The sequence below is a fragment of the Aphis gossypii genome, chromosome 3 (assembly GCF_020184175.1).
Source record: "Aphis gossypii isolate Hap1 chromosome 3, ASM2018417v2, whole genome shotgun sequence".
NCBI classification, from domain to species: Eukaryota; Metazoa; Arthropoda; class Insecta; order Hemiptera; family Aphididae; genus Aphis; species Aphis gossypii.
Window position 1 is genome coordinate 9,465,552 of NC_065532.1, and position 540,610 is coordinate 10,006,161.

Sequence of the window (540,610 nt, forward strand, 5' to 3'; positions counted from 1 at the left end):
TTATTTATGTTATTTTTTGTAAACAAATCGATAACGTCGTTGATGGTGTGTAATAATATTATTATATTGTTGATTTCGTATCCGGCGCAGTTATATGCGTTTACGTAAACTTTACTGTGTACAATTTCCAAGACCGTTCCAGTCCCACGTTTGGGTCACGCGTAAGTATATAATTAATTCTAAATTATTGAGATTTCATTGATTCCGCCAGAATTTTTTACTAGGGTCAAAGATACCACATAGGACAGGAATTAATTAATAACCATTCTTACCCGAAAATGTCAAACTATATAATTTTATAAAATTAAATTGAGCTGGTGTTTTTTACAAACATGGAAAAAATCACCAAGTAACAAGAAAAATATTACAAATTGAAATTTTATTTATATTATCACGATCATACAACTGGACATTAATATTTAATACTGTTCTTCATTTACACACTTTGTATTATTGGCACGTGGTGATGAATGAATCTATTTTTTTAAGCAATAAAAACATGAGAATATATAATGTGCGATCGAAGTTTTCGCAAATATACGTTTTAATTAATATCCATCTTTTTCGCGCGAACAATGTTGATTTTACTTTATTTGGCTACACTAATGCTAATTAAATATACTGAATATTTATAACCTCTTGGCCTTCGTTCATAAAACTCAAAATAAAACGGAGCGTCTCAGATCTCCGAACCAACGGAATAATGTAGTTCAATGCGTCGTATAGTTGCAATTGGAAATCAGAATAATGATAATCATCATACTTAACTTTGTTTGTTATTTGTTTAAAATACAAATTATAACTTACCATGCAAAACGGTCTGTATTCAAATATTTAGACGCTCGTTAATTTTCTGTTGATTCAAATTTAATTCAAACAGTCAAACACAATGATGATAAGTCAATCCAAAAGACGAATACATTACTATATACTGGACTAGGAATATTATAAAAAGTAATAACTATACTGAATCAATGAATCGTCCGCCAAGTATACTGTATTATTCTACACCGGTACATCCTAGTACATTGTAATGATATTTTTGAACAAACCTATTTTTTTATCATGTAGAGCAACACATTCTTGAGTAAATAATTTAGTATCAGTCTAACTAATAATATATTAGTTAAACGTCAAAAATTATGGAATAATAATAAAACCAGATGTCGACTAAAAAAAAAAAAAAAAATAGCAGGGCAGTAAAATTGTTACGCACCGCAGTCACAAAAATCGACTTAATTTATTGTCATATTTGAATCCGAAAACAGTTATTATTCACTAAGGATGATTACTAAAATGTCGAAAATGAATAAATCATGATAACCGAGAAAGCAAAAAAAAAAAATATTAAATAATCTATAAGTTTACACTCAAGTTGAGAGGTCTATATATTTTACCTGTATATATTAAGTAGATATTACGTATTTTTAAAATATATTATATCGAATGCAAAATATATCTATTACAGAGTAAATGATGCGTTCGGTATTTTATTACGATCCGAAACGAAAACTTCGGGTTAACTGTAAGAGAAATGTGACAGGACCAGAGTCATCGATATCAGTCGTATATTTATATAATAAAATATTGTTACGAGTTGCGTAAAAACGAAAAAATATATTTCTGATTTATGTATTAATTTCCTGTCAACACGCATACGATACGAGATCTATTCGTGAAACGTATCTTCAGTCATTACGCCAACATCGATAAATCTACAGTGGAAAAAAAAAGTTTGCTTAATAATTTTTTTGGAGTATCCGAGCTGACGTCAGATGGCATTGATTTTGACTCCAACATCGATCATAATATACTTTCTGGTGAGCAAAATATCGTTAAAAAAAAATTGATACGTAGTATGATTAATAACTGTATTAACTGTTAATAATAAATATTTATAATATTGTAATTGTAATTAGAATTTATTAAAAATTAGGCTGGGTAACAAACGACATCGAAAACATTTACGATTGAAAGTTTTTAAAAAGTCGTAATATATTTAAAAATATGAAATTTTAAATTAATATTAAAATATTCAATCGCAATATTATACAGTAAAACTTCTACGTTGGGAAGTATCGTAATATAAAAAATCGTTAAATAGAACGCATTTTTTTCAATGGCATCAATGGCATTGGTGATTGGTGATTGGTAGGTAGGTATATACAAAATTTACATATTATAAATGTGTATACTATCGCTATCGTATTTTATGTTTTTAATTTAAATATCAAAATAGCCGGTGACTATAGCGCTAATAAGTAGTGTTATTTATTATAGTGAACAATAGTTTCTTCGCGTTAATTCTCGAAGTATAATCTTTTAAAATTAAGTCACACGGTACGTTTGCCGTCGTTCGCGTCGAATACATTTTTGAAACCGGCAGTCGAGATTTCGACGGAGAGTGTCTATCACACGTAAATGTGACCGTGATTATCAAACAAAATAATTATCGAGCAGAAATGTCGATCGAGTGGTAGCAGGCGCCTGCGGGTGTATTTGGTTTTTGGTTACGGAATCGGCACCACTCGCGAGCTTAAGTCGATTGCGAACGGGTAGAAAAAAAAATGCCACACCGGTTGTTCGATCCTACACACACACGACGTAGACCACTCCTTTATATCGGCCTGCAGTTCGTCGAAAGTACAATAGTAATGGAACGCGAAACCCGAAGAATGAAAAGCGTATCGAGGCCAGCCAATCCGCGCAAATTGCCGCAGTATATTATTATATTGTGTCGTGTGCACGGTCGCGCACGTGCAATTTATACGAGTGCGCCTCGCAATAAAGTCACCGCGATCGCGCCGATATATTTTCAAAACGAAACACTCGCCGAATGTAAACCACGCAGTGTAGCGCCGTCTAGGTTTTAAAAATGCATTCGCCGCTCTGTCCCGTGCCCGGTCCGCACGCGTACACCCCTCCCGCGACTCGGAAAAAGGCCATCACTCGGCCGTTGCAGTGTTGTTTTCGGCTGCCTTGTGTATACGCTTTCCGCGCACAACACAATGGTCAATATAATAATATAGTATGTGCGTTTGTTGTTTCCGAGAAATCGAGCACTGCGGCCGACCGGGTCTTTTTTTCTTTTTGCAAATCAAAACTTGGCCGGTCCCCGAGTGACTTATGGAGAGCCCGCTGCGACCCCTTTGCGGTCATTTGAATTATTGTCCTAAAAGGTCTTCGTGTATAATATATACGTATATACCACTTACGGGCAGCGGCAGCAGTCGTCGGAGGCGAGAACGCACGTTCGATATAATACTATACACGGTGACCGATAAAACACGGTCGAGCACTTACAACCGTTTATTGGGGCTCCGGCTTACGGCAAAACCCAAAATAACGACAGAACTGTGCGTGTTGTTGTGTGTGTGTGGTTGGGGGGGGGGGGAAGGGAAGAATCGTTACGATAAAACGGGTACCGCAGTAGTTTCGGGATTTCGCGAAATCGTGAAGTCGTTTGTGTAATAATTTAAATCGCGGAATTGTGTAGATTGTAATAACCGCGGCCGTTCGCAGTATACGTTCATCATACGCGATTCCACGTATTTTATTTTTATATAAATGATTACCCGAATGTTTTTAAATGCAGTTGGAAATCCGTATAACAGTAATGTCTTTGTTTATACCTATCTGAGGTTTGAAAATTAACACGATGTGATCTATATGTTTTTCGACTTGACATAAAAAAAAAAACAATTTCTACCGGAGTCAAATCAATTTTTATGATCGTTCAAATTTTTACGACATTGGACAACTACCTAGAAGTATCCACCAATAATTCTTCTCGAACGGTTTTTGATGTTTTGTTGTAATTCAAACGCGAAATACCGTAGATACTTGAAATGTTCAACAAATGTTTAATTTATCGTTATCAAAGTATTATAAAGTATTCAAAACATTTTGACGCTCTTTGAGCTATTTATAAGAATAAGTAAATTTTCGATTATTTTTCAATTATTGTTCGTAAAAAAAATGTTCACTAGGTCAAAAAGGTTGAAAATTTAACACGATGTTCCCTATGAATTGGTATTGTAGTTATAATTTAATAATATCAAAAATACGTGGACATAATTCTTTATAAACATTTGAACTTCAGATTTGGAAAAAGAATAATAATTTTAATTATTATTTTGTGACTCAATAATGTAATTTGTAGAAGGCTTGAAACTTTTTTTTCGTATGTTATTATATGTTATATACACAATGACCTTAAACCATAAGCTTAATTTTATTGCTTATATTTAGACTAACTATGATAAATTATATAAATATTATGTGCTAGTATATAGTAGTGTATAATAATTAAATATTAATGGCATATAATAAATGCAACGTTTTTGGCTTAAATTAAATCGACTTTTCGCCATGCCATAATTATAAAATAAATGACTTTAATAGCATCATTAAAATAACATATTATTATGAAATATACTTAGTAATATTATAAGCTGAAATATCGTATTTGCTCAGAATAGTTTTTCGTATGCAACGATAAATCATTGAGTTCGAATTTAACACGTAGGAATTGCAATGAGTTATTCAATGACAAGATGCACTCGACATAATATACTGTACAGAAGAGCAGTTACTCACCATTTTTATTTTAAGGATATGATTTGGCACGTGTACGCTTTAATGGAAAATACGGAATTGGTTTCTGAGTCAAAATAAAATGTACCAATCGGTTCCCCGTAAAAATTGCTCGTCTTCGTATTACAACTGCTCAAATTTGTTATCATACCCATACGTAGAAATTGGTTTAATAGTAAAGATACGATGACTAGTTTTCTATCGAGAACTTGAAATTGGACAGTACTTTTATCTAATTTAAAACGAACTAAAAATTATTGCGAATCATTTCAGGGAGATTCTAATTCTAATGTCGTTACGCTCACCTGAATATATTTTAATTAATTGAAAAAGAAATCCAAAGTGAAATGTATCTAAAACAAAGGAGTACACTTAAATTAAAGTCGAGAAAACCGCTGAAAAGGAAATGTTGATATGGCGAACAAATAAAAGAATTGAACGAATGCCAAATTTCGAGTTTACAATTCGTAATCGTAAAAAATACCTCGTAATAATTGTTACATAAAATTATTTTTTTATCACTCTATATTGTATTAACTTGAAATTAATTTATATTGTCCAAGATAATTTTTATTGTTATATACCTATTAAGTATTTTATTATTTTTTTGGATAAAAACGATTATATGCAGCTTGTTGCTCTTATACCTGTTATATTATTGTATAAAGACTGTAATTAGAAACACATGATAAATAGAATAGATATTATAGAATTCTAGATACACCTGATTGTGTGGTGTAAAATATTAAAATGCGAAAGAACTGATATCGGTTGAATACTAATTATACAATAATTTTTCATTTAAGTTAAAAAAGTTGATTTTAACATAGTTTTTTTTCTGATGCTATCTTAAATCGATGATAAAAAAAACTCAAGTTAACTCACAGTTTTATACGAATTCGCAACTGTAGTTAAGTCTGTAAGGCATGTCATTGAAATTAAAAAAAAAAAAAAATCACATGTTATAATAATATATCATTGCTGACGAAGCATAATGATAACAAACCGTACGGATTTTGGTTCGAGTTTCAATGGCTGTTTTTAGTTTTAAATGGTTTCTCTATGACTATTGAATTCACAGCCAAACGTTTGGTTCACAAAACTTTATCCATAAACTTTCAACGTATATGGGTAGTTATTTTTAAAAACGAACGTCACCCGACTGAGCCGTTTTCGAATATCCTTTTTAATGTCATTATTCGGTGGGGTTCCCGCGCGACATCTGTGCTGTGCTGCAACAAAAAATCGTGCGGAATAGTGTACATTAAAAGGGGAAAACCACATTTTGTTTTCAGTTCAACGTTAAGTCCCAAACCATTCTTCCGCGAGCTTTTACCCCGCATGGTATCTTTATTTTTTTTTTTAAACGTTCCAAGTATTTCAAAAAAATATGAAAAGTTTTTTTGTCGAAACAGAGAGGGATTTCACGGACAGAGCTAATGGAAAGTTTGGCGATAAACGTTCCGGCCGTTTAACACTTAAAACGTCCAAAGGTTTAAAGAGTGTATTTTTTTATACTATAAAGATGGTAAACCAGACAACTAATGCAAAGAATGTATGTATACTAAACATACTTTTTTTACTAGTCAGGTAGAAAGTAGGTAACTAAAGTTACTTACCAGTTTTAATGTTTGGCGGAAATTATGACGAGGTAAAACACGAGGAATTTAATATTTGGATGATACGTCCCTGACGTTTTTCGATTTAATACACTTCTCGGTAATTTACTTTTAGCCGAATTCTAATATATTTAAACTTTTGATCCTTGTCATTTTAAACAGCTATTTAAAACTTTTTTCCTTCCAATAATTTATTTTCTGATCGTCTTCTTAAAACGTCGTTGTAACGACTAAATTATCCATAATATTAGCGCAACCATTAAAAATATATACTATTGCAACTTTATAATGTTTATTATATATGTTGAGCAATTTTACAACTGCGAACTGGTGGACATACATAAAGTTTATAATTGTATTATTTATTCATCGTTTATTTTAATGAATAATGTTGTTTTAAATAATTTCCCAGAAGTGCAGTTGACGAGCACAGCGGTCCCGTGAATATCGTTCGGTATACATATTTTATTCGTTTACATTAAACATTTCGAATAAAAAATTATGTTCTTGTGTATATATAGTGTCTTATCTCAATACACAAACTTTAAAACATGGCTATTTTTTATCAATGAAATAAAATATTAAACAAGTACATGATTTTATACCATGTTCCTGTCTCGAAAACCGTTAAAACCTTATATTGAAAACTCGTGTTCCGATATTTGTTTCAATTTCGTACCTAACCTAACCCATGTCTTTCGCCCACTGATTTCATGTCATATCTCAAGTAAATTTATTAGCCCGCGCCAAGTCACGAATGAAGGGATAAAAATTAAAGTGCGTTAACGCTTGTTAGATGAATTAAAACCGCGAAACATTTGCTAACGAACAGTCGAGCATTTTTGCAGTTGTGCGTTAAAATATAGTATTATGTATAACGTGTAAAACACGGTTCAAGGGTTATGAATTCATTTTTATTCGTTCAACGGCTTAAGAGCGTGTAGGCCTCGTGCGCATTAATATATAGCCCTCTCAAAAGTTGTTTAACGCGCGGGCATGCGAGTTTTTTCAGGGGGAGGGGGGAGACGACAATTACGGTGTTAATAAATTAATAAAAACAGAAGAGAAAAAAAGAAACACCGTCTTTTGTGCCTGTTATATCTAGGTAAGCATAATTATATAGTAATAATAATGTTTAAGCATGTCTGACGTATCGAAAAATGAATACGACTTCTACGATGATGATGACGACATCTCCTATCTTGCTCGTTGACTTGAGAAAAAACAAGTGGGAAACAAAAAAATTAAAAAAAAAAAAACCGTATCAAGGATAAAGAAAAAAAGCTCGTGAACGTCATCGCTTTTGGGGTTGAAAGCAAAAGGGGTACGGGCGCGCGTCCTCGAAGAAATCTTTAAAAATAAGCACAAGACGACAATGGCTCATTTTTTACTGTAATATATTATGAGAACTCGGTTCGTCAACCTTAAGTTGCGCTCATATTATATTTTTTCTTGTCAAAGTTCCACTAGAGACCCTTCCGGTCGAGCCTAACATTTTCAAGTATACAAAAAACACGTATATAATTTCGTTGAACTAACTGCGCGTCAAGCCACGGCGATGAACTTTTAAAGAGAGTCACCTGGTACCCGACCTGCCACTAGGGATTTCCTTAAAATGTAAAATCTTCAAAACGTCGAACTTGTACTAGAATTAATGTCTCAAGGGCGAAAAATTAAAAAAATTGTGTGTATTTTTACACACATTATTTTAAAGGCGTATTGTATATTGTCTTCATATTATAAGTAATATTATAGAAATCAATTTTCAATTAAAGTATATCGATCGCGTCAAAAAAAAAAAAAAAAATTGAAAATTAAATACTAGACAACTGAGATATATTTAAAAAATATTATATTTTCTCTTAAAATTAATACATTGCTAATATATTTAAATACTTAATACTCAGACGTCGTTAACATCGACTTTAAACAATCTCCGGCCGGAACGCTGCCATTTCAATTTACATTGAAGTCAAGCCGGATATACGATATCTATGGTGGATCAATTTTTTCTTCATTACCCACTTCAAAAACGTTTTACTTTACTGTGAAATACGACTCAGTAGTACAAAATAAGTATCATCAACTTAATGTATAGTAGGTATTTAAAACGTAATAAAATAATAAAAAAGATAATCGAATCGGAAGTTAACCATTTAAATCAGCTATAAATAAAATATTATATGAATGTTATATTATAATAATCGAAGATAACACACATACAATTAAATTATTATTTATTTAGACTTATTATTAATCTCATGTTTACATATAGAAAATAACAACCCTAACTTATTTTTAAGATTTTGTAAAATTGAGTTCCAGAAATTATTATGAATATATATATTTTTTATTTAAGAAATAAAGCCATGGTAACGACTGCCGCAGTAGGTATTATAGTTAGGGTTCTGAATTTAAAATATTTCAAATTACATTTAATAAAAATATATATTATATTATTATATACCATTAAAAATAAAACAAAATTAAATAGATGTTATATATTTTGCTTCATTATAATATTCTCATAGCGTATATTTTTACCTGCGTATGTACCAGGAAAAAGGTAAACCTAGTTTAAGGTTGACCACAAAAAGGTCTATTAAAAAAAAAAAAATTGTCACAGGTAGGCAGGAAACTTAAGAAGGCATAGTTCAAAAGAGATATTGTTCCGTAGATCTAATACGTTTTTTTCTTTATTTCTTTGTAATTTTTCTGTGCATTAAAATATTAAAAAAATTACATAATATTCACATCGATTGTTTACAAAAAAAATGAAATAAATCGTTTTCTTACTATGTTTACACTTTATAACAATAGTATATTACATTTTTTTAAATAATTTTTGAAACTCATTAGTAAATAAAAAAAACTTTAAGTAATCCCGTGGGAGGCACTAACATTAGAGCCCAGGGTATTTACTCTTGATTCCCTTGCGTGAGTTTATTGTTATCTGCAATACATAAGTCAGATGAGTGGGTATATACTGCAGTATACGATATGTGATTAATGTGATAAAATTGAGGATCAATATAAGAACTTTAGTGAACGTTTCCGTTGTGTTCTTACATTACAAAATTAAGTCGTCAAATACAGTAAACGTCTAAACTCTATATTTTGAATTATTAAAATTATAGGTACTATTCACTTTCAAATGAAATTAAATAAGAATATATTACTTAAAATCTTTTAAAGTTATTTGTAAAATATAATACTGCGCACGAAGTACCTATCTGGGCCTATATTGATACGTATAAAATAATAGTTGGCGAACAATATTTATTGTACTGACCGAGTAATAATAAATTTTATAAATAATTATAGTAAATAATACAAATTAGAGGTGTTTAGAGTCTGAAATAAAAGTTTTTATTCACTGTTTTATAAACAATAATCGGTATAATAATACAGTCATATTATATTGCATGGAAATAGAGAATCTCACTTAAAACTTTAAAATTGTAGTTTTTAAAATGTAATAATGTGCTTGGTTGCAACTGTTACAAGCTAAAAAAGTTAATACATAGAACAAAAAATATAATCATTAAAAACTGTAATTTGGTATAACGTTACGATGTTATTATGTAACAATATGTACTTTGTTCATCACATATGTGTTCGTTTTAAATTGCATATAATATTGAAACAGAAAAAAAAAATCATTTATTTAAATGCAAAAAAAAAATAATACGTTATAAGATTTTAAGACAGCATAAAAAAAAAAAAAATATTAATATTATCGTGATCTGTAGTCGTTTTCTTATTTTATATTTGAGTTAGAGTGCTATTATTTTTGATTTGGTTATCGAACACTTTTTTCAAATCTAAATCGAAATATCAATAAGTTTTATTTTATTATTTGTAGACATATCAAAATTTTTCATCGTATGATACTATATCTGTATTGTTGGATTTGATTTAACAAATACGATAAAAAGTAACCAGTCAAAACAAAAATTTTGCCCAAGGTTTGAGAAGGATACCATTGAGAATAAATTCCAAAATAAGAATCAATGCCTCATGTTTTAACATATAATAATATATAATATAGTTGTATTTGCATAGATTACAGATATTCCTGTAGTATAAAACCATTGAGATTCCTCCTTTTGTGACGCAATCAGAATACGTTTTTAAATCAATCTAATAATCTCTTAGTGAGAATTATACAATAACAGTGAAAATATTAAGTTCAATTTCGTCGTAATTTCACAAATAGAACGTATCTTTGATCAATGGGTTCTGGCTTGAGACTTTCTAAAAAAAAAAAATAACAAAAAATTAAGTTCATTGCAGACAATTTATTCAAATAAAAACGAAGTCAACATATATTACGCATTAATATTATACAGCATACATTTATTTATTATAGCATTCTACAATTCTACAAATTATTCTTTTTGAAATTTCGTATAACAACATCACGAGTTTAATTTAATTGTACACTTTTCTATCTTATAATTAAGAAAACGGCACATACTGTCAACGTTATTTTCCGACGAAAAATTGTTTTGCCCGGAACACAAACCAAAAGGTCTCAGACATACTAAAGACATCACGTTTTGAAACGAGATAGATGACAAGGTTAATTTGTACAATATAATATTGTAGTCAGCAGAGCAGAGAACAATTTTTTATGCCTTAAAATGTTCAAATGTCATCAATTTTTGGTATTGTATACATTCTTTTTTCTTAATGACAACGATATAACATGTAACAATTAAATTGAGTATAAAAATTAAAAAAAATCGGCACTAGGTTTTTTATATAATTTTATAGTAATGTTTTTTTTATCAACCAATAATAGCACCCACTTTACTATACACAGTGATTTATATTATGCAAGCTCACTGTATTTGTATTTATTTATTTTTTTAATGAACCTTTCAAATTTTAATTTTTGTACTCCTATCTACCTACTTATAGATCATATTTTCAATTATTTAGATTTTTTATGCCATTTAAGAGTGGTGAAGTTAAGTTGTATTTATAATGATAATAGTCCTCTTTTCCTATATATTATTAAGTAAACGGATTTTTTGTAAGTATACAAATCGAAATTCAAACGAGTATTTTCTAAGTTTTTGAAAATTGTGTGATGGTGGTCCATCACTTAATGATAATAGATTTCAAAGGTACGGGTACTATGACGATATGAAAATGATATAAATTATTAATCGATATTAATGTACTAACATAATATATTTCTTAAAAATTTCCTGAGTATAATAAGTACTAGATTGATTATTACGGCTATTTTATTTTATAGTCACAGGGAATTATACTTAGGTAATAGTATAATAAAAATTAAACAATAAATATGTCACATCAGGATGAAAAGCGTTAGTATAAACAACTTTGTATACTTTTTATATTAATAATGTCAATGTATTCTATTTTTTTTTAAATTTAGAAAACTGAATTATCTAAAAAAAAAAAAAATAGTGTTATAAGCATAATGGATGGTTTTTAATTATAATGTGGTGGCTTGAGTAACTTGATGGAAGAACCAACCAGTGAAGGTACTCCGGCATATATTCTAATTACTTGGTATTAATCGTTCTAATTATTTTGTAGAAATTATCTATATAAACCCTTCTAGAAAGCATGTCAGAAAGTGGCTTTGTCTTAACCGTAATCTCGTAAGTATAATTATAACGTTAGTATAATCAAAATAAATTAAAAGGCAAAACCCACTTAGCGTGGACAGACTCGTCATCATCTTTCTTCTACCCTGAGACCTGAAAACTTCAAACTATGCGTAAAGGTTCTTTATTAGGCTTCTTCTACAAGAAATGGTACAGTATTTTGTCAAGTGGAAAATCGCACGATACAGGTCATGAAATGTATATTTATTTTATTATGCGTTGCTGCATGCAGAATCTAGCGTTTTATGGACGGTGGAAACTGGAAAGTGATGTGGTCCACAACAGTGCAATTTATTAGAAACAACTAAAATGTTAAGAGGACGCCATACCGCATGACGAGTGTTGTCTTCGTCTTACATATTCACAACATAGCACAATGTCCATTGTTTAATGACTTTAAACTCTATAAAAAAAAAAAATGTTTCAAAACACGTTAATATTATTTTGTGAACATAAGTGTTTACCTTTAAAATAATCACCATATTATTATTTAATAATAATATACTATATAAATACTCGAAACGTCAATTTATTTACACTTTTATTTATATTTGGGGATGACATTTTTATTTTCTATACGATAAGTAATATTTATTTTACTCGTGACGGTCGACCGAGACGGCGTTATTATTTAGTTAAACGAGTGGATAAGTATCAAACGTTTATAATTTTTTTTAATTACAGTCACATTCCGTGCCCCAAGCAGCTATAATATAATATTATTATGAGTATAACCGTAATCTAATTGAAGCACAACATTTCAACGGTATCCCATGACATAGCCTTGCTATGGTTTGTTAGTCGCATTACCATAAAAGCTTTTGGTTCTTTTTTTTATTAACAGCCGTTTCGTGATTTTATTATGTCGCAACGACACTACAGCTGAATGCGTGTCGGCGATCAAAATATTTTTCTCGTTATTATACGAATAAACTCTGGTTTCCAAGACTTGGGAATTTAAAAAAAAATTCCGATTATCATAATTATTCTTCTTCAATAATTTGTTTTCATTGCTTTAAACAACACTATCCATATTATTCATAAATTAATAGGTGTAAACATAATGCTATTATGTTTCAGAGGATTTTAGATCTGCCGCTTTCATATTGTTACGACGGATTTACGGAATATTATAGGTACTCTGAAACATATATCGTCACAGAATTTCGTTATAATTATTTTGTTTTAATGTACTGTATTCATATTATAACCCAAAAAATATTATCTTTGGAGTAAGTGATATAAATAGTTATTGCGCATATAATTATATACAAACTGATAACATTTTTGAGTCACAAAATTTGTAAGCGGTATTGCACATTCTTTTTAACAGTCTTTGAAGTAATTATAAAACAAAGTCGTTGAAAAAAATATATATTTCTTACCATGTTTTCATTGCTATAATTTTTTTCTTTTCTTTTCTTTTTTTTTTTTTTAACGACAACATATTATTATATTTATCTCACAGAAGTATACATATTTATTTATGTATTTTGATGAATGAAAATTGAATTTTAAATGAGCAGTTTATTATAGTTTATAATTAACTGCTTATATAAACTTTAAATACTCATAATTTATAAGTATACATAAAGTTTAGACGAACAGAGTAGTAAATCAACGTTTAGAGGTATTCCTGTAATATGCACTATACCGCTCTTCAAAACTCTAAAATACTTATAAATAATAATTACTAAATTGAAATTTGATTTGTAATTTAGGGTTTTAATTTTTAAATATTTTATGTAAATAAAAAAAATGTTTGAAGAAATCGAAAATATATTATTTTCTTTAAGTAAATACAGCTAAATACTTCATCAATAATTATAACATAATATTTCATTTTCAGTTGACAAAATTACACACATTTCAAAATTCAATACTTTCATAGTTATTTTACTAAAGACTAGATTATAATAAGTATTAAAAAATGTCATGTTTTAAATAATTTGAACTCAAAATCACCATCTAGTTACAAGTTATCACTCCATGAAACATGCTATTACAAAATATATTTCAATATTTCAGTAAGTGTAAAACCAATATAAATTTTTTTGAAATTTGTGAGCATTAAATATTAATATTAAGCATTAATATTTATATTCATAAAAACATCTTCATCGTATATATTTCGCTTTGGAGTATGAAATTAAAAGTGTATGTTGTCTTTTAAATAAACTATGCGTTTAAAACTTTTATCGGTAATAAAGATAATGAGTATTGATCCGTTTAATGATTAATTGGCTACACAATTTTTTTTTTAAATGTGTAGGTACCAATTTTTATTTCTGATTTTGAATTAAAATATAGCATGTTGTGAAAAAAAGGTAAAAATAACAAACATAAAAAATATTACAAACTTTTTTTTTAACTTTTAATGTAAGTAGTGTTATAAGATAATTGTATAATTAACTATTTAAAGCAATAAGATAAGAATATCAATTTTATTTTCAATAATACAAAAATTGACTATGACAACCAGCGAGGAGCAGTGTAAATGTATCACTTCCTGTACCTTGTGCGCAATTTTGTTCAGTATTTGATCTTAAGCTGACTGTAATAAGTTGGTGTTGCAAATAGTTTTGCGTTGTTCCCATTGATAGAAACCTGTGTTGTATTCTACAATCTAGCTTCGGAGAAAAATGTTACGATTACCTCTACTTCCGTCGGAATGCGCTTTCTACGTTACGCGAACGTTTGATGTTTACGCGATACTTTTTAATCAGATTGATGTTCGTAGTTATTACTTATTTTCCACCAATGTTAAATTAAAACACATGGCGAAATTAATACTTAATATGAAAGAGATACCAATTAAAATATTATTATTATTATTTGTAAGTTAATTAAAGCAGCAGAAATTCATTATTAATGTTATCTGATCATTTTGGTATTAATTTTTGTGTGACACGTATTACAGTAAAAATTTGCTTATAAACTTTATTGAGATGGAAAAATGCATTCGTTATACAAAGTTTAACTTAAATTAAATTATTAAACACCATATTACATATTATATTGTGTTAAGTGTAATTATTGAATATAATATTCAACTAATAATATTCACTGGTTATCTGACACACAGGTTACTTAATTACTATGTCTCCAATTTTAAAACAACAGAAACTGCAGTAATAAATATCTAAATAATCATAAATTGTAAAATATTTCAAGTATTGTTTATAAATTTCATTTTTAAAATTTTTTTTTAACATTATTCAAAAACTTAACAGTTTTATTCCATAATTAGTTATTAATATCTAACTAAAATGAAGTAGGTTACATACTTGCGGTTTTCTAGTTAACCACAATGGTTACGAGTGGTGTTATAATCGTATGATATAATATTCACTTTAAAAAAGGTTACTAACAATACGATTTGATACATTTTTTAAATTATAAAAAATAGTAAATACCCTTAAAATTACAAAAAAGCTCTAAAATTGAAAAAATGTAAATAAAAGTTTCATTTTTAAGTTCTTCAATGTATAAAAATAAAATGTATGTGTTTTTGTTTATGATACAGGGAAATAAAAATGTCTTTGTCACTAACACATTGTGTGTTTTATAATATTATATCTACTATTTAACCGCCATCATTATTTCAAGATGCGGTTTCGCTATAAGGCTATAGGGTATTTCATAAATTATTATTAAAAGGCTGTTGCTTTGTAACTTAAGTGGACGATACCAATAGCCTTCTACTGCAACTGTAGACAAAGTGGGTGCGGTGACCTCAGGCGAGATATCTAGGGTTGTTATTATTTTTGATATTAGAAATATTATACTATGATTGTTGAAACATATTATTCTGAAACACTTACTCATCGACTATGACGATTTTAAACTAAAATAAAATGTGAATAATCAACAAATTTGTAATTTATTAATATTTAATAAATTGTAATGTTAATCATTCAATAAAAATTATATTATAACTTCTTCGCTGTAGATATATTTTAATTTAAATGTAAAAATAATATAATCAATATTGAGATAATACATAGATTAGAAATATTTTAATTATTTAATTTCATGAATGTAATATTTATTTATATTGTATTTAAAATAATTATTATATAGATACAAATTTTAGTTATTTCTTTGTGCTTCTAGCCAAAATATCTAAGCAATAAGCATATATTCTGTAAAGTACGACTATCCAGTCGTTTATTGTAAATTAATAAAAATCAAATCTCTTTGAACTATATTACCGAGATATAAAAGAGGAGCATAAAAAACTAGCTATTTATAGATTTGTTTTTTCTGATGTATTTTATGAAAAGATTTTTATTTCATATATTCTCCATTGACCGTCATCCATTTAATACTCTCGACCTTTAATTTGTTGTTGTTTTTTTTTGTGTCGGTTGACCTACTTCTATTTAAGATCTTAAGATGCATTTTCTCGATTAGAAACGAAAACCGAAGGGATGAGATAGTAATAGCTTATACCTATTTGGAAAAACGGTTATTTTAATCCTCGGTTTGGCTTCTCGCGCGATACTCGTAATTCATTCAATATAATGATTGCAAAATTACTCACCGAATACGGTCGCCATGTGTTCGATGTATTACAATTATACAGTCGTCCGCTGAAAAACACGATAATATTAAACAAGACACATAATATAAAATAATAATAATATTATTGTCAAATTAAGGTATTAGGTATTATACAGTTGCATTATATATTATTATTAGTCTGTGTATTTTTCGACACACGATGTGTTGAATGAATATTTATTATCTTTCTTTATCATTTTTTTTTTTTTTTTACCAAATTTCTAGCTTTCTTTGAATATCACCATAAAAATATTTCGTATATCCAAGATTACCGACGACAAACACAAACTCACTTAACAGCAAGTATTGTCGATTTCTCATTTTGACTTTTTGAGGGGAGTTTGAGGGTGATGAATTTCTCGTGGGTTAGTGTACAAAAGACTCCAAGACGTTTGTATGTACATCGTGTATAATATTTGTGCAGCAATATAATTTTTATTTGACTGACGATCCGAAAGCATTCGCACGACGACACCGCAGTTTGTCATCGTTTGTTATTATTAATAATATATTATTACGTACACGACAAGCCGTTTTATTTATTATCAAAGTTCGTAAATACTTTTGGAGTCTGTCGGACATAGATACGCCGTCCAGTGAAGCTATAAATTATAAACGACGAATGTATTTATTATATATTTTATAATAATAACTTTATATACACGTATCTTACGATCTATAAAATATTACGAGTATATCGTACAGCGCTAAAATAGTATTATACTTAAGTAGTTGTATAAATTTAAGTGAAGTGAAAAACACTATTTATCGCGTTGAAACCGTGAATGCTTTACTGCTTTAGAGTTTCAGACGTTACAAAACGCACATATATATGTGCTCAAGTATTGCAACTTGAACCAGTCGGTCTGCTGCAATTCTGTCGCGAACGGGGTTTTTGAAATTTTACGCATTTTGCTGTTGATATTTTTTATTCCTATGTTATACAACGAAACAAACAATCGCAATAAAAATGTATATTGTGACACGTATTACATATTATATTCGCGAGAGTCAATATACAGCGGTATTTACGTACATTTCGTCAGCCCCTTTCCCTTCACCCGCAACAAATGATGTACATTTTTGATTTTTTAAATTTATATTTAATTGGTGTGAGCTTATACTATGTTGGTTTAAAATGAATTTAAAAAAAAAACACTTGAAAATTAAAATTTGAAATTTAACCTAACTTATAGTTTAATATCTTTTAGATTACTAATATACACTATACTATATTAATTTTTTTTTCTGTGACGTGAAATCGTATAATAATTACAGTAAAATATTAATAATATGTCTTGTTCAAGACTTTTTATATTTCACGAGATGCGATGATTTTTTATTAATATGATATTTAGAATCACGTCTCAATCGTGGTCGTCGACAATAGCGGCTTAAATTACAATGGCTGTTATTAGTTTTACAAGAAAACTCGCCATTTTAAAACAATATGACAGTGTAATGCGTTTGAACCATTTTTATTTTGTACATAAAAAGTATGTATCTATGAAAATTAATTATACTTTTTTTAAAAAAAAAATGCTTGTGCAAATTTTTATCTTAGGTACTTGTGATATTCATACATATATGTAGTTTCAGTTCAATTCAAACACGAGGGAAAAATAATGCATTATTAACATTTCATCAAAACGTAGTACTATACTCATATTATAAAAATAAATCGCCTAAACGCATTATAGATTTCTTAAACTCAGCCTATTACGCAAAACATGGATCACGGCAGACGTACAACCGAGCAGCAAACGAATACTGACAGAAATAAAATACATAATACACATACTTTTACACGTCTTGTCGTGCACGCCTCAAAAATCATCGTTAAAAAACGTCGTAATCGCATCGAACGAAACTGTTATATTTTATATTATATTCGCTTTAAATATGAAGGGGGAAATAAGCCTCACTTTAGTCGAGATTGTGACGAATAACAATAAAAACTTAAAACATAGTAATCATTATTGTAAAGACATTGCAAAACTACCAACTAGAAAACGCTAAACTATTGCAATGAATAAGTTCACTCTTTAAAATAATTACTAGCTAAGTCAATAAGAAAATTAACCTTTCAACTTAGTTTTGAATTTTTAATAAGTTAATACATATTATCTTTGGATAATTCTGAAATGTTACAGCGCCACTTGACGTGAAAATCTAGACGTGCCCAAAGATACCATTTTTTTTTCTTTTAGATTTATAGAAAAATATATTTTATAACACAGTACACCTAATGGAAAAAGGAAGCGTCCGTTGAAATAATTTAAAACATAATTTAATTATAATTCACCTTTTTTTAATGAACAACTATGCAAACGCACATTAATGAAACAATTTTAAGTACTATATACGAACCGGACGTTGCAGAATAGTAAAGGAAAAATCTGAAAAGCAACCACACTGAAATTGCACTCTTATATTGGTAGGTAGGTACACTCAAGATTTTCTATGATTATTATTATATTTGCAAAGAGAAACGTTCCTGCCACTATAATACATTATATTATATATATAGCTTTGCAGTAGTCGTTAAATACAATGATGATAATAATAATAATATTCTACTTTGGTACTCAATTGACCGAATGAGGTCAAGTGTGGTGAATTCCGTATAGATATTTTGATAAATATTATTTAATTGTGTTAGTAAATATAATGAAACGGATTTATTTGGAAATTTAACAAGCCAAATATGGTGTTTATACTTTATTTTGAAACATTATAAAATTGAATTTTTAGAAAATCTAAACTCACATAATAACAGCATATTGTTATTGTTTAAGACCGAAAAAATACGAAATTATTTTATAATTGAAATCAATTTATATTACTTAAAATAAAATTCAAGAAATATTATTTTAAGATTCTGAATAGAGTGATGAATGTATTGATTCTACCATGATGTGTTTTTTTTGTGTCTGTGTACAGCATAACTAGTCGAAATAATGCTTCAACTTTAAATTTCGAGGGTGGTTTCGGATGGCAAAGTGAATAATAATTATGCTTGGTGCATAAAGTCAAAAGCAAACATTTTCTAATAAAAATCAAGAAAAACAAAATAAAAAGTGACGAAGAACAGGAATTCTTACGCAAAACCAGTTTTCGATCAAATAGGTTTTTTTTTATATGGTTGTAACTCAAAAACTAATCACTGTAAATACTTGAAATTTTCACCATATGTTTATATTACCGTTATTAATACATGGCTAATTTTGACTATTTTTGAGCTATTTATAGACAACTGAAATTTTCGATTTTTTAGTGCATTTTTTTTGTGAATAGTCGATAAAAAAGTTTTGTCTGCCCAAAAAAACTTTAAAATTTTTATATAATTGATAATTTTAACACAAAAATGCATTTATACATTTATAATAAAGAAAAATAAAAAAATACATCCATCGTCTTATTAAATGGTACATTAATATATAAAAATTATTTTCCCAATATTATTACTATTAAAAAAAAAAGCTTTTGATTTCAAATCCGAAACCTATTAATTAGTAATTATTTTAGGAGCCTTGGATCTTCAAATTATAACTATTGGTCACCATCATTTGTCAAAGATTTCTACAAAATTTAAAAATTATTTTATTTAATTATTTTCCAGTTGTATATTGTCAAGAAGTATAATATGTAAGATCTTGTCATATTGTAATTTGTAATTACTAATTAGTAATCACAATAATATCAGAAATTAATTTAAATATATGTTATATTGTGTTATGTATTAATATATAGAAAGTGAAATAGGCATGAAAAAAATAGTAGGTATTTGTATCAAAATGATGAGTTTGATTTGAAGAATTCACTTTTTCTTAATTTTTTTTATTACATGTCAAAATATTATTAGTATGAAAAATTAGTATTCTGATCCTTCATATAAAATCTAGTTTATTATTTTTGTTTTTATTTATATGTATATAATATATGATACTATAATGTATACCTATTTAGTGATAATTTTTGAAAATTTGATGTTGCAGGTAATACATTTTACACGTCAACCTTTTGTCCCGAGTCTTCATCATTTTCGGACGACTTCCCACAACTTAATGAGTGGACCAATCACCAATAAGATAAATTGATTTTGTTATTTTTTCCTACCGGAATTTTAAAACTATATTATTATGTACTTTGTATATAGGTTTTAACTTCAATTTAATACTTAAAAATAAAATGTATGGTTCTCCGATTAATATTTTTGCTTTTAATATTGACAATTTTAATACTTCGATCGTTTTTCAGAAGGGATGTGATGGTCAGAGGAGGAAATGCCATGGATGCTACAATTGCATCAATATTATGTGATGGTGTTTTTGAATGGATCTCAATAAGCATTTACAATGCAAAAATCAAAAAAAATTATGACAATAAACGCACGAGAAACTTCACCGGCTGCAGAAACTGCTGAAATATTTATAAATGATCTAAAAAAATCAATATTTGGTGTGTACAGTAAATAGAAAAGAATTCTTATCTGAGCTATCAACATATAATTAATTATTTATAATTTAATAATATTATTATTTATAAGTTATTATAATATACTATAATAGTCTTACACGTTTATAATAGCTTCATGAAAAACTAATAGTATCGTCCAACAATTTTGAATTTATACTTATTTGAAGTATTCATCAGGTGGCTTGGTGGTCGCTGTTCCTGGAGAACTCAAAGTTTCACGGAAATCTTTATTTGAACCACCTATTATGTTATGTGAAAATGGAATAAAGATCAGTGACCGTTTACAGAAAAACATGAAAAATCACGAAGAATCAATAAAGAATGATCCATTTCTCACTACATTACTTTTTCTTCTAAGCATATTGGTAAATCAAATATTATAATCTGAAAAACAATAGCAATAAATGGAAATTATGTCGAAGCTCTAACAAAAAAAATTGGGTCTAAACCCAGTATAAATTACCTACAATAAATTTCAATAATATCAAACGCTTCATTTCATGGTAGAAGTTGAAGAATCGTTTTATGTACATTTAAAAAGTGGAAATACAATACACCTGGGGACGTCACCTAGTTCTGGTGTAATATTAGCCTACATACTTCGAGTATTGGACAGAATATTATCAGCACCAAATCTTGGATTAGATGCACATCGATTTGTAAAGGCTTTCAAGTTTAGATTCGGCTAAAAAACGCGTTTAGGTGATCATAAGTTTGTAAATATGTCCAAAGTATGTTTTTTGCTGCAAACACTATTTTAGGTAGGTTATATATTAATTGTCTCGGATAAATTCTATTATTTACAGATCATATCATTATAACATCAGACAAATATGTTGATAGTATTTGAAATAAAATATTCGATACATTCACTTCGATGGACTCTAAGTACTATGGAGCTGACTTTGATAAGTCAGAGAATCATGGGACTGCTAACATTGTTGTAACCGATTCGTTGGGAAACACTGTCGTGGGAACCAGTACTTTAAATACATAGTGAGTAAAACATAATATCATATACATTTTTTTTTCTAAGAGTTCCGCATAAATAAAATAATAAATATCTATAAACATAATACTTACCACTGAATTTTAATTTTAGCTTTGGTAGTGGTTTTGTGTCTCCAAGCACTGGTATAAATTTAAACAACGAAATGGACGATTTTTCTACTCCCAAAGTCATTAACTATTATGGTATTCCATCCTCGCCTGCAAATTTCATTGCACCGGGCAAACGACCAATGTTATCGATGTTCCCAACAATAATCACCGATAAGGATGGAGATTTTGTTCTCGGGGCTGAAGTAGCAGGAGTAGAGTATTGTACTAGTTCAATGGAATGATTTATAATAATAAGATTGACATTTCCAAAATGATAACTAAACGTTAACTTAATATTTTTTTAGAACAAACCAATTGAAACTTAATCAAAGAAGGCTACTGGCTAGGTAGGTATAATATCGTGTTAGTATCCGGACGAATTTCCTGGCCGCCTCCAATCTGGCATTGTTTCGATCATTCCTGAGGAGGATTTTGCAATTGCTGTTGCTGCTGAACCTATGGTATTCTTCAATCTACTTACTGGATGTCCAATATCCTCAAGTGTTTGTACGACGGACTAAAAATCGAAACACGGTTAGTTAAATTGTGAAAAATGTTTTATTAAATATAATAATAATAATATTTATTGATACCAAATTATAAATTAAATTTACAAACATATTATAAAGCATACTAATTAATTAATCTTTGGTTATATTTTCAAAAACAAAGCTTGTGCAAAAAAGAGAGATTTATGACACAGAATCGTATACAATTAAGAAAATGAAAATATAACAAAAAAGAAAATTATAGAATTATATAAATAAAGATATTAAACATATTATAAGCGCAAGCACAGATAGAAGGTTATATTATTTAATATTACAATATAGAAAAGAAAATATTACGGTAAGAGTAAATAATAAATTAATAAGAAAATTTAATAATTTAGTATAATACAATATAATACACATTAGGTTACATAGACATTATTGTAATAAAACATTATTCATACCTATATTTTTTTTATACATTTTTAAACTGTTAAAATCATGAATATTAAAATTATATTTAATATAAAATGTTATGAACTTATATTTAGGGCTCTGTTGCCTAATTACTGTATTCATTTTAGGGGCGATAACATTAGTATTAACCTTAAAGCTCGTATTATAGATGACAAGGAACATCAATACATAATTTAATATTATAAAAAAATAGGCAAATGTTTTTTTGTGTATAATGTTTTTAAATTTAATATCTCTAAATCTTTATATAAATTAATTGTAGGAAATATGGTAGGTTTATTGAAAATACACTTGAGTAATGAGTTTAAAATGATTTTGAGATTCCGAAAGTGAGTATAATATGTTCCTCTCCCAATAAAATCCCTTAAAAAATAATAGATTGAATTTGTGCAAGGTATGTCAATTTTATTAATTTGAATTTTAAAATAGATCTAAGAGATTTATATAAATAGATATTTCTTGTTATATTTCTATAATAACCTTTGGCGTTCCGTATTCATATTGAACAACCATAGGCATAAGTTGGTGGTAAATTCTAGGTTTGTCTATCACTTCTTTCAATGTCATATTGTACCATAGTTTAAGGGCAATCACCTGAAAATGAATAAAAACGTATATTTAAATTACATTATATATTAGGTACACATTTATGCAAGCAGTTATAAAATAATTTAAAAATATAGTTTATTAATTACTTAAATTATATTATAATTAACTAGGTAGTCACTACATTCTCAGTTGAACTATAAGATAAATACAGTTATAATTATTACAAAACCGCGGAATACTGATTCTCACATACTTTTAAATATTAATATGATTAATTTTTAATCCTACAGACAAATATATTTTCATGAAATTTTAGGTTGCTAAATAGAATAATCAATATCAATAGCGTATAATTATAACATAATACAATAATATTAATCATAGTTAATTTAAATAAATCATACGTAGGCAGTTGCAAGCGTGATCTTTGATCCACCTGCTGCTCCAGCCCCGAGGACAAAATCTCCATCCTTATCGGTGATTATTGTTGGGCACATCGATGACATTGGTCGTTTGCCCGGTGCAATGAAATTTGCAGGCGAGGATGGAATACCATAATAGTTAATGACTTTGGGAGTAGAAAAATCGTCCATTTCGTTGTTTAAATTTATACCAGTGCTTGGAGACACAAAACCACTACCAAAGCTAAAATTAAAATTCAGTGGTAAGTATTATGTTTATAGATATTTATTATTTTATTTATGCGGAACTCTTAGAAAAAAAAATGTAAATAATATTATGTTTTACTCACTATGTATTTAAAGTGCTGGTTCCCACGACAGTGTTTCCCAACGAATCGGTTACAACAATGTTAGCAGTCCCATGATTCTCTGACATATCAAAGTCAGCTCCATAGTACTTAGAGTCCATCGAAGTGAATGTATCGAATATTTTATTCCGAATACTATCAATATAACTGTCTGATGTTATTTTATCATAAATCTATAAATAATAGAGTTTGTCCTAGAAAATTAATATATAACCTATCTAATATAGCGTTTGCAGCAGAAAACATACTTTGGACACATTTACGAACTTATGATCACCTAAACGCGTTCTTTCGCCGAATCCAAATTTGAAAGCCTCTATAAATCGATGTGCATCTAATCCAGGATTGGGGGCTGGTAATATTCCGTCTAAAATTCGAAGTATGTAGGCTAATATTACACCAGAACTAGGTGGTGGCCCCAGGTGTATTGTATTTCCACTTTTTAAATGTACGGAAAAAGATTCTTCAACTTCTACCCTGAAACGAAACGTTTGATATTATTGAAATTTACTGTGGGTAATTTATACATAATTAACACTTAAAAACATATGATTAAGGATTAATAAACTTTTGATTTTTCTCATCAATCTAATATAAATTATTTATTATCAATTTATAATAATTGTTTGACCTCATGTATTTGTAGCTTAACTGTCTTTAAACATAATCAAACTTAGAAATACTTTATGAACATATTAGGTAAGTTATACAATATACATATAGTAGTGACTAACTCATAATTGGCCAGGTCTTCTACGGTTATAATACCGTTGACTTTTTTTATATCTTCCACTAATTGAAATGTTAACGACCCGTTGTATATGGCTTTGGCACCTTCAACTGATATGATTTTCATCGTCTCTGCTAATTTTGGTAATCTGTATTTTTCTCCAGCTTTTTTAACATGTCCAGTATTTTTATCCAAAAATGCTTGTCTAAAAAAAATCATTCCCAATACATAGTAAAAACCATATTTTTTATGTTAATATAAATACAGTAAAATTTACTTAACTAGAACACATTAGAACACCGCATAAAGGGGATAATTACTTAATTATAGGGACAAATTGGCATAGTCCCGAACGAATGTATTCTCAGTTAAGCGCATTCTAAAGTATAAAATATTTTAAGTATAATAAAATAACATGTTTTTCCGTTGTACCTGAGAAATGGATCATTCTTTATTAATTCTTCGTGATTTTTCAAGTTTGTCTCTAGACGATCACTGATCTTTATTCCATTTTCACATAACATAATAGTTGGCTGAAACAAAGATTTCCACGAAACTTTGCCACTACCATACAAGCTAAAAATCTTCGAATAGCCTTTGAGTTCTCCAGGAACAGCGACTGCCAAGCCACCTGATGAGTATATTTCAAATAGGTATAAATTTAAAATTGTTGGGCGATATTATTAGTTTTTCATGAAGCTATTATAAACATGTAAGACTATAAATAATAACATTATAAAATGATAAATAATTAATTACATTTTGATAGCTCATATGAGCCACTCTAGTACTTAATTTGTATGTAATATATATATTATATATGTAGTACGTATCTATATATATATTATATAAACACATCAAAAAAATTTAAGTAAAATACATATATTAGTGAACTATGATATATATTAAGGTAAAATTAGGAATTGCGATTAAATCTAAGTTTGTCTGTAATATGTACTAATACCAAAAATTGTCCTATCATTCGCTACCGGTAAATGTCAGAAACCTGATTTTTTTTAATTAAAAATTTAAATAAATTTATATATTTTTATAATTGATATATATTAATTCAATCTAAACTGAATATTGTATAGCGTAGTTCTGGCTTTTACAAATGAGAAATAGTAAATTTAAGTATAAAAATAAACTATAAAATCTTTAAGAGTCCAATATACCTATATACAGTGGAATCTCGATAATTCGAATCGGTTGGGGGTGAAAAAAAAATTCGAGTTATCGAAAATTCGACTTATGGAGGTTTGAGTTATCGAGGTTCCACTGTATTATGAGTATATGTAAAACAAGTAGAATCATTTTATACTAATTTAAATTTTATTTTGTTGTTGAAAAAAGTATCTTTCTTTTATTTTTTGGACTTATAAATTTATCATAGCAAATTGCGAATCCTAAAAATTACCTATTCTTGTTTATAAAAGCTAAAAATACAAGAACCATTCGATATTTGACAAAATAAATTTGTGTACTAACATGTAAAATTGACCAAAATCAATTGATAAAAGGCCGGAATTCTAAGTTTTATTGAATAAACATAGTAATTTGTATTGAATAACTTAAAATCTATATTTTTTTTAATTAACCAAATAAAGTATAATTGTAATACATAATTTATTTTGAATGGCAATAAAATATTTATTACCTAAGAATTCTTTTAAAAATTTCTATTTATTATAGGTACACACCAAATATTGATTTTTTTGGATCATTTACAAACATTTCAGCAGTTGCTGCAGCCGGTGCAGTTTCTCGTGCATTGATTGTCATAACTTTTTTGGTTTTTGCGTTGTAAATGCTCATTAAAAATCCTCCACCAATACCCATGTACTCAGGACATACAACACCATCACATAACATTGTTGCTATTGCAGCATCCACGACATTTCCACCTCTGGCAATCACATCCCTTTGGAAAAATGATCGAAGTATTAAAATTGTCAATATTAATAGCATTTTTATAGATTATTTAAATATATCATAAAAACGAAATATTATATTTATCCATAATATTATGTGATACTTTTTGTTTGATTTTTCTTTTATCTATACGTTTTAAGTCTTCAATAGGTATACTTTGTATAGGTATTTATTTATATGTTATTATCAATATAAATAATTAATATTGAAATCAATAAATAGTTTATGTGTGCGCCAATTATTAATTATGTTAAAATTTTTTAAATAAGTTACATATTTTAGATTAAATCTATTATATTTTAATCTTGGTTTTTTATTGAGAGCTTTTTTTGTTTTTTTTACTAGGTATGTATACTTAACAAGTACCCAATGTTAGTTAAAATATATACTGTGCAATTGCAATAATAAATTAATTTAATAGGTAACAAGAATAAAAAGTGATTTATATTAGGTATAATATGTTGTGTAAATAATTTAACTTAACGTCCTAAACTGGTGTGGCATTTAAATATCAAAATTATAGTTTTTGTGATTTTTATTATTTACCTACAGCTTCAACTCAAAGCTAGTTATAAAATATAAAATAGGGTATATATTTAAGATATACATAATATTAATATAACTACTATATAATATTCTTTTGATAAATTTCACGCAATATTTATCTACTTAAAGTTTTAATATTAAAATATAGTTTATTGTTGTTGAATAATTTATTTGAAATTATCGTCAATTAACAACGTTTTAACCAAATAGGTACGATATTTTTTAATTAATGTCTTTGAATTTTTATTTTTAATATTATTTTTCTTGTATTAAATGTATGTAATAATAAATTACACTCCGATCTGTGCACATGGTCCACCGTTAGATACAACGCCAACGTTGCTGTAAGACCCCATTGGCATACTCGACAGTGGCAACGCAAAGTCTGGGTCTGGAATTTCGCTGACGGGTGCATTTTGTGTGTATACAATTAGTATTGAAACCACAGCAATTAATATCATGATTCCTATAAGAACAAAGTAACTTTTTGATTGAAATCTTAAAAAATAATATCGTTTTTACGTGGCTACGTAAATCTTAAATTTCTGTTCAAATTATAAGTACTACTTACGTAGCCTATGTCATTTGTACTATATTTTAAATATAAGTATAAATATAAGTACCTTCCTATTACTAATATTGCAATAATTATTTTAAAATTATCATAATATTATTAGCAGTTCTCTATTTGCCAATATGACAGTATAAAAAAGAAGATAACATTTAAAAAATAGAACGGTAGTGCATTTATTTATTTTTTAGTTTCAAATTTATTAAATTCCGATTGATAATAGAATAATTTCATGTGCACAAACCACAAATAGTACATTAAGCTTATAATATATACCATACCTACTGAAAGAATTAATACAAAGAACGTACCCGAAAAACAAGTCTCTTCTTCGTAAGTTGGCATTTTAAAAATATTTATGCGCTTTGATATATAAATTCTTGACTTTATTTAATTAACTCCGCAGATAGTTTGACAAAAGAAAATAAAAGTTTAGTCAACTTTTAAAAATGGTTAAAAAATAAAATAAAATATGTTTATTTTTTACCTAGGTAAAAGCTAATCATCGTTACCGCATATATAAAATATTAAGCATATGACCAAAAAACAACATTACACGACGCGTTTGAACTAAAAAAAACATTAAATATTATTTGATTAAACAATGCCTAAAATTAACTTTATACTATGGTTTTAAAATGCATTATATATTTCTATTCATTCGTTCGACCTTATTTCGACGTTCACAACGACAACAAAAACAACATAGTGGGAGCAAAGATTTTAATTTATACTTACGACTTACCGCTAGTATGGTCAGCGTAAAATCTATCTTCTTTAATTTATATTATACCATTATTATACGAATAATTACTACGTATATATTATAATATACATACACCAAAGTTATCCTTATTTTAAACGTAGATTATACGTACTATGTTTAACTGGCAATGTATCTTTATTAAAATCATGTTAACAATATCCTTATGGGTTGAATCTAAAATATTAGTTTTACGAACGGAATTCTCGATTATACCCAAACAATAAACATATTCGTATTAAAATAATATATACGAAACGTTACTATTTTTTTACATTTAGTTAAAAGAGTTCTAGGCGATTGGTTTCTTTGTCCATTAGAGTTTAGACCAACATTCAGGTGAAAAATAAACAAACTTGTAACAGTCAAATTTTAATTTTTGAAAATTAATTTGAATTCATTGGCCTCTGTAATACGTTTTGTTTAGGAAAACCTTTTTAATTTTTTTTTTTTTTTTTTGTCTCATTAGCTGTTTAGAGTACATGTTTATTTTGTGAAATTTAGTTCGGAATCGTATTGACGAATAAACTATTCAAATTCTTAAGTGTCGTAATCGAAAACCTATTTAACTATACAAAACGCAGAAAAGAGGCTAACGAATTAAAATTATAAACGTTTTTAGGTTCCCGTTTAAGAATAGGTACAAGCCATGTAATTAATTATATATACTACTGAATTGGCTATTGAAGTATTATCTATAAATAATAATATAATTATGATATCAATATTTATTTTTATCTTACCAAGTTCGTTTGATGTGTTGGTATTACAATAATAAAAATTATCTTCCCCGTTGATCAGCTGATGAGACCAAATAATTAATATTAGGCTCGAGCAATTAATATGACGTTAAATATTATAAACAATACTATTAATATATTGAATAACCGACACGAACACAATATTTATAAAAATATAAATTATACATACCGTTTATATGGGCGGTAGTCAAACCGACGAATAACAATTCGAACTTTAAGCCAAGGTCAACCATGGAATAGTAGTGTCTCTCTCAGCACCTCCGAATTTCGAATACGAACATCACCGATCCCTGCACAGTTTAAAATTTCTTTTTAAAAGCGTTTATAGTTCAAATTTTTACGAAATATGTCAAAATTATGACAATTTGCAAGTAATTTTGTAGTTGAAAAATCATTAAGTTTTTTGTGTTTATAGCTAAGGTTAAAAAATTCAACACTAAGTTTTTCATACATTTCCCTTCAAATAGGTTTAGAGAAAACTCGAAACATCATTTTAGGAAAAATTTTGAGTGTGCGTGAATTCTAAATTTTTACGATATAGCATAACAATAACGATTTATCTTCAAACGAAATTAAATATTTATTATAATTCAAAAAGTATAAGTCGTAGATACTTGAAAATTTCACCAATTATATAGATTGGCATTTTCTTTACATGATTTAATTTTCAAAATATTTCGCTTATTTTTAATGCTATTTATAGGCATTTGAATTATTTCTTTTTGTTTATTTCTTTTTTTATAAATATCGATAAAATTTTTTTAGCCAAGTTAAAATATTTGAAAATTTAAAAAAAAATGCTTATAAGTTATTCTTATGGTAATTAAAAAATTATAAGAATACATAGGCACAATTTTTTTTTATTAGCATTTGAAGTTCAAATGTTGACAAAAATTCGTCGAAACGATGAATATTTTCAAATTATTTTGTAGGTATAATTCATAATTTTATTTGTATAAATAACTAAGAGTTAAAAATTTAATACAAGATTTTCCCTAAGTTTGGCTTACAATAATCATAAAAGAATTTAAATTTTGATGTATTCAGGACATTAAGCATAAACCACCTTTTTCACCAACCACTGGAAATCATATATCCTAGGCTGACAAGTCATCTCCGTTTAAAATCGTTTTTCGTATACAATGATACCTATCATTGGATTCAAATTTAACACTCCTAAAATATATAATAGTGATCCATATGGCACCTAATGTACAGCAGAGCGGTACCCACTTATCCGCTTTTTATTTTATTTTTAATTATTAATCATTCATTAATCATTATTAAAAATTATGTAGATCAATTGTAATGTTTTATAATTAATTTTTAATATTGTTTTATTAATATTTTGTAATATAAAAAAAAATTATGTTTTGCTGTTATTAGTGTTATTCATATTTTATATAAATAAACAATATTATATAATATTATATAATTAATAATATACAATATTAAATAAATTTAATATTGATATAATATATTATATAATTTACATGGGAATCGGTTCTACAGTAAAAATTCCATAGAAATATTTATACAATTAGAATATTATAAATATATATTACAAAAAAAAAATGTCTGAATAAAATGAAAAAAAAATACTTCAATAAAAATAACTATATACACATTATATTATAGTGTGACAATGAGTATAAAAAAATATGCTATTTTCATATTGTATTAATATTTAAAAACTTGTTGAAGCAAGGGAAAAATTATTTAATTTATTAAAATTCAGTTGAAAATATGGTTCGATTATTATTTTTTTTTGTACGGATACTTAATATTTTATAGAATTTATCATTTATCGTTGTGGATTAATTGGTGAGAATGACCCAGAAAAATATCATAAAAAACTTATATTGTGCAGCAAGATTTTATTGTCACATCTGTCATAATTTAATTAAATCCAAAAACTCTAGAAATTATAAAACGTCATAAAATATTAGTGGAGAAACATCCAATTTGCAAATTTTAAGTTTTTCAGATTTTATAATCCTCATACGGGGAAAAAAACTTATACTCATGTGATGTGTGTGACAAGTCATTCGCTGTTGGCTGCGATGCGATGAAACACATTGATGAGCGTAAGCAGGAAAAAACTTTACCTGTGTGAAGAGTACGACACATTTTTTGCTAGCCGTGAACATTTAACAAGGCACTGTCGAACGCACACGTGAGCTTATTTTTTTCGTAAGCTTGTCGAAAATGCTCAATTTGTTGTCCAATGAGTGATTACGACCAACATTATATAGTCAGCGTTTTAATAATATAAATAATATTCTTCTTTTTTTTTTGTTGAATTCTTTGTTTAGTGGTCTATTTTTTAATGTTGCATTCGTATATATTCGTCGAAAAAAAAAGGTGTAATTCTTTGATGAACAATTAGTCTCATTATGTCTAACCCTAGATTTTCAGTTATCAATCTAACAACATTTTTAGATATGATTTTAAAAATGTATCAACAACAGTTTTTGTTAATAATATTGTATCTTGGCGTACGCTCTTTTAAAATCAAATTACGATTCAAACACTATCGGTAAGATCTATAGAGACAGCAAAAATACAATTAAAAATACGTGTAGTAATTTTAACCAAAATGTATGTTTTTTCTAATACAATCGTTTAATTAATTTAAACATAGGTATATATATTGTCATTTTAATTATTATCTATATAATTTAGTATACTGTTATATGTACTACATTCAAACCACTGATCCCTCATTCTATTATCTTCCTTGACCTTGTTACAAAAAAATTCAAATTCATAACAGAATAAGATTTATGCTGAATTGCCAAAAGATGCTGTCACACATATCTGAAATGTTCCTCAAAGGTTAGAAAGAACAAAATCTACTTTTTAAAATCCAACTAATAGAAACTTGTTTTCAACTATAAGTGATATACCTAAAACAACAAATTTATAACTACCAACTTGAGATTATACAAAATTTTAACCATACGATTTGGTTTAAGGAACGGTCTTCCGATGAATTATCAATAAATACAATTCTAAACGATCTCGATTTTAGTGAAATATACTTTGACAATAATACTGATCAAATGTATAAAAGAACCTTTAAATCTTTAAAATTTAATAAATTATGTACGCACCTCCAAGTCTTTTGGATTACAAGCAGAAGAAATAAATAATTACCAACGTTAGTGTGCTATCCATTATCTTAATTTGATTGAAGTACATTCAGTAGTATTTTATTATTAAAGACAATATTAGATTTTTTTATTTTTATCAACGTATAATATGTAATTCAATTGTTTTACTATACTTCAACTCATAGGTAAAAATAGTTATAGTGTCAAATGTAAATGTTAGTTTAAAATATGTTGTTTTTCAGAAATAAAAAACGAAAAATAAAGCCCCACGGACTTTGTAAAAAATGTAGCCACTAGAAACAAATTTAATGGGAATTTTCTAAAATTTCTTACTTGCCTGATTAAATTTTTTTTGTAAACTCTCCGCACATTTTATTTTGGTTTATGTTCTATATTATGAAATTTAACGATTCTTTAAGAAGGTTTGTGAAAATTCAGTGTGATCATTAAAAGAATTTATAGAAGAATCTGGTTTTAATTTAGATTATGGAAACTATTAAATATATATCCATCTGAAATAATTTTAGGATAAGCACTTTATACCTGTAGTTATAGTATATTAGCCTATGAATCGCAAACATCATACTTAGGTATGATTTATTCTTTACGTTTTTAAATAATATATAATATAGATAAGTACGTTAAATAAAATGTACATTATATTTTAAATTTATACATTTAACATTAAGGGTTGTTTCATAAATTAATCATTTCAATGAATAATTTATTAAAATATTAAGTCTATGACTTATGGCTATTTTCTAGCATTTTTCATGTATCTGAGATTTGGTACAATCGATTAGTAGATATTACGAACATTAGAATTCGGCGGAATAAATAGCCGACGGAGTTGATATAATAACTAATCATTTATCAAAATACGAGGTTCGGGTGGAAATATGGAATCGATAAATTCTTCCATCTACTAACTACAATATGCGGCGCATCACCGAGCCTAAAGAAAATATATGAGTTTTAAAAAGACAAAATTAAAACGACGTTATTGACGAAGGAAAATATAATAACCATCACAGGAGTATGAAAATCATAATTAAAAGTTATTACAACGGTTCTAATTGAATGGAAACTAGGTAGATGGATAGGAGGGTAAGTGTAAACATATTTACAGGGTGATGTTATAATCGGAAATAATGGTACTTAAAGTATGTCACAGCAGTTAGCAGAAAGTACGTTATATAAGTCGTGGTAGACAATTTCGCTGATGAAAAATATATACGTTTGAACTTGAAACTTTTAGAAATATTATTTTTATATTCGTGTAGACGTTATAATTTATTAGAGTATTGTTATTAAAAATCGTAGTGACTGTGCGACTCAAAATATTTGGGAGCCCATCGAGTGCTAATAAAATTATTTAAACACAATTATATTAATATTATTTGATATGAGTATGGTTATGATTGCTAATTATAAGATTAATTATATTTACAACATTACCCTAATTATAACGATAATAATATTAATAATAATGTTCATCCTCTGAAATTGTCGGTGCCCTGGATGTCCTGCGGAAGTCTGACATGTGATTAGACATCCACAGACATCTATTATGCATCTTGTCTTCTTGGTAAAATGTATGTTTTTTTTTTTAAATAACCGTAATAACCGTTTTTTAGGTAATTTAAAGTCATCGTAATATGTAATATTCGAAAAATTATGCTTTACTATTTTTTACTACCTATAGATAACAACTACCTTACAATTTTTTTAATGTCTCACTTAATTTACAACAAATAATACTTTATTTTAAAACTCTAAAATACTAAAATACTCTGAAAAAAACTCTGTTTCGGGGAATGATGTTAGAGATTTTATAGTATCAAAAGAGAGTAATAAAAATATTTTTTATGTATGATAGTTGTGATAACTTAAAATCATGTCTGGAAATATATTTAAAAAAACAAATGTTTAACAAAGAAATCACTATTAAGTGATCCAGAATTATATAATCAATGTAGCACGTTTAATAAGTTAAGACAACATTAATGTATTTATATTATTTACTGTGCAATTTTGTGCTTGGGTTTGGGACTGATTAAATTAATGCTTCTTCGTAATGTAATCCGTTTTATTATTTATCGCAGTGATTGGATAGTTTGAGTATATCAGATCCTGCTGAAAATATAAACAAAACTCGTAGATTCCGATGGAATATTACTATTTAGAAAAATTAAAAAATAATAAAGAAAAGTTTCAAGTAAATTATCTTTCTTCGGTTTCATAGAGCTGGTTTCTAAAGAATGTATTACTATATGCAATTCCAGCGAGTGCCATAAAAATAGCTTTTAAACGTCGATTTTACCTCGAAATATATATATATATTTTGAATATATTTTTTCGCATATATAAACATGGTTCGAATTTCGTAATTTCTGAAAAACATATAGAATAATATTTATAGTGGATAGGTACTTATTTGAGTTGTTTGAAAAAAAATTCCATATGAAATTGATTTTCAGTGAGCGAATAATGTTTCTTTTTGTTATTATTATTATTTTTAATAGCTTTCAATTCAAGACTATAAAATATTATAGTTATAGACAATTAAAGAATAATTTATTTATAGTGTTTTGTTGTTTATATTAAACTATAATGGATACGATGGTATTTAAAGTATTTTGTCGTAATTAAAAATGTTCGTGTTTAGCGCTAGGTATAAACGAACTGTGCGTTATCTCGAATATTTTGTCTTTATAGACATGTTTAATCATACTACGATAAAATTCTCATAACTTATCTGTAAACAATAGTTTTTCCACGAATATCAATCAATAAGTTAACGAAATAGCCAATATTAATTAAGGTGTATGTATGACAAATAATTAACGATTTATTTCTTAATAATAATATACTCGCAATATTTTAAATCTATTAATATATAGTAATTCATTACCGAACATTTTTCTTTTGCTTTTGTGGCGTTCTGATCTCGGTACAGTATTTAATAATTTCCGGATTTTATTTATATAATATATATAACACTAAACAAGGATTCAGTCGATACCGGAAGCAGAACTAAAAAGTCAGCGTTAGAATCTTTCGATCAAGACACAATGGGCGGAAGTTTGACTTTACCTGTGATTGATAGGCATTGGATGTTTGTTAGTTTGTTTTGCAACTATAGAGACTATATACCTAACGAAAAGTAAAATAATTTAATGGTTACCTTTTTTTTCTTGTTTAGGGTATATATTATTTTTAATAAATTGTTTTAATTTAATTCCCTGTTTGCCATGCATAATTGACACATTTTACGTTGTTTTTTTTTAAAAGTTTGAATTGTTGAAATTAATTATAATAACTTTTTATATGCCAAGGCAATCTAAATGTGAAATAATTATATGAAAATATTATAAATTGATACTAATATTGTAATTTATCATTTAAACATTTTAAACTTTTCATGAGTAAAGCCAAAAAGTATTTTTATATAGTTGAACGACTATCACCTTTTTTTACTTTTTCACTTGGTTTATTCTTGTACACTTTAAATGACTAGAAAATTATTGGCTAAATAAAATATAGCTTTATATATTATACAGCTAAGAATTTAAATAAACCAACAACACAAATATTATAATATACCATTATTATATTTTTTTATTTTAATAAAATGCCAAATGTATTTTATTTAACTTTATAACTGTTATTAGTCATGATATAAGGGTATAAATTATAATGAGAAATCAGTTAATTATTGCCACTTGTCTTTTCAATCATACAACCACGATTCCGTGAATTCTATTCCATCAAACAGACTTTTTCAATATTTTATAAACTAAATAGTATCTACTGTTAATTTAAAAACTGAAATTCAAATAACTCACGCAAAATAAAACTAAGATTTAATAAACATTTCAACATTTATTACCCAAGACGATCATAATATAGTATTGAACTTTATTGAAGCGCATTTGTTCATATTCAATATTAATATAGAAAATATGATTTATATACATAGATTTTAATGAATATATTTTTATTTTATAATGTAAGTTGTAAGTGTTTTGACTAACAAACATCATTTTTATTAAAAATATTTTCAAAAAATTTGCTGGTACAATTTATACTTGTGTATAATATTCACTATGTATATAAAACATAATTTAAACGCCTTACTTACTACTGGAAAACTGCAATAATATATTATATGCCTATTTAGTATCATATTATGATATTAAATAATTTTCAATTATTGTACCTATTTGTAATTTCGTAAATAATATCTTATGACAGTATTTAATTTACAATTTAAACCATGTTAGAGCCATATTAATTAGTTTAATAGGTACGTCAAGTGTTTTAGTGCTGTGATTAAAACTAAAAAATATTCGGTTACATTTGTTCTCTTACATCAATGATTTTTATAAATTTTAATATTTATATATAATAATTGTTATTCTCTAAAACGTTAAATGGAGTTTTACATGCAAGAAAAAAATCGTACTTCTTGTAAAATGTGGGTGTTGAGAATTTCATCATCATTACAATAATAGGTTTAATTTATTGACATTTTAATATTTTATTATTAAACCAGCGTACCTATGTCGTTAATATGTGACATATAATATTGTTTATATTTACTTAAACTCCATCTATTTAAAACACATTTTGTAAGCAGTCATACCAGAATAATGGAATTAAAAATAATATCAAATTACGATGACTGAAAAATGTTTTCACAAAAAAGCACTTTAGTTAAAAATTAGGATGACTTGATTGTTGTTTTCCGTTATCGAAACCTGATACATCATCAGCTAATACGAATATTAATGAGGAAAAATGCGTTTTAATTGATGTTATAGTAAGACATTTATCTCAATTATAAATAAATTCATGAAATATGTTGTTTTATAAAATATAATTGTTGATAATTTTAAACTTTAAATATCATATTTTTTAAGAAAAATTAATAAGATTTGTTATGATGACTATAAAAAATATTAATTTCTCGTGTCTTCAAACTCGAAAATTTATCATAATATATTATTAATTACAACTTGTACCCACTCGTCGCTCTTTATTATTCATTAAGACATTCTAACGACGCCATTTACATTTTATTAAGTCTTAAGTGGCAATCATTAAAAATGCAATTTAGACTTTCGTCTCGATTTTACATACACACAACACATAATAACCATTCGTATTCAATTTGATTACATATACGTCATACTGAGTGCTAACAGTAATTGGGTATCATTGTATCATATTATATTATTATACCTGCTACATTTTTCTTTACTTTTATTTAGTAATAGTAATCATAAACGTATTGTGTTTTATTAATTTCGTTCAATTGTTCATCGTCTCGTGTTTACATTTCTGTAGGTCTGTTCAATGGTTTATACATATTTTTTTTTTCGTATAAATTAATGTCTTCGAGTAATAATAAATCTACTAACGCAAAACGACAACAATAATATATTATAACGACTACATAGTGTGTGCGTTGGAAAAAAAATGAATTAAAATCACATTTGAGAGTTCGTTCGATAAAATATATATTATAATATATTATGTATACACCTATTATACGTATATATTATTCTTATTCTGAGAGGTTTAATTGCATTATTCGTCCGGTTGCATCCATTAAATAGTTCATCGCGTGCCGCAAAAATATTTGTTTCTAGAACAATGTGGACATATACCTCTTACCGTTACCTAGCTAGCTACACTGTATACCTACACACTAGCTATATATTATATGTATATACTATACATGTATATTGCACGGTGATTGCGAAAACAAATCACTTTTTCGGCGTACATTTATTATTTTTCCGCCGCGTATACAGAATTCATTTGTTTTTATTAAAACATTTACAAATCGCATTACATATAGGTATATATATATATACACACGGAAATGATAATAATAATAATAATTGGTCGTTCGCGTGTGTATATAGATATATCTGCTAGAAAAATAATTGCTGTCGACTTTCGTATAAAATAATAATATGTTCTCTAGTGACCGATATTATAGCGTCGGCACGTGTACTTACCCCACTGCGGTCACGGTGTATCCGAAGAATCTCAACCAAGTTGACGAGGGGGTATGACAGATTAAAATAGTTTAATGCTACTCTTGATACGAAGAACTCTTTCCCTCGACGTGCCGATCTCGTTATTGAATGTTATTTTTTTAACACGAGTATGTACATTTTTTATTTTTTCGAATTCACATTATTAGACAATTTCACCATGTTCAAAACTATAAAATATACACAGATACAATTAGAATATAATAACGTAAAAAAAAAAATTAGAACGAATTCCCTAAGGATTTGGGTAGTCGGTTAGGTGGAGGCGGGGAGTCTTGCTTCTGTCAAATATGCCAACTCCACGCTTGTTTATCCCGTTTGTCGTATTATATTGTATTATACAAAGGTATATAATAATATATTGATAATTATTGTATATAAATTGTGGTGTAATTATCATTGCTTTGAATTTTGTTGGCCAAAGCAGTGCAGCAGTCGGCCAATAAAAATTCGTGTTTGCATAAAACGAAAAACACAATAATATCAAATAATAGCCTTCGTCGTACCTAAGGTAATAAAATGTACAATAAAACTAACATAAAAACACACTCGTTATATCGTCCCGTTTACATTTTATGTATAGTACATATTATACACATTTCCATCCGATCTATAGTCGCGCATAATATACAAAACAACATAAAGACTTAATTTGACTACATAATACACAATATAGTATATGGTACCTAACAATATTATATATATATACTATAGAGTTAATAGCGTTGTTCATATAGTCAGTAACCGTATAAATTAAACGAATGCTTTACGATAATATTATTGTTCAAGTTGCTGCGTTTCTTTGTTTTTCGTAGCAATGGTAACAATAATAATTATAATATTAACGGACGCGATTATTTGATGTCATTTTCGTAACGTTGATGATTTACATTACGTGGCCAGTATTCATCAACATATTTAAAAAAACTATAATATTGTCAAATTCGTTTGAAAGTTTAACAATAACTTAAACATACATATAGGTAGGTACTCGTTGCACCAACTACAATAACGATAAACATAATATTATGTATTATAATATGTTTATGATTTATTGCAATCCATCGTGCATTATATTATTAAAATTCAATTGTAGGGGAGAGCTGTATACTTTTAATATTTAAGTCCTTTAAACATTTTTCGCATTCATCATAATCGAAAATCAATCTATACATAAAAATGTATTTTCGTCTTATTTTAAATGACACAATTTTTGGGGGGTAAAAAAACTATATTTTTTACTATAGTTGTGTTAGCTATCTAACAGCTATCGTAATTTAAAATTAAAATAAAATCATCGTTTAGATATCAAACTTTGTTTATATGATTTTACGATTCCCATTTTGACGTCCAAAACACCAACGATCCGTAATATATTTTATGGTTTTGTCATTCGAATAGAGCTGCAGTTTGCCTTTATATTCTGCATTACATGCACGCTTTGTCGGCCAGTTCACATCTTAAATGACCGTTATGCTGTGCTGTTCACGTAGACTTTATGTTTCGGAAAGTATGCATTGTCGCTTTAACGTTTATATATAAATTTTATATTGGTAGCACTATAGTTTACACTCGGTGGGATCGTTTTGTATATTATAATCGTCATATAACCTTGGGTGGTTGATGTTGTTCAGCGAATAGTATGGTAAGGACCGCTGTCAATCTGGTCAGGAGTATTATTGTTTTATAATATAAATATTTATATAAATTACAAAAATCTATTTTTTGCTATTTCTATTTTTAAATATTAATTATTATCATTATAATATAATATTGATTGTGTCTTAAAGTGGTCGATCCATTACATTTTGTTTTATAATTAAATGCATTTAACTAATTTATTTGTTATGTTTTATTAAATTGATTAATATTAATTATAATTGATTCTATTGCTTTATTATCTAGACGTATACCTATATAATATACATTCTAAGTCTTTACCTTCTGAAAATTAACTAGTATTGGGAATTTATCAGTAATAAGCTATATTTAATTTTATATTCATTAACTATTTTATTTGAGGAATGATGGCGTGGATTACTAAAGATTGATTAAAAAAAAGGACCAACACAGTCTCTCTAATTATAATTATTGGCATATAAATACAAATTACATTCATACATAATTTACATTCAATATCTATTTTATACCTCTCTGTTAGCAAACAGTAAAATACACGTCTGACATGCAAACATAATATATTTTTGCTATTATAAAAATCACAATAGCAATATTAACATTTATTGGAATAAATTAAAAAATAATACAAAAAATATTTACTCAGTAATTACACGTTTAAGACACTAATTTGAGTGGATATGGAAGAGTGTTTGAGGAATCTACCTTTAAGCCAGAAGACTGAAGAGGTATGATTGCGATAACATTATAAAATATAATATAATAATACTCTCGTTCTATCTCAAAAGTAACCTTCAGTGTGCTTAGAATATTATTCTGAACGAAATAAGCGCCGAAACACGCGTGTCTTATCCGCAATCGTACCAGATAACTATTGTACTTGCAAACAAAATAACTATAATTTATCATTTACATTAACGCTGCACTCGTCTTTGGTCTTTCATCCACCGAATCATAATAATACACACACACACACACACATATATATATATATATATAGTTCTGAAGTTTTTCGTGTTTTTGTGAGTATTCCGGATTAAAATCGACGTTTTTATCCCGCGGTGCGAAACACTATCGACATTGAAATATGGACTATACCAACCTAACGCGTTTTATTGATACCGGGATTTGCACATCAAACCCCGGGGTAGGATTTACCGACTTTCTAGCTGTACCTATACATACTATATATAATATACATAGTACGAGTACTATAATATACCTACGCTAGAACTTCACGGTATAAAATGCATACTCGCGGTTAACAGATATACGGTGTATCTAAAAGATATCACAATTTTATACCTAAATTAATTTTGGACATGCGACTTCGTCGCCAACCGATCAACAGAGACTTAACTTGTTTCTGATTAGTGATTACATTCATATTTATACTGTGATAGTTTAATATGTTAATGAATTTTATTATAATTAATTATATATTTTAGTTTTAATTATTTATCAGTTATCACTAACATTAGCCTACGTTTAGAACAGAAGAAGAAATTCATATTTTAATATTGTAATTTTTAAAATTTACTAAATTTTAAAACACAATAAACTTGTTTCTAAATTAAAATACTATCTACTATCTATTAGTTAATTCTTATTATAATAGTATAAATAATTAATAAAATATTGTTATCCGTTAGTCAGACAGTGTCATGGAGATCACATACGTCATGTTTACAATTTATACGTACAGGATACAACGTCCTCTTACAATATACAAAAATAAATATTATAAATTAATATGTATTTTATTATAGCCAACTTTACGTAAAGCAAATACCAAAGTTACAAAGTTATATCTATTACTTGTAAGTTATCTTCGTCCCTCAATAATTAATTCTAGGGACGTACCGTGAGTGTACCATATTTTTTATTCACCATAGAAGGCCCACACACGACGACAGCGGAAGCGGTTTCGTCTCCACAGCGGTCTTACGCTAGCTTATAATTATTATACTCTATATAAGGTGTGCGCAATCAACTGAATCGTAATATTATTGCGGTTATGTTTCACGCACATTTTTATTTAATCTATTTATACGTAAACCCTTTGAAGTCGTGTTTTCTGTTGTACCTACATCACATTGTGATGGTATATATTATATTGTTAAAGGCATATACAGTTATAAATATTATAGTATTATATCTATAATACTATCCTCTGTCGTTTAACGAAATACGTTATTGTCTACAGTCATCTGATCACACCGTGGACAGGAGTTTAGTAATAATTCATAGTACATTGAATTTAAATGTGAAATTTTATTTTGAATAATTTTTAAAAAAACATTTTCAAAATAAATTAACTATTACATTTTTGATCATTTAATATATAAAAAATAACAGTAAATAATAAGTACTTATAGTTAAGAGAATAAATATAATCATCTGTTAAAAAAAAAAAAAAAAAACACTTAAAAACCAGATCCTCTCAAGCCCTCGTCACTCTCAATTTCTGTCAGTACTAGTGACGTATATGGTAATGTAATGTCAGACATTTCGTAGTTTTATCGAAATTTTCGTAATATAAATGGTAGGTATTAGGATTTAGGTTGTATCGTAAAATGTACATTTTACTATATTATTCAATATATTTTGTTATTTATACACCAAAGGAGTCTCGTTCCTATCCCTGATTCACATTCAGCATATAGCTCACGTTATCAACTATATTATATTATACTACGAATAGTCACGCAGCGAAATGTATACAATTTCCAATCTAAAATATTAACTATCGAGATATGTACCTCACTAAATTTTTAGAAATTTCACAGAATTAAAAATGTATGAATAGGTACGAATTTTGTGAATGCGCTAGCCAAATCACATTTAGATAACAAAAATATTTTTTTTTTATAATGATGTTAAAGACTTCATGTTGTGTGAAGTATTGTGAAAATAGTCCCTAATAAACTCAGAAACAATCGAAGTCTGTCGAATTGAGACTTATAGGATTACATCCGTCACGTAGATGGGACGAAAACATTCGTACAGACGGATTAAAATATATTTTATATTTGAAACTGCTGTTGCTACCAAATCCAAAGAAGACAAAATAGGTAATATTGTTCGAAAAAAGCCTATTTTTTCATGCGGTCTTACCTATATATGGCATGCCACAGTAAAATGAAGTTAAAAACCAATAATATAGAATCTACTTTGCGTGTCGTGAATCTCATAAATTTCGTAATTTCAAGTATCACGTGATCTGCATAATGTAATAGTAAAGATGATTTAATAAAAAAAAATAGTAAAGGTTAACCTATTATGATTAAAAGCATTTACAAAACAAAAATGCATAAAAACTAAAAACTAATAATTCGTAGTTATAATTATTATTTTTTTAAATCTTGTTGTTTTCTACATGGTTTCAGTCGTCAGAAATTTATAACGAATTATTATAAATGGCACTATGCGATTAGTTTAAACCATATCAGATAATATGTTATGTGAATTACAAGTGCATTCACGATTACAGAAGAATAACAATATAAAATACTAAAAATTTACTTTGAAAAATCTAATCCTATTTTTTTTTTTATGTTTTTCTTTAAAACCATTATACTAACTTTTTAAGTACCTACCTACATATAAATCTAAATTGTATATTTATTTGATACTTGTATTTTTAAGTCCTAATATGCATTTATTTTGTTCGTGAAAATATGCTGCGGTCAATATCTGCGTTTGATTTTTAATGGCCCAAATATTATTTAATTTTATAATCAGTTAGAACAGAATAGGCACTATACCAAATAAAAGTACTTTTGTTTAGTTGTAAACTACATGACGTGGTAAATTTAATACTGTGGATTACACAAATGGTTTTAAGTACGTTTGTTGAAGTTTTGTATATAGTTTTGTAAAATTAAAAATATTAGGCACACAAAAACATAATAAAAGTGAATAATTTTCGAAACGAATGATCCAAGAATAATCGTTAGTCATTAAAAATAATATATCCCCATAAAACGTATATGACAGTCAAACGATTTTCTCGCGATACCATAGTATTTTTGTTTGAAGAGATCCAACTACGAAGGGAACGATGTTATAAGCAGACTGTGGCGTATATATGTAAAAGTACCTGTATTATGTAGATCCGATTTGGGACAAACGTTTCATTTTTTGAAAATAATAATAATAATAATATGTGCTGTGTGTGAAAAAAAAGTATAATACAATGTTCACAAACGAGATTTTATTTTTCTCTCCTTTACGTCGTTTTTTTTTTGTTTTTTTTTTTATTATTATTTTTTTTTGTCTAGTGTATAGTTATGTATATGATACTAAAATGAGATTTTTTCTTGTAACGACATACTCACTCTGGTTCTCTTCGCGCCTATCGTTTTGAAGTTGAAAAACTTCTATTTAAATGTCGTTTCCACGTGTGGTCTGTTTGTCCGCGTATATATATATATATATATAATATGTGTGTGTATATAATATGACTATAATATAGGTGTCTAGCAGCGAGTGTTAGAACTTATTTTTCATATTTTCGTATTATAAAACGGGTTAGGAAATACAACTTTTATTATTAGACTAAGCAGCGTGTAGATAAATTTAAATAATACGTATTTATATTCAGCTGTGTTATATGTTGTACACAAAAATATACGAATTGCGCGCACGTTTTATAATTGAAGTGAAACAAAACGACTGTTATAGTAATATGTTATAATCAGTAATGCTGCCTTGACAATTTTCATTCGTAAAATAAAATATTTTGTAAGTATATGTGATATGTAATATTATGTATGTGTGTGTGTGCGAGCGTTCCTGTCGTAAATTGTACGTACCTATATATTAGGTATATAAAGGAAAAAATAATGTTGGTTATATTTTTATCCTTTAGGAGTTCTAAACTATGAATCAGGAGGGTTGCCACCGATAGAATGTCTGATAATTTACAGATAAAATGTTATAAAATGTTTACTGTTTAAATTTAACTGAATGATGACTTCTAGCTAAATTTAAGTAGGTACATTATTATGATTTCGAAGAATATTGTATTACTTTAACATTCAGTACTACACAATACGTATTGTACTTTTCAAGACGTAAAATTACTATTTTTCTTTACAAGATGTTCAACAAGAAATATATATGTATTAAATACATTGTAAACATAGGTAAAAAATAAAAATTGTAGTAGAACTATACGAATTACGTTTTAGACGGACGTATTTGTACATAAATTCGCATGAATTAGGTACTTAATTCACAGAAAACATACAATATTAACAATATACATGCAAAGGGTAGAAGAATAGAAGATAAATAACAAATATAAATAATTACAACTATAGTCACTTTTAAATATATAAAATAATATAAAAATGGTAATATTAAGCATGTATAATACGTTTATACATAGTATATTATAACTAAAACATATACGTATGACTATACTATCAGAATATTTATTTCGTTAGAAATGTTTAAAGTGATTAGCAAATCTTCCACTTGATTTATTATCGATTTCAAAGGAAAGAATAACCCTCGTGAGTTATTATTATAAATATATAGATATAAATGTTGGAGTAAAGTAGATTCTAACAATTGATCATACATAAGCGCCAATTTCGTTGAACTTTTTCATACGATATTTTTTCACAGTCATCTTATAATAAGATCCTAAACGCAAGATTCTGTTATGACATTTAGACGTTTTGAAAATGAAATACGACCAACACTCAGATAACATGGTATTTTCTCTCATTTGGTATTATTTTTTTCACGCTCAAAGGAAGAGTCTTGTAAGAAAAAGTGGAAAAGTATAAATTATATAGTTCAACGGGTTTCATACTCGTTTAAATGGGGTTGCTTCTTCGGATTTTATAATATTATATATATATATATATAATATATATGTATAAAAAAAGTACATTTACTTTGAACACACAAATTGTACATATTGTTCAATACATACGTGTAGGTAGATATACGTAATACATATGTGCACGGTGCAGTATGTACATATATTATATAAGTATGCTAGTTGTCAACTTCATAGGATATAGGAATCGGACGATAAAAATATGACGTGAGTTAAAGAACGTTTTATTCAAGCATAAAATGGTCAAATAATATTATACTTTTGGAGTCGTAAATTCGATTAAATTAAACATGTTAGTCTATATGTTGTACTGACTCGTCTATTACGCATAGGCATGACCATGTCCAAATATTAAAGTAAAACACTATATTGACCGTTAAGTCATTACATTATTCTCTTCTCAGAGTTTCATAAACTGTAAATGTAATATCATGGAAAAACCTGAAGATTATAATACATGAGTATTATACATTAGATTATTAATTAAATGGACGTGTCATATTAATAATTTAAACTAAAATTTACGTAAATTTTTCTTTAAAAAAAAAAAAAAAAAATGTAAAGCGATATTTTAATATAAATAAAGAGGACATCGCTTTGCTTTAGTAAATGTATAAATGTATTTTTAGCCGTGTAATTATATTTTCTGGGGTTGTGCTTATAACTTATAAGTTATATACGCACCTTGAAAAATTAAAAGTCATATGATAAACGGAATAATCCAATTTTTGTTGAGTAAATCCAAGTCTCATGGTACAAAGCATATTTTTGATGAACTTAATGTGCAATATTTTGATAAGACATTTATTTTATAGGTACTAATATATTATTACTACCATATAAACAAAAATGTATATTGAACAATATGAATCATAATTACAAAATTAGATATAAATGCAATATAAAATATAAATATTGTTTCAGGTGTAGTATAATACAACTTTTGGATCTCAATGTAGATTAATAATTGTAGGCTCAAACTTGAACATAAACTTATACAACTTCAAAAGTTTTAAGGGATTAAAATTTTTTCTGTATAATATTGATTTGACAATATTGAAAAAAAAATATTTATATTAATTGTTTAAATTATTTTAATTTTGTTATATTTTTTCAGATATGCTTTTGACATAGTAACATGTATACCTATCTAACTTTAAAAATTGAACTCAACTCTCCCAATACAAACTATGCTTATTGTTTGAGTGTTGCATAATATTATTTTTTCTTATTTTTACTGTGTATACACCTACCTACATTTGCATATATATATTCTGTTGGAAACCCGAATCACATTAAATGTAAAAAACGATTTAAAAAAAATATCAATTTTTTGATATTTTTTCATCGTATTATTAGCGAATAAAATTATATTTATAATGTTATAATATATGTGTCAACTATTATTGCGAGCATATACATAAATGTATAGGTATTATTATGATTCCCGAAAGGTATATGCTATTATGATGGTTGAATTGTTTTAGTTAGGTATATATTTGATTGCACAACCAATAGACAATAATGATGCTTTTTAACTAGGAACCAATTGATAAATTCTTAGAACAGATATCACGCCAATTTATAAAGTTCAAATTATTAATATTTTATTATTATTATTATTTTTTTTTTTTAATGTACGTTTATATTTATTTGGTATTTACGTTATAATTATATAAATATACATGATATATTATTATATATAATTAAATTTTGTATCTATTTCGCTCGTTCTGATTTGTAATAACTGTTTCTATAATAATTCACCTCGTTAAAGCAAATAATTAATTGAATGTCATGAATTGGCAATATTATTATTTATTATTTTAATTATATCTTTTTCATTATTAATAATTATTTACTGTGTAAAATTACTTAGTATAGTTTACTAAATGTGTGATATTGTTATATCATTTAAATATTTTCTTTGATATACTTGTTTATGTTTCATAAAATTTGTTTCGATATGTCGATATAAGGACAGATTACGGAGTAAGTTCTGTATTACTAAATACATATAATATATTATCCGTTTCTTGAAAGTTATCTATATTTACACAGTTTATTTTAACACGATTTGGAAACAAACACATAGTTCCATTTCGTGAATTGGATTATGAAATTACTATCCATTTTACGAAATGGATTAGAACGCAAATTGTATTGGACATATATAATAATATAATATAATATATTTATGTTATATTAACATTAATAAGAAAATATTCTCTTTATTTTAAAGTTTAAGGTTTTAAACATTGAGTCATAATTAAAATCCATGTTTCAAAAGTAAGGCTTGTAATAATTTATTAATACTTAGGTTTTACATTTTTGATAATAAATAATAACTTTACTTAGGTTCAGTGGCGAATTCAAGATATTTTAAAAGGGGTGGAGTAAGTGTAATTATAAGAAATAATTATATTAATAATATTATAAAGTTGTTGTATACTGGTGTTATAATATAATCAACAATAATATTGTTATATTAATATTATATTCTTATAAGTGTAACATAATATATTGTATTTTGATTTTAATTAAATTGTATTCGATAAAACACTACGCTATTGTAAATTTCCATTTATTTGAAATGAACATTCCATTTTTATTAAAAATTGTAATAAATTGGAGCTACAGATTACCCACATCTGTTAAATAGATCAGCAATTTAAATTACTATTTATTTTGTATAATATTTTGGAATGATAGTGTAAGCACAATTTAATTTCACTGTAATATAATATTGACTACAATTTTTGTATATTTAATGGATAGTCTCTTTTTTTAATCTTATATCTTAGAAAGTTATAGAAATATTATGATATTTTATAAGTATTATAACTTATAATAAATTGAATTGTAACAATACATTTGAGATACATGTACAGACAAAAAGACAGGTAAGATTCTAGTTCAGTGATATGTCGAATACACGTTACCAGTTACCTGTCATTACATTTGAAATTCTTATCTCAATTCAATGAAATTCGTATAACCTACAAAGATAAGTGATAGTGCTATTGACACACACATATTACCTATCTATATAATATATTTCAATGTTATATAATATGAAATTGTTAACTTTAAATAGCCACAATATTTGGAAAAATATAAAGACTGAATAATAATTAAAATAGCTAAATAATACTAAATTTGGAAAGTTGGAAAAATATATCAGCGTTGGCACAGAAATCAAAATAACGATTTGATAATATTATATAATTAATAATTAATAATCTAGGTACCTATAGTTTTCAATAGGAATTGTGATTTGATTTGAATTTTTTATATCATATAATAATATAATAATTGTCTTATTTATCTATTTAATTATCTCGTTTATTTTTCAAATATTTTTTTTCTTAATTCCTTACAAATTCAAGAAGACATTAATTGCTTTTTTTATTTTTTCAATGAAGTTTTATATTCTGAGCGAAGAGATGAATGTATTGATTTTGCAACGATGTGTGTGTGTGTTTTTTTTTTTTATTTCGATTGTCTGTCATCGCTCATCGCTTTTTGGAGCAAAAACATGCTTTGATCTTTAATATTGAGGGAGGTTTCTAGTAGAAAATTGGATCTAATTTATGTTTGGGAAAAGCAAAAGGATCAAAAGTAAAAATTTCACAGTACTTTAAAATAAAAATCGGGGGAAAAAAATTATGAGTAAACGTAAGTATTTCCTTAAAACCAGTTTTTGATAAAACCAATTTTGTTTTTATTTTTTTTATTTTGTGATTCGATGATTAATAACCGTATCTACTTCAAACAAGTATTTAAATTGGCATTTTTTAGATATGATATAATTTTTAAAATATTTTAGACATTATTGTGGTATTTATAGATATTTGATTTTTTGATTTAAATAGCTTGTACAAAGAATTGTAGAAAAAAAATATTTATATTAAATTAATATAGCTAGCTTCACAACTAAGCCCCTTCTGGTTATGCCTATCATAAAATATGGCTATTATGGTATTGGTTATAACTTATAATATATTATATTGATTACACATACAACAACATATAACAATTATTATAACATGTTGTAGCATACGTTTTAATATAATTAAATACGATTTCGTTTAATATACATATATATATATATATATATATATATATAATAGAATGTACGGTTTAATGAAGCGGAAACACGAAAACTACTCAAATCAAGGGTTAGGTAAGACTATATATAGTATTATATCCAATAGAGACCGAAGTTACGAAATGACTTAAGAATACTTAAAATATAATAAATATAGGTACAATTATTACATAATAAGCACGGTATAGTGTATTAATTATGAAAGATAAATAAAATGGGGGAAAACCGACCATAAAATTGAATATAATATATATATATATATACTACAGACAAACACGAAACGCTCGCAGTAGCAGTGAACAGTGTAATAAAAAAAATAAATACACAAAAACGTGTAGTACTATATTATATTATTTACTGTACATTCGAAAACCTTATTATATAGTATGGTGAACGTACACAAAGCGCGCCCAATACGCGAGCGGTTTGCTAACGAGAAGTCACCGTTTGCCCTCGTGGAATACGCGTCTTGGATTACTGTCAGACGTTTTGAATTTTTGTCTATAGAATTTAGAAATAACGCGGTGGCCCAATCGATATCGCAGTTGGCATACGCTAAGGCGTCTCCGCCGGCAACGACGTAAAAAATAAAACGATTAAATATTATATTAAATAAAATAGACAAAAACGAATAAAAGCTTCGCAACCAGATATAAAATACACGTATAAAAATAAATGGACATGACTTGAAACAGTTGAAACAATGTTTGAGAATACTAAGAACCTTGAAAGCTACAGATCCATAAACCGCGAAGTTCATAGATTAGTACAGGACACCTCGGAAGTTTTCGGGAACAATTATAAGAATGAAAGTTCTCAGGCATACCAAAATATGTGAAAAATTATATTTTTTCAGTTCCTATTTTTTATTATTATAGACATCTCCCGATTAATATTTTTTTCATAAATATAATAGCTATATTTTAATAATTTCAAAATGTATTTAAAAGTCCTATATTAAATAATACAGTTTATAATATACATCATAATAATTGATTATTAAATACAATTAATAATTTTATGTAAAAAAATAAAAATATCATAATTATATGTAAATACGAGTGAAATATCTACTCAAATATTGAGGACATTTTTTAAATAATATTTAGGTTATTTAAAAGACTAAAAAACTATAGAAAAAATAATAAAAAGTCAAACAAATGTTTTGTTAGTTATTCATTGTTATTGTAACACATGAATATTAAAAATATACTCATATGACATATTATATTTCTTGTATAGAGTAGAGTTGTCATATTTTATTTGACTTGAACTGGAACTACAATTATTGAAAAATGTTCATCGAAAAAAATCGTACCACTCCTCCACAGTTTACTATCTACAGTTTTTTCCTATTTATTTTTTCATAGAATACCTACCACAAACATTTGTCAGCATTCTGTGATATTATAATATGATATTATACTATGCTTATAAGTAAAAAAAAAATCATATCTACTCAGCATAAAAAATTGGAATAAGTGATCAATTTGTGATAAATGATAACAATGAAAATATTCGTCAATAATAATTATCGTCAACAAGTCGGGAGGATAATTTAAAAATAGATTTCAATATTCAATCAAGTAATCAACTTGATTATATTATTATTAATTAATATAATTGTTATTAAAAATGTTTAGTTAAACGCCAAATTTTAATATAAATTATTGAAGTTTGATTTCAAGATAATTATTGGCTTAGCTTCGTTACAAAACATTTTATCAGGATAAACTTCTGTTACTAAATAGTTATACACCGTGACATTAATTTATTTAGTGGCCAATACACCGTTAATTTTATCTATTTGCTAGTTTCGATTAATACTGAAGGTCGACGGCGTGACGCACGACGTGTAGTTATATACATTGTACCACAAGTTTTGTTTATTTTAGGCTTAACAAGAACATGGTCTCTAGGGTAGTAGGGTACCGATTTAGGAATTCGCCGTAGTGTCAAGAAAATCTTTATTGGGATATAAACATAACCAAGAATATAATATTCATTATTATAAAGTTGTACCTATTGCATCATTTGATAATTAATCATATCATTTTCTGTGGTATTTCCCGTTGGTCGGGCTTGGTTTAGCCGAACTTATTTCCTATCAAAAATATCGTATACTTCAAGTATAAAAAAAATGTTGATTTATTTTATACATTTTTATTTTATTAACTTCTATTAAATAGTTGTGGGTTTAAAATGTTTAAATTATATTATTTAGTACCTAGTACTTATATCTTCAAATTACAATGCTCATTATTTGTTTATTTATTGGTTTGTATAAATGTAATGAAAATCAGAGAATTGTACAAACTAATAAGGCTTATAAATATCTAAATTAAAACCACAACTTGATTTATTTTTTATTTTTAAGTAACGAAATTGCTATTAAATTGAAATTTAGCAAAACAAAATTTGAATAATGAAATTAAACACATCACTAAATGGCCATAAATAATATGATGCGCCTAAACCAAAGTTCATTTCATTGATTGTTTTATGATTCCAAAAATTCCTCGGAATACATGCGAATTCATTCTCGGAGATTTTAACATTTAGTGTTCTAGGACATTTTTTATTATTTATTTATTTATTACAAAATATACGGGTTTTTCCTTTTTTATACAAAGCAAAGAGTAAACAGTACAGACAACAATGCAGATTATAATATTTTAATAGATTCATGATAACAATTAAACATTCATACCTAATTATAAATACAATAGAATAATAATAAAATATAATTTATAATATTATTATATTATTATTTCTATAGATATAACTGTATAAGTATATATTAAGCATATATTTATTATTTTAATAATTAATAAAAAATGTATGGTTGGTACTGATTTTTTCGTTTCATACTTTTACTTTAAAAATCCCAATTCCATAATTCAAATATACTACCGGTATTTTCACCGAAACTCTATTGAAACAGAATAATTTTGTTCTACGATTTTAAGAATTGAAATTGAAATCAGTAACCAAAAAATTAAGTTTTATAATATAAATCCTATATAAGCCGAAACCGGAACCGAAAAAACTATAAAGGCTCTTCATCCCAGCCTTAGGACGACTTACACTCACGCACACGAGGTATTTCCGGATTTTTCGGTATACCAATTCGTTGAGAAAGGAAAAAATATGTATACATATATATAGAGAGTGATAGAGAGAGATAGAGAGGCGCAGTCATAGGTATATAATGTGTAATGTGTATATATATATATATGTGCGTACATATATATGTGGAGTGCGAAGAGATTGAGAGACGATCGACGAATAATTCGACGTACGCCGCGAGGGTTAAAACCACCGAAAAGAGGGTGGAGAACGGGGATGGACTCGATATCTTATTATTCGATCTAGTGGAAGAACACATTTATATATATATATATATATGAAATACGCGTATATATAATATATGTATAGATATTTTTGGCGGAAGTCACGAAATCAAAACTGAAAGGGACGGTAAACACGTACACATGCGTATAATATACATATACGTGCATATTGTACGACGATAAAAAACAGACGTTAGCGGGAGCGACGTGTTGTGGAGGGACTAATGGGTCCAAGTTGGTCGGTCAGGGTCGTAGAGTCTGAAATTCATTTGGTGAATGATTTTTCGGAAATTATAAACGCAGTGATTCGCAGAGCCTTCGTCGTCACAACAACGCGTCCGAGTTGAGTTTTAGGTATTCCGTGACCGTGGTTAACAATCGCAATTTTGTCCATATACCAAAAATATTCACAGAAATTCACCAAGAATACTCACTTCATTTTTTAATTTTACAATGAATTTAATCAAATTCTGATTTTGGAAATTTTTAGTTATAATATATTTAATGATCATCATTTGAACAAATAATTTTGTATTACCATAGTACACTCCATAAAAATAGTATGCAAATAAAAGCATTTCAAGGTTTTATGGCTCTTGAGACCTACATATGTATGGTTAAAAATTACAGAAATCATAATTGGAATAAATATATTATAAAAAGGAAATATAGTGACCAATGAGCATGCTTGGTTAATCACCTTGTATAATAATTCTATTACTACCTCAGATAATATATCCCCTTTTATTGTGACACAGACTATAATAAAGTAAACAATAATAATATAAATGTAGCCATATAGGTACATAATTGTCGCTAGAGACCACGTATGTTGTTGGTACATTTTACTTTTTTTCGTTTAATCAATAACAACTGAAGCTGTATCAACTTTTGAGTTATGATTTCAATACTGGCGCAGGGTATACAGAAATTTTTTTTTTTTTTTTTTTTTTTTTAATATATTTTATTCAAAATATGTAAAAAAAAATAATATACCTATTATATTATTATACTATTGTAATTTTTTTTTACTTATCATTGATATATTATTCTTTTCCAAAACCGAGTGTATAAGATCAAAAATATTATTATTATTCAAAATTAACAATTGTATTATAGTGAAAAGATAACGTAAAATTATGGAATTATTATATAGGTTTTTCAAAATATTACTATGAAGTACATTTTGCATTTCGGTATTGTTTTTTTAATGATTTCTTAAATACTGTTAAGACATCCAAACTTTGATTATTATAAGAATAGGACAGCGTGGGACGTCGTGCGTGCGCGTGAAAGAAGATTCGTCGTTGGCGGCGGCGGCGGTTAGGACTGCAGATCGTCGGCGGGCGGAGGAGCGTTGTCGGTCGTCCGACTATTGTGCGCGGGCAAGACTGCTGCTGCCGCCGCCTCCGCTGTCGTTTGTGGTGACGGCGGCACGGTGGTGGCGCTAGAAGCAGGGCGGCAGAGGGTGCCAAGCGGCTTGGCTCCCTTCGACGCTATCAGTATTCAGTTGTTCCGGTCGAGCTTTACGCGTCGCACGCGTACAGACGGTGTGTACCATCGTCGTTGTCGTCATCTATCGCGGTCGTGGTCGATACCGCTCAGTTTCGGTTAAGTTTCCTCTCGTTAATCTTTCGCGTTTTGTTTTTTCCTACCGTTTATTGACCACCAGTACTATATCGTTCCCTCTCTTACCCCACTGACGTAAACAGTACTATAATACTAATAATTATTATTATGATCCACGTTATTAATTTTCTGTGACCCGTTAAATATTTGACAACGACTCTCCGAGGACCCGATGTGATGATGGTAGCCGGCTAGTTTCGTTTTTTCTACAGGTACGGTATTCTAAGTAAAAATTACTAAAAAAAAAAAATGTGTATTTTCACTACGTTTACGGTTTAAAGAAAAATAAACCATCGTAACTAACCTAATAACCTACTAGAGAGATAAATACAACAATAATTATAATGATCAATGGTATAGTATGTATCACTAGATTTTATAATATCAAAAGTAGCACTAATTAAAACTATAGGTTTAGGATAAATAGATTATATATTATTTATGTAATATATCTAGACTCCGAAAACACTGTTTTATGATTATCTTAATAGAATCGCTGCACCGTCCAAACTACTGCATTGGATAGTATCCAACAATCGTTTTCAAATTTGCCATGTCATTAATCGTTAAAATATTTAACCACCGGCACTACCGTCACTGTGGTTGTTTGACTACAGTGGTTTTTGCATACTGTAATAATATATTGTATGCCGTTCACATTTAACCGTTTCTTATACATTATTTAATAGCATCACAAATATTTGATCAACCCAAAATTCCTTACATACACTGTCCATATTAATTTACATCAATCGTGTTTGGTTGAATGTAATTTATTTTCCAAATTATTTTTGAATATTAAATAATAATAATAGTAATATTATTATCATTATACGAATAATGAATGAATAAATAAAAAGTTAACGGATTATACGATCATTTTATTTAATACAATATTCTATTAGTATACCTATAGTGTATCTAAATCATTATATTACAATTTACTTGTACGTTATTCAGAAGATATTTCAAGCAACTTTTGCATTATTAACATTTGTTTTTATAACATTAATATTATAGTTCAAAAATTACTCTTAAAAAACAATTAGCAAATGGCGAATTATAGCCATTTCAGAAATCAAGGGTTCTCCCCCACATGTGACATAGGAGCCAATTTGTAGATTACCACCTGGGCTATTCCCTAAAGATAAATTACTTCAAGTACTTAAGTATTTTAATATTTCAACATAGGTACTCTCTTTTTATACTCAACAAAGTCTTTATAAAATAAAATAACTTTGGTTAAATTGTTTGTGTAACTAAAATAAATAACTTAAGTAATTTTGTAGATATTCAAATTAAATATTTCTATTTTATGTAATAATATTATAAATTTGATATTTTTTCAAAATGGTTTTGTTTTTTTTTTAAGTATTTATAAAAAATTTTAGGGTTGGTTAAAATGCTAAAAAATATCATACAAAATTATATATACAATATACATTGCTCAACAGTTCAAAAATATTAAGCCACAATTTTTTTAAACGTTTAGAGTTCATATTTTAACATTTTTTAAAATCACGAAAATTAGAAATTTATTTTGTAGTTAAAAATGCATAAAATGTTTAATTTTTATAACTTGGAATTGAAAATGTATTACAAGGTTTCTCATAAATACCTCTTATTAAAATTGATAAATCAAACACATAAAGGTAATCGTAATTTTTTATAGACATTTGAAGTTTAAATGTAAATAAAATTTAATTTTTAAAAAAAGCATAATGATTTTATAGTTAGTTTGTTGTAATTCATAAATAATCGCGAGGACTTTTTTTTTAGGTACCTATATTATTAATGATTCATTATATTTTGATGTACTTACGCAATGCCATTTTCAAAATCTTTAGATTAATTTTAAATTTTTGACTATTTATAGTGTTTAATATACATATACTTATTTTAATAATAAAATATACTTTATAATACAGAAGAACGAATCGTCTCCTCTGAAAATTGTTTTCATTTATGTAATGATTTATCATTGAATCCAAATTTAACACATCCATTACAGTGACTTATTCAATTACGAGGTACATTCGAATCCTATACTGCAGTACAACAAAATGATTACCTCTTAACCAAGTACTGAGTACTCGCCCACGTTTTGAATTTAATATCGTATTACGCCAAATATTTTAATATCTATGATTAAATCGTATTATTTTAAAATGTGTTCTTATAGAATAATTTTCTAGAATTCAGAGGATCTTTAAATAATAAATAAAAATAATTAACTATTAGTCTTAATGGTTTAGGAATAAATGATTATATGTATATCTATATTTATTAATCGTTTATTTATTGCTTTAGTTGGATGGATTTATATAAAAGCGACATTTTTATTTTAGTTGATAATAATTATACTAATAGTTTTAAATTTACCTACAAAAAAAAATATAACTAAATATTTATCGAGTTTAAGACTAATTGTCTCTTGCGTTTCACTATTAATAAATGATAATAATAATCACATTGTTATTAAAAAAAAAAAATTGAAAAATTATTTTAAATAATTATTATACTTGGAAAATAAATGATTTTGACAAGTATGAATGATTTGTTTGGATTATTTTTCTTTGCTTCTAGTTTTAATTGTATATTAAAACATTAGAATTACTTCATAGATTTTATAATATAAACCACATATAGAATAACAGAGCGTTGGCATTATTAATGCAATAATAGCAATAAGTTCATAAACTTCAAAAGTTTAAGACTTTAATATTAATTACACGGCAGATTACATTAGCATAAAATTGAATAACAGCTAAAATCGATGTTGTTAAATAAACGACAATAATAATATTATGCGCGTTGCATATGAGTAGGAAAATGTTTGCATTTATTTTGTTTTACGGGATTTGGATTAATGTGAATCACTTAGCGCATGTATATTTATTTATTTAAAAACACTTATATTTAATATAATAACTCGTTTTCTCACACAACATAAACTAATAACATGATATCGGAAATTTATATTTCCATTATTTTACCGTCAACAATAAGTTAGACTGCAAGAGTGTTTGAGGTACAAATGGCGTTTGTAAACATATTATTCGGTATAATTACAAACTGCAATTCAAGAGTTATGCTGTCAACATAACAATCTTTGGCTAACTGATAAATAATAAAATCGCACTACTTGGCGGTGGCAAATCGTATAAATAGATCTGTTAACCCTTCTAATATTAAGTAGTATAAAGTAAGTTGTGTAATGTACGTCGTTATATACACACTTATAGTTTATACCACTGCATAGCCATAGATAAGTTTCTGCAAAAATCACGTTTTTTGATTCAATAGTGGTCATAAGTTTTGTCATCATTGCATTACTTCCTGTCATCAAATTTCATAAAGTGTACCAAAATACCACGGTATTATATTAATCACGAAACTTATGAAACTCGATTAGTCTTATAATTTTCTGGAATTAGTACGAATTATATAAACCTTTAGAATTTGTATTGTAATAATATATTGTTTTTCAAATAGGTACCTGGAAATATGTTATCACTTATAGTGAACGGTATGGAGGGAGGCATCGTCTTGAAAATTTCTAAGAACTCAAATTCTATAAGCGTCACTGTAGTGATTTAATATTATTGGAATATAATAATAATATATATCAATTATAATATTGCGTCACACGAATACACGATGCCTTGTATGAATCATTATGTCATTTTGCTAAATTTCTCCTATACTACGCGGTCACAGGGGATAATTGACGAGAATAAGATATATCTTAAAATTATATAAATTATTATAATCATTTTGTCGCGACTGCGTGTGTATGTGTATACCTATAATACGAACTTTGCTTCATCGTCACCGCCACATTGTCTCCCCGCTGACAGCCAGCGTCGGCTTTTTAATGGAGAAATATGCGAATAATCCCTCAGGAGCCCGGCGGGGTTTATCAAAATCATTGTTGCCAAAGCTTTATATACACCACGTTCAATCGTAACACGGGTGTATACACTATATAACATTATATATTGTATGTGAGACCTGGGGTCGCCAAATTGTTGCTCCGACCTGGCTCCGAAATATTATTGCACTTAAATCACGGCGGCGAAGAAGACGATGATAATGACGACGACGATGATGATGATGATGATGATTACAATGATTATCACAATAATGTATACATACACAACACACACACACATAAATATACAAATGTGTGTGTGTGTGCAGCGGGGTGCAGCGGCGCCATTGCCGGAGGTACTTTCTACCCTTCCCCTCTTCACTCTCTACCTAGTCTTAACTGAAAAACGGGTCCCGGTTCTCGCTCGTTTTCGGTTGGATGGACGGTTAGTAGTTTTACTGGAAGGACACGGGGTGTTTACTGTTTCACATTATCGTCGGAATCATAAAATTTGCTGTTTGGGTGCAAAAGAAAACGGACTTGGTTAAAGAACAAAATATGCCACGTGAGGGTCGAACACGGTGGCAGCCTTCTTCACGGACCGGCTGTTATGCGCTTAATTCTTCGTAGCCGGTGATAAAATTAAAAGTGTAAGAGTATAATGTATTATACGCGTAACTTGTACGTCGAGGGTGAACGTTTACGTTAAGGGAATAAACGAAACACTCGCTACTCGTGACCCACAGATGCAGTGCTTATTCGAAGTGAGAGCGATTCGCCTAGCTATAAGCCGGAAAACAATATTTTTTTTTAGACTCTTTCAGACATTAGGTTTTTGTTTTTTATTATTATTATTATTGGGGCTCGTACGAGGATCTTGCGAGTAACCTTCTTTTGAACCGCAATAACAATTCACTCGTTACATATTATATATATATATATATTATAAACTATCGTTGTGTACTTTGTTCCATAACAAATAGGGTAGTAACTAGTAAGTCTATACATGAGGAGATTACCATGATAAGGTCCACCACAGGATTCAGTGTTATGAATTATGATTTACATAAAACAGGTGATGTTTAAAATAATATTGAAATTGTACGAAATTCATAATTATTTTGTTGTCATAATATAACTATAAATAATTATTATTACAAATGGTCTTTTTCTTCGTCTGATTTGTAAACTATTAATTTATTCAATCAGAATCGTTGAATCTTAATTTTTATTTATCTTATAACCCAATTCTAATGGTTATGTTGTGTCTATAATAATTACAATGTAAATTAAGCATTTAGAAATTCAAACATAATTCAGATACAAGGATTGTAAAATATTATTATAAAAATTATTAGAATAATAAAGACTAGGTTAAAAAACAGATATTCATATAATATAATGACAATACCTATTAAGAATTTAAGACCTTAGTTACTTTTTCAAAAAACAATACTAAGCTAAGAATAGTTTTTATTTAGCATAAATAACTTGGTTAGGCATCGTATATAAGAAATAAAAAAAATTAAGGTGTTTTGCGATATCATGAGATTTAAATATTTATAACGTCTCTAGAGAAGTGTTTTTATAATTTTTAATAAAGTACTTAATATTTTATTTTATGTTTTGGTTTTATGCATATGTGTCTAAATTCTGAGTATTCAACGTATCGACAGCTGGTTATTAATTATTATAACACAAAGCACTTAACTTTATAAAATTATTTCCAATTTTCTCAGCCGTTAATATTAAACTTTTTCTTTTAAAAATTTAGTAAACAGCCCTATATCTAATGACTAATAATAATAATAATAATAATAAAAGTACTCCATTATCGTATTATTGAAAAGTAATTGAGAAGAATCTGGTCGTTTTTAATGCACACTTCATTTTCAACAACTAATTATGAATTATGATTTATTATGTATATAATAATAATCGTACTATTATTATTATTATTATTGAAAACCGCAGTGTAGTGTATCTGACATCGCGTGTCTATAAATCTTTCAAACTTCCGTTCGAGTAATCCAATCGGATAGTTATAGCCCATAGGTCTCATAAACACGGTAAAGTTTCAATTGATGCGCCAAACGATTGAATTTATTCAAAATTAAAAAACATAGTTACCGTAATATCGTTTCATTAAAATATGTTTTGAAATGTATCAAAATACCATATTGAACTTTCTATATTTTTTAATTAAAACTAAGTGCAGCGTATAGGTATAGCAACTAAAATGAAAACAAAGACTCTCGTACTAAATGCGAGCATATAAAAACCTCATTTTAACACGGCGTACGCACAGGCGTAGAAGTAATATATTTAATCAAGAAGGTATGTATACTTATTCAGCGAGTTACCCAATTAAAAATAATACAAGCTACGAATTGTTAACACTTTTAAAAATTAAAAACCATCAAGTGTTTATGTTGGTATAATATAATCTAAAGCAGTGGTGTATCTTTAATGCAGATAAACAAATATAATAAACGTTGATAGACACCTGTCTGAGTATACACATAATATTACGACAGCGATTTTCATATTATTAACTTTTGTGCTTATCGTAGATAATTTTTATTTTCTCAATAATGATAATAATATTTTATGAAGTTCATTTTTTTAATATCAGATATCCATGACATGAAATTTTGATGTGCGTTTTATATGCACAAAATTATAAAATTGTTATAACGTTGAATTGTGTTATATTGTGTTAATACTGTTTTGATTAGGTATACCTAATACCCTGAATCCGCTGCTACAGAAGAATTATTTTTACAGAATAATTTACTTAGGAAATATTTTAAAATTTAATTAATAATTAAGTTTTTCAATATTGAAGATGTAATAATGGACTAGAATGAAAAATACACAAACGAATTTAATGCTAAATAAAATTCATAAATACGTCTTAAAGATAGATATTAATTTCATTAGCTCTACGAAAAAGACTGTTTACATATTATATTAAACAATATAGTAAATTTTAGCTTAAATATCTACTGGGATTATATAAGGAAAGAATACTTTTTTCTTATAAAGTAAATAAAAAAAAAATTAAAGTAATTAATAATTTTGTTGATTACGATAATTATCGAATAACGTGGTTATACTAAACCATTACAAATTTAATACAATTGGTTACTAACATTATAATTAAAAGATTACACCCCTTATTATTTATTCATATTAATACTTAAAAAAAAAAAATATATATATATATATATTATATATGTTTTAAATTTACACAATTAAATGTTGATCCTTAAATAGTTTTCAGCTTTTCGTTTAATTTTCTATACGACAGTGTATACATTGATAACTACATGGTTCGTTAGTAGATTACTGAAAGATATGTAAGATTAACAAAAATGATCTATTTTAAATTTTATCTCTATATGCAGAATTATAATTAATTATAAAAACATTATCAGGCGTGTGTGTGTTTGATGCAGGCGCTATAATAATTTATTTTTATATAATTTATAAGGTATCTGTTTTTTTTTTTTATTATTATTAAAAACTAAATTTATTTATTTTTGGAACTGTATTTTTCTCAGATAAAAGTTACTTACGTAAAGTATAGCATTTATTTTAAAGGGATAATAAATGTTCATCCAAGTAAAATAAATTAAATTCTAAACAGACTTATATTTTGATGGTATTAATCTCCCCCGAACTCGGCTTTTACTTCAGTGCCGGTTGCGTCTGTATGGGTACCTTGTGCTATGTGGGGTAAATCCCTACCCTTCGGACTTTTTCTCGTGTTTCGGAACCCCTTGGATTTACGTCGGTTACAGACAGCAAAAGTCTAAATCGAATTACCACTAGCACACTATACACTCGGAAATTTTGATAAATTAGTCACCCGCCAAACAAGAACAAAAGACCGTGTACGGTCGATTTTCGTACACTGACCACGTTGCAATTTGTCAGACTTTCATTTAAAACCATCCTGGAAGTTTCCCCCAAGTTTTCATGTGTGTGCTCTACCCGCTGTTTTCACACATTCCCATCCATATTATTTATAATATATAGTTCATTCATTCGTCAGTGACGGTCGAGAGCACGGCAATTGATGTCAAACTTTTTACACTCATCTCCGTACGTTTCTTCCAGTGTTGGCGCATAGAAAAACATTTCCAAAACGGCGTGGTTCCGAAGTATTTGCTAGATTATAATGATTAATGGCCCGGATGGGATAATCTGATTACGGGAAACGAGTTTTTAAAACTTCCAATCATCCGTAAGGTCTCGTCCTCCAGAGGCTTTGTAGGTTAATTTTAATTTTTTTTACCTCTTGTTTTTAAACAAATACGGGCAGGCTTTTAATGATATTATAGCTAGGGCTACCTACTTCGAATAAAAATAACCAACAGTTTTTTAAAAAAAAAATTTGGGGATTTCGTAAAGTAATTAGGAATAAATATCAGACGGTTTTTAAAAGACAGAAAGATTCATTTTTTGTCATTACTCGCTTATCAATATATAAAAAATTCTAACGTTATAAAAATTTAATTATTACGATATATCTATGTGACTGCAAAAACAACTGCTATCGGTTATTATAATATAAATTGACAAACTAAATTTTTTTTAAGTTAAATATTTAATAACAGTCCAATTATAAACTTTCAGATGTAAGGATTTTTATTATTATTATTATAACAAATGATAGTGTATCACAATAACTGATTAAAGTTTAAATGAGATTGCTGCTGGAAGCTACGCGATGACTATACCAACTATGGTAGATAAATTACTTTTTTGCTTCGATAACTTTCTAACTCTGTATCCGACCTAAGAACAGTAATACGTCACTTAAATCGTTCCTAGTAAATAACATTGTACTGCCATTGCCCTTATGTTCCTATTATGTATACTTATTACCAAATTTAATAACAATACAAACATGAAAATTTAGTTTTTTTTTTTTAGTAATTTATCTGAAAATGAGCATTTTTTGTTATAATAAACAATAATTGTTAGCACTAGCTAATGTGAACAAATTAATAAAACCTATTATTTATTTAATACAAAATTGTTTTGTATCAACATTTGTCTAAAATAATTCTTTTAATAATAATAATAATAAGTGACAATCGCGTTAGAAAAATCCATACGTGAAATTTGTTTTTATTTTACAGTATTTTAGATTGTTGAATTTATCCGACTATAACTAGATTAAATATTTATCGACCATCAAAGCTATGGGATAACAATTGGAAAAGATTTCAAAATATAATGTGTATTGACAACAACAACAATGACAAGAAACTAGGGCTTAAATAAATAATATTCAAGTATGAAAAATTGAAAAACCAAAAAAAAAAAAAAACCATAAGTATACATAGTACATACATTTCAACTAAATTTAAATAATCCTTCTTCTCGAATAAAGAGAGTTTTCAATTTTTTTGTTGCATTATTATTGTACGATAAAAATCGTTTGCGTATTATAATTCGAGTACCTACAAGCAATATCAGAATCGCCACTTACTCGACGTCAGTAGGATATCGGTACATAGTATACGCGGAGAAGTGTAACCTATAACACACATAATAATAAAAATCGTGTTTGAAAATTAATAATACTGTTTTCCATCGTATTTGTTTTAGTAGACGTGCATGTATACACAAATATATAGGTCAACTTCTATTGCGTTTTTCGCATTTCCTGACTATAGATACTGTACTCATATAGTACCCATACACAACAACGTCGTATTATTGGAGCGCGCGCATTTGAACGCCGTGAGCGATAAAATGCAATAATATAATAATGGGCTTAGGTGTGTTGAAGTGTGAATTGGGAAAAAAAAAAAATTGCGTTAGTAAGATTGGTTGCCGGTTTTTAAGTAGTTTTTGAACTCGCCCTGTCTGCCCGTGGTGCGCCCTCCTGTGGTGGAGAGGGAAAACCCCAATAAACCACACGCACGCTCATGTGCGTACTCAACAACAATGCGTTTTATAATAAGTTTATCCTGCAGTAATCTCTGTGCACGTACAGAAAAAACACCATGTGTGTGCAGCGCGAATTGAAAAAATGGGCGTCAAAAGGGGTCGTGATGTGTAGTTTCGATGCCCATGTGTGCAGTGTTTTTTTACCTCTCCCGAAATGGCCACAGCCGGTTATTGTCTTCAAAGGAACGGCTAAAATAAAATCCTTCGTCTGTAGCGTAATCAATAGTCATATTGCAAATGTGTATAGTAGCGTATGATATTATTTACATTGTATTATAAAAATATAGGAAGTTTATTGTTATAGCAGCTGAGGTCTTTACTCGGTAGGATATATCAACTATTTATTTAAAAAAAGTTAAATCTTGAAATATATGATGACATGACAATTTTGCTTTAATGTATTTCAATATATTCCCATGGTTAAATGTTTTAAAATTATTTTCAATAGTTCATTTATGCAAATTATTATTGTGTACTTCAATAAAATACATATAGCGTCAAAGTATTTAATTTAAGTATTGATTTTATTGCTCTTTGAGATTCATTTTAACTCGATCATAAGTCCAATATTTGATCATAGAGAAATTTCAATCACTAAAATGAATCGTGAGTCAATGAAGAACAAAGACCACCGATAAATGTGATGTAATATACATTATTATGAACCGAATCATACACTGGCACCCGTCATCGTATTGTGTCTGACATATACATTATTATTTCGTTGCTCCCACGGTCCCTTATTAAACGAGACGTCACGAGGAGTTTGATTTTTTTTATAATTCAGTGAGGTTTTAACAAGGGTAAAGGAGAAGGACATCTATAGCAAGTGCATGTTCGTATTTCCAGTAGATATGTAGTCAACGTAATAGAGCCATATAATGTTTGTGTATGTATTTAAATAGGTATACTCACGATTGTAACACGACATTTTGTTTTGTGCAGTTTTGCATATTTTAGACTTTGATACTTATTTATTGGTATATTATACTAATGATTTTTTTCATATTTATCCGTACATTTAATCAAGGATAGTTTTAAAAAATCAGGTATTTTAAATTTGCATATATAGATGAATTGAAAATAAGATTATATACCTATTACCTAACAGCCCACAAATATGAAGTTTTACTCAACCATAACAAGAATGTGTTACGAAGCTTGAATAAATATTTTATTCAAAATAAATTAGATTATAATCTTTATTTTTAGAACATTAAAACATATTATGTGGCAAATAGCTTCTAAAAAAATGGAAATAATTTGCTATTAATTTTTATTAATTAAACAATAGAACACTTTTTAAGAGGCTCTTTTATTGTTAGTCTTATGAAACATTAAAATGTATACCTACTTATTAATTATTTAGTAAGTTTAAGAATACTTAACCTAGTTTTAAACTTTAATCGAGTTGGACGAAAATCAAGTGTTTAGTGTAAATAGAATAATTTTCTTATCAAATTCAAATAAATGAAATATACATTTAAATAATACGTCTCTTACTCAGAAATATTGAGAGATTTAAATATTCCATAAATAACGCTGATGACTGATTGTCCGAGATTATATTTCAACCCCTTTTCTAGTGTTTAAAAAAACCAAATGGCTTATTAACCGATTAGCGACCGCCCGCGCGTTTTTATTACATGGATTGAATCTGCAGGTTTGACGCGTGCGGCACGTGCACATGCTTGAATAAAATAACATATAGGTGTGTAATACGAATGTAAGAGACCATCGTTCGAAATTTAGTGGCGATCGAGCGTGTTGTCTCGATTACTATCGTTACTAAAGTATACATAATAATATATTGGACGTACGATAATAGAACAGCATGAAACGTGGTGGTGTACGCGATGACTGGCTATATTGACGGCCAAATTTTCCGACCGTCTGCGAAGACAAGACGGCGTAACCGACAATGACCGACTACAATAAGGGCATTTCGTCCTATTATAATATATATATGTATATATGTATACACGTGTATATTGCTATACCTCTACGCCCGGAACCCGTTATTCCTTTTCGCCGCCCGCCGAAAGCATTTCCGGTCGGAATTCAGTACGATATATACAGGCGCGCGAATGATATTTACGATTGTGGCCTTTTGTTCCGACCGACGACGGACGCCACCACCGCCACTGCCGCCCGCAGTAAATCGCCTTACCCTTTATATGTATATATTGTTGTATGTATGTATGTATGTACATACATATAATATATATATACATTATGTAGGTACGTCTGTTGTGTATATTATATCGACGACGGTAGTACATGGCGCATAAAGTTACACGTCGTAAACCCCCGAAATTATTAGGTCCCTGTATAGCATTGGGATTCCGGTAATGCGCGTATGTATATGTGTGTATTTCTTTTCTTTTTTTACGCCCTCGTTACTTTTTCCGCGTGTTATTATACCCTGGGTATATTATATTTATGCGTTTCACACACCCAGCGAATCTAAAATATTTAAGTTTTTGTTCGAAATTGTTCTCTTTAAAAAAATTCATCTTGGTTGTATTATTATACAATATTCGTTTCGTCTGTCGACATAATACGATATATAAGATTAAAATGTAATGCATGTAGACATACGATGTACTCCCTAATAGATAGGTACTCTATTATTCTCTATTATTATTTTTTTTTTTTTTTAAATATAGTGAATTATAAAATAATAAAGGGGGCGGAGAGGGAATGCGATTGTAACGAATTATTATCTGCGTTCACCTTATATTTATTGGCATGACGGAAACTTATTTATTTTTTCTTTCTTTTGGCAGGGGGACATATCATGTTGAAATAAGAGTTTAAAGTGAGTCATTTTAAGCCCCAGGAAAAACATAAAAATAATCACCCCAGTGGTTGGAGCGGACCGTCCTCATCGTGGTGCCCTAAGCCGACAAATAAATATCGTTTTTTTCCTCTCTTCAGAATATTTTAGATAATCATTACATGTGGAGGGAAAATAATTCAATTATGTTTCAATCTTCCGCCCCAATTTTTGCTACTATCATTTGTCCTCCCCCTTATCGAAAGGCTTGTGTGCGACGACACAGTCATTAAAAACCACTTATCGGGTAGTAATGGATATTTTTTAAACCGACTAGTAACATTATATAACTGCTCTATATCCGATCGCGTTTGACTAGTTTTCAGACCAACTGGTATATAAAATATACCTACTATACGTGTATTTTATAGATGGTTGACGAATCGGATTAATTTTTATCGATAATATCGCACACACCGGGAACCACGCGATGGTAATTTTTTTTGACGTTTTCAAAAATACATAGTTGAGTTAAACATTATAATCTTTACGGCACGGTGATCGTGGTTAATCGTTTGTGAAATGAGTTTTCCAGTGGTTTATTTTTAAAAATATGATATCATAAAAATCTGATGAATTTAAAAACAGCAGCACACCAGGATCAAAATAAAAAAGTCTGTGAAAATATTTTATATAATATGCTCAGTCGCTGGGATGGAATTCTGTTTAGTAACTATATATAAATACCCACACACCTACACCTAGTTATAAGTATATAAGTATACACTCCTGCTATATACTTAAGTATTATGTACAATATTGTGCATATGTATCGTGGTGGGAGAAACGAGTGACATTTTGTTTTTCACGTTTGTTTGATGAAAAGGTAGGTATTAAAGTTATAATATGTTATGTACATATAGGCTATAATAAGCACACCCAGTCTACTGGGTTTTCATAAGCGATCATAGACCATAAGTGGAATAAAAATAAAAAGTTTTTTGAACTTTTACACTGAGAATTCGAGGAACAGGTTTGATCCGTTCAAACGATAGAAAATAAAAATTGTATTCAACACTTTCGGTCACGTTGAACGAACTTTGGCATTGAAAAAAACATGAGTTGGATTAAATCACAAAGTCGGGCAAAGCTATTGAAAGTTTCTCTGTCTAGAAAAGTATATATATTTATATATATTATATGTACTACTATATATATATTATATATATATATAATATACCATATGCACACTCTAAAAAATCATCGGGAAATGAATACACACGCTAGCTTTGTCATGAACTCGCATGAAGTTCTCTTTATATATATATATATCATATAAATCTGTTATTATAATTCCTTTTAGTTCACTTTTTAGAAGACTAAGAATTTTTAAAGTAATTGATATCATTCAATATTTTTTTCTAATGATTGTGCGATAGAATCTTCAATTTATTAATCTAAATGAATAAAGCAGCAATTATCATAAAACTATTTTAATATCGCAAAAATAAAAATATTGATGATTAAATATAACTTTGAAAAACTTAAAACAAATACACAATTTAATAAGATTTATAAAATATTTATATGAAAATAAAAATTATCATAACTAATAAAAAAAAAAAAAAATGTATTGATTCCATAATTTTTTGATAATAATACCAAATGGTAAGTTAAAATAGACAGTCAGACAGATATTATATCCGAAACATTTCATATTGTTTATTGAGGTACTTCAATGCAATCATTTTAATTTGTTATAGTCATTTTTTCTAAATAATTTCCAAGTTCGAAATTTGTTAATAACTGAACTTTTAAGATAATAGAAATTATTGGTGCAAAGCTAATAATTACATAGACATTTTATCAGATAGACATATTATATTATTATATTATGCAGGAATTCAGAATTAATCTGCTAATTGATTGTAACAATTATTAAATCGAGTGTATACACACTATAAACAATAAAGTATTGTTCATTTATAACTTTACTACCTAATCATACTTATTATTATTATTACGAGTATATTGTTGATAAATTAAATTTATTGTTAATATAAAATTAAAATTATTATGGACTATAACATTATAATATACACTACTACTCTATAGCCTACGTAACTGTACATAAATAGTTATAATACATAGATTCTACCACGAAAAATCAATGAATGACTCATGGCTCGTGAACAAATTGAGACCAACCTATAGTTAAGTGATGCTGAAAATTAAATGAAAGAAAAAAATCAAAAATAAATGTACGATAAAATTAAAGTATATACATGCTGGCGCAGCGTACCCACCTATCCTGACGCCTAAACTACCACAAGCATCGACGGCCGTGACTCCATCAATAATGTAAACACGTGCGAAAGCATACCGCTGTCCGTCAATGAGTATCAGATCGTATATTATTAGATACGGAGTAATTCGTTTAACTACGTTAATTTTTCAATTAAATTGTTTGTGTTAAAATAACCTTTTAATATAGTTTTAAGTTTTGAACTTTGAAGTATTATCGTAAAATTCATAACACTAAATTATGGATGAAAAAATCAATTTCTTTAAATATCAGTAAGGCTTTTACAAGAATATTATTGTTATAATGTTTTAATGATTTTACCTACCTATTTTTCAAACTCCATAAATCGATGTAGAATACGTTTAATTAAAATAATAATTGATAAGTAATATATCGGTTTTTGAATAATCATAATTAATGTTATTAAACGATATTTTATTAAGTTGAGATTAATCTCTAATATCGTAAACCACAAATTTTGTGCTAAAACCCCATATAGTATCTTTATTGTCATTATGCTCTCCCCGTCTAAAATTTAAATGATTATTAATAAAACAAGGCATTTAGCCAATAAAATATAATAGATCACCTTGTATATTTTATGTACTTAATATTATTATAATTATATAACTATACATATAATTGGAACTGTTTCGTTATTTTTCTATGCACAAATGCACAATAATACATTTATTATAAATAATACTGATACAGGGTTTTATATTTGGTTCTTACCACATCGTTATGTCTCAATGTAGCTGCAGCTTCCACGGAGTATTAATTTATTACTACGTCGAGCCGTGTATCTGCCTGACGGCTATTACACTTTATGACAGTTATATGCATTATACCCAACCTACATGTATAGTAGCCTCACGGCCAATTTTTAAGAAGTGAACCATAACATAAAAAGTACAATAATTTCTAAAATATTTAAATTTCCTTTTTTTCTATTGTTGGTATCATACACGAATTAATTTTTTAATATTAAGGCCTACTAAAAATAAAGATAGACATCACTGTTGTATGACTAATGATTTTAACACCGACCGATATTTTTTCGTACGAAAATATCACTTGAGATGTTAATCCAGACGTCGAAATATTGTTTCGTGGAGATGAAAACAAAACGCGACGAACGGGTTTATCAACTCGTATAATAATTTGACGTGTACTTATATTTTATATACTTTGCCAAAAGTCTTAAGAGCTCGCGTGTGTGTATTGTCAATGCCCCCCTTCCAAAATTCAAACACTCGGTATACGTATATATATCAGCTGCAGATTCGTGTGGTGCATACATCTTGATTATTATTCGGGTGGTTCGTCTCGGGCGTAAGATGAGTTATATATAGTTATAATAGTAATGATAATAATAAATAGCGCTCCGGAATTATTGTGAACGAGCGATACATACATACATACATATATATATATATAAATATATATATTATATTATCACGTTTATGGCAGTGGCAACGACGTGGGGTATATATTATACGTTTTACATAAACAGCAGTGCGAGTGTACGAAAATTAGTACATTTGAACAGTCTAATGATCACGGAGATAAACAAACTTGTTGAGAAACTTAGAGCCGTAATAATTCTCTTCACTATCCATTTGTAATATTATTTTGTCTTCATCACCGATGTATACGTGTTGTATATAAATAATATACGCGAATATCGCACTTGAATCGTTTTTCCACTTCTCGATATTACTAATATCGCGTTCACTTTGGTTTCATATTTCAAATTGATAGAGAGAGATAGAGACAAAGAGGATAGAAGAACAAGAAACATAGAGAAACAGACTGAAAGAGACACAAACGAAGTACACAAACCTCCACTATCATAATATAATATAGACCAAGTATCATTTTGTTTATCACCTAAGAATCCATACTCCATAATATTATTATCTATAAACAGATAAAATAGGCATGATTTTTAATTGTAAAAAGAGAGAAATGGGAGAGATATCAAACAAAGAAAAAAGCAAGACGATTAGGAATGTGAACAAATTGTAAAAGAAGCGCAAATAAGTACAAACATATTTTTAAGCATATTATCAACATAAACTTCTACTTTATTGTTGCAAATAGAGTATTTAACAATTGCTTAAAATATTCTTAAACCTAATGAATAAGAATCTGTTTTAAAAATAATCCAATTTTATCATAAAAATCGATCACCAATAGAAAACTTTGTATAATTCTAATTCTAAGGATATTCATTAATCTTAACCTTAGTGTACACCTTTCTTAACATTAATTTCTACCAAAACCATAATATTAAATATTTGTTCAGGAACATCCATCTTAGTTTAGTATGCCAGTTTTAATAACCTAACCTATATTTAGTATGCCAATCACCAGTACATTAAAAACTAATGATATTGAAATTTGAGACTCCTACCTTTAATTTGATTAACTACATGAAACAGATAATACGTGTCTAAAAAAACTCATACACTTAATGAAATATAAAAATTTTAATTTTAATAGCAACATACACCTTATTTACAATATTAACCTTAAAGATGATGACAGTTACGAATACTATATTTAAATTTATGAATATTGAGTAATAGTATTTTTTTATACAACCCAAAACTATAATCGATCTGTTATTGGTGAGCTGCTGTTGTTGCAGTCTAATGACTAATTATCCATGTTTAGAAGGAATAAACTATGATTAAGATCAAAAAAAAATATATACTGAAAATTAAATTAAATTTAATACAAATAATACGTAAAGCTATAACATACAGTATCCAAGGAAAACGTCTCAAACCAATATAACTTTTAATAACTTAATTCACTACAGTCTGTATTATTTCAAGCTCTTTTTGAAAAGTTTATGGTCATTGCAGGAATACGTGTTATGATTATGATAATCTGGCCGGCACTATTCCACGCGGTATCGACTATTCTGAGCACGATCGCTCGTCCAGATTACTTGATATATACATTTTCAAAATAATAACCAAATAAACTTCAGTATAAAAAAATTTATTTCGACTGTTTTTGTTAAATTTTATGTAAAAAAACACAATTGCCTTAATATTTATATTGTGTATTATATTTTTGTTTATAAAAAACCGTAGACTATTTTGAGTAAATTATTATAATATTATATAATAACTAAAAAATTAATTAAAGTTAATAATTTGTCAACTAAATAAAATTATTTTATTTCAGTGTAGAATAATATATTCGTATACTAGACAACATATTATATTGATAGATATATTTTCTTTAAAGAAAAAAATCACAATCAAAATGTCCGTATAAAAACATATGTACATAGTTTGAAGTATACAGTAATAAAAATAATATTTCTCGGTAGTCTGTTTAAAATAACATTTATTTGAATTGATTAACTATTAATGTATATAATACATATACACTTATACATAAATAATAATATATACTTTGGTCTTTATTCGTCTTTTTCCAGTTCCGGGGAATATTTCAACTGACTAAATATTGTTAAGGGAAATAATAATATGTGATTTATAACAATCTTGAATCCAAACATTTTTATTTACTATTCGATATATAATTTCACTAACCTATTTTTTGATTTGTTTTATTTATTTTTCTCGTTGTATTAGTTTAGGATATTATTATATTTTAGGTATTTAAAATAAGAAACTATTTATTGCCTATGCAACAATCATACTATGGTTTTCATATTTGTACAATAATGTTCTATTACGATAAATTAAAAATCATATAGATACTAATTAAACGCATCGTGAAAGAATAATAGAAACAATAAAATAATAACGTATATGACTGGAGTCTGTCAAAACAAGCTGTTGATTTTTACACACACACACACACACACACACACACACACACACACACACACACACACACACACACACACACACACACACACACACACACACACACACACACACACACACACACACACACACACACACACACACACACACACACACACACACACACACACACACACACACATTATATGTATATTAATATATTATACAGGCATATAGTGCTTATAATATTATATAAAACACAATACATCGACCGCTGATAATTTGTAATAACATTGATTTTCAATTATCTAAACACACTTTAGGTAGGTAATTGATTATCAGAAAATAATTAAAATACATTTTTAAATTTTAACATTATATTATTTTTTAATGAGTTCCTATGAAAAAATTTTCTTATTATACATTGAATTGGTTTTGGCAAATATAATAAGTATATATAAATACATATAATATATATACAAGTTATAACACATATTATAAACATAAACATTCCCATAAAAATTATAAATTTTTAAATCAAATCAAATTAAGGACACATTATTACCTAACTATATTTTTAACAATTAATTTATTCTAGTATGTATTAATTTGCTCATTTGTTTTGTTTAATATTTAATAGTGACTTTTAGAAGGGGCTTATTAAGCTTTAATCTTGCTTATATTTAATTTAAGTCTCGCTACTTTTTCGACACATTGTCAGCAGCTTTGATAAATATGTCGAAGACTTCGGTTGGTAATGAATGACAGCAGTTCATTACATAACGTTTTCGTTCATAATATAATAATAATACAATTAACGACTATGATGACATCATGCTCGCTGACATGGTAATAACATAGTTCGATCATTTTTGAACGTTCTTATGTACACCAAGAGATACCGCCCTACTTCAATATAGGTTTAAGTTACATATAACGCACAGTACCCTATATTATACGTTATAGTCGTAAAATCAACTGCAAAATTTGTATATGACTCGTTGTTCGTAAACTCAGCATTTTCTGTCTCACTCTCTCACATTCGCCGTTTTTCTGTAAGATTATATTAAACTCTTGGGGTCGATAAAGTGTATAGTTATAAAAGTCGTGGGGTGCAACACCATTGGCACACGCAGTAGAGCGGTGTGCAGAGCAGTAGCTGGTATATTGGTATATATAATAACGACGCGACGGTCTCGAGTTTTTCGGTGAATTTACCCGGGTAATTAATGCCAACGGTTTCTGGCGCGGAAAGACGCCTGCGGGACTTTTCGGGCGGCAAGAGAAAATAAACGAGAGCGATAGCCCCGAGAGAAAAAAAAAATGAAAATAAAAAAGAATAAAAATATGATGTATACACATATAGAGAAGGAATAAGAGATGGACGATCATGGAGGGGGGTCAAAAGGGGGTGGCGGAAAAGAAACTACTCTCCGACACTAGGCGTTATAGACACGCGGTATTATATTTTATTCAGATGCAGCTCACGTCTTTGCATTTTTTTTTCCTTGGGGTACCTACCTACTCACTTCTCTCCCTTACCTCAACTACTACCTACCAACGTTCACCCCTGCACACGTTGCCGGCGGCCGCGCGTGTTTACAATAATGTGTGTAGCGAGCGTGTGTATAGTATACACGGTATACGGTCCTGCCGCTATCGCATACTATTATACCGGTCGGTAATACATACATACGTGTATATATTATAGTGTGTACGCGTATTATACGGTCGCCACTTAAGAGATTTCTCGATTGCTTTTTCGCGCAACATAAATTCCGTCCGAAAACGAAACGGCAAACTGCACACACGGATGCGCGGAAAACAAACAAGAAAATATAATCATGACCGGTCCCACCCGCTCGCTTACCCATGCCGTCATTCCGAATGCTGATACCCCGTTTTTGGGTCTTGTAACGACTTGCGATGCGCTTACATAATATGTGCATTGCACCACCTCTGCCATCGGTATCGACATGAAAATATATTTTAATTTACAACGCATATTCCCGACAGACCAGAGCAGATCCCGCGCACAGACGTACCGATTTATTAGGGTAGTTTTTTAATATTATATAATTATACTAAAACGAACATACATATTATCTATTCGTATAACTTGTGGTATATAATGGGTACGATCAAGATACAACAAACTGGGTATAATATGTCAACAACTTATCAGCCGCTAAACTTCCGCTAATGCAGGTCACCGGATTATTCCATTTCTAAGAAAAACAATTTTATCAATACATCTAAAGGGCTAAAACTGTTTTATACTTCTATTATATGATAGGTAACTAAAACATTAAACAACTGTAACCAATAAACGGAAACTAAAACTAAAATTGAATATTTAAGGTAATTTTCCAACATGCCTATTGACTATTCACTGTAGTATAGTCAATCATATAATTACTAATGAATCGGTTGAATACGTTAGCATTGATAAAGTATTGTTGTTTGTATTATGCATAGTTGCCCGTAAGTTGAGTACTTGGCGTAGCCGTAATAATAATGTTATAAAATAATCGTGCCATGTTCAGATTTCTCAGTAATCCAGCATTTTTTTTGTATTCAATGGTAAAATAAAAATACAAGTATGGATTTTCGCCGCAGATGATAATTCGGAGAAAATCGAGACATTTTAAAATAAACTTGTTATGTATATAAAAAAAAAACAACAACAACAATAATAATAATATGCACTATTTTAAGTACCTATTTTAAAACATTTCGCATCTGGCTTTTCTAATCTATTATGTTTTATTAAATCTATATAGGTAGCTTTTACATTTTAACTAATATTTCTTATAATTCAACGGATTTTTTGAAATATTCCAGCTAAAGAAATATTGTATTTTATTATATTATTGCATCTCATATAAACGGATTAATTGAGTAGAGGTCAAACTTTTTTGCACATTCGAGTCGCTTCAGTATTACGATAAAGTGACATAATGATTGTAAATGATCTTGAGAAAATACATTGAACTCATGAAATTTCGAATTACCGTTCGGGTTAATGAATCGCAGGTTAGATCGTTTTCTGATAACTTCAGAAAACGATTTCTATACAAAAACTGAGCCAAATTAACTTTATTTATGTTTACTTCTCCCGGTATAACTGGATCACACAAGTTTAAAACTGCGTATAGGACGCTGTTTCTTATTGTTGGTGAAAAAATATAATTGTAAACTTCTACCAAAACAAACTTTGAAACGATAGTATATTTTCTAATCAGAAATTACAAAAATCATGGGTAGGTACCTTATTAATTATTATCCTATACCTACTCTTATAGAAAATTAAAATACTATATTATCAAATTGGAATAATAGGCAACATCGGTCTGTAAGTACTTATTGTGAAATCAATTCATTTTTAATTCTTCCATTTTAATTCTAGTTTTTATTAAATTTTATTTCAGTTTTATTCAAATCATCAAAATATTAATACTACGCAAAAGTAATAATAAATTCTAATAGAAACTTGTTTTAAAGTTTGGTAAATAAATACACAAATTATAAGTACCTAGTAGATGGCTGTATATTATAAATATGTGATAAATTGTAAAATTAGTATATTTAATAATAATAACAAATATTTTTTAATGTTAATTGATTAATCATCTTTTCAATACAGTTGGTAGTTGGGTTATTTAGAGTGCGTGCCTCTATGGTAGATACCTATACTTACGAAACACATACTCGATCAAACATCCTTTGATGTTAGTCAGAATGCCAACAACATTTATTGGATCGGCTGTGCCACGAACCGAACGACGACTCATAAACATCGAACACGCGTTCGCATTATAATAAAATTACATTACACGTTAGAGCAAAATATTCAAAATGTGTATCATCGGTTCGTTTACGAACTAAATTACTTAGGTACTATTTGATATTTATGTATTATGGGTTTTGCAAAAATTATCATACAGCGTATTATACGATTTTTACGAAGGTTTCTATCGGATTTTCCAAACCCTTCAATACAGTGTATTATTATAATAATAGTATATAGATAAATTCAATCAATTATAATTTCTAATGAACAGTCATAATATGAAGCTGTATAGTGTATATTATACTCAAGTACAACAAATATTTTTTAAAGGTATATAGCCATACATGGGCGACTTTGTTACCTACCTTGTACATCCTCTGGAAACTGGTGACATGCCTTGTCATAGCTGTAGGTGATCATGACTTGTTGTTATACCATTGCGAAACACTGTAATATGTACACACAAACTGCGGCGAAAAACGGTTTAGTAGTAGAAATACAAAGTATTACGACCGAAATATTGTAGCACACTGTACAGCACCCACCATAAGGATTATACGCACTAAAGTAGAAAAAAGGGTATTGAAAAATACGCGATTGCAAATCGAACGGTAGATACGGTTGTCGGTCACGGAGAAGACTGCCGAATTTCACGTAAAAACAAATCCTATGAAAATGTATAATAATTATTAATTTATAAGAATTGTCGATGGGAAATACCGAGTTTTTTCACTAACCGAGTATATAGTATTACCTATACTATGGATAATAATATGGTCACCTCACTAGAATATTGAACACGGCAGTCTGCGAATTTCGCATAGGTAATTATCTATGGAATTTCGCATTATATTAAACCACGGTAAACTCAACTGAGGCAACCACTACTGCGGTATATATTATCATTGTTTACTGTTTATAGCATTGAGTAATAATATTACTGTACATAGTTTATACTCGCGGCTACAGGTGATCAGTTTATTTTCGGTCTGGTCATTAATCTATGTTTATTTAGACGCCATTGTTTTATGTTTTCTTGGCGTCCGATTTTCGATCAAACTATTTTCGGAATCGCCGTTCGCGAGAATGTAGATATGAATTATAATAGTGTTGTTCAGTGTGATGAAATATCGGCCGTGAATCTTGACAAACCGTTTTCGTGTCACCGTCTGAATAATGTTATTAACAGTTAAGTAAGTATTTATAATATTATAATATTGCGTAGGGCAACATAATTTTGGTAAAATGATTAAATTTCGATAAAGGATCCTATTATCCTAATATCAAATCTGAAACATCGTACCCGTTTACCAAGAATAACGAGCAGAGTGACTTGTAAATATAGCATGAATATTGTATATCATGCATCGGTGATTTATTATTTAAAATTAAGAATGTATATTTAAGTATAATTTGGTGTATAGGTTTTGAAAAACCAAATAAAACCTTGATAAAATATATATAGGTACTTCGTGACAAATAAAAATTAAGTATTAGTTTTCATATTAATTGTCACTTACTTAGTATTATCAATGACGTTATAATAAAAAGATAAATAATAGTCATATTTCTTAAGTACCTACCTATTTTAATAAGCTAGTATGGTGCTTAATTATATTATGTTGTTATATTTAAAAATATAAAATATTCTAAAAAAAACTCCTTGTTATAATAATTCAATTAAAAATAATTATAAAAAAATTAACGTTGGCTATATCACTGGATGGCCTTCCGCCCTTCCGCCCTTCCGCCTTACGTATATCATTATTGTGTATTCTTTTCATTTTCTAATCATACCTTGTAGCATAGATTGTAAATATTTAATAATAATAATAAAAAGTATATGTCTTTTGTGTCTGTTGATTTAGTTTTCGTTTAATTTAAAAATATTTTGTCGTTACCAAAAAAAATAAATATATATATAAAGTACATATTTATACAAATTCCGGATCTAAACAGTAAACTAAAAATTGATGGTAAAGATTAACTAAAAATAAAAATAATAACATAAATACGATAATTTCTTTGTAAAAATTGATGTAAATGTTTTTTAATATTTTATTTAATCGAGTCAAACACACATAATCCTTATAAAATATATGCATTCATTATATTATTATAGTCATAGTTCAGAATCAATTCGCGTGCACTAGATTAACCATAGACCGTACTGTACCGTATATTGCATAATATTAAACTATTATTTTTTTTCTCTTCTAAAGACGCAACAAAAACGTCCCCGCAGTGAACTTGGTTTCGTCCAATAACTGCCAGAAGTCTAACGGTATATATACAATATGTATAAGTTATTGAAATATATGAGTATACACATATATATATATATATATATTATATACACGTACGTACTATACATACAATATGTATATATATACTATACCATACAATATACATATATGTAGCGTCTAGTAGAATTGCACTACACCAGTACGTAAGCAAATAACCCATTAATCATCTGCCAGAGCGCTCATTAGAGTCACAAAGTTATATACGCACGCGCCGTCGCCTCGAGTGGAGGATTTTACGAGGTAAACCGTCATCATCGTCGTCGTCTTCGTCGACACACTCGCGTTTGCCGCTATGCATATTATTATTTTACGTCCGGCGATCGTCTTAGCGACGGTCGTAACATCACGTCTCTCGTCCAAAATTAAATTTCTCTCAACATATAATAATATATTATAATATTACAATTAATACATAGTTATCGTGTTAAACAAAAATACAATTATCACATTCATACACATAGGTGATATTAATTAAAGGATCATTAAACCGTTTTAAGATTTTTAGGATTTGTTAAATTTCGTCCAAATATCATTAGATTCGATAAATCTTTTACAAAGTATATTACATAGGTCCAATTTATATTTTAAATAATTCAACTTAGATTTCCATCATAACCAAAATAACACAATTAATTTAAAATGATTTGAACATTCAAAATCTATTATCATCTATGAATTTATCTTAAAGCTCTATCCTGTCAACTTTAAATACACAATTATCTATAATGATGAATGACAAACATTAAGAATAAAAATGTTATTGTATTTAATATTTATATTATCACAAAAAAATCTTCAACAACTCTGTCAAAAAACATCGTAAAATTGAATTTAAAATGTTAGCTACCTGCAGCTCACTCGTTTCTCCTGATGTACGGTTATTTCATTGATAGATAAATGGAGTACTTGGGTAATATTGGACAAAATTCAATATAGGACTAAATAATTAATGTTTGAAATTTTTAATTGGACTTAATTTATTAGATCTAACATCTGTCTATCGAATATCATAATATATTGTTTATTCATATTTTTACAAATATTTTTGGAAGCGACAATAAATAAAATACTTGCATGATTGGAATAAACATAATAATATATGGTATTAAATGTTATTTAATAGAAATGTTAAAATATAAACACGATAAAAAAATATTGGCATTTTAAGATTTCCATACCATCATAGTTACAAATTTACAATGCAAGCGTGTATATGTTGTGTCATCGTCTATCGTCATTGGACCCAAAGGTACTGTATACATAAATACGCGGTTTGAGATCGTAACTTGACGTAGGATTCCCCATACAGTACTCTGTAGAAGTGTGGACTGTCGCTTCGGCAATCGCTGTCTACGCGACGAAAAACGGTGCCGGCGTATTATAGTATCATAATATTGTATAACATAATAATATCGATATCACACGACATTGGGACAAACCCAGTTGCATGTGTACCTAACCTACGCATTCACGTTTATTATATATGAACATTGAACACCGTATACTCGGTCACAGGGCTTTTCTTCTCGCCTGGAGGCGAAAATCCTGATAGAGGAACACGTGAGACAGATCGAAAACGGCGATACTAGCGTGAATTACGATTGCGGTACGACAGCATTATCGGACTCCCGGGGAATTGTATCATGATATTATCGACGATACGACATCTTTGTTACTATACGTTTCGTACCAACTTCGTGAAAACTTACCCTTGCGTGCTGCGGTTTTACTCGAGTTTTGGCGCTCGTCGAAATGTAATAAAATAAAATCTGCACCATATTAGAGGTTAGGTTTTATTTCAACATAACACGCGTGTCAGATTACCCGTTGGTAAAGAACAATAATAACGTATATTTTAATATGTAACAATATTATTGTATCGTAAATATGCGAGTACATTATGCGCGTCATTCGTCGACCCTCGTATACGAGGAGGTTTCGGGTTTTTGAAACATGTTATTCTCTTTGAAGTTATACATGTTTGGAGAACCACATACGATAGTCGGATATTGTACATCGTAATATGAGTCTGCCAATACACACCCTATATGAGAGTAGCGTACACATTATCTAAATTGAATATTTTATATAAAAGCGGGGACGAGACATGTAAGTAAATCTAATCAACGTGAAGGTTTAATGCTATTTATTGGATTTATTTGAAGTCGTGGTATCATTTTGAATTACACGATGAACAAATGATATATTTCGATGTAGGTATACCCATGGTGTATGCCGTATTGCTTCCAATACATTATTAGTAGTAATATACAATTTTTTTTTCATAACTGATTCAAAATAAATGCATCTGTATTTTTTATATACCTACATATTTACAATATATTATACTTTTTTGTGTAAGTGAATTAATTATTTACATCTATTGAATAAACATATAATTTATAAAGGCTATTATTTGTGCCCTTATGATAAATAAGTGATACATTTTAAATGAATAATTTACTCATCAACCTTTGAATTTTTCAAATAACTAACTGACTATATCACAATCTCAACGAGATATTTTAACGTTATTAGGTATTTAAAAAGTACTAATTTATTTTTTATGTATTAAGAAAAATATTCTGGTTTATTTTATTGTGATCAAATGAAATTGTAAAGAATTCTAATAAACAAATTCATAAATTGGCCCAAAAAAACGAAGAGATTTTGACATTTTTTCAGTTTAAATATTATACAGTAAATCTTATATAAAAAAATCTAGGTTGCATCTTATGAAAAATTTTTTCAAGAAAACTGTAAATAAGTCGTCGCCTCGATGACGTTTGTTAGCGAAGAAATTCATAGTTTATTTTATCTGCAGAAGTTTTTCGTTTAAAACAAGTTTTAGAATAAATGATTGCGCAAACTCGACGTATTCAGTCATAAAAGTTTTTTTTCGCACGCGACACAAAAATAAAATAATAATACCGTGAGGTTACTTTTCTCTTCTTAAAAATAAAATAATGTAGAACAAAACAAAACAATACTGCTTTTGCAAAGACGACTATACTCACTCATCTCATAATCACGTTCCGCAATGACTGTGAGTTACAACTCACAAGTGTACGTCATTTCTTTTTATAATATAAATGAGTTCTGGAACTTGATTTTTATCTCACTAGATCTTGAAGTTTTAGCACATCCTTGTCAAAAAGTGTTGCATAAAATAGTGAACTCAGTAATTGCTATATTTAATTTGATTTGTTATTCAATTTTTTCGTATCCTTATTGAAATCCATTTATAGGACCGTGCATTTTTTTCAGTTTTATAGCAAGTTTGTGTATAGTTTTAAGTTTACGTTCGTCCACATGAAAATTTTATTACCAGTGAATCGAATGCGCGATACAGAATAATACTATAATAATTTCAAACTAAAACTTATCTCCAAACATTACGTTTCTACTTAATGTAATTTTTTTATAAATACAAAAAAAAAAATTAAAAATAGACATTCCTAACACTGATCAATCATGTGTTTTAAAATTATATTAATTTTGTTTATTAAAACAGTTTAAAGTTTAAACGTTGAATGTGTCATGTACTGTACTCATTTTATATTATATTATTATGCAAGTGCGACATAATTATATAAATAATATTAATCATATAATAATTAAACAAGGAATACTATTTATACGTACTAATTTTACTAATAACTTATTAGTACCTAATTAAGCATAAACTGCACTGCCTAATGTATAAGTTGTTTATTAAACGTTCGATTTAATCTGTCTATCGCACATTATGTATTATGTTTGTACCTTCGGGCTTCGGCTTACAATGATATAATATTTACATTTCGGTGTTGAAATCGGTATTAAAACTTTACTACGTTTACTACGACGGTAATGAATGCATATAATACACTCTGTTCTTTCTATGTGTTCAAAAACATTCGTAAATCGACTGTTGTGCGGTATACTAAGCAAATGCACATTATATACACCTACAACAATTCGTTCATATATGTTATTACTGTTATTATCATTATATTATTATTATTATTATTATTATTATTATTATATTATTATATATGGCGTAAACGTTATAAGGGATAACGATTCAAAGAGCGGCTCTAGCTTTGCGGACCTCAACACAAAGAATGCTAATTGTCTACCAATAAACGCTTGGAACACGAAATATAGTGCTAATCCCTTAATCCCTGAAACGTGCTGAAGTTCTGCAGATAGCGTTTCATCCTCCCTCCGACTAACTCCCAAATCCCATACCGCTAAAGGTGTGCCCGACACTACACTACCTATATACATAACATACTCATGTGTTGGTATTGTTGTGTATAATAATTCAAGTACCTATGAAACATAGTATGATATTATGTTTATATATTTCGGTAACTACTACCGCCACTGTCTTGGCCACAGTTGACCATGGATTCGAACCCATATCCCACCACCCTACCCCCTGGGATTCTACCCCATCATTACGATCGGGGGTGTCTGAACTGCGTTTATGGCGCTGACATTACGTGCCTATTATCTTCTGCTAATGGTTGTTGTTTATTTTTCAAATAAATATTTATATTATTGTATAAAGCGTGAAACAATATTTGCGGTTAAATGGGATTAACACTGTAAAAACAAATTGTTTGATACTGCAGTAGTACTGTTATGGTTATTGTAAAATCGATGAGTTCATGTGAATACGTTTCATAAATACCTACCGGAAAATCGTTTCAGGTGATTTAGTTTGACTAAAATTGGCTTTGAAAAATTATAGCATTCAATTACGAAACAAAATTGTAAATAATTAACGCACCGGTTTGATAATATTTTTTTATTTTATTCACATTTAAAATGTTATTATGATCATTAAATTCGCGTGGATAGTATTTAAGGTATAAAGTGATCTTTATTACTTAAGTGATATTTTTTATTAGATATTATACAATTTATTGTTCTCTATTGGCACTAGATTATGTTTTTTTTATCTTACGTTAAATTAGATTAGGTTAGAATAGTCAATAGATCCATACGTTATTTAAAAAGGTTTATTGTATTTATTGTACAGTATTTTCTCCGGTGTTCAAAGCTTACTCCTATACAAATCAAATCAAATGTATTGGTTTAAGCAGCCTGTTTGCCAATTATTTATCAACCCATGTATAATGTATTGATACGGTTTTATCATAAACAGTACCCTTTGATAAGGATATTTTAGCTTTTGGTATAATATTATTTATTTATATGTCTCGCGATCATATTCATGTTGGCCATCACTATTATAGTATAGTTAGGTTATGCTAAATATTCAATTAAAAAATATTATAATTGTTTATGCAGATTTATGTTACCACCGAAATACACAATTCATACTTATAAATAATAACACATACATAATAATTATATCTAAATGTATTAATAGGATATTGATGTACATCTCATATAGCACAAAGAAATTTTTTATACATTTTAATAACTCTAGATCTTTATAATTTTGTTATAAATAATATATGATAATTTTCAAAAATCGTATTTAAAAAATATTAGATTGGGAAAACTTATATTGTACCTAATACCGATGTACCTACTACATTACGTATTTACTTTAAAATATATTGTTATTTTTGATAATTCAACAGTAATTTGCAGTATAATAATTTATTTAATAAGGTATATCATACACATCATAGTATTATACGCATTGATGTACATTCAATCAAATGTTGTGACTTAAGTGCAAACTTCATACTCATAATACTTCATTGAGAAGAAATAGTATTCCTTAACTATTGAATTAATTAAGCCACAATAATTTTTATAAATTATATTAGTTATTTATTACAATTCTACTCATATTTATTTCAAATTTCAGTTATGAGAAAAAAACATTTAATTTGTTTTTCAGTATAATTTTTATAACATTTAAAATATAATAAGTATTATAATATTTTATTGAATTAAAAATAGATGTTAAAATAGAGTAACATAAATTATAATGACAAAAAAAAAACAATTTCTTTTCAAAATTTAAAATACTTCGAAGTTTATATAATCACTGAAAATTACTAGTATTATTGTTAATTAATTGCTAAACTATTGAATTGAAAATTATGTTTACAAGATTACTTACTGATTGGTAGCTTAATTTCCGATGGTAAAATAATAATATCGGTAAGTTAAAATTGGTTAAACACCAAAAATGGCTGCGATAGCGTTTATGTATACTTATAATACTTGTATTTTAAATGTTTATTCGAGTGCATATTAAGCAAAATATGTAACTCCCATTCACCCAATCCTTATATTTTTTTTTTTTTTTAAAGCAACCAACTACTTCAGGTATTATTCAATGAAGTTTTTGTTTTTTTTTTTTTTTTTTTAACTTATTCGTCCGAACCCCTTTTAATTTTCACTTGGCTACACTATTTTATTTATTTTGTGGCCAGCTTTTATTTTAAATAGAAATTGTTGTAGAATTATTGATAAAAAATTTCAATTTAATTTTTTTTTAACTTATAAAGTAATAGGCAATATTAAATTAAACTTCATTATCAATAGTAGAATTCTTATCGTAGACGAATTAATAGTCATTAAAATATACTCATATTCTAAGCTCGTATTTAAGAAAATTTAATATCGAGAATAGGTTTATGCAGTTTGTACTGCACTTTTAATATTTTAATTTTTCACTTATATTTTCACTTTTTTGATTTACCAAGAATAAAATATAATTGTTGAATTAAACATAGAGTTTTGAAAATTAATGGTACGGGAGTTTATGTTTGAGATCATTACATGCATAAATGTCACACAATGTAATAGTTTATCAATATATTACTATCATATCATAGCGTACTTATATGTAAACATGAATGATTTATAATATTGTATCTTTATAATATATATTAATAGCCAATATTTTATCTGAAACATTCGAATACCTATTTATTAACTGTAATATGACATATTATTCTTACAATGATTTCACAAAATAAATAAATCAAAAAATTCTGGTATTTATGTTTTTAAAAATGAAATCTAACTTACAAACGAAATCTATTTATCGGAAACATAAAAAAATACATAATTTAATATATTATTAAGTATTTAAAAAAATACATTAAGGTATTGAAGTTAAAAGGATTTATATCATGTTTAAAAATAATAATAGAACATTATATTAGTTTAGCTAACATAATTATTATAGATTTTTGATTTAATTGTTATTTTTTTGCATTTTCACCCATGTATATTTTAATAATTAAATAGTTTTGTTTAGAAAAACATTTTATTCAAATATACTTATTAAATATAAAACTTCAGGAAAATATTTACTATTAATATAATATTTATTATCAGTCTTTTATAATACAGTTTATATAGGAAGTGAAACATGAAACAATGCACAATATTTTGGGCAGGGTTTTAGTTAAAATTATTCTTTTCTTCTTCTATTTATCATCAATTTTATCGTATAATAAGGCAAAACTGAAATAACAAGAAACCGCTCTATAAATGACATTGACATGGGGTCAATATAATATATTGTCATGTTCAATATAATAGTATTATGCTCCTGGCGTTACATTACGAATATAAATTAATATCAAACTTTTGGAGCTACTTATACATATATAGTTTTGTCATTTCTGTTCACTTCTGCTATTGTTCAATTATTATCAATGAAAATTAATTTTGTAGGTATATACTACTAAAAAAAACTATGTGTAGCATATCTTTTTTAAGTTATTGAATCATAAACTCTAATTTGAAAATATTCTTGTGGTAGAATAATTATAATTTAAATAGAAATTAACGTTTGTGCTTCACAAAAATATAAAGATTGAACAACGGATTTTATTTTTATTTATAATTTTTATTTGTAGGTTGGTTCAAATTCAACCAAAAACCATTGACTTTGTTTTTTTTGTTCACATATTATTTTATTTCTTGTAAAGAATAAATTATAAAACGTTTATTCGTATGTTGAATATTATGTAATACACTAATATGTATACTATTTTTTGTTGAATGTGAGTTCTTATGAGAAATATATTATAGTACATAATATTATTCTATTCATACTTAAGTGTAAATATTTAATACTATCGTTGTTTATGGTTGATCATACATTCGTATACACAGTAATTAGGTAATGAACTGTGGTAGAACCATATTATTCTGAATTCGGATAGTACCTATTCCATAGTTTTGGGTTTATAATAAAAAACCTTATAGTAACAGTATATTATATTGTATACCATCATAATATAATAATATATCACTACATAATATTATTATATCACAGTCGTAGTGCTTATTAATTTGTTTTTTGTTTTATACTTTATATATTATATTTATATTGTTATTATAGACCATATTATAATTTTATCGAATCAGTATACATAATTATTAAAATTTAAACTAAGATAATATAGCAGTTTTAATATATATTAAAATATAATGTAATCAAGAGAAAAGATATAAATAAGAAGAACTTTCATTTCCGTTTTTGGCAGCACGTATATTGCTACATTGTCTATACATATAACTAAAACATTAAGATAATTTTATTTTCAAAAAAATAAATTTAAAAGTTTATTTGCACATAGATTAAAATGCTGCGTGATTCCATTAAATGTGCTGTAAACACACCGCAGCATACCACTACGTAGGTAGTTCTTGTATACTCAGACTGCACTCCAACAATTGTAGACCATAATACACATGAATTAAGTACAATAAACATTTTATTTTAATGAAAATTTGTATCTTATAAACTTTTTCAATTGAGAAATTCGTTTTAAATTGTATTGAGAAAGTGAAAATTTATTGTAGGAAAAAAACTCGTATGAGTAAAATATACTATGTTCGTTAGCCATAAGAAAATAAACAGAAGTATTTTGTATATTTAACACTCATAAATTATAATAAATGTAATAAAAATTATTAATAATGATTCTAAATAATATAAATTATTATAATTGTTCTAATAAATATCCATTACACAATTTATTATCTATTTATATATAATATATATATATCATATTATATTATAATATACTGTATTATAGTATTACAAATGCATGATGAGAAATTGAAAAACGAAAATTTTTCTGACATATTGTATTTTATGAAATTAATTTCATGAATCATAGATGGATAATCAAGGGGAATTGGGAATCGTATATGTTATGTGATGTTTAAAGATTGAGATATCTATTTTTAAAGTCTACGGGAAAGAGGTTTAAAGAGTAATTTTGGTAACCACAGTGCAAGTATTTGATATAATTTTTAAAAATTACTAAAACAATAACCTTCATCAATCACGTATCTGTTACCTACTTACTTAGTCACTAAACAAGAGCTTGCTCTTTTATTTTTTATTTTGAAGGATCATAAATTTAAAATTTAGTTTATGTAAATATCGTGTTATTATATTTTTCTTTCAGATTCTTATAAAAATAATTATAATGTATAATAAATGGTTAATGATTTTAGGAAAAATAAGATTATGAAATAATTCAAATTGTATTAATTAACGTATAACAACTTGTAAACATTTAGTAATTATTACAAATTTATAAAAAAACCATGCGTATGAGTCATTATTTTTTCTATTATTTATATATTTATTATTTGTATTCTATACCTTTGGGTACACTTTATATAATACATAGTTATAAATTATTTGTTACTCAGGCGGAGATATTTCTATATACTCGTAATAATACTATATATATGTGTACAATTGTGATCAATGCGAGAGACTCTTTATACATGTATTATAATAATTATTCACCCCCGAGAAATATGCAAACGACAACTACGATATTATTGTTAATAATACATTTTACTTTACAGCTTTCGGGCTGTGATATGTATAATTAGTTGTATCGAATTATCTGCATACAAATCCACGCTCTCTGTATTAATATATTTCTCGATTAGGTAGGTACATCAAAACAATCGTATAATACTATACATTCCATTTACAAAAATCACTTGGAAATCGACTATTATATCCAAAAAACGCGAATAATGGCATCAGATGCGTGGAGATGGCCGATTAGTAAATGTAATTTTTCATACCTAGTACTTCATTCTTGTTCAATCTCCCATCATCACGGTTTATGGCCAGGTTTCAATGAAACTTCTTCGGAAAACTTTGGTGGTATAGGTAACAGTGTTTTTTTTTATCATTATCGTAATAATTGATCGTCATTATTACTCTCAAAAATGTAGATTAACAATTTATTATAATAGGATAATATTTATTATAAAAATAAGTGACCGCATATTATTACTATTATTTAAGGGGTGTATTTATGAATGATATAAAAAGGAGCTATACATAGATACTATGCACCTTTAAGTCATATCATAATACCTAGCAATCATTTATAATAATATTAGTATAACTACTGTCGATTATGGAGTCACTGACAGTGCACGAGATTAGTTGATGTTGAGCTATAGCGTAGTGTTTGTATACATGGCATGGATAATATATATACATTCATGTGTATTATTTAGGTATACAGTTTATTTTTAGCGCATCAATCATAATGTTGATACAAAATTGTATTTTTATTTGCATTGTTTATTGTTGTAGTCGAATGTAATTGCTGTCACGAACGTTCAGATTAAATGTGAAACACTGAAACATATAATGTAAGGTATGTACATTTTATTTCTAATTAATAAAGTATGTTGATTATCATTTATCTAAATAATAAATATACATACACTGAGATAGATAAGATATACTGGAGCTCGGACTCACCATTCTCACAATGACATAAAAAACGAGCCCTCCCGAATCCTGCTTCCTCCACCATCGAAGGGCAAAACATTTCATTTTTACATACGATGGATGTGTAGTTTTGATTATTTTCGTTCATAGTCCTTAATTTATTTAAATTATTTTTTTAATTCTTTAACAAATTAAATTTAGTAGTAATTAGTCATTACCTTGTTGTATTATCATGATTCGTGATTATATTTAATAATATAATGATGTGGAAAGAAATCAAATTTAACAATAAATTAAAATAACATAAAAAACCTATAGATAAATTTATTGTAATTTAAAAAGAAAAAAATAACACATATTATTTTATAATAATATATTTTATTATTTATTATACAAAAGTACAAAATAATTGTATTTAAATATTATGTATGTCTTCTGTGCGTGTATACATCATTAAACTCCTCAGGAGAGCTGCTCAAGCAGGGATTTTGAAATTTACAATTTACAATGGACATTTTTGCAATCAACATTTTAATGTAATATAAAATTACATATTATTTAATAATGTTTGTCGGGTCAACTAGTTAATATAAATATACAAAAACAAAATCAATTAAAAAAATGTACGAGCAAAGAGCTCAAAAATTAAAAGTGGTGTTGAAAAACGGCGATTAAAAGAAATATAATTACTCAAAAAAGCAGGAAATAATCTAAAGGGAAAAAAATATGTTATGGTAACATCTAATATTTTCCAATATTTTTTATATTTATTTAAATCTAATTAAATACTGCTGGCTTGTTCTAAACAATTTTACATATTATTACACAATTTATAAAATTGTTTTATACTGCAAGAAGTGCAAGGTTAGAATTAGTATTAACTATTAGTTTATAAAATGTTATAACATTATTTTTAGTTTATTTGTATGAATTATTAATTAGATACCTATATAGTAATATTAACTAATAATTATCATTAAGACTGCTTAATACATTTAATCGACAAGGTTTAGTGTTTTATTATTTTATCAAAAAATTTAAATTAATGAATAAATTAAAACCATAATTATTATTATAATACAAAATTCTAAGTATAATCTTCACAAAATTATCATTTCAAATGGCAGGGGGCTGAATTAATAAATAAATACCACCAATAATTATATTCTTGTTGGCCATAATATTTTTAATTTTGTTATAGTATGGCAGCTGATGGTTTATTGTCTTTTTACTTTTTAGTAGTATGAGATAGATAATTTACTTTTATAGACATTTGAGCAAATATCTCAGCGATTATGAATGAAAATAAATCATTACTTACAATTCTTTCGTATTTTGTTGTGTAAAAATGAAATGTTTTGCCCTTCGATGGTGAGGGTAACATCAAACGCGACGGCATGTTTTTAGGGCCAGGTCCGCGCTTCAGTATAATATCTTATCTATCTCAGTGTATACACTATACATATTATGTTACTGATAGTAGAATCATATGAGACCTCCCATTATATTAATATAAGATATTATATTGTATTGCTTTAAAAAAAGTGATGAATAGAGTTCATACGTTAGATTTTTTTTTTTTTTATTATTATTCTGTTGATCAAATTTATAACAAGCAATAAAATTAATTTGTACTACGACACTATATAAGACATAAGATGAATTATATGTTTCTTTAATTATTTTAAGTTAATTGATTAATTTATTTTTAATACACCGGTATAAAACCATAAATTACGTAGGTGTAATACTTAGAACTGAAATTGTTATCATTCTATAAGCATGCATTATAGTTGCTAAAGTAAAATTCTAATAAAATAAATTTTAATAATTTTTTTTAAACATACAATCTATACAATATTAATGTAAAATAATCATGAGCATTAATAGAATAATTCAACAATCCCGCTACAGCATTTCGAAAATATAATATATTAAACTAAAATAATAAAATGTAAAATAATGCGTTTTAAAAATCATTTTAAAGTCAATCATATTATTTGAGTTTATTATATATTATACAATATCCAAGTAGTAAAACATATGATAAACCATGAAAATACTATTAATTCCTAACCCTAGGTAGGTACTGTAAGTAGTATAAGCTAGCAACTGAAGTATTACGCACATATTTGTATACATTTTATTTTTCCTATAAAGTAGTACTGAGTATCTTTGAAATTGTATATTTAAGGCTTCGACCGACCATAACCCACTCCAAATTGTACTGATTATTATTTTCACCGGTAATTTACTATTGTTTTACAATTCGTTCACAACAACACCCCAGTCGACGTCGATAATGTTACCTCGACTGTATTATGTCCTCTATACTTAACGATAACCGTTTGTACAGTATGATGTTGTATCTATTATATATTTATTATTTATGTATATATTATACATATTTATATCGTAGAATCGCACTAAATCGATTTATTCTTTATTTGTCGTTAAAAGTGCCATCACCTATACATTGCCACAGCTCGTCGACACGGTAAAACCGATGGGAAATTAAAATTTAACCACAACAATTATATCGCGTTTACCATCATCGCCGATAACGTCGAAACGCATCATAATATCGTGCGTTTGGTTATGTATTATTATTATTATTATTATAATGCAAATATTTACCCGCGTTGAAACACTCGTTACGCACATTAGTTTTTACGCACGTTCAAATCGTGTTCTCAGAATTTTAATTCATTATGATGAATTAATGCTTGATTGAGTATCGACGGTTGGTATTAACTATTGTTTATCCACAAAAATTATTATTATCAACCGATAGATATTATATTTTTAACAGTTTTTCGAAATTGAAAATCTATGTATTTTATCCATTATTTATAGTCATATTTTTTTTTCTTTTTGCGTAGAAAATATAATTTTTTTCTCACCGTAGGATGTATAAAAGTTTTATATTATGCAGCACCTATATGTAGTATAATATATATTTTAAAATATCGAACGCAGATTGTACTTTAATACGTACAGGTATTTTTTCCTTTGAATCGCTGAGTAGTTTTTGAGAAAACGGCGAACTGTTGAATAAATCGTAAGCAAGTAAAAGTCTTGACCACGAAAGCATTTTTCGATTACTTTTTTTTCAAAGCTTTCAAATAAGTATAAATAGACACCAACGACTATAAACTAATCATAAATTATATATTTGTTTTTATTATTTTTTTTTTACATATTATTATATATTTTATCTGTGTATGCGTTGTTAAAAATAATGTATTAAAATATTTTATGGCTTTTGTTATTTTAATTTTAATACATTGTACTATTGTAGTGTGAGATATTTTAAAAATTCGTACCACAGAGCATACGTGTGTGTGTATAAACTTGAAAATAATTTATGACAAACTAATAATAATATTATGTATTATTACGATTTGTTTTGTTTGTCTATTTTTAGAATATACTGAAATGAAAAAAAAAAATTAAAACTCATCACAAATATTCATTATAACAGAATATTTTTTTTAACGTTTGAAAAACAAAATTAAATTAAAATAGGTTTCTATAATATTTAGTTAATTTATTTTACTATCAACCATTTCTGTCGTGACAAAAAATATTATATTATAGTATTATAAGCAAGCCTACAGCAACAATATATAGCTGCAGTTTGCAGTATACGTATAGTTTTATAGTCAGTGCAAATAATTTATCTGTTTTGACAAAATATACACTGTGTATCCCTTGGCACAATTAACTTTTGTACTACTGTTGTAGTGTTATATGTGTTCCAAAGGTTTGTGACCTTTTTTGAAGGGTGAACGATAAAAATATAATTTAAAAGAATAACCATGTTCACAATAATATATAGAATAGTATAAGAGAGATGAATGTATATATTATAATATATATACTTGTATGTATATATTATTTATTGATATCAGCCATATTGGTTTTTATATGAAAACCGCTGGAGGTAAATAAAAAAAAATTATATGATATTGGACCTTTGAAAGTTTTTCCAGTCGTGCTGGTCGGTCGGCCGCAATTGCCGCGTTGTATACTATCATCAGACATTGTTCGGGTTATGGTGCACAATAAAAATCAGTTCCTATGTATACGTTCGCATTAGTCACACCACGTGAATGCTTATAGATTATGATTTTCAAAACAAAAATTACATATTATAATTTATAATATCAGATTATTGTTTGTTGTTATATTATTATTTTCTAAAAATGAAAAATTCAATTTTTTTTTTTATTATTCCAACGTATACACATTAGATGAAAATATTGTTAATAAAAACCACGATTCCTTTTGTTGTGTTGTTTAAACTGTAACATAGCAAATGCGCACACTCTAGATAGGTCCCACTGATTTTCCGACCACTGGTGTAAATTAAATTTATTTTTTGTGTTCAATTTCCATCTCGGATTTATAACATTTACCGGTTTTTGTCTACCTGTATTTCATTATACCACCATTTCTGATAACAGATTATGATTCTTTAAAATTTTTTACCGTATAGTGTAATTGATTTTTGATCCACAATAATATAATCAATAATCATTTTTGATCCGGAACTAGTGACATTTTAAGCTAAGTACACACAGCACAGTGGTTATAGCAGACTCATATGTTGCAAGTTTGTCCCCACCGTATGGTCACGACTGAAACCTAAAGTTAGATGAATTTTCTATTCATCTACATAAATAGACACAACCCAACACAATATTAACATAAATATTGTCAGTACATTGATATTGTATCTATAAAGTACGTACTTTTATATTAAACTAAACAATTGAGTTAAAGACAAAACATACTATAAATTATAATTACTATTTATAATAAGTTATACAGAATTAATGGTAAATGACAAATAGGGCTTTATACTTAATGTTTTTATTATGTCCTCAGTTATCGCAACGAGACAATGAGTATATAATGTTTAAACTGACAAATATAACCAAAATACAAATTGAATTTTTCAAAATGATGGTATAAAAACCTTAATCTATAAGCTATAATTTTTAATTATGCGATAATTAACTACCTACAGAATTTAGAAAAAGTATGTTATTACTAAAAATTGATTTATATTTATGTGTTATTTAGTTTTCATTATTAAATATTGTTATGGTTTATAGTCATCATAATTTAACCATTATAAAAACAATATTATATCCTGATGAAATATTAATAATTTTTCTTATGATAAAATAGAATATGATGCGCATATAACTTCATATAGTTTTTGAACTTTTGACTTAAATTTAATGATCAGTAAATTGACTTGAAACAGTCGAAATCATTGAAAAATTAAAGTACCTACTTACGAATAAAACCAAATATCGTATAGTTGTACGTGGGCAGGCTATGCTGCCCGCACTAATATACTAAAGTGAACTTAGAGATTGTATAGATACTAGTATCTCTGATTACGATATTATCAGAGGAAAAAAACCGTTTTATTCAAAATGAACGCCGGTTAAGTGAAAGCCATAGACTCGTATAAATGAGGGTTAAATAATTTCAAACTATGGGTATTCGGAAAGCTACGTGACAGCCGACGCCATCCAACAAATAATAGCTTTATCACGCCTGAAAAGTCAGACAACGCGCGTCCAGCCTATCACCCATCGCTGTTTAAATGAGGTAGTAATTTTGTGGCTGTAGTAGTAGTATAGCTAAAATACAGTGAAAGTTTTAAATCGGTAGATCTCTGTCACTGCGGTCTGAGCTTATGGTTATTATCCGAAATGGTCATTAAATCGACTGCCAAACTCGAACGAGATTTGTAGAGATGGTGCCAATTTAAGGGTCAGAGTTTCTTTAAAGGGGAAAATAACCGGTCATTCCGGTGAATTGTCTCTTACAGTCTTAACTTTGACCTCTTTACTCTTTACTATGCACAATATCAAAATTTAACAGCGATAATAGCACACATAAAATTATGGCTGAAATATTTGTTTAATAATTTGCACCAATTATATTTATATTATTATACAATTTATGAGTTGGCATTTCGGTCAGTTATAATGATTAATAATTTTTCAAGCTCAATCGTATCACATAGTTATACAATTTATTACTTTTTATTTGCTTTTTTTTTAAGCTTTATATCTGTAACATATACCTATATTTCACGTTATAAACAAATTTAAATTGTATAATATATACATACTAAATATACATTATAAGTTTATTGAAGCTCACCACAAATCACATGTTTTTTTTTAGAACAGTGAAAGCTATCATATGCTATCCTGAGGGGATCTTAAACGGCTTTCATAGTTTTATTATATTCAATTTTCATAATTAAAGTTTTTCACTTGAAATAGCTATAATGAGCACTTTCGCTACGTCCAAAAATAATACTATGTTTTGTACCTCCTCTGAAATTTTGGGCTCTATATTTTACATTTTTTACTGCATGTAATCTTTAATAATTTTCAATTTTTCTCTTTCATCTCAATTTACATCTACCAGTTGTAGGTACCTATTTATTCTGCATAATATATTTTGTACCACGTAAAATTTTAGTCCCTTTTAAATCAGTGAATTTAATGTTACGCGCAAATCACGATCCACCCCATCTTAATGAAATTCGGTCCGTTTCATATATATAATGGCTTCGTACTTTCAATTATTCTTCTATTTTATTGTACCAACATAAAATCGTATAGGTATCTATTTTTAAACCAAGGTACTCAAGAAGTTTTCTTTTAATCACAATTTATAAATCGAGAAACAAAAATTGTTATTATCAAAATCTGTATAACTTTACATTACATATTATAATATTATATCGGTCGTTATTTTTTGTAAAACTGCATGCGAGTTAGTTTAATATTCGGATCCTTATATAAATTCAAAGGCATATATATATTATTTACCTACACTATAAAATGTATAACTAAAGTATTTCATAATGTTAATATCAATAAAATACGTTTTTAATAATTGTTATTATTGTACACTTAAATTTGAAATTGGTGTATTTTTTAGATCGTGAATATTATACAGTTTTTATACATGAAGTTAATTTTATTTCTAAATTTTTTTTCGGGTAAAATAAATTGCACATAATATAACATATTATTATAGTATAGTTATTAAGACAATAGATATACTTTAACTTCACGTTGCATATTTTATTAAAAATTTTGATTCAGAATCAGTACTCAAATTTGAATATTGTTATTATTTTTGAATTTAGTACAAATTAGGTACTTGGTAATAATTTTAAGTATAAATATAAATGTCACTACGAGGGGAGTGAAGCGAAATAAATATATAAACACCAAATATCCAGTTTCTATATTTTATTTATTTATTTTTTTTTTTTTTGTGACAATTAGATATAAAAAAATGTCATTACTATTGTAGTTGGTACATTTAACAAATACGTTGGTAGCACTGGCCCGGATGCAGAGGAAAAAGCAAAAAAAAAAAAGGCGTAAAAAAGTTTCTTGTTTTTATCAACTTTTTTTTATATACATCGTATTCTTTTCTCCAAAGCGTAACTACGTAGGTATACATACTTCTCCACACACTTATACAAATGAGACTATAATAAGTTCATGAGATTAATGTTTATTTATATTTCTAACGGCATGTCTGTTGCTCAAATCATTTAAAGTCGAGAATAAGTACGTACTTAGACATTGATATTGTATAATAACGTCTATCATTAACTTGAATCAATTAACTACATTTGTTATAGTTCTAACGCAATTATTATTTAAATAATTTTAGGGAAGAAAAGTAAATCGTTCGTCGTATTCGTAAATTATTATAGTAGGTACCTATGACAGCGGCTGGCACTTTGTCACGACTGTTTGGTATATACGGTTACTTTTATTATTTTAATCGTTATACTCGTAATGATTTATGAACAGCGATAACAACAATGGTTGGGTTACTAATAAACTTCAAGTTCAATCACGTTCCAACACAATTTGTGTGTAACCATACAACACTTATGATTGACGGTGTGTATTTCTATTCGATTATCACGACTGCAAGTGAAATGAAAACGTAATAATATTGTATAATAATATTTTAAGCAATGGTTTTTCACTACGGTGAAACGCATTGTAATGCTATTATGATTAATGGTGTAAAGACATCTAATATTTACCACTATCGTATTGTAGTCATACGATATTAATTTTTTTTATTAAATTCGTAAACTGAAGTGTCCGCCTTTATATTGTACCTCCGTAAAGCATAACAAGCCCTTAAACGAGGAAGGAGTGGTGTACAAATTATGAATAAAGTTGCGTTCATACATAAGTAGTATTAATAACACACACATACAATATATGCGTGTACGTATTAATTTATTGTATAATAAAACTTTTAATTCCTTAAAAACTATCTTGGGTATAATATCAAAGCACGCTTTAGAGTCTCGACACGAAGTTTTAGTACTATCGTAGTGTTATCGGTCCATTTTCTGAATTCATTAATATTTTTTTTTTAGTAATAATATTTTTATCACACAGAATTTAATTTTATATAAACAAAATAACTATAATATTAGTGTGGTAAATTATTCTGGCATTTTACAATAATAATATGGTCTCTTTATTTTTCCTTCGAAAAAAGGACATTTGAATTTTTTTTTTTGGTTAATATATTATTATAATATTGTACAACCCAAGGCTCGAGGTATACTCATGCCTTCTTTATACCACATATAGTTGCGCCACTGTTATACCTTAAATTAAAATAAAAGAACTATTAATAATGTCAATATAACATTTTGTAAATAGTCAAATTTAAATTTTCAATCAGTTTTGTAAGTATAAAATAACCACATGAGCAATGCAATTTTGTTCAAAAAGTCATGTTATAATATATACAATTGTTTAAAAATATCTCTTTGGAATTAGAATTTTAACAATATACAATATTGTGTTATGATCTGTTTAATAATATTAAATAGACAGGTACATGGATATTATATTATTCTCGAAAAACTTCCTCAGTAAAATTCAAAATTTCAAAATATCAAATTGTATTTTAAGTGATATATGTAGGTATATTGAGATCGTTTATAATTATGTTTTATTAAATGTCCAATACTTTCGTATTATAGTACAATTTTCAGATTATTTTATGAACTTTTTACAACATCGGTTCTGATTATTTGTAATTTTAATATTCTCTGTACATTATGGCTCTAGCAGCCGCACAGTGGCTGTTAACTTAACTAAAGTGAAATGTAATAAATTGGACTGTGCGCTTATTACGTAGGCTCTTGTATATAATTTGGTCGACGTGAGTAGTACTTTTTTCGTGTTTGATACAAATCTACACGACCGCTGGGCGCTGCGGCCATAAGAAGCAGCGGCTTCCTTCCCGTAGAAAATTATAGGGGTGGTGCGTGGGCAGACCAACCCATAGATTTTCGTGCAGCGATCAAATGCCGTGGTAAATCATATATTATTCTAAAATATATTTTATTTCCCACTGTACATGTATCATGTATGAAATTTACATTGTTACAATTATTACAACAAAATTAAATTAAAGGAAAATATTGTTCGTTTTTATTTTTATATACATTTTTTTAATTTCACGTGTACCAATAAATTTTTTAAATGCATTAAAGAAAATATCATTTCTCGTACACATAAAAATTATTCAGAAAGTATGGCATACGCATTGCCAAATGCCAATACATCTTATAAATTAAAATACTTCTTAATACCTTCATAATCGTTTCGATGTTGCAATATTTTCCCCGTTGCGGAAAATTTTTTTTTCATTTACTTAAAACTTATGAAATTTAACCCAATAATGCGTAAATATATGCAATTTTCACGATTACTTTATCATAATATTTCTATATAATCTACAGAAATGCTATATTGTCTCGTTAAATATTCACTATTCTCGGATATTTCATAATAATAATATGCATTTCGTTAGAAACGAAGGTATAATAATTTGGTTTCCAAGAAAAAATATTATTTTTAGTTTTTAGACAGTTTTCATCTTATTACTTGACAATATGGAATGTGTTCAAAAAAATTTAAAAACAAAAACGAAATATCGTGGCTAAGAAAAAAGTGTTCACAAAATAATATTAGTTACTGATTTCTTTAAATTGATGTGATGCAAAAATGTTATATTTTTTCAGCTGGCAGTTACCTAAAGTGTTATCGATGAATATATATTTTGTTTTTCCGTTGTTTTTACAATCATACAACCGTTTCGTTTAATGTTTACTTTGTAATTTATGGATATTATCATTAGCAAAGAATTCGATGAATTATTAATGTTAACCTAGATTTGAATTTTTACCATCACGATATTAAAACAGTGTGCGCAATTATAAAGGACGACGCAATATGCGGATGTATTGTTTTTCGTCTTACAACAAACGTACAACAAAGAAAATTTTGGTTCAATAGAATTAGTTTTGTGTTGTTAGCTGAGAAATTAAGGTCAATTAATCTGTTATTGAAGTTAAAAGTATAAGAAAATTATCCAGGTTATGTCTTTTATTGATATTTTGATTATAATTATGTTATAGTTATTTAAAATATCACAATAATTTTCACGAATCATATTAAAATTGTAATATAAATTAAATCCTGCTAATTGCTTAAATAATATTCTTACTTTCAAATTCGGTATCAGGTCAATTGTTTGTTATAATGTTTATGCTAAAAATACAAGATTGGTTTTGCTGAACACAAATTTGCTATGTTGACAGTGGAAACAATACACAATGCAAGTTCGTCGTCATGAAATGCTCTTGTTTTTGTGTGTAAAATATAATCCTTTATCATACAACTTCATTTTGTCTTACGGGTGTTTGGATATCTATTGTGAAAATATACGTAAGGTGTTTAATCTAATCATCGACTATGCTGTATTACCTTTACATAAAAAAAATCAAATTTTATGCAAATAAATTATTTGTTAGTCGTTTAATCATAAAGAGCAGCCGAAATCGTCGGTCAGCATGGTAATACTTAAAATATTAATTAAAAATAACGGGTTAGCATTATATTATTATTTTACAGCTCGCTCGGTATCCGTTTACCACCGTCATCGAATCTAACATAAAAGCTCGAAATTCAGTGTCACCCCTCTTCGCGTACTTCAATTTACGTTCGGTGGTGGTGGTGGTGGTGGTAGTGGTGCCCATGAGCTTGTAACCGGGATTTCGTTACTTCCGGATGATATCGATTCCCGGCCGGTTTATGCGAGATGATGTTATCGTCATTGCTATCCCATCGCGAAAACAAAACACGCGATTAAATAATAATATACATCGTGAATATTTTCGACGTGTACCTAACCGCGGTAGTGGTAGGTGCTACGATAACGAGACGTTGAACAATTTATCCACGAGTAAGATGAAAAAAATTCCCAGCCGTAAACGCTCAGTTCTTCTCACTCTTCATTCTCGATATCGTTGTAATAATTCAAATGGCGAACGAACGATTTGTAAGGGCGTGGCGTGGTGGAATAACAATACGACAGTACGACAACGGCCCGTGCGAACTTAATGAATCCTTCGGGGAGTTTTCGATGGGATCCCGCTGCGGCAGCGGTGCCGACGACCGTGGCGAAATCCTATACACATTATATATTATAATATGATATTATGTACGCTCCTTTCGTGTTGTTGTTTTTGTTGTTGTTGTTATCATTACTATTATGATTAGTATTATTGTAAGTAGTATACGAGCTATATTATGCGGTATAGGTATATAATAATAATAATAACAATATGTGCGAGTGGGATTGGGTTCTGGTTTTATTTTAGTTTACCGTTTTCATTCGCCACCCTAGGTTCTCATAAAATATTACTATCACCCGCGTCCCACCGTTTTTCGTGCGTATATATAATATATATGTTTATGAAAAACCGGAAAATTTTCCAAAAAAAAAAACAAAAAAACAAAACTAGCGCGCGCGTAGTATTCCGGCTGCCGCCGCCGCCGCACGCACACCAAGCCACCTCCGTCACTACCACGCACCACCACACTATAATATGATCGCGGTCTGCGGTGGTGTATAGTGAAACGGGACATGATAAATCGCACGCCTCCGGTCACGCTATATTCTGTACATACATTATAATATATATATATATATATATATATATGTACATAATAACGCTTTCCTCCCGTCACCTCCAACCACGACTTCCACGCCCCTCGGTCCGTGTTCGAGGGTCGTACCTCCGGCGTGAGACCATATACCTGTACACATGCATCGTCATCGTCGTCGTAATAGGTGTGCGGAAATTTAAATATACCTATACCGAGTGCTCGTACACACACATAAACATTACATTGTATTGTAATATATTATTATTATACGGTGAGTGACCGCGTATATTCATCATCGTATATAGTCCGCCGCACACTCCTTCGCCTCGGCCGATCTGATTGCGTGTGACCGACATAACGCACAACGCAACGGCGGCGGCGCGTCGGCGTCGCACCTATACCATAATAATAATATATTATAATCCAATACATGCATATTATTATTATTATTATTATTATTATTTAATATCATGTAAGTATATACCGTTGGCGGCTGACCGCGCGTGCAAATACGTGTTTATTTGGCATGGTGACTTTTTAACGATTAAGACATTATGCGGGCGTGTCCGGACTTGGACACACACACGCACACGTAGGTACATATAAATATACAAAAGTTTATATATATATATATTAGGTATATAATAATAATAATAATAATATAATATATTATGACTGCTTGCCGTGAGCAATCCATCTTGCTTGATTACCGTTTAATTTAACGGCGCGCACACGGATAAAAACCAACCCCGTAGCACGCTCGAGTCTAGGTTTATAGTGCCCCAAACACCTACCCCAAGGCCGACCCGGAATCATCGAGAAAAGGTTAAGTATAACAACAACACGGTGAGATAAGGTCTCTCTCTCTCACTCATTCACTCGCTCACTCTGTGTACATAGTGATTATCGTATAAATTGAGCCCGAATCGCGTTTCACGATTATTGCGTAAAAGTCGCCCATATTATAATGAGTATTAGAGGTGGATGGGTTAGTGGGTGGGCAAGTACGAGCTGGGACCAATCTACATAATATTATACGACACGCGTTAATATTGTTGTATATTATTATTCCAAGTTGTGTATGGTATTATATTGTACAATTATTACGGTATTATATTATAATATAGTTGTATAAAAATTAAGTGAGAAAAAATTCACGCCTGTTAGCGGACATGGCAAAATTATCGGTTGAAAACGGCGCGTTTTAGTGTGGAAAAATAAGAATGAAAATAAAATAGTTTTGCCGTTTAAATTGAGTATCTTATCATTGTAAAATTATAATAATACGTGGTGGATGGCCTAGAGTGTGCACGGTGTAATCGACAACTATATATTATGAGTACAACTGTCGAAATAAAACCGAAGGGACTGTTTAGGATTCGACCGGGCTTGTTGTACACTATAGCTGCAGATCAGACTTCAAGTAATTTTCCTTTTTGATTACATTTGCCACTTCGGCCCTCTTACTGCGGCACCTGCCGTTTCTTATTTCTCGAATGAATTGATTTTTTCAACTTATATATACTTCGGTCCAATCTTCATGTCACGACTCACGGACCGTTTCGATAAATTCGATCTGTTGAAAAGTTTTCTGGTACGAATGAAAAATAATATGCACGCAGATAAAAGTGTGCAAACCCTCTCATTAGTATAAATAATTCAATTGAATAGACATATTTTATCCATATACTAATGTTATTTCTTTAATTATCATCATATTAAAAAAGTGTTGATGGCTAAAAAGTTAATTATGAATTTTTTTTAAATGTTTTTTTAAACCTTTTTATTAATTAAAGAATACAATATAAATACGTGAAAAATAAAAAATAAAAATTGTTTTAAAAAATTTTATTTATGGTAAATGTTTCTTATACCTTATGATAATCTTTTTTCTTGGATAGTAATCAAACTTTCATAAAAAATGTCAATTATTCATTTACCTTATTGGGTAATCAGTTAAAATACTAATTAATATTTTTAATTCCGTGTTTGTGGTGGTTTATTTGTAAATTATTGATGATTGATGAAAACGTATTTAGTTAGTATTTTTATATAACTAATTATTACTAACACTAACTGAGTAAAATACATAAAAAATACGATTATTTAATGGTTCGCTAAAATGTAATGGACCTCTAAAAATGATTCTTAATTCAACCAAGCATAAGAAAAGTACATCAATATTGCAATTAAAATGTAATTTAGTAAAAGATAATACAGTTACTACTTCTTAATAATAAATAATAATAATAGTCTAATGTTTATAACCTTCTAATGTTAATTAGAACATTAATTTTTAATCGTCTTAATAACAATTATGACATATGAACACATATGTTTATTGCGCCTATTTTCAACAAAAGATTTTTAAGACCTAATAATGAATAATCATTAACTAATTAAATCATATTAATTTAAAGAAATCTCATTTTCTTAGTAACTATAAAAAAATATATACTAAAATATAACGTCTGAATGTTTTATACACATTTATTGTTAAAAGGCATTTTAAGTACAAAACAGTCTCATAGGAATTGCAATACTTATTGTTTAGGTATAATAGCTTCTATAATATACAAGTTGAAAAACTTCATCGTCTTGACAAAACAAATTTTATCTGAAAATCCAGTTTTAGTTCATCGAAAATATATTGTATTTTAATATTATTTGTCATTTTGTACTGTTTTCAATAATAACTGTAAGAGAAAAGAAAAAAAAACTATTGTTTTTATATATGTTACCATATTTTTTTACCAGTATCAAATTCAAATAAGGTTCTAAAAAAAAACATTTTTTACTCATGTATATATACTATGTTTTATGTATACATGATCGATTTCAAATCGACCCGACCTTATATTCAAAAACTCAACTCCCAGTCGGTTGTAGATGAGGAAATCATTTTACTAAATGACAATAGGACATCCCATTTACCATGTTATGTTATTATTATTTATTTTATCTATCAAAATACGGCGCAAGAGAAGTAATAACCGTATAAAAATTCCAATTCGCAATTTAATAAGCCAGTATTAAACAAAAATGTTTTTGGATATCTGACCTAAATACGTATTTCATATTATTGTATTAAATTATTTTTAATTTTTTAACAATACAGTTTTAGTCCAATTACACAGATATATTACTGTATTACTATTTAATATTTTAATTCTCTATTACAATAGTACATATCTATTCGTTATAATCATCGTCGTTGTCTGATTAAAGTGTAAATGTTATGGATATACATATATAATTTTATAATATAAGCCATAAGGTTATAACGCCTATAACAGTGATTTACTAAGTATGCTAACCGTCATTTATTCGATGTTATTAACAATGAATAAAAATATTAAATTCAAATAAACTTTAATTTTTGTAATTTTTTTAGTTAATCTAAGGATAATTTCAAGTTCTTAAATTTTTATTCAATTAAAGGAGCTTTCTGTAGCGAAACATACTTCTTTTTTCAAATGAAAACCATATTTTTATCTTAGATATATAAATTATTAATGATGATTGTGTTGATAACTTTGATGTTTATTAAATATAAATTAAAGGACAGACAAGTATTTTATTATATTATGTTAATATTAATGATACTATTTCATAATAATAGTTTTAAAAGCTAATATGGGTGCTTTGATAATTTGAAAATTATAGTAATTTTTGTAATTAGCTATGAAGATTTTATAAGGTATTAGAAATTGTATTATTATTCTAGTATATATATATATTTATTAAGTTCTAGATTATAATAAATTATATGTTTTTTTTTATATTTTATACATAATAGGTATATATCCAATATTAATATTACCTATTATACTTTACACATTAAGTTTAACAACTCAGAAATTACTCGATTACTCATTTAAATTTTTATTTAGATGCGTTAACATGTGTTATATATTGTTAACAGCTAAGAGACATTTTAAAATAAGAATTGTATTAAATGCATTTGAAAAAACTTTGTTCATCATTTTTGAATCACTTACTACTATAATATATATGACTATATGAGTGTTTCATGTATTATTATGAAATATCATCATACAATAACTATAGAGTTTCAAATTTAGCATAAAAAGATTCTGTTTTATTTTTCGATAGCAGATGATGTGGCGTTCGAAACTAATACGTATGTTTTATTTTTATTTTTAGAACATTTTCAAAAACTACGGAAAGGACTATTTGTGAGGTGAGTTTTACAATACTAAACTATGTTATTAAGTGATTATTCGTAAAGACAAAATATTTTATTACTAAATAATTTCAAATTTTAATTACTAAAGAGATTGAAATGGGCAATAGGCGTGATTACATTTTTAGAACATAATAATATGATGATATTAAACATCGAATTCTGCTACAATTAAAATATCCATTGTGCAATATGTATGGTATTATGTTTATTTACGTATACAGTATAATATTGTTAAGTATGCGTGTATTGTAGTTATATTTTTATTTTTTAAAAATAAGTATAAGTACCTACAACGGATAGTTTCCCATGACTTCTTTAATTTTTACATTTTATTAAAATATAATAACGAGTACTACATAAAAAGTACATTACATGCAAACAATAGGTACCTATATACGTTTGGTTTCTATCAAAACATAGCCTCCCAGTTGAATTTATTTAAAATTTAAATATCTACTCAAATCGTATGCATAATAACAAAACTTACTATTTTATATATTTTTATACTATTTTTCAATGTAAACAAGCTGCAATGCATATTCAACAACCACATGGATGCATGTTTTGTTTGTCTCACAAACTATATTGTAACATACATGCAAAATTGTTTTATTTGGCATCCCCAACTTTTTTACGAAATAGGTGCCTACTTACACTTACACTATTGGATTTACTTGCTCGCTGATTTTACATACGCGTATTCGTTTCAATAATACACAGAAATTCGCAATAAAACGTTGATTTTTGGCAATTTGTATATTTACTTTAGTGATTTTTACCGCTTGTGCACATATGGTACATGGGACGAAGATGAAAATACACCAGAACGTACAACGGTAACGGGTGATGGTGGATATGGATTTTTGGTTCGGTGGTTATAATATGGTGGCATAGGTGGCGGCGATGACGCCGACCCAGATTGCGCTTTGCCAAAGGATATTTTATTGCTCTCGTCCCCGGATCTGGCAAGGCGACAGATTCACAAATCATTTTTTTCTTTTTCGTTCTCAATGCCTACAGAGGTTTAGATAAAAATAATATAATAAGTTATATATCAATATTGCGTTTGGTCAATTGTATTTTATATCATATATACCTACCTAAAGTTATACGTAGGTAATTATTTGATTCTATCAACTGATCTCATTCATAAATCATTTGTGGTCACCCCAAATTATTTATAATAATAATATTATTGTGTGTTAACGAAATCATGACTTTGTACGGCAAATTTCTAATAAAAATATCGTTTCCCATATTCTTTTTTTCTAAAACCGACTACCTATATGCTATTGTGTAAACATGTTATTATGAATAACAGATTTCAAGTTGACTATGCATATTAAGTGACGACAGTAAACGATAAGGATTTAAAGTTAAAACGTACTTAAATATAGAACAGTACCATAGAATTTATTTATGATCCTGTCCAAGTTCAGAAAAATTATACGGAAATCTGATTCGATAAAGTCACTCATTGGAAGATTGTATTTAGTCATTTCGACGAAAATATTACGAAACGTATTTACTTTTTACAATCACAATCACTAAATATCCACGTTTTTTCATAAATAAATTAAGTGTACATAAATAATTTACAATCAGACATTTCCAAGTGATGTTTTCATTGGGTTACCGATAACACTGTAAACGAATGTATACATGTATACCTACTTATTTTTGTCCAAGCATGTCGAGATACAATTTAATTATATGATGAATAAAACTCTTAGCTTTAAATTAACCTTACCATTAAGTTTGGTAAACATAAATAATATTTCGATTTTTAAGCATTAAAAAAAATCTAAAACTCATTTGAAACGTAACGTTGAATTTATTTATTAAAAATGACAAACTTATTTTTTTCAATTCAATATTACTTAATAAATATAATATTATCTATTTTTGAATATTAAAAAATATTACATATCTTTTTATTCTCCATATTAAATATAAAAGTTGTTTTAACTTTCAAATTATAGTTTAAAATTATATAATTATTGTGAAATCGCAAAATAAATATTTATTACTTATTATTTTAAAGTTTAAATGACAAGCTTGTTTTGAATTATTAACAAGGATTATTTTAAAAATTGAAAGAGTTTTTTAAAAAAAAATCTTTTCTGAAACTATGTGAAAGTATACTTTTTTGCTATTCAACGTTTATGGGAGTTCCCACAGTATTCTAAAAACTGTTTTTAATTCGATATTCGTTTAAAAACGCACTCTATTTTTACGGGATCTTATTGAATTATTATTATTTAACAAAAATAATAGTTGTACAAATAATTTAAAGTTTTCATTTGAAAATATTATAATATATAGTAGGTATATACAATAATATAACGAATATTGTAGTTATCTGATATAGTATGTCAAATTGATATTCGTATAATTACCTATATAAATATGAACTCAAAGTTAAGAGTTTGATGTTTAATCCCATATGTTGTGTATACGGCTTTTTATGGCTGGTATTGCAAATGTATATATATATATAAATTATTACGTATTACTATCTACTAAAGTAGATATCTGGTCTAACCAGGAACAGCATTAAGTATCCGTAACGAAATAGAAATGGGACCTATTTGGTAAAATAAGTTCTGGCAGGCACTACAACATAGGGAACTTAAGCGTGATCTCCCAAACATATATTCTCCAACTGAATTATACTCAAGGGTTTTCTTTTCCATCAGGATCTTCTTTTTTTCTCCTTCCAAATTTTTTATACAACAAAAAACGATTCGTTTAGACAATATACGCATGACCTGTATACTAAACTCATGTTTTCATTTATTTAAGTAAAATGTCCGACTGACGTTATACCGACTAATAATAAAATATTGACATTACAATAATACAATAAAACAAGACGTATAAGGTACATGTAGGTACAATAAAATATATAAAACCAAGATATTGTCTTATTGTTTATTTTTCGTTAAATTTAAATGTTTTTATTAAATAAGATTATTATTATATTTTATAGTCAACTTATTAAAATCAAATTTCATTTAATTATTGTTATCGTCAACTTATATAACATTATATTTTACATATTATATAATGCTGAAATTAATAACTTAATAATATGTTATGTTTTAATATGAGTGAAATGTAATTAGAATGATCACAATATGCCTTTATCCGTGAAACAATAAATTATGGAAATCTAATGTTCTTAAAGTTTTCAGAGAATATAATACAAAACAAAGGACGAATGATTAGTTAAAATTAATAAAATAATTACATTACGGATGTATACTAATAAATTACGTTTGATTGTGCTAATTTCGCTCAGTAAACGATAATAGAAAATATAATAATACAGTATTCTGGCTTTATACGCATACGATACTATTAATAAGTTTCAATCATTTTATGTATTAATAGATATACTTCCTGATTGAGTCTAAATGATTAAATACGCTCTCGTTTCTTAGTAGCCGTCGGGAAAAATAACTCTGAACTCACCCTATATGTTCAATCGTAAATTAACAAGTTTATTATGAATTGAATTGCTTTATATCAGCCAACTAAAAATCTATTGATTTGTTAAAAAAAAATCTGAACTATATCATAATAGGTATTATTACTATTATAAACTTGGTATTTCTAGATTAAAAATAAGAATTTAGCAATATAAACGAAAAACAACAAATGATGTGAACGAATTTATTCCCAGAGATCGTCTTGCCCGATCATAATCTGGTGTTTCTCTGTTTTTTCTGGTCTACACACGTTCTGTAAACGATGGCCATTAACGTCTTTCGAAAATATAGAATGGTCGTAGGGTGGAAGAGAAGGGTGATTGTATGTGTAAGTGCAATTGTGTGTCGAAAGTAATCGTGTATGGAAGTATAAAGCTGTATCCATCGGAGAGAAGATTGCGAAGGGTAAGGTTGGGGGGGTATAGTGGTGAAACGGCGGAGTGTGGTGCAAAACGACACACAGAGAGCGTGGAATCGATAAAGTCATAAAATAAGTTCAACACCACGGATGGCTAGAAGTGAGTAAGGGAGTAAGGGAAAAGAGGTAGTGAACTTCAAGGAGACTAGTGGCAGGATGAAGTTATCTGGGATGGGGGATAGTACCCTCGGGGGCGGTGGGGCCAGGGATAAAATCTGACCGTTACGTTCTTATCGATGGCAGAAGGGAGTGTCGGGTAGTGGTTAGTTAAAGGGGTGAGTGAGAGGAGAAAGATGGTGCATGAAACAAATTCGTGCGAAATCCGGCTTTTGCTACTTATTCTACTGCGCTCTCTTCTTTCTGTCTCACTCGTATTTTCTCACTTTGTTGAATCTGTATAATGTGTGTATATGTGTGTGTGTGTGTGTGTGGGTGGGTGTATAGAGAGTATGTTTTTTTGTATGTAGTAGGTCTTGTGCGCTACGGTGTCCCGATGAATTATTTGCCCCGAGAGAGTTTTCATAACAATAACAAAAACACAAAAGATCTTCTTATTTTGTGCACAGTCATTGGAGTACGGATATCCTCATATCTTTAGTTTCAAGAATGAAAATGTTGATTAAAACCCATAACTTTACAGATATAGGTGACGTGAAATCGAGAAATAAGAATATTGCAAACATTATAATAACACTTTTATAGTTATAAAGACAAATAAAGTAAGAACATTGGTGTTTATTTCTCCGGATGTGATCAAAGATTTAGGATAATAATATTATAGCAGCTAATAATAATGTAAACACACAACTTATGGTACTATATTTATTTATTTAAAAAAATATATATTAATCAACACATCATATAACTACCACAAGTCTGCTTTCTTTCCACTTCATCAAACAACCAGTAAAAATATAAAACACAATAATAATTTAAAAAATAAATCATTGAAAATTATTATTAGTACATTAAGGACGAACTATAAATTTATTTAGGTAATTTACGAAAAATAATTAATGTTGTCTTACGTTTGGGTATAACTGATTTCGGTTTGAACACAGAAATTACAAATAAAAATTAATTTTGAATCTCGGCCAAAACGAATAAACCAAATCCTTAGACTCTGCTCTATGTATTTTTCCCAAAGAATGTGCTATTAAATATTGTATAATGCAGCGAATATAAAAATTATGTTTATGAATTGTTTAGCAGAATAATTAAATTGTATGAAACTATGAATAATATACAGTATTAATTCGCGTAGAACGAATTGAGATACCATGATGAGACAAAACACTTTCGAATACATATTTTTTTCCACAATTTTGAGTTTTACTTAACCCCATGCATATGAACTATGCAATGGTCATATTATTTAGTTTTAAACTCAATAGATTTTTGATCAAAAATACAAACAAGCTTGTATCCAACATAATATTATTATATTGCTTTCAAATACGTAAAAATAAAAATACATAAGAATTTAAAAGCCATATAGTGATCGATATGTGTGTATAATAATATATTCCATTTTGTTATTCAATATTTATGTTATTTACAATATTTCGGTAAACCACCATATATATATATATTGCGTTTACAATCAGGCAAGATTCGAATCGGAGCGGATAATATTTTCCATTAGACATCAAAACCAGAATAATAATTGTTAAAATTACATTTTTTCTTTCGGTACCTACTATATATGTTAGTTTAAAAAATAATGAAAAAAAGAAAATCAAACATGCATATATATTCAAAAACTGAATACGAATATTTTTATTCCATTGTATAGGATTCATCTATTGAACATTAAAAGTTAATCAGTGCATTATAAGTTATTAGAAAAATAAATAAGCAAAACGCTATTGTGATAATATTTATTAATCATCGAAAACGTAATGCTCATACATTATTATTATTGTCCGTAAGTCCGTTACGTATTGGCATTACAATAGTGTATTATTCATCACATTTCGTAGCGGAAAATGTACTCCAATATTAAATATTTATGAGTAGTTTTTACTTTGGATGGTCAACAATTTTAAATTCCAAGAAAAACACTGGAAAAAACGGTCATACTAGAACTATAAAACTTTTCTATAGAACTGATGGCTCCTTGTATATTTTACTTATATCAATTTTAAAAATATTCAAAAGACTATTCACATTCATAGTTTAATTTCTTATAAACATTCAAAGTTTGAATTTTTAGAACACCAAGTATTCAAAAATATATCAACACATATCGCGCTTATTTAAAATATAATATCATATTATAAGCGTCAACCGCGATGAGATTAAAATCGTAAAAAATCTATAAAAACAGACTATCCAACATTTGAAGTGTCCCACTATCCGTTTTTGTTATGAACATACGTATAGTATAATATTGTTCTCGATTCTTATAAATTATATTATAATAATAATATTATTAACGCATTCGCCGTGTTCGTAATAGATGTCTCAAAAAACGCCTACGAGGATTTGAAAAATAATATTATGTTGATTGAATTCTTTCTTGTTCTTATTATGTCAGTGTGGCTTATTTTTTCATGTGAATCATGCGAAGTTAAAACTCCTCTGGCACATAATGATAATGTGATTATAATATTATGGATGGTATACTTTCGAATGCTATATTCAATTTTTGTCTTCAATCGACGCTGAAAGCGTGAATTCGTATACTCACAATAATCCGAGTCAAAATAACTGAAGTACTTAAGTCTACAAGAGTGGAGAATTTCGTGGACGTGGTGCTTAATTCCAGAAATGGCAGGAATAAATAAATTCGTCTTGTACGAGTACATGATTTAAATTGATCAAAAAGTGTAGTCGATTTTCGTTCAACCATCATAATACGTATAAAGCGTATGTTTTACTTAGGTAACGTATTGAATAATGCGGCGTAATATATAGGCAAAACAGGTACATAGAAGGTCTTATTTTGATTGTTATATTTTACATGCCTAAGTTTAAATATAATAATATTATGCTTTAAACGAAATCTATAGTTAAGTGTTGTAAACTACCGATTTTTTGCATATTCGTTGTAACCTCATTATGACTTCTTCTTCTCTTTCTTATTACTATTAATTTAAATTTTCCCAGAGTTGTTCAACTAAACTTAATTATAGAATATAGTAATACATTTTCCTATATCAGGAATAATTCGTTTAATATACCAATTTATTTAATAATAATAAATAGTAATTTCATTATGAGTTAAATATTACTATAACTACTACTACTATTACTATTACTACTACTAATAATAATAATAATATAATAAAAGTTATCTTACAGTAATAACATTAATTTACACTAATTGGTTTTTTCTTATTTATTTTGTATACATACCTATACATATATTTTTTTTTCTTTTAACCCATAAGAGAACATCATGGATATATTTGAGTTAATGAAAAGTAAATATATTATTTATATGATTTATATTCATATAACTATTACATGTTTCATTTGGTGAAATAAGTTGTTAAAAGTATCTTAATATAGTGTTTAACTGTAGGTAGCTTAAAGTTGGTGGTGCATTCTATACGTTCTGAACTCACAAGATAGTATTGGAAATTTTTCTTAATATTTTTAATTCTTTTCATAATATTATGTGTCTTAGCTCAATTATCTCAAATCGACACTGCTATATAGCAATATATATATTTATTATACTCAGGTATACGAGTAAAACGAATTTATAGTTTTAAGAGAGTTATTCATTTATTGTGGGATACATAATTTTAAGTCGTTGATAATGTTACTGCTATTTTGATGAAATGTACGCGTTTAAGTTAATGTTTTAATCAAAATAACTTCCAAGATATATTGCACTCGATGATCAAATTATGGTCTATTAAATATTTTCATGCACTAACTTTTAAGTATATTACTTTTATATATTTTTATAAATTCGTACACAATATTATGTAGTATATATTTGAGTATTAAATATTATGTACTTATTCTAATACAGTATCGGCAGTAGTTAGACCTGAAGAATTTAATAATTTCTGGGCCACGGCGTGTCGTTTAAGAATGTTTAAGCAGCATATTGCGACCTCTGAGATATTATATTTGATTCGATTGTTGTTTGATAATCCCCGTTTTCTGGCAAAACATGCCAATGCAGCAGTACGGGGGCAAAAGGGCAAGATCGTTTAACAGAATCGGCTTAAGTATTTACCATTGCTTTTGTACGATGTCTGTGTATGCATCACTTAGCGCGATTGAGCCCTGACCAGCATTTGATTTGTTTTCAACGTCGCTTACAACAATCACTCGGAACATCTTCCGTTTTTATAAATCGTTATACCCTAAAAACTGCTGTGAAATTAATGTCGGTGTGCACCACATACATTAATAATAATATAATAACTTTGAACTGTTAAGAATTAGAAAATAAGAACCTCGGATTGAATTTCACAAGAATATAGACGGCAAAAAAAGTTTTACAGCTTAACCGGATAAATTGCGCGCATTTAGGACATGACAACTTTAAGGATTCTGTTTATATCATCGCCTGCGCGCATTTATTGCACCACAACGAATGAACACTATTAAAGCGAAAAACTTAAGAACGTCCGCCGTTTGCGTTCGTCTCTTGCCCCGTGAAAAAACATGTGCGCTCCAACTTTCATAATGCATATAACGTGATACATTATCATTATGTATTGCGGTAATCGAAAAACGAAAAAAAAACATTAAAAACAAATAGTCCGAATAATGGTTTTAATTCTTGGTGGACTTTGTCATGTTTACTTATTGTCGCATTTTTGATTTAACAGTTATTTTTCATTTAAACCACCGCCATCATCCGTGCAATTAAACATTATTATGCAGTAGTTTTCTGAAGCGAAAAGTTGAAATGCATCTTATGTATAAAGTATAAATCGTTTTTACGTTATTGATTAATACGTCACTTTAGTCGATACGCACAACATCTTTTTAAGCTGATTTCCTGAGTTTATTTGTAAAAACAACTTAAGTAGTAGACTCCGTATAGACATTTTTATCTATTAATGCAGTCAGTTTTAAAGATTACACTATTTCATGATATAATTTAAGTTGTATTGAAACTTTTATTAAGTATGGATATTGGATATGTTATTGTCTTATTATTTTTTATTTGTAAAAAAAGTAGTTATTAAACTTGCTGATTTTAAAATAAATGTATAACTAAAACATAATTGCTTAGGTATCAATTTTTAAGCACTAATACATCATAATATTAGATATTTTTAATATTTTTGTACTTTTATAAATATTAATTAATTATGTATAGATAGGGTGTGTTAACACTATCATCATTTTATTCTATAATTATATAATATTATATACATATGTTTTATGTATATGTTAAATTAATTTTAAACAATTTTTTTTTGTGTGTATGGTTTTGTACAATCTATTTGTCGATGTGACTAAATTACGCGGTCCTTTTGATGTCAATACAATAAAATTATAATTATAAATTGTCGGTTTAAAAGGGTCTACCTATGTACAATGTCCCTGACACGTGTTCGACTTAATTTTAACTCGACACAAATCGTGTGTTTCATACCGTAACAAGCTGAAGGGATGTTTTATGAAAAAAAAACAATCGTCAGCCGTTAGTTTTTAAATGATGTTCGCACAATATGTATGACGTGGAAACAAAAACCCAAGTGCTCTTTGAAACCGAAACTAACGATTTGACATTTCGAATACTTTACAAAACCCAGCAGTCATGTATTATTATATCATTGCCGTCAGAAAAGGTCAGATTTTCCACTTTCGTATAATTTATTTGATTTAGCCTGTCCACAGTTCTGAAACAAGTCTCTGAACGACAAGAGGAGAGAGGGTTATTATTGTTATTGGTCATTGTTTAAACTCGTCGACGAGAGCGAACACCCTACGGTGACGTCGGAATGCGCTTCGAATGAAAGGGTGAAAAATAGCGTCAGAATTTTGAATTATTAAAACTCATTAGGAATTTGCCCGAAGCCGTCAGAGACGAACAGAGAAAATTTGTTCAACACGCGCAGTGCATAAAGTCATTGAAAGTGTGACTGTCACACTCGGTGCTGTAGTATCTCGAAAAAGGTTTAAAAAACCATCAGTCGTGTTATTATAGAATTAATCCAGTTAAATAAATATTTTATTACTCTGAGTTTATTTTTGCCTCAGTCCAATCCAACTTCAACAGCTTTTAGTAAGCAATATTTTTATTTTTTTAGTGTTTGTTTCAAAAATATTTTTCAAAATAATTAAATCAAACGATATATTGGCACTTTTATTGGTTTATTTCGATGTAATTTTAAGGACCTTATTATGGATTGTTATAGTTTTCTTATAATTTCACTTTCTGAGTATACGTTTATGGAAAAAACAAATTTTATAGGACATAGAACTGAAAGTTTTAGCTAAAGAAAAAAACTTTGTCGACAATTCGAGCATAACAAACATGTTTCCGAAAATATATAAAAAACGAACTTGTTGTTAATATTTCTCAATAAAATGTATGGGAAAAGTCGAGATGCTTGATGTGTAAAAAAAAATGTCTTCATAAAAACTAAAGCTAAATTTAAAAGTAAAAACAATAAATAGTGTTTTTTGTGGACACCATGTCTACATAGTACATACCCTATATTCGTAGATATTATACTGTATTATATTCTCGTATTTATCATATTTTTTTGTTATTTTTTGAGTGAACGCCTTTGTTGTCTTGAATATTTCAAGTTTATATGGCTTGTCTGAACGTTCTAAATCACTTTTTTAAATGTTACATAAATAACATCAGAGACTATTATAAATCAAAACATTACAATTTGTAATATAATATTATGATCGTATCGTAATAATATAATTATTACGGAACCTCTACATATTATATACTTGTAGTCTACAACAGTCATACACTATTAAATTACTAAATCTACATGCTGAATTTCTGAAAAAAAAAACAGTTGCTGTTTTTATCCTATTATTTTTTTTTTTTATGGTGAGTTATTATAGTAGGATTACAATAATTAAATAATATCTCAATTTAAAAATACTATCATATGATTTGCTAAAAAATAAACTAAAATTTGAAAAAAAACAAACCATAGGTTAATTTTGTACGGTAACATAATTATCATGATTGCAGTGAGACATGGGCATAAGGGAATGTTTAGTGTCCTTGAACACGGTTATTATTTCGATAGGTATTTTTTTCTAGATTCTTTCACCTTCTATCATTATTATTTATTAATAAAATAGCGTTCATCGTAATATAGTATTTAATTAAACAATAAAACAATATTATAATATTTATTTTATAAGAACTATTGTTGTGGCAGTTTAATAATGTATAAATATGTTAGAAGTGAAAATAAAAATAGTTTATTTTATTTAATCAAAATGAGTTAAAAAATAAACTATTAAGTTTGATATCATTACATGTATAAGCTGCATCGCCTATCTTGCGTTTCATATAATATCAGTATTTAATTTCGGGTGGCAATATTTTGCTTGTAAATTTAACCATAAGATGTTTTTTTTTTTTTTTGAGTGTCACTTGGATCAGCATTTGGCCATTCTCCAGATCCAAAATGTTACGACTTTTACGTGTCTCTCTAACAAGACGTTCTTTGATAGCAGAAACGGTGTACAAACGTGCCTATAGCTAGTATATAATATCTAACATTTAATCCCCACTACCTAGGGGGACGACTTCTATACATTTTCTGTCGAGAAAAGTTTGAACAACAAACGTGTAGATTTAGAAAAACGTACTTCCGGTAAGAAACTCCAACCAGAGCGATTAACAATTCAGTCACGAGGTTTTCTGTATAAGTACTTACTCAAACCGTTAGTTTCACTGAACTGCCGTTGCGGTTTTGCAGCAGAGAACATTCATACAATAATAGAATAATATCCTATATTAATTCAAAGTTTGTATCGTAATAAACTATTTTATTTTTATTTTTACAACTCGCAATTTTTTATTGTTTTATTGCTGATATACTATCATGTCAAAATATTTTTAAGCGTTTGAAATAATTACTGACTTGAAGATTTACCTAGAATGAATTTTTTTTTTTTAATATGCATAAAAACACTGAATTATGTATAAGCGTACTTAAACTTAATACTTTTATTTTTACTATTCAATAAGATTGTTCTTAACACAATTTTTACAATGTTTCTGACAGCAAGTTTTTTTTTTTTTTTTTGAGAAATTACACAGCCTTTACAAGACCTTCTTTGTTTCACGCACTGGATATTATGCCAACCACTTGTATACGTATATATTTTTAACCAATGACGTTGAAATGTGATATTCCTACCATTATTTTTTATTAACTCGAAGAAACATTTAAGTATATCTCATGTAGCCCATATATTTTTTTAAGATCCGAAAGTTTATGTGTATAAATACCAAACATGCTAATTGTTAAAAAAAAAAAAAAAACAATCGAAAATAAATAATAAAACAATAGGTCAGCACTAAAAATCAACTCGCGATTGAAAAAAAAACGAGAAATACAAAAAAAAAAAATACGTAGTTACTCACGTTATATTATTATAGATTATTATTAATCGTTCTACACTGATATAATATTATTATTATATAAAGGACGTAAACGGATCGCGAAAGCTTAGGCATAATACACCGACGTGTACGCCGCAGCAGCCGGTCCGAATTAAAAGCTCGTACAGTACGACGTAATAAACATCGCGCGCGCGCGCTCGTGTGTGTGTGTTATTTTCTACCCCAAAATCGTATTTTAGGCTTGTGTCACATACGCGAATGTATATCAAATATATATATAAATACTCATAATACAATACACACACGTTATAGTTGGCCGGGGACGGACCCTTTTTATTTCCCGCGCGCTTTTAATACCGCTAATTGAATACGGTTTACGGTTCAAGACTCGGGACCCGCGACGACTACGACGACGGCGACACGGCGAACCGTTTGGCGACCAACGTCCCGTGGAAAACGGTTATGCGACCTTTTTTTTTTTGATACTTTTTTTTTTTTTTTTACCCGCATAACATAATATGTGTATATATTGTGAATGTGTGTGAGCTGTTATATGGATATTATATTATTATTATTATTATTATTATACAGTACCTATAAAGTATATATATATATACTATATAGGTTTGTGTGTATGGGAGTTTGGTACTTATGTGCAATTAATAAACGACCGAAAAACAAAACGTGAACGAAAAGGGAACGAACAACAACAACACAAAAAAAAAAATAATAATAATAACGCACGACGTATATGTGTGCGTGTGTGTGTGTGTGTTTTATATTATAAAAATAATATATCGCATAATGGTATCCGACACTCTGCGCATAATGTATATGTATAGGTATACCTATAATACTCGCGTATATTATGTATTATGTTATAATAATATTGTTATTATATTTTTCGAATCGGAACGGACGCGACTCGATGACAATAGGTTTTTTTTTTTCGTTTTAGATTTACGCGTTTCCCGTGGGGCGACATATTATTATTATTTTTACTATTATATTATAATATAACGTGAGATCGTATTATATGATGATATATACGCGCGGGATTCGTTTGTCAAATTTTTACGAATTTCTGGTATACCGCTGTATACTAAAACACGTCACGACATCATCGCGGTCGCGATGCCTATATATTATTATATGATATAGCAGCAGCACACACGATAATACAATAATATTATAGTATTATTGTATGTATGCTCTCGAAGGGGCACGTATTAATTATTTAAACTTGTTTATTTCGACTACCGGCAGCGCGTGCGCGCGAGAAATACACGTTAATTTATGGGAAATGTTTAAGCGCCCGCGAGGTAGACGGCGTATATTACGTATACTGTTGTACGTGCATCTATACGCATATTGTTCACTGCGGTATATTATTATTATTATTACTGTTGTTGTAATATCTACGATAATTTATACCGACGATCGTAAGCGAGCGCATATTTGGGGGTAGTTAGTAGATATAGGTAGGTACTATAGGTACACGTTTCGACGTTCCTTGGTCTGCTGCACGGGAACGAGCGTTCTATCGATGGCATCGTGGTTTGCAATCGAATTAAAATGTTGTCAGGTATAATATATTACTTATTATTATTATACTAAGCACGTGACCGCGTATACCTGCGACTTGTCCGTACACGGTAGTCGGTAATCGAAGTGGCATGGTGGGGGGAGAGGAGGAGGAGTCTGGGAATTTAGTTCGGCCAAAAGTTTTAGAAAGTGTTGGTAATCCCGCACTCCTCTGCAGAAATATTCGGCGATTATTCATCCCCCATTCTAACTAATTATTTGCAAATATCATGTGTCTTTCAATTGTGTTGAATGAAATTTCGTGTTTGAACTTCTCTGCAATCGTTTTAAGTCCTAAATTCTGTGTACCTTACAGGTCACCAATTATTATTATTATTTTTCTACACTTCATATGTCACGATAGCGTACTAATTATTAAGTGATTATATTATTATACTTTTGCATGAAGATAAAAGAAAAAATTATTATTTTTCGTGTCGGAAAAAAAGTAAAATGTCTAATTGGTGGTCTAAAATCTTATTCTTTTATAAATAGTATACCTAATATATTACATCAATTACTAATGTCGCATATTACATATTGTGTAATATGTAAAAAAAAAATTAATAAATATTATGAAAGTCAACTCTCCTTTTTCGTCAACAACTCTCTAGACAATAATAATTGCAAAGTTATTATCCGACTACAAATATTAATATATTACGATAGTTTAAGATTTCATCGAAAAATGATTTATCAAATTAATCGCTTGAGTTCTGCTACCTCGACGAAAACGGTACTATATTATTATGTATAGATACTGCATGGGTATTGTGTATCTATGTATAGAAATTATGGAATTTATGATGTTTTTTTTAAAAAGCTATAAACGTTTATTAATAATACTTCGCACATATTTTCAAAGCAATAAATCAAAATAAATTCATTTTAGTAGCAAAATACTTGGTACTAATCTCCTGGGACTTATATAATCCTTACCAAGTGGGCTGTAATAAATACCAGATTTTTATATTAAAAAAAAAAAACCACAATAAATAACTTTTTGACGTTATGGTAGTTGTGGTACAATTACCACGTTCCGTAAAAAATAACACGCCGCAAGTCGAGTGAAAAAAGTTGCAAGAGTGTAAAAATCGATATTTTAAGGCTTATTTCACGTTATAATTTCATTAATAGTTTCTCGTCGCGTAGTACCCGCTACCGTATCTATTAAATCTCACAGTATAAACATAACGTAGCTTTAGAACTGAAAAAAGGCAAATCGGTATTTAAATCCACATTTTATACATAATAGGTTTAGTTATCAATGCTCTTTAATCCAAGCTCACAAACAAGTAGTAATAACTAAGTAAGCCAATTATTTAACTTGGTAGTTGTCCAGAACTAAGGCGTCCTAAATCAATACAATTTACAAACTTGTTATTTTGTAGTAGTTAAGTAGCACCTTTTAGTTCTAACTAGATGATTAGACAAGAAAAACCAGACAAGTTTTATTTAAAAAACAAAATTAAATGTTAATACTCAACGCAAAATACTTGTGTTGATTTTTCATATTTGTTTTTCATATCATTATAAATCATTCGTTAAGAAAAAATGTATAATATTACTGTTTGAAATTTAAACTGTACTCCTATCCCAAACCATTTGATATAGGTATTTTATAAATAACTTTTGTTTCAGAGACCATAATATTTGAGCATAAATGAGTAGATTTCACGCAGATAAGTTACATTGTTGAATTATTATAGACGTGCTTAGAAAAATCTTTTTAATACTCACGAACAATTCAAACCTTACAATTAAAAGACACTCTTAACTTTTTTCTTTACTCTAAGTACTATTATGTGTTTTTCTGTCAAAATTATTACTTTAACCCGTTTATTGTTATAGTGCAATACTCTGTATATATTATAAAATAAACTATAAAATGGTAGAATAAAGTGACTAATCCGCCGCTTTAAACCACAGTAAATCTTCATGGGACACACTGTGTAATTTAATTAAATTTATGATTTTCAACTACAAAATATAATACGAGTACTTATTATAAATTGTTAGTTTCTAATTTAAGCATAGAAATAGTATGCCATGTTTAAAATATATCTATACATTTGTGAATTGATTTATTCAATTAAAAATGGATCAACAAAGAACGATTTTATTAATAAATAAATTAATAATTATTAACAACATCTTAAGATGTATTCTAATAAGACCTTAATATAAACTATACATTTGAAGTGTAATGCATTTCAAACATTAAAAAAAAAATACCATATTGTGAATACCTCGAATACCTAAGCAATATAATAATATTAATTTTGCTAAGTGCGTTATAATTTAATTGTCTTAATTGATTGGTTGACGATTGAAGTTTATTTATAAAACTCTAGAAATTTATTTCGATATTTGTGCGACAGGAGATTGAAATATAATACTATAGTGATCAGACTATCAAAGCGTTGGAATTTTATTTTATTCCTGGTGTATTTACTCACAAGCTTTATAAATAATGCTGGAAATGTAATAAAGTTGTCATAAAAAAAAAAAAAATGCGTTTTATCTTCCCTGCAAGAATAGTGAACACGCAATAGCAATTTAACGCAAACCATTGGAAAATTGTTCTACGAGATATCAAATGCCATAAACTGCATATATACTATGTATAAGTACCCAGGATTTTAATACAAGAAATAAAACTTGAAATATGCCGATGTTGAAAACCGTTTGAACTTAAAACAAAGAATATGATTGCGAAGTATATAATATATATATAATTTTTTTTAATTTGAATAAATAATTTAGTAATTTATCGGTCTTATAAAAATACAGAAACGTAATGGTCAAAGTTTTAATTATATAAAACTCATCGATCAAAGAGGTAATATACATATATTATAGTAGCATCGAGATTGATATTATTTTTATATTGTTTTAAATACATGATGTAGATATAGTAGAGGTATAATATATAATTTTATAAATAACAAAAGATTTGTTATCGAATTTTAGTTCCCGTTGATATTGTTGTTTATTAACGTAACGATAAATTTTAAACTTTTCTCATTAGACTATAAAGTTTAATTACTAATCATTATAAGTAAATCTGAATAATGTCCATTGGTAAGTCTACCAAAACACTTAGGTATATGTAGTTACGATTAACTCGTTATTAAGAGTTTTTAACGAAGGGAACAAAAAATATAAAAACTATACAGTTGATTGAGTTTATTTATTTAAAAAATCTTATAAATAACGTTGTCAATGTATCTTAATTGCGGTTAATTTTATTAGTAAATATGTATACATAATATCATACTATTGAAAAGTTAACTTCCTGATATCTTAAGTTCATATATTATTTAAATACGTTATATTTGATATTATTATACATCATTATCTTACCAGCAATAATTACTATATTTTAGAAATAAGTATATTTACTGGAAAATGTAAAATAGCTTAATTAGCTTAAATAGCTTAGCCAACTAGTAAATTATATAATTTTACATATTTTATAACAATACATTGTTGCAGAATCGTTATAATACCTATTAAAACGTTTTCTAGGAATTATGTAAATTATTCAAGATTTTACTATTATCATTACATTTTATGGACGTTTCTATGTTATTTCTTAACAATTTTCAATGGCTATATTTACATGTGTTAAAATTACTATTTACGTAAAAAATAGGATAACTCTTCAGGAAACAACGGGTTTAAATAGTATCAATAAAGGACCATAAGATTTTAAAAAGTCATAGCAAATTATATGTAATTTGATGAATGCTATACTAAATATAGCATGTTTACTATACTAAATATAGTATGCCTAAAATATATACTTAAGTATAGTTTATTATGTGAAAATTGATTTTAATGACAATAAGTTTACCTATATGAATTTATTTTGTACTTATAAAAAAAATTTGCACATTTATTATAATGCATTGCTTAAAGAATATAACCTTTATTCGATCATAATGGCTAGTGAATATCCATATTTTAAGTACAATTTCCTAAATAATTTATTTATTAGAAATTATCAAAGATAAAAATAATTCTAGATAAAACGAAATTTAATTGCTGTCTGTCACATAATATATTACTTTAAACGGATTGTTTTCCACTTGATATCCTTGGAACGGATCAGTCAAATATCAAAAACAACATAGCCTTTTAACGTTTTAATGGTGGCAATTTAGTCGGACGTCAGGTTGAATCATTCGTATGAAATGACTAGGTGAATGGAATATTATTTATAAAAAAATATATATATATCATATAATAATCCAGTTATTATATTTTGTACGGTCCATCAAAATTCCATTGTCCGCGTGCAATATTCGTTGCCGAACGAATGGTTATGATTATATTCACCGCTTCGTTCTTATTAAAAGTCCAGATAAACTATGGATCGGTATTGCTAACAATAAGAAAATAATCATACGAAATAAATGAAAAATCAATCTCCGGAAATGGATGTATAAAAACTTAAAAGATTAATACAAAACCATTATGTTATGTGTCTTGCAAAAAACCGTGTATAATATATATTATTTCTCATCATTAATTCGAAATATACAATATTGTGTTATTAATAAATTATTCAAGTCTCCGTTTTCTCGAATTATCGCAAGTACGTATGCATATTATTATTATAGTACGACAAAATAATAAATATCAGTATAAACAGTGAAATTGCAATTAGGCATCATCAAAAATTCAAAACTTACACGTTATTACGCTAGTCTTCTAAATTAAATATGAATTCAAAGGCGAACATAAACTTTTTTTTTTAAACTTTTTATCTTAATTAGTGAGTTCTAGTTAATTTTATATGTCCAACTTAATTACCGAACTAAATTAATTGACTGTCGTAAGGGTTTAACTTTAATTTTTCAGTTAATAAAATAACTACAATACTAAATCAATATTACAAGATACAAACTAATCATTATATTATCTAAAATATAATATGAACCTAGATTTTGGATACTGCCTTTCTCTGGCCATATAGTTATAGTATTTATAACAGTAGTCTTATAAAATGATAAGTTTTTTATTCCCATATCAGTCGTATGTTATGAATAATATAATATAATGATTTGTATAATAAGATAATTCATTCCGATGCGAAACGATTCGTATGAATTTCATAAATTGTATTCTTTATGGTAAAAAAAAGGCGGCAGCGGCAATCGAAAACCAATAACCCAAAAGCAAACTTCTGAGTGTTGTCATTAACCACATTAGGGCAAAGACTTTCATGCCCTAAAAACCTACTAAATATGCAGTAAATATACTATTAAATATGTATTAAATATATATCCTACAGAATAAAATTGATTATAGAATTAACTACGACAGTTATTAGATTATAGTATGATATACAATCTATAGTGGCCATGTATTATCCACATTAAACTACTTATCTGTAATAAAAATAAATACTTGAACCTTATATTCGTTTGTATTATGATTTGTGTTACATTATATATACAGTTTGACGAAGTATGAATCAAGTCAACGGTTACTTCTTTTTTTATTAACTATATAAAAAAAGATGATTTTGTCAAAAATTAATGATGTAAAAATATTCGTTTAAAGTTATACTCTTTTTATTTTGCTGAAACTTTTTACAAACTACTTGACATTTTTTTATTTTTACTTTTAAAGTTTGACTCTAGACGAAAAATTAATTATTGCTCTAAGAATTTCAACAAATTGCTTATAATTAAATACATAATTATTATATCATATCCTTAGAAATTGATGATGACTTAGCTCAAAATTAGTTTTTGCACTCAATTAGTTGTCAATTATCACAGAATTCAAATTTAACCTAATATAAAATGTGCATTACAGAGACCTAACCATTTTTATTTTTAAGAAGGTATAAAGATTATTTTAAAAATCAAAATCATTATTGTGCAAATACTTTATTATTAAATTAGGGTTTGCGGTATTAAATTTTAACAGAGCACTTACTACGTTTTGATAAGTTATATTTTTAAATTAACAAAAACATTTAAAATATCGGGTATTATGTGGCCTAAAATAATATATTTATAGAATAGCATGAAGTTTTTAGTTTTCATTTTAAGAATGTTAAGTAGAAAAATATACCCTCAATATATTGAACAAATCCTTGCAAAATTTCGTGAAATCGCATGATATATGCAGCTCATTGGACCACTACTATTTATAGATGACTCTATTATATAGGCATTATATAATTATAATCGTATACAAACTATAGCAATTATTATGATCATTACGAACCGATTAAATTCAATTTCGTATAGCTGCGCATGTTATGATGCTGATTGTATCAGGGTTCTGACGTGTGGTTTTTGCGTTTAATTAATTAATAACGAATGGCGATGCACCCTCTGCGTTGTATACCGACCTATTAACAGGATATACGCGCGGTATCAATAGGAATGTAATATGCATTAGACAGTTATATATTATAATATGTTATAATATAATGTACCTACGTTTAACCGCTTTGGGAAACCATTAGTCGAGCACATAACGGCTTTATTCGCAGAGAAAATATTTACCCTGTAAACCGCGAAAAACCATAATATTATGCATGATATACTGCTGTGTAAGGATGTGCGTAGTAGGTATACCTACATCGTGCCACCACGCAGTAAAACTATTCAGACGACAGTGTTTAATTTGAACCGAACACCGTGACGATGTCGCAGTTTTATTCCGTATCAAAAAATCGACGACACGGCAGTTCGTACGGCGAACATTTTAAATTTATAAAAAAAACCGTGTAACGCCGTAAACATTAAAATTCCTATACATATACGTTATTGATTTATTTATATAATTAAACGTTTGCACGACGTTTAAACCGACGTTATATTTTTAATATTGCGCTATTATTTTCATTATAGTTGTTTATGTTATTTACGTATTTATAATATTATATGGATTTTACGTCACTGTTTTTGTTCGGTTATTTTTTTCGTGCTACTCAAATGTAATATAATTTACTATACATACCTGCCCCACATAAATACATTATAATATTATAAATATGAAATTTTGTGTTTAATCAACATATTTACCTATTATAATAATAATATGATAATAATAAATAACAAACAAGTATTTTTTGTCCGTGTTGTTTATAACAATATAATATCCATTGTATTTATGTGTATCCGATGTTTATAAATTATATATATAAATATATAATATATATCATTACACTTGTTTGTTATGCTATGGACATTTTAAAACATTCAACAAACATTAAAATTCAGGTACCTAATATTGATGAAAATATTATTAATATCATAAAATTAGTACAACGTGGAAAAGGTATTGTATAAAATCGATTTAAACATCCACTTCGCACTTTATATAATATATATAATAGTCGAACCGTGTACGTTTTTGTTTTGTTGGCAATTAAAATCCGCGTAAAATCGTTTCAAACTTTTAAATGACTTGTTTAATGCTTATAATACAGTAATAGTGTTGTATGTTTACCTTTGTTTTTTCATTTGTTTATTTGTTACGTTTTCCTGTATTGAAATGCGTTTGTTGAAAATGGACGTGACTACATATAATACATATTATTATATAATATTCGGACGGATATAAGCCAACGAAAAATGCGAACGAATTTAAATAAATCAAAAACGGCAATAGAAATATCCGACCTCTCCTCGTCCCCCTCACTTGACGGCCCGCAGACGAGGCAGAGTTGGAAACGAACAACCACGACGTGGAAATGAAGTTTGAATAACCAAGTACTGCACAATAGAGGTATACGGGTTTTAGCAAAGGGCTATCTCGCAATATTAAATTTTGGATTTAAATTTTAAACCTGGTATCTCGTACTTTGAACACGTAGCATATTTTATCGTAAAACTTATTATTTTTTTTTTGTTAAACTAAACAAAGAATGTTTTTCAGAGGTAATAACTGCTGTGTGGTCGAAATAATTGTTTAAAACAATTTTGACAAAAATGACTTTTGATAAACAGGAAGAACATCATTATAATATATGCGTTTAATTTCACTCAGTGGAAATTTAATTTAATCATTTTAGATTGCATTACTTATATGAAATTACTTGGATTTTATTATTTTCTTCGTTGATATTATACTCTCGTTGAAAAACTTTTATCCTATTGTAGTATTGTGTGGAGTTTGTAAAGGGACATATTTTTAAAACCTTTTCCATAGAAAATGTATCCATACACATTATACACACAAACTCCAGGTATAAGAGTATATAAAAAAAAAACTTCATAAATACATAATGTTTAGTTTTTCAAGTATGTGCGATAAAATGTTTTAGAAAAAGTTTAAATATATATATATATAGAAACTCCTTTTGTATAATTATAATAAACAAAAATGTTTGAACGTTTAATGCTTTTTCAATATTCTTACAAGCAAACTTTCCGTTCACTTATGGATAAAAAATAATAATCTATGATGCCAAAAATTTAAATAATGGCTTAACTGTATTCTATGTGGTTATTCTGCATATTTTGAAAATACGTATCTCAAATAATTCATTAGATTAATGTCAGTTACAATTATATTATTAAATTTTTTCTTATTCATTTGATATATAATTGTGTTATGATGTGTAATTTAAAATTTTATACTATTGTACCATTAAGTTGATGTGAAATAAAAAATAATATAATTACAATTAAAATCACATACGACACGTTATGAATATAAAATTATATACCTATTTATAAATAAACTACTAGAACTGACTTTCATTACAATTTTCATAAAGGTAAAAAATATTAATTTAGCCTTAATTTAACATATTATACTTTTTTAAATTAAAATTATAACATAAATAAAACACTTGTTCTCACTCTCAAATAAAATTTAATATATTATTAAATAATACCATATTTTTATATTTTTAAACTCAATTCAACATATTGTAGGTATTAATATTTTCAGAGACAAATTATTTTCAATCCGTGAAAAATAAATGTATTATTTATTTTATAAAGTCAGCTATGACGCTATATTTTATAATTCGCATGAAATGTATAAGAAAGTTGTCATACTATATTGAATATGGCATCTATATCTATATCTTAAACTCAATCATTAAATGTAATTTAGTGACAAGTATAAAAGTTATGTTATTATTCACTTTATAAGTATACCGTTTTATACTTAGTAATTTAGTAATAAAAACTTTGTACCTATTATTATAATACAACGGTTATTTTCTAACATTATACATGTATTATATACCTATATTGTGTTTCTAAGCTGAATCGTCTTGTTAGTGATTACTAGGATTTCCTGTTGTTTCAAATTCCTCGCCAGAAACCATGTTTTAACATAAAACAATTTTAATTTTAAAACATTTTTATTTTCAACTATTTTCGCCTTAATGCGAAACGAATTGATATCAAAAACTCTAAAATATAATCAATATCTCCTGAAGGGAAGAAAATTGTTTTGACAAAAAAAAAAAATATTAATAATAATAAAAATAAACTTTCACAGGCTTTTAATCGCCGTCGAGGAATAATCTTAATGTTCAGTGGTATCATCTATAATCCTTGTCGTAAAAACAGAATGAATTATTTAAAAAATATTATTTTTTTCACCGTCTAAAAATAATAACACTATATCCAAACTTAAAGCTTCTTCTCCCTCTCAGCGATACAATAAAGACGTGGCTTTAAACTGCTCGAACAGTGGGGGGAAAACGATGTAAAATGATAATAAATATATTTTTAGTTATCAACTATAATATATATCGAAATGATTTATGATATCATATTACGGTTGGGTTTTTCGTTTTATTTTGAATACGACGTCCCAACTTGTTCAGCCGGAAAGACAATATAGTTTTTTTTCGACCAAAGTTTTCTAGAAATATTTCCTTCCGTTTTTTTTTACGCTACGTCATAGTTTAATAATCGTATAGGAAATGACTTGTCTTATCACTCATCGTCGCTGATTACTAATTGACTTATAATTACGCCAAAAATGATAGAGATTGCTGCTCAGGATCGATATTTATTATGTCTTAACAATATCGGGTGTGTGTAATCACTGTGTAATGATTGTGATGGATCATTTGAGCCTTTTCAACGTTAAGTCAATGTTGAGCCAACTCAACATAATTCCAATGAGCATCATTTTAATAATACTATATGTATTGTGTTCATTTGACACGTGTACTAATACAATTTTAATAACATTTAAGGTAAATTAATTATGTTTTATAAATGTAAACAACTATAATTATTTATTTGTTTATTTGTTCCTACAAACAAAATTCATGTTTCACTTATGAATTGTTTAGCATTTGTTGAACAAATTGATTAGTAATAATTAATAAATATTGTTTCATATTATTTCTATATTGTTTTTAATGTTGTTTTTCCATTAAGGCAAAGGCCATTATTGAATATCAACAATACGTTTAGTCCTTAAATGATTATTTAAAACTTAAATGTACATAACACCAGCTCTAAAAATCTCATAGAGAAACCACTGGATGCTTCTTACTTTTGACCTCTATGATGTATCAAGGATATTCAATTTATCATTGTAAACCACCCCTGAAGTTTTAAATTGAAGCGTTATTTCGAAAAGTTATGGTATACAGACACACAAAAATAAACAAACACACACACATCATTGTAAAATCAATTTATTCCTCACTTCGTTCAGAATCTAAAAATTAAATAATTAAATAATGGTTAAAGCTTAAAACTGAAAAGTCCAATATCAGAACGAGTTTATTATTATAAATATCAGTGATAAGTGATATGATGAGCTATAAACCGTGGTCGTGAATTCTGGAGTGAAATTATTTTCTGTGTGATTATCCGTTTACGATTCGAGTGATTATCTATTTATTATCAATAATATTCGATGAATTTAAATAAATAACAATAAATACATTTTACTTACGGTACTATTTTATTTGAAACAAAATCGTGGCCGGTTAGGTTTAAAATTTGATATCCATAAGTAGTACTTAATCAAAGAAATCTTAAAAAGTTACTATTACCAGCATTGTATCTCACGGTCAACTTAACGTCTCAACAATGGCGACATTCAGTTCAGATTTTTTTCGTCTTGTGATTATATCATAATACTATATTACTAACACAGGAATCAAATACAGAAATCACAGATCTCAGTTAAAGATATTTGGAAATTCCGCACTAATTTTGTATTTTAGAAATCGAAATTCCAAGTGTATATAAAGGAATTTTCCACGTTGATGGTTTTGAATGTTTCTATATTGTTCATTTTTTTTTTTTAACGGAAACATGTCTTTTGCAGGCTAAGTGTGTCCATCTGAAATAATGCAATATTCGTGAAACGCTTATTTTTTTAAAGCCGAGGATACATCAAGATTTCCAAAGAGAACAATTCAATGAGTATCGATATGAAGTATATAATATATAGTTACGTACCGACGACTCGTACTAAGCTTGAGTAAGATACGAGGTACGTACGTTTCACTGGTATATCTCACGCACACGATGTAACTTATTGAAAGCTCAATATTATATTGAAACACTACGTATTGATACACTCTGTTTTTTTCCTCGTATATCTTGATAATTTTATCGGGAACGGTCGGTATACTCCGATCAAAACAAATTTTAATTATTTCGAATCAAAAAAATGTAAGGTTTCAAGTCGTCCAACTAACGCGCTGTCTCGATAACAACACGTACATAACGTTATCATGTACATCGGTCAGTAACATCGTCAATGTTTCTTCGTAACAACACAGCAGTTTTGTTGTTTCCAGACGTTTCCAACCGTTTTGTATAGCGACGACGAGGGAGACCGTGTCCCTCAACAATCCACATTTACTCTCTCACACAAACACCCACACACCCACACACATTCACACTCTTTCTCACACATAGACTTATATATAGACGATAATCAGTGTGTGTGCCAACAACCCGTGCGAGACGGATTACTTTGCTCATTTACGGTTGACACGGCGGCGGCAGCGGTAGTGACGACGATGACAGCCGCCGCTGCCAAACTGCGGAGGGTAATCGACGGAAATAGCGTCTCCGCCACCGCAAAACGCATTAGAGAGGTAAGGGGGAAAATAAATAATAATAATAATATGTATGTATGCTCGTACGCCCCCCAACCATCTATCCGTGTAACACACATGCGCGCGATATAACGTCATTTTTCACCGGGCCACACGGAGGGTACCGTTTTATCCTGCTCACCTCCGCCGACCCTGGGCCAGACCTAGTATTTGGCGACTCGTTCGGAAAGCACAAAAAAAAAAAAAATGAAACGATCGTATATGTAATATTTATATAATATATTATTATATCATTTATAATACGGAGGTGCATACGCGTTTGACTTTCTTTCTTTCTTTCGCCGTTCGTTTTTTTTTTTCATTTTTGGACTTTTTTTCCTTTTTTAATATAGGTATACCCACATAGCAATATTGCATTATACTTTTCACATATTATTATTATTATTATACACTCGCATATATATATATATATATATATATATACATATATCATTATAATACAAGTCATATTTCCCTTCCCGCAGAGAAACCCGTGTCAAACGACGCGGGCTTGATGTCTTTTCCCTCCAAACCACCCCTACTCTTGAGTCGCACCCGCTGCCATTCTGATATAATATTATTATATGTATATTATATACAACGTCCAAAAACGATATTATTAGTCAAACGAATTATTGCAGACCGGCGAGCGCGCGCGAGTGTGTGTGTTTGTAATATCATATTATTTTATGTGACAACTTACGTTTAGTCGATATTTTTCCAAAATACGACACAGTCCTTTGAGTCGTCTATATTTGTTTTTAATAGATTGTACATTACTCCGTGAATACGTCATATGAAATACGGAATCGTGTGTTTTTCGTTCCTGGTTAAACTCATTTCAATTGGCCGCAATTTTTTTTTAATTCAATGCATTACATGAATACATATATTTGAACAAAATATAATGTATCAGAATAATAAAGTCGTGCCGAGCTAATTTATATTATATTGCAACTGGTTGTTCTAGATTTAAACATAATATCTAAATTAATGTTATCGTTTCAAAGGGGCTTAATATAGGCAATTTAAAAATGTTTTTGTTAAAATTTCTTAATATTATAAAATATATATTTGCCTATATTATTATGCAAATAAGGCTATTTCAAAGTAGTTTATGAGTTTCCGTTTCTGTACGGTTATCGGTATATTGTTGGCATTGTTGCGTGATAAATAAATTATATTAAAGAAAAAAGAATGGTAAAAATAAGCTTACTCTTGTTATTATTATTGGTGAAATATCTGTTCAAAATGATTTTTGAGCAAAAATAAAATATATTACAAACGTATTGTAGATAACAATGCTATCTAGAGTTTGACATATCTATTTTCAGTTTTAAGTTCCTGAAAAACAAGAGTATATATCCCCTGGGAATTTTTTATTTTCCAATACATTTTCAAGAACTTTATGGTGCAAAAAATACTTAAATATTAATGAATAATGATAATTTTTTTTTTTTGAAGAAGAAGAATATTTAATATCGCGAGGTAGATAAAGTATATTAAACTAATTAAAAGTTATGAAGTAGGTAATGATATAAATAAAATAGTTTTAGAATGTGTTTTTTTTGCAACATAATTTTCAATATCTTTGCTATAGGCGGTATACGGGTATAGTTTTACTCGAGAATTGTGTGATCAACTGCAGAGTATTTATGTTCATGATTAACATTAATTAATTTTTTAGCGTAGATTTAATAATATTGTGAGGGCTTTTAACATTATAACTCATAATTCCGCCCCCTCCTCCTTAAACGGATTTTTTTTCTCGTAAAATCACTACCTACTGTGTATTATTATATTATTATGTTTGCTAGGGATGACATGTCTATATAACATCACTGTAATACATAATATTATTTTCTATTAGAGCAAACACAAATTATATTTAAATTTAATATCGTAATGTGTGGTCGGATAATATATTAAGTGAATCGTCGTCGTTTCGCGGTTTAATCGTATTCTTCTTCCGGTCTTACTAAATTATTATGTCTTGCTGCGACTAATGGATTATAAATCTCACCAAAGGTATAATCACGGTAGATAACCGTTATAAACAATATTATAATAATACGATTCATAATATTATAATGAGCAGAATGGTCGATTTTTTCATTGTGCGTTTTGACGTTTATATAAATACGAATATCTGTTTATTTTACGATACGCGGAAAATAATGCACGGAAAAGTGAACGTATATAGCAATAATTGGTTGTTTGCGTGTTTATCTCTTTTACACGGAAACAAGAAGAAAAAAACCTATTATACCTATGTTGACTTTTCAAACTTCCCATTCGAAACCTTATCCCCGTGCGGTATTTATACAAATACACACCCATTTTCGGATTTTCCACCGTTCGTTATGATAATCCTACTGGCTGCACCGCCGTCATTATAGGTACCTACTCCTTCCAATAATACGTTTTTTACTTTTTAACGTGGAATTTTAATCGATATAATATATTATTTTTTATAGTGGACCAATATTTAATCTACAAAATATATAGTCATTACAATGATCTACCAACTTAGTGTATTTTACTTTTGAACTCGTCGTGAATAGTATAGACATTTTTTATATTGTATATCATTATATAAAATACAAGGCCTTAAGGATAATCTTGTATTATAATTTTTTCGATTACCCTGGTTAATAGGACGCAACCATTTTTCCTTAGAGTTGTATAGATAATAAGTATTTTAATTCATCTACGTTTTGTTTATTATTTGCCAAAATTATTCAAAGTTCTGCAATGTATTGATCTACGAAATTAGATTAATTTTTAATTCATGATTTTTTAAACAGCTCTATACTTATACCATTTGATACTAATATATGAATTATGTTACCTATCTAAAGCTTTGCTTTAAAAATAAAATTTACCTAGTGTTTTTTGCCATATTTATCGACTATAAATTAATTGCGATATGCACACATTCATTGTATACGTTTTTCTCCATAATTTTTCATTGATATGTGTTCATTTTTTCGTCATTATCTGAAATTAAAGCTAAAATGAATGATCAGATGGAATCAAAGCATATTAAACACGTTGCATTTCATACATTGCGATAAAGTCAAACTAAACCAAACTGCTCGTAAATCATATATTATACAAAATACATTATAGCTTATTGTCATTATTATTATTATCATTATTTTGATTTTGTCATTTATGCGAATTTTGCGCTTTTAAAATAACAAAATATAATTGTATAAAAATAAAAATACATTAAAGACGTAGGTAGATATGATATAATAATATTATATAGTCTGTTCGATTGCCGAAATCGCAGACAACTATTATTTACTGCGCACATAAAGTCGTTTTAAGTCAAAACCAAACACTCCGAACGAATCCATTCCGTGTCATTAATCATGTACGTAATATATTACTCCATAGCCGTCTACGCTGTATAATATATATTATATATTATACGTACATAAATTTGCACTTGATGAATAATCGTTATTTCAATATAGTAAATGCAATGTGTACAGGGTGATTCGCTTAAAAACTATTCGTCGAATTTCGATTTAGATAGATCACAACATTTTCAAAAAAAAAGTAGTAAGTCAGCAACACGACATGTCACTCCTAAATAAATGGTGAAAAAAAAAATCAAAACATCAAATACTATGTTTATTGCGTAGATATACTTAGCAGTTAGGAATTCCAAAAAACGGACTTCTAATAAATTTGTTATCAGAGAGAAAAATTGGGGTTGAAGTGGTCGAACAAGCACAGTGAATCACTCTGTACGCGAATTTGAATTTTATAACATGTCCTATTGACAACGCAATTGATATTAAATGGTGCCGAAATTAAATGTATACAATATAATATGTGACGCGGTTACGATGGCCAATGACAATGCACATATTATTTTATCTAAATATGTACCTTATGACTAACAATACTTGAAACCACATCGCTCCGGAACCCTATGCTGGAATCCGTTTAGTATGATGTGCGAGCGTGTGTGTAGACTATTATTAAAGCATGTTTATTCAACTGATTGCTTTATCGAAAATGTTCGGTTGTATGATTATTAATTATTTAAATACTGCGTTTCGATATTATGAAGCTAAAAAAAAAAAATAAATAATAAACAATAAATGCCGATGCGTTAGTGATTATAATAAACATTGATTTGCTGATATTAAAACGTATATCACACCTATGTATTTTAACGTGTTATTTATTCTTTAAATAGTATAAGCATTTGCTATCTCATAAAAAAGGAATGTTATTGTATAAAATTTTTATTTTTTTTTTGTATGTAATTTATAAATGTATTACAAAACAAAATATAATTATTTTTACTATATTTTTTTTCATTTTTATATTTTTCAATGACCACAGTCATTTTTAATTGCATATTTCTAAACAGATTATTTTTTTGAAAATGTCGATTAAAAAAATATATATTTTATATTTAAATGAATTGGCAAATTATTAATACTTTTCGAGAAAACTAATGTTTACTTTTAAAATAATTACTTTTTATAATTAACCATAACATAATATCATTATATTCGGTATTTATTTTTGAATTTTGTGTAAATGAAATATGTTTTAATCAATATAACATAATATTACATAACATTACAATAAAATAAGAGAAATGTTGCTAATAATATTTATTTTAACGCTTATAATATACAGCTTTTAATATTTTATAGATTATACATAATTTCATATATTGGATGCCTGTTATCTTCCGTCGTTTCAGTCACTCAACAGTAATACTTATTTAAAAAAAATGTGAAATATTGTCTTAATAGCGCGCTGATACTACAGACGAAGGGAAACATATGAAAACGTATGGGAGATATGTGATAGGCCATGAAAATGTACAGTGTAAAAGTATAGGAAGAATAAGTCACGCGATTGGTCCCCCTAGTCTTAAGTCAATTTTTCCACGTCGATTTTTACATCGAGGATTAGTTGCTTATAAGACGATAAATGCGGTGATCAATTGCGTTTGCGGAAAACAACTACAAAACGTCAAACGTGATACCAAAAGCTTTCACGACGATTTTCCGCCATCAAAAACGAGATATAACAGAAACAACATACTTAACAGATACATTGCTAGTCTCTTGATGTACGTTTTAGCAATCGCAATTGTTTTTTACCAAACCATCGTCAAGGATTGTCTAGCCGTATCTTTTAGGTATCGACCAACATTTACCAAAACATGGTCGAAACGCGGTTTCATAATTGGCGTAATTTTTATGAGTGCAATAAATTGTTTTTATTATTGTGTGTGCCAATATACCTCTTTAGTCTTTATGGCAGATCATGATATAATTTATTGTTGTGTTCCATTTATATATACTTTAAAATAATGATCGCGTATACTAATATGATTAATTATTAAGAAATGTTATGGATGTATGATTATTTTTAAATCATATATAAATCAACCTTTCACGAATAATTGATTATTTTCAGTAAGTTCACGCATACACTAACTGACAATATAAGATCTCGAGAAATAAAGAATATATAATGAATGTAGTTGTAATTTATACTGTCTGGTTTACAAAACTGTTTACGAGTATAAAAGACTAACAATATTTTAAAATAATCGTGTTGGTATGTAGTTCATTGTGGCCAACAGTTTTATATCGAAATATTAATATGTATTCCTACAGCAGATATTTTTATATATATCATATATGTATCTGTATATAATACATACGACATACGAACAACGTTTAAGATACCACCGGCTCAATCGTTTCAGGATTTCCGAGTCACAAGTCGTTTTATATTTATTGAATAACATTCATATAATATTGTATATAGTATTAAGTATTATAATCAAATAAAATATAATTTGAGAATTTTAGTCCACTTTTACGGAGAGATGAAAAAAGTTTTACCCGTAGTTAAGTTCCGCTTATAGGTCCATCGATTACCTTGTACGCTTCCGGGAAAACATTCCGCAACTCCTGACCAAATATAATTTGTCACTCAGACAAAAAAAACTTTAGATCGCAAAATTGTTGTAAACCTTTTTTGCACAAAGATTAAATCATTTTTCAAGTTAAAATATAACGGAATTAGGCAATATCATAATTAGATAATAATAATAATAATAATAATAATAAAATATATCAAGTATAAAATATAGCTGTGGAAAAATGTTTGATATTTTTGTAAGATATTGTGTACATTTTTTAATAGAGAAGAAACGACAATTTTTTACGTTTTAATAGATAAAAAAAAATAACAATAATTTAACAACCATATTTTTAAGTTGTTTTTATTTCAAAAAATCATATTCTATAATATGGCTTAAAGAATCGTTTTATTCTATTTACAAAAAAAGTTTACCAACATGTTTGTTTACGTGTTAATTAATATTATAATGTACGGAGCAAATTGTTGATCGGATATCGTTTAATTTACTTTTAAGTGTACGTAATAATCATTAGACCTAGTACAGAGGGACTTCAAATAGATTTTATTTCCATGTTAATAATCCATCTAAGTGGATACAGAAGCCTCAAATACATATTAATATATAATTAAGTAGTAGTTATGTGTAAGTGTCTATATAGGTACCTACTTCTTAATACATACATTGTGAATGATCGCGTCGTCTTACTTGCGAACTTTCAATTTATGTGGAACGTTTTGAACTAAACTACAGTTTAGTTAACACAACATTAATCAGTATCATAACGTTAATAACTTCAGTTATGTACTCGTAAAATGTTTATTTTTCATGATTGTGTATGTTCTTCTTAAAACAACTATTTTAATGTATATTATATGAGCTTTGAAATTATATACTCGATCATTTAAAATGTTAACTCATACATTTTTTAATCTCTGTGAACAATTTGTTTTAAAAACTAGGTTATGGATGGAAATAGGATAACATTTTTTTTAGGAGCGAAGGATTACATATAATATTATACAGTTTTTATACAAAAGCATACTAATGTATGTTGAACTATATTAAATATGTATAATTACCTTGATTATTCTTCATTATCAATAATGATTACTATGATAAATAAAATGAACCAGTTTTTCTATTCAATTTTTAGATACTGAACGGAGCGATAAATGAATTGATTTTATGATGTCTGATTTTTTCGTCTGGCAGTTCCACGTTAGTTACGATTTTAAAATTTTTGAAATAAAATTGAACTAGTTAGTACTACGGACGGTCGAAAATTAAAAATATGTAGAACTTATACTAATAATCAAGAAAAAACATTTTCAATGCATAATAAAATTTTTAAAATATTTGAATACATTATGTTTTTGAGTTATTTACATTCAAAGTCTTTAATTTGTATAACCTAGATTTGAAAATTGTATACAATATTCCTCATTAGGTACTTAAATAAACATAAATATTTTTTTATAGACATTTGAAGTTCAAATATGAACGAAATTGCATATTAAAATGATGAATAACAATGTTCAATATTTTTTTTTTTAGTTTAAAAACATTATTTTCAGAAACCCAAAATTATTATGTATATTATGAATTTCTTCACTCAAAGACAATTTAAAAATATGTAGATGTGTATTTTTTTAGAAATTATCTGTTTGAATCTATTTATAATCTGTCTACACTGTTTTACATTAAAATGGTATCGAGTCAATAATTATTAACACTAATATAATATATATTATAAATTATGTTTATTAATATAATTATAATAATTAAACAAATAAAACATTTTCAGAAAAAATCAAATCAACATACTGTAATAATAATACTATAAATTACTTTAATAATAATAACAAACAGAAATATTATGAAATTTTCTAAGTAATATACTATAAAGGCTAATCGTCAAGAATCATTTTCCATGCATTTTTTTTTTTTTGATATATTACTGAATTAAAATTAAACACATCCAATGTGATCCAACAGTGATCCTACTTGAATTTATTGTACGGTAGAAAAGGATCCTTAATAATACTAAGTCATTAATTGTAAGTATTTTTAAGCACAAAAATTGGTAATTTGTGTATATCACAGCAAACTACTTTGATAGTAGGTAGTTACTAAATTTGAAATTAATAATTTACCTTTGTTTCAATTATCTCTAGAAAAAAGTTAGAAATGCTTCATGAAGCTTTATAAACTTAATCGAACAACATATATGGCTTAAAAAATGTTCTAGTTAACGATGGCATCGTGAACTTTGTAGTGCAAAAGTTCAAATTAGCCCACTGGCGAAAATAAAGTTTAACAAATTTTTATAGTTGTTCAACAATGTTTAACAATCTACCAACACATTTATTGGATGAGTAGGATCAATGTCTGCTAATGTTGCGCTGTCAAAATTACAATAGGTTTTCGATGAATATGCATACATATTATTTTAGTATTATATAGAAGTAAGTATGCATTGCATACATTTATTTTCTACTTAAAATAGCTAAAGTAGCTAAGAATTACCCTTATTCTGATATGATAAAAAATATTTATTATAAATTAACACATTTTAAATTAGTTAAATATTATGTAGACGATATTGTAGGTATACAAAATTGATTAACGAAAACCTTGTTGGATTAATTTAATGTTAAATAAAGGCTTAAATTAACTAACTATTATTTAAAATTTGATGCGTGATCAAATTTTAAATGCTTTTTAACGAGTAAATTATTTTTGTTGGAAGATATTTTTAATGCGAACTGCTGAAACACATTATTATATTGTCAATCTATTGATTTTATAATACCAAACATTATTGATCAGCCATCAATCTCATTTTGAACAACTTTTGCGATCGTCGCATTACTTAAAAAAAATATTTCACACATCGATGAATGATGTAAGTAACGTTACATTTCTATACCTAAAATAATTTATCGTTGATGTATACATTAAGTTTTTATTTGTCAACTATGCACTAATGACGTTTATTTGTGTTCTATATTCACTAAAAAGTTGTGTAAACGTACACGTCATCATCGCAAATTAATCAAAATCTTTGTCCACTACCATCGATATTTTACTAGCACGAAATGTTGGATAAGCTCTAACTGACCTCACTCCCCTATTGTATGGTGCTTTTAACAATATGTGCTGCAATAATAGCTGTAAAATAACTATCATGCATTTTAGGAATTATGGGAGAAGGGATGCTTATTCATCCATACTTCAAAACTTTTATGGTGACCAAATATTTATCTTTGAGTGCCTGAAAACGATGTTTTTTACTATTTTTCCCATTATCGCTTTCGCTGCACATAGTATAATATAAATTATAAAATACGTACTGTATGTTAGTTTTTTTTCACTCATTCTCGCCAAACCTGTGCCAATACTAAGTTATGCGAACACTGTCTCGGGTTTTGTTTTCTCTCCCGTCGCACAGGAAATTGCCCGAGAACCCTGAGATACCATCTCCTTCGATTTATACTTGCACTTCCCACATTTCACACGATTTCGCACATCAGTTGACTTCAGCGTGTGGCAATAAGCGGTTGGTCCGGACTGAGACGTCTGCGTCGGTCCGTAGTAGACGCTATCGCGACCAGATATAGTTTCGTACGTCGTCAGCAACTACGGATTCTCTCTGTCTGTAAAAGAAAAGTTAGAGTAATATATTATATATAATAAATACGAAAAAAACGTCCACTTTACAGTGATTTATGGTCTCACACACACGCACACACACATATATATTATCGGCGCGGAAACTTTTTTCCTCCTCCTACTAGCTTTTCGCAATATTTATATGTATATAAACATTCCATATAATTTATTCAGATGGTCAAGAAGTTTTATTTATGTGAAAATTCCGGTCGGGAACTCGGCGGAAAGACGAGTATTTCCAAACTCGTGTCCAGGTCTCGTCCACGTGATTATACAGAAAGGGTACTTTTACTTTATTTCTATGATATATATATATATACACTCCCCATCCATTCCACACACTTTTCAAAACAAGTTGAATCATTAATTTATGGAGACAAATGCTCTTCTAAACCTCCCTCTCCGCCACCGTTGCAACAGTAGCTATACTGCAGTTGCAAACAATAATAATGGATACTCGCTCTTTGTCGTCCGTTGCCGCGCCACTGGCTTTGTTTCGAATCGCAGTCAATACTTTCCGACTCACGAACGTCCGTTCGGAATTAAGAGATGAAAATATATACCCTATCGGCCGTATATAATTTATCGATTTTCGGTTGATATTTATTATTATTATTGTTCATTTTCGTTTTGTTTTTTTATATAAATATATAGGTATAGTATACAATATATACGGCATACGGCAGTTGTGACCTATAATAACACTCTTTTTTCCTCCCTTTCGCGTTCCGGTCGAACACATTTTTCGCAACCGAGTGTCGCTGAAATGTTGAAAACAATATTTTTTTTAAGTATCGCGGAATAACAGTCTTTGCGTAAAGTTCATGGCATTTGAACATTCATTTCGGTTCACACTACCCTATGCATCAAGTTAAAATCGTTTACCACAGTATAAGTACAGAGAAACCTCTATTAATGGACACCACAAAAAAGTAGAAACATTCTTAAAGTTAAACATTTTTAAATTGCACTTTAAAATACACAGACAGTACATGTAGCTATTATAATCTCTTAATAATGGAAACTGTAGTGAACTGGTCCTAATTTTATAAATAAACTTTCATCAATGGGAGTATTATTAGAAGTAGATAAAAATAAAATAATTTATATTTAATGTTTCTATACAATTTATGAATGGTGTGTATTCAATTACTACATAATACAAATTAACTTATATTGATATTACGTAGTATAATCACATTGTATCAATAGAAATAAGTAAATATGAAATTTTTAAAATATTAGACTTATTACAACCAATACTAGGTATATATAATATGTTAAATGAGTTATAAGGCTTAATAAAATACAATATTTTAACATACGAAAAATAGATTTAAGTATATAATATGATAAAGGTTAATGAAATATAAGTTTACGCCTTCCAAATTACATGAAAGATTTTGTAAAAGTAAATTGATTTAAATTAATTTTATAATTGCCAATATCGATATGATAATAGTTTTGTCAACATAATCAAACATTTTTGTTGAAAAAAGAGAAGCATTAAGTAATGTAAGGTTTTTAAGACAATTTTTAAATTCACGTTGCAAACTAAATGCGTTACGAAAACTTATGTATGAAATGAAAATAATAACAGATTTTTAAAAAATTATCGAAAATGGAAGTGCTCAAGTGCCTACTATAGTATTATAGAATTTACATAATATATTAACAACATTTCCATAATATTTATAAATATATACATATCTATTACATAAATAGCAGAATAATCTAAAATATTGTGTTACAAAAAAATTAACAAATAACCAAAATTGTAGATATTTCGTTTTAATTTTTTTTCTATATTTCTAATTTTAAAGAAGATTTAAAATTTAAAATAAGCCCCATAAAATTTCACCATAGTACATAATTTATAAAATTACATATTTTAACTAACATAAAACTTCTATTAAAAAGTAACTCGATTTTTTAAGTTCTTCAAATCTACACAAAGAAGAAAATAATGGAGTAGATATTTTTATTTAAAAAAAACATAATACAATTTTAAAGTATCTATTCTATAGTACTTACATAAATATATATTTTTAAATATTATTCATTAAGACCTTAAATTCGATAATATATTATAATATTAAAATGTAAATAAATTTAATACGGAGTGCTTGATAAAATTGACACTATAAATTATAATATGAGTAATGAGTAATGACTATTCTTGTGATTATATATATTAAAAAAAATATATATCTGTAGGTAGTTTAATACTAAGCATTAAATTGTATATATTTTAAACTTGGCTTTATTGATTATACAAATAATTAGGTTAAATGCAAATTAATTAATATGTTTTCGTGTAAAATAATTATGTAATAATAATTAATTCCTTATTTATTAAAATTCAGCATACTTCATGCATTATTTATTTTTTTTTATCTTATACTCCAAAATATTATTTTTAAAGGTTTATCATAATAATAATTAATAATTATTGTATAAATATCTTTTTATAATTTTACTAATAGTATTAACTCTTTAATATTATAATTTTGTAATTAAAACAACCATTGTTGTAGATTTACCATTAAACTAATAATAAAAATAAAAAAGGCTTATTTTTTAATTATTAAATTAATGTAAAAAAAAATAATAATCCGTTATAACGAAATATAACATTTTCATTTTTGACACAAACCAATATATATATGTATATTAAATAAAAATTTAAAAAGTTATTTTTATGCTATTTTTATGATATTTGACCGCATCTGGATAGTTATGCAAAGTGGAGCAATGATTATATTGATGGTTTAATAATGATGTTTGTTTTGTTTTGGTGTGTACTTATGTATGACAATATTTTTCAAATTTTTGGACTAAAAAACTGCTTCAACCTTGAAATGTAAGAGTAGTCACTGGTAAAAAATGTATTTGAATACAATATGGGTGTAGTGTGGTTAAAAATGGAAAACTCCCATTATATTTTAAATAAATCAGGAAGATAGTGAGAAAATGAGAATATTTTACGCAATATTTGTATTTACTAAACGTTTTTTGTTTGTTGCAAAAATGAATAATAGTTAGTAAAGACATCAAAATATATTTACTTTAGAATATTTTCTAAAAATGAATTAATTTAAAAAATATTTAAATATTTTTCTAAACTATTTATAGATATTGGACATTTCAGAATTTTATGTTGTTACAATTTTCGTGATTTAAGACAAAATAATTTTTAATCTCATAATAGTTTATTCATTATTAGTTATTTTAACAATTACAAAATAGGTATAAAAAATCCATAGACAATTTATTTTTCATCAAAAAATTTTATTATTTAGTTTGATTTAATGAAATATTATTAACCGTAGCAATTTAAAATACTCCATTATTACTTAAATCGTAATTTTATGAACATAAAGTCATTTTTTAAATATTATGATTATATAAAGTTATTTTTACTGTGTGATGTTGGTATATTAAATTGTGAGTAATATGACTAATAATAATAATATATATATATAATAAATTGGTTAAACTTATATTGTGTTTTCCATTGTAAAATAAAATACTGATTTATTATACTACGTATAAAATATCTTTAGAAAGAGGTGAATAAATTTAGAAATAGTTAAAAACTCAGTTAGGAACTAATGATTACGATGTCCCTGATGAAATAAATCGTATATCCTATTATTATTGAGTTTGATTATTACAGTAAAATAAAATCCGGTCACGATGTAGACAAGATACCTTCTCCACACAGTGTCCCGTATATTGTTCTTATTACGAATGTTTTTCAGATATATACGTAAATATACAAGTACACTGTTCTACTATTGTGTATCTACAGGTCGTTATATTTTATACAAGTCGCGTATATAGTACCTTAATATAAAGTTAATTGCAATGAATTTTTTTATGTGAAATAATAAAATAAATGTAGCATCTTTTATATGAAATTTACCGAAAAATATCTTTGGATACATATTTTTTTTTTATATAAAAAAAGTTAATTAAAAAGTTGTGTATTTGCTTTGATCATCTACTATTTAATATTGATAAAATAATATAATATTAGATGATAAATCAAAAATCTCTGCATTTCATATTCATAAATCATAAGTACATTATTTTTACATATTTATATATTATAAATGTACATTTAAAATTTAAAATGTTAAATACATTATTTAGAAAAAAAAATAATTGTCATTATAATAATATAATTTCTGTACTTTTTAGTATATCAATAATAATATTTGATTAAACTTTATTTTAATAAAGACATGCTATTATGTAGATTCTAGGCATTGATTAAGTAAACTTACCTAATAATTGATGTAGAAACTTGATTTTCTTGATTCTTTACCATCCATTTTATCAAACTTTAAACGAAAAATTATTTTTGTGAATAGCTCTTTGAGTAAAATAAGTATTGCTATTTACCTATTGAAGCAGAAAACATTACAATTAATTCACTATGTGCATTTTCTCATAGTACACGAAATTCTTCATTGATGAAATTAATATAATATTATTTCAAAGCCATAACGTCCTTTATTTCTTAAAAATTTACTAATTATCAGTTTTATTTCAAAATAAAATCGATAAGTAATAAACACATTTTTATTAATAATAAATTATTTAACGGACATGACTGTATATTTTATATTATTATAATACTATATAATTGTATTGTTTAACTTCCGTATATTTTCATCTAGATAGTTAAATAAAATACATATCATATATATAATTGGCCAAAAAGTCACACTAGCATTATCCTCTGTATATTGCACTTTCAATATTTACATTTCCTATATTACGTGCATAATATTAAGTATGCGGCGACGCATAATAAATAATAATTACATTATTTGTTCAGTATCGATAAATATTTAAACTCTTATGTTTAAACATTTCAAAAGCTCGATTACTATTATGTATTTTGGTACAGTCTACAGACTAATCAATTTGACGAACGTCAATCATTTTAAAGGGGAAATGTTATCTATTATTAAGCTTATTGAAATCGGTCTCAATAAATTTGACAGTTCAATCGTGTCTACACGTCTTATTTTATTGACGGTATTTGGTACATCACTGTTTTTATTTCTTAGAAATCTTAATCCGATTTATTTCACCATACATTTTAAGAGTCTGGTTGCAGCCTTATACTTCATTTCAACTTACATGTGTAAGTGATTTTATACCAGTCAATTGTTAAAAAAAAAAACTGAATCGTATATAAATAATACATTAATAATTATTAATGCAAAAATATAGCATGTTTACGATTTTTAAAGTTAAAGAAAATACATAAAATTAAAAACTATAGTTAGTAATAACATGTACGGCACATTAATATTGTAACACTAGTTAATAATTATTATTGTTGGTACCTACACGAGACGTTGTCAATAGTATATTTAAAAGAGATTCAGTTTCATTTGATATTTTTGGTAAATGATATTACAAGCAAGTATATTATTAAAAAATAATAATGATAATAATAATTGGGTTTTATGTTTGTAATAAAAGCAGCAAATAATATTATGGCATGTCATACGCCTTATCCATTAACCAGTATTAATGTTTTTCGTTTTCAAAAACAATTTTAACGCATTCTAAAAGCATGATATAATGTTCTGAAAACGGTGATGTATAAACATAAACACATTTGAATGAATGAAACAAATCATACTATGCTATTTATGTAATATATTTATTCATTTAAAATATATATAGTATTATATATTAGTAGCTAATTCAATATTTCAACAATACGAGTGATTATATATATATATATATATATATATGTATTTAGAAATTAGCCTTTGATAAATTCCTATTAAGTAGGTAGTTCTTATATAATATAATATGTAATACGTGTTTCATTGTAAAATATAATTATTATTATAGGGAGGGGGAGGATCAAACGGTAATCGTTTTGCGGAGGCGTTGTTGTACTTACTAATAATAAACATAAACGACGCAAATGTTTTACGTTGTTGCTGTGTAGTACGATGATGTGAACCACAAATAATAATATTTTTTTAATCATGGTAATATAAATGGTTCAAATATAATATAAATTGTGATATTTTTAGTTATTTTATATTCTTTGGTGAGTTTGGTTTTAAATATTAAATGCTATAAAAAAAAATTATATATTATACATATATAAAAAAAAAATTATATATATATTATGGTTAAGTATAAATTTATTTCACGTCATTAGCCACGGGTCGTTATCAATTAAAAAAAAAAAAAAAAAAAAAAATGTTTGTAGATTGTCAATTGATTTACCAAGTCCGTAATCTCAACACTGATCACCACGTCGACCGGATCAAGTAGCGTTGTTAATATACACGAGTAGGTATATATGGATATAGTACTAACTCATACTAACTCTTGAGGCTATCATCTCTACTCAGCAGTGACTATGAATTATTTATCGCGCCTTTAGCCTTCCATCTACTCCACCTTAAGACCACTACCACTGTGGTGTGGGACGATGCAGGGATTGGTCTCGCCGGAGGAAGGTACGCTGCTACTATATTTATGTATAATAATATACAATGACGGTTATCACGACCAACACGAAAACCCTCGGTGGAGTAATTATTATTATGCGGCCCTATCTGCCAGTTCTATACAATATCTATATTGTATTATATATTACTTATATATATATATATATACAGAATGATTATTTTATTTTCGAAAATAATTAACACTTACGAAAGTATTTATATTATATATATTATTGACAGCAATCAATTATTTTAAATAATATAATGTTAAAATTATTTTACAATCAATTCATCAATAGCATACTTGTATATTATATTTTGACTAATCCATTTTTTCGAAGGTAATTCGTACGTCATGTTAAAATATAATATACTCAATACCTGAACCTTAAACATTTTATTTTTTTTTAATTCAAAAAAATTAAATAATCTGTTTTAAGTTGAATAGTATTTTTTATTAAAAATTAACTTTAATAAAATACTATATATGGAATTTTAGTGGTTTACAACCTTTTTAACAATGCGACGCGTTTCATCTCCTACAAAACTTTCGCGGCACACCAATCCATATACTCGTAGCACTGAATATCAATAATAATATGGGTAAATACTAAATATATACTTTAAAACTAGATTTTTCACGAAACATAGGTTAAAAACCACCGTATGGAATATAAAACTGATGAGTATATTTTATGTCACATGTAAAATGTTTATTTTAGAAACGGTGACTGTACATCATATCTTTTATATCATACATCACTTTATTCGGCACTATGATCTTTTAAACATTTTTAACTTGAAGATATTATTAAATTGCACAATATACAAAGTGTATATTAAATAGCTTTAGTGTTGTCATCTCAGTTATTGAAAAACATTTGTAATTAAATTATGTTAATAAACAAGAACAGTGATAGTCTAACTTAACTTTTGTTTATCCGGCTCTTCATACATAACTTTGTTGCGTCTGCTGATGTGTCACTATTTTCGTGCCTTTTCGAATAAAAGACTTGTTGCGTACATTTCACAAGTCGGTTTCTCGCTAGTGTGAATCTGTTGATCGCTGATGTACCACATCATCGGACATATTTGAGTGAACGAAGGTATCGCACACATCACATAACAACGGGTTGTTTTCCCCGCATATCCACGGTTACAGGAGTCCAAATAGAGTAAGGAATCTGGAGAATTAATAAGATAATGAATTCGTGACTGAATTATCTGGGTAACTGTCAATAAAAATTACACATGTGTAATGGTAGGTAATTTATCGTTATTTACTATTGTATAAAAATGATAAACACATAACGACATTATACTGTATTTTAGTTAAAATGAAGTATAAAATTAATTTTTACTCGTGTTCAAATATATAGTATAAGTAGATAAGCTTTCTTAATTTATTACTAAGTTGATTATTTAGTGATGATTTTTTATTATAACATATAATATAATTATTTTATTTTAATGCCTGATAGTAATTCTAATTTTATTTTCTTCCAAATATTTAAGCAACGAACAAACAATTGAAATGTTTTCTATCATTAAGGTCTATTAAAAGAATATAACATTACTTGATTTATATGTATTTATTGCAAAAAAAATTTATTCTCGTTTGATTTTTATTTATTTTGATTATCTTATATATATATATTTCTTATTCCATCACACCACCCCAAACACCTATTTATAACAGCCATAACACTACCATGCATGCGTCATTTACATGCTACATCCCACCATCAAGCGGCCATTTCAGCAAATTTTCATTCGAATTATTTCTTATTATTACCGTCATCGTCATCGTTCTTTTTAAATTTTTTTTTCTTGTTGTGCTCTATAATATGATTAATTTGATCGGGGTTTTTTATTATTTTTTTTTTCAAAAATGCTACTTCAATATACAATTCGTCAGCTGTGCAATAATTCCATTTACAATAAGATGCGCTATAACGCGTATCGTCAACTGTATAATACCTATATAATAATACAATTGGGAAATGAACTAATTTTAATTTTTCAAAATACGTCATCAATCCTACTGTTAATATACACATAATATATATAATAATTTCGTCCCGGCATTACAAACAAAAAAATATGGTAGATATAATTGATATTTATATATAACTGTATAAGACCTGTAGTTGACAGTCTAGAAAAAAAACTAACCGTTACGATTGATTATATTATAATATATACCGCCTATATCGTTCTGAATCGTAAACGAATTTCATATATTAACCGCGATTGTCTCGTTTCCGATAATAATTATCGTTCTACTGCGACGTACCGACCTATAATTGACGAGTCTATTATGCATCCTATAATACAAGTGGCACACAAGACTAATTTCCGTACGATGTGCGTAAGTGCGTTATTATATTTCATCGAGTTTTGCTACAATGATTTAACCATCACGGGTGCAAATAGAGTAAATTAATATGGGTGTAAGAACCCCATACATTTCGACGTGACATTAGGGTAGATTCCCCTTCTATTTTATTAATCAAATCAATCAGTTCAATACAGCGAATTATCTAACTTTATTTGACTGTCAAAGATATCTCATCGTGCTTAAGCACATATGACAGATCTGTAAATCCGTTTTGTCACGTTATTTTGTTGTTAACAAACTTTTAGCACGGCCAAAAATATCGTTTACACTATTTTACACGGAATAGATCCTGTTGTAACTTGAGTTTAATTAACTCGTTCTCGATTATAGATCGAAATAATAATATTATGGATTGTGATCAAACACAATTTATTTTATTTTAAAATGTCGATGTTTATTGTACATAATATATCTATACTCGTATAACTATAAAAATATAGTCAATAGGAAAAAAATATTTGCTTATTAATACACATTCTGAACTATACTTGGAAACATATTTTTCAAAAACTTAAATGATTCGTAAAGACCATTTTAGAATAGTCAAAATAAACGTTTCGCCATTCACACTTTTGACCCACTAAATAGCGTAAGTATATAGACCATAATATGATTATTCTTTATCGTTGCACATGACAGTCGCGAATACTCATATATTATACATATACACATAGTGTCGGTAGATACGGCGCGTGCACTTCCGGCCGAGCTCGTCAGTCAATGCACGGCGGGATTGTCTTTCATTGAATTTATGCCAGCGGAGAGGGTAAATTCGTCGGGTGTGCGCGCCTGTAGTGCGTGACCCGTCAGCCGAGCGGTCTACCACGTTTAATTCGGCTTAATTGACATTCCGTAGGATTCCCGATGCGTGTTGGCGGCGTTTATACCGACGGCGGCGGTAGGGTAAAGGAAAAGGCAACGACTATAATACGCGAATACTCTCGAACACACACACACACACACACACACACACACGAGCACGAACATTTGCCAAAAACGGCGGCCGATGATTATTCTTTATGCGGCTGTCGGCGAGTAATGCGTTGTGCGCGTATATAAATTATACGTTATATATGGCTTTATGTAAGCTCGTGTAACTCAATTAACGCGAACTCGGAGAATATTATTTTGTAAAATGAATTTCGATTCGGTTGGTCGGACTATTGGTCAGAAAACCCAAAGGGGTAAAAGTTGAAGATAAAAAGCAAAAAAATATATTAAAATTAATTTCACAACAGCCCCGATGGTAGTGGTAGTGGTAGTGGTTGTCCTTATACTAAGTATATCGGCTTAATTAAGTCGGATTCGACCGATTCGCTAAAAGTTGTTCCAGCTGTAGCGGCTATAACGACAATAATATATTATATCGAAGAAAATAATTTTTTAAATCGGGTTTCTATCAAAAGATCGCGAGTTCTTGCATAAAATATTATTTTAATTGTCTCGATCCCGTGGCGCGAAGTTTTCACAGTTGCTGGCAGCTGCAGCAGACTGCGCGCTACTATATAGTTAGTTCAGATGATGATGTCTGTTGTTCATTAATTGCATTGTTTCAAGACAGAAACGGCATAACTCGATAGTATAATTTTTTTAATATAAAACAAATGCAAAATTACTTACTATATTTACCGACAATAACTGGACCGTGCACCGACCAGTTCATCGAAGTATATGAAAATGTATATTCGTTTGATGGAAAAAAAATTAAGTTTGAAATTATTGTTTACGCTTATGGAAAACTAGATGACACGGAAGACGAATGCTCATCGAATCATCGCATCCATAATAATATATAATATCTAATACAAATAATTTTCAATTAAAAAAATATATATATAATTTTATTTTTAAAGTATCTATATTTTTTATTTTTCCAGGAAAAGCATTATGATAATGATACCGAAACAGACGGCTGACGAACGACATTAAATATCAAAATAAGCATGACGTATTGGCTGATATTCATGCTGTCCATCTGGCCGGTTGCAGTCTCTTCAGGTAATGATGATGATTATTATCACTTCTATTATCTATTTAATAGTTAAAACATTTTAAGGGTAAAAATTGGATGCACGGGGTCAGCTATAGTAATTAATATAGGAATGAACCTTCATTTTTGTATTAAAGAAAAATAACTACTCTTTAAATCACTATTATATAGATGACTGAGGTTTATTTCTAGTACAGCATTAGATAATTATTTACTGATCAAATTTTTTATTCCGCGTCTTACATTTTTTATTTTTTTTTTTTTCGCAATGTGTTACTTAAACCGATGTATAGTAATAAAAGCGCTAATGATTTTAAATTTAAATTGATATTCATATTTTAATGTAATACATAATTGCAAAAAAAATACTATATCATTTACTTGTAAAATATTTTGTACTATAAATTTAAGCTGATTCTATTCAAAATTTTAATTTGCTCATGTTATATTATTTTTACTAAAAGCTATAATCAAAAAAAAAAAAAAACATGAAGAAAAGATAATCTTGGGTATAAACATATTATTTTCTTGAATTAGAGAGTCTGTAAATTTCAAAACGCTAAAATATATCTTTTAAAAAATATGTACAAAATTTATTAAATTAACATTATGAACGCATTTAAAATGTAAAAATGTCACCGTTTTAATGGTAGCATTAACGACAGTGTTAATAAATAAATTTTCGATGAAACACTTTCATGCGAATATACATGAACTGCTTACTGAACTAAATAATGTACAGTTGAGCTTCAGTATATACTTAACGATAACGTTTATAACTATAAAAATAATGTATTATAAACGAAAAACTTATATTATACCAGATGCGTTTAAGTTACAAAGGTAAAATTAAAAAATATATAATTTGTATTCTGTAAAATCATTTGATTATTTTTGCCAAGTCTGCGAACATTATTTTTTTAAATATTTAATAATAATAATACAAAAATAAAAAGTAATATAAATAAAATACATAGATATATAATATGTTTATTAATATTAATATAATATGTTTTCAATAATATTCTGATCCTTACAGTGTTAAAGCAAATTGTAGAGTTGAAGAGTTGGCACACGTACTGATTGTATTTTGTAAACATTTTTTCATTAAATTTAACATTCGTTTTTTGATTAATAGTCTTTTTTTTAATTAATTAATTGCAATGAAATTAAATTTAAATGCCAGTAATTGTTTAATTTAGTGATTGAATAAAATAAAATATTTCCGTATTATTTTTCAAAGAATCAATAATACTTATATTTAGCTGGTGAAATATATTTAATGTGTTAAATTTAAGTTTGATTATATTCAAAATATTTTATCCCAGTGTAGTACTTATTTCTGCAGTTACCAAAATAATAATTTTAATCTTCAATGACTATTAATTTTAATATTATAATATAAGTTATAACTAGGGCTCGGATTTCAAAGCATATTTTATATAGATAGAAATCTAATTTTAATACATAAATTCGTTTCATGTCATTCTTATTTCAAATTAACCAATTTTTTTTTTTGCTTTTTTATTGTTTTTTATTTTTAAATTATTCCAGCTGTGAATTTTATATATTGGATTATTATTGTTTTTGTTATTGGTTTGTTTATTAAGTATACCTTTTAAAAACGTATAGAATCTATACTATAGATTATCGATTTACATGTAGCTTGCAGTACCTATACGGTCAGTCTGCCTATAACATCGATATCGATCATTTCCAAATTTAAGATTTAGTGTTGTTATTTGAATTTTGAAACCTCTGGTATGAAGTATGCACCGATCACTTCAGTGACGTACAGAGTTTGTTGTCTATGTATAAAATTATTCTGACGGACAATAGAGTAAATTTCACTACTGCAAATCTAGGGAAATACCTACATGGTAAATAATTCTTTTTTTTAATTTAAATTAATTTAATTCTCCTACAAGTTACATTATTTCCTAAACGTAATAAATATAACAGAAAAGTTACGAATTTATTAGTACGGAGACATAAATGATGTTAGGTGATATTTTATAAGATTATGAAATTGAATTTATCTTAGAATTTCTTTTAAGTTTCATTATATTATAATGCTTAGATGTTAAGTTATTAAATTTTACGTTTCACAGATATCGCACCCACTTAAAATACCTCTTTTCGCTTCATTTTTATACTATAGTGGATAGTGTAAAATAATTTTCAAGTAAACAAACAAACATGTATATCTTTTTAGTTAAATATAAACTGAAATGGAATTACCAGCTGTACCATGAACATTGAAGACATAATGACACGACTAAACTAGGACATCTGGTTCAGTGGTGTAACAAAAAAATTTGCCCCCCCCCCCCCGGCAAAAATAAAAAATAGGCCTCTAAAATATTGTTTATGTAGGTATATTAGTTTAAAAACATTAATCTGATATAAGTATACTTATTTTAATTAAAAATGTTGTTATGATATGATAAAAAATAACAAAATGTATTTAATTTAAGTTGTACTGAATTATTTTATTTAAATTTCTGCGATCGTCTAGCATTTTTTTGGGCAAACTTGTCAACTAACATGTATTATAATACTTTATAAAAAATTTAAAGTATATACTTTTTGAATTAAGTAATTTGTAAAATATTTAAATATATACATAATATACACAATCTATAATCAATTGTAAAGATATACTCATTACGATCTATATACAGTATACATATTACACATGTCACGTGTACATCAAACTACATAACTCTGTAGACTGGAGACATGGAGTAATATAACGTTTTATCGTTAATATTGTTATTATTCATTATTATAAGTCACGATTTAAAATACTTATTTTAATATTCATTTGGATTATTTACTTCTGATGATCATTTGATTTTGGTTTCTAAATCTATCCATAGTCGGTTCATTTTGATAGAATTTTATTTGTTCACTTTATATTTACTATACAATTCGAATTCAAAAAAATTTGGTATTTTATTGACCACATAAGAATCCATATAAATTGTCAATTAATTTTAAATCAGGGATTCGGGAGCTTTGGGTTGTCCATAGTTAACTTGGTCAACACCTGGCAGTAACATCTGCAGAATTTGCTCTTCTGTATGGTGCATTTATAGTAACAATAGTTTATAACGATACTTAGGGAACTTGGGTGAATAACCATTTTTACTGACTTAAAACCCTCTGTATTTATTTATCATATAATAAAATGTTCGTCGTTATTTAAGGTTTCAAGCAATAATATATTTCAGTTCCACACATTACATAATAACTATGTAGATAAAAACATTTTAAAATATAGTAATAGTAATTATTGGGACCTTGAATTTATCAATTGTCAATTTTTCTTTGTTATCGTAATTCGATAATTAAAGTTATGTTCACCCAATAGCATTTTTAATTCATTACAACATCTTTTAGTTTTGATAAATTATATTCTCCATTAATTCAAAATTAATAAACACGATTTATTAATTAATTATAATTCGTGTAATTATTGATAACATTTTTATTTAAGAAAAATAATTTGTTAAATTACATACTCATAAATTTTAAAATAAAATCTGAGGTTTTAGCATATTTTTTTTAGTTGTAATATAAAAACCTAAATGTATTATGTATGTTTTTATTCCGAGTACGTGACATCCATGCTTACTATTTAGTATCACCACACGTCTTATATTATATTCACGAATAATACTATACTGGATTAATGTTGAGAATAATTGATAAACATTTTTGTTATTTTTAATGTTAGAGTATAATTTAATTTATTAATATAACCAACTAACTAAAAGGAAACATATTCTCATTATTTTATAATAACTTTTAATTATTTTAATATGCTTATACTTTTTCACAGTATTGATTTTGCTGTATAAACCTATTGAAGAACATTAAACATATCCCTGTAGTAAATCTTAATAACAGAAAAAATTATAAAAATTCTATCGATTAATTTAAGTTTAATATTAATTTATCGTATTAAGAAGACAACAAATGCGGGTGCATCACGTTATCATGTCCCCTGAATGTAATCTAACAATATTATTTTTATGCATTAAAATATTCTATTTTAACGATATTCGTTAATAATTATAAAGTATTTTATTATTTTAAACACAAGTTGATAAATGATTACTAATGTATAACTTTTATTTTTAGTCAAAAGTTATTATTTCTAACTGCTGAATATTTAAATATATTATTGATATTTTGCTATAGGAATTGAATTAAAAATAAGTAGTCTGTAATATAATGCTGCTTAATGTTTGGGAAAAGAGAACGTTAACATGAAAATGAACAATGAGATAAGAGACGATTTTACTACCTTTCCCACCCTATTCACTAAAAAGTTGATATCGCAGTTACACCACTACTGAGATTGTAACAAATATTTCATTATATTAAAATTCATTCATCTGGACATCCCAAAATAAAAATAAAAATATATATTTAAACTTTTAAACATAACAACAGTATACACAACTTATACGTATACATTTAAAACTTTAATTAAATTAAAATGAAATATTAAAAATGTTATCTGGTGTTCTATTATATAAGGTTTGTTGCAAGTAATAAAACTATCTCAAAATCAGAATAAATAAACAGATATATTCTTTTATTCTAAAAACGGTCAAATTTTTTTTTACATTTATCTGCTACTCGCTGTACTAGTTTTTTTTTATTTTAACGGATTTTTAAAAATACACATTAATCAAAATTGTTACTATTATTTTACTAACACAAAATAACCTAAGCATACATTCTTATTTTGTTTTAATCAGAATATATTAAAATAAAAATACTTACAAAGTAAATAAATAAATACTTATTTTTATATAATATGTCTAACTGAGTATCAATAAAATGAATAAAACTAACTATTATACAAATGTTAATATATTTTTTTTTTTACATTTATGTATAACTCCAATATTTATATACTTTACAGATGACAACTAATTCTTTGTACGGAATATACGTACTTAATTACAATAAAAATCCATATTATTTCAATATTAAATTTAATATAATGTAATCTGAGAAACTTTAATATTTTAGTTAATCAAATAATACACTGCATTTTTTTATTTGTTTATGTATAAATCTGACCCATATCATTTCAAACGCAAAGTAATGCTTTATAATTTTATTTTTTATTCTCATTCTATTATAACCGTTGGCTAACAGGCATTATAAATATAGTGATTAAACTAACTAGTAACTTTACTGTATAATATATAGCAATTTTTCTTGAACTCTAAACATTCTCAAAGAAATATTCACATAATTCAATGAAATTTATTACATGCTACCAAATTCATAATTTTAATTTTAATGTTTGTAATTATATCTAGTTAAGTTCATTAGAGGTGACTAAAAGGTTTTTCTAATAGAATAGAATATGCCAACCATTTTCTCTACAACAGTCACGTTGATTATAAAAGTTTCAATCTTTTTCATAAATTACTAAATAATAGTAATTATTAATTTTTTTTGAAAATCTAAAAATTGATATAAGTACATTATTATTTATTATTTATTATATTTTTTTTTTGATACTATTTAGTTTACAAATTTAGTTTGTCAGTTTGAATTATAATTATAAATATCTTTGACAAAAAACTCGTTTTTACAGTATCTACTAAAAATTAGATAATTTTCATTATTTAATCATTAATAGATAATATTGGTAATTTACTTCAAATCAACATATTATTCAATTAAAGCTTTTATTTTTTAGCAATATATTATGCTATACTTTGTATCATGTTAAATATTTTTATTAACAACAAAAATACAAAATGATTATTTATTTATATCCCAATTTCAATTTTAAAACCAATTATAGAATAAATAATACATTTTTTTTCTTTTTTATTTATAAAGATACAATACCTAACTACGGATGTCTAAGTTTAAATGATAATAAACATTGTATTTAAAATGTTTAAATGTATATTGTTTGATTAAATATCAATAATGTGTAATAAAAATTGTTAACCTTATAAGATAACTTGTGCTATGATTTTAGTTTTATAAGAATACGGGGAAGGCATATAAATAGTAAGTTTGATAGTCTTATTATAGTTCATGATAAAGTTGTACTCTTGTTGTCTTTGCAAGTTTTCATGCCAATTAATTTCATTGGAGCGTAGCTCTTAATTTATTTAAATGACAGGGACTTTGGTGGCATTACCTTTTTAACGGTTTTCAGTTTTTTATACGAACTTGTACTATCTATACAAGTTTATATTGCTTCCCTATCTATAACGCAGTACTTAATTATGGTATATACTTGTATACTAATATACTTTACCATTTTGTGTTTATATCCAATGCCCTCTCGGGACGATGCCAAAAGTCGTATTTTATGCAAATAATAATAATATTCGTATAAGTTATATTCCTTTGCATCGTATAAACTGATTCATATTCTTGTTATTTTGTATTCCGCTAATAGACAGCGTAGTACGGAGTTTAATGGCCTTACACGATGCTCTTTTTATCTACTTGAAATTCATTCGACAAATTTGAACGCATTTATATCACCGCGTATACCTAGACGCCGCTTCAATAAGAAAATAAGTAAATAAAAGACTTCATTTCACTCGTTTATTTATTATTCGATTTTTATATGAGCCATTAAAATCTTCTCTTTAATGGAATTTAATTTTCCATAAAATGAAAGCAGGTAGGTAGGTAATACTAGATATTTTCGAACATTCATTATGCCAGACGGAATATTCAGATGAGTTAATTCGACTTAAGTGTAGTTATATTATAGAAAAGCTTATTCTCACTAAATATACCAACAACTCTAAAAGCACACGGTGTAATGGTTCAAGAAATTTGTTTTTAAATATAAAAAATTTAGTTTGAAATAGATCTTCATTTCAACTGTTATTTAGATACAATATTTTGAGGTCAAAATAAACAAAAAAAATTAATAGAAATGCTAAAAATAAAGCTATAACAATAGTACTACAGTATTAAGTTTTTACGAGCACAGGACAATAAATATAGGTCAAATTCTCATTTTAACAAATATAAACATTAATCACTAACAAAGATAAAGTGTAATATTTATTAACGTTACTCTTGGAGTAAATATATATTGTACGAAAGTAATATACCAGGGGTGTCCAAATTTTATGGAAATATGATCGACCTCTGAGTTTTTTTAGGTCGTTATAATCGATAATAAATAAATAAATAAAATATACCGTTAATAATCAAAAATATTTAATTATTTATGTATGTATATTATTATAAACATTTCTTTTGTTTAGAATAACATAAGGGAGTTATGATCGACTTGTTGGTGCCCTTGATATATATTATATTTTTATAATGGATAACAGTCCTGTTATGTAAAAAAGAAATATATATATTATATATTCGAATCTAAAAAAATATATATCCATATAAAAATTCACATCATACACTTATGTTTTAGTTTAACTATTTTCAATAACATTCTTTAGCTACAATATATTATAAAATGAATCTCAAAGTTGATCTAATTAATTCAGCTACAAACTCAAAGATACGTTTACATGTCCGCCTTTGACGTTTCACTTGAAGAAATGAGAAAGTGTAGAGCAACAATTTTCTAATTAATATGTTTAATTGTTCTCTACTGTGAAGTTTAGTAAATTTACCAAATAAGACATTTCATACAAAAAATAAAATATAAAATAAATTTATAATTGAACATTTTTTGATTGTGTGATATTACTGATATTATAATATTATAATGATAATATTTTATCGAATACTACTTCAAGCGTACTCTGAAAGTGTTAATTTTGCTTACTTATAGCTTAAAATATATTTTAGAATTAAATCATTATTACTCTAAAATTTGAATTATAACAGAGTTTTAATCAATACCTATACATTTTTTTTGTAGTACAAAGTTTTCATGCTAATAATATATATCCATGAGTGTTTTTATTGCAAAATAGTTGTTGTTTACCCGATAAATTATGTTTATAGTGGGCGTTTTTCAATCTTATCTCATTCTATATATAAAGCCCTATGTAATGCGTACTGCCATTTTTCGCTTTTCAGGGATTGTATAGGGTGGTTTCGTAGGCTAAATGAAAAATTGACTATGAACATAGTAGTCAACATAGTATTAAAACCGTAACAGGGTAAAAATGATAAACATTAATATTATGGTAGATTAGGTGGATGTAGTTCAGTGGTGATTGAAGGTGGATGAGTGAAGGGAAATAGGTGAAACCGTTAGGGTGACCTCCGTACCCACCCATCACGTCCGAGAAAATAACTACTTTAAAAAAATTCAACAGATCGGTGTTTAAAGACGTCGGGTAATTCTCGGGACAATGACCGAAGACGATAGCGATATTAACAAAAATTACTATTATACATAAGTATATAATATAAGACCAGTTATAATAACTCAAAGTGTTGTACATTATATTTTACACCTAATACGGGGTTATAGTTGTACGTACAGTGCGTGAGTCGTCATCGCCGGGGTCGGCAGGGGCTTGTCGCGAAGGGTGACCGAACTACGTGATTACGACCGGAAGTCGTGGCTAGGAAAATCGCGATCGGTCCGCTCTCTACAGCTCGCCGAAAATCTGAACGTCCTTCCGCTCACGCTTTGTACAGCCTCCGCCAACGTACGCTCTATCGGTGGACCCCACGCGGTGGCGGCGGCGGTGGCGATGGGGCGAGAAAAACCCGGCGCACCACCGCCGCCGTTAATCGGCTTAAATGAAACGTATTAATCGTTTTAGCGTGGCCGCTCGAGCGTTCTAACCGAATTAATATTTAATTTCCGCCCCCCCCCCCAAATAAAAGGTTTTCGAGCTGGAAAGGGATGCACGTATATATTATATATGCATACGAATGTATTATAATGTATAAGAATTAAAGGCGAACTTAAGGGTAGCGGACTAGCGGTGTGCGAGAGACGTATGATGCGGTGGCGGAGCAGTGGCGATGGTTGTCTACGTGTACACGGGGCGCGAGGCGACTACAGCAGCGGCGGCGGCAGCGATGACGACGACGACGACCCGCGCGCGCGCGCGTATCGATCACCTCTCTCTGTCTATCGCGCGGTCGCGCAAACACCCACACACGCGCTGACGGGCGGTCGGTCGCTCACGCCGACTAACCGCTAAAAACGTAAACTCAGCGGCGTCGGCGACGGCGTTGTCGGTAACGTTGAAAAACGACGGTCGGCCACTAAATCGCATAAGATGATGTGTTATTAAATTACACCAGTCATCCGCCTTCGTGCGTCAGGAGATTTGTGAATGGGTAGATGGTAGGTAATCATAAAAAATTACGCATTGAAAATACCAAATGTAGTAGCTAAACAAAACGAAAGTCCGTTTTTATAATGTTTTTTATCCCAGCAATCATTCGATTAAGAGTACCGATTGAAATGCGAACTGTTTATCGTTTTTGTCATTTTTTGCGGATTACCTATTATAGACCATAATAATATGATTGAGTTACTTAATGTGAAATGTAATCTTTTATTAAAGGTATGAAAGTTTATAATTTGTATAAAAGATATTATACTAAGTTACTTCAAAATACACAAAAATATCATTATGTTATGATGGTCGTGTAATAATTCAGATCTACCTACTCTTTTGTTAAAATAATATAGACAATAAGTGAAACTTGTGAAGATAAAAATTATTAAGTTAATCCATTATACATATTTCTGTGAATTATGGCTTTGTTTTATAAAAATCATTACACGGACACCGAGGTAGAAAAATTCTGAATACGCTTCTACAGCACTGGTAATTACTAATTATTATGGGTTTTTTTCCGGGCGACTATAGTTGTTATTTTCAGGGTACTGCAGAGTGCAGGCATGTCTTTTTCATTTGTACTCTAACAAGATTAAAAAAATAATACTTTTCATAAATATGAATAAAATAATTATTTAAACACGCTCACTCTCTTTTATGCTTACATCGTATTATCAACTAACATTTATTAAATACTATTTTATGAAGTCATTAAAAATCGTCATAATATATATTATGGTGCATATCGCAACTATTTCCCATAGAACCTTACATAGTTACAAACCTATGTAATATACACGTTTAAATATGTAAATACAATTAATGAAACAACGATAATCTACAAAAAAACTTACTATATTAGTACATACCAATTATAATTATATTATTATATTATAATTATTTTATATTTTTCTATTATATTTATATTAACAGATAAGATTTAACTTTTATTTTACGAACTTATCTAAGTATACTGCGTAGATGAGTTTAAATAAATATTAAACTATAAATAATTTATAATGCGCAATTAACAGTCGTAGAAGATTATAAATAATAAACTCAAGAAACCTGTATATAGGTAATACTATTATATAGCTGATATTATGAGAAAGTCTTACCTTAAAGCACTAACTTCGATTTGACATTCCCAGAAAATGAATGATGTAGTTTTCCGGACCATAAATTATAAAGCTCGTAAGTACACAAACAAGAGTCGTTCCCTTGGAATTTCATTGATGTACAATGTACATACCACACCATAATTAAAACGCACTCGCGGATAATAATAGTATAAAAATGGATTAATCGAAAATTAAACAGCACGAATGCACGATAGATGTAGAGGAAAAGAACAGCGACGATCGCGTTTTTTCCATGATTAACTTACTTGCGGTAGAAAATATCGTAGTTACCGGCTCATAACTATTTTACCATACATATGCAAATGGTCAACGGTTAATGTAATAAATAGTATTATACCACAGTCAAGGGGATCACGCTGTCTATAGGCGGGTTTCCACTACATAGTGTACGTGTACGTGCTTAAAAATACTTTTCTGTGATTGGTTGGAACGTATAAATTTTCTGGTATACCAAAAGCTTATCATGTATACCAACCAATCAGAAAAAAAAAATTCTATGTTCGTACACGTATACGTATGTAGTGGAACCCACCTTATGTGGTTTAAGTTACTTGGTATTGGGTAACTGTTATACCGTGTTTAATGTTTATAGAAAACGGCGGACAATGACAATCGTTATTTCTATACGTTCGTTTCTTCAATCGTTTTCGCGTCGCTGTTAGTGAATGTATAAAATTTCGAAGGATTGTGCGATTAAATTCCGGTGAAATAAATGTACAGTTTCGTTTAGTTTCGCCTTTGTTACCTGTACCTCGATGATAACAGCTTATTGGAAGCGTAAGTAAGTCATATATTGGTCATATAATATTGTATTGTGTTATTCTATACTAATTACAGATTCGTCGTATTATAGCTCAGTATAGCTTATAACGATGTTTATATAGAATGTATAAATGTATTGTAGTTGCACATAAATACACAATAAACTTAATTAAATTAAGTGTAAACTTCTATAGGTTTGTAAAATTAAGAATTTAAAAATATGGTTTGCGTGATCGCTAATTCTCAAATGCCATAAAAAAAGTTTTTAGTTTTTTAATTGACTGCATAATATAGCAAGCACTTAAAAATGTTAAAAAGTAGATCTTGAATCTACGCAATATGAAAGCATAACAATTGGTTGAGCGTGCTTTAGTAATTACTTTTAATCTGTATACATATTACGAAGGCCATAAATGTATTTACGAGGAGCAAGGAGGTGATAAGGGGGTGAGTTCAGTAGGAAATTGTGCTGGACGACACTTTTTATATACTCATATTTGCATTTATAATTGTTCGTAACAAACATTATAATCTTGCTAGAATACTTAATATTTATTTTCCCGTTATTATTATGCACCGATCATATTGTAACGACAAATTAAAAAACAACGTGCCTCGATTTCATGAATGCTGTGCTATAAACACATTACTAAAAAAATAATATGTTTATTTTATTATTACCTTTTTTTTTTTTTGTATTGGTTTTCATATTTAATTAAATGATAAATGATAATATATTTGTATTCTTGAAATGTACATTTATACCATACTTGATGAAGGCAAAATAAAATTAATACCAGTAGATGAAAAATCTAAAATTTGTCTACTCTATTTCTCGCGTTAGAAACGAAAAATTCTAATATAATATTTTCATCTCAGCCGTGATTACGGAAATCGGTGATAAAAATAACGTTATCCGCAGATAGCTCGTCAGTGGTCGTCGATTATCGTGCGAGAGAAAAAACAGCGTACTCGGCAATATATTTCGTGTGCGTAAATATGACGGATTTTTAAATGTATCACAAGCTCATGATACGGAAATTTTTTTATATAGTATAACGATGACTCATCATCGTCTAATAATTCCCGCTTTACACCACCGCTAGTTCATCATTAGAGCTCATCCATCTCTCTCTCTCAAGGGCCGTCGTCCGGGGCACCGCTTGTCCATACTTTTTTGCTCTTTTACGCAGCTCTCTCGACCCTCTCCTAAATCAACCCCAACCCTCTCCATCATCACTCATCGCTATAGCAAACGACCGTTTACTATACATACTCACACACATAGACTTTTCTCACAGGAAAAAAAAGAAAAAAGGGGAAAAGTTGCCATCCATAAAAGCCAAAAACAATAGCCCTGTCACGACGCGTGGACGCACCGCCGTTCGATTTGTATGGACGATTTGTCGACAACGAGAGGAAGGGCACGTTTACACATACGCACAACCCTCAGTATGCACAACAAAAATACCGGCCAAAAAGCTGGTACCTATCAGACCATTATACGGTTAATGTTACGCACCGGTATATTATTATTACCTATGTTATATACGTATAGGTATGTACACATCCCCCTACGGGTCTAATGAGATTACCTGGGCGCAACAAACTTTGAAATAATTTCCCGTATAATGTATCAAATATATATACACACGCGCACATGCACACAGGTATATAGAATATAAACCTAATTAAACGATATATGCTCGCACGTGCCCATATATGGTATACGCTTGCGAATATCATCGACGAAGACGAATTAGACGGGCATTTTCGTTCGTTAAAACGTCTTGCCGTGGTTAATTGAATTTCCTTGTATAGACGTAGCACGGCGCTATCCGATTCCCAGCATCCTCCGCCACCGTCTAAAGTCCCGGCGCACTTATTCCCCGAGGGATTATACTATTATTATTATTATTATTATTATTCGTTAACAACGGTTTCCAGTTACACCATCGCGTATTCCACGAGTATAAATTATACTATTATTATTATATTATATTATAAATGCGTATACAAGTTGTGATGTATATATATATATAACTATATAAGTATTATTGTGGTGTGCACTCACCACATATGACATGTATTCATTATAGTTGTAACATTCCTATCGTGTCTTGTAAACGCGATTCTTTCGAACCCACGCCCAGCTTCATCATGATAATATGCGCGGTATACAAACGACACCGCGGTAAGTACTTAACGTATATATAATATAAAATAAGGATAGGTGGGATGCCGCACTCGCCTCGTCCCTTCTCAGATTGTCTGGCACTCGTGAATACAAGATTATTAAAGTCGTCGTCGGAACAATATAACGTGTATGTACATATTCTTGTGTCGTATATAGTTTTCTCGTATCTAGGTGTACGTTTATATGACGTGACCGCCAGACGAGGGACTCAAATATAACACATGACTCGATGATATAAATTTCACAAAATATTAATATGTACGAGGGTGTTCGATGTCATCGCATGGCCGAGTGTTATCCGTCTTCGGTACACTATCCGTCGCCGTTCAGTAGGTATGCGTGCGAGTGTGTGTTATTCGTTTTCGTGTGCGATTTCACGTGCGTGATATTATACTGATATATGGTCCAAAATTAAGAGCCCAATCTAAACGACACTTGAACGCGTGACGTGTAAGCTGTTACATTTATGTATCATTTCTTATAAATAATACATTATTGGAAGTGCGTTTCCTTTGGGGCCGACAATAATATAATAATTTAATATTATAGCGTATTATTGATCGAAATTTTATCTTACAGTAATAAATTTGTTATTACCTACCTACTTAATACTTATATTATTTTGGCACTATAAATGTACAAAATTGATAGACATTTACTAATGGAAAAATTAAAATACATTTAAACATTTTTTTAGTCCGCTACTCAAACTATCTAAACTTAAAAAGCTAAAAATAAATCAATTTGTAAAATATTAATAATATGATATCAATTATTAGTGCAAAAATAGTTTTAGATCTCAGTTTGCTCCGTTTTAAAAAATACAAAATATGTTAATGACAAATTTAAACTAAAATCACAAAGGATACAAAATGATAAGAAGTTAGATTTTTGTAAAAAAATTTATAACTTTACTCGTATATTTATGATTTAGACTAACCTTTATTTTTTAAACCCAAAAATCGAATAATTTATACTATTGTTTTACATTAAATTATGTTTTTTGATTGATAAGATTATTTAATTAAATTAACCTATAAGGTCGTTAGGTTAGGTTAAAAATATATACAGTAAATAATTTTCATTTATTAGTTTTTACAATGTTTAAAGATTACATATTTTTCTTTATTTTTCATATTTTTAAAGTAAAATCGCTCTACAATATTACAGTATAAAATGTTGATCATCTGGTACACGTTGTTGTGTTGGTATACTAAATATTACATAAGTTAATGATGTGTTCGTATCGTATATTATGCTATGAGAAGAGGAACGCGTATTGGGAAAAACCAACCACATGAAACATAATTTAAAATAATATTGTTATGTGTTTTGGTTAAGTAATGTTTTTTTTAATCAATCTACTGCTTGCTCAAAATTTCTCCAAATAAGTAGTTTACGATATTGTTATTATTTTGCTTTATCAAGAATTTATTTAGTCTAAAACAAGAAAAATGTTTTTTTTTTCATTCATATTTAGGTATATTTTTTTTTACCTATCTCAGTTGTTCAATGTTCAATATCATATTTTATTATTATACACCTAAAATTAATCCTACATCAATTATCATAAACATTTAGTATAATGTGTAGTAATATTATAATATGTAAGAATACTTATTCTTAAGTTTATATTATACACGGAGTGAGGATCAAGACCTTGGAAAGATAACGCAAACAAAAGACGAACTTTTTATTTCTTTTGCTTATTTAAACTTACACGTACAATTTTTTTACAATACGTTTATCAATTATAATTACTCATCAAAGTATATATTTTTATTTTGCTTTATAGGATTTTATCATGTCTGTGAGCAACATATAAATGTTTAATATATTAGTTTTACAAATTTCATTCAACCCATAGAAAATTCTATTTAATTATTATAAAATAAAAAATGTATGTTATTTACGCTATATAATTTTTTGTATACTGTGTTTACTTTAAAGTTAAAATAAATATTTATCTAATATTTACCTTAAATTCTATGTAAAAATGACATAATAATTTAAATTTAAATTACGGTGAAAGTATGTATTTTTATCTCCATTTCTCATATGATATATATATGATTTATCATAAATTATATTCGCATAGAAATATAAAAAAAAATTATTGAAGCTCACTTACAAATGTAATTCGGTCATTTCCTAGTAAACATTGATTAAAGTCCGTTTTGTATACGTTGTATAACATTATATAACGTGGGTTTTATTCAGAATTAACAATGACGGACTGCAGTATATAGTAACAACTTGTACAGTTGTACAAACACTATTATTTTTTTTGTTAATGTTTTTATGCGAATAGAGACCTAATATACACATTTATTCCAAACCTAGGTTTCGAATTTAGTTTGTATGATACCTATAATATACCTTTTGTAAGGCAGCTGTAAGTTATCTTTATATTATAAAATGTACCTACATAATATTTTTTACTTTCAATTTACAATTTTAAAATGTAATATTATCACAGTAAATATTATATAACATTTTATCCTCTTAAATATTAGTTGGTGTTTAATACAATTTACTGTTAAAGTTTAAAGACATTAAATATTTGTATTTATAGTGCGATTCACCATGCATTTGTTTCATCTTTTAATTTGATAATGATTTTTTCCATGTATTCTAATATTTGAAAATTTTAAATATACTCGAAATTCTTCAAATTCCTAAGATATTTTTGTAATGCTTGGAGAGTTTCCTGTAACGATTTAACTTCTCTTTTTAAGATGAATATCTTTCTTTACTACTGAATATGAATGTATAATATAAAGATTATTTTTTTTTTAAATTTTTTGGGGTATGAAAATCAAAACTCAAAAGAACAGTAAAATTTCAAGAATTTGAAAATATGGTCTTTAATTATACCTAAAAATTAAAAAAAAAATCAAAATTTTAAGGATTTCATTATGAAACAAAAATAGGTATAAGCATATTTGGCAAATCACACTGTATAATACACAACAATTTGTTAGAAAAAAAAATAATATTATAATTTTTGCAATTAAAATTATAATAATTAACAAATTCTTTAAAAAATAATATTTAGCAACTTATTATTTATTCATTTTTTGTAACGTCATTAATTTTTGGATTTCATTAATGGTGCTTTGAAGTTAGAAGATTTTATTTTATTTTTAATTGATTAAATTAATGAAAGATGAAATAAATAATAAATACATAAATAAACTGTTAAATCATATTATATTATTGTTTATCTTGACTATAGTTTGCAACTAACCTAACATGGGTGTTATTCCAAAATTGAAAACATTAATTAATTTGAAAATAATACATTTAAATATACCTATATTATCAATAAAAATGTTGTTTTATAATTTTTCGCTACTAAATCTTACCAATTCATTTCTTAACTTTACCTATTACTTTTAAACATTCGATAATTTTAAATTTCCCATGAAATTCTTTAATCATACCATATTATAGAAATGTATCTTAAAACTTTTTTTTACTTGATAGTAATTTAATATGAATATGATTTACATCATACAAATAAAATTATCTAGTTATAAACAATATTTTGTTATGATCTTTACTTCAGTAAATGGCTTAAATCATACTATAATACCTATATGTTGAAAATACGTACTTTTTAAAAATAAATCATACAATCCTAATAATAAGTTAATTCAACATTAAAAACAAGATATACAGCAATAAAAATATATTTTAAATTTCGCGTGCATATTATTATAAATTAAAAATTAAAAATAGTGTTTTAATAAATTATTACAATTAGTATAAGTGTAAAATCAATAAATGTTCCCCAAATTTCTTGAATATATAATTTGAATAATTAACAACGATGTGTATTGTTGTATTTTTTGTGAATAATAAGTATACGTGGAGAATACAAAATCATAGCTTGAAGAGGTTAGTGGGTACTTTAATTATTTATGAGAATAAAATTATTTCAACAACCCAGAATACATTATAAAAAGAGAATCGTACGAGTATGTCAGCTAAAGAATACTTAAAGAATGACATAAAAAAAACAAATAAGTGAAAACAATATAATAATATAGAATAGTAAGTGCTTTTATGATTTAAGTTCAAAATGTAATTAGGAATAAAATTTGGTAGTCGTTTGGATCTGTGTCACAAACGTGATACGTACCCTATTTTTAAATTGTGTGATATCAATTTATATTAGTATAGTATTAATATAAAATATAAATAATGTGTGAAAAAAGTTTAAAAAAATATTAAACCTCCAATAAACGTTTTAAATATATTTTTTAATAAAAATATTTGAAAATCAATTTTAAGAATACTTAAAATCATGTGATGAGATTTTGGCTATACATTTAATAATATAACTTAAAGTAAATAAAACATATTTAAGATATTTGGTACAGTACAATATTGATTTTCAGCCACATAATAAATACAGAACACTGATATATATGTTTTAAGCTTACCTCTTACCTTGTAGTTTAAAGTTTATACTTGGTGAATTGAGAAGAGGTATAAATTTCAATACTATTCTCACATTACTCTTCTCTACTTCTCTAATATAAACTATTAAACAGCTCTAATTATTAATAAACGATTGAATTGCGTTTAACTATTGATCCGATATTAGTTTAACGTACATACAATTTTCATTATAAAGTTTCCTTTGAGAATTTGAAAATTAGAGAAAGTATGTAGCTTAAAGTATCAAATATATATTTTTCTAATGGAAAAATCTCTCTCTCTAAAAATATATATATATATTGTGCGTTATAAATGTGTTAAAAAATATGATAAATATCCCATCGGTGTAGGTTGTTTATTTATTTTTTGAAAGCGATGTTTAGAAATCAGTGATAAACTGCCCACTTTTAGAAGTAGTCAAACCATATATAAAAGGTTTATGCTCTTTCCCATGGAGCTTATGATCAATCAGGTTGACGAGGGAATATACAACCCTCTTTAATGAAATTCGGCTGAGATACCGATTTATCCAACAAGAACCCCACGTCTACATTCGTACAGACAAAATCAACCCTCTACGTCGAATAATGAGATATATAATATAGCCCAACTCGCACCCTTTTCTAGATTGCTCTTCTTTAGATGCAAAAAATATCTTCGAAGCCTAAAATGTACTAAACTTAATCCAAATATTGTGGTATACCCGATTGTATACAACTCAAACGAGTATATTTAGTATTTATAACTTGGTCGTATTTTATTAAATTAATTTCAATTTTTACTGAAACGGTCGTTATTGTAACAAGCGCGGAATGCCAATTGGTTTTAGCGGTACTTTTTTTTAACCTAACACAGACTTTCTTCTGGTAAGACTATTTAGGACGTGACCCGTTCACGAAAAGGGCTTGTCGGACTGTCAGTCAAAAGGAGAATACGATCGAGGGGAGTTTTTCCATTAGTTATATTGAATTGAATTACTTATCTGATACAGTCATGAACAAGAATGAGGTATGCCCAAAATCTCCAGAAAACCAACACCAAAATAATATTTATATATAGCATTATATAAAAGTATATAATATGATACAGATTAAGTTTCAATTTATTGTGTACTATATATTACACATGTACATATATATATACTGTAGTGACGATAGCAATAGTTGTGACTTTGTGAGTATGTTTTCAATGCTACTGGACAACTCATGTGCTCCTGACAGTTTGTTTTAGATAAGACTATTCAATGATATTAGTGACTATATTTAGAACTGAGATAGGGTGTTTCCTATTATTTTTTTTAACTATTTCGTACGTCTTTTTAATATTTCTCACGTACTCGCTAATGTGAAAACTTTCAATAGATCATCGTCATTGATGCAACCTGCATTTATATCCTTTCTCCCTATCCTGACTCAAAATTGCATACCAAAAACGGATCTGGAAATAATGTACTTGAAAAAATGAGAGCAGGCGAAATACATTTATGGGGGATTTTATGATTATGACTATGGAAAACGGGTTGTGTATGTGTCGCGATACCGATCCATTGTGTGATCAACTTACAGCTTACATTATATTAATTAAATAAAAAAAAATAACAAAACAGAAAACTTTTTTACATAATATTATTATAATTATACAACTATCTATAATTGAAATTTTGTGTGCGTTTCGTAGAGGGTTGCAAGTTTCCGACCAGATGGGAGGGCGTGTGGTTCCAGTCCGGTATCCGGCAGTCAATCGTCGTGCAGGCCAACCGGTTCAGTATCAAAGGCAAATGCGTGGACTCAGACGGCGACAAGTTTCTACTTTCGGACGAGTAAGTCAAGAAACTTAACGCTCACATTACATAATGTTATGTATACTATACATACATTGCTGTAGCTGTGGTTTTTATTATTATTGTTTTATTTTACGACAACGATGATGTAACTTTTACTATTTATTACTATTAAACCATAATAATGTTTGTGCTGTTACTCGTGTTAATACACTCACAGGAAAACCGTTGTACTCTGCCAGATATAAATCATCATTTGAGTATATTATATAATTTAGGTCACGGGTTCTATAAATGAAGAAATTATCAATCATATATTGTATTATTTCGTTACAGTGTGATAAAAATTCTTACTTGGTACGTATTGTACACATTTTCTCTACTAGTTACGTGTATCTACAATATTCATAAATTCAAATTAAAGATCTAGTAATTCGTTAATTAAAAAAAAATATGAATCGTTAAAGAAAAATATTTATAAAGAAAAATTAAATTCAAAGCTTTCTATAATATTTTATAGTATAATTTAGTACGTCTATATTATGTTCATCAGTAATTATCAATAATACAGTGAAATCGCTATGGATAGATTGCTCTCAAAAGTAAATATTTTTAAATTATCCAGAAAATCTCTAAATAACGGACAATTCTTACATAAGACATAAGGAGATACTAAACATAAATTAAATTATTTTATAACGTATAAAAAATCGACCACGCCGATGAAAAATATGATAGAAAATCAAAACAATATATTTTAATAATATAAAGGATTCAGTTACATGGTCAATATATATTTACATCGATGAATAGAAAATAACTGATTTATTTGAATATTTATAATAATAATCATAGCATAATATAATTAATATAATTTGACCTAATATACGAGACATACCTTTTAATTTTGCTCACCTTTCAAATAGTGGTATTTTTAATGACCCTCAAATATCTACTACACAGGTTAGGAAAATGTATTAATGTTTTTTAAAATATTAATCATTTTTTTAATAACCCCCAATAGAAATATGTATAATAACATAAAAAAAATAAAAAATTTTTTAGTATTTCTTATCGTTTTAATTTTATAAGTTTTTTTACTTTTTAGAATGACATATTCATATTCCGAAACATAATATTTATTGGAACATTACAATACATAAAAATCGAAATTCAAACTAGTAGCTAATGAGTTATAAATATTTAAACTTTAGGTAAATGGCATGAGGTTCGGAGATACCCCGCAAAATGCTGGTCAACTATTTCGCTCACATAACTTTAAATACTTATAACTCATAAACTACTCATCCAAATTTATGTATCGAACTACTTCAAAAAATATTCCGTTTTAGAATGATATAAAAATTTAATTTTATGATAAAAATTGATTTAGTTCAATATAACGTGAGCGTAATCACAAATCAGATTACATTTTTTTATGAAAATGTTAAAATGTTAGAAGGTTAGATTAGATTAAAGTTAAGACTAAAAACAAGATAAAAATACAATACATATATTATAGGGTTATCAAAATATCATACTCATACCCAGTTTTATTAATTTTTTTATGTAAGTACTTTCATATACATATATAATATATATATATTATTATTATAATATTCGAGTTAAAATCTGTTCAGTGAATCATGTCATCATTTAATCTTTCTAAACGAAGTTTCTGTGAAAACTGTAGTTGATTAATGTTCTCTATATATAACGTAAAATTCTTCTAGTCATAATATTACCTATCGTAATACATTACAATCGTAATAATCTGTTCACGACTGTAATTTTTCGATCAATCATCTTGTGACTATTTAGGAAATAAAAATCTCAACTTCAAATTATAAAAATAATGAACATATTGTATAAATATACAATAAGTGATGAACAATATTTTGTTCCAAAATATATTCTTGCACTAATTATATGTAAGTTAAAATAAAACTATCATCGTTCTGGCCAATTTAAATGCATATTATTTGTATATATTGTATATATTGTACGGTATAACAATACAAATATATACAGATGTTAATGGTGGTGCCATGATTTTTATCTACATCCTAGTTATATATTCCGATTATAACTTCGCAAAAAGTACAGAAAACTAAAATTTGAATGTAAATTACAAGCAATTCTCATTATAATTTATCAGTATTTAAATCGCAAGTAAAATCTGAAGTTTATTATTTATTATTATTAGACATACTTAGTATTAATTTTCTCTTTTAGATTTAAAATGTATTTAAATTGTGAAACATAATTATGACTAGAAGTAGTTTATTATTTTTAAGACCTTTAATACATTGTTAGTATTATCTAACCTAATCATTATATGTTCCTCCAATATATTTGTTTTATTTATATATATATATACGTATAAGCGTGTATTAAGAGCATATTTATTTTATTTTAGTAAATTTTGTAAGGTTTTTAAAGCATTTTAATTTACTAATTCTTAAATTTGTTTTAACAAATTAATAGTTAAAATAATCAATAACGATTTTTATTCAAATTTAAACATGAACATACAATGAAAATTCTTTATAAGCACCAAGGCTATAAATAAAACGCTATTACAAACTCAAATATTACATTAAATTAAAAATCTATTATACTTAACATATAATTTTATATCACAACTATTTCCTTGCTTAAAATTTAACTACAATAATAATATACTTAAATATGCATATAACTTGGTAGGTAAATATTTTATAGTACGATTTAATTAAATAAGGTTCATAATGTTTATATAATCTAATATATTATTATATTATCTATTATCTTAATAAATATAATGTATAATAAATGCTAGCTTTTAATACAAAACAATATTAAATTTAGCCATATTAATAATAATAGCTATGATTTTTTTAAATAAAATAATATATTATTTAGATTTTAATAACAAGAATGATTTTCTCTAAATCGATGAATTTGTAGAATAGCACCAATACATTAAGGATTTAGTGTGAAACTCTCATCAAATATTTGTACAAAGTATTTTGAATCACCATTCTTGAAAACCTCCAAGTCCCATATTAATATAATGTGTTCATTATATACTCAGTAAATGTCATCGAAGGCGATAAAGTTTTCTTTATCTATTGACTTGTAAGGAATTCAAAGAACACAGTTTCCTTTGTACCAGGCGAGATATTATGTACTTATGTGCCACAGGCGTACTGCTGAACGTGGTATTAAGTATTAACTTTTTTGAACTCAGTGTTGTTGTCATAACGAAATTCAAACCCAGTAACCAAAAACTTGTTCATTGAATATGGTCCGGTGAGACATCGATAATTTCCCTGCAGCTATTATTTTTCGTAATTTATCGTATTGACGGTATTAGTTCACACGTTTTGCAATATTAAAATGATATAGGTATTGGATAACAATTTTGTTCACAAATTATAAGTATAAAGGATATATCCACGGAGATTCAAAGATTCGGTTTATTTAAATACTGATTTAAATTTATCACAACTTGAGACTTTTAGCAAACATTCGTATTTAAGGGTTTAAGATTAATACACATACTAATTACGAACAAACATTACAAAGTTATATTATTTCTATACTATATAGTCACGCGAATATTGTAATGCGAAATAATAATAAACGAATACATCGTCATAAAATGTAACTTGAGTACTAAAAATAATAACATATATTATTAACCCAATTTTTACTATTTTTAAAGCTAAATCGACGGAGAGTTAAGGCCCTTGAAATATAATATTATACTAAGCTTGGTTTTATTGAAAAAAAAATAATAATAATATACTTAGGTGGATTGACGCCAAAAGGATTTTATGTTCATCGGAGCATTACGTTATTTATGGAGAAGTCAATAGTGTTATAAGATGAATCGGGTTGCGCATAGTACATGGCGTGTCGAGTATGGAAAACGATAATCGTAAAACGGAACGTCTCCCGTCCCATCGCTACTTTTCAGCCCTTAAATACTTACACCAACACGTATCTACGTAATATATATCTGTTTATGTTTACCTCGTCTAACCTTACAATAATAATAATAAAAAATGTATTTATAACCATATAGATATAGCTCAGATTTATACGCGTAATTAAAAGTCAAAAATATGTAAATAAATTATGTATAATAAAAATTTTAAAATGTTTAAGTAAATTGAATAAAAAATCTTAACTTAGACGCATTCAAAATTTCAAAATATGAATAGTATTCTTTTATTATTAAAAATATATCAACCGTGTATTAAATAAAATCTCAAATTGTAACCTACTTAACAATTTATCAGCCAAGTGTAAAAACAATATTAAAGTAAATATGGATTTACGATCTTTTAAAATGCACTCGTTTAGTCATATAATATTATATGAAGGCAAGTTAAAATCACCACAAATAATAATTTGAAATATAAAAGTCGAGTTTATATCAATGTACTCACATAAAAAATATAATTTCATTTGATATTTTTTATACACATGGAGAAATAGCAAAATATGGAAAAACATATATATTGTATTAATAACAAAATATTATGTAAAAGTACTTTGTATATTATAATTTATTCAGAATCTTTTGAAACGTATTATAACTAAATGTGATAAATCTTTCTTAATGTAAAAAATTTACATTCATATAATATAAATCTAAATGTAATAAATAATTATTATCATAAATTATAACTAATATTTCGATTTTTGTTTAAATTCTGAGCAGAGTGATGAATTTGTTATTGATTTTATAACCAGGATAAACAAAAAAAAAAATAATAATAATAAGGAAAAATGAAATTTTTAAGTAAATCTAATTTTAAACAAAATCAATTTAGTTTTTTATTTTGTTTTCAATCAAAAATGAATCACCGTATATACTTTATTTACAATAACATTTTCAAAACATTTCTACTATTTTGGCCTCATCTATAAGTATGAAAAATTTTCGATTTTTTTTTTATAAATTACAATAAAAACTTATTCATGATCAAAATTTTTGAAAATTTAATACGAGATAAAACTTATTCTTACATCTATATAAAAATATAAAACATATTTTGGTACAAATTTATTTTTATGTACATTTAAATTACGATTTTGAAGAATTTTGAAATAAAGGCTAACTAATTTATAGTTATAAGCCCATAAGAACTTTTATCATTAAATCTACATTTTTAAAATTAAATACAAGATTCATAAGTACTTCATAAGTATTGAAATCATAAAATCTAATGAATGAATAAAGGTAATTACTTTTATAGAATTTTAAGTTATTTAAACGATAAATAACGATATTAGTTATTTTTTTTAATTTAAAAACTGTATTCGTAAAAATCTAACTTTTTTACATGTATTATGTTATTATTATAAATTTTACTATACGTAATATTTTTGATTTCTTTTAAAATAGTATTATATACTTATTCTATAAATCTATTTTTATTGTATTACGGTATTTATAGGATGATTTTATTATATTTTTTTTTTATAAATTATTATTAAATTCATATTAAGTTAATATACTATAGTATACCTAAATATATATTATTATAGTGATTAAATACTGAAAAAGGTAGATAATTTGGTACCACTTTGCTATACGTTAAGTGTCGAGTGTTTACTATTATGGGTGCGTTAATTTGAATTCAATAATATTATATAATATTATTGTATACAAAAAATTATTTTGAGCAGAAACTAAGGGTAATTCATGATATCTTTTTCTGATGTAGCTAAAATAAGAAATATAAATATTTATATTATTTTTATTAACTTTTTAATCAATAGCACTTCACTGACTGGTGTCAAACCGTGTGAATAAGTTAATTGTATATATAGTCAGATAATATCTTAAAATTAATTAAGATATTTTTGAAATTTCATTCCGTATAATTAATAATTTAAGTAAAAAATTACTTTAATAATAATATTGGATTTGCGTAAGAATACTGATTTTTAGATTCTGAACGGAGTGATGAATGTATTGATTTTACAATGATGTATGTTTTTTTTTTTTTTTGTCTGGGTACAGCATAACTAGTCGAAATAATGCTTCAATTTCAAACTTCGAGGGTGGTTTCCGATGAAAAAGTGAATATCCTTGGTGCATTATAGAGGTAAAAAGTAAACATTTTCCAACAGTTTTCAAAAAATCGAGAAAAACAAAAAAAAAAAATGACGAAAAAACGGGAATTTTTACGCAAAACCAGTTTTCAACCGAATCGTTTTTTTATATGGTTGTAATTCAAAAACTAATCACTGTAAATACTTGAAATTTTCACCAAATGTTTATTTTGACTTTTTTTGAGTTATTTATAGACCACTGAAATTTTGGATTTTATGCGAATTTTTTTTTTTGAAGTGTCGGTAAAAAAATTTTACAAAATACTTGAAAATTTAAAATACAAGGTTTCTTATGAGTTGTTCTTATTGTAGCTAAAAAAAAATTAAAAATCGTTAGTCACAATTTTTTTTATAAGCGTTTATAGTTCAAATTTTTACGAAATCTGTCGAAAACGCGAAAATTTGCAAGTAATTTTGAAGTTGAAAAATCATAAAATTTTTTGTGTTAATAACTAAGAATTTAAAATACAACACTAAGTTTTCCATAAGTTTTCCTTCAAGTATCTATGGAGAAAACTCGAAGCATCATTATAAGAAAAATTTTAAGTGCGTTTGAATTTTAAATTTTTACGAAATCGCATAACGATAACGATTTATTCTCAAACGATTTTAAATATTTGTTATTATTCAAAAAGTATAAGTCGTAGATAGGTACTTGAAAATTTTACCAATTATTTAGATTGTCATTTTCTTCACGTAATAAAATTTTCAAAACATTTTGAGTTTTTTTGAGCTATTTATAGACTACTGAAATATTCAATTTTTCTGAAAATTTTTTTTTGAAGTGTCGATAAAAATTGTTTGGCCCAATCAAAATACTTGAAAATTGTATACAAAGTTCCTCATATGTTATTCTTATAGTGATTAAAAAATTATAAGAATACATTTACACAATTTTTTTTTATTAGCATTTGAAGTTCAAATTTTGACAAAAATTCGTCAAAATTATGAATATTTGCAAATTATTTTATAGGTATAAGTCATAAAAATGTTTATATAGGTAGCTAAGAGTTGAAAATTTAATACAAGATTTTTCATAAGTTTAGTTTACAATAGTTATAAAAGAACTTAAATTTTGGTGTATTCAGGCTATTAAAACATAAACCACCTTTTTCACCAACCACTGGAAATTATATCCTAGGCTGACAAATCATCTTCGTTCAGAATCGTTTTTCGTATACAATGATACCTATCATTGCATTCAAATATAACCTACCCTAGTCCGAGGTCCACCCCACCCCCTAATGTACAGCAGAACGGTACCCACTTGCCCGCTTTTTTTATTATTATTTTTGTTTTTTTAAAAAAATACTGGGAATTTTATATTTTAAATTTCTTGATTTTAAATTTTAAATCAAATTTATTATCCAAAACCACTCTCAAAGATAAAAGTCTAAGTATGTTATCGACTACTCATCATGTTTTCAGAAAACAAATTTAAATACACTTAACATTGTAAGTTTTATATAACCATTGCTCCGCTTAGGAACTAAAATACTAAAAATAAAATAAATAACTGCAACAGCCAACAGCTATATCAGAAAAACATGTCATAAAATACAATTACACTAATTAGTGATATAGGCTGACAGAATATCATCTTCGTTCAGAATCGTTATTCGTATTCAACGATTTATAATTAAATTCAAATTTAACACATCCACAATAATGGCCCATTCGATCACCACTGCGCAATAAAAATGTTGCCATTAGCCTACTTTTTTAGTTTAAGTAGGTATTAATTATCATAAATATGAGGAAAATATTTTGTTCTTCAAAATATACAAAAAATAGTATTAGTTATTTCTGTTACAATTTATATGTATATATATATATATATATGTTATATATTATATAATAATTAATAATATTGTGTATACATAAACACTATGTGTTTTTATAATATGATATTATGCATATACGAGTATCGAACGACCATCATTAGACACGCGAGGAGAAGTTTCTGATATAAGTTTCTTACGTTACTTTTTCACTCAATAAAAAATTCAATTCGCTACAAAAATCCCATTTATTGATTCCAATACATTTGCTCGGGGTACACGTGCGTTAATGATTTTAAAATAAAATACATGCCGCTTTGGTCGTTTGATTGAAACTGATTTGAAAATACTATAAGTGCATTTTTATAAATACTTATAAAGCCGATCGAAATCGAATTTTGTATAAGCTTTTTGGCGAATGTTTCTCATTTTATAAACATGTTTATTATCAATGAAATGCGTTGAAGAAAATATCATACTATTTCGATGATAATAATATTATAATAAACAATAGTATTTCATGATTCCGTGCGGTGAGAAAACCGGATAATACTGCCGTAAACGACAAAAACAAACTACACTGTTGCTTATGCTTTTTCAATTGAACGTTATCGCGATCCCTGCAGAAAATGCACCTATATACATATATATGTTGCTGTGATTTACGCGATACGAATTGCATCATTGAATGACGGACGACTATAATACATAGTACACAGTCATCCTATTATTATTGTGCGTGATTATATTGTGCGATATGGTACGACGAAAAATATGGCCCACGACAACAATAATACATTTAATAATATATAATACATATTGAAGCTATTCGTTTATTGTGTTTTTCACAGGAAAAAGCAGTGTTACCGGTGCGTGGTCATTCACGAGAAACATCACAACGTTCTCCAGTACAAAGAGAGTAAGTCACCGAGATATTATATTGACATATGTATTGTTTGAGGCTGGGAGACGGGTTTAGGTGGTCCCGGGGAAACATCGTTGCCAAGAAAAATCTGGCCGTTCACAGTCCCTTAGGTATATCTATAATCTATATATTATGTTTATAATATATATTATATATGTTTTGGTGTACTAGCCTCTGTGTTTATTATATACGCGAAACAATCAATGAAGACAATGTTTATTGGACCGTTAAACCGGACAAGCGATTCAATTTGTATTTGTGCGTACGCGATCGCTGTGGTTATAGGCGATGCGGGGTCTTGGTTGGAAGAAAAGGAATAAAGAAAGGGCTGGCTAAATGTACCTATATAATATTTGGTGGGCGTTTGTGCGGTAATCGGTAAAAATGTTTGAAATCGTATTATAGAGAACTAAATGATAAAGCGCAGAACGTATTACCGTTGTAATTATAAAACGTTATAGATCGTTTTCTAAAATTGGAGTTAATAAATTATTAGTTATTATTCGTATATATGATATATATAGAGAAAGAGGCAGAGAGAAATCGTTTACCATAACTGATTTTGTATGTTAAACTTTAAATTTTTTTAAGTAATGATTAGTTATATAAATAATTAATAGATAAAAAATTTACATTTTTAATTTGAAAATTTAAATAATTCATTGCAGTGCGATTAAAAAAAAAATGTAATTTCTAATTACTAATTGTATTCACGGGCGGTTATAACAATGGGCATTTTAACAGTTATAAGGAATGGAGTTGTTAATTAATCAACTATTTACTTTATAAGATGTCAAAAGGAAAAAAAACATTAATTATAGATTGAAGGGGGGAGGTCCTTTAAACTGTCAATGTTTTCCGCTTATATTAAACTTATGGTTCGGGGGTAGTTAACATAACAGTTATTACGACTATTTACAGCCTTTTGCAACGAAATGGGCACAATAAAGACAATCTGTCAACTTATTACCGGCGACGCGCTCCTGTACTCCATGTTCCGGGAGTCCGGAAATCCAATGCAGTGCCCGTTCAAGCCACCATACACGTTCACGTACAACCGTGGTCATGGCGACTGCAAGAATCCAGTTTCCACAGTTGAAGCTTGTACCCAGGACTCGAGGCTGTTGTTCCGGTATCAGGCGTGTCCGGATGTCGAAGGGTCGGAGAGTGCGCGTTAGTATTTATAATAACATTTTATATTATATAGCGTTTTCCAATGTGGTCTATAATCGAAGCAAGTTACAGTAGTTGGTCAGTATTACTGAATGAAAATTATTTGCTCGATAAATATTATCAATAGTAGCTTTAGGATCATTATTCGACAGAAACATATCTCTTGCTGAATATTTATTTTATTTTATTGATCCTTAGCTAAATAATATGAACAAGGTATTTAAAACTTGGAAATAAACATATATGAGTACACAACCAAAAAATGATTAAACATTATAATTATATAAGTATACAATAGTGTGTTCACTAATTTATGAAACACTGAATTTCTCGACCGGATTATATTGGAATAAATCTAGGCCTATTTTTTAAAGTAATTCTTATGAATCAATTATGGTTTTTAATTCAAAATTGACTGAATCAGAGCCACTTAGATTTTAATAAATAATACATTGTCTTACTATTATTAAAAATGCATAAAACAACTTATACAGCAAATTATTATTGGTTAGTTTTTGGATATTTTTTCTGCTATATACCTACTATCAAATTTCAGGTGAACATTTTTTTTGACAAACACACATCCTTGATAATATTTTTCATTTAAAAGTAAACATATTATTAATATTAAATTAAGAATATTATTTAATTTCTAATTTAAATTAAATTACTTGGTTTTCGAATTGTACAATAATATCCGTATTTTCGAATTTGTTCGTAACATACTCATAGTCTTGAAGGTAGTAAAGACTATATAATATAACTAGGTATTTTACATTTTGGTCATACGAGTATTTATACTATATTACAATATATTTTATTGTTATTATTTTCTCTCTTTCATTGTATCTTTTGAATTCTGAGACTGTTCGCATATTTTAACTTATCGCCGTATCTACCGCGTTTTGTGGTTAGGTTCTGAAACCACACTCGAAAAACACGACATGAGAAGCGTTTTAACCCTGCTATTCTAGGACCCACGTGTTTGCAAACTTTCATTTCCTTAAGCATTATTATATAATTATTATTGTTTCTGTGGAAATTGCATGAAACCACGCATTATTGACTATACAAAAAACCTCAAAAATGTTAATATCCATCAAATGACCACTATACTTAATTCCGAATATGTAGACTTCCCCGCAAATGCCGTGATAGGTAGCAATCTACTTTTAGTATCGACTTCCTATATTTCTAACTACATTCTACTATAATAATGCAAACTAAATTTAAGTACATGATTACTATATTAAGGTCTTTAATAAAGAGACTCGAATGGCCAAATTATTACTCGTATAATTTAAATATACCCTATACCCTTAGACTATTATTATTATGTAAAGGAATATTTGAAAAGTCAAACAATATATTTTACCACTAACGTGATTTTTATTAATAATTCTTTACATTTTTTAATGCGTTTATATCAAATTAAAAAGAGTATCTTAACTAAAATAATATAAAAGAAATACAATTCACACTAGTTTTAATAATTTATTAAAAAAAAAAATCGTTATGTTAAATGAAAAGTTAATTGATTTATAATAATAGCATACACAAGTAATGTTTTTTATGAATTACTAAATGAAAACTTTTTTTTGAAAAAAAAATCCAAAATATATTAAATTACACAATAACTAAAAATATAAAAATTACCTTGGATTATCGATAGCAATTTTAATAATAATGTTTTTCAAATATATGAAAGCTCAATATATATTATATAATACAAAAAAAAATGTTTAGTTGAAGAAGTCGAATGCATTGCCGGTTGGAAAGAGGGTTCATACCGGTTCCTCGTTGGTAGAGTTCATCATAGCAACGGTATACCAATGTCAACTGAAGACCGGTTCAAGTGTTTTATATATGAGCGGACGACATCACAGAGACAACTGAAAGGTTCCAGTACTTCTGGAGACGTTGAGTATAGAGTGGCACAGTCCGGCGATGCTACATGCAGTGGACTTTTTAGTCCCCTTGAAGGGTCCAGGACTATGATATTGAAAAAGGGTACGTCATTATCTATACTTGTAATGCTAATAAGCACGAATTATTTAATAGTCGATAATCATATTTACTACTAAAATTCAACTAATTTCGTAAAATGTTTTTACTATTCTATTGATAAATGTGGAAATAAAAATTCCTGATGTCAAAATATCTAATTTATGGTATACCTACTATACTTTGTACCATTACTTTTTTTAAATTTTTGAAAAATTTTCAATATCATTTAATTTTCAACATCAGATCATAACAAACAAATTTAATTTTCTAAATTTAAAACAAAAAAGTAAATATTTTTATAGTAAATAAAACAACAACAAACTGTTGGTGTTTAATATTACTTTTTCTAATTTCCTATTATGAGCTTTAAAGCCAAATTTACACCCAAATTAAATTCCAAGTTTATTCAAAATATGAAAAAAAGAAATAAGTAGATTCGTATAAAAATATGAACTCAATCAATTATTTTTCTTTAATTTATTTTCAAATTTGAATGAATGTATATATGATTTTGATTAATCAAGTGAAAGTATTGTAACAATAATGATGGATTGAATAACACGTTGATGAAATTGTATGTACTTATAATCGATTTATTTTTGAACTTTTACACAGAAATATTTGAGACAAAATGCAGCTTTCCATTATGGCTAACTGAAAATCAAAAGTGGCGGACGTTGGATCATGGTAAAACATTCACATTTCCTCATCATCACAATAACAACACGTTGAAGCTAGTATCCAGCTCATTGGATCACGTGTTCGCTGCACAAACCATACAGGCTTCACATCAGTTTTTCTACAATCAGCCGTTAGTAGCGCCTCTACCCGGACATGAGATGAAATTCTCTTGTCAGCAAGAAATGGAAGAGTTACCACACCGTTTTAGGGTTATGGCGCACTACGTAACTGGATGGTAAACAACTACCTATATAATAATATTAGAGATGAGAAATAGTTACAGGATAATTTGCATATTTTTTCTGTCTTCCGTCTACAGCTAAATTAGCTAAACATCCATTTTATTACTCATCATTTAAGTTAATGTATATATTTTATATTTCTTTGTTTATTTTAGTAAATTAAAAAAATATATCATATTAATAGAAATACTGTTTTCCATTTCTTAACAGCATTCGTCGCTTAAAAAATAAAATTAATTTTTTATAACGTTTATAGAAATATCTTATTATATTCTTGGTTATTTAGCGTTTTTTTACGAATGAATGAGATTAAACACACAATTTTTTCGTTAACTTCTCATCACTAATTATATTAATTTATATGTCTTTTAATTCTTACATTTTACATTTCTCACGTTTAACCGGTAAATTGTGTTTTTTTTTTTTTGTTTTATTTGGTTTCTTCTTAATATGTGCAGCCAAAGCGGATATATTTGTTTAGACTTCCACCGGAGGGCACACGACTTGGCAGAACTTCAAATGGGTAAGTTGCCGCCACCCTAACGGACATGGTTACGTGTGGATCGGCACAATAACAGTATAATAATAATACAGTATTTATTTTTATTTTTTCGTCCAAAATCAGGCCAGCCAAGCAGGAGACCCGAAGACGCGTGTAACTCTGCGAACTTTGATGCGCACGCTACGGATTCAATTACGCTAGTGGGTAAGTCGTTGATTGCAAAAATATTTCAAGTGTTTGTCGAGAGACCGAGTGCAATTTCACGTTAACCTTCTAAAACAAATACTGATAGACTGCAGGGAATGCGCTGTTTACAAATACAGTACGCACAATGAATATCAATTGTCGTAGTTCAAAATCTAGTTAACCGACTGTTTTTTTTTTTGCTATTATTATTTCACTTAGTATTAACATTTTTGAAAAAATTGTTCCAACTATCGTTTTAAACATTTGTTTATGTATAATGTATATTATTATACATATTATATATAATATCAAATCATCTGTGTTCGACTTAAATTGCACCATTATCTATACATATACTGTTGTTATTCTATTGTGATGACGTAAATAAAATAAATAAATATTTTTATTATGTTCTCTAAAGTAGTAATTTTTACACAAACAACTGTTTGTTTTCTACCAAGATTTCTCTGATTTGACGTGTTAGAACGATATTTATTTAGCAGCTTCCGATGAAATTAATTTTTTAAAAATTGAAAAGGATATACTATTTTGGTATGAAAAAAATATTGTCAAAATTGATTTTATATGTACCTATTATATAAGGCCGAGTTCTGTTTATCCAACTAAGATATACCTATGTATTATATATATTATATATATATACTATTACTATTTTATAAATTATAATAATTAATTATTTTTGCTAGAATATTAAATATATTTACAATATATACAATCAATGTTTGTGAAAATCTCAAATTTCCAAACTCACTATAAACTATAATTTTGCCATGCCTATGTAATATTAGTTATTTTTAACGATTTAAAAAAAAAAAAGAAAAACTTCCAAGTTTATTTGAGAATGTACTTTTTTTATTACATTTTATTCTTGTATTAAAACTGAGTAACTGTATATTACATTTTGTTTATAGCTTACAAGTCGGACTTTCGAAATTGCCCTTATAAAGGAATTTACACGATAAAAAAAATCAGTAAAAGTATGTTGTGGAACGATGCATCTTCAACTTTACCGAGTAAAACAAATCTAAATGTAAGTACAATATAAACAGCTGATAAATTTAATAGGTATTAATAGGTATTATAACCTAACCTCCCCCCCCAATAAAAAATGAAGACATTTTTGAACTTCCCAGAGAAAATTAAGACATTTTGTTTAACGTATAAATTTCCCCCCAAAAAATAGTACCGTCAATAATATCAATTTAACAATTAAAAATAAATACACACAAAAATACATAATGAAAATATTTTTAAAACCATTGTCCATATTGATAATACCATTGAATACGGTATTTTACTGAGAAGAACCGAAAATAGTAGGTACATGGTATAAACAGTATATATTAATATATTTATATTTTCTTCTCTTATTCTGGAGATCTTTTTTTGGTGTGGTTTCTTTTCCTAGCTTGAGTATTTTTTATGCTTAAAAAACGTTAGTGTAATAATAATTCAACGCTTGGCTTTAATTTTAAAGCTAAAGCAATCTCAAGTTAGTATGTAGGTCATATTTAGCTTAATTTATTACTAAAAATTGTTTTAATTTAAAATAACGTTTTGTTTCTGTTTATTTTTTTAGCTGTGACTTTTTATACTTTTAAATTATTTTGAGCATAAATGAGTTACTTTAATATCTGAAAGTCTCTTATTAAATTTTCTAAGAACCGAGGTTTTCCAAAATTTTATAATTTTTAATAAATTCTCTAATTTTCTCATATTTTTTTTTTATTAAAACAATTGTTATTTCCCTAAATTGTCAAACATTTTATTCTTAAATTAATAATTAAACATTTGACTTTAGTTACCAGTGGACTTGTTAACTTCCGACAATCATCCGTCTATTGTGTTAACTACGACTTCACCGCCTTCACCCAAACGTCACTCCTCTGAACACTACGAGAAATCGTCGGACGATTGGAGTGTGACGTACAAAAAGTTACAACCCGACTTACCAAGTCTTGTGAGGTCTAGAAAGAACATAAGCAAGGAATTCGAACGGTTATCAGAATATGACGATGATGATGAGTCAATATTGCGGAGAGTCAAACGGAAAGGTCGACGAATATTGAGTAGTAAAACAATCACTGACGAAGAATGTAAATTGAACTTGACTTCGATTGTGTTCTCCTGTGGATCTACTGACTCAATAGAACTAGTGGCAGAATGTCCTCGATCGACACACATACGATCAGGTATGAATAAGATTAATTAAATTAGCATCTAAACAGCCATTCTCTTGTAGCGATTTAATACAATATAATCGTAGGAATTTGATATTTCGTTATTTGTGGTTCATGGTAATTGTTTTTATATAATTATGTAACTTGCATATACACTGACCATGATTTATTGATACATATCATAAAAAATTGTGATATATTACTATATGAGCACATGTTTGTGTTATTTGTTGTAATATTTTACAAAATATTCAACTATGGATTTATAGATTCATAATATTATTTGCATGGTTATCAACGAAACACTATCCAATTTTTCAAATAATACTATAATGAACCTAAATTTACATCATACTTAGAGAAATTTAAAATAGATTAATTATAAATTTATTACGATTCAGTGTGAATAAAAACATAAACAACTCTGTGGTCCATGTGAAATTATGTAATATTAATTAATATATCAAATTATAATACTGCAATGAATTATATATTATAAGGTTATATTTTACCAAAATGTATTGTTGTTGTATCTTTTGTGAACTAAGAATAACAACAATATCATTTGATACCATAATTTTCTTTCGTCTATTAAAAAATTCTTTAAAAGCTATTCACTGCAATTTCTGCTATAAAATTATTATGTTTAATATGTAATAGTTGGATTCAGCGTAATGAAGTTATGACAAAAAAATATTTTATATTTAAATGTTTTAAATGTAAGAATTACAGCATTCAAAACAAATATTTTTAGCTGATTAAAATGACACTCGATAATGACCGAGATTAAAATAGTTTATTATAAAATAGATTTTCTTCATTGTTTTTTATTTCACTAGTTACTCAAAAATTTTGGAAATGTAGAAAAAAACAATAAAAAATCTATGATAATTTTACAATTTATAAAGATGCTTTACTACGGTACTACCAGGTCAACTTTTTTTTTTACTGGCAAATATAGTTCTATAGTACTTACAATCATATTAAGACCGCGCATTGACTAAATTTAATATAGTCTTTATAAAACCGAGATACTCTTAATACTGAAATAAGTAAAAGTATGAGTATTTGTACATATGTATTTATATTTATTCCAATACACTATGTTACATCAAAATTTTAGCAAATAAATAACGAAACGTTTATAACGTAAATAGTTTCTAAAACTTATTATTTTCGATTTATCATTTTTTAATTTACTCTTAATATTGTGGTTAAATAATTTGTTATTTTTTTCCATCAAAAACATTTCATGTTTGATTAAAGTTTTTTAATATCTAAAAATTGTTACATTTTATGAACGATCTGGTAAATCTATTTTCTTGAAACATAAACATAATTTCTATAAATTTGTTTTATTTTGTATACACATAAAGTTCTGTTATAGATAAACCAATTTTATTAAATTATATTTGGGTGCATTAATAGTGATTATATCAACATGTTATTTGACAGCAATACAATAATTCTTTGAAAGAAATTCGGCTTAGTTATAACTTCTTCATGTCATTTATTGATTATATATTACTAAACTTCAACCATACTTCGCAAAACTAAAGAAACAGCTTTTTAAATTCGCAAAACGTCGATTTTAATCAATATAACTTTTCAAGACATGGCTTAATACGTTGTCTTTAAAATATTTAAAACTCAAAATAGAAAATCAATATTTCAATAATATAATATATTTCTATCATCCTTATATCATCATAAAACATTATTAAATTTATTTGAACGAATTGATAGTTGGAGCTAACGTCTTTATAACTAATAAACATTTTGTTATTTTTAATATTGTTTTGTCCATTATTTATTTATATTATGTAGACGACTATAGCATTTTATAGTTTCCATGTTGTTAATTTTATTTTCAACGAGGTCAAGAGTGAAATTTTATTATCGCTTTCATCTTATAGTTCTTGTAATTATTATTACCACTAAAATACGCTTGATTAAACACATTTATTATTATTAGCTTTCAATAACAACATATTTAAATGTATAATTTAAATTTTTTTTTAATTTTTAAATTAAAATCATAAAAATAAAAATAATTTTATCTGCATTACTGTTTAAAGGTTAAATTTTCAATACTTATACCTAAATAGTATGTCTTCTTGTCTGTTTGAATTATAAAAAAAAATATGAAACATTTATTTATTTAAAAAAAATTTAATTTAATATAATTTATTAGGCAAGTATCAATAAACGTTAATTAAATTATGACTTTATAAATTAATTTAATAAAATGTAATACTAGTTTTAAAGCATATAGTAAATTTATCAACAATTAAATTACCAAATGTTTATCATAATGAAAAATAATAAAAATATAAAGGGTTTTAAACCTTTGCAATGTTTAATATTAATTAAAACTATAATTAATTATGTAATTATTTATATAATTATGTGTATTCATTATATTAAATGAAGTTAATTTAATTGATTATTAGGTATTCATTTCAAAATTTGTACATAAAATAGAATGATGCAAACATTGCTGATACTCTTTGCCCATTATATCTAAAATAAATGTAATATTAAATATATTTTTTTAAACCCTTGTTTAAAGCAGTATTTACATTAACAAAACACATTACGACATAACTTTTAGAATCAAACAAAAGACAATACGACTTAAAACAATAAACACGCTAACATTTTTTTTTAAATTGTTTTTAACCGGATACTTTATCTATATACTATATAATAATATAAGTGCATAATTTTGTTACAAAAACAAGCCCGAACCGTATTGTTCACCAATAATTTTGCTTTTATTTGTCATGTCAAGATGGTTTTTTTTTGTAACTCCCCAAACGGAGTTTATGAGTTTTGATAGTTTTAATTGCTGGATGAAAATCGTATACAAGTTTTTCATGTTAACACCAGTCCATAGAAATCGTATACATGAAATCGTAAATAAATATTATGATATAGATATAATACATTTGGCAAAGCTACTCATTTTAGTAGGATTAATTCAGACTCTGAGGCTTATCCCCAATGTAAAATGTATACAATTTTAAATTTTTCTTCTACTTTTAATTTAAAAAAATTTACGTAAAAACATTTTTTATCTGTCGTATTTCATGATCGCATTGCATGTTCATAAATATAAATTACGAATATTAATTAATTTTAATATACTGGAAACTTTTGTATGTAATAAATTATGACATTTTGAAAAACAATTTTTTCAACAATTATATTTTTTTTAACGTGGTTTATGTTAAGCGTTATTTTTCAGTTTTTTTATTGTTTAGAGTAATAAAAATTAAAATCAATACCAATATTTTTATTGTTTTCTTGTATTTTTAATTGCCACGTTTGATGATTTTTACCAAATCCCAAACGAATTGAACTAGATAATATTCTACTCGTTATTTTAAATATTCTATCATTAATTTTAAATACTAAATAAATAAAGTAATACATTATAATATAATTTAATAAAATATGTTATTTGCCGAAGTGTTTCATTACACAACTTATTTTGTACATTAACGTTCATTAACATCCAAAATTTGCATTATAATATTTTGGTGTAATAGCCATCTACAAAAAATACATCCTTAGTATCCTAGTTGAATTATCTTAACTATTAAACAAAATATATTTACTAAACAAATATTCGTTATCACTATGTCTTATACTCGTATTTTAAATTTAACAAAATGGGTTTTTATTACATAATATAAATAATATATTATTTTGAAAGTATTCAAAAATAATTAATTGGAAGGTATTATTTTTATTAAATACCTAATAATATTTTAAACATTAAGACCCATAAGAACTTATTTGACTATTAACTATCATAATCATTGCTAACAGTAATTATAAATTATTATCGATGATCATAGTTTTCTATAATAGTATTGAAATTTGTTACGTCTTCTCTTCTACCCAGTGTTTGTCACAATTTTTGATATCTAATTACGATTATGGAGTTATATTGATATTGTCGAAATACGACATTGTTAAAGACGATGATTTTGAAATCTTCAAGTTTTTAAATTATCAACGACTTAATTATTTAATATGTAATAAATTATTATTTCTGTTATACGCTATGGTGTATCAAATTTGCCTATACTGTACCCCGTGTTACTTTCATATAAAATAAAATCCAACATGATTATTATTTATTATACTACATGAATACAGAACATAATGCCAGTTGCTTTCAAATTAATTTTCAGAAAAATAATTAGGTATTATTTTATTAGGTATATTTTATTATAATACGCTAATTTATTTATTTTTTTATAGTCTACAGAAAATAAAAACAATTATTTTGCATAGTAACTAACATTTCAATTGTTAATGAGATATTAAAAAGTGTTATGTAACATTCATTTTCAGATTTTACTTAAATAATAAAAAATAATTGTTTTTAATTTGATTTGGATTAATTGTGTTCTTTTCAAACAACATTAACAAGATAATTGTTTTCATACTATTGTATGCCAATTCATAATTCGTTAAAAATATCAAACGCTTTCAAATTAATTGTTATCAATAAATATTTTTCCTACTTTTCCAGTAAATTCGCTCCGATGTATAAGCTCTTATGCGAATATCAAGTTTAAAATATAATGAATTAAATGGTGAGTTTTCATCGGGTAGGTGTGTAGATACTTTTAGTTAAAAAATATTAACGTCATTGTTTGGCACAAAATACTGAAACTTTTCTTCCTAACCATGTCACATACATACTTTCCAACGGAGAAAAAATTGTATAAACAACATGAATTTCCGTACGTTGAACACGCTATGTTTCATAACAATACACTGCATTACGGGTGGTTTGGAAAAGTAAAAGCAACGAGAGCCGTTTATCCCAATTTTAGGAAGTTTTTAATTCTGTTAAGTTCATACAAACCAATTGAACGGTTTATTTTCCGCAAAATATTTTCCAGTATAACTATTATTATTATTATCATCATCCTAAAGCGGTGGCCGGTTTCGGGGATAATTGTTGTGAAACTGTAGTTTCTGGCTGCAACAAAGGCGCGTCAGCTGACGTAGGCAGCGATTGGGCTAATAGTGAGTGAGCGGGCAGCTACCCCTCCGGTGAGACGCATACCGGAAGTCCGTTTGAAATTTCCGGTAAGTGACCCCATGGTTTGCGAGAACAGCGAAGGAAGGGCCTACTGGGTTAAACGGAGAAATATATAACGGAAAACTTGGTCATGACGTCGAAATTGCGTACGAACCGTGTGACACGAGTTGATCCGGGTCTGGGGACTATTACTAAGTGTAAGTGAGTGTATTTGTGTGTGTATGTCCTTTCTCGCACACGCTCTGTGAACGATCAATTCGACCGAAAAACCGCCAAAATAATAACACAGCTCGTTTTGTATTCAAATTATGTATATTTCGTTCGCCTATCGATTTAACGCTCAGATTGTTTGGCGATTGAACTACGACAAAGATGTGAGGGTTCGTCTGTTCATGTCTGTAAAAAAATGTCAACAAATTCACTTATTTTCATTTTGTTATATATTTTTTATTCTCGTAATCTACTTGAAACTTGTGTGAAACGAGCGTAAAGTTTTCAGCAAGAAGATGGATTAAATTTGTATGCAAATACTGTTAAAGTTATTCTTTTTTTGAAATAATAATCTTACAAACATATTAAATAAATGTGAGTGAAGGTCGTTAGTTATCAGCTGACATTTCTTAGTATAAAAATAATATAAAAATCTAAAACCGCAATGATTGTATATATGAGAATAATTACCAATATTAAACGTAGTTTTTTTTTTTTTTGATCAGAAAATAATATAAATAAATCGAAAATTGTTTAAATATACTTATAATAAATAAATATAATAAAAGTAATAAGTATAACATAAAAATATGCATGTAATATAATATACAATATGTATTATAAAATCAAATCATATATTGTATTTACAACTCAACTATCGATATAATCTATTTTCATGTGATATAATAAAAAGTTATTGGTTTAAACTAGATATTACCATCTGAATTTAACTCTAATAATTATTTATTGTTTTATTAACGTTAATTTTTATATATGAGAAAGTTAAGTATTTTCTGTTTTCTGGTGATTTATTAATGTGATGAAATAAAAATTTTCTCATAAAAACGAAATTAAATCAATTTTTTATACTGTATACGGATTACTTATCGACTATCATGATAATAAATATGATATGCTTTAGAAGCATGATAGTACATTAGCTAGTAAACAATAATGGTTGCTAGCTATAAACCATGATAATGATTTTTTAATTGTATCAATAATATACTTTTCTTATTTAAAATAAAATCTCACTCTCATCATTATAAAATTAACTTGAACTATATGCGTGTTAAATACAAATGCATTAAACATGTTTATATAATATGAACTTGAGCAACTGAATATTAATAATAAAAAATATATATTTCATAATGTATAAATATATAAATATATACATACACTATTATGATTATTTCTTAAATAAAATACTCAATCAAACAATTATGAACAGTTAAATGTGTTTAGAGAAAAAAACCATTAATAATAATAATTCATTAATATTTTATTCCTTTTTTTTTTTAGCTTAACCCATTTCAAATAACTATTTACTAAGATATCTATAATTATAGTATTCCCAATATTGATATATTATATTTTTATGATTACCATATTTTCCGCTATATCGGATTTGCATTGATAAGTGTATCAATGCAAATAATTGTAGTAAATCGTGCAATAATAATTGTATCCAGTGAAAATAATTTTAACACTAATTTTAACTTTTAATAAATTATACATATTAATATATTATATTTTACAATTTAATAACACTTTTCCATAATTATTGTAAATGTATAAGAATTAGTAATATGTAACACTATAATTATTTTTAATAACCTAACCAAACATATAATTAACTGTTATTGTCAATACAATATAGATTAAATGTGACTATTTAATATACATATTACACTTATTTTTAAAATATTCTACACCACATGTGTAACTATTTATTTTTTTATATAAACCTATACAAAATAACACGTGTATCTAAAAGCTAAATATATTTTGATCCAATCTCCGTTCATATATTTAGTTTACTATGTGTTTTGAAATTTATTCAGTAATTGTATTATTCGACATTTTGGAATTACCGCAAAACGTGTACTAGTTCTCATTGATTTCCTGAAGATTTTACTCGTAACTCAATAAATGTAATTAGGAAAGTGTATTATTATGTATAAATGGATTTCTTCTTATTTATACTATGAGCACACACACGTATATATATATATATTATATGTGTGTGTGCGCGTAAAAAGTAACATAGTTTATGCAACAATTAAAACTATTGTGGTGTCATATAATATACAAACCCAGAGAATTTAATAGCCGACATTGGAAGTTTTAAATTAAAAACTATAACAATTTAATACGTCCGAAAAATAGTAATTGCTCTTTCGACAATAACTACTAATAAAAGTGTTGTATTTTATGTGTTCAATGATATTAATGGCCACGGTAAAACATTAAAACAACTGCAGTATTTTGTTGTTTTCCATCAAAAATAAAAAAAAAAAACCATTGCACTTTTATAGTTAAGCCGACCTTGGTATTTTATTTTTTTAACTCAACGTAAAACGAAATTTTACTATGCTATATAAAAAAAAGAAATTGTTTTGAATAACAATGTTTTGTTTTGTTTTTTTTTATGGAATGAGGAAATGTAAATTACATTTACAAATGTATTGCTAACTCTGTACCTGTTATCATCCTTGGACGGAATTAAGGGCAGCAATACTTATATTCATATTTTATTTACACTGCAGTTATTTGGTATATTTTATACTGTTTTTTTTTAACCTTAAAAATATTTGATACTTTTATTATATCGTTCTTGAAAATATCCACAGAAACGCTTTCTCTTCCGTCTCTAGGTTGAGAGTCGAGAATATATTATTATTTCACAAATGATTTATAATTGTGTATTTCGTATGTCCTTGAAATCAAATAGTTTTAGTTACGATAAATAATACTTTACACCGCATTAACATTTCATATTCATTAAATTTTAATCGTTTAACTTTAAACGATAATTATGTATTATTATACTGTGACAATTTTAGGAAGAAAAATAACTTGATTTTGTTTATTTATCTTTTATTATTTACTGTAATAAACCTATATTTAATTCATTCGATAACAAAATTAAGTTTTATATTTTATGTTTCAATTTGAAATATAACAAGAAAAAAATGTATTGATTTCTAACAAACACGATATTAATCTGTAAACAACAGACAATTTTCGTTTATTTTCCATAATTATTCTGCTTTATAGACTTCTATGTCGTGTAAATGAAATTTCTATAACAATTTTTGGAACGCCTACAACCGCATGTTAACGAAAAATACTTGTAGATTATTTTAGATTGTTGCTAGCGAATACTAAAAGTTTGCCGGCTGACAGTCATGGATTAGCAAAACAATGTGGTAATAAGTCTAAAGATAAAAATTTTAGGTTATAGATTATCGATATTATTTTATAAAAAATTTAAATTTAATATAATAATCTATATTTTTAGACTAATCAGAACATCTACATCTCTAAGTATGTTGATTATGTTTTGAAATAAAATTCTTTAATTATAACGTATTGGTAATAACATTGCCTGCCTTCTTACAATTATAATTTATCATTTCCAATTTAATAAAATAAAAAATATATAATAAATAAAAAATAACCACTCAATGACTATAATAATAAAGAAATAACGGTTCATTTTGAATAGGTATATTATAGTATTACAGGTGTGTCCCACTGTTAATTGACGTTTATAATAATTATAGTTTCAACTAATTATCCGATGGATTAATTACTATTAACATTTCGCTTGGCATAATGTCGCTAGTTCTCTACAACTTATATATAACGGGAGAAAAATAAAAACAGTTTTAAAACCAGTCATTGACGTATGCGTAATTATTTCGTGTAAATACCAATTTTAAAAATGAATGTATTAAAATAAATCACATCGGTGGCGGGTTTCGAGTCTATTGCGTAAACATCGACGGTTTTCATAATTATTGAATAATAAGAATAAAATATATATTGTGATAATCATCAAAATTGTTATCTTGCCAAAAAAAAAATGCATACAACGACTACAGAACCGCCAAGAACGGAATCAAAAACGTCGTCACGGTGACACCCGGAGCGTGAACAAAAAACGAGAAATCACACACAGGATGTCATCAGGTATTTATGACGCCTGTCTCGGCTATGTGAATAAAAACAATCATAGCTGACAGTTATGTCACATTTTACCAGACTACGTTCGATTGAAAAATATTTTCGACAGATACATAAATACATTATCCTTATTATTATATTACGCGTAAGTCATGTACACAGTTAGTAGGAAGATTTTTTTTTCATTTTTCTACACCATCTGACAGATTCATTTTTCCGGTTGACTTTGAGGTTATCAAAAAATATTTTATTTGTGCAAGTTTATTACTTATTTGAAGTTTTTTCAATCTTTAAATATACTTGAACTCTACGGGTTTTCAAAAAATATTTGAATTTTATACCGTGGTGATTATGTGGGTCTATACGTTTTTCGTAAACGTCGACCAGTATTATTTTTAAAACATTCATGTATACCTAAATATTGAACCTATAATAATTAAATATTCATAAGACATTTATATTTTTAAAAGAATATTAGAGCACTATGGTAAAGCGTAGAAAAAATGTGTATGATATCCCCGGCTATAAATATATGATATTGTAATGTAATTTTACTCATCTTATCCAATCTTTGAATCCTTATAAATAATTGACTACTATAGCTCTTTCAATATTTCTTAAATTGTATTTTAAAAATAAATACATTTAGTGAAATATTTTGTTACAAAAATAAAATTGATCGCTGTTAGTTTCTCTTTTTTTAAGAAAAATTAAAAAATCACTATGGCGGTGAAAACTCGTTGAGAACATATTTGTTATTATAAATGTGTAGAATTATAAAATGTTTTTCAAATAATAATATATATAAAAAAATATATGTATAATATATTTATTGAAAAAAAAAACTCAAATTGATTAAAGAAATGAGTGGCTTAAATTATAAATGTGTGACTTTGTATATGTAAAATATTGTATAAATTGTTGTTATTATTGATAAATGAGTAAATTATTACTATTATTATTATGGTCTTCTAATATTATATCTATTTAAAATTTCTAAAAGTCCTTATTTCTTGTTCAATCACTACCCTATTAAATGTATTATAATATGAAAACGTAACAACAGCTTTAATAATTATAAAATAATATGGATGAATGTATAGTTTCATTACACTCGATGTGTTTTTAGAAAAAAAATACGATTATATTATTATAATACTACATTGTTGTGCGTGATTTAGTGAGTTGCGTAAGTCGTTAGAATTTCATAACGCTTTGAATAATTTATCGACACTTTTGGCGCACAAACTCATTTTGTTTAACGAGCTTTATCTTTTCGCTCGCGAGTACAATTTATAATACAATACCTAAAAGTAGGAATACCCGTTCGCCGTGTGTACGTAATATGTATAATGTATATGTATATATTATCATATACAAGTATACCACGAGCACACATATATATTCGATATATTTTAAAAACCCTAATAGAGGTAGTTTAGTGTGATATAATAACCATACCATAATTTCATACATATTTCTATATACAAACCTCTAGTTATAAAAATGTTCAAAACATAATATGTCACCAGTTATATATACATACTCCCTTCCCCCCGTGAAGTGGTGTGGTAAGCGGTTACCATCGCCGTTTGAACTGACCTATTAATGCAAACATTACCGTTGCGCAGATTTGTGTTTTGCAACGTATCGAAACGGCCTTAACGATATAGGTTTTCGTTAAAATTTTAATCGGACGTTGGGATATTAAAATAATAATAATTAATTAATTATTATTACAAATACGTGTACAAAATTTAAAATTTGAACCAGTCAAACAAATGCTAATATTTTGTAAATGTGTATGCAATGTATAGTATTAAATTTAATTAAAATCCGATTTTAACCGATTTCGTGTTTGATAAACATAACTCATACGGTTAACATGACGGTATTTGCAAAAATCTATGTAGGTAGGTTTTATTATTATGCAAATATTATAATATACGATATACCTACCTACCATATGAACAACACAACCAAAACGATCGGAATTGGATAATACAATGTTCTGTTAATAATAATAATAATAAAACAATTTATAACAATACTGATTCGGGTTTAATGTGCTTTGATCTTTCGATGACAGATTTTATTCCTTATGACTCGTCGTTTGTTAAACGGATTTTTGTACAGAATAAACCAAAAAAATGTACCCAATATGCATAATCTCACGAATATGAACAACGATCGATATCGCGTTATTATATTACATTATTTTTTTTATCTTACAAATCGTTATAATTAAATATTAAAATGTAACTTATATCGAGGTCGCTTCATGAAACTCAATTTCAAACTGAATAATATTGAAGTTAAGCCATTTCAGATTTTTTTAAGCGTGATGTGGACATAAGGAGATTGTGAAAAATTACTAAAGAAATATCGTATATAGATTCTCATTTCCGACGAAAATTCGTGAAACTCCAGAATTGGTATTATTGAGGTATTTGGAGCTTTTCTACGAAATTTTTCGACGTTGTTTATTTAAGATGGTCGTATAAAGACGATTTATTGATATTTGCAATCGTATACTTGTATCGCTCTGCCCGGCCAATGAATTCGATGTTTTAACTCAAACTATATTATACCTACTACTTACCAGATCTATGTGTATAGATATAATATAATAATATTCATGCAAATAGACACCTGTGTCTGCCACGTGTCTTAGAGTCTTAGACGGTTAAATGTATTTAACGCTGCCGACCTATTAATGAATCTTAAGTGATTTTAACCAACTCATTATGACGGTCATAATATTATTATTTATCTTCATTGTGCTACTCTACCACCAAACCAGAAGTGTAGATATTTATTTCCTGTTCATTGTATGTTCATGAAATATTATAATATTAAAATTAGGTATGCTGTGTGTTATAAATGCAGAAATTGTAAGCTTTCACCATGTTTATCATGGGTTTATCAAAAAGCTGTACCAGTAATTGTGAAAGAAAAAAAAACGAATTATATTGATCATTTAATTAAGTTTGAATATTATGTAGTCATAATAATACAACAATTTTTAGATAGATTGAAACTGAGATAAATTTTTTGATTTGTATTATAATGTCAAGCTATATCTATTGAATACTTACCTATGTGATCTTATTATTTTTATCCTTTGAAACGTGATTATCATCCTCGGCTGGTTACGTTCAGTTAAGTTTTAATTATAGACAATATAAGAATGCATAGGACATGTTCGTATTAATCTCATTTGAGGCAATTTCTCCAGAATAGCGAGGCCAACTAGCTAAGACGAATTATCAATCCAGTATAATAGTTATCAGTTATCCATGCTAAAATCGCTTTAGTTTTAGCTTATCGTTAAAATCAAAAATATGAGTACAAGTCCCATACATTTTTATATTATTATAACTAACTGATTTATTATGTTTATTATGGTTATAATAGAACTGACCTCAGAATTATAGTTCCAAAAGTTAAACGGTTATGGATATGACCGATTCATTATGTATACGTCCTGATTAAACTTCTCTCTATCCTATTTTATAGTCTGAAGTTCTAAGTAACCTGGCCCGGTTCTTGGCGATACGAATAAATAAAAAAAACCGTAATATTGATTGATATTGAATGTTTTTGTTATAAATTATTAAGGAAATTATTTTTTTTTCAAATATTTATGAATATAAATCGAAATTTAAACGAGTACTTTTCTAAATTAATCAACTTTGAGTAGGTACTATAAGGATAAGATAATATAGTACATAATAATAGGGTATTCTTTAAAGGTATAAAAATATATAAGTATTTGAAAATATAGTCTTTAAATATGTATTTAAAATTTCCAAAGATCAAAATGTCAATAAATGCGTTATTAAAGGATAAATGGGGATGAGCATGCTTGATAAATCACCATGTTTAATAATATATAATATGTTAACCATCATTTTCTTGTTAGTTGTTTGAGTTGTCTCATTGATCTAATGAATTTTACCTAATCGCATTTATTAACAAGTAAAAATGTGGAAAAACACTAAAAACTAATAAAAAATTTAAGATCTAAATTCAGTTCAACTTTATGCATCAATAATGACCGACAAAATTATCTACTTATATATAAATAATTGTGGTTTTTTTTTTTTTTTTGTACAGTCTAATACAGCATCATTAAGAACTTCACGATTTATTATAACTTAAAATCGGTCTTAATTGAATATTTCATTTATAATTTTATGATACATATAATTTTATATTAGTCGTACATATTAAACAACAATCATAATTTATTTCTAATGCAGTAATAAACTAATATAACATACTAAAAAAATATGTAATCATCGTTAAATTGCTTACAATCATACCTATGTACGTACTATACGTATTCATTTTAAATAGCTAATCATCTGATGTGAACACAGTAATTAATTAAATTACTTTTATCATGTAAGTTATTGTAGTGAAATAGTCGAACGTATTTTCTTTACAAAACACAACATTATATAACTGGTCTGTCGTCGTAGCGATAAGACAAAAAAGAAAGAGAAATGTTAAGGGTGGAAGAGAGGATACTTTTGTTCTAATTTGCTCGAATTTCCCCGGTGTTGTCAGTTATACAATTTCAGCGTGCTATATAATAGTGCCGAAGTTTGTTAACTACAACCCGTGGCCTGTAGACCACATCTGGCCAAATGGCAAGTTTTTACTGGCCCGCTTATTGCAGTGAAGCAAAAATACAAAAATGAACGAACGTAACCCATTCGGTTCCCGTTTTATAAAAAGGTCAATTTCCAAACGGCTCCTGTCAAAAATGGTTTTACGAACAGGTACATTTCCAAACGGCTCCGGATTTTTACAACACAAATCCATTTTCATTTTATAATTTATACAGACTTAAAGCTGTCTCAAAAGAGGTGTGGTCAAACATGTGTTGATGTAAACTAAGTAAATTACAAACATTTTATTGAAAAATCATATTATATTATTGTGAATTTCTTAATAAAATAAAATAAAATTTTAACATTAAAAAAAATGAAAAAAAAATCATGTATAAATAGAAATATAATAAAAATCACAAATTGGTAATTTTTTTATATAATCCATAGGTGTTATTTCATGCGATGAAAATTTGTCAATGATATTCCTATAATGAATTTCTGTTTTTTTTTTAAATTTATGTGTTTTCAGTATTGGCATGACTTTGAGCTTTAATTTAATTTTATTTTTTTTCTACAGAAGCCCTTTAGGAATTTATCTGTTAGTTAGACCTTTTTTTTTAACGAGAGCTGTTTGGAAATAAACAAACAATAGACGGAAACCATTTGGGATCCTCCAAAATGAACTGTTCATATTCAATATTAACAAAACGACAGTACATTTTATGAGTTTATGGAAAAAACACTACAACAAATTTAAATTATTACTCTTTACACCTCTCTAAACAATAGCGTTCCGTATCCGTTAAAAACATGTAATGATCTATTATCTTTATTTTATTTATATTTTCTACAAGACTCAACATTATACATGTGATTATATGTTAGTTATTAATTTGCTTATGATCCTCGATTAAAAAAGTTTTTAGACCCTCCGTAATAGTGAAACGAGATACGTTTCACGTCGTCCAAAATTATTGTCTGTTCTAATAGCATTTTATGCCTTACTTTACAGCCTACAAGTGTCACGGGAGTTGGAAAGATAACGGCACGATGTACCAGATAATCAGCAGCAATTTGCTGTCGGCAGCAGGCTGGAAGAAGCTGTACTGCCTTGCGTACGTCAAATGGCCTCCAGACCGCCTGCAAGTGTTCGTATACGCAGATAACTGCAATCCAAACAACAACCGTACCGCGGCAACTGGGTCCGACGAAGGGCTCGTTTTGTCATTTAACATTTCGCTATCACCATCTGGTAAGTCCTGTTTGTGCATAATATTGAACTATTACATCATAATTGTATAATGTTCTAAAGAATATTTTAGAAAAAGTTCTAATACATAATGATAATTTAATAAAATGTCACATTCCTGTATTCCAAATGAATAATGATATTGGCTGTATGAGGTTTCATTCACTACTAAGTGTTTGTTTTTATTGTCAATAGCTATTTCTTGCATTATTGTTTAAAGTGCAGCATGACTGCGCTTTTTTAACTGAAAAACTTAATATTGGGTCGCAAACCAAAAATAAATAAATGTACAATAATTGTTCTTCCCATTAATCTGAATTCGGAAAGAGAAATGAATAATATATTATTTTGACTCTACCTCAGTATTCGGTCAATATATGTGTGGTTATACGTTAATATTAAAAAGGTGTGATTTTGCATATTATCGACGAATTTCATTATGAATTCAAAAAAGTGAGGTACAAATTTTATTCAAAACATTACCATAAATTCTAAATATGAAATTTTATTTTGCATATTTTAGACGTTAGTATAAATGCATATAATGTTATTATTTTATTTTTTTTATTGCATACCTATACTCTGCAGAGAAAAATTATGAATTTTGCGTTTTATACTAAAACATATTATTTAATTATAAAAATTGTATAAACACATTTTAAGTATCAAATATTTTATTACAATTACGTTTAATTTTATTATTAAGGTTATATCTATGGTTTCCTGTAATATATAAATAAGTCTTAAGCATATATTTTTAATAGTTTATACAATACACATATTTTGAATTTATTTAATTTATAATTTTTTAAAAATTTAAAAAAAAATGTTAATCAAGTTTTTAATGCAAATTTCAGCATTTTTATGCATATTTATAGGTTTTTCAAGTGCATTTATTATATAGATACTTACTACCTATATAATATTATATACTGTGTTATACCATAACATGCTGTCCAAATAATCTCGTGCTGTTCGTTGGCGCTCGTTTCGTTACCGCACGTATCTCCGGGAAGAAGAACGGACAAAAAAAGAATCCATTACCGTTTTAGTGCAGTAGATACTTCCTAACTATGTGTCGAGTATAATATACCATACTGAAATAGACCGCATGTACGAATGGTGAATTCCTTCTGGACCCGCCGACCCATATTATCCGTTTTAAACCCCAAAGCCGATTATTCTTATTCCTCGTTCTCATCGTATATATAATATATTTGCCACACTGAGTATAATAACCTGCGTGAGACGTTCTTTTTTCGTTTTTTTCTAGTCAAAACTCTTTTCTATCTTTCTTTTTTTTTATTTTTTTTATTACTGTTATTATCACCTTTTATACTGGACGCTGCCCTGTATCTAAAACATAATATTTTGATATCATTGCGACTGGTGATGATTTTTCATGTATTCGTTTACCCGAAAATATGATGAAAAATAATTTTTATTCGTTTTACTCAGGTCATAAATTGTTGGTTCTATTTAAGTTAACCGGACGAAAAAAAAATGTCTTATTGGTAAATCCGTGTTTTTGTAAAAAAAAAAAAAAAAATACGTGTACCGTCGTTATAATAATAAACTCTCAATAACTTCTATGACACGAATTATTAACCACAAAAATTCAATATATTATTATTAGGTATTATGTTTACTATGTATTTATAATTATAGGATGCATAAAGCACAAACCATCGTATTCGGTAACCAATAAAATGTTGAGATTGCAATGACCAAAAATGATAATATGTGCGTTATTGTAATATATTATGCGTGATGGCCAATGATTACGATATTGACATAAATATCCCATTTATTAATATCATCTTATAAGTTATAATAGGTAGATTAAATTATAATAATTCAATACTATTTTGTAGATTCCATAGGTTTCAGCATGGACTTTAATACGTTTATCTGATAAATACTATTTGCCCTGTTTGTAGGTATATTAATTAGTTGTTCACAAATAATTTAATTGTTATTTGAGTTTGTCCCATACATATACATATATAGTATATTATATATATATATATATATATATATATATATGTATATATACATATTAATGGTTAATTAGGTCAATATTTTTTCATATTAATATCGATATTTAAAACTATGTCGTTTTATGGGCCATCACTATAATTATCATAAATTGTGCTATGACCTTAAATCAAACAAATAAAAACAAGTATAGATATAATCATAATTTTGCAAATAATTACAAAGGACTACAGTAAATAAAGTGTGTATTCTTAATGATAATATATAGCCACATTATGTAATGTCTTAAAATTAGTAATAATTTTTCATTATTGTAGTATTATTATTTTATTAAAATATATATTGTTTCATTATTGCAGGCGAAAAACCGTGTAATGAGGTCAACAAGTCGACGGTCGTCGAGGCCACCTTGACCGTGATAGTGGTCGCCATTGGTCTGCTCTTCCTGCGGCAGCAATCGATCGACAGATGATTTTCGTATTAAATTGCGCAAAATCTCAAAACCATAATGTCGCCGCCGAAAATATTGTGTGTATACGTCATTGTTTCGTTGTTTCCTTATAGCAAATGCATTTTGACAAAACTTTATTTTTTTTCTAAATAGTGTAAATAATATTATACTAACACACATGCAAGCGCTCGAGCGATTATCTCTATAATAGTTTGTGACATGTAGAGACGGACGAAAATTAAACATATTTTGTGATGCTATTTGAGATTATATTTTAAAGAAAAAATTTACGTAACGATGTAATCAACTGCTTTTTTCGTTTCATAATAATAATAATAATATGTACGTATAATAATGACGGTGAATAGTGTATACGTATATAAGACTGATCGCCGTTTCCATACCTTTCCGTAGACGCATTTTGTTCGGTTCGAATTTGTAAGTTCGGGGGGTCGGGTGCAAAAGAAGGACGCGGCATAATATTTCTGTACGTGGCCGTTTCGACGGGATGAATAATTCACTCGACGGTCGAGTATCGCGTTCTAGTAAAAATAATAATAAAAATTCTGCAATCGTGCATATAGTATACTATTATAATATAATATTATCCGCGCTACTATGTCGTATGTAGATAGGAACAACTTTATATATATTTATTATACATATATTATATAGATACTGTACCTCTCTTCGTTATCGGGACGACGGTGTTATGATATGGTCCACGAAAGGGGTGTAAAAGGGTCGATGACGTGAGGAGGACGCACTCGAACGCGGCACGCATTATATAACATTATATTATAATAATATACAGTAGTGATTGGTGAGGGACGCAGCGCAGAAAAAAACAGAGTTTTCGAGTGTGGAGCCGTTTTGTCCCGCGCAGTTATAAAAATATTACCTATATATATATATATAGATCGTTGTCGATGAAAATTATTTCGAAAACTCGCATTCGTCGGCGGAAACGGATACGGAGCGCGCGTGACGTACTACACAGTCTATGGCGATCGTTTCCAACCGGGAAACTCTGTAAGAGAAAAAGATTGCATTCGATGCGCGTTGGGTTTAAGACACTATTTTATTTTGTATAACTATATAGGCAATTATTAAAATATGTAATAGTGTTATGCGAGCAACGCGCAAATTAATGGGTTTTTTTTTATGTGTTTTGTTTTCCATTCGTCTCGAAAAAAATGTGTAATGGAAACGCGGGCAATAATATTTTTGTAGATATAATATTATAATACAATTTAATATATTATGATGTACAAGTGTAACAATCATAACAGTATGTTACGTGTTAAAACCTAGTGATAATTTATTGAACTCGTGTATACGTATTATTATGTTATATTATTATTATTATTTAAACACGGCGCTATATACCTAATACGTACGTTTTGCGATGACTTAATCTGTCTCGTCTCTCTCCTACGCGCATAACGTGTAATATGTCATATTTCATGTATTGTACTTATGATATATAACATGTCCACAACGTGTTATAATCGTAATAATAATAATAATATAATATCGTATTCACTAATATATAGCAATAATGTTGTAATTCATCGTGATTCTGTTAATTTTCGTATCGTTATAAAACGAAATTAAAATATAATAATATTATATATAAAATATATAAATGTATAACATTGTAATATCCCAGCGCGTTATTTTTTTTCATTTTTTATTACTATTAATTATGTTTCAGTGTACTCATATAATATACTCGGGAGAGCTCATCCTGGGTCGGCGAGGTTATCGTATATTTTCTTTTTTGGAGCAAAAGAGTGTTAGAATGTTCAGTCGCATACAGCAGCCGGTTATTACATATTAATACATTTTTAGATTATTTATTTTATGTTTGTTCAACATTTACGACTTGATAACGCATACTCGGAATCCATACATTAATATCATAATAATCTCTACTCGAAAAACATTCGCAGCGTACATTCAAGTATCTTCAATACCGTATTAACTATTTTGTTTCGTTCATGTTATATTTTTTTCTTCTCATTCTCATATCATGGTAATTATTCGTTGCCATGTTTCGTATTAATCAATGATTACTACACATTATTAACATTGTACGTACTAATCGAACGGGTAAACTCTGTCATAGTAGATAATAATAATATAATATTTTCAAAACGTTTTAGTATAGTAATATTATTATATATTTATATTTATTTATAATATATTAGACGAATACTAAAAATATAGGTAGGTGTTATTTCGAAATAAAAGCGATATTATTTTCTAAACCGTAATAATTGTAATTTTCCGGAAATGTTCGGCGTTGCGCTATTTTTTTTTCGTCTCGTTTACTCAATTCATTATTCTAGCTTCTTCAAATCGTTGTTATAATAATTAAATATTTTTTATTGATTTTATAATACGCGTGATTTGATCACTTGCGAGATCGCGTACACTGTAGAGTACGCCTAGACAGTATAGACAATGCCCGTACCCACTGCACGGGAATTAACAATAAATATAATTAATTATAATATTATGATGTTTATTTTTCAAATATTATGAGGGGCAAATCGACTGATTGTGATAATAGTTTTACGTTTATATGAAAAAAAAATTGTAATAAATAAATGAATACTTAATGATAATGATTTTGATTTGTATTAATTTAAAATGAATTTATAAGCTAGTTGACGGCTGAGAGTAATTGAATTGTACAAATTTCGCAATGAACTTGTGATGTTCTTTTTTTCGATAAATTTTTTGTTTTTTTTTTTTACAAAAATATGTTATGTTAGACCTAATCATGTTTAGATTACGTAATTAGACGATAAGGAAAATGACGTACAACATAGATTTAGTATATTTGTTATTGTAATATTATTTAATTTTCTTTTTTAATTTGTATAATTTTATGAATAGTAATAATTGGAATTTAGGTGCCTTGATTAGCTCGTTGTTAGAATCTTCTTATCTATTTGAGAGTACAAAATACTGATTTGGAAAACGCACAGTTTCCGCTGAACACGCACACAATGGTTATGTATTTAAATATGCGTGTGTACGTGTGAACGAGTGTGCTTCTATATTATATATTATATATTATGTTTGTTTGTCTGATTGCTTTATATAAAACAATATGTACACAAAACGAAAATGTTATGAATTCTAAACAAAAAGATAAATACCTTACGTTAATATGTATATTATTAATTAAATTGTGGTCTGGCGACGATGGGCTCGACTAAACATTGTCGAAGTTATAGAAACTATTCTTCTCATACGCGATTCTTTTCTATTTCTTCAAAAATACACTACGACAGAATATTATTGTAATATGGCAATAATCGTTATAAAATACCTATATAGAACAAATAATTTTGAAGCTCGATAATCCTAACGGTAATGATATAATTTACTTTTGAGAGTCGAATTAATTTTAAATTTTTACAATACTAAATAGTAAATACGCATACAACAAAATAAACATAATACCTCACTCTAAAATAAAACGGCTCGGGGCCAACTCAACCCATTAAATTATTTTCAGCATAGGTATCGGAAACGTAATATTATATAATATGGATTTTTTCTTGGTTACCGTATTTTTTATTCCAAGCACAAAGATAATTAAAAAATCATTAGCAACGTTACGACACACTCGAGTACACCGCATGTTACATGCATTATTATATATAAATCTAGTTAAATAATATATATTTAAGTCACAGTTAATACTTAATAACAATTTGTTACCGATGTTTTTATTTATTTATTTGGTTTTTTTTTTTTTTGTCATTGTTGAACTATTTTAGAATTCAAATCTGTATTGTTTAAACGATTACCGGATATTATATACAACTGAAAAGTAGATTAAATTATTATTATTATTATTATTATTGTATAACACGTTTTTTAATTTTCTTGTAGCTAAATGAATAAAGTCTTTAGTTCAATATTAAACATATTTATGTGGGTAACTACATAATATTATATTTATTTATTCATTCATTCATTTAAAGAGGCTAATATACCTAAATATTAAATATTATAATAACAAGTTGCATTTAAAACAGAAAAATATCAAAAAAAAAAAAATTTTGCATATACTAAAAAATAACACATGCAAAAAATCGAATAATTCAATTTTAAAAAGACTCAATAGAGTTAAAATTAAATAAATCAATTTGAACATTATTAACTTATTTTATATTTCTATTTACAGGAGCATTCGGAACATAATTAGTGTTGAGTATATTTTGTATAGAAAAATTATTAGAGAATCTAGTTTAAAATTGAAGAACAGGAAAATTAAAAATATTTTATAATATTATATTATATTATATTATGTTATTTTAGTTTGTCGTCTAACAAATGCTGACCTAAATAAAGTAAGCCACCGCTATGTCTCGTTTTCCCTGCACTGACCTTCCATGAAGGTTACACAATTTTTAATACCTCTGTGTTTTAGAATTCACAAGGTATACTATGTACGAGTACCTACAAACAAAAGTCTCGGCGTATAAAAATTGATTTGTACCGAAAAATAAATACAATAGTACCAATTACCAGATAAATGAAACGAGTTTGATGAGTATGTGATATATTTATATAGTTATTAATAGTGCTTACCTATAATACCTGCCATATAAAAAATAAACAAATTATGCATGTTACGTAGGTACAACATATTCAATTGCGTGATTCTTTTAAATAGTAAACACTCATTATACCGAATAACGAATACCGAACTCTATTAACATTTTTAAACATATTTTTTTTTAATAATAATTTAAACTTATTCTATATGAAATAACATTTTTACTATTTTTTTTAAATTTTTATCATATTTTTTGTTAATCAAGTGGTACTTTAAGTTTCAAAGAAACAATAATTTTTCAAAAATTGTATTTTATATTAAATTCGAATAATGTGCATAAATAAATTATTAACGTTAAGACTTTATATCCTTTACAAACATTAAGACTTGAGAAAATGAGTGTTTACTGTTAAAATAATCACACTAGGCAGTATTTCCGTATTATGTTCCTACACTAGAAACCGTTTTTAATTAAAAATATCATTAAAACACAAACGAGTACTTATTTTAAATAATCAAATGCTGCTACAGAATCGAATAGATATTCAATTATAATAATATTAAACAGACGTAAAATTTAAATTATATGTACTATAATTTATTAATATGTTTTATAATTATAATTAGGACACAGATGTTGTAATACTAAAAAACTAGTAAAATTGATTACAGTATTGCACTAAAAAATACCAAAACTTGCACTTGAAATATCAAAAATTACACCAAAAAATAACAATGTTTAGTTATAAATGTTTTAAATGTACAGTTGTAATCCAAAATTATACTAAAATAAATATATATATATATATAATATGTATATTTTACAATTGTATTATAATCATACATACATATTATTATGTAGTATTATACATCATCGCATTACACTATAAATGTTTGTTTTAAATTTTCGAAATTTAACACTTCGATTTGAAGCTAATAAATTCATGTACCTCAAAAATTTCGTTCCACTTCGATTGATGTAAGCAAAACGTATTTAAAATAAGCTAAATCGCTTACTATCAAGTCTTCCGTCTTCAAGTCTAACATTATTATATGTTATGGTTGACGATATTTAAGTATAATCTTATCTATAATACGACGGGTCAAGGGTAGGATGTAACTAAAGTAGTAAGTATAAATGAGTAAATTCAACAAAATTGTAATAAAAATCCAAAAATTCCAAAAAATTCCAAAAAATTGCTCTTAAAACTCTTATTTTGTTTCGTGCTTACATGTGACTCATTTAAAACGTACTTAGCAATAAATAAAAAAGTTACAAAATTCAACAACATCCGTGACCTAATTATAATCACCCAATGTTGTAGGTGTGGTTTCTTTTAAATTCGTTAAATTATGTCTGTAAAACATTTTTATATTATATGATAGCTCATAGTTTACATCGAGATAAAATTGCGGTAGGTATAGTGCGTGATATTTTATCTGAAATTTATATTACCTACATGCAATTCAATGGACGGATCGTACACTAAACTCAAAATTCCACTTAATCGTTAACACGTTTTAGTATTTTACTGATTTAAAAAGAAATCACTATATACTTATATTATTTGCATGCATATCATATCATTATTATACACAATGACTACAATGTTTATCTCAAAGAGTAAAAATAATGATTTTCTGTTTCATCGTTTGTATCGTTTTTATTGTTTTGATTCTGCGCATCATAGTTTGTTTATTTTAATGAATATACTTGTATATTATACAGTAAACTGTGAAGGTATGTGCACATTATTTGTAGTAAATTATAAAATAATTGACCAATCCATAAATAGCATATTATAATATAATATAAAATATAATTTTGTGTACCAATTATTAATGTATTAAGGTACTTAATATAAATGACATCGTTGTCGATAGTTGTTAACACCAGTCTTAATTTTTTAGTCTACAACATAACTATGTTTTAATTAGGTATATAAATATTACGTTTAACGACATTATAATTTATATAATGTCTGCAAGTTAGGTAAATGAAATAGCATGATAACGTACAGGTAGTTACGGTGGCCGAAGTAAAACGTTGTTGAAGCAGTGGTAGCAGGAAGACAATATATTACGCACAGTATTAAATTTATTTCAAATATTTATTTACATATACTTTTCTAACAATTACTTAAATACATTTATAAACATATTTAGAAAAGGTCCATCTGCAGTCAGCATACAAGAGCTCTTTATAATACAGGAATTTGTTTAGGTGTGTATACATACATACAAATATTTTTTGAATAGAGTAACTGAGTAAAGACAAAGTCAACAGATGAATTTCTTTAATAACATTTAACATGAATGTATACTTATTCTCTTTAGTGCTTTTTTATTTTAAATATGAATTCCAAAATATCAAATTTTCAGATATTAAAATACTCATATCTAAATACTTAATTAAATACTTAATTATGAGTATGACCATTTTTAAAGGAGAGCATTCCTTTTTTTTTTAGTTATGCAGATATTAACAATAATTGTCTCGTAAAGAAATACATTTTTATTTTAAAAATGATAATCCTTATTTCAACGAATAATTTTTCAACAAATTCTGACTATCAAAATCAAAATTTGAACGAGTATTTTTTGTATCATTTAATTTTGTTACAATATATTTTGTACTTTATTATTAAGTTATCATAGTTTATTTAAATAGCCTTAAAAATAAAACTTTGTATACCAAGGATAATATTATATCCATAATATCGGGTTTGACATGAATGATATGGTAAAGATAGGTAATGCTAAAATATGAAACATTTTAATAATTATTATATTAATTCAGCAACATTTATAATAAATTTATAAAAATCGTCCAATTATAATAAATATTATATCCAATATTACATCTGTTTTATATTTTTGTAAAATTATTTTAAAGAATATTATCCTAAGTGTAAATATTTTAATAACACGGACACTACTCATTAAAATTTTGAACTAGTGTACTCCAACGTTTTAAAAAAAAAATATTTACTAAAATATTTAAATTAATAAAAAGGGAATATTTCTCATTTGAAAAATAAGTTTTCTACTACAAAATATCCTTTAAGTAGTATCTTTAAGTATGTTTAAAAATTCCAAATACCAGAATTTAAATAAATTCATCTTAAAAGAAAAAAATTAGGGTGTGGATGTTAAGTTAATTGGCTTGTATACGTACATAATACTCATAATAGTATAGTGTATGAATGAGGAAAGCCTAGAAAATTAATATAATGAAAATGTGATTAATAAATTGTTTTATCGCATTATCGTATTGCACTATAATATATTAACGTTTCAGCCACTATTTAGTATAATATATATAGTACTATAAACGCATACCATCTGTATTGCGTGTTGTACTGTTGTGTAAACAGTAACAACAGTAATGATGATGATAAGCGTCGGTAAGTTTACATTACTATATACAATATTATAATTCATTACACGTCATATAATTTACTAATGAAGTTTTTTTTTGTGATTTTCCCACTTTGGCCTCTTTTTCTCGTTTCCTCCAGTAGCCGATAGTTAAGGTACCTATAGGTTAATAGGTTCCTAAGTCCGCTGTTATCGCGCCCGTCGACTAAGAATGTTCGATCGTTGTAAAAATAAAACTCGGACGATGCCCGACGATTGTGCAACCCAATTAATCACCGTTAAAGATATACGCGTTATTGTTCTGTACTAGCTGGACGACACGACAGCCCGAATGATATATGCACTACAATATTACTGTCGTGGCTCGAATTTATTGTGAGACATCGAATTAATAATGCGTCGACGTCATATAACGTAGGTAATCCAAAAGTTGGACGAGCCAAGTTACAAGGGAGCAAGCGTTTTTTGTGTAGTATAATATTATTTGAAAACCATGATAAATCTTCACGAATTCGAAACACAATTCTGAGCAGAAAAACTCGTATAGTTTGGTACTGAAAAAAGTCTAATTACTATAGAGATTGTACTGATATCACGAAAACGGACTTCGTCTCGAGTTTTTAGGAATATTTCCTGTAGGAATTACTTAGAAAGATTTTCTACCCATAAAATAACAGATTTAACAAATTATATAATCAAATATAAAAATCAAACAAAATCGGTCCTGTATGGTAAGGGTTTCAAGTATACCTACATCGTCAACGAGTAGAACGGTCAGTGCTGTTAATACGTGTTTAATTTTTAATAAGTCATTATAGCACATGAAAAACGGATTCTGATCGGAAACGAAGTGTTAATTTCTAAAGATATTTTTGTTTGAATACCTAACGAACGTTTTTATGCCAATAGTACAATTTTATAAACATTTCATAGCAATTTTCAGTAAAACGAAACCTAAACCTTAATTAAATAGATATAAAATAATTAATTGTATTTATTTATACACAATATAATATTATAATATTATATAATAATATTTTTTATACACCATACACATTAAGATTCTAATCATCTAAACGCATATCATACTATCAACGGAACGACAAAAATACTCATAAAGGAAAGAACAAATATAACGAACATTGAAACTATTCAACTATCTATCCTTAGCCCTACTAAAGGATACTAATCTTAGGCTATGCATCATAATGCTCATATTATATTGTATATTAGTAGTTTTTAAAGTATAAGCCACATTTTATGGAATAAAAAGGCTTATTGTATAATTCGTTTTAAACATGAACCCCCGACTACTTTAAAACGATCACAAATTACCGTCACATACAAAAGTAAGCAGCGAACAAAAGATGTCACAATACTGAGTGAGATTGACTACTTGAACTGCTTTAAGGTGCGTATTACTAAACCTTACGTATTAACCTTTTTACAGTATAACATTATAATACTGTTTCGACTTGATGTTCAAACCAGGACTCAGGACTGAAAAAAACACCTAGTAAGTAACAATACTATTAATAAATTGTTGTATATACAATATGTTGTTCTTTTAGTAGTTATACGGTGTAGGTATTCAATTAATTTTTTCCAAAAACTTATGCATAATATATTTAATAAAATAATAGTTTTATAATTTTATATTATATTATTATAATGCGTTATAAGCCATAATTACAAATCTTAAAACGGTGTAAATAAGATCATTAGAGGTTAAGAGTTTTGAATTATTTTTAATATTCTATAAACTAACTTAAATATAATTAATAATGTACGTTCATAAACATGAAAGTTTCAAGTTCCTATAGTCTCTAAGATAAATATTTTTGAATAACAAATAGCTAAAACTTTTAGAGAAGAGATCATAATGTTTCGTTTTATTATCCAATTTCGTCGAATTTCAATTACAAATATATACAAAATTTATGTCCATAATATGTTTTCAAGATTTTTTATGGTATGAGAATAATTTAATAATTTACGATGAACCCAATGTATTATATTTGAAAGATTTTTGACCTAGAAAACTAAGATATTTTTAACAATCTATTATAGACAAATAAAATTACTTGCACTGTAGTTGCATAACAATGTTTTCATTAATCGTACTTGCAAACGATACCTGTCAACAACTTTTAAATGTTGATAAATAACGAGCACTTGTTGCAGATGTCTATTGAACAATGAAACACAATAACTATGTATGGTTTTAAAATTTTTTTTCTATTGCAACACCAAATGACAAAACAGGGAAAACATCATGTGACATATGATATTATATTTTTTCGCATTCAAAACTTGGCGTTTGCAAAGAATACCACAATATATAATATTATCTATAAGTTTCTGGTTTTTTTAATTTTAGTCGTTATTTTTGAAAAAAAAAATATTTTATAGAATATTTTAATTTGAATAGAAGAAAAAAAACTCTTAGGTCACTTTTCCCTAAAAATTTATTTTATTAGTTTAATATTCGTGAAAGTAACACTCCGTATATTTATATATAAGTTCTAATATAACGCAAACGCGATAATTTGTTATAATAATAATTAATAATATATATTATTATGTATATTATTCACTATTGTATGCTATGTTTAGATATTTTAAATGTTCAACTTTTTCATTTTCAATTTATGTTTGTTATTATTTTTTATATTTCTCATTAGTTTTGATACTAAAAGATATTAAAAATAAATAATACTGTGCACAATATATTTTTTCCTGTACCTATTCATTTCAAGTTAATTTTTTGACAAAATTAGATATTTAAATTAAATATAACGTTTTAAGTTATTTGGTTGTAAATCAAAAAAATATTTTTTGTATGGACTTGAAACTTTTCACACTCCGTATAATATTATTTATCATACATAATAAATTGCAAAATGTTTATATATTTATTTTAACCTTTTAACGACAAACTTATTCATATCGTTCAACGGAGCACCTATATTTACTTGATCGTTAATAACAAATATTAATATAATATAAAATAATTTTGTAATAATAAATTACTTTATTACAATGTATACGATTTTTTGTTGGAAAAAAATTTTATAATCTACCTCACTTAATAATATGAAAATAAATTACCAATATAAATATAAACATTAAACATGTTATAAAATATCCTTAGAAATATAAGCTGACAAGTCTAGAAACATTTTTCGTACACAATAATTTAATTCAAATTTATCATATCCTAGATACCTACCTACTCAATAGCGAGAAAGTAACTCGAGTTTCTATTCAACATCTCCAATACAGCAGAGTGACATCCCTATTTTTTTTAAGTTTCCCAGGTTCTAAGAAAGGAATCGGTAAATTTTTTATAGTTATAATTAATTAATCTTTCTGATTTTCCCAAATGTACTTTAAACGTTAAAAAAACATAATATATATCGAAGAACGCGCCGTACAATGATATGATTATCGGTGTAAAAAAATAATCGTATACACCTGAACCAGATTAAGACTTCTATAAGTTCTAAAGCAGTAAGTACACTCATAAGAACATCACTAAGGTTGTCTGCCTTTATGTAATGAGCCTGAAAATAAACCGGACAAAAAACTAATAACTTCCTAACAGACTGTTTGATTGCAAAAGACCTTTTTTATAGTCTTTTCTTACAAAAACAAATTTCTCATATAACTTACGACATTGAATATAATTATCACGTAAATTATATCACACAGACATGCGCTCATTTACTTAATATTCATACACCACACAAAATATAATATTAGGTATATTGTTTGATTTTTATAGCAAACTCTGTGGTATTCGCTTGTCATGTCTAATCAGGAGAATATCAAAATAACAGTTTAATATTTAATTTATTTGTATAAACGGTGATGTTTGTTTTTGAACAACTCGTGTGTACGATGTACGTATAATTTACATATTATAATATAATTTAATATTAAAATAGCACCGCTAACCAATAATGTCTCAAATTTAAACATACGCAATATAATGTATAGTATTAGTATATTATAATAATATTGTCTGTTGACCATTGTTTGATGTTTACGACGAAATCGCATATATTTATACAGGCTATGCACGTGTTTTGCGCATCGCCAAATCATTATTAATTTCATTTTTTACGCGTTCTTAGAAAAAAAATAAATAATTATTTAAAAAAAAAATCACGTACACGCTGTCGGCGGTGTAGGTTTAGGTCAAATAATAACGTTTATAATATCATGTGGAATACTCGCGTATACTGCACGTGGCGGCGTTGTGGACACAAACGACGGTATAAATTATTGTTCGTTAATGAGAATAATATAATATAATATTATTCTCCTGCGACCCACTTTATAGCCCGGCTAGCTGTCGCGCATTACGCGTCATATAATGTATTCATAATATTATAATATATTGGTAGCGAATTTATTGAAATAAACCCGTACACAGCGATTTAGTGACCTCGTGAGTCTTATAATTATTCGCTAATATAAACGCGATGATCATCAACACACATTACAATTTTATACGACTATACGCGCCGTGTATCATAAACGTCAGTAGCGCGTGTTCAGGAGAGGGATATGAATTTTTGAGACTGTTTTAAAATCACTTTACGGTGAAAAAAATGTATTCTTTAATTTACCCGCAGGTGATTAATTATAATAATAACTTAAAATGACTACTGGAATATTTAAACACGATTAAGTTGTATTATACCCGACTTCGTCCGGGAAAAAAATTAACAATTATAAAATACCGTGCTCTAAATACGGTATATTTTGGTGTTTGTGTAACTCGGTTTACGGAAATGTTATAATGTTGGTGACTAATTCGACTGAGGAGGTCAATGGATGATATGCGCTTGGTGCTGTATTTCGTTTTAAGTATATAATAACTCCACGAGGTAACCGGAAAAGTGTACTCGCTATAAAAGAGACAATTTTAAAATACTGTACTTTTTATTTTTGTTTATAATATTAATAATATAGTTTATATGCAACGCATGAAATCAAAAAAAAATTTTAAAATAAAATTGTTTAATTACTTACTATTTAAAATTCCTGATAGATATTTCAAAGAACAATCCCTGAAATTTTCATCAAAAATCGATACTGTAGTTTTTTGAGTCCAGAAACCTATAAACCACAACAGTTTTTACGCATTCACCCTAATTTGATAGGTATTCAATTTTTTCATTTATATATCAATCATCAACATTATCTGTTATCCTTTCGTCTTTTTTTCTAAATTTTAATAGATCTGCTACTTTGTATTAGACATATTTTACGTTGGGTCGCTTTTCCAATTAATCAAAATGTATTTGGTTGGACAGGAATACAATTCAGAATTAAGTTTTCTATCAAAAGATTCGCAGCAGTATGGTATGCATTCATTCTAAGCTAGATGGAAATTCTTACAACATTTTCGTTGGAAAACTACAGCCATTGCAGACCTGCTAGACTTTACACCATCCTATGCCTGTACGTACCATTCGAACAGTTGTATAGGAAACTATAAATCGTACACTTTATTTTAATCGATCCATGCCTTGTCTTTTAGTCGTTTTATTTACTTCCGCCCTAAAAAAATTTCACACCAGTTATAGTCACGTAAGAAATCACGGAGATAACGGATATTCGATTGATATGTTATTATCAGATTACCGGTTTTATGTAGATGCACACGTATTATAATATTATGTATAATGTTATATTACATTTTATCGGTAATGGGTGTTATGTTACATTTCGAACATTTGTTTACGGTTTCGCGGGTTCAAGGTCTATCGTTACACGACGTTTATTTTTGATTTCGAAAACAATATTTCAAGTACTGTTATAACGATATAGATGTATTATGATATATTTATGTAATATTGTGTGCTTACGAACCTGGTACAAAATTGTGAATTTTTTCAGTTCACGTTCGCGACGCGAGAACGAACCGTCGTCCGAATACTGAGTACCTATAGTGTTTTGTGATAAGGTCAAACCACTCGTATCTACATAATATTATGTACTACAGCATGTTTGTAAGTTTATAACAATATTCATCATAATTTCGTTCGATTACAGCAGTTTTTATATAAGTAATAATAATAATTGTAATAGTAGCTTAGCTTTTAATGCACTCTCAGACCTTAAAAAATGCGTTTAAAATCCCAACAAATTATAACATAATTTATATAACCCTTAAGATAAACTATAAGTGCACTAAAATATATGCATTTAATATTTTTTAAATTAAACAAGTCAAACTAGCCTATGATAAATTATTAATTTAGATCGATATGTATAGGTAGGTACTAATAAACCTTAACAGTTATACAGCCTGTGTAAAATGAAGATTATTATCTATAATTCATAAGACATGGTGCTTATAAAGAAATGTTATAATTAGTGGAATTCGTTATAATGAAACAGCAGGCATAACAGATAAAACATCAACAAGGCCAAAAAATAAAATCAAAACATACAAAATACAAAATTCGAATCGATTGTTACATAATTCGAACTTTTTGCAAGGAAAGCTGCAATATCGCGTGCAACAGATGAGCAGTCTTGTTTTGTTCGCGTGAAAAACGTAAGTAAAAATAAGAAAGGAAATCATCGGCAATAGTTTCGATTTTTTTTCCAAAAATAAAATTTAAGACTCCTTAACTTTTTTTTCTAGTGTATCGACGACATTGCCCGCGGGACTGCTTGCGCGTAAAAATTGAGACTTCTAGTAAGTGCGAATTTGACGGGAGGGAGGAGCGCACCGGTTTGGAGGAAGAGTGGATCGCAAACGGTGACGAAATTTCGCGCGGGAAAGGCTTCCGAGGTCGCACCGGCAACCGACCAAGTATTGTTGTTTATTGTAATACTAACATTAATACGACGACGGTTGGTCGCGGCATACTATGTCGCGTTCGCGATCATTATTTGAAACTCGCCGCCGCGTGCCTCTTCGATAATGCGATTGCGCCGGTCCTCCGCGATTCTTCTTATTTAAAAAACGCGCGGTCGTTACATACACATGATAATATATAATAATATTATACTACATTTATTTTTTGCCGATAAAAATATAAAACGGACGTCGATCTAAATAGATTAAAATACATGTACATAACATTATTATATATGATTATAACATAATATTACGTTTTACAATCGTTTTTTGTCGATTTTCTTATTCTTTTATCTTATTCTCATACATTCTTGTTCGTCTCCTTCGCCTTCCTCGAATCTGACGCAAGCCGACCGTCCGGTTAGGTCATCTCATAAGTGCGGTCACCACCATCATTCCAATTGCGCTTTTATATATTATTATTATAATACACACACACACACACATAACAATAATACATTCTTTGGGAATAATGCGATTTATCAACAACGTTAATATCATACTATAATCATAATCGTCTGAAGCTACCGCCGAGTCGTCTACATACGTTCCCTCCACCGCCGGGCGATCAAAGGCTGATAATATTATAATATTATCATAAGCCGCATCGCATTAATCGCCGAAGACGATTATCGATCGGAACAGACGACAATCTCGCGTCAGTCTTCCGCCGACTGTCGCACCACTCGCCCGCGGAGCATAACAGTCGACTGCAACATATAATATTATAACAATAACAATCGGTAAGTAATCATGATATTACGTATTATACTGTACCACGTTCTATTATTTCTTATGCCTCGCCAAATTCACTTTTCGAATTTTGCAGTCGTATAATATAATGCGATCATCGGATGAAACCTCCGCAACAGTGCAGTTCTGGACGTTGCAGGATAATTCATAGAATACGACGCATTTTATTTTAAAATATTTTCATTTTTTTGACTAATTATACCGTCATAGCTTCGATTTCCAAAAAGTCCATATATTATTATAATTATTATAACGTCGTTTATTCATCGCATGGAAAAATTAAATATTTAAATATTTTACATAATATGTTCTTGTTTGTGTGTTGCCTACACGCGGAAGCTGTTTTACGCTTTCGTTTTTATAATGACATCGGTGTAAGTATATATTATTATACTTCTATATAAATAATTATTAGAAATCATAATATTATTCCGATGTTTTTCTTTCGTAAATTTACTAAACGAAAATGACAGTAATAATATAATAACATTACATTACGCCTGTCCGTGAATACATAGATATTATAATAGTAGATAGATAGCTCTCGAACAGTATGTCGTTCAATAATAATTATTATAATTAAGTTTATTGTTCTTCGTTTTCAATAAACTCGGTGTACAATAGTTGTAACGGGATCACGTTTCACCATAAGCGCGTTTATTAATCGCACACTGACTACCGAGTCCAAACAAATAGATCGGATCATTCTATTCGACCTGCCGCTAATATTATTATATTTAAGTACCTACGTTTTACAATCGTACCTGTATAGACTATAGATATTATTTGGGTGAGGCATTGCTTATGCATAAAATATTTTTTATGTACGAAATCGTAAATTATATTTTATCAAACTATTCCAATATTTTCTTCATTCGAATGGTCTATGGGCTCCTAGATATTATAATACATCGATGAACCGAAATTTAAAATTTAAAATTGCTGGTATTCAGTGTTACATTGTAAACAAGTGCGGAGAGCATTGAACTTCAAAAGTCCTGTTTGAGATGTTTATTTTTCATTTTGTTATTTTTTATTTATCCTGTGATTTTATCGACTTTTATAAGAATTTCATTTAGAATTGAATTTATAAAAGTACTAGGTATATTGTGTGGTCTAACTTTCGGACCGAGACACACTGCTCCAGAGTTACTGAGTATAACTACTGTAGTAGTTTATACTATAAGAGGTTAAGTTGTTATTTTGGAATTTTAAGTTAACTTATATGTTAATTTGTTAATATAATATTTATATATATATATATACATATATAAACTGAATAATATGTTACGTAAAACGTCGAAATAACTTAGCAATGTTACACGTGAATAATACTAATGCATAAAATATTATTATCGGTTCGTTTTTTATTTAAATTGTTTATTTTAATAAGCTTTAATTAATTGATCTAGAGCAGTTGACATAACACAAGTGAATCACACGTGGGACAAATAATAACAAACACTTCGTCTGTCAGCTGTTAAAGTACAACTAGATAGGCGCACAACCGTTGGTTATTGAATATTTGGTAGGTACCCTATTGGTTAATAAACTATTCCTCTGAGTACTGAATTATAATTATTTACCGGGAGTTCAGTTTGGATTTGTGTCATATCTCAAACAGTTTGTACATACTGCGTAGATATAACAATATTACAATACCTATGGTAGATACTTCAGTGCGCCTTGTCAGGTTGAAAGTAAAGTGTTTGTTCTCTAAACAATACCATAGCACATTGGAATGTAAACATATACAAATCGATAAAACAGAGTAATTATTTTAATGTCCTTAAAATTCGTACAAATTAATCAATCGTAGTCAGCTTCTGACTAAATTGTAAAAAAGACATTATATAGGAAACGAGTATTGTCGTTAAAATAATTTAATATTCTGGCCACTGCAGACCAGTGACTACAACTATAACTTATAATATCTTGTATTCAAATTTTAAATATCACGATGAAAACATCGATAATAATAAATCGGGATACAGCTATTACAACACTATAGATACAGACAGTTATAACAAAATGTTTTTTTTTTTTATTACACTGAATATTTTTATTATTTATTATATCCAAGTATTTCAATTGAATAACGCGTTTACCGATAAAACATATTCGTATAATCGTATATAATATAATTATTAAAATATCTCTTTTGTGCCGTGAACTATGATCTGCAGTTAGGTTTTAAATTTTAATAAAAAATACCAATAATGGTAAAATATAAAATGTACCTAAAATCCATACACAAAACATGTGCAAACCATGTGGATTTCAATAAAATGCTCGATGAGAAAATCAAATTAATACGCGTGTATAATATAGTGATCAATAACTAAAAAAGGTTGTATTGGACATAGGTAAATAAAAAATGAATTATTATTTATTGAGAATACATTTTTAAAAGTAAATTACGCTTGATAAAAAAAAAATCACTGTGTATACTAATTAGTCATAACTATTAATAACTATAATGATATTACACTATCATTATCATAATTTTGTATACACTAAGCTGGGTATATCAATTAAATTAATGGTAATGTACAACTTGATATACTCCGGATATTATTTCCTCAGGTATTTTTCCCTTTCTGCTATAATTTTCTATGAATATTTTTACTAATTATTTTTTACTTTGGATGTTTTTCTGATTCATTGTATAAAATAAATTAGTATAATACCCTGCAATACCTACGTGCCGTACTCAGTTACTCCACTGATAGAGGGTTTTAAATAGTTTTTAGTGATTTAATTTTTATTTTTGTAATTAAAAAAATAAAAACTTTTACCAGCAATTATTAGAGACATCATTTATACTATATAATGTAGAAGTTATCGTTATTAAATAATTATTTTATTAATACATATAGCCATATAGGTAAACACAAATTTATTTTAAATATTGTAACTGCGTTTGTGTTAAATATATAAGGTATGAATGGTATTATTAATATTTTCATGAATATAATAGCATAGTTTTTTTTTTAATGAATTTCATAATACTTTTAGTTTTTACTTAAAATAGACAAAAACATTAAATGATAATGTAAGGTTATTTATAAGTATAATTAATAATAATTATTAATCGCTATGCAAAATTTATATTTTTTCTAAGATTTAAAGTTTAAATTACATTTAATAACTAAATAATTATCCAAAGTATAACCATGCAAAATTAAATAGATTCTATATAGAGCAATCAGGATTTATCTAAGAGACTAAGAATGTTTAAATTTTAAAAGTCTTTCGATTTTTTTATAATAACATTGTAATATTTTTACTATTTCACTAAATATTTTTATGTTAAGCTATTTTCGAGTATAATGAGCCATATTTAATAATGTTTACGTATCACATTTTATAAACTGGAAATGCAGGCTATAGTAGGTACAGGTACTAAAAAATATATTATGAGCGGAGTATGATCACTAATTAGTGGTCACTAATCAGTAATCACAACACTATTACTTACAAGAGTATCAGTACCCTATCCTTCAAATATACAAACCAATAATTATAAGTTTAAAGCTTAATATATTTCAATAGAATATATTACAAGTTTCACTGCATTCACACTTAATATACTATGCTTAACATTTAAACTTCTGAATTTTAAAATAGTGTATTTTTTTTTCTTTAAACATTTGTAGTTTTGGATATGACAACATAAATTATATATAAGGTTATACACAAATAGTTATTTTTTTTAGTTTTTAAATAATTTATTTGCCAAACATAGTTTTTAAATGCAACGAATCATTATTAATGAAAAACAATTCGTTTAAAAATTTTAAAATAAACATTAAGTCAATTTTTTATAAAAAAAAATAAATGTCATATTAAATCTTAATTTTTTTTAGTACTATTTTTCAATTTTCAAATTTAACCATACGATTAAAATCCAATGTTAATTTGTATTAGTTATTTGTTTTAATTCAACGTCTTTACAAATTACAATGATATATTTTTGAAAAACAACCATTTAGAAATAAAAAGTATGGTATTTGTATAGTTTTACAATTACTATTTAATTATATATTGACGTAATCTGCAGTGGAAATATAATCGAGGACAAATTAAACCTCTCAAAAGTATTTCAAGCCTCCTCTCCCCTAAAATTAACTAAACAATAATGGTAATATTTTCATATTTTGTTCAAAGTTATAATAATACTAAAGCTATCTGGTACCTATACACGAATATTTTTTTTAGTAAAAATGGTACCTGCCTAAATATTTTGACTCTGCTTTCCACCCTTCAAAAAAAAAAAAAAAATCTAAATATTAGATAAGCGTGAACAGTTAATTGAGTACTGTGTGTTGTTATTATTTTAAAATCAAATCATAGATAAACAGTTAAGTTTCCTAGTAATGCATAGTTAGTTTAAATTCAACATAAATTCTATAAAAATCTTTATGTACCTATGAAAAATCGATTCTGTGTGCGCAAAAATGGGCTTTCGAACTTCAATAGCTTAAAACTAGTTTATATTATTACTTACAATGAAACATATGTACGTCTTTTCGATATTTTTAAATTGTTATAAGCTAAAAACGTATGAGAGTCATAGGTATGATATTAAATTTTGAAACCTTAGATTTTTAAATTGAAAATGTTATACATCTTTAAATGTACATTAATATGTAACTAAAAAATAATTAACAGTTTTAGGTATAGTGTTTTTTGTTTAATATTGTGAAACCATTCGAAATAATACATCATCCAATAAAACAATAATACACTTGTATATTACACTCGAATACTTAATATATCTATAGGTACAATGTAAATTATAATGCAAATTGCAAATTAATACATACTTACTTAATATGTAATAAGTACTTATATAGGGATATAAACTAATGAATTGGTGATTTTAATTCAATTATAGTATTAACGAGCTTAAAAGTTAAATTATTATAATTATTATTCTTAAGCTAATTATCTACTTACTACGAATGACGATTGACTATAATATTGACAGCTATTTATAAGCATCAATGTAAAATTACCTACTAAGAAAAGATTATTATATATTCGAGATAATATTATTATAAATGTTCAACAAATAATATTTTAAGAATTTCAAAAAAACTACTTAGTAGATATTAATCTATTTTTATTATTATTTTACTTTGTTAAAAATATCTTCATTCGTGACCATGGCCTGTAATGTTGTATAGATAAACCTTACATACCTAGTATTATTTTATAGAATATCGCCATTAAATAATAATGATTTTTAGCAATAATTTCAAGTATGTATTCATGAAACAACAAATAAAATAAATATATTTTAATGTTTTGGGTTAACATAACTTAATTAAATCGAGAGTGTAATCAGAAAAAAAAATTAATCTTTTGAGTTAGGACTGGTAATTTAAAAAAAAAAAATCATGTTTCCTAATCACATAAAAAAAACTCAACAGGTTGAATTTTTTAACTAAATTTACATAAACAGATTTGAAAAAAAATAATAAATTTAAACCTAAATTCTTATTTTAATTAAATTAATTTTTGTCATCTAAAAAAATATGGAATTGATTTTCATTTGGCCTTATATAGATGGTATTTTTTGTTATTCAATACAATAATATATTTACGTAAATAAAGAATTGAAAAAAAAAATCAAACATAAATTGAATTCATTTTGAAGCCATGATAAATATATTATTATATTATTAATAATAGGTATATTCGTGTAGTATTAACTCAATTAATTTATATGGTTTTGTCTAATAAGAAAAAACTCCTTTTATTATGAAAACTTTTTCGATCTTAAATTCTTAAAACAGCTATTTAATTATTATAATTTATAACATAAATCATATTTGTGTATAATGTGTCAAAATTATTTCACTAAAAGTTTGATATTTAGTGGACTACTGAAATATTTGACTAATCGCGTTTTAATTTAACTTTGAACTAATTAATGATCACTTTAGGAAATTATTTAATAAGTTCACAGTCTACCGGATGTCCGTAGTATAAATATATATGAATATACATGTACTTTGTGTATCATTGCAATGTTTGTCCCCACAGTGGCGTGTTTAATTTAACTTTTTTCAATGAATATTATTGATAAATGATTTCTTACACATAATTACAGGTAGCTACGACTTGCATAGTTATTAAAATTTTTAACATTTTTTGGCTTGCCTAAACTAAAAATGAATCACAATTTTTTTTCATTAGCATAATTATTAAATTGATGTTGTTTGAAACAACTAATACCTATAAGTTATAAATAACTATAGGTAAATGCATATTTTATACAGAGCTTAATAATGTATTGTGTAAATAATTTAACAATAAATAATTACCATAATTTTCATCGAGTATTCAAACAACAGTAAGATTTTTTAAAAGTTTAGTCAGGAAGTGGGTGTATAACTATCGTTGGCGGATTTGTGATAGATATATAGGTATCATATTAATATCTTAATAATTGTTGTGCACTGCAGTAATTTGATTGTTATTAGGTGGCTAAACACGGGGTACACGCTGTGGATAAACATAATATGATAATTTATTATTATTACAAGTAACCTATGTATTAATACATGAGTAGGTATTATCATTGATTAAAAATAGTACTTATAATTAACAGTATCATACATTATTACTTATTAGGTAATAGGTATTAAGTGTAATAAATGACGTAAATATTATAAATACTGAGTAGTAGTGACCAGTATAAGTATATATTATGTTACATAGGTAATGGAATTATAATATATATCTACGCGTTTTCCGTAGATAATATATTATTTAAAGTATTCAAATATTTAAAAATGCTCAAATATCATAGAAAACTTGTAAAAATACCGTAAAAAATAGGCAAGTGGGTACCGCTTTCTCTGTAGTCAACTGTATACAGTAATATTATAGGTGTCGAGTGGGTCACTTTAACAACTAATGGATGTGTTAAATTTTGATTGAATGATAAGACGTATATTATTCAATTATTACACTTTGCAATATAACCTATGTAAAAAACAATTCTGAACGGATACAGTCCGTCAACGAATATCACTAAATATATTTCATGATATTATGTTTTTAAGTATTTTAATATTGTTATAGAGAGCTCACGATTCTCAAAATTCGTACAATATATTTTTACAATGAGCACTAGTATCTATTTGGACAACCAAGGTCTGCCAAATATTGTATCGCAAATAACGAACACTAAGATCATTATAATGTTTTGTTTAACTAATCACAATGTTAATGTAAATTGCTTTATTATAGGTTAATTAAATTGTTGAAAAATTTTGTTAAAAATTTAAATTTGAATAAAAAGTCGTGCATAATAAGTAGGTATACCTTTAATATTTATAATGTTGCACACCGAGCAAAACACTTTTAATGAAAAAATGATTATACATTTTGGTTATAAATAGCTTGAAAGAGGTTCCTTTTTGCTTTTTTGAACTACAGCGAAATAAGAAATTTGATTTTATCAAAATTTAGTTATCTTTCTTTTTTCCGATTTTTTTTTAAAAAACACTGAACACTTTCAATTTTTACCTCCCAAAAGTACCAACTAGATCCAATTTACTACAATAAAAAACTACTTTCAAAGTTGAATATCAAAGCATTTTTTTTTTACTGTAAATCATATAAACAAACATAGATAGGTACTTCAGTATAAAATCAACATTAGGTTTACGTTTATCGCTCCGTTTAGAATATAAAACCAATAGTGTACAAACACAGGTGATAATAATATTATATTCTTACCTCTGAGTTTGAGAATAGATAAATTCTCTCTAATATTAAAACTAGGTAACGGACAAGTCGATTGGCTCCGCTGAAGCTGAACGCAAAATTAGTAACCAGTAACTGTACAATGTAGCGTGTGGATGATAGAGAAAACAATAATAATTAATCCTTTGACATTCTCATAAAAAATAATATAATTATTATTCATTTAATATAATAGTTAGGTATTATATTATGCGACACGCTTTGATCGGATCGATGCCATGCTGCCGTCGAGCAGATTTTCATTATAATATTATGCCGAGATAACAATAATAAAAATATATGTTATAATAATGATAATAACAATAATGTGCCGAAGCTGCAGTACTGTTATCACCTCACGACCCGTCTTATCTCGAGCGCGCGGGCGTTCCGCGTTCAAAATCTATCGTCTCTATCGAATATCGAATTATAAACATTATTATAATAGTCAATTATAATCGCTTATTGTTTCCCACCTATTAACGATTAATACTTTTTTTATTAAACATCTATTTTTAATACACTGGCTAATGATAACTTTAATTTGCGTACGTCTGACCTACATGTCGAAGTCGGACGTGCTACAATATTTTAGCGATTACCCGTAATAGTTTCGTTCGACGCGTTAAGACCGGTATTGTGTTCTGAGTGTTCGCTTTGATAACGGTCGGCCGAAAACTGTGCAGAAATTCATGGACGTTGAGTATAATATTAATATTATTTTCGCTCGTTCACCGTCGATTTATAGCGATGGTAATCAATAAGATTAATAACGTAGTTTGACTGGTTTGACACTGTCTACACGACGACAACTGTGTTGATCGTCCGTTTGGCGTATCGCTTCGAATAAATTACAACAACAACAACGGTGATGATAACGACGTGTTACACGGTAGCCGATCGATCGTGAAAATCGGATAACTGTAATTCGCATCGAAAATAATTATTGTCATAATAATAATATGTAGCAATAAAATATAATATTCGACCTCGGTCAGTCTTCTGATACGCACGACAGAAAATGGGCGGATTGTCGCGAACTTGAGTTATCGATCGACGCGGATCCATCGTAATTACAATTAAAACAATAAAATAATTTTGTATGATGTATGCGGATCAAGGATACGGTGGGTGGCGCTTTCTTTCTCGGATTGCAACTACGTCCGATCGGCTTCCCTGTTGTCAGGTACCTAACGAAACGAATAATGATCGTTACTCGTCTATTCGTCGTCGTGGTCGTCGTTAGTTCGATAGCGGTTTAGCGATTTTTTTAGACAAATAATTATTTGTACACACATACATGTGTTACATATTATGTAAATACAAACAATTACAATACGTTATTATAGTGCATATGTTGTTTGGACTGCAATTGCGTCAGAGAATGTGCGCGTTCGTTTTTAATGTTATTAAAAAAAAATTTTTTTTCCCCTAGCCATTTCAGTCTGCAACCGATGGCCGTCCGACCTGAAAACTTTACCATGAGGAATCTCGTTCGAGTCGCGTTTCTCCTGGTCGCTTGCAGTAAGTACAATGTCATCGTGCGACTCTCGTACAGTGTGTTTTAAATTAACATTAATTGATTCCTCCGACAGGTGTATCCCAGATATGTGCAAGTTTTTCCTTCAACACCAAGGATTTAGTATTGTTGGTGAATGACTCGACAACACTCACATTGACCTTAACGTGAGAACCTTGACAATGTTTTATTATTTTTATTTTTGGTTTTGTTGTCTACTTACAATATTTTTTAGTTTAATCTGACCTGTACATTTTTATTCTAGGGACAATGTATTAAGAAATACCACATTGATCCTCAGCACTAATCATAAAGATTTACTGACAACAAATGTTACCAAAATAGAAGTCACTAATTCTACAGGTACAAATGTTTGGCCAGTTGAGTTGTTTGGTCATGACGCCGGCCACGACTTACTAAAAGTTGATGCATTTCCTCCTTCCATAAAGTAATAAAATCTATGAATTATATTTTAATTAATGTATTACATTTTAAGTATTCAACATCAAGTGAAGTTATAGTTTAAGAATCTGTAAAATTATATTATTAAGTCATTGATTTATTTATAAAGAAAATAGTTCATTTATGAAAAAGTTATTCTGGCAAGAAGCCTATTTTTAAATGTATTATTCAATTTTTAGAGTATCCAGTACTGCACAGTGTACTTATATATTATTATTATTATTTGTTATTCATCCTTGACATAAGTCTGTTGCAGATTGCCTTCAGCAATTATATTATATTGCTCAACAATACAATTACTATTACCTTACACTTAATGATTTATTTAACAGAGGTGGTTAGAAAAGTAGTTTTAACATAACATAGGTATTGATTATTTTTAATTTAATGTATTTTCATGAAAACATTAAAATTAGAAATTTTAAACCATATTAAAAATAATAATAATAATAATTTCTCTATTATGAAATCTAAATATTAAATAATACCTTAACATGTTTTCATAAATTAATAACAAAACCAATTTATACCTATTGGATACTTATAAATAAATATTTCACATATCCAAATACTCTTAACAACAAAAAAACAAATTATATGTATTTCATTTTAAGCAGTTTATTATTAATTTCATGCACTTTTAATTACAATATAATTACATTTTTAAAGTTAGATTTTTTTGTTTTTTTGTTTTTGCACAGTTATATTTTATATTATTGTATTATAATGTTTGTGTTATTACAGATGCAGTGATGCTTTTGTTAGAGTAACTCTTCAACATTCAAATGAATTGGCTTTATTCAGTGTTATTGTTGGATGGGTTTATTTTGTTGCATGGTCAATATCATTTTATCCTCAGATGTATGAAAACTGGAGACGGAAAAGGTAACATATACTAAAGTGTTTTTTAACAAATATAACAATAATATTATCAATAATGTGTAATTTATTATATAAGAATTATATAAAAATATATAGTTAGTTAATAGTTATATTATAAGAAAAAATGAGAAAAAATATACATTTTTATGGATTATAATTTATAACTATGTAATATCTGACTCAATTTATTAATAATTTCAAAATATTAGAAGTATTATTATTGTTCGTTCTTTTGGAATTTGTCTAAGAACAAACCACTTTTCTAGTATAGTATGTATATTTTAATTTGTACAAAGTATTATTACTATAATCTTTATCAATATTTCATTGCTTTTTGATAATTGTTATCATGGGTAAAATAATCATTCAATCTTTTTTATTGGTTATATTTATCATAATTGAACATACTATTATATATTTATGTTGGTTCTGTATAATATACCTACTATTATTAATATGCTTATTTTTATTAGATTAGTTATATGCAACTAATTTTTAATAAAATATGACCCTACTTCAGTACAATATATACTACCGATAAAATAAAATTAGTAAAAGTGGATTTATCCCTTTCTATAGTAAGTGACTCAAATGTTTTGTGGACATCTTATGTAATATACTATATTATAGTATGGCCTCCTAGGTAGATATTATTACAGACACTCTCCCAAGAAGCCTCATTTTAATTTACATAACATACTTTATAATTTAAAAATGTATAATAGTTAATATTTTAACAAACTACAATTTTGTAATTTAACATTTTTGAACTAAAAAAAAAAATTGTATTGTGTTAAGAAATATTTTATTATTCATTTTTTAATGGTAATTACTTTATATTTGGTGAAGTATTAATCTATTCTGCACGGTAAACATCCGTTGGACAGCATATTATGTTTAATTTATGAGTGTTATAACGGTTGACAACTTATTAAAAATTCAATGATTTTAAGTAAAAACTTAAACTTTAATGCTCTAATACCGAATAGGTATTTAAGTTTATTTTGGTTGTTTCATTGAAAGATCTCATCCTATATAATGAAAAATTATTAGCAGATATAGGTTGTCGGAAAAATTTTGTATTTTGGTTTTTATTAATCCTGTGCAATAATAATAAAGATATCTACATATTGTATTATTCATATTTTTATTCCAAACAGTATTTATAAAATTAAATCTTCAATTATGTAAACAATTTAATTCTTCAAAAATTTTAATTTGAAATGTTTAATTTTTATTATGTAGTTTTTCATATTATTGATAATTTTTAACATTATGCAGCACACACAGCTTAAATTAAAATATAATTAGTACATTAATAATTTGTATATTATTTTTTAGTGTTGTAGGTTTAAATTTTGACTTCATTGCATTGAACTTGGTTGGATTTATTTTATATTCCATGTTCAACGTTGGCCTGTGGATACCTGAAATTGAAGTAATATTATTAATCGATATTTTTTGATCGCCTTTTATTTACCTTTTTGTATTTTTTGTTTAAATAGAAAGATTACATTTCCCGAAATCCTCGAGGACTAAATCCAGTTCAATTAAATGACATATTCTTTTCTATTCATGCTGTATTTGCTACTTTGATAACTGTGATCCAATGTTATTGCTATGAGGTAACTTTTAGTTAATATTGTTTCATGAAAATACTTATGCAAATATATTATCATTATTATCATATTATTGCATCACAAAACATGTATGTTATGTAATTAATTTGGCTAATAAATGTCCTGTTTTATTATTAAATATTTATATTATATTTTGCAGAAAGGTGATCAACAGGTTTCTCGAACAGCTAAATCAATCATGTCATTCTATGGATTAATAATTGCCGTACTATTAGTTCTTGTATATTTACAAAAAATAGTGTGGTTGGACTTCCTTTATTATTGCTCATATATCAAGTTGACCATAACGCTCATCAAATACATTCCACAAGTATGTGTTACACTCTTCCTCTAAAAATATGCAAACCAGTTATTAAATAGAATGCTCAATTGGTTTTTGTCAACAACATAAAGCATGCCTTGTGAAATCATTTATTTTCACATCTTTATTATAGCTGTTTGGAACGCATTCCACACCTTAATATATATATTATTCAACATTTTGTGATAAATCATAACTTACTAAAATAAACATCTCTATAACTTAATATTATTATTAGATAGATCATTGTTATCGAAAATCTATAATTTAATACATATTTAAATTTATTTTGGGTTTTAAAATATATTCAAATACTAGTATAATGAAATAATATTAAATAGCCTATGATTATCTTATACTGTTTGTGTCTTACAATATAAATAAATAATTTCTAGGCGGTAATGAATTATAAGCGTAAAAGTACAATTGGTTGGAGTATTGGCAACATATTCTTGGATTTTACAGGAGGAATACTTAGCATATTACAGATGATTATTAACGCTTACAATTACAGTAATTTTATTTATTATTATTATTTTATTTTTTATGCTTGTAAATTAATCAACATTTTATTTCATTGTAGATGACTGGGCCTCAGTTTTTGGCGATCCAACCAAATTTGGTTTGGGTTTGCTTTCAGTGATTTTCGACATACTATTCTTCTTACAACATTATGTATTCTACAGGTATGTGCCACGTTTGATATTTTGCATTGTGCATGTTGTAGCTTATTGCATGTTTACTGTACTATAGCCACCGTCTGCTTTTTGAGAAAAAATCATTTAAGAATAATTGGAAAATGTAACCCATGTCTTGCAAATGGTTCTGGTGATATAATGATTATCAAAATGAATGTACACTTAATGAATCTTCTTATTCTTTAATATTTTCAGTCCGAAGAGTTCGAAAATATATGATCTCACAGGTTGCACGTAATTTTAGTATTGAAATTATAAATATTTTTTATTTTTTTTTTATTATTATTATTATTTCTATTATTATTATTAGTATATTTATGTAGTATAACATGTAAATTTTAATTTATAAATTTAACTTAATCAACTGAGTTAATGTGAATAATGATATTTTATTTAAAAAAATCATTAATATTAATATTATTGTATTGTGTTCAAACATATGTTTTTGTTTATTATTATTCAATTTATATTGAAAACAATTATAAAATCACATACGCTCATTTGTATGCTTTTTAGTTTATTCATCACTACTCGTTTTTTCCTTAGATCAGTTCTTTATGCTTTTAATTTAGATATGTACAACATTTTGATTAATAATATTTCTAAGGCTTAAAAACATTTCAGAGCATTAGTATTTTTCTTCAAAAATAAAAAACAAAAAAAAAACAACAATGTATCACTTAAATATTTTAAGCATACAAATATTGTTATTTATTATTGTTATTGTTATTGTTATTGTTTTTTTTTTCTAGTGGAGTAAACTATGCAGAATTTGAAAGTTATAATGAGGTAGAAGTGGAGGATGAGGTTACTAATTCAGAAGAGCATCCTAAACCAACTGATAAATCAGATGACCAGATATGTTAAAAACAAAATTATTATTTTGACTGTAGACTTTGATTAATCTCAGTCATTAGTTTGATTATGTTAAACATTATAATCGCATAGGTATATCCAAACAAGACTGAACATAATATCTACTTAACACCAAAGTTATTTTAAGATTTATTTATTTATTTATTTTTGTACAATATTTATACCATGTTTTATACTTATATTTTAATAACTAATTTATACAAAAATGTGAAATACCACTTTTTATAGGAAAACATAATTTTTTAGATTGAAACTTCTATTTATAGAGATTATGGTGCTCGGCTATTTTCAAAGCCACCCCTAATGTGCACCTAATTCCTGCCACTAATAATGCAATAACTATTATATTATTATATATTACATACTATTTTATGATAAACACACTCAAACCACTGAAAAGTATTCAAGGTATTTATTACCATAGTAATAATTGTATGATTATTGATTCTATTTACGAAATAATGGAATAATAAGTTTTGTAAATGTAAATACTGTATCATACTATCATATTATACACCTATATAGCTACTTAATACCTGCAACTATACTAGATAGCAGATACTAACTATTATACATTAACCATGAGGCATGAATTAATAATTACTAATTAGTGTTAATTGAATATATGATAGTATGATACAATAATTAAATTATTAGATTTTGGTTTGTGGTAACATTAAATGTATCGACATTTACTGATTATATTTTTTTATAAATATATTTATAAGAATCCATTAGTATACATAATTAATAATAGTGTATTAGTGTTTATAGTTGGCACACAAAATATATTAAACGTATATTTTGTTTTTTTTATTTATTTGCGTAGTACTAATAAGCAATATTAGAACTATTAGAATCTAAACAATTAGAAATATAAATTTTATTTACCTGAGACTGAAAGCAACGAATAATTATAAGTTATAGTTCAGTAGGTATACACATTACACACTGTCATGAAGTATACCTATATTGTATAATTTATTTCATTTTTTCATATTTGAATTTAGTTACTTATTATACACTCCAATACTCAATTATAATTTATCAGTATATAATAAAATAATATTTTATATATCAGAGTCATGATCGAACTTAATAATTATTTCTACACTTGCAATGAAAAAAATTATATTTTATATTACTAATTTCAATTATTCAACTGTAAAGTTCTAGTGTACATTAATTGTTGATAAACTGTGTGCCGATTTTACTGCTGAACATTTCTCATCACTACACAGTGTAGATTGTTAAAAATCCCTTTGATGAAAACATTGTAAGCGTGTCAATAAATCATTATCATATGGTTTTGTCAGACAATTAGGGTTTAAAATCTAAATTCTATTTTTTTGTTTACTACAGTGAAGAAAATAAGTATGCAGTAATATATCCAGAAAATGCCTCGATGAATCTAAGATCTTATCCCCATTTTATGAAAATGGTCAATTTAATAATATGTACCTATTCCATATTATAATTGGTATGGTCATAGCTATCTTACACTTAAAGGAATCTTAAATTTAAGAATTTGGGATTGTAATTCATAATAATAGTTAAGTAAGTGATAATAATACTATATTACCTACATTAGTAATATTAGTTATTAATATAATCTCTAATTTTAAGTACCTACCTACTAAGTTGTAATTGTTAAAACCTCAGGTCGTATCATATGTTTGACAGTGTCTAATGTCTAGTGGTGTATAGTGTAGGTACTATCCTAGTTGACGTGTTAATTCGTTGGCGATAGATAATAAATTGAATACAAAATGTATTTAAGCCCAATAGATGTTGTATGAATTAACAAACTGACTATTTATCAAGGTGAGTTTGCAACATTTGATGTGTTTGTCACTACAGCGATTTAGGTAACTGTGATTTGTGTTTAGTTGTTAGTTGCGGTGATGCGCATCATCTACAATCAACGTTCGTTGATTTAAAAAAAATAAGAAACGAAGTTTGTTGCAATCAATGGTGCATTTTGGCATTTTGCGTATCTTTTTTTTTGTTTTTTTCCCGATTTTTTAAATAAACTACTGGAAACTTCTAACTTTTGACCTTCTATTGCACCAAGGATATTAACTTTGCCATCGAAAACCACTCCTGAAGTTTAAATTGAGTATTATTTCGACAAGTTGTGGTGTACACCGACACAAAAAACACACATCATTTAAAATCAATACATTCATCACTTTGTTGAAAATCTAAAATCTAAATTAAAATACGATCATCTATAAGCGAATAAAAATAATTTATATAAATGACGATGTGTTATTCGAGCCTTTACAGTGCTCATCACTAACATTATTGCCATTCATAGATAGGTATCTCAATCGTTAACTTAATCAATCGGGGTATCAGCGATAATTTGCTAAATCTCCAACAATTTATTGCTACTACCTATAGAGTGTAGGTATTTTTATATTTTATACTATCTAATTTATATTTTGTACCAATACTATTAAAAATAAAATTAAAATTATAACTATTTGACCTGGACACAAACAGTAACCAATTTTGTTTTTCTAAGTATAATATTATCGTACTAATTCACTTTCAGGCGTGAGTGAGCGAAAAAGGTATAATTTATTAAACCTAGAGAGGCATGTCTTTAAACATGCCTAGCCATCTAGAAAAGTCAAAACCCAGTTAGAAACTTAAAACTGTTAAAGAAAGTATCCCAGTGGAGAAAAGACACTCAGGAAAAACAAGAACGAGGTCAAGAAAGATGTGAAAGATTTAGGAGGATTTTATTGGGTTGTAAACCAAAAGATACTTATAGTGAGTATAGCAATAACTAGCTGATTGTCTAAATGTACCTACGAAGGGATGGCTCTATGTATAGATACCAATCTCCCGAAGAAGGGAATTGCTTACTATATTAGAATTGTGCGTTTGTCTAACTGTTAGACAAGTTAGACTCTAACTTGTTTCATAGGTTACGCATTTTGTAGGTAAACAATTTTACTTGTTTGTAAAAAAATGTACCTATTTACTAATCATTATTAATATATATTTTTTTTAGATCTTGTCATATCAACATTATTGATTATTATTTATCATACCTATGTTAAATTATTCTATTAATGTAATTCTGAGCTGGTATAGGTTTCGGAGAATAGTATCAACGAAAATGACAAGTGCTATTTTTGTCAAATTGTCGGTAGACGACCATATAATATAATATCATATAATTATTAATATTAGGCATATATAAAATATAATATATTGCGTATAGGTACCTAATAGGTAGGTAATTGATAAAACAATGTTAATCCGAATAAAATATAAATATCATTATTAAATTGGGGTTTTATGTAACAAATGGTAATTTCAGACTGTCTAAGATTTATCGTTCACATCATTTTATGCATCGGTACGAATACCGCATATTATATAATATATTATATTATAGTGTATATCATATTTTTATATAATAACTAATAATAACATATTTTATCAAAGTGAATATAATTTTTTTTTTTTTAAAAAAAAAAAAAAAGAACAGTATAATAATATAATAAACTCTCGTAAAACTAAACAAAAATTGCTACTGCTACTATCAATTATTCTAAATAATAATCGTTTTGATTGTCGAATAATAACAATAAAAATAACATTACAAACATTTAGTACAGGTGTAAATCAAAATCAACGAAAAATGGTACCTCGAAAGCTACCAAATAACAACAGTATCTAATAATAATAATAATAATAATATAATATATACGTAGGTATAGGTAGTCTAATTTTTTGATTAAATATTTATTTATTACAAACAGAGCCATTGGAGTTGATGTTTTCAAAAATAGTGAGGTAGATATTATTATATCATAATAATATCATCTGCAGAATTTTTGTAACTCAATGTTTAAACGATTCTATGTATTATATACGTATATATTTATATACAAACGGGAAGTGCTTTAGAAAAAAAAATTATATAAATTATGTAAATAATATGTATGTACATTCAAATGTCACTTAGAAGATGTTAGTTTAAGGTGGACAGAGGTTTAAAGAACAAAATTAAATCACAGTAATAGCTCGATAAAATAGTAACAACAGTGGTATTGGTGTTCATAAGTTCACGACGAAAAGAATCGTAATCAAGGCTTAAATCTAAAATTTCGAATAAGGCGATTACTTTAAATATATTATATAAATATATTTAAATACATAGATAATAATAATAATATGCTATAAATAATACGAACTCAATAACATTTGTAATATAATAATAATAATATTTAAAAATACAATAGCCTAAGGTTTTCAAAAAAAATAGTATATAATATAATATTATATTATATATATATATTTTAATAGTAATAATAATAATAATAATAATATGTACCGATGAGTATATTAATCATTAATAACAAATACTAGAACAAATAATTATTTAAATAAAGAATTTAAAGTACATTGTTTTCCTCACAGTGCTCTAATGTAATTGCTACTAAATTTTCATTAAGTGCAAAAAAATTAACAATATTATAATTAAAAAACGAAATCGTGTGAGTATACACATTTTCTTGTTTAATTTTTTTTTTCGGAATCATTTTTTTTTTCAAGGGAATGTCATGGTCATACCTGTAGTATGTGTCGTCTCTGTCTTGCAAAACGCACAACATAGCAATAAGTCTTATGTTAAAAATAACCCATTTAAAACTCTGTCATCCATTGCCCAGTTTAGAGTTTGTTTTATTTTTAATTCAAATGTTGAGCATTTTTTTTTTTAAATTAACAATTTTAAAATTCTCATAACTTACTTAAAATTGAAATTTTAATAAAAAAAAATAACCTAAGCTATGCCCTAGATTATTCTTACTTAAAAATTTGATTGAAGATCAATTTATTCTAACATAAAGACTTTCAACGTTTAAATAGACTATTCTGTATCTACGTAATATTTGCCATACATCGTGCGTTATTGTAAGACGGACACACAATAGGTCATGTAGTCGTTGCAGGATTTCCGTCTCATGTCAAACGGTAAGCATATTAAAATATGATAATAATAATAATAATAATAACGTCGTGGTTGACAGACAATCGTAAAAGTTTATTAAAGTCAGTCTAGGGTCGTAACATTTTTTCTCTCTCGGTTTGTCGAGTGCTCTCGTTTCTTTGCCAAATCGAAAAACGCGTGCACGTCATGGCCGACCCGTGCGAGGGTAAAGTCGCTATGCGCAGAGACGACGAGTGACGGCACTGTCAGGGGGGTGATATGGATTTTCGGACGATTCGAATAATATAATATGCCCAGAAAAAACGGTCGTCGACCACCGCGATGTACCTGTATAGTTATAATAATTACATAATATTAACATCAGCTGTCTTTTAAATAACGTTTACGAACAATATTTTGTATTTCGCGACGATAGGTTTGCCGACTTTGGAGTTATCATCGGCCATATTATTACGTATTATTATCATCATCGCATAGTTTTGGGGTCGGACGCGATTATAATATTATATTATACATAGTAGCGCGAGTTATTCGTCAACACCGGAAGAGGTCAAAGTATCGCGGTGTGCACATTATTATTATGATGACGAGATGATCGTTATCGTTTCGCGTCCGACGAAAACGACATTTTTGACGGGGACTGGGGGCGCACGACTACGGATATACTGTACCGCACAGGTGTTTTTATAACGTCGTTATTCGCTCGCCTCCGGCAGCGTTTTCTCGGGGGGATAGTATTTTTTTTTGTCGGAAGTTTAAAACGAACGAAAAGCGCACAGTGTTTTTATACTGCGCTGCGCCGTCGTCGTCGTCAGCCCGCGGCGTCGGTTTTCCGCCGTCGACGTGCCCGGAGGAGCCGTTGTACGCGGTTACATTGTATGCGTAGGAGGCGAAGAAAATTATGATATAATTTATAAAGAACTGCGACACGGGTCGCCGGTACGGACGACGGGGGAAATCGCCGGAGGCACTGCGAGTCTCCGCGGTACGCGCAAAAAACGGCACAAAGACGCCGAGTGCGACCCTCTCGCTCGGGACGGCGACTGAGAGAAGAAGACGCACACGCGAGGCGACGTTGTTTACCTCACGAGATGAACCGCCGTTCGATAATTATAATTAAGCGACAATATATTCCCATCGTAACGGTATATAATAATAACGTTATGGTCGGTTTGCCGCACACGTTTCTCTAATCGATTATTTTATACGTTTAGTCAAATCGCTCGAGTATAGTCCTAACCCGCTGTCATATTAATATTATTATTATTATTATTACCATCGTCATTGGATCGGTCGAAAACGCTGTCGGAAAATCCGTGCCAATAAAATTTCCCGCCGGTCGTCCGTCCGGGAAAACGACGTCGGGGCCGACGCGTCGCCCGCAGGTTTGAGAGTAGACCGCCACGGCGTCAATCCTGCGGTATCCCGACAAGTCGCCGGACGCGAAATCGTCATTGCGAGACGAGACCGACGAGAAAAACTATTTGAACACGTTATCGACAGACGTTGCGCGTAAGTACATCAAGGATGGGCGGCCGTGTTTAAGATACATTTTTTTTTCTTTAAATTTAACAAAACGATTTAATAGGTAATCTATGCAAAAGAGTTGCGAAAAATCATATATCGTCATTCGTATTTCGAGTGATACGCCCAACGGCCCAACTATAAATCCAGTTAAACGGTATGTAATAACGAAGACGTATTTTACATCTGATGCGGGCACCTAGAGGTTACATCTAGCAGGTCAGTATTTAACGCGGTTTTACCGATATTACAATAATTGTTATTAAAAAAAAAAATCGATATATTACCTTTCGAATTAATTTTGAATTTTCTTCGTTTATTTTGTGTATCTAGACTTTAGAATTGCGTTAACGTGTTGACGCGTCCTTAGTAGATTAACGTGTTGTATTAATGAGACGTTGGTTCTTTTTTTCACGTATCTATTGCGCCCATCTGATCCACGTACGCGACTCCAAACGCATAATTAAAATATACTGTTCCAAAACGAAGACGCGCGTAACGGGGGTGTAATATAATATTATATATTATTGTATGTACATTTTATTATTTTCGGTCACGATCCGTCGCATTTCGTCGTTATGGTTTTCGAGTAGAGACGGTGGCGTGACCACGCCAAATGTAATAATTCGGTTTCAAGAAAACTCGCGGGACGTGTGTGCTTCGTCGTCGCGGCGACGAATATAATGCACTAAAGCGTTAAATGGGGGAAAAAAAAAAAATAAAGTAACCGTTCAAACGTGTAATGCGATAAACGCAGCCGAAAATACATATATACCTACATGTAGGAGGCGTATACGACTTTTGCGGAGAGGGTTTAGAGAGCGAGTATTGGAAAAACGTATACGTTGGCGTGAAATACGAGTTTTTTTTTCTAATTGACTTGTAGTGTGCTCTTTATATATATATATATATTTTTATTTTTTATTTTTATTGATTTCGCGGAGACTATCAAAAACAACGACATGCGCGTCGACGGATAGTGAATAAAAATATGAACAATTAATAACAATAATAATTATAATGTTAATAATAATAATAATAATAATTATATAAATTTAAAATGTAGAATTTAGTGATAGTATTTGATGTTTGTTTTGCCCGACTATAATTCAGACGTAGTCGCCGCCGTCTTTACCGACGTCTCCGTTTGGTCTGCAAACGATACGAACTGAGCTTGGCCTGAAACAGATAATGTCGTTTTACGAAATCGATTAGTACAATAATACATACGCAACATTAATAATGAGACGTGACAAATGGTTGTCAGCTTTTTTTTTTTTCCATAAGAATTATCTACACTGAAATTTCGTATCAATATCATTTTCGCATAGATTTATAACGGACGGGTAAATACCATAATATCGTCTTAGTATTAGTTTGGGATAATCTGAATTTGTTTTTGATTTCTTGTGTTCCCGAGACACGAATATTTCGGTAAACATTTTTGGAAATGGTATACTGTCGAGAATGTTTAATTTATTATCGATACGATTTTGCTATCAAATTTATTTCAATAATTCAAATTATTTTACCAATTTCATATATCTAAAGGGGTTTATCGGTAGCCCTGTATCAATTTATATATTTTTAACTATTTACACATTTACTGAATTTAGAATTTGAACTATGTGTGTTCAAAAAAATAAAAAATAAATAAATAAAAATAAAAACACAACAATCACATTCAGAGTAACTATGAAGCATATAATATTATTTTTCACATTTTGATACCAAAAGTCAAAACAGATAGGTACCGTATATTATGGTATCAGTTCCATGTCCCATCAGTCATAATTAGCATTTATAAAAATGTACCTATAACGTTTTCCATCCGACTGCACGAGTGTAATATTAATTAGAGCCATCAGTGCAGTATATATTATAACGCGAATTCCATATTATTATAAATGGTGCAGTGAACATTATAATATCTACACGAGAGAAGATAAATGACACCATTAGCTTTGACGGCGTGTGGTGTCGCAAATTATATTATAATAATATTGATAAGTGATAACATATTCCATTTCATATTATCGTACACCGGCGAAGAGCAGTTGCCAATTATACCCGTGAGGCGCGGCGTCAGTGTCCGCGCGTAGGGCAAATTAATTAAACAGAATAGATGGAAAACGCCGTATAAGTATAACAGTTATAATATTTATTATGATATAAGCCTGCTGCAGTAACAAAATATGAAAAATATTATCACAATGTTTAATGATTATCAATTACGTCCGTGTTTAAGTAAACGCAGGTTACTCGATAGAAATTACGGTGCGTTTAGATCAAAACAACTATCCACTGTCTGAAGTTAAAATCAAACCCCGACGTTTTTCACAAAGTAAGTTTAAACTTATAAAATTAAATTTCAGATTAAATCATTAACTGTACAATATTGTTATATTTTTTCCCCCATTTCTCAAAAAAACGGAGTTTTAACAAAATATCGTGCCCAATACAATGACAACAACTTGTCGAGGATTCGTACGTCAACACGGCGTGTTTGTTTAGGGCGAGTGTCTTGAACCGCATAAACCGCGGCGGGAAGAGGAGACTGCATCCCAATATCAAGGGTACCTACGCACGTAATAATGTATAATAATTTCGTAATCGTCTAGTCAATACAATAAATAATTATAATAATCCCGAAGAAAATTCATTGCGGCGTGACGGATTTGGCCTTAACGTTGAAACGAGTCTGTTTACCTACCCGACAAACGTTATTATTTTGTTCAACACTATTGCCGAGTCGACCGTATACGTATTAATATGTCCATAACGACCATAAATAACACGGCGGGTACACACGGGGGCCGCTGTTGTCGAAGTTTATTGAAGGGAATATTATATACCTACACGATTTGTTCCGTACGGTTAAACGGGCAAGAATCGTCGCGAGACCATTATTATTATTATTGTACAGCGTGCTCTTATACGCGACGATGTTAGTGTTCGCGGAAACTTTTTCAAACAGCGCGTCGGGATCGAGAAAGCAGATTACTCTCACATAATAGTCGCCAACGGGACCTACATCACGTTAACGACATAAAATTATACGGTATATTGGTCGTAAAAAAAAAAAAAAATATGAATTAATAAAAAATGATATGACAACTCTGTCATATATATATTATAACGTTAACCATGATATCTAATTAATAATTTTAGTACGAGATCTCGAGTGCACAAATCGCGAAAGCCCATTTCCCATATTTTACCCACATATAGGTTTATATTTTTTACGTCTGCGGTATTTTTAATGACATAATACCGTGTAACGTTGTAAAAAAACACTACGAGAATCTTCAAATACGAAAAACATTCATTCAGAAAATCATAGTGCATTTTTATATTTTTTTTTAACAAATTTATGAAGGACTTGGTTATTGAAACTTTAATATAGTTGTAAGTAAAATTAAAAATCACGTCATCGTAATACGCTGAATCGGTTTACGATTACGCACATTATCCTTGCCGATAAAATTGTTGAAATTTTTTTCCTATACAAATATTTAATACTAAAGTGATGAATGCGACCGCTTTATTTTGTTCTTGCTCTAACCGTTTTATAAGAATGTCAAATTTCCTTTGGTGGGGCTGAGTTGTAGAGTTTTTGACTCCTCCGAACTCATTATAGCATTGAGATCATTCTTGAAGTCTGATCGGAATCTCGGAAACACACTTTGCTAACGGTCCTCAAACGATTTCTATTATTAAGAGAATGCCACACGTTAACTTTTAAAGGGATTTAAATCGATCAATTTAAGCCTGTTGTAGGTCACGTTTATTTTTCATACTTCATTGGTATGAGGGTATACATATTTATCGTGTTATTTACGGCATGACATATTTTAGCTTTAATATTATTTTTATTAATATTTAATGTAATAAATCGGTATTATAATAGTCAGTGGCATCCAAAAAAAAAAAATTTATATAAAAAATATCTCATCACACTATCAACGAAAGTTTAATGAAGTTGAGAACATTTTAAACGACTTAATTATATTCAAGTACCAACTACAAACAACTTATAAATATAGTTTCCAAGTCAGTACTATTGCTCGTTGTTGTGCAATGACGAGACTATATGAAAAATAATTGTTTTTCGAGAAAAACAATTACCTGAGCTACTATATTTTTTTGTAATAAACTAAGTGCACTCATACATTATAAATATGAGAATATATAAATGTATTGAATTTTTTTTTTTATATTATTAGTAAAAAAAATGCAGTGTAGTTGTTCTGTTTTGTGGTATAGAGGATAAGATCACAATGTCGAATTTAACTCTAGGGCAGAGAAAAAGAATTGTTCGAACTGCACTTAATATATAACAAAAAAACCAATTATTACTAAAGAAAGATTAGTGTTTTTAATAAATAAAAATAATATTTTTATAATAATTATTACATGACGTAGGTATAAACAATATTTAAAAATAAATTATATTTTGATTTTTGATGATTAAACCTTAGGTGATGCGCATGGAATAATTATTTAATTTAGACTACTTTTAATATGCTATGTATTATCATTTTCCATAGTATTTTCAATAATATGTATTTACGTAAATTAGTTAAATCGTTTTTAAACTAAAAAAAAAAACAGAAGAAACTATAACATAGAAAATATAGTTTCTGTATCGCCTATAAATTTGATAGCTCAACTTTACGGACAGAGTAACGAGTAATAATGCTTATGCCATACCTACGGTTTTTACATACAATTATGGACGTCTTTTGAATTCATTATAATATAACATGCGTCGTGAAGTCGAATGTATTTTTTTTGACGGATACATAACGTATAAACTGTTTGATGCGTAATTGATTTTACTATTTTAGAGAATACCCGAGAGGGATTGACCATCGAGACTTTGAAATATAGTTAGACAAAATGAAAAAAATGAAATAAAATCCCCAATCAAATCATACTAATGCAGACTTAACGGCTAATGTGTATCTATTATTTTTGCCGGATTCCAATATTCTTAATAATATTACGTCATCACGGTGGTAATCGATTCCGATTTATTTTTCGGTGTATTACGCATCGTTTCGATGAACACGACTACGCTATGCGATGTAGTTAGAGAATGGAAAAAAAAAAATAATAATAAAACGAAAAAATTTCACGTTTACATCATGATATTGAAGAATATAGAGTACCTGACAACTATACGTATAACAGGGATGTTGAATATTCAAACTTTGTATTACGACTTATAAGTTGTAATAGTTGGTAACTAAGTAGTTGTACATTTCACAAGTTCGACTGTAGACGGGATCGATTTATAAAATCACGTAACTAGAAAATATTATATATACCGTTGTACATTTTATTTGTCAGTATTTAGGCCATCGTCGAATTTCTGGATAGGATTCGCGGAATTGTGGAATGCGAAATTGTCACGAACGTCGGAATTTAATTTTGTATCGGTGAATTTTGTCCCGTATTATATATATATATAATATAGGGGTGCTTAAGTTTTAAGCTGACGGTCATTTAATTTTTAATAACTATTATTCAGGCACAACTAATTTTCAAATTAATATTCGTTGACGGTTCAAATGCGTATTGTTTAAAATTAATTTTAATTTCAGTTAAGCTTTTGTATTACACCAGGTCAACAATTTATCCGATGCACCCCGGCAGTATATTATATTTTCAACTTAACAAGAAGTGGTCGTGAGTTATTTAGTAGCGAATTGGTTAGGATTGGCCGTAAAAAAAATGTAGGACTATAGATGAGTTGTGTTTGAATCTGAAATTAATTAAATAATTTTCTAAAAAAAAAAACAAGTACTAACGACCATTAACACGTGTGACTATGCGAATGAATTAAAATTATAATGCGTGCTCAATTAAAAAAAGAAAAAAAAGCTCACCGATTACGATAATTAAAACGAGTTATTAGTTTGGATAAGTGAATTGTATGACGCTATTTCATAATAAAGTATAAGCATTTGAATTAAGTTATTTGAAACGTTTAATAAAATGAAACGCACACTACCCGCACATAATGTATACTTGAAAAATGTGTAATATAAATAATAACTAGTAAATCAGACATTCAAAAAAGTATTATAATTTAAGATTTGATAAAAAAATAAGTAAGCTGTTAGAATTTAAAATATAGCATTTTTAGCATAATTTACAAGGTATACAGAAAAACAATTTACTTCTAATCGCAGAGTATAAGATATATTGAATATTATATGCATATAAATATAAATATAATAAATCTACTAAAAATTATAAATAAAAAAAAAATGAAATCAATTAAATTTTTATTGTTATTAATTTAAACCAGGGTGCGTTATTTTAGTTTTGCAATAAGATGGAACGTATTTATTGAAGACCAATTTAAGAAACGATCCTGAACAATAGTGCATAGCCACACTTGGCCAAGCGGATGGTGGTCCTCGCTGTACACTAGAGATTTAGGAAAATCGGTCAACAAATAATAGTAATTATTCGTATTTAATGTTTATATTTTATTAGTTGTACACGCCGATAACAAGTGGGGTGCGGATTTATTTAGTTTACACGCGCGACTATTTGTTTTCCCAGCAGTGATTGCACGCAGTTACTAGCACTTTATTTCTTAACAGTATAACGTCATAAAACCAATAATAATAATAATCATCATCATAGCAACGCACTTTTGTTCCTATAATGAGATAACGAGCCGGGTAAATTCAAATAGTAATATAACGTACGTTAATCACCACTCGGCGAGTGCTAGTCGAGGGTTTCCAAAAAATCTGTTTCTGAAAGTCAAAACGGTGGACACGGAAACGATGGGATTTATCGTAGCCCCTTGGGCGTACGCTACGCACTTTCTAAATTCTTAGCGCGTAAGCCGCAACAAGCCGTTGTGTGTACCGTACACGCGTATAAATAATGCCCAACGGACAGAATATTATAAAACGGCGCTCGAGTAAACAAGACGTGTTGGTTACTATTCGACAACGATACGTACACAACGAAAACGTATCTTTTTGTTTTCAACGAGGGCGTCACAGCGATACGTTTTGTTGTTATTGTTATTTTTTTTTCGTTTTTTTACTGTTTTTTTTTTTATACATAATATATAAGATACACGTATTGTTCTCGAAGCCCGTATTTTTACAGTCGATCTTTAAAACACAAAAGTTCAGGATAAAAGAGCTACTCATATATTTTTTGTTTTCCGTTTTTCCGAACAATGGACGGCTCGTACACATATACACAAAAAACCGCATCGAGCTTCAATGTACTCAAGAAAAAATTATTTCTGACGAGGTCTATATTTTAATAAGGATGTATCGCGCATAATTCCCGCGCGCAATTTCGCGCACTCACACACTTATACACGTGTACTGCGAATATACGTTTTATTTATTTTTTATTTTGTTTTTCACTTCCACTGACATTATTATTATATAATATTAAGACGTTGTGAGTTTTTTTATTTCCGTTATTACGAACTCACATTTTAAACTCAGACGACGAAAACGAAGCAACAATATGATAACCTCACGCGTATTATTTGGATCTATTTTTTTTTTAATGTTTATTCGAAGATTTAAAAAAAGTAGTCACTCATTAGTGAAACTTACATATATGCAATTTTACTGGGTGTAATAAGTCAAGTCACTATTCATTTTCTTTTGAGTCTACGTGGGAGGATCTAATTAAATCCTGTAGTTTTGGATATGGTTTCGGGTTTGAGACGATCAATAGAAAAACTATTATTAAACGTTGATAAAAACTCATGAGAAATACATTATCTGTTATTAAAGATATACTAACTTCAATAAATATAGATTCATATTTAATTTTATATAAATATATAAATGTATGGGTTTTTGAAATATTGTTCTTGCATAATTTGAAATTATTATAAATTTATAACACTTTTTTGATAAAATAATTTTTTCGACAACATACAACTAAAATGCCATGTTCTAAAGCAAAATATTTTTCTAAGAATTTTTATGTTTATAATTACGAAAAAGTATATACGAAAATAAAATGTAGTATGATAATAAAAAAAAAAAAAAAAAAAAAAATGATAAAAACACTAGAAACTAAAACTAAAATTGTTTTCTAAAGTCTAGTATCGTAAAGACTTAAAATCAAGTAAAAAAAATATTTTATTAATAACATAATATTATGCATTTTCCTAGAAAATAACTGCTAATGATAAAAGTATTACCCTTTTGACGTCATCTACAGTCTACACAGTAATATTAATATTACATACCAATTATGCTAAGAGTAGGTTACCGACAAAAGTGTAGGCATAATACGTATACGTAGAGTAATATTTTAATAATACATCACAAAAAATGATACTTAATAATGAATATGCGAAAAAATCGCTTTACTGGTACCAGACTATCGCAGCTATACTAATAGCCCTACTGCCGATACGGTCGAATTATGCAAAATACAATATGACGTCTGAACTAAGGACTTTGAACGCAGCGAGGATAATAATAGGTTTCTAGGGACGCTAGGAACGTAAAAAAACGAATATTGCATGCAGTAACAGTTCAAGTAGGTACCAGAATAAGGAGTTCTCAAATTGTATTATATACGTTTTGAACTCGACGTTTTCTCTGTGTTTGCTATATCGTTCATGCGGATTTACGATCGAACATAATAATATAATGTATTATATTATTATTATCGTCGTCGTCCGTACAGTATAAAAGCGTAATAGGCGTGTGGAGTACTACGGATGAAGGACTTAAGCGCCGGGAATCGGGATCGTATTATTATTATTTTTTATGGCTTTTACTATGAAACACTATTTTTTGTTTTGTTCTTTAAACGGATACAGACCGTATCGGTTTTAGCCTTTCCTTAGTCCTTAAGCAAACTCGTCGTTTCGTCTTCTGTCTAAAAAAAATTGAAAGAAATGTCACAATTTTCCGGTATGTAGTAATTTGTTAATGTTTTGGAATGTGTCTGGTCGCGTTTACGCAGCGAGAATATTAATATGTATCGTCTAACCGCAGCCGTACACTGTCCTTAATCATATAACGCGTTGATCTATATTATAACAACGTACGGACCTGTGCCAAGAGTGGGTTAAAAAATAATCTTGCGAACCAGACGAATACCTAAAACTTCGACGGTTAAACTCCACGCGTCTTCGGGCGGTTTTCGTTCTGACTCATCAGCGCCGGGTGCAGGTGTTTTGGGATTATTTACGCGGCATTATAACTGTCTACGCAATATTATAAGTACATAGAGGAGAGGTTGGTACTTACATTCCAAGTATTTGGCGAGGTCGTAATCTCTGGTCTGTTCGGCTATCTGTTGAGCCGTCCGGTCTTGTCTGTCGACGGCCAATAGCGGCGCCCCGGCCGACACCAATAGGTAACAGATCTTTCGTTCGCCGTTTTGGACAGCCACGTGAAGCGCCGTCTGCCCCCTACACGCGGGGAAAAAAAAAACAAAAACGCTTTAAACGGTTATTTATCCAACTTACATAGTTAACGATAACACATAATAAATGTGCAATTTAGCCTTGTTGCCGGCGGCTTATCTTTAAAACTATTTGATTGACTACGGAATAAAAGTTACATCAGTTTAGATTCTTTTGGGATTTTGGGAGAAATAGAAACTCTCATGCGGTGTGTTCGTATTGTGACGGATTTAATCTTTCTACATATAGTGCGGCACAACTTAACGTTGATTGCACGGTAACGACACCAGTTTATATCTCTTAAAACCAACGTTTTTACTTTACAAGAAACCGATAATATAATATATATTATATACCTACTTAGTATAGATCTAGAATCCAAATAATTACAGTTTATTTTGTTTCTCTAAAATATGTGGGGTTCGACCAGGTGCCCTTAATGCGCTCCATCAATTACAGCTCTGAGAATAGCTTAAGGTATATTACACAATACATAACAGTGTAATACATAACGTATAAAATACTAACTTTAAACGTAGTCACAGAAAAGTTTTTAGTTTTTATGTTTGAACTTTGTAGTGTTAACACACATAATATTATATAAATATAATTCTCTTAACAAAAACTAGACTAGTATTTTTATGTAAATGTATACATAATTAATTGTTGGATGGAAGTCATTTTTATTAAAAAAAATTAAGTCAGTGGATAAATCATTCGAATGAAAAAGTGCCGGAAATTTATTTTATTCTCGTCACATCGACCTCATTTAACTTGTAGCTAAAGTGTGCCATTTTAGACTCATTTTTTACGATTGCGTACAAAATACATTACTAAAAAAGTATAATAGTATAAAAAATATTTGTAGATTCGAGTTATCATCAAGCGAAATCGTTTTGTTTTTTGTTGATCTTAAGCCTTAAAAGTGATATGTTGTCCGTTCTGAGTTTGAGTACGGTTCGCTGATTTAGACATCGATCGGTTTAGGCTGTTTAGGGCAGTCATAACCATTAAATCATGTTTTTTTTTTACAAGATGTTTTATCTTACTAGCATTAAAGCCGTTGAATTGTTCATACGGTTGTTACAAAAGGTTACTACAGCTGTATTTTAAGTACGGGCCATTTATTGTCAGACGTTCACATTTTAATTTAATAGTACTTTTTTTTCTTAATGCTCTTAAATAGTTATTTTCGATAAAAATTTGCCTGAGTAGAGCCTATATACATTTTAAGTGCTACCCTAAGCACACATTTATAGTGTAAATAATTAATAATAATATCTAAAAAACAAAACAAAAAGAAAACATTATTAAATGTGCTTATGTTATTTTTAAAAGAACAAGATGACGTGATTATAACGGTCGGATACTTCTCAAAATAATATAACGATATGATATTTTATGTTTCAATACGTTTTACTGTAATAATATGATTTTTCAAAACTACTTGAGAGGTTAAATTAAACTGTTATTCAACAACCCGTAAATTTTTTCTATCTCCTTAGTATAATATTTTATTTTATCTCAGCTGTTTTAAGAATTCTTATTTTACAACATAATTTTCTATTTTTTTATAATACATATGATTATATATGTATTACAATTGTCAATTTTATATTTTTATTATAATAGAATTGAAATGAATTATATAAATATAACATGGTATTATAGTAATAATAATATAATTCCTAACGTTAACTTGAAAGTTATAAGTATCATCTATTTTTGTTGTCCCTTTTTGACAACACATCAAATAAACGCATGAAATCTCTATTTTTAATCTCATAATACGGCATTTACCAATAAATTTAATGAGAAAAAATTTAGATCTCCCCATGTGTATCTGCTGTGATAGTCTTTAACGATTTTATAATATAATAGCAATGTCGTATAGTCTGATAGATAATAATTTTGTATTTATATTTTTTTATAATAATATTATTCACGACAGAGATCATTATTATTATTACCATGTTAACGTTTAGGAACAAGGTGTGCTAAGAATACTGGACAATCATCGTCATCGTCATATTTTATAGCAGGGGTGACCAATGAGAAGAGACTCGCGAGCCACCAAATGTATTAATAAATATGGAAGAGCCAAAATTTAAAAAAAAAAGGTCATGTTATTATATAATACATAAATTCATATTAAACATTTTTTTTGGTAAAAATGTTAAGATAAGATGCGAACCGCAAAGTCTATGTGGCGAGCCGCATGCGGCTCCCGAGACGTGGTTTAGCCACCCCTGTTCTATAGATACATCAAGTCTATGATAGCGATCCGACGATGGAGTTATATTGATCGTCAATGACCATAAAATATTATTCAACGTTGGGTTGGTTATTTCGTAACTAGGAATTTGCTAGCCAAAAATTAATAATATTACTATTCATAATCATAAAGCAGTCGATTTGGCTCGTAGACTCCAAGACTTGGCGAGTCTCGGACCTTAAAGCTAATGAAGTAATGAAATAAACGATGATTGTAGATTCCTATGTAACTAATATATGTATACAAACTAGCGGCCAACATAATAAAATCATATAATTACCAACATACGGAAGAATAATGCGAATGATCAAGTTCCTAATTCGTGTGGTATTTCCCGATTAAGGCTCTAGAGATCAAATAGCCGAATTCGTATTACGGGGTGGCGTGTTTTACTTTTTTTTATTTAACCGTGGTAAAAACAAAATCGTGTAGGCACGAGTACTCGAATGTGATTGAGTGAGAGAATATAATATTTTATGAAGTAAATAAACTACTGTGCCGGTGTAGAGGTGTGGTTTTTGTGGCATACACGTGCCCGCGTAGGTACGACAAAACCGCATTATCGGAGGCGGATTTACTGCGATGGTACCTCCAGGCAATTGAAGTGTGTGCAAGCGTTCACTGTGTTCGCACCGATAGAGAGAAGACAATTTTTGCCGACGGTTAAACAAAACCACTCAGAAAGTGAAACAAAACGGTCTAAGTTTTTCTTTATTAAACAGTTTATAGAATATTTTATAATACCTCTTATACGAGTTTTTGATTGTTTAATTTTACGCAAACACTGCCTAAATATTACATATTATTTTATAAACGTTATTATGCAGCTTGCTTATCTTGTAAAGCAAAAAGTGTTTTTGATTGCTTTATGTTCTGAAATGTTGTAACCGACCACATCAAAGTAATAAAATAATTTATATTGTTATTTATAGGTAGGTATGTAGTATTAGCTGGCAGTGTTGGTTAAGTTACATTGCTATCATTAATTATATAAATACTAGTATAATAGTATTATGTAGGTACTAGCCAAAGTTTTAAGTAGCCTAACCTAACCTAGCACTACATAATATATGTATATTAGATTAACTCACTCTTGATTGTCTTTGATAGACACTATATTGGACGGCGCGTTGGCCAGTATATACCGAACCAGGTTGGAATCGCCACGCTGACTAGCCACATGTAGAGCTGTCTGTCCGTCTTTGTTGATGGACATCAGAGAGTAACCCATTTCGAATAGATTTCTCAGCTGAAAAACGAAATTCAACAAAACGTTCAAGGAACGGTATTGTATATAATCTTACTGCAGACATATACATCCTCATACCCTGCACGACATTATAGGTGGAATAAACACGAGAAACGTGTAAATCAGTTTTAAACAGAAATCATAATATATGGCTATGAATGGTTTAAATAAAATATAGATATAGGGTACTGTAGTTTGGTAGGCAAGCAATAAAATAAAATAATGGTTCATATTATATTATACGGTGTGCAGAAACCCTAAAACAGGATTTCGCACAAAAATAGTGACATATTGATGTAAAACATAGGTTTAACAATTAAATATGTATTACTGTACGTTACCATGTTTAAGTTCCCTGTTTTAGCCGCTTCGATTATTTTATCGGAAGTTCGCACTTGGCCGTAATGACTGCAAACAAACGACAATACTTATTAAAAATAATAATATGCTTACAAAAAAGATTCGCTAAATACGGCTGTTATACATATTTTTTTATCGTTTATTCACACTTGACATAAAAAATGTATATTGTATAAAATTAAAATAAAACTATACACGCAAGCTCACACAATTCTTTGTTAATTAAATAGCGAATCTTTTTTTGTAATTTTTGTAAGATCGTGGCCTTATTGATTAAGTGTACTTACTGATCTTCATTTGATTGTAGGTCAAATAGACGATTGTATACTTCACTAAGCGAACATGCAAAATTATAAAAAAAATAATAATAATAAGAATGTAACGTGCATTGTTATAATATATGTTTTGATGTTAAAAATAATATTTTTTATTTACAAAAGTACTTTTGTTTTTGATGTATGAAATCAACGTTTATCAAGTTAGGTACAACGGTTTCATACTCTCGTGTGAAGTTTAAAAGTTTTTTTATCGACAAGTTTACTTTGATATAATATTTTTTTTTTGAAATGTTTGAATATATGAATATGAAAATAGATATAACCATAATATTTATGTAGGTTTCACAATAAAGTTAGAGTCAATCGATAAGCATATCATTTATTTTGTGCATTGTTAAAATCGTTGGTGAGAATGATGTACCTATAATACGACAATGATTACGTTTAGGAAAGATTAGAGCCGCAAATTTGAACGAAAACAAATGTACTGTGTAAGACACAATAATAATTATTGAATCGAGTTAATTTAGATGATAATAATATTATAAGATCTGATGTGTACCTAGTTCTTGTGGAATGATTGGTCCCATTGGTGTGGCCTTCGTCTTGTGGACATTTGACCGAAGAATGTGTTTTGATGCTTTCCAATCGACTTATCTCCGACTTTACCCGCATGCTTTAAACACCAACAACAATAGTAACCCTTTAAAAATGATGCTCCACTTACCTGATCTCGACGGATCATATTATAGCACAATATTACATCTATTCTATATACTGACCTTGTTGTTGTGTCTTGAGCTCCTTGGTCGTCAATCGGTTCTTTGGATTTCAGCACCACTGTCACGTCTTCTTCGGTGGACGGCGGTCTATGCGGATCGTCCAACACGAAAAGTTGATCGTGTGTGATGTCTATTAGGTAGTGAAGACTTTCCTGGGCCCGGTCGATCCTGAAGAACCGTTCGGCCGTGCAACCTGTGTGCGGTCAGATATAAAACGTTTTTTAAAATTATTATTTAGGCGCTCGTCGTTGCTACAAGTATAGTTATTACAACTTATAATAATATCTAGTAATAATCGTGTTATACTACGTACAGTCGACAAAACACCAGTCGGGTGATAATTTCGGCATGGTGTTGCCCGCGTGGTCTGTTGATGGACTGCCATTCAGCTCCAACTTTTCAACTAACTTGCGCACGGTTTCTAAATCCGCGACAGGTTCCACTTCGATCTCGCCCATATTGATCGCTGAAATAATCGAAACAACAACGTGGTATGAATTAATTACGTAGAAGTGTATGTTTTATACGTGCGTTAATATTAGGGGTTGGATACTTTTTATGTAAATTGTACAGGTATTTAGGACGATTATTTATAGTATTTGTACCAAACAGTAGATACTCAGAATATTTTGTGTTATCAGAATAATTAAGGATTACGGCATTTATAAAATACTTGTAATACTACTAAGCAAGTGTTTCAAATATTTAAAAAAATACCTTTATCAAATTATAAATAGTTTTGAAAACGAATATTAAAATTATTTAGGATGAGTTTAAGAATCGAGTTAATTTAAGTACGTATATATAATGTTCTCATGACATACAAATATAAATTATAATGATTTACAAATAATGAAATTATTATTATAAATAATATAAAATCATAAATAAATAATAACATTTATATAATGATAAAAAATACAATTGAAAATGTTTACTTACACGACTGGATGAGCAGCTCTTTGTCACAATGGTGTTGCTCATAATCTTGAAGCTTCAGTCTTTGGACAGACACTTTGTGTTTGTCTATCGTGGTCTCGCTGGAAAAAAAAATAAAATAAAACCAAAAGTATTGTCGTAATTACGTTAACGATGTTTGCAGATAATTATTTCAATCCGAGCGGGTTGTCTACTTACCGGGTAGGTGTCTGTCTGCCTTTCCGACGTTTTGCCATCATCGTTGCTTGGTTGAAGAAACTTAGCGTGATCACTGACGGTTTTAAACGGCAAGCTTCACCATCCACTTGCATGGGTACCGGTATGCCAGTAGTTATGCGAGCAGTTTTACATTGGCACAACGGTGTCCCAGTTCCTCCAGTTTGCAATCTCGTCTAGACAGCACAAAAACGGTTGTAGTTACTTTTGACCACTCGATATTGGTAGATACAAGACCATAATGGTGTAATTTGTACTACGATTACTGAAGTCAAAAAGGTATTTTAATTTTACGGTTCACAATAAAGAAAGATGTGACTAAAGAGAGAGATGTTATTGATATTAAACACAGATAGTTATTGTAGTCAGGTTGAAATATGGTTATCAATAATTAACAACAACGAAAAATACTACTAAATTTATCACTAGTGATTTTTACTAAGACTATTATAACTTAATGATAACCACGACTAACCACTTATAATATAACATATTAAACAATATTTCGTGGTTATCATTCGGGTATACAAATTTTCGTGTATTAGGTATAGGTAGGTAGTGCTCATTCTTTAATTGTTAATGATAATAATAAACGTCGATTTTATTTTCCTCGATTACAACAACTAAAACCGTTAGTACATCACAGTAAAACGAATTATATTTGACGCATTATTGTTATTTCTTCACTCTACTATAAAGTCACTTCACGAAGCGTTGAATATGTTTGTTCAAAATAATGAACCAAACAAGTTCGGAAAGCGATTTGTTTGTTCATTAACAAGAATTTCATTATATGATTTAATATAATTTATTGATTTTAGATATAACGTATAACGCAAAACGGACTATCCAACAATACAGTTTAGTATCTATATTACCACTGGAACTTGGTATAGTTTATATTCATTTGCGTGCATCGTTAATTTCTTTAGATATTATTTGTTTAGAAAATACCACAGACAAAAATGGGCGTATATTGTATAGTGTACGATTACGACGGGTCCTTATAACGTTAATTAAAAATCAATTTTTTTGGTGAATGGAACACGTACAGTCGGCAGGTAAGTAAATAACCGTTCGAGTATAGATGGATTTAATATTATGTATTATATTATGCTCACTATTTGCATGATTGTTAAGCCAATGACTTCGATGAGCCCGTCGTCGGTAGAATTGTTGCCAGCCGACTTGTTCCACGGTCGCGTGCCACCCCCGTAGCTGGGTATGTTTAAAAACAATATGGCATGCACTTTCAAATCTTTGATTCGCTGCGTCAGGTCCTTGCCGTCACACTCCAGCGTCACGTGATCTGATAAACCTTTCCACTTCCGGTCCAGTAGCTCTATACCACCCCGGACTCCGTAAAACAGTTTGTTGTACATTCGCGAACTAAATTTCTCTGGATTAGCCTCTGGAACGAAGTAAATAAACGCGTATTTATGTATTTTTTCTAATATTATTAAATGTATTTTTAATTACTATATCCAGTGTTATATTTAAAGGTACGTAAGTTAATGAAAACAATTAACTTAGAATAGTCAAGTTAATTTAACGTGATAAAAAAGTTACGCTGTAAGTTGATAGTTAACGAACCATATTATATTTTACTTTATAACAAGGGTCTCCGAACTATGACCCGTAGGCCAGTTCCGGGACAAGATATAATTAATGTTTTGAAAATAATGTAATAGTTTTTTTGTTTTTTATTTATTCATTTCATATAAAACAATTATAAAACATTTTAGACCACGATATCAAAGAGTATCTTAGATTCGACCCGTCATAAAAAAATATTATAATAAATTAAGTATTGATATTAATATTTAATTTCTTTATGTACCTAATATACTTATACTAAACGATTAAACAAAACAATAGTTAATTAATGAAATGATTTAAATATTTCAGTTAGAGAATTTAATGTATACAAATATTATTTTAACTAAACATCTTTTATTTAAAACTCACTGGTAAAAGTTAAGTTTTTTAAAAAATTGATTGTTTAATTATTCGATGTCTTTGAGTACGTGTTTTTCAATTGATAAAACGAAATGATAAGATCATTTTTGAAACGACAGCAAGATAAAAAAGTATTAATATCTACAGTGAAACAGTATAATATTGTAAAAACTACAAGACATAAGAGCAGAGAAGAGATGGAATTACAGTGGTTACCCATTTTAAACGGAAATTAACTGATATTTTTGTAAAGAGACGGTTGGAAATTGAAGTGGCGAACTAAACGAGCCATTTCCACAAAGAAAAACGCGATCGAGCCTGTGTCAGATATAAATGTCATCACCGTTACCTCTGGCTTCGTGGAATTCAAGCGCAATTTGAGCGTCTACTCCCAATGAGAAGTAATTGTTCATCACATTCAATGGTAAATTGTCTTTGCCAGCATGATCCGTTCCTTTGACTTGTTCATTGGGTACTACTTCCAAGTTCCATCGATCCAACCGGATTGTTTCGCTTTCTTCCAAGTTGGTCAATATTTTCGACACGGGTTCATCCATGTAACCCTGTAAGAAAATTAATTTTAGAATTTAGACATAAGAGAGGAAAACAGATATCAATATAATACATAGTATAATCTATGTATGTGTTCCAATATTTGAACAATTTATTTTTTCAATAATTATTATACGAAAATCACGCTAGTGAAATTACTGACATTTTTATATTGCCCAATTATAAATATCTTAACAATATTACGTGTTTAAGTACAATGGAAATACAGTCATATGTTTATACTCATTTATATTGTGTGGAAATAAAGTTTTCGTTTAGAAAATAATACACATGTTTATGTGTTTGCGTTAAGATCTATAAGTTTTCAAATAGTACAATTCACTTTAGAATTTAGATACTATAACATTCAATCGATTGCATTTAAATACCTACTTAAACTTTACTATCCTATCACATTTTTTATATTTATCGTTTGAAAACTGTGATTTGTTTAAATCAAGACTAAAAACGTCGTGACACTAAAATATGTGCGTTTGTACATCAACGAATAAAAAAATGGTGTCACGAAACAGATCGCATTTTTACACGATATTATAATATTATAGAATAGTGTGAAATAATAAATGTACTTTTTTGTTGTGTTCGTGAGCAAATATAGCAAATTTACAATATATCCACCTCAGCATAGTGCCTAGGTATGATGGATTTCGTAGCGTTTAATTGATAGTGTATCTGATCAATATAAGCGTAATTATTCATTTTTCGGTGCAGTTGATTCGAGACGATACAAAGTTCGTATTAAAATAATAACAATAATGAAAATAACTTTTTCGACACACTAAGTATAGATTTATTAAATGTTTCGATTTAACATAAAAAGGGATGAGAGTTATTACTTAGCTTGAGAGAAATAATGGATCCTCTATATTGTAAGATCTATCTCCTGCATAATCGAATTCTACCATTACCTTATTATGGGTTTATCTATACCTATTCAGTATTCAATATTCATATACAACTCTCGGTGTTTAATGAAAATAATGTTTATTTTCTGGTTACAAATTAAAAAATAATTTGTTCTACACATTGCATTGTGCAGACTGTTATTGAGTTATTGACTTTTATGATTTTCTTAATCAATTTTTGAAATAAAATAAGACAAATTTAAGAATTTTAAAATGGCTAATAATAATATTTTTTGTCCAGTATCTTAATATAAAAATTATTTGTATGTACAATTAATGTAATTACGAGGTACCTACGTTAATCTTAGATGATTGTATTTAAGACACTCCAAATGTCTAAATAGGTACATCAATAATATAATAATAATGATAATATATCATTGAAATATTCATATTATACTTACACCGCCCCAGCCGAGAGCCCTGGCCAGATCGTTGCCCGTGCCCAACGGCAGAACGCCCACTGGAAACGACACGGCGTTGGCTATTTGGTCCAAGATCGACAGCACCCACCCGACGGTGCCATCACCTCCGCATGCCAACACCCGGAGATTCGGGACTTTTTTGTACAGTTCCAAGCCCATCCTGGGACCGCCCCTACTGAGATCGAACACCTGCCTGGGATTCAGGTGCCACTGGAATTTCTGCAGCAGCTTTACACCCTGGTTGCCGCCAGACTTTGGATTTATAAATATTATCACAGGCTTGACGTTCACCGTCGGGATTGGTTTTATAACGAACAGCTTGTCTTCTTTGTCCGGCTGCAAAATTCGTCAATCAAAAAATATAATTATAAAATTGTTTTCGTTATGATCTAAAGTATTTTTATACTTCTATTATGTGTTAAATAACACATAAGATAAAAATTGTTGCTTTTTGTCGTAGAAAATGTGGTTAAAAAACAATATTATGACTAGATTGTACAATATTTGACTAATATATTGTATTATTATTATACTTGGACATATTATACTAATCATCATTCGGCTGTACACCTACTGACTCGATTTAGATATAAAATCATTATTAATCGTAAATAATATAATTTATTTTGACTAATTGTTAATGATTTTTGTTTATCAGCGGTGTTTAATGTTTAGTGCTAACCATTTTGATGTACCCGACTTAAAATAGTATTATTATACATTTATACAGTACCTAAGTTTTCACTTGATGTGATCGTTTGTTTATTGAATCAACCATTTATTTCAATCACAAACTTAAACTAAATCATATTAATATGTTGGTAGCTTGTAGGTAGGTAGTATTTGATTGAACTTTTATAAGAATCGCTATATTATGTACCTACCGGATAATTAAATGTATGTTTTTATGGCTTAAATATTTTTAAATAAATAAAAACAGAACAATAATTACAACAATGCACCTAATTTATTTTTTTCCAATAATAAGATAATATAATACAACATACTACATAGTATGATTAGAATAAAAAAATGTTTTGTTTGAATTGTGATTCTAATCAAAGGTTGTTATAATCGTATCAATATCTTACCATATACTGTTAACTGATTTCACATTGCGTTAATGTTCAAAAACCGAAGAAATAATATAAGAAATTATTCGTTGTAAAATATTGTAAAATCCAGTCACGACTCACGATATAGTAATTATTATTAATCGATGATGATAAAGAGCGGTTATGTCGGCTGATGTTAATAAATAAGCGTTTTCAAAATTTTATATTGTAGTAAAATAGTTTTTATATATTAACTGTAGGATATAACATATAACGTATTCAAAGACTATGTATATAAGAGTAATAACGTGGTTCTGGAAAATAAAAACACCACCTGACCGAAGTCTCGACGAAATCACGAATCACGGAGGTTGGTCACATTGAGTGAAATGTGACCCCAGTTACCAGTTACGAACACTAATGGCGACGCTACTAATGAACCGTAGCTTAGCTTTGTACTCGTTTAATGATGCTTCTGCACTTCGTGCCCAATGTTTATTTTTCGTTATTTATTTTACGAAAAATAGAAAAAAAACATAAAACATACTTTTAATTTATATACGTGCTAATTGTACGCGTAAATAGTGCTTGAATTGGAAACAATAGTGACAAAAGTTTACTAAAAACCTAAAAACGAGAATTTCTATAAAAACTCATTGATATTTTTCTACGTATAACTTTTAAAAAGACTGTGAAAGATACTTAAAAATGTCATTTAAAAAAAAAAACAAATAAATAATAATACTACGGCGTCTTCCCGCTAACCACAGTTCGAAGTTTTGAACATAATATAAATATATCAAGTCCATCGACGGCAGCAATAAGTTTATGAGTTGATTGTAGGTAAGTATTTTAAATTATATTATCTTTCATTGCAGAAACTATTTAATTAAATTACAATATTATGTAATTATATGTGTCTATATACTCATCGAAAGACTCTGTGATATGCGTAGGTATGTGGTAAGAAATATCAGTCATTTTTGTTCTTATAATTATTTAAATTTAAAATGTTTGTATTTTATAGTTTATCCTCTTACTACCTATTTACATTATACAACGCATATATTCGCTATACATATATTAAACATAATATGATAAGGAACAATTATTGCAGTTTAGTTACTACCCGATTTTTTCGAATGAAACATATATTTCAACGAAATAAGAACGATGGGGAATAAAAAAATACGCAAATCATTATTTTGGAAATTATATCCTAATTTTGCGATTTTACGTTTTCTATACATGCGCACGCTATTGTACTTTACCACCGCGCATGTATCTATAACGAATTTTAAATTCGAAAAATCGAGTGTAGTTATTCCTGTTATAGTTGCATTTTTAAAACAAAAGCAATATGATAAAAATGAAATAGAACAATATTATTGTTAACTGTAAATTCCTCTTCGAAAATGTGTTCCACTCTTTAAAATGACATTTTTTTTCAATTACATCTCAATCTAAACGTATATTCAAATAAACTATTGTAATAATTCTAGCTTCGTTTATCGATCATAAAAAATAATAGTATTGTTATCAAATGACTAGTATTCTGACGTATTAAAAGCACATGAATTGATAAGGTATGGTGTATGCTCTCAGATTTGTTCAAAACTAAATCAATCTCTTTTTATACTATATTGTGTACTAGGCGTTAATAATTATATTTATTTTAAATTTCAATGGCAAAAGTATAAAGTACTATTTTATGTAAGTTAACACAATTTGCAAGAAATAAGAGCAGAAATAAAAATTTATAATATAGTAACAATACATAGTATTAAATAAAATAATAATTAAATTAAAGTAGTTTTTTTAAAATTATATTCAAACGACAAAGTCAACATTTAAAATTATTGTATTTGGTTCATAAGCATTATGTTTAGATAACCTTTTAGATTTAGTTGTAACTTTGTAAGATTGGTTAATTATTCTTATGAACATATTATCTTGGCTATATTGGCGGGAATTCATAGAAAGACATTTTCAATAATATCAAAAAAATATTATACAAATGTTATACAATATTATACAGATTATTAAACTTAAGATGTTAAAAAATAATAGCAGGTTAAAACAATCTAATGAAAGATAGGATAATCCGATAATAATACGTAGTTAATTATTAATAATAATTGATAAATAACATCTAAGTAGTCATGATCACAGTAACAAAGTTTTGCAGTAACTGCCTAATGCCCATCATAAGAGAATAATATTAACTCGGTTTGATAATAATAATAGTTAGAATATAATATATATTAATATACCAACCTACTATTATTATGATTTATGATATTGAAACAGTTGTGACGAGACGAGATGTAATAATTGATTCACTGACTATACGTCGTTTTTATATTATGTGAATAATATTTATGTATATTGAAATATTTTAACTTAAAATAAATGTTTCAATATGTTAGTATTCCCGAGATAGATTTCACGTGTTATCTCTAGAAATGCTAATTCTAAATAGTTATTGTAACAAAGATGTTGATAAATGAAGAAAAGCACTCGATTTTTGAAATTATACAAGAAATAATTTATAATAATATGGTCTTTATTCATTATTTTTCGTTTTTAACATAAATGGTCTACTTAAAAGTTCTAAAATCCAGAATGTGAACAAATTTATTTGTTAAAGGAATAAAAATGGTGTGCGCTTTCTTGATGAATCATCACATATATCTACCGACTACCACTTTCGCTTAACACTATAATATAGATATAATTTACTCAAGACTTTCTAAGTACGTCATACGATTAAATGTGAACAGTGAGAATATTGAATTTCATCGTCGTCACGAAATACGCGGCACTTACAGTCCGTACACGGCGATGACGCCGACGAAAACGATTATAGACCGTTTCATCAGCGAATTTCGACGTGCGTTGTTTGAATTCTTACGTGCGCAAACGTTCTGCGCATCGCAAGTCTTAAGTTTTCCAGAAATCCTTTCAATACCATCGCTCTTCTGAATCTTTCACTTCCATTCCATTCGCCGGTTATAGAGTTTCAAAACATTATAATTTTGAGCATATGGTATTATAACACCTAAAAAGGTGCTTATGCACTGTCATTACGACGTGATCCCGGGGTTCTAAAGCCCCTAAGAACTACATTTTATTTTTATACTTCATGGCTTCCAAAACAAAATTTTTGTTTGGAACAGATTAAATAGAATAGTATTTTTCAAGTGACCTTCTATTATTTTTATATTTTATAATATCGTTTAACGTGATTATGCCGTTTCTGGGAAAACGGGGAAATTATGAAATAATTTATTTATAATATACGATAACGATAACGCATCATCATGTATAATATACATAATATTATTTTGTAACTCACATATAAAACAAATTAATTTCAAAAATAAAATTACACAATTAGAATGATAATGTGTATGCAACCCCAGCTATTTCCAGTTAATTCTCATTTATCTGTTTATTTTTCTCAACATTATTTATTTTATTTCTTTAATCCGTCGTGTTTACAGAATTCAGTATTATTTACCCTGTGCATGGTACATTATTACCGTTCGAGTTAAAAACACACATTGTAAAATTCCGAGTAAAATTCGAATACGGTTAACGCTTTAGATAATTTTTTGAATGAAATAATAATACTATCAGAAGTGAAAAAACTGTAGACTTATAAGGAACATCGTTTTACTCTCAGATTGTCAAACAATACTAATAAATAAATATTTTTTAAATCGCAAGAAATCGATAACCATTACAATTTTTACCGATTTATAACAAATTAAATACATTTATCAATACTTAAAATATTAGTTGATGGTATTTGTGTCATTTTTACTTGATGAAAATAGTAATTTGCACCGTCAAAAATATTGTGGTATAGGCCTTCTAACAAACTAAGAATATACTGTTGCAGCACTTGTTTTAACACTGCGGTTACGCTATCATATAACACTATTTCAGCATTGTAAACTTTAGTGCATTTTTACTTAGTTATAAATTTAATAATGTTCAAATTACAGTAAATGTTAGTCGTTAGTCTCTTGTAATTTTCTTTAGTTTTTCAAATGTTGTGATGTGTACGCTTGTGATAAAATATTAATTTGACAAACCCTATTGTTTACATTCAGAGTTCAGACATCGAAGTTATTGACTTCTTTATTTTATACCTTGATTTTGGAAATAATTTTTAAAATATTAACGATTGAAATTTATTCGCGAGAGAACATAATAATACAAATAATAATATTAATACCATTTTATAACTATACCATGAAAATAAATTCAAATAATAAACTATGTGTATAGTGTATACAATATACATATTACATAATATCTAATTAATCTCAAATCGTATGAATGCGAAATGAGAATTAAAAATATGATCATATTATAATCTGTGAAGATAGTTAATGTAGTGATTACTTCGTTCAGATAAAACTATTAAGAATTATGCTCAATGCGTAATCTAAAATGCTAGTCATATAATACTAAAAATACACACTAAGTGTATTAAAAGAATATGAAAAGCTCAACGATGTAAAATCATGGTATATGTAAACTATTATTTAAGTTAAAAACCATAAAAAAAATAGCATTTTTAAAAACGCTAACAGTATTTATCTGTCATATAATATAAGCCTGTTAAAAATGCTATCTATGAATAAGGTAGTTTAAAGGGTTTCATTCCAATTGTATTCAACTAAAATAATGAAAAAATAACTGAACATTATGTTTGTGATTGGTAATATCATGTCAAACCTAAAACACAATACCAATTTAATATTTTTATCCCACTCAAAAACATTTTTATAGCTATGAAAATAAAGCAATTTACTTAGATAGTATTATTATTTATTTTTATTATGAACATTCAAAACATATATAATCGGACTAAAGGGTCTGTTGATGTCTGTGGAAAAGTTCAAAAAAAAATTTTTAGACGTTAGGTTATAGAACATACAATATATATATTACAATTTTTTTTTAAATGTTTTTAATGAACATTTTGGTGGAAAATAAATTTAGTATCTTATCATGATTAATAATATAATATTATATTAGATATATTTCAATAAGATTGTTTACTATAATGAAAAGTTAATTTTTTATAAATTGACCTATATTCATTTGTTTTTATTTTACGTACTTAACTATATTATTTATTGTTAAATTTAGAGCTATAGGAATTCATAATACTGCACATTAAATTTGTTTCGCCCAATCTCACATATATTTTGGGATATTATTTCATAATTCTATGCATATTTTATGATTTTTTAGTGCATAAAATCCATAGTCTTGGACTATTTATAGTGTCATACGTTACACTATATTATTAAGATATTGTAAACATCACTTTCTCACGCTGTCGGTTGGTATACGGTTCCGCGACCTTCGATTTTTGCACGTCAAATGCGGCTGTATAATAAACGAATTTAGGCGGTTTCCAAACTTTTCAGACACACCATATACCCTATATTGTATGCAGCATATCTACGCGCACGAGCCCGCAACATCGGTCCCCGCGGGACATTAAAACTTTTACGACCGCTTTTTGACCGGTACCGTCTCATAAATAAATGTATGGCCGAAGAGCATATATATAGTAAGTTGCTGCTGTGGGCAGCGTTCACTGTAAATCAGTATAATATCACAAACAGTGAGCGAGAGAGTGAGAAAGAATATATATATATATATATATATATACATTACACACCAGATTGTTGTTCGGATCTATTTTATTCGGACTTAGTATATGACATAGCTATGGGTTATAGTTGGATAACGATGATTTTTGGTGGACGATATTTTATTTTATTCGTACCGTGATGACCTCAGTTGTAATCGTTAGGTACTGGTGGTAGAAGTATAAAAACATAAATAGTGAAAAAAACTACAATGATAACACAACACCGGTGATGTTTAAAAACGTAATGTTATTTATTTTCTTGAAATATTGCATTTATTTTAAAAATAAAAATAATCGTTACATTTTTAGAGTGAGAGAATATTTTTAAAAATATGTTCGTTGCATACAACAAACATATCTGTAAACATAATAATATAGTATGTCATACAAAATAAGTTGCTGTAGACATATATCAGTTATAGTAGAGTTCAAAACGTTGATATGTAAATTTTTTTTTAGTAAAAAGTAATTAACAAATTTCATGTTTTATGATAAATATTTTGTAAATCTATCTCTGCACTTTTTATATTTTATTTTTATTTTTAAACTTTACGTTACACATATCCTGCGATAAAGTCCATGCACGCTTAGGCTTATTTCTAAACCACTATGTGAGGAACGTATAAAACGTATTGACACTATTCACCCATAGGATTTCCAACACTTTGCTATTGTTGTCTTAAATATATAAATATTTATCTGAGTTATTATTTTCGTAGTTGAAGTATTTTGATATAGTCATAGATATTATGATTTTGTATTCCATCTGAAATGTTATGAAAACGGTAAAACCTCTGGATATGGGATACCATCTGGACGTTGGTCACTGGTCAGTGGTAAAATTAGAGAACGATTTTCTTAGTAATATTATTTAAAAAAAAGTTAAAATTTATAAATATTTATGATAATAATTAAAGATTATATATAATTAAAATTCACTTGTGAAGAAACTTCTCCTTAGAGGTAATATTTCCTGAAATTAAATTTCATAATTTATACTGGATTAAGTCTCACTTTAAGTCATTGTTAGGGCGAAGAAGATGATTTCTCGGGAGTATTAGAAAACGTCACTAAATATTAGGGATTTCAAATGATATTGGATCAGGCAATCGTTGACATTTGTACATCGATATATTATATCATGGAAATCTGTTGAATGGTGGGTGTGTTTAATTAATTAAAGATAGATTCGTTGAAGATGTACGTTGATTAGCGTTGAGTATGTGTCGAAGGATTTTAGATTAAACCGTTTAGATTGTATTAATGACTGCGATACGGCATCCTAAGTTAGAGATTAATTAATTATAATTATTAAATCTGTGGTCATATAGTTTTATCGCAATTCACTATTACAAATGATTACTATAGTTATGATAATATTGTGTCTACTGTAGCGAAAACGGTACTAATTCAATTCGATTATTATTATCATTTTCAGTATCAAGTTTGTTGTGCACAAACGTTTTAAACTTGAGTATTATAGACGATAGCTTTGATTGTCTGTCCATGAAATTGTATTGCTTCTATTGTAACATAGTTTGTACTCAACATATTATTGTATAGAATTCGAGGTGCAAACAAACAAATAAATAAATCAAAATAACGGCGCGCTCTAACAGTTTTTACGAAACGAACATTATGATTATCATTTTTTGTTTTTATTACTTTTTCGATTGAAAACGAACAAAGTGGAAAAAAAAGTTTACGAATAACAAGAAGATAGGTGAAAATATTTAACTTCTGAAATACTAATATTGAATGTAGCTAAATTGTTGTAGTTGTTATTTATTGTATTGCTTTGCTATAAGAGTATGACCACTATAAAAATGCCTATACAAAATTTGAATAATTTGTCGAAATTATTATTTTATAACATGGAGACAATTATTTATATAGTACTTCATTTTTAATGTGTTTGTATATTTGCTTTAAATAAAAATTGTCCTAAATAAATAAATCCACAAGTCTGTGGTTACTAAACAGAATATCTGTTTAAAAATATAAATGTCAGAATTGTTTTACAGTTCCATTAGTCGCTTGTGATTTAAATTTTAAATTATTTTTATAAAAAATGAAACATAAAAATCACGCTAATATATTGTTATACAAAGCGTGTAAGTATAATATTGTATGCACGTTTTCATTGTATAATAGTGTTCGGAAACAGTGTAAATATTTTAGTTTGCATTATTAATTTGAGTTTATAAAATTGAAATAAAATATTTTGCACGATACAGGTATTTTAAAATGGATTTACGTTCATCATGATAGAAATTATTAACAATATTATTACGATGTGATTTAATTTTCAAAGGGATGAATTATAAATTATTCTGTGGTACCTAGTACGTGTATGTTTTAAGTAAGCTAATCTATTTAAGTATTTCGTTGTAATATGCAACCAAAAATACATGTTTGATGGAATATCGCTTTTAATATTAATACAAATAAAAACTTTAATTTTAAGGTCGACAACAGGTAAATAATTTATTGTTTTTATAATATGTATGCTTACCGCAGAAAACTTAATACCGAGATAAATTTGTATCCTATTTACACATACTGTAAACATTGATCTGGTTAATAAATTATCGCTTAAGTATTACTTAATAATACTATAAGTATTACGTCAAGTATTATTTTATATTATTTAATCACATGATGTATTTTTAAGTATTATTAGAAGTATGTGTAAAACGTGTAAGATTAAAACGGAAACATTACGTATATTATAATAATACTTACAATAATAGACAATGGTGAAATAATAACTGATTGTTTTAAATATATATAGGTACTCGTAAAACCAAGCTTCTACATCACCACTCACCACTAAATACAAATCGACTTATTAGAACGCAATCACTAGAATATTATGGAAAAATGTAAGTATAGTGCTTTATATATATATATATATGTAGGTTAATTAAATATGATCACGCCTCCCCCTATTTTTTATACCATTTGAGGAATGTTTACTGTCTTGTAGGCCTACATACTTTTTTTAAAATGGGAATTGACCTTTTTACTATACATTTTTAAGCAGATGATTTTTTTTGATGTTTAAGTATCTAAATTAAAATTGAATCAGTAATTTCTAAATTGTTAAAACTAATATTATGTACTAAAAATAATATTCCTAAAAAAAAACAGTTTTATGAAATAATTGAAGAATTAGTATAAATAACTGAAATGTTCTAATCATCATAGAACTCATAGTCTGCAAATCTCTAAAACCAATTATTATGAACCTATTATCATTAGTACACAAAGTTCAATAACTCATAAACTATTCCTTTTAATTTTGATTAAGACACATTAACATCTTTAAAAAGTCATCTGATTAATAATTTACAGGAAAAAGGGCGAGTTTCATTTGATAAAAATAAGTTTATTTAGCCACAGTATACCCTTTAAATAGTTATCAAAAAATCTAAGTATTTAAAAATATGGTTTTTAAGTATACTTGAAAATTAAAAAAAAATCAAAATTTGAATAAATTCATTACTAAAGGAAAAATGGGCGTGAGTATGTTTGGCGAATCATACTGTATATTTTTATTATAATATATATATTATATTCAGTCGTTCAATAACGTCACATGCAATAACATGACACGCAATACCATACTCGCAATTACTTTACAATGTTCTATTATTTAATTGGCATTTAAAACTTTAAATCTCAAGTTAATGAATTTGGTAAATGTATTTGTTGGCGCTTATGTGACTTTTTCATTAATATTGATTTGTTTTAACGTTTCGTTATTATTATGATTTACTCTTATTACGCAAGATGCACGAATAATGCATATTATTTCATTATTGATTAAAAACATTTTCGTTATTTCATCTATCAAAATGTTAATTATTTAATAATCAACACCATATTGAACTTTTTGAAATGTGCATATTGATATATTTAAATCAAAGTCATGTATTATTATGGTATTATTTTCAATAGATATATGGCATAGTGTACCTAATGATAGCCACTTCTCATAACTAAGTAATACTAAAAAAAGTGGCATCATCAAAGACGAAGGATTAAATCCTTAATATATACATTATACTATTATATATACAGTCACACGTATGTTTATATGATTAATGACATTTGTCGTCGTATATTGGTATGTCTTCTCTTTATCTAAAATAAACAATCTCACCAGGTCTAATGATACCCATCGACCATTGGGTACTTGGACACAACGACACTCTACCTGCGTTCACCTTTGACAGTCGTCATACGTTAATGGCTAAATAGTATAGATCACAAAATAGTATTTTTGTGTTCTAAATAATTAAAGTGTTGCCTAATAATAATATATAACTTGTGTTTTTGATTAATATTAAACATATCTCTTATTCCTGCATTCATCGAATACCTGACAAGTCAAACCTGACAATCAAATAAGGTTGCGTTAATTTACTATATAATAAAATCCTTATATGCATATTTGCGTAATCATGTGTAAACATATGAACATATAAAAGGGAAGTAATCCACACCGTATGCGCAATATATATGAATGGTAGATCACCTATAAGTGAAAAAAATGTAAAAAAATATATATTGCGTGAACCTATCTACTTCGGATTACAACTATAATTTACAAAGTTTCATTTTTATATAATGCACATAATTTATTTTTTCAAAAATATTGAAATTAATAAAAAAAAAAAAACGAAATTTATTTGGATACCCATATCGACTACTTAATAAAAACATAACTTTTAATTGAAATCTATCTTGAAGCTAAATCTTACCTAGTATTATTATGTTTAAATTTATTTATTTATTATGATACCATCCAGAAATTTTCTTTTCCAAGATGAAAACATAATATAATTATAATATAATGATTGTCATTTGTTTTATCATTGTAAAACTAATTAAAATGGTTGATTAGTTTTCGTCAGAATTCATAAATGTTTTAAAAGTAGACGTTTTTAATAATTGAATTATACAAATTGGCTAGACGGGTTACTGTCATTAAATTTCGCGTTAGTAGTTTCGTTCTAATGGCTGTTTTAGAAGGTTTAGAAGCTTAGGATAGAACATTATGTCAAAACAATTAGAATAAGCCACAGTAATAAGAAAGTTTACAATGAATTTCTATTGTGAGTTGGTTAGGTGGAAACTTTGTATGGTACAACTACTGGTTTTTCTTTGGTCTATTAAAGTTCATGTTATAACTTTTAAGTCAAAGAAGTACATTTTCTGGAATTAATAAACACAAACGTTTTAAATAAAATTCTACTAAGAATTTAAGCGATCTAATATAATTATGGTTGTTAATACCAAGTAGAAAATAAGGTTAAGAAACAAAAGATCACTGCTATTTAATTTATCATTTTATTAAAGTTGAAAAGTTATAAACTGATCATTAATATACACGCAGTTAAAAAATGTTAAATATTTTATTATTTTATCATTAGGTTCATAAAACCAAGTATTATTTAAATACAACATTAATGTTGAGCCATATATCTGAAATTTTCGATATTTCTTAGTATTTTTTTTGAAATGTGGATAAAAATATTTAAAAATTTAATACACGATTTTTTTATAAGTTGTCTTATTGTAGTCAAAAAAAAAAAAAAAATAAAAAATCAGTAGTCACAAATTTTTTGATTTTTATAAGCTTCAGAATTTTAAATTTTTACGATATCGCATAAGTAGCGATAACGATTTATCCAAAAATGATTTTAAATATTTGCTATTATTTAAAAAGTATAAGTCAAGATACTTGAACAAATTCCACTAGTTATTTAAATTTGGAATTTTCTTTAAATAATAATATTTTAAAAATATTTCACTAATTTTAAGGCTATTTATAGGCATTTTAAATATTCATTTTTTTTTTTATATAAATGTCGATAATTTTATTTTTGGCTAAGTCAAAACCTTATAGTTATTCAAAATGTATAAGAATACATAAGCGCAACTTTTTTATTAGCGTCTTAAGTTCAAATATTGACAAAATTCGTCAAAATTATGAATACCTATTTGCAAATAATGTTATAGATAAAAATGTATAAAACAATTTGTAAAGTAGCTAAGCGAATTTAAAATGAAGTATAAGATTTTCCATTAGTTTGCCTTACAATAATTATAAAAGAAGTTAAGTGTTGGCCAATTGAAAAAAAAATTATCTCAAGTTTAAATTCACTTGTAAAATAACGATTTACTATCAAATTATTTTAGATTTTTGTGATTACGAGTCATAGAAACTTGAAACATACGAGTACACCAGTTTTTTAAATTGACATTTTCTGTACATGATTTAATTTTAGGGTATTCAGGTCATTAAAAAATAAACCTTCTTTTTCATCACCTAGTGAGAAATATATTCTAGGTTGACAAATCATCTCCTTTCAAAATCGTTTTTCGTTTACAATGATACCTATAATTGCGTTCAAATTTAACACATCCATTATGGTATGTCCGAATTCCATTTGGTTCCTACTATATAGCAGAGCGTTACCCACTTGTCCACCCTTTTTAGATTCTGAACGGAGTGATGAATGTATTGATTTTACAATGATGTGTGTTTTTTTTTTCGTTTTTTTTTTTTTTGTGTCTGTCAAAAACATTAGGAGCAGTAAAAATGCTTCGATTTTTGACTTCAGTCCCTTTTTGAAAAGGAAATTGAATCTAGTTGGTACTTTGGGGGGGGGGGGGGATCAAAAGTTAAAAATTTTCAATATTTTTAAAATAAATCGAGAAAAACCCCCAAAAAATGAGGGAAAAACGTTTACGCAAAACCAGTTTACGTCAAAATCGAATTTTTTATTTTGCTATAACTCAAAAACTAATCGATGTAAATACTTGAAATTTTCTCCAAATGTTTATATTAGCTCTCTCCGTACACAGTTAAATTTTCAAAAAATTTTGAGTTTTTTTTTAACTATTTATAGGAAATTGAAATTTTCAATTTTTTTAAGTATTTTTTTTTTAAATAACGATAAAAATTTTTTGGCTGACCAGGAAATCTTGAAAATTTAATATAAGGTTTCTTATAAGTTGTTCTTAAAGTGATAAAAAAAAAATCCGAAATCGTTAGTCACAATTTTTTTTTATAAGTTCTTAAAGTTCGAATTTATACGAAATATGTCAAAATTGCAAAAATTTGCAAGTAATTTTGTGGTTGGAAAATCGTAAAATTTTTTTCTTTTATAACTAAGTTTTGAAAATTTAGTACAAGGTTCTCCATAAATTTTTCTTCAAATATCTGTAAAAAAAACTCTACCGGATTCAGACAAATAATTTTTATGAGTGTTTGAAATTTAAATTTTTACAAAACCGCGTTAAATAACGGTTTAGATTTAAACGATTTTTGATATTTGTTATTATTCAAAAAGTATAAGTTGTAGATACTTGAAAATTTTATCAGTTATTTAGATTGGAATTTTCTTTACATGATTTAATTTTCAAAATATTTTGAGTTTTTTTAAGCTATTTATAGACAACTGAAATTTTCAATTTTTCTGAAAATTTTTTCTGAAGTGTTGATAAAATTTTTTTGGTCCTATCAAAATACTTGAAAATTTTATACAAAGTTTCTCATATGTTATTCTTATAGTGATTAAAAAACTATAAGAATACATAGGCACAACTTTTTTTTATTAGCCCTTGAATTTCAAATTTTGACAAAAATTCGTCAAAATCATGAATATTTGCAAATTATTTTGTAGTTCAAAATTCATAAAATTGTTTGTATTTATATCTAACGTTAAAAAATTCAACACTAAGTTTTCCATAAGTTTTGCTTCAAAAAGCTATAGAGAACATTTTAAGCGTCATTATAGGAAAAATGTTCGTTGAGTTTTAAATTTTTATGAAATCGGAATATTTGTTTCAAAATAGAATATATGACAATATTTAATTATAATATATTCTAGACTGACAAATCATCTCCGTTCAGAATCGTTTTTCGTATACAATGATACCTATCATTGCATTAAAATTTAATCTACCCTAGTCCGAGGTCCACCCCACCCCCTAATGTACACCAGAGCGGTACCCACTTGCCAACTTTTTGTTTTATTGTTTTAAAAATTTAGAAAAAAAATACTAAGACTAATATTAATAGATAATGAAATTTTATAAAAATTAAATTTTTAGTTGAAAATTGATACATTTTAATAAATATGTATTAATTTGACACAGTGCAATGATATTCAATGACTTGTCATATTGAAATATTAAAAACTCCAATTTTTGGTATCACATAAATTTATTGACAATATTAATATATATAATGAAATAACTATAAAAATGGGATGATATATAATTTGTTCTAAAACCGCGGGGCTAGCTTGAGCAAGCGAGCCGCAACGGGTGATGTCAGGGCCTTTAGAGGCGCGACAAATAGAGCATAACTAATATTTAAATTTACACAATATGACTTGGAAAACGGGTTATACACACTTTTCCACGGTCTTATGCAAGTCGTGTACAGTTATGCGTTTCTACAGTGAAACCTGAGTAGGCTCACTATAGTGGGATTGAACTGATGATTCTAAAAAGAACCGTTTTTCATCAGTCGCGATGGTAGATCGACTGTGCGTGCAAAACCGCGTGTAAGAGCCGCTGGTATTGCACGCCAAGTGAAAGGTTTATTATATTCGTCGACGGCCGCCTCAACACTCAAACGTAACTGGTAGACTTATCGCCGTGTTCGTCGGTTGCCGCCTCGTTTCACGAGTGTCTTCGCTGCTTAGTCCGGAACGTAACTGGTAGATTCGTTGGTTGCCGCCTCGTTTCACGAGTGTCTTCGCTGCTTAGTCCGGAACGTAACTGGTAGAAATCAGTATTATGTTCGTCGTTCGTCGTTGTGTTGACTTATATGTTGACGATGGTGATAATGACTGAATACTAATTTGTCTTGAAAAGTGCCCGGTATATATACTGTGATCCGTACCGACTAGTAAACCACCAGTATGCCGCCGTGCGTGTTTGTGCTTACTGTCGGTACGGATTTCCTCATTATGGAGTCAATTTTGAACTTATAGATCTGTATGGGGTGTTGTATTTTCTTCACTGTGTCCCCTATCCATCGCCGTACTTGGTGAGACTCTGTGATGAATCTAAAGGGTTTAAATTCACCGCTAAGTCTCTCAGATGGTATTGTTTTTATGTATGCTGTGTTGTGATTGGTGGTCCTGAAAAGGACCTTTTTATATGGTGACGGCTACACCGTTACAAATTGAATATTTAATCAGTACATATATAGATGATGTATATTATCGACGTTAATATTTGAAAAGTTTTACTATAAAAAAAAAAAGAATTGATCATATTTACACTATTAAAAATTCTATTACCTATATTATCCTTGCTAAATTTTGTTTGGATTTATTTATTTTATTAACTTTGAAATAAGGTAGTGAGGAAAATTTGAAGAAAACGAAGTAGAAAAATTCTAAAATATATTTTTAATTATTATATTTAACTATACTGGTTTCGATGTATCATGTATACAAAATACATATTTATATACACAATACACTATACACATATACCTATATTTATTGAAATTTATGAATTTAAAATTAAAAAAATCACCCTGATAAATTTTAATCATTTGATGTTAGCTTATTAATTCTTCAACCCAATACTTGTAAAATAATACATAATAGTGACACAATGAATTTATTGGTGAAATCTTTAACAGGGTTCATATTCAAGGACCGACCGTTCCAGCGTGGAAAATACTTGATTCCATGTCGTTAGATAGGTTTTTATTGTACGGATTTGAGTGCAGTTGGTTTCATCTATGTATATTAGTTCGATAATAATGAAAACTATATTAATAAGAACACAGGTGCAGAATATTGTAGAATGATGATAATAATAATAATACGTGCTTCCGACATCCAGTGTTGTGGAATCGTGCGATTGTTAGTCACGAGTTTTTGGTTGGAATAAAAGTTTTAAATTTTCAAGACTTGTCCCAGTTATCTCCGTGCGTGTAGTATAGAAGGTAGCAGTGTTGTGTTTGTGTGTGTGTGTGTGTGTGTACCTCCTCTATGTACAAATAACGCAAGCGATGAATTTTTCAACAACGGAAAACTCATTGTTATAATATACCGTTTGGCTATAAAAAATGTAAGTAGTTTTAATTAACTATTATAAGGTACACAACACGTACGTTTTCCAATGCGTATGAAAATAAAACAATGGTACACGCGATCCTAGAGAACAATGTACGTTCATTTATAAAAGTCCGTAACGTTTTGTTTCGACCGAACAACAAACTGAGCTGATCGACGGGCAGATATAAGGTGTACCTACATAATTTACAAGCGATACGGGTAAATGCGCCCAGCTTTGCAGGTCGGATACGGTTTAAACGGTGGTACCACGTTAACCACGGTTACCATAATAATATAGTATATACAGAGAGCAGTATTATATCGTACTGACATTGTATTAAATCGATCATATACGCACCTTATCTTTTGTTTTCTTCTTAGACGATCGTTTTTTCGGCGATCTAATGCTGGACTTGAAGTTGCCCTTCCGTGGCAACTTTACGATCCACGACGGCGGGACAATTATATTACTATGTTTACCTGAAAACACATACGCAGAGCGGTTAACAAAAAGGTATACAGAATTCGGTATAATAATCGCATTGTAGGTATAAAATAAATATAATATTATGTTTCCCGCAAAAAATTTCCAAAGGTCGGCCATTTCCGTAATTCGTTTTACAACCGTCGACATAACAATAAAATAAAATATAATATTCAAACAATATCATTTTTCTTTGTGTACATTTCGTGTTTTGCATTTCTCGACGTCTGTGGTTTACTGTATGTAAAGCAGGAGGAGGAAACGTGGAAAGTAATGATTATAAACCAGAGCTAGGATTTTATTACACTTACTGATAGATGTGGGCTATAAATAATAGCCTAAAAATCTTAAAGTATACATTAAACACATTAAAAAATGTTTAACATTATTTAAATAATAATTTTAAAATACTAATTGATATATAACAATTTATAAATTAATTTCAAAATTTAAATCAATTGTGTGTATTTTTCATATAACTTTGATTATGCTAATTTCATTGAAATTACATGATTTATGAAAAATATAAAACAAATTAAATTTATTGTTGGTTGGGAAAATCAAACTAATAATATAAAACGCTCATAATAATAATATGTAAACATAATAATATTATATGTAGTATACAATTTTATGTTATTTGGAATTTCCTCGATGCACAAGACAGATGTATGTTTAACCCTAATATTGTTATCTGTACTCAAAAGTAATAAATTTAAAAATGCTATGTACCTTAGTCCTAAGCGTGGGTAATAATATAATATTGAAAATAATCAAAGCGTGCACTTCTGAATAAACCGTTTCAATCGTAGATTACGAACGGACGTCACATCTTGCGTTTGGAAACAATTAAGTGGCGTTTAAAAGAGCCGTTAAGTTTACTTATCTGTGTTTGCCAAGTTTCAGAGTGCTCTTTTCCTTTTATCCTTATTTATTTCTGACCTAATTCAGAAACACGTTAAAACCTTTAGTCACTATAATATGTATATATACTCTAATACTATTATTGTTCAGTTTAATCGTAAATATTTTTTGAGGGGTTATCTGGTTTGTATACACTATATTATATAGTTTCATTTTGTCTAGAGATATTTTCGTTATAATTGGTTAAAGTAAGAAGTTTTAGCAAATGTGTTAAAATAGCGTTCAGCTTGCTTGGTGGGCCAATCATAAAACGAACAAACTCGTTTCCTCTGACCCCAATATATTCTTGAACTTACAAACCAAAGTTGTATTATCGCGGTACCATAAGTTTGAGAATAAATACGGTGTACACATTTCATGTATTGTATTTTTTAGACTTTTCGTTGTTTTGCTCTGCTATGAAAATTTTAAGTTATATCGCAATCAATAAGTGTTACTAAAAAGAGTGTATACTCTTCATTAAAAATTTTTGAGTAATTCGTTTTGAATGTTTTTTTTTTCAAATTATGGATTACTTAAATATGACTAATAATAAAAACTAATGATAGTCATGTTTAAATAAAAAGCGTCACTTCGAGATTGAACCGATAAGGAAAACTACGTTATTTTATGTACAGTGTAAACATTTTGTGATTAAAATATTGTTAACAATTTAATCTGGTATACAATTTGGTATGGAATAATACCACCCTTGTTTATTTCAATTTTTGAATAACACATCAGATTATAATACTTATGAATGGGCGATAAAAAATAAGCAACAGTTTTGACGATTCTCATTATTTTTTATTTTTTTTTTTATGTAGATCAGAAAAACATCTGCAGTCAAGTACATTAGAATAATATAATATTCTAATATGTAACGTTCAAGTTAAAAAATCGATCATTTTATACAGTTCTATGACTGGTGAGGAAAATGTACTCGTAAGTGTATTTCATTACCAGCTATATCCTAGCTATATCTAGTGTCAGTCGATAGTTATACCAATATTATATAATGGTCTGATGGAAGTATAATTTAATAATCATTGAGACGCGTTAAATAATTTATCGCAAAATGTATAATTGATACACAATTATAAATTATGTATTAACAATTATTATTTTATGTATAGTGTATATAAATTATACACACTACACATCTTACAATTTTGTACTATTATATACTACAGTAGTGTCATGTTATTCTCCTTTAATAGTGCGTTTGATTAAGTATGTGTGTGATATTATAAAAATGAAAAATTAATTATTTTATCAATTAAATAACATTTTATAAGTAAAGAAATATAAAAGTAAATTTTACTTTAAATTATATGTATTATAGTTATCAATTTTCTAAATAACATTGGAAATGTTGATAGTTCACGAAAACTGAGCACATTATGCATTTTTTTTACTTGACACTCTCAGTACTGGTGGTTATATTATAAAATAGTTGACAACGTAGTTATATAATAATCCACATAATAATTATTTGAAAAACTTCAGATATTGAATACAATGATTACTTGTCTTTTCTAGTTTGACTGTAAAATACTAAAATATTGTTTTCAGTATACACATATTATATGGATATAGTGTATAATATAATTGATTTTTACGGATAACTTTTTTTTTTATACATAACTTTTAGGCCATCTAGTCTCTAATCAAGTTAAATAACATTTTATAGTTTTTCTCCTAACAATAATAATATTGATAGCAAAAAATTAATACGCTTCAATGGTTTTTCACTGTTTGTTGAGTGTAACGTTTGTGTTATATTTTGCCTATATTGGTATATGTCGTGTTCGGCGATGATTTTTTTCATTTTCACTGTGTTATTCACTTCGTTCATTCACATAATATATGTTGTTGGTTTTTTTTTGCCTAAATGTAATTATGTTATGTTTACAAAAACTACTTAACTAGTCCAAGTAATCGATTATTGTTTTCGCCAAAATTCAAATACACACTCAAACCCTTATTGTGTGGTCCAAATCGTATGCATCCATGCGCAGACTAAAATGTAATAGAGAATATGACAATGTGGCTATTGATTTATTAATGTTACGTACCTAAGGTATTACAAATGTGTGATATCTTCATTAAATAATTCATGAATTATATTTAATATTTTTAATTTAAGTTATCAAATTTACTTTATATATTGTTGTGTACTTACATATTTTATTATTATTTTTTTTTTAAAGGTGTTATGTGTATGAATAAAACGCGTGTTTTATTCATATATGTTTTTAATAGTTTCATATTTATTTTTTAGACTTGAGTCGTACAATTTTTATTTTTATAACTTCTTTAACTTCTTTACGACATTTGGTTTGCTTCAGTGATTTGGGGTTTTCAGTATTTTTGCCATTTGAAGTTGACTATATTTTTACATAATTGTTTTTGTTTGCCTACGTGTGTTGTGTTATGTGTAAGATTGGAGTATCCGTAGAGAATACCATGATAGACGGCTTTTTTTATTTCCCTTAATACGTCACTATGTCTCAGGTACCTAGATTTTATGCTCTTTCTCTTTCTCTCTCTCTCTCTCTATCTCTCTCTCTCTCTCTCTCTATATATATATATATAAACAAAATATTTATATATTCTTTTGTCACGAAGCTTGCAGTATATTATATTATCTTTTATGTAATGAGTTTTGATATGTCGGTAAGGGTTTGTTGTGTTTCTGGTGCTTGTAAAATAAAATATATAAACAATTTTCAACGAATAACGTTGATCGAAATAATATGACTGCAGATTTTAAAAGTGATATTAAATTAGTTTATGTTATTAAATTAATTGGATTTAAATTGGCGTTAAAGATGAACGTACAAACACGGAGAATGTAATATAATATTATTGATGGAAAAAATATGATCGATACGACATTTTCGTGTACGAATATGCGTATATTAAAAAATGAACATAAATAATTAATAATTTTCGTTAACCCATTCTCGATCGTGAATATATTGGTTAAGAATATGCCCCAGTGATCAGTAAACAGGAAAAGCGCGTTTCCAATATCCTTATAATTGTTAATGGAGAATCGTCTACAAAATGGTTAAATATTATTTTGTTTTAGAATTTAAAATTTTTGTGTGCTTTCCATAGATAATACGTGATTGTATTAACCGATTTATTAACGATGATGTCTACGAAGGAAAAAGTGACCGATCACTTTCACATAACACGTATTCTTCCAATCTTCCGCTGAACATAGGAATGGCTTAATCATACACTTATGTTTTCAAATTGCATTATTCCTGTTTGTTAACAACACCACGCGCATGAATGACATTTATATTATATATTGTCCATACAATTTTTATGATTTATTCATTATTTTTATATCAAAGCCGATTGGTCATGGAGTGGAGTTAATCCTACATCTTGGATAACTGAAATAGATATTTTAAAATAAACAAAATGATAAAACGTATATACTATATCAAGTTTAGAAACTCAAAATTTAAAAACTTCTATTGCCTAAAAACAGTATAAAAATATTATGAAAATTATGTTATGTATAGAAATTTTTAATATTAATATGTGAGGGAATTTTCTAGTCTTTACAGTTAGTTATTTTGAATATTACATTAAAAAATAATAATAACTAATAATTTTGCCTTTGGCTACTAAAAATAAATCTAATTTCCTAATTTTCTAAGAATCAGTTGAGAGTTAAAATAATAAAATGTTCTTCTTTTGATATTTTATAGACGGTATCAAAAAAGTGGCTAACAATGTGTCATGATTTTGCACCGTTTGTAGCCACCTACAGTAACTCTGAAATGTGACTAATGAATATTAATATAAAAGTCAATTATTAAAAAATCAAATTCATTATTTTACATAGGTATTACTTGCTAGATGATCACCATTTAAAATGGTGTTTGTCGTTTGACACAAAAAAAAGAAAATGATTGAAATGACGTGGTAAATTGTAAAGGGTCATTCAAGTTATTTGAACTGCCATTTTCAATTTTGTTCAGCATTATGGTGCATATATATATATATATAATAAAGTCACATTAGTTTGAAATTAACGAAGTGAGTGAAATTAAATTATGAGGGGATAACTTTGATAAAGTGTATCGCACAACTAAATCGTTAGTTCCGCGTCGTGATGAAATTAAAAGATTTTTCCTGTTGTTGAGATCTTCAAATAAATGCATTTCCGTTACTATTCGGATTCTGAACTAAGCGTTGAAGCTGTATAGTTTAAAACTCTAAATAATGTCAATAATATCTCAATCAACATTATTCGTGGTGCTAAAAATATGTCACAATATAAGAATACTAACATAGAATTCGTCTTACGTTTAATTCTCCAAGATAGATCCTATAGAGATTTAATGTTATTCATATAGTTAAGCTATTGTTAACAAGGCAATCAAAAACTCAGATAATCTTGTTGAAAGCGAAAAAATCGACAGGTGTTATTGTTGGGATAACCACCATAATCACAGTTGTGAATATTTTTAGACGTAAATTTGTTATTGTTATTTCTAAATTTCAAACACCCTCCAATGTATTCTGCATGTAATAAATTCTTGTACTTCAATCTTTAATAGTATTTTATTTAAATTCTTCTTTTTTTTTTCAAAAATAAATTACCATTCATTTCTATTCATTAAGTCACACATAAACCAATATGAACTTATTTCATTATTTTTTCTTCATTATTTTTCCATACACCGGAAATTGCTTAAAAGTTATTTATATCACATGATATCATTTCCTCGTTGGTGTTTCGACCACTTTTGTTTATTTTTTGTTCAGTTAAACCCAGTAATGGATTATTATTAAAAAAAAATCACATCACATACTTCCGCTCTGATTATTTTTGAATACAATTTTAAAACGTTATTTTAAAAGTCTACATAGCATAGAGAAAATGAATTTAACGTACATATTTTTTCAAGCACTTGGGCTCAAGTTAGTATAAAAATGTAAACACGTTATTATATTATAATATTTACTTAACATGAAAAACGACCGAGACACAACTAACTTTATGGTACTTAATTCTTATGTTCAAAATAAATTACTTCTTTAGCTATGAATAAGATGCTGAATCTCGAAACCAATTTAATTTAAAAAATTTCAGACGGTATTTATTAATCAGTTTAATATATTTTCAACGTTTGAACTTTTTATTTAATTTACGAATTTGAATCAATTATGGTATTTTATTTATATCCCGTATTCTCTTTTAAATTTAAAATGTAATATTATATTGGGTAGATACATTTGATTTTATTGTCATAACAATTCGATACGACTCGTTCAAAAGAAAGGAATGTGATTTAAAAAACATAATATATAATATATACTATAATATCGTCTCTTACGTTGCCGCGTTAGCATTATAGTAAGAATATGTTTTTGTAATCGAAGTCCTCTTAGAGAGTTTATTACTCCTGATGATAAACGGTTTCATCGGTTTTGTAAATGGGTACGACAGGAATAGTTTGTGACACCACCGCATCTAATCAAATAAGCTGTAGATATCGCGAATATAAAATTTTAATAATAATAATAATTTATGACATTGACGTATTATTTAACACGATTGGAGCCTGTGGCCACTTCATCAGAGGAAGATCTAGAGTTATTATTATAATTGATATAAGGATTAGCAGCGATATATTTTTGTTGATTTTGTAGTATTTAAATACATTTTTGATCTAGTACGTAGTATCGAGAAACCAATTTATTATAACTATTACCTATACTAATGATAGTTTAATAATTTATAGATCTATGATTATAGGTTTGAAAAATATTTAACTTTTTAGTCTAATAATAATAAATTACAAGGTATTTTATTTTTTTGGTATTTTTGTATGTACTTATCGGATTATAATTAAGTTTTTTACTGTTTTTGACGGCAACTCACAATTTTAATTTCGTATTTTGAAGCAAAATATTTCCTAAGAATTTCAATGTATAAAAATTTAAAAGAATTTCCAACGAGAAGTTAATTCTTATTATTTATATACTTATAAGTGAACAAAGTTTTGATGAGTAGAATAGTAGACCAATATTGTGTGTAATATTCTTGTGTCGCTCCATTCCTCTCATAAAGCTTAAAATATATACTTGTATATTAATTGGCTACTCTTTCACTATTTTTTTTAGTAATTACCTATCGGAAATTTGCAAAATTAACCTTTTAATAATAGCTGTGAAGCATGAAATATCAATTTAATGTTTAAGTATCATACAAAAAAATATTAGTTATTAAGTTCATAAAATATATCTAATAGAAATAATATTATAACTATTAATTGATTAAAATAAAAAAAAATAGAAAAATATTTTGCTATTCTCTAGAAATCAAATCATAGATATTTATCAACCTTATAGTTTAAAAATCGATTAATTTAATAAATTAATTACTAGGTATTAAAATTAATTAAAATTCTATTATTATGTTTTATTATTAGGATGAAAAATATTAAAAATATATTATTTCTGATTTATTTCTAGATGGGTACTTCCTATTATATACCTAGTAGACATTGGACGATTTAGATATTGAAGAACTAATTTAGTCAATATAATTTTATATGTTCGTCTGAAAACATAAGTTAGCATTGATTGTGAAAACAATCTATAAATGTTACGAATAATTTCAAGTATTAAAAAATATGATCTTTAACTTGTTCAAAAATTCCAAAAATAAGATTTTGAATAACAGACTGTAATATTATTGAAAAAAAACCGAAGGGAGCATACTTGGTAAATCATTTAGTGTTGTTGACATGTCGAAAAGTCAACTTATAGATAGTATGTTTTTTTTTTTAATATTAATCCGATAATAAAATAATAAAATAATGATTTTTGGTTTATAAACTACAAATTGTTCAGTATTCATATCTGGTTCAATTTGTATCTCGACTAGTCTTTATCAAACCGTGAGTTTGAGCACTGATATCTGTTCTAAAATTTTAACTTACTCATGTTTTAAATTCATCAATTTTTTTTTCAATTTATAAACGGTTTCGGAAATTTAATTTCTAATCATCTATGACGCGTACACGGCGTTTTATTTCGTAAGTCATGAAAATAATAAACATTATTAAGTTTAGAGAAAAACGTTTGCTGTTTTCAAGAACATCCAATTATTTATACCTACGTCGTTTTCTAAAGCGCCGTTGTGTAAAGCATGAGAGCGTGTTTAACTTTCATTAACTCAAAAGTCGTATACCTACGCCGTTGAGACAATCCTTAAACATTCTTATTTATATATTGTGTTTTTCGTTTTCTTTTCATTTTTCCAAATATGTTTGTTAAAATATAACTTTCTTAGCGTTTGTATTGCACCCTCACTATAAAAATTTGTGTGTACCTAAACTGGCTGGGGTCGAAATTGTACCATCTGTTTTGGTGTGTTTTGTTGTGCCTTGTAGTCGTTTGATTAGATGACAATTAATTTTATACACGTTTATTATCGTCCTTCTAGAGTACAATCTCAAAATATTATTATGTGAAAATTATTGTTCATAAGTCATTAATGCTTATAGTTTAATATGAAAATATAAAATTGTAATGTAAATTAAAAATGATAGTACAGTGTAGAAAATAATTTAGTAACGATTTAATTAAATAATATTATATCAGTTTTTAAATACAAATATTTGATCGAATTGTATTGAATAGTAGACACGTTATTCAGATTTATGATGAAAACGTTATTTACAAATAATATCAATGAAATAATATGAATACACATTTGTGTAACCTAGTTTTTTTAGTAGGCACATGACTACTATACGTATTAAAAAGTGGACGTTTGATAATATTATTATAGTAAAATTTATCGATTCGTAAAACAAATTAAGTACTTTTTGAATTGATTTCATAGTTTAAAAAATAGAATCATAATATATTATTAGGCATTATGCTTAATAATATTATATATTAAATTCTTTTTACCGTCTTTCGAGTAGCATTGAATAAAATATTTTATAACGAACGTAACTATATATTGTTATGATATACCCATGCATACTTAATAAAGTGATGATATATTAATAATACATTTAACTTTTTAAATATTTAAACGATTATCCAGTCTTGGAGATTAAGTTAGTTTTAGTTTTTCCTTCAAGTTAAAATAATATGTAAAAAATAAAATCTTTCAAATCGTATCTGCAGAGTAAGCTTACGTCTCTATTACGTTGTAAGCACCTTATAAGAAATATTAGGTTTCAAAAAGGTCATCAACGTGCATGAACACTCTGAAACTGTATAATACGCATATCTATTAAATAATATCATTTTTAATGCTCACCTAAGGAACAGGGTTCGTTCATTTTAGTGTCGTTGAAACACGCGGTTTTATTGTGGACACTAAGCTTACACCAAGAGCATGTGAGAGCTATGATTTCTTTGGAACTGAACGATAACACCGACTGGAACGCCTGCCGACAATACAAACACCCCTAAATTAGACTCACGGAAATCGTTACGATTTGTTATGGAATATATTAGACAATGGAACAATGATGATGATCATAATAATATAATTTTCGTACCTTTCCGCATTGCGAGCACTTGTCCTTTTGCGTCCTCCTGTGCATCCAATGGTGTTTGACTGTTTTATGTTCTCTGTACTGCCGGACACCGTCATCTTTGAAGCTCGACTTACACTTGGCCGCTTCCGGTAGATTACTCAGACATTCTGAGTGCACGATTATACGGCAACCCGAACATTTCAGACGGACTCCATGTTTCTATAGGGGTAAAACCGAATAAACCGTTATATTATTGACACGTTGTAATAATTGTTTTATATTTATAATCCGAAATATTCTTATTTTATACTGTAAATTGATGTATACTTATTGTGATTATATAAAAAAACATTATCACACCTCGACTACTGTGAGAAAAAGATCATCTGTGTTTAAAGTAGTAGGAACGTAAATTTAAATGGTCATAGTCAATTCTTCGAAATGATAATACCTACTGCGTAACTGTAATTTGGGTTGGTTTTCATCTGAGCAGTTTATAGAAATATCATTGCGTTTAGAGAATTTAGAATAATACATTTGAATGAATGGATTTTAAAACATTGTGATGTCCTTGAGCGACCTTTTTTTAATATTATTATGCTGTAAATTGCGTTTGGGCAGTATTTTGTCAATGAATTTTCCCTCTCGTTTTAAAATATTACCGGAACTTTTTGTGAACTATACGGCTATGATTATTAAAAATTAAATTTTTTTTTTTAGTTTTTTGTTATATAAGTATAATATTATAACAAATGAAGTTTATAAATCGTATTATTCAAGTTATTAATCCATATTGTTTTTGGATGAAATTTCCGTTTTTAAATCGTTAGATTCACTATAAATGTAAAATGTTAAGTCTAAACTCATTGTTATTTATTTCATGCTGTTGTATAAACGTTGTCAATTTTACTAATCATACTTGATAAACTACTATTCATTAATAAATTATTAATAACACTGGTATAACGATTTCACGTTTCCAGTAGTCATTCACAAATGCTATTTGTTAGTTCACTATGTAAAATTTGTACAACTATAAAATTTGACAAATCTATATAACACATTATTCAATATTTCCGGTCACGAAATAAAACGTCCTCTCGACCAAGGCCGAATATTCAGACGTTTTGTACACCACGATAAGTGTCTTCAGGACTTTAAAATTTAAACCGTTATTTATTTATGATTAACACACATAAAGATTATTATATAGGGACTATTATATTGTATACCATTTTAAAATTTTTGACCGTAGACAGGTGACCTCACTACCCCTCTCTCCCCTTTAAACCATCATCGCTTTCGCTTAAATATATTATACTTTTCTTATGGTATTTATAAAAAAGGAATTCGTTGAAACAATATGATTATCGCTAATCGAAATAATTTCCGTCATGTAGAGCAATTAGATTTTATCTATAGGTAACATTAACATTAATGATATTATACGATCGTATGCTATCGACGACGATGAGGTACGAATTTAGGCGGAAATTCTCGCCGCAGGATCCGTGACAGGTTGTTGGTCGTTGGGAATCGACTTGCGTGGCAGCGTAGGATCTCTCGTGCGACCGAAACTTACGGTGGAGGTGGTGCAAGCCCGCAGAGCCGTGTTCGGGGTACAGAATTAATCAATATTGATGGCCGTTAAGCCGCACACCCCGCGCCATCGGACCGCAGCGGCTAAATGCATTTATAGTCGATGCACACAAACACACACGTGACATTATAATGCTAGGTTACGTATACGACACACTGGTGTAGGTAGGTTTTAATGAATTTAGCTCGTTACACGCATCAGACGGGTGAAGTAGGTATAAGGCGCCGCCGTGGCGATCGTTAAATTATGTCTACGCATGCTAATACGACGACTGTACAATATAAAAAAATATCATGGATAAAGTACGTTGGCGGTGGCAGAAATTTATGTGCCACGGGGTGCGTTTCATCCCTAACACTGGTATCATGCACTGCTAAGAAAATACCGACGCCGCGGTCTTATAATAATAATTGTTGCTACGCGCTTTGAAAACATCTCGTCCCTTCCCCCTAGTCACACGTGGTGGTAAATATAATGTTTTAACAGCGACGATAGGTAGGTCGTTGCACAGCTGCCACGGGGTTGTAGTATTCCCTCCCCTCCTTTGCACGACACTTGAATAATATCACGAGCACAGTATTGCTATATATTATTATTATCACTATATGGAATATTATAATATTATAATATTAATAGCTTTATCGAAAATAGTAAATAAAGATTATAAAGTAATTTTATTGTATACTAATTAAAAGGAAATCGGTTTTATATTGTTACGGTTTATTATCTATTGAATAAGAATAGTAAAAGTGAAATTTTACATTAAATCTAGAATTATTAATATTTGATCAATTGCATTTTGATGAATTATTATGATGAATTTGACCAATATATCTATTTATGAATTGTCTTTTTTGACGAACTGCTTGAATAAAATAAAACGAATTATAAGTTATAAAAATATTATGGTATTTTGAATTTTTGATATAATATGTCTTATAATGTGTTTTTATTGTAATAATTTTACATTTGGTGTGTTTGTGTTTCAGAAAACCATTTTTAATGCCAATAAAGTATCAACGCATCTATGCATTCAAAACAAAATAATAATTTCGATTATAATGACAACGAGCTTATCGATAATTTTTGGTATCGAAATATATTTATTAAAACCTAAGTTAAAAACACTGCCTAAATTATTCAATCAATGATATAAATTATCAAGTTTTATCATCAGTTAATCATTATTTCCTAAAACCAAATAGTCAACATTGATATTGCCTCTATCATTTTTGATAAAACTATATGGATTTTCGTTAATATATTATTAAACGCACAAATAATAAAAAAAATATGCGAACGTGGATGGTTTCTCAGTTACCGGTTTTTTTTTTTAATTACATTTTTTTCACTTAAATCCGTTGAAGTTTCTTTTAAAAGAACATATAATCATTCAAAATATTTATAATATATCATCATAGAAGCCACGGGTACAATGTCACTCTTTTTTCTCTCAAAGAAATAAAGAAAATATTTGTTATAAATGTGTGCGAAAACTATAATATTACTAGCTGTCACCCACGTGCTCCACCCCCGTGGATAGTTGATTGCAAATATTGTGGGTCTGTTTTTTTGTCTTATAGTTATTTCGATCATAAAATGCTATAAAGTGTACACACCATAATATACATACGCAAAAAAATAATAATTTAAGGTGCTTATAAATTCTCATAAATATACTAATAGAAAATAAAAACAATTTTTTTCTCACATTAATATCATTATTCTTACACTCGGGAAATATATTATATAATAATATTATAACGTCGTTATTAATGAATAACAATAATAATGATTATTAAACACCAACATTGTGCATGGCAGTCTGTGGGATATCACATAATACAGCCAATCAGCGCGTTACTGACTTATTATACTACTTTTCTATTGGTTATTACTTATTATTATTATTGTATACGTTAAACCTAACTTAACTACTCAAGTCTTAAGATTAAGTACGTCAGTCGTGGTTAGAATGCAGTGATCTATACTTCAAACCCTGGAGGACAGTTCAAGACACCGAGTCACATTCATATACGTCAAAAATAATAATTGATTTATCGTCGATTCTATACACACATTCTGAGGTGGGCAATGGCTTAATTTCAGGTACGTTTTAAAGAATTTTGACAATTTATACACGCCGTGTCTTATGAATTTTCCTATTTTTATTTTGAGTTATTTGTGAACGTACCCACTGACGTCTTAGTACAATTTATTCAACAAATATATTAGATTCGTTATTTTTGTTTTTATACTTAAATATTTGTATTTATAATGAAAAGTAATTGTCGATTTCAGTCTTAAATTTGTTATTTAAAAGTAATTATTGCATGATATATAAGATTTCTGTCAAATGATATATATTATATTTTACAAATAATCACTGGAAGCTTATAATATTACAAAAATAAAACAATAAATAGTAAATTTAGATTTTGAATAATATGTGCTCACATATTATAATAAATATTTTAAATCTACTTATGATAGTGTAGGTGTTGCTATAAATATACATTAATTCGTAGAACCGTTTGACCGAAGAATAAAGATCTTGAATACTTAAAAGCATCACCGGTAATTGCTTTATACAAATAAAAAAAGTATATATTCCTTGAACGCTTCTATTTACATTGTCTATGTCGTGGTAATGTGAAAGCACTACATTACTACATAGATACAAGGGACTATAGGTATAGTACATCCACCAACACCATTGTAATGAGGTAGAATATGAATTATTATTATAATATATTAATAGTATTATAACCTATTGTAGCGTAATATGAATCATTTAAATAAATCGTTAGAAATAATTGGTGGGTCAGCAACAATATGGACGGTAGGGTATTTTACTATCACAAATTAAAGAAATAATATTACGATTTATTTTATAGGTACTTTCAAATTTTCTTTATTGTATCTATATCCTTCACGAGAGAACAATCAGTCGGTCGACCAGTTTTCGTCGGTGTTTGCGCATGTCACCCCACTCATCTAGAGACCAGGCCTATAAGGCGACATCGGCCCTCGGAGTGTTTCGGTTACGTCGTCATTTGAGATGCGCGAAAAGTGATTATTCTCTCGTGAAATAGAGTAATATATCTTATTATTGGTCATCATATCATGCGCACAAATTATTAGTCCAGGATTCCGGAGTTTATGGATTTGCATTTTAAATGAGCATATTTTAGAGGTATTTCCTATAAAAGCATCAAATTGCTTATTAAATAAATAATCGTTTTATAAATATGGTATATATATATATATTTACAAATAATCACTGGAAGCTTATAATATTACAAAAATAAAACAATAAATAGTAAATTTAGATTTTGAATAATATGTGCTCACATATTATAATAAATATTTTAAATCTACTTATGATAGTGTAGGTGTTGCTATAAATATACATTAATTCGTAGAACCGTTTGACCGAAGAATAAAGATCTTGAATACTTAAAAGCATCACCGGTAATTGCTTTATACAAATAAAAAAAGTATATATTCTTTGAACGCTTCTATTACATTGTCTATGTCGTGGTAATGTGAAAGCACTACATTACTACATAGATACAAGGGACTATAGGTATAGTACATCCACCAACACCATTGTAATGAGGTAGAATATGAATTATTATTATAATATATTAATAGTATTATAACCTATTGTAGCGCAATATGAATCATTTAAACAAATCGTAAGAAATAATTGGTGGGTCAGCAACAATATGGACGGTAGGGTATTTTACTATCACAAATTAAAGAAATAATATTACGATTTATTTTATAGGTACTTTAAAATTTTCTTTATTGTATCTATATCCTTCACGAGAGAACAATCAGTCGGTCGACCAGTTTTCGTCGGTGTTTGCGAATGTCACCCCACTCTAGAGACCAGGCCCATAAGGCGACATCGGCCCTCGGAGTGTTTCGGTTCACGTCGGCGCTCGTCGTCAGTTGAGATGCGCGAAAAGTGATTATTCTCTCGTGAAATAAAGTAATATATCTTATTATTGGTCATCATATCATGCGCACAAATTATTAGTCCAGGATTCCGGAGTTTATGGATTTGCATTTTAAATGAGCATATTTTAGAGGTATTTCCTATAAAAGCATCAAATTGCTTATTAAATAAATAATCGTTTTATAAATATGGTATAATATATATATTTGTTATTAAAATAGGTATAATAGGTATATTGTGAAGCTAATATTGTACAATATCTCATGTTTGCAGTGAATAGACGAGCGCTTAAATTGTACTCAAGTCACAAATCTATTAAATATACATTTTAAAATAAGAACATATTACGTTACATGTTAAATTAATAACTAACTCTATCGACATCACTGAAAATGTCATTACTAAATTTAAATTCATTAATGGCACGTGTAAATAAAACCTCTATTTAAAATTAGAAAATATGTTAATTTAAAATTACTGAAGAAAATTAAAATTTTTTTTAACTGAAAATTATTCGGAATTAAAAACTTATTAGATGACTTAAATGTAAATAAATGATTTTCAAAAAACAAAACACATAGATATCTAAAGGGTTAAAAAATAATATTAAAGATGATCTAATAAACAATTTTTATTTATTGGTTTTTAACATACATGATTATAATAATAGTATTATTATGATAATATGATTATCAATGTAAATATAAATTAATATTTAATAATTTTAAGTCTTGTGCCTCATAATCGAGAAAATCTAGTCGATTAATCAAAACGAAGAACTAAGATATAGAGTAGATATGATGACTGTACGATTATAATATGTTTTATTTGATCATATTTATTTATTTTGTGATTGGTATTACTATTTCCAAATAGGTTCTATATATTCAGCAGAGGTTTGAACGTTCACAAACATATTATTATACTTGTCGTATATTATTTCACACGCGTATGGGGCCCGTCACAGTCGTTACCCGCGACACCACAAATAGATGATATTTCCGTTCGTTTTCGTAAATCTAAAAACTTTTGATTCGTTTCTCTCGCACGAAACGCATTATAGTGAATCTGTAAGACAGACAGCCATTTGCATATTATATTAGGTTTCATTCTGTGTCAGTGTACGGAACGTTATAGTATGTTTATGTACCTACAATAATGTCTTGTTGAGTTTATACTATTACGGCGCGGCGTCGGCAAGATTGGATAGGTATACGGTGATAGATAATTCACAGGTTGTAATGAGCAAAAGTTATTGAAAAAGAAATAATGTAACCATCAAAGTTTTTATTCATTTATCGGAGATTTTTTTATTTTATTTTATTTGGATACCTAGTTATATATATTTTAATGAACCGAATAGGTACAAGAATTAAACCATTGTTAACATTGTCAGATTTCTAACGAACTATTTATTCTGGTCACGATTTTTATTTGGTCGGAGGCATATTTAAAAATTTTAAAATAAATGACAAACGCGACGTCAGTAAACACACCAGTCAGATTCGAATACAACTTTTCTAATATAACAGTCATATACGCGTACCAAATAAATATACCTCGAATACATATAAAAAACAGAAGAATAACACCAAAAAAAATCTTATTAAACGTAAGTCGGCGATCTATTACGATATAGTTACGTTCATTTTGTAGTATATTCTGCATTATATTACGAGTACACGAGACAGTTAGTAGGTGTCTAACGATTTATAATTCGTTGATTTACGGTCAGCTTTTCGAAATTTTTGTGTACAAGGGAAGGCGGAAGAATTACTAAACCATCATCTTTCTTGAATAATAATGATTTATCAATAATTACCTATTGTAATTATTTTTTCCAAATATTTATTTAAAAAATAGCTTGTAACGTGTGTATTTACAAGGTATAAAAATTCAATATGAGAAGTATACCTATAATTTCTATATGCAGGACATAATCTTAATTTTTTTTTTACGGGATCCACAAACATTTTTTATAACCCCAAAGTATAATATAATATAGAAAAAACGCTAGTGCAGTGGTGATCAACTATGCCACTCAAACGCGATCCAACGGGTTTTAGATCGAGTGGTTTTCGCGAGGAAAGTAATATAAAAAAAATATTTTTCAATTTTCGACTGTTGCGTAGCGATTTCCACGAGTCGATTAAATAAACTGGTAGGTACCTACATAGAAAATATATTGCGTTCGTGTGTAGATGTTTCGCTTAACGCCACTAACTATAATGGTAATATATTGTTACCTTTATACATAACTACCCACTTGTTGTAACACGCGGGGCATTGTTCGTGGGTGATATTTCATAGTTATATTTGACGCGTGACGTGTACGGAGAATAAAGAGTAAAACGCGTAGGTATATAATATTGTGTTTCTCGTTTGGATACGCTAACGGTATTTACAATGCGGCGCGTATCGCGTGCGCTGTAATAATATTGTTTACGAGAGTATAATAATATTCTATTTTTTTTTCTAGTGAAAAATATTTATGTTTTGAAAAAAATTATACCCTGCAGTCATAGAATAACAAAAATACGTTCGAAAAACCAAAATGCGTTTGTTTCGTTATATGTACTCTCTAACAAACAGCTTACATATCTTATAGAAAAACAATAATTAAGAAATCGGTTACAGCATAGTACCACTATCTATAACCAATAGTTGTTTTAATGTTTGATTTTAGTAATATTAATGTTAATAAAAAATATAAAGTTTAAAATAACTTTAAAATATAAGATTCCTTTTTATTAAATGTACCTAACTTAAATTTTTGTTTTTTTATTTTTAATCTATACAATAATACATTTATAGATAACATAAAAGTTAATATATTACATATTTCCATTAGCATCGAAAAATATAAATTAAGTAAACTGTAACTCATTAGAATCAGACAATGCCTTATTAATACTTAGTTGGGTAATAAAATTGTATTTAGTCAAAAGTATTATTTATTAAAGCAGTATTTAATACGTTGGGTTTAGCGTACCTACATAATTGCTTTCGATAAAATCATTTTTTGACATTCGAAGTTATAAAAATTTGTGTTTTTCGTACTTATTTTTACTTTTAAAATATTTATTTATACTTTAATATTTAACATTATTTAGTTAATAGTGAAAATGGAGATTTTAATTTCAAGTAAAGGTGGTGACAAAATAATATGTTATATTGGTTATTTTTAGCTTAAAATATATTGAATTTATAAAATATTATATTAACATATTATTATACAAAATTCTATATGTCACTTGCGTGGATTTTTATTTCTATGAAATTTTTTTGCCCGAAGTATATTAATTTCCCTTTGTTTTGTTGCATGAACTTTTTTACCGACTAACCTAGATTATAATATAATATATAAGAGTGAGACGATGGAGTCAACTTATCATGCTGGCAATAACGTTGCAATATTATTTAAGAGACGTTATTGTTCCGGCCAATTTCACCGCAATAATGATACAATAATATTCATATTATTATAATACGTATCGGTGTAATTTATAGTAATAATATCATCAGATGATAATTTTTACCGAAGCATTAAACATAATATATACATATACATATATATGTATATTATATTTGTAATAATGACGGAATTAACACAATAAACAAATTAACATACAATAAACATTTAAAAAATCAAAAAATAAACACATGCACAAATAAAAGCAAACTTCAGCGAAATTATAAACTCTGAATTTCACGATTATACCCAAATATATACCGATGCTTCTTAAAACGCCAATGATGTATTATTCGCGTACACATCAAGATCATCATCCAAACTGTAAAAACTCCTTCCTGAAGCTAGCACATTCACCGCAGAATCTCAAGCCATAAAAGAAGCTTTAACTTACTCAAACTCAATGACTAACAACAAAATACTAGTAATTAGTGACTCTTTGGGCGCCCTCTTATAGCCCTCGAATCACCATATCCCTCCAATGAAATTATTTAACAAATACACAACATTCTAGCTAAGTCAAAAACACCATACAATTCGTGTGGGTACCGTCGCACATGGGCATAATGGGAAACTAAAAAGCTTACGTACTAGCAAACGAAGCTACCACATCACCTGATGCAACAATTATAAATACCCTGACCTACTAGGACAAATCAAAAAAAAAAATAAACACACTAGCAACTGAAACATGGTAAAAATCTTGGGACTCAACACCACCTTCAAACAAACTAAAAGAAATAAAAAAAAAAAGCATTGGTAAATTGGACACCACAACTAACTTATCACGTCGTGAATACATCATAAATACCAGAGCAAGAATCGGATACACCTATTTTACACACATACACCTTATCAAACATGAAGAACTACCCATATGTACACAATGCAACGAAAATCTAACAATTAAACATATCGTACTACTCTGCTCAAAATTCGCACACGCAAGATCCATCCTAAATGGGTGAACCACGATGGAAACAGCACTCGGGGAACACAACACACATCAAATTAATATTTTTTTCAAGACAATTGGATATTATATCTCCGACATTTAAAACTTAGTATTAAAACTCAACCAAATGTAAAATAATAATGTAAACATAGGCTAATGACCTAGCTGTTGAAGCCTTTATTCCTGAATGAAAAAAAAAATAAAACGACGGAATTAATAATACTGAAGACCGATCGCGTAATAATAATATATAACTACTGTAATTATTTCGATTTTGACCTATAATCGTTCGAGTGAAGGTGAATTAATATTTTTTTTTTTTAAAAACCATAGTTTTCAACGTACAGCCATATAAATAATGCTTAAAAATAACCCATAATATTATATAAGTAAATTCAGAGAGTTTTTGTTAATGCATACTAAAATATATTATAAGAAAATTGTCGATTCAAAAAAAAAAAAAAAATTCGAAACTTTTAAGGTCTTAAATTAATTACGATCGGTCTTTCATTTCTGTATGTTGTATAAGTACAACAATAATATTGAATTAGTTACGAAACGTTACCTACTATATAATTATTATAATATTGTGCGCGTTTTTTCATGCTATAAAATTGGAGGTGGTAATGAGGAGGATTAGGGTGATGTGATCCTCATATAGTAGTGCTAGTGGTTTCAGTGGAGCGATGTTTGGCGCCAACAAATCGTTTTTTTTTTCGGACTCTGCCGATGCGCCGAGTATATGAGTGTTTGTACAATTTTTTTATACGAATACGTTTTATTTCCGTCGTTGTTATTATGGCTCTTTGGGATAGTGTTTTCCAATGTTATCGCCTATAGGTATGTAACATGAGGGACCATTGAGTGGGGGGAAATCTTGGAACTGGACGCTCACTTTGGAAAAATATTAGGTATAAACTTATAATTAAATTATCGTCCATCGTGAACAGGTTAGGTTTGACTATTGAATAAGGATTTTTTAATTTATAACATGAAGTTTTGGAATGAAACAAAACAATTTGCAGTTTTTATTTATCGATACCGAATGATACATTTAATATTATACTTGATTACAAAAGATGAAAATATTAATCATTTATACTTTACACAATAGCATATTATTGACATTTATTTATATTGGAATCACATTAATTATTGTGCAACTTAAATTTTGAGTTTTATTTTATTTTTATTTTCTCTTATGTTTAATCTAAGAGATAGGTGTGTTGGTGTGATAATATTTAAAATCGTAAGTGACCGACGTTCGATTTTTCTAAAATACAAAACGTATAATATTACTGCAGCCAGTCGACTATTAGTATTATAGCTTTTAACCAGTGAATAGAAAAAATAAACGAAGAGCTAACTAGGTAAATTTCATATGAATATTTTTTTTTATGTAAATCATTAATGTACGTTGAATATAAAATATTTAGTCAAATAGTATACTTTTGATGTTTTCATAATTTTTCAAAGTTCTAAAACGAAACTTCAATACTTATTTATTATGATTTCATTACTATAATGTTATACTAATTGTTTAGTAGTGAAGTCTTCAACTCGAAAATTACATTTATTGACTTACTGTCTATATTACGTATAAAATAACAACTTCTGCTCCGTTAACCGTATAATATCGTCGTGCATTTATGAGTTGTTTTATTTTCATTAAAATCGCTTTTAGTTAATGCATTTTCTCGATATTATAAAAACATTATTTGATCATGACAAACATTGGAATATAATATTATATTCTAAAAAAAACGTGCTTAAATGTTCACAAAATCGTATACCTATTAAAAATAGCGGTTTTGAGAAGTATAATGTTATATTTACAATAATAATAATATTATATATAATATCTGTATAACGACTGTAACACATCATATATGGTTCATTACATTTTCCACTACAGTAATATTACAAAATTACAATTTCAACTAATGTTTGATAATTTTGTTTTCTTTTCGATTAAAAAATATCTTAAAATTAATTTCGACTAAATATTTTACGCCCCCGGGCTTGCGCCCCAACCGTACCTCGAGTCCCTCTACATAAATTCGTGGCAGCCATGACGACGACCGCGCGTAACATAATATTATTGTACATCGTTATGTGTTCGGCGTGGGATCGTTCGTACATTGCGTCAAGTCGGGCACGGAGGTATATATGTTGTTATTAGTGTTTAATTATTTAGCTATACGCGGTTTATTATGCTCTAGTCCATTCGCCGGTGGTCATAAATCATTGAGCCGCGGCGTGGTCTGCAGGATGTGCGCAATAATAATTAATTCGCCCAAAAGTTTTCGTTTTCCCAGGTACCTGCTGATGTACATATTATATTATACATGATAATAATATTATGTAGGTACGCGAATACATTTTGTTTTTCTTTCACCTGTACGTCAGTTTCAATAATCACCGTGGACGTGCGTATATATATGTGTAAATATGATATCTAACGATATAATATAATATCATATTATATTAAATTGGTTATAATAAAAATTACAGACGGATAGAATTAATACTAATTGTTTGATAATTGTTTATTCTTTTATTAATTTTGTATAACGCATCGATGCAATTGAGAATAATCATATCATTCAACAAAAAACATAAAAATAAAAAAAAAAACATTTAAAATAGATCTAAATAAAAATTACGATTTATACTTCAGTGACGTAACTTCAAAATGTGTGTCTAAAAGTGAGATTTTCAACATCTCATCTAGCAAAGTATTCGAGGTGATATAAAAGGAGGACTTATCTACATGCTGAAAAGATTGTATAGGCAGTAGGCACTTTTTTAAGTTTAATTAACAAGTTTTATCAAATAATAAATCTCATTTTATAAAGATAAACGAGTACAAAGTATAATAATGATAGCAGTACATAGATATTTTGATAAGTACTGTTCCAGAACTATATACCAGTTATAATTGAGTAAATTTAAATAATTATTATTTTTAAATTATAATAACATGACAAAAATAATTTAGTGAATAGCTATTATTTCATGTTTTAATTTCCAGTTTTTCAGAATTCTAACTTATGAACAAATAATATTGAGAATTTAGGCTTAACTTAATTTTAATTCTAGTAAGAAAACTTTACGAGGAACTTTGTATTAAATTTCCAAGCTTTTTAAAAAAATTAAAATTCAAGTATTCTAGAATTGAGAATTTTCTAATTAAATAAGCCTATGCATTCAATATTTCAGATGCATGCTCGCAAAATTAAATTTTAAATATATTTTTTGAATACGTACGGTGTCTTGAATTGTTTTTTGTACATATTTCGTATCGTTTTAGGGTATTGAATATCAATCAGTTAGAAAAATTACTTTCGCTGAAAATATAGCGATGAATACCTGGTACGCCAAAGTGGCAAATAAAAGTTAAAACGAATTCTCATAATAAATTCGCAGTACCTACTTAAAAACATTTTATTTTACACTGCCACTTTAACGCATGTTCACAATGTTATTGTATACGAATATTATAAAACAGACAATAAACATGACGATGAAATGTGAGGCGTTCACCCATGAAATACAATATTATACAATATGCATAAAACATTTTAAGTACATTTCGGACAAAAATTCTTAAACAGTGATCCGATCGTCAACTATTATATAACATTGAAGTACCTAGCATACATAATATATTATACACAAATTCGGTTACAATAATTTAATCCCGATTTCAATGACGAAAGTTCAAAGTTTGGTGGCGTGGAATGAAGCATATACCAATTAAAACATGTATGTGAACTAACAGCTGTAAACCTCTCTCGTCGGACTAAGTCAAGACCAGCTAGCAATGTACTTATGAATTTAGAATTTGGTAGCTCATAAAGTTTTTTTTTTATCTCACATACTGTTTTTGTTATGCAGATTATACTGTAAATAGAAAGAAGACTTATTTAGGACGAAAAATTAAGCTCGTGTGATAATGTGCATTATAGTATATAATTTATCATAATATTTAAAAGGTAAGAATGGTTTTTGATTATATATATAAAAGAAACATCTAAATAATAATTAATCATTTTTTAGTTTTGTGAAAATCAACTAAGATTTAGTATACCGGCAATTAGTACTTGGCCCCCTCAGTCAAATATAAAAGATTTAAATAATAGCAATTAATGTTTTAACTATTAATTTATGAATATTTTGTTTAAGAGAACAAATATTAGAATATTGTGTTGTCTATTTAGTTTAATTTTGACTCGCGCTATTTGAAGTACGGAATATAGACGTGTGAAATTGATGGAGAGACAGATCAAATGTGGTCCCTTTAAGTGAATATTCATGTAAAAGGTTAAACGTGTATCTATCAGTCCTGTTTTCACTTTTAGTTTGTCATTTAAATTGACATAGAATCTATAACTTATATCTACGTTTGACAAAGGTCTCTGATAGTATTGACAAATCGATTCATTAAACAAAGATTGTCAGAATTGAAAGTCTATTTTCCAGAATCCAAATTTTGTTTTAAAATTTAAATGTTTGATTCAAAGCATTTTAACCATTGGTTGCATACAAAATTGACAACTAAATACATTATATCAATCAAGCCTTAACTGTCATTCTTGCTGAATTGTTAAATTAGCGCTATATTTTATTGACAGAAAGATTTTAGACGACCACAAAAATATTAAAACCTCACGAAACTTTATTCATAAACTATCATGTGTGCTATTAGATTATGCACATGCTAACAATTTAATTATTCAAGTAAAAATCTAATTAAATCTACAAGGGAATAAATATTGATTGAAGTACACGTTTTTAAAATAATAATATTGTATGTGTATTGTGTATGCATATGTGAATAATTTGGATTTCAATTTTAACTAAATATTATTGTTAACAATACAAATTAAATAAATTTGAACGACTACATTTTAGATACTTAATATTTAAAATATTAATTATATTCTATACTACGACAACAAAGTAAATTTATATTCTGATGATACATCAATATTGCTAAAGATAATATTAATTTTGTATTAATAAATTCTAATGATTATTTTACACTAATTTACATTGAGTTGATGGAACAAAAATTATTGCCATCTTATTTCGCAACTTCTCTTTAGTTTCATATTTAACATCTTTCTACCAAAATATATGTTTTACTTCAAAAAATATTGAAGAATAATCTATATTGATGTACCTTGTAAATTATTGGTTTTTTTTTTTTTTAAATAATAAAAAACCTTTATCCCACTGTGCTAACCACTTGGGGGGCACTTGTGCAGAGCAATGCAAATCCATTTAAAACCCCGGGACATTAAATTTTATACTCCTACATTGTTAAAATGTTATGAATAATAAAAAAGCCAATAGTTAATTGAGAATATTTCTATACTTGCGCTCTAAAATAAAACATTTTTTATACTAACTTAGGTTGATTTTTTTAAATAAAAAATGGGTGGTTATTTTTTTTTTCAACAATCGTTTGAATTTTGATTTTTGACAAAATTTAACAAAATCAAGCAAATCGAAAAACTACTTACAATAGTTTTCAACCATTAAAACTAAATTTAAAGTTCCTCGTTATGAGTTTTTCTAATCGAAATTAAAAAAAAAAAAATAATAATTGTTTAGTATAAAGGTGCGTTTTATGTGCGTTTGAAAATAAAACTTTGATTTAGAATTAGATTTTCTTTCAGAAAATAACGAGCGTTACCTAGTTATTTTATTGCAATTTAAAAAATATCTACTGCGGAAACTCAACTAGACACATAAACAATTATGGATGGTAACACTAAAGTGAAGGAGAAAAACGCCGTGACGAGGAAAAAAATAGTTGAATGGTACGCGACGTTAAAACTTTTCCACGAGAATACAAAACTACAATTACGAATATTTCAAACCTGCTGGTGTACAGTTTAAACAAAAAAAAAAAAAAGAAAAAATTAACCACTCACACGTCACAATAATGGTGAACACGGTGTTCCGTAAAAACTCGAGTTTTCCGCATCGTCTTTTAGGTGGCTGCTGTAAACCATAATAATATATAAATGCCTACGTGAACACTGCAGCAACGAGATGTGTAATTACAACGGTTTTCGCGACTGGAAATCGTAATTGCCTATTAATTATACACAATATAATAATATACGACGGCAGTATATTATTGTATATAATTATATAGAGTGGTCGATTAATAACAATTATTGTGTCTGAACCGTAATAATAATGAATTTGTATGTATATTATAACGTAATATATTTAGCCATCGAAGTGGTTTTCAACGTCTGCCGCGGCGTTGTTGAACGACCCGGTCGTAATATTTTCACTCTGTACTATGTGTTCACATTATATTTATTGTCTGTGATTTATATTATATATCATATACTCGGCGAGAGCGTGGAATTAACGCGTTTCTGCGAATCCGTCAACCCCTCTCGGCGATGTGATATAATATTATAAACGTCATCGTTGACGACGGCCATTTATAACCGCCGCAGATAGGTTGCCGTTCGTCGTCGGGTTTTAGAACGCTTTTCATTTTTGAAATCTCGTGTCTGGATTCGTTTTTCGAGCGAGGCTCGCGCCCGTTAAACCTCGGACGGAGTGTCGATAAGTCGACTTTCGAGCGAATTCCAAATGATTTTATACGTTTATCGTACCTATACGTTTGGTTTTACTTGTTGAAGTTTAATAATGTGTTCGGCGTCCACCACGACGTTGTCGAGGGCCCATAATAACTTATTCACTGTTCGCGTCTATATTATATTCATCGATTGCGGCTTATATGCACTGCGCGACTGTGTGAAATTTACTGTGTAACTATAACGGCGGGCGGTTCTGCGAATCCGTCAACCCTCTTCCATCAGTGACATAATATTACATTGTAATATCGTTGATTGCAAACTTTTATCATTACATAATATCGTACGGTAACACGATGACGTCGTTATAAAGTATTTATTATATTAAAACGACGTGTCGGCGGCGGGCGACAACAATATATTATATTGTTGGGAATAATAATATATTGTACAAACAAACTGACACCGGTTAGAGTTTTTGAGTTCGTTCGACGAGTCGAATTAATATACTGTTGCCTTTGGCGTTCGTCGAAAATCATCGTATCGGCGGCGCATTCGGCGTATGCTTCGTTTCGTATATTTGTTTTTACGTTTCCCGTCCGTTCGCGCGCGGTACGACGTTATAATGTACGCGCGGTTCGAGATTTTCCAAAGTTTTAATTTATCGTCCGTGCACTGCATGTTTGTGCACAAAATAGTTTTTCTTTAATTTATGTATCGAGTTTTGCGGTGGTTATTCGTATGCAGTTAACGCGATACAACTGCGGACGCGAGGGTGAAACGTGGATAATAAATTAGATAAATACGTAGGTATTATAATAATAATAATAATATAAAACGAGTTTAAGCGATTCGATCGGAATCACAATAATATGGAGTTTGAATTAGATTTATATAAGAAATAACGAATTATAATGCAAATAGAATAAACAAAAAAATATTGGATTAACGTGATAATTTTGAAAAAGTTTAAAATTGAAAAAATAAAATTGTATTAACGCATTTTTTATTTTCGTTCGTATAGTTAGTAAAAAACGGTAAACTCGATTGTAAAGACTGCGTTTCTTGTTTTCAAACATCTGTGCTAATGAAATGCATTTTCAGGTTTGTTGTACTGTAACAGCGATTGCTTTTCCAAACACGGGACTACTTATCAGTATAATTATAACCGTTTAAAAATTTTAAGAAACTGCAACAGCTGGAAGTCATTGTGGATTAACTTCGACATCAAAGTTCGAAAATTTTTGTGAGTTCTACGTAAAACTTTATACCGAGAAATATTTTTTTATCGATTGTCATTTATTTCGTGTTTAAATTCCATTCGGAAGATATAGAAGGTTGCCGTGTAGATATTTTTTACCATTTTATAGCAGTTTTTGGCCACTGTAAGCGTTCGATTTATTATAATAATATTATTATGTTCGTCGTCGTATAAAGTAGAGAAGAAAAAAAACGTTTGTATACGGATTTGAAGATATTAGATTTTTACGACGAACAAAACAAAATTGTTAAAATACTGTTTCTTTCCAGATGTCGTCTGCAGGGAATACCAGTATATATGGATCGGGATAATATAATATCGTCATCATTCGTCCCTTAGGTCTTACTCGCGTCTATACATCATAATATTATACAATAACAAATATTATGTTAATCCCCTGTATCGTATAATATTATATTTGTTCACATATCTGTGCCTTGTACGTCGTGATGTTATTTTCTGTGCACCACCCGACCGCGTTGGACCATTGTTAAATTTTCGTTACCGCGGCACACCGTCTAATTTTAAGTCAGTTGTGAATTATATAATTCATATTGTGGATCTAAAACGATGAAAATTTCTTAACAAGAATAATCGTCTAAACGAAATAAAACTTCTTCGAGGTCGATCGATCAGATGAAATAATAATACAAATAATGTATTATCAAAAGTGTACACTATAGCCGTAGATTTCATACTTAATTGGTGTATCTCAAAATTCGCGTTGAACTCGAATGACAAAAACAAATTAATAAACAAGAATATATTTAAAAAAAAAAAAATGAATTTACCTCTCTATAAAGAAAATCCATGCCTATTTGTTTAGATATTAAATCTTTAAAGCAAATACATTTCAAACGAATAGCAACTACGTGCAAGACGCGCGAATCTCTTGTAGTTTTATATTTTATTCCCGTAAGAATCTGTATAAATAAACCCAGAAAATCATTATTCTGTCTCGGGAATAAAATAAATATTTAAATCATAAATTTAGGTTTTTACATCAGAAAAAATAATATTATCAGTTATTTTCAATAATAAATCACCATTACGAAATGTGCCAGTCAGTACGTGTTTTGTTACAGTTGTCAGTAATCGTTAAAAAAAACTTATTATACATATTGACATTTATATTAAATACATACATGTATACATTATACATTTCATCCCAGCCGATCATTCGATCATAATGTAGAGTAATTTTTAACGCGTGAAATAATAACAGAATATTATAATATACAATATAGTAGATATTGATTTATATGTGCTATTCAATCATACGATAATTTGACTATCAAGTTTCAATTTTGTTTTCGGAAACAATATTAATTTTTTTATTAAGAAAATAGTTTCCTTTTAAAAACGGTTATTTAAAATACGAACGTCGATGTTATAATTTACCAACGACCGTTGTTTATCCTTTTACCCTATTATGAGTTCTCTTCAATCGGTCGATCTTCTTAAGATTTTATACGGTTGACGGCACCTAAAAGACTGCAAAAAACATTGTTCCTGTTTGACTACTTAATGTTCATTTTAGTAAGATTTTTGTATAGTGTGCGGGTTTACATTTTAAATTATTATTATTTTTTATTATAAATATATATAATAATACGGAATTTTGTAATTATAATTATCATGAATTAAAAAAAAAAAAAAAAAAAAAATGTTAACAAATAAAACTAATAATTAAAAATATTACATTATAAAGGTTCGTATTATTCAAATATTTTGTGATTAAGTTTTAATCATACTTATTTCATGTATTTGGTAGGTCAAAAATGTCAGTTTGCATATCGCGTATTACAAGATCTTTGTAAGTGATGCACAGAATGCGTACTATCAGAAATATAAAACGAATGAAATATGCTAATAATTCCGATAACGATTTAAATAATAAATAATTTCTATGGCAAGAAAATATACGTTACTTATTTTCTCTATACCAGGATGAGTATAATAAATGCATGCTATGCGGTATACAAAGTGATTCATTTAAAGGTAAACAATTATATATAATTATTATTTATAAAGTATTGATGTTTTTACACGATTAGTCAATTAGATATACGTTCAACTTATTTAAAGTTAATACGATGAACAGAATAGTAAAACAAAAGTTTTTGCACTGTGTCAATTCAGTCTATTCGTCTAAACTTAAAATACTTTTAACTAATTATTATTTATTACTAGTATGAAAATATTGCGCTACGAAACGTTAAATCAAAATTGTATGTATTTTTTGTTATTCGAAAAAAATTTAAAATTTTACTAATAAAAATAGTAAAAAAAAAAAAAAAGTGAAAGTTTTTTAATAAATTAAAACGGTGTAAAACAAAGTATCTAATAACATTGGTAATTTCGAAGAAAATAAGCGTTCACCTCTAAATAAATTTCTTTGTATATATTAACTATATATTAAAAGTAAATATGCTACACAAAATAGATCAGGTACCGAAATTCTTCCGATTAAATTATCCGATGGGGTCTTTTTTTGCAACGTGGAATCTAATAAATGTTATGCATCTATATTGGGCTAGTGGAATTCAATATTCGTATATTTCGTGCGTAACAGCACAAAATGATAAACCGTTAAACGTAACGCTGTAATATGGGAAGTTCTTTGAAAAAAAAAAAAAAGTTTGCATTAATTTATCGAATGATCATCATAAGTTGAATTAAGTAAACGAAAACACCATTCAATACTCTGACTTCCTGCAGTTATCCGCATGTAAGTTATTTACGAGTATACAACAAAATTTACAATCAATAATGTTATTATTGCGTAATCAAATTAATTCGATATGACATTGTAAAAACAGCGAACACGTCTAGACAACGAGTATTGAATATATATAATAAAAGTAGAGGATTTTTTTTATTGATTCCACATCAACGCGAAACAAGTGCCTTTGGTAGAAAAGAATATGACTAGCTTTAAATTTAATATTGAGTTCATCGGATGTACACATTTAAAAATATTTTTTTTAATTTATAGAATTATAATATGATTAAATAGTTGTTATAATATTTAATTCTAAATACAAATATTATGCACAAAAACATAAGTGATTGAAAAATCCACTACAGTCATTAGCTCATTAAAATCGGTTTAAACCATTTATCCAAAAAACTGCAACAATAATAATAATATTCCCATTATTATATTATTACCGTTGGTATTTATGATAATGTTATGTTAATAGTAATAAAATAATTATATTATTTTATATCAGTTGGCCGGCGATATGTATAGGCAATTTCGGTACATAAGTGTAAGCGAATTAAATATAATTTGAAACGGAATAAATAAATATTAAATTACGTTGCCAATATAATTCCTCCCACTGGTCATCACTATTCGCTATAATATCATATATATATAGGTATATATATATATATATTGTGTTAAAAATTGAACGGCGGAAAATTTGACGATTTCAATTAGGGACACTGATTTATAGTCACACCACATTTGTTAGCGTTTTCATAATGAATCCGTCGTCGATTCATGGATTCTGCAGTGTCATTTCGGCGTTGAACGCGAATATTGTAATTATAAAAACAAATTACTTATTAATTACGTTTTGTCACACGAATGATCAATATTCGTTTTACGCGCGTATTTAGTGGGTGGGCGTGACACAATAATGATATATGGTCACATCGCCATAAGTCACCGACGAAACACTACCTGGACCGCGTCATCGTGTGACAACCGCAATAATAATGAAAATTATGTTTATATTAGCAGTAAATTATTAAAATTTCACTTCGATTCAAACTTTTACACAATCGGAATTACGAATCATTTATTATTTGCTTTTATTATATTATATTCTATATTTTCTGAAAAAAAAACACGCGATTTCAAGGAATTTAAGATAATTTATTTTAAGACGGCTCAACGGGAGTTTGAATATATTATGTAAAATAAAAAATAAATCGCTTAAATAAACTTTTTTCGATGTTTTATTACAATAAAAAACAAAACAAATATTATTCCAGCTTACATCGCAGTATAGTTATTTTTGTACATACATTTGTAATTAAATTGCGAAACAAAGTAGATTTATTTGAGTTTGAGAGAATCTTTGACGATGGCTTCCAATTAATTGAAAAAGATAATATTGTTTTTGGTCCGCTCGATTTGACAAAACAGAATTAAAACATTATATAAGTCCGATTACGCGTTCCGCAGCTAGTGTCGTCAAATGCCTTTAACTCCCTTAGAAGGCCAATTTCCGAGTTTTTCTTGTATTTATTTCTCATCCATTTCACATGTTATGTAATTGGATGATTTTTATATGGAATTTATAGTACAAGATATTATTTCTTGTAACGTTGTCAACTAAAAGTATATATTAAAAAATTATATATTATATTTTTTATGAAACCAACGATCTTTTTCGGACCACAATGTATTGCCTAGCTGTGTTTACGGGACAAAGTGGAAATTACGGACGGCCCAACCACTTCTGTTCATCGAAAAATACATATTGATTTATCAAACAAACCATACTCACAGTGCTTCCCTTCAATAATTAAAATTTTATTCAAAATCTGTGTTTTTAATATTTAAAGTACGCTTGTTTAAGAACCATATCTTAATACATTGATTTTTTAAGACTTTTATATAATTTATGAATTGACAAAAGGGAGATTTATTATATATATTTAATGAGAATCATCTTTTTTTTATTAAAATTGACTTATTTTGAGATGTTCGTGTACCTGAATTAAAATTTAAACGAGTAATTTCTAAATTATTTAACTTTGTATAGCAAGGAAAACTATACATTTTGGATAAAATGAGACATAAAAGATATGACGATTTGAAAATTTAAGTAGATACTAATTAATATTGACCAATTTACTTGTTTATAATTTATAAAAATATATAACAATATCTGTTTTATATTTTTTTAAACAACTACTTTTAAAGACTATTATCCATAATATATACAATATAAATACTAAAATATCATTAAAATCTCAGAAACTACTCATTCAAGTATTGATTTAGATGTATCAACATTAAAAAATAATCATTTATTCAATAATTAATGGGAAAGAAGGTCGGTTTTAATTTGGAATAAAAAATAATTGTTTTCGTTACGTGACGCCCCTTAAATAATATAAAAATCTAAATAATTGAAAATATGGGCCCTCGAGAATACTCGTAGATTTAAATAATCAGAATTTGAATAAATTAATTATTAAGTAAAAGTGGGGTTGAGCGTTTTAACACACTTGATAAATCGCCGTGTTTATTATTATATTTTATATTTTCTGACCACTGTAGTAAGCCAGAGTTACCGCTGTCACTTTATTGCACAAAATAAGTGTTTATACTCTTTTAATTGTGTAAATACCAAAACAAAAAACAGCGAACAATATTAAAAAACTTTGTTTCAGCACTGAAGCGTGAATAAGATTGCCGCAGGGCAATTTAAAAGAGATACCGAATGAGCTAATAATTTTCTCAGAGAAAAATAAATCGAAATACGTATTTTATGACATACATTTTACCATATTGTGATAGTGCTAAGTATACCTTTACCTATCTGTCCGTGTTTTGGCAACAATAAGTCTTGTAGGCATGACAAAACCAAAAATTGGCAAAATCGTTACGAAAATAATATTTGATTAAATTCTTTTCTAATCCGTTATATTAGTGCACTATCCATTGTAGACCATGTTTATAACAATTCACAAGTTTCATTGGACGTATTTCTGGAGGCTCAAACAACATGTTTGTTGTACAATATCAGTTATTACGGTGGTTGGAATGACACTCGAGAATATTTCACCTCGGTAAGATTTCAAAGTGTTGTCAAAAATACTATTTTAAGTGGTTAGTTTTAGTATTTGACTTAAATTCACTGAACCTATCTAATGAACGGACCGAATAGTACTTGCCACATTCGAAAGACAACAAGAGCGTAGATAAATGGTTAACACTTCTAGAACATGGGTATTTTTTATCCAAAATATATACAGACGGTCTTAACCGTACTATGAATTAATTTATAATAATTTGTAACTAAAAATTAGTAGAATGTCACATTTCACCGTATATAATATTATCTTGTGCGTCTCATTCGTTAATTTTGACATTTTTTGTGATACATTTGCGCATCGTTTGATACTTGGGTAATGCGTCTTTTGGCTTCGTCCTTTAACCTGACGTTAGATTATCTCAAATAATTTGTGCATCACTATGTTTAACAATAAAATTAAAAGACGTTGGACGTAGGAACCCAAAAGCGTCATTTGTTTATTTATTTTAAAATTAAAATTTGACAATCGTTATATTCAATTTTCGAATGTTTTGCATGTTTTTTTTTTTTATTTAAAAATGTATACGTATATATGTATTAAGACAAGATTAAATAGCCGAAGAGTACGATTTGTAACATTTAACAATACACCATTATATACACAATAATTAATTGGTTACATGAGACTAATAAATTTAAAAACACGGCCAATATTTTACATCCTGACCGCGACTTCAAATATCGTGTTCCACGAATCGGTAGTCGGTATCTTGGCGAAATCAAAACGAATGTCATCCATCCGTACCGTATGAAGTTTTCCTCGTATCACGAAGAGTATAAAAAATATATTCACGTAAAAATATTTCTCATTCCTTTTTACTGTGTTATGCTCGTACGCAGGACATGTGTCTGGATGTGGACCGGATTTATAAAGGAGAGAGGGCTATGCAACCTGTCACAGATTTGGACCCCTGTAGTTTTGTAATTATTAAACGACAAACATGAAATGAATTTTGTTCAAATTCATGCATGTTAAAAATATAATATGAAATTGTATTTTTCTATTTAAAATTAAATTTTCATCAAAAAAAAAAAAAAATAATAGCTGTTTTTTATATTAAACTTTTGTATGATTTATTTTTAAGTAAAATTTAATAAGTATAGCTATAGAAGCTGATACTACACAGACAATATACAACGCTATTTATTACGCAAAAACCATATCGTTATGTTTATTTATGTTGAGCCCCGGCGATATTATTTTCTTTGCAATGAACACCTAAATCCAAATAATTCTATGTGATGAATTTAGTGTTACGTACCATCCAATCGGCACAACAGAAAATATGAATGTTAATATACATTATTCATAAATATTTGTAATTTCAATAGTTGTTATCTGTGGGTTGCAATATGATATTTCAAACTAGCGCAAACGTACCACGACTTTTCCAAAGTACACGAAATGTCAACGACGAAAATAAGCAATTTAACAAATTTTCGGTATATGTGCGCAATAGTGTTTACAGCAGTGTAGGAGGATTTCATAATCATTATTTAGACTATGAATAACTTAGACGAAAATCGTTTTAATAAAACGCAGCGTCTAACAGTTATATACCAGAGAGAAGGAAAATTAACTATTGTGCAATATAATAGCGAATATATATAGTTCTTTGATCTCGCCATCACTCTTTTAATCCAAAGGTTTCTTGGCGGTCGTATTATGATATTATTTTTTCGCATAATTAAGTTACACCCCCTGAAAAGCAACTACGATATAGTTGCCAGTTGGTCGTCAAATGAAATTAAAAAATCATTATCTCGCAATAATTTTAAATATAACATTAAATAGACTCCGGACGGTACAGTTCACGATGAAATGCTGTGAAAATTCTTTTCGAACGTACATAATAATGATCATTGTTCGCCGCTATACAACGATTATAATTCAGGCGCAGCCTTATTGCGAAAAATGTCGTATTTTCTAGGAATAGATTTTAACCTTAGGGTTTAGGTATTGAAGTGGAGATTTATTTTAATTTGAATAGGTCACACAATGTGCATCTCACTGCGCATGCCGTAATACGGTACGCGGCTTAGAAATTAATATCATGCCAGAGAAAACGCCGCATACTTTTCCACGAAACATAATACATTTCTTACAGCCAAAACACTTTGCATTAAATAATAAATATGTTTTATATTCGTTAATGTTCGAGGAATCCCAAGAACACAATAATGGATCCATATACGTTTACAGGGCAAATCATAAAAATATCGTAGTTTTAAAATTAATTTTGTCCCTTATTGTTATGCTGGTCCCATACGTAGTTTTTTAGTAAGATGCGTTTTAAAATACTCGTATAAAGATTGGAGATAATTTGCATGATAAATATTCTAGTTGAAAACAAAAGATGATAAATAATTAACAAATTTTTAATAAAATTTACTCGTCATCAATCGTATAGTGCTAAAAGTGCACCGCCTTTAGAACTGATCTATAGGCATCAATATAATTGCGAGATTCATATTACTGAATTTATAAACTAAATTAATTATTCAACGAAACGCATATTTTTACAATAGTCCAATTGTTTTGTCCGAGATTAATTTAATTTTCGTTTAGTATAATGGAGTAAAGTTTTGATTATCGTTATAATTAATTCATTTATACGAGGTACTATTGACAAATCAAATTAGTGTAAATATATCATGTTGAACATTGTGAAAATTAATATTATTAGTAAACCAAAACCGTATTGATGATTAATTTACAGTGTAATATCAGAAGAAAAAACCGAACCGAATTAGTCGGATGGCCGTTGTGCGCGGTACAAATTATACTATAATAATATCGATACACCTATTTAATTATACGTGATTTCGACATAACATCATTATAACAATATTGTTATCGTATAGGAAACGCCGTCGTGACTTCACGATATGACACACTCGGATTGAGTGCAGCTGCAGACAACACAAACGTTTTCGACCAGTGATTTTGGATCGGTTCCTAGTAGAACACTTCCACCGTTGTTCTGGTCGTGGTGGCCGACCGCGTAATGTGCAGTACACGTCGTCATTTATATCATATTATAATATATTGCAATATTATTATTTTCCTACAATGTTTGCCATATCACACGTCTCGACGAGTCCACAATAACGGTGACGCGTTTTCTGCGGTTAATCGTACCGTGCATAACACGCGTGTGCTAGTTCGGGAAAAGCCTCTGTGACGCGTTCGACTAGTACAAAATATTATAATGCGCTTAGGACAGCAGCTGTCACACGCCGTCGCAACGTTAAATCCGAACGGTCGAAACGGGTTCTGTAAAAAATTCGAGTGACCTAACCGTGAAAAAAAAACAAAAAAAGAGGAAAAATCAAACGCGTTCAAACGGAGTACCTACGACTTCAACTCCGTCCAACTCCTGACGATATTCGGTTCCACTGCTCTTTACTCGGGTGCAAGTCTTCCATCGTGCGATGATTTATCACAACTATAATATATATATATATATATATATCAATTTATTGCACTGTAGTTGCACTGATCTACCACTCGTGTTATATGCGAAAATTCAATTCGTGTCACGTTGACACTTTTAACAGTGACGTGACGCCCAAACGAACTCCGTGAACCGTGTTCTGAGTGAATATACTGTTATAAATTGACAGCAAATGAATTGCGGGTTTTACGAGGTTTTCCAACGGGAAACCCCCTTGACGGTCACTCAGGTGGAGTTTGCCTACTGCGGTGGTTTGGAATTTTCAGAAATATCTATTCTCACTCTAACCTTCTACAGATCACGTGAATGTACGTACATCGTTATCACTAGGATTAGAATGACTAAACAATCGAAATTAAGTAAACGCTTTCTTGCTACACTTGGACAATACCGTGTCAAGCCTTTCGGAAAAATATTGGACGATTGCTATTTGTCTCCTAAAAAGTGTGTGCATTGAACTTTGGTATGGACGTTTTTCAAAAGTTCTAAAGTGTAATAATCAAAATAATCGAAAATGTTAGGTTAGGCACATATAAGCATTACATGTTATCTATTCCATTGTGATGGTTTATAATAATGTTTAATATAAAATCGTTCTACAACATATTTTATTTCCTACGTAAAAACAATAAAATAAATGAGCGGTTTTAATCGATTATCCTACCACCACCAACGTAAACGACGCCATCGTGTTCACCCAGTTGGTTATACTTGTTACGCGATGAAAAAAAAAAATGTTTCAAAAAAGGCTCTTCATCGTTATACTTACTGATATATATATATATTTATTATAGTAGGCGCGTGAATAATTAAGTTCCGAAGAAATTATTTCCATCAGCTGTCAGTGCAATTATTTTCGGATAAAATATTTACATCTGTCCAACGCATTGTGTTTTTTAGTATAATTTCGAAATACCTTTCAACATAATTGACTAACGCTAATAAGAAATTCAAAAAAAAACACGAATAAATAAAAAACGGGCACTCCAATAGGAAAGAGAAACCTAAAGTTTAGTTGTTTGCCTTAAAAAAAAAAAAAAAGTATTTAAAATATTCACGAAGTTTGGTAATTGTGTATCGCGTTGCGCTGGAATTTTCCTTTAATAAACTTAGGTATCGTTCAAATATACTTACTATACGTAAGTACAGTTGGTAGGTGCTTTTATATATTATTTACTTTATAGTTTAGGGTTCTAAAGGTGGAAACCTACAGCAAATGAGCGTAATTTTAGTTTGTAATTTTAAATTACACGATACGATGACTTACGGTAATGTAGGGTCTAATCACCGGTTGGTAAAATATACAATTTATAGGTTTTGTTGGTATACAAAACAAAAAGTTCAGAATTCCAGCATTTGTTTTCCCTCAGAATGAAAGCTGAGAGTGCAAAACATCGCACATAATATTTTAAAACAAAATTTAAAAGTCCGCGATTTTCAAAATGAAAACGGAATTATGAGTTTTGTTGCATTATCGTTACTATCATGAATATAACGCGTAAAACACTATGTGAAAACGTACGTATCATGTACCTTGAAAATACCAAAATATGAATAGTGAATATAAAATATATGAACAATTATTATTAAAATACAATATAGTTTATAATGATTGTTCGATCTCAGAACCTATTCAATGATTTTTAATTATTTTATTTTCTAAACCGGCCTTCTTTAAAAACGGTCTACGATGACCAGTCTAATTAGTAAACTTTGCTGACGCTGTTAGAATCTTTCGCACTGTTAAATTTGTCGAGAATATTTTAACTCAAATATGAACTCCGTAACATTATGAATGTGCAATGACGATCTACAGCTGTCTTACAATAAAAAATAAAAAATCGTCGAGGGAATCCGCTGGAAGTAAAACTACTAAACCACTACAAATTCCCGAGAATTTTGTAGAAGCGATGTAACAACCATGAGAAAATAATACTGGAAATTAATTTTTCATTACTCCCTGTAAACAAGGATATATAAGCTCTATAATAGTTATCGTTATCTCGAGAAGAACGTTCATTGCTGTGGTCTTGTTTGCACCTGTGTATACTCGTTTTTTGTGTCACAATGACGCTTTCTCGGCGTGTCATTGGAAGAAAATTCGGTGGTTCTGGCATTAACAAGTAAATATTAGGAAATAATTTAATAATAGTGACATTGATGTAACTTTATATAAGTAATATCATAAGTCTACACTCAAATGAAACAGTAATAATATCAGTTTTATCATATATATGGTGAAATATTATTTATTTATTTAATAATGATATAAAGCATCGTCGTTATGACAACGTGAAATCACTTACTAACATTGTTTATTTATTTATAATGCGAAACGAACAGTATCAAAGTACTAAAGCTCAAGCCGGTATAGATAATAAATAAATAACTAATAATAACGTGGTATTAAGATTTTATTATTTTTATGGTTTTCGTAACATAATCTATTATGAATGTTGGTATAGGTACCTATAATTATAATGAATTCGTCTTCAATTTATAAAGCTCTCCTTTTCATGAAAATTACTTAATTTTATTAAACTGACAGTGCGTGTTAAAAATAATAAGTAAATATTGAAGAAAGATAAGTAAAAACGTGAAGCACGGGCTTAACCGATTGATTAATTAAAATATTTAAAGAAGATACGTAGTCATGTGAATTTTATTATTTCTGTCTTAATACTTGACCGAAATCGAATTTCGACAATGAAATTGATCATTAAGACATATTGGTATAGAAAAAACTACTTTATAAATCTATATAACGCGTTCAATAATTAAAAACGCAAAAGACAAACGATGAATTCAAATTGGTTTTAAAAATTATATCCGCTAAATCCGAATATTCAGTTTTGTGTGGCTTTTTGGCTGTGTTACAAATTTAGATCATATTTATATACATTAAATACATATACTACAAAGGCGTATTGTTCAGTAAAAGGGTTTGGCTTGTTATAGTTTATCGATTGAAATGTTCGTACCTTCTTAGTCCTTCGCCTCTCCGTCAACACTCTCGAACCGGACTACCAGTAAATGCTGCGCGTTCATTCGAATACAGTAAGACAATAGTAATAATAATATAGCCCATATTTCAACGGGCCTGTCTTTAATATAATATTCTCTCTGATGTATCGCAGAGTCAGGTAGTGGAAGTATGCGGACTTCCGACAGCGGTCGCGCGTTATCTTACTTCCGTTTGGCGATCTCGATTTCACAGAGTCGATGTGCTAGTTTTCTCTGTGATTATATTATGACTATACGGACGACCACAAAACTGGCCCTTCGTCATTACGCATAGTATATTACTGTATTCAACACGCCGTGGATGTCTGATATCGTTGGTCCAAAGTTGTTCAACTAACCAATAACCATTCAGGCCTAACGATATTATATTATGTACAACTTGGTTGTTCGTACTTTAATAATAATATCTATCACAGCATAACAAGGACAATACCATATAAGTTCGCGTGGACAGCAACTGTTTACGGAACAAAATTTAATATTATTTAATACGCACATTTAAACCGTCACAGATGTATCTATACTATAATTAAAGATAAAGCGTTCAAAAATAAAATTTAACTCGATTGCAAATTAGTTCACTGTGTTAGTTAACCTATATGGTCAAATACTTTAACGAATAGCTGCAAAACAAAAAAAAAATATTGAATAATTCGAGATGAAAATAGTATATTCTTCGATATCTTCCGTATAAAAAATGTGAAGTAGTGTACAACGAAGTTTGGATTTGGAAAAAAAATTACAGTTTCCTCATGTGGACATTCTAATATCATGTTGTAGAGATTATTATTATTATTCCAGAGTATTTTATAACGACTTACAGTTTAGTTGATTTCACCCAAGTCGATTTGAATGCATTATATTGTGGCGGGTATATAGTGCGTTTTGATCTTTGCGGTCGTCCAGAAATAAATGACCGCCGACATCGCTCGATTAAACCTTTACATTTGGTCGCCCAGCTTTGTTTAGTCTAACGCTTAAAAATAAGTAAAGGTGTTTACCATAGTTTACCCAATCTTGAAATGTAGCGCGTTTTAAAGTGTTCGAACAGACGTAATTGCGTTATAACGTACGACTGTTGAACGTTTATTTATTTAAAACGTATTCAATATTAACTTCCCGCGATAAATAAAACCGTGAAATGCAATTTTAAAACTTGGCTATTGCCGTATATCTTAAAAAAAAGTACATTCATGTAACGCATCTGCCCTATGTAAATAATGCTATTATGTATTTTTCCGATCCTTGCCCGACGAGCAATCAAACAATAACCGTTTATTTATATACTTATATATTTTATTACATAAAAATAATTTTTTTACCGCTGCTCCTACTGTTTTAAATATCTTAACTTGTACTCGAGTCGTGCTGAGTATACATAATATTATGTTATTATACTCAAATAAGAATTAAATTAAGACTTAGATTAATTATTCGAGAGCAAGACTCATTTGATAATTAAGTTTTGCAATGCACATAATAGGCGCGTTTGGGGGGGGGGGAGTGAGACAAAGTACAGAGACTCGTAAATATTTGTACTGAAGTAGAAATGTTTTCTTAAGTTTCGAAACGCACGAGTACGCTTTGAGGGCTATTCAGGGAAAGGAAAACGATTACGGAGGACTAGGTGGAATTGCGAAACAACAATTTTGGACCGTTTAACATAACAATAACGTATAAACAAGAAATTACTGCGTATTTATATGGTCACTAAAAGTTAAATACCATAGCACGTATTTGATTACATTACACCATGGTTATATTATAACATATTTGTTTAGAACAAGTTGGACGTTTATAAAGTCGCAGTACCGAGTTGTTGGGGTTTAGACTATAGTCTGTACAAAACTCGCAGTTATTTCCTATTTAAAAACATATCTTATACTTAGTGATGTATTGTCTTCATCTAACAAGTTTGCGTAACATGATAAATGTATATTATGTTCAGTAGTTCTCGTTTGACTTAGTTAGTTGTAATATTAGAGAGTAAGTTAGGTACACATTATTAAACTTAAAAGCAACAAGATTTTCTAAGGTTGATTGTAAGTGGATTTCGATGTTTAGGTTTTGACGAAAGTTATACGCATGTAAAATATTACAATTTAAAAATGTTCATAACTGTCTTCGAAAGTATAATATCAACATTGTCAGCAAACCATAAAAAATGTTGTTACCTTCATGTTAAACAATGTATAGTGTGTACTTAACTTACTCTAATATTAAAACTAACTATACTAAACGAGAACTACTGAACATAAAATATGATGTTTTATATTAAACACGGCTTGTAAGACGGAGAAAATACACGAAGGTGGATCATACTCTTAAGTCATGTTCATTTTGAGTATTACAAGTCACAAGTATCCATAGTACCTATATTTATACATGGGATTCATGATTTTTTTTTTTAAATTTAATTTAAATTTAGTTGCTCACTTATGTTCATTCTTCGATAGTATAACGATTTTCTACGTTTATTTTATTTTAATTACATTTTTTTAATTTAAAAGAGGTTACGATGGATATAGTATTAACACATCAATCAACGAATTTATTAAAAAAGTATTCGATGAAATAAAGTATAATCATATAAAATTTTAAAAAAAGTCCTTTCAGGCCCGCAGGTGATACACGGAATTAATACTTAATTACGTCAAATATAAAATGTATAATATATTATCTATTGGTATTGAAACGATAATACATAATATACATATTAGGGTGGTCCTTATTTTTAAACTTTCAAAATTTCAAGCCAGGTACCCGCAATTTTGTTCATTATAATGAGTGATTGATTAGGACTAAATTTGGTCATGATGACTTACCCCCTTCACGTGCCTCAAAAGGGTTGAAAATTTTCCATAGAGGGTAGTATTGTAGTTATGTGAATTTAACTCAATAACTATAGTACTTAGCGCAAAAATGTATAGAAGATTAATTATGTATTTTAATATTGCGCATAAAATATATATTTACAAAATTTTTTGTAAGTCTGTAATTTTCCAAGAAAAATAGTGAAATACGAAATATTTTATTTATTTTGCAAAATAGATTTTTTACATTTATTCAGGTGTATTTGATAAAATATTAAACATAGAAAAATATATTTTATAAAAATCGAATACAATTTAATTTCCTAAAAACAAAATAAAAGGTGATTGTTAAATTTTGCAGTGGAGTGACCATTGTAATAATATTTGGATTATATGATATAATAATAATAATTTTTGAAATTATTATCTTTAGCAAAAACATAAAAGGTATAGTGGATTTATCATCATTTTTCAGTAATAACAATATTTGTTTGGCGATAACCATGTATTGAAAATTATTTATGACCACTTTACTTTATCATTATCAATATCGGTGTCGTTAAATACCTATTAGGTTCCTAAATTAAATTAGCCAAAATGTTTCATTTTCTGTTATTCAACGAGTGTTCAGCGGTGAGGTTAAACGTATAGTAATTGTGGTAGTGTTCATTGTAAAATATTGTTTAATATTGTTTTACATAAAGTATAAGTTTTAATTTACATATTTAATAATGCCAAGACAATTAATATTCTTGGTCGGTGTTATGAAAAACCAAATAACTGGTAGTAAGCTTCCATCAAAAAGAGATATTTTGAGTGTTCTCTTTTACAATATGCGTATAGTCAAACTAACATTACACGATAGCGCTAGTCTTGTGTTTGACGAATGTCAAATTTTTTGGATAAAAGCGCGTATACCTATTCAAGATCGATCAAATTGCATTACAAAAATTAAAAAACTCTATGATGAATGGAGAAAATTAGATAAAAATAAAAATAGAATTACTGATACACAAAAAAAAATTATGAATACGTTTGAAGACAATTTAAATGACTTATTTGACATTGCGCATAGTAATGCATTAAATACTATAAAAATTCACGAAGATAAATTATTTTTAATAAAACAACGTGAAAAAGGACGTCATGGATGCATGATGGGTATAGATTCAAAATTAACCAGTCTTGAATTTCGAAAATGCTATTTAGAAGAACAAAAAGTTAGACAGAAAGAAAAACACGAAATTGCGTCGAAATCACCAGGTAGTTTATATAATTATAGTTTTAAAATTAATGTATAATAATAATTTTAAAGCAATACTTTCAAAAAAAATGTTTCTAAGAACTTTTTATATTACAGTTGTGTCTATGGACTATATATCAGATGAAAACTTCACTGATGAAGAGGAAATTATAAATATTGAAAGTGTTGGCCCGTCAAAAATCAAGCGAGCAAGAAAGGAAATTATAAACCACCGTTTATCGGCTGCATTAGACAAATGTAAAATAAGTGACCGAGATGCCGTTCATTTACTTACAGCTGCAGCTGAATCTTTTAATGTCAATACTAGTGAGTACATAATTAATAGATCTTCAATTAAAAGAGCTCGAGAAAAGCGTCGTGAACAATTATCTGAAGCTATAAAATCTAATTTTTTAAATGTAAATCTACAATATTGCGTTGTGCATTGGGATTCAAAATTACTACCCGGCTTAACAGGAAGGGACACAATAGATCGTCTCCCTGTGATTATTACAGCTCCTAATGTTGAACAGTTATTAGGAGTTCCACAATTATCATCTGGGAGAGGGAATGAAATATGTTCGGCTGTATATAATACTTTAGACGATTGGTGTCTATTAGATAAAGTAGAAGCTTTTGTATTTGATACTACTGCATCAAATAGTGGCCGTCTAAATGGTGCATGCGTTCTTCTCGAACAAAAGTTAAATCGAAATATTCTATTTCTTGCTTGTCGTCACCATATTTTTGAAATAATTTTACAAGCTGTTTTTGTTACATCAAAACTATCTGTTATGTCTGGACCTGATATTCCATTGTTTAAACGATTTAAAAATAACTGGGTGAATTTAGATTTACGTAATTTTCATACATGGACATCACATCCAGATGTATTTGAAGAATTAAAATATGTAGTAGATGATGTTTTATTATTTTGTACAAAAAGAATCGAAGATAATTATCCAAGAGATGACTATAAAGAATTTATAGAACTTATTATGATATTTTTGGGGAAAACACCTCCACGAGGAATACATTTTCGACCACCTGGTGCTTACCACTTAGCCCGATGGATGGCAAAAGGAATATATTGTTTTAAAATGTTGTTATTTTATCAGCAGTTTAAGCTCTCAATAATTGAAAAAAGAGGTTTAAAAGAAATATGTTGTTTCATTGTAAAATGTTATTTAGAGGCGTGGATATGTGCTCCCGATCCAATTACAGCTCCACTTAATGATATAATTTTTTTAAAAAAATTAGTCGATTATACAAAATATAATAAAAAAATAGGAGAAGTAGCAATAAAAAAATTTATTAACCATTTGTGGTACTTAAATGATGAATGTGCAGTATTTTCTTTATTTGATGATCGAATTGATAATAATACTAAATCTAAAATGGCAAAACGGATATTGGAAATAAATGAAGAAGGTATCAATACTGACGATCAAGAAAAAGACTCTCAAAAAAAAATTGTTTTACAATTTGATGACGTTCAACATTTTTTAAATAAAGATCTTCCATTGGAATTAATATCAAATAAATCGATACAGTTTTTTCAAAGATTTCGTATTTCTAAGGACTTTTTACATAAGGATCCAAGTTTATGGAACATAACCACCGAATATAAAGAAGCAAAGGATGTTATAACTACATTAAAAGTTGTCAATGACAGTGCAGAAAGAGGTGTGAAATTGATGGAGGAGTTTAACGACAAATTTACGAAACAAGAGGAACAGAAACAATATGTGTTACAGGTATTTTTTTAGTATTTTTTGATCGTGGAATAATTAGGAATTTATTAAAATTCATTATTTATAATTTTAGATTGTTCAAGATTATAGGAAGCAGTACCCGGGATTCAGTCGTAAAGTTTTAAAACAAACCTATAACAAATAATTAAAATACATTTGGATGTAGAAAATATGTTGTATAATAAAATGTGATAATTAAAATAAAATGTTATTATAACTTCTTTAATATTAGCCTAATTTACATAATTTACTATTACAAATAACATTTTTTTAGGAAATTAAATTATATTCGATTTTTATACAAGACATTTTATTGTATGTTTAATATTTTATTAAATACACCTAAATAAATGTAAAAAATCTATTTTGCAAAATAAATAAAATATTTCGTATTTTACTATTTTTCTTGGAAAATTACAGATTTACAAAAAAATTTGTAAATATATATTTTATGCGCAATATTAAAATACATAATTAACTCTCTATACATTTTTGCCCTAGGTACTATAGTTTTTGAGTTAAATTCACATAACTACAAAACTACCCTCTAAGGCAAATTTTCAACCCTCGTGAGGCACGTGAATGGGGTGAGTCATCGTGACAAAATTTAACCCAAATTACTTACTCATTATAATAAACAAAATGGCGAGTACCTGGCTAAAGAATATTTAAAAAAAAATTCTTCTTCTATAACTAAGGACCACCCTAATACATATATATATCGCAATGATTATTATATTATATAAATAGTTATAATTAAATAAAATATTATTGCTGAACGAAAAAAATAAAACGATTACGACCGTGATGTCACAACGTAATCCTGCCCAATAGTGTAAATTTGTCTCAATTATTAATTATTTTAACTGCAATAACCGATTGTAAATAATCAATAAATAATAATAAAAGTTAATTTATTTTATCTGGGATGCAGGTATACATACTAGGTATGTTTTTAATTCCTGAAAAAATAGAATAATTAAAGCATTTTACTATAGCATTAGAATGATTTTCCTTCTTTTTAAAAATGTTTACTAATTAAAAAAAAAATTAGTCACTTATGGTCAAACACATGGATAATAATATAATTAAAATTGTGAAAAACATAAAAAAAACTCAAGATAACACGCAATTTTAAAAATAAATAAAAGGTGAAAATACTCTAGTTTCGCGATACAGTATCATTAAAAATAGAAATAGTTGATAATAAATGTTTTCTGCTTTTCCGGCGATTTAAAAAGATGATGTCGTAAAGAATTTATTTGTTAATTATTTACCGCGTACCCTCAAAGCAAACCACAATGACCGACTTGGCCATTATTCGACCGGTATATATATACAGCTGGTATATTATTGTTGTACAGCAAAACTTTTATTTCCTCCACTGTGTAGAATCTGAACATTATAAATTATAATCATACCGCGGGTTTGTGGTAAATATAAACGAATGGAAAGTTACCAGACTTTATTTTTTCACACGTTAGGTATACATTATTATACACAAGGCGTATTTATAGCGAGCATAACATTTTAATGGAATATCAAAAAATGAGTAAATGTTCAAAAATTTTATTATAATAAAACGTTAAATCTAAACGAAATAACGATATAAACGGAAAGAAAATCCTTACTTCTGACAGCCGACTATTGTTATTCGGTAGGTTTTATTCATATGTATAAAATAATAACACGTTTTTTCGCGAAAGCTAATTTTTTATACAGTCGAGAGTAATTTCAATGCTCAATCCGTACAAAAAACAATATTATTATTTCATCCCTATGTGTGGTTTTATATTATTATTCCGTTGAAATAAAGTAAAATTATAATTTATATGTAAATCATTCAGCAAAACCTATACTTGTATATTATTATTACGAACTATACGTATAGGAAGTTAACAAAATATGTTTCATGAAAAATACATACATATATATTTGTGCAACCGTTAGTTTGATTTTAGACAAGCACACGACACAAGGTTGTCTTCAGCACTATAGAAAACAGTCGGTAACAGTGTTACTCTTTCAAATTATAATAAACATTCAAATAATAATCCCATAATTTTTTAATTTTAATTCTAACCGAAACACAGTGCATACAATTATCGTTATTTTATGATACTTGAGTATTTATAATTGTATACCGTATTTCGAGAATGATATTCGGATGAAAACAGTACGCAAGATTATTATTTATCCTACAAGTCGAGATTTTATATGTTGTAAAATACTGATCGTGATCTTACAAGTATCGACGACAAATATTACCGATTCGGTCATTTTTGGAATCGTGTAAATTGTGGTGACATGGTGTTGGGTTAGGGGTTTAACACGCACCCTACTGACATTTTTAAACGGATTATCTTGGTTCATCTCCCCCGTCTTGGATTAAGTACACGTAAACGGGGCGTTTCGAGTGTTTACAGTTTACTGTTGTATAGAAAACGGTATAGGGTGGTCAATTATTATTCACACTATAATCACCAAACAACGTGCGCCAATAGCGGTTTTCGTGCACTGCAAAATTGTCTATAAATATTCCATCAAAATCCGAGAGATAAGGAAGGAAATGTGAGTACCCGACAGTTTAACGTAATTCCGAAATGAATATCCTTTTTCGGGAGTGTGGGCGGTATATAATAATATCTATGCCAGTTTTTCTACACAATTTCAAATTTACCATTCAAACTGTATGTAATATTATAGATGCATTATTATATAGGTAAAGGTACTATGGGAGGTGTAGAGGCTTTGAAATGCTACCGTTTTAAAACGCAATAACTTGAACGTTTTACCGAAGGCGTGCTGTGTACCAGCTATTGTATAATATTTTTATTCTCTCGTATATTTGAATATAAATTGGAAGGTGTTTAAAAAACAACAAAAATAATGGTTATTTTTTTTAAGCATGTGATGAAAAGATTATTTTCCGCTATAATACGCACTATACATGACCCACGTTCGTTTTAATATCTCAATTTCTGAAATTCTTTATCGTGACAACGTTGCAGTACTTTACGAGCCCTATTATAACGTTTAGTTTGCCGTTATGTTATTATTTTAGTAATAATTATTATTTTCCGTTATACTCTAATCAAGTGTGTTAACAGTATCCACGCGTTAAATATTGTTTCCACGGTATACAAGACGTGAATTCAAGCTGTTTATCTCCTTAATAATATTTTTACTATAAATATTATTTAAAGCTTCATCGTCGTCTCATCGACCGTAGTTATATGCACCGGAAACGGTAATAAATTATCATAATTAGTGCTTGAACTTTGTTGCGTTCACGTGTTTTTTCCAGCTCGTAAGATTTATTGCTAGTTGAGATCTGCATTATTTTCATGACTTAGCGAACGAAATATCCGACGTTTTTACAGTACATATATATTCGTAGGTATATGAAACGATTATTTAATTTAATTTAGGAAATTACATACGTTTTACTGGAAACCATCTTATTCTGTTGAGCTCGTGGATAATGGAATTTACCGGATGTGTTATATAATATAATATATATTATTATTATTGTTTCCAAAACTTTATCCTTCGTATTGTTGGACCTTTATGACGACAGGTACAGAAAAGCATTTTTTTTTCTTTTCAAATTCCAACATTTGGCTTTGGTGTGATGTATTTTTAAAATACAATTTCACGAACGATCAAAGAGGCATAAAAGAAATCCCGAAATTCGAATCTATACAATATACTGTTTACACTGTAATAAACGCACTAAAAAAAAATAAAAAATAAAAAAACGATTGAAATAACATTTTTTTCGTTTTTTTATGTATTCGTATATACGAAAAGCGATAAAAATAAATATATACCCATGCTATTCAAATCGGACCTATACACATTATGAGCTCACTACCATCGACCTAAACATAATAATATTATATCGTGTGCACCGTTCAAATACAGCGATATAGTTACTGATAAAGTGTAAATACGTATAAATCACATATAATATTATTATGCGGTCACTTTTATCTTACAACGATATGTACAAGAACGATCGTGCTCGTGTCATTGCGCATAACCGCCGTGGTTTGTGTGGTGATTGTGGTGCTAGGGGTTTGGGTGGAGGGTTATAGTAGGGTATTTTATGGTGACAGTTTTCTCAGTTGTAAAATCCAACTTTAAACGCGTAGTCACACCCAAAAACACGGAGGTCTGAGACCAACCTGCGGCGATTATAGAAATATTATGTTTTTGACGCAGACATAACATTAATTTATTGTACCTATATTGATTCGCGGACGTCGAAACCGTTGTCGAAAACCGTGCTCGAACTACAAAATAGAAGTTATAAAATTATATTGAAGTCGAAAATAAACTCCCTCGTATTTTTCGCGGTAGGTACATAAAAATAACATTATCAAAACAAAAGTTGACAATGTACATTAAAATGTAAGTTACGTGTTTCCATTTCATAATAAAAATATGTTTAGTCACTGTCTGATGAGTTTTGTGTTATTCATTTTATTTTTGGTAGGTAAATATTATGCCATTCGTTGTCCAAATAACGCGCAAACAAAAACTGAGGACTTATATGTTATAAAAAAAATAAATACGTTATTGTACTTACGTCATGCAGATTAAATAAAATATTATAATTTATGCATTATTGTATTTTGTACATTTTTATTATTTTAGTCATAATAGTAATAGTTATTTAAAAAACAATGAAACGCCAAAACATATATAATATATGTAGCCATCACATAAAATGTACACTTAGTAGGACACCGTGAAGTACTTTAATAATAATTACTTCTTCGAGTTATTATTTTTTATCAACTTCCACCAAACAATAGTCTTTCATTGACTTTTGTTTTCATGAACGAACATTAGAAAATAAATAGAACAATTGATCTAGAGGTTCACCGACTGTTATTTGTATTTGGCTTGGAGTACCTGTATATATATTTTTGTTTTTCACTTTTTGTTCTAGATCCATCATTTGAGTTGCCATATTTTTATCAAAACCATATATATTTTTTCCATTATACGCATACACTTCGCATTACCAATATAATATTTTTGTATAAGATACAGTACCCACAATATATCATAGTATGTGCTTTACGTGACATGTACATTTATTCGATTTCATCTTTTTATTTTTAATCCACAAATATAGAGCATAATAATATTGTCAGATAATAACATTGTAGGATTCTGTATGGATTATACTTTGTTCTTTGCCGGAAATTTATAGTTAAACAGGTGCAATTACAGTGGCGTTATTAGCTTTATAAGTATATTTAAGTATAAGGGACCGAAATAATTTTCTAAAATGAAAATCTTCTATTTAAGTATTATTATTGGGGTGGCGTGGAGTAGTGGACGCACCTGCAGTTGTCCGTCGGCGCTGGTGTTAAGCTAACGGTTTCGTAGCTAATTCCCGGATGACCTGGGAATTTTAGTTACACCTACACAATGTCGTACTCCATAATTGTCAAAAAAAAAAAAAAAAAACAGTATCTAACTAAAATTTCTCCTAACGTAAAGAAGGAGTATTATTATCTTATCGAATAAAATAGAAAATAAATCGTACATACGACTTGCGTAGAATTTTATAACTATCAATATTTTTATTAGAATATATTACAGTTTAAAAACCTTGAGTAAATTCTATTTTGAATATTATAAAATACTTGTAGGTGTCAATGGTGAAGGGTTTAAGTGCCAGTGGACTCTACATCACGCTATCCACGATTAATACGCATCTGGGTACCTAGTCAGTATAATGGTGTTTGTTCAGTCAAATTTAAATTCAGATTACGTGTGAATAGTATAATAATGGCTATTACGTTTTTTACAGTTGACACGCAATCGAGCTTTTACATACACAATAAAAGCATAATAATCATAAAACATTGTTATATTGTACAGATATTATATTATGGCGTGATTTAGAAATATATAGTAGACTATATGTGTAAAAATAAAAAAATCATTGCACTACCTATATAATATGATTTGAAAGAACAGGATTATTAGATCAGAGTATTATATTTTATAACTTTAAATGTATTTATACCTACACCGTAACAAATAATTGAATTTGTTGGACAGTCGGTTTTAATTTAATTTAGCAATTATTATTTTAATGCAAAATTGGAAAACTACACAAAAAAAAAAACAGCTGATTCCACAACACAAATATATAATTAATAGAATTATAATAGCTATATTATACGATAAATTCAATAGGTATTATAATACATTTGGATGACCATGCACTATTTCAGATTTATAAAACGTTATATTTTATTGATTATTTTAAATACGTTTTTAAATTTATATATAGATGCATAATGCGGTGTGTTTCATAGATCAGGGTGGAAGAAGAAATATCCAATTTATTAAGAACAAACTCACCAATAAGATATTTCGTCGCAGTATTTTTGCACAAACACAACATAATCATGATAATCACCATTACTATTACCAAATGAAGACGAATGTTACTCAAATTTCTTTTTAACGCTTTCATGTGATATCATTTAAAAATAATAATAATAAAACAACGATGTAGGTACATAAATTTATCTTATTAATTTCGTAGCGACTGCATATATTTATACTTCATGTGCAGATAATAATCCAATAACTAACAGTATATTATACAATTACTACTAAAAATAACAAATGTTACTTAATATATACACATTTTTTCCGCAGTTTATTCTATGGGTTGAAATTTCAGAATAGAACATTATATTATATCGATCACTGTGACACATTCAGCATAACGTTATATAATAGTCGTAAAAATGCACATCGATTTTTAAGTAACATCAACATCATCAACAAAAACCTTAACCAGATGCAGCAATTTAAAATAAATCTAGATGCATATGTAATTCAGGTGCACAAGACAGTGTTGTATTGTATTATTATACACTCGAAAATAAATATAAATCATGATCACTGTAATCAAAAAGCAATTTCCTGCAGTTTAGCATCATCAGTACGCAGCTAAAGCAATAACTTAAACTCAAGTACGAGTACATTGATAACAAATTGTGTGAAAAACGATTGTTTGATTTTTCTTTTGTAGAACAAATACGGTACGATATAAACTTTAGATAACGTGGTTCCAAACTTTGAAAAAAATAAAAAAATCAATACGTTAATAAAATATAAAATATGTATAGAAATATAAATTATAATGCAGTCACAATTTTTAACACGGTGAGAAATAATGGAATTAATTAAAAAAAATAAATCTTTAAAATAATTGATTTATTCGAATATTATACAATTAAGTTAAGCAATTGAAAATTGATTAAAAAACAAAGTTTTTAAGAATTTTTATCAATGAATCATAAAATAATACAACTATTGTATTGTTATGAAATATAAATACTACCCACGAATTTTCTTTTCTTGGAATTTTAAAATAAATTAATTCCAAAGCATACGGCTACTTAGACATATCTAATGAATAAAAATTAATATACTGTGTGTATAGTTCCCATAATTATATCATCATCACACTGAGAATTTTAATTTTTTAACACTGAAAAAAAATCTGAGCGCTTAATACTATATATCTTGTTGTAATCTCGTATAAGCCGTCAGAGGTAAAAAATATTTAATTTGATATAGCTTTCATATCTCACACAGTGTGTTATGCATTTTTAATTCAATTCATAATATTATATTGCTTTTATTAAGGCATGTGGGTAAGTAAACATAAATACATTCGATTATCTTCAAAAGTTGAGTAACGGCGTTTTTATGCAATACACAATGTAATGATATAGATAAGTAAAATATAAAATTCGTTCATAAAATTAATTATAATATATATTATATTAGTGTGAGAATTGAGGCATGATGATAATAAATTAATAAGTAATAACCACTGCACAACCAGAAAAAAAAATCACTAATACTATTGCACTTTAATATTAAAATGTATTGTAACACACGAATATAATATAAAAAGATACATTTAATTTTACTTTAAATAGAAACACGTAGGTACAATATAATACATGCGATTATATTATAAACGGCAAGATGTATTCTGTATTACGTTTGTTACTGTTAGAATACTGTTTGGAAAAATAAGAGATGAGATATTATGTAGGAACGGATTTATTTTTAGAACGAATTCAATTAATGTACTCGAATCAAGGCCGTACTCGAGGGGTGTGTTATGGTGTCTGTATAATATGCGTCCATCGCAAATATATTGCCCGCTCCCTCTTTCGAATTTGACCATGATAACGAAATGGGTTATGACACTAAAAGTGCGAAATTCAGCTCACGAACAATAGAATTTCGAAATTAACATGTTTTATTTAGACCCGTTGGAGTATTTAAAAACAATGCGTTTGTAGATGTTAAACGACAACTGGAGACTTGAGAAATTGGATATTTTTATTTTTGTACGTTGAGCTGTTTCTGTTTAAGCGCCGTTTCGACATAGTAATTTTCAATATGACGTTATTATAAATATATCTGAAAAACGACGTGATGCGACATCCGTGTCAAGTCTCACACTTGAACTACAACAATTATGCGGCGGAATTCGTGGCTATACGACATTGTCGGTTTTTCGTTATGTTAAATCGATTTGACAAGAATTCACAATACGGTGGTACATTATAATACATGATATTTTAATACTATATAGTATACGGGCATGGTAAATACGGGCTGCTGATGGGTATATATAATAATATAATTAAACGTACGTATTTATCAAGTACAATATTATACAGTTATTGAGTCGTCGATTTGTTTGGCCTCAAAAGACCCCAAAGGCTGCAGCATAGACTATTTGAGTTTCTCGTTATCGTTCGCGAAACAAACCTTATTATCGTTATTAGTATTTTTTTAACAACGCTCTTTGTATTACGTCAATCGTAATTCGTCACCCGAACTCAAGGAATTTATCGCATTTGCGACACACTACAATGGAATCCACGGTAATATAGTCATAATAAATTTAAACCTAAAACAATCAAAGTTTGGTTTAGCCGAGTTTTGTATATCGTAAACAATATTTCTCCCGTTCTTTCTCGTACGCCGTTCGGTTTCGTATTAAACGAAACAGTATAATAATTTATACGTTTGGACGAAATGCTGGCTCGTAACATTTTATACTTTTTGTTTTACTGTATACATACTAATATAATATGCGAAATGCCGGGCGGACGTTACAGTTGTTAACAAATTAAATTATGAAAAATAGAATTAGACGGCCGTAAAATGTAATGGTGCAATACAATGTTACCGTTTATAGTATAATAATATAGGCACTACAGCTGCTTATGGCTTGATTGAATAAATCATATAAAAGCTGAATTATCTGTGCACGATGAAAATAATAATAAATAAATAATGAACAATATCTTGACATTAAGAACCATTGCCTACATCATGTCAGAAAAAAATAACGAGTGCATAAAATGTCGACAACAATTTATTAGCGAAATGTATCTCGATAAAGCTACCTATTGTTAAAAAATAACAGTTCTTCATTCTTTAAAATAGTTTTGATGAAGATGAGCCTGGGATGACAGTATAAATAGTCAGTGAACAAAATGGAAATGAAACACAATGGTTATGATAACAATTAGTGGAGGTTTGAAAAAAAAAATGTCCATACAATTTGTTTTGTTATTGTTTTATTTTATTTTTTTAAACGAAGAAATTTCAGTGCATCGTACAATTTTTATGATTTAAAAAAAAAAACAATACATGAAATGTGTGTTTATAAGAATTTATGAAATAAATTCAATATTGATCAATGAAAAGATACAAAGGTGTTGTGATGAAATTACATTTGATTTTCTTTTTGTATACAAATCGTTAATAAATATTAAACAGACGTATAGTATTTTTATTATAAATTTAAAATGTAACATACATTTTTATGTGTTATGAAATAATAAATGCATTAAATAATTAAAAAAAAAAACATATTATGTACCTATTGGTAGAATAAAATGATTAGATTATATAGTGAAGGTACATTAAATATATAGTTTTAAGACTTTAGAAAATATAAAACTATTAAAATATGAATAATATCTTTTATACTGAGATATTGGAATTGAGATTTTTGATTATAAATGTAAATACAAATCTGTGTGGTTTAATTTTTTAGCTTAATTGCAAGTATGCAAAATATTATTATGCATAAGTAGAAAGTGAAGACTAATGTATATTTTTCTTTATTAATCTAATAACATAAATTTTTTTCTTCGTATTTTATTTTATTAAGAATCCATACACAAATATTCTTACATATTTTAGCAGGACTTCAAAAATATTTTACACTTTTATTCAAACACTTTTACTCGAATTTTTTAAAAGTCAGTTTAATTGCACAAAATTAAAGTACATAATGCACAATATTATATACACATTGTTTTATTAGTTACTTGTCATTTTTTAGTTATACAATTTGTATAATATGTTATTTATTTTCGAAAAATTTGTAACTTATAAAATTAAAATTAATTTATGATTGATTGATTACCTACAGTTTTTATTATTACCGTTCCTATAATTTACCTAAAAGCTTAACTTTATTTTTTAGGTGCACTCGTCCAATATATCATCGAATTTATTAAAAATAATGAACACAACAAATATTGAAAATGTCACACAAAATGGAAGGTAAAATTAAATTATATTTTTCGGGAACGTTGGCGAGAAAGGTAAAAATTGTTACGATTTTTATTCGTTGTTTTGTTTTAAGTCATCAATCTCTATATGTAGGCTTGTTCAGTAAATATGATAATAAATATTGTGATGAAATGAAGGCCACGTTTGATAAGGGTACGAATAACGTATTGGTTTTTAGGACAGTCAGTATTATAAATTCGATTAAAACTCGTTTAAACAAAATTCTCATGCAAACCCTTTTTAGCAAGATTTTTTTTTTTAGAACCATTATTACTATCAAAAAAGGGTAAATAATAATAACAGGTACTCTATAGTATGTACATAAACGATACGAGGGAAAAAAAACATCAATATAAAACACTCACGTAGTTTTTACGAAAGTAACCACCTAATATATTCCCGAAACGAATGCGTGATTGTAAAATTGTGAATTTCATAACGTGATAAAGTTTTTATTTTTGTTGCAACTCGAATGGGGGCGAACATTGCAATTTAATTTGTAAAATATAATATTGTGTATTCGCGGTTCTATTTCAAACACAAAATAATTGTAATAAATTATTTAGGTACGTCAAATTAAAGTTGCATCAGAACCTTTATTGTTTTTTTTTTTTTTTTTTTGTTATTATTATTATTTTTATTTTTTATTTTGTAATAATCAATACATATTATTACAACAATCTACAATTCGTTTAAAACAATGGGGGTGCAGTACTCAGGTATCCGTTACCGACGCCCTTGGTGTATGTATCCATTTTAGGTTTAATGTTATATTGATTTATTTTGTATATAGTTTTTAAATAAGCTCAACAACTGGGACGACGCACGTATTTTGGTATGGACAATTATAAACAATGTATCGAGGTAATGGGAAATAGTGTATAATAATATTATATCATGTACCTATGTACACTATTGTTTGCGATTGCCGATTTGAAAACAGCGGACTTAGTTGCGGTCACTATTATATACTCGTATTGTTTCCGGTGGTTTAACTAACAATATAGGAATATGAATCAGAACTAAGTATAATGGTTGTTATTTTATAATAATGTTTTTAAATGATCTACATTATACCTAGTAGGATGTTAGTTAAAGTATAAGAATAAATACAATATTCTGAATAATTTTTCTGTAGATTTATTACCCATTGATTTTATAGTCACTTTGTTTAATTTAATTGACAGTTAACTATTTTATAGTATGTTTTCCTATTTGCTATCTACTTAAATAATATTGATAAAAAATAATCATAAAATATTTATAGGATAATAGGCCGTACTTGATACCACGGATAGGTAGTCAAGAATTGTATATAGCTGATGGTATTAAATACGTATACACTGGAATCGATGAATGATCAAAGAAAAATGTTGGTCACAAAAGACATAAACTTATAGTTTAAGTAGGTTTATAATATTATAACTTGTTAACTAAAATCAATCATATCCACTACCTACCGTGTATATTCTTATTTATATCTTTTCACAGTAATTATTATTTGTTGCATATTGGTCTTATGCAATTGCAAATATTTAATTTCACAGAAAGAAATGGAAGACGATAAAAGAAAAAAAGAAAAATAAGTTTAAAGAAAATAGTAAATTAAGAGTCTAGACATTTAATAATTAATTTAACTATATAAATTGCACATTTTTTTTATGATATAGACTATAATAGCTTAGTTAAAAAAAAAAAAAATGATTGCATCGTTTATTCAATTTAATGGTCGATTTTTATTATAAGTATATAATTTAGTGTGTAAATTATATTATACATTGTGCATAACGAATATTGTTTGCATTGAGTACTGGTAATGGTAATCTAATCAAAATTGGTATGTAATTTATATGGTAAATACAAATAAATTACTTTTAGTTTTTAATTTTTAATTTTTTTCCAGGTTGAAAAAATAAAACATTTATGACGTCAAAAATCGGTCCGAATAAAATATAAATGCGTATTTATAACTACTATTGGTATTTTGAAATCAACTTTTGAAACTTAAAAAAGTTAGATTGATTGGAAAAGTTATTTTCAAAAAGAATCCATTATAATATAGTAGCTCACATTACTTTTTTCACATGGAAGAGACAATTTTCTTTTTATAAACTCTGACTTACGGACAAATTGAGAAATTTAAGTTGAACTAACAAACAAATGTATAAGTCGGATAAAATTATAGAAATAATATACCCATCTTGTATTATTTTTATTAAATTACCATGCTATATTGTCAAGCAAGCACGATAACAAAGAATCAACAAAACAAACGTAATATTTCATAACTAAAAGAATGATTTGCAAATATTGACATTACAATATTTCAATTATATATCATATATTATAATATAATGTATATATTTGTATAATATAATACTATATCAAACGACAACAGTCATTAGTTTTAGCGTTTCTCATGAATATTATAGTTTAGACAAATATTTATAATTTAACTAATTAACAATTATTTGTAAATCTTTAAAGTGAAGAGGAAAATGTTCAACAGTATAATAAATATCATGCTTGTCTGAATTTTATGAACTTAGAGATTTAACCGCTAAAAGGTAGTCAATTATTGTTCCAATAATCGATATTTCGTACTATGACACTTAAAATATTTTATTTCAGTATACTATTACAAAGTTTGAAATAGCAAGGTTATTGCCATAGTAAGGGCAACGTATTAAAGAAAAAAAGAAAACCACCAAGATAAAACGTGTATTAAGAATATCGATTTCTTTTCCGTACAAAAATATGTGGTTTTACGAGGGTACCTACATTGAATTATGTAGGTATGCATATGTACCAAAAGAACATTCAAAAAACAACCTAAATCGTCTAAAAGCACTACTACAGTGATCGTCTTTTTCCGTTGAAAATAATCACCCGAACATTTGTCCGATCAAATATTCATCAGTAGAATAAAATCGGGTGGATTATATTATTATCGTAAAAGGCAGTCGGTGAGTAGGTAGTTCGTAAGTACAAACGGTCTATACAACTGTAAATACCGTTTGGGTTTACCCGATATCGTACTCATGTTTTACTTAAGGTGGATATGTCGAAGTTGTGTGTGCGTACATCCATCTCTGTAGACTTCCTTTTCTCCGTTGGTGTATATATTTCATGGTGTGGAAGCCGTTTTCAATAGATTGATTATATTATAATAATATATTACACGGTTTAGGTTAAAGGATTGGAACACATTCGACATTCGTTAAACAGGAAACTGTGAAAATTGTTTCGAACATAAAACATTTTTCAGTTAATTATTTTTATTCGTTTGATATTGAATTAATTTATTTCGTCAAACATATTAAAACCAACGTAGGTCGAAAAAAGTAATATATGTAAAATGTATATATTATGATTATATTGTACACGACAGATATAAAAGTTAAAATGTCAAAGAGACAAAATTAAAAATGTTATTAAAATAAAAATTGCCAAAGTTTTAAAATTTAATCAGGCCAAGGATATATATAGGTACATTATATATATACATATATATACATATCATAGTATAATATTATAAGTATTATATATATATAATACTATAAAGCTGACTGTTAATAACCTTATGCAATATTAAGATATGATTTATAAACAATAAATACTATTGGATCTGAGAAAAATGTACACATGATAATGACAATGGCACGGTATACATAGACAAAACGAGTCAAATAATATTGTAATTTTTAATCGATTTCGTTGAATACTCGAACAAATATAAATATATACATAATAATATTAAGTGTGTGTGTTATAAATTATTAGTATAACTGTATGTAATATAAGGATTTCTAAATCATTTAAATTTCTAAATTAAAATATATAAGTGAGATAATAATTTTTTATTAATGAAAAAATAAAATGTTAAACACATAACACGCGTGATGTGAAAAACGAACTCAACATTTCGATAGACGCGTCATAATTAAAAATAAATAAAATGAAGGCAACGTTTTCAAAAATGTTTTCAAAGTTGTAAAATAATATAAAAAAAATACGAAGAATAGAACCCTATAGAATGGTTTCGTGGAAAGATACAACCGCCAATAAGATATATTTTTTATCAAACAAAGTTAAACCCCCAGTATAGTATATATTACAAGTATATAAACATATACGTGTGTGTAATTTTAATACTTAAGACGAATATAAATTAACATTACAAAGAAAGAGCGATAACCTTGGACTTTAGAGGGGTGGTTAGAAGCAGTTGGCGTTATGTTGGTAAAATATAAGCTTCGTCGTATATACAATAAAAACCATTTTAAAATCCAAAATTCTTAAGATTACTATGGCCCAATATCAGTACAATCTATTTAGAGTACAATAGAATCTTAAGTTTTATTATGCCGTTATATTATCTGCAGTTAGTGCAATTGCATAAGTAAAATAAACATAAATATTATCATCACGGAAAATAAATTACATCAATCAGTTATATTTTATAATAAATAAAGATCTCAGATTGAGTTAATTACATATATACACGTTTATACTTGTATTGAAAATTAAAATATTGAAATAGATACATCGATAGTGTATCGAAAATTAGAAAAATAAAGCGTATACAGTATACACTATACAATCATCATATCCTAACAAACTCAATTCCAGCATGATAGGTTTTGAAAATTTAAATAAAAAAATAACTTCGCAATGAGTATTTTAAAATAAAAGAACTAAAAACTTAACAGATCCAATCAATTTTTCAAAATAAAAATGAGTAGTTAATACATCTGTATAATAGTATTTGTATATATTATATTGTATTAAATTAAGTTTAAAATAGTTAAAAATCTGAATTTTTCTATTCATACAAAATATATGATTAAGTAAGTATTTTATAATAAATACATATTTTTATAATATCCGTTAAATCAAAATAGAAATCAAAAAAATTATTAGTATTTTAACTTATTGACATTTTTCAATAGAAAAGATCAAATATAAATCTAAAACAAAACACAAATTGTGTTTGAACAAATATTGTGTGTATACGTATACATTTACCTTTTCCGAAATCGAATAATTTAAAAATCTAAAGAGTAAATCAGCTATTATTACTATAGGGATAGTATGGATTGGAGTTGACGGACAGACGCCAAAGAAATAATATATTATACACTCACTACGGAACTAGACCACGATTTTTACATGAATAATTCATTTACATTTTCCAGAAAATGAACAATACGAGACATCTAGAAAAAATCTTTATTTACTAAACCCATTAAGAATAACTTATTTTTTTTAATACCTACATGAACTTTTACTTAGCTAAGGATTAGTTACGGTAAGACAAAATTTGATCATCACAAAAATGTGCATTATATTAATTATTGTTGTACAAATGTGCATTCATTTTTGTTATATACGAATATATAGACTATTTTAAAACTCGTCCAATTTTTTTTTTTAATTTTCTAGTTGTACGTATTTTAATAAACAATTAAATAATAATATTAGATACATATTTTCAGACCAATCATTCGACGGAGTGTTATATTCTAAATTCTAAAAAATTACGTTTATAAATATTTAAATATTTCACGTGGTACATTTTATGTGCAGATAACGTAAGCGTACGTTGTTTATAAAAATATTTTAAAAACATATTGCGAAAAAGATTTTATGATAAACTATCTGAAATAAATACCATGTACAGTTCAATATTTGAAATACTCATATTCACTATATAATTTTTACTTTTTTAATAGTGCCGGCAAACATAAAACCACTTAAGTATAACATTTTCTCGTCTACAACGAAACTCAGATTTTTATTCTATACGTAAATTCAATGAAATTATATCGATTAATAATTGCTCTATATAGCTATTACAAATAAATTAACTATAAAGTACATATTATCACAATTACTTTTTACGTATACATTTCAAGTGGAAATCTATTATATCTTATATTTCCATTAAATAACGTATTGTGTAAATAAATTCTTTAATAGTTAAATTTCAAATAACTCGTGTATTTTATATTATATTCCACATACTACTCTTGGTATATTATTTCCTACTATACCACAATATCAAAAATGTAAAAATAGAAACGAAATATACATTTTTTTGGCAAATTCTTCAAACAAATACTATTAAATATTACATTTTTATAATTTAAATAAATAAAATCTAAAATGCCTATAACACAACAAATAAAAAAAATAATTATACTGTGTATAGTAGAGTGTAGAGATATCATATTAACAATTTATGAAATACCTACTTGATAATATATTAATTTTTTTTTTTTTTTTTTGATTTATCTACCTTTATTATTTCTATAAGAATAACTATATATAATTTTATAAACGATGCTTATTTTTAACAATTCTGAAATTTTTTTAAACTCATTTGTTATACGTAAAAATTATTTTAACTACTCACTAGTCTATCTTTATAAAAAGAAAATTTCAATGACAGTTTTGAATTTTGATGAACGATATAATATATACTTTAAAATGTACAGGGATTCAGCAAATATTTGACAGTAAACCATGAGAGACTTCAAAAATATATTTAATATTTATTTTTTAAGTGTGTGAAACCTTTTAAAAATTCAGTTCTGGAAAATGTTGATTAATTATGTATTAATAAGAAATAATTTGTAAAATTAAAATTTACCATACAGTGCAATGTTGTATGATAAATATTTAATTTTTATTGTATTTATATTTATATTTTTGAATTTAAAATTAATACGAACATAAATATTGTATTATATGTACTTATGGAATGTAGGCAAAGCGTCGCTTCAACGAAATAAATAAATTAGAGGGTCTTGGATCTAAAAAGGTTGTGCATCAATTTGAATATAACAGCATCAAAATCCTCACTAAACTGGTTAGATTGTGTCAACAAAAGCGGACTGGGACTAGCATGGCAGTAGAAGCCTTCTGCGGCAGTTAAGTATACAGTATTTATAATTTAGCCGGAAAACCCATACCCGAAATAAAAATAATCAAACCGAATTGTGTATATATACATATACGCAATGTAAAAAATATAATGTAGGTAACTAATGGCCTGTGCTGCCTAAGTTTTTTTTTTTGACCAACAAATATATTATACCTATATTACTGTAATATTTCTTTTTGACATATTATGACTTTGTTGTAAATCGTATACACTTACATAGTTTAATAACTATACAATAAACAATGTATTATATATTAACAAAAATCACGATAACGTCAGGCAAATGTAATATTAAGAATTAAAAAAAAAAAAAAAATATTGTATTTACTGTAAAGGATTTATATTACAATATTTGTATTCATTTATGAAGTATAGAGATTGAGTTAAGCCAAATGTTTCTGCTGCAATTTTATATCTATAAATAATCGTTTTTATTTATACTAGGATAAAGTAATGTACCTAAATATAAATAAAAAAGTATGGATTGTAACTGTTAACAACAAAATCCTCTTTCTGTACAACTAGATAAAATCCTATTTTTTTCTCAACAAAAATAAAACCAATAGGAATTTATATTATTAATGAACCAATCGAAAACTCATGTAATATTTCATTTGGTTTCGAACAGACTTGTTCTGATTTGCCAGGAAATAAAAGAACGTTTTTATTTACGTTTGTTATTTGTTGTATAGGAATTTAACAACAAATGTATTGTTACTTATTAGTAAGTAACATTAAAAATATCGTTAATTTAAATAGGTTATGAGTTATTACGTTACATTCAAATATTCTTTTATTATCTTACTTAAGTTCGAAGTACAGTAATTTATACAGTTAACGAAAAAGAAATTTTTAAATGAACGGTTACGTCAATATTTGTATATACAACTACAACCTCGTAAATTAAATTAAAACCAATGTTATTAATTTTTACATTTTTTTGTACGAAGTTTGTTGACTGGTTCTTATATTGCATTTGTATTATTTATAGGAAATAAGCTAGATGAGTTATGTACTTTAGTATGGAAATGCGTTTTTATCTTTCAAACATTTATCAGGTCAAAAGGTACACAATATTTACGTATAATAATAATACTTATAAATCTAATGTAGATTTTAATAGTTTTAAAATGTTTAATGCAGATTCTAACTTCTAAGTCATAATAATTTTATAACTGTGTGTAATTTTAAACATATTTTCATTTACTCTCTAATAAATTTGATGAATTTACTATTAAATTAAAAAATTTTAGAATACCCTCGTTAATAATGCAAATGTACAATAGTTGTATTTTTAGTTGCGATATATCGTTTAGTGTGTATAACATATACTTTTTTATACGCTTAGAAAGGTCGATAATAATGATAATAATGATAATAATAATAATAATAATAATAATAGTAATAATAATAATAATAATAATAATAATAATAATAATATTATGTTAAACATGCGTAATGGAGTTGCGATGTTGAAAATTATTCGCAGTAGTAACAATATTAACCACTCATCGTCGTATATTAATGTTAATAGATTCGTCAAAGAGGGATGTATATGCAGTCACTATTCTAATATATAACGGTTATTTGAGAGGGATATTTTCAGCATTGAAACATACATAGTATAATATACATATTTTATAATAACATGACAAAATATCGGACGATGAAAATTAATTTAACACAGCCCAACAATTTTTTCGTGCCGCACCGTAAATTAATTGAAATGTATAATGTGAAATAATTAGTTTGCGTGACATCGTTATATTTTATCAGTTATTACTTATTACTATTATGATTATTTTTTTAATTCAATAAAAAATAAAATGAAAACAACTCTACGCAGATCTACTAATATTGTATGATTATATTGATTTATATCGTTATGATTATTATCGCCGTTTTGACTGTATTTCAAACACCGGAGTTTTTAGTTAATAACACTTATGTTGGTATATCATATGATACGTGTTACAGACAACTGTTGGCGTAGGTACCTAATCTTAAGACTTGTACTTTATAAACATTTAATGGTAAAACTTAAATATTATGATAATATTATGTTAAAATCTACCCGCAGGCCGAATAAACTTTCATAGTGAAATACAAGCCACGTCTACATAATAATAATAATATAATAGTTTGTATGAAATACAAAGGCACGCGAGGTTAGAATCGAGATTCAGATATTCATTTCAAAAAATTTTAATACGATAAAATGTGTAGGTATACAAGAAAAGTTATCAAGCCTATTACAATAGCCATGTTTTTGTCTACGTCTCAAAAATGTTAAATGACTGCTACATAATTATTCAAATAGCTTACTTTTCTAGACGAAAGATCTAAAAACTACAGTTGATCAAATAATCGTTAACCAATGATATCGGTGAAGTAAATAGGCACTGTCAAACTTTAGTACAGTTTAAAGATACAACGATGAAACAATGATCAAAAAAATTTAAACCACAGTAGTTATTTGCATTGGTCACTGAATTTTTCAATTGTCAAAACACAGTATTACTAAAAGTACCCAACCTAACCCATTTCAACGTATTGTTTGTAACACAAATCAATCGAAAACTATTCCGAGAATTACATAGTTGTTGCACGTGAAAACGAAAACAATAATCCATGGACACGCAATTATGACAAACACATAAATGAAATAGGCGGGCACTGAGAATTTATATTTTGAATACGTATATAACCGTTATTGAAGAACGTAAAAATAGTCAACGACTGCAAATATGAATATTTCAGATTTAATTTCACTGAAAAATTGCATAAAAAAAATCAATTTAATTGGGTCTCAGGTCAACGATTCGTATTGACGTGCGTGAAGTAGTTGCTATGTTTAATATTATTATATTAATTTACGATGTCAATAATAAAATTCTAGAAAAAAATAACTGCAATAATAAACCAAAATAAAGTTTTATTGATCCGGATATAGATTTTAGAGTAAAAACACTGATGAAATATTAGAATATTATAAACATATTAAATAAATCAAAATTAATCATTTTTGTATAGTCTTCAAGTTCATTCCAACAGATAGAAAATTAATTCTTTTAATGCGACTGATTTGTGTAAATATATAACATTATATAACTAGAAATAGATTAGACAGAATTTTGTGAGTATAATGGAAAACGCTAATGAGTTACATCTTTGAATGGAAGAGTCACTTACTCAATATACAATTTCCTGTACCGAAAATATTTGTTTTACGGTTAAAATACTTTTTTGGTGTACACGTATAATGTCTATATATAATAAACACGTTTTCCTAAAAGTAAAACCATCACCTTAGTTTAGTTATGAAACTTTATACAATAAAGTATTTAAATAGCACCGAGAGTTGTAATATTATGCATACAATAATATAGAAATGCAGTATGCGTACTTCGCGGTGGTTATACAAAAAAAAAACTTTTATTTAGAGATTTTAGTTGATATGAGACAAATGAATTTTGATTTTGTTAAACTTTTGTTTGACACATTTATTTTATCTTTTTTTGAATTATTTCCCCGTAGCATTAGCAAACACAGCGATATTGTCATATTGATTTCCATTGGGAAACCAAGTAAACAAACTTATCAGAAAGTAAAAAATCGAAATACGTATTTCTGTACAAAACCCCAATGTTATACGTATAAAGTATCTGATCTCATATGTGTCACAACAATTATAAAATAAAAACAATAAATCAAACATTAGAATTAACATGTTAATAAATTAACCATATAGTTGAATTAGTTTTACAATAAAACGGTATTAATAAAGTTTTTCTAAACGTAAAAACAATTATTATCAAAAACCTTTGAAACATTTTAATATAATGAAACAAGTTGGTTTAATTCATCATCAACCAGGATTGTTTTTCAGTTGTATTGGGTTCCAACTAAAAAAATATTTTTATTTTTATAATATAAATGTCTATGTGTTAGGAATAACTATTTGGTTGGGTGCATTGTTAAGCGATAGTCAACGAGTTTTTTAAACTAAAATATGCAAATGTTGAGTGAATTTTCATTTATTAGATTCACTAGATTTTTATTTCATATGGTATTATATAATGATATATTAGTTTTGTGATTTGATTATTATTTAGAGGTATTTTTTGGCGTAAGTTGATCAAGTAGTGAGATTACTTTTGGGAAGTTACTGATATAAATATTGTAAAGGTCATTCCCTTGAGGTATTTTTGCATCGATTTTATGCCTACGGTGAGATGAACATTTTTATAACGAAAAATCGATGTTTGAGTAAAGACTTTAAATAATGTATAAATATATAAACGAGGTTATACGTCCATCGAGCTAAAGTTGGTCAAAATAGGTTGTGCAGTATCCATAGATATATTATAATAGTGACTGTACAAATTTTCTCTCTAGCAAGATAATAGTTTTGCTTATGGCTCTGTTTGGTTGGATATTTTATATGTATTTGGTGAACTGTCAGACTATTTAAACAGAACATAAATTGATTCTTAGTATTCATTTTCTTTTCTTAAATATCTGTGTATTTTTTTTTCTGCAGACATTTTTTCAGTTGGAAATAAACTTTAAAATTAAAAAGCAAAGATATGAAAAAAAAGCTAGATAAAATTTGAACTACCAAGTATAAGAAATAATCAAATTTAATAAATGAAGATAAGTAACAAAACATTTTATTTATATGTTTGTGTACTTCACATATGTTTTAGACTGCAAAGCATCCACAACAAAAGCATAACAGAATAAAATAAGGCCGTGGGTGTGTGATGTATTGTTAAATATATGGTTAATGATTAAATTTGTGGTAATAAAATATTAAAAATCTATACAATTTTTTGTTAACAGAAATTAAGTACGAATAAGCGAGAGAATTTTTTTAATATTATTTCAGTAAATTCATAAACACAGTTTGGGTGTACACTTTCTGACAGTAAATTAAACAATACTGATTGTTGATTGAGTTGTTTAGTAGGTAATGGATATGTATTAACATATCCTTTATTGAACAAAAATTCTTCATATTTATTATGTATAAAATTGAATATAAATTAAATTTTATAATAGAATGTTATTGCTATGACTTATGACACATTATAAATATATATATAATTAAAGGTTATTGTTGTTTTATATCGTTAAATTACGTTATTACACGTATTAATAGCAATTACATGTTTTGTATACGATAATATAGTATATTATACAATATTGTTAATTGTTATTTAGTAAATTATAATTCAAACTTCTGTTAAGTGAGATTTTTTCATACATGTTTAAAATTATATCAACATTTATTATGTAAAATATATGAATACAACTGCATTATTTTCTGTTCCTGATGATATATTATTTTTAGTATTTTTTTTATTAAGTACTAATTATTTTATGGATAATTAATTTTTAAATTTCCTTAGCTAATTGTATGACCATTTGAAGGTATAGTAAAAATTATACTAATTTTGAAAATATTTATAACTTTGCATACAATAATATTGATAATTAAATTTGTTAGTTATTTTTTTTTCTAGGTATTCTGAGTACTAGAACATTATAACAGTGTAATTTCTACTAAAATTGGTATGTCAATCTAAAACTGTTTTCAATGGTAAATTAAAAATAAATTTGATTGAAAGTACTTATGAATACCTTTTTTAATAATTGATCCATGAATTTGAATTTTTATTAAATGTACATGGCATTTATAATAAGTCATATTGATAAATAAATGAAATTCTAGTTGCATATTCATTAGTATAATAATTTATGGTTGCGCATATTTTAGACATTTTCTGTGCTCAAATATGTGCATATTCATATACATTTTTGCATTAAAATACATGTATTAATAATAACACATTGGTTTAGATCTAATAACCAACCTTATTATTTATTCAAAGCTATAACGTTTCCAATAACAATAGCGTAGGTAGGTAATATTTATGTATACAAATAATGGAAAAAAATAAATGTATTTTATTTATAGATAATCATAATCGTATAACATAATATATTATATTCATTATAATACACTATTTATATTATAAGTAAGTATTTATTTTGGATATTCGGTTGACCAGAAATAATAAATTTTATTTACGAGTTTTGGTTACCCATTATGTATTTTAATAACACACAAAATCATAAAACAAAGGCAACCATGTGTGACGTGTTGTGATAAAACTTTTAAGGGATAGTACAATATAATAGACATAAAAATGGTTTTAAAACGGGTCTGATAGGAATAACGAACGCGTTTACGATATGTATAATATGTATAATGTACATATCATATGTAGGAAGTATATGTTAAATATTCGCCAGTATAAATATTTACAATATTTAGAACTGTGTATACCTATTATATAAGAAATAATTCGTAAACACAAACACGGTTTTGGGTTCAAAAAATATATGTTAACGTTACAACTCACCGAACACTCGGATTCGCCTATGTAGCAGAAGTCCACGTTGTGGGATGTTACTGACCACAGGTGATCGTCGTTGGCAGCTTCTTCCGTCCAATCGGGCACAATCTTTAAAAGTTTATCATTGCCATCGGTTCCAGTGGCTCTATAACATTGAAAAATTGATTCGATCAAAATCCGTCGCATAGACCATACTATTATACAATACGGAAACAATTAAAAGATGACACTTGACGAGTGACGTGTTTTTTTTTTTTACAAAATAATAAATACCAAACGAATCTTTTCTCATCTTATACTATTTATCGTTTTTACTCTTATATCATTGTGTTTTAATGACTTTACTGTTGGCTTATTGTATTTATAATAGGTTAACTGTGAATTTAACATAAAATACTAAACAATAATTTGATCACAAAATAGGTCACTGAAATTTCCATTTATTTATTTATTATTATTTTTTTTTTTTATCTATAATATGATATAGATTTTACGTGAAAAATGTGTTTTAACTGGCGCCTACGTGGGCTTTTGATTATTGGAGCTCGGTTTAATGGCTGCGGAGAGCTAGTAGGTACAGGTAGTTAAAACAGCCTATCGATTTCGCCAGCTACCAATGTTTACCCGCGGTCATAGTGGTTACTCTTCAAATTAATTAATTAATTAATTGTAAATAAATTTAAATTTGACCTATTTATTTAACGTTAAATATTCCTTAATATTCCTACATAATAGATTAATCTTGTACACAAAAATCAATATTACACAATTAATATTAATTAAAAATCTTGATTTTAAACACATATGTATAAAAATATATATTTTATTATTTAAATTATCTCCGATTTAAAATTGTTGATAGATTTCAATCAAACAAAGCTATTTGAGTTCAAAAAACTTTAAGCTTAATTTGTAAGTATAATAAAACCGTGTACAATATTATCTAAAGTGTCATCTATACCAATTTAAAAACTATTGATGAAATTTAGAATTTTTCTGTAGTCTTAAAACTTCAAATCGACTAAATGGATTAACTGTTGTATTTCGTAGCAAAATCAATATTGGTGATATATATTTGTAGGTAAATCAATGATATAATTAACTAATCGTAAAATAAATATTTAGTTCTTAGTCTGTTTGATTTTTAAATATAATTATATTTATATTTATAAGCTAATAATAGTTTTGAATAGTTATTAATTTTATTAACTGGTGTCATGATAATAGGATATAATATTCACTATAATCCATATTAGTTATTTTAATCTATGCTTTATATAACAAATCAAAATGATTATAAGTTGAATACTCCACTAAAAAATACGTGTTTTAAATCCTTCAGCAGTAAAAAGGCAGCAGATTGTGAGATATAATATATCAAGTGGTAGATGGGGAATGTTGAGGCATCGGTAAAGAATTTACGATTTTAATTTGTTATACAGAGGTTTTATTTTATCAACCCCCACTGCGTGACCGATTTCATCTCTGATAAAACGGTGATATTTTAATGTGTGCATAATTTGTTAAAGCTTGGCCTCTCTTCTAAATAATTGCATACCTCCGTGGGGAAAATGCTGTGTTATAACGTCACCAACACTCCTGGTGTTCTGCGGTATTGTACTTATATAAAATATGTAGGTACACATGGTGTCCACGAGATTAATTAGACACGTATTACGCACAAGAAATTCGCTGTGGACCACCACATTTTTCGTAAAACGTACCTACTTTATAATATAATACAATACAATAAATAACATCTGTTCGTTGATAATATCACTTGGACACAGCATTGTAGGTACGTTGGCTGTGTAAGTAAAACGTATTATTGTTATTTAAATTTTGGCCATAGGATAAACTTTCTTCTTTAACCGAGGATAAATGCAATATATCTATGCTATAAATCATAACCAGTGAGACTTTTTACTATAATATTATGCAAAAATCTTAAAATAAAATATATATTATTTTTGCTGTTACAATAATTTGATTGCTTTTAGTTCAATCGATATTATTATGGCCATGGTGTCGTGGCAATTAAGCTAAAAAATTAAATCGAAAACATTCGGATTAATAAACAAAACTTTTTTTTTAGGTCCTATTATGTATACGAGACAATATCCTGCAGTAATGGTAATTACAATATACAGTTATTAATTTGTTAAACATTGGAAGTCCATTACATGGGTATAATAATGTTGTAATTATTCTTAACGAGAAAGTTATTCTGAACTCGAAACTGAATGACGTCATAGAACTTCAATTGGCTCTCAAAACAAAATAAGGAGTTTTCGTATTTACAAACTTATTTTGCCAAATTTCGCAAACTTTTCATACTTTGAATGTATACCAACAAATATTGTTCTATAAACACATTTTAAATTTATATAATATAATACTTAGAATTATTGAAATGAAAATCTTTGTTAAAGAAAAATAGTTTCCATGTTTCAAAGAGTCAAGTTGGTTGAATAATTGTTGGTTGAAAAAAAAGAATCAACAAGGAATTAAACAATGAATGCAAATTAAATTATGAATAAATGCTTAGGTAACTCATTAAATTATTTGAATGCATATAATTTTCCGAAAAAAAAATGCATAAGAACGCTAAAGCATACGTTTATTTAAAATACTAAAATAAATATATAACAGCATATAAATTATAAGAGTTTTTTTCGTCATATTTAAAAAATACTAACAGTTTGAAATATTCTTAATTTAGGTATGGATTTAATCGGAGGTCACACTTTAAAGAAACATTATTTCGAATGTGTTTGAGTAGACTTCGGAAAATTATAGTCCATAGTCTTTAAGGATTGAAAAAAAGAAATTGAAATCGGAACCAGATTTGATATCGTTAAAATTCGTTCGTTATGTAATATTACCAAATAAACCATCTACGATCATGTTAACAGCAGATGGATATACGGCGTAATCTAGATAGTTATGTCATCTCAGTAAATGGAAAATAGTTTGTTTACTAGTTTAACCACCCCCCACTGTGGTTAGGTTAGATTTCATTACCTGTTTAGACTCATATTTCGATCATGGTTAAATAATAGACAAATACTATTCATAGTATTTACATGTATTATTATACTGAAATAATAATAATGTTTCAAATATGTTAACTATAACCTAAATAAAAAACTGAAAGACGTTTACTTAAACGATATACTGCAGAGTATTATGTGTGTAATATTTTTGTTGTTTAACTGATGTATAATATGAAATAAATAATTTAAAATAGCTTATTGTGTCAAAATAATAAAGAGATTTTATTTTTTTTTTTATAATAGTTATATATATTTTTAAACATAATCTGTTGGTGAAAAATATATTTACCCAGGTAATTTTATATGAAAATTATTACCTCCATTTTTATGGTAAATTTAAACTAGCGTGAACTGAAAAGAATATATTAGACGCGCAAACCAACCTATACTGATTTAATCTGCTTTTGAATTTAGTTAAATTTAACGTAGTAAAAGTATTTTAGTTTCAAACATATAATAAATATTTAAATTAACACAATATACTATTTGATGATAATTATATATTTATTTGGAAAATTGAAATCATATAATGTAATTATTTTTATGGGAGTAATAAACATATTTTACTTTTGATTAAAACATATTATTTAGTCTTAGGTGCACATTTATATGCTTTTAATGAAAAAAAAGTTCTTCGAATTCCCATAATAATTATTAAGTTCTTTGTTAAATTATTACATTTGATTGCAAAATAAAGAAATTTTACATTTAGGTAGTAGGTTATAATATGTGCAGTATTTAGTACACCAGAATTAAGTTAAATAATGGCCAACATTTTTAGTGAGGTTTTCATTGGTAAAAGATAGTTCTTTTTTCGAATCTAGATAACGTTGTATACGGGTTTGGATCCACAAAAACATGAAAAATCAATTTTCAAAATTAATTTTATTGAAATTTAAATTTTTTTCATACAAAATATTTGGAAAGTAATATAAAAAGTATACAATATTGTGTTTCTAAACAAAATATAAAGTAAGGTAAAACAAGTTTGGTTTAGTGGTTTAAACGTTTGAACCAGGCTTGTAGAGTTATGCATTAAACCTGCTGTATATATTTTAATAGTACCTTTAATTTTCACAAAGTTAATAATTAAAAAGAAAATACAATATTTCATCAATATTATTATGAGTTGTATGAATATTTCTAAAAATATAAGTACTTAAAAAAAATCAACAACACACATAAATACAACACTAGTACCTACACTACTACTATACTAAAAATATAATAATATTATTAATATAGTACACCACAGCTATATTCGTGTGACACAGTGTAACGCTTGACTTAATACTACATAGGTAAGTACATAATACCCAACATATAAACCACCTTGAATACAAAAAAAATTGTTTCATTCTGCTATTAAATTACGTATAGCTGATCATAATAATTATACCAAGAATCCCTTGTATATATCAGCAGTCAGTGTATGAAATTCAAGTGTATCGAACTGTCACACATAAAATATATAATAGACATTCATTAATTTTGTTTCAATTATAAGCTATAAGCATTAATTAATTAATTAATTAATTAATTACTGTAGTGGATATTAAAGCAACGTTTTAATTTGATCTAGTTGAAAAACTACCATCACATACTTTCGTAAATTTTAAATATACTCGTATGTTTATTTTTTCAAAACGATATTGTATTATAATTTACCTATTTTTATATCGATAATCATTAAAGCTTTGCGTACGTTTCGTTCACAGAGTGATATTATATTTGAGAAAATTCTCCAAGATAGGTCCTTTAAAAAAAATAATTAATCGATGTACCGTTGGTGAGTACACAAAATAACGTAAATAGAATCGGGTACAAAATAATAAGTAAACGCCAAAATAAAAACGTAAAATAAATAAATAAATAAATCGGTATTTATACGTAATATTATTATAAATCTCTAAGGTTAGATGTTTTTCATCTACCACATCGAGACTGTTTAAACGTTGTTTTTGGAAACGACCGAAATATTATATTATACTCTGTACGGTCGTAAGTATAAAACCCCAGGAGCGAACGTGTAGAGTTTGCAAAAACCGACCGTTTGCACTTTCGTGATGCGTCTAAAAACACACTACGGTATTATATTATAGTAGGTGGAAAAACATATAGTCGCATGATTCTTATATCTCCATATGTTTCCCTCCATACATACCTCTGCGAATAGCACACATTTTATGATTCACCACAATGCTATATCCATTATTTATAATTTATATAGGTACATACTATAATAATGGTATATACAAGGATTTAATAATAATATAAATAACATAACATATTATAGTATCAAGACCTTCCCAAACTGAAATAATTATGTCGTCTACGCATGATGACGGTTACTATAATATAATAGCGCATAAATACATATATTGAATTTAAAGAATAAAACAATAGATTTTTTTTTTTTTAAATATTTTCATAATTTACAATTTATTATTTAACATCTCTTAAAATATATAACTCATCTTACGGCAAAAATAATATATATATTTATTTGTTATAGTGTTATATTTTTAGTTATAATACTTGCGCATTGTAATAGTGTATTTACTTAGTATTGAGATTTTAGTACTATATTGTATTTAAATTTGAAAAAAAAATGTTAACGATAATAATAAAATGGTGTACGATGAATTTTCATATTATGCGAAAGGTTAATACCAAACTATAATTTTCTTATAGCTTATACGATTAAATAATTTTTAGTTTTTAGGTATGTAGAAAAAATGATTAATAATTCACAGTGAGAAAAACTGTTTATACTAAATTATTTACTGATATTTGGAAGTGACCAATTGTATTACAATAAATAAATAAACTGTTAACGATCAATTGACGTAAACTTTCGAACTTTGAATAATTATAATACGTAATTCGATAGGTGTCAACGTATAATGGAGTTAGGTGGTAAATTAAGCTAGGGAATTCCTTTGAATTATATATTTTTCGATCTATATATTTCGATATTCGTTAACGTTTATAAATAATATTATGATACAATATAATTTGACATATTGCACATAAAGACCACAGTATAAATAGTGTTTGAAGTATCATGGATTAAGGCGTTTTACTGTCCTTAGTTCAGGTGTGTTTTTCACACACATTCTTGTGCTTTCTAAAAGATTAACTAAGTACATTCGTAGTAAATCTATTATATAAATATATTACGCTTATATTGACCTAAATAAATATAGTTAAACTTCGTTATTGTGCAAATTATTTGTATATAATATGTGCAATTTAAGAACCTTCAATACCCTGAGGTAGGACTTCGGTTTTTTGGTTTTTATTATTGAATCAGTAGAATTAATTTTATCCAAACAATGGAGTAATCTAAAATTTTGAATTTTAATAACGTTTAAACGACAATTAAAAACTTCTATATTGTCTATATCAGTGGTAAATTAAATATCTGATTTTTGATTCTATAAATAAAGTAAACAAGATACTTATAATACAAAAACAGGATCGTAATATTCCACTATTTGAAAAATACGTTTAATCCTGTTTATCAAGTTTAAAATTTGTTTTTTTAAAACAATTTTGACTCATCAGTCATTCTAAGGTACCAAAAAAGTTAATGAACATTACATTTTGGGTTATAAAAATAATTAAATAATCTACATAAAAAGTTTCCTTAAAAGTTTTTTTTTGTTTCCACGAAAAAGTTAAATTTCAAATTGGACCCTTATTCTTATAATGCCTATTAGCTTATAAAATGATTTAAATGATTCAATTAATCAAATATTGGTCTCCTCCTTAAACATGAATTAGTTATTCACGATTAGTTCATTACATTTTAGTGAATCATTATTTCGTCTCTGATTTTTAATTACTACCCCAAAATATTTTGTTTTTCTATTTCACTACACGTAAAATTATTACGGTTACTATATTTTCCAATAACGTATAATTATAATATATAGTTTTTGGGCGTGAATGAAAACATAAATAAAAATATCGTTTACAAATTTTTTTTTTTTTTTTGCTCATTCTCTACAGTCACAATGAATTAATATTTCACTTACACTTGAATGGCTCTACATTATATTATTTTTTTTCACAAAACACAAACAACTCGTGTTCGACCAAAGAGTTTAAAAAAATTGAACGAGTCATCACCTCAAGTGCACAGTTTACTTTGACATTTTAGCCAGCTTGTCCAACCGTATTTTCTACCACACAACATTTCACCCTATCATCGTTCCTTTAAAATTAAAGCAGACCGAGAGTTTTTGAAGACGAATATAATTATATATTTTATTATTGGCGTTTTCTACGTTTTAATTGATATAGAAGTACAAACAAAAGTGTATAGGTACTTGCTTAATTACTGGGGCACAACAAGCACTTGGTATATTTTGAAAACACAAAATCAAAAACTGTGCATAAGGCCGACGCCAGCCTGACTATGGTTTTTATTTTGTTGTAACAATTTTTATTTTCAGGTTATTTTTATTATTATTATTTTTTATTATTATCTTATACTGAGGATGATTGATCGTTTCGCCATCTGCTTTTTCTTGTTGTCATGTTTTAACGTCATTAGCTTCTTTCATTTTCTCGTTCTTCGCATTTCTTAATGTTTCATTTTTTTTTTAAACTACAACGCGATTTCAGTTTGAACGCATATAACGTTACAATTATTATTATTCTTACTGACTATATTTTATATACAAGGTGCAATAAAAAATAATTATTTCTAGGTATAAAAATATATTTTTTGTTTATAATTTATGTAATAGAAAAAATAATTTAACTGAATAAAAACAGTCGATTATTGGAAATTATAATATATAACGATACATTCATTTTTGTATGAATTCTAAATAAATCTTCAATAAAACGAGGTGGATTTGTACAGTTTGGAACGCATTGGATAATGTATGTGTTGTGTGAAATTTAACGTTCGTTGTCACTGCGCTGAATTGATGTCTGAGACTATTGTCACCCCTTCAAATACCCCGATAGGTACCGTCAGAATCGTAACCCAGGTTTTATTAAATTATACAATAATATGTAACTATATACTGTAAATGTGGTCGTATGCCATCACGACCAATATTTACTGAAATATTATTCATGTTTACCATAAAGCGAATAAGCTATACGAAATAAATTATCACCATAATCCGTATACGTTTCGTGTTATCCCATTAGAGTTAAACGATGTCAACATATATTTGTACGTGCACTAGAGTTTTAATTAATTATCAAACGGTATTATACTTAGGATTCGAATAAAAACATCCATAGATTATAAAATAACTTAGCTAAGAATCACGGAATCCAAAAAACAATTTTTATCCTAAATTACATGTTGAGCAAAATGCGTATCATATTTAACTTTCGATTTAATTGAATAAGCACCCTTAGATTCTGATAAATTTATAATATCAACTGACAATATCAATAGATCAGTTATTATACTTTTTAAAAATCTTAATCTACTTAAATTATACTTTAATATAACATATTAATTTAAATCACAAACCAAACAGTATGAACGTATAACAGTTTTTTTTTTTAGTCAACGATATCTATAATCCATTATTCCGCCCTTAAATACCTACGAACTTATTTTTAAATAAATTTAACTATAATCAAAATATTGAATTTTATTTATTTTTGACAATTTTCACAAAAGCTTAACGTTTTAATGATGTTTAGAATTCTCTTACGAGATTACTTTAATGTATACTATTTATCTCGTTATCAGCCTCATTGTAGTTAATACTTTATGACTACCTAATATATAAATAAATTGTATTAAATCTGTCATGTAGCTATAAACTAATTTACGTTGTTGAAAGAAACTTATAGACCACATATATTTATAGTGATAGAATATTATTATTATGAATCCTTATACCGGTCACTTGGTCACGATCACCTCCACCTGATTACTGTGAAACGTTCATATTTCACATTCCGAAATGTCGCTTCGACATTTCCATATGCAGTTTTCATTATGAGTACTTAAGAATTCTGAATATGATATGTATGTTTATATACATCGATCATTCAATACTCTATTATTGGTTCCGTTGTGGAATAAATTAAATACATTACTAATCGAGTCAAAAAACACGAGATAAGTATCAGTAAACACATCAAAATACGTTATAAATAATAATACGTCTAATCTGTTAAGCCAGTAAAAATAAAACGGCTGTTTATAAACCAAGAAATTTAAGATAAAATACTAACTGAGTCCATCTTTAATTAATATTGAATCTCGTTAAATTAAAAAAAGGCTCTCTAAAACAACAAATTCTATAGGTTTAGTTAAAAATATTTTTTTTTAGATTAATATTTAAAAACTGATTTATGTGTGTAATATAATAATAATGTATAATATATAGTATTAAATGATTATAAAACTACTCTCCCTCTCTCTCACACACACACGCAAATATATATTTATACATTATACATATAATTTAGTTTTTAAGTATTTTGTATAAATAAATAAATATAGGTAATGATTAAATTGAAATTCTTAGGTTGGTAAATATGTATGAGATAAACTTTTTATGGATTAAAATCGTGTTTTTTTTATTGGAATACAAAAGCTGCATTTGTTCTTTGTTTTTTGTATAATTTATTGTAATAATGCGAGTTCTTCTAATGTTTATGGTTCAAATTGTGCATTTAACAAAATGTTTATAAATTGACAAATGTTTACATAGGCTGTAGAACTATAGTATTGAAATTTGATTGGAAGAATTCAAAGCCATTATAGTAATCCACGGAAATGAGAATGTAAATGAAGACTGCATTTCAGGAGGATAATGTAAGCTTTTGGATAAAAAATTTTCTAAAAATGATCATTACACTTTTAAAATTCTACTGAAATAAAAATGAAGATTTTATCATTTTATTTTTTCGAATAATATTTAATAAATTCAATTTAAAAAAAAAACACTTAGTTAGTTTTACAAGTTTCCTTAAAATTATCCTAGGATCCAAATAGTTTATTTTTGTTTACTTTTATTAAAATTATTTTAAGATTCAAATAGTTTATTTTTGTTTCCCTAATAATGGACTCAAACAGTATATTTTTGTTTATACCTGAAACTTAATAAGTATTTATTATTTTTTTAACGTTAAGTAACTTTATTAATATACACCAAATCAAATAGTATCTACCTGTATTAGAATATATCTATACATTTAACTGAAAATTTAATTATTCAGGATATAGGTTATGTTTTCTAAGAAAATATCAAATTTCTATGTGATACAAGAAAATTATAACGCGCATCATATTACTAAAAATACTTCACCAATTGTAGATATTGTATTATTATTATTATTATTTATTATGATACTAGGGTTTCAATACTAGTTTGAAAAATAAATTTAATTGTAATTAATTTATTGTTTAATAATTTAGCTAAAATATGTATTACTAGGTACTAAAAAATAGAACAAAACATCACGGGATTCAATGGAAATTATATGCATAATATTATATTATATTTTTGCATAACCAATTACGAATTAAAATTCTGAACGTTATTATCTTCTGTTCTGCTGAAATGACAATTTTATGTTAATACCTAGTTCAATATAATATGTACTAACTTCATATAAGGATCGTGCATTGCCAAAATTATAATAATACATAATAATATACGTTATAGGTATTTTAGAAATATTCTTAAATCCATTTTATACATAATTAATAGGTAACTTCTAACAACCTTATAGCAATACGATTATTTGTATCAATGTTTAGAAAATGCATACATTTTTTATTACTCTAGAAGTCTAGAATGAACAAAATAATAAAGTAAAACATTTGTAAATGTTGAGAAAAAAAATAATAAGACTATGTAATAGGATACACGAACTTTGAAATACAACGAAAACCGAGTAAAAAACAATTAAAATTAAATGGTTTTCATCTTTCAAGATTGAGTAATAAATACTTCAGGGTCGTAACTTGATAGCTTTAAAATGATTAAATATTTATATAAAAGCGAGTAATATATATATAAATAATAAAAATAAAAATATTTCATTCAAGTAATTATTTACAAGTAACGATCAAATAAAATAAAATAAAATTGTAAATGGTAAGTATTATTCACGTAATAAGTACTACCGCAATAGCGTTTTATAAAGAAAATACTCATATATAAAGTTTTTTTGGTTAGTGTAGATATTAATCGAAAAATGATCGAAAAAAAAAATAATCTAACTGAAGAGAATTATCTCTTATAGTAAGGTGTAACACACTTATCATTTCTATTGACGGCCACGTGGTCACATCTTCTAACAGGGTTTTACTAACACGCGTAGTTAGGATTAGTTAGGATTTCGACCAAGTGATATTGTTTTCATTGCAAATTTATATTTAATGAAGTCATTAACTATTGAAATAACCGTCATCACGGGAAGGAACACAATTAATTCTAAATAACGCAGAGGATCGCTGTAAAAGCATATACATATAACTGTCTATCCCTGTGAGTTATATAGGTGACATAATGACGTATACCTTGATGAACCCCTCTCGGTTTGTACTGTTCTCGGGAAACGGCGGAAGACTCGTTGTGTTTGATCGAGGACGACGAGGATCGCAAATAAATAATAATAATAGTGCACTATAGACTCGTCCCGCACACCACTATAGTATATTGTGTGGCAAGGGCGGGAAGTGAGCCATTTCAGTCGCGGGCGTTGTGTGCGGCACGAGCCGTAGGCAAGTGCCGCATTTCGCCCAAGATTGAAATGGCCTTCCCGCGCGAGCCACACATACTATTTTTTGTCACGCCCCTGCGTTTATGAAAAAGGTTATGCAGGGATCTATGCAACAATTATAGACTATTACTAACGCATCGTTCGACGCACTTATATAGGAACAGTGCAAATTAAATATGTTTAAATGTTTATGCGTCATGCAAGGAGGTTACTATACATTTAAGATGTAACCAAAAGTTTATGTTTTGTAAGAACCGTGGTAGGTGTACATTTTAGTTTCTGGTTGTGCAGGGGATACCTACGCGCCCGGCGGCCGGCACTTTTGGGGATTTCCTCTTTTCCGCCCGGCACTTTTGGGGATTTCCTCTTTTCCGCCCGGCACTTTGGGGATTTCCACTTTACCGCCCGCTGGACGGAAAAAGGACGCTTTCGAACGCTTCAACCGTGGTCGAAAACCAAACTTTCGGTGCAGGCGTGACAAAAAATAATTTATATACACACTGGCGAAAACGATTTGATATAGAGAAAATCGATCGGCAAAAGAGACGACGCAGGAAAATAACCGATGACATCCGCCATCCGCGCTCACTGAATGACCGACAACTAAAAGTTTCGTGATAACAAGGTCGAGAGTTTATGGCGGGGATCGATTTTGGACCACGTTTGCTGAATTTATACCACGGTTGAAGTGAAACATTCTGTACCGCGGTCGAAACCACTACCGTTGGTTTGGTTTACGTTTATACCGAGCGCGTATTGGTTTACAGTCGTAATGGACAATAGTACAGCGACCGTTTTCTTCGTACCTGATTCAAAACGTTTTTCAATTACGTCGTCGTCGTCGTCATACGAATTTAAAATTGTGTTTGCAGTGAATAGAAATTCCGGCAAACCAATTAGTGAGTACGAATATTACAGAGTCTCATCGTCGGTTTCCGGTCTGATGAAATTCGTCAACATACTTCTCCAAATATTACAAACCGAAGACAGTGCACGTTAAGGCACTACAGTACATAAGACCAGTCACTTAAATATCTACGAAAACCTACTATTTACAGGTGTAGTACATGCAAAGTATAGACGAAATATTGCTGTTGATGTTACTCTGAACGATATTAATAATTGTGAATTTGTTAAATTGTTCGAATTCTGTATTTAAATCAACATAAAGAGGAGTATAATATATTTAAATATTATTCAAACCATATTGTTTGAAAATAACTAATACCCTTTTGCTAAAGTCCATTTATTTACTGATAACATTAATATATTTTGTAAAATAGAGTCTTGAGCAGATTGCCTACATCTACAAGCAGACCTCGATACCTTATATTTGCTTGGGCTCGGGATGTTAATCTTATATTTTAACATAAACAAACTTCACTCAATGAAATTCTTTAAGAAAAGTCGTTCCATACTATAATCTTAATCTCTCGGTCACTTCACCCTTCAATGTGTTGAGGTTAATAAAGATTATGCGCATTTGCTATTCTAGCTAATAGTGTTGTTTTAACCAGGAGTACGTATTTACGTAATTACACATGGTAGTTGCTGTCTTTTTGCAAATGGTCCGATATTTTTAACTCATTAAATAAGATCTGAGCCCAATCTTAAGGTTTTAAAAACATTTTTTAATGTATTACTACTTTATTATATAAATCTTTACTATTCCTAAATACATAATTTTCAGTTACAAATGATAAATTACAAATTTAATACTTATAGTGTTTATATATTATTTAGGTCTGTAAATTATAAATTATAAAACATCGATAGAATAATTGTGTGTCAACAATATTAGCGAGAAAATTAATTTTAAAAATGTTCACTAGACTTGCTTAAAAGTTTTTCAAGTGAGAACTCGAATAAATGCATGTTTCAAGCAACTCAACTACGGGTTAAGTGTACATAAAAATATATGATTTTAAACTCGAATTATTGAAAAATAAAATATTATTTATGGCTATACCATAGTACTATTAACGAATTGATAAAAAGTAAAGGGAAAAATAATAACTTTTAATAGTGGAATTTCACTCTTTGGATTGTGTTACTATAGTAAATCCATTGCGGTTACCGATTATACGTATTATATTTGTAAAATACTACTTAACAGAACAAACTTAATAATATATTATTTATTTTGTATAGACACTTTCGTCTAGACTTACGTCATAATATACCAATTATTTCAACCTCGTATAGTCACTTACCATCTCTCGCCAGACTATATTATATTTTATTGCATATAATAACGGGGTTAATATATGCAATATATGTGTGCGTTTATAATATATATATACACACAGTTGAGAGACTCCGGGGATCCGAGACTACCGTCTCTAGTACGCCGCAACATCCTGAGTTCCAGGACCGAAGCCCCACAACTACCATTATTCACGACAAGTGAAATACGGACTGTCGATGTGAGATAACTAGGTATTTGACTACTGAAGTCTGACAACAACGTTCTATTTATGTATATTTATACAGCTTCGGCATTATTATTACAATAATAACAGTAATTATTATTATTATTATACACTGTCATGAGCGATTATAAGCAACGAGACGAATCGATCGCGAACTCAGCAAAACACGGGTATGGTGCCACACAGCCGCGCAAGTAAACCACACGATCAAGATGGGACAAACGTTGGAAGATCGTATTTTTTCTTTTTCGTCGCTGAAAAGATAATTATTTTACCGCCGTCACTATAATATGCTTTGTCCGATCAATAGGTATTGGTTAAGGAATCGTCAGATAAAAATGTGCTTATATATTATTTTCTCATCTAGAAAACTATCGTGTTAATTATAAAATAGTTTCAAGAGACTATTTATTAAATTACTAATTAAATCGAATTTATCGCTGAGCTCGATCACATAATTCTAAAACGACCATTTAAACTTTTATTTTCTTGAATTTTGTTAACCTTGTCATAAACTTTTAGTGAATAAATATAATATAATATAATATAATCATTATATTAATATTTCCTCTAATCACTAGGACACAATACCTATAATGTATATATTTATTTTGAAGGCATTTATATTGATATTATCTCAAAGCACTTATATTTGCCATGTAAATCCTTAAATTATTTTTGTTTAAAACAAAATAACTGACTTTGTTATGTTTCTTTGTGTGAATCAGAAAAATTAGACGATCTAATTTATTCATTATACAAGAACAATATGTAGATTTGATAAAACCTATGTATTTTTAATGTATTATATTTTTCAACATTTAATAGTGATTAACAATTAATTAATAATTTTCATAATGGCTGTCTGAAAATTGCATGTCAATATTTCCAATAATAAAAAAGTAATGAACATTTTAAAATATTTTTTCTACGAAATTTGGTTTTTATAATATACAACTTTTTTCGTCTTAACATTGCATATTTTATAAGCACCTTATATAATCGATTTACACATCATTAAATTAAAGCGTAACAGATTTTATTGGCAATCTTTCCCTAATCAAAACACATAATAAAATATGACAAATTTATTTATTTTTATGAACATTTCACTGACCGGCAAAAACTAAGTCTTAAATTTAGTCCATGAAATCATCTTTTACGTAACCCTACCAAATACGTATTGCCATGGCTTCGCCAATGAAGGAGATATTAAGGATAATATTTTATTTCATATTACGACTACATAATATCCATATTATTCATGAATCATGATTAATAGACAATAATATAGCTAAGAAAAAATGTACATGAATTTCGATGAAACCAAAAAACACTTTTTTTTTGGGCGACCTGTTTTTAGTTTTATATTAAACAGTATAATGTAATTCTATTATAGAAAACCCATTTGTTCTATAGTTCGTTTTCATAGAATGTGTAACGAGACGAATTCACAATTCCCTTGAAACGTCACGTTTCCATAAAATAATATTACCTAGTCCAGTTACCATTTTAAAACACATAATTCGTAGTCGGCGTAATGATTAGGCAATATAGGTGCATGGCTGTGTCAAATCACTGTTGAGTGTTGACCATGTTTTTTATCTGGCCATTCAATTCGTGATACGTTTGTTTAGGGTTTTTTTTTTTTTTATAGACCCACTTGCTTTACAAGCTGGTTGTTTTTTAAACTAAGATTTCAAACAATCATTTTATAAGCAATAAATTAAAGTCAAACAATGGTATCACATCTATTATATACGTATGTATTGCAAGCAAAAATGTCGATAGGCACCCGCGATTTGTCCAAGAACTCTTGATTTAGGCAATCACTTTTAACCGTATTTTGAAGTGTTTTTCTGAAGAATCGATATATTATCAGAATCTAATGGATACAAGAGTTTTTCTCTTCAACCATGTGTTCTGCCATGCGTTAAGTGAATCTGATATCTGACGGGCCCATATAACAATAGTATTAATTACCAAATAATGGTGTATTTAGACGAGACAGATAAAGTGCTTTTCGGTGGTTCAGATAAACTTTAAAATATTGACTTGACAGATGTTCGTCGTCTTAAATGTCGGACAACACATGTTTGAGAGGTGATCTAAGTTAACAAACGTGTAGTGTGTACAAACAATTTAGACCGTGGTTAAGTACAAATGTATTAAATCATTAATTTTGACTTAGCCATTTATCAATTTTCTGTAAATTTAACTCGACAGCTATCAGACGAGCGACGCACTAAGATTTCTAAATTTAAAATAAAATACATTTCACGTATACGCATTATGTTGGTAAATAATTGATAAATGTATACGTTCATGTTATAATATCCAATACTGAGTGAATCAATCATTCTAGCAATATCATTTTATTTGGTGTGATGTATTATTGAAGTGTAAATAATAAGTATAAATGATATTTTATTTTTCATAAGCCGTTAAATACGTTTGATACGATCAAAGACAAGTGTCATCGGAGAAACTCGATCTAATGCATTTAGGACCGCACGTCTTACGGTTCTATAACCTCAAAAAAAAACCAAAAAAACGACACGACAATCGTCGAACTTATGACTTTTTCGCCGATATATTATATTCGATAACGTACGTGACATACTCATCATTACGACAACAATATAATAAAATGTAATACACTACTCACCCCTTGTCCGGCGGCACCCTGTGCGCGGGCACGGCGGACGGCGGCGACGACGTCTGATTGTTGGTGGACAGCGCCTTGTACCGGGCCTGCTGGTCGGTGGGCAACACGATGTCCACCGACCGGGACCTGATGTTGTTGCATCCGGGCTGGCCGCAGTTGGGGTCGAGCAGCAGCTGCGTGGGCGACACGGGCACCACTTCTTCCGGTTTGCCGGCGGGCGTCGGCTTGTTGATGAAGCACGAGTCCATGCTGGCGGCCCGGTCGCGCTTCAGGTCGGGCACCGTGAGGAACAGGTCCCGGACCACCGCCGGGTCGGCCGGGTCGCTCACCGCGAACGCTTCCTGCCGCTCCAGCTTCGGCGACGTGATCGACCGCCGCCGGTTGCCCTGCAGGTACTCGTCCGGCGGCGTCAGCTCCAGCGTCAGCTGGCTCTTGACGCACGAGTCGTCCAACTCGGGCGACGGCGGCGATCCGCGACCTCCGCCGGCCACGGACAGCAAACGGATCGCCGACGTCGCGGCCGTCCCGGGATCGCCGTGTAGGTCGGCCTCCACGGTGACGGTGATCTGACAACTGCGATCGTCCTCGTCTTCCATGTCCTCGCTCGCCGACGTCGACGCTAACGATCTCTGACTATACGGTCAAACAACAAACACGCGTGTAGGTCAGTCTCCGCTCATGTCCGTCGTCTACCGATTAGCACGCGTTGCCGTGTACCGTCCGACTTGCGACCGTCTCCTCCCCCCAAACTCTCATTTTTCAGGGCTCGGCCTACCCGCTCGCGAAAAAGACTTGGGATTTCTCGCATTATCGCACTCAAGTCCCCAAACAAGTAATCTCATCCTTCTAATGTTGCAATATGTATATATTACGTATTTTTGCAAATCGAGGGTGGGGACAAAGTTCGGATAATTATAATGTGTAACGGAGTCCTAAATGTCGAAATCTGAAATCTAAGATTTTGCCGCCATAATAAGCATTATTGTTTTTTAAAACTTATTTTTTATACCCCAAAAGTCGCGGTGCGATCGAAACCTTCGTTTATTGTTATTCCGTGCCGGAAAATTATTCGTTTTTTTAGTTCTTCTCCTTGACACAAAACGAGGTTCATTAGTTAAGTCCTATTCGTGTGGGTGAAATGTTTATGTTTTACATCGCAAAAAAAGTCCCGCCGGGAATAGAAATAAAAAATTAGTTTTTTTTTCATAATGAAAGAAAGAGAGGCTCGTAGCGTGTGTTTTCTCGAAAACGAACAAAAATTGTCGTATAATTTTATTATGGACGGTGTACACGTGGCAACCCTGACAACAATGGTTGTATTATCTAATGATTGGGTGTTGTAGTGGGGTGGGGAATCGATATTATTATACTGCTATATATTATTTAAGAGACCGAGCGCAATCAAATATTTTCGCGTTTTTAATAATATTATTATTATTGAATTATACCTACTGAATAATATAAAATATTATTGTGCACTGAATGCGCTACCGACATAAAATTAATTTTTAACTCTGATAACATCGTACGGAATTTTTTGTATGAACGGCATGTCATGTTCAACCGGAACAACGAAGACGGTGTGGGCCAAAAGAACAGAAATAACTAAATATTAATGATGATAGAGGTATATAATATTATCTTTACACTGTACCTATACCTATATATACGGGATAGTATTTGGCCGAATATTATTGTCATCGTGATTTGGTATTCAGTCGGTGTAAATAATAATAATAATATATTCTGAGTCTTTCGTCATTTTAATTAAATAAAAGTCTTAAACAATGCATTATGCGTTACCAGTTTTTAATATAAATACATATTTTGTATTATTATAAGATTGGACATACTTTTGAAAAAGAATTTGAACAAATACAGAATTAATAAGAATATAGACTATATTATAGTATATAGTTATGATAATTCGAATCAAAATTACTCAACTCGTTATACATACATAGAAATATATATACAGTGCATTTTATATTCATATTAAAACTATCAAAATAAATAGGATTAATAATAATTACTAGGGTTAGGATGTTTATGCACTAAAAAATGTATGAAGATGTACGCACTTATGCACTTAAAAACAGATAAATATGCATGGAACATTTGAAAAAATAAAGAAATGTGAAAAAAAAATCAATAAATATATAGAAATAAATTAAATTATTAATAGATAGAATATCAACAAATTGTGTTGGTACTATCTTTATGTGCTCGTTTTCAAGACTGTAACTGAGGAGCGGGTCCAGGACCCCTTCATCGAAATTTTAAAAGTAGAAATATTTTTTTATTATTAAAAACTAACTATTATGTAAATTGAGTATTATTATGACGATTTATGTTTTCAATAACGATAATAATCAAATTTTATATTTTTAACGTAAAAATGACGTTCGGTATCTATATGTTTAAAACAAATGTTGGAAATTTTTTCCAGTTGCGACCTTGCGTGCTATACCATAAAATTGCGTTATTATTCATAATTTTTCATCGAAAAACCGTCAAATATGCGCTTAAAAAACCATAAATTATGCACTAATAAATAAAAAATTTGTAAAATATGCAATTGTATGCATAATAAAAATTTGATATTTTGAATATAGATATCACGAGGCACATTTCTGTATAAGAATGGAAACTATTGGACAACCTAAAAAAAAATTTTTGCAAAATTATAAACATTCTAACTCTAATAATAAATCAGGGATTAGACGGAACAATAATGAAATCCTCGCTGTTTTCGGTCTTATTACTAATATTTGAACAAGAATCTTTTAAGATTTAAAAAAAAATACACCGATCCGTGCAGTACACTGGTCACATTCCCTGTTATTTCCGTTCTTTGACTAACCATCCGTTAACTAGCCTAGATATTGACTGAAATCATATTCACATGCCGCGGTCGTGCACAATAGATTGTTATCGTGTGCGATGACATAACATTCGCTCAAGACCTACTCTCTACCCTAAACTCTATCTACCCCCATTGTCAAAACAGAATGATTTTCTTGTCATGACCGACATCAACGTCTTAGAAAATATGATGAATCATTTTAAGACATTGAAAAACATTTTTATTGATGATAAATTTTTATTAAACTGACTACAGAACTGACTGCAACTGTCAACAGACTATAGTATGCGGTACATCTGAGTTGGATTTCGAATGATACTCGGGGAAATAATATAAATGTCATTATTTTGGTAATGGATTATTTTAGTCACTAGTTTTTGATACCAAATTATGCTGTTATTGTTAATTATATACTAAACGATGCCGTGTTATTTTTGTAATTAAGATATGGGGGTCTGCCTAAAAAAATATAGATTGGTTTCGATGAATAAAATTACATTCATTGTAATAATAATATTGAATATCTCAGAGAATCAAAAATACTGACAATTTATTTCACGAATATATGGCTTAAGGGTCATTTAAGAATCAAAATAATGATGTTATTAAAAAATAATTTTACAATTTTAAACTGAGACGATTATTGCGAATAATAATATACATTATTAAAAATAAATTCTCTGGGTGTAATTCAATTCGCCCTGAGAAATACAGAGCTCATTTAAACCCGAAGGCACGTGCGAGCTTTAAGTAAAATATAAATTTAATTTTTATTTAGGAATAACGCATACGATTCATACATTTCGCGGAAAGTGCTCGGTATATCCCTCGGAAATCCAGTATTCAAAATAACAGGTGTGTACATCCAAAATAATCCAGGAACCGATCGGCATTAATAAATAATAAAATACAAATGCCGAGCACGGGACCCCCAGTCGGTCGTCGCAGCAATAGCAATAATATACTCTAACGTGTACACGACATCGGCCAGTTCAGACGGTACCGCAATGCGCGCGTGCGCCGCATCATCGGTGTGGACGGAGACGGGGCGAGACCGACGCGAAAAGCGCAAAAATAAAGAAACGGAAACGCTTCCGCCGCCAATACCTATGGTTCTCTTCGCCGGACGACGACCTGTTCATCTTGGACAGCTCCTCCAGATAGGCGCAGTGGACGCAGGACGCGGCGGCCGGCACCTTTTCGCCGGACGACCGCCGTCGGTGGAACAGCTGGTGCTTGGACGACGGCACCTCCAGGAAGACGCCCGGGTCGTCCCGGTCGCCGGACGACGTGCTGGAGGCGGTGGCGGCGGACGAGTCGAAGCTCCGGGACCGCTGTCCCGATCCGCTGCCGGCGGGCACGCGCAGCGACGACGCCGTCCCCGCCTGACCGCCGCCGCCGCCGCCGACGGACGACCGTTCTTTGCGCGCGTCCTCGTCCCGCTTCGAGCACCCCAGCTTGATCTCGTCGAACGACACCGACCGCACCTGTTTGGGCACTTCCAGGCTGTTCTGCGTCTTCATCTCGGCGCCCGTCGGCGTCCGCGACCGTTTGAACGTCGAACGCAGACGGTCCATGACCGACGTTAGGTTTGCCGTGGCGCCTATACACAATATTATTATCCAATATTGTACACGTGGGTACCTGACCGTTTACGGATCTTAAATCCGGTCGGATTCAAAGCCGAACGGTGAAACGAAACAAAAAACAACAATAATCTCCAAAAAAAAAAAATAAAACAATCACTTCAAACGCACCTGAGGTTAGGTTAGGGTTAATTATAAAATAACGTATATATATATATTAAATACGTTTTTGCCGCACGTACTTAACAAGCGTGCGAAAATAACGATTACTTTACGTGGGTCTTATAACGCGTATATTATTTTTCTTCTTTGTTGTAGTCTACCTCCCCTTTCGGGGCCGCGGCGCACACGTCGGGTTTCCGCCTTGAGCAAGGTCACCCGAACGTGAAAATTCGCCATTGTACGCGCGGTAATATTATTTTCAAACGGCTGCTTCCACCCCTTTTTGACCCACTTTCGGTGTAATCCGTAAGCTGACGTCGCGACACATCGGAAATGATCTATATAAGGGATGACGTGGTGACTTCGTGTTTCTCTTTTATTTCCACCACACTACCTATAATACATCTTACCGGCCGGCACGATTATATTGGTTTCGGTTTTACGTATTATTATTATTTATTGTCATTGTTATTACTATTATTATAGACTCGCGACGCTATTAAATCGCGCAGCCGCGGCTGTGGTAACACGTTGTCGGGATGAAACTTAAAAATATGTGCAGGTATTCGCTTTATTATATTATTATAACGACGACCATAAATTCTGTCATATCGCTGACCGTTAAATTGATTCTTAATCAGTTCACGACATCAGCGAGGTATCCGCGAACGAAATTTTGATTAACTATCAATAATATTACACCTCGTAAATCCCTGAGTTTTAAAACAAACACCTATTTTGTACGTTTTGCATCTACGATGATGTTGTGTTTAAATAAAGTGTATACGTACAAATAAATGGAACAAAATGACTTCAACAATTTGTAGCAGTGTTTATTAAAAACAGTTTTAAGTTTGTTTAGTGCGTTAAATTTAGTTTATTATTTATGAAGAGGAATCCTATAAATATTATTATTATTATCTAGCGAATTTCCTTCAATATACTTTTGACTATTAAATTAATATAATAATTGGTATTTTAGATGCATAAAAAAATGTAAAAACATTTGGCATAAATGTATGATGTAAAAGCTGATTTAAATAAATTTTTTAGTATAATATAATATGTCTGTATATATTATTTATATATAAAAAAAAAAATACTTCAAAATGAAATTGATACCATTAAAATCAATCGACAAAATACTATAATTACAACAATATACGAGTAAGTGGTTAGCTATACAAAATATTAAGAAATCTATTGCATATAATATTATTTTAAATAGTTATAATAATGTAGTTTTTTTTTTATTTAATATTGAATATTAACTATTGATATTATCTTTACGTGAATAAGATGAATATCGCATTGATTTTCCCGAATAGGCGTGATTGATTTATGTATTCGTACCGCGATTCGACATATTATTATGTTTAGGCATATGATTATCGATGAGAGATAAATTTGTGTTAATACGTTATTATTATCCGGACGTATCAATATTGAGCGGCATACGGACAAATGCGATTTTCAGATTAATGTTGCGCTTAAGTTAATCGTCTAGAACTCCGTGGTTTTCCGTCATTTTTATTACAACCCTGCCCCTGGTTTATTGAGTATATATAAAATATTATATTCGGTTGAAATAATGAATCGGTAGCGCGTAACGTGCGGTCGAGAGATTTATACTATTTATAGGATTTTAACGATCAGAGTCAACCAACGAGCTAAGACCCGTGTCTAAATCATTATTTTTTCAATATTAAAACCGAGGGAAACTGTTATTATAAATTTCCACCGTTAAGTAAATAATAAAAATAATTTTAGATATATATAGGTATATATAATATAATATATATATATAGTGAATTAAACTATCTGACAGCGGTAATGGTTTAATTCATTATAATAATATATAGGTACTTAATATTATTTTTATTTATTAGGGTGTACATGACTTGACAGTTTTTTTTTCGCAAGGTTACCGTGGTTGAAAAGGTAGTCGTCAAAACATATATGTAAACAGATTCTGTACATTCGTGACTTTAAAGCTTTCGTAATCTGGCCTTTCAATCATTCTTTGCCTCAGTAGCCGTATTAAATAATGTCTCATAATATTAAAATGTAATATATTACACGTGTATACCATGTAACGTATACAAAATGCCTTCACTGTTTCACCAAATGAAAAACTTTAGGTATCTCATTTTTATTATTATCATTTCAACCGTTTACGAGTACTGATTGTTAGCAGCTCGAGTGAGATGTAACAGCAGACTTGACACCTGACCAAATATTGTTCAATGTGCGTTTATTCGTTTGAGATGTTTAATGACCGACATCAGGAAATTAATTTTGTTAACGCTCAAATGAAATTCTCATAATACTGGTATCGTTTTTAATTTGACGGTTTTATTTATTTTATGGCAGCCGACTTATTACATTTTTCGAACACAACGTATTGCGGTAAAATATATTTTATTTTCAATTTCATACAATCACTGCTACAGGCTATATTATGTTCTACATCTTACACTTACTATCTTGCCAATCAGTCAGTATTTAACCATTAAATCAGATAATGATATAGGAGATCATTATTCGATTATATTATAATAATATTAAATAATTAGTATTATATTTTATCTAACAACGGACAAGTAAATTAAAAGTAAAAAACCAAAAATTATAAAAATATTATTAATAATCGGTACGTAGTAGAATTGAAAAAATATGATAAAATAAAAAATAGCGAATAACTGATAGAATAAAATTTATATTTTTATTAGGTATTACTATTATAGTAATAGAATTCCATTGAATATTATGGGAAAATTACATCTTGAAATTCTGCACAATCAGATCCAGTGTAGTGTATAGTCAGACAATATTACAAGTTAGCAGCGTACAATATTGAATACGAATTATACGAAAACGTACGTACGATATTAAATTATACGAATAATGAGTAGGTACCTATATAATATCACATATGATTCCCGTGTGTGTATATGATTTCATAAATTTATTGGAATATTATTAGGCACGGAAAATAATATTACTAACCTATTTAATTTATATTATATCATATAAAGTTAGTTGAATACGATAAAGTTTAAATGTGTTGTAATATATATATATATAATGTTCAAGTCAATGGCATATTGCAACGTTCTATATTATTCGAATGCAATATGAAATGTCCGTACAAAAATAACATGATATTGAAGATTCCTGGAAGTATATCAAGTAATATATTGCTAGATATTTTATTTATCCGCAAACAGACTTTTTTAAATTTAGTCACAAAACGTATGAACATAATTTAAAAACGAGTAGAGCGATAACCTTGTATCACGTACGATTAATTAATTTAATATTATAGAATATATTCTATGAAAATGTCGGCTAATTTATGTTTTAATTTATTTTATTAAGTTTTATTTTTATTTTTCTATTTATGTATTGACAGTTATATGAAAACGGTGTAAGTAATTAAATATATTGCAATTATACCTACAGCGAGCGTAATATAATATTATACATATAATACAATTTACACGAAGAACGGTTTTACTGTTGAGATTAATAAAAAAAATGTGGTATGTCTACGGCGACCATTGATCCAAATCCAACAAACGTAAAAGTAAAATGTTTCGTATGAAAAGCAATCCCTTCTCAGTTTCTATTCGTGATTTCTCATCTCTGGTTTTATCCAAAAACTTTTGTACGTAACCATCTGTTATGTGTTTTTAGATAACATATTTCACTGACGGTTTTATATAATTTATTATGATAAATTTTGATTTTTTGTGTAATATAATAATATATGTTATCATATCATACTAGTATAATATTGATTAATAGCATTACTGTGTTGTACAGTTTTAATGTAGCTATATGTGTTATAGTTATAAAACATAATTTAATACAAGTCCAATAGTCAATAACCACATAGGGGTTTATTTATGTAATTATACATAATACGAATATATTATGTCAAAATTTTATTTGAATAGATATTCGGAATTTTAGTGCAATTAATTAAGTAGGCACCCAGCTAACAAGGTGTCCTACATAATTATTGTTATTCCTGAAGAGTTGAGATTGATACTAATTTGGTATCGAACAATATAAAACATAAATAATTAATTAATTAGTTTTACCTTAAAATTCCTCATCGATTACCAAGTTATTACTTCATATTCAAATCTACTTTTTTTATATTTTTTAATTGGAAACAGTAAAATACTTAATATTTCTGTTAATAATTGTGTTATACAAAGAAAATTATATAGAAAGATAAACATTTTGTAGTGAAAATTCAAAAATTAAAATATTCATTATTTTTTCGAGTAACTATTATTACACAAATATATGTATATATATTATATATAATATGTTTGTAGTGTATAAAGGTTTTACATACAACTGACTTTACATAATGATCGTGATGAATCCCCTAAAGACATAATTACGAAAAACTTAATTATTTTATACTCCCATTGTCATAAACAAATACGGTTTACGCAAAGAATAATTAGTTTGCACAATATAAAATAATAATTTATAATTGACTTAATCATCTAAATACCATTAAGTTTTAATCTGTTAACAGTGCTAAAACCCTTTATTTATTTTGGCACAGAATATAAATAACTAATAAAAATGATACTGGAACATTTTTGACGATTATAAACGTTAGGTAAACAATTCTATTCGTACGGAAAATAAATAAAGGTATGATAGAGTTTTTTATGATAGAATTTTTTTTTACTATAGGACCAATATTATTGAGTACTATCTTGGATGTATAAAAACGCGTAAAATTCAACATGGTGTGTCAATGCACATATCTGATTATGGAAAATTGTGATGTATTTGTTAGTACTTGTTAAATTCATTGAAATGATAATTTTAATATTTTCAACGTATTCATAATATATTATATACTATATAGATTATAGGTCTACCAAGAGTAAAGGTCCTTAAAACGGAACATAAAAATGACAAAAGTGGTTTGCAATGAAACAACAATAAACTGAATAGGGAAAAAAGCATTTATTGTATATTCAATATCAATGTATACCTACATACTTATGGAACGTTGATATTGTAAATGAGACGAATAAAATCGATTTTCACTCGTACGTTAAATATTTAATTCAACTAATATGTTTGGTTTTATTTGGAAAAACTGTGAATCAAGCGATCGAACTAGGGCAACGGTCGAAAAACTATTATTTGAAAAATATGTTGTATGCAGCGTGAAAAAAATACACAATATAATATTTAGCGCTTATAAAATAGTTACGTGCCAATTTTGAAAACCTACACTTTCACGACGAAAAATAAATAATATTGTAATCTATGTTTGAAGGATTAAATTAAATATCATCGAGACGATGATACACATAAACGCTATCACCGCAATTCGTCGAATACCCGACTGACCGCAAAAGAAATTAACCTCATCCCCTCGGCCAATCAAATAAATTGCGCCATTGTATCGCTTTACTTATATTAGGTACATCGATAATAGGTTTAAACAGCGAAACTTGGACAACACTGTCGAGTTTAATCACTATATATTCGTCGATAAACAAGAAAATAGTGGCGGAGGTCGGAGTCACCGAAAACTGGGCATGGAAGACGTGTATATGGATACTATATAGGTACGGACCAAAAGATAAAACGCCTTTTTATATATTGTTTGTCGTTATCTCTGCATCGTATTTTATTTTCTCGTCAACGGCAAGTGGTCACGCATGTGCGATCAGTAAATCGAATTATCTCGCCGTTTTCAGGACGACGCGTGATCGGTAAAAGCAGACATGACTGTATCGTTAACGAGAATCTGGGCTACGCGCTACAAAAATTACATTTATAAGGTAACCGTGCGTCGGCAGGATGAACGTATATGGCCTGCTGCAAAGGAGAAATATTCCGCAATTCACAATGCTGCATACACAACACAATGACATAGGTACTTATACATGCCATGTACAAAATAATATTATGTCTTCGGTCATATTATTCTAACTGGTCGACCCGACTTATTGTTTTATTGTAAGTTTCGTTTTTTTTTTTCTTTTATCGTTAACGCGTGTTGTACTACAGCATAACAGCATAATATACACACTCACGACGATACGTCAGACCGATAATAATAATTTGGCCGACTTCCCAGACCGTAATAATTATCTGTCGTAGTTTTATTTTTTACGGACATGAAATATTATTATTGACGCTGCCCGACCGTTTTGGAAAATTGCGCGCTCGAGCACGTGTGTCTTGTTATAATCAATAACGAGTCACATTTCGATAAAAATAATAATAATAAACGGGGTACTAATAATAACCAATAGCCGCCGCATACGGTGTGTTTAGAAAATGTATTTTTAGGAGACTATCGATGACTCGTACACCACGGATCGGAATTATATACATTATTACTATGATAAATGTACGAGTACATTACCTGTTACGTTATATTCATGTTACTAAGCCAAATTCAATTAAAATCGTTGATAAATTAATTATATGTATTTACACGCACACGCACTACCACTACTGGTGAAGGTACGTCTTACAGCTCTTTCGCAATATTGTATATAGATTGCTCGCATTTAGCACGACATCGCAGACGTTATTATGTAGTTGGATAATTATTATTGTAAGTATAGCGCTTTCGTGACGCAGAAAAGTTTTGATTAATTTCAAGACGATTCCCGATTTTAATCGAAGATTTCACAGAGGATATAAGAGATATTACATATTAATTATATTATGTTTGTTAGTTTTACAAAAACAATAAAATGGTTTTTTTTTTTTTTTGTCTAATCATTTGCAACCTTTGTTCGATCACCAACGCGAAATATTAAAACAAAGTACCTAGTATGTAATTACTGTCGGGAAAATGTCACTAGCACCTGATGCTTAAATTTTCAATCGAAAAATACGGTTGTAAACCGATGGAAATGGGATGTAGACTTTTAGTTTACATGTGTTTACACAATAAACTAAAGCAATAACGAGGTAATATGTACTATAGGCTTATATATTTGGCAAATAAATATGTGCGTGACTAATAAAAACTTTAGTGTTTATACTATGTTAATCCACTTGTCCAAAACAATCACAGACATTGTGTAGTTCATGTTTTCTTTACAAGTAATCTCATACAAAACAAAAACAAAATAATCAAGTATAATGCATTTGTAAGCACGACGCAAAAAAAATAAAGTTCTTACATAATTCATAATTATTACTATGCAATAAATGAATATTATTCAATTAATTAATATTTATGAGTATATCTATTTTAATTAATGTAAAAAAAAAAAAAAAAATACCGAATAGAAGAAAAAATAAAAAGTAAAATTGTGAGTTCATATTATATATATATTTTCTTTATTGGTGCACGGTATGCAGTTACACCGACGCGTAGTATCATTTGTAATTTAACCATAAAATTTCTTTTCCATAAATTTATTTACTGTTATACGAAGTATTGGATTATTAAACGGAACACCACACCGCAAACTGTACGTATAGGTATACCATCGATAATAAACGAAAAGGAAGCGAACAACTTAAGACGCATTCGGTGCCGTTTGTTTGTATTTTTGTAGCAATAACAGCGGACGTGACTTGAATACCAATCTCTCGTGTCATATCGTACATACCTATGTAATATGACGATCATGTTTCTTTTATACGACTATCGCAATTCGTGTAAGCTATCTTAAAGCGACCGGTAAATCTGTATTCGCCTCAAAAAGGTCGATAGGTAAAGGTACGCATTCATAACACACGCGAGTATATAATAAATACAAAAAAAAAACATAATATTATTATTATTGCTATGTACAGTATGTTTTGTATTTGTTTAGAATGTACGGAAACTTTTTGTATGCCGTTTCTACCATTTTCAAGGGCCCTATTCGCTTCGTAAACAAATTTTATTAGTGCAATAGGCTATAACAATGTCGTTATAGAATATACGTAGGTATGTAATATTTTAATATGATTAGTATGTTATTTTATTAACACGTCGCGCGACACTTGTTTGCAAACATATATTTATTTTCGAGTTAAAATAAGTATGAAAAAAAATAATAAGATACATTCGTAATAAATATCTGTAATTATCTATACCGTGAGTCTTTGCACAAACAATACGATTTAACTTTACAACTCTTTAAAAGACTAATGAAAATCATTAAAAAAATATAGATCTATATTTTATATTATCGTCTAGTGTACACTACCATCAAAGCGTTAACAGTACAATATTGAAATCTTACAAAATCCGAACTTCTAGAAAATTCAAAACAAAGGTTTCCCTAAAAAAATGTTTCTAAAGAGTTAAAGGCGTGTTACATATTATATATCCAATTTAAATACAACGCTCCAAAAATATTAGGGAATGTAAAAAACGGTTCACTTTAAAGCAGAATTAAACATTTTTCTCGTGAAAAATTTATTACACTTTTTTGGTAAAACATTTTGTATGTTTGCAATTAAATGAAATTAGCTTACAGTAGAAAAAATAAGCTTAATTTAGTCGTGGAATTACAAAATCTTGCCGAAACACCCCATAATCTAATCTAAATAGTAGGTAAAAGCATTTACGAGTATGTGCTCATATAGGTGCAGCCTATAATTAATCCTTCTTCTAATCAAAAACTTATTATAATCAGATCAAGTTAGATGCAACATTATCCCTCTCTTGTATATAAAGTAAGTGATGTACCTAATGATGTGAAATCGTTTGCAAAAAAGGACCAACGTGAGTAATAATATAATAATTTCTAACGTCTGTTTCATTAATTGAAAACAAATTACAATTTGATGTAATTTCTAAATAATTATAATATCGTTTTATACACATAGGTACCAATATTTTAGACATTATAAAGGATAACATTTATTATGATACAATAGTAAGTACACTGGAACGTTTAATTTTGTTTAATTATCAATAATTGAACGTTTTACTAATAATTTTTGTCATAATTTCATTAATATTTTTGTACATTGATTTACATAATTGCAGCACGGCGGTGAGTAGAATGTTGTTGACACCGTATAATAATATGTATATATTATTGTCATGTATAGAGAGCTCGTCCTTGCTACCGACTACTTGTATATAGTATTACAATATTATAAGTGAGCGGAAAAAAGTGAAAGAAAATAAACAATCGATATATATTGTTTTTACTCTCGTGCGACATTACCGTCATTTATCATAAGCCGTATCGGAAAACGCCCTTTCCATGTCACGAGGTGGTTATTTTTTATACCCGAGCCTCCTGTTTGGACATGTCACTCGGTGACGTAGTAATTTTGAGTTCCGGCTTCACGAGTCTCCTTATTATATTATATACTATATAGGTAATATTATAAAGAGATCGATAACAGCTATACCCGCGATAAAATACTTTCACTTTCCTAAGAAAATATTTGTCGTCTTATTATTTTTTACGTCTATGTGTATTATAATATCACAAATCATTATTATTTTAGGATATTTTGTAATAATTTCTGAAGAGGTTTACACACGCTATTCTACCGCATAAGTACGGAGTATGTTTGACGACTCTGAAGTTTATTTCCGCGCGCCAATAAGTTCGTAGATAGGTACAGAAAATTATTGTTCACCATGACATGGACGCTGACGTAGTCGTTATAATGTATCTATAGATAGATAATTGAAATACGAGAGAAAATAGAAATGCTTTTCACAAAATATACAATATGTGTAAGCACAGTATTGGCCAATATGCTTTTCAATAGAAAGCTGCCTTAAGTTAAATCGTGTGGATAAAAATACTTAAGCGCCATAATAGTTTACGAAAACGATTTAAAGTATGGTAAATTATTCGAAATTGCGAGCATACACTAAATGTTATCGCCATTTTCCCGTGTTAAAAATATTTTACCAATGCATGTGAATAATGTAAAAAAAAAAACGTGATATATGGAATCGCGACGTTGATAAATTCGCATGCACACACTCGATTCCATTGAAACTAATCATGGATTAACTTCTTCGATGGAATTTTTTAAAATTATTTAATTAATTCATACTATTTGCGATAACTCACCAAACAGAATCTGTATGAATTTATAATGACAATTAATTAAATCATCAACGAACTTAAAAATACGTACCTATAAATGATTTTTATTATTTTTTAGAATATCTTTCTTCGGGTCATTAATATAGTAAGCACTAAGTACTGATATTTTATGATTACAAATTTTGTTCAACTGACATGAATTCAAAATGTATGACTTTTCAAAAAAAAATTTCCATATTATAATAAAAATAATAAAATATAATATATTTGATAATTAGGTAGATGCTTTCGTATATGTTAGACATCATTACTTAATATATAATATATTACATTTATAGCCAACGTCAAAGTAAATTTTTTCTAAATAAAAGTTTTGCAACAAACGTATAGGAATATCACTTATATCATATTTTTTTTCATTTTTTTTCTTTTGTTAGAAATCATACGTTTATTAACGATATGATTAGAAATATGTAGAATTTCGGAAAGTTTGTTTTTTAAAACTTTTACATCAGTATAATATTATGTAGATAACAAAACTCGTACGTCTCTATAACAAGAGTAAGTAAGTAAATTTTATTTTAAGTTCTATTCTTCTATTAAATTTAAATAGTACTTAAAGTTAAAAATGGACCATTTCAAAGAATACACTATTGCCTAGAAACAACGGATTACGTTATCTGATTCAGATTTTCTTTTTTTTATTTGAGTGACGCCTTAGGATTAGCGTAGATTTATCGCTTTTCATTCGGGAAAGTCTTTTGCAGGGAGAAATGGAAACATATTGCAACTCCTTGGGTCATAATTCCGACTTTGTTTTACGGTCTATAAACTTACTCGTGGCGTTAAATAGTCAGTGGACATTGAAAACAGTTTTCGTGTCAAATAAAATGTTTTTCAATTATTTTAATTTTGATTTTATAGCCTATAAAAAAGTATTACTTTTATGAACAATGATTTAAATTGCAATGCAGTTGTATAATGATTCATTTTATTTTTCGGGATTTTTTTTTATTATTATTATCATTATTTACGATATTTGCGTTAAGTTAATATTTACTATTTAACTATAGTTATTATTATACCGATAAAAATTGTATTTGGCAAACAATTCAGAGCTTATAAATAAAAAATGTTCAATCTTAAAATATTAAAAACAAATAAGAGTATTAAAATTCAAAGTTATGAAAAACTACAATTAGCAGTCAATAATGTTTTCGCACTAGTAAATAAATAAATGTGTTCAATAATGCATCAAACATAGTAAATTTATACTTGAATTTACAATCAACTCAATTAATATTTTTAAACTGATTCGCGCGTGAAATCACTTTTATAGAATAGGTAAATTTTATTGAAGTATGAATACATTACATATTTTACATCAGATTTTAGAATATCATAATATAATATGTTGTCTTTTTGAACGAAATATTATTTTTATACGAACTGATAGTTTCTAGATAGTAGAGAACGTCTATTCAAAAGCTTAATCGTCAAAATATGTAAATAAAAAATTAATTATCTAACTTTAGACTTTTCATTGTTAACAAAAATTATTTAAAAAAAAAAAAAGTTTTTGAATTGCAAAGTTTGCCCGTATTCTTAATTTCGCCATTGTACAATTTTACCGAGTGTATATTAGATATAATATGATACTACATCTTTTAAATATATTATTATTACGCACCTACATTTAGTATTTACAATGATAAAACTTATTTATCAAAACGTTTTCTCTTTTTCGTTAATTTAAATATATAATTAAACCGTCAAAGGCAATGCGCGTAATCTTAACGTAAAATTATCTACACATTATTGCAATGTAGACAATCGTCAATGGCTTTGTATACATTTTGATGCACACCACGATCATGACGAAAGTAGTTACGTTCATATAATGATAATACGTTTAATTTCATTATAAAACATAAATGAATTTGATACGGCCCGCTAATGTCACCGCGAGTCGTGTGTAAGCGACACACGAGTAATATAAGCGCTCCGCCGAACAGCCATCATAATATCGTTTATGAATTATCCGTCGACGTACATAAGCCGAGAATAATGTGTTTTGATGTGACGTTAAATACGTAAAGTTAAATATAGAACACTGGAACTGGGCTACATAAAATAGCTGCACATATTATATTATATAGTGGCGAATCGCCGTCGTACAACTATACGCCTGACGTAATAAGGTGGGGCCCGGAAGCTAAATATCGAATGTCTGAACTATAATAATATTTTTCTTCCGAAAATCCTGATACACGACGTACAGTCGTGGAAAATATAATGAAATATTATAAAACCGTGAACTCGCGTATTATTTTTATCGACTGCGGAGCGTATTACGTCGATAATGTTATTATTATGCATCCGAGCAACATTGGTTCTTATATTTCCGATAATCGCGAAACACTCAAATCAATTGTTGCGCAGAAACGTCATCACTCATCACGATAATTATATTATAATATAGTATCTTACGCGGTATCGTGTTCCGTATATTTTAATTCGACGTAATACAATATGAGTGCGTTTGAGATGTTTTCGGAGTTAAACACGACTACGATGCATTTGCGATATCACGTTAACGACGATTCGACTTGGGATCTCTTGAAACATAGAAATGTATGTAAACTACTTATCCTGGAAACGGTTCAAACTCGAGACTTGAGTACTCAAAAAATATGAAATATGTATGCAAAAATTATAACCAAACAGGTCATTTAATACTGTATAACAGACACATTATAATACACTCTGTAAAACATCACAAATACGGTTTGATATTATTGCAGCATCACCATCGTTCTTTCTGTCCGTTTTCAGAAACTTTTCCGATGAATAAATATAAAAAAAGGCTAACCCTGTTGAACTCCAATATCATTTCAGAGTTTTTATATAATTCGTATTATTTTATGTGAAAAAACTGGTCAACAATACACGCGCTTTAGGTTAAAGTTGCCAAGACAAAAATTGCTGTATTTTGGAAAAGTGTTGGATGTTTCATGCGTCGAATATTGCAACTATTTTAAATGGTTCTTTTGCGGTCCTGTTTTTTTACTCGATTATATCAACGAGAAAATTAATGAATATTTAAATCGTAAAAATTACAAGTTTATACCCTCGACTTTTTTATTATTCGTGTTGTAACACACACGCACTCAGACAGAAAGAACAAATTTACAGGAAAACTGGTATTTTTGATTCTTGTCAAACACAATACGGTTTCCGTGTCACTTATACGTATAAAACGAAAACGTTCTAATGTATAAATTAGAAAATACATAATTATAAGCAGGAGACGTAGTGTACAGTCCCGTTTCATTTTAGTAATCAAATATTTTTTTTAGATTTTAAATTCAACGTTTTATATTATAAAAATGTTTTGTATTGGTAGTTCGCGTGTTGGTATATTATAAAATTATTAAAATTATATTTGGATTGTAGTAAGTTAATTCTTTGTTGTATAATGTCACAATTTGAATGGCACGAAAACTCATAACTTTATTTTAAGCTTTATAAAACTTCTTAGGTATACACTCAAGAGCTTAAATTTTATTTACAGAGGTGACGTGTATGTTAGAGCAATTTTCAAATTATGATTGATGTATGAACAATTTAAAACCACTTAAAAATCTTAAAAGGTGTTTGAAAACACTATAGAAACTCAAATAATGTACCTAAGAAATATTTAATAAAAATTTTATTTGGCCCAGCCATAGTTTAAAACCCATGGAAAAACTGTAAATATCAAAAATATCTAACATCACGAGATCTCTACATGACTTCTCGCCAAGCCCAGAATAATGCCGATCCGAGAACGTTTTATTTTTTTTAAATGGTTAACTCACTACTACCATATTGTTTTTATTCAAAATACATAAAAAAAAAATGTAGTTGAAATTAAGAGAATGAACTATTTAACCATTTATTTACCTAACTAATAATAGTTATATATGTCTCTTTATGTTAAAAAGAAATGTAACGAACTATATCCTACTTTTATAGGAAAATTAATTTCTGGTAGGACGAGGCAGAAAAATGATACGATTGCACTGTCTAAACATTTTTGGACCATAAATAAAGTATCTGAAATTACACCTAAAAATTTTATGTCTTTTTGTCCGTTCAATATTATCAATGATATTGTTATTTTAATAAATATGTCCCTCTTAAATAATATTTTTATTGATATTTAATAGTTAAAATTAAATTAACAAAACCTACTGACTACTATTGTATCTATACATACTTATAATATTATTACATTTTATTTATATAGTTTTCTGCAATTTTTACCGTAAAATATTGTATAGCATTTCTAAAGGTATAGAAATATTAAATGATTAGTGGAATTTTTACTAACTGTTATTACATCAATTATTGATCTTGTTATATTAGATTTTAGATACATGTATTCAAAACCAAAAAGTAAATCGTAATTCTGTTAAATTGTTTTAAATTACAAACATAATAAGGTTTAGTTAACGTCAATTCAGTTCAAGGTATTATATTATATAATAGAAATAGAAATAAGTCAACTATGAAAACTAGTTTCGAGAAACGAAGTCACCACATAGTATTTTCAATTTAATACACTTTATTAAACTATAAACATTTAAATGTTTAATAAATAAACTTATGTTCAAGGAATATCTTCGTGTGATTTCAAATCGCCTTAAAATTATTTCCTTATTGAACTATATTTTTCACCACCGTACAATCAATAGAAATAAAGTTTTATGACGCTTTTAAAGAACTTTAAATTGAATTTATTTCTCTTAAAAACAATTGTTCAAGATATAATTTTAAAGTTAATATAGTTTCTCCTTCAATCATTTAGAGCCTACAAAAAAATAGAAGGAAATATTGTTTTCATTCCTATCGTTCAGATTTTATAAACTGTTAAACAATTCATCTTGTACTTTCTGGCACATCAATTGAATTTATAGCACTTTTTAGGATAACAAAAATCATATTAAATACATAGCTTCTTCGTGTAGTGTATTATTTATTATCTATTAAAATATCACCCATTCGCGTTAAACTCGAGCTCGTTTATTTTTTGACTCAAGCCATTTAGATAACCATTTTAATAATATATAAGAACATACTGGGTACTTGATCTTTTTTATTGTGTTTAAAAATATAGATACAAGACATAATCATGTTTCTATATTAGAACCATTATTCTAGTATAATATAATTTATAATGAATTACCATAATTTGTAAATATTCGTAAATGTATCTAGGCTAGGGAAATCGCATTGTTTATTTATAAAAATAAAACATATAGGTACATATTTTATTAGTATTGTTGTTGTTATTTTGTTATATGCGCATTTAGAAACTTTCACTTAAGTCGTTGTTTTTAAATAAGATTTGAACGAATACCTGTGGTATTAATTTTATGTTAACTTTATATTATGCAAATAATGTTGAAACGAGTGCTTAATAGATGACGACGATGATGATCGTCGTGATGATGATGGAAGTGGTAGCAGCGATGACAACGAGACCATATATTAACAGAGAATTACCTCCGTCGCCAACGTGAAACAATAATTTATTATACGTATATTTAATATAATATAAATATATAAATAAATTAATTAATATTAATGCTACGATTAATATGACCGTGGTTCCAGCTCGAAATGTTTTTTTAAGAGATTATAAAACTGTGTTCGTCTTACTCGCGCGTATTAGTAATAAATACTAATATATATTATTTCTATTTAATAATTTCGAGTCACCAATTTCCATATTATTATAACTTTTAAATATGAAAAAAATGAGAGTTTGTCAACCGCGTCATTAGAATTCTAGAATTATGTACGTAAATTGCATACCGGAAAGCATATTTTACTGTGATATAATAATAAATAATTTGACTATTCATATTTCACCTTGAAATGGATATAGGCGCGATCGGCTAACACTATGAGGTTATTACTACCAAACATCGACCGGTACAATTGACGCGTGCTAAGAAAACGAATAAAAATAATGGTCACAACAATTATTTTTTCGTAGAATTATATTACAACAGCGCCTCGGCCTCCCATTGTCTGTTTATTTATTCATCTTTGTCATTGTTTCCTTTTTGTACTTTTCCCCCCGACACTTCGTCTCGTCTTAATATATATCTCTCTCTTACAGCTTTTTGACATTTCCCGAAATCTTTATCAACCAGTGTAGGTTGAAAAAAAATAAATAAATAAAAAATAGGAACTAGTAGAAACATATTATACTGTAAATAAACTATAATAAAAAACTATGAAAACAAATTCTACGGCAAATATCTTTATTCAATGGGTGGTAATATCATATTATTTATGGTTTTGCACATTAATATCAATTTAACTGTTGTTAAATAATGCCATGTGTGTGTATTGTGTATACATAGTGATATGTGTATACATTGAAACGAAACAAAACATCGTTAATCATCACACATATTATATGTTTAATTTCATCAAAATACCTGATAATCGAATTCGCTACAAATCGTGGGAGTATTCACAACATTTTATTAACAAATCACCGTTGTATAGATAAATGTTTCTATATAATATGTATGTGTTAGAATATAATGCAAGATTAATAAATTAAATTATTATTTGATTTATTTCCTGTTGAATTTTGTTTTTAAATTAAATCCAGTCTAAGGTATACTCGTACGGACAGAGCAGTTAAAAATAAAAACAAAAAATAATAAAACTACCTGCCTAATTAAATTTATATTAAGTCTGCGGACCGCCCGAGATTTATTACAGCATTAATTTCAGCAAGCTGTATACCCTATTTTCGATTCAAGAATCACATTGCAGTAACACGGGGACAGAAATAACTGTCAAAATGTTAAACGCGTGTTCTTCGTTTAAATTGAAAAACAAAAAGCATTTCTTGGGATTGTTATACCAATCCCAAGAAATGTTTATTATTTTTTTTTGTTTATCTAACCTGTTTATGTGTAACATGTAACACGTTGTCAATGATAGATTTTACCTTAAATTAAATTATGCACATAATATTATTTTATACTGCAGAATATAGGGATGCAAACGTTTTTAATTATTCCAAAAGTCGTTTAAATCGATGTAACACACATCTATATATATATATATTTCGTCTGTACTAATTCAATTCGTAGTCAATGCATTTCGTATTATTACGTTTTAATTTTAAGGTAAAAATCGATGATGGACGTTGATAGTATTTATTTTAAACAATTAATTATTTTAAACTTTTACGGTAGGTGTTAAAATTAAAATATTCTCAAAATTATATATTATTTAATAATAACGCACAATTTGTACACTATATTATACTATAGATGATTAATTTTTCCATATACGGTGTTGTTTACAGAAACCCATACCAGAATTTAATTAATTAAGTTTGGTGATTAAAAATAGTATATTAACGCTCACGCGATTACGATATTATATAGTCTGTTCGAAGCACACCATCGGTGTGTCGCTTTCGAGGAAACAACTTTGGGTAAAATAACTTTTTTTTTATAATAGCACGTGACACGAAAAATCTTATTGGTTCAAATTTATATGTAAAACAAATCGCTTTGATCTTTTTTCAAAATAGGAATGTATACCTATGGACGGTCAGTCGATGGGTTCCTATGGCAACTCAACTACTCCGCTTGACTGTATACGAAGCAACAGATAAATAGACACATCGCATACGTTTTAGTATGAAATATAATATTTATATATATATATTTTTTTATTATGGTATATACGAAAATCATAACATTGGGTATCTAATGTCGTTTGTTCTTTTACTCAAACCGATCTCCTGTCACGTGAGTTCCATTCGTTTGACGGGGGTATTTCGGTTCTTATACGGAAACACCGAGCTTAATTTTTTTTATAAATAATGAATAAACGTAATGTAAATAAAGTTATAAAAAATATAAATGAAGCTCCAAAGCAATATAGAAAATAAAACGGAGTGGGAAGTGGGATTCGCTATGATTGTAAACAGTTTTGATTTTTTTTTATCTGTCTTAAAAAAAAAATTTATATTATATAGAATGTCGTGATTATATTGAAATAGTTACAATAAAATAAAAAAAATGAGTTTTATAATTTTGTATACATACAATTTTATAAATTGCCAATATTATAATAGAATTATAAATTATTTATTTACCTAATTATTTCATTTTATTCAAACATTGATCTATCTCACGTTTTGGATGGTTTAAAATAAGATATCAGGTTTATAATAATTTAAGTGCGATCAATGAGTGATTGCTTTTTTGCGTATTCGCGTCTAACTATTAGAAAAAAATAAAACGAATAGAATATGATCATCATAACTGAATCGTCCTTATTCAAGCTAATCATTTTTGTTTGTAACCAAACCAACGAAAAAAAGTCAATATTTCTCTATTTCATATTTCAAACTTCAGACGTATACATTCGTGTTTATCGAATGTTATAATGTTTTAAAAAAATATTATAGGTATATTGTGGAACTGTGACAACTCGTTCACATTTATATTATTATTATATAAAACAAAACAATAAAACGGACCTCGTGAACTTGTCACAATAACCGTAGGTACCTATCAAATATTAAAATTTCCAATGATCGTTTTGACGAAGGCCACCATACTTCGTGCGTCGTGCCGCTCTTAAAAGGGGGCGGCGGCGGCGTACTATAATATCGTGTGCTGCAGAAAACGTCAAGCACCGTCGTATATTACGGTGGTTTCCACTATGCATGAATAAAATACTGACGTGTCAGCTTATCTGATTAACGTGCAATGTTCGCGATTTATTTTGACGACTTAACGTGAGTGACGTCTATTAACAGCTGCAGTAGGAGAGGAGGAGAAAAATGCGCGTAAAATTATAATATTATCGATAATAGAAATAACGGACAAAAATTGTATAAATATAAGTACAACTCGATATTGCAGACGATAAGACGGGTGTCATGTGTTTTGAGGAGTTTCATAATAACTATATACTTATAATATCACAGCGATATAAAAAACGTGAGAAAAATCTCATTTACCTAATACGAAGAGTTGTCCTAGTTTCAATTTTTTTTTTTTTACTTTATTACGCAAAGTGCGTTTGATTGATATTTCGAAATCAACATCCAATGTATATTCAATCAACACAGGGAACACGTGACATGTTTGTCATAAATGGATTCATATACGAACTAAACAGATCATGTTAATATATATGTATATATATATATATATATAAATTATAATCGGAAGTCAGAACGGCAACGTTGTATAACATTGGATAATATTATGCAAATGTGGTGTGCCAGACCACAAACTATAACAGACAACAGTTAATAATTGAACCAAAAAGTATATCAAACTTATCATACCACAATTCAGATTTTATAATAAAACATTATTATTTTTTATTTATACAAATATCTATCGGCTATAACAATCGTGATTTTTTTTTCTATATGATGTATGATGGAGTATACTCATATACTATATTTTATATTAACAGATATCTAAACGTTATGAACTACAATTTATAGAAATGTATATAGAACATATTGTTGTTTACATAATATTATTATTTTTGTCTCCTTTGACGAACCTCAACATTTAGTTGACCGTTTTGTACTTATACATAAAATGAATAAAAAATTTAATTTCAAATGTTTTAAATTCGTCATGCTTATTTTATTTTATTATTATTATTTTTTTTATATCGAACACTAAACACACTGTGTAAATGTTATAAGACTCAGAACATAGTTAAATTTATTTATATTATTTGTTGTTCGAGCTGAATTCAATCATCATTCAGAGTAAAATAAAAAGTTACTTTACAATATTTTTTCGTAAGAAAAATAACTAATCGAGTTTTTAAACTTTGTTTAAAGAAAAATTACGTAGGTATGTACGAAAATAAATCCAAAATAAATTTCAATCCAATTTACTTTTTTCTCTCATATTTTCAATATTCAAATAGACATCTATTAATATATACTAAATAAATCATTATACGAATAGTGTATAAGTATAGTAGGTATACTTTTTAAATTGTAATATAATCGAGTTTATAATGAATTAACTTTACTTACTATTAACTTTAAGTATATGAAATAATTGTATTGTTGGACCTTTACGAATTATTCGTTTATTGAAATATTCATACATGCATATTCACACTCATGATTTTTGTATTATAAACTCTATTCATACACTATATGTATGACATGTATGTACACATATAAAAAATATAAATCAGTTCAAAATCTAATAAAAATTTAAATATACTCGTTATATTTAGGTAGGATACTTATTGTATTATCCCAAAAAATCTTGAAAGTATATAATTTTAATTAAAAAGATATAACGTATATTCAACAAATAATATGTTTTTTCTTAGGTAATAGCTAGATTATCATACATTTTTCAATTGGGAACTATATACTATTATCTTTACTAAACAATAACACTAAAAGGAAAATTGAGACGAAACAAAAAGATACCAATCAAAATTTGAAAAATAAAAAGCATCAAAGTAATATAAATATAGGTAATATCAACAGGATAGATAATGTGGTTATGAAACTCTAAAACTGAAACTACCTTATTTTTTTCCAAAACGAAAGTTATTTATTAAACGAATATTTTTATCTTTTTTATATTTAGAGGTATGTAGTAATATGACAATCGATTTCACGTTATTACGATCAAATTATCAAAATATTTATTTACGAACCCTTACTTTATGACCGCCAATTTTATACTTTTTATGTAGTATTTTGTTCGATAAACCTATGGTGTATGTTACAAGTCTTACAGAATAATAGTAAAAAAATAAACGGCCGAAAAATTCCCTTAAACAATGTTTTATCTGTCGTAAAAAATAAACACGCAATGAATACATTTCAATAAGCAGCGAAGTTTTTATAAACATTATTCAAAATAAAAACTTATTCTCGGTTGATAATAATTTTATATTATTACGTATTAATGTGTTATTAAATAAAGCATGATGGTGGTATATTCCGGCTCGAAACGAAGGTATAAAGAAATTAATGACCGGAATAAATTCAGCAACGTGAAGTGATATATTATGAGGATTATAAAGTCCTCTGCATGGTATAGGTTCGGTTTCAAATTATGGCCCACTACGAGTTACGAATCGCATAAATATAAGTATAGACTTTACAGGATTTATGTGAAATTCCTGTATCATTTTCTAAAGCATCGATATAGACATATAGTGCTTTTAAAAGAGATACACATGCGCAAATTTCTATACATTGTATGCAATATATATAAAGAACCGTCATCATCGTTTAAAAGTATATCAAACAAAATTACCTTTTCCCCAATAAAGAGGTTGTAAAAAAAAAAATCAAATATTAAAACACCAAATTCATAATAGTTATGTACAGTTTTATATTTGACATACATTTTTAATAAGACGATTTCTAAATTTATTATTAGGTACCTACTTTTATGATGTAGTTGCTATTTTAGTATAAAAAATAAAATCACGAGAAAAAAGCTTACGCCTCGTAAAAAGTCAGATTTAATTTTTTTTTTAAGATGAAGACTTTATGCGAGTTTTATAGGACTCCGATTTTCAAAACTTTATTTTCAGACGTTTTAATAAACATTAAAACAATCACAAATTTTGAGTATTTTAACATACACAGTCAGGAGGTATTTAAAATAAATTATAAAAGAAGTAACCAATCTGCTAAAAATTAGAAAAGTTGTACAACTTGTTATTGAATTGGTCTTTTAATTTAATTTTAGTTCTTCATTTATTTATTTTTATATATAATGAATTACAATTTCATAATATGTTCAAACTTTGAATTATATTTTTGTAAAATAAATTAGAGTATACCTTATTTTATGTGCATTTAATTCGGTTTAAGATTTGAATTCAAATGACTACGTCTACATCAATTAATTTATTAAAAAATTATTTAAATTGAAACAATGTTTAATACATTGTTAAATAAATAATAGAAATAACCATACGTATTTTAAGAGCCCGTGATTCATATCGTTCAATAATCATCAACGATTTATATTTGAAGTTATTCTTATAGAAAAGAAATTATTTTTTAAGACTTTAGTGATAACAGATATCTAAAATTACTTAAAAATTGACAAAAAAAATGTCTGTAATGAACCGGAGACGTACCGACTGTGTTAACAATTTCCAGTTGATTGACGTATGCAATTTTCTTTAGCATTTTTACCGTTAAAAATCGCGTCATTGTAAAGTTGATAACTGCGTTTGCAGAGTGCGTCTAGTATGTAGAAGTGAAACAACATCGACAAACGTATAAATCAATATTATACTATCTTTGAATACTATTCAAGATGTATTTTTATACCGATAAACAATACGATTTCGTTCTTGTCAGAACTTTTGTGTGCAGTAAGAATGTCTGCATTAAACAAAAATATAAACGTCAATTCATCAGAATACATTTAATTACATACAAAGAAACGAACATCTGCCAGTATTGCCTTCGACATTTCTTAATAAAATATAGCGCAAAATCACATAATATTCACGTCAATACAATTTAAGTTCAAAATACTGAAATCGTGATCATTAATAAACAAACGTACCTAATAATATACTGTACTACAGCAGGACGATACGATTTCACGCGAGTTCAAAGAGAAATCTTCTTTGTGCTATTAATTGGATATTTTCATTTGTACATTATTGTGATCAGAATTAATAAAATTATGCAATAAATGTCAACTGTTATTATCAGACGTATTCAAACAATTTGAAAACTATTATCCACATTCCACAATATTGATGACTCTCGTGCAATTATGCTTAATTAATTGAAATGGATGTCGATTTATGAAAAATTACAAATATTTATATTACATTAAAGTATATCCTACATATTGAGTTAAACACGTTTGTGTATTGGCAAACACAGTTCTAGTAAACCAAATATTTGGTTGTTCAATACAAATACTAATTAGTTTTAGATTTAATGAACGCATACATAGATCTTACTCAATCTAAAATCGTAGCGAGGGTTGTTCGTACAAGATTTGGGTTCCTTTTCTCATCCTTCAGCACTTAGGAATAATTTAAATTCTCTACAGATATCTCTAGGTTTGTTGTTTATGTCGAACTTTCAAAAGTGTTTTAGATTGATAACATGACACTTAGATAATTGTTTAGGTAATAATTCAACTACATTGCATTATTTACCTCTAAAGTCTAAATCAATTGAAAATAATATTAATTATTATTTATAATGAAGATTTTTAAATAAGTAGGTAAGTGATTTTTCATTATTAAAAAATAATAATTATGTACATTTTTATCTGTTTAGTAAACGCGTTGAGACACTAATACAATTTAAAATACTATTTTATTAAATGTTGTTTAAATTATTACTTACTATGAATATAAAGAAAGTAGAATATTTATTTTTATGTTTGGTTTCTATTGAAAAAATATTAAAATAATATGACCAACCGTGAATTAACGGTGTTGCATAAGAGGCAAAGTAGATTTATTAGGTATAGAATAGGGTTTCGTTATGGTAGAAAATTATTTTAGTAAACATGAAAAGAATAGTAGTTTGAATTTATTCATTATCCTAATGAAAAAATAATATAAGCTTTCGCTTGAAGTACTAAAATAATATTATATGTATCGCTCAGCCTGATACTTATTAGGTATATTATTATTAAAAAAGTCAAATAAAACATAGTTGTAGACTAGGTATATTTTTTAATATGATATTATTGTAAATAAATTCAATAGATAATTAATGAAATAGACTATTTTCATAATAATATTAGTTCACTCATCATCAGGAATATGGGAATAAATATTTAAATAACGTCATCATTTATTCTTCAATTGCATCTAATACAATCATAAATAGTGTATATAGTATAAAGTTGATACAACTTTTGATATATTTATAATCGGTCAGTATTAAATTATTGTACCTTCTTAGTTCAATTTCTTATTAATATAAATTAGTGCTTAAAGAAAATCTTTTCTGTTTACATTTTTTTTAAAAGATTGCATTCATATCATATTGCATTTAAAATGATCAAGTAAGAAAACACAATTAGTTCAAAATTCTTATACACTGCTTATACTAGCCATATGAATGAATTTACAAAATAGATAACCTATCTATACACTATATAGTACCAATGCACTAATATGATCTTTCACTATTATAATGTTATAGAGTATACACTACTTATGTGTGGTTGCGAATGAGGTATTATAATCGATTATTTATTTAAAAACTAATTTTTTTACTCTTATGGTTTTTAAATATATTTAAAAAAAATAACCTTTGTAAATATCAATAGGGTTTGATATTCATCCTGAATTAACAATTAATTTTAATGAACGATTATTTTAGCTGTAAATCGTTCAATATGAGCATTATCAAAAATTATTAAACGTACGTTTTTCCAATATTTATTTTTCTCTGCTCGATATAAAGAATGTTAAAGAAACTATTTTGTAGTTTCCCGTTATTGACTTGAAGGTTTAATTGTTCATCACAACCTAATTTGTTCTAACTCAAATTTCATGAACTAACCCGAGATCACTGTTGAAACAATATTATTTCATTATGTTCTAGTCGAAGAAAATTATTAATATCGACCACTATTCTCATACAACGTGAAAACTTAAACCAGCTTATAAATTTAAACTTTACCCAAACTGATCCAACCTCCTGGTCATTCGCATGACGTGAATTATTATCAATGTCAGAAATACAATAAAGATACATAAAATATTTTATAATAATAAAGCTATTGGCTTATCATAGTTAATATTATTTCAATTTCATTTAAAATTCTAAACAAAATATATCACGTTTGAGAAAATATGAATTGATAAATCCGCCAACTGATAATATGGTGTGAAAATCTTATTGGAAAACCTTACGGTACACATCATACCACCTAAATGATATCTGATGAAAATGTGAGTACTGTAATGATGTATAACGGCATAGAAAGTTTTTGAGACACGTGTGCTACGTGCATGAGTACCACAACGGTAAGAGTGAGTTTATGTAGTTGTTTTCTTCGTGGTTGGCAGTCGTCCAGCTGGACTCGGCGGAAGGGACATACTTTTTAAAATTAAATCGTGCGCGTGAGAAACAACTCAACGATATAATATTGTTTAGTCAAAATCCACTACTGACGACTTGCATGTTCAGTAAAGTCTGTACAATATGAATTAGGTACTTGAAATATACATATAATAGTGTTAAATTGTACTGTTGACCGGAATCTCCGGAATCCGCGTACTGCAGTGACTATAGTACGAGGACCGGATATTGACACATTAGCACATAATAACTATTTAATTATTTATTATGATGTTTTTTTGAGCCGGAAATAAAAAAATATTTACAATCTTCAATGATTTAATTATAACATAAAAGTTTGAGAAACAACAGAAAAATGTCAAATTGTTTATTTCTGACTTAATTTAACATCATATTTAACACTTATATATATTTTACAAAAAAAAAAAATTAATTGTGATAATATTATGCACTTTATTGGTCTTTAAAATATATTATACTCGTATTATATTAAAAATACTTCAGTTACAATTTTATTAATTGTCAAATATTATTTAGTTTGTTTTTTATTCATATATTTATATTATTGGATCTTCGGTATATTAATAAAAAAAAAAATACTTCGTGGAATAATAATAATATGTATTGTATGCAATAAATTGTCGAACGAAACTTTACTGTGAATAAATTAGAAATAAATAAATCCTTAATTCGTTAATTAAATTTTAACAATAAGTTTGCATATTTCTCACACTTTATGCATTTTTCAACTGTTTTAAATTAATTTACTAATGTAGAACACATTCGTAGTAATACAGAACATAAATTTTTAAAGTGATGCTTGAAAAATCATACGAAATACTATTAGGTATCAGACAAATTTAAAAATAAATATTTACGAAATTACCAATTTAATCAATGTTAATAATTATATTTTTAAATAAGACAAAAAGATTGAAATTTTAATATGAAACAACCTCATAGTTTTTTACAACTGAAATTCAAAAAATTAAAATTGTGATTTCTATACCCACAATAATTTTTTTTTATGGGCATTTGACTTTTTTTAAATTTAGACGATTTAAAAATAATATTATGTTAAATAAATTATTGTAATATTAATATACCTAATATATCTTAAATATATTAGTATATAACAATATATAGTCTGATAGACCATATTCCCTCAGAATTGTTTTTCATATACAATGATTTTATCAATGAATTTAAATTTAACACATATACCACAGAGGCTTAATCAATGTATTAGATGAACTCGATACTTATTGTACAGCAGAGCTGTTACCTAATTCCCATATTTTTTTTTATACATATATATAATTTTTACAATCTATAATAGATTAAGTTTAGTAGATAGGTACGAATATTATATAAAGTAGAATACAAAGATGAAAAAAAAAATAATATTTTAGATATCTGAAAATCAATATTGTAATTTATAATTGTTGAGAAAATATATTATTATTTATCTGTTGAATTGAAAAATAACATACATAGCAGCATCCCTTTATTTTTATAAAATATGAACAATCACCTCGCACGTAAACTACCAAGCAATTTTTCAGAAAGGTACTTATTGAAAGAAAAATAAATACCAAATATTGTTGTCCCTGGTAATATGATGTTATTACTCAAAGGAAAACATGACTATGATTTATAGAAACAAAATTGAATGGTTTGACGAAAAGATATAAAGAGGAAAATGTGATTTTAATGTGTGCAAATATGAAGGTTTTGAGATAAGGAAATGCTTGACGCTGCAGATGTTTAAAAAAGATTAAGTTTAGTTAACTTTGTTAACAAAACATATTATATTTTAGAAAAAAAAAATATGAAAGAACTTTTTATTACTAATACTCACTAAAATTGTATGCGCAAATACTTTACCAAAAATAAGTTCTGTCGAGTCAAAAAAATACCAAATGCAAATTCTTTATAAAAGATATTTTTTTTTTGAAAAATGATAATAACTATGAGCAAAGTTTGGTATAATAATTTAAAATAAATAGTAGTTATGAAGAGTAATTAATCAGTATAAAAATATAATTTATATTAATATAATTTATCGGCCTTTAAAAATAATATAATAAGTATATTATATTTTATATATTTTAGAAAAAAATTTTTTTTTCAGTTTTTTCATATTAATTATTATTTAAGTTATAATAATCATTAAAATCATTTTTTTGCAGATAAAATACAGTATAATATTACAGTTTTAGTAAAACGATAGGTAATATATTTATTTTTTCAATTTTTAACATATTAATCACCAATAATAAACATAATAAACAATTCCAAAACAATAAAGTTTTAGTAATCTATAAGACATAACGTTAATCAACTTTTACAACGTTTACATAAAAAGTATTAAAGAAAAAATGTTTCTATTAGTATTTATTACCTAGATTAACACTTCAAAGAGAAAATAGAAGAAATACATCAAAGATTTTACGGTTAAGAGTCAACTAAGAACTTATTCGTCTTATATATTTTATCAGTTACTGTACTCTTTTAACTGAAATTCCCATTAGTAAATATCAAGTTTCAACATTTTGTATCTTAATTAAAATGAATGAGTATATACATATAACATTAACTACCTATATTATATTTTATTTAGGCATTAAACTTAACTTAAAAAAATAAAAATATTACGAATAAATCTATCGTCTTCATACTATAATATATAAATTCAAATAAGTAACTTAGTAAAAAATAATTGTATTATATATATATATATTTGTAGTGTTATGAGCAAATTAAAATATAACATAATTGATGTATGGCATATAATCGTTTTAAAAAAATGGTAAGCCAGTTTTTATTTTTATTAAATTATTTTATTTATAATCTATATATCTAAGTTATAAAAAGAGTAAATTTGATCAGAAAATAAAAAAATGATCATTTGTTAAATTATACTTAAAAAGATTTGTATTATAGGAGAAAATTAGAGATAAGCATGCTTGATAAATCATCGTGTATAATTTTTGGATAACAACTTAGTTTATATAGGATATTTCAAATTTTACTTTACATAATCGCGGTCGGAATCACAAAAGTTCTAAAATATTAAAAGTGTTAAATTAAGTACCATTTTGTTACATTAAATTAAAAAAAGTATTATAATATTATAAAAGTAGCTAATATTTGTTTTTAATTAATTTTTTAATACATTTTATATATTATGCTTATAATAGATTATTTTATATACACTATTATATTATTCAACACATTTTATACTGGGTAAAAAATATATATAAACATAATAGAAATAGCATATACCATAATACGATTTACATACATAAAATATTGATATTCATTATTTTTTACGGTAAAGGTAGCATAATGACATAATTTAAGAAAAGTGTTTTGAATAAGAAATGATTTAAATTATTATTACTTTAATCAAATACGAGAAAAAATGGTTTTAGAATTTATATATTGATAGTCAGTCAACATAACAAAATGTTATAGTTTAATTATAATTTTCATCAATTCAATAGTAACTATTTATTTCTATACCAATAAAATAAATTTAGAGAAGTTGTAAGAAATATAAAGATTGACAAAAACATACAAATGTCACTATATGTTATGACTAGCTCTATACGAATGTTTCATCCTATTAGGAAATAAAAAACATTAATATTAAAGTTTTTTTGTTTTTAAATCCAAGATGCATAATAATATTTTATAAATATCATTTATTCTCGTAGTATAAAATTATTTTGTGAGAATAGAGTCATTTTTAAATACATTTACTGAACCGAAGTTTTCTATTTGATGTGTAAGAAAAAAACTATTTATTTTTAGATTGTTCGAGCTTTTCTCTTATGTATTTATTTTCCTGTTAAAGTGATCTTTTCAGTTTAAAACCACAAAAGTTGTAATCCAGCGTTTCCCAAAGAAGATTTTAAATTGAACACAGATAGAACTATTAGTGTAATATTTGAACACGAAGTAATATAGACAAGTACATGATGTCAAATATCTCGACCATTTTTGTGAAAACCATATTCTGTTCAGAAATGTATACCGGATAAAGTTTTAAAATATTACCGTTACTCTAAACTGGTCTAAACTTTAATCGCTACATATTATAAAATTATAATTTGCATATTATACTATGACAATAGTATAATGCATTCTGTATAAATATATAAAAAAAATAATAACATATTTGATATAAATAAAACTATATTTGACTTAAAATCTTTAGAAAAATTACATTTTGTGTTATTTATAACGAAATACTAATTTAATGTTTATTATGCCAGTTGAGAAAATAACTGTTTATAATTGTTTAGGTGTATCATTTTCCACGTAAATTAAGTTTTATAATTAAAAAATAATATTCATCTATTCATTTTTATGCAAACACTTAGAGTTGGTTTTAACTAAAAATATCGAATTAAACGATTAAAGAAATAATATATATTTTTTTTTCTTTTAGAAATATTTTTATTACAATTGTATGGCTTTTCAAATTATGAAATATCATATTTAAATTTAAATGGAAAATGGAAAAACGCAAACAAAGGTATACCAAGTTTTAATTATTTTTACCATACAAACATTCAAATCTTTTTAAAATCACTATTAGCTAAATTAAAAATCGTATTTGTACATATAACATATTTTTTTTTGAAGTTATGTAAATAATTTAATACAAATTTTCAAGTACCAAAACATAACATTTAGTAGATTATAATATTATATCCAACAACATTTATTTAGTTTGAGGAAATAAATTAAAATACGTTTATTTATAAAATAAATGTGTACTTTATTTCTATTTAAAATATGCGAGTTTAGGTAGTAGGTCTTCATTATTATACTTTAATAATACCTACATTTCACTAGTGATTATTGTTTCATTAAAATAATAATAACCGTAGGTATATGTATAATAATTGTATAGCCAGAAAAATGTGTACGAAATACCTGTTTATGGTAAATTAAAATTTTTTTTTGTTTATAATTAGATAAAATATTCCATATTGAATAAAAACGATTACCTATATAATATCATAAAATGATAAAATTGATTGAAACTTTCAAAAGATAATCTATAGGTAATTTTTTCAAATATTCCCTCGTGCAGAAGTAGTTTAATAATGGACAATTTTATATATTTTACGTACCTATACCTACACGAATTAACTACAGCTTGTAAGCGAAGAAAAATATATGAAGGTGTGTTCAAAAAATAATATAAAATAATTTAGTAAATAATATCAAATCCGCATAGGGAGCGAAATTTCAATATTCAAAAAACCAAGACAAATTGTTTAACAACGGTAGTCGAACATATAACATATGCATTCGTACTATTTAGTATCTACTTATGCAGTAATTGCGGGACATGTGTACGCTATATTTTTCTAAATTATACAATATAATATTGTTCAATATATCAAGTTAGGATCATGCATATCTAACATAGTTATTTGTTCGCATTAACTAATAAGCATTATTATTATTAATGTCGTTTTACTGTCGGAAATTTTCTATTATAGAAAGATTAATTTTTATTAACGTTTGTCTTATAGTATGCTGGTAAAGTATATATTACAATCAAGCACCAACCATCGGGTAGGACGTTTATCGCGTTTATCCGATACAAATTATTATATCACTCTATGAAAATGTATGCGACCACCTCGTCCGTCCCAACAAAACCCTCGATTGGACTAAATATTTTCTCGGTGCGTTTGAATTGTGTGTTTGTTTGTTATTATTAGATACATATTTTATTTTATTTTTCGTTATCGTAACAAATTTATCATTGTTGTTTTTGGTTTCACATAAAGAAAATCAAATATCATGGTAACCTTTTATCCGGAAAACGGTTGTCTCAAAATGTGTTCGGCGTTTCCATATTTATGAAGTTGTTAAATCCGATTTCGGTTTTTTTTTTCTTCGACCAAGATTTTTATTATCACTATTATTACTATTATTATTACTACTACTACTATTATTATATTGTAATAATACTATAATCGAAAAAAAAAAAAAAAACAAAACACGTGTGCCACACACAAACTCTCCTCTCTCTCGCTTAGTCTCACACACGCACACACGCACACAAGTACACATACACGCGCATATAAATACACGCACACCGTTCACACCGGATTCGCGGCGCAGCAACCGCGTCCGCGCGATACCGCGTTTGATCGACTACTAGAGTATCCTACGACGACGACTGCTATAATAATAATATTACTATTACGGCGGCGTCGTCGTCGTCGTCGTCGTCGTCAGCAGCAGCGACTGCGGCGGCGGTGGTTGTTCTCCGAAAGTGTACTTTCGTGCAATGGACGTTGTACGCACGAATTATAAATATATTATATTAGTAGGTATAATATTGAAATCGTTATCGATCTATCGCCAGTGTTACGAACCATTCGAACCGACGAAACCGAAATTCAAATTAGATTCGTTTTTATTAGCGATCAAAGTTTTAAGTTTTTTTTTACAAATAACGTTAACTGAGTTTTGAACCCCGATGTCCGAGTGAAATATCATCAAATACCTAATTTAACGATGTTATTTCGTCATTATTTGGGGACATCATCATCATCATTATTGGAAAATTTCAAGTGGTGTAGGTAACATAATAATATTCTGCCGAATAATCTATCATTTAAATAATGTAATTTAATTTTTTTCAAAATTCCAAGTATACTTAAGAACCATATTTTCATATACTAAAATTTTTAAACCAATAAAAAACTATTCTGATAACAAATTCTATTTTTCAAATGAGAACGACCTTTTTTACATTAAATTATTAAGCCAATGATTTTTGTCTTTTTTATGTTAATGAATCACAATCAAAATGTTAACAACTAGTTTCCATGTATTAAGGAAAGAAGTCCTTAATAATGATTTTACATAAGATAAAAAATAAATTTAATATTTAGTCGAGTACCTACTATATTCAGACAATATTCTAAATTATAAAATGTTTACAGATTATTACAAATTACCATAATTTTCAAATCATAATAGCTTACATAAAGAAAAGTAATTCAAAAACTACTAGTTCCAATGTCGATATAGAAACATCAATGTTTTCAAAGAAGTCATCCGCGCAACAATATACTATAAAAATAATGGTTCTTATCTTAAAAATAAGTTTGTACCAATGATCCTTATTAAATGCTATAAACTATAAACTATTTAAGTGTTTTTAAATTCAAATTATCAAAACTTGAATAAATAACACTTTATTATAACAAACAATGAGAACGAATTATCATGTATTAGATATAATATGTGTATACTGTATAGTGCTTGGAAATCGGACGTACCGTAACAGTGTTTTTATCCATGTTTGAAGGGAGCGCGTGCCTGTTATTGGCGGGCGCTGCCGGTCGTGCATGTCGCTCGACCGGAAACGAAATAGCTATACTCCAAAATAAGACCAGCGGGTCACAAGGGGGAGGAGAGGGGACCTGTTGGATCGTTTGCGTTGCTTAAACATCACAGAAACTCGAGAAGAATTGGGTTGATTTGTCATTATCTTCCACAAGTGGTCGGTAACCTAACGTAAACATAATATTCTATATCATAGTTGTACACACTAGTATAGTAATATTTTATAATCTATACTATAAAAGCAAGTACCGATTTTCGGTCACGCATACAAATTCACACCGTTTAACGTATCGTCACTGAATTTTTTACTGATATACCTGACAGTTTGCTTGAGATTTTAGTAATTTTTATATATTTTTATTGAGATTTTTACATAAATATGTTATTTATATCTTAACACTCTATTCAGTGTGAAAACGAAACATATCTACGTGTGTTAATATACTAGGTAACAATATGTGTGTCTTTTTTTCATTTGTTTTGAAAAGGGAACATAATAAGTTACAAAAAAACAAGTTTTTTCTCTCCTATAAAATTTGAATTTCGACGGATATGTATTATATATCATAATATATCAAAATAATTTTTTAAAGCGTATATAGTTAAGTAATCGACTACGACTAACATAAGAATGTATATATAGACGATGGATCAATTATTATTGCTGACTTATATTAGATGAGGCAACGATTTGGTGTTTTGAACGGTCCTGCAGGGTTTGAAGTAGGTTAGATATAGATAAATCACTGCGTTCTAACTACGACTGATATACTTAATCTTGAGACTCGAGTAGTTTAGATAGGTTCCAATAATAATATAAGTAATAACCAATAGAAAAGTTGTATAATAAGTCAGTAGCGCGCTGATTAGCTGTATGATGCGAAACCCCACAGAATGCCATGCCCAATGTTTTTATTTAATAATCATTATTATTGGTATTCACTTAACGATGTTACAACTTATAATATTATTATAAAATATATTTCCGGGTGTAAGAATAGTGATATTAATGTGATAAAAAAAATTGTTTTTATTATTTAGGTATACCCAATTATATTTATGAGAATTTATAAACACCTTTTTTTAATTATTATTTTTTTTTTTGCGTATGTATAAGGTATATACACTTTATAGCATTTTATGATCGAAATTCATATTAGAAAAAGAAACAGTCTCACAATTTGCAAACAACTATTCTGGGATGGAGCACGCGGGTGACAGCTAGTAATGTATAATTTGGTTAGAAATAAATTACATGGGTTCAGTTACATTCTTAAATTTCTGTAAAAATGTATTATTTTAAAAATACGTAAATCGACTGATAAATCATTAGCGTTAACGATGAATGAACGCGTTCCATTTAATATAAATTATTATCTTAACTTTATAATATTATATAGTATAGTTGTGAATATCTTGCAGGTATAACAGTAAAAATAAAAAATAATAATATTTCATATAAGTCACATATTATAGCATAATAAAAACCAACCTAACCTAATAAAATAATTAATAATGATTTTTTTTTATCTTTGACAAATTAACATTTAAATAATATATTTTTAACTCGTAATAAAGTCGACCAATTACTTAATATCTTACAATGAAAAATATATAATATGTATAGTATATTACACGTCTAAAATATATTATTTCATCCACTTTAAAGTTGTAGACTCTAGTGTCATTTCGATGAGAAAAAGTTCAAATGCACGGTATAGTCTAGTGGCAAACTTTATTTTATTTGCCATAATTTATTTTATTTTATAACAAATAACAATGATGTTACTGATTAGATATATAACCCTTATAGTATTTTAACTAATTATAATACATTAGACTTTAATTGAAAATTAAATAATACCGAAATACATAGAAAAGTATTAATATAATATGTGAAAAATATAACTACAATAATGATACAACTGATGCAAGTATATTATAAAATTAAAGAACAAAAATGTTTTTAATTTATATAATTTATATTGTATTTAAAATTTGAATAAAAAATAAAATGTATTAAGTAAAGATGACTATGAGGACTTCGACCTATTTCTATGTTTTAGAAATTTACATGAATAGACAATTTAAAGATTTATTTTACGTACCAATATTACATATTACGTCAAAAGGTAAAAGTTTATAATTAACTGAGTAAATTGTTTTGAAACATAGTATAGTTAATACATAATATATAATAGACATTATTAAACATACATATATATAATATATGTGTGTGTGTGTGTGTGTGTGTGTGTGTGTGTGTGTGTGTGTGTGTATTTATTTATTAGTAATACATTATAATATACAAAGATGTATTAAATTTTAACTATTAATAACCAAAGACTTAATTCATTATATCAGGAAAGTTGATAGGTATGAGTAAAAAAGTAAAAACTATAATTATACTTTCATCAAAATTCAGTATTAAAATATCAAATCTAATTTTTAAATGCACTTTTTTGTACTTTTTTTTATACTACAAAAATTTTAAATATACTAATATTATAATATTTATTATACTCGTGGTATAATAAAGCGTTTTCATCAATATCTTCGAATCGATATAATATTGACATTCTAAAACAGCAGTTCTCAACCTTTTTTTTCATTTACGTACCCCTTGACCTCTCTCGCCACTATTTCTCATACCCCAAACATAAATTTAGAGTATAAATAAGCGAAAAATATTTTTTTCGCATACGCCTTGAGGGCTTGAGATCATGTTACGTACCCCTAGGGGTACGCGTACGTTGAAAACTGTTGTTCTAATAGGTTCTGAGCGGAGCGATGTATATGTTAGTTATTAAAATATGTGTGTATTGTTTTTAGCCCCTATTATCAATTATCATATCTTGGAAAATTACATGGATTTTCAACTTAAATATATTTTTGATTACAAATTAAATATTGTTGGTACATTTAAGAAATCAAAAGTAAAACATCTACAGTACTTTACACAAAAAATAGAGGAAAAAATTAGGAAAAATAGGAAATCAATAATTGTTGTTAAAATCTATTTTGTTATTTAGTCGTTATAAAAAAATAAATAACCGTAGGTATTTGGAATTTTCACTAGATATTAATAGTATATTTTAGATAAATAATATTTCAAAATATTTTTACGTTTTCATGCTATTATACAAATGAGAACATTTTTTTTCTATAAATATTAATTAAGTGGTTTTCAGTAAGTCTGTGTTTATATAGCTCGTTATCATAGCTATTTAAAAATATTAAAGGTATATTGAAACAATTATTTGTATTAGAATTTGAAATTTGTATTTCGAAAATATGTATTAAAATCTTGAAAATTATTTTAAAGAATATTCAATTTTTATATCTAATATCAAATACAAGATCGCTAGTAAATAATTCAAACCGAAATACAAAATGTTTAAACGAAGAAGAAGAATGATTTTATTTTAGCGTAATTCAAAAATATTTTTTATTGGGACATGAAATATTTACCAATATTATTGTATTCTACGATTATAATTACATTTTCAAAACATTTAGATTCATTTTAAATGACTGTCTAAAATATATACCTCAAATATATATTTTAAGTAAGATTATAACAACTCAAAATTAAATAATTATAATATATAATACAAATAAACAGTATAGTATTCTATTATAATAATAAAATAAATGAAATGTTTTACTAAGCATATTAACAATATAAAATGTATTGTTTTTTAATAAATTACTATAGTAGCAATATAGATATATGATAAAATATACTTAGTAATATAGACTGACAGGTTAGGTTAGCTTAGAGGTCTTTGCTCAGAATCGTTTTTCGTCTGCAATGATTTATCATTGAATTCAAATTTAATATATACATTATAGTGGATTACTCAATAAAGAAGAACATTCGACACCTACTGTATGGTAAAGTGGTTCCCTTCTTACCCTCTCTAAATTTAATTTGAGAGTATAACGGTACATCATACATTTATGTATAATCTCCGTGTATTATCCTTCAATCAACTAATGTGTGTAATACATATTATATTGAATTAATTTAACAAAAAATGTATCTGTACTAGTTTTCTCTTTTATAAAATCTTGCAGTTAACAAAGTATTTTTATAATATATTATAGTATAAAACTATACAATGGCATTATTCTTATAATATTTTGTAGACATATTATGATATAAATTCAAAAACCATTTTTTAAATCAAATAAAATAATAAAATGTTCTCATAACTAATGTGTAAAATACTATTCACAGATAATTTTAGTTTAGTAGATATAATATCAATAATATTAGATATGCAATATTATAACTCTTTTAAAAATATTCCATCATTAATAATCAAACATTATAATACGCAATTATTATAGTGTAAATTGAAATAATTTTACTATTACATTCGTTTAATATTTACAAAAGCCTTTTGAGTAAGCTGTCGTACATCAACTATTTTATTAAAAGTCAATGTTTTTAGTATCCGTTCAAACATACCACAAAACGTAAATCAACATTAAGCACAACGCATTTCATGTTTATGTTCAATAATATATTTAATTCAATAGCTAGTATGTACCTAGTAGAAAAAGTAATTTTGATAAATTATTCTCATTTATATTTTATTTTTTTAAGTAATAACTTGTATCGTGTCTATAGTTACGATAAAAATAAAATAGATACATTAAGTTAATGATAAAATAATATTTAAACGAAGTTAATAATAAAAAAAAATATTATCTTTCTTTACAAATACTAACCACTCATATAGTTAAAATAATATAAAATTAATAAAACAACTAGTAGAAATAATATTCAATTTAAATTTGATATTTTATACAGTTATTAACTATAACACACTACTTAACTATCATCATAAGTTCAAAGTCCTTGTTTAGTTTTTTCGAATAAAAAAATAATAAATATTTGATTTTCGAATTTCTTTTAATATTATAAATTACAAACTAATTACCATAATAATGCAATAGAAAAAACTATTAAAACAGTGTTAGTGCCAAATCTCATTAATAAGTATTCACTTGGAATAATATGTGGCTAAATACAACTTATTTGTTGATTGAGCTTTATATCACATTAAAAAATGAAAATAAATAATACTGATTTTGAAACAATAATGAATTGTAGTTTATATTCATTACAGTAATAAGTTGTAATGAGTATAGTGTGATAGTTTATCATTGGTGTTGTGGTGCAAGGGTTAAGTTGATAGTCATACCATTTCAGTATCGTAATAATAATAAATGAAGAAATTCATAGTGTAGGTATTATATATGTTTTATACTATGATATCAGAAGATTTTAGTTTTTCATCACAACTAATGGAAAAATTATACTTAAGAATTTCAAATAGTATCAGGGTTATAAGTAAAGATATAACACGAGCAACAGTATGGTGAAACTTGAGGTTTCTTATTGGTTAGTAGGAGGCCCATTTAATTAACGAGCGTAGCCAGATAGTTAGTCGTCGACATAAAATACTTATACATAGTTGATAATAATTAGATCACTACTGTCCAACCAACGAACGATCCATATAATAAACGCCCTCAATACTTTGATCAACGTCAATACAATATGTATAAATGACAAATGAATGCCCTTACATTATATGACTAACGCACATTGTCTAGTAAAATTATTTTACAATACCTAAATACTAACTAGTAACTAGTAATAATTACATGATTGTACGCTGGATGTAATTAAATTAGATAATAGGTTTTAATATTATTGTAATAGTTTTGTTATCAAATATAATATGATCATTATGCATAGTGTATAGGTATTAATATATAAATACCACACTATAATTTATTATACGTTTAATAATACATAGATTAAAATCAAAAAAGGTGAAAATTGTTTGTAAAAATGTCCATGTTATATACCAGATATTATTCTGTAATCAAACATCGTTAATAATTTCAGTGATTCTATAAATGTGTCAGTAAAATTCACCTGATTAAAAATTCATAATGTAAAATAATTAATTCAGGTGTAGTAGAATAATACTAGATGATACCTAAATGACGATTAAAATATGACCTTATGAATAATCATTGCCTTAAATATTATGTAAACAAATATTAAAATAATACCAGCCGTTTATAAAAAATATATTGGAATACGATAATATTAAATAATCGTAATTTTATTAATTTTGTAGAGAACAATAATTATTATACTTATCGTATAAATAGATTATCAAGACAATAAACTTTCATACGTACAATTAGTTATTAATGTTTTGAATACATTTAACTATTTATATAGTACTCACTCTCAACAGTCGTATAATAACAATATAATGTATTTAAGTATTATTATGTTGTTTAAAATTGTCATTATTGGTATATATTAGCAATAGCAATGCACTTAAAATAAGTAGAACATTCATACTGTTTTATGTTCAATTTTACAATGATTCAAGTTAATTCTTTACACTCACACTAATGAGTATACTTATTAAAATATAATAGTTTTATCCAGCCTATTGATCGGTATATTATATATTTAAATAAATATTCTAAGACTATACTGTAATATGTAGGTACTTACTTCTAAATATAGCATTCAAATATTTGGTATGTATAGTATATATTATATTCACTCACCTGAAAAAAAAATAAAAACCTAGTTAATTATAATATTTGGTAAAATATATTTTAATTACATTGTAAATATAAATTTTAATGGATTTCTATGAGAAATTTATAAAGTATTAGGTATGGAAAAAATATAATAATTGATGATGAAATAAAAATTCAAATGAATTAATAATAACAAAAGTATAACGAACAATTTATGAAATTTAATTTATCCATCATAACTCTATTAAAACTTTTTCGCCATATTTTTTTTCATTAAGTAACTTTTATTTTGAAAAACATATTAAGACTTTTTAGTATTATGATATTATAATACTTAAATCAATAACCTATAGATAAGTTTATAATATTAAAAAAGAATAGACTAAATAACGGTTATGATGGAGAGGAATTTATGACAATGTATTGAACAAAAGCGGGGCCAACTCTTGGAAAAATCAAAAATGAAAAAATGCATTTTTCAGTGCATAATATAAACTTTTAAAAATCTATTAGACCAATTGCAGACGATGTTCTCAAACATTTTAATACAAAAAAAAAATAAATAAATAAATAAAATAATAATAACTATAAAGAATTGAACACTCCAATTACAAACTTCTTACAAATAGATAGCAATCACATTAGAATACAATATGGTTCTAGCGCTGTAAATAACTAGTGCGCTAACCGAATTAATAATAAATTACGCACAGCACAGTTCTATGATTACGACCACTTAAATATTATTATCTACAATATAATATAATAATGTACATTATTGTTATTTTAATAATTTTTACCACCATTGGATTTCATGAATACAAAACCAATATTAGCTTTATTTATTATATATTATATATTATATCATATTTTGATATACGGCTTACATTAATTTTACTATAACATTTTTATATACAGTATACAATATATTATAATAAAATAAATAATATTATACGAAAGGTATATAAAGGATATATTTGTCTTCCCGGTTAGTTTTTTTTCACTTATGAACTCCAACGTATACTTATACAGTTTTCTCACAAAAGATGTATGTATTATGACAAAATGTGTATAAACATTTTTTTTTTTTTTTGTAACCCACTACACGTCCGGTGTAAGTTTTTGGTGGAATATTGAAAATATTTCCCGATAAATGGATTAAGGAAGCCTGCAGTATAATAGCAAGTACGTATGACAGTGTTTATAACACGAACTATGGAATGTTATTTATAATGAAGTATAAAATATACGCTTTATACAGAGTGTGACATAGTATTTTTTTTTTTTTTTTGTTCTTGCGTAATATATGTCCAAAAACTCAACGAATGACGATACACTCTATATACTATGTCAAAAAAGAAAATATTATGTTAAAATGTTGAAGGACACTATATGGACGTATTTCCGACGTTCCGCCAATATGACAGCTATAAGAAAATGGCGCATATACTCGAGTGAAATTATGTTATTGATAAAGTTTAATTTGACTATGTTGTTTGAAAAACACTACACGAATAATTTAAAAACCAGTATGTTAAACTATTCATGGTGGTATACTATACAATTTTAACGGAATATAATGCGATTATAGGTATATATATATATATATTAAGTATATATTAATATAATATTGATTCTTTAATCTATATATTAAATATTTAATTAAGTCTAACTTTTAAAGAAAACGACTATGTGTATATACTTGTATGGACGTTATGAAAAGATTATTATACTAGTATATAAAAATTTTACAATACAAGATATAATTTAGTATATTTAAAAATTATTTTTCTATAAATATTTAGTTATTTATTAGAATATACCTAATGAATATCAATTCCATAACACTTATTTGTTTTTGTTACAACCTTTATTCATGAATGAGTTGATCTTCCTTATGTCTCGTAAGATAAGTGACCATAATACATATTATAATTTATTATTATACATATAATATAATATAAACTTTAATAAATTATATGGTTACACGGCATATAAGATAGGCAATTTAGGTACACCACTTCATTATATTATTTCTGGTAATATAATTTACTATAATGATATTTTTTTAATCATGTTATTCTTTTATATAAAAAAAAAATCAAGACATACAAATAGGTCACTGTACTCAATACTCGGAATCGTTGTACTTAACCACCAATACTAGCATAAAGTATGCGCTCAAATCGAGGTTTACCAAGAGCTAGTAGACGCATAAAAGATAATCTTTTATTACATAATTGAACATTAAATCGGATGAAATAAAAATAAAATGCACAGAGTAACACATTTGTATTTAATTTATTTCTTTTAATTTGATTGGTAACATAACTTACAGACCGTAGAATATAGAGTTTAGTTTATTATTTAATTTGAATTATATAAATAGTACAAACTAAATTGCATTGTAACTTATAAGCTATACAAAGCTATATATTACCTAGGCTTAATGATTCAGTAAAAATGTATAAAATTAATTTATAAGGTAGATCTCAATGACAAAGTAACGTATCTAAGGACGGGGGGACCACACAATTCTCTTATCTTTTTTTTCTTGCATCATTTAACATAGTAATATTACAATATTTTACAGTAAACTACAATATAATTCACCACTGTTGACATTTACCATAAATTTATTATTATTCCGATTTCGAGTTGTATTTCATCTTTACTCCACAGTGTAACGTAGAAAAAGTACTATGCTCAAAATATAGTCTTTAGAAATCGTACGGGCACCCTTATAAGCACGTTTCGGTCGGTAATCTGCCAACAACATATAGTGACTGCTGCTATTACGACTATGAATTGATTAACTTTTTATTTCAAATGTTCTAAATAAATAATCCTATTACACTGCGTCATATGTATCTTTCAGACATATAATAGTCCAGACATTTTTCAATTTGGATCTAAAGTTTATTATTTAATGTACTATTTAATAATAAAAGTACCATATCATATTTCACTCGATACAATAAATTGTATACGGTTTTAAAATATGTATATAAAAAAATAAAAAATGTTTAATATAATATATTATAATACTATACTCGTGTATAGTACTGGCTACTTTATTTTACAACCATATACCCTGCAGGTACCACTACACCACTTGCACACCTCTGCTACGTCGTTTGCATGAACGTAATAACGTAATTGTTAAGTTCATAATAGTTTTGAAAAGTTTAATTTATTTAAGCTATACGCATACATTAAGGTAAATTATTGCTCTTTCATTAAAATTATGCTTATAAGTAGTTACATTTTGTCATTTTGAGTATTTTATTAAGTTATAAAAGTTTAAGTATAGATCAGGGTTTTGTAAACCTTTTCGATTCACAACTTCTGAAAAAAAACTGTGCTTCTGTATTTTTTTTCATATATATATATATATATATATGTATATAGGTATATATATATTTATAATATAATTATTCAAAAAAGCTAAACAATACTATAGTTATATTTTAGTATGACTGATTTAATATATGTAAATTATACAGTTCAAACTATTATTTATTTATATTAAAAAGTTAAAAGATAGAAAATGTCTAATCTTTATACTATAGGTGAATAAGATTACTATATTTACAGTGTGATGACGTTAATTGACACTACTTCTAAATATGAATTTAATTTAATTTTTTTTACCTATCCATTTTAGATAATATATTAATGAGATCGCGTGGCCAATTTCATTTAAAATGACGGAAAGGGTTGTCAAATATTGTGACAGAAACTAGCTTTGGAATAAGACGATTTGAGTGATTCAAGACATTTTTACAAAGTTTAATATAATAATAGGATTCAATTTTTAATATCTATGTAATCTTGAGGCCATACCTACTGTTATATTTCTGAATTGTATCAGTTGAGTTTATAATTTTAAATGTTTATAAATTCAAATATTTTGATTTCATAAAGTCTAATTATATAAGTCGTTCAATAATCATTATATTTATATCATACTAAAAATTTTCTTTAAATTAATAAACTATAATGTATTATTTTTCCTTCATTTGAAAATAAAAGCTTGAACCAGACTTATTATGAACAATGATGTGATTAGTTATTAGATTGTATATTATTAATTAGAAGGATGAAATTTATTGTTTAGAACAAAGATTTTTAAAAAGAAGTTACTAATGATATTATAATGCGTATATTATAGAAGTGCTACTTTTTTAATAAGAGAAATTAAACATTTTAGTTAGCAACTTATTTTTAAACACAATTATAACTCATAATAAATTCAAGTTTAAAGAAATTAATGCAAAGTATTAAAACTATCAAATATTTTGAGTGAACGTAGAACACAAGTGTTATGATAATTTCAAGAGATTTTTTATCAGCAATTGGATAATTTTATGTTTTTTTAGGTTTAAGTTATCAAAAATAGACTTAAAATAAAAAAAAAATAGGGAAAATAAATATGTATCATGTCAGTTCATGTAATTCAACTTATGTTTCAACTTCTTAGACAGGTTACGTGATATAATTCTAACAATGCACATTTGATATTCGTCAAGTATGTTTTATTATTGCATTTTCTTTTTGAAATTTTATTTTTATTTAGGAGAAGCTTTTGAATAAATAATAGGAAGATGTAAATAATTCCACTTTAGCTACACACATGTTAACATTTGAAAGTTTAGTCTTAAAAAATTGATAAAATAACAAATGTATGTATAGCATTCAAATTTCAACCATTGAATAGCAATTTTTTGAAATGCATACAAAAAATTACATACCTTAACATTTTCATCAATATATTATTATAATGAGCACTATTTGAATATGTACATATTTGATAATAAAAGTAAAATGCAAATATTTGATATTCCAAATGTAAGAGATTAAATTCAAAAAATTGAATTTTATCTTATAGAATTTAAAACTTGTGCTATTTAATTTTAAGTTTAAACATGTTAAATATTATAAACAATTTTGTTCATAAAACATTTTACTTAGATAGATTAAAAATCATATTCTATTATGACTCGAACCAGTAATATAGCAAAAGAGAAAATAATAATAATAAAATCTACCGCCACAAATAGACCACATTCGCATAAACACTCCAAGGCCAAGGATGTCCCACCTCATTAACCAGCTTGTAGTACACAATAATCGCGTTCAAACAAATTCTAACAATTCACTAAATTAATACACAAATATGAATATCCAGAAACTGCCCACAGAAATCCACGAAATTTTATCGAAATCAGTTACTTATAAAATGTATTAAAAAAACCTAATCCATTAACTAATTTAATACAATAATCAATAAAGTAAATAATTTATTTTAATTAACTAATATTCCCAACGCTTATCTTATAAATACGTAACAATAATAATATATTATCATATTTTAAAATAGACTATTTTAAATTTATATTAAATAGTGTAGTTATCGATATATTTTTAATCATTTTATATTAATATAATATTATGTAATTTAATTTTAAAGTATTATACATTTTGAACGAAAAACTTCTTTGAATTTATTTAAAAACGTCTGAAACATATATTATATGGAAATAAATATAAATAAAGCCAATACACTAAAAGGTAAATCAATCCTCATTAATGTGATTTTCATGGGAAATTAAAACACGAACAAAGGTTCTTTCAATTATTATTTTCATGTTATGGAATTTCACAAGTAACCATTGGTGACCGATAATTTACAAACCATATTTTACATGGAAAGTGGAAACTATAATATGTCATCTTCGTATAAGCGATTAATACACGCTAAAGTTTACAGTGACTATTTCAGTGCATAGTGTCCTTACTATACCTTAAATACAATAAAACACCAGGGTCACGCGTACAAGAAAAACACTTTTGTTGATTCGACAGGCGTTTAATGATATCAGTCGAGCTAGACGAAGATGAGTCAAAGAGAAAAGCACAAATGCCCTGTGAGCGTGCGGGATAAGGAGTTACACGTATGTAAGGTTGCCATGACGATCGAGAGCGCTGACGTCACATCTGTCGAAAGTCACCTACCCCCAACGGCCCTCGTACCCGCGGTCGCACACCTCCTACGAACACTCACCCATAGTCAACCATTCCCTATAACCCATTTCATCGACTCCATCCTCAACGCCACTGATATAACAGCACAATTTCTAAGGTCGAAAGTATGTGTATTGTTATTGTTATTAAGATTTTAATTCTGACAACCCGGCAATCTCTTCTTAATGAAACCACAAGGCGCAATACAATGACATACGCGATACGCGTATATTATTGCATAGGTAAACGTAATATAAAATAAAAATCATGGTCATAGCAACCGTGCAGGTCAGGGGGCGTAAACAAAGAGGTGATTTGAGGGTCAGACCCCCCATAGCGTTTTTTAAATGAAATTATATGAAATATTGTTTTTTAAGCTTAAAAGTATTCTATTGAAGTTCGTGTTCATAAAAAACTATTTTTATTTAATTACAATAAATATTTCACATATTAAAATGCATAGCAACAATTTAAGAATTACCTAAATTACTAGTTTAAGTACTCTGTATAACTCTAGTTACTCTATAGTCTATGCATAGCTATATTACTCCCATTACATATACGTAAATAATATTATAATATTTAATGATCGATTACGCCCTCACATTTCAAACCGGTTCACGTGATGATATTTATATCACTGCTGAAGAGGTAATAGAAAAATTAATAAAAGAATGAATAAATAGAGTTTTATAATTTTCTCGTATTTTGGGATATCGTTTTAAAATTAATGATATTAAATAATATTTCCTTACACGTTTTATAACAATAAAATATATAGATATAGGTAAATTAAAATTAAAATTATATTTTATTTTTGCAATTTATAAATGCCTTAAAACATCTAGTTTTTTGTACATAGGTTAGTTTTATCACTTTCAACAACACACGACTTATGTATATGTCATTGATGCAGATATATACTTATAATGGATCGCAGGTTATAGCGTGCACGTGCAAGTTGTCGACGAAATCTATTAGACTTACGCGGTCGTTGTGCCCTGACCTTCACTACGATTTATAGGTATATATATATATATAATTCTACCTTTAATAGTTAACATGCAGGACACGGGACCACCGCCGATTTCATTTCGCCCGTGTCAGTCATTTTGACCGAAAAATCTCATAAATAATCAAAACCCGTGACATTTTTAAAAGCCACTCGAGGCTAAGAGTCAAAAATCTAAAATGATATGTACATAATAAATAACGCTCGTCACTAGTTATTGGATTATTTCTAAAACAACCCTCTTGAAAAATGTAGATATATTATCAACTCTACTTAATATGGAGTATACAATAAATTAAATCAAATATAGTTAATAGTAAATTGTTGTTTTATTTTGCAAAAAAATATGTAATAAGTATTAATCAAAACGTATGAGTATTACTTTTCTAAACGTATCCTTGCCAAAAATATCCATCATATTATTTTTAAAAAGTAATAGGTACATTGGTTACTACCAAAAAAATATATATATTGAATAAAGTGTTAACTGCAAAATATAATAAAAATCTAGAGGAAAAGAACGACCTCTTACATAAATAAAATACAAACTTTTAAAATTAAGTGCTTAGAATAACAAATATCGAACGCCATCTAATTTATAAAAAACTTAAACTAACATAAAAATTTTCAAACCCAATAAATCCAAGACCAAATCTTGACTTTTTTTAAAAATATTCATTGATCAACAGGTTAACTTTAATTAAAATTTCCATGCGAACCCTCAGCGTAATTTCAACATAAACTAAAACGGAGCTGTTTTATGCTCTTCATCATTTACTACACACATACAAGTATAACAGATAAAATATGTATTTCAATAAATATTTTCTATTATTATTACGCTATTAATTTTAAAACTGACCTTAATGTAAGTTAATATTAAAAATTACTAATTACTAATTATTTTTATTCTTATCCTTAATATTATTAATTTAACTATCATGTTCAAATAATCAATAATGTATGTATAATTTTGCAAAGATCCGTAGATGCAGAAAACCTTTTACCTATATTGTCTAAAAATGTCTTATTTCATTATTAATAGAAAAAAAGAAAAATACCAAAAATAAAAAATATTTAAGCAACTATCTTTTTTTTTAGTATTAATTTTTAATTTTCTTACATATATACATAAGAGAATACATTTTCAATTTTATATTATAAACAAAATATTTTTCTGTAAATTTAAATACATAAAAACCGATTTTTTAAATAATTTTTTTTTTTATATATTTTAAGTTTAGATGAGGTAAGTACAGTTGATCTAACATTCTCAAAACTTCGAATATTGTTACATTTTGGTAACAAATGTTACGAATCATAGATATTATGAAACACCGTAATATTGATATTAAAGTACTTTTCAAAATGATTATTAATAATCTACTAGTTAACATACCAAACCTTAAAATATTTAAATGTTATGTTATAACTTATTGACTAGTCATTAACATTTTAATTTTTATAAATTGAAATTATCAGAAATAAGTTAAAATATATAAATATATTATCATTTAAAAAAAAAAAATGAAAAATTAACATAATGATAAAGATAAAGATAGTAAAATTAAATTTTTTTTAATTTTGTTTTATAATGATTTTAAACTATCTAAAAACACTTCATAAGACTTTAAAATTAAAGAATACATGTTATTTAACTTGTTATATTTATTTGAAAAAATACAAAATGTTATTTTCACTTACATATTACAATAAAAAAAAACTTACGTTATCGACTATAATATGATATTAACATAAACATACCTGAAACAAACAAATAAATTTATAGACATTAGTTTTTATTACCATAAATCAAATCCATTTAACACTTAATAGTTAAATCGAAAAATAACATTGCACTTTAAATATTTAAGGGAAAACGTATCAAATAAATGTGATTATTGAATTCTAATACTTGTAAAATACATCATGAAAAAAATTAAAAACTAACTAAATCTATCAAATATTAAATCTTAAGTAAATAAAGCATTTGAGGTAGCATGATAATATTTAGTAATACACAACTTTTCTAAGTAATCAAAACAAAGTATTTAAAATTAAAATCGAATTATCCAAATTCTTTTTCAATATAACAAGATAAACTATTTTAACTCATTTATCCCCTATCGTTTATGTCTCAGTTGTACCACCAATTATGTTACCTGGCTTTTAGCTATTCAAGCTCTATAAACTTAATTAAATAGAAAATCAAATGTTTTATATTTAATGAGACAAAGACACATTTCGTATATAAAAATGAGAAAATCCTAAAAAATATTAAATAAATAATATACAATGTTGATTTTGTTTTCTAAAGAACATGTTTTAATTGTAATTAATAATATTTATAATATATATTGCATGTGCTATAATGTTATTTGTATAATTTTAAATAATTTCTAATCAGAAATGTCACATTTAAAATATTTCAACAATTTTAATTTGTAATAGAAATTATAATGAATCAAAATGTATAATAAATTATATTTTTTATTATATTATAGGTAAAATAATGGTCTAATATTGTCTATACAACCATTCTTCTATCAAAAAAAAATGTTGATATCAAAATGTACGAACATTTATTTTTTAATAGTTGACTTAATGTTACAATACTTTTTTGTAATTTTGATATTTTGCATTATTATGCAGCACTTAAATTCTACTGTTAATAGACAGTATATTTAAATTTTTTTTAATTGGAAATTAACTAGAATACTTTTTAAATTTAGTTGCAATAGTTAAAATTATGAAAAATGTCATTATTTGTATCTTGAAATCTTGTATTTATTTGCATAAAAGAATATAACAATTTTATAAAATATCGATAATACATATAGTCACAATTATTATTATTATTTTTTTTTTTATTTTAAACGTTTGAAGTTCAAATGGTTATGAAATTATATATTGAAACTGAAACGTAAAAAATAACGATTTTTTTTTTTTTTTTTTTTTTTTTTTTTTTTAATTTAAAAAATATCAATTGTATAAGTTCTGAAACATTTTACCATTACATATATAATATTATTATCGTCTATACATTATGTTCATTGTTCACTTTTAAACACTATTCAAAGCATTTAGATTAATTTTAAACGATTCATATCACAAATGTATTCACGCCATTAAACGGTACTTTGGTATTGACTTAGGTACCAACAATCTTTAACAAATAATATACAATATGATATTACTGTAATTTATTAATACCTATGACAAGTATATGTGATGTTTTTTGATAAAAATTAATTTAACTTATAAATTTTATTTTCTATATTCTTATTAATGTAATATTTGATATAATTATAAATAGAGGTTGACACTGAATATTCTCTAAGAATTGTTTTTTCTGTACCCAATTATAATTAGGTATCATTGAATTAAAATAAAACACAATTATTACAGTTACTTAATGACGAAATGTTTTTCGTACACTTTATGTTATACAACCGGGCAAATCTCCTTGTTTTTAAATCACCATGCGAACATGCACTCTCGACCCATTATACAAAAACACAATAATAAATTATAAATATATAGTACAATGAGTTATTAATGACTGCAATTTATTTTTTATTATTATTATTATTTTAATATCGAGACGAAACTTCGATCGAACTTTATAACCAATTCACATATTATGTCATAACATCGAGAAAATAATATATTATTGCCGTCTGCCTATAAATATATATATTTTTATACATACTAAACCGAATTTAACATGACGTTATACATTGACGAAAATTACTTCACATTTAGATATTTTTATTATATATTATATTTTACAAGTTCTATAATAATATAACAATTTCAGCAAACACGTTTTTTATGCTATCCTAATAGCGTTCCAAAAACTCGCGTATAAAAGTATAATAAGGGTTGTCGTTTTCTTTTCTTCTTACAAATTGTCCAAATGCTATTAAAGGTGATTCAAAAGAGCGAAATCGATCGTTATTTTAAAAGCGACAGGTCATTGTAACATTTAAAGGATATAACATGAACGCCAAATTCCGAGTTCCAAAACGTACTATGCCTTTGTGTAAAAAACAGACAAGAAAAAGTAAAAAAAAACTACATTTTTACTCGATATTTCACCGTAAATTCACGATATCGAAAGCTCGTCTATAAATCGTCTTATGTTTATACATTTTAAGTTAGTTCGAATTGTTTTTATGATTTATATAAATTTGTATTAGCTATCAACTACACCGCGATTCGTGAAAGTTGGTGAAGGTCCCAATAAAGAATACTAGGTCAATACAAAATAGTAATTTAAATTATAGTAAAATACTGTTTTTTCTCCATTTGAAACCAACAGTGAAATATAAATATAAGTTCACTGTTATTGAAGTATAAAGCGTAGGTAGGTAGGTATATAAATATATTTTGATTAAAGCGAAGGCGGCGACAATCGAAAAAAATATTCCACGTAAAGCCGTTGTATATGCATTATCCAATGTTGGACAAAAAGATTTACGATAAACCGATTATAGTTCATTCATTTTAAAATATCTATAGTTTAAAATTCACACACATTTCAATAAATATACTGTTATTGCCTTTCGCAGTATATTTGTTGAAACAATACAATACAGTTATAAAATATCGAAGTGTGTTTTAAAGTTAATAGAAAAACATAATTAAAGGAAATAATCGTGCAATCTTTAAATTGCAATTTATTCGACTATCGTGACTGATTAATACTTAACTAACTACTTTTTTGCATTATACCTATATAATATTATTGACGTTAAAGCGTCGATAACACGTCATCATCTCAGACCTTCGCAGTATTTACGATGAATTCACTGGAAATATATATATTTTTTTTAAATATACGACATGACGTTCAAATCAAAGACGTTATATGGTATTTAAAAACTCAAACTGTTGAGCATTTCCCCCCCCCCACGCAACCAGGCCGTACAAAGTCGTTTCATCCACGCAGTCGGACTTAAGTCGGAATCGGAATTTTTCCGTGAGCAGACCGTCAATCCGCCTCCACGGCCGACTCGCGGTTTACGAGTTGTTCTTCGTCGCACGGAGAGGCTAAGCCGTAACGGCTTTTGATGTCGTTCCGATACGCGGTGGCGGCAGTCGGAGGGGGCGCGCGAAAAAGCGGAGGCGGTATCTACCTCGTCGGCACCACGAGTCACCGCAATAATAATAATAATTATTATTATTATTCTAAAGTCATAACACACAAACCGGAGAACACAGTGTACGGATATAATACACAAACACACACACATACGTATATATACCTATATACATGTCTACGTGTGCGCGTCTTGCACGTTCTACCCGCGACTAAAACGACAATATATTATAACTACGTTTCCATTTACCGTTATTATATCGTTCGACGGTAGTTAAGTCCGCGCGCGCATTAATTAACCAAATAATACACGTTTGCAGCTCTATGTGCCCGTGCGGTGGCGCGGCTGAGTGGGCGAGCTCCCGTACGAGTGTTTGTAGGTTACGCGCGACGTTAGGTTAGATTAAACTGCAGCAGGAGCAGAAGCTTGCAGGAGCACAGCAGTAGTCGATTCGACGGCGGCGCAGTGTTCTCGCGGATAACGTCCTTTACATAATACCATCGTGTCGTATATAGCGGGGAGGAAGGTATGCACTTAAACCAAGTCTCGCGGCTGGCGGTGCGGGAACGAACGCCGAGTCTCGTGTAGATTAATCGCATATTCGCATTAATTGCAATGCATCTCTACACGCGTATCTATATATGTATATATGTTATATATATCCACTACACAGTATACACCGATACCGTACAACGATGACTCGAACTTATTATATGTTATTCGGGCGCGCACGCGCTCTCACTCATTGTTAATACGACGAGGACGCGCGGTCGCTCGCGTCCTGCACTTGTACGGAGGGCCGGTAGGACGCGACTACCGCACGAAATACCAGCATACGATCGGCTATAATATTATAATACTTATATTTACTGTGGTAAAGGGTTGGGATAAGTCCTTATACGTGATATGGGTTATACAGCAGATCAGAACACTACATACGTGATGCTAGTAAAGAGTTCTCTCATGTAGGCAAGTAGTAAACGATTAGATAACAATACAATATTAGGCGCCTATATGTCAGTTATTTTTCAAGACTCGGCGTTGTACGAAAGTTCAATTATTGAGTTTTTTAGTGTTCGTTTTTTTTTTCCAAGTAATATTAGATTTAACCCGAAAAATACAAGAACTAACTGACATCTTCTAGTTTCTATTAACCTACAATTTAAAGATCGTGTAAGTCCCGGACTACAAATGCAGCTATATCAGATATCAGTATGAATAACAATAAAATGGCTTCCCTTTTATTTTAAATAAATAGAAGCTATTACTATATGCCCATATCTTACCACATAGAAATACAAAAATTAACAGCACAAGTTGTAACCGCATGATTAGATGATAATATACGTACTTAAAAATTAGTTTATCTTTGAAAATGTATTGTGTGTTTGACTATGATAAAAGGTTCTAACTCTAACTTACTAAGATGAGCAAAACATAATAAGTTTTAATACTGTTTTAACAGTTATTGCTGTCCAGCATTTTTGAACGATTTTTTATTATCTTATTAGTTTTATAATCTATATACTTATACCTTAACGGCATTTCAAATATTGTTCTACGAATTCTTTTTCATCGTATGTTTTTTTTTTTAAATTGACTACACTAGTCGTAGCAATAACTTTGAGAATCCAAAATTCCTTCATATTCACAAAAAAAAGTTACAAAGTTGTGAAACACTTGATTTTGTTCCAAAAGTTTCATTCAAAATATAAACTGTTGTTAACTATAAATATTGTTACAATAATATTAATAAAATGTTTTGACTTATAATTACAATTTGAAAACAAATACATTACAATGAAAAGCTATACACTTTAAAAAATAATTTTTTATCTAAAGTTTACGAAAATAATATTTTTTAAATTATAATTAAGTTATTAAACAATTTTGTTTTTTTTTTTTTTGTGAGTGACTATATGTATACGACGAAGACATTTTAGAAATTTCAATTAAAAACGATTATGTTTTTATTTTTAACTAGAACTATACAACCATAATGTTATTACTATTATTATTATTATAAAACCACATTCTACAATTCAGAAAATCACTAGATTTTTAAAAACTTTAATTATGTACTGAAACTTTTGTTAGTACTCTACTGTCTTTAACAGGAATGAAAAACTATAGAATAAAAAGTTAGAGTACAAAATAAGAAATTTGATCCAGATTTTCCACTTCAAGTTTATAAACGTAGGTATGTATTCACATTTAAGTATATATATTTTAAATTACATTCTTACGTTTTAGTAAGCAAGCCAATTAATTGCATAATCAAATATACAAACATAATATTATATTCTTTCAATTTATTATTATTATGTAGTTGGTTGTTCCTTCAGCAAAGTTTATTTAAAAAGTTTAGTATAAGAAAACCAATTAAACTTTAAATAAATAAAACAACTGTGTATTTTTAATTATAAATGTATAAAATAAAAACAGTTGAACATTATATTGCAGTCCACATGTTTTTAACGATCAACAACGTTTATAATGTAATTAACATATCATTTCTTGAAATTCACCTTCATAACTATACATTTACATTAAGAAATATTTGATTTTTTTGAATTTTTAAATTATTTAATATTATCTATTTACTTTTATGTAATGCACATGTCTAGGTTACAAAAACATTTTGTAAGTGTATAATTTCAAAAATATATGAAAACCTTATGTTTAGCTCAACATTTTCAAATATTTGATTGGTAAATAATAAATAATCAATACTATCTCAATTATTTAGGAATATTACAATAAATAATTAGAATGAAATAACTGTAATTTTTGTCAATAAAATAAATATGTTATAATTTCGATAGATTTCACCATTTTTCATACTAGGTTTTTTTTTCTCCAGTCAAAATAAATCAATAAAAATTAAGTCCATATAAACTAATTCAATCTTATAGAGCATATTTTCTAGTATGTACTAAAAAAATGGCAATGAACAAAAACAAACTAAAATATCATAGTATGTATGTTGCTTAATAAAAAATATAAAATTAAACTTTTCCGAATCTTAGTTATAGATTTCATAATTTACTTTGTAGAAACTATTACTTCATCATAAATCATAATGTATTGTGTACATTTCAGTTTAAAATTTCTTTATATTTTTTTAAATTACACTAGTTAAATATCGATAAAATATTATGTTAATATTTTTATAATGATTACCTACACATAAAGATTGCGAAGTAAGGTATGTAATTAAAAGTATAACTTACATTATTAATATTTCATGATGTTTTTTTAGAGAATGTTGTCATTTGATTGGTTTGGGATTGCAGTGTAGAATGAAAGTTCCGAGTTCGAAAACTGGATTTCCCTTGGGTGGTAAATGGAAAGGTGGTAGGTTCAAAAAAAAAAAAAAACAAAAGGGAAACAATAAACAATGGGGATAAGAAAAAAACCCAGGTATATATATTCTCCTTTCATTACTCACTACGTGGATGACGAGGTAACTTAGCAGCGCGGCAAAAGAAATGCGATTTGTGAGCAGAGTAATAATATGCAAAAGGATTTATCATCTGTATTCGTGTATATATTTATTTACCCGTCTGGAGGCATCCCCGAGCTCGCTGAAGATCCCAGCTTGACCACCGTAGTCGGAGGGAAAAAAACCAAAACCGACGAGCAAATAGACGAAATAGAAAACAGAAAACAAGAAAAAACAATAATTATGACTGCGATAACAACAAAATGCAATATATGGACGTGACCGCTGCAGGTATTCTCGCTCCGGGACATGTATATAATACTCCATTTGAACCATCAGGATGAATCCTTACACGTTCTTCTTCTTATTGGATTATAATATATGACCCGTCAAAGCCCTAGAAATGTCTAAGTGTTTTCCTTCTACCACTACGACCCCAACTGCGACGAGTTCGGCAATTTCCAGACCACATATGTGCATACACACGACTTACAACAGTAAAAGAGAAGAGAAAAGCATTTTTTTTTTTAAATTCTCTTAGTAAATAAGGCCACGACGACACGCCCACAATTAAGGTTATATTATATTTAAACCACCAAACGAATTATATTGGTTCACTTCTGCACCATGAAAATTGTTATTACCCGTTAAAAATACCAAAATATCTACTTATTATTTGAACTCCTGTTGATGATATCTTATAAACGATTCATAAACGTTAACAATAAAAATATATATATATATTCTTAGATTTTTTCCTAACAGTTAATAACTAATAAAGTATAATATAAATATAAATATTATATTAATATATAATAATAAAAAATATATACTCGTATGTATACCGATCGGCCTTCAAGCTAGTCATATTATTACAATAAATATCAAATCTAAAAAAAAAATAATAATTAGACATTGATATCTCAATCTCAAAATAAATAAATAAACTTTAGATATCATTGGTGACAAGATGACCAGGTATTTGCTATAATAAGTTCATATGAATAGTCACGAAAGTAAAGATTAAATCATATTGAAAAAAATGGATGTATAATTTTTTATCTAAATCTAGTACCTTGTATAGTCCCACTTTTCTTAAATTATACTGATTAGTGATTATACAACCCAATTAAGTATTCCAACGATCATTATTTTAGCAACTTAGGAATTTTAGACAAGAAACGTCACTAAATATGCAGTAATTGCATTTTAAATTTATGAACATTTTTATGATTATTCTTATAACACATAATAATTTAAAATCAATTGATTGATATTTAACAACTAATGAACATCAATATAAAGTAAAATAAAAATGTTTTATTTAACATATAATATTAATAAAAACTTGATAATGAATAAAACGGTATTAATTATATTATTATTTGAACGAAAAAAAAATTACTTTACATGCAAAAATAAATCTATTTTATATTATCAATTTTAATATTATATATTATTTATATATATAATATTATTTATTAAAACCAAATGAAATGGGTTTAATTTTTTAAATAAAATACAAGTAAATCTGTTACTCCATCTGGTGGATAAGTATTTCATTAAACTCTTAGTAGCCATGGTTTTATGATAGATTATGCAATATGTAATAATATTGTAGAACAATATATAACAAAAAGATAAATAATCGATAGGTACCTACACAAAAAATCATAGATGAATCGTATTCACTTTTAATACTACCTAATTAAGAGTATAAAAATCATAATGTATTATACTATTATGAAATACGAGTCTATAGAAAGAAGTACCCCAAATACCTAGTGTTATGCGAGTAGTATACAAAATAAATGAAAATAATGTCAGTACTATAATATCTTACATTTGTATCAAAAAACAAAGAAATTATGAGTACGAGAATAAAAATAATTAGGTAGGTATAATAAAACCATGATAAATACTTGAAATATAATATAAATATACATAAGATTCTTGTCTCATCAGTCATCACAATAATATCAGGTATAACATACACTTTGTCTGAGGGTAATATATTACTAAACTTAACAAAGAGATTTTCAGTTATTAACTTCATGATAGACTAAATATCTTAAGTTATTTAACTAAGTACAGAAATGCGTTAGGGTGCAATAGAATAGGTACGTGTATTGAACTTATAATTCATATACATATTACATTTGGTATACAGTATACATATTGTAATGATGTTATTCACACTATTATGTTATTTATAATTTACTATTATAAATTATAATACACATTTAACATAGAAAGCTAGACACGTCATGTGTCGTCTTACATTCGTTATATATGATCACGAAGTTCCACCATATAGGTATAACCGTATATCTATATTTTGGTTACCAAACAAAGGTTACAATGATTATAATCATATAATTCTTTGGCTTGCTACATATTAACTATTAGTGTGCCAAAGCAGTATCGGTTCATCGCTTGACCTAACCAGATCATCAGTAAAGTAAATTGTATTACAATAATATTTTGTTGCAATACACCTACGTTGAATAGTACTCGACATACCTAACTGAGAAACCAAGTGTCTCGTATAATATTATTAGCATCAAAACCCTGTCATATTCAACCGTTTGGTATATAAATCTGTCATTGTTACATCGTATTAACAATAGAAAACATTTTAATTGATTTTACCGCATAACAACATAATTCAAAGTAAACAATAATCATATCACACGTCCTCAAACATTAAAGAAGAAATTAACACATTAGCCTAATACATTTACAATGATAATATCAAGCATCGAATAATTTAATTCATACCAACTTAAAATTATTATTTTCACAAACACACACGACACCATTGAACAAGCACTAGAGGACATCATATGTGTTAATATACACAAATAATAAACTCTTGTATTTATATATATATATACATTATAAATACACATAATTAATATAATATTACAATTATTGTAATAAGGTGTATTATACACCTTAAACCATATAATAATTATTATAATGATAACAATAGTCAATAAGGAATAGTAACCGATAGGGCGATAAATATTTGAAAAGTAAGAGAGCCGACCCACCATGCGTTTTCTTTCCTTATTAAACAATGAGTTTATTGTCATAACGTATAATAAACGCATTACTACCATTACAGTCATCTTCTACTCTTAATATAACTACATTATATTACCCTACATATATTTCCAATTCATCTATAGCATTCATAAAATATTCCGAGTGCTGAATTCTGTTAAAACTTTTTACTGATATTTCTTCAAAAATTTAAAGTCATTAATCTCTCTTTACGCTTAACAAAATCATTTATAAAATCAAAAGATTAATGTAAAATTATTTGAGTTCTAGAAAATTAGGTGATATCAGATATTTCAATGAGGCATATTTTTAATAAAATTGAAGTATAAAACACTAATAAATGTAAGTGCTTGAAAGTTAGGGTACTATAATATGTGTTATAAGTATTTTAAATCATTAAATTGAAACAATTTATATAGATCCCTAAGTACAAATTTTAAGTAGTATTCGAATGCTAAATAATGATTAACACAACAATGTTATTTACTCGAATACTTTACAATACATGACATAGTCCATAATAAGATAATTAATACAAATAAATAAATAATCAAATAATTAATGTGCACAACCTAAACATAATTTTATGTGACTTATAATAGGTAACTATAATTTAGCTAACTAAACATTATAGTACAATTATGTTGAATTATTAACGTTATAATTGTAGTAGATTGTATTAGAATGTTTTATTTATAAGTAAAAGTAGGTAAATAATGTTTAAGAAGTAAAAAAATGTAATAAAAGTAAGATTTTGTTGCAACCAGTATTAGTTATAACCAATAACCACACTATAAAAATGTTTTATTTTTTAATGTTATCGCCAACGTAATAGTTAAACATTATTAAATGTTAAAAACTATTGACGAAAGCACGCACTTTTTAGCGTTTTCTTGCATAATATGCAATGTTGTTTTGTTATTGAAATAATAAATCAACAATATAAAACAATAATTAATAATAATATGAAGCATCATACTTTTGAAATAACAAGATAAATTAAAACCGTAGGTACTACATATTATGGTTTAGGTTTACCTAATTAGCCTATCCGTGACGCCGTGTTGTCATGTTACGAAATTATTATAAAACTCATTAAATAAAAATATACATATATCATACCTGTGTCATTTTGAAGAAATGGACCGTATAATGGTATCCAAGTCGAGTTTCGATTGTCTTGGTGTTACAACGTTTTACTATAATATGTATAATAATTTTGATTTTTCATTGCTTATGTTTAAACTAATTAAACGCGTATACATAACTAGCGTATTCGTTTTATTGTAGTTATTGAGATGACGTTTCGAGTATAACTGATTCGGCGAATAAAATGCCCGCCACAATTGAATAATTCTTAGGGGATGTTGGTTCGGACCAAGGTAGAATATAGTTTATAATTATCTACCGTGGTTCGAATAGTTTCCATTGTAAACGCTTGCTCTATCTGGTGGAAAACCCAAGCAATCCATGAATTTTCTGGTGATCAGATGCGCGTGTTGTATAGAGGGCGATATACATTTCAACATGACTTTGAAATTAATTTTTTTTTTTTCATTGAACCCTCTATTGGTGTTTATATCCTATCACTATATCAGATTTTAACAGTTAGCAATGCCACTGAAAATCATAATTACTCCTTTATAACATTATACACATATTTGAATATCATAAACACAATAAACACAAATATGATATCTATAATATTTCGTATGAAATATGTATAATTATTAATTTCTATTTTCTATTAGAAAAGTAGGTACAGAAGAATTAACTCAAAACTTTGTAGTATGTAATCTCAAATAGGCAAATATTGATAAATACACGAAAGTGATGTTCAGGTTACAAGAATAATCCGTTTCTTACCTATAAATAACCGTATTATTATTATTATTATTATTATTATTATTATTGTTATTAACATTATCCTTTTGAATGTGAGTAAAAGATATGATTAAAGTATTAAACGGCTTAAGAATTAAGTAGATACCTAACTAATGTACTTATACATGAATATAACCAGCTACTGCGTATAATATTTTACGTGATCAGATACCTATTAACGTGGTATATTAACATTTTAACAAATATTTAATATACATACGGAGTGGTTCAATAAATTAGTTACATTAGACAATCTGCTGGTACTCGGATTTATTAAAAACTATATTTTTAGCGTGTTTTAAAAATTTATAACACTAAATAAGTACTATCTTAGTGTTATAAAATTTTTACCAATCATAGTTTTCATTTTTTATGAATAGACTATGTTCATATAGTTTCATGATCAGTAACAGAATACTTTTCTATAATAAAATTGTTATCTGTTCATGAATATGAATATTAAATATTATAAACCGTGGGTTTTTTTAGTAATTAGTATTATAAGGTAAATTGAAAAAATTATCTTTCTTCTGCATAAAAAAACCCTTGAAAATTCCATGTATGAAATAATTATAACTTAAAAGTAATCATAAAAATTATTTTTTTTTTGTAAAAGTATAGTGTTGTGATAATAATTTTTCAAACTATATAATTAGGTTAAACAAATTTTAAATTTTAATTAGGAAACATATTATAGTCATTAAAACATATCGTATTGCATGCTATACAAAACAATTTGTGCTTGATTTTATTCGCAATAAAGAGTAAACACGTACATTTTAATAGCTGTGATCTTGTAATAAAAATAAGATTACAATTTTTTTTCTATCTTTAATTTTAACTGGTCCTCAACGTGATGTGGTTAAGTACACGTTTACCTGCAGGAAAGTATTAACTAGGACGTGCAAATTACTATATGAGTTACTATCTCTCTTAGTACAGTATAGCTATGGGTATTATAGGTATGCTATAGCTATATTATCAAAAGACCAATACAAACATAGTTATATATTTTTAAAGTATTGGTATATTATGATAGTGTACCTACTTATATACGTGGTTATACTAAAAATAAATTAGGACACTTATAAAGCTCCACAATTAATTAGAACCATAATGGATGATACAGTATATCATTAAGTTGGAGAAATAGACAAGTTAAAAGACGTGCTTAGATAGGGTTTGCATCTCCGAGTATACATATATTAACGAAGGCGAACATAGAAAGACACAAGTGTCAAAACTACAATAGGCACTTGATATGTGGTCGAATCCTCTCAAGAGAAAACTGAATCGAGTAACAGTTCCAACATTCAAGCTCAAAGATGCTACCTTACTTAGGAGAAACAATACATTCAGAAAACAAATCAAAATACGGTTCATTGTAAACTTTGAACTGGTTAAAGACAAAGGGAACCAAAACTTAGAGGTAACTATTTGGAACATGGGAGACAACAGATAAAAATTACGAATGTGGGCAAGAATTAGATGATAATCATATATCGGAGTGAAACCTTTTGTAAGAAACTAATGTACCAACATGGTTTTTTTTTAGATTACCAAATTAAGATGTCGCAAGACTAAATAAGTATTGGCTAGAAAAAGGTTTTTTCGTATAAAATAAGAAGAAAAGAAGAATCTAAATATATATAATTTAGCAATATTAATATTTTCTGTATCACGGTAATCGGTAAAAAAATTTCAAATATTTTCACGATCTACGTAAGTCAATAAAATAAAATATTAATAGCTCAAAAGTTTATTTCACGTTTACCCAAATAAATCCAATTTATCTAAAAGTATATATTATAATATTAAAATCACCAATCACTTAAAACAACAATATTATACTACCTATATGTATCGTTTTTTTTTTTTTTACAAGGCTCGTTGCCATTATTACCCACATAAACTGAAAACTTACCTTTATTACAAAATATATAAAACTTAGAATACCAAACTTTATTTTCCGAAGACCTAGAACTCACGAATTATTATTCAAAATTTAATGGTACTAAAATCTAAGGACACCCGCATGCGTTGTCTCCATCTTTTAAACTTAAGTACATCATATCACTTTGTGTTTAGAAGTTGGTTCCAATTTTGTATTGTAGACTATAATATGAGTACTTATTAGAGTGAATTAAACTATTGCGTTTGTAAGAAAGAGAAAAGACTCAGACAACACATACGGGTTTTGTATCCTTTTTACGAATATTTTTTTTAGTTGTATTGTTCTTTAGAGATCCTATATATTAATTAATTAAGTGATAAGTTAAACTGCTTGGTTTTTTGACCAATGGTCGAAGAATGACTATCGATAACAATGAATTTAATATATATATATATATTATTTATAGTGTACAACATTTAGGAAAAAAATAATCCTAAATTGAAATAATGTACAACAATAATTCTTTGAATTAAAACTTTTTCTTTATCAACTGTGTTTCCTTGAATAAAACAGTATGTCACTATCACATTATAGGTGCATACAAATCTGAAGATATTTCAAACTTTTAACTGAGTATATAATTATTTTAAAGGATTTTCGAAATTATTATATAAAGGACAAAACATTATTTGATATAAGTTATTGTTGCCAAAAATCTCCATTGTAAAAATATGTTGAATGATTTTTATTCGACGTATACCTACATAATACATAATACATAATATAATATTATAATGTCACATTTTTTGAAAATAGCTATTTTCAATTCTCTTGTGGCAAGTCTATGGGACGATTCTAAGTGCAGAGCATCCTCTGTAGAGTTCGTGTTTTGATATTACTATTATTATTACAAAAATATTTCGAGTATAAACTACGTACACACGAATGAAATACAAAACACCCTCTCGTTATTTATTCATGAAAATTTTAAACGACTGAATTTGCATTGTACCTATACGAAATATGTACAATGTATGAAATTAGTGATCGTATTAATCGGAATAACCACCGTAACAAATATGTATATAGATACATAATATTATAAAATCATAATATATACCTCCGAGTTGTTTATTTTTATCTCCACACTTTTTTTTTATTTTTGATTAAAAAAATATACCCTTTATGATTTCGTTTGATTCACGTATTTTGAAAATATTAACCTATTATAACGATATTTTTTATTTTAAAAGTGTTACACGAGACTGATACCCGTCAAGTGTACTATGTTATATACGTAAAATATTAAATAGAACAACGAATTAAAGCATTATTAATAGTAAACGTGTCAGCAGGATGTGTTCCTTGAAAACTTTGATTTATAAAGTTTTTAACAGGGGACGTTTTATAACAATTGCTAGAGTATACATAAACCTAACGACTGTTGAGTTACGAGCTACAAGACTAACTCGTTTATGTTTCCTGTGAATAAGATTATGAATACATATATTATACATGTGTAATGTGTATATATACTCGTATTATTATAAAGAATATTATATACATTTACGATTTCTGTTGTTAGACGTTATATACAGTGCACGGATAACAAGTTCGTGCATAATAGATTATTCTGTGATATATACAACTATCGACAGCCAAGGTTTTAGTCTAAAAACAATTTGTCAACAAAATGTTTGTATTTAAGATGCGGGGTATTTGTTTGGTTGTTTTGTATTATGTCTTATTCGAAGTTAACTCCCGCGAAGTTTTCATTTACATTTGGCCTCTATTATTTAAAGGATGGTTATGGTGGCTACACGCTGTCAGTCTGTAGACAAATAAAAAAAAACAGACTCAGCACAAAACTTTGTACCCTAAACCACACTTTCTTTAAGCTAACGTACTATATCGTAGGTACTATACGATTCGTTCAATCAATAAACGGAAAGAAAGACACGAAAAGAACTGAAGAAATCATGTGAAAAATTGGTCTTTTAAAAGACGAAAAATCTTAGCTTCCATTTTATTTGTTTCAAGCCATGAGCTGTAAGCTACATGGATGTATAACTGTCTTTGACAGGCATGAGAAATATTGAAACTAGGCGAGGAAACGGTTGGGCGAGGAAGGTGTAGGAGATGATGGTAGGAAAAAACAAAATATATCTAACAGGGTTTTCGATTCTGTCTTAAAAATTGAATAATAAAAATAAAAATAAAAAAAACGAAAATTCCATTCTAATGTTTAGCTGTCATCGCCCACAGTGTATACTACGTTCGAGGTATACCGTCGTTTATCCTTTATGTATATACCGTACGTGGGACAGGATAGATTGATGAAAACCATATAACCTACCTAACCGATTGTTGACAGGTCAATCCCGTCTGACATACTCGCGAACAAGTATAACATATTATGTTGGTGCCCATACATACACAATATATATAGCTTTGGGAAATGCAACGCAGTTCTCATCAGCTACTGTCATCGGCAAAGTGGCCTATCTGTCTGTATGTCACAATATCTACCTATCCTTTACACAATGTTTATATAAATATATATTCGTGTGTATGAACATATGTAATACGCATAGGATAACGTGACCGGACGATAATCTTATTCCCTCTATAATATTACTGTACAATGTTATGATCAATCACCCAATTCTATATGTGACCTTTGTTTTATTTGCTCGGCATTTCAATATTTATAATAATTGACACGATAATATTATAATCATCCAATACATATATATATGTGTGTGTTCACAATAATTTATAGTAAATTATCATCTAGCGTAATATATTTATTAACTATTTAAAGCCACTATATATAGCCATTGAAAACAAATTTGTAATATATTTCTCAATAATATATGGTAGCTATTTGAACTATATTATAACTATTATATTACTCAAGTAAGAAAAAAGTTCTTATAAATGCACTAAATAATTTAAAACATTAATTACACACATTCCATAATAAATATTATATTATGGAGAATTAAAAGAATAATAATAAGTAACAAAGTGTACTTATAGTGTCAATAAACCTTTAATTACTATAGCCAAGCACTATAGCTATAACTATTCTGAATCTGCACAGTGTTTCATGTTATGGCCTATGGTGATCGTGTTTTTAACAATAAAAGTATAGGTAGTAGGTACACGGCTACACGAGGGCTTTTGACCTATGAGTGTTTTAAAATTCAAGAAACTACTTGTATGATATTATGTCGTGTATAATCGGCAATTTAAAATATCGTTTAGCGTGCAACTGCCACAAGGTCAATAGAATTGAAAAATGCCATCATTTTTTTATTTCTAATACGCGATGGTTGACGGTTTGAAACAATATGATATTATATATAGGTAATAAGCGTATTATATAGGTACGTTAAATGTGTACTCATGTGTCGTTAAAGAACCATGTTCACTGTTCAGCTATGACGATCATAGTAATAGTAATAATAATACATGAGTTATGACGTTATTGTAGACGTTTTAGATTTACACCATTACACAATATAAATGGAGACTAATTATGTTGTGCATATATGCGTAAAACTCGCAGGTACCTATATGAGCGGATACACGTGTCGTCTTTCGAGTTAGGTGTAGGTAGAGATTCGATTTCGACAGAAATATAATAATATAATATTACAGTTCCGAGTTTTATTCAGCGATAATACACGTGTATGTTTTAAAATAGCAATATATTATTACGTATATTTTATGGTCTTTGTAAAAAAAAAAAAATAATGTTAAGTACGACCGAAATATTTTTGACACGCGATGCTATATCAAATTTCGCAATAATTATATTATAAAATATAATAATCACCCAACTACGTCATGATATATTATTATTATTATTATCAACGGTGGTGTACTTAATCCCTTAAGCACGAGGGAGGCAGAGCGTGATCACGGGTCTGTTATCCGGTTACTCGCAGTAATAAAAGAGAAAAAACACGACGTTCCAATAGTGAACCTACTATTGACACGGGATACGCAACGGTCGCCAAATGTAATGTAAATGTACAATTTATTTGCTATACTAATTAATTGTGCGTGACAACGGTCCACGTGGTGTGTTATAGAATATTAATGCAATTTGATTTTATTACTAGTCGTGGTGCACGGACGATTGAACGAAAACATTATAATAATATTGTATCAAACGACAATTAAAAACGAGTGAGTTCATACTAAGATCGCCTAAGATTGCAAATATATAATTTTTTTTTTAGAATTGGGGAACTTGAATATTTTTAAAATATATACAGGAAACATTTAAAATAAATATGGTATTTTTAAGATTCTGAGCAGAGCGATATAACTGAGCACGAATATACATATATGATCTGTTGGAGACCGTCCTTTTTCTGCACTATACACGAGTGTGTAGCAATGTAACAACACAGCCATTAAACAATGTGGGACTATAACAGATTCTCAACAAAGGCCGTAGATGAGAGGAATATGCATATATTATGTGTATTGTGTCTAACCTGACCTAGGTAAGCGATATACTTCTTACCTCGAAACACTGCCCTCGGTTCGTGTTCCTCAGGAAATGACGCATTTCGTCGGCTCGGAAGTGATGTCGTTCACTAAATAATATATGAGTATATTATACAAAACTCGTTTCGCCCAACCGTCTGCAAGTCAATGGCGGCGGTGGATATAAAATCGTCCGCACACTCAGCGTGTAGATCGTTAATTCAAATTTGGCGACCACCGCCTACGTTATTTATGATGATGATGTACTACGATTTATTCCGTCGTCAGACGATTTTAGTGGAAAACTGCAATGACCGCCGTTAATCGTTTTTTTTCGACTTTCATCGTACCAATAACCGACTTTCAACGTGTCGCGATCAAACCGTTTTTTGCGTCGTCGTGAAACTAAAGAAAAACTATAACGAAACGAGTCTGGTATAAGTTAAACGTATTATCATTGAAAGCATTTATGGTATTTTATTTTGATATCGAGTCATGTCCGATACTCATCATCGTCCGTTTCCCGAGGATCGCCAGTTTGAAGACTGCGAGTCAAGTCCGCATAATGACACGTCGTATATTATTCAGTATTCACAGTCTAACGGGTAGCTTGTACGTTGTAGGAAATATACCATATTATTATGTTCAACGCTCATACTGATTACGATCGTATTATATCGGAGTTGTTTAAAATTGGAATTTACATAATATTATAATGTGGGTATGGGATAATATAGAAACACGGATACACTTGTAAAATCCAAGTTAAACCTTGGTAAAATAGTCGCGTAACACACTGTATAGGTACTAGTTTTTAGAATAATGCGTACATTTTAATTAAGTGCATTATTTTCGCTCATTTTATCGCTCTTCTAAATTTGTATATATATATAATATATGTTTACAAAACCCAAATTCAATTTTTTTGTAATAATAATCAAGCATTCAAGCCCTATGGTAAAACAAACATAATGAGAATTTCACGGTCTGAATCATTCGTCAACCAAGAATTTTATTAAAGATACTAATTTATGTATTTTTATAACTTTAAAAAGTATTTACGGTTACAGCCTATGGTAGATGCCACGATATTTCAATAATGATAAAAAAAAAAAAGTAAAACAAATAAATAGTTTATTTGTTTCTCGACTCCGTTTCATTAATATTTTATACATGTACAAACTACCACAAAGGTCAATTTTACATTTCATAGTATACATTGGTCAAAATAAATAATATATCTCAACTCAACACTGAATAAATACTATTAGCTAGGTTGGAGTAACTAATCCATGTACGTTTCTAGTAACAATATAGCTCACAATACTCAATTATACGAACGTAGAATAGAACATAAATTAGATTTCGTAAGATAATGCGTAAGGAACAAATCTAATGAAATCTCATCTACATTATAATATAAATAGTATACGTCATACAATTGAGTGACAAATTAATATTTTTCCTAATGATATACAGTGTACTCGTAAAGATATTATGTATTATATTTCATTTTTGAAATAATTCTTGATTTACTATTTTTGTTTACGATTTCTAAAATAAACCATAATATCCGAGCAATTTTTAATACAATACAATTTCATATTGATTTTTATTTTTATTTCATTGCGTGCGTTTTACAGCCCAATGTAATTTACTGTGTATATGACTATACAATACGTAAATAATAAATGACATAAAAAAATATTTTATAACAATATTGTGACGATAGAGGGTGCTTATTGACATACTGTTATACAGGTATATAGGTACCAGCTACTTCAAATCATAAAAGTATGGTGTATTTTCTGTTCATTTGAAGCACTGCTCAAGTAGGCATGTATACTTTTGACGAGTAGTGTAGCTAAGGGTGTCTGTCTTTGACTGCCAGCAAGATTATTTCCTAAGTCAAATTTACGAAAGTTATAATATGAATGTATAAAATAGGTGTAACACAATAGTATCCGTCCCGATAATAAGACAGATCGTTTTTTATTTTATTTTTTATCATTATTTAAAGATTATATTTTAACAAGTTCAACTTACGGAACTTCATCGATAACTACGTTAATAGATATTATCACTCCGATTTCATGACATTATGACTTGATACGCAGATCGGTCGGATTTAACGATATTTGATACACACATAAAATGTTTACAACAAAAGTAAGTTGAATTCTCTCGTTTCACTTGTTTTCGATTATATTTTGCGTTTGGAAAATCTGCACGCCAAATACTCACTAAGCTTAATTCGTTCGGCTTTTAAATTATTATGAAACACACAGATTTATATAAATAATATCTTATCGTCGCGTTCTGGAACCAAAAACAGATACTTAAGTCCGTTAATAAGATGGGATTTATAATAATAAAGCGCCGTTCCAGAACGGTTGATTTTATATTAAATTCTTAATGTGTTGGTTTTTATTTTATTTATAGTCGCTTTTTCATTTTCAATTATGATTAGACTGCCATTATTGTTTTAAAGATATTTTTATTTTACTCCAATTTTTCAATTAATTTAGTTCATTTTTTAATTCACAACTGCATGCTACATACAGATACCAAATTTGGTCAAGTCTGACGTTGTTCGAGAAATTCGATTTACAAAATACATTATTTTACCAAGTCTATAATCGGTTTCATATTTTACAATGTAACACGTGACATTTGATTTCACCGAAATCATTACGGTTTACTCCTACAACTCTTGATGGTCTTTTAAATTACATTAAGTCTGGGTTTTCGAAATTTAATTTCCAAATCTAGTCATGTGAAAAATATCTACGAGTCTTTAGCTTGAGTTAGGTTTATGAAAAAGTACTACGTCGAATTCATATACCATTTAACACTTGGTTGAATCCGTATTTTCTCAAAGACAAATTTAATTTCTTAGCAAAACCCTGTCACCGTGTTTCTGGAATAACAACGTTGAACTAATCGAATTTTTCAAAAACTAAAAATATTCCATACGTGCTAAAATAATGTTCTGTTTTTAAAATTTCAAAGAACAAATTATGGACTTGATGTTTTTTTTTTTTGACAGTTGAATAATATACCCGATCATTTTATTATATTAGAACAGTTATTCATATAAGCTTTGTTCTTCGAGCAATACACCATCATATAATATATAGTTTACTTAATTTATTTTTCTGAACGAATTTCATTTCTAAATGGAAAATAATAAATAATTTATAAAATTAAATGTATAGTATAATATTATAAACAATAAATACAAAATGAAATGTATCACAGTAAAAAATACGCCATTCTAATTTAAAACACATTCTACCCACAATTATATTATAAAATTATGCAGTTAGTACGTTTTATTGTCCATTGTACTCGTTTCATGGAATCTGCATGAATTACAATTTAGGTTGTTAGATATAATATAAATCATGTATAATGCGTATAAATAAGATAAATAATAGACTGAAAGTAGAAAATTGTAAAAGCTTAATTTTGGTTTGAATTAGGAAATAATCTTATTTCATAAAAATTTTAATGTTACACAAAATTATGTTCTGAAATTTAATTTAATTTTGTTTAAACTGCGCAGGTGAAATTTGGGGAGAAAATCGTAAGTATTTAAACTCATCCCATTCTAAAAGTATTACTTATTGATTTGTCCTAGATTATCAAATAATAAATCATGCATTACGAAATATTACATAGAGCAGAAAATATAATTTTATAGTGTATAAAAATAATAATTGTTGGTATAGAGCACCATTATGTTCACAGTTGGTGGCAGGAATACGCTCAATCACATAAAATCCAACTAGTTTTAAATTAATAGTATGATTTTTGAGTGGATGTATTATACCTAAACTATAAAGTATGCCAACCGTACCCAGTTTTATAAAAGTGATCCGTTACTTTTTGACATAATAAATTGATGTGAAATCGTTAGGTACCTCCCTAAAACGCACCACAGAAACGTTATCGTTGATGCGAAAAAAAAGTACATTATTTACGGCATGCGTTCGGGGCGGAAAATAAAATCTAAGCAATATCAACAATAAATTATCGAGTTTTATAATATCTATAATTATGATATTTCAACAATAATTGTCATCAACATTTTTACAGAAAAAATGGGTAAAATTTAAAACACAATATACGCCGAAAGAAGACTTAGCCAGAGGAAGTCAATATTTAAAACAGTAAAATAATGTAGCATAATTTGGCTTATTATATAATACATTAATATATGTATACAAATAATTATACAATAAGTACAACAATATTCATAAGAAATAATAGATTACACTTTGGTAATATTAAATTGGCGTATTTAAGAATATTATATTAATGGCGAGAATTTGGAAACTTTATTTAAATAAATTAATTAAAACTAAAAACAGCAAAAAAATAACATTTATTTTGGTTTATAATATTTTTACTTATTAAAATATTTTGAAAGAATTTAATAAATATTGATATGGGCAGAAACCCATACTAGACATAGAAGATAATAAAAATTAAGATAATCAATCGGTCGATTTGTAATTAAAATATGCATAGTAAACAATAAACATGAATTTAGAATAGGTAACAATAATTTGGAACCAGTAATTCCTTTATACATAATAAGAAGAATAACCGTGATTTAAAAAAAACTGGATCTTGTTTATATTAAGTTTTAAGTCAGCAACAAATCCACGTTGCTGTCTCGATGAGAATGTTAAGAACGTTAATCTTGAAGTGGCTATATTATAAAACTATTAAAAAATTTACACTTTTACTTTAAAAGAATTAAATTATTTCAGAAATTCTTTAGAAAGTATATTGAAGTTCTTTTTTTCTGACACCAGAATTACTGAACTTGATGGTTTGAAATTGTTAACATTCACCATAAAATTGTTCATGTGAAAAACAGTCTTCTCTTATAGGTATCGATTCCATTGATTCAAAATTATTGCCCTTGTAAAAATTGATTGTTATTGCAGAACATACTTCAACGAGAAACTTCTTAATTTTAAAAATGAAATGAATAATGGATGATAATATTGCTATTTTTGGGATCAAAACTAATTGATATTTGGAGTATACATTATGCATTTATAGAATTTTGACTTTTAAAATACGTGCACGTGTATTATTTTTATTCGTTTACGTATAATATTTTGTAACATAATATTATGTTCGCTTTTTAAAATAAAACAAATTATGTTTTCATTATTATTTATTAATGTTAATCTCAATTGGTCACACGGCCATATCCAAAAGCAGCGATGCGTTTATCCCTGTTTTTTTACAAATCAACAAACACGTGATTTGGTCTTAAAGAGCTGTACGTAGGTACAATAAATAAATCAGTAAAAACTAACTTCGGAACTTAGACTTTTCATTAAAAAATTCGATTAAAAAGATACGTTGTAAGTATTGATTGGGTACCGTGATATGAGAATATAATACTCAGTTCATTAGTGTTTAATAATACTACTAGTAGATACTATAAGTACCTACATACAGCTGCTTTTCAAAAAGTTATACACAATCGTTCGCACACAGTGGTTGAACGATAAAAGTTCAGCTAATCCGTCCAAATTGACTTTCGTTTGTTTTTTGGATGATTAATAATCGTGACGGTTTGATAAATAGGATACACGTGCGGTGTCTTAGCCCCATGATATTCCCGCCACTATTAACCCCCCCCCACCATTCACCGTCGATTTCTCAACGTTCTCGTCATCTTGACAAATTATAGAAGCGTATCTCAAGAAAATTTTTACCCGAATGCATAGTCATCGTTTGGAATCGTAGCTCTTCGTGTCACCATAATATTTATTCGAATATCAAAGTCAAGTATAGTCAAATATTATATAATATATACAATGCGACTTGAACGTATGACAGTAAAATATTATCAGCTGATCAAAAAATCGTGAACACCTATAAATCTATCTATAGCATCACGTCACAGTGCGCCGACATTTCGTTTAATTTATTTTCTATTTTTTTATAATACGTTTTTATTTATAAATATAGGTAAAGTAATTCAAACATTATCCGATAACGATAACACATGCATACATATACCAATCTATTGTATACCTATATAGAATTATTAAAATTGAAATTAATTTTAATGAATTATTCATTATTTTTTCTTTTATTATTATTATTATCATAATGTATTTTTTTTTTTTTTTTGTTAATGTGTATTATAAAAAGGTTATACTATAATTGCATTCATAAGTATTATGAATATTTAATCAATATAGCTCCATAAAAACTGTAAACCAATTGAATACCACAAAAGCACTTTTTATTGTTTTCATACAACTATACTTAAAATACCATAACTCGTAATATTATCACAGCCGATTATTTAAAGTTATTATAATTTTTTTTTCCATTAATATTTTGTTCATAAATTATTCGATAAGATATTGTTATGTATCCCATTTTAATAACCGTTATTTGAATACCTACATAAATGCGTACGATTTTGATCATAAAAACAAACAGTCTCACAAGTTGTAATAATAATATAACGACAAACAAATTTCAAAATGTAATATTTCACAGCGAACACAAACTTAGTACACTACTCGACTTTATATAGGTACTTAAATGAAGACATAAATAGGGGAAGGGCGCTTGGGTGGTTCAATATCTCGCAGAAAACAAAATAAAATCCCACTTAAAAATATTTAAAAAAGTTATGAAAATTTATTGTATAATTTTAAATTGGTACTTAATATAATTTTTATGAAACTATCACAGAGAAAAAAAATTAAATATATTTTAATGTACCTATATAGTTTATGAGACCAATTCATTCACTTTAATATAATATGAATACATAATATAGGTACCTGCAGTCAGTATCTTAGCTATTCTTGTCATGCGCCATATAGTATTAATTGTTACTACAATTACTCATATTATGGTATGCATTATTTTTTTTTTTTTTTTGGCTTATTTTTTATTATTTCAATAAGTAATTTGTCATTGGATATTATTGCATAGTATAAATTATAATAATATTTACTTATAAAATATAAGTAGAAGAGATATTTGCAATTCTTGTTTTACAATATAGAGCACTTAGTACCAAACCATCAATCCTCAAGTTGAAAATTTTATTTGCGACCACGAATACACATATTATATATTTATGCATCTGTAACAATACGAGACGGTAAGATGTAATTTTTATTTTGTTTATAACTGCAGACAAATAACTATATGGTAATATATTACACGTGACAAATTTACTTCAAACACTTACCATTATAGTATAATAGAAGCGAACACGTTTTGGGTGTGTTGAATACACTTTATGCACGCCCGAGGAAGGTTTCTACCAAAACTAAATGTTACTGAATTTTGATATAATAAATCGCGCATAAGACTTGCATATTATTATGTAATATAGTATATATGTATGACTTTCCGAGAAGATATAATGGGACTTCTTGAGTATACGGTGTTAATTTATTATTACACACGGAATACCACAGGCGCTGGGACAAAGTTTTCACCGCATTTGGCGTCGTGGTGAGCAGCAGCTCATAAATACAGTAATTTCAAAACTAAATAAAAAAAAAAAATTTCTAACTTGCATATATCTGCCGTTATGGTTATGGTATAGTATTAATATAAAACGTACTGCGTGTATACCCTAGGTACTATATGTTACAACTGTGGTGAATTTAGTCTTCCCAGCCGCCCAACCTTCGATATCGATTGAGCCCCAATACTCAAATATACTATTTTGATAACTTATATCGATAGGTCTCTAACTTAAACAACTTGAAAAAGTACTAGATAAAAATAATACATAGAAAATTACTTTACCATAAATTTCTATTTTACATAAAATGTTTGTATTATTATCTACTTTTTAAGTTTACAACATATCCTATAGACCACAGTTGTACTATAATATATATAAATATTTAACTTTGAAATATAGTACAGTCGTTAAATGGCTGTATACTTAACTTCCTAAGAGTTTTATTTGAGTATTATATATTATTATAGCTAAAAATTGTATTGATCACTAATACAGTATAAACCAAAAATTAAAAAAGAAAAGAAAAGAAAAATTACGTAAAACCAGGGAATCGCTAAAGCTAAATACGTATAGTACATTGAAACTATTTGATACTTTATTTTTGTTAAATTGTGAAATTAGTCCATAACATTTAAAAAGCCAACATAATTTAAACGCGACAAAGTTCAACCACAGATAGTAAAACAACGACGTAAAGCTGACAAAAGACCTCATTCGATTAAAATATTATGTACCTACAGGTTATACTGTTTTGTGGGTTTGTTCGACTAGATATGATAAATCGTACTGTTAACAAATTTTACTAGTAGGTACCTCTTACGTTGTTTTTACGACTTCATTTTTACAAGTAAGTTGATTGTATTATAAATATTACAGAATACTCGGTGTAGAACAAAATATTGTGCGACGAAAGGCAGATATACCGCTATGCAGCGCTACGGTTCCCGCTTAGTTCTGACGGATTTCTCGCCGAACGCTAGTAGTAAACTGGCGCAGCGTTCAAGTGTTTACAATTCTTTACAAAGTTAATGCCTATCACTATTTCGGGAAATGTTTAGTAATTTAATTTCCACAGTCAAACTCTACAGAGTCCCCAGTCACCAGCTCTCACCGGCTCCGTACTCGATCTCCCGGTGCTATATTTGTTTATAATCAACGATACATAATGTTATACCTATATTTTATACGTGCGCCTCGATTGAGGAGTGTCTAAGACTACTGACTGTAGTCATTGCAATAGAGTTGAATTTAATGATTATATAACTTATAAACGCTAAGCCGTATTTACGCGATATACGGTGTGCGGGTGAAGGAAGGAAGGAAGGAAGGAAATAGAAGAAGTAAAGCGAGTAGGCGTATTAGATTGATGATGCAGCGTTGACGAGTATTTCATCGGATTTGTCGTCGTAGTTTATATTATTATTATGTGCCCCGCGCGCGATGGTCAGCATTAAGTCTTGATAAATATATATATAACGCGAGTTTGTGTGTAAGACCATAATGATGATATATACGTCAGACACACGGGATGTGTGTGTGTGTTGTAGGAAAAGTGGAAAAACGGCGGTGGATATGAATGCATAATGCAGTAGTAGCGAGACGTGTACACATGATATGTAACCGGCGGAAAGTATAAATTCCCGTCTGGCGAACGAGAAGTTTTCATATTTCTTCGGGTTACGTTGACGCGTAGTGTACGCCTGCGAACAAATAAACACACAGACGTCCGTACACAATGTCACGAATGTGAACGAGAAAAATAAATAAATGAAAGACGAAAAAACGAGCAGGTGAGCACAACAAAGACCAAACGTGTTGTTGTTGTGCGGCAAATTCGGTTTTCGGCTCAAAAGACACGCATTATGGCGAGATTTATAAGTACGTATACTACTACGATATATACCACTTTGTAAAGGCGCTCTAACCCTACCCTATCCGAATGGACTTTTTTTTCTTCTGGCAAACACGAATCTATCGTTAGTCCGAGGGAAAATAATAAGTAACCAAAGCAAACGACGCGTAAACAACGTCAAGTTTTTTGTTTTTTTTTTTTTTTTTTACTTCTACGTATACCTTTTAGTACATATGCTAACAAAAATAATCCATTTAAGAGGCAAATATCAGGCGTGCGCCGTACACGGGTTGTGATGGTCGAATACTATAAGATATTATAGTATTATATTATATTATTTTCTTTTATTTCGATCGAACACCCGATTCCGGCTAAAGTTCCGTCAATAATTCAAGAGGTACATGACACGGTGACAGTTTGAAATTCAAATTTTATAAAAGTTTATCGTCGTAACTCGTAACCCAACGTCGCATTTCGATACGTTAAAAATGTTTAAAAACTTGGTAATCCTCGAGTATGCGAGTTTTTTTTTTTAATACCTCTATCTCATTACTCTAAATATTTCAATTTTGTGATAGATATAATAATAATTTTTTTTTAACAACATAAAAGTTTTTATACTACAATACAAAATACTTCAATCGTATATTAAATAATAAGATCGACCCGTGACCAAATTAAGATACAATATAATTATTACTACGGTATTCTCAACTATCAAACAAAAGCAAATACAAACATTATAGGTAATATTATTATTTATCAGCTTAATTAACGTAAATGAATAACAATAATTGTATGTAAATAAATAATGCTCGAAATATCTTTATCTACCGATTACTTATTATACAATTAAGAAACTTAAAGAAAACAATATTATGAATTATTATGATATTTTATCGGTACGATCCATTATTGACGCATATTATTTAGTTTTTGCTGAGTAATGGCTTTTCTAAAAATAACAAAAATATAAATTAAAATAATATACCTTTGCCTGAATGTCTAACATTGTTCAAAGCCATTGTACACAATTTTGTAATTTGCAATCAGTAATATTATTGACCTATATTTCTATTCACTATTTGATGGCATATACTCATTACTTAATACTTAATAACATTAACAATTAAATATTTGGAAATATGTTTGCAAAACCATTTAATTTTAAATTCTCAATTTTATTCATTGACAATGTAAAATATCTATAATTATATATTTTTGTATTTTAATTTCAAATTCTAAACAAGAATACACTTAAATTCTTAATTTTTCATTCTTATTAATAATAAACCGTTTTTTTCGTATTCATAGGAAAATATAATATTTACGTATAGTTAATCCAATAATAACTGTGTATTTAAACCTAAAGTAATAAATTAGTTGTTTTTAAATATGTTAAATTATATATATGGTTTTATAATTTTATATACTTATTGAATAAGCACGTAATTAGTTTGATTTTTTCAAAACATGTCAATCAACGTCGGTTGAACAATAATATTATGTAAGTATTTGCTTAAATTTTAAACGATTATATCAAACTTTTGTTAATATTGGGCTCAACTACTATAGTTGCAACTGTTGTAAATTATAATTCGAGGAATTTATCAAATCCAATATTGAATTATTAATATTTACACACAATAAAAAATAATAATGTCTAGTAATATCACTGACAGTTATTACAATGTCCAATAAGGTCGATCGATCGAATAAGAAAGACTTTGATTAAAGTGTATAAATATATAATTTTATTTTTGTATAAGTATATACTTAAATAAAATTAATTTGTCTAAATCGGGTTACTTCACAATCATTAAATTATTATTTTGTACCGGAAAAACTTTGATCCATAGCATTAAAGATTTTAATATGTGATATAAGCTTAATATTATAACGATAAATGAAAGCAAAACAAACAATGTACCTACATAATAACCTAAACATATAATATAGGTACACCTAACTGATGAGAAAACCCGTTATTCAGCAAAACCAACCCTTCCGTTATAGTAATATCCTTAACACATTATACAATATACATGTACAAAATAGGAGGTACCTTTAATAAGTATTATAGATTTAGTATTTGATTTATACTATACAAATGATGCTTATATTATGTTTTATTTTTAAACTATTAAGAAAATTGATTCAAAATGTAAATTGAAATCAATATATAAAACACAAAATAAGTTTTTATAAAAAAAATGAGTCTCATATAAAAAAAAAAAAATACATAGGTAAAATCATTTGAAAAATAATATATTGGGAATTGAATATCGAAAATATTATCAAAACAATAATTATGTTTATAGTAATAATTGTTGAAATAGAAGAAAAATTATTACCTTATAGAATTACAATAAATATTAAATACTGAATTTAATACTGCTAGAATACTACCGTGACTAAAATTAATTGATCGCATGTATCCCCAGGCCACTAAATATCAATTTAATAGTTTTCTTTAATCTCTACAGAATTAGCTAAAATAGAACAGCGAATTATTGATAATATTACAATGGTGGATATTGTCGTCCACAAGGGGTTATCAAAATCCATATAATGAAACTTTACCTGTACTTTAGTGGAAAATGGAAACAATAATTTATTTTGTTTGTATTAAGTAACCGTTCTAACCCATCCGCTTACAAAAGGACTATATCATTATTAGGTAGTACGGAAGTAGATTTATTATCATTATTGTCATTGTTATACAAAATATATTGTTAATATGCAAAAATGGTAATTAAGTTATTTTTTTATAACATTATTTTGTTTTTTTTCTTCTCAAAAACTGCATAACTAATTTTATTTTAGTATATGTAATAAAAAGTTTTATAATTTTAGATAAAAAAAAAAAAAATTGTAATTTGTTAAAACTAATTCTTATATTACACTTATATTCAAATATAATTGTTCGAACATATTATCTTAGGAATAATAACGAAATAAGAGAATCGATATTTTAATATTAAACGAAGTATACAGCAAGACATTATCTGATCTTTATAAAACTTAAAAACGTCCTAAAATTATAAAAATTATTTTGGGAAAATTGCATATTAGTTATCAACGAATTTCTAGTTATTTAATTAGTAGATGCAATCGATTTCAGAAGAAAAAAATGTCAAACTGAAAAACAACTGCAGTGTATTTATTTTTTATACAATAAACTTTCGGTAATGTATACATCCCGACGTGTAATGAATAAAAATAAAACCCTTATGAGCAAACGGTTTCCTATTCGTTAAAACCCTGCAAGTCCTAAACAACTCACGTACCCATGCGAAGTAGTTTATTTGATTAAACTAACGAGTGTATCAAAATGCTTAAGTATTAAAGTAAGACGTGTCGGTGTAAGGAAAAATCATACAAATGTTACAGCACGTGGTAGTAATTGGTAACTCGTGAACAACTATAATTTTTAATTAACTCAAAACACCATGTAGTTAACAATTTCGACTTGTTATAATTATGACGTGTTATGATGACTATTATAAAAATATTATTTTTTTAGTTAAGCTATTCGAATATTTAAATTTGTCTTAACTTGAATACAAACTTATAACTTAGTCTTCCGTTATTTTAATACTATATAGCGTCAGGCGTATAATAACATCGTAAAATAGTGTAAATTATATTATAACAACACTGCACTACTGCAATTTAAGTGTAAAAATGTTACAGCATTTAATATGTATAAAATAGGTGTTAAAAAAAATTTATAAAAGCGTCTTCCATTTTACAATATTAATAAGTAAATAGTAATCAAATAACTGCAGTGTTTCATATAATCGCACACGTGTTGTATACATCGAAACAGTATTAAAAATATTCAATTTTCATACGTGTAATATTTTTTTTATGAGTTTTTCGTTTTAAACGAATCGACTATAGTTTTAATCGTAAAGTATAAAATGCGTACACATTATAAATTATATTAAAAATGTCAATCCGTCCCGAGAAAAAAAAACGTTTGTCGTAAAAGCATTAACGATGATTATTATAATACAGTAGAATCAATAAATCTCTAAATTTGTCAATCGAAAAAATATATAGAAGCTTAAATGATTTAAGTATCTTATACCCACGCAATTTTATTTTAATTTTAAAAACATTCGGATAATAATATAGAACATCGACGATTTTAACTTTTATAAAAATAAATTTAATGTATGTGAAAATTCTTTTTAAAGTTCATATATTAAACAAAATGTATTATATTTTTTGGTATCGCGATATTTTTTTTATTATTTCATTATAATTTCATTCACAGTTTTATATACAAAACACATTAAATGCAATACGTTATGTATGTATAATACATATCGAAGTTTTATGTGCATCATACTATATATTATTTTAATATTATTCGGTGAAATTGTACCACTTTACCTTTGCTTAGAATACTGGCTTAAAAACGATGGATGGTTCCGTAAAAATCGTTGCCACATATAATAATTTATTTATCTTCGCACTAGTTTATTTATTTCAATCGATTGACTAAGTTTCGTTTGAGATAATAATATAGCAATAACAATATACGCGATAATCACACTATGAACTAAAAAATAATAATAATGATAACTGCGCGTATAGATATATGGTTACAAGCGTATAGTCTTATATGTCTTAAAAAAGGCGCACGCAACATTGCTCATTATAGGTACACACTTGTACAGAACGTTTTACTTTGCACTAAACGTGTCGCAGCTCGGACGGAAACTCTATGTACACATGTGGAACAATATGAAAAAAAAAAAAACAATAAACATACATGGCTTAAAAAATGATTAAACTTTATACGTATAAAAAAAAAAAAACTTGTAGTGTGAAATAAACAAATAAAACGAACGAGTTTCTCGGTAAAACGAAATTAATCGTTTATTATGTTTAAACGTTGTTATAAAAAATAAATTGCGCTTTCTGTTCTCAAAATGATAAATTGCACACGATAATCGTTTATCTTTTGTTTTTTTGAATAATAATAAGAATAGCAATAATAATAACATTTGTGTCTGGCAGTATAGTGGCTTTTCGGCGAAGCTGCAAATTGATATGTTCAAAATGTCAATAAATAGCCCGTCATCGGTAAGTGCAGTATTTTAGTTATCGTGACTACCATATGATTTTTCTATACAGAGTGTTTCTAGGTTTTCAGTACAAACAAACTTTAGCAATTATCTCGTGTTAATGAAATGGAATCGAAATCTTATTTTGACTTTTGTAAATGTCAGGTTTTTAAATTAATTTATGGCAATTGTTAATTCGTTTAGTTTTAAGTTTTAAAAATACGCCGTGAGAATTTCGGTCAGCAAAAATCTTCATTTCGATATGCCACACGGTTAACTTGAGATTTTCTAACGGCGATCTTTTTTAGAGAATATGTTTTTATTAAAATAACCTATGACCTTATCATTGAAGTAATTTTTCAGCTATGCCGTAAATACCCTAAAAAACACCTGCACTAGTAAAACAGAAAAAGGTTTCTTTATGATTCCATTTTTGGCGTGAGTTTATCCTTAAAATCTGTACGTAATATCCAAAAACTTATATTATACCCAGTGAAGTAATATTAGTGTTTTTTTCTCTTCCGTTTCCCTGAAGGTATGAAATAAAACAAGTACACAAATTGAATTAGAAAAAAAAAACCCTAAATTTACTGTGAGTTATTCCATTTTGTTTACAACCTGACTTCAACGATAAAAAAAATCCCCATATACAGCTATCATTTATTGTCCATTTTGTTCCCCCATCAGTCCTTGCAGTAAATATGACCACTGATTTATATATTATTATTATTATTATATATTATTTATGATTCATACATTCTCTACATGTGCTCATCATTCGTACCATATCACATAATATTACTACGGACACACACACGGAATTATGTGTATTATTAATATTGGTAGGCACAGTAATCGCTTATACGAAGTCAGAAAAGCACAACTATTAGAGTACCTACCTATATCATTTTAAATTATTATTTAGACGTGCACTATATAACAACATCAAAACGTACTTTGTTGTCATGTTTGTACTAAAGGCAAACCCGTATTTAGTTGTGGTTTGGGATAGAATGCCGATTTTCCATGGTAGGCACATTTTAAAAAGTAACGCTACATCATAGCATCAAAGTATAATATTCTATGTTTTACTCTAGTTTCAATAAGTAAATATGATAAATATTACATAAAAAGTTATAATAACATAAATAGGGAGTCACTCTGTTATATAAAAGGTTGAGTAATCAATTTAATATTATTTGTGAGGGGGGAAACATTTTGTTTTTGTTCTATGGGCTATTGGTGGCAAAGTCTCGTATACGACTTTGCGTATTGGTATAGGTACTATTAAAACAAAAATCGTATGTGTACTATAAATACTAACATAGTTAAATTATTGTAGGTAGGTACTTTTTAGTATATAGCAATAAATTTATTTCGTCTTTAATAGAAACGTTCTGCGATTACGATTTGTTATGTAAATATAATTAAGATACTAAACTCAATGTTATACGTATTTTAAATAAACTCAAAAATAAAGATTAATTGAGAAAACGAATAAGATATAGGTAGGTATATTGACATATTGTATTATAAAATTGCCCTTTTAGTAGTTTTAGGGAAATCCTGGTTCATACACCTCAATTTAAAACAAGTTTTTTTTGTAATTAATTTTAACTCTAAGCTGATCAGAAATTAATTGGGTGCTTTAAACTTAATAATATGATTTGAAATACCAATCAACTAAATTATTCACCTGGAATATTATTATTAATATAATATTGTACAGATAATGGTAGAGTAATAGTGGCAGTACTACGATTTAAAGTTTCAAATAATCAAATAATTAAAATTATAACTAAGCTTAACAAAATTAATTATATTACATTATTATACAAATCATATTGTTTAAAACAAAGACTAAAAATTTCTATAAAGATAGTATAAATTATATGTATACACATATAAAGGTATAATAAATCCATAAAAAAATGTAATACCTATTATGTTTTTTTTCAAACAACATTTTAGTTATAAACTTAATATTACGTTTAAAAACTATAAACCAGTGCAGACAATTGTTTGAGTGTTTTAACTGAGTAAAAGAGCTTACAGAAATTATATTTGAAAATTAAATCGAGCCTAACATATTACGTCATTTATCTTGTAAGTAGATATGGTATGGTTTTGAGCACCAAATCTTCGTCTTAATTGAATTAAATAAAAATTTAAGTGAAATGTGTGATAAATTTGTTATAATCTATATTCTATAGGTACTATAAAATCAAGTCCCTATCTCTGCGACTCTGCCACAGATACAAATCCACACCGTTAAATGTATTGTCACCAATTTTTTTATTGTTATACCTGACAGTTAGCTGGAGGTTTTAGTACTACTTTTGTTAGGGCACATGTCCAATATTTTGACATTTTCAAATGTTTACAAAAATATGTTATTCGTATCTAAACACACTATTTGGTGTGAAAACTAAACATATCTTCATGTTCCTATTCCTATAGTAACAAAATGTGTATCTTTATTTCATTTATTTCGAAAAGGGGACATAATATATTAAGTTGCACAAAATAAGTTTTGTGTCTCTCCTATAAAATTCGAATTTTGACGTATATATATTATACCTATATTTAAAATAATTGTTTAAAACGTACCTATAGTTAAGCAATCGCTCACGGCCCACCTTAGAATGTGTATATAGAATCGACGTTGAATCAATTATTATTGTCGACGTATATGAGATGTGACAAAGGCTCGAACGGTCCTGCGGGGATTTAAGTATAGATCACTGTGTTCTAACTACGACTGACGTACTAAATCTTGAAGCTTTAATAGTTAAGATAGGTTAAAACGCATCCGATAATAATAATAACCAATAGAAAAGTAGTATAGTAAGTCAGTAGCGAGCTGATTGGCTGTATAATGCGAAAACCCACAAAAATTCATTGCTTTATGTTGCTGTTTAATAACCATTATTATTGTTATCCATTATTTCACGACGTTATAATATTATTATATAATAAATTTTCTGGGTGTAAGAATAATGATATAAATGTGAGAAAAAAATCGTTTTTATTATCTATAAGTATATTTATGAGAATTTATAAACACTTTAAATTATTATTATTTTGCGTAGGTATAAAGTAGGTACATTTTATAGCGCTTTATGAGCAAAATGACTATAAGACAAAGAAACAGCTCCATAATTCGCAAAGAACTATTCACGGGGGGCGGACCACGTGGGTGACAGAAAGTAATATCATAAATAGTCTTTTCCATACACACAAGTGTGCGATATCTACATACTAAAAACCCGAATACCTGTGTACTACAACAGGATATAACGATTCCTAAACATGCTACAAAGTACGATTTAAAAATTTCAAAAATTTACAATCGTTTTATTTGAATTATAGATAGTTTGGTTGTCATCCTTGTTATACCATAATTATAGATTCGGCGTAAATGGACCGGTGACATTAGTATCAGCTGTATATCTCACTCTGAATAATATTCTATGTAATAATTAAACACCGAAGACCAGGTCATTATCGACAGGTCCCTAGCAATAACCATTGCATGCTTAGTCCTCAAATAATGTGTAGGAAGGTATAAGTAAGGAAATGTATATCGATCGTGGTCGTGTTTACTTATTCTCTAGCAAACACTATATAAACTCCCTATGTCTAATTATTCAAAGTATACCTAATATACCTGATGGGTATGCACTATACCTTTACTAGCCACAGTAGAGGTTTCCAAACTTCTCATGGTACGACCAATTTTGGAAAATATTTAAAGTTTAGTGACCCACGCGCATAATACTTATATAGTTATATCTATACTCGTTATCTTTACGAATTTACGATAAATTTTAGTACCGGCAGCGTAATGTATAATAAAGTTACACGGAAAATACAATATCGTAATATAATATCTATAACATAAAATATATCTTTTTATTTTACACATATTTTTTACAGTAACTTAATACTAAATATTATGAAAAATATAAATATAATCCAAATTTTTCCGTGACCCACCAAAAATATAATCACGACTCACTTTTGGGTCACAACATAAAGTTTTTAAATCTCTGAATTATAGTGTTATGCTGAATATTATCATATATTTTCATCTATTGGCTAGGTATTGTTATTAGTGTCCAAGAAAAATTTGAGCGTTAAAAAGCCTTTTAACCAATTCCATCATTACCTAAATAAACAAACAAAAAAAAACATATAAAATTACTAACACAGTACATTTAATACTACATATTATAAAATAATACATTTTTGATTATATCATTGAGTGCCATAATAATAATAGTTGTAAACCACTATGTGCACGATTGAACAAATACTATGCGATCAATAGATATAATTTTGGTATTCTACATCGTTATTTTTTTTTTCATACTAGAATATAATATAATACGAAAAATACATATTATAGTATGTTCCTTTTGATTATCATACGCGTATATGGCAAACCACGGTTTTTACATTTTCAAACAAACTGCAATTTTGAAAAAAAAAGATTCTTTGAATAATATTCTACTTTTTTTTCTATTTTCATCTGAATAAACTATTAGGTTTAACCTACTTTTCGACAATATAAATAGTTAAAATAGTATAATACCTATCTACACAAATAGTAGTTACAAACAAAGTTTATCTATCAATTTATAAAGCATAAGATTATTATTGCTTTATTCAATAAATATTTGTGTTTAGTTAGAGTAAACTTTATAGCTTTGAATACAAACTTTTCAACGAAAAAATAAACTCTAGTTGGTATAACTAATAACGAGTAGCATTGACGACTCGATGAGTTACTAGTAGAGTACATAAATAAAATTTAACAAATTAAAAAGTTATAGCGTTTATTATTAGATAAATAGGTAATAAGCAGTAATTTACGTAAAAGGATGGAAAATGTTTTAAATATATTTCGTTTAAATATTTAATATATTATTGATGATTTAATTTCTTTTAAGTCGATTTCAAAAATTATTTAACGTTGTTAATAAACTAATTGGTATATTATTTCATGATTTAATATATAATAAATCTAGCTCAGGAAAAAAACATAATTCAATTTCATGGATGTACCAATATATAAGAAAAGGACTAAAATAATTTTTGTAGTGGAAGGTACCGATTTTGAAAGGTAATACTTAAATTGAGTACAAATAATAAATATAGGTCTATAAGCAATGCGCCGTTAAAATATAAATAAATAATCAGCAAAGTCCCCCCACAACGAAATCCACCCACTCAGCACGCCCATATTTGCTAAAATATAGAAACGCCTCGAAAGTTTTGGGACACTCTAAGTAGAGATCACATCTTACAACGTGCACCGATTAAAAATTTATTTTTATTAATTTATAAGTACTGTTAAGTGTTTTTGGAGATTGTAATCTTTGATATTTGCATACTAACACACGTTTGTATAAATCCACGTCATAATGTCGAAGTAAAAATATTGTGAAGACAAAAAAGACAAGGCAATGTCAAAAATACGAAAATTTTAACTAATAATTAATATATAATATAAATATTATAATTTATATTGTTTCTCGCATACGTACCAAGTACTTACACATTTATTTAATCAATTTTAAATAATAAATTTTGTTAGTTATATTAAATACCTATTGAAAGTTATGCTATAATTCTCGCAGATAGTGCTTATTATTGCATATTTGTTTAAGTCTACTCGCAGAATCATTGTTATAATCATGTTATTTTTTCTTATAGTAATTTTCTATTTTATTGGTTCTTTATATATTCGAATGCAATTTCTAAAGTTACTGTTGTGCTTGCAGTTATACATTTAAATGTACATGCCAGTGAACAGAATATATTTGTGAAGGAGGATATGGAAAAATTTGTATTTTTATAAAAATCATTATATTTAATATTTATATTAATTTTTTAAATATTTCAATAGTGTTTATCAATTATAGTTTTTCGATCATATATATTATAATTTAGGAATTTCGGTTAAGTAAACTTCTGTTTAATCCGATAAAACCATATAGCTGTTAATAACCTAGATTAAAAAAGCGATAGTAAGGAAGTTGAATCCCTGACCCTCCCCCTTGCGCACGAGCCTTGATATTTATGTATACTGAACTTTATTTTCATAGTAACTTATTATGATACTTAAATCTAATCTAACCCTACTAACAACTGAGCAAAACCGGATATGTGAGTAACATCGGTATAACTGTAACGGTGAAACGATATTTTACCATACCTATGACATTTTAATGTTGGCGACATATTTATTGCTGCGATATTTTGTCACCACACACGACACCCTACTACATATATCGTAAAAATAAACTGATTTTATAAAATATATTATTATTCATTACTCACAGAGTAAAGTTGATAGAGAAGTTAGCGCGCATGTCTAAAATCTTATTTAAAAATTAATAAATCCATTAATACATTTGAAAAAAAAATAATTTCATTTATAGTTCCTGACAGTAGAAATAAATATACGATATATATATATCAATGAATTATAAAATATGAAATTATCTTTATCGTATTTTAACTTGATTTATATACTGAAAATTGTTAAAATTGTAAGAAAAAAGGTTAGTTTTTAAATTGGAGCCTTCGTTCTCGTGTTCAGTTTTCCAAAATCTATTTCATCTGCTCTCTACTTTTTATCAGGTAGACGTCCAACCCCATTCGTTGATTATAAATGTAATAAATAAAACTGGGTTATATTAAAATTGAAGTGCATCTGTAATACCATTCAAATTACTGTCAAGCATCATGCCATACTATTCAGCAGTACACGCATACTTAATTCCATAATCCTCTCCGAGTCGTCTAAGAGTAACTTGTCGGTTTTCGACAGCTGTCTTTTTCTCTTATACCATTCCTGTTATTTTGTCGTAGAAGTCATTTTTTTACAATAAAGCTGCAAAATATGCGTAGGTAGACCATAATTTGAAAGCAGCTGTTACAGATGCACTAGAGTTGTAATATTATGTATACCTACCTACAATTTTCATTGAAAATAAAAATAAATATATTTGAATTTAAAATGTTTCAAAAAACATAGACTATAGATGCTTTGTAAATTAAAATTTAAATGCACACTGACAACAAGTTAATTAAATTTTGATTGTTTTTAAAGGGGTGTTTTTTGTTTTACTAGATAATTTATTCCTCCAACGATTAGATTCAACGTTCACCAATGGAAACGTGTGACATAAACCATAATTGAATTAATGATACCTATTGTTAGAATTCTTTAAGTCCGTAATTTATTTTTGTCATTACATTCAAGTATTTTACATTTAAATAGGCATCACTCACAATACCAATAATTATAAAATGAACAACGACATAGGTAATAATATTAAATTAAATCTCATGAAAACAAAATATAAATTGCGATATACGAATTCGCTACTTGATTTTTTATATAATTACAGCAAATATATATATGCTTCACTACTACTCTGATTATTCGATATTCAAATATGTATTTACTTATAGTATAATGTATGATAATTAAAAATCAACATTTCTTATTCTACTTTTCAATATAAAAAAAAAAAAAAAAAAAAATGAAAATCTGAAGATTCTATAATGGGGTCTCGCGTTTCCCCGCATGTACACTGTTCTGAGGTGTACGGTCACATCATTAGATAGTATACAGGATAAAAATATGTACTTAAAATCACGCATATTCCAAAAATCTATTGATGAGGTTAATAAAATCACACTTTTTACAGGAAACGGACACGGAATTGTCGACAGACGCGTTCGCGTGGATGCCGCCGACTCGCCAGTTAGGCGCGGGCGACTGCGACACCGAACAACACGATCCGACGGTGGCCGACGATTACGACAAGTGGTACCCGAGGGTGGTGTCCACCTACGGCCAAACCGAGAGGGTCCACTGGTCGAGGCATCTGGAGGCGGACGCCGACCACCGGTCCGGACTGTCATCGGCCACCCAGTGGACGCGACCGGTGCAGTCGGCGGCGGACAGCGATTATTACGCAAACGAGGACGTGGACCACGCGTTCCTGCAGCGGAAACCGGTTTCGTTCGTGATATTTGGCAAACCTGGTTTAGAGGACGACCGATTGGCCGCCATGCTGTCCGAGCACTGGGGATGCGTCCACGTATCCGCGGCCATAGGGATGCTGGCCGCCAGTGACCGGCCGGACGACCAGACCGGTGAGGCGTTGCGGTGCGGTGAAGCGGTAAATGCAGCGAGTGCGGCCACACTGCTCGTCGAGCTTTTGGGAATCGGAGGGCCTGACGTACAGGAACGCGGTTACGTGCTGACTGGGTTGCCCAGGTAAGTCAAGGTTAGGGTTGTTCGTTACGGTGGCTTCGTTTATCGAAATAAATAACAAAAAACCGATATAATCACAGCTAGTGAGGGTTATTATAATTCCACGTATACCTACGATCGATCAAATCATTATCGCGTTTGAGAAAGATAATTTATCAATAAAAAAAATTGCCTCCCTAAAACATCCAAGAGTACCTTCTATAATATAATAATTACTGTATTTTGGTGCTTACTACCTTGCTGGTTTTTTTTTTTACTACAGACACGATCCAGGGCTGAGTGCGTGCGAACAAATGGCTGCGGTATTCACTACGAATCCACCAGACGTATTGATTTATATGAGTTGTCGTAATCAGGATTTAATCCATATGCATAACGGACTGACTTTAGAATCCATGGAACACGATAAACTTACGCAAACGTTACATCTGAGCAACGCAAAATACAATCACATGCGCGTTTATTGGCACAATAAGACGTTTATAAGCAAGAAGATGATTGAACTGGATCTTCAGAATTACGAAAATTATTCACTGAAAGTAATAGACGAAATAGTCAAACAGTTCGATCCCACATGCGTGATAACCGTGGACGGCAGAAAACCAGTGAATGAATTATTCGAAACGGTCAAATCGAAATTAATGACGATGCCACTGCAATACACCGTGTTACCGGAAATCGTAGAGGTCCGGACAAAATCCGTTTCGCCAGAAGATTACGAACACGGTGGTTCCGAGTTTGAATTCGAATTGGAATCGAACGAGGCGGAAACGGTAGCAAGCAATACGGAGCGCGTAAGCGATACGACTCAAATACGCGATGAAAATGAACAAAGCGGTAATACACGTAACGAGAAAATACGTATAACGTCTGAGTTCGGTCGTCTGTGTCCTGTAAACTTTTCTAACGGTCGATTCGTATTGGGTAGCGACCGTTATTGTATGAAGTATATGGGGAAATTGTACTACTTCGCCGGGCCCAATGAAATGCAGTCGTTTGGTAAATACCCGAAACGATTTTTGAAAATCCCGACGTACGGGATGCCTATTAGAGCCATGTTTTACGGTCCCAAGACGTTGACGAACACGGCTGCAAAGGCTGCACGTCATTTATTCCATTATAACGTTATAGATGTTGGGTATATAATGCAGTTACATGAAAAAAACATAAAACAAGAGTATTCGGCTGCGATCGTTAATTCTATACTAAAAACTGCACAGAGGTCATAAAACCAAAAGAAATTCAATCTAATGACATCAGCACCATGCGAAACGCGATTGCTGATTGGACACGCCTGCGATTTGGTGTAACCGTAGGATCTGATTTGAATGGTGTAGAAGAGATGAAAGTGAATACGAAACGTATGAAGACATCTCAGATCAAAGTAAATATTTTTTTTGTCTAATGAAATCGGTTAGGATCAAAAATACCTATCAATATTTATAAAAATAACTAAATTTAAATAATTTTATTATTCTGAACCTATTTCAATTATAATTAACATAGTTTTTTTTCCGCAAATTTTATAATTCTTTATACATTAATATTTTTATTCTATAAATTCATAATTTATTGATATTATTAAGTTCTATTTATATGACTGTGTTCGTATAGTTTAAAAGTATAATATATCAATAATTATTAAATAAAAATATTAAATACCTACTAATAAAATTTTAAAATTGTAGAAAATAATGACTATCTTCTATGTATATATTATAATTGATTAAATAATTTCATTTATAAAAAATTTAATTAAACTATAATGTATTCTAGAAAAACAAGACGTGGATGAATTTATTAAAAAGAAGCAATTAAAAGATTTCTTCGAATTATATGACATAGATTTTTTAGATGATTTACATGCATGCATTCGTGCATACGAAGAACCGGAAAGACTAACAAAATATTTACAAAATATGTCAAAAAAAAATAGAAAGATTTTTAGGAACGACTTCATTAAAAGAATAAAAATTATTAAACCTGATCTAATAAATATTATTGTTGATACTGTGCAAATAAAAAACAAACACAAAAAAAATTGGATTATAATAAACGCCCCATTAGATTTTGGATTAGTGAAAAAATTAGTCGATGAAAACCTTAATCCCATTCAGATGGTATTTTTTCATGACTCTGATCCAATGCACAATATATTATTATTGGATGAAGAAACTATGAACAACAACTATCGAAGTAACTATACAGAAATCTTAGATAATGTGAAAAATGGAATAATGTATGGAACGACAGTAGAAAAAATAAAATATCCAGAATTCGTCAATAAAATTGAAAACTCGTCATATATTTCCAACACTGAGGATAATTTTTTTGAAGTCGAAGATGAAACTTTAGAATATGAGAAACATGAACAAGTTGACATCATAAGTCACGATCACTTAATGGGAATAATCGTGCCAGTAATAACAGAGCGATTAAATCAATATACAGAAAACCTTCTCGAACAATGGTATACTTTGAAATCTAATATTTCTAAAGAAACAAACCAGTTTATGGATTTTAATATCATTGAATGCAAACCCAACTCTTCATATAATTCACTGAGAATTTTAATCGAAGACACTTTATACTATTTAAAGAAGTAAAATAATAATTATAACTGTTTTTTGTTATATATCGTAATAATTATATAATTATTTGTTTAGGTTTTTGACAGATATTGTACACGATGTATCCACGTTAGATGTCAATGATACTGTACCCACTAGAGGAAAATATGATGGTAATACTTCCATCTATTGCCCGGTGAGGTTTTCAAATGGTAAACTCTCTATTGGATCTAAAAAACACATGGCAGTTTATCGTAATAGGTATTATTACATGAGCTCGTCCAACGACTTTAAAACGTTTATTTCTAATCCTGATAGATATACATTGTTTACTAGTGTCCCAAAAATGTATCCTAAACCTAAAATATCTCTACTCTTTCCATTTGGTCTCAGTTCAGAAGATTTTATCAACGAAATATTAAATAAATTTGATTTGACTCTGGTAGACTCGTATAAAGTATTTAGACACAACGTTTTACCAAAAAATATAAAAATGGTAGGTAAAATGTACGAGGAACCGACGCTTAAGAAGATTTTTGATAAATATTTTATTACGGAAGAACAGAAGGATTATATTAACAGCCTCAGAAAGTATATGGATAAAGAAAGTGCTTACTTGAACGATGAGGACTGGTTAAAAATGAATTCGATTTTTTTTCAAAACAACGAAGGAATATGTTATAAAAATTACCCTAAAACTTTGACAGAACTGAAGTATTTAAATGAAAATGAAATAAATCCTGATGTCATTATCGAGGTAGTTTCTGAAAAACACATTGAAAAAGAACACGCCAAAACATCAGTCATTCAAAACTGGTTAAATTATCAATATATATTGATCGATATGATCATTGCGCGAGATAGCGAGACAAGACAAAATGCTATTAATAACAGATCAGTGTTGTTTAAGCAAAAACTAGCGGAGATCATAAAACAAAAAGAAATGTACAGAATAAAAATGCGTTTAGAGCGCCTTATCAGAATGATTGTAGCGGAAACAACGGTAGAAGGGCCGAACGCCGTCAAATCCATATGCGATGCCCGACAACCAGAAAAGTTGTATCACAAGTCTACACTGTCCTCCATATCGGATCTGTTATCTAGATACACAAAACTGACGTTGAAACAGAAAAAAATCATCATTGATCGTGGATTGGAAGTAAGCGATTTCCTGGATTTGGACGATTTCGATACGTTGGACGAAATCGACGAGACGGTTAACAACGAGTTTCCCGACAACAAGTACTTGATATCGCAATGCTTTTCCGACAGCTTTGAATTCCCGCCGGACGCCATGATTCAGCGATACCTGGACGAGGAGAAAGGCGCGCTAGCGGTAATGCGAGAGTTTGCCGAAAAGTCCAACATCCCGTGGATAACCGTATCGAGTCCGGATTCCCAATTGGACGCACTTCGCGACATCGCCGAGGCGTTGGCGGCAAACGTCGACAAGCCGTTCGAGACGACGTACGACGTGGACCCGGACACTTCGGAGGACATGTTGCGTGCAGGTGAAGTGCACCTGAGCCAGTTCGGTCGGTGGTGTCCGGTGCAAGCGTTTCGCTGTTCGACCGACCCAACAGTAGTCCGACGATTTTGCCCTGACACGGATAACGTGCAGCCGATCGTCCACCGGAAGTACGTGTACTACGTGTCCGGCGGGCCGGAAAACAGGGAAGAGTTCGCTCGTCGGCCGCTCAAGTATGTCGGTCTCGGACAGCCGTCTACTATTCCGCTATCACCGTCGCCGCCGAGTTTCCCACTAAAGATCGCGGTGGTCGGTCCACCCGGAAGCGGTAAGTCACATTGTGCCCGAGAACTGTGCGCTCGGTACGGTCTGCAGTTAATCCGGGTCGAGGACGCCGTCGGCGCTCTGCTGACGCAGTTCCGGTGGACAGACGTCGCAAAAACAGCCGTGGGCACGTTGCGTCACGGCGACGGGCTGTCCGAGGACGCGGTGGCGGAAGCGGTGACCACGGCCACTTTCAGCAGCCAGTCAACGATTCGGGGCTACGTGATCGATGGATATCCGGTGACCGAGAAGCAGTTCAAGCTGTTGGATGCGGCCGGCGTCATGCTGCACGCCGTGTTCGTCCTGCGACAGGATGGAGGTGGCGGAGACGGTCGACCGGAAGAGGGTGCGGCGCTGCTGCGGTTCAGGCGCGACGCCTGGAAGGCGGCGTTTGTCGGTCTGCCTTGGATTTCGGATCGATACGGCAACGCCGACGGTTTCGCGTCCACGGACGTCGACGGCATGGCCGCGGCTGCTTCGGAGCGCGTCCGGTCGGTGCTCACGTACCGGACAGACGTCCGGGATAATCGCCCGTGCAGGCTGTCGGGGGTTCCGGTCACGGGCCGCGAATGCCGGAACAATCTCAGCACATACGTGGACATGTGTCCGGTATGCAAAACGGACGACAGACGCATGAACCGGCCCCGCGACCCACAAGCTATGAGACGTTCCGCTGTGCAGTACCTGTCCTACGTCTACTGGACGTGCGGACCGGAACACGAGACGTCGTTCGTCGGCGATCCGGACCGGTACGCGGGTGCGGCGCCGGTTTCGCCGGACCCGTATCCGGTGGCCACCACGGACGGCAAATTGGCCCGGAACCCGTACTTTCGGTGCAAGCTCTCGTCCGAGTATTGCGCGGTATGCGCGCTGACGTGCTTGTGGAGCCCGGCGTACATCCGCGGCCGCCCAGAACTGATGGTCGCCTACCGGAACCGCGCGTACACGTTCTGCTCGTTCCGGTGCCGACGGACGTTTTCGGAGCGACCGACGCTATACGCGGACTATACGATGCGTGTCAGAGGCCCGGAACGACCGCTTATGTCGTCGTCAGACCACCAGCCCTGGGACCGGGAACAGCTTGACGGTTTGCCTGTGCTCGGTTACCTGGAACAGACTGTGGCCGCGGCCGTCAGTTCAGCACTTGCCGGGCTGACGGCCATAAAGCCCGTGTATCCGGGCCTGACGGCCGCGACCTCGGCCATGGTCTATTTAGGGCTGCACGTGGGTAGGAACGGCGGCTGTGACAGCGACGTGGCCGAGTACTATCGCGAAGCTTTCAAACGATTCGTCGACACCTGTCACGGTTTCAAAATCGAGACGTTCAAATTGAAATCGTTAATGTAAAGTTGTGAATATTATGAAGACAACGTCCGGCTCGCTCAATCAGATGTATACTGCAGTGTTCAAAGTGTTATTTGATATTAATTTCCAATAAACAATTGATGTTGACTTTTCATTACGAAGACTGGTCATTTTATTGTAACTCAATAACAACCTAAACTTTACGTGTTTACTAATACAGTGGAGCGTCGATCGTCTCAACACTAATTATTGAGACCGAGGGGAGTGAGGACAATCGATTTGTTCGAATAACAAAACAATAATTAAAAATATACGACTGACATGAATTTAAATGTTATACAGGATTAAAAATAAAACTAATGTACTCTATGGTGTAACTAATATAATATAAATATTATGTATCGTTAAAAGTACGTAACACGATTAATTGATTTAAATCTAACATTTAAGTATATAAAATTATAATACATTTTATTTTTTCAAACATTTTGTAATGCGGATAATCGATGCTCTACTGCGTTTGAACTTAAATCGATAAAATAAGTAAAATAGTATCATATATAACAGCAGTTCTTAAACTATGAAAATACGTGCTACCCGAGAAATGACTTTTTATAACCCCCTTCCAAAATGTCTTTAGAATATCCTTATTTTTATAAATATTTTAAGAATATATTTCATATTAATAATGATATGATATACTACAAGAAAAAAAATTTCCGATAACTCAAGTATAAAATAATGATATACCTATATGTCCTATATACTTTCAAACTCATTCCCAACAAATTACATTATTGAACAAGTATGTAAAGCGCTGTAATCCATGTAGAACCTCCAAAGTGCTGTGGACCATAGTTTAAGAAGTCATAAAAAATGTGAAGAAAAATAAGAGTAATAATATTTAAACGATTACTTATAACGTTTAAAATGAATAAATGAGTTCATAAGTTGGTTTGTAATTCTATTTTTTTATTTACGATATAATATAATATGATTTATGTATAAAAGACTATAATGATCGAAGTTAATTTATCATCAGAAATTTTAAATTCACGACTTAATATTCATGGCCCATCGAATCATAAGCGCAAGTCCTTATAAAATCAATGAGGCGTTGTAAGGTATAAGGCCACTTTTTAGTTTGAAGCACGTAATATATTTCTTTAGATCTTTGAGTACGTATTTTAATATGACATGGCACGGGCCAGTTGGCGTAACGACTTCAATAGAATTCTAAGTACGTGAATGTATTAATGTTATTATTTGATGAAATTCAATTCTACTCGTTGTAGTTGAACATTTATACATATTTTATAGAAATAATTTCAAAAAAATACTAAAATAATAATAATTTATCTTGTCAAAAAAAAAAAAAAAAAAAGTAAATGAAGTGGGTGCGAAAAATGTGAAGGGCTGCAATTGAAGCGTACTTATACGCATAGACTTGAACGAGTTTAATCGGCAACGCTGTTTTAACAACACGCTGCCAAACGATATTTTTACTGGTCTTAAAAGAACTAACAATGGCACTTTTCACTCGGGAACAAATGACAGCAATTACACTGAGCTTGCAATTTTCGTTCGTTAGACAGTGCATTTTAAACGTCGCGTGACAGCCGGTCTCGGACTGTCGAGAAAGTACCGTTTTCGTAGAAAAATTCGATTAAATTATGTTGTTTGCAGCCCGTGCGGCGGATGGGATATGAATGTTGGGAACACATATTTTACATGACTGGATTTTATTGCGCCTCCCGAATTGTACATCATATTAATATTGTTCTATAACATAATATTACGTAATATATTTCATTGAGTATAACTAAATCGGCATCTTACCTCTTACAAGACACCGGAAGTAGATACGCATCCGAAGAGGATTCACACGGAGGCTCTAGGTCTTCGCACTCCACCACCCTGATCACCGGCAACATTTAAGATCGCTGCAAAAACCAACACCACGCTACACTGAGGACGACTGAACAACAATAATATAATATTTTTCGACAGAGAGAATAAAAACACACTCGCACATGCACACGCGCACACGCTCATACACAAACACACACGAGCGGGCACGCGAGCGTATGAAAACACGAAATCTATTTCATTTATTCAAACGCAAAAATACACAAGCCGCAGCAAACAATAGCCGTCGAACGAAGGAAGACCAGCAAATGAAAAGAAAAGTAAAACAAAAACAAAAACAAAAAACAAAGCACAATGATAAACTGTTAAACAGTCTACAAACGCACATGCTAATACGTATAATATGTATAATATTATTCTAATCTCGAACGCACATCACGGTCCGTCGTTGTGATTAGAAAGCGTCCTGAAAGCCGAATAATGTAACATTCGCCATCGCCAGTCGTATTATCCTAACGATCGAGTGGTAGCTATATAATATAACATTTATAATACTATATAGCTGTTGTCGATGATGTTTTTTTTTTTTTGGGGGGGGGGGGCTAATAAAGAGGACTCGGCTCCCTCGAAAAAATGCATTGTCCCCTCAAAAACATTCTCGTCTGACTAAGTAGAATGTCGTTGTTTTATAGCTCGTAAATACCAAAATAATTCGTTACTTTTTTTTACTACCTGTATATTAAATCAGAAACTACTTCTAGCTATTTTTAGCTTTTTTTTGGAAGTCCATAAAATTTATTTATTTAAATTTGGAAGATCCTTTATCGTTCAATCGGGAATAAAAACAATCATATTTTTATTAAGAGTATTCAATAAAAATTCAAACATCAGTTTTAAAAATAAATGGTAATAATTAATTAATGGTAATACGAATAATGTGATTACACAATTATTTGATTATTTAAATGTAATGTTTATTTAAAAAGAATTAAGAGCCTGTGCTCTAAAATTTAACTCTGCCTATCTTTATACCATGTCATGCGTAAGGTGAATCAAAACAAATTTTAGACCCTGAACCTACTTCATATGTACTATATAGTATTTTTTATATCATGTGCGTTTTTAATTTAATTTTTTTTTTTATGTTTAATTTTATACATATATATTCTATATAACAAAATATAATGATCGTATCACCTTGTGTGTTTCCCGTAGCAAATCGTAGATTAACGATTGCAGTGAGTATTTTACCGAAGAGGTCATTTTTTGTTTTTATAACACACGTCAGGTAAAACCGCTGACAAACAGTCCAATTTATATACACACCCACTAATTTTTTGTAAAAACGATTTTGATAATCATTTTATTATTTCAAAACTTTTGGTTCTAGTAACTCGAAACTCTCAATTCTTGTAGGTAAAATAGTGATGTACAATTAATGATATTACATTTTTCAAAAAATCACAAAACAAATAAAACTACTGGAGAAATTAGATACTATAACGATAAACGAAACAGTCATCTCAATTAAAAAACTGATAGCCTTGTATTTCGACTGTTTTTAGACGTGATGAAATTTATTATCTCTAAAAAATTCTATTCAAACATTAATAATATTTATTTGATTATTGTGTTTAATCCTCCTCGGTCTTTATAGTTCCTTACTTGTACTAACTACTAAATTGTTTTTTAACTTAAATCGTCTAATATTATTTTTACGTCGTAGTCATTTTTCATCACATTTTTATACGATTTAAAATATTTTGAGACATGACACGTGAATACAAGGTCACTCGTATCATGACTATTTCTATTGATTATATAAATATTAAATATGTATTTTGAAAATCTTTACTCGTGAATTTGTTTTTAAGCATATATACATATATGATATACGTGGGCAATTTTAAAAACCGTCCTCTAAACTCTAAATAGTAAATCTAGCCGAAATCGGTTTTCAAATGCGATGATTTATCATTTTTTTTTTCGTCGTATAATGACATAATGTGCGACGCCGGCCAAGGTCAGCGAAACGAGACGTGTGACCAACGTCATCTAGTCTGTGTCTATATAGTCCTCGCATTTGTATATATAATCTTTTTTGTTATTAACATATTATTACATATTGCACTCGTTTCAATGAATTTCCAATGTATAGTATCGTTGGTCTAATAGCAGAAATTCAAATGCTTTGTTTTTTTCTTTAAAAACACGATTTAGTAAAATATGCGTTAATGCTTCGAAGTTGATGGTCATTAGCATACCAACGTTTGATTAATTTTAAACACAAATCTCTTTGTATTTTATTACTTGAATTTAATTTGTTAAAAAAAAAAAAAAAAATGTCTGATATAATAACGAATCGGTATTTTATTCGTCAAGCCCCTTGTTGTACTCGTATAGTGAAAATAGATTTTTGAAGATTTTTAGCGCATCAATACACAGTTGATCAATATTATATTTTGTAACATTAAGTTTGATTGTAAGATTTTCATTACATATATTATTATCTTATTTTGGTGACAGTTTTTTGCTAATAAGATAGAGGTATTTGATGTACGTAGTATGTATAACTACGATGATATACTGTAACGTTTCTGCACGACGACTTCTATGCATATATATTTACCGTCAACTCGATTCATTAATAATCCTACAAAATACAAATATTCCGAAATATGTTAAATCCGTTATGTTTATAGTTTATCTTATATACTATTTTTTAAATGTTTAAGATTTTATAAACATACAGTTTCAAAAAAATAAAAATTACAATTATATAACCTATATAGTATCACTCAATACAGGCGCAGATGAGCAAAAATTAGTCCTCTGACGTTCAATTTTATAAATATTACAACTATAATTTTAATGTTGATAGGTTTCGATAAATATACATTTATTGAATTTGTCAAAGATTTATTTTGTCAAAATATATTTTTCCAGTCCCCAGATGCAAATCCGTCAACATCCCAACCACAATTATTCTAATATTATGTTATTCTAATTATCTTTTATCGTTAGAGTTTTAATCACGTCAACGTCAGATTTCAAATAATGTACTAAGAATGACTCTGATAACGAAAATTGACGCAGTGTCGAGAGTTTTTGCAATACACACTTTCGTCACACGATCTGAAAATCAAATCTCCGACGTTTTATTATAATCGATACACGTGTAAACACAACATAATTTCCTGTATTATATTATTCCACTTACGCGTTCCCGATTGTTTTATTGTCTTAAAAGACGATTTTTAATTGACAATTCCTACAACAGGTCAGACATTTCGGTTTTTAGTTAATTTACCAACAATTTTATAGATAAGTTGCTGCCTAAACTTTTAGTAATTCTTCGTTATAAAATACGATATAAAAAAAAAAACACGCGTTTGTGTTCATAAAATAAACACATAAATAACATTATTATTATTATAACTATGGGTTTTCGAATTATTTTTACATAAATCAATTGACAAAAGTTTTCCCGTGAACATTGGCAAACAAATCTATTTTATTGTTAGTGTCGTTTGTGTTATCATTTAGTAATTTTTCGGCCTATGTTTATCAAAATTGTTTCAATAAAAATGAATAAATGATTGTGTATAAGTACGTCATAAACGTTACAATTTCAAAACATTTTTAATGCTATGCTCAGCTGTTTTAAAATTTCATTATTTTTCCATAATTCTACATAAATTTATCTTTCTATATCATAAACACTTTTATGTTTTCTTTTTATAAAATGTGCATATTCAGTGAAACTGATGCAACACTATTGCTTCTGTTGCTGTTGTTTTTGCTGCAGTAGGTATTACAATTTAGAAATATTTAAATATCAAAACACGAATAAAACAATTCAACAAATAATATGTTTGAATACGTACAACGATGTATTATTCGTAACCAATGGAATGTAAAATATATTTTTATGATTTTCAACACAATAATTCCAAAAAAATGTACTTTTATTCTGAACTTTGCTCAAGAAGTTCACATTAAGGGAGTGACAAAAACGGTAATCATGTTAAGGGATAGCAATAAGTCTATGAAATGACGCTATTTGATGTGAATTCTAGTAACGGAACTATAGTAATATAACTGGCTAATCAAATGAAAATAGTTAGCGGCAGCGTAGTGATAGACACTGATCAGCGTTTTGAAAACTCAGGACGCTATACAAAATGACTTAGATATATTATGTGTACTCTTTTATTATTGTTTTTATTGTAAGTTGTAACAATGATTTATATTTTAAATACATTCATATTTTATTCTAATTGACTAATAAAAACGATATAGTCTGTAAAATATTATAAAGTTAGCTAACCAAAAAAATATGTATTAAAAGGTTATGAGTTATTGTAGTTTTTTTTTATAAATTACCTAATTGTAATGAACTAATATAAATATGTAAAAAAAAAAAAAAATAATAATAATAATAACGTCATTCAATACCTGATATTTCGAAAATGTCCGCCCACTTTAGACGCAGAGACGCCAGATTTGACGTATGTAGTTAAATTATTATTCATTAAATACTATATCAGCAGTAGTATTCGTTTTTATTTTATGTTTACCTCAAACTTTTTTCTATCCATGAAATTTCATTGATGGTCTGAATAATTCGGATCGTGCACAGTTTGTTTAATACTATTTGGCTATTTTTCAATTTAGTTTTAATTATTTTAGTAGTGAACTGTTCAAAATATGATTACTTTTCAAATTAGTAAATCCATAATTTAATGATCGGTAATTTAATAATTTCTCACATCCGTTTATCGCCGTCCACCGATTACAGTTTACTTTATATAGCAAACCAACAAAGTACTAATGAATAACAATAGAATATCATACAAAAACCTTAAAATTTATTTTTGTATTTATAATAGATTCATAATCTAAATATAGAAATATGAAACGGATACACATATCATTTATATTATAAACATATCGCACATGTATGATCAGTGACATTTTGACATTATTTTTTACTAGACTATAATATATTATTCATTTGTTATACCGCCCGGCCAAATATATTTTTCAGTTTCTTTCGAAATTTGAACACACACAGTCTAAATCATTAAATTATAATCGATATCATTGCCGGGTCCCTTATAATATAGCACCTAGTCACTATTTATCGGAATCCAAGGTTAAGTATATTTCGTAATCATATTCTAATGATCGTAATAGGTAGATTAATTATTTGCAAACTGCAATATTATATTGCCACAGACTATAGGAAATATTGCAAAAAATATAATTAACATATAATTTATGAAGTACCTATACATAGAGATTTAATACAAAATAAAAATGATTTTGCTTGTTTTATACATTACAAAAATACGGTTAATAAAAAAATGTGTATAGAATTGACTTTCGAACTAAAATTCTCTATTTCAAAAGTTACAACGAACTTTCGATTTGTGTAATTTATCACGTGTGTAATTAGGACTTATTCATACGTGACTATATACTATGCGTTATAGATGACAATTATTTTGTATACACTGCAGCCTGCAATTATTAAATCAACAATCGAATGATTACGATTTCCATGTTAAATGCAATCATCGTTATATAAATAATTACTGTATTATGCAGATATTGAAATAATTATTAGTGTTTAATATCTACACACCACCCGACCCATTACGTTTTTTGTTTAACGAATTACGTGATTTAAATATATACTTCAATCCGAGCTGCCAATGCACAATATTATGATGATACGCACATCGTATAAAATAGCAATATGTTTCTTCACAGCAGGCTATTGAATTCGAACATAAAACTTTTCAATATCGATCACCGGCCCGTTATTATATTAATTTATTATCGTATAACGCTACTACACAACACTCTGCAATAATAATAATAATTTGTATTACAAATATTTTCGGACACACCTCCCTTTTCCCTCAAACTACAATGAATCTAACCTTTATGCCCATGAGATAATATGCATAATATATTTTATTCCATTACGACTGTCGAATGTTAAAACATCGTCTACCGTAGACGCGCTGAATGCTAATATTTCGAATTCACAAAAGCCAACTAAATATACGTTTCCGCGACAGTCGCGATGCGATCGTAATAGTTTGCTGTTTATGTATGTACAGGACGATCACACAAATTTTACGTTACAAAAAACCAGCGGGATGGCAATCATAATTATTACAAAAATTGTGCGCAATCAAAAACATTTTGTAAACAAACTTTATAATATGACCCTGCATTATGTATGTATTGTATTCTCGGTAATAATTGTTTGAAATGTGATTAATAAAACAATAATTTTATTGAAAAGTTTTAGAGTATATTTGAAAAATTATAATATTTATCACTGTTAATAAACATTATGATTTTTAAAATAGTTTTTTACTTTTTACTCTCATTAATAACATAAATTTTAACTTCCAATATCGAATGACAATTATATTTTTCCCTGAACTTCGATATTCATATAAAAATGTCATTTCAAATTATCTCAAAGAAAATATTTATTTCAAAATCATTAAAAATATTTGAAAAAATTAATGTCTACTTTTAAAATAATCACACCCTGTATATTAAATATATCATTTCATATATAATTTTTTTAAATTATTTCTTTATATATTATGTATATTATATAGCTATGCGCAAATCATAGTATAGGAAAATTATAATAACTTCCATCCTCGACTGACAATAATTATTATCATATCAATTTTAAACGGTTTCTGAAAACGAAAATTACTATAAATTGAAAAAAATAATCAATATATGAGCCTAAATAAGAAAAGTATTAAATTTGTATTAACCCCGAAGTTGTACTCACCTCACATAGCATATTGTATTTTACATTATTTCAATTTACATTTTCATTCTGAATACTCCTTTACTCTGAATACCATTCATTTTTTATTATTATTATTTCGATTCCATTTCAATTTAGATTATTGCGATAGTATTAATTCTTTATTTTTTTTTTGTTAAGTAAACCGAATAAAGTGTAGGTACCTATTTTTTAATATTTTGGACTAGAGCATCATCAAAAATTCGTATTTAATCATATTATTTGTTCAAAGATTAACGTATCTATTAATGTTCACCAGTATCTTTAATTGTGATATAGATATTGGATATAACGTAATTAATTAAAACCAATCATAATCGAATTGCCATTAATAAACTTGTGATTCCGATGAAAATTGTAAAATATCGATGAAAATAAACAACTTTAATGATTCATCCATCCATTATCACTGTTAATATGTTGTCTAGTCTAGGATCTACGATTCATTTTTTAATCTTAAAGCGGTATAATTAAAATAATACATTGTTTTTAACATTTAAATAAACTTACACTCCTTTTTTAAATCATGTAATCTCACGGTATATAAATGTCATCAAAAACTATTATATTTATTGAATCAAGTTTAATAATTCAGGAACTAGTTCAAATTCTGATTTATATTAATCAACATTTTAAAAGTAATAATCCACTTAACACTTTACAGTAAAAATAAGTGAATCTCATATAAAAAATAAATTTGTGTTGACACTTCTTAAATGGCGTACAAAAATCTAAGCACATTAAAATTTGTTTTTTAAATATATATATATATATATATATTTAATATACAAGAAATCTGAAAACAGGAATTTAAATAAATAAATTATAGGTATTGAAATATAAAATATTAGTGTGAATCACTCTGTATAGTTTAATAGTATACAGAAAAAATTTAAATTCCAAATATAAGATAATTTATTGGTAGCCGCCCAGTATTATAAATTGACAGTATTTTTTTTATTTTATTTTATTTTTTTTTTTTTTTTGATATTACATCTGACAACACGTATATTTTAGATTCTAGGTGAAACGATGAATGTATTGATTTTACAATGATGTATTATTCTTTTGTATACAGAATATATAGTTGAAAGACAGTTTGGATCTTCGATTTTAAGCATAGTCTCTGATAGAAAATTAGAAATAGTTGGTACTTTTGAGTTTTGATAGGCTTTTCCCAGTCTTTTTTAAATCAATCGAAACCATGGGTAGAGACTGGAATTTTTCAACAAATATTTGAATCATTATCCACATCTGGTATTATTTTCTAACTAAAAATAAAATTAGTCATTACACATACATTTAGAGCTAATTTTTTTTTTTTTTTTTGCTAGGACTTGAAAATATAATACAAGGTTTCTCGTGAGTAATTATTCATATTGTAACAAAATAGTCTAAAAATTATGAAAACTTGATTTTTTGTTCCATATATTATACTATTTATAAACCTTAAAATAAATTACTATAACAATTAGTAGCAATGCATATGATTAAATGTGATAATAGGTTGAAAGAACGTTTATGCTAAGCATTATTTTTCGTGTGCAATGATTTATCTTTAAATTCAAATTTAACATTCTCACTATGGTGACCATACCAATGACTATAGGTACACTCGACACTTAATGTACAGCAGAGTGGTTACCTACTTTCCCGCTATTTTCCTTTTATTCTTCGTATGAGAACTTTAGGTCGTGACCAAATATAAATAATATTATGACGAAACGTCAACTGGTATAGTGCGATACATCAACAGCGCTTCACACGTTATAATACTGTAATTTTGCTTTTATTATTATTACACAATAGTATATACATCTAGAGACTTATTCATAATTTTCATACTCAGGTGCTAATTTTATTTTTCTGCCATCTACTAATACATTTTGATTGTTGATAGTAAAAATTAATTGTACACACGCTACAGCTACGCGATTTAATACGAAATACAAATATTCAGTTAAGAAAAATAAACTGTTAAGTATTTACTACATTTCAAAAATCAAAAGTAGTCAATAATATAACTTGAAAATCGTAGATACAATAAAATAAAAATTAAACAAGAATTCAATGTTCAATAGAAGTTTAAATGGGTAAAAATAAATTTCTAATCATCACAAATTAAGACTTGGTTGTAATAATGGTTAAATAATATTACATTAATAATATACAAATATTATAATATTAGTATTATAAACGCAAATACGTCCTTATAAAAATTATTAACAATATACCACCTGAGTCTATCACACCTCCCCTAAATATGTCTCAGCGTACATCAAATTAATTTCTTCTCAATTTAATATAAAAATATTATTTATGAAATAATATTTTATACGCACAGAAATTAATTGTTGTGGAAAATTATAATAGTTATAATTATTTATGCCTAACAATAAAGTACAACTGCACGTCTCTTGAAATTTAAACGCTTTTATATATTATATTCTGCAACAAATGGCTAACGACAATAATTACCGTACTGTTTGGTGTTCCATTAGTATAGTCATTAGTACCTAATAAGCGTTTTTTTTTTTTTTTAAACACCGCGTAAACTTTGTTATTATTGCCGAAAATTATGTTCGAAATTTTCCTAGGCGAATATAATACAATACAAATGTACCAACACATTTGTTTGACAAAATAAGCACTAATTAATCAATATTATTAAACTGAGGGGTTACATATATATATATTGGTATTAATTATTATGTAACCGTCGTTAGCATAACAATATAAACATTGTACACTAAAAGACTTTAAAACAATCGATGCAAATAATAATTATTATTTCATTTCTCATTTTCAAAGTGTTAAATAGTAATAATTATGATTATGTATTAATGTTTTCAGTAACAATGAAATTAATTATAAAAATCATACGCGACACGGTATAGGCTGTGCACCCTTTGCAGTGTACAGAAATCAAATAAAACTATTGTTTCATGTGAAAACGTTTAAATCTGATACAAATTGAAAAACGAAACAATTTCCGTTATGCAGTGCAAACGCAACAATAATCTAATCAGGATGGTTATTAAAACTTTTTCAAAACGTGGTAGAAAAAAACTGGACTGAAAAACATAACATATTACCATATAGTATATGCCAATATACAATTTAATTTAGAGTCGATCAAAAAATTATTAATATCATAGAAAGTTTTTACACTAGTGTTGTTAGTATAACGATTTCCATGATCTGTTTATCCTCTTTCATTTTATATAACACTCACCCCAACTATTAAATTCTTATGGGTAACTGTAGTAAAAAAAAGTCAAAGAAAAAAATTATTTAAAATACAGTTCGTTTTCTTTAAATTACTTTTACAGTCGTTCGTGTTTTAGTTATTTAATAATTAACAATAAACAGTGGTAAAAAAAACATTTTTTTTTATGTATAATTTCAAAAAACGTTCAGGACTAAAAAGAAAAACGTCTATCACAAAACCATTTATTAGTGGCATTAAAGTCATAATGCAAACTATCGTCTTAAACAAAATTAATCATTCATCAGAATCAGGTGCACTTAAACTATTATACTATAAAAAGCAATTATTTGCTATTAAATCTTGTCACCAGTAAATAGTAATAGGTACTTAGCTCAGAACAAACAGAGATTTTTTGAGTATACTCGACTTAAATAATTCATCAATGTTCTTTTTTACCGTCGATCATTTTTCCGTTTATTCATAATTTTTTTTCTTGAATATCATTAGGTATTTATATTAACGTACATAACGTGTCCATTGTAATACAATATTGCATCTTCAATTATATTTATACTAACGTTTAGATGGTATTTACTGTTTACCTGATTTCTTGCAAAGCTTTTATTTTGCTTTTTTTTACTCGCCGATTAAAATTACAATTTACATGACGTATTTATATTAATATTTACCTTAATAAATAAAGCTTATAGTGAAGTTTATGAATTACAACAAGTGATTTGACAGATACCTAACTAAAAATAATAATAATTATATTAATTTATTAGAATAACATTATTTACGATATTATACTGTTGATTTAACAGTATAGTTTTATAGTTTTTTATTATTTTAGTACATTATAATACTGTTTTAAGTAATTTACCTACCTACGGGTTATTTGTATACTTCTGCGTTTTTTTATGTTCCACAACATAACCTGTTCGATCCGATTACAGAAAGACGTTTCGGACTTATTGCAATAAGTAGTCATCGAGAGATCTACTTCCCGATAAAACAATATCAGGCATTTAAGATGCATAATAAACCGCGGTAGTGCGAAAACCACTTTCGGGACTAACAACCCAGCAAAGAATAATAATACGCTCAACGCCCACTTGAAAAAACTTGTATTATCCTACCCGTAGACGTTGTAATTACTAATTATTATTATTATTATATACAAGCTGTCAAACTGTATAGTTTAAATACTTCATCACACGCTTTTAAACATACATTTCCGACGACGAAAACTTTTTAATAATCAAAAACTTTACTAGTTTCGTCGTTTTAATTGTATTTTTTTATGAGCACCTTCCTAACAATATTACGTAAAATATCATAACGACGTCGAAACTAATTTTCACTGTTCTCGTTATAAACGTAAACCCATCAACGCCCATAGACTTGCTAACTGCTGAGTTATTGCAGACGCTCATCTAATTTGCGCGTAATATCTTATTATTATGGATAACACTTTAGGTAACTTAATAGTACCGTAATTATGAGAGACGAACAAGACGTAAAATCTACCCTCGACCTTTTTCGGTTTTTTTTTCGAATAAAAGTGATTTATTATTTTTGATAAAACGTATAGGTATTAGGTACCTACCATGGTCAGGAGATAAAAATCAAAACTATATCAACGCACGACTGTCGTCGATTTTTTTTTCAATTTAGGACGTGGTAGATTTACGTGACCATTTGATGTTTTTACTCAGATTTTCTCATTATTGGCTAATCGCCTTCTTGCTAATCGCCATAAGTAAGTACCTAGTTAACATTAAGTTTGAACAGTCTAGAAAACAGTGTGAAATTACGTACAATCATGAAACCACTTTATCGCGAGTCAAACGTGTTACCAAACAAAAAAACTATGACTGTTTGAATGCTGAAGGCTAAGAGCAGTGTACCACGGATGATGCTGATGGTAGTGCCGCGATTATGCGAACCTTTTTACAGCTTTATTATAAGCCCGGATATTTCACAATTTTACCACATCGAACACGTGGAATGTGGATATGTTCGATAAAGTCCCGACATGATTGAGCGGTTGGAGGTGAGGAACGTTGCGATTGCGTTCTGTTTTCGAAGCAAACATACAATATTAAACAACATGCAGGGTGTGTGGTATGTCTTACGTTTTTTACATTGTGAAAACACGATTTTCCGACAAGAGATTATGTTCGACATACCTCTACTCCATATTGCTACGTTGTGGTATTTCATAATAAATAAGAAAATATTTGCCTTAAAAAAAAATCAATAAAATACGGCGTTTACAAAAAAAAAAAAAAAATACAAATATCTGGTAGCCTTGTAAAGTAGCTTCGTTCCTAAAAGTGTTTTCATGACGAAATGGTGATCTCGTTCCCCCCTCTAAAACACCCGTAACACAATATAATGAATACATTTTTTATTATAATAACTATATACTTTATTTTCAACACCTATTCATAGTCCCATATGATATTATTATCATTGATTATAAAATAATACAAAGATTTGTATTCAATTATAGTACCATCAGTCCGAGTCCATATGTATGAACTAATAAACTATATATTTGATCGCGCATTGTATCTTAAACAACCTTGAAACTGTCTTTTTTTTCTTCTAAGAATTCAAAAGGTATAAATATATACCTATATCATGTTTATAATTATACATAATATGCAATGAGAAAACTCTCGAAAAACGTTAATAATATCTGACCTTGAAAAAAAAGTATCGCGTATACGTCAAATTAGCATCAGTAGTATTATAAGGTTATACCTATGATTCAAGTCAATTTTTTTCATGAAGTTTTTATAAAGCAAAATGTTTTTAATGAGGATTATTATTTTTTTACGCATCGACTATTATCATGAGTAACTAAACATATCATTAAAATTATTGTTTAAGACATAATTACTTCCATCGGTTTGGTTGATATCCATATTATTCATATTTTGTCATATTTTTTATTCCGATGGTTCCCAATCTCTTTGAAATAATTACACATAAATCGGGTTGGATATTAGCAAATACCCCCCCCCCCCCCCCCAAAAAAAAAAAAAAGTTTAGTTTAAAAAACATCAAAAAAACAAAACAAAAACTTTTCTTGTTCAATCAATAATTAAATATAATATTAGTCAATGAGACCATTGATATTGCTTACCTATTTCTAACATTTGTTCAATTTCGACCAATACACATCTTATGCCGAGTCCCAAATTTTTTGTTTTTGTATTCAGAATCACCATCTTTGATAATCCACTATCACATCTATAATTTATGAAACAAGGGATCAGTATTTTTAAGGCTATTTTTGACTGAAATAGTACCAATTTTTCGTCAACAATTTGCTAATTGTGTGTTTCCAACATCTATATTTTGTGCAGCCTTTTCCAAAAATTGTGCTTTGGCTTCAATTTCAATTTTCAATACCTGGAAATACTGCTTTATCTAATAAAAATAAGAGTCTTAGTGCTCGAGCATTTACTTAATGATTTTCCAAATCAGAAAAATATTTATCCATAGTATCTATACTACTGATTGGAGAGTTATTTGATCTGTAAATGAGCATTTTTCATTTCTCGCATCAATCCCATTGTTAGTTCCGGGAAATTAAAACGTCCACAACGCTAATAATATTCTGCAGACAAGTACATTGACGAAAGGTGAACGACCGATTGACAGTTGCAAGCTATTGAATATTGATATAATTTTATATTAATAAAATATATGGTTTCCTAACTGATAACCTATTTTAAAGAAATTTTCAGAGACAAAAGTAATCCTAAAATAGGTTTCTGATTGATGGTGCTGCTATAACAAAAATAATAATAAGAAATCTAAAATAACAATAAGCACCATAAAAATTGCAAGAGAATAACGGCATTAGCTCATATGGGTAAATGGCTATAATAAATATTTAAAATTAAGTTATTAAACTCAAGTAACAATATTTAACAATTGATATCATAATAATACTGTAGAATTATTATTTAGATACATTGAAAATTTAAAATATTTTTAGGATTAAAATAATAATAATAATAAACAATTTAATAGATAATATAATAAATAATAAAAAAAAAATAGTAAATACAATAAAAATAAAAACTAGTCTATATTTACTGTTTTGTCTATACCCCTCAGAAAATTTCATTTTTACTCCTTTGGGAGGTAATTACCCCAGGAGGGAACCGCTGAATTTTATTCAATTATCATTATCCCAATAATGGTTTTATTGTGTATTTGCAAATAGGTAGTACCTACACATGCACTTATAAGAAAATAAATATATTTATTTATCTTTATCTATTATAGTAATATGTACTTTTACACATTATTGTATGCAAATAAAAATATTACAAACAAATAGGACATATGAAAAAAATTAATTTAAAAGAGCGGTATGTTCGTGCGGTTGAAAGGTACTACACCAAAATAATTGTCCTTATTTAAAAATATACGTCACTAATCCCGTGAACCACAGTTTGGTTAAAAATAACCTAACCGTAATTTAAAATACTAAAAAATGAATATAAAAAATGGTACTTAACGCTTTGAAATAAAACAAGTTGAAAAAAATCTGTTCGGCTAATTATATTTTGTTATAAATATTATGTACAGTCGTTATAGTTTACTATACAAATAATGAAGAATGCTAATATACACTTATAATTCTCATACACATATATAAATATATATGAGGAAAAGACATTAATTGTTTAAAATATAACGTTGAATATTCAAATTATTATTTCATCTACATACCACCGTATATTATATGTCATCATCCGTAATTATTCATAACAATGTGGTTTAATGCTTTAAAACATTATATCCTCTGTGTGGATTAATTGATTAGGCCTTAATTGAACCGATTATTCTATAATATATACATTGAGCGGGTTCTCGGTTCAAACAAACCACCATTGTTTGCCACTGTGGTACCATTACAGGTTCTAAATAATAGTGGAACAAAATTTATACAATCAATGATTATACAGAGTGATTTGACAAAAATGTTCGTCAACATTTTTCTTTATTTAATTATTTCAATAAAATTCTGATTTTTGAAAGTCTTAAGTGGGTAGTCACCTGAATTATTTAAGGACAATATTTTCAAATACTTAGATTTTTTTTCTATAAATTTTATGTTAGTTTTTTTGAAAATGTTATGCATAATCAAACATTCAAATTAACTACTTTGTACGAAAGATAATAGTCTTTAAAATAGTTTTTAAAAAAATATAAAAGTAATATTATTATTCTGGGGCATGTTTAACAGATTATAAAATTTTAATAAATTGTTGTAATTTTCAAACCACATTTTCATATCTTTCAATTATATTATCAAAGAGCCTATGACATAGACTTATCATCATTAAAACGTGTTAAAAAGTTTAAAAAAAAAACTCGTTTAAATTTTAAAACCATGAATACATAAATAACTTTAAAAAATAAGTATCTATATTTTCTGGAAATTTTATTTATAATAAAAAATGGTGATTCTTGTCTGAAAAAAATATCTTTGCATCGCTACAGCACACTCTTTAAAATCTGTATTATAAAATATGGCCCTTACCTACCTACTTAAAAATTCAAAAAATCAGAATTTGAATAAATGCATTATTAAAGAATAAAAGAGGGTGAATATGCCACCATGAATAAAATAGATATAAATGTTATGACATGTACTTATGAGAAAATGTATTCGCATCAATTTAATTAAATATTATGGTTTCTAGAAATGTATATTTGTTTTTTGCATTACGCCTAAAAAATCAGACTTTATAGTTATAATAATAATTATTATTATTTGAAATCAACGAATAAAATAAAAAATAAAATTATCATATAACTATTGAAGAAATTATTCGTATCTATAGATTAAATAAATAAATGGGTTAAAAATTAAAATAACTAGTATTATTATTTTTAACGCCTGAAACAATGAATCAATGAAAAAAAAACATTTCTATACTGCTTTCACGCAACATTTTTAATCTAATATCGGTATGAATTGACGATACTTATTTATAAATATATTATAAATAAAGTCTATAAAATATATTATAATATATTTCAAACAAATTGTTATGCTCAAAATCATATATTATTATTTTACAGTTACTATATTTCAACTCCATTGAAACTAGCCGTAAGCAATAATATATACATAAAAACCTATCCATATATACCTACATCACACAGTAAATCAATACCTTTACTGCTAAAATACTGCAGCAGGATATCATATTATTATTATTATTATTATTATATAATAATAATATTATAGTCTGTTCAATTTTTATTTTGCGCATTAAATTTATTTTGTCCGTACTAGTATTACTAGCATGCGATGTACCTATATAGATAGTCAGAGGTCTGGATGGAATATCTAAAACGGCCATCGGATTGCACACAATTATTGTCAAATTGAAACTTTCAACCAGAGATATAAAGACGTGTCAAAAACCATGAACAAATATATTGCGGGGACGTGATCGGTGGGGTAAAAGGCAGTTTAGCGTTAAAATATATATATCTATATACGTGTATGCCAACGAAAATCGAACTGAGTTATTAGACATTATTATAGATAATCTACCGCAGAACTTTACGGGTATTAAACTAGAACTTTTTTTCGTGTAACGATTTTACCCTCGTGCCAGTAAATCGCTGAACGTTGAAACACAAATGGACACCTCTATTTAGATGGCATGTGCTGATCGACTTGTATAACAAAGAACAGAATCTATGAGTCCTTTTCGCCCTCTGCAAATCGTATCATTTAGCTGACATTTCCATTTGTTATCGAAAAGAAAATAATACATTCGTTCGGTAAATAAACAAAACGTTTAATTTTTGTAATAGTTTCACTGACAATGGGACCGGGATTTTTTTTAGTCGAAATAGTTTCGGATAAGATTAATATATGTCTATACTAACCTTATAACACGCCTACATTAAAACTATTAATTTACATAAAATGCGATGTTAACGGTGTTCCAATATTAATACAAATGTAATTTAAATTTTACAATTCAACATAATAACATACACAAAGACAAACACGAAACATAAATTATAAACTTAACTTCCACAATAACTCGGTTTGTGTACTATATTCTATTCTGTACAAATGTAATATTGAGTTTTAGAACCTAGCCTAACTTAATTCTGGTTACGAGCTATTTTTAAAGGTTATCAGATATATGTCTAGAGTAATATCCGTCATTTCAAGACACAAAGATCTGAGTTGTAAAAACTGAACAAAAAATACCATCTAATAATCGAATATTTTATGTATGCAATTACATATGATGATAAACAAACTCCACCGTTGTTGTTTCACTTATAGATTCAAATAGTGAAAGGAGTACAATCAAACTTTAAAGGGAAAAATAACATTGCTTGCAAAAATATATTTCCAAACACATAAAAGTCAATAATTTACATCACAATGTTACTCACTCGGTAAAAATATCTGATACGTAGCAACAACTATGAACATTGAACATGATAACGAAGTCGAATGAACCGTATAAAAGTGTTCTCATATCCAATTAATGTACCTATACTTTCATGATAACATAATATAAGCATATTACGGCGGTTGAGCAGCTTAATATTCCGATAAATTAATAATATAGTGTTTAACAAACTAAACCATGTTTAATTAATAAGAAAATATACTTATGAGTAACAAATGTAAAACGCTATTATTACTTACAAACAGAACCGTCGGGATTTCTTATCATTAAATTATTGATGTTAATTGGTAATATTATTATCCAATTTACTACCCATCGAAAGAAATACAACGTTTATCCGAACATAATTTATTCGTTCGCCGCCCTATTTGTATAATATGCTATTGTATCAAAAGAGCAGTGCTTATCGTAAAATGATCATCTATTTTCAGAAACAAACGCGATCATTGCGCTTTTATACAATTTATTGCCCGTCAACTAAATTCTAACGTTTAAATTATCGGTATTCCGTACATAGATAAACAGTAAAAGTTATTATAAAGCCATATTTTTATAAGCTTTACTGCTTTGCCAATCTATTTATTTGATTTTTATTTAAAAGTTCGTTTGTCGAGAAAGGCCTGTCCATTATCACTATTTTCACTCGAGAACTTTATATATATAATATTATATTATGTGTATACCGTTTATAAAGACTAGACAGTTGTCGGTTTAATTAATTTGTGAAATGGGTTTAGTATTATATTCTTTCCTCGTTATCTCTTGAACTATATTTTCCGACAAATCAACACAAATACGTCCGAACGAAATCAAACGTATACACCACTTATATAGTATTTTAAAGAAAATATCTTTCGCCTTGAGCACAGAAGAAAATAAAATGTGTCGACTGTACTGTATATTTGGACAAAAAATGAATTCGAACCCCGAAATTCCTGTCAAGTGTCAGTATAAAGTTTGCTCTCCGATTTATTTGTCCGACCGATTCGAAAACTGTGTCAATATTTTGTGAATTTTAGAAAATTTACGAGTTTTTTTGGATAGCTCGATTCTAAAAATGTACGGATAAGAAAATTGAAAAACTAGACGAAAAAATATGTAGGTAACCAACAAAAACTAATTTGCAATTGTTTACAATTAATTTCGTGAAATATCGACACATTTTTTAAATCGATTTTAATATAAAGTGCGGCGGTCCAATTTTGCCGACACACGATAAATACTGATATTATACAATGTTATTTTAGCAGCTGCCGCACTAAAACGAATATAACGATGTGACGTCGCCGTGTGATTACTTACGCGAGAAAAGACGGGGACGCGTACAATATAATATATAATATGCATAGGTATATATATAGGTAAACTTCAATAATGGCATAAAATAAATATTATGCGAATTACTCCGGAGTGTACCGTTTTCCGTTTTCGACGGCCAACAATAAAGTACCTACCTACCGTCGTACGCTGCAGAAAGTCCTCGGCGCAGGATGTGATGTGCGGGTGAGCGTGAAAAAAAAATACCCACCAACGCACGGTAAAACACTGCCGATGTGCGAGGTAAGAAACGGACCTGACATTTTTTTTTAAAAAATTTATTCAAATACAACTGCGCCATCGTTTTTGAATGTTTCTACGGTTTTACGACTAGCAGAAAGTTATATATTATATATGTATATATCTATATATGTTTTCTTATTGGTGACCGAATAAATTGCGAAAATCGAATAATATTCACGTTGTGTAAGTACAAACATGCGTATTATTATTATACAATATTAATACTTGTCAGGAAGACGGTAAGAAAAAGTTTGGTACGAAAAACGTTGTCGGTATGAGGAGACCTTATACTACACAACAACCTTTTGCTACAGGCATGTTGTACATAAACCACTCGAACATTTGAATTTTTTTTCGCATTACAGTTTAACTCAAAACCTGATCGCAATTTGTCGAACACGTATAATATGATTGTACGCATTATTGTGTTGAGTGCAATATTCCAAAAATATTTTTTATGAAGGTTTAAAATTTGTATTTAGACAAAACGTGAATATATATGAATATCAGGTAAAATAACGATTCCTCGTCGAATGACTTTTTTGTTTTGTTGTAATTCAAAAAACAATTAATAACCTATATCCGTTATTAATTTATTATGACCCGTGAATATTAAATTGAAATTCCCAGAAAGTTATATGATTAAATGTTTTGTTTGTATTAAAACGACCTAACTACGTGAAAAATTTTAATTTTTTTTTTATCTATAGCATGAAAATATGATACTGTTGCATTCCTACCTATAAAATAATATTGCATTAAAAAATCAAAAAAAAATAACGATAATATATTCTGTTACACTATTACACCATACGAATAAGACCATAATATGATATCATGTGCAGTATATTACGTGAAAACCACTTGTGAAATATTTTAATATATTAGCTACGTTCGTTATAATAATTAAAATTTTAACAATATCAACTATGCATGTTTGACATTTTGTATCATATTATATTTTACGATTAACGCATCAGGTTCAAGTTATTTTCAATAAATATTTAAACTAATTCACTTCAATTAGTTATTATCAGGTAACAAAGCGATTATAAATTCGTGCAGAAAATGATATTATTAACAAGTAAATTTGTATTTGAACATAAGCTCAATAAATTGAACGACGTGTTCACATTTTGGCATTTTAAATCGTACAATATCATCAATAATGCAATAAATTAATTTTAAATGATATTTATATTTATTTAGGTCTCAATCAAAAGTACACCGAGGGTACACACACAGTTTTCCATCGAGAAATCACAATACAAAATACAAATATAAATACAATTTTACAATACAATAATAAGTGATCAAAGATAAATAATAAAAATTCAAAGAGATTTAGATAAGAAGAAAACCTAAAGAGGAAAATGTTTAACAGCATTAATAATAAAAAAAAAAAAAACAGATCAGTCAGTGGGAAAAATGGTGAATAAAAGTTTTCAATTTATTTAAATTATTTTCATTGACATTTATTATATAAGAATAATATTGCATTCAATTTTTCGTCAACGTTAACGGTGCGCATATCCATATCTACTTAAAAGTCAGCAATTATACTCGTTAGTACTTCAGTACTTGTATATAGTTTTACAAAAGCTAATTGTACGTACCTAATTGCATAATTTTAGATTGTCACAAAGCGAAAGAGTTTGTATTTAATTTTTAATTTATAAACAACTCCCGTCTCGATATAAACAAGTCACAGTTATAATTAAATATTATGTGCGTATGTCTTTGATTAAAAACGACAATCCGTTAATAATAAAATTATTATAATATAGTGTGTTTGAATTCGACCGAAAAAATCGTAACCGCTGCAGTTGATAATCAATTTAATGCCCAACGAAATCGATAGGTATAAAAAGGACGGAAACGGAGTGCGGCAATAGTATATATGGGTAATAAAAATAATAATAATGGCTTTACAGCATATACGACGATAGTCGAGTCTCAAAATTCTTCGAATACTCACTCTAAATCAATATAAGATTTAACAGTCGAGTATATTATGCAAAACTCATTATTATACACCGCTGCAGTTCCGGTGGCATGCCTAAAAACGATCAAATAATTAAACTACACAAAAATGCAATTAATTCCACACTACACTCGGCGCGCTTGCCGCAGTCCCGAACGCGTGTTTTAATAATAATCCAATTAAACGGTTTTGCGGCTCGGGAGTTGAAAAACGGCGCCCCATTACCTTTCGGTAATCTTTGAATCAATTATTCGAGATGGATCTGATTATGGGTCATCGTTGTAATCTGAGGCACTTATACCGCGCAAAACTTAACGCGACCGACTTTCGACTTCGCTTAACATGCGGTATGGTGCCTCGCGCGGTTTTCCAATCGATGCGATTCCGTATAATATTAATATTCATTATAATATTATGCATATTATACGATTGTCGAGTTGTTCGTCAAATTGCACACCGGCGTCAGACGTGCCATATTGGAATTAGAAAGCCCATTATTTCAACGACACTAAAACCGAACACATTTCCACTTATATTACAAACGTATACCTACCTATAGTCAATACGCGAAATCCCGCTTTTCGATTTTTCCAATCGACCGCGGCAATACCGTTCAAAATGTACCCAATAACGATCATCCCACTCTATTTCTACCGCTTATATAGTGTACAAATTCAATTTTCGTGTACTTTGATTCTTTTACTCTAATCTCTTCCAACGTTTTATACGTAATATATTATTCCTTGTATGTCAGGCATTAAAGTCAAAATTTACCCGATTACCCTCCAGCGGCTCTTTCTTAACTTTTTATATTATGTTCTCGTCGATGCTTATTCATTATTTTTTGCAATTCCCATATAATATTATGTACTTTTAAATCGTATGCTTATTGTGCTCTCGTCTCAATCCGAAACGAATTTTTTTATTTCTTTCCTTTGCGTGCAACTGATGCTACAACTCATTTTTAGATACCTATATAGTATATACCTTTCAGACGATTAGTAAAACAACAATATTTTGCTTTTGATGGCAAGTATATTGAGCTTTTCGTTTAAAACTTGTATATATTAGCATAATCTTATTAAAAAAAGTTTTTATACTCGTATCAAACAAGTTGGCTTAAAAAAATAAATTATAATACAATTTCATCAAATTGTTATTGTAATATTGACAATGTACGTACTACGTACACATGTTAATCTCCATAAATTGTTATAAGTAGCGTTAGAGCTATATGACCTAAAAATATTACATACAGCCATACAATTAAATGCGATTATACTTAATATACGTAATGCTTATGAACTCGAGGGCTTAACCCTTAACCCCAGAAATTCCATTAGCCTCTCTCAAAAATAGAATTCTAAGTACATTTATGGACCACGTAGTGATTGGAGTGTGGAGTACTTATATTTGGATAATGCTAACTCTCCTCCAATTCAACCTGCAAATATCCGCCTACGTATTTTAAAAATCTATTATAATTGCATGATAATAATAATAAGTCTATACAATTTTAATTAAACTCATTATGAACTAATAATACAGTACTTCTATTATAACACAAATTATACAATATATTATAATATAGTAGTTTATTAATAAATATTTAACTATATAAAATGTTTTTTCTTTTGTTATACATTACTTCAAAATACCCACATAATTCATATATTCTTTTTAATAAGTATAGCAGAAAAACTATCTTCAACACATTGTTTGCAGTTCTAGAAACAAAAGTTCATTATCGTTATACATCTCAATTGTATTTTGCGTGAATAAATATACACATTACATTTATTGTACGAATATAATTTAGACTCAATACTTTCTCGTTCTTTAGAAATAAATAATAATAATAACAAAACAACGAGTATTCAATCTTACTGCATTACAACTGCAAAAATTATCTTATTTTACTGACAAGAAGCCCAGTAATTTATACAAGTATATTATGTTGATGTACGATTTATTATAAAGTGAAAAAAAATCATTATATATTAAATAATATGTTGTAATCTTAATTTGTAATTTTAAACATTCTACTCCCATCACATCTTATTTCCAGAAAATGTATTCATTTATAACAATATGTTGAACCATTTCAATTTTCAATTAATTAATTGTTATTGTTCAAATTTAAATTAATGTTAAATACTAAACGCAGTCAAATGAACGCGCATTCAAATATTTTATATTATACAATGCCATCGAGACGGAATGAATATAGTGTGCATAATATAGAGATTTTTATTTTTTAATAAGCAGTGTATGAAAATTGTTTAAAATATAGTTTGAAAACGTTTTATTCCTAATGAATCTAAATGAAAAACGTCATTACAAAATAAATCCTTTTTTTACTGTACATAAAAATGATATTATATCACAACGTTCTCCCAAAAAAATAATCCAGAAAATATTATTTAATTAATTAATAAATTCAAAGCTCCTCTTTGAACAGTATGAATCTCATATAAATTCGTTCTCCGCTATTGATTTAATTCCTTATATTTGGGCCTATGCTGGATTAAAGTTTTAAGCGGTCTTCTTATAACGCAGTGGATTTTTTCATTAAATAGCCTATCGTTCCGTTTGACCACGTTACCATTTGTGATTAGGGTTTGTATTTAAGTATAAAATTCCGTACAAAGGTCTACGACGCGAAATTTACTGTGCATATATTGCTACAATAATAGCGGTCTTGTAAATGTTGGTTATTTCGTCGTCGCGTAACGGATAGATGTTTTCCAGTTGGAAAAATAATAATACTATTTTATAATTATATACATCAAAAATAAATATTTTAATTTTAAACAAAACTTTTCATAATAGTCGGAATTTCTTCATTATAAAACGTTACCGAAGTTTAATAACCTATCAATATTATTACTTCGTTTAATATTAAAATATAGTATTATATATGTGTAATATGTTATTTTGTAATAACGAGTAACGACTAGCATTTTACTACTTTAGAATGAAATTGTTTAGTCTTGAGGGGATTGAAATTACTTTTCTAGTTAACATATCTTTACTAGCTATAGGACCCTTTTAAATATTAAACTTCAAAACCTACCCTAGAAAAATACACATATACAAAAAGGCGTGTGTTAAGGGAGAAGGGGAATACAAACGAACATTTACTCTGGAATACCAATACACAAGTATTCGTAATTATTTAAATTTGTTCAAAAAGAAAACTGACAATTTAACATTATTACTAGGTACGCAATCGTCTGCAATCAGTTATAGATATATGGTATGAATATTTGGTTTTAAATTCTAATAGTTCCTTGAGTGCTATAGCCTATAATGCGTACTTGTTCAACGTATTGGTAACGAACGAATAACGATGACCAAGAATTAAGTACCATTTTGTTTTAGTAAATATGATCATAAAATATTTTGATATATCAATATATAAATAGAGATAATAAGAATAGTTGTGAAAAAAATTGTGTGGGAGTGAGGACTATATAATATTGTCTTTTAACTTAGAAGGTTTTGTCTCTCGCAAGCTTTTTCATAAATATGGAGGGCCTGCTAATACTTGACCTTGGACGCCAAATTCTTTAACAAGGATCGGACTACAGCACACAAATATCGTGTATTCGTGTATTAAGAATAGTATTATTTTTCCCGTAAAAACATTACACATATGTATTGTTTGGAACCTACCGGTAGTTTAATCGTTTTAGAATCGTATAGACTGTTTATTTTAACCGCTTTTGACTGTACAAACATTTGTTTTCTAAGGACCCTCAACGGCAGGTACTCGTAGTTATATGTATACTTCTATGTCTGAACCGGAATAACGTCGTTGTGCTGTGGTATATAGTATATACTTTCGATTTTTTTTTATATACGTATGCACGTCAATGACGATTACCCTAAAACCTGTACAAATATTAATAACGAGATATTATTGAAAAAGTGCCATTAGTTTTGTTTCGTTTGATATTTTATAGCTCGGAAAAAAAACAAAAGCGAATAAATACGCGCAGACGAGGAGTGTTTACTAAATTATCGGTGTCACGATAACCGTTTTATACACACTTTCAGAGGTGGCATTAACTAGTAAAAAAGTTTATTATTTTTTTTCCCCATACTAATTAGTTAATTTTCTAGCTTGGTTAATTACTAGAGAATTTATAGTAACAAATAACTTTTTCCCTGTTAAATTTTAAAAAACAATACATTATTATCGTATTTGTACAATTTATAAATAAAACTTAAACTAAAACTAATTGTTTAACTATATTATAATCATTATCTATATTATATTATAGATAGCAATAATTATGTTAAATAAATGCAAATAAATATTCTTTGAAATAATAATATTAAGTTAAACACACACGTGTAATAAACCGTACAGATAATGTAAAATTAAAAAAAATAATGTAGTACGCATTTTTAACATATTATTTAATATTTATGTTCCGTTCGCTAAGAAAATGTGGTACTCCACGCATTTGACTGAGGGTGTAGTGGAAAAGTAGGGATACGATGCGTTTTTATGAGTGCGCAACCACGTTCTCTAGGCAAACAGAGTATAATTAAAATATAATTAAAAAAAAAAAAAAATTTAGGTGCCCAATCTTTATAATGTGTATTAAGTGGTAGTAATTAAAAAAATATTATTGTTACTATTTCTTTTTAACTAATTTAAGTTAATATTTTTCTGCGTATATTAATTTTAAACTAACTTTAAAAGTTAAAAATAGATATTGTTATTTATCAGATAACTTTTAGTTTAATTTTCTGAACACTGACTCGACTTAACTCGAGTTGATATTTTCAATATCTTTTTCACATTTTAATACTTCGAAGATAGTATACGTGTGCATCGTAATAAATTCTGTACGTCTCTAAATAGCAGCAATTTGAGTCCAACACCAAAATCTCTCCCAGGCATATCCTCCCGATATTATTATCATAATATAATAGAGAATATCGTCGAGCCATTAATCTTTTAGTCAAGTGCCACAATTCGCGGTTATATTTTGGGCATTGACATTCCGTCCTCGCGCGTCTGGTAAAATAATCCAAAAAGTATGTCAGGCAGACGTACTTTTAAATGTACAAACCCATATCACATACGTCACAAGATTGATCGTCGTGGCTTTTCGCAGTAAATTCAAGAGTATTATTATTATTATTATTATTATTCCGTGTCAGATGAAAGATAATATCATGGTTTTGTCTATTTGTATATTGTCGAATGTCAAGCGCGTGACCTGCAAACCATCGACTCGTCGGATCAATCGAAACGTCAGAAATTCTAACAGCAGTTTTGGTACATCGTTGAAGATGATAAATTCTGTTCGGATGGAACACAATTTACGACTGCTAACCCATAATTATAATTCACGTAACGAGTGCAAACATATTATACATACTATATTTCATAATATTATAGTATATGATGCAACATGAATTATTTACATGTGACTACATCAACGAGAGGCGCAACGGAAATTTGCAGAAATATAACTGGCATACCTATAGTATAATATTACTTACGCTATTATTTTTCAAAGTATACAAATTTAAAAACCAAAATAATGATTATAATAAAAAAAAAATACGGGTATTATAATACGTTATTGACTGTACATACGTGCTTAATTGCTATTAACGTTAACTAGTGGGTTCCATTTATATTATGTCTAACTATTATTTATCTCGTATAGTCTCGTACAGTGTTACAGCATAAATTCTTGTCTATTAATGAATAATGTGTGTATATTATTAAAATATTAAATACAGATAGGCAATCGCTTACCACATAATCATTCTACGGTTTTTATCACTAAAAATATGTAAGCTAGCTTACTAAATAGGTATTTCAAACCAATTTCAGTAGTTTTAAAATCACTATCTGTTGAAATAAGTTTTCCAGTAAACACCACTAACTGTGACGTAGAATACCTGCAGTGGAGAACTATGTATCTGCAATTTTCAATAATTTTGCCACAACTAAATTTTATTGCGACTTTTCATTTTCAATTTTGATGTTTTGTGACTAAATTATTATCTTCCCACACCTTTATTAAACAAATAAATAATTAACAATAACAAGTTATTACAGTTAGTGTAAAATATATTTACTTATGCTAAAACGTGAAGGTTAAAATAGATAAATTGTTTTTAGACCTTCAGTTATAATATTTCTAAATTTCTATATAAAACAAATAAATTAATTTTTTTAGTTTTACATTATATTGTGAAAAATATGTTATATTTTAAATAATGTAATTTAAGTTAAATAGTATTCTGAATTTTTGGTTCACCTAATAAATATATAATACATACATTACATAGGTACATACGTAAAAATATGTATACTTAATCTTAAATTAATGACTAAATCGTAGTACACCGATAACAAAAAATTGACACGTAATATTAATAAACGAAATAAAAAAAATATTTCAAATCTCTGACTTAGAGTTTATGAGCAATTTTTATAATGCATAGGTATATATATTATTAACATTATTTTAATAAAATATCTAACTCAGATTTGTAGCTATACGATTTTCTAAAATAAAAAACAAACATCGGTAAGTATTGTTTATTAAACATGCATACAGGTCAAGGTCAAATAATCATTAAAGGCGTTTGGAGACAATTTATTTCATACTCTATATAATAGTATAATATGTTATGTACACACTACCTATATATAGTATATTATTTCTAGTTCGCCACCGTTAACCTTCCTTTCAATTAAATTTTATTCGAAAAACTCGTTCAGCAGAAATAAAATATCTATTTACTTGTACCGTACGATGGCTTGCATTATACACAGCAAGTATGCTTGTTCCATGCAATATAAGTGTATAATAATACTAATATATTATTATGAATACACACATCGGAAACGAGAAGACCTTCGTTCATGTTCAGTGATCGTCCAACAACGGTCAATAAAATAATATGCCAACAGCACCCGCATCGGAATCAACCAGAAATCTGATCAGATACATCGAAGTCGAATACTTAATTAAATAAAAAAAAACTATAAAAACAAAATATGTAAATAATTTGAATCATAAAATTGACTTATAACTTCACAATCGATGCCTTGAAATAATTAAAAAATAATAATAATATAGCCACACAGATATACCATTATAAATTATAATATTATATACCTACATAATATATACCTACCTAATAAAATATTTCTAAAAACCAAAACAAGACTGCCAAAAATGACAAAGTCATAGTATTATATCATAATAATATTAAGTGGGTGATTATTTTAAAGATAAATATTATACTTTAATAGTTTAATGAATATCAACATTTTTTCAATAATTTTAAATCATTATAATCTAACAATTCAAAAAAAAAAGTTGTTTTTATCGTTATCATTTTTAAGATTTTAATATTTTGAAAGACATCATACATTTTTAATTTCATATTCCAAAACAAAATATTTATTTTAAAAATGTCAATCTATCAAATTATAATTTCAAACGTATTTGTGTGATATGATCTGTTAATTGATGATAACATATTTTATTAGTTCAGTTATAAATCGTGTAAAATAACGTTCAAAGGATCAGAGAAAATAGGTCATAATAACTAATAAACATAATAAACAAAATAAAATCTATTACAAAACAGTATTAATTCTAATTAGATTTTAATCACAATTTATTAACACGATATAAAATATTGGGATTTTGCTGGGACCTTTAATATTTGGTCATTACGCCCGGCCATAGTACAATCGGTGTCATTAAAAACAATTTCTACCGATATTGTATAATGTTAAGTTTAGATTTACGACTTACGAAAAATATGTTTTTGTGGTTACTAACCTTTCAAAAAAAAAAAAACCGTAAACATTTTTTTAGTAAGCGGTATTTACCGAGGTATATAATATATCATAGTTCTACAGTAATGACAATAGCCAAGCGATGTGGGGAGCCATATTATGCCATAACTTAAATACCTACTTCAATTCTTTGATAATATACGATATGTATATGGAACGCGTTGAAAACAAAAACTTTATTATTATAACTATTCGGTTGGTAAAAAGTGAATCTTTTTTTTTCGCCGACAAATAAAAAACCGGTTTCAAAGTATGTAAGGATTCATGATGTTACGGATGTGCCGTCACACTGAGATAATATATCGTTATATAATTACGTATAAAATAATAAAGCGAAGGTAAACTTGATGCAGGTCAGGGGCACAATACATATTATGGTATAATATTATGGTGACTTTACCCTAGTGTTAAACTCATTTTATTATGATACTACGATAAAATCGCATGACAAGTATATGATAATATATTATATTATACAGATTAACGTCGCTGTAGTCTATAAGGAGACTGTTAAAACGACATATATTATTTTGTTGCATTTTACCGTTATTTGCCTATATACGTCCCATAGAAAATTATAATTTCCTTCGGCCAAACTCGTCAAACGTCGACTTACAATACAGGAATACAGGAATACCAATAATATAAGATAAGTCGGCGTTCGTTTATAATCTAAAAATGAGAATATCGATCGTAGTAAAATCCTCCTGGATCGTGTGTGAAATTTTCAACGAATGTATAATGACATTTCCATCGGAATTATTTGACGAGTTGAGGGGATTTTTCACTACGTGATGTTCGGTTACTCGAACGAAAAGTCGCGTCTCCCTTGACATTTTTTTTTTTTTTGTTCTCTACAATATTATATAGATATTAGGTGTCTATAAGTGGCAGCGTAACACCACTTGTGTAATATCATAACGTTAAAATAATACAAATCGAATTGAATGGTTTCTATTTTTAGAGACATCATCATCATCGACGTTGGTCAATATAACATTAATGTTTCGTATTGGTACGCGTCTGATGATTGGCAACACACAGCACGCGTAAAGTGACGAAGAGCTAAAAGAAAAGAAAAACTAAAATCAGCACTGTAATCTAGTGACGATGCATCAATTTTGTTGATATATACTCGTTAAAACCTCATATAGCTAACAGAAAAGAGTACATCAAATTTCAAAACGCGACAAAGTTCATTATAAAAGTGTCTTACACGGCGAATGACTTTTGATTTTTTTGTCGGCAAAGACCGTTGGGTTTTCTTGATATGACACGAAATTGGAGAGTTTACTATTACATTATATGCAGTTAATATTATGTATTATGAACAGTGGCGCGTTCAATTGGAAACGAACATAACCAGCATCAGTGCAAACATCAAACTCAACCGGAAATTATGAAAATAATAGCCTATTTCGCGGAAACGTATCAGCTATACTATATTATACAGGATGTTTCACCGCGAATTCGTCTATTATCGATGACTTACAAAAAGTTAAAAAGGAAAAAAAAATGTAAAATAATTCAATATATATTTAATTTTTTTCTGCATTTAATATTTTTGAAATATAACTTCGGATAATTGTTAATTTATTAGAAATAAGCAATATCGTTAAAATAAATAATTAAATTTGTTTACCCCAAGCTCAAAGTAAAAAACTAAAAATAATTTGTAACTTTCGTGTTTCTTAATTAGATACACACTAATAAATTAGAGATGGACAATTTAAACAGTGTTAATTAGAATGGAAGTATTTTTAAAGTTTACTTACTAATTGCCATTAAGTATTTAAATATAGTGCTGTAAGTTTAAAAGTTTAAACAATGCGAGACGGGCACTAATATAGTAAAAACAGCATACTTTACTGTAGTATATCGTGTAACGCAAACAGAAGTTTTCTTACTCATTATTATGTATTTTATTTACAAATACTCGATGCCCTTAAAGTATCTAAAATAATGACAATACACAAAACAACCTGAAATCAAAGCATAATAAACCCAATACAAAATATATATATACTTTGGTTTTAGATGAGTATTAATTTTCATTCCGGGATACAAAAATTATATTATTAATTATTATTTTAATAAAACTAATAACAATATTTTAATATTTCTAATAACCAATAAGCTGCATGTAAAGTTAATTATTATTTATATGCATGTGACAAAATATAACACAAGTATATAATTGAATAAAAATTAAAAACATATGAATAAGTAAATAACCAATAATAAGAATTGCAATACCCAAAAGCATTATTATATATTAAATAAATATAAAAAAAACTAGTTTTAACATGTAACCGTTTCTATAGGTAAATGATATTAAAATATTAATAAACACAACAATAAAAGTCAGTTATTTATTTTATTACAAAAAATACTAAAATTATTAAATTAATACAACAATTTTAGTATAAAAATATAAAAAATATTAACCCCACGGCCCACGTGCAAAAAAACCCGATACACACGTTAAAATTTAGGTAGTCAACATCCTAAGTATTATTGAAGGGTATCAATACCGGTTTTCAATAACCAATTTCATTTTGAATATACCAGATACCAATACCTGAATTCATTATATTTCGAATTCAAAGCCCTGACCTATATAAGACTACCTATATTGTTAACGATCATTATTAAAACACAAGCTAATATCGAATAAAGTTTATCGTCCAATATAAATACTCGAATATAGCTCAATTCGGGAGGGAGGCGGAGATTTTAGCTAATCTAACCCTTCCTGGCTGAGCCGCTTGATTAAAACCACATGCAGGAATATAATATACACAACGTGTTACTACTATTCATTAAAATCATATTAATGATTAATATTAATATCGATATTATTATCATCGAACGTTGAACAATACATTAAAAGAGCGTCTAGCCGACACATGTGTTACATTCGTGTTACAAACGTACAATACCGCGAATCTGTGTTAGGCGAAACGAATTTTTGCTTTTAATATTAGAATGATATTTGATCAAACGCAAAACTAAGAATATTATATACGACGTGTTTTTACGTTAATTTTTTATAATATTTAAATTTTTAAGTGAATTACGAGATATAGTATAATTTTACACTTTAAAAATACTCTAACTCGCTTGGGCGTTGACATTTCATAAAAAAAAAAACCCCATACAACGTTCTTACCTCTATTTTTATAGCAGGTCAATTCACTTTGCCGCCGAGCTGACAACATAAAATTGATTCTACCGAATGAAAATTTGCCATGTTATATATTATTTGTAAGACGGATACAACGAAGTCTGGTGAGACGACCTCTTATTTATATTGTGGAATTTGACGGTTTTCGACGAGAAATATTATTCTATAGTACCTATTTTGATATCTGATCAATACAAAAATAGCATAATATAAAAAAATACATCGCCTGACCACGTGATGTATAGTGTCAGTTTAAACAGAAAATTGTACTGAGTGTACAATATACCTTGTGTGTAAGGAAAGCTATACATCCCATTTAAAACGGGATCGTACCTTTTCCGAGTATTGTATCGCCTTGTCCCGACAAACTATGAATTGGCCGCTGTTTTCCCGTTTTTAGTAGATGGTATCGTTTTAATCCCGTCGTGTTTATATTATTTTGATACTCGCGCAAAAGAAAAACCTGTACACGCACTATAATAAGCACTGCGTATCTACACGAAAAAAAGATATTAAACAATATATTTACGGTTTGATATTATAGAAATCAATTTAAATTGTTATAAAGTACACTGTTTTTGTGTTAACGAGTGATGGCGATAAAATATATTCTATATTGTCAACGATACCGATAAGCAAGTGACATGTCGTAATGTACAATGTTAAAATATCATGAGCCCTCACGACAGTCATCCTTTGCCTCGTACGAGCAAACATTATCTCAAAAATATAAAAATCACAATACAATTTTCAAAAGTTTCGTTAAGTTGGGCCGAAATCGTATGACTCATTTGTTCAATTCTCGTGACCACTCTAAGCGTCTTCCCGAATAACTCGGTGGTCATGCCTCACACGAAACTAATTTCTGAACGGGCATTTTGTGACACATAACACCGCGATGTCTCTATTATATTAAAATCAGGCTGCAGGCGTGATCATACGATTCGACGTGGAGGTCGTTGACTTCAAATTAATAACACGATTTGTACAACGGCCCAAGTCCGCACTTTATCGAAGACTGAGGAGCAACAACAAGTACAATAACGCGTATGTGTTATATATACTCGCCCGGCGCGTATCTCGCAGACATTATATTATTATCGTAACTAATAACTATTTTTCGTTCTGAAAATTTTCGTCCGACAAATAGGTACCTCCATTCAAGGTTGTCATCATTTGTGATTTCGGCGTTCCTGCCTGCCTATAGTCGGTTTCAGACTTACGTCAACACACGCATGCACGACAGGTTGTTGCGTACGTACCAAATAATACTGTATAATATTATACATAGTATAGTATGCATTATTCCACTATTATAAATTCACAGTTCAATACATTATTAAGCATGATTATTGTTAACAATACGTTTAGAAAAAAAAACAATGACGTCATTTCCTGTGTACGATTAAAGCGAAACTTTTGAACAGCGCCTAATTATTATATTTTCCATGATGCTTGCAGATATATCGAAATAACTTTTTTCGATTTTAATTTCAATTTCGCTTATAGATATTAGTATAATTTCTGGTTTAAATATTGCAAAATGATACATTTATTATTTTAAAATTTATGATTTTTTCTATTTATTTATTATTAATTGTGTTTTAGATTTTTATTTAGATTTTAAACATAATTTTTATTTTAATTGAAATTTTAATTATCACTGCGGGTTGTCAGGCTTGCATCCCACTTATTTCGAACGTGTGACTTTATAATACTTGTCTAACAATACCATTAACTCTTTCAATTTATATTAAAATTACAAAGCGATGAATTTTTTTAATTTCAATAAAAATTATAAATGTTATTAAATTTTTTTTTTATGTTCATCTTGATATTTTAGAAAAGTTTTTAAATCATTTCAAGCTGTCAAAATGTTATATTCATAAATTGTACTGTACCTATAGTATGCTCTTATTTATAATTGCATCTCGTTTTAACCCCGACGAAATATGTCAGTATTTTTCAAACGGCAGCTATACACGTTTGTCTCAAGTAGTGATAGATAATTTATAAAACAAATACGCCAAAATAAAAAAATCATTTTTTTCAACCACCCACGGTCGTTAGTAAAGTGTCTCGCCCACATTTGTTTTCCACGAGCTTTCACAAAAACACGTAAATTTACCGCCACTCGTTATTTGCCCAAATATTAAGTACGTAAGGGTACGTACTTAATATTTGGTCGGTATATAAAATTATACGCAAAATATGTATAAATAAAGCAGATAATATATAACATACATGTAGATTGCCGCCTGCCGGTAACCGCTCGTTACCGACATGAATAACATGTACGTGTAAGAGCAAGCTATCTTTGTAAACCGCTATTAAGCCCTTGTAAATTCGTGACCACGACCCAGCTAACTGTCAAAAGCTCCAAATCCGCAGAGGTATTTACGTCGAAATCCAAAAAAATGACTAATTTTATACGCGTATATATTATTGTGTTTGAATATATGACTATTATTTGTCTATATATCATTCATCATTAACGTCTCGGAAATGTTTATTTTTCCAGAATTTGTAAAGATTTTTACAAAAAAAAACCGTGTTTTTTTTATGGTAATATTTTTATGGTTTTCATTAAAAATGTTAGTATCTACGTTATAACCTTACAGGTCTTTAAAGTTTGAATGAGTGGAGTAGACAAGCACTGCAGAGATACCTCACTATTGTTAGTTTGATCTACTACTCCGAACTCATCCGAAAAAGTAAAAAGTAAAGAAAAAATGTTAACGACTATAAGAAAAAGAGTAAAAATTTAATATTTTTCAAAAATGTTAAAGTTTTGTAAAGACTTCAAATTGTGTAAAAAAAAATATTTCGAAAAACTTTAGTTATTATGAGGAAAATTATTACTGTTTTTCTTTAAAATAATATAAGAATAATAAAATCAATATATATTTTGTATCATTAACCGTTTTGAAGGTATAATATCATATTTATATATTTTGGTCCGTTTTCATCAACACCGCTCTATATTAAAATCTATAGTCCGATGGGGCAGAAATCTAAAGAAGAATTGTGTGTTGTAGGATGTTTTATTCACTGCTATTACAATCGGACCAGATCATAAAAAAAAAATGAAGTTGCGAACACAAAACAAAGGTATATTATATTATAAGAAAACAAAACAAAGAAATATCCGGCACATCTTTTGAAATTACATTTGGAATAACCATTTTGGAATATTTTGAGAGAGATATAACAAAACAATATGTACACAGAAGGTGAAAAAACACCAGCACATTATTTTTCTCAATATTTAATACGTATATTATTATATTTTTTCTACATAATACAGGTACCCACCAACCTATATTCGAAGAATAGTAAACATCGCATCCAATTAGTATTATTTCAGTCGATTTACTTCCATCATTAAGGTTCAATAACTATATTTTATATATACCAATAAAGTAGTATATAATGTACATCTTTATATTAAAGTTATTTCATAAAAATATAATGTTGTATATGCTTAATGTAGTAAAATACTGTTATTTTATAATTAATAGTTCTCTTGAGAACATTCGCATATAAGATCGACCAGTTTTTAAGCGTAAATTTCCATAACAAATGATTTAAGCTTAATAAAAAATGTATGCAAAGTATACAAATATATTATAAAAACATATATATATATACATTATACGTATACACAAACAAAAAAAGCAAACAATACAGAATAATAAATTTAATAATATGACTTTTATGTTATTATCATTAATAAAAATGCTTAAAAAATAAAAATAAAAAAGAGTAAGTATTAATAATTTTTGCGTTAAAATTTTACAAACATTTATACAGATAGAAATCGGTCATTTATTTAACAATATTGATGCTATAAATAATATTTAACTTGAAGTTAAATGTGTTAAGTTATATTAAACTTAAAGGTCAATTTTACGTGCACGTGGACACGTGGTTTTCTTATGAGATTAGATATACCACCTAGCCCAATGGGCCCAATTATAATGTTTGTTTATAAGTTCAGACGGTAGATTAAAACTATAATAAAGTTATGAAATAAATACTGTAAAAAAAAAAAAGAAGAAATTAATTAATAGCAACTACTTCACCAAGTGTGTACAGTAATAAGTATTTGATTAAACTAAAATGAAAAAAAAATATATTAACAACTATAAAATTCCATTTAATATTTTATGAAAACCCCAACTTCATTTTATATTATTTTTTTTAATTCTATTTAAAATATTTTTACAAAACGCTAAAATAATGTATTATATCAAAGGTAGATTATAACTAGTATAAAAAAAACAAGTCAAACATTTAATTAGAATATATATATGTGTTAAATTGTTAATTATATTTTACTACACGGATCTATAAAATTTAATTAAAATCAAAAATAATTTTTAAAACTAATAAAAATAAAGCTTAATATTATTGATTGTGGATAATGATTGAATTTTTAATTATACAGTGTGATTTATTTTACTTACATAGTTTTGCATATCTGTATTTTATTTATTTTAACTTTAATACTACATCATTTCAATCTTCATTCTTGACAAATTCAATAAATACTTATTTAATAAGATTTATCTATGCTAAATTATAAAATATATTTAAAGTTTTGTGTATATAACAATTTTTACTCATCTGTTAAACATAATTTTTTTTCCACAACACTGCATTTAAACTCAAGTTTATGTACTGTTTAGTACATAAGAATGAGTGTTTAGTTGATTTGGGCTTTTTTTTATTTAAAATTATTTACTATAATAATTACTTGCAATTACCAAGCTTAATAAATTTGACGGTTCATTAAAGTTGAATGGACCAATAATACGGGTCACCTCTATTTTATGTTTAATATAATTAAGAATCCTCTAAACTTACATAAACGTCTGAGTGACTTGGTATGAGTATTCTTTTTAATTAAATAGTTAAAACTTAAAGTGATAAATTGTATAGTTACACAAAAACACAAAACATAATTATTTTATTTTAAATAAAATGCTTTAGTCCTAAGTGGAAAATTAAAATACACATAGTTTAATGAATCTAAAGCATTTCACGTGCCACTATAATGGTATTGAGGCACTAGAACCAAACGGTATAACGTTTTTATTACGTTCCATAAACTATTAAAATTTCAATCCGGACACCAAATGTACCTATTATAAACATTAAACAATTAAACTTTACTTATCGTTGAGTTAAAATAATTATTATCTTTTTCTCCATATTAATGACCGATAATAATATAATAATACGTGTAACTATAATGTTTAATTGATAATCGCTTTATGTGAACAAAATTACTTTGAACATAATTGATTAATCACAATAGTTATAATATTAATCCAATGCATATCGACTGTAATCGTGTAAAAATGATTAAGCTATGTACACGATATACATTATACATGATAAGTGATGCTGTAAAAAATATATTACTCGCGTATTATAGATTATAACCAGTATTCGTTTTACATTTCGTTTCTTTCAAAATTTTGTGAGAAAAATAAACAAGAAATAGCCGTAGGTACCTTACATCGATTAGTCGCTGAGATGGTCGTACATGGTGATTCCTTATCGCGGAACACTCGATGCTTCTTAACCCGAGCTGACCTGACCAAAAAGTTGGAGCGAACAGCTGCTATAGCAATCGGAAAATGGTAATTTTTACCTCATTACAGTAGATAAAAGCTCGTACAATACGTTATCTGCACCAAAATATGCAAATCAACGTATAAATAACTTACGCCACTTGTAAAAATAAGTCATGGTAATCTGCGTGACAGAAAAAAAATCAGAAATTTAGCGCTTGTGTAATACTCATCAAAATAATAAAATAGAAGAAAGGAAATTGCCAAGCATTGTGGTTGTCATTTATTTCTCCAAATTATGTCAGCGATTATTTTACTAAAGATATTTTAATGTCATCGGCTCCTATGATGACATCATTATGTAAGATATCGAAAATATAAGTGTTCAATACATATATTTGTCATTAAATATTTTGAGTCGAAAGTATAAAAACGTAAACACAGTGTACAATAATTTTGATAAGTTGAAAAATCGAGTAGATTACGAGTATAACTAACATGTTATATGTATTGTGTTCTTTTGTGATTTATTTTTTTCATGGATAAACATGAAATTTATGGTTTCACATTTTGTACAATTTCGGTTATTCATTAGAATTGGTGCTGTCATCGAAAAGTGCTTGTGCAATTGTTATCCAAAAGTATAAGCTCAATACTTTTTATATCCTGGTATGACATTATTTATATCATATCGTTGATTATAGGTACGTAATATTATTTAATATTTCACTGATCATCTATTTATCTCGTGCACATATGGGTCAAATAATTTGTCATTGGACACGTTTTACGTACGCGGCGGAGATTACAAATCCAGATTTAGTAAAAATGTAGAATTATTGTCAAATTCAAGGAATTCTACTTTAGTATCGATTGAGTCATAGGATTATTTAATTGTAATTACTTAATCTGTTTTATGTGCACATTGCACATATTATTATATTCATTAGTACAGACTCTTGAAATAGTGCTCTGGGGTCAAATCGGATAACAATAAAATCAGCAACTCGACTTCTTCCTAGTTGAGGTTTTTCCACTCACAACTAATTTATGTGCCACTGGATTAGGATTTTTAGTCCATTATTAGTATCATAACTTATTGTTACGATTTATAATCCACAATCCAAGCGATCGTAAAGTTGCTCTTATTTTGGTTTTGTTAGACTCGAAATAAACAATTATTTATCACTGTATTCTAAAAAATACATATTATATGTTGTTATTGCGTGAGGTAGCATAATGGAATTTATGTTAATGAACAACAATACATCAATATAATTAATACGATTTGAACAAAACATAGTTATGTAATACGGTTATTAACAGACAATATGGATGAAAATCATTAAAAGCAAATCATAACTATATTAGTTATTATTTCTATACAAATATAGAAACTATCGATTTTATAATTTATAATTTGTTTTCATATATTTTTGAAGTGACCTTTAGAGCCGTATTAAAATTACTTAAATTCAAGAGACCATTTTTTTTTTTTAAATGACTATAATTTTTTATACGGTAGTCACAGACCAACGGAAAATATCGTGATAAGCCGCTGGCGAGTAATTTATTTAAATGCGATATTTCATTGGCAACGTCGCAACATAACCAGATTTTGATGTCTGATCACAGAAATATTAAAGTTATCTTCTAATGCTGTTGTAGTCTAATAAAAGAGTTGTTGGATTGTAGTGTAAACGTATAGAGATAATTAAATGAAAATAATACAGTTTGTGGGTATCTAATCTACAACCACGGTTAGGATTTAAAGAACAAACGGGAAAAAGCATAACTATTATACAGTTTGATATTGTGTAGCGGTAACAGAATATCGAATAGCAATCACAATATAAATTTGATGACATTGTAAACGCCATATAAGGTTTACTTACGAACGGATATATACGAAATTTTCCGTCATGAATCAGACATATTGAGAAAACTCAAGTCTCGCCAGCTGCTTTTTTTCTCCGTGCCCGTCGTGCCTTCAAATCTCTCGATCAAACAGTAATCGTATCGTCAACAGTAATAATATTATATTAAAAATCTAAGTGGTGTACAATTCGATTAAATTCCAACAGAACGAGTCTTAAACATGGCCGTGAGTCTTAAAGTCTTATTTTTCAGGCCTTTTATTGTATGTCCGATTGAACGAAACGCGTCGTCAACAGTTTTCCACCTACGATTACGAGGCGAGAGCGAAGGCTCAACGTCGCGTCAAGGTAAAAAGTCCACATGTCACCTATATATTATTATTATTTATACATACCTTTCAAATATAAACAATCAGTATATTGTATCTAGAAAAATATTTTTTTACTATCAAAAATACAAATCTCATATAATTTTTGTAATTAACAAATATTAATAAAGTGTAATTGTTTTTGTATTTAAAAAGTTTGCAATACATTCGTGTCTTTTTTTTTATTAAATATACTAGTCATTATAAATCTGTGAAAGTTTTTGGAGTTATTTTTCGGTTTATTCAGTACCTACTGAAGTTCTAAAGTGTACATAACTAGATACATTTTATTTATAAAATTGAAGTTAAACTTTCGTTACCTAGTTAATATTCGCATGACATTTCTGCATGAAGAATTTAAGAATAATATATAAACATGATTTAGGTACTATTGTGTATTAACTTTGTTTCGTATATTGTATTATTATACTTATATGTTATGGTGACATATAGCATGTACATTGTACATAAGTTTGTAAAATCATCTAGATGTAACAACCTAGTTACTAAATTTAAGTAATTTAAACTTAACTCAATTATAATATCTCTAGACCTTAACAGCACTGACAGGGGTAACTTTATCACCACGAATATTTGAAGTACGTCAATTATATTTCAGGTGAAGTTTTACTTATTCATAAGCCATAATTAATATTGACTATATATTTAGATACATATCAAACGTAGTATACACAAGTATACGATAACACTAAACCAATGTGTATGGTTTAATTTTTAAATTCCTACTATAAATTCTTCGATAGTCAGAATATAATATCGATAATATAATTTATATTTTTATCACCTAAGATTTGTATTCATTAAAAATCTAATTTTCCTCAAATTTTATTTTTATATAAAATCATGTACATTTTATTAACACATAAAATTCATTTAGTCTCTAATTGTTTCTAATTTATAGAATTTTTTAACGTCACAGAAATATAACATTTTTCTGATAACACAAAAATAAACTGAAATGGTGTTGTGTTATGCGTAACAAAGAATATTTTTTATATTATACAATCACCTATTGGATAACCTACATATTGAATAATCATCATTTGTGCATCATCAAATTATTTTGAATGTATTTTTAAGTAATCATATGTGATATAAGAATTCTTCAATAAATTTTTAAAAAAAGCAAATATTTTATAATACTTAAGTATATTTCCTTAGAACACTATCATATTAATAATAATTTAATATTAATATTTAATGTATTAACTGGCACAACAGCCATTCAGCCACTTAGGTCCAACTACTATTGACACTACTTTAAATTACAAATTAAATTGCATTAGTCATATTCGTTTAAGTACTAATTCCTTTCAAATTAAAAATGTAATTGATAATAATTATTTTGGATATTGGTGACATTACCAAGCAATGATTATGTAATACATACAAGGAGCTGATCTGAAGTACATGTTATCATACATTAATTTGATAACATTAAAATCCAGAATTGAAAAAATCTAATTATTTTAATTGCAAAAATAATATTAAAATGTATAATATACACTGTTCATATTATAGTATACGACTAACAAGAATATTATAATATTTAAGAATAAATAAAATATGAATAAATTGAAATGACTAAATGCTCAAAATACAAAAGTTCAAATAATATTGTAATAGTAATATACCTACATAAATAGTAGGTATATAATAAACTGTTATAACTTTTAAACTCGTAGAAAATATATGTAGTTATTACTAAATAATTAACATGAGAGATGAGTAATAAAAATTATTTATATAAGATCTTCATTTAATTTTAAATAATTACAAAACACAATAGAGCATATTATTTTTCCTGTGTTTGACGTATACGTATTTTGTTATTAAACATTAATGTTTCGATATATTTTTGGTCATAAGTCATCACGATTTAATAGTACCTAAAATTGATTAATTATATTTTACACTTTTACAGTATAACTAAAATTTAATATATGTACATAAATATCGATTTACCATTAACTAAACCGTGGTCCCTATGACCCTATGTATAATATCATAGGTACCAGACTAACGAAAAACCTTCGGAATGTCTAATGGGATAGTCTGATAATTTATAGACGGACCTCTTTTGATTTGCATCTTACTATTTGGGTGGCTACCTAAAATTACATGGTTTTTTTTTATGTCATTTTTAATGTTTTAGGTCATTACACACGGAATGTGGAACAATAATAGATGTTATATTATTATTGGTTGATAAATGCTTTTCGATGTTATTCAATAATTATGCTTATAATTTATCTTTAAATAATATGTTTACTTTGAAACAACTGAACAAAATTATTAAACTTTAAATATTATTAAAAACGGTCCTTAACAAAAATTTTTATGAATCATCAACCCTTTTAAAATTTAAATTTAAAGTTAACAAGTTTAAAATCGGCAAACAAGCATAACATACACAGCATACCACGATAGTTGGAATTTAATAATTAGTTAAGTCAGTATTTTTAATAAATTCCATGTAATTCCTTTCATAAACAGTTATGCGATAAATACTTAAAAGTTAATTTTCAACAATTATTGGTAAATTATTCGTATAAAAATAATGTAAATAACGCATCATAAATCATATTTCATTAATTTTGGTGAATAAATTTTTACATTATATACTTCATAACTTTTTTAGCACTCGTTGGTAAAGTGTAGGTGTTAATGTGTTTTTCTTAAATTTTCATTATTTTCCTTTAAAAAAAATGTATTCATAAAATTGATTTATTAATAGTTATTACTGAAGTTTTTACTTAATAGGTATTAGATATTCTATGATTCGTTCACAAATTTAACATTTTAAAATTCAAGTACGTGTAAAGCTATTAATAGTATATAATTATGTATAAATGTATGTAAAATATATACATTTATTCATTTGTAAATACTTCAACGCTTAGGTATCTTAATAAAAATACTATTTTTTCTAGTAAAAATTAATTAAGATTATTTTTATATAAATAGTGATAACAAAATACGACTTTAGCAAACAAAGTTTTTACATTTTCCAAGATCACATCGTGTAATATACGTCGAATAGTAACTATGTATTTACCTAATTAAATTATTGGAATATTCTAAGAATAATATTATTAAATTACTCAAAATATAAATAAATAAATTTTAATTAATGAAAGTGTAACGTATGGATATAATATGTGCAGTGTGCACACATTAATTTAGACGATTCTATGGTATCCAGAAATATCAAACAAAAATATTTTTTAACATTAAGTGGTAATAAAGTAAACAGTGGTGATGTTTTAATGTAATTTATAGTTTTTATAAAATGAATAACAAAATATACTATTCGTTTTAAACAATTATAATTGAGCAGATGGATATTGTTTTCATTTTTTCATTTCGTTACACTACATGGCTCGAACTTCAATTACAAGGAAAAACATTTTTAGTGTACTAATTAGCTAAAAATATACTATTATTAAAAAAAAAATAAAAATGTGTTTCAATATAGAGAACTCGGAGTATAACAATTATTAGCAATAATTATTAGCATCTCTTCGGGGTATCGGAAATGTTCGTAGAATGTTTTCATTACCTGCAGTGGTTATCAAACAACTAATCTGTAGTTATATGATAACAACAACAGTAAGGATAGCGGTAATAACGATGGAATTTTAAAGTTGGTAAACAAAACATATTGGTAAAAATGGTCACAAGTTTAAATTTTTGTAATAATAACAGGTATATTGCATTAGAAAAAATAAACAAAAAGCACGCGGTATAATAGTATTAAACGACTTTTTTACACGTCATTATTTTTAATTGGACAAACAAAAGAAAAAACTTCTTGCACCATAAAATAGACTTGAATAATCTTCTACAAAATAATATTCTAAAAATTACCTATTTCCAAAGGTAAATATTTTTGTCTGACGATGCAAAAAAATATACATACTCAACACGTGCACTATTATAATAACCACTCAAATCGTATAGTGACGCGTCGTTGGCATGTCATTATGAAAAAAATAAACAAATATATAGGTAACGTTTAATTAATAATAATAAAATAGATACACCAGCATTTCAATAACCGAAGATTGCCAAGAAAAATCGTTAGCGTCTCTCTCGCCAACTCGTGCGGTCAAGATAAACTGTCGAAAAATGTTCTTTAAGTCGACTACTTTTAAGCGGAAAACCCGTCACGGATATGTACCGAAGTTTGGTACACGGTACACTAATATGTAATAAAAAATTTTCATCACTTCGCTCGAATTATTCGCTCGATGTTATTCTTATGGCGATTTAAAAATATCGAAAAGGCATGAGCACAGAATTCTATTTGATAAGATTTTTAATTTCAAATTGCCCGTCTACGGTCTACTTCTCTACTTCGCTTAGAATTTTTTTTTCATACCCTCATTGTTTATTGAATTCGAATTGAGGACTATATGCAGTAAAAAGCTCTCCAGTTTTTATAATTTATTTTTAAAATAATAACAGACGGTCGCTATATTCACAAAGCACTGCATGAAAAATATAGAATTTTATTCAGTCAAATATTTACCAATGTCACTAAGAAAATATTCTATTTACAATTTACATATTATATAGCTAGTACTTTTCTACGGACATTTCGGACAATATTTATAAAGGAAAAAAAATATACTTGTTATAATTATTTTTTGTATGTATTTGTTTTCGGGGAGGTCTCTAGAGACTTTTGAGAGGGCAACGATGTCAGCGCGGAACCGGAGATATACACACTGTAATGTCGCTTACCGTTTTTTCCGTGACGTGCACGTGAAACACGTTCGCACCACGTCCAACATGATGTCGCGGCAGCGGTCCGCGGCCAAGTGCGGCCGGCGACGGCGGTCGTCGGTCGTCTGCTAGTCTCACCCACGCGACGATCAACGCGACGAACCGGACGAGCGGCAGCGTTTCGGTTTTTTTTTTTTTATATAAATTTCTTTCTCGCGAACTGTTCACACTTTTCGTCACTCACGTGGCGACGGCGGCGGACGCGTCTTCGAGAAAATTAATTGGAAAACCGCTGCGAGACCGTTGCCAGCGATTATGATATCACGCGAGCGCCAACACGCACACACACACGACGACGGCGGTGGCGGTAGTAACCGTATGGCTAGTGATATTAGTGGTACTAAGTGGTAGTAGTGGTAATAATATTGTATTAGTTCCGTAGGTACATTATATGGTACAGTAGTTGTAGTATTGCAGTCGAGTCAAGTACAAGGTTATAGTGCGGCGGCGCTGCACGCACGGCAACCGGATTGCGCAACGTCACTTTTATTTTTCGTATCGGTTGTTATTAAAAACTATATTATTGTGTGTTTAATGTTTATATTACGGTTTGGCGCCTTCTCGTCGATTTGTAAAATATTGTGAATTCGACAACGGACAGCGACAATGCCGTTACACAGACGATCGGCAGCGAAACGGATGAGGTGGACGGTGCTATGATGGTATACGATCGGGGAAAATCAAAAAACCAAAAATCACGTCACGTATAGAACAAAAAAAAAAAGGGACACGAAAGACCGCGGCGATGTCGTCGCGATGACGGTCAACAAGTGTGTGCGCGCCGAGACCGTACGACTGAATACGGCTAAGCAGACCTGTTACCATAATAATAATTATTATAATATTATTATTATTATTATACGGCGATTTATCTCTGTTGTGAACGATCTCGTTAACCGTACAGAGTACACTGTACAATATGTGCAACAGTGATAACGTTCTAATATTAAATATTATTAGGTACTATATAATTATTATATATACATATCTTTATATTGTTTTACCGCGTGAGCATAAAATAGTACAACTAATAATCTTATCTCGGGCCCTCGTCTTCGATTGGCAGCGGGCGGGCGACCGAGCGAGTTGGAGACGTTATATTATTATTATTATTATTATTATTATGTTATTATGGACTTATCACCGTGTGCGGCGAATGCGAGAGGAGCGCAAGTCGTCGAAACATATAATAATATAAAAACACAGAGGGAGAAAGAGCGAGACAGTATAAATGTGCGCGCACTCGCATTCAGACACGACACCTACTACCTACCATACCATATTTGCGGCTCAGAGCCGTTCGTGAATCATCTACCTAAGGAAATTCCACGTGTACCGCGTAATGCGCCAATAAATTTGGACTTGTCGCTGTACAAAATATGTACTGTTTTAGTTGTACGATTATATTATAAATCATACTGTTTTCAATATATTTTGCACGATATTATACACGAGCTAGGCGCCACTGCAAACGTCACGCCGACGGTTCGAAGGTAAATCCTTTCCGCGAATCGTCGACTACAATTTTATTTGTTTATAAATTATAAATATTATATCTACGCATGTATTAACGCATAAGGTACAATATGATAATACACATATTATGTATACTTTAATCAAATAAAACCTATACGGTGTAGCGCGTTACAGAAGACTGACTGTATGTGTAATAAAATTGCGTAGGTAATTAAAACACGATAAAAAAAAAAAAAAATACAAAAATTAATCACACCGATGTAGGTTAGATAATATTATTGTTATAACTTATAATGTAATGTGTATATCATTTCGATAAATGGAAGAGTTTTATGAGTCGAATAGTGATTTCTGGGCTGGTGCTAGAAATTCACGTCATCGTTGTTATTGTGTAGTTAAGTGCTTGCAAACATAGTTGTGGTTTTTTATTTTGTTATGAAATTTCAAAATAAACTATTACAATGTTAATTAGTGTTCAACATGATAAATGTGTTGTATTAACTACCATGCCTATAGTATGACAATATTGAAACTGAAAATTTGCGAGGATTTTGAAATTTAATTAAAACACCGTTGTGTGTAAACATTATAATATAGGTGACGGTGCGATAAGAGTGTATACTCATCATAAAAAGTAATATTATTAATAAATTAACCATGATAAATTAGCTTAAACATGCATATTTAATTGCATGTGTTTATATTTTTTTTTTTTTTTGCTCATTGGATTTATTATTATAGAGTATAGATACCAAATAAATTAATTTGACAACCCAACTAATAGAAATGTGCAAATAGATAGATAAATACTTTAAATATTTATAGAATATTAATTATCTAAAAGTATTTTTACCTACATGAAATTTGAATAAATATATTATATAATTAACTTTTAGATTCTGAGTGATGAATGTATTGATTCTATAATGATTTGTGTTTTTTTTTTGTGTCTTTGTACAGCATAACTAGTCAAAATAATGCTTCAATTTATTGATTTATGAATTATTATTTATAATTATAATTCAGCATTACATAGATCAAAAGTAGTGTTGTATTTACATAATATGAAATTTAAAAATAATTGAAAATTGTTCTATGGCTTGACAAAAAAATATATTTCCATTACAAAAACTATAAACATCTGTATCGTTGCTATTGGCAACTGCGTAGTTTTGAAATAAATAATATTATAATACCGTCGATATCAAATTTCACAGTCTCAATCTAGTCTTCACTCGTGTGCACTATTAAAGTATTACAAAACATACATTTAATAATTATTTTGCAATTTTGAAAGCACTAAAACTTTACAACGTATATATTTATATAAAAATGCAGAATATTAGTATATCCGAAAACAATACTTTGTCTTCTACCTCTGCAACGATCTCGATAACCGAGCTCACACCAATGAAACCTCAAAATAGTCAAAAGAAAGAAGAAAGGAAGAAAAGAAGAAGAAAAGAAAGAAAAGAAAGAAAGAAAGAAGAAAAAAGAAGAAGAAAAAAAGAAGACTCGGCCAGTCAAAACGTATCCGGCACCACTATAACACGACCAAACGAATCAATGCCTAATCTAACGGTAGCGGCTTTAATAACTGATGGTGACACGGCCGCGATCCTGCAGGAACCGACCGCCGGTACTGTACAGCCGGTTTCAATTGAACCAATTGCATTTGGCCCGACGCCGATAAAATTGGAAAACAACGCCGGACTACGAAATCACGAACTTTCAAATATTAATACATCCGAAAACGAGATTTTGTCTTCATCTCCTGCGGTCCCGACAACCGATGAACCAACATCAATGACACCGGAAAATGGTAAGTTAGAAACAATCTCGACTAGTCAAAATGTATCGGCTACAACTATAAAACGACTTTACGGATCGTTGCCTAATTTAACATCGACGGGTTTAACAACTGCAGATAACGAGATCGACACGGCCGCGATCCTGCAGGAACCGACCGCCGTTAATGTACAGCCGGTTTCAATTGAACCAATTGCATTTGGCCCGACGCCGATTAAATTGGAAAACAACGCCGGTTTACGAAATCACGAACTTTCAAATATTAATACATCCGAAAACGAGATTTTGTCTCCATCTCCTGCGGTCCCGACAACCGATGAACCAACATCAATGACACCGGAAAATGGTCAGTTAGAAACAATCTCGACTAGTCAAAATGTATCGGCTACAACTATAAAACGACTATACGGATCGTTGCCTAATTTAACATCGACGGCTTTAACAACCGCAGGTAACGAGATCGACACGGCCGCAATCCTGCAGGAACCGACCGCCGTTAATGTACAATCGGTTTCCATTGAACCCATTACAATTGGCCCGACACCGATTAAATTGGAAAACAACGCCGGACTACGAAATCAAGAACTCCCGACCGCGGAAGTCTCCTCTGATCAGTCTGCAACAGTATCATACCGTGATGGATCGGGCGAACCGGACCTAAAGAGCCGAGATCTCGCCGGTCTTCAGAAAGAATTGTGGCATTCAATGCCGAATATAGGACTGCATTACACAGATAAGACGTCTTACGACACCAAAATCGAGTGTACTGCTTCGATGAAAGTTTCACACGACTCGTCAACTCGTAGCAGTATGACTGTGACAGAACCAGAGGTAACCCAGGTTAAACTTAAACGACGCTCGTTGTGGAAGCGGGCGAAGAAATTCGCCCGTCGCGTATTTTGTTGCGCTGCATGATATGGTCTGCAGTACATAGTATAGAAATTAATAAACTGTATATTTTACAGTGTTCAAACATGTAAGTTATCTTATAAAATGTTAAATACCTACTTGTACAGTTGTACTTGGTTTAAATAATTTTGTGAATCAAATTCTATTATGAAACTTATTCGACTATGACAATATAGTCATATTATATTACAATGTTCAAATTTTTAAATTATTTTATAAAATGTTATATTCTTGTACAGTTGTACTTATTATTCTTAAATCAATTAATTAAAATAATTTTGTTAATTATATTTTGCTATGAAACTTATTCGTCTATAATAATATAGTCATATATTACAATGTTCAAATTTTTAAATTATTTTATAAAATGTTATATTCTTGTACAGTTGTACTTATTTATTCTTAAATCAATTAATTAAAATAATTTTGTTAATTATATTTTGCTATGAAACTTATTCGTCTATAATAATATAGTCATATATTACAATGTTCAAATTTTTAAATTATTTTATAAAATGTTATATTCTTGTACAGTTGTACTTATTTATTCTTAAATCAATTAATTTAAATAATTTTGTGAATCAAATTTTATTATGAAACTTATTCGACTATATTAATAGTCATATTATATTACCATGTTCAAATCTATAAATTATGTTATTAAATGTTATATACCAACTTGTACAGTTGTATTTATGTATTTTTGAATCAATTAATTAAAATCATTTTGTGAATTATATTTTGCTATAAAACTTATTAGTTATTCTACTATAATAATAAAGTCATATATTTTGATAAAAATGCGTTTTTTATTTCAAATTTGTATTTACAAACAATAAAACATTAACTGGATTGATCTTAATAATGTGGGGTATATTTTGATTAACGTATTGTTATGATTAAATTTTCAAAAACGAAATAATTTGTCTCCGATCGATTCATTCCCAGGACGCAGATGATATCATAAACGTATCTATATTTTATATATACTAGTTTGACCGTTAGCAGCGGCGCATTTGGAAAATTTGCACCTCGGAGTAACATATTTTTTCCGCCCCTACCTCCTCCAAAACATAAAAAAATAAAATAATTATATAGGTATGCAAATTAATTATAAATCATTTAAAATATTCTTTTTAGGTTCATTTTTTTTTTACAAATTTGATTCAAAGCTTAATTTTTATAAGTAACCAATATAATTTGTTCAATCATTCATCTACTTGACAATTTATTTGTATCCATTGCAAATGCAAAGTATTTATGATTTACATTTTTATGGTTTTCACATTTTTGTGAATTTGTGAGAAATGCAATATAATATGTACAAATATTATTTACTAATATTCAGTTTACTAATCAGTATAGACCTAACTAATGAAATATCAAGCACTTTTATTGGATATTTATTGTTTTATGATTTTTTTTTGCATGTTTTATTATTGATGTAATTGAAAATTTAATAAAAAAAAGACTCAATTGAGATTTTATTGAACTCAAAATTAACAATATTAAAACTTTCCAAGCGTGTATTAGTTTTATAACTCTACGCAACTATCAAGTAAATTAATTTTATAAAAAACATGAAAATTAAAAAATCATGTTAATATTTTATATAAACCTAATTTAAAATGTATCTAAACTTAAAATACATAAGCTGTAAATTGTAATTTACAATGTTAAAATATGTAAATTTTAAAATAAAAAAAAATATATTATAATAATAGTTTTGATTTTTTAAATGTATCGTTGCATTTGTATTTTGTTTTAGTAGTACAATTTTAGATTATTTAAGTTAATGACAAATAATAATTATATTATTTACTTCATAGTTAAGTACAACTAAAAATGAATAATTTATTACACTTATTATTGATTGTATTCAACATCATGACTATCAAGTATCTAACAATTGAATTTTTAAGTAACTTAAAAATAGAATGTAAAAAAATTGAGCAAATCGGACTTTTAATATTACGAGTTAAAAACATGTTTATACTATTATACTCATACTTCAATATCATGATTATGATATTTTATTAGTCATGACTCATGACGTACCTATATCAGGAAGGTACGATTTATATTGTTATTTACGAGTATAAAGCTCAAGTTAACCACAGAAAACAGAATATATAAATATCTTTGGGGTAAAAGGTAAATTACGGCGGCTTTGGTACTTGTATTAGTGCGTGATAAAAAAAAAAATGTTCACGCCACTGGTGCCTATATAAAAAATATATTATACAGGTTAACGTTTAACTCGTTTAAGCAAGACTATTTTTCTATGTCTACCTATGTTATTTTCATGTTATCGTTATTGTAAATCGCCAATGGTTTTTCTCTATATATTTTTATACGGCCTACCATCGTTAATATTAATTCAGTCAGTGCACACGTTTTTCCAAATCTAGACGATAACTAAAAGTCATTTTGTTTACTTAAATCTTAAATTAATTCAAATTTTTTTGATAAAAATAAAATTGTACTTCCATATCTTCTATCAAAAATCAATATATCGATGTATTATATTGTATACTGTTGATTATAATATTGATTTTCTTAATTCAAGTAACGAGTTTGTGCATTTGAAACATAAAACAATATAGGAATGCATCATTATTAATTAAAACAAAATAAATAAACAAAAACAATATTTTTATACTTATGAAAATCATTGTTTAAAGTAAAATAAGATTTAATATTATAAATCAATAATTTGAATATTATTTAACAATGATTTCATAATCGAATAAATCTCGTTAGTAAATTAAAAAATATATATTGGTATTATAAACCTATATAGATACCTACCAACATTTTATCGGAGTCAATTTGAGTTCTAAAGGATTAACTACTTATTGGGTGACAATAAATTGAACGATAGTTTTAAAATTAGTAAAAAGTTCGAATCACATTTTTAAAAAAGAAAAAAACCATATGAGAAGCAATTTAATTGTACCCGCTTCGTATATGATGATACGAACAATTTTGAAACAGTTAAATATCCGTTAAGGCTTGATTAGTAAATATTATATAGGTACCTTAATATCTTATATACTATAGATTATGTAGGTTCATTAATCCTTCGTTTTTATCATCTTCCATTTTACAGTCAACTTATAATTTTATAAGCAATGTGACGTTTGAGATTAATATTAATAAAATACTGATGGAATTTGATATTTAATGCTTGACGAATAATTCGTATAAGGGCAATATAACGTATTGTTTGCTTCGGATTAAGTTTGGGGCGTTAATTCTTAAAATCCTTCGGAAAACTTGCATGGCAACAACCATGGCTAAATTATCTAAAATGTATTAATCTTATTTTGTATGAAATTACGTCCGTGAAATCGAAAATACTGTATGGCCGGATTGACGAAAATTCAGCCACAAAAAAATATTATTTTCGTTTTGATAATGGTGTTGGGTTGTTGACAAAAAATACATTCAAAAGTTTCATTTTAAAACGAAAAGAAAAATATACTATTAAGCATAATATATAACATCCATTATTTTTATGAAATCTTGTCTTTGTTTGGAAATATTAAGAACACTGAGGAAAATAAGAGAAATCACAATGAAAATAAATGTCCATATAGAAAGAAACAATATTTTGATACAAAAATTCTTCAATACAGTTTATTTTTAACCATAAAACTCCAATCAAATTACTTTTAACCCATCGACACTACTTCAAATTATCAATATTTGTATTTGTTTTACTAAGTAGTTTATCATTTTAATTCGTTATAATTTTAATATTTGTTTGAAATTTTAATTTTTAGTTGCAAAATTCTACAGCTAAGAAATAAAAACAGTAAATTTCAATAAATTAGAAATTTATAGAATACTTTAAATACGAAGTGTTGTTTACTTATTTATAAATCACGTTTGTGGTTGATGTGTTCCAAGTAAAGTTATATGACTAAATTAAGATTACTAATTACCCGGAAGCCCGTTGTTTACACTATAGATAGATTGGATTATTAAAATTTACTTTAAACGAATTAAACGAACTTCGCAGTTTAAGAGTTATCGTCCCTAAAGTTTGTATGACAAACTGATGCAAATATTTTATCCATCATGTGTTCAATTTTTAAATTCTCGTTACCCTCCACTCAATTCTAACTAGTAAAACTTTCATCTAAAAACGATTTGTATACTACCAGAGATTCAGAAACATCTCACTAAAATATGTAAATAGCCATAAGCTATATAATAATCCTGATTAACTATGAAAAAAATGTCATAATATATTATTGCAAATAAGTAAAATTATTAATTCTACCTAATTTATCCAGAACATGTACAAAGTTCAAACTTTTACAAGTACGTCAAAATCGCGAAATATTACAAGTAATTTTGTTGTTGGATATTCATAAAAATTTTCGTATTTATATTTAATGTTAAAAAAATTAAACACAAAGTTTTTAATAATTTTCCTTCAATTAGCTATTGAGAAAACTCGAGCTTCATTATAGGTAATGTTATGAGCGTTTGAATTTAAAATTTTTACGAAATCACGTAACGATAACGATTTATCCTCAAACGATTTTCAATATTAATTATTATTCAAAAAGTATAAGTCGTAGATACTTGAAAATTTCCCTAGTTATTTGAATTGACATTTTCTTTACATAATTTAACTTTCAAAATATTTCGCTTATTTTAAGGTTTTTATAGGCATTTGAAATATTCGTTTTTGTTTAGTTTTTTTTTTATAAATATCAATAAATTCTTTTTGGCTAAGTCAAAATAAAATATTTGAAAATTTAATACAAAGTTCTTCATGAGTTAGTATTTCAATGATTCAAAAATTATAAGAATACATAGGCATAATTTTTTTTATAAGTGTTTGAGGTTTAAATATTTATAAAATTAATCAATATCATGAATATTTGCAAATAATTCTGAAGTTAAAAATGTATAAGAATTTTAGTATAAGTAATTAAGAATTGAAAATATAATACAAGATTTTCCATAACTTTGGCTTACACTAATCATAAAAGAAGTTGAACGTTGGCCAAATAAAAAAAAACATATCTTAAGCTTCAGCTTTAACAAAATCAAACATTCAAATGTAAAATAATGATTATTTACAATCAAATAATTTTAGATGTTTGTTATAGTCAAAAATTACTAGTTACAGAAACTTAAAATATACACCAGTTGTTTAAATTGACATATTCTGTACATGGTTTAATTTTGAGGTATTAAATTACAATGTTATAATTTATAAATTATGTTAAATATCGAAAAATAAAATAAAATTTGAAAAGTAAATGATTTTATATTAAAATAAACATTTTCCACGATTGTGAGAAATTGTCCTTCACGCTTAGAAAAAAAACTATTAAAAAAAATCCTCTGTTCGAATACCTACCATTTAGACTGGATTTTTCGTTCTTAGAAGGAGCTGTATAAGCATTTAAATTACTTTTCTACCTCCCCCCCCCCCTTTGCCAGAAAAAAAATGTGTTGAGAGAAATGTATTATAAAAATATTAAATAATAACAATAATAAAATATTGTTGTTAGACTTTCTTAGTTTCCTCAGTTCACAAAAATAATCCGAATTGTGGGTGTTAATATTTTTAAGTATTTTCAAAATATCAAGTAACTCAACAAGCACGAAATAAAATTAAAACTGTATTCGTAATACACTTAATCCACGACTTTACATTATATTATCACGATGTGCATATTTTGTCTTCTTGTTAACTTTGATATTGTTCGTGAACGCGTTATTTTGTATTAAATGCTGTATTAATGAATTTTCATTGTTATACATTATACATATCCATTATATAACGAACCAAACACGTATAGATGATTATCTAAAGAATACTTAAATTCACACCCTTTTAATTTTACCTAGTGTAAATATAAAATATAATTCAAAATACTATGAATAATTTAATAGGAATATTAACTATTCCTATTAAGTTCAGTTTAACAAGCATCTGAATGTTGACAATAAGTTTTAGTATTTTTTTAATTATTGTTTTCATTTTAATTACAAACATAAAAAACTAGCTCAATATCACTATTATATTCTATATTCTTGTTAGTAAATAAGCTAATGTGGTAATTAAAATAGTAAAATCTGTGTACACGTGAGGTACGACATATTAGTATGTCTACAGTTTTCCACGAACTTTGACCTACGGCATAGACGAAAGCATAATACAAACTTAATTTGTTGATCATCTTTTATATTTATATTAAATATCATGATCCATAATGATCAAGCTATATAAAGATTAAAGAGTGAAAAACTGAAGACTATGTAATACTATAATAGTTATAGGTACTAGTTAGTATTTTAATAGTATTGATAAATTTTAATATGAATAAACTAGAAACTGAAATTAGGATTGACGTATTAAAATATGATTATGCAACTTTTTTAAACGTTTTAATCAATTTAATCGCATGACATAGGATTTTGATTTTTTTATGAAGAGTATTTTCTTAGAAGTATTAATTTAGTTATTAACGCAAATACTTCATCAAAGTTGTTTTAATAATTATTTGGGTACCTATTATAGAAACCTTAATCGCGATTCACGACTTTGTATATTTTGTTTTAGAGTATTTTCAAGGTGTAGATGTTTGAAACGTCAATAAATAATTTCAACTAAATAGTACGTATTGAATTATATAGTCATAACATGAAATTATTATTTGGTAATATTTTGATGTAACTTTGAGTATAGTTGACATTGGATTACTAACAAATACTTGGATACACCAAATTCACTTCAAGCAAATTATTATTACAAATGACTTAAAATACGATTTCATGAACTGAAACTACTTAAGTTTTGAATTATGCCGGATTTATAAAAATATTTAAATATGTATAAATATTTAAATTAAATTAAAAACTTTCAAATTAAATTGAATTGGTACCTGTTGATAAAATGAAGTGTTATGATTAAATATTACTTTTTAAAAATACAATGTGGATAATAAAAAGTAAAAAGTGAATTAAAAGGAACGTTCTCATTGAAAAAATTATATATACGGAAACAAAAATTAAATATACATTTTTACATTTTTACAAACTGTAATAAAAAAATAACCCACTTTTATCAGTTTTGCAGCAATTTTCATTGTACTTGAAAAATATTTATTTATATTATATTGCTCATTTGATTGATTTTTTAAATATTTAAACTTGTTCGTTTTCCATTTCTATTCGTTTATGATTATAACATAAGCATCGTTCATCAGAATGTTTTATAATTACTTTTATTATATTTACTAAATACTCAAGTCGTGTTGTTACTTTATACATTTTTAAATTGAATATACTAAATCTAAATATTGTGATGGTAACAAGCACACAAAATAAACTTAAGTGTTAACTGAACAATATACTATACCTATATAGATATAAAATCTATAATGTTACAATATTATTTCAATCATAATTACTCATATTCAGTTAGGTGTTTTGTATTTGGTTTCACCGAAAAAAATTTTCTTATATAAGTAAATCATTAAAATTTAAAGTAATACTAATTATGATTTTTTTAATGTTTTCTACGTTGTATCTTAATGTGTTGTAATATATTAAATATTCGAACGGAATTAGCGATAACAGTTATTAATATTTGCTTTCTATTTACTAGTGTTTTAAAATTAGCTATATATTACTATTTTTACACGATATGTCTCCCGTAAGAAGAAATAATTTTCACATATTTTTAAAATGTAAAAAAAGATAGAAATTCCCTATCCACTTCAACACAATTTATCTATAAACTCTGACAAATACAGAAATGTTCACTCACCCTATTATATTTCTGCAACACTCCTAGTCATGTTCACGTTTAATAACATCAAACACTTGGAAATAAAAGAGTTGTTAGCTTCCATAGGACATTTGGTATTCAACTTTTGCACTACAGTATGCAAGTACTTATTTTTTCACAGTTTTCACAATTATCACAACATGGTATATAATAATAAACCATATTAGTATCATATGTGTATTTCAATTTTGCAAGAATTATTGTTTCTAAGTTTTTATCAAATTCCATAACAAAAATGAGCTAAAAAGCCTAAAATTGGTTACAATTATTATACACAATAAAATAAAAAGAATCGAATAAGTACTTCTAGAAAAAAAAAATTAAGAACAATTTTACACTGGTCATAAAAATGCATTAAAATACCCTTCTTGAACTATATAAAGATTAAGTTCGATTTTTGGATACATCAATGTCACTTAGGTTTGTTCACAACTGTCATTGTGCCACACTTGCAAAGGGGTCTTACAACTAATAGACAATACGACAATAGCATTTTTCATTTTAATTCCATTGTATCAATGTGCACAGCGATGTGTGACTGCAGTATAACAGACTATATATACATATATGTATGTGTGTAAATAGGCAATAACATGATAAAAACTAAAATTCAACCCCTTGTATATTATAGCTCAAGAACAATGCGTGGTTGAAAAACTCTGGTTTTAGTTTAGAAATTTGAAACAAGTGCTTAATAATTATTGTAATATAATTAAATGTTCAAACATTTTTAAAACATGTTTTAATATAATATAAATGTATATTAAACTTACAATAAATAAAATAAAGTTATTTTAAATTTCAAATGTATGTATATGTGTATTTATTTATTACAAAATGAAATAATTAATAAATATAATTCGTTCACAAATTTGAAATTATATTATTTAGTATAATATTATCTTAGTTCTTATAATTAAAATTAACGTTAACACATATTTGTTATATAAACATAATTATTAGTTATTACATAATTAGTGAGTAACCATAGTTTTTGAAGAATATAACCTCATTATAAATTTTTATCGTATAATGTTGAAGCAGATAAAGATAACAAATATTAAAATATGGAAATTAAGTGCCCCTTAAGAATCTTATATGATGTACAATAAACTACATATTCGTATTATATATTTTATTCAAACTAATATTTGTTAAGTGAGTAATTTTGGAATTAGGTTAATGATTTTTTACTTCTACGTTCATAAAATAATAAAATATTAATGATACCGAAATGTGCAACAAAAAATATAATAAACTTGGCTGTTGTATTTTAGATATGAGATTATAAGACAGATATAGTTATCTAAATTGGATACATTTACTTACCGACTGTTTTAAAATTCTACGATTAACATACAATAAACATTCAGGATAAACAATTTAAATCATGTTATTATGTTTAAATGTTATTAACTTGTTTAATTGTTTAAAAGTGAATACATAATTTTAAATTCATATTAGACCTTAGTATTCTTAGAAATAACAGTAAATACTGGTATAATAAGTAAATATTTTACATTTAACATTATGGCACGATAAGGCTTAGAAATACGAGTCTAGGATTGAATATTTGAGTCTAAATTTGTTAATCATTAAATTATATTCTACTTATATATAAACCTAACAAGGACGTCTAAATAAACCGAAAAGGCAATATTATATAAAATTAATGCAATTGTTCAAATCTTTCTGTAAAAACAAGATAGTTATTAATTAAATTAGTTTTTAAAATGTGAAATAGGACCATACGCCAAAACCCTATATATTTATAAATGATGTGTACTTTTGTCAAACTCTATTTTTTGATCGAACTTGCTAAGAAATACCCACTTTTAACATGATTCTCAAACAAGTATGAAATATTGGATAAACATATAGATCTGTTCAGAAAAGTTTATCAAATGCAACGATGCATCATTATTCTAAAAGTTTAAAAACCAATTTCTCGATGGCGAGCGCGTAAATTCTGTGTTGAAATTATTTTTATTAACTGTACTGCAGAAGGTCTAATACTTTTCGAAAATCATTAATCACCTTTTCTTTAAGTAAAAAAAGTTACTTTCAGTGTTTAATTATACATTATTTAAAACAATTTACCGTAACGACTTGCGTTTACAAATCTTTAGCTATAAATTGTATTGTTGTATATACGATAATTACAATAATTTCGAATTCGATGTTTATATTGTGACAAACTGATTATTATTTATCTACCCGGACAACCAATACAAACAATACAATATTTACACTTCAAACAAACATTCGTGCTGTATAATATTACCTATAATAAACACCATTAATACGATTTTCCTCCCACACTCTACTCTACTCTAACCTCTGATTCATATTAATTTCACTACCAATTCATTCTATTATTATCATTATTATTGCCATACATCATATTTTCCATGAATAATTTTACGTGCATTGCAATCATTTGTACCTTATCTACAATCTACATGATTATTTATGAAGCAGTTGATTTAGGGAACAAATGTCGCAGTCATTTTTAAGCTATTGAATACACATACAATTGAGTAATTAGTTTCGAACACGTTATTATTAGTAATAATACTCTCTGTGTTCAGTAATATATTTTATTAAATATAACGAAAAAATAAAATATTTCTTAAATGTTTAAAATGTACTCTGAAATGCACATTTTGTTAAATAATTCAATACATATACCTACATCCAGCGAGAACAAAATCAATTTTTCTATTTCGCGATTGTTGTACCTACCTAATGAAACTGTGTCGTTAAAACATTATAAATTATAATATGACGAAAATTATAATGTTCAAATATTAGTACATTGATAAAAAAAATATATATAATTATTTTTAAAAATATACTAATTTATTTTACATTCGCGTTCAATTTTTTCGAGTAAAAATATAAGATTAATAAACAGTGTAGAAGTCTGTACAGTTTGTAGATTAAAACACTAAACGCGAAGCAAAGAACCCATATTCAATGTAATGATGTAAAAAGTTGCCAGAGGACAAATGACAAAACCCATGATTTACAGTTGAGACTGGTTGACGGTTGATATGACGTCAAAGGACGTTGTGTGAAAAAAGGCAGCTACAAAATTATATTAACAATCATATTGTATGAAGAAAACCAATTTAAAGCCTATTCTCGTGATTCTAGTGCGAATGAACCTGCAGCAAACTACAGAAAGCAAATTGACCATGGTTGAATCATTAACGACGAACTGACCAGTAAAATAATTACTGAATTAAACAAGATCGATCCACAGTCAATTATTCGGATTGTAATCGAATATACCTTTAGCCTATAAGTACATTTAAACCAAATATATTTATAAAATTTAAGATCAACTGTGTGTGTTCCTATGTCAATATTCAATCGTGTGAATAAGTATAGCGAAACATATAATTGAATGATATTATTATTTAATAATCGACAGAATTAAAATGAGTTTATAATACAACTATAGCTATGAATCTTCAATTGATATAAAATTCTAATCACTTCCAGTGGCGCCAATGTCATCTAAAATATCATATGAAATATTTCAATATTCATAAAAAATAAATCACTCACTCCTTTTCATCACTTAATTTATGATATACTTATGTTATAATCAAAACTATTATTTAATCTATTTAATTAATATAATGCTTGTACATAATAATATAATATATAAAATATACGAATGACTAGTCCATCACACACTGACTGAAAAATAAATTACTTATGCATTTTTTACAAGTGGAACGAGTAAACATTCAAACAAGCACCACTGAATACCTCTTACGATATGTTCAAATCATAAAGAATAGTATTTTTCTTTTTTTTTTTTGTGAACCAATAATTTTTAATTACCATTTTTTTTTTGTAGGTAAGTTAACATTTAAACTTTTTAAACTTATGTAATAATAACATAATTAATGAATAAAAATGTTTATTTATTATATTTTATTTCTCGAAAAAATCGAAATTGAAAAAATTGAATCCCACTAAATCTCTTGTGTGATCGGAGATCCAGTTTTAGTATATATTTAACTGTTAAATCGGTATTTATTCTATGTGTTAAATAATTAAATTCAACAGATTCCAGGTCACGTGTTCGCTTTTTAATTCCTACAGTTTTCTATAGCATTCTAGTAGGTAGTCGTTTTACTGTTAAAAGCTCTTATAAAATATTTTACTTTTGCAAACTTTATGTTAAAATTTGTAGTTTAGTGGATAAGTAATTTATGCTTTACAAAATAAATAGCTGTGGCTTTGTAAAACAATTTTTTAACTGAAAAAAATTCAAATAATTTTTGTTGAAGGCGGAAAAGACAATTTTAATTAATTTTCAGAATATTTAGAATATTTTCATTAGTACTAGCCTAATATAGCCTTATAGCCTTGCAAAGAATTGTCTCCTATTTAAAATATTGCTCAACTCTTAACACATAAAACATTTTCCTAACTTCATTTGAAACTAGGTTTATTTGTTCCACCAAACGCAAATTACTACATATTTCTATACCTAAAATATATTATGTTTATTTACCATAAAAGTTTTTTGTACAGTGCAATTGCATTTGCAGAGTACGTCATGCGTAGTCATGAAGGCAGATAGCTTTCAACTTTGGTAAAGTTTTATCGGTTAAGAAATGTAATAAAGTACACGATTTATCTATAATTAAAAATAGATTATTATCTGGTAACCATAATTCTATTAGACTCAAATCCTACTTAATATTACGACTTATCTTATTCCAGTTATCTCTAAAGCACATAAACACCTATCGGAATAACAACGATTTCACTCTTAAAATGAATTTAAAAAATCTTACTAATCTATATATTAAACAATAGGTATTGTCGATATTAATCGTATGTCGTAGTACCCCACATAATATTTTTCCTCATTACTCATAGTGTCATATTTTGACTAGTTAATTTGTTTTCTATTATCCATAGACTAATTAAGCTAAATAAGAGGAAATGACCTAATTCCTATGAGTTTTAGATGTTGAATTATAATGTTATGAAAATTATATTTTCTTATAAACGATTATTTAATTTGATTTAAATTATTTTTTTAAAAGATTTTCGCAACATTAAAGGTAAGATATTTTATTAGTAAATAATATTAGCAACTACAGCTAGAGTTATGAAATTTATTTTTGCAATATAGAGGTTATTATAGTGTCTTTAAATCATCAGATACAACGTTAATTAGTGAGAGGAATTATAATTTTAAAGAAATTCAAGACACATTTTTTAAATAATTACATATCAGGTGTGAAAATAATAATATGGCAAAACTATTTGTTAAGTATACTACAATACGGCTAGACTGCTAAATGAATATTTCATAACGAGGAATATATTACATATAAGCACCGACATTATCCTATCGACACTAAATTATACATTAGGTAATTGCATAGTTTATCTTATTTTTAAATACATACTTTTCTATGTTCGGTATCAAATTATATATATATATAAAAAAAACACTTTTATCAATAAAATATAACGTTGTGGAATTGGAAAACTTTGTCCTTTTCAGACCATTATCTTTCAAAATTCAATATAAAATCAAAGCTTTCTGGTATATTATTTTTTACTGTTTTGTTTTTTTAAGAGCTATTGAAATTGTTGTTATCTTTGTATTATTATTTTATCGAAAGCGAAACAGACATCGAAACACACCATTTCAGTGCACATGTACGAAGGACAATATGTCGAGTAACTGAACATCAGTACGCCGCAAAAATAACTCTGTTATGATCTAAAATATAAATCTCTACTCCATTATTTGGTCTTGTTTTTAACGATAATTTTATGAATGACAAGACTGATGAATTTCAAATAAGCTCGTTGTGTGCACAGAAGCATTATATAACTTAAACAAAATTTGTATAAATCGTTAGTGAAATGAATACCTACCAAGCAAATAAAACACTTCACCATTGCAACGAAGATGATACATTTGCAATACCTCGAACTAAGCCTATCATGTTTTTGTGAACGAGGGTTTTCAGGATTTACGTATTTAGAATATTCAGTACAGTTCCATCAATCAATTACGGTTTAAATATATTTGCTTATTATTGACTGATATATACAATATACATACATAAGCATAATGTCATAATATACAAATTACGAGTAAATATATAACTAAAACAGAAATGAATCAAACTCAATCAACAAAGTTCGTGCTTGAGAAAGACGATTTGGAGCATAGATTCGAGGAATATTTTTAAGTAATATAGGTGAATATTTATAGTTAATAATAACTGCTTATTACTAACTCATACTCCTTGAATCTATGCCCCAGTAAATTATCTTTTTCAAACACGATCTTTTTCTAGTTGAACATGTTTCATCTTTGTTTTAATAGTGTTCTCATAATATGATCTAACATTCTAACGTATAGAAACTATGACACTATTAAAATTATTTTTTTCTTTTATAAACCATACCTAATTATATTATTTTATTGTATTAACAAAATAATAATAAATATTCAATAACAGATTTTACAAAAAAACACTAAATTGTATTAAATATTTATAGTGCGTTTAATTAATATTATAGTTTATATTAGTGATAAGTCAATACTTAATATATATTATATACATAAAATAAATTGAATGTAATCATTAATTTCCATTATTAACTATTTTTAAGGATAATGTTGTACTATACAGATTTTTATACTGTAATATACTGTACTTTAGTACAGTAAGTCCTCGTTTAACGCTAAGATTAAATTCCTGGAGAACACAACGTTAATCGAATAAACGTTAAGTGAAACATACAATTTATTATAATGTGTTCCGAACAATAAATAAAAATGTATTATAATTTTACAATTTTATTTATATGATAAAAATTGAATGATTAGTTATTTCATTTATATAATATTTAAACTAAAAAAATATATAAATACATACAAAACTATATATCACTATTACTATAATAAGACAACTCTAAGGGTTTAGTCACCAATTTGCCATATAAATTAAAAATAAAACCATTAACAGTATAAAATATAACACATTATAATAATATGTACCTATTCGTATGTATACGACAACTATATTGTGGACAGCAAGACATGTCATCGGACAATTTTAGATAAAATGTACAAAAGTGATATGATATGAATGTCAATAAAATTAACAGTATTATCTGAAAAAGGTCAACGAAATTAAATTAAATATAAGTATAACAACAATTTGATATACATAATATGTATTAAAAACAACATTATATTATACTAAAACCGTTGCAGCGTTAAATGAAACACCCGGGCTTAAATTTCTACGACGCAATAGCGAAACGTCAAATGAGAACTTACTGTATACAAATCTGTAATTAATTTATGAGAATAAATTTTTAAATCATCATCAATATTCTAGACCTATAGCCTTTTTTATATTTTTAACCCTGGATCCGATGGGGAGTTATTTAAGTATTACTTCCATTCCACATTTCCACTCATTTAAATCTATAACCTATAGTATAGAATATATATACCCACTATATATACGCATGCGAATTTTTTATTGATTTGTTACGGTTCGTCCAAAAGTACAGTGTCAAAAAATCTAAAAATTGTAAAAGGCCGTTGTTCTACTTCCATTGTGAGAAAAGCTCTATGATACTGATTATAAGCTACTTGTTCGAAAGATATTTTAATTTATTAGTCTTACTTGACTTTTATTATATAAACTATAGAATACAGTGACAGTTAAATCCTACCAACCTATATGCGTCTTATCCACAACCGTTCAGGATTAGAATCTCTCTTGTAGACTTGTCAGTTGTTTTGCTCTTACATTTTTGTAAAACTGTCAACTTTTTAAAAAAATTATTATTATTACAGTAGTTATAGTAGTACATTATTTTGTACGTTTTCTACAAACACTATGACATAATAAACTATAAATTATAATAGATATGTCATGCACTCTTCTGCAGTATAAAATAAACTACAACGCTACAACAATATATATAATACAATGTGGTACACGAGTAGTTTCAAAAAAAAAAACATTTTAGCCCTTCCAAAAATTCTATCCTGACAACTCCTGCAACATACGTACAAATATGTATATTGTATATATAAATACAATGTGGTTTTACCACTTTGTCGTTTCGCTCGCTAAACTCCCTAAATTTTGCTATAGAAATTGTATATATATTTTTTTTTAATTCAAACAAACACATTTCAACTCCTGAGTATAATTTATTTTTATATGTTTTTAGTGACTGTTGAAATTATACTCACTGAAATATTTTTTTTTTTTTTACACAATATTATGAAATTTATAAACGATTAGATGTTTGTTAGTTAAAATGTGTAAAATTGAATTTGTTTTCAAAATCGTTCAGTATAATTTTTCAATGTGTTTTTAGCACAAAAACTTGCCTCACTGGAATAAACCTAGCGAAATTTCAAATTATAGTCAGATTTAATAGTTTTTGAAAATTTTTAATGCATATAACTATTAATTTTTTTAAAACACTATTTTCAGGAGTAAAAAAAACGTATGAATAATCACAAATGTTAGAGTATTTTTTTAAATGTATTTTCACTTCTAATAATATAGACATCCTGTTAAACTTGAAACCAATTTTATAATTACGTGTTATAGTTTTATCAAAAACATCATTAATACCGTAACCTTTGATCAATAAATATTTCAGTATTACCATCTTCAAATCAAATAATACTTTATTGTGAATTTATGTTTTGCCGTGGACTGTATGTCTGTATGTACAGTGTACACACTACACACACCTAATATCTATATCTAGAGTTAATTAATATACTAATAAACTGGCGTTTGGGAATTCAAACCGGATCTAAAGTAGAGCTAGGGTACTTGATGAGTTATGACTGAGTGATCGATGCAAGGTTAGATTCACTCAATATTATTTTATTTTAATTTGTATGCATTTCGTCAATCGATCTCTATCTCGGCTCAAGATATGTAAACAAACTTGGCCTTTTGAATTTAAATACAAATATACAAGTAGTAATGGATGAATGAGGAGATTCAGGAATACTGGATTCTCTCCCCACGCAAAAGTCAAAATAATAATATATTGAATATTAATTTTTAATATTCTTGTTTTTTTTTTTTTTTACGTAAACTCCTTCGTATGAAAAAGTGTATATTATGCCATATAAATGTGTAAAATTTGAATTCACTTCGCACTAATTGCTGATTTTAATATGTTGGATTATTCGGCCCACCCTCGCCCACTAAACAAATTTTGAAATTCCATCACAGAAGTAAGTACTTATACAATATTATACATAGCAACTAAACAAATAATATTTAAAATACATAATATACAGATAATATCAAACTGACATTGTATAAAGTAATTTAAATACAATATAATTTGGTAAATTTACAATAGACAATAATATGAGCCTGAAATTCTTGATAGGTTATTTATTCACCATTTAGTGTGTAATGTGTACTGTATAGTGGAGTTAAAATAGGAAAAAATATCTGAACAATGTAAGTAAGTAATAGGTAATATATAGGCATGACTTGTATTTGAGTATAAGCCATAAAGTATATTATTGATGCGATGGTAACTATATTTTACTGATCAATCAGATTATTTAATTAGTTCTATGAGAATTTTTTGCTTAAGTATAACACAAATAATGTATAGAATCTACTGAACGAGATTTTGATGAACATTTGAAAAAAATATATCCGCTAAGTTTCCCATTGATCTATCAGCATGGTTTTATATTATAGAATATAATGTGCATAGAGTTTATAGTTGACGTTGAATTTCAAATAAGTTAACTTACACTAAACTCGCGTTCTCCGTAAAGCGATCGTTCATGAATCAGAAAGTCGCGTAATTCCCTTGGAAATAATTATTCACACAACAATAACGATAATAATAATGATGATAATCATAATAGTATGCGGATTCTAAAGCGAGACGAACGCCATAATAATAATAATAATAAAACGGAAGAAGAAAAAAAATTCTATATAAAAATGTGTATCACGTACAAACGATACAAGTACCTACGTGTGTATAATAATATAATATATATTATATCACGTGGATCCTGGATACTGTACATGCGAAATCACTTTGATTTATTTCACAGCAATCGCATGTCTCATTATGTACCTACTGCACCACACAGTATCTATAGCCTATAGTAGTATTTATTTGTACATAAATAATAATAATTATTGGTATAAGTTAAGGAAAAAATGACGCCGTTATTCAATATTATGTAAATACTTGTATAGTATGTATATAAAAATAAAGTTACACATATGATACTGTTTTGTCTCGATAAACGGAATAAATATCCAAAAATGGAAAGAAAATAAAATTACATAAAACCAAAATCGAATTTTAAATTTTTCCGTGAAAACACAAGTTCTTTCCAGTGTTATTATTTATTTATTTTTTTTTTTTGAAAACTTTTTTTTTCTAAAAATATTGATCCCTTTATAAATTTAAAAAACGTCAACCATGCATAAAATATAAAAATATTAAGAATATTTTTTTTTTTTTTTGTTATCATGCGTGACATAATAGTTGTATCCATCAAGTTAATGATACAACCCTTAAACGCAAATCTTTTCCGAATATCATTTTTTTTTTTGGCCACCTCTTGTTGTCACTTACAAAAATAAAACAAGATGAGTAATTAACAGATTATTCACTAATATTCGTGGTACATATTTCGTTCCTCGAGGACACCGCACGATTTAAATTGTCCAAATCAAAAATAAAACGAAATTTGCGATCAAAAAATATGACAAAGAAATGTTCAGAACGAAATCGTTTTTTTATTTTTAACAACATTCCGGGAAAACGTGTCGAAATGTTAATAGCTTAACAATACCCAACGCACAGCTGCAGCGATTCCCTGCAGATTTTTGCGTGACTCGACCTTTTGCATATTTATATTCGTATAATAAAGTTAAATTAGAAAAGGATGAATAGATTAGCCAGACGTTAATACGGAAAGTTTCAAAAATTAAAATAATATTATATAATCCTGTGTGATAAGCAAGGGTGATTTGAACAAAAGAATCCTAAAAACCTGCAGCTTTACGATAAACGAATACATTTTTTTAACATAAAAATATGCGTACATAATATTAAAAACGGTGTGTAAAAACATTATAATCATCCGCCCAACAATCGCAATCTCTGCATGCGTTCTGAATTTTGTTTGAACATTTCATAGTGAATAATGATTAAAAAAAAAAGTTATAACTGTGCTGTTTGTGTTAATAATATGTTAAGCATAGGCAGTACCAGTGGAATTGTAGGATGTGCAATGTGCATCCACTGAAGGTAAAAAAATTAATTTTTTACAATTTTACAAGAAATGGAAATTAAAATCTTAATTCATAATATGTATCATACTTTTTTTTTGATGAGTGTTTATGCGTACAATTTTGTAGTTACAAAATGCTGCACTTACGATTTAAAATATACTGGTTACATCTCACCCTATTATAAAAATTTAAAAATTTTTATTATTATTATTATTATTAAAACTGTGGCGATGGAGACAGGGCTGTTATAAAAACGGAATGAAACGTCTGTGAGTAAAATATTCAGGACTCAGATTCTATAGCATTAATTTATTTTACTAATCGTTATAAAAAATATCAAACCAACCTATAAGTTTATTTTATGCATTGAAGATTAATAGTCGATGTTACTTATTCACGTTTTATGTGCCTTAACTGATGAGAATTCGCCAAATCTATCAGGTAAATTCTAATAATTGAAATTTAAACATGTGGAATATAATACGTAATATTATTTCGTTTTCTATCATGACACGATCAAAAATATTAATATTTAGATTACATTGTTACATTACATGTTGTTTTTTTTAAATTTTGATGCACATTTCATAGGTAGGTATGTTCTAAAATTTAATTATTGATGTCACAAAATACTATCTCCCATTTTATATTTATAATTATTTTTAGTAATTTAATAATTCTGAGCCCTGGTAATAATAATGTTAAATATTGAAATTATACTTTAACCGAGTAATCAATATTATTCATAAATCCGGTTTAATGTTAATGTCGTTATTACAATATCACGGATCAATAGGTTGTGATACCGGTACCACGATTTTATTTTATTTTATTATTATTATTTATCGGAGTACCTACCTGACAGTGTATCAAAATCCAATAATTCACAACTCTGTACCAGTAACACGTTAATGGGTATAGGGTTTTGTTTAGTAGTACTATCCCTAAAATATTTCTTAAAAAATTATTAGAAGACGAAATTTCTAAACAAACGAACAAATATTTTCAAGTATAATAAAGAAATACAATTCATATACATGAATTGTTGTAATTTTTAAAATACGACAGCTATTAATAAACTAAATATATAATTATAAACTTGAAATTAAAATCACTCAATATTTTTCTAGAAATATAAGATAGTAATAAAAGGCGGCAAATAAAAATAAATGTATGAACTGCTCGTCATCACAAGTATAATATATTTAATCAGTATTTATACGAGTCTGAAATAGTAAATTATTCTATGCGCGTTTAAAATATTTACTCACTATGTACGTTTGATTGTTTAATAATAAAAAAAAATATCTTAAATCGACAATACTGATGTTTATATAATAATATTATTATAGTATTAATATAAGGTACTCGGTATGATAAAATATACCTGAGGAATTATGTAAAAATCGAACAACGACTGTTTGACAACAAATGAGGTATATCATAAGATACTGGTGAGTGATAACATAACTATTATAAAAGGTAGAACAGATAGGTAGATAGATATTCAATCCATGCGTTCCGGCTCTGAAGGTCGCTAGACGTCGCGAGTATTGGTCAAGGGAGACGCGACACAGCGAAGAGGAAAAACAATTATTTATTAAATAATGATGATGATGGACATTGTTAGACGTTACGATAGTGAAAACCAGAAATGAGAATAATTAAAAATAATTGTGTTGTCGGAGACACGTGTAGTCGATAATTATTTATGTTACCATTGTGAAATATAAAAATATAAATATTATAAAACATTTATTTTTTGTCATTAAATAATAATTTGAAATCCGTAAATTTATTGTTACGCCGTGGGACGAAAAAATGTCAATACCACTGCAATAGAGAGACAATTGTTGCAAACCGTGTGAATTTCTCACATCAGTACATCACCTATATGTATTTCAAGTTATTGTACCTCTTTGTTAGTTAAAAACGGTAGTACGAACTTGAGTAAATTATCATTTATCATTTTAGACTTTGTAACTATATGGAATTATCATATTTCAAAATATAAATAAATTATATCATAAATTTCACTATTTTAAGAACAAATTATTGAAAAATATAAAATAAAAAGAACGATTTATACAACGAGCCTTTTTAGTATATTACTATCGACTACCACCCCGTTTTCAGTTCCACACATCACACATCTTGTATATGTTTGGTGAGTCGTTCAAAATTGGCACATTCGGCAGGTTTCCAAAAAAAATCGGAAACAACTGCGTCAATACTAGATTTAATTGTTTTGGAAACTTTTTCCAAAATCCAAACATTTTTAATCAACCAGACTAAGCAAATCGAACGTGCATCATTGTCGGATAAGAATTAGATCGTGAAAACCAAGTTGATCTTAAAGACTTTTTTCAACACAAAATCCGCCTAGTCCAAAACATATTTTATGCACTGAATGTGTAATAATATGAATATTGTATTGTACTAGAACGCAGTTGCATTGAAACCAAACCGATCAATCAAAACCATAACGTGCTTTACAGTAAGTTAGCGTTTATTTTTATCGCACGTAAGTTCATACATTGTAATATAATATTTATATTATAATGTATGCTTCTTCGCTTCTACTCAAAATATTTGAAAACTATCTAATAATTTATTAAGGAATTGTTTTCTTCTAGACAGTTCAAATATTTGAATAAAACCACAATTCTTCTTGAACAAAGAATCCACACAATATTTACGCATACATTATTATTTGTTAATAAGCACTACAACAGGTATGTTGAACTCTATCCAATTCGCTAATTTGTTTAACAAAAATAACGACATGGCTATGTACGTTAATTAAGATTATCACTTAAAGTCAAGCAGAGATCTTTCGGGTGTATCATGGTTTATTACAAACGTTTATATTCATGCACCAACACGTAAAAATGTATAATACATATATAGTATTTTTAGAAAAGCTTATTCATTCGCTTCTATTCCCTATACTACACATTTATTTAGTACACGAATGCGATTTGTGACAAAAATTGTGCAGTAATAAATTGTACATATATTTCTTAAAAATATTTTTTAGACTTCTATATCAAAATTTATTATCCAGTATCCTACTTTTGCTTAAAAATAAATACAAATTTTAATATCTTAAATTAAATGCAACTATATTCATTGTTTATTTTTTTTAATTTTAGGATAAAGATTTTTATGAAAAACTTTATGTATACGGTATTTTCTTCGATGATCACTAGTAGTCAGGGTTGAGCATAATACTCAAAAAGCAGTATCGAAATATTAAATACTAGAAACTATGATAATGTCAAGCGTTTAAAATTTTTTAGTTTACCTAATTAATTTATTATACGTAATTAAGATTCATAAAGTTTTAAATTTAACAATTTTTTTCTTTTTTTTTATTACTCTTAGATTCAAATAACATACTATTTATAATATTAAATGTGACAATATATACATTATATTATATAAAGCGTAATCAATGATATAGGTAACACGAAATATATTTAACATCCAATGATTAGGTATCATTTTTTACGAGAAACGATTCTGAACGGAGTTGATTTACAGTCAGCCTAGGATTTTCCATTAGGTGATGAACAAATGCTCATAAATAGCCTTAAGCTAAGCGAAATATTTTGAAAGTTAAATCATGTAAAGAAAATGCCAATTCAAATAACTAGGGAAATTTTCAAGTATCTACGACTTATACTTTTTGAATAATAATTAATATTGAAAACCGTTTGAGGATAAATCTATATCGTTAAGCGATTTTGTAAACAATTTAAATTCAGATGCTCATAACAGTCATAACATTTTTCCTAAAATGTAGCTCGAGTTTTCTCTATAGATAATTGAAGGAAAATTATTGAAAACTTTATGTTTAATTTCTTAGCCTTAGATACAAATATTAAACATTTTATGAATTTTCAACTAAATACTCAACTATAATTCAAAAAGAAATAAAATTACTTGCAAATTTTCTCGATTTTGATGTATTCCGTAAGAATTTTAACTTAAAACACTTGTAAAAAAAATTGTTACTAACAATTTTTGATTTTGTTTTTAACTACAGTAAGAACAACTTATAAAAGACATTTTATTAAATTTTAAAAATGTTTTTCCAAAATTTTTTTATTGACATTTAAAAAATATATATTTAGAAAAATCAAACATTCCATCGTTTTAAGTATTTTCTAGCTATTATAGTTCACTTAAACTAATTGTTATAATATTATATTAATTTAATGTGATGTTACTACTTTAGTATTCAAAGGAAATTTTTTTTAACAAATTTTAATTTTAATGCCGGGAATATAAAATAATAAAATAAACTATATCTTCAACTATTATAATTCCATCGTCGAATCAAATAATTAATGGAACAAAAACACGACCTCACACAGTCACATAATTATAATAAATATACATGTGTTTTTTTTTACTATTGTGTATGTATAGGAACTTAGTTTTTAAAGATATTTTTAATTTCATTGGTTTCTATACCTTATATCAAAATCACAATTGATAAAATGTTTATTATTTAAAAGTTTGTTATAAAGTATTTATTTAGAAATAATAAGTTTAAAGGTACGTTCTCTTAGTGGAGCTTAATTTTTAAATGTGATGATTTATTACATTTCACAAAATTAGTAATAGCTTAGTAGGTTTGTAATTAATTCTTAGCTATATAGTAAATAATTTTAAGGCATGGCAAACGCCAAACATCAAACTAGTTGTGTAATGAATCATAATGCATCTTTGTTTATTTCCGAGAATAACTAAAAACAACGTTATAGTAAATTCTGTTATTGAATATTCGTAATTCGTATACCACCGCACCGAGTAATACAGCAAACTTCAGAGTTCAAATCTTAACTTAACATAATATGTCAAGTGCACACGTTAAAATTCTTTAAATTACTATACTATTACATTTATGTATTATGTGCAATCATTTTTAATAGTAATTTTTTTATGTTCATATTTAATAGACAACCGAAAAAATTGATATTATTATCATCTACATAATTATGAAGTATTGTACATCGATCTCAAAGGATTTTATAAACAACAGAAAATGAAAATGAAATCATTTATTTATTAATTATTATTAATGGTTTTAAACTTCAAACACGTACAACATTTTAATTAAATTATAAGTTTTTAAAGATGTCATGTATTCTATAATATAGAATTATAAAACATTGCATTAGTTCTTCAATCTTAATTATTTAAAGTCAATGTACTTTTAATAAGTCAATGCTCCTGAGTGCATTTATAAAGAGCCTTAAGTCTAGTAAGTCTGCAGTAGAAGGTTAAAATTATATTTTTTTTTATGAAAAGTGTTGTTATATTTTTAGTAGGTACGTATCAAAAAAAAAAAAATGTATTATTTCCAGATTTAAAATT

General features: G+C 27.9%; 7 protein-coding genes, 2 long non-coding RNA genes and 1 pseudogene across 25 annotated transcripts; 7 read left to right on the plus strand and 3 right to left on the minus strand.

Moving 5' to 3' along the window:
* Positions 1 to 15,974: 15,974 nt before the first annotated feature.
* On the minus strand, positions 15,975 to 29,730 carry LOC126550664 (scoloptoxin SSD14-like). Of its 5 annotated transcripts, XM_050202626.1 has the most exons (18): positions 28,386 to 28,573; positions 27,798 to 27,969; positions 26,726 to 26,946; positions 25,458 to 25,656; positions 25,030 to 25,230; positions 24,544 to 24,772; positions 24,278 to 24,468; positions 23,931 to 24,171; positions 23,458 to 23,571; positions 22,322 to 22,526; positions 21,992 to 22,117; positions 21,246 to 21,292; positions 21,007 to 21,148; positions 20,610 to 20,848; positions 20,391 to 20,544; positions 16,723 to 17,031; positions 16,410 to 16,458; positions 15,975 to 16,318 (listed from the first exon to the last, which is right to left on the minus strand). In XM_050202626.1, the coding sequence occupies exons 1-10, from the start codon at positions 28,417 to 28,419 to the stop codon at positions 22,374 to 22,376; spliced, it is 1,755 nt and encodes a 584-aa protein (XP_050058583.1). In that variant the 5' UTR covers positions 28,420 to 28,573; the 3' UTR covers positions 15,975 to 16,318; positions 16,410 to 16,458; positions 16,723 to 17,031; positions 20,391 to 20,544; positions 20,610 to 20,848; positions 21,007 to 21,148; positions 21,246 to 21,292; positions 21,992 to 22,117; positions 22,322 to 22,373. The 5 variants fall into 5 exon arrangements, with proteins under 5 accessions (XP_050058583.1, XP_050058582.1, XP_050058584.1 ...); XM_050202625.1 differs by lacking the exon at positions 21,246 to 21,292; XM_050202627.1 differs by lacking the exons at positions 15,975 to 16,318; positions 16,410 to 16,458; positions 16,723 to 17,031; positions 20,391 to 20,544 and having other exon boundaries at positions 20,609 to 20,848; positions 21,007 to 21,292.
* On the plus strand, positions 20,700 to 22,251 carry LOC126550979 (scoloptoxin SSD14-like; annotated as a pseudogene).
* Positions 29,731 to 55,235: 25,505 nt separating the features above from the next.
* LOC114127463 (uncharacterized) lies at positions 55,236 to 210,774 on the plus strand. 6 transcript variants are annotated; one of them, XM_050202620.1, is made up of 16 exons: positions 55,236 to 55,585; positions 90,777 to 90,840; positions 107,144 to 107,180; positions 132,511 to 132,678; positions 153,662 to 153,782; positions 173,301 to 173,442; positions 182,150 to 182,217; positions 183,145 to 183,396; positions 185,143 to 185,406; positions 186,019 to 186,319; positions 186,785 to 186,849; positions 186,952 to 187,032; positions 187,947 to 188,065; positions 188,837 to 189,227; positions 204,103 to 204,342; positions 206,697 to 210,774. In XM_050202620.1, the coding sequence occupies exons 5-16, from the start codon at positions 153,728 to 153,730 to the stop codon at positions 206,807 to 206,809; spliced, it is 2,091 nt and encodes a 696-aa protein (XP_050058577.1). In that variant the 5' UTR covers positions 55,236 to 55,585; positions 90,777 to 90,840; positions 107,144 to 107,180; positions 132,511 to 132,678; positions 153,662 to 153,727; the 3' UTR covers positions 206,810 to 210,774. The 6 variants fall into 6 exon arrangements, with proteins under 6 accessions (XP_050058577.1, XP_050058580.1, XP_050058576.1 ...); XM_050202623.1 differs by having other exon boundaries at positions 90,777 to 90,835; XM_050202619.1 differs by lacking the exon at positions 132,511 to 132,678.
* A 9,912-nt stretch (positions 210,775 to 220,686) lies between these two features.
* Positions 220,687 to 237,621, plus strand: LOC114126607 (cystinosin homolog). 5 transcript variants are annotated; one of them, XM_050202633.1, is made up of 13 exons: positions 220,687 to 220,780; positions 221,047 to 221,331; positions 221,422 to 222,383; positions 231,593 to 231,681; positions 231,753 to 231,843; positions 231,942 to 232,124; positions 232,883 to 233,023; positions 234,362 to 234,458; positions 234,526 to 234,645; positions 234,800 to 234,970; positions 235,357 to 235,474; positions 235,545 to 235,647; positions 236,412 to 237,621. In XM_050202633.1, exons 4-13 carry the CDS (start codon positions 231,612 to 231,614, stop codon positions 236,524 to 236,526), a joined length of 1,209 nt encoding a protein of 402 aa, XP_050058590.1. In that variant the 5' UTR covers positions 220,687 to 220,780; positions 221,047 to 221,331; positions 221,422 to 222,383; positions 231,593 to 231,611; the 3' UTR covers positions 236,527 to 237,621. The 5 variants fall into 5 exon arrangements, with proteins under 5 accessions (XP_050058590.1, XP_050058587.1, XP_050058588.1 ...); XM_050202630.1 differs by lacking the exons at positions 220,687 to 220,780; positions 221,047 to 221,331; positions 221,422 to 222,383 and adding an exon at positions 230,565 to 231,343; XM_050202631.1 differs by lacking the exons at positions 220,687 to 220,780; positions 221,047 to 221,331; positions 221,422 to 222,383; positions 236,412 to 237,621 and adding exons at positions 230,566 to 231,343; positions 235,715 to 236,161.
* Positions 237,622 to 240,474: 2,853 nt separating this feature from the next.
* On the minus strand, positions 240,475 to 402,061 carry LOC114129669 (eye-specific diacylglycerol kinase-like). Of its 3 annotated transcripts, XM_050202615.1 has the most exons (21): positions 401,699 to 402,061; positions 370,051 to 370,546; positions 366,078 to 366,710; positions 349,201 to 349,339; positions 289,215 to 289,412; positions 288,971 to 289,100; positions 279,625 to 279,746; positions 262,405 to 262,761; positions 260,872 to 261,085; positions 259,685 to 259,974; positions 258,546 to 258,739; positions 258,351 to 258,448; positions 257,722 to 257,874; positions 257,409 to 257,601; positions 257,189 to 257,302; positions 256,636 to 256,680; positions 256,330 to 256,396; positions 255,831 to 255,988; positions 252,307 to 252,470; positions 251,876 to 251,932; positions 240,475 to 244,213 (listed from the first exon to the last, which is right to left on the minus strand). In XM_050202615.1, the coding sequence occupies exons 2-20, from the start codon at positions 370,518 to 370,520 to the stop codon at positions 251,904 to 251,906; spliced, it is 3,768 nt and encodes a 1,255-aa protein (XP_050058572.1). In that variant the 5' UTR covers positions 370,521 to 370,546; positions 401,699 to 402,061; the 3' UTR covers positions 240,475 to 244,213; positions 251,876 to 251,903. The 3 variants fall into 3 exon arrangements, with proteins under 3 accessions (XP_050058572.1, XP_050058571.1, XP_050058574.1); XM_050202614.1 differs by lacking the exon at positions 251,876 to 251,932 and having other exon boundaries at positions 401,699 to 402,059; XM_050202617.1 differs by lacking the exons at positions 251,876 to 251,932; positions 256,636 to 256,680; positions 257,189 to 257,302 and having other exon boundaries at positions 401,699 to 402,059.
* On the plus strand, positions 271,197 to 307,060 carry LOC126550665 (uncharacterized). Of its 2 annotated transcripts, XR_007604743.1 has the most exons (5): positions 271,197 to 271,331; positions 271,401 to 271,525; positions 271,958 to 272,048; positions 281,481 to 281,598; positions 306,864 to 307,060. It is a non-coding gene; the product is annotated as an uncharacterized LOC126550665 (long non-coding RNA). The 2 variants fall into 2 exon arrangements; XR_007604742.1 differs by lacking the exons at positions 281,481 to 281,598; positions 306,864 to 307,060 and adding an exon at positions 278,846 to 278,942.
* LOC126550663 (uncharacterized) lies at positions 322,712 to 325,660 on the plus strand. Its single transcript, XM_050202618.1, has 3 exons — positions 322,712 to 323,421; positions 323,519 to 325,158; positions 325,229 to 325,660. Exons 1-3 carry the CDS (start codon positions 322,890 to 322,892, stop codon positions 325,298 to 325,300), a joined length of 2,244 nt encoding a protein of 747 aa, XP_050058575.1. The 5' UTR covers positions 322,712 to 322,889; the 3' UTR covers positions 325,301 to 325,660.
* A 57,318-nt stretch (positions 402,062 to 459,379) lies between the features above and the next one.
* On the plus strand, positions 459,380 to 465,264 carry LOC114127507 (adenylate kinase 9-like). The gene is given in 6 exon segments (XM_027991756.2): positions 459,380 to 459,558; positions 459,818 to 460,770; positions 460,773 to 460,892; positions 460,895 to 460,939; positions 461,332 to 462,157; positions 462,222 to 465,264. Coding segments are annotated over 6 exon segments (5,148 nt in total). The 5' UTR covers positions 459,380 to 459,397.
* A 14,941-nt stretch (positions 465,265 to 480,205) lies between these two features.
* LOC126550666 (uncharacterized) lies at positions 480,206 to 514,159 on the minus strand. Its single transcript, XR_007604744.1, has 3 exons — positions 511,826 to 514,159; positions 480,479 to 480,599; positions 480,206 to 480,419 (listed from the first exon to the last, which is right to left on the minus strand). It is a non-coding gene; the product is annotated as an uncharacterized LOC126550666 (long non-coding RNA).
* A 516-nt stretch (positions 514,160 to 514,675) lies between these two features.
* On the plus strand, positions 514,676 to 516,067 carry LOC126550980 (alpha-protein kinase 3-like). Its single transcript, XM_050203735.1, has 3 exons — positions 514,676 to 515,165; positions 515,271 to 515,498; positions 515,604 to 516,067. Exons 1-3 carry the CDS (start codon positions 514,676 to 514,678, stop codon positions 516,065 to 516,067), a joined length of 1,182 nt encoding a protein of 393 aa, XP_050059692.1.
* The last annotated feature ends 24,543 nt before the right edge of the window (positions 516,068 to 540,610 follow it).

Coding starts and splice junctions, on each gene's coding strand:
- LOC126550664 (XM_050202625.1), bottom strand. CDS start 28,419: ATGCCAACTTACGAAGAAGAGACTTGTTTTTCGG. Junction 24,172..24,277: donor ACCAGCACTTTAAATACATA/GTGAGTAAAACA, acceptor TTTTAATTTTAG/CTTTGGTAGTGGTTTTGTGT. Junction 23,572..23,930: donor TCACGCTTGCAACTGCCTAC/GTATGATTTATT, acceptor ATTCATTTTCAG/GTGATTGCCCTTAAACTATG.
- LOC114127463 (XM_050202620.1), top strand. CDS start 153,728: ATGACGTATTGGCTGATATTCATGCTGTCCATCTGGCCGGTTGCAGTC. Junction 153,783..173,300: donor GCCGGTTGCAGTCTCTTCAG/GTAATGATGATG, acceptor TGCGTTTCGTAG/AGGGTTGCAAGTTTCCGACC. Junction 189,228..204,102: donor ATCGACACACATACGATCAG/GTATGAATAAGA, acceptor CTTACTTTACAG/CCTACAAGTGTCACGGGAGT.
- LOC114126607 (XM_050202630.1), top strand. CDS start 231,267: ATGCGGATCAAGGATACGGTGGGTGGCGCTTTCTTTCTCGGATTGCAA. Junction 235,475..235,544: donor TATTAACGCTTACAATTACA/GTAATTTTATTT, acceptor ATTTCATTGTAG/ATGACTGGGCCTCAGTTTTT. Junction 235,648..236,411: donor CAACATTATGTATTCTACAG/GTATGTGCCACG, acceptor TTTTTTTTCTAG/TGGAGTAAACTATGCAGAAT.
- LOC126550663 (XM_050202618.1), top strand. CDS start 322,890: ATGCCAAGACAATTAATATTCTTGGTCGGTGTTATGAAAAACCAAATA. Junction 323,422..323,518: donor AATTGCGTCGAAATCACCAG/GTAGTTTATATA, acceptor TTTATATTACAG/TTGTGTCTATGGACTATATA. Junction 325,159..325,228: donor AGAAACAATATGTGTTACAG/GTATTTTTTTAG, acceptor TTATAATTTTAG/ATTGTTCAAGATTATAGGAA.
- LOC114129669 (XM_050202614.1), bottom strand. CDS start 370,520: ATGGACCGTCTGCGTTCGACGTTCAAACGGTCGCGGACGCCGACGGGC. Junction 258,740..259,684: donor GCTTAACAATCATGCAAATA/GTGAGCATAATA, acceptor TGTGCTGTCTAG/ACGAGATTGCAAACTGGAGG. Junction 255,989..256,329: donor AAACAGGGAACTTAAACATG/GTAACGTACAGT, acceptor TTCGTTTTTCAG/CTGAGAAATCTATTCGAAAT.
- LOC126550980 (XM_050203735.1), top strand. CDS start 514,676: ATGCAGAATATTAGTATATCCGAAAACAATACTTTGTCTTCTACCTCT. Junction 515,166..515,270: donor ATCAATGACACCGGAAAATG/GTAAGTTAGAAA, acceptor TAACAACTGCAG/ATAACGAGATCGACACGGCC. Junction 515,499..515,603: donor ATCAATGACACCGGAAAATG/GTCAGTTAGAAA, acceptor TAACAACCGCAG/GTAACGAGATCGACACGGCC.